Source organism: Halichoerus grypus, chromosome 7 (genome assembly GCF_964656455.1).
Source record: "Halichoerus grypus chromosome 7, mHalGry1.hap1.1, whole genome shotgun sequence".
NCBI classification, from domain to species: Eukaryota; Metazoa; Chordata; class Mammalia; order Carnivora; family Phocidae; genus Halichoerus; species Halichoerus grypus.
The window spans coordinates 62,328,489-62,905,204 of NC_135718.1; the positions used below are offsets into that span (position 1 = coordinate 62,328,489).

Genomic DNA, 576,716 nt, shown 5'->3' on the forward strand with positions numbered 1-576,716 from the left:
TCCGAGCATGCAAAAAGTCCATTTTTCATCCACTGACATTGATATCCCCGATCTAAGCTGGTTACTTAAGAAGATGTTAAACCTGGTGAAGACCACTGACCCTTGGTTCCCTTCTAAACTAAAATAACTTCCCAAATTAATGGAAGCTGGACTTACTTCCTGAATATGACTTGGTTTAAACACATGGGTGGCCATCCTTCAGGAATCGGACGTTATGTAAAAAGTGAGGGAGCATGCCCAGAACTTCAAGAATTAAAGGAGTCAGTAGGATGTTTTTCTACTATACAGCAAAACATCTTCCCTCTTGGGGCCTCTATGAAATAGAAGAGCTGATGGTCTAAGATGTGCTCTTAGAGCAGAAGGTCTGGGCTTGAATTACAGCCTTGTCATAATAGCTCTAGATGACCTTTGACAAGTTGTGTAACATTCTGAGTTTTAGTTTCCATGTCTGTAAAGAAGGTGTAATCACATACCCCTGGAGGGTTGTTATGAGAAGATTATATATGTGGGAGCACTTAAGCATAGTACCTGGGTTACACACACACACACGGAGGAGGAATTGTAAATGAATCCTCCTGGCTCATGGAAACTAGCCCATTACTCAGCAGCCTCAGTTTCTCAGGAGAGAGTTGGGATGCCCACACCTGCCCTATTCTGATCCTCCTACTCTGGGCAGGCCCGTTTGCTATTCCACACACAGCATTATCCCATCCACTCAGGCATTAGAAGTCTAAGCTGGAAATCGTGCCCATTATGCTCTTGCAATCTGCAAAGTTTTGCTCTAAAAGAAAAGCAGAAGGGTGCTCTTGTTCGGTCCGTGGGCACTAGTCTAATAACCGGAGGCCAGCCCCACCTGGGCCTGAGGCGAGGGGCCTAGCTGTTGAGGCCTGGGGCTGAGGCGCACTGAAGGGCCGAGCTATCTATGGCGGATCTGAGCCCTAGTGAGGAGATGCCAGGCCCTCCTCCTTCTCTCTATTAGGCAACCAGGAAAAAGATCCCACCTTGCCCTGAAGGTAGGTGGGGTGGGTAGGAAGAGAAGAAGTAGGTAGGAGTCTTGATCACGCAGGTACGTGTTGGGAGGTATCTCTGGGTGAATGCAGACAGGCCTGGGCTGAGAAGTAGCCACCCAGGGATCACAAGCTGAGGCGCTGGAATGAGATGGGCCTGGATCAAACCTTGTGTCTTCCACTCTGCTCTCTAGGAGCCTTGGGTCATGCGCTTAGCCTTTCTATGCCCGCATCTACTTGTCTCTCCAGGTTGTTATGAGGGCACGTGGGCTAAAAGCATCTGAGGCTCTCAGCAAGGGGCTGACGCCCGGGAGGGACTTGGTGCCCTCCACGTGAACGGTGCCCCTTGGAGTGGGCAGGCCGTGGTAATGATGGCAGCCGCTTGGGACTTCAGGGCTCATGGAGGGGTCTTGTATGGTGACAGCAACCCTGACGGGAGGCCAGGCACTGGGTTAATTATCCCCCGTTTACAGATGCATTAACAGAGGCTCTGAGGCCGCAAATCCACATGCAACGTTATGTGTCAATTAATTTATTTTGTGAAGTAGGAATAATTCCAAATATACAAAATATGTCATAATACATCACTACTTTGTTTCCACTCGAATTCAATAAATATTAACCTTTGCCATTTCACTCCAGATTTCAAAAAGAAGTGAATTTTATAGGCCGCCAAAGGCCTCCTCCTCCCCTAACAGATTCTCCTTCCTCCCTCCTATAAATAATGTGATGTTGATGTGCTGCTGTTTATGTCTTTATATATTCGTTAAATATATTCATAAGCAGTATTACCCTATTGGTTTATGTTTTTAATTCTTACCATACCGTGTGAACTTTTTTGCAATTTTTTTCACTCAACATCAAGTTTTTGATTACTTCTTTACATTGCTACATAGATATTCAAAATATTCATTGTAACTACTGTACATTAATCCATATACTTCCTTATCCATTCTTCATTAATGGATTTTTATGTGGTTTTGTGTCTCTGGGGTCCTGTGTGTGTGGTGGGAACCTATGTTGCAACCAGCATCCCCCTACTTACTCCTTTTAGTACAAGAGTGAGGGTTCTCCAGATCCATCCAGCACTGTTTTCGCTGAGTTTATAATAAACACATCTACAACTTGACTACATTTTGCCAAATTGCTTTCCAAGTTATTTTGTTAGATTTATTCTTAGGTAACTTTTGGTTTTATTGCTACTCTGAAAGGAAATTTTTTTTAAGTATCATTTCCATTGGGGCGCCTGGGTGGCTCAGTCGTTAAGCATCTGCCTTCGGCTCAGGTCATGATCCCAGGGTCCTGGGATCGAGCCCCACATCGGGCTCCCTGCTCCATGGGAAGCCTGCTTCTCCCTCTCCCACTCCCCCTGCTTGTGTTCCCTCTCTCGCTGTGTCTCTCTGTCTGTCAAATAAATAAATAAAATCTTAAAAAAAAAAAAGTATCATTTCCGTTGTTGCTGGTAGATCAAAATATTATGAACTTGGGTGTTTTAATCTTATAGCTGGCAAATGTGCTGAGCTCCCTCGTTCATTATAATAATTTATCTGTAAATATTCTTGGATTTTCTGGATAAGCAATCATATTGTTATGAAATTTTCCAATTTTATTTCTTCCTTTCTAAAGTTTATACCGGTTATTTCCTTTCCCTGTCATACCATGGTGCAAAGGACCTACAGTACTACGTTAAATAAAAGCCGTGACGTGATGGTAAATATCTTTGTTTTCTCAATTTTTAAGAGGGCTGAAAACAAGTAAAACAAATCTGATGATAGAAATCAGGATAGTGATTGCCTACAGGGTCAGAGTAGGTCAATTGACTGGAAAGTGTCATGAAAAAACGTTCTGCCAAAATACAGGCGTACTATAGTTTGTTCTTGGTCATGCTCACGTGGCTGCACACATTTATCAAAGGTCACTGAACTGTACACTTAAGACCTGTACATTTTACTGTCATTTGCCCATTTTCTTCCTGATTTTTATGAATTGCAATATTTATTACCAATGTAAAATTTGCATTTTGAACTTGCTTATTTTTTGCATATAGAAATTTAATTTTTACATAGACAGAGAATCATCTTTTATAGTTTCTGAATTTTGAATCATAGAATGGCTTTCCCCACTCCTGGATTATAAAATGGTTCTCTCATGTTTTCTTCTTTGAAATTCATCTGTGTATTATTGTGTATTGTTTGAGGTATGTGCCCACCTTAACTTTCTTCCAGTTAGCTTTTGCATGTTATTACATTAATAGAGTTATTAATATTTCACCAACTTTATATCTCTAGGATAAACTCTTCTTGGTAATGGTAAAATACTGTTTTTAATACATTTCAAATATTCATGACATTATAGTGTATTATGCATGTACATATATGTAGAATACATATTTGCATATGAATATACATATCTAAACAAACCTATAATTTTCTGAAATTTTACTTAGGATTGTTGCATCTGGTTTATAAGTAAGACTGATCTTTTTTTTTTTCTCCTTTCACTGTCCTTTTTGAGTTTGGGTAATGAGGTCAAAATAAACCCATAAAAAGTATTGAGTAGTTTTTCTTCTTTTCAAGTCTCTGACGAAGTTCTTAAAACCATCTGGGCTTGGTGCTTTTTTGTGGAGAACTATTTGACTCCTGATGAAATTTTTCGTTGTCACTGGAGGTTTTTTTTTTCTCTCTTGGGAAATTTTTGTTAATGTCTATTTTTGTAGAAAATAGCTCCTTTCATCTAACTTTTCCAATGTGGAGGCTTAAAGTTAATGCTATTCTCTAATAATTTAAAGTCTACTTCTTTCTCTTTCCTAATACTATTTCTTGGTGCCTTCTCTCTTTTTTGCCTCATTAATTGACAAACAACTTTAGGGTGTTATGTGACATGTTTGGCTGACCACTTGAATTTCTGAGTCAGGGTGGTGGGAAAAAAAGAGAAGAGATGGACACAATAAGAAAAACTCGGAAAGGGTCTTCTGGGAAATCAGGGTAGGCACTGCACGTTTTGACTGGTCATCAAACGCTCAGTTACGGCCTTGTTTTCCTCAACTAGAAAGTAGGAATAAATATAGTATCTACATCATGGGATGCTTGAGGATCAAATGAATCAATACCAAAAGACAGACGAACAGAACAAACATGTAAAGCAGTGTCTGTCACATAACGGAGTTGTCACTCTGTGTGGTTAGTTGTCACTGTGTGGAAAGGAGAAATAAAGTGACACACCCAGGTTTGAAGTACAAGGCCTGGGACACTGAACATATTTTGTCGTGGAGTCCTCCACACTTGGTCCCTGGTGCTGCCTCTCCCCACTTGATCTCCTCCCTCATGCTGCTGAATCCTCTCCTCGACTCCAGAGTTAAAGATCCAGTTCCCACGGAGGGAAGCAGTGTGGCCGCACCAACATGGCAGAGACTTTCTGGAAGTCGCGTTCCAGCCTTACACAATCCGATTGAAGAGAAAAAGCAGGACTTGATGACAAAATGGCATAATTGGAGACTTCTTTCTTGATGTGTTCTTAATGATTTATTTGCTCATTTAGTTGAGTATTTAAAAGCCTATGATGTGTTAATCCTGAGTGAAAAATAGTGTTAAATCTATAGCCACCCCCAACCGATGAATGGAATTTTGCCAAGAAGAAACTTAATGTTGTCTGCTTTAGTGATTTTTTTTAGATTATTTATTTGAGAGAGAGAGACAGAGATAATGACAGAGATAGTGAGAGAGAGCCCAAGTGGGGAGGAGAGGAAGAAGCAGGCTCCCCGCTGAGCAGGGAGCCCAATGAGGCGCTCGATCCCAGGACCCTGAGACCATGACCTGAGCCGAAGGCAGACACTTAACTGACTGAGCCACCCAGGCGCCTCTGCTTTCGTGTTTGTGTTCAAGTCTGCCTGCAGATACTGACCTGACTGTAACAGGGTCTGTATCTGTACTTGCACGCTGACCAGCTGGACCTTCTGGCGCTGTACTGTTCAATGTAGGAACCACTAGCCACAGGTGGCTATTTAAATTTAAATAAATAAAAATGAAATAGAATTGAAGAGTCAGTACCTCCATCCTATGAGGCACATTTCAAGGGCTCAGTAGCCACACTGCCCAGTAGCTACCCCATTGGAAAACATTTCCACCATCTAGGAAGTTCCACTGGACAGCTCGATTCTGGAGAGAGTTTCAACAATAATTAAAATAGTAGTAGTTGTTGTATAGATGCCTCAGGGAACAGATCACCTTGTCCTTACTCGGTTGGCTGAATGCCTAGGGTTATGGCTAGCATGATTAAAAATAGTTTGTTCTTTTAAGCAGGTTAAACAAATACTTTGGAATGTTTTTTTATCCTAGGACTTAGCCTGGAGATTCCAAAATTCAGAAATTCTGAATTAGCAAAGCCCAAATTAATGTGATTTAGGCCAACCTTGAAGGCTAAGATTTCTTTCACATTAGTCCTGGCCAGAGGTCACCTCTCACCCTACTCCCCACCTCCTGCCACTTATATACTTGTTGATGTAAATGATCACCCACTTCCTGGTCACTATCAGCCCTTAAACATTTGTCAACTTTGGCCACTTTCCTAGAATAAATCACTGGGCATTTTCATTGCTTTTGCACTATGAGTGACATCTTTAGCAAAAGCACCCTCCTTCCCAACGGTATTTGCCAGCCCAGCCTGGTAAAAATAGATAACTTATCATGATGTTTCCTGTTGTGTATGATTCAAGTATCAGATCTATAAATGCTGAATGTGTCATAGATGGAAGAACATTTTTTTGATGTTCTCATAGCAATTCACGTGATCCGTGAAATCCATGTGAATCAGAGTGAAGGCTAGGAGACCAGGGGGCAAGGGGTCCTACCCGGGGCTGGAGTGTTTGGATTTACAAAGGGATGATAGCCAGCAAGAAGAGGGTGAAGCCCAGGATATGTTGCTGCAATTCCTGATGTCCTTTTCCTGATAAGAAAAAGCACCTAGTGTCTTTTATCAGAATATCCATCTGTTTTCCCTGAGAGTTGTGGTGACATGCTTGCTAGCAGCTTACTCTCTCCTGTCTATTCCAAGTCCAGCCTGACCAGATGGTGTGGGTTGTAAAACAAGACCCCCACCAAGTCTGTCCAACCTCTACCTTGTGCCAATCTCTGGGACCCAGTAAGAAGGGAGCACCCAGGGTACTACTTCATGATTACTTCAACTAATAGTAAGCTGAGCAAAACCAGGGGGAAGCCTAGAGGCAGAGGATTAAGGGGATGGATGGTCAGAACTCTGTCCATCCTCATCAGGTGTCAGAACATGCTGCTCTCCCAGATTCTCAGCCCTTCCTGAATAGCCATCAATTGTCCCATTGAATCCACTGCTAAGTCTCTTCACTCTTCTAAGTACCTCTGAACTGTGTCCACTCTACCACTCCACCACCCCAGATGAAATGACTACCATCTTGGTATTAGACTGCTCTCAGTCTGCCTTTCCACAGCAGCCGGAAAGTGACACTGAAGGAAATCTGAACAAGTTACCTCCCTGCTTCAACCTTTTCTAAGGAAAAAGACCAAAATGCTCAGCTTGGTCTGTTAGCCCTACTCAGCTGGCCCCTGTTTATACTCTCTCACCTCACTTCAACCTCATTCCCAGTACCTTGTAAATCATGCTTCTGTCACACAGGTCGGTCTTTCTCTCTCTCTTTTTTGGATTCCTATGATAAGCCAAACTTGTTTCTGCCACAGGGCCTTTGCACATGTGGTGCCCTGTGTTTGGACTCCTCTTTTCCTGATTCCCTCTCACGTGATCAACTCCTATTCATCCTTCACATGTCAGTTTAGTCACCACTTCCTCTTCATGTATCACTTTAGTTACCACCCTCTCTCCCCCGGAACTAGCTCAGGGTGAGGTTTTGTATTTATATGGGTGACTACTTGATTAGCTCTTTCTCATAAGATATATATGCTCCAGAGACAATATTTATCTTTTCCTCACCATTATATTCCCAGTTCCTAACATTATGCCTGGCAACTGAGGCATGAGTAAATGTTTGTGGACCAAGTAAACAGAGAGTGACTTCTGTTACCTGCCAGGAGAGGACTGTGGCATACAAAGGAAGTCATAGACTTAAGAGCTCTGGGTTCAATTCCCGACTCTGCGGTTTGTTAGTCAGGTGATCTGGCGTGAGCTGATTTACCTCTCTAAGCTGTAGTTTTCTCATCAGTAAAATGGGCATACCTGTATTCACGCAGGATTGTGAAGACTAAAGATACTGGATGCCAGCCGGGCACCCAGAGGGCTCTCAACAAACTAAAGACACCATCCTCACCATCACTGCCACCAGCATCTTCATCATTGCTGCTGTGATCCAATTTGGAGACAATGGGGTGGAAAGAACCCTTGTGAGGCTCTGGGACTCCTCAGGAAGGGGTAACAGATTGTTCACACCCAAAAGGAAACAGATAGTAACATTTTTTATTAAATATTACAGTGGATCAAAAAGTACAAAATATCTCTTGCCTGCTATGTGATTGGGAAACTATTGGCACGTAATACAGTATCAAAAGCAGTAATAAGTACAATTTGGAAAACATACAAAATTGAGTGTTTATAGTTTGGCTCAGCATTCTTCTGGTAGTGTTTAAACGAATGCAAAGGTTACTCAATAACCTCTCCATTGGGAAACTATGTAATATCACTGGGCCATGTTGCTATATACAAATAATCACCTTACAGAGCATAGAGGTTACATAGCTGGAATCACCAAAAGTATACAATATTTACAACACAGGAAAGTTTAAAAAAGTATAAACAGCCAAGAGATTATGCTGCTATTTTTCAGACATATTTCAACCATGGGGAGACAAGCAGAATATCAAATACATCAACAGCCAACACTGGAATTTAAGTGCTCAAGATAATCATTGCAATGGTGTGGGTCTCACCAGGGCAAACTTGTTCCCATTTCTCTTTAAAACTGGGACAAGAGTAAAACTGGACCAGATGGGACTTGGCTGACCACCACCAAATGTGACTTTGTGGGACAACAAGTGAAGAGAAAGAAATGGTTCTCTTTGAAGGCACACTACATAAAATATTTTTGTGGGATCACCTCGAAATTTCCATCAGACACACCAACACACTGAAATACAGTACTTGAGAATTCATGCACCAGGTCAGAAAGTTGTAAAGTCAACATTGAGTTTTAACAAACCCTTCTGTATATGCCCTGATAAACAAGTGAACTTAAGAGCTTCTAGCTAGTAAATAAATAAGTCAGTCCTGTGGCAAATATTACAAGTTCCAATCACTTACTAGAAGAATACTTAATTCTGAAACTCAGTTGGGCTGGGGTGGTTTTTTTGTTTTGTTTCTTTTTTTTTTTTGTTTTTTTGGTTTTTTGGTTTTTTTGAGTTGCCAAAAGTTAAACCAGAAGTTGCATGGAAAGGTTTTTTTTTTTTTTTTTTTCAATATTATTTAGAATCTCCAAATCTCCAGTAAATCACGGACTTAGTGCTATTTTGAATTGCAACATTTCTTGGAAGCCACGCTCAGTAAATAGATTTATGACTCCATTGCCAATTAGATTCCACAGTTTCCTTTACTAAACTACCAATAACAATGGTTTGATTGCACAAAGAAAGGCTTGTGCAATTCCATTCAATAATAAGGCCCCTTGAACTCAAACAATGCAAACAAAGCCCTATTTAAGACTTTTAAAAATGTAGTTCTCAGCCAATGAAGAATTCAATGGTCTTTTTGAAAGATTTCCAAGATCTCTGTTCGGAGTTTTAAAACAAATAACACACTGCTTCTGTTGGGAATGTATACCCCCATTTCTCTTTATTTGTCCTGATGTTTTGCCGAGGGTATGAGCTTCCTCAGACAGAAACAGTGAGTCTCCTCTCGGAAGAGATGAGAAAAACAAAAGCTGGACTATGTTAACATTGTTTGAAAAATGGTGTGATCGAATTCCAACATGATGAAACCAGACTGAAATCACTGTAGCGGGGAAAACAAATGCCCATATTCCAAATGGATAGGTGAGCTCCACCAGGGACAAGCGGGCCCCCATTTCTTGGAGAAACAAACTCCTAGAAACCATGCATGATCTAGCCCATGTCTGCTGCAGAAACACTGGAGATTCCGTGTTCGTCCATGTCGTCTGATTCTGCGACCATTCATCTAGTGCAACTTTCTTCTAGGTGTCCTGGCTAGCCATTCGGCCAGCTAGAATTGAGATCTCTTTCCCCCTCTATCTTGTGCAATAGCAGGATAATCTGCACTTACACATTTATAATCTATATTCTACTAGTCTATCTATGGTTCTATTAAATATATATATATATATGTAAATATATATATATATGTGAAATTCCACAGGAAGGTAAATAATTAATTGAAGCAAATGAACTCTTAACACTAGATCTCTACATTCTTTTGTTTCCACCTTTGGATATTAAGTATGTTACATTGAATATTTGGCTTCATATCATGGAGACATTTCAATACAAATGCACGGCATGCATGGCTTTGTGTAAGAGCCGCAGTGTCATTGTTTATCAGTTGTGATTATTTTGCAGTCGAGTTACCTACTTAGAAGTTGAAAACTGTCATCAATTTTCATAGAATTAAATATCTCAGAGGTAAAAGACTGGCTAACTATGGTTCTAATGTCTACTGGGAGTGTTGGGGGAGGGGAGGGTTGGCTGGGGAGTTCATCAAAGCAGTCGTATCAGCAGGGATGGGACTTGGAAAGAAAATCCACTCTGTATCGATGGACTTTCAACACGCTTAGAAAATGCATCCACCTTGATGTTACAGCTCAGCAGCGAATGGAATAATGTGGCAAGAATGACAATACACACTCTGCACATCTTTTGACTGCGTGAACAACTTGACCGTTTCTTCCAATGACAAAAGAAATCATAAAGTGGACCAACGTATTGCCAGGTGGTTAAAGACATGATGCACGCCACCAAGTGGGTGCGCATCCACCCAAATCTAATGCCTCATAAACCCAAAGAAGATGACTTTCATTTGAAACGGGTAATCCAGCATGCCAATTCTCCCCAAAGATGTGGCCTGGGAGGTTCTTCTTGGGAACAACAAGAGACCAACTCGATGAAGGCACCGTGACTACCTATTACTCAAAAGACCACGGCCCAGGGAAGGTATCTGGTGCCCGGGCCTCCAGCCGCTCGTTCTCTTCCGGATAGTCGAGCTCCATCTTCTTCCCAACCCCCTTTCCCACACTGTTTAAAGGGATCAGTGCCAACACCAATGTAAATCATTTTGGCTTCTGTTCTAATTTCTGAAATTCCTAAAATATCTGTGCAGCCCACAAATATGTCCTCTAGACTCTTGTTATTCAGCAGCTTGCTGCCAGTGAGGTTTTTGTTTTTATGATTCCTCTGGTATGTAGGACAGTTTCACAGCCTAGATAAGGTAAGTACAATGCTCGATATTTTCACATAACCCAATACTTCAAAGCAAAGCATTTGGCCGGGTAAGCAGTGTATAAGCTCTTTCAACTATGCCATTTATGAGGAACAAAATCCTTAAGTTGCGGATCTGCAAAGGAACATTCTTTGCACTATTGTGTGCTCAACTGTTTCTTTTTCATTTGTTCCACTAGAATCAGTTGCTTCAATTTGTAAACAATAACTTTACCACCCAAAGCTGCTCAAAATGATAAGATGTGGAAAAATTACAAACACACATCAACAACTAGGACAGTCAGTCAGCCTTGAAAACAAAACAAAACAAAATAAAACAAAACAAAACAAAAAAAGACCTGCAAACAAAAGCGATACTGTTTAATTAAAAAAAAAAAAAAAAAAAGGACAAGAAGGAACTGGGAGAAAATGGAACTACCTGTATATAAATTAGGTGAGCAAACAGTGATACGGGTAGTTTTAAGAAGCAAATATATACAGTCATTTTAACAGTGTTTACTTCTCTGGATTGTTTAATAGTGTCAAAATGAAAGATCTATTGAAGTTCCACTATACATTGCATTGATTGAACCTTGGAGAGTTTTAGGAAAAGAGGGGCATCCCTTGGCAAACGCTTGCCAGTCTTCCTTGCCCCTTCCTGTGAAATGCCTGCCCCCCCCCCTTTTTTTGCCCAGATTGTTCCTGACCATCGCAACTCAAGACGGGGTCTTCTAAATTCTTCCCGGACACGCATACATCCCTTCACGAGACCCTCGTGCCAAGTGACCCATCTCGGTGCAAGGGCATCTGTGTTGGAAGGAGCTCAAGACTGACCAGCCAAGGCTGGAGTCGTCCCAGAAAAATCAGGTATGTTCACCTCCCCTTCGCGGCCCCTTTGGCTGGGGCTGATCTCACCTCCCCCGGATTAGAAGAGATACTGCCTTCTAATTCTCCAAGCCGTCACCCCCAGGGCTGGGAGGGAAGCTCCGTTAGGCACGCCGCGCCGGACGCCGGGCAGAGCTGGGCTTACAGTTTTGTACTGGGGTGTACGGACGACAGCTGAGAAGATGGGAAGGCAGCTTGAGGATTTATAGCAGCTAAAGGGTAAATGCTGTTGTGCAAAAGGTCCCCATACGAACTTCCTACGGGGGTGGCCGCGGCCAAGTGTCTGTAAAGCTGCTGAGAATTTGTCGGCGATGTAAAAATCCCCCTCTGCATCACCAGCGAGTGGAAAGCCAGGGGCTGCATGAGTGGAGAAAGCACGGTCTGGTTTTTCAAGTACTGCAGCGAGTGCGAATAGCCGGCCGGGAGCCTGGAGTTGAGGCCCGAGCCGCACAGGCTCCCCGAATACAGACCTGGGAAGATGGGGGAGGAGAGCGGAAGCTTGTGGCCTTCGGGCGCGCCCCCCCCCGAATGGCCGCCGGGCGCCGCCTTGCTGCCGTCGCTCTCCGGCTCGGAGGCCGCCTTCTCCTTCCCACAGGCCTCCTTGGACGCGTCCAGGGGAGACACGGCCCGGGCCTTCTTCCCGGCGATCACCAGGTCCAGGTCCTCCAGGCTGCGCTTGATGGGCCGCGCGGCCCCAATGTTCTGAGGGCTGGCTTTCCGCTGCAGGACCGGGTGGACCATGCCCTCGATCTTCCTGAAGTTCTCCAGCCTCGCGTGCTGAGGCTTCCCCGACCGCGACAGCGACTCGGCGTACTTTTTCGGGGCCGACATGGTCATGGGCGAAACCCGGCAGGCCTTGGGGTGGCAGTCCCGAGTCTGGCTGTTCATGACCTGGAACTGGGAGACGCCTTTGCTCTCCTGGGGCCCCGGGGCCGCGTGCGCCAGGCCCAGGACCTTGCCCGTGGGTTTGTGCAGGTTCTTGGGAAGGCTCAGATCCGTGGGCTGGTCGTCCGTGGGGGCTTCCGCCGCCGCCGCCGCCTTCTTGTCTTGCAGATGCAGCGACGCGAGATAATTCACGTGGAGCTTCTCCTGGTGTTTGTGGGAAGGAAAAGAAGTGTTTTCCGCTTCCCTGTACATGTCCCTGCAGGCGTACTTGGATGTCTGCTCGTTGTGAAGGTGGTGCTCCGTGTGTCGGTAGAGGCTGTGCAGGTGAGGAGACGAGTAGAAGTCGGCCAGGAAGCTGGGCATGTGGGAGTGGGGCAGCGCCCTTTTCTCTAGGAGCTTCTCCTTGCCCTCCTGGATGTCTTGCTTCAGGACATAGGAGTCAGCAAGGGGGCTAAGGTGGTGCTTGGAGAAACTGCAGCGGTGGGGGTCCGATCGACCCAGCTTGTCGTGCTTAAAAATGTCACTGATGCTCTTCCTCTCCTCCGCCGGCTTGCTTCTGAAACTCTGGACGTGCTGAATGACCGAGGGCCGGCTGACTGCCATGTGGTCAGTACCCTGGCCGTGGTGGGCCTGGGACAGACCCGAACACAGGTCATCCCTGGCCATCAGTTTCTTTTTGCTGATCAAAGGGGGTGGGGAGCCATAGGGGTAGCTGCTGGAGAGGCTGGCCCCGCTTACTTGGGACAGAAGTTTCTTCTTGGCCAGTGGGGACATGATGCCGGGGTTGCCCCTCGAGTAGAGCAGAGGGGTGTAATTAAGTCCATGGTTCTCATTCATGGGCCCAGTCAAGTCTTTGTCTTTGAACATGTCAAATGACTGAACCACGAGGACCTTCGGGGTCTGCTTGAGCGCATTGTGGATGTCTTCGCTGCCCAGCTGGTCCACCTTCACGGTGCAGTTGGCGATGTAGTCCGCCATGGCGGGCAGCTTGTCATCCTCCAGCTCGCTCTGGTTAGCCAGGGGGGGCTGCGTGGTGGTGAAGCCAGGGAAGGGTGCTTCTTGGAGTTCACTTTCGGGGCTCTCGGTAAAACAGCAGGGCTGGGGGTCTTGTTTTGAGTCCACAAGAGCACTGGGAGAGGTGAGGCACTGTTTGCCAGCCCCCGGCACCAGGGCCGGACCCCTTTCAGGGGCCGCAGGGGCACTCGGGAGTGGAGGAGCAGGCTCCTTCTCTGCCACCTTCTCTGCCACCTTCTCACTGTTGGCACCTTGATCTGTGTCGTTGTCCTTTTCTGGGTCTGCTCTAGACCCCAGGGGCCTCGCTGCAAAATCCTGGTACCCTTCCATTTTTTTCTTCATGTCTGCTGCTGGGAGAGGCTCAGTGATGCTCTTCTGATTTAAAGTCTCTTGTTCCTTCTCTGGCTCTGATGAAACCTGATAAAATATTTCAAAAGGCAGTCAGAAGGAAGCCAAATGCATTGACACATTTAGCTATGAAACAAAATATTACACGCAGCAGTTTTTCTTTGAAAACAGGCTTGTCAATCAGCTCAGGGAGTTTCTGTAAAGCTTTATTACCCCCCAATCACAGCTCTAAACAAAGAAATCTAAATTATGGAAACATTAGGGTAGAAATGCATATTCGCTCAAAGTCCCTTGTGAGACACCTATCAAAATAGCAAAGTGTTCTGTACTGAGGGTATACAATCTTATCACTCCTTGATTCTAATATATAGTTTAATTCTGAGGTTGTTTTCTTGTCAAATCAGTCAATTATGCAAATGGATTTTAAATTACATGTTGTGCTTTATGACTCTCTGGAGAAAGATTTTTTTTTTTTAAGCATCTCTCTTTCAAAAACCAACCAACCCCATGTCAACAACAAGCAACAAACTTACTAGAACCCCTTGCCTTTCTCTGAGAGAGCAAATCCCATCCTAATGTGTTCAGTACGATGCATAAAATTAGCAATGCATAAGTGTTAATTTCTACTCAGCACCATATGACATGCAGAAAATGCTAAAATACTGGAAAATTATGCAGATGCAACACCAGCCTGTCTACCTGAGGGACAGAGGGACTCGAAGTCCTTCTAGGCTGCACCAAACTACATTTCTATTAAAGCTAAAAATGAAGTCATCAAAATGCAGGCATTGAGCACCGCCCCAAATACAGCTTTTCTGCTCACTGGAATATGTTGTAGTCAATGAGATGGATGCTCTTTATGTGTCCCTATTGACTGAAGTTGTGGGCACAATTTGACCCATTCATTGCATTATGTAGCTGTGCAAAGTTTGACCTCAGAAGGTCATTTTAACTTTCCATCTGTGACCCAGCTGGCTGACAGGCCCTTTCAAAACTGTCACGCTGTCCTGACATGTCCTAGAGAACAGTCACTAAACAGTCGTATTGAGCTGGTCTTCTCCCCCAAGCCCCCCCCGCCCCCAGTCTCATCCCTTGAACGTTGTTCTTTGTTAAGAAAAGAAGTGTTGAACACATTAACATCTTTGGGTAAGATTGAGGATGCTGGTGTAGGGATGCATAGAAACAGACATTTTAAGGAATCACACCCTTTCAGAGATGTTTCTCCTTAAATCTACTTGAAGATATCCCTGTCTTTTAGGGATGTGTTAGACCTAAGAGCTTTTGCTTATCGTCTTTCTTTTCTTCCCTCCCTCCCTTCCTCTCTCTCTCTCGATTTCTCTCTTTCATACTAATAGCTGCCTTTTCCAGTACAAATATCATTACTTGTTCTACATTAACCATCATCATTGGTCTCTTGAGCTTATGCATTACATGAAAATACAGAAAAATGAGTACAGCAAGGGAAAAAGGCAAATTGCATTTAAATGTTAGCTTCTGATGGGGCTGTGGTTTGAAGTGAAGCTACAGGGGATCCCCAGTCTCATGGAAGTTTCTGTGACCTAGGCCGTTGGTTACACGGAGTTCTGTGGTTGTCACTGGAAAACAGGTTTAGGGGGTTTCTGAAAGCTAAGCAGAAAAAAGTAAAGGACCCTTTTTCTAGGATGGTATTTAACAGTCTGCCTTGACATGTTACATGGTACCTTCCCACCAGGAAACTTGCAATCTAGTGACCTGAAGACAGTGGGTTTGCCTGGCACAGCTTTATAAGCCCTCCTATCTCCACTGAGTTCACTGCTTTGTATTGAAAACATCAAAAATTAAAGACAATAAAAACACCAATGACAACAATAAAATTCAAACCCCCAACACACAGTCAACGAGAAGAAATACACCTGGTCAAACACAGGGGTCTATGTTGGAAGTGGGGAGCAATTCTTACCATACGGTTGACTTAGAGAGGTTGTGAGATTCCAGGTCGTTCAGATGACCTGACCATGATACCCTTTGACACTCCAGACACTTACAATGCCCTGAGGCATTGGGACCTATAAGAAACAGGGAGCCTGAAGGCTTTAAGGGTTTCTGTGAGCCGGAGGGAGCTGGGCCCTACTCTTGGCAATAGGCATCTCCCACGCTGATGGGCCTCAGGGCAATGGGCTGAGGGCTCCTCCCCCACCTCACGAAACAACCATTTCAAACTTCGTCCCCAAAGTGGAGCCACTCAAAGGTCAGCTGGCTTCTGGCCTCAGTTTGTCCTCTGGTGCTTTGGCAATGCTGTACATATGGTATCTAATAGAACTCACTGATCCAAAACCCTGTAATAAATCACCAGGCCAACAGGATAAAGGAAGAATGGAATGTGAGCCTTAACTTGGAATTTCCTTGCTTTTGGCCATTTATGTTGCAAGCTTGCAGATGTTTAGAAATCTCTCTGCATCATCTTTTTTCCCCCCATTTTTTTAATTACTAAAGCTTAGAGTAATTATGAAACAAAAATAAAAACAACAAAAAAGTCTTTTCTTGGTATTCATAATATCTTCTTACACAGGAGTCAGTTGGGTAGGTTAATTTCTAGTTAGGAGGTTAGTGTGCATTATGTATGTGTGTGTGTGTGTGTGTGTGTGTGTGTGTGTTTCAAGCCAGTGTTTAATTAGGGAGTCTCTTATGTGTTCATTATAAACCTGATTTTTAGGGGGTGTTTAATATCAGCACCAAAATTCCCCCTGGGGTTGGATCCTAGAACATGCTGTCTCCAAATGTGGCTGCTAAGTTATTTCTTTTTTTCTTTTCTTTTTTTTTTTTTTTTTTTATGGGCAGCAGGGTTTTTTATTATTCATGTTGAAACAGAGCCCAGATCAGCCTCCATGACTGGCTGAACACTGACGGGTAATGGCTTCTACCAAAGAGCTGTTGGGGGCTGTGGGCAGCTGGGGCTGGTTTTAAAAGGTTCAGAAACTACCCGTTAACATGAGAGATAATAGTGGTTTCAGAGGAACAATTTCAAAATTCTCCTATAAATATGTACTTAAGATATTTCTAAATTGGTCTCAACCCAAGGCTGTTGCATAGAGGTCAATTATGGGAGGCAAAAGAGTCTCTGAAGTTTCGAGGATAGTCCTGCAGAGACATGGCCCATCATTTCAACATCCCTCCTTGCTAGAACCCACAAAGCGTGTTTCAAAGTCACACCAGCTCCTCAGATAGACTGGCTGTGAAATGACAAAGAAGCCACATCTTTCACACTGGAGCCCCTTGGCTTCACAGAGCTGAAGCTCTGGCTCCTTCTATCTCAAAGCTGGCATTTGCTCTCAGTTTTCCACAGGATGTTCCCATCTTTCTAGATCCTATTCCTGGCCTACCCCATTCAATAGCACGCACTGCCTTCCAGCTCCCAAGCAAACTGACAGATCCCCCCTCTGGGGAACTGTGAAGCTGAGATGGGGGCCGTTGTCAGTCTGGGGCTGCAGGGGTGCAGGGACCCGGCTGTGGACGCAGGGCTCTGGGAGACCCGGGACAGGGCGGGTATTTCTGTGGAGGGCGACTCACCTCTGATGATTCCTGGGGCTTCGGGGCATTCTCTTTTTCTTTCTTGCTCTTAGGGATTTCATGTTTGATGCGTGTGGTTCCTGATACTTTTGTTTTATTCTCATTTTCCTGTGAACTGTTCTCCTGTTTCCGAGGTTTGATTGGAGGCAGGGGCTTATCTTCCTCTCCTTTAATAAACCTTTCATACGGCAGGATTAATCTGGAAGGATATCAGAAGAGATGATCCATCATGGGAGGCAATTCCAGGAACATCGAAGCTATTGGGGTTTAGTTTCTCTTCTCCATACAAACGGTTTATTGAATGACTCCATCCCCAGTGACGCCAGCGCATTTCTAGAAACTCACTCCACAGTTCAGGGCTCTACTTCCTCAGTCCAAAACCAGAACCTGGTAACTTACACACCCCTTTGCAAGACACCTTTCTGGTTTTGTGATCTATACACCAAAGATACCAACGGAAGCAACCAGAGTTAACGTCATTATCACAGCTCACGGAACCTGGCTAAGAGCTAACAACAGCACCACGGCATAATAGCAACACCCGTGATGGCTACCATCCATTTTATCATTCTTCCGACAGCTATTTATGGAGCACCTACTGTGTGCTCTGGGTTCCTGGCACTGAGATACAGCAGTGAACAAAACATTCAAAGGCCCTGACCTCATGAGGATGATATTCTAGGAGGTATGCCCCAGGTTAATGTCCTAGATACACTACGTAGATTATTCCGTGTCATCTCCACATCTTTGCCTCAGCATCACATCGTTTGTTAGAGATGGCATTTGAACCTCGTTCTGCCTGCCTCCAGAGTTTGTGTTTTCATTCACGTCAAAATATAAACCAGACACTTAAGATAAAGAGGCTAATGGGATGCAAGCACAGTGGGGCTGAGAGACAGCTGTCTTCAACTGAGCTCCGAGGCGGACAGGGGATTCCAGAATGAGCTCCGTTTTGGGGTGCCAAACAAAAGAGGTCCCCGGGGAGAAGGAAGGAGGACAGACCACTCAAGCCACAAAAATCAGAGGGCTGAAAAATTCAAGCACTTTAATTATATAACTTTTAAAACAAAGTACATAAAATTGTTCTAAAAAGAGAAACATCAAACAGCTCTAGTTTTAATCTGTTTTCCCTTTGCGACATAGCTCTTGATCTGAAAGGGAGAAATAGCTGATGTAATTAAAAGGGATGGATTGCATTACAATCTCAGTTTCAACTTCAGTGATTAAAGTTTTTATAATGCATTTGGTATGATTAATGACTCACTGTGGGATTAATACAAGACTCAGCCTTAAAAATATGAACTTTAATACAGCAAACATAATTTGTTTTAAATAAGACAAGTTGACTCAGTGAAGAAAATGTACTTGGCTTATAAACAACATAAATCTGTTCAAATATTGGGAACCCTAATTATTTTTAAACTAAGACTTCCAGGCAAAAACTTCTTTGGTTTGGATATCTGTTAGCTATCCTGAAATTGGTTTCTAACCATGCAATCTGGATCTCAGCTCCTTAAACACACACAACTGTTCAGGTTTGCGAGTACAGACGTGGGGGCATTTGTGATAATATTTCAATGTTTAATGAAATACCAAGTAAATTATGGGAAAATGAAATCCCAATTTACAACGTATTAGAAACAAAATTCATTTACTGAGCATGCTCGGACAAGGTATGTGCAAGGAGGCGTGAATAATAGTTTCGAGCCCTCCATCTGGCAGTGGGCCAGCCATGAAGATCAACACAGCCCATGGGGAATAGTTATCTTCAGATCCCATTACAAACTGAGTTTAAACATGTTACAGCTGCTAAAACTGGAAACTGTTCTCTCTATGTAGACTTACTAAAATAATATATGGCTGCCAAATACCTGCTTCCCACTGTAATATTACAGTTAATGTTTATATAATAAAAAGCATAACTAAGCAGAAGAAGAGAGAAAAAAGCAATCTTGTTCATACTTGAACTTATCCTGTCTCGTCTGTAAAGTCCCCAACCTTACCCCAATCCCTTTTATCTGCAGGGTTCTGCCGGGGACTTGATCCCCTTTAACATCGGCAGGTTGGGGATTTTTGTCTGGGAGCGAAAGGCATCGAATATTTTACACTGGAAAAAAAATGTTTTAAATAGACTTTAATGAAAACATTTTTTATTGTTGGGACAGATAGGTTTGTTTTACTGGTGTTTGGTTGCCATGGGAACCCGAGCAGCATTGAAGTCTGGGTATTCCGACGGTGGCTGTTTGCTGGGACCACCCTTGCCCTTGACTTCATTCCTCATTGAGCCGGCGACACCTTGAGGAGCCCGCCTTGCAGAGAGTGAGGGGAGAGGGGGAGAGGAGGCGGAGAACTGGGTGGGGCACACACCCAGCCCGGGCCCCAGAGGACCCCTCACCTCCCCACCAGGCCCTCCAGAGGGGTGGGCGCTAAGGAGACTTGAATTTCCTCACACAACTTTGCCAATTCAAGAAGCAGGGCAACATTTCCATTTCATTCCTTTTTTTTTTTTTTCTTCCCCTTTTCTTTCTTTCTTTTTTTTTTTTTTTCTTCTTCACTCAACTCAGCAGCTGGCTGGTCGACAGCAGTAAAAAATACATTTCACTTTGCTGGTCAAAGGCCTAAAGCCAGAAGCAGGAAATGTGGAATTAAATGTTTCTTGTATCTGGAAAGAGGCATGACTAAGGTAAAACTGAATCCAAACACAAGCCTTGCTTGTTCAAGACTTCCAGAGGGAGAGTCTATGTGAGCAAGTGAGTGTGTGTGTGTGCGTGTAAAGGTCGATTGAGTGGTCTCCCCCCTTCTAAATCACTAAAAGGTAATTATAGTGGCTCAGGGAAAAAAGGTTCCCAAAATAAAACAAGAAAGGCAGCAGCTAAAAGGAAACAAGTAGAAATATGACCAGCTAAGCCCTGAAGAACAGGGCACGGTCTCGCCCAGCACACAAACAATCGCTGTTCATATAGTGATTTCCGTTTGGTGCGATTTTCATTGAGTGTTTTTTCAGTTATCCTGTCACGGTACAACACAATTACCCCACAGGATATGATCTTATCATTTGATTATTAGAAGTTTTTACAGTGCAAGAGGATGAAAGCTATTATAGGTTTCTGAACATTTAAACGTTTAGCGTACATGTGATACCATGACAAACAGGTTAGCCAATATTGAGGTCAACATTGCCCAATGCAGGAAGCTGAGGAGGTTCACACGGTATCAGGAATCTAGTATAATGCAACATGCCTGCGCCTTGCCGATGATTATTCCTCAAATATTTGTAGTACAACAAAGATTTAATCAGTTTCTAAACTATACAGATAAAAGCAAAAATGCACCCCAGCCCCCAAGAACTCATTACACAGGAGAAATATTTTCAATGGGCTGCAACTCTAAGAATGTGGGCTGGGTTTTAGGTGGGCGGAAGTAATGGGGAAGAGAAGCAATATATTCATTAGAAAATCCAGAGAGATTTTTACCCCTGATCTACATCTACTCTGGGAATTGAAAGCTAGGCAGATAAATGGGCCTTTATTATTATCCAGATTTCACATTTCAGATTAGCAAAATGCTTATTTACGAAGCCATTAATGGTTCTGAAATAGGTAAGCCATCATGTATTAAAAAATAACATCTTTCCATAGGCATAAGATTTGTAGCAGCATGAGATTTTATTTTTCCCTAGGAATAATACAAGAATAACATTTTCCACCCCAAAGCAGAAACAGTAGGGGGGCCTTTTGCTATCACCAAGATTCTTATTAAATTCAGTCACTGTGAAAGCAAGATTTTTTTTCTCCTTCTCCTTTCTCTTTTTTCCCTTTTTAAAAATAAAGATGACTCAAAATCAACCCAAGTTAAAATTAACAAATCAATAGCATTATAACCTTGATTTATTAGCATCTGAGCCACTAAATTATCATCATACAAGAAATTGCTGGTTTGAAAAGATTTCGGCTTTGTTAAATCTAAAGTTAAATAATGGTGCGCCGTCTACTAGGTTTTCAGATCTGCCTCATCTGATATTATGAAAAATTCAATACATTTCTCTACAGCAGAATCAGGGGTCAGCAAATCTATTACTGTAATGTAAGTAATCTGGCAACCTGCCAACTCTTTCTCCCTTTTATTATTCTCTTTAAACACCAAGGCAGATAATTTTATATTTACAAATTCTAAAATCCTCCGGGGTCTTGCCTCTCTTTCTCAACAAAAACCGCAGCCTCACACTCCAGAACTGTATATGGCACATGTCCTTATCATTTGCATTTCATACAAAAGAAGAAAAGACTCTTCATCTTTATTAGGCAGCCTTCCCCCTTCCCTCCCCATAGGCAGAGGGAAAATAATGTCAAATCTCATCTGAACGAGTAACCACTAATAATCTTCTGTATTGATTAATGCCTGCATGGAATGACTGAACTTTGGGGCCAAAACATTGAGCAAACAGTGCTTAGGAGGAGAAATGAGAATCCATCTATTTATAGAGCTCTGCAAAACGATATTATAATACTGTCTAGAACTGATTCAAATTTGGAGAGTTGGGGAAAGAAGCAGGAAATTTTTAGGGTTGTAGTTGATCCTCGAACTCACCCTCGCTACCCTGTAGACACTTTTAGGGCATCAGACGTGTGAAAAAGTCTAGGCCCAAAGATCTGCTGGTGCCCTTGGAACAGAATATCTTAGGGGCAGAGGGAAAAAAAGTTGGTGTGCATGTCAGGGCAAAAATGCTACGGCTATTCTTATTAGGTTTTTTTCACAGTCATAGAAAAGAAATGACATATTGGTTCCACTGGGGCTTCGGACCTGATCTGATCCCAAATGAAGTCATTATACCTCCAAGTTGATTCCAGGGTTGATAAATTCTAAGGCTTGGCCAGACATTTCCCTTCTCAGCCAGAAATTGAAAATATAACTTCACTGTGAAGTGTGGGAAGCAATCTTTCACCAAATATGGAGCCAATAGAAGGTATATTTTTCTTGTTTGAAGGTGATGTATGCACACTGGTTAAGGTTCCAAGAAGAATAGAAAGTTTCTAATCTCACATACGGTTCACCTCTCAGGGTTCCAGACCACAACCAAGATGGCCGAAGAGCCTTTGGGTGATAGGCACCAAGACCAAAGTCAAGTACACAAATGTGCTACGCCAGTGTGCACAAAAGTGGGATGTTTCCTCAGTGGGCACAACACTCACTGAGTACAGAAGAAACTTTGTTCCTGTCCTTTTAAAAGCCAAGCTCCATCTGAGACAGATGTGGGCCCTGGGTAAAGATCTCCTTGGTTTTATGGTGTGAGTTCCTGTAAAGCAGAAAAAATAGTGTGCAGAGTGTGAGAAGCAAAATATCAGTAACCAAGAGAGCTGAGAAAAAGGTCTCTAGTATCCCCCTCCAACAGATGAAGAGGTGAACTGAAGGCTTTGAGCATCAAACCATGGAGGGAGAGTCCGTGCTGACATGTAGGCCACGGAGAATTGAGCCCAAGGCAGGACTCATGTGAGCCAAGAAAGCAACGGGAGAATGCCGCATGGATTCTGTATAAAAGACTTAGCTTAGATGAGCTCACCAAGGGTAAACTGTACCGAGCTCTTCAATGAGGAAGTGGGTATAAATCACATCATTTGTATTCTGTGTAAGATACCCAAAAGGTATGTGGCCCATTATTATCAACAACAATACATGGCCACTTGTCTTCAGAAAAGCTCTTTCTTGGGAAAATTACCTGCCTACCACTACCTACTCAAGAGGCAGTAGAAGGTGAATGAGAAACTTTTTTGAAGGCACTAATTCTGTCTCTTTGCCCCTGGAAGTGGTGGGAGAGTTGTTTCTTAGACCCATTAATGACTCTGACACCTTCCTCTATGGTCCTGGAGTGGCTGTAACCCTAAGCAAAGAAAGAAAAAAAGGAGCCTGCCAGCAAGATGGCAGCTTGACTCCTATAAAGGATTGTCAACATGAGAGAGGTAGCTTGAGGATGGCAGGACCCCTGAACTGGAGTTGCATTGGTCTACGAGGATCTTGGTGAAAAGGTGAGGTGGGAGGGTGGGGAGGACAACTTCTGGTTGTTCTTATATATTGATTAGGCATTATGATATTAATAGTGTCCACCATGTATTAAGTGCCTATTAATACCAGGCATTTTGTATACCTTACGTCCAACCATTACAAAAAGAAGTATATACAGATACATTATTTTATCCTCATCTCATGGATGAGGAAATTGAGGTTCAGAGTGAAATAACTAAATGACTAGTCAAAGGCATGCAGCTATTAAGTGCCAAAATTTGAGTTCAAACACAGATCGGCCTGCCTCTCTGAGCTGCCTTCATATCAGCAGGGTAGCAGTGCATTTTCATATCTTGTCTAAAAAGCACCACCAATGAGGGGGTATTGAACTGATCATCCCTGGCTTAAGAGAACCCTAAGCCCTTAAGGCACTAAAAAAATCAGGGTGAGCATTCTCCTTTTCTCAGAGGCCATTCCACAAAGAGTCAACCCATTACAACAGAAGCAGCCCTGTGGCTCGGGCACTGGGCGCAGTGCTCCTCTTACAAAATGCCAGGATAACTAGGCCAAGATTCTCTAAAAGGTGGAGACTCTGGTTGGATCAGGAGAAACTCAAGAACCATATCCTCGATGAATTCCAGCCTGTAGCACTTAATTTTACACACACACTTGAGGTTCTCATGGCCTCCCCAGCTAGAACGAAAGCTCCTCAGGGTCTTCGCTTCTATGATGCCTCCTTGCCACTTCTAAAAGGGTCTAGACCAATGTTAGCCCCAGGCCTTTCAACTGAAGACCTTGGGATGGATTTCAGAAAGGCCGACTTTATGCCACAGGGATTAAAATACATGCTCACAACAGAGGACACAGACCATACACAGCACCCAGCCCTCCAGAGTGCCAGCAGCAAAACAATGACTAACTCAGAATCAAGTTGCATGGATCCATTTCAAGGGCAGATGAACATTATTTCAAGATTAATAGACAAATGTAACTACAGTGTTTTCAACATAGTGAGCACCCCACCAACGAAGGCAGGCAGTGTCCATTATGTAAAAACAAGCAAACAACTATGGCATTTGGGTCCCACGTATGTGAGATGCCAGAGGTTACAGAGCTTCTGAAATGTTCAACAATTCCCCCGACATTTATTATTTTGATCGAACTTTGTAATAACTTGTATAAAACCAAAATGTTCCAAAAGGTTTTCAGTGGAAGAGTTAAGGATATATTTTAATGGTAAACAATTACATTCTTCTATCATCTGATACTTTTTTTCTCTCTTTTTTGGAAACAGGCTCTCTGAATTTTCAATAGTTCCTTTGTGAAGGCATCTGTTACTCACGTAATTGAAAAGATGTTTGTGCAGTGGCATGCTTGAGAGTACAGTTATTTAATCTTAATGATAAAGCCCTGAGGACAGAAAATCATAAGTAGAAACCTCTTGTTATTTATCAAAAAGAAAAGGGGCTGAGACACCTAATCTATTCTCACATTTAAATTCATGCTTGATGAAAACTATCAATAAAACATCGGACCTGCAAAGTTTCTTAAATATTATAGCCAGGTTCAAAGGGGTGAGTAGGGGGGTGGTAGGGAGAAAACAAAAATGAGACAATAAAGGAGCCTGACAAAAACTGCTGTTTGGCAAGCTTTTTTTTTTTTTTTTTGGGTCAAACAAAGAGCTTGCTGTAGTTTACAGCATGACACACACACTTGATTAGTTTGTGCCCGAGGGTGTTTTTACACTCTAGAGTGTAAACTCTGACTTCTATTAATTACAACTTGCATTTAGAGGCAAATTTAAGAATTTTTAAATAGAGACTTTTTCAAAGGCTGTTGTTTATTTTTTTTAAAACAGAAACCAGTTTTTCTACTCCAGGGCCTGGCGAGGGCTTTGTTTTCCTTTTTAAAAGTTTCTTGAAATATCCAGGCATTGGAAAGGTATCAGAGCATTTTAAGCATGCTGAGTGATACAGAGGGAGGCTTTTGCTTATGAAGTTATTGGACTGTCCTTTCGGGAGAAATTCTGGAGGTCTCCAAGAACAAGCTTGGTGGGGTGTAGACAGAAGAGCAGTGGCCGTGCCGCAGCCTGCCTGAATCTCGGCACCTTGTTCGATTTTCCCAGGGCTGCTGGCTGTGGATAAGAGCCAGGAAGCCTTCTGCGGGTTTGGGGAAAGGTTGATGAGAGGGCGTGTGTGGCAATGCTGCAGACGGCTACTCGCTGTGCCCATTGGCCAGAGCCCCCATCACCAAGCCAGTGTTTAGAAAGGAGCTGCAAGTCCATAGACCGGTCAACCCCACCATGGGTGCCCATGGGTGAGGATGGGGCATGGTCTACCCATTGGACTTCGGGGCAAGACAGTCAATAGACACTGAGAAGATAAACTGTAATACCTGCCTTGGGTGTATCCAGTTTGGAAATTCAGCCTTAGTATTCACCTGACAGCTTCTTCTACCACCTTATTCCCTACCTCCTGACACACATTTCCTAGAGGAAACTATCCTTTTTGTTTGGATTTAATTTAATACATTCAACCCCTAATCCCTGAGTCCCTGATATGTTCATGATGCTGTCCTGGGTGCACTGGGGAGACTCCAGGAAAGCAAGAGCCCATGATCCATGTCCTCAAAATTAGTATCTTCACCGGTCTCGAATTCAACAGCTGAATATTTTAGGCAATATATGATGATCCTCAAGTTATAACCTAACTCTTTAAGATCGAGTTCAAAGTCTAGATCCTCCTGGAAGACTTTGCTCATTCCAGCCAAAAATTCGCTCTTCTTTTTTGATCCCTGTTGAACTTGCTATTTGTATCAATTACTTACTTACCTGAGGTTTTTTATAGCCTTAAGTATCTAACTCTCTTTCAGGTACGTATGAACTATGAGTCGGATCGTATGATAAGTTAGGTAAGCCAAGGATCACAGCACCTTCTGGTTCTAATGAGTCGGTAGTAATGGCCTAGGGGTGCCATACTGAGAGGGGTTCTGAAGCTGAGCTTGAGCTCATGGAAAGCAGTTTCATGTTCCCTTCGCAATTTCTGCCATGAATGTGGTAGCATGGGCACCTCCTCATTGTCTGCCAGCCCTATTCCAGACTCTCTGGCTCATACGTTTTCATTATCCCAGAGGGTGTGCTGTGCATGTGGTAGACGTTCAAAAAACACCCATTGGCTCTTGAGGGCAGCAGCAAAGGAAAAAGGCAGTCACTCAAATGGCAAATCTATCCTACCCCAGAAAAAGAAACCAGCTACTAGGAGAGGGCTTCTTATCAATTTCAAATGTAATCTTAGGCTATGTCGATAGACTGATCCCTCTACATCCCAAGAAGTACGATATGCCGTATCTGGAATCGCTTTGGGTAGCGTGAGTAACACAGATTGGAGGCATCTACATGACAGCAGGCCAAGCTGGTGAAAATCCGTAAGTCGTGCTCTGAGGCATGGCTGAATGGACTAGGAGGACTTGAGTGAGAGAGGAGCCAAGCTTATGGAGGCCCATCACCAAGGAAATGGCATGCACTGAGAGAGTCAGCCTCAGAAGGCAAGGTCGGGTCAATGGGCAGCCACAGAAGGTGTCTTGCTCAGCACATGGCAGAGTGTTTAGATGAAAAGCACCTTCAATGGTGGCTCTTCTTTCTTGCCCCCCAACCACAGGGCATTTGTGGAGAGACCGGATTAGCCCAGTGCCAAAGATGGTTCAGTCCTCACAGAACTTGGCAGCCTGTAGGCTACCTTTGCCGTGGGGTGTGTTTAGTTTAACTTGTGTAAAATATTTTCAGAAATCCTGGATCTAGTATTTGTAAGCCAGGTGACTTCACATAAAAGTTATCAAGAAAACATGGAAGGTCTGACAGTACTGAGCCTCCATCTGCCCAAGACAATGGTGTTGGCTGATCCCACCGGGCCTCTCTGGCCTGGGTTATGTGTGCCAGCTTCCTACTCTCCTACCTGGCCACCTGCACCACCTCCCCCGTATACATCTGAGGTTGTGACCAGTGGTGTGGAGCCAGGCTCCCTCAGCGACCTGACGGGAAGGACTAGATTTTTAAATTTCCTGTCTGTTGCCGACAGACACTTTCGTAAAATTCAGAATTCATGAAAATGAATTAGTAGAAAAATGAAATTTAAAGCAAGGCACATAAAATATAAGCCCCAATGTTTTATTAGTTTCAATGGACATAAAATTATCCTGGCAGACTGCTATGTAAGTATAACATAACACTCATTTGTTAACTGTTCTGTTCACACGAGCACACACGGGCCAGAAAGCCTCACTTGAGGAACATTGGTCTAGAGGATGACTAAGGGACCTCTCAGATCTCAGATACTGAGATCTTGCCCGTGTCTTTCTGAATTGGGTCTTGATTAACTTCAGGGGTATCAAAATGAGCAAGACTACATCACATCGTGTCTTGGACATAAAGAGAGCTGTAACTCACCTTACTTTCCCCCTTGACTTTTTCCTCACAAAGTGATTAGCTGAGTTCCTTAGAACTTGATATCTTTTTGGCATTTACCTTAAAGCACGTATTTATCTTACTCAAAAGGTGACCCTCCCACGCTCTGCCTTCTACCTTCAGAGAAGAAAGGCAAGAGGTTTAGCTGACTGTCACTCGGGTTCTGCCCAGATGCATCTGGCTTGGGTCTGGCTCACCCCAAGTCACGGCGAAGGAAGGCACCCCAGCCCTGTGGCAGGACAGTCTTGCCTGGGGAATGCTCATGGGAAAAGCAAAAGATGAGAATTCTAAATTGGGCATTACGTATGTAAGAAGATGAAGCGTCGTTACTCATTTCCCCCATAAACAAATACGTTTGTCTCTGATCTTGATTTTCTAAATACTCAGAAAAGCACATCATGAAGTCCTTTTGCCTTAATGCTCCTTTTTCCATCCTTAATAACAACTTCATGTACTCCTCAGACACACACCATACAATTTGTTCAGGAAAATTCACACCAGTAATCTGGTATTCTGTGTGAAGATTTTTTTGCCTCTTGCATGTGCTTAAAAAACATTTTTCTAAAAAGGAAAACACATCTGCACGTGAAAACAAAGTCTTTAAAGTGAATTGCTATTCCAGAAAATCAAGCTAAGAGAATTCCATAAAAATAACCATTTTCCTTTTTTTTATTCCTTTCCTCAGAAAGGTGATTTGGGACACCTTAAGTGGAGAGTCAGACAAGAAAGAAAATGTTCTACGTAGAAGGGTCCCGCCCAGCCAGAGGTGGGCATTTTTCTCTGAGTTACAACCTATAGTAACTTTACTATAAATGCCAAATAAGAAGTGTCCAGAATAACCACACTTCATGAGCTTTGCTGAGTTTGAGACATCCACATAGCAACAGTCTCGCGATGGGGAAACATTAATGCTTTTTATATTGGTGATCAGTTGTAACATGAGCAATTAAGTACAGTACTAATGGACTATGGCCAGGAGCCTGGTACTAATATTAAAAACTGACAGAGATGAATAGGTTTGGAAGCAAAACCAGGCTGACAAAGACATTTTTATGAAGTGCTTGGACCTATTTGATTTAAACCAATCAGAGGCAAGTTTGGACGAGTCAGGCCTTCAGCGACAATGATGCATTCACAGGCATTGTACCATTTCTGCTGTGCCTTAAATAAAAACACCCATTGATTCTTTTCAACAACCCACACTTTCATTATTACACTCATTAATAAACCAAAAGTGCCCAACTAATATACAAGTAATATTTACTGAGGAACCAGCTACTTTTTTCTTGTTGGAAAATGAAAACATTTACTGGAAACATGAACCGCACCACATGAAAAATAAATCAGTGGATAATGCATAGGAGAGCACTCATTTCTTCTTCATCTTCGAGGGAAGCAAAGCTGGTGGTAGGGAAATAGGAAAAGGACCACGTCTGCATTTTGGGGTGAAAAGAAGAACACGAGATGACTGGTTGCACAGGATGAACTCGGTCACCCTGATCTGATGGGAAAGGTTTGAAACATGTCCACGGGCATCTCCAGACTAGATGTTTGCCCACAACATCCTGATCTTTTTCAGCTTCTTGAACCTTCTTGAAAACGGTGGCCCTTCACCAATCTAGTCCTGTCTGTTTTGTGTTAGCGTAGCCTGTAACTAGCAAGAAGGAATGAAATCTACCAAGTCCCTAAGCACAGTTTTAGCCAAGAGCTTCAGCCTCTTCTTTGACCAAAGCAGAACACTTTCTCATCCCTGGGACAGATCTGAGTGTCCTCCGCCCTTCTCTGGTAGAACCAGTAAAGAGAAGTAAGACGTAAGACAGCCAGAGAAGTTGCCCCCAGACTTTTCTCCTGATCACAACACACAGGAACATAGGTGATTCCTTTCAGATTATGATTGGCTCAAAATGAGTGAGACTGGTATAATTCTAAGTGGAGTCTCATTTTTTTTTTAAGATTTTATTTATTTACTTGAGAGAGAGAGAGAGCATGAGCGGGGGGAGGGAGAGGGGGAGGGAGAAGCAGACGCTCCACTGAGCAGGGACCCTGATGTGGGCCTCCATCCCAGGACACCGGGATCATGACCTGAGCTGAAGGCAGCCGCTTAACCAACTGAGCCATGCAGGCGCCCCCTGGAGTCTCATTTTTTTTTGAGTCAATTATCTGCAAATTTTAGTACTTCACTATTATTGACTACTAACCACTCAAGACACCCCTTGTATCTGATTGCAGCAATGTGAAAGGGGCCTAGATGGTGAAAGGATATACAAGGAAGGATGAAGGACCTTGCTAATTGACCCGGGACAGCTGTGTTCTAACCTGGGTTTCTGTCTCTGTGTAGGGATTTCCATATTGGGGGTCCCACTTGGCGGTTGACTATTGTCTCAGCCCCAAATCTACTCTTCTGTGCTCTGCTTGGTGATGCTGGGACTGGGATTCTGCAGATTACATGTCTCTTTTATCAGTTGTCTTCCTTTTGGGGTCCTGCAAATGGGGCCCGAGGAGCCCAGGGGAGGGGAGGAAGGACTCCTTCTTTCTATTTTGCTTGCTGTTCATTTCAGGGCCAACCCAACAGTAATTTAGCAGCTGCAGTTGGTTCCAGCCTTTAGCTTCTGTCAACAATCCCAGAACAGTTTTATGGCATTTGCTCTGAGGTCCAGCACCAGCCAGGGAGCACTGCCTCTTCAGGTCTGAGCCTAGCTCCGCGGTGTTCCACCTCTGAGCTCAATAACGACCAGCACTGGTTGGGAGCCTCTCCCAGGGAGGGATCTGAATCCCAGCTCTGTGAGGCATACTCTCTAAACTTCTGGGTGGCAACACCCTAACCCACTTTCTCCTATTCTCTTGACCCCAGGGAACCTGTGGTTATTTCCTCCATATTAACGTTGTGCTTTACGTTTGTTTCAATAATTCCCTATAGTAGATTCTCTTTGTTGAATACCTGGTGTAGTTTTTTTTTTTTTTAAAGATTTTATTTATTTGTTTGACAGAGAGATACACAATGAGAGAGGGAACACAAGCAGGGGGAGTGGGAGAGGGAGAAGCAGGCTTTCCGCTGAGCAGGGAGCCTGATGCGGGGCTCAATCCCAGGACCCTGGGATCATGACCTGAGCCAAAGGCAGACACTCAACACCTGAGCCACCGAGGCGCCCCTCCTGGTGTGGTTTTTATTTTCCTTACTGCATCCCGACTGATACACACTGACCCAACAAATTCTAGATTTAGCAGAGTGGGTGACATAGCCTTTCAAAAAATTTAATCCAGTGGGAGACCAAACCTATATGAAATACTCCTTTACTCCCAAGAATGAGGAGAGAAGAGACATTTTTAAAGAATCTTAAATAATGTTTCCTAGTAGCTAAAGTTTGAGGTATCTCGACTAGAGTTTTCCAATTTGACTGATTGAAGGCATTTGGGATTCTACTACTTCAGATGAGGTAAATCATGAAACAAAGTACACAGTCTTCAAAAGAATATATCCTGGTATTTCATTTAAGATTGAGGCTATTTTTATCCACATAACTGCTTGAGTTCATTATACACACACACACTCACTCTACTATCAGATCCAATCCTTTTTCCATCCCAAACCTAATCTGTTTTTTGACCATGGGATGCTCTGTAATATGTTTGATTAATTTTCATTCTTTAACTGGGTGAACTAGCTAACAGTTGAGATACGCTCTTTTTTGCAAATTTTAACTATCTGATCTTTGAAGTTTGATGATTCAGGTGTCGGGAACATTTGCAGATGGAGGTACGGGAGGTTCACTATCAGCGAACATATAGACAGAGTTGAAAATACAGACAGAGTTTCTAATGAAAATGCTCTGATTAAAGCCTTGACTCAGAAGTCAACACCAAGCTGAATGTGTTCCCTTCCGTGCTCTTTACACAACACTCACCTGAGATACCGATGCTATTTTGTACTAGGATTTCAGTGGTGCCCCTGTTATGTCCAGTGAGAATGTAGGTTTTATATTAAATACTGAGAGAAATAACACTCACATTTGAAAAACTGATGTAGTATACTGAAAACAATGCTAGGAAGAGTAATAATTCGAATTCCTGTTACCATTTTAAAAAAAAATCCTTGTGGATCATTACCCCGACAAGTAAGGCAATGTCTTGCTACTACTTTGTGGGGATTTTTCATGGGTTACTAAACCCAATCTAGTTTACTATGATTATATCTACAAAAACTTTCTAAGTTTCATTGAATGGCTATCCTAACACAGGCTCTACGCTAAATGCAACACAGATAAAAATATAACTAAAACTTAACAAAATATCACTGAGAGGTGATCCTCTAGATAACAGTATCTGGAGACGCATTTGTAGGATCCATCTGGGTTGAAGCTGGAATGGTAATGGACTTGTAAAGAGCAGCCGTCACACTTAGCAGTTCTGTTTTACCTTTCAAACTAGCAAGCTAACTGGCCTGTTTGTTCAGCTGTGTCTTGACTTCATTCCACCCATGACGGTTATTAAAACATACAGACACACACACACACACACACACACACACACACCCTCTGCTTGGATCTTACAAGCTCTGAATTTGAAACCAGGCTGCTGAGTCAGTCAACATGTCAGCAAGGAAATGAAATGCCAGGGATAAAGAAGCTGGCGTGACCCTAACAAATTAAAGATGGACTGGAAGCACAGAGCAAGGGTAACGCATGAATCTGCTAACAGACCTGCACTGCTGTGGGCACCGATAGTCCTAATGCAAAGGGGAAACACTCCTGTGGAGACAAGCTTCACAACAGCTAAGGCAGCATTACCTCTTGTTTGCATGATCATCACCTTCTGAGAGAGGCTGAAGGTGTTAGAAAACTGAACCACGCAAAGCTTGGCAAGAAAGGATTTTCTTGGTCAACAGCATAGCCGTAGAAGAAAAAAAATACCAAGATGGGGAAAAAACCCAATGGATATTATCTGGGGCCAATTTTCTTATTAAAGAAGTGCGTACTTTTCAATATTAATACATTCAACATTAAAACATTTTAATGTCCATACGGTTACATGGCAACCCCATAGTAACACTGCAGACTTAGGATTTCCAGAAGCTGAAGGTTCTCCCAGTACATGAACCTACGAAGAAGGTACTGAGTAATCTAGGCTTGTGGGGGAAAAATAAAAAGGTATTGTCAAATAGGTGGTCACAGGATAAAACCAAACTAAAAGAACATCTAATTTTAGCCCCTGTAACCAGAGAAAGCCATGTCCCCTAAAAAATCACAAGGCGGTATGCAAGGTAAAATGCCAGAGGATATTTTCTATTTCCAGAAAGGTCCTTCAGACTTCCCCTTATCTTATCCTTCCCCAAAAGTGTCTTCCAATGAACACACTTTTAATTAAGCAAGGACTTTCCAAGAAAGGGCTTCTTACCTTTCATAATGCCTGCGGGTGCAAGTGGCGGCGCTGGTGCTCCCAGGATTACCGCCTAATTCATCATAAATGTGCTTCCATTGTCGGCGGGCTGTTATCTGAAAAAATGGCAACGGGAAATTCAATCTTGCATCATAGGAGATTCACAGTGCCAGGATTCAGTACAAATGCAACAGGCAGAAGAGGACAGTCTGTTCTGGAAACCCAGAGACAGAGAAGTCCAGATGAGTATACGGAGAGACTCGGGGTTTCACAGGGGGATCTCTCTCGTGGTACTTTTCTTGACAATAAACATGGAATTCTGCTTTGGGTTCTATATTGTGTCACTCTTAGAGCATTTCCTCTAAGGCATCTCCCTGGATATTTTATGTAGATATTCCCCCCACCCCACCCCACCCCCGAGGACCCAAACTCATACTCTGATCCTTTAGGTCATATTGATAAAGCATCCAAATAAAATAAGATTTCAGCTAAAGTATCAGTTTAAATGAATCAGAATGGACACTGGTTCCTTAAGGGGCGGGGAAATGGGTGACCAAGGATAGAGGAAAAGAGAGAGGCTTTGCACCAAACTTGCTTTTGTATCTTCCGATTTTTGACCTGTGTGCTGTGTTGGCCACTTCAAACACTAAATAAAATTACTACATAAATTAATTCAATTGATCAAATTGCTTATGGAATTTGCAGTCATCTCCGGCTATATTTTTAATCCAGCTCCTCTAACCATCAAAACAAAACCCAAATCTGAAACTGTATATGTTGCAACCTGTTTATTTTTATTCCCTTAGGTCAGGAAAACGGGCTATCAGTCCAATGCTAGGAAAACGAACAACTTCCGAAGTGAAAATGCGAGCTTATGTCTACTGGGGAGCTGGGTGAACAGAACCCGGCAGCTTGCAATCTACCCAACAGCATACCCTGGTCCTGTTTAATTCCCCTCTTTAATTTTTTTTTGTACGTAAATTAAGATTTTACAAAATAACAGATGCATCATCTGGCAAATGATTAATCTGGGGAAACCACGTCATTTACTACATCCGAGCAAGTCTAGTACTTCCTTGAAACGAGGAGACAGAGCCTCTGAGGTCCTTGTGAACGTCTCTGAACAGAGTTCCAGGAAAACTCTGTTATTGGAATGTGCAGGGGGCAGGGTGTGGCCGAGGTGTGCGTGGCAGTGGCCACAATCCGACCCGGGGCTTCTTTTGAAATATACCCGCAGAGCTGCCAGCTGAGTTCACTTAGGGGCTAAAGGCAGCAAGCCGGGGTGGGGGGGTGGGGGGGAGTCTCAACTTGCAAACAGGGGCTCTGTCACTGTAATCTAAGGAGGAGGGGAGGGGTGGTTAAATATTACAGGGTAAATGGCACCTTTTCCATTTCAAATAAAAGCGCTTTTATTTCTATAAACCGTTCTTGACCCCGAGACAATGGGAGGTTTGCATTGTTCAATTTCCCATGAAGCATTCTTGAACCAATGTGTTTCAATAGTTCTCTCTAGACAGAACCACCTCTTGCATCTCCTGGCAGGTATGACTAAAAATAAAATCTTCCTTTATTTATAGCTTGGTTTAGATGATAATAAATGGTTTCAAGTCCCTTTCAAAACACTCAAAATACATATTTTAGTAATTACTTTATATTTAATTATGATCTCCCTCCAATCTTTTAAATAATACACTTTCAGGCTGGTCTATTCAAGATCTGCGTAAAGGAAGAAGCGAAACTGGATCCTCTCCCACGTGTCTCTGTTATTCCTCAAAGCCCTTAGCACGCTGAGGCCCCCTGAAACACACCTCCATATTTCCCTCCCTCAGATGAAGTGTGTGGGCCCTGGGGAGCCCACAGGGCCAGAAAACAGCCTATGTATGTCCCTGCACGCACTTCAGAGGAAACCATCACTCTTGGCATCCTTGTATCTCTCCTGTGCACTCTATTTCATATTTTGTGAAGTACTTTCACAAGCGTGGTATCATTTCATCCTCCCATTAGCCTGTGAGGTAGATTATAGGAATCTCGTCACAGATGAAGGAAGTAAGACACAGAGAGGTTGCACAGCTTGCCCAAGGACACACAACAGAATGGCCGTGCCAGGGCTCACACCAATATCTTATGATGCCAGAGCAGACTTCCTTTTCACTACATCAAAACAGCCTGCCCATCAGAATGTGCTGGTGAACAGTCCACGTGTACAGCATGGTGACAGTACAGAAGCTAGGGACCTTCTGCTTCACGTGAGGCAGAGAGCTGTGGAAATCACAGCTTCTGCTACAAGGTCTGACTTTGAGCTGTGGGTCTCTTACTAGTGGAGAAATAGCACAGCAATGAGGTCAGCAAGAATCTAAGGGGATGGGTTAGGTTAATAGTGCTTTGAGATTTTACTCTCACCTAGTAAAACTATGGCTCCTTCTACCCTGACAACGTGTGTATCTAGTTAGAACAGAGGTTCTCTGTTATGTTCACCAGTGAATCATAGATAACTCTCAATTATATTGGGATCCATCCATTCACTCGACTCTTCATTCACCAAACATTTCTTGAACATCTCCCATTGGTTGGGTGCTATGCTAGCATCTGGGATGCAACAATGGAAACCAGACCCAACACCCAACATGACCACATCCGTGTGTGTGTGTGTGTGTGTGTGTTGGGGGATACCAAACGTAAACAAGGGACCACACAGATAAAATAATACAGGTTGTGAAAAATGTCATGAACGAGAGACCACTGATGAGGGGATATTTAATGTGTGGAAACTGACCATACACCCCTCCTATACCTATCATCTAGACTAGGGGGTAGTACCCTGTTCAACACTTGCCTATCACAGAAATGACAAACTTCTTTAAGAATAAATAATGAGGGGCGCCTGGGTGGCCCAGATGGTTAAGCGTCTGCCTTCGGCTCAGGTCATGATCCCGGGGTCCTGGGATCAAGCCCCACATCAGGCTCCTGGCTCAGCAGGGAGCCTGCTTCTCCCTCTCCCTCTGCCTCTCCCCCTCCTCATGCTCTCTCTTTCTCTCTGTATCTCTGTGTCTCAAATGAATAAATAAAATCTTTAAAAAAATGCTTAAAAAAAAAGAATAAATAATGAATTGTCAAAAGGAGGAAAACAATCTTCCTCACACTAGGACTGAAACTGTGGCAAGCAGGGGGCCAGCCTCAAGTGTCCCTTGGCATTAGTAAGCCACGTGCAGTTGGCTAGCAGTCTGCGTTAGCCCCTGCTAGCAAGTTCTGGTGTTTAAATACAGTTTTCACCAGTAAGAGTTCATCTGGAGCAAAGACAAGGGCTGGGCCTTCCGGGAAGTGGTCCCTGTTTACTGAGCTTCCACCTGCCGGCCTAGATGAATCAGGCCATTTTGAGATATTTTCTTTCCACAGGAAAGTCATAAAATGTGCTCTTTCCAACTGCTAACTGCTTTTATGCTTTTAAGTACACAGTTCTCCTGGGTACACATCTCCATTTTTTTGTGTCCAGATGTGCTCTTCATTCAAATGCCGTCCACGGGCTTTAAAGGGAGAAATGTCTAAATCCTCCCATTGTCCAACCCACTGTGGGTCCCAGCGCCCTCTAAGGAGAAAGGAAAGGATGCAAGAACTCCTCCTGGCCCAGCTACCGGGCATCGTGCTCCCACCTGTACACACGTGCCTCCTGCACTAGTGCGCTTTCCTCATGCCGAAGTATGTATCCACTTCGGGTTTTTATTCTGTAGCCCGGAATGTGTGTTATCTCTAAAACCCCACTGGGGCAAAACCAATGTCTGCCTCGTAGTATCTAGCCCCCCGTTCCACGCAGCTGGAAAGTCTGATCTAGCCATGGGGTGAGTTTGACTAGCTCTTTGGTTTAACTGGAGCCTCCCGGTCATGGTCACGTTTCTACCTGACCTTCTATCATTTTAGGTTTTTAAGGATACAAAGAACTTCTGGCTCTTTGTTTCCTAAAGAGAATGGCCAAATTCATTCAAGCAATGTTTTCTCTTGGATTGTGCTTCCCCTGTCATCTCCTACAAAAGCCTCGCTTAAATGATAGGGATTCCTGACATCAGCCCAGCGTCTACTGGCTGCCATTGGAGGGCCCTGGGCCAGTCACAGAGGTGTGGAGGGGGAAGGTGGAAGATGGAGGGCTGAGGGTGGGGAGATATCATGAAAAGAAAGAGAAGTTACTACTTTCAAGGGTTCATAATTTAGCAGGAAGCATAACCCCATACCATTAACCATAAAGCAAGATGAAAAACCGAGCAGACCGCACCCACGTACAGCAAACCAATCTAGGTGTGTGGAGACTTCACCTCACTCTGAAGACACTTGACAGTTACTTCTTTCCCTGGTGTGGGTAAGACCCAAGAGACTGAAAAGCACTGTACACCTATTATGTTTATGTATGTTCATTGTTTCTAAACATAGTGGTTTTCAAACCGCTCTTTGGAACCCAAGGTGGCCTGAAACTAACCCTTCACACCTCTGCCAAGAAAATGGGTCCAGGGGGTAGGAAAGGAATCTGTCCCATCTATAGCTTACTTGATGAAAATATCCTGTTATTTAAAAAAACAACAACAACTGGGAAATGATTTTAACCCAAGACATGGCCTTGGAGCTGGGTTTCTTTACCTTCGTGGTTGCAGGGATGAAATAATGTTGGAATTTTTGTGGCCTGGTTAGGAAACAGCAATCAGAAATCTTGCAGGACTCGAGTGTGTCCATGGCTTAAGAATGTAGCAGATGTGAAGTCAAAAGGAACATTTGCCTGCATGCCCAGGCTGCTCTGAGAAACAGCCTCTTTCTCGGGACACCTTGAGGGCGGACTGAATTCAAGGAAGATGACTTTTTTTTCCTGGTAGTACTCCAGGAACTGGAGCCTTTCAAAACTACATGACATCATCTTTGGCCTCGAGAATTCTGAATTAAGCAAGAGGCTTTGTCCGTCCAGAGTACTAGGGTTAGATTCAGAGGATGTCTTGAAATGATGTCAAAGCCAGAATCTGGTGTCAGAGCCTAATCCTTCCAGCAAGAAGACATGTGACTTCTTCCTCCAGATGAGAAATAATGGTCCCGTCTCACCCGTGGGGAGAGAAGGACCTGCTAACTGGCATTCTTAGAAGGCACCGCTTGCATGGTCCTTTGCCTCTAGAATAAGATTTTTCTCAAGACCCATTTCCCTACTCTACCTTCTCTCCAAATATTGCCTCTGGCTCACCATCACATGGTTAGCCAAATGGAAATCACTTTAGCAAACCACCCTCCACACGCTTCATCCTGGTAATACCCCAAGCTACTCTTCAAGCTTTAATTGCTTCACCAGACACTGAAGTGAAGACCTCTTTTGCTCATCAGCACAGTTTTATCCAGCTCTGCCTCCTCAACCGTGGGTGAGCCTGCTCTAAAACATTTGGGAGGAGAAGTTGGATATATGATTGTAAAGGAAGGATCCTCACTGCCAACCAATCAAAATGCCAGGATATTGTTTTTTAGGGAATCAAATCCATTCGGTACATTTGCGATCTCTAAACCTAAGGATGCAGAGACACAAAATTCATTTCCAGCAAAGGCAGAGGAGGCCAACAGAACTGAATACAGCCATTAGTCAAATGCTTATAAAGGCTTAAAATAAAACTTCTGCTCTTTTTTTTTTTTTTAATTCAATTTGAGGGTTGTGAAGGACTGCAATGAAATAATCCATAATCCGCAATTCAAACCAGAAGGTTTGGAATAGTTTATAACCACAAACAAAAACAAGCCAATTAAGATGGCCTCTTTTTATAACCAGAAGGAATTCCAGAGAGATGTCTTTATCCAATCACAAGTTAACAGCAGAAGAGATACATCTACAAATTTGAAACTTGCAATTTTTTACTATTACTGAATGTTTACATCACGCAGACTTCTTGACCCATCTCCTAAGTTCACACATTTTTCTCAAGAATCAGATAAAATCTCAGCTAGTAGTTAGTGTGTCGGGTAAGGCTCAGGGTAGGTACAAAGAATCTACTGAAAGACGCTACTAACGAAGGTAGGCTATTGGAGGCTTTTCCCAAAATATCACCCAAAATAGGGAGAAAGCGCTGTAGATAGAGAAGACACCGCTGGGGGTGGAAGGCACAAAGAATGGTCATTTATGCATCTCTTTCCTTCCAGTGTTGCTATGGAGGTGGTGACAGCTGTGTGCAAAAATCTCAGCAAGTCAGAATCTGAAGAAGTCCACGACGACCCCTCGCAACTCATTTCACCTCACTGTGCCTCAGTTTCCTCACTTGTAAAATGAGGGTATGGACTGGAGCAGGGCAAGTATCTTTCTCTGCACCAAGGCCAATTTGCAAAACATAAAAAGGTTCGGACGGTACTCTTTCCCTCATTCAAAATGAAAATGGCTTATCAGGTCCCGACTTAGCTGGATTACCACTTTATCAAATGGAAAAACCTTCGTTGGAAACTTGGTGCTGCTTTGGAGCCAAAGAAATGGTAATATTCTGGTGGGCTTCTTTAGTAATAGCGTGAAGACAACTTTCTAATCTTTGATGCTTGACTGAGATGGGGCCACATCGTGAAGCGAGGAGCCCACAAGGGCCAGTAGGTGAAGTGGGAATAGTCACTGTTACCATTAGCTTTGAATTAACATCACCCAGAGTGCTTGTCAAAAAGGATTCTCGGGTTCTTAGGCCCAGGCCCACTGCAGTTAACGGCTCAGTGTGGAGGTCTAGACAGCTCCCTATACTTTCAAGTTCCCCTTTGCAAATCTGAGCCCTAGTTCTCGAGTGGCCTTTGGGAGCCACGGATCTAGAAGATTCTAAGATCTCCTCTGAGCTCTAATGACAAGTCTACACTTGCTTCTGCTACCAGATAATCTCACAGATAAATGTCTTTCAATAACACAGCGATGACAACTTAAGTCCTCAGACGGGATCTTATTCTGGACTGACTTCAAAACTGAATCCTCAGTGAATATTTCATTCCGTTTATTGGTCAATATATACCAATGGAAAAATGTATTCTGTACTTTGGGGATTCAAAAGCTTCAACATAGCATGCGAGTAGCCAATTGCAGTGCCTACAGGGACAGCAAGGTAGCATGAAGCATTAAAAAAATAAAAAGGAAAGGAAGGAGAGAAGAGAGGGAGGAAGGGAGGAGGGAAGGAAAAATCCTACCAACCGGCTTCATCTAGTTTTTGACCCCGGATGTAGATTTTATAGTTCACAGGGCTAAGTAGATTTGCTGTCTCAGAGGAGATGAAAAACTTGGGGGTGAAGAATGGCAGGGGCCCAACGAACAATGAGGGAGTTGATGGGTAAATAGAGAGAGAAGGAGGGAAGGAGCGATTCCAGAGGTTGCCAGTTCTCTTTGTGGCTTGGCTGAAGACTTGCAGCTCATACACAACCAGATGGGAAGCAGATGCTGATCGGGTCTCCCAGATGACCCGCCCCCCATCCCAGCCTCTCTCTACTTGACTCCACCTACACACACAGAGTGAATGCAGAATGAGGGGCAGAACAGAACACTTAGCTTGTTATCAATCTTCTCTGCGTCGCTCCCCCTCCCCTGCCCCCAGCCAGCCTACAGGATAAGTCCAGGGGCTACCATCCAAAAGCCTTTCTCACAGGGCTCCATCCTCTCTGGACTCGCCTTCGAGGTCACTCATCCCAGCCACCTGGTCACCCAACTTTACATTACTCAAACTCTCCATGTCCAACATCATTCTACCTCCACATTTTATTTCTTCATCTGGCTTTCTCTTCCTGGAAGGCTGTGATAATTCATGTCTAAATTCCATTGATTCTCCAAAATTCTGCTCAGATGGCACGAGAGCCACAAGTCTTCCTTCCCTCATTTCTAAAATGAAACAGTACTATACCTGAACAGGGAACGGATCTTTTTCCACCTTGTCTCTTACTCATAACCACTGCCTCTCCTGGATGGCAAGCAACTAGAACCAATGGCCTATGTTTTCCGCTGATTGGCTGATTGAGCAGTCATTTGTTATTTCACTCATTCAACAAAAGAAGAATGCCCTGAAACTTATCAGAAGTTTCTTTTGTGTATTCTACACCCACTTGCTGTTGCATGGGGAAAACAGATCCTTGTGAAGATGGAGAAGATACAAAAGCAGGAAAAACGGATTCTGTGAAATTTGTTGGCACTGTATCAGTAAACAACAATACATTTCTGGGTTTAAAAAGACATTTCATAATATTGTGCAGTATCACGTAACTTATCCGCTGTTCATACAAATGTGTATTCCTGTTCTTAACATCGAGCGTTAGACTTAAAAATCTAGGCTATGGGGCTGACTCCTAAATCCACGAGGCTAGCTCTGAATAAGTTATTTTTTTCACATGGACAAAAGCTATAATTAGCTTAAGATTTTGCAAAACTATGAGCCACCATGGCAAGGAGTCAATCTCTTTGTCCTATCAACAGATCCAACCAAGTGAAAAATTATATCATTTATATTTACAGGGGGTGCTTGGTAAAACAAATATTTAAGTAAATTCATGTCTATGAAACACACAGTTTATAATACTTCATATGAGCATTATATTGCTTTATAAACGGGTACATATATCCCAGGTCTTAAACATCTTACACACACATTTACTCCCATCTTAGAATTCTGAGTCAGAATTCATGGCAGGTATCTCTACAGTAAATACCAGATTATCCGAATCACATCATGCTTGCCATCTTTTCCCATTCCAAAACCCTGACATCAAACCATTATATTAGTTCGTGGAACAATATGCTATATCTGGCAAGAAACCCTGGTTATTATGGTGGGACTAAAAATGAATTTCATTTTCTTGACACTGTGTCTCTTACTGTCATTTTACTATATTACAGAGATATCCCAGGTTACTTCATAAGGAAAGAAAAAAAAATAATATCTTATTCAATTGCGAAGAAACTGCACAACTTAATCTGATCATTGTGTGGAGGAGAAAATATTTCCAATGACGACATCTTCCTATGTCAATTGATTTTATTACAGATTTCATCTCTGTGTGCTATATTAATACAGCTCTTTCTTCTTCTTTCAAGATTTTAATCTTAGTTTGTTGCTCTAACGTTTTATTGGTTCAAAATACATGCTGTAAAATCCGTGGCCATCAAATTTTCCTGTGGGCTAAAAATAACTCGTTCCTGTCAGTTAGAATTAGCTGATAAAGAGTGTCAGAGCCTGTTCTGAATAAGTTTGATAACTTCCTGTTTATGCGGCACTGACCCTTGTCTAATAAAGCTTCTTTGCCCTAGAATAAGAGAAGATTCTGCTGCATTCTATTCCTTAATGGCCAATACTGATTACTTTTGAAAGCCTTTAATATATTTCCCATATTAGACATGAACAGATGTCAGGTATGCTGCCAAGGGAAATTTCTTTTATGCAATCTTGGCTTGTTGTACAATAATAGCCCTTTCTCAACATGGGAAAAAATTACAGACCCAACTAATTTCCCTGACAGGGGAGAGTTACATATGTTTTCCACTTGTAGTTTTTATGACAAGTTTACAATTTTGCCAAACCTGGAACTAATTGGGATCATTTCCAAAAGCGGCCCAATAAACCCCCAAAAGTGTGGAGCCATTTGAGAAGGCAGTCAGGGACGGTTAGCTTTTGTATTTTCTCCATTTTGGTCAGAGAAGGGGTGGGGGAGTTAGATTGCAAAATTATTTCATTTAAGTTGCTTAAACACTTACTGTTTCATATCCTCCCAGTTTTTGAGCAGCTTGAAACATAGTCCAAAGGTTAACTGTTAGAGGGACAATAAGTATTTAGATAAGCATTGCATTAACATACTTCCAAGAAATGTCAATTAAAACATTTTGTTTTGTTTTCAATGAGAAAGAGAAAAAAAAAAAAAAACCACCAAAAACCAAAACACTAGTACCCCAGAGAGCTAAGTTCTTAGGAAACAATTTGCCAAAGGGCATTCAACAACAGGATATATTATTACCACTTAAAATATTTCTTAAGAAACAGTCACAAATACGGAAATGGTTCTACTTTGGGGATAAAGGACAACACAGTTTTAATCCTGTTGCCATCAGCAGACCCAGGGAAGCTAAGTTACAGCGTCCTTGGGGAAAAGAGTGAGATTTCAAAATTAGGGTTGGTCTTGTTCAACCCTTAGAAAGAAGCCATTGATTAAAGAGTACTACATCATGCTTCCTTCAGATAAGAACTTATCATAATCAATAAATACCAGCCACTGTAATACATGATTACCTCTTTAACAGAATGTCTGATGGCAGCACTATATTAAGAACTCATACTGTATTTCACTAACACGTGGTGCCTTGCAATGAGTAGGAAGACACATATTTTACCCTTGAAGTCTCGGTGACATAACAGATCAAAGCGAAGGAAGAACTCATTCACAGAATTGAGTCCTGAGTCCACTTAGTCCCCTAAGTTGCCTGTGTGATGTTTCGAGTATATACTCTTCTAGAACAGATTTCTCTTTGCAGGGCTTGCATACGTCTATTCCGTTAAACAACTATGCCAAACTGCTAGCAAACCTGTTCATTTGTCCCAAACACCATGGAATGGGACTGCTATGGATTTGACTCTTTTACAAGAGGGGGAAAATTGAATTTTAAGTAATTCCTTGGTAAGGGAAATGAAGAATAAAATTAAAATTAAAAAAAAAAGGGCTCTTTGACACAACACATTGGAAAAGCCTCATTGAACCTTGCACTATTTCAAAGCTATCAAGAGCCCTGCCTCGGTCCTGATTTAATCTGAACCAATGCATAATGCAACAAAGCTGTTCATAGTACATTAATTTTACTTCTATTTCAAGCAACCAGTTTTCAGACAAACATTGTAATCATTCGTAGTTACATAAGTTTATAATGGCTGCGAGTGTTCTCTTGCAATCAGTGCCAATTGCTATTAGGTATGTAAATTGTTATGTAAAACATACAGGTTTGACATTCTTCATCAAAATGACACATGGTTTTAATCTAGGAAGATACGTTTGGAGAAAATACTATTTCAAGCCAGGGGCTCATTGCTTTGTGTGCTACAAAATCCAGACAGAGGCAAAATACATATATTCGGTTGTGAAATCAGGACCGGATCTGGGTTTCTTCTCTTTTTTCTATGGAATTCTGCTCAGCTGCGAGTTTCCTTTTCTACTTAAAAATGTATTATGATGCTTAAATGTAATCCAAAATTGGGCTTTTGGTTCAAATCTGGGTATTTCGTGTTTCCTCTGAAGTCAGGTTTTTGTTATCTCTTAACAAATTTGGGGCTTAGGAAATACGTTTTCTCTTTCTGGTTGTTTTGTCCACCTTTCAATGTCCTCCTCTTTAAAGCTGCTTTTTTGCAGGCAACATCTGGGCCTGATAAAGCGACGTCATATTATTATCTCAGAAGAAAGGCGTTACAGACACTCAAGATTGACAAAACAGAAAATGAGAAACTTTCAACATGTCTATTTCCAGTCATAATCAGTGGATTCAAGCCTATAAATATCTCACGGCAACTGCCCCAGAAGGGAACAGCGTAGCGGAAAGGGGCAGGGAGAAAAATTCCTGGGCTGGATGATTTGTAGATTTAGTATAAACAGAGAGAGCATCATCCCCAGATTAGGATTGCAACATAACCCTGAGTCAAAATTTTTTCCCAATTTAAAGAATAGGAGCAGTTCTGATCTTTCAGAAATGAAAACAAGCATACTTACTCTGTTTAAAACCTAAATAGGGTATTCGTTCTATCGGCGTCTTCCTCTCTTTCATGTATTTATAAAGTGCCACCAAGAAAGCCTGCTCATCTGCCCTGCACTCTTCACCGATGGCAACCTTTGGTTTCTCTTCATTGGAGACTTTTTTACAGTTATTATGGTTATTCTTCGGCTTGGACAAGGCTGACCTGGCCTCACATTTCACCTGGAAAAGGGGGGAAAATATGCCACATCAAAACAAGTACTGCCTCGGAACGCTCAACAGACACAGCCATGACACTTCTCACAGTGCGGGAGGGGTGAGCCAGTAAATTAACCTTGCCCTCAAGGAGCTTTTTGGAGGCAACACTGAATATGAATTGTCTCAGACCAGCAGGTGGTAACTTTCCGTAAAGGGCCGGGTAGTAAATATTGCAGGCTTTGGGGCCAGATCGGCTCGGTTGCAACTACTCAACTAGCACAGAAGCAGTCACAGACATATGAGCGAACGGGTACGGCTGTGTTCCAATAAAACTTTATTTATAGAAACAGGTGGTGAGGGGGCCATGGTTTGCCGAACTATGCCAGCCTTAGAGTCCTTACAAGTACGTTGATAGGAAACCAGAAACAGTGTCCACATCTGGTGGGAGTGGGACTATTCTTTTGCCTCTTTACACACTTTTATTTTCCCAAGGGGCACCATCTGTTAATGTCATTGAACAAAGCCCTGTCTTCTTAGTAAATAGTCCCATATTTCGCACTTTGAATCAACATGAAAGAAAGTTTACTTCTTCATAGTAAACTTCTCTTGTTGCTACTATTTCCAGCCACCTGAAAAAAACATGTCAATGCCGGCAGATGCTGGCATCAGGAACACCAGCAAGGTGTGTTCTGTCTGCCACTTGAGGGGGATGCCCAGATACGCCCCCAGTAGGAAACAAAAGATCCCACTCTTTAATGGCTTTTCGGTCAGCTCTGAGCATGTAATAGGAGATACTAACTTGCCACAAAGGAAAGAGTAGAGGTCAGTTAAAAACCGAAGAAGAGTAAATGGAAAGCGCCATATTTAAAAATTAATGGCGGCCAACATGCCAGATGTTGTTCCTTCCACAGTCTAGGCGAATATGGAACTCAGCAAACTGAGTGGCTAACCTAATGTTCCCTGCTCACTGCCATGTTCTACAAGAGGCCTTTGATGGTTGTTAAATATAACGCTAAGTTGCTGAGCTATTTTAATTGTAAAAGGGGGAAGTACAAAGGGTCAGACTTTGAGTTCAAGTGCGCCCATGGGGAACGTGTACATTCCGATATTCTTTACATCTCTATATCTAACATCGAAGAGAAGAGGGCAAGTGCTGGGGAAATGTTATGAATAAAAATGTCCCACATATTCGACATTGTTTTCCATTTCAGATTTTTGACCCCTCTTTCTCTTTCCCTTCAGCGTCTCCTTCTCAGGCCTTAGAATATAAAAGGCTATGCTTATTTATAAAAGGGAACTGTATCCTCCTGCCAGGGCTTTCTTTAACTTATTCTCTCAAGTGAACATGCGAGCTTAATATCTTTAGACTGGTTCTGGAAAAAATAAAACTTCCTGTACAACTCATTCAACTGGGCCTCTAGATAAGATTTTAATTTTTAAGGGGCTGTGGAAATGGGACTAAAACATTCTTCCATGTAGAATTTTTACTTACAATATTTTCGAACTTTAGTACTTTGTCACATTACATTAAGGAGAACATCCTGTGAAACTTTATGTCGTCATCATTTCTCACTGTCAAATTTTAGACTGAGTCTCAATTTCTGATGAAATCTCTAATTTAATGCCTTTTTGAAATCAGAAAATCATTCCAGTTTTAATCTGTATTGCCCCTGGCCTTTAGTGAGTGCTTACGATGTAGCCAAGCTCTGTTCTAAGCACTTTTTAAAGCATTATCTCATTTTATGTCCACAACCCTAGTGAGGCTCGTGATTATTCTTGAGTTAGAGACCAGGAAACTGAGGCACAGAGGGGATGAGTGACGGCCACAGGATCATGTCCAAGTTAGTAAGTGGTGAGCTTGGATCTGAACCCAGGTAGTCTCATTCTAGGGCTTGCGCAGTATTAAACACTATAATTTACTGACACTCATAAAAAATGGAATCGATAGTCAAAACATACTTCCAATTAAAAGCATATCTTATTACTAGGCATTACAAAACCTACAGCTTAGAAACGTGATCTATCAAATGAGGAATACAAGATAAAACTAGGTGGTTTCCAAAGTATAAAAGGGCTCCATTCCTTCTATTGTGTATTGAGCAAAGGGAAGGAAACCAGTATCAATTGAGCCCCCACACTGAGCTGGATACAGTGCCGCGGGCTTCCCATAGTCCACCAAATGTTCATAACAACCGTCAAAGGAGGCCTCTAGCTCCATTTTAAAGTTGAGGAAAATGAAGCTCGGCGAGGTTATGTATTTTGTTAGTCGGCTCTTGGGGGCAGAACTCTGGGTTTAGACTCAGGTCTGCCTCACTCCAAACCCTGGTTTTGCACGAACAGGAGTAGATATACGATTTGCATATAAAACAGCCTGAGTCTTAAATTTGCAGCGATCATGGGCCATTATTTATATTATGAGGTCAGAAGTACCACTGTTAAGGGAGTATGAGCATTCCCTCAGTGTCTAGATGGCTGCCTAACCTTCGGCCGCAAACTGTGCAGAAATACCCAGAAACAGAAGGAAAGCACGGACCAGGTGCACAGACCAGGTCCAAAATCATTCAGACTCCCTGCTTTGTAGAGAAGGCTCCTGGGAAAGCCAGGCTGCTGCCTACTGAACTCCATCCCGAACCCCAGTGGGTGAGCCAGCAGGTTTCTCCTCTCTGGGGCGGGGGGTGTGGACGCGCAAAGGCTTTGTAAGAAGTGAGCAGCGGTCTCCTTTCTCGGGCTAGCTCCATACATTTCTTCAGTTAACATAAAGAAGCCCTTTAGGCTATTACTCTGTTTCTGGGTAGGACCTAGCCAAGCTCCTTTCTACATATTCTCACATTTACCCCAAATATTCTCATTTTAATCTCCTGTAATTTGAAACAGGAGCTGGTCTTCATGTTGACCTTGAGAAAGACCAACCTTTTGATGGTGACAGTTAATTACGAGATCTGTTTTTCCCAGCCTGAACGCCTTCTACTTGTTGAGTTCACTAAGAGCTTTGGGGTTTCTAAAGTGATTGAGGAAGTGCTAATTAAAGAATCCACATTTAATGTTTTCAATGAGCCACCACCTATTTGATATTAACCACATCCTTTCACTGGACTGGCAGTTAAGATGTGATGAACCAGCAAGAAAGAAGCAGCTATAATCTAATTTTGATGTGGTCACCAACTTGCTGGAAGACCCTCATCTTCTTCCCAGTGAAGCAGGAAGGATAATTCCTGGGGGTGGTTCTGAGAACCAAACTGGATGAAACATAGTGAAAATAACGAAAGTATCACATTTGTGAAATATCAAAGGGATGTTTGTGATTTAAGTGAAAGAACATATGGCACACCACACCATGGTTTCCCTCTTTTTGTTCCTTTTAGAATATAAACCACCTGTAATATACTTCTGGCCTTTCGAAAGTGCTTACAGAATCTGAAAAGTCATTTGCCTTCTATCTGTGGGCCTTCCATTAGAGGCCTGGACGGAGAAGATTTTTCTTGTACAGATCCCCATATGAACGGCTTGGACCCACATCTACTGCATAAGATGATCCCAGGGAAATAGCAGGATGTGGTTGGACACTTTCAAGACATCTTCAGAGAACTGATAGCCTCTTCCCCAGGTGACTTTTGCTGTCACGGGATCCTCCGTCCCTAACAAACAGAGTCTTACAAAGCTGGCTTTTACGTTCTCATTGAGAGAGTGCAACCTTTTGATGGCAACAGGCAAATTACTCGAACTGCTCTTCCAGCCATGCAGACCACAAATCCAGGAGGTTCTCATGCTAGAGAGCTTTGCTGTGTGGAGCTGGTATATATCCATGGTTAGAAATAGTCTGTTTGAGACACTTTTGCAAAACAGTCACACAGGTCTTGGTCATAAAGCCAAACTGTTACTTGAAATATTGCTTCCAGTTCAGCAAGTGATCAGATGGTCACAAGCTTGTAATCTCTATGACAGTGTTTCATGAGAAAAGACCCCTTTAAGACATAAATGCCTTTCTAGTGGTCATCCTCGTCCCAGGGGTGGCCTGTTTATTCTGTAGAGACTTTCCATCAGTCTGCTGGTGTCAACACACAAGCCCGCCATACTTTATACCTACTAGTTCTTTCTTTTAGTTGAAGTGGTCTTGCCAGACCCGTTGGAAGCAGCCAAGGCAGAACTGTAATCCAAGACTCTGAGAAGAGCGAGGTGTTTAGACCAGTGCCTGGGGGCTGACTGCGGCAGGTGCCTCATCCACTCACCACTGAAACCAACGATGGAAGGGTGATCCGCCTCCTTGTAAAGATTCTGAACAGCAGCGTTGGTGGGAGGGGTGTGGAAAGGGTCCCTTAGAAAACCCAGGTTTGACTACGATCCCTCCTAAGAAGTCAGTGAACATCAAATATAGAACAGGCTCCTGTTCTCTGCAGTTTTGTGGGTCCTACTGTGAGTCTTGAGCGGCCTTCCCCGGTGAGAAATATTGGAGGTGCTGGTCTTTCAGATCAATTCGTATGAGTTTTGTAAAATTCCCAGAGGCATACTTCATTAGTAACTCCAAATGACATGGGAAGGAGCTTCATCCTGCTGGGCTCAGGTACAGAACATACTGGGGTAAACACATGATGTCACCTTGGAGGTATGGGGCAGGGTGCCAACATAAGGCACCAGCCGTGCAAGCTCGGCTGAAGGCTAGGATCCTACAACCTTCTCGGTCCGTTCTACAGTATTGCAAACCACATCACAGGGAATGAACTGTTCCTGCTGACATTCTTCAAGACCATGGAAGCTGATAGGTAGTTCTAGGGCTGAGATGTCCAAATTACTAGAAAATGTCATTCTTGGTACCCATGTGCACTCATTTGCAGAAGGTCAAAAGAGCAGGACAAAAATAACTTTAGGAAAGCAGATCGGTGTATAGCCAGAAAATACACATTTCTACTGGTTGATCTCTGTGTTTTAACCCTTTGCATTCTTGGAAGCACGAAGAAATCCTAACCAAAAAGTCCTCAAAACTTCCTGATTAAACAATCATCCGCTGAAAGTAAGACTTGTAAACTGTGACTGTCTAGGGTTGGCTTCATTAAACTGGGAAGAGGAGTGGTATACAGAGCAGAGTAACAGTAGACTGTCAACACAGGACCAAATTCATATTTTCCTACATCAGAATCTTCCAAATTCACCACTAGTGAAAATGCTCCCATTTTCATAAGCTTAGTTCCTGGATCTGGAAACATAGTATCAGTTGAAATCTGGTCTTCAATCCGGGTCCTAAAGGGCTTATTGCTGTCTTTGGCACAGAATCAACACCTAAGCGCAAAGACCCAGTAAACAGAACCGTGCAAATCTGACCAACCTCACAAAAGTCAAAAAGATAAGTCTAAAAATATAAAGTGACACTTCACCCTTCATGGCGCTAAATACCTCAGGCATGCACTTTCAAGACTCCAAGGAATGCTTGGGCAAAATGGGCCTGGGCCCGAAAAATAGTTTAGAATTTGGATTTTCATTCTGTGTTAATAGAGATCTTCAAGAAGATACAAATGTCTATATGGGTACCTGTATCCATGTAACTATTTTTCCATACAGGTAAATATCTTCAGTTTTACTCCAAGGTAAATTAGAGGTGACTTTGAAAAAATATAACTAAAAAACATAATTCTAGCTATTTCTAATTTCATCCTCTGTTAATCTCTGCAACATATTTAGATGAACACGTTCAGAAACAGGATGGTTCAGCTTGGTCTATTTTTGATACAAGCAGAGTAAACTATGTCATTGTGTCACCTTCTATGAAATCCTCAGCTTCAATGACGTGGGCGCTTAATCATCTGTCCTTTACCCAACAGGCCAGACTGGGAGGTGGGAAGTCTTTCTGTTGACTAATCAAAATGCCTACGCTCCCCCCTCCCCCAACCACCCAGGGGAGGGAACAGATACAGAGAGCTGTGAATACCAAAGCCAGATTCTGAATTGAAAACTGCCACCAAGACACAAGAGCAGAGAGATAAAGAGAAAAGGGAAAAATAACAAGAGGCAGCCAAATGGAGAGCAGGGAGCGAACGACCGTACCTTGGCCACAGCCTTGCCATCGGAGTTGTTGTTGGAATCTTTAACACCACTGAACGAATCTCTTCTCTGTGGGCATGGTTTCTTTTTGCGTGGTCTGCCTTTAAGATTTGGCGCTGAAAACAAACGAAGAACAAACTGATGTACATTTTCATTTGCATGGGTTTCCTTATTAAAGACCAAGAATGTTAATAGAGTGGTGCCCTCTAACCTGTTCGGAGGAGCGCACCCACGTGTGGAAGCCAACTTTCACGTTATGCCCCCTTCTCTGAAGGGCTGTGTCTTGGTAGACTCTACAGTTCTTCCCAAAGCTAATATGTCTAATTAGTATAAATAAAATGAAGCTCTCGGCTCTCAAGGACAATAATCAGGAAAATGCACTTCCCTATTGTTAGAAAAGAAACATGTTGAGCTGAAGGACAACCCTAAGCCAGGCTCCGAGATGATTCCTTTTGTTTTGTATCTCGTTTTCAGAAACCTAGGTGATATGCCAGCCCATTACGGTATCATAGTAATGTAGCGTTTGAAAGCCTCTCTCCTCAAAAGTGGAGACATGAGTGTTTTCTGAAATTATGATCCAAATAAGCTGATAGGATACAAATAAGTAGAGAGAGAGCACAGAAAGGACATTCATGATAACAATCAGAAAGATATTCTTACAGGTATTTACTAGTAATATTGCAACCAGCGTGTTTTAAATCTCAGCAAATCTGGCAGCTACATTTAAATCAGCATGCTCTCTTTTCCTTTTCAAGAGAGTTTTTATGAAGATCTCAAGGGTTATTTAAAATAACTTGCAAAGATCACACTGAGGTTGGCCTGATTCCGTGAAGATTATACTTTTTTAAAGCCACAGACAAGATGCAAATCAAAGCTCTATTTCATCCTTGATGTTGAGCTCGATCCCTTTAAGATCCACAGAGAAAGCAGCAAAAAGAAGGCTGCTATTTATCTAGTGCTCTGACTGTCCGGCATCAGCTTTCACAGTGAGCTCCATCAGTCACCCAAGCTGAGCAAAATTAAAACAAACCACTAACCGAGCAGCCCTTGAACAATTCCAAACGAATGAATTATCCTTCAAGCAGTTTTCTTCCAGCCCTTTCGAGGCACCCACACTTTTTTTTATTGCTTTAAGGTAGGATGATGACAGCGCCAATTCTGAACAACTCCAACGCTTTTAATTGTTGTTCAACTTCCTGACATCACACAGTTAACCAGGGGTTTTAGGACATTTGATGTACTCATCTCATCCACATAACGAGTCCCACTCATTTGATTTTTCTACTGTGGATAACAGCTCTGCTGTTGGGAAAGCTCAGGAAAGCAGAGCTAGCTCCTTTACAGTCCGGCAAAAGTTTAAAAAGTGGCTTGTGGGGCTCAGCCCCCCCTCCCAAACCCGCTCTCCGCTCCTTCCCCCCCTCCCCAGACGAGCGTCCAGAAGTCCATCCCCCAAAGCCAGCCTGGAATTATCACAGGTAAACAAACTCACAGACAAACATCAAGCAAAGAGAAAGTAGCGATTACCCATTCCAGTCGACAAACATCTGCCTGAGGATGTCTGTGCTCACGAAAGCTACAGCATGTGACTGCTTCCCGGCCCCGTCCCTGGAAGTCTTGACTTGGTGTGGATGTCAGCTTCCCTCCCAACGCGAACGCGAACGCGAATGCGAATGTGAATGCGAGCTGCCAGGCTCCGCGCTCTGCTTACAACTCCCCTCCCCCGGCAGCTCCATTACTCATGTAAACACACAGCAGTGACTAGCACGGACTGTGTGGGATGAGCTCTGAGGACTTTGCCGGAGTTGCCAGACTGGCAGGGAGGGCTCTGCTCCCCCCCCCCCCCCCGCCCGCCCTCCCTGCGCGGGGTTGGTGATTTCATCGGGCCTGTTTTGTGGATCCTGACCTCCTTCTCCCCTGTCACAGCCTCATGCCACCACCTTCCTTGAACTGACCCGGGCCTTAGCCCGGAGCCAGGGCGTGGACTATTTTGGTTTGAAGACTCAGGGTAGCACAGAGGTGTTTCCACCACGGACCCAAGTGCTAAGACTTTAATGAGCGTGAGGGAAGGATGTACTTTCATGTCCCTTATCAAAATAATAGCTGAGCAGAAAGCTGACAGAAAGGGAGCATGATGTGGGGTAGGTCTGAGACATTTCACGAAAAAGAAACACAACAGTATCGCCTCTGTTCTCAGACTTGTTAACTATGATCTCTCCTTCCTCACATTTTGGCAAAAAAACACTTAAACCTAAAAGCATTTCTTTCCAGAAAGCTTTCAAATCCCAAAGGCCTTTTAGATAGAAGTTGTACTGAACAGGCTGTTTTAAATACAGGCAAAGGTTCCGGGAACCGACAATAGGTCATCCTCAAATCGGGTCTATTTTCTCCATTCTTTGAGCTGTTTTCAGAACCCAGAGAAGCACATGCCCTTCCCCAGCAGATTCTGAGAATTTTAAATTTAGAACAGGCTAGCACCTAATATTCTGGTCACGCAAACTTAAACTCTAAATGGGACCTGATCAAGAGAAAAAGCCTTTTGTTCCTAATGAGGCAAGTCGCTGACATTTCAGGTAGGCTAGGCAAATCCCACCAACGGCTCAAGCCTCAGACTCACGTACCTCTCTTCTCATTTCTCCTCTGCCCTCCTTTCCTGGCTTTCTCTTCTGGAAGGTACCACGGTCTTCGTGGTACTTTAGCTGTAGTTTATGGGTTATTATCATCCTCAGTTGGAGGGTCCTTCAGGGCAGGACCATGTGGGATTCATCTGTCACCTGCCCAGCACACACCCAGGAGATGGCATTACATGATATCAGCCTGGTGAATGAGTAAGTGACGGATGAAACTAAAGATGCCCACGTGTACCTCCTTCAAGTCTTCAGGAGCCAAGCCCGCCAACCTGCCCATGTGCGTACCTGTCACACCGGGCACCTGTAAAACTGCCTTCACCTTCTCTATTTACACTTGAGTTCTGGGAACGTAACCCAGCGACTTCCAAGTTTGCTCTGAGAATTGAGACAGAAAACCTAAGGCCCTTGGTTCCTGATGACCGTTAAGCCTTTGTGTCTGGCGCTCCGAAGGACTGTGATCTTGTCCCCAATGCCCCAGTGCCCGGAAGAGCTGATGTTCAAAGTCCCAGGGAGAATGGAGCCTGCAGGACTGGGGGGTGGGGGGGTAGACCCCATAATGCAATCTGAAACCTCTGGGATCTGTAAGACCCCAGGCGAAGCTTTGGGATTGAGGGGCTGGCTTTTTGGGGGGGGGAAGTAAAAATTCTGGTTCCCAGGCTACTTTTTGTTCTTACAGAGTCAAGAGAACAAATCATTTGCCAGGCGGGTGAGTGAAAACAAATGCTTTATGGTGTGGTGGTGGTCAGGGGTGTGGGAAGCTGGGAGCATGCTTGTTGAGAGCACAACTGGCTCTAGTCAGTTCCACTACCAAAAAAAAAAAAAAAAAAAAAAAATGTGTGAAGCAATAAATGCACGGTGACTTTTACATGTGTATATAATCCACAGCCCAGCTCTGGCCTGGCTCATTCACGGAGTTCAGTCAATGCTCTTTACATGAATGTTTTCAATATTACACACGAATAATAATAATAGCTGCTATTTACTGAGCACTTTCTCTGTGCCAGTCAGCACTTTGCATACAATAACTCATTTAAAACCCACAGCAAACCAACAGGAAGGTGAGATTATTATCCCCATCTTCCAGACCAGGAAACTGAGACAGAGATGAAATTACTTGTCTTAGGTCATGCAACTGGTTACGGGTAGCAGAAGGATTCCAACCCAGAGTCCCTGTTTTAAGTAACTTCTGACAGACAGACACAGGCCCTCATTCTGTCTCATAATGAGATATTTATATGATTAACTTGGGATGGCGGGCACCAGGGAGCTTCCCCCAAACACCACATAGCACAAGGGTGCTAGAGTCCATCTCAGGCAGCCAACAGCATCCTACAGACCTGACATGGAGCAGGGTCCCCATCGACCTGACTCAGTAGCAGGTAAAGGCTTCCACTAAAGCCACACAGGTCTAATAAAACTTAGAGCGCCGTGCACATTCCCCCTTTGCAGTGGGCCACTGATTCTTCTGCCTAAACAGTGAAAGATCTCTGCGGTTTTTAAAAAATCTTTCCTCTCTGACTGCCCATCTGTTCCTCTTACTCAGCGTCATGAAATTAACAAGTACGCACCTCTCTGAAGTCACTACTATTTCCATGCCGGTAATCCCAGGAGCATCAGTGACCGCCAGTGCTCCTGGCTACTTTGACATCTGACCTGTGTGTTTTGTTTTTTCCTCTTCTTAACTCCGTCAAACATTAATAAAATAGAGCCTTTTTTTTTTTTTTTTTTTTTAGGCAACATAAGCAAAAGGTTTTTGGGTTTGTTTCTTTTCTTAAAGCGTCTAGAAGCTCAGGGTTTTCAGGCATTCATTTATATATTCCCTTCCCTATGGGTTCTGACAAGTTATGTGTCAGGGCAGTGCAGGTGTGGGAAACTTTAGGCTCAACCCCAGCTCTTGAAACAATAATAATAAAACAAAGGAAATGTAACCAGTTACTGGCAAAGTAAATTGCTTTTGGCTTAAACGTTCCTGTTTTTTTCTACTGTGTTCTTCCTGTCATGACCGTCTCTCTTTTTTTATAACATTTATGCTCTTGGAAATACCATGAAGATAAACTGCTATAAAAGCAGGATTGACTCATCAGTTAACAACTCTTTCTTCTCATTTTGCAGAGAGGATTTTGTTGCCAAAGCAGCTCCATATTCTCTCGAGAAATTCTTTGTGAGCTTCCACTTAGAGATAGGACTTGCTTGTTGGTGGGGACTGCAGTTAGGGGGATGGAAAACCAGGCTTCATTTTCTTAAGAGTTTGACCCCCAGGGTCAATATCTAGAGGAAGTTGGCAGAGCGTTAACTCACTTGATTTGCAAGTTTTGCGTGCGTGCGTGCATGTGTGTGTGTGTGTGTGTGTTTTAAACACTAAACACAAGCCAGAAAACTAAACTCCCCTGACTGATGTATTAGGGACTGACAAACATCATTCCTTGTATAGTACGCATTTCTGATAATACTTTGCATTTCTGTAAGGCCTTTCCTCTGAGGATTTCAATTCTCTGATATATTTTCTTTATAGACAATAATCTTAAAATACTCTGGCAAGTTTCAGCATGGAGCATTGCTCTTGCTGGAAAAAAAATACCCTAATTTAGTTATCATTTACTGTGTTCTATTTTCAATGTTTCCCTTTTGACTATTTAGAAACTTCCTCTTTCACTACAACAAAAATAGGATGAGTGTTTTTAAAGTTATTAATGTATGAGTAAAAGATCTAGAAACCAAGCATGGCAGAAGGCTTGATCAAAGCCACTCCTGAAATTTATGGGTGTAATAAAAGAAAGGCATTTCACAGATAATCTCTTACAGAATTTCAGTTTTCAAATACTTGGGAAAATAGAAAAGAAAAACAGAAGCTCTCAGCCCTCATTTTGGCTTTAACTTAAAGTCAACATTTTTATTTTAAAAATTCATAAAATGATTCCCTGAAACGTGTATTTCAAATCCACAGCTATCTTCCCTACACTCACTACTCCACACCTAAGAGAGCGGTGCCAGGAAGCGGCAGCGGCCGCCCGCGGTGCTCAAAGTCTGTTAACTGGTTGAATCTTTCTGTGAATGCGCAAAGCATTCGGGACACACAGACTTAACACTTTTCAAGTTTACTTTTATTCTGTTTTCCCATAAACAACCTTCTACACCCAACAGGAATGTTTGGGTGGCAACTGTGTTGTCTGAGACACGAGCCCCCGGGGCCATCAACAAGCCCGACTCCATCTCGTGGGCCGTTCCCACGTAAATGCTGACTTGACAGTCAGAGGCGGGAGGTAAGGCAAACAACAAACAAAAGCCACTGCAAGAGTGTTATCATTCTCCACAATTGTTCTGACAGTTCCCTTTTCCAGGGTAATTTTTTTTTTTCTCAAATCAAGGCATGAAAGAGAATAGTTCAGAGGCGTGAACCGAGGCCGGAGCCGGCCGCAAAATGCCCTCACTCTCGGCTGCCCTGAGCGTTGACCGTCGTGTGTGCCCCAGAGCGCCCATCACACTGCCCGCAACCCTGGATGTCGTGGCCACCGTGAGTGTCCACGTTGGCCTTGGCCCCCAGCTCTCCCCTGGCGCCGTGTGGACCACAGAGCCCATAACCACAATTTAGCATTTCCAATGAACTACACTCTCCCAGAACCCAGGTCCCCTCCCACCTCCTGTGCAGGGTGAGCAGTTGTGTGGTTAGAAAGAGGGCAGGTGGGGAAAAAAAATGAAGCGGACTTCACACGAGGTCCAGCCAGTTTGGCTGTTTGTCAGCATCGCTGAGATCCCCACGAGTCACTAATGAGAGTGGAATGTCTTAGTGCGTCTGTCATACCTGGACTGCCCGGGCAGCTTAAGTCCAAAACAGCTGTGGACTTCATTGACTGCTCAACAAACCATGTAAGTAAACACTCTTGTAATCCCTTCCAAAACAGGCCCAGTCTTACTCACTCTTTGTTTCATACTTGTGAATGCTGGAGCGATTGTTAATGCCCCTGATCAAAGTTTTAGTAATTTCATAGGCATGTGATTTGCATAGCTATTTCCTGACCCGCCTTCTCTCTGCCCTGGAGGTCTTCATTTCTCAGAAACACTTAAAAACACAGATAATTTGACTTCTCCCCTTCCCCCACCCTATAAATGGAACTCGATTTGCTAGCTCATCTGTATTGCTAATTGGTTTGAAAGCATGTGACTCCATGCGTTCTTGCCATTAAAACACAAGCAAACCTCTTTTTTAGTCAGGTTTTACCAGCAGTGACAGGCAGATTTCTATCTTTATTTCCCCTCTGTGTCTTGAGGAGGGAGAGAAATTTAAATGACCAAATGTTATCTATATATTATTCCGAAACAATGTAGTGAATTCCAAAGGAATGCAGAAATGTTCTAGACGAGTATAACAGGCTTGTCTACAAGGGCGCTGGCAAAGAAGAAGGGGATTAGAGACACTTTTCACTACCATTTAGAGAATGAGGGGAAAATCTGGGCGCTAAATCTAGGTGCAGAGTGAGGAGAGAGTCTGGGTTTTCAGGAGACTGACTCTCTAAGGAGAGAATTCTGGAAACAGGGAAGGAGATTGAAATCCGTGCCAGAACTTTCAAACCCTCAGCTTCCCTTTGGCTTGTTCTGGCTACTCACATATCCGTCAGGGGACCCATTCTCAGGGAAAGCTCCCCCTCAGGATCCCTGAAAGGGACCGAAGTGGTGGCCCGCAGCTCTTTCACAAATGCTTACTTGTCTTTGAGGTGATGAGGTGTCCGTACCATGGCATCAGGAGCCGGTGGAAGACCCTTTCACCTTAAAAGTCCAAATTTTACAATTCTGTAAAGAAACATCAGGGCAGAGTGGATACCCGAAGACTTAGCTTGGTGCACAGACTACAGACAGGTGGCCATTTGGTCCAGGTGGTACCCTGCAAATAAAGGGTCAGATTTCCTTCCCCAGCCGCAAGGTCTTTTATGAAGTCGCAAACCCAGCAAAACCAAAAATGGTCTTTTTAAAAATGCCGTAGGGGCTCAACCTTCTACCCGGCAACTCATTTCTCCTGCTATTCTTCTCACTGGATGCCAGGTACCCAGGGTCCATTTCCAGGCCCTGGGGCTCAGGCTCCACTCTTAGTGGAGAAGATCATGCTGGACGTTGAGGAAAAAAACTGCGTGAAAGCTATTAACAATTAGATTAAGTGCATTGTTTCGATGTTTACTGTGTAGTTCTTCTTAAGATTTTGAAATAACTTGTGTTTCCATTTTTTGAAAACTATTCAATAAACACAGATTTAGTCTCTCTTGGTATGATTGTCTGGAATAAGAATAGAATATTAATTTAAGATACTTGTTTTTTTAAAAAAAATTTAGGCTATTTTAAGGATCCAGTCTGAAAATGCTTTTTAAGGACATTTTGATGTCTCTCATTTATGAAGTTTATAAAGATAGGACCTCTTAAACATAGAGGATTTTTGTCTCTCTCTTTTTCTTTTTGTTACAGTCAAAAATCCTGCTCATCTAGTCCATGATTGATGTGTTCTGTGGTGTTACTATTGAACAGGCCAGCACAGAAGTGAAAGTTACATTTTTTGTGCTGAATAGCCTTGCAAGGAGCAGCAAATATCAGAACAGTTTTTAAACTCATATAAACAGAACATTCTTGTTCAGCCATTTCTCCAGGTTTGGAAATGAGATATTCCATTTTCAACATTGAGGATAATTGATTTGCTACATCTCTAAAGAAAACATTCCCTACTTGGAAATAAGTAAAAGAGACATTTGTGTGTGTGTGTGTGTATTAACATAGAGATATTTAACTTCTTACAGACTTGGACTAATATGTTATGAGAGAAATTTCAGTTTTTCAAACACATACATATAAGAAAAAGTAAAAGGTCATCAAGTAATAAGCTTCCAATCTCTTTTTTAAGAGATCCCCAAAGGAAGTTATACTTAAAAGGGATTTTTCACACTCTTTATGCTTTTCTACCTTTCAGAAAGAATAATTGAAGAAGTTGGACAAGTCTCTTACTTAAAAGTAAGAAGATGGCTATTCTTGTTTGTCTGAAGCTGTCTCAGACATTTTTCTTTGCTCAGGTAAAGGCCGCCCAGCCCTGTCCTCTTCCGTGAGCTCCCAGCACCGTGTCTGAGCTTCATTTGCTCGTGGCTACCTAGGAGCCACTATACTGGAAAATGTGTTGAAGCGGAGTGGGGCGAGGGTCCAGAATGGGTTGTGTGTGAGGAGGCAGGGCAAGCTAGAGCGCTCGGGTAGTGGGACTGTGTGTGTGTCACATTGTGGAGAAACGTGGACAGATAGCCATCAGATGAACAAAGAGAATACACAGAAGAGGTTAGAACTCCCTCCCATTTTTTTCAGTGTAAGATAAAATGTTTCTATGACTGTTGAGAGCTGCTCTGTCTCACATGGTCACCACTATCCACGTGGGGCTACTGAGCACTTGAAATTTGTCCGGTACCATACTAAGATGTGCCATAAGCATAAAGTACACACTGGATTTCCAGGACAAGATACAAAATGTAAAATAGCTCATTAATAACATTTTATATTGATTCCATATTGAAATGATATTTTGAATATACTGGATTAAGTAAAACACTTTATTAAAATTAATTCTACCTGTTTCTTTTTACCTTTTAAAATGCGGTTGCTAGAAAATGGTACGTTGTATGTGGCTTGCATTATCTTTCTCTTGGGGGATGCTGGTTTAGTCAACAATTCAATGTTATGATTACAGATAGGTCCTCGAAAATGTGTTAAAGAGTAGACAGAACAAGATTAACATCTGAAGCCAGAATCATCAGCAAAAGTGGTGATTCAAAGTTTCACTGAAATTTAGGATTTTATTTACTGTTACACGCAAGGATAGTCATGCATTGATGTTAGTATCTGAGAATTTTGCCAAAGCTGAGGTATTTCCTTTGCAAAATTCAGATCTGGTAATCATTGACTCCAGGTTACTCAATGGCCCCAGTGAAGATATTATTTCATTAACTTCCTTAACTAAGATCTCAAAGCAAATGTTAAGCCTTGACAGGGCACTTGGGGGGAAAGTGGAGAAGAGACAGAGAAAAAGAGGCTGTCTAATTATTAATGTTACTAAGTGTTCTCTCCAGTTACCAACATGGGTTGGGTATAATGTAAGCCATTTGCAAACTGAGTAAGAGAAAACAGACCTTGAATGATTTTTGGCTGGTTGGAAGGTAGAAGCTGCTTAACCACAAACTGTTGAATAAATTCATGGTCTGGGTGTGTTTTCCTTTTTGGAGATTTCATTTGCAAGTAAGTAGAGAGATCAGATAGAGTCAGTCCTAAAGCCACCCAAGGGCATGGCCTTCTTGGCTTCGCCAAGGTGCTTCAAGTCCCACGGTTCTATACAACGAAAAGTGAGATTATTCACTGAAGACAAAGCACTCCGATAAGCCCCGAAAAGTCGATAGAACAAAAAGGGTTGAACTCTAGGGGGCAGAGGAGGAAACAAGTTCTTTCCCCATTCATTCTTAGCACGAATAGCCATTGGGGTGTCACTCTATAAGAAGACAGTAGCTGCTCCGTGGCCACCTGGCCCAGGGTCCCAGCCTCCCAAATAACTGGTCGCGGTGGCTGAAATCAAAGCCTAGTCCCTCCACCCCCTCACCTTTTGAATCCCGTGGCAGCAACAGCACGGAAACAGAACTAGACGTTAACAGCTCTCCAAATGAAACGGGCCAATCAAAGGGCCACGCATCCACCTGGATTCTTTTATGGAAACCCTCCCTGACCCCTCCTGTTAGGGTCCGCATTGTAAAAATAAAAGAACAGCAATGGTCACAATGGAAATAAGCTTAGGAAATATTTTCTTTTCTTAGAAGGCAGGAGTTGCTATAGCACTGCACTGAAGAGGTAGTAACACGCAGGGAGATTAAGAGCAAATCCCTACAACACCAGCAAATTGTGCAGTGAATATTACACATTCTACTGTGTAGTACTTACAACATTTTTTAAATGAAATTACTTGGCAGGTTCCACCTACAGCCGGGGAAGCAGTCTGCACACCTCTGGTATGTTTCTGATACCTAACTTTACCAGTATTTGTCTTTGTCCTCCAAACTTTTTTATAGCAACATGGTATGCATATTTCAGCATCCAACGTTATTAACTCATGACCAACTGTCAGTTGATGGTTATCTAACACATGGGGTCTCCAAAAAGGGATCCTTATTTGGGCAAAAGCTCTTGTCTGCACCAGTCTGTCTATATTTCCCTTCAGAAGAACTTTATTTGGATTATTATTCGCTGTTACTTGAAACTTGGAGGCTGCATGTGGCAATCGGAAGGCGGGGAAATAAATCCTTAGCAAGTGAAAACACTTAGCTGATATTAAAACCCTTTCTAGCTTTGTTAGCTTGAAAGTCAACTCTTGGTTGCCCTCTCGTGGTGAATCTATGTGATGTGGTGGGCAGACCATACAAACCCAGAAACCAACAGAGTTTAATCAAATACAGGTAAGCACATTCATCCTTGAGAGACACAGTCACAAATCACAACCTTATGTTGTTGTATGTGTTTCAGAATTTACATTTAGCAGCCCTCCCATGCGGAGTGGGATTGGAGGGGGAGGACCTGGAGCGGGGGAGGCTGTAATATGGAAATTAGAACTTTGTCCGGCATATGATAACTTCACTATGTTTACTCCCATAACTGTTATATATGCAGCAAACTGATTTTTATGAGATTTAGAAACTTCAAAAAAAATCATGTCCACATTTTAAAAGTTCCTTCATAACCAAAAATAGACTGATGTTCCAACTGGTTTGGAATTATAGGAACCAAGGAAAGAAGTCTGAATAATTCCCTAATATGGAAGAAAATCACTTAAAAAAAATAAGGAACAGCTTATTTGTTTTTGACAATAGGCAACATACGGAAACTTGGAATGTATAGAGTGAAGTGTAGGTACACCACTCATTCATAGCCTCTAGAAATAAAATTTTATAAAAATCTGAACTCCAAATTTAATAATTGGTTACTCCATTTGGTATTTAATTTTAATTTTTAAAAACACCATTTAAAATTTCTGCTGTACGTCTTTCGACAATTTCCTGCCTGACAGGCCCATCCCCAAAAAGCAAACAAACCTGGTATTAAAACAGACTGAGCGGCTTAAGAGAAAGCTGGGGGCAAAGTACATGAGAACATAAATTATTTTTCATCATATTACCAGCAAATGTACCATTTCCTTCTTCATGTGCCTTCTCTTTAGATAAAAGCCGCTCCTCTAACCTGCATTCACAAAAATGCTCTCTATTTTTAATTTGAGTTTAATATGAGTTTAGGGGCAGATTCACCTTAACTTGGCTTTTCCATTCACACGTGGAAGTTCAGTTTTGCAACAATAGTTGTTTGGTTTTGTCTCTGAATTAGCAAAGTTCTTAAAGTAATTTTACTATAAAATTAAACAGCTGTGAGTTCTTTAGCAAACATGATGATTCTTGTTCTTCTTTGTACTATTGTGCAAGCTGAAATACCCTTTCTTTCATGTCTTTTTATTCCAAAATGAATTCCCTAGTTAGCCTTGTTTAGCTTAAAAAAAAAAAAATAATAATAAAGAAGGGGGTGGGGATTTGCTGACCTCTGAGATTGATCAGAATTTAAGCACGGGGCGTTTACACAAGGTGCACACTCAAAAGGGCTTTTGTTTTGTTCCTATTATGGAATGGAAAATTATATTCTGCCCCGATATAAAGCAAATCCTGGGGTACAACGAAGCTGTTTGCAAACACTTCTGTGGAGCAAGGCATCTTACGCCTATTTTGCAGATGAGGAAACTGAATCGTCGATCAATGGTAAGGAGGCGAGAACCGAAGACATTCACAGAGGCTGGAATTAAATTTAGAATTTGACTCCTAGCCCAGGACTCTAGCCACGTGAGGGCTCTGACTCTTTGGAATCAACAGAAGAGCAATTTTAAAACATTCTTTTGACATTATTAACCACAGCCTCAGGGCTTGGGGAAGTGGGGGTGGGGGGCGGGGCCTGGAAACAATACGGAGCTTCTAGGTGACAGTGTCTTGCAACAGGACTCATAAAATGGGTTACTTGATCCATACTGCCATATAGTCTAGGAACGTTCAGAGGCTTAATGATTCCCTTTGCATCTTAAAAAATGAAAATCGAGATTCGAGGGCTCGTGCAGACGACCCCCTCCTCAAATACAGAGCCAGGGAATCATTACAAGGCATGGAGTACAAAAAGCGGTTCTTGGCTCTTCAAAGGAATTTGGAACCAAAGATCACTGCTAGGTGCTGGTGAATCCACAGATGTTAGGACAGCAGGATTCTCCATTTGAGTAACTTGGAAAATGTTGGAATTCCAGAGTTTAAGAAGAACCTTAGATACCACTAGTCCAAACTCTTATTTGACGCACCAGAGAAGGGAGGCCCAGAGAGTCTGCAGTTCTGCCTGAAGTCACACAGCTAGTGTTGGGGCTGCCAGAGACACTGCTGTCTGTTGGTTGCATGGGATCAGCAGCAGATGGCTTTTCAATGGGCCCTGAATACCTCCTCTCGGGTCTCCGCGGGGCGGGCTCTGTCATCCCAAGACCGCATTACTAAAACACACTTTCCAAGGAACTGCAATTAATAAAGTCAAATGGGAGCTGACAAGGACATTCCCGCTGTGTTCAAATGCCAAAACATACAACCGAGAAAGCTCCCTTGGAGCGCACGGCCTGTGGGTCCTCCTGGCGAAACCTCTGTGTACCACAGAGAAGAGTGCTGGGGCCCGAACAGGAGGGACCAGGAGGCGAGCACGTGGGACGCCATGGGGCGACCCCCCAGCACTGGCATCAGTGCGTGCCACCTGCTTGCTCTCGGTGGCTGTGCTGAAAAACGAAGGGGCCTTCCTTGGATGAGGGGAACTCAGGACCTCTGGGGGCCAGGACGACGGACCACCGCAGACCCTGCTCTGGAGTGGCCTTGCTATCTTCCAACAGGAACGATACCTTAGAGGCCGCAAGACCACTCATGGCTTTACTCCTGCGTGCCCACGCTCCCAGACTTCCCTCGGACAATACCCTTCCCTTTCCACCTTCGTCCCTCCTGCCCCTACTCTTACTTTTTCTCCTAGACTGACGCTGGGCATCACACCCCCTTCAAAAGCTTCCTTATTCCCCTCACCTCCAGCTGGAGGAGGAACCCTTTGTCCTCAGCTTCTCCATCATGCAGGCTTCTATCCTAGCTCCTATCATCCCATATTGACATTGTAGGTCTCTCTCCCTCACCAGACTCTGGTCTTGGTTACAGTAGGTGTTCAATAAACATTTACTGAACAAGTGAGTCTCTCCGTACCATATTTTGAAAGCACTGCCTGGTACTTAGTAAGAGTCTAATAAATATTTATTAAGCTGCTGATCCCACCGGAGAACATAAACACCTCTGCAGAGGGCAAGGGGGCTGGGTTGCCCTTGGTGGCTCACCTTCCTGTCTCTAGCACCTCCCACCGGTCACAATTACAGTTAATAAAGAGAAAGAGTGTATCCCCCACATTTTAATTCCCACTCTGTAACTCTGAGGCCCAGCTCCTGTCAATCACTTAAATGCTTAACAGAAATCTGCCCTGTCTGTGAATCTATGGATCTGACCTGGTTTGCCAAGACCCTCCAACCCACAGAGATGCTGTCTCTCCTGGAGAACCCTCAACAGGGAGAAAGTCAGTGACACCGAAGAGAGAAGAGAAATTAAGTTCCCAGGGGAAGATAAGATGGCAGACTGCCTGGTGAGAATTATTTTTTAAGGAACCCCATCCCTGCAAAGCTGCCTAAAAAAAATGTGCCTGCAGACAAAAGTCTGGGCAAATCTATAATGTAGAGATTAAATTTAAACTCCAGTAAAGATTTTTAACAAAGGGATCAATAAAATAGGAGATTGATCTTCAGTTAAAAGTTCCCAGTAATGGGATAGTCTAGAAATTTCATAAATAATGCTTTTATCTTGATTGCAAAATAATCCCCTGCCACAAAAACAAGGCGAATCAAGGTAGGAAATTGTTCAGCGGGAATTAAAATGTCACACTTTACACAGAATAAAGCACTGCAATCACCAGGAAAACACACATTGCAAATGTGTTAACACAAAATTACATACATCACTTAATTATATAAGCGCACAGCTCCGAGTAACCCATTAGCTAAACATGTCGGGCTGCGGTTGAATATATACATGCAATATTTTTAGCACAGAGGGGATGTAACTATGTCAGGCCTGGCACCATAAAGCCTGAGATGGCAAGTGCTATTAAACTGAGATGCAATCATGTTGAAAAGGAAACATGAACAAACAGCAGACAATTGAGAAGAAAATACAGTGAGCTTGTGTTCTACTACATGTGCTTCCAAAACCTTATATAACTATTCATTGTCTATTTCATCTGGCTTGCATCCCGGGTTTGTTCTATGCTATACTAATTTTATAATAATAAACTGCTACACCAGTTTTATGAAATCACGCACGCAGAGAGGTTGCAGATGACATTACATCTGATTATCTTCGCCAGCAAAGGACACTGTTCTGAAATTAAACACAGTCTCATGCAAAATCATCCACTTTGTTTAAAATGTCCCCTAGAGTTTGCTTCTGAAAAAGCGATCCAGCATCTTTCCTTTTGTCTCCAAAACACTGGTGAAGGTGGTAAAATTGCTCTGGATCCCCACGTTTCATAAGGAAGTAAAGAGGGCACAGACTTTGAAAAACAGGTAGCTGTTCATTGACTTCACGGACCAGGCAACCAGTATGACCCCAAACAAGTCATCATCTCTCGCTGGGGTTGAGTTTGCTCATTTATCAAAACGGGATTGTATCTCTCTCTTGAAAGATTATGAATGGCGAAGACTATGAATGAGATAAAATGACACAATATGCCTGGCACATTATTTGGTACCCAGAAGACACTAATAAATGGTGGATGCCATTATTATTACTATTATCGGCACAGACACAAGGGAAGAGTACATTACTTTAAGCATTTCAAGAGGCCAGTGGTTCTCTGGTGGGAGAGTTATTGTCACTCTGGAAACATCTGAACCTTCAGCACAGAGACAGGCACCTTGTAGAACCCAGCAAGAAAGAATAAGTACAATGAAAGCTAGAGGATCATTTGACACAAACCCCTGGTATACCTCCTTGGAGGCTGACTGTCGTCTACTCTGGCAGAGCCTTTCATCAGAGAGGCAATAAGTAGGTTGTTAAAAGGGGAGAACATGTCTTGGTAATAATTGATTCTATGTTTTAGACCAGTTTAAATCTTAACACAAAAAGTGAAGAAAGAAAATTGCCACACAGTAAAGTGTTGCCAAAATAGGATCAGAAAACATTAAAATGAAAATAAAAAAGAGACTATGCTAAGTATCTTCATTCTCTAAATGAATTGTTCAACATTTCTGAGGCCCTCAGGCTCATCGGAATCCCCTGTACCTTAGAATCACCATACAGAGGACTCTGCACATGGTGGGGGCTCAATAAATAGACAATCAATGGAATGGAATTGCATATGGTGGGCCAAGAAGAAAAGCAACCTCACGTTCATAGCTGTCCCAGTACAGACAAATCTATGGGAAGGTTGAAACCCAGACAGGGTACACAAGGCTTTTCCTCTGGGTTTTTATAAGAACATTTGTATGAATCAAATCTTGCTTTAAACAAGGCCATGATGTGGCAAAAGAGAAGATCAAATTCTATCCATATGAAAGTAAGGGAAGGTCTCTTAGGAGGAAAAAAGAGTCATTTAAGAAGAAGCATTTAAGATCCTGGTTTCTTACTGGCCAAATCAAGTCCTGGTTTTGTTTCTCACATCTACTATTTGTTGACTCAATAAATATTTGTTGCATTCGCCATCACATGCCTGACCCTGTGCTAGTCCAGCTGGGGATAAAACAGAGAAGGTAACACAGTTCCTGACTTTAACGAGTTCACATTTTCAAGGAATTGAAGAACAGCAGGCCTGTTTCCTCATCTACAACATTAGGGGTTTATTAGACAAGACTAGTACATGGACAAAATCCGCCTGGTGCCAGAGTTTGTTTGGCTCGGGCAGTTTTTGTCAATCATTGTCATCAATCTAAAATCATGAGATTTTCACCTAAAAATCAGCATGTCTGTCTGTTCTTAAAGAGTTGAGAGATCTGACAACACTGGGCTCATACTCCTACAACACAGCAAAAGACTGGCGCTGAAAGTAGCAGCTCCTTTCGACAGAGCATGGGCACCCAGTGCTTCCTGATTTCTTATAGGGCTTCACCTGCCCTCTACCCCTGAGCTCCCTGTTGACACCTCAGAGTACCCGCGTTTGTGACTTCTGATCTGGAAGCTCATTTAGATTTTCATTTCAAATGAGGTATGATCATGAGAGCCAGCCAAGGGTATAAATCAGTAACCTGCAGAGAAGAGGTAGTTCCTTGATTAACCCATGTTCTTTACCTAGTGGTCTCAGTCCAAAGGTTACAAGATCCTAAGTGGGTTACCAGAGGAGGAGCTATCATCCTTCTTAAGGGCTTTCCACAACTTCATTATCTCCACATGCATTTAGGATTGGGTAGAAAGCAGTCCTGCCTGAAGGCAGAAAAGCGTATGAAGCTTCACTTAGAAGTCTCTTTTATTTTTTTACATATTCCCCCTTTGCATGTGTCCAAGATGAATAGGACATTTCAGTGGGCCTCCAAGGATGCCAGACCAGATCTCATTCCTCTTAAAGATGCATGGCCTGATTCCTGGGGGATCTACTTTGAAATCCAGTCATCTCAGCCACAACTCGAACTGTATTTGCTCTTCATTCATTTTTAGACCCTTTGCGCTCCAAAAATGCTTCTTGATGGTTGCTAGGCAACTATTGTTGAATACATGCAAGAGGCATTAATTGTGTGAACACTTTCAAAAACAGAGGGAAAATTGTTTAAAACCGAGGACACTGCCATACCTAAAATAAAAAGCTGTCCTGGCTTCTGTGTGTCAGGGGGTAAGATGATTCGCCATAAATTACTCCCCTACTCTCTGTCTCTCCCATCATCCCTCTTCAGCCCCCCACTCAAAGATGTAAATCGCCTCCTCTTCAAGTCTCACTCCCAGGATAACCGGGACTTGTCTTGTTAAATATTCTCTGCTTTTCTGTTGTGTGGTTCCTCACTGACCACATTTTTCCTGACATGTGTATTTCATCCTTGCATATCCTCGGGGGCAGGACAACTTGTGGCTTGTCACTTATTACATCTAGCTTTAGAACCCACTAAACTTATCATATAGCGATCATCTCTTTCTCTGACCCAAATGGAAACAGCAAGAACTCTTCTATTTTCCACATCAAAGACTATGCTTTCCGCTGATGCCAAATGCTCTGTGCTTCTTACCAGTAAACGCAGACTTCATTTTATAGTGTGTTTTCCCTGCACTTTTTTTTGACATTCCAATGTTATGATCAAGCTACAAAGACAGACTTCCATAAATTGAGTCAAACGTCTAAACTAAACAAAGGTAGAACTTGTGGCAATGTGATCTCCTTCTCTTGTTCGATATTAAGTGAATAAAAATAATTTTCCATCAGAGTCCTAAGGGCAAACTAAGCTAATTACATACTCTTTCCACTATATGGTTCACATGGGTAACTTAGTTTCATCATCTGTAAAATGGAGAAAATGATTCAGGGTTTAGAATAATGCCTGGCACCTAGTAAATGGCATATAAGCAGCATCAACGGCAGTACTATTACTACTACTACCACTATTATTATTATTTCTGGGTCTTAGATTCATCTTCCCACCATTTCTTGGCCATATATTCTCATCTTGGTAATTCCAATCAAGGATTATGTCTTTCCTATGAAATCAATTTTTTAAAAGATTTATTTATTTATTTGGGGGGGAGAGAGAGAGAGAGCATGCACGCGCACATGCACTAGAGCAAGTGGGGGGAGGGGCAGAGGGGGAGGGAGAGGGACAAGCAGACTCTGAGCTGAGCACAGAGCCCGAGGAGCGGCTTAATCCCAGGGCCCTGAGATCATGACCTGAGCTGAAAGCAAGAGTTGGACACTTAACCGACTGAGCCACCCAGGCACCCCCTGCTATGAAATCAATTTTGAAAAATATTGAGGATAATAGACTTAAACACGGAGAAATAAAGAGATTCTGATCAGACATAAAATTACATTAAATAAAAAATATGATATTAAACTTTTGAGTTAACTTTTGGAATCCACAGAAAGAAGAGAGGGCATGGTGCACCTGGAACGGAGAGTGTCTGTACGGTGTGTGCAAGGGTTAGGGGGCTGGGAGGGGAGGAAGAGAATGAAAACAGATGCAAGAACATCATGGCTCTGGAATATTCTGGACAGATCAATCCTAGGCCTCTCTGTGTCCCTACTGCCACCTCAGACTGTCCCATAACCACTTCCAGAGAGCAGATAGAGGCTCGCAGATCTCCCTCGACTTAGGTGAGTCATGGTACACGCTGTCGATCTCTAACAAGCGTTCCATGCTCTGCACTGCGCTGAGAGCTTTATGTGCACTTAATCCTCATATGATCTCCCCTTGAGGTGGGTAATATCACTAACGCCAATTTATTTTAAAGATTTTATTTGAGTGAGAGAGAGAGAGGGAGCACGAGGGGGGGGAGGGGGAGAGGGAGAAGGAGAAGCAGGCTTCCCGCTGAGCAGGGAGCCCAATGCCTGGCTCGATCCCAGGACCCTGAGATCATGACCTGAGCGGAAGGCAGACGCTTAACTGACTGAGCCACCCAGGCGCCCCTCACTAATGCCCATTTAAGGATGGGAAGACTGAAGCTTAGAGACAGAAAGGAACTGCCGGGGAGCACAAGGCTGGATGTAGTAGTGAGTGGGGACTGAGACCCAGACCCGTGTGTCGTCCGAGTTCACCTTGCTGGCGCCCCGCCACCTGCCTCTGCACAGCAGCCCGCCCCAGGACCGACCGGGAGCGGCCTCCGTTCCCTCAGACGGGAGGTCCAGGGGCAGAAGCTGCTAAGCAATTGCAGGGACCACCGGCATGCACTTAACACACGCTTGCTCACTCCATACTGTGAACTGGCCCTTTGGTGCTTACGTAACTCCTTCGAACTAAGACAGAAACAAGCCCGCGCTCGTTCATTTCTCTCCCTGTCCCACACATTATTAAAGGAAACTCCTCTCGTTCCTCGCTAAGGTAAATATAATACCACAACGAAGAATCGTCTGCAACAAATATTTCTTGAGCACCAATTCGTCTCATGAGGGTCACCAAAGAAACACAAGACCCACTTCTTGCTTTCTAGGGAAACAGAACCGAGCTTGTTTGTTGGGAGTTCTGGCATATTCCTTCAACAGTCAATGGTCACCTAGGATATGTAGGCTACGTACTGGGGACACAAGGGTTTCCAAGACTTCCCTTGGCCTTACTCTCACGAAGCTGAAGTTCCGGGAAAGTAGATGGGTAGGTGCTGTCAACAAGTAAGAGGAGAAGCTCCGGGAACATCGCAGGAGGACTCACCTCCTGGAAGCATGTGGAAGACCTCTTTGAGGAAGTGATGTGTAAGCTGAGGTCGGCAGGACCGAAGAGGTTCGCCAGTTTGAGGGGGGAGATGACAAGGAGAAGATTGCTCTTCCAGGAAAGACACATACCAAGACAGAGACATAGTCCAAGGAGAGGAAAGCAAGTTCGAGGAACTAAGAAAGTCCCAGATGGCCTGCTGTACGGAGCACTGGGGCTGGGGGAGCTGCTGTCCTCTGAGCAGACACCATGGGACTGATGCATCACCGTGGTGGAGACTCTATGCTGCAGGCTTTCGGGAGACACACGGAGGGATTTAAGGGGGTGGGTGCAGGACTCGTGGCAGGACGGCCCGATGGCTAGGCAGGATTAGGAGAGATGGAGGGAGGAAGAGAGGAAGCACACATTCCGTTCTGTGTCCCACTCTTTGCTTCTGTATCAGGAACACAAGGGAAGGCTCACCTGGCTGCCTGCCCTGCCCAGAGCCTTCTTACCCAGCACCCCGATCTCTGTGACAGGGTGCTACATTTATACATGTCATGCTCAGTGATAAAGGACTCACAATTACTCCTTTCATCCCCCACCAGCCCGAGTTCAGCTCCTTCTGCGGGCTGAGGAGGGCTGTGTTAATGTGTGATTCTTAATTTATTCATTTTCAGCTAGCAAACAATTTTTAATTAGCCTGCTCTTTATTAAGGACATGGAGCAGGTTATTAACTAGGTGTATCTTTGGGTCTTTAAAAAAGTGAAAAAGGAGTAATCAATCTGTGTGTGATGTTTAGGGGTTTAATTGGTATTAGTCAACATCTTTAGAGCAAATCTCATCAAGTTCCATTTTTAAGCCCTGACTCAACTGACAATCCCACAAGGCAGCAGGGAAGAGTGGGATTAATATATTAGTCACTTGTAAAACTTGCCAGTCCCCCAATTACATTAGTTCCAGTAAAATATTCAAGGGAATAATCAAAATTTAAAAAAAGAGTAAGTATCTTCCTCTTTGCCTACTGAATCAGAGAAGGATTCACTTAGCTCTGTCACAGCACTTAAATGCTATTTAAATACTTCAAGACAGTGCTTAGATACTAAGTGTCTGTTTAATTCAAGGATGCCCCCACTAGCAAGCGAGCGCCTCAGAGGTTAGCTCTGTGTTGAGTTCTTGATTGTACTAGCCCCGTGTCCTCCCGTAGGGCAACGCACAATTACATAGTCGGTTATCAGAGCATGTTGGTTGGACCCACGAATAAATGAACCAACTGTTCACACCCTAAGTATCTGCTAGCAAGTGATGCGGGAAAGTGGGGATCAAAACAACCATGTGAGCTCCCAGACAGGTGGAGGAGAAGGCCTTTAGGTCACCCCATTTGGCAGTCCTGCCCTGGCCAGTGGTTCTGTATGGTTCTGTTTCCTGCAGCAAGGATTGGGTGTAATTACTCAGCATGAGAGACTGACGTCGCTTATGGAAAAGCCATTCGGGGTCTGAAAGGAGGGAGGAGAAGGGAAAGGGGTGGCATCACCACCTTATTAGAAAGCCAGACCATTAGCAGTTACTCAGTTATTTCTTTGTTATCCGTTCTGAGGTACATGTCAGAATTTGCGCGACCAGGGTCTTTGGTGTGTCCTCACCAGATACAAACACCTCTTGAGCATCCACTTGATGAGAGCCATTACAGACTATATCAAAAATGCTTAGAAGTCTTTCCAATTTGCCAAAGTTAAAGATGCAAATATACTTTTCCTCTGCTGCAGTCCCACTGGCCCTGCGTCAGCCTGCTTGCAATGATCTGCCTGATTATACATGGAAGATACAGAAGGACTTCTGCTAATACAGGCACCACGATTTGGTCACAAGTCACACCTTACTTCTCAAAGCGCAGTGACTTGATCAGGAGGATTTGTATTTAGCATGTTTTTCTAATTACACCTCTGTTGTCATATCTAGCAACTATTGTAGAGGTATGCAAACAAACATAGGTCATCTAGCTAATTTCAAGGCAACAGATGCAGACTGTGGATTCGGTGGCAAGACCAGAAATGCAAATGCCCGCACTTGCTATAGGGAAATGTGTAACAAGTAAAGGCACACGGACAAATCCAGGTCACCCTTCCCAAAAGCCATTAGAGACGATCCAAAATCTTCCCCCCCTCCAAACTCTCTTTAAAGATACCTATGTATGTCTGCTCAAAATAATGTCACTAAATTCTACAGCCAAGATAAAGAGGTTCCTTCACTGTGAGCTTCGTGGCAGCAAGAAAGAAGGCACAGATGAATCACAAAGATGTATGATAAGAACTATGTGGAAAACACTGTGATAGATGACACATCTCATTAAATATAATTTTATGAGATCGGTTACTGTATTGCCCTGTTTAATTGATTTATATACACTTTAGGAAGCTTTTTACTGTTCAGAATGTAATTATATACTTTATAATTGAGTACATAGTTGATTAATTACAATGTTTATGGTCAGTTCAATTAAAAGCTGGATATCAGGCCCACGGTCAGAGATCTACCCTCCCCGCCTTTAAAACATTGCTTCTACAAGTAATGTTCTATGAAAATGAATTATATTTAACCTATAAGACTTTTGCTTACAGCTCTGTTTCTAGTAGGGCTGTTTCTATACAGCCATCAAGGGGTTATCTTTTCTTGGGATAATTGTCTACTCCTAAGTATCTGTGGTATATGGTCATTCTCAGTATGTTGAAAGTTCTTTCCAAACAATTTCAAAACAAGAAACGAACATCGGTACAGATGATCATTTGTATTCAGTGGGAACTCAGTCAATATCTACCCATGAAAACTTTTCTAGATTTTCTTCAATTCAGTGGTTTGGTAGCTTTTGTACTTTTTAAGAAGAACAATGAGAAGTTAATCTCTCTTCTTAAAGAAAAAAAAATCAGAAAACATAATTTTGTCAAATCTCCTTCAAAGGAATTTCTTTTCTAGCTTCTTATCTGTTCAAAGCTGCTTAAGATATGGTAGTCAATATCAATCAGGAAACATTTGACCCAAAGAGATAAAGTCCGAGGTATGATCGTTTGATGAATGGTCTACCCTTATCAGCCCATAATTGCTATTATAAACTCAACAGAAAGGTTCCCTTCTATTCTCCTTTCTGAAATAAGCCTCAAAGAAAAAGCAGTGGTGGTGGTGTCACCATTAAGCCTCATGCACTGAGCATGTGCAGTAGCCATTGACTGCTACAAAGACAGCAGGTGTTATGTGAGTCAAAATTAAGAGTCTCTGAAGGTCTACATTTTATAGCCTTTGATGCATTTTCACATACAGTATTTCATTTAACCCAGACAGCAATCTTTTTGGGTTTGTTGCTCTTATCATGGCCTGTAATTCTCTTTGTGTGATTATATATAAAATATACATATATTTCCTTGCTTGCTATTCACATCCCTAGATTCTAGACTTCATTAGGACCAGGGACTTACATCTGTTTAATTCACTAAGGTTGACTCAGGGTCTAATGCAATGTCTGATACATAATAAGTTCTCCCTAAATTTATTTATTGAATTGATGAATGGTGACCTCAACAGAAAGAAAAATAGATAGAAGGATGAATCAGGGACCCTGTGTTGAGGGGACTGTCTTGCTCATTTTATTTTTAAATTTTATTTATTTATTTATTTAAGAGAGAGAGAGAGACAGCATGAGCCAGGGGGTGGGGCAAAGGGAGAGAGAGAAGCAGGCTCTCCACTGAGCAGGGAGCCTGATGCGGGGCTCAGTCCCAGGACCCCGGGATCATGACCTGAGCTGAAGGCAGACGCTTAACTGACTGAGCCACCTATGTACCCCTGTCTTGCTCATTTTAAAGCTAAGAAAACTGAGGCTTGAATGGGACACTGCTTATGCAGAGGAGGCAGGCATGTAAATCAACATCTGCCATATCTCTGTGTGGATATTGCTGAGGATGTTGTCTCTTATCTTTATCCAGGACAGAAAAGGGCACACCATCAGCTCAGTCTCTATGTGACCTTGATCATGACTACTATTGCTATTATTTTAAGACTACTATAGCAGGAGCACAGTGCAAAACATTTCCCATATATTGTCTTGGCCAATCCTCATGAGAACCATCGGAAACAGGTATTGCCATTCTTGTATTCGAGATGAGAAAGTTCAGTCAAGTTAACTAAACAGACAGCAACAACAGAACAAACAAGAAAGGAGACCAAGCATTATGCAAATAGGGGGTAAATTTCCTCAATACCTATTACCCAGAGATGAGCAGATGGCAGTGATGGTGAAGTGGTGGCTTCATTGCTCAGGCCACAGGAAGCCTCTAGCTCAACATCTCATCACTGGGACAGACAGTAGCGACAGTAACTGAGCCAAGTTTATTCCAGACTCTTCCACTAACATGTTTATGCACGAGTCCCAATCACAGTTTCCACATCTGTGATAATGGGCTCGTGTTATTTCCCTGCATCCACTCAAAGGACTCTTGGAGGAACATGAAGAATTGCATTTACCAGCAGAATGCTCCTGTGACGGTTTGGGAGGGAGGTGTGGCACCGCTGTGAAAGATTACCCACAAAACCTTCAGAATCTCCAGCCAAAGGCTGCATCTCTAGGGATTAGTGGCTTTATGTTTTGTAGGCTATTTCACCTGCAAACCCATCAAATCCAGTAGGCTGTAAAATGAGCTGCTCTGAATGTTAGCCCTTAGTGGTGGGACATAAAGTCTCATCAAGTTCAAACAACACCAGTGTGCCAAACAGTGTGGACATATCTAAGCCTTCTCTATCCTCCTCCAAGTTAAAGACCATCCAGGAAGCTGTCCTGAGCACCTGGGCATAATTATTAACTTTTTTTCAATTGCATATACTCTTCATAACACAGCCAGCTCCATATTCTTCTATTCACAATTTGTTTTATGAATTGGTTCAAGTGTATTTACTAACTCTCCCAAAGAGGCTAGGTTCCTCAGTGTGCCTAAGGCATAGTTCAAGGCAGAACAGCTATCACTCAATAAATATTTGTGGCTTGACTGGCAGATCAGAAATATCCCTCTTGACTTTGTCCAAGAGTACCATTCTTATTAATTTCTTAAGTAAGTCTTCCCTTCACTTGGTTACTGTGACATCTCACTATCTGTCTCTATTTTTAGAGTCACAGCTATCTTATCCTTCTTTGTTTCTTTTCCCCCCTTTCCTGAACAAGAGTCCATTGTTTCTGATGTGATGCTCTAGCCTCTTCCCCCCTCTAAAGCAACCTTAAACTGAATCCCCTCAGCACTTCGGTATTTCATTCTTCTGGTATAAGAATATGCCTCGAAATGTGGCAATGACCTGCCCACATGTGTATAAATATGCCATTTGGTCAAGTTGGGTGTGAGTAGACTGAAGAGGACTCTATGTTATGTGTACATGGAACTCTGAAGGCAGCAATACTTAATTCGAGGCTGTCAGTTGTATACTGTGATGGCCGAAGGAGGCACTGTGGGAAGAGGTCCCTCACTGAAATTTAAGGAGCAGACTCTTGGACAGTCTGAACTGATGAATATTCATAAGTATCTTGTTACTTGCAAACATTCGACTATCTACTAGCAAAGCATGTCCAAAGGGCAGTGTTACTTTAATGAACAGATAAGCGTTATCCATTAGCAATGGGCTGAAATCCTCAAAACAAGTCTCCAACTCATCCACAACCACGTTTCCACCATAGTTACTAGGTGCTGGGGAAGGGGTGGGAGACTTGCCCCAGTCTATTGGAAGTCCAGGCAGAAGAAAGAGATAAACACGGAGGCCTGTCTCTTTGGCTTATTCCCAGTATTTCCTTGATCTAGAGACCTCATCTAAACTCTTAAGAGAATAGATGGTTCTTGACACTGGCTCAATGGGTTTTGCTGCTCTGGTCAATGAACAAATTTAACCTTGTACTCCAGTGACAGGAGATCTCTGTGGATTGTTCACATTGAGGAGTTTTGCTTGTTTGTTTTTAGTTTAAATTTTAAGTCAACTTCCTTGCCAGAAAGTATGCTCCCTGTTCCTTTCCGTCATTTTAGTTCTTTATAAGACCCAGGGAACTGTTGTCCTGGGAAAACACATTGATTTTAATATTCCTTTGGTGATGGCCCTCAAATCATAGCCAGCCCACAGCCAAAGCCACAAATGAGGGACCGTGGTGGCTGAGAGGCACAGTGAAAGCAGGAAGGTTTTCAAAGGACCCCAGGGGCTAGCGGGTTAAAATAAAAGCTGGAGTGCCCTTTAGCTGGAGAGCCATATGCTGTCTGGAGTATCTCATCCACAGAATGGGTTGGAGAAACCCCAGAAAGTGGTGTTTGGAGGAGGTTGGAGCTCATCTAGTCCAGTCCACTGGACTACACCAGCAAACTTAATTATAAAGCTCTGCTCCTATCACAAAGAACAAATTCCATTTCAGGAAACAAAAAAAAAAGAGGATTAAAGAGCCTGGGGCAGAGGGAATTTGCCCTGGGGCTTCAGAGCTACCAGAATGGTTAGAGAATGTGAAATTTACAAGAATTGAAAAGAGCTCTGTGATATTGGGTCTTATTTCTACTTTCCCAAAAGGAGAAAATTACAAATCATTAATAACTTCCCTTCCTGACTCCAATCTCTATGTTGTGTCATCTTCCACTTACTGTGATGGTGCTGATGGCTCCAGTTCCTTAAAGGCCCAGCTATAAAATATATGGACTAATTGTCGAACAAAACCAGGGAGCTATTAACACCCCAGCGGTGCAGCCCTTCTGGTCGGACTCTATTATATCTACACCACTGGGTTTGTACAGCTCCATCGCAGGCCTTGAAATGCTGAAATAAATTAACTCCTTTATTTAGACATAAACATCACATCACACCCCAGAAGGAGCCAGAATGGACATTTCTGGTTCACACATATTCAGTCCAGGGCAAAGAGAGACACTTCCCTGTAAATATCGCTAACCATAATCTGAATTTTCTAATTTCAGAAACCCATTCCTCCAACAGAGTAATATTTATAGAAAATGAAATTTGGGTTTTCAGTTATGCCAACTTTCTCTTTCATATTCAAATGCTACATATATTCCAGAACATGTTTACAGAATTTTCCCATATTTCTAAATAAATACACAAAAGAAGTTCTGAAATATACACATTTTAAAGATGACTTTGCACACAGCAGCTTACTCCCAGATGTTTTACATTCTGAATTTCTCAATAAATGAATAACATGCTAGGAAAGCAAACACGGGCTGACAGTATTTAGTCTAAGTTTTTTAAACGGTGTAACATATGTAGCTAAAAACAATTTTCAATAATGATATTTCACTCTGAGCAGTTATTAAAGAATTCAGAATGAGCATTTGTCGGGTTCAGCATGGAGTTCTTATAAATGCAGTTTTTAGGCTGATTTTCATTGTTTTGAGTTTCTCACAGCCACACGGCAGCAACAGTTCTTGTCTTCTATCTTCTGAGTTATATATACGTGTGTATCTATATTCATGTGACAAGCCCATGATCCCAGTTCACTGCCACAAGTGCTCATTAACAAGCCTCACAGCCTACAGTCAGTGCTGGGAGCTTTGAACCAGTTCCAGAACGAGGGCTACGGCAAATGGCAGCCTGGCCTTTTCACTTCTTCCCGTTTTTATATATATATAAATATATATATACACACACACACACACACACGTATATATAAAAATGCTGAAAACTCCCAATAACTGCTCCTTTCACACCTTTTATCTCCTTTATAAATTCGTAATATTCACTCATTAAATCTCCAACTTTGCTACATTCTTATGTAATGCTTAATTCTCTTCTTCTCTGGGGTTGGCTTGTGAAATGTCTTTAATTAAAAAAGCTAAAAGCACTCTAAATCTGGATGGCAGACTCATTTCCAGGGCATTCAGGCATGTTGTCTAATTTTAAAACTCTGACAGGATACATGTAAATTTATGCAAGTTTCATAAAAGTCACAATTTCCTCCTTGAATTCAAGCTAAAGAAAATGCCCCCGAGCTCTTTGCAAAGCTGTTTGTTTTACTGGAAAGCTCATTTTGCCCATTGTGTTGGAGGTGATTATTCTAAAGACTATCCAATGTCAGAATCCCATCAATCCACCCAGAATTAAGGAGTTAAGTTTCCTTACTATTGATCAAACAGCTTCTTTGATCACTATTTTATGGCTCTTTAAACATGGATGGGGGTGGGGAGGGGGAAAATATTATCATGCAAATTATTTTGGTTGACAGTAATTAAGAAATTATATGTTAAGAAAATCAGTAATTGTTCACATGAGTCACTAATGTGTTTTCATTCTTTGTAAAACTTTCTGGCACGCCCTTCCTTTCTTGCTTTAAATAAGCAAGGACTGGAAAATATGCACAGTATTTGGAACCCAGGGGAGTGACATATTAATTCAAAGTTTGCTTGGAAGTGGAGCTTTGTGGAAACTCAAACGAGTTCCCATCCTTTTTTGTTTCTACCACCCTTCACCCAGGACTTAGCTCCAGAATGTTGGGGTAGCCCCTGTGACTGTGTGAGGTTGGGTCTTCTATGGGCCGGGACTCTCCTCCTTTCTTCAGAAGGCCATAACTGGAAGCCCCAGGACTTATGAAATCGATAAGAAGAACCACAAAATGGGGGGCTCATCACAAGCTCAGCCATGGGCAATTAACTAGTCCTTGCTAATTCTGTGGCTCCCCAGAAGCAACTCTTCACTCTGAATTAAACCTCTGCCAAAGTTTGTTTTGGAAAAGGCCTTAAATCCACAGGAAAGGGACTAACGGGGTATGATGGAAGGCCGAGACAGGCTCCCTCCCGAACAAGGTTGGGGCACCTTCAGATGAACTCAGGTTAGCTTACAAATCACCGATCCCTAAAAGAGCACACACTAAAATTACATTTGTTTTTATTGAAAGACAGCCTCAAGTGCTGACATGCAGCCTATGACATGTGATACATAATAATACTCTTAAACCAGTTCTGACATAATATCTCCGGCGGCCTAATAACCACAAATGATTGCTTTAGTTAAGAACTAGCCAGAAGCAAAATAGATGCATGTAAAAGTAGCTTGAACCATAAATACCTCAACAATATTTTATGTCACTTTGTAAAAGTTAAAGGAGTCCTATAATAATTAACAACAAAAACGCCATGTTCTTTACTATTGTGTGTTGGTTGTGAAAGGTTATTTCATAGTCCCGAGGCTGCCAGTGCCGTAAATTATGCAGGCACCAAGAAGCATTAAGGAGAAATAATAGCAATTTAAACGAAGGCTGACGTAATTCATGATAAACAGTCATTGGAAAATATTACAATGTTGTCTTTTTTGAGTGGGTTTAATCAGAAGAATGTGACCATATTCTAACATAAACCACTTCTCTTTTCCATTGTGCTAGCACTTGGAATGTTGGCACTCACCCTGGCTACAGGGTTCTTATTCACAATAATTGCTGAATCCAGGGCTCTAACACCTCCAGGGAACCTAACAATGTAAATTTGGTATTCTGATTGATGGAAGGAGCTTCCAAGACAAAGCTCAAAAGCTCTGGGCTGCATGGTGGTCCAAAAGGGGGACTGAAACTGGAGATGCATGTAGCCAGGATAACTTAAAGAATATATATCAAAAAGATGGCTAAGTAATGCACACATTGAAGAATCGCTTTATTGTCATGTCTAATAGAACCTTGAGAGATGGTATAAAGCCGGCAGCTGTTAGGATAAAAGCAAACCTTTGTCACAAATTGTTCTGAGCGAACTGTAAATACAGCAATACATTAAGAAGCAAATATGATGAGAAAGACCAAACCTGCCAACTTTCATTAATGCAAAGTATCACCAGGTCAGTATCGCAGACATGATCACAGGGTATGGCGGCCAAGCAGATGTTTAGATCTGAACGCACACAAATAATTGTTAAATTTAATATGGGGTCAGGGGGAGGGGAATTCTGTGCAACAAAAAACTGACTGGGAGAGGGCTATTATTATTTTTTTTTAACAACAACAACAACAACAAAAAGGCAGCAAGCTCAGAAACATGCCAATGTGGAGACTGGGCAATATTTACCTCTCTGGAATTCACCCAGTCTTTGGGAGCATAAAGGGAATAATATTGCTATTATAACTGCAAAGCCTTCCAATGTACAGTTCATTTAAAAGTCTTTAAGCCAACTATTGATTATTCGTGTCAACGGAGGAAAGTAAGGATAAAAGAAAACACTGAAAATCCAATAGCTTATTTTTCCCACTAGTTTCTATTTCATTCATGATCCATTCTTTCCAAAGGCCATTAAGAGCAGCAGAAGTGATTTCATTTTTTCTTCCTCTCCTTTTCTCTGCCAACCTTCGGGTGGAGGTGCTAATGAGCTGGAATAAACTCAAATGAAGGCAGAGGAGGTCTGCCTGGGAAGTCAGGGACTTGGATAATCCACATAGTGGGGCCCCCTGTCCCTGATAATCAAAAATTAATTGCCACCTTCCAAAGATCATTTATAATATCCATTATATAGCAAACAAACTATTTTTGACTCTGGATCGCTTTTTCCAACTGAATCTATTTAAATAGTCCCAGAGGTCAAATATCTGGCCACTCCTTTAAAAATATTCTTTCAAAATATGATAAATGGCTTTCTTTGGCATTTATACTAATAAAAACGTATTTTATCTCCTCTTACCACACAAACCTTACTTTCTCTAAATAGCCCATTGCGAACATTATCAGTGAATTTTGCTCAGTGTACAAATATTTTATGTATTACAATGAGTAGCAGGACGCAAAACTTGCAAATATTTATTTTTAGACATATGGGAAAAAAAGCAATTAGAGCTAAAAATGTGAAGAATGAAGAACTCACTTAGAAGCAATTACATTGGACATGCAAACTGTTCTGCCATCAAACTTTTATTCGGATGCCGTAGAGCATATTAAGAAATATCACTTGCACACATACAAAAAAAGAAAATATTCCTTCACAACTGAAAATATCCAATCACTATAAACAACATCTGGGGGTCATTAATAACTTACTCTGCAGCTGAATTAGACAAATAATAAGTGGCCTGACTCAGAATTCCTGAATTCCTATTTTTGAAGGAAAAACAAAACATCATACCATGACTTATATTTGCAAATGCGGATGCTCTCTGGGTATACGAACGTGTGTCCACACAGCGATCAATTTGCTGACCCACGCAATGCACACGTCGTTGATGCCATTTAATTGCTATCTCGCCCGAAGTGGTGCCCTGTTTTTGTTTTGAGGAAGTTTAAAATCGTAATACTGAGTTCACTCTTTGCTCAGAGCCTTGCGTGTAATTAGCATATTTTTCAGACTGGTAAGAATCTGACCATAAGCAGTATTGGAGAAGCTTCCCATTCCAAACTACTACAAAGCCTTTCGTACGCAGCCTCATAACACATTTTAAGAGCAGGTGTACTGTTCAAATATTCCAGTCCTGAGATAAAAGAACTAACAATTTTACTGCCACTGTGCTGAGACACCCTAAATATTTATACTAACGGGAGTTGAAAATAGTATCCGAGAACAAAGCCAAGATATTTCTTCCACTCATTAATAGCAACAGTCTTTGGCAAGACAGATGCCAAAAAGCCAGCACTTTTCTGATTCCCCATCACATGGTCTGTTATTATAGGTTTCATGCGGAGTCAACAGCCTGGTTGATTTATGGGCAAGGGAAAATAGTCTTCATGACGATCCCTGTTTACATTTTTAAAAAATGTCTCTAAAATATCTCTCTGGAAAGTACCAAATTTCCATTGTAAAGTACACAGTCCTTATCACGTTTCGATGTCTCCAGGATCGGTGGTCTCCCCATTGACGGCATCTGACAATGATGTTTTTTATTTCTTAGTGGGTACATATGAAAATGATGTGTGTTACGAATGATATTGTCTTAGATTTGATAAAATCTAGTACCTAGTCGTTTGATCTGCCTCAGGGGTCAGCAGACGTTTCTGTAAAGGGTCAGAGTGGAAATATTTTCAGCCTTGCGGGGCATACTCAACTTTGCACAACAGCAGTTGTGAATGAGACAGAAGCACGTGAGCGTGGCCTGGCTGTGTTCCAATAAAAAACTCTAGAAGACGGTGATGGGCCAGATGTGACCCATGGGCCATACTTTGCCTTATTTAGCACTCGGTGAGAGTGGACCCAGTGCACACTGAGGGGACACTGGGCTTGACGAGGTGCCTCCGAAGGGCACACAACCTGTCTCACTCTCGGTCTTTCCCAGTGTCACACCTCACCTACAGCAGGTGCTCAGTCTATGTCAGGGAAGGCTAGGTGACTGACCATGCTTAAACTCACAGGAATCGGGGCGCCTGGGTGGCTCAGTCTGTTAAACGTCTGCCTTCGGCTCAGGTCATGATCCCAGGGTCCTGAGATCAAGTCCCGCATCAGTCTCCCTGCTCAGCGAAGAGCCTGCTTCTCCCTCTGCCCCCACCCTGCTTGTGCTCTCTCTCGCTCAAATAAAATAAAATCTTAAAAAAAAAAAAAACCTCACAGGAATCATCACATGGCGACTGTCCAGGGTTGGGGAAACATAGACTGTGCAGGTGAACGTGAAGAACGTCCTCAGCTACTTCCATGAGGACCTTTTTTTTTCTTTTGTCCCTTTTGTCAAAAATTTTGAGCACAGGTTGGATTCTTGGTGAGAGGGTCAGATTCTGAACCCAGTTCTCCAGACTCGCAGTCAAGTACCCTTTCTAGTACATTGTGCTTTTTCTTAATTTCTGCACTAGAATGTATGCCTCCAAAATCACAGCTCTGCACCTTCTTTTTTCTTAAGTAGGCTCCACACTCAGCATGGAACCCAATATGGGGCTTGAACTCACAATCCTGACATCAAGACCTGAGCTGAGATCAAGAGTCAGACTATTAACTGACAGAGCCACCCAGGTGCCCTATGGCTCTGCACTTTTACTTAAGGCAAGGCCTTTTACCTGAGCCTGTGACGGGCCAGGGAACATTCCCTACCTTCTGCTGCGACTTGTCAGCACACTGTAGCCCAATCGCCCCTCAGCCCCCCGCCGTCACACCGGATGGAAGCAATTAAGGAAGGAGGAGGTGGCTGGCCATAATGATTACATCGTCGAATTCCATTCCCCATCACCCCTGCCACCAACTACAACCGCAGGCGTTCCTATAGCACTGAGTCTCAATCTTCAGTGTGTACCAAGTACGATTAAAATATTGGTGACAGGACGTTGCCCATTCAAATTCAGGAGGTTGGAGACTAAAAATGAAAACTTTAGTGAGTTCTTCAGGAGACCAGGAATCTGCATGAGCTCACTTTCTTGCCCGAGCCCCCCAGTATTCATTGAAGAAATTTTTTCCTGTTGTGCTTTAGAAGAGAAACTCTGGATCTTCATTCTGAACACTGGGTTCTCAGCATCCTCAACCTGAGCTGTAGAAGGTCCAGGAGGAAGGCTGATTGTGGGTAAGCACAGAGCTGGCTCTGATTAGCCCACAGCTCTGCTATTGCTTAGAAGGAAAATAATGTTGGCACTAAGAGATTCTTGGAATTTATCCGAAAGAAACCATCAAAATGCTGATGTTTTTATAAATAAAGATGTTCATCACACACAAAAAAAAGATGTTCATTACAGTGTTAATTATACATGAAAGCAACAAAACTAAAAACCCTGGAAGAAACGAAAACAAACTTCGAATAGAAAGGGATTATGTAAACTCTGATAAAGTCATTTGATGCAGTATTAGGTGACTATTAAGATGGTGCTTGTAAGACTGTTTATAATAATACGGGGAAATGTTTATTTTGTAACGACTAGAATCTTATGATGTAACAGTTGCATATATAAAATGTCCTCAAGTAAATAAAAATGCTTTGGAAAAAGTCTGGAAGGAATTTATAAACCCTGATGAGATTACCAGTGATATTTAGGCAGGCAATATCAAAGAGTGGATAAGCATACCAGCTTTGAAGCTCTACAGACCTGATCTGGAATCCAGCCTGACCACTTACTAGCTGTGTCACTTTGGGCTGATGTGACCTTTCTTAGCTTCTGCTTCCTCCCCTGCGAAGTGACGGTTAATAGATTCCTTACGGGGGCGCTCTAAAGAGTAAGTGAGATCATGTATGGACAGGACTTAGCATAAGGCCTGACATATGGTACATGCTCACAGAAGAGTGGCAATTATTATTATTATTATACTTGTCCTTTCCACAATGGAAATAATTGCATGATGAGAAAAATATTTTGAAAAACATATGAACTGTTTTTTTACTATTTTTTTTCCCCTCCCTGAAACATGGTACAAAGGGGATGAGGGATGGGGAGCATCTGGTTGGCTGAAGATCCCGGTTGCCTAGGGTTTGTTGCAAAAGATCTCGTGGCTGTGAGGCCATGCCCTTCAGGACGAGGCCGCATTTGGGGGGACGGCCTCAGGAACACAGATCCAGAAGCTGATGTCCACGTTCCATCATGGTCTTACCACTACTGCACTCACGTTTAGCTGCTGACTTTCCCAATCAGTTCTTCAACTGCCCACTGGGGTCATGGACACCGGTCCTCGAGGTTCTACAAGGTTGTTCAGGGGCAAGACAATGAAGACGGGGTGTCGGCCATTTGAAAAGTAGGAGGAACACTCGTCCATGTGAAGGACATTCCTCTCACGAGTTGTGAATGGCCCGGGCTGAGGGTAGGTGGAGTGGTTGCTGGGTTGGGAGTGGCTAGGCCACACTTTCTGCTCTCTGAGGCTACCTCCTCATCTCAGCTCCAGCAGATGACACTGGTACCAATGGTCCACAAGACAATTTAATGGGGGCTCCCAATAGCCCTTTTGTTCTAGTCCTGACACATTTCAACTTCCTTTCTCCCCACAACTATGGGATAGAATGCATTCTCAATAGCACGGGACCTGTGAACTGACTACGATAAAGACAGACCTCAAAAGAACCCACGTTTACCAACATCCTTTCTCTTTCGGAAGGTGTCTGTTCTCGGGGATGGGGCAGTATAATTTCTGGCACTATGTGTGACATCTTTATTAAAATATCTCCTATTTTAAAGACCTAATGTTCATGTCTGGAACTGTGAGGAAGAAAGTGTGATGTGTTCAACCCTGCATGTTGTGAACTTGCTTCATCCAAAGACGGGGCTCTCCTCCGTGGAGCTCTCCTGAGAGACAGAAGACTTCATCCTCATCTACAAATACCATGGAGCAGGTCAATGATCCACAAAGTATCCTCCAGGTGTAAGTGCCACCGACCAAGTAATCTTCCTAATAATAAACATTAAACTGGTGAAGACTTTTCTTTCCCAACATTTTCTGATATGATTCCAGCCTGAATCGTGATCTATATTATGTTCCAAATCCATATAGCCCACATTTCCCTGGAACTTGTCGATGTCCTCTATGTTAATTACTCTGCCACTGTTCCTTGGTTTTCAAACTGAATTCTGAGCTCTGTAGGTTAGAGACTGGAAAGGTCAGTGTAGTGACTTCTGGACACCACCTGCCTTAACTTACGGTACTGCTCGACTTCCTCAGAGAACACCTTTCTAGGTTGTGCAGACCTCCGGATCTATTAAACATCATAACAAATGAACAGTCTTCAACCAAAGACCTTGACCAGCTTATGAAGAATGTTCCTCTGGTTTGAAGAGGTGAATAAATGTTGAGAAAAACCATTTCCTTTGAGCTAGATACTTTCCTTTGAGAATTAAATCAACTGGCAATGAGCTAAACATTAAAGATTGAGGTCAAGAAATACTTGACTCTAAGAAAGGAGATAAAATGAAGCCTTCTGGAATTTAGCAGGATTTTAATATCATTTCCACAAACATATGTTGAGACAGAGGCAAGTAAGGCATGATTCTTACCCCCTCTAGGAGCTTAGAGTCTAGGGAAGAGAAATGCAGTAGAATCTATTAACTTTAATACCAAGCAGAAGAAAAAAGCAACTTTGGAAAAGTACTGAGACACACAGGAGGACACAGAGTGAAGTGTTCTAGATGATTCTTTGGAAGCTACAATTTCAACCTAGAAGCAGCCCCTTAAATACCCAGGAAACCAAACAGGCACCTCACCTCACTTCTTTCCCCCCTGCTGCAAAGTTGATGCATCCCTCCTGTTCCTTCTTATAGGCCCAAGGGGAAATTTCCAATTTAATAAGAGACAAGTTGATTTTTCCTCCAAGAGGTTTCCCCTGGGTCCTAACCATAATGGGGCCTCTGGGAGAAGGACTTAGGAACACCTGGTCCCTCAGGGGAAGGAGACCTCTTCTAGGAAGAAAAAAGTTTTGCTTGCGGAGGCTGTTTTGTTTTGTTTTTGTGTGTGTGTTTTAAATGTCTATGCTGATAGCTAAAAATGGCAGAGGAAACAACCTCTTTCTTTGAGCTTCAAAGTCTGGAGTATTTTCCACCTCCTCACCTGAAATAACTTCCTTCTTTTTGAATCTCTTAAGGTCCGGTTGAAGATCCACGTCCTCTCAGAGGCCTCCCCTGACATCCCGGCCCTCTTTTCCATCTTTCAACTCCAGGGGCACCTACAGTTGGACCTCCTCTAGTTAGCCCTCAGTGGACTGCCTTGCAGTCTCCAGCATGTGGCAAAGCTTTCCCATTTATAAAGCTTGGCAGATACCGTCTCCTCTGAACATCAAAATATCAAAATAAGTCTGGAATCTTAGCCCGTGCTCCTCTCACTTCGGGGTGGAAAAGTATGTCCCCTGGGGTCAGGGGACTGGGGTGGGGATGCTAACTCCCACTTTGGCAACATGCTGGACCTGTGACCCTACGGAAACTATGTTATCAGGTTGCTCATGGGAAGATCCAGAATTGTTAAGAAGATCACAATAATATTTGTACAGGCCCATTACTCTACGTCTTATCTCGGCCAACTTGATTTTTAAGTGTCTTGACAGCAGAGACCAATATCCCAACAATGCCTGGAGTTCTGCCTTCAACAGAGTCGGTGCTCAATGAATGAATGTAAGCACCCAGCAGCATTAGAACATACCAGTCTTTTTCTGCCTAAATCCCATCTGTTCTTCAGTCCTCCATGATGGCAACTGGAGAGCCAAAAAGGCCGTTCAGAAAGGAGATTCTAAGGGAGAGAATTTCTAGGCAACTTCCAAAGGGAGCATAAAGCCCAGATGATGGAATCAAGGCCCACGCCAGCCAGCAGTGAGATTTCCTGAGCAGGCAGCACGGCCGCTCCCGTGCCAAGAGCCTGGCTGCTCTGCCTCCTTCGAAAACCCATTACCAAGTCATGGCAAGCAAAATGTAATTTTAAAAAGGGAAATGATTTATGTGCTACAGGAATAAAGAAGTGACAGAAGCAGGAAAGCTTGCATACATTTCATTTTTTGGAATTAGACCTATAATTTTTTCATTAAGGGAGGATGCCAAGTTGGGAAAGCCAATGCGTTCTAAGCAGACAATCAGAGAGAGGTGTACAATCGAAGTTCTGTGAGCATCACGACCCCATGCCTTAGAAAGCGCCCATGAGAACACCGGGCAGTTTACTGTCTGCCCCTTTCAACCTGCAGTTCTTACGGGGCTCTAGATTGATTATCTGCTTCTGTGATGAGATGGGCAGCATCACTCTGGGCGTGTGTGGAAGAGACCACAGGGCAGCAGAGGCTCCATCAGGGAGGCTGGTATAATACAGATGAGCGAGGACGGTGGCTGGCATCAAAGTCTCCGGATCCCATCCAGTGGTTTTCAGATTTTGAATTTTCACGATCATTCCTTCCCTAACCACTCCTACACACACTGATCTAAGTCCTTCAGAACCCCTTGTACATTCATTATCTAGAGATCTGGTGATCAGTTATCTGTTTCTAGGCAGCTGGATCTCAGGAACCTGGAAAGATCTCTCTGAGTCAGGTCCAAGCTGAAAGGCAATCTAGTGTAACTGTTAAGAGCATGGATACTGAACCAGACTGTCTAGGTTCAAACCCTGGTTTTGCCACTTGATAGCGAGGTAACTTTGCTGTGCTGAAGTGTCCTTATCTGCAAAATGGGGGAGAGCAAGGATATTGACAAATGGTATGCATGTATCCATTCACTCATGTAACCAGTATTTATTACACACCTTCCATATGCCCAGTCTTGTTCTGGTCCCTGGGTACACGACTGTGAACATGCTCTGAAAGAGCTTACATTATAGCACAGGTGGGGATGGGGGAGACAGACTATAAACGTATAAAGAAACAAATATGAGAGTTAATTTCAGATAGTGAAAAGTTACGGGAAGATAATTATATGTTGGGTGATGGGGTGGAGCCAGACTTGTGAAAAGGGGAAAATCAGAGAAGACTTCTCTGGGGAGCAGACATTTGAGCTGAGGCTGGAATGATGAGAGGGAGCCAGACCCAAGATATCTGGGGAAACACATTCCATGCAGAAGGACAAACAAACAAGTATTTCTGGAATGAGCGGATGTTGAATGATTTTTAGTAGCAAAGGATACCTCATGTCCCCAGGAGTCTGTATAGGTATGAAATAATTCTGTAGATGTTTTTTGAGGAAACACTATGGTGTATGATGTGTGGTTAAGGTTGTGTTGTGTGATGCAAGAGTTACAAGAAGATTTAGTCAACGAGGAGTACTTAAGTAGTACTCGCCATGTACCGTCTAAGGGCTTGAATCCTCACAACTCTATGAGTTACGGTCTATACCCACGACATATGGTCCATGGCCATCCCATATTTTCCCAACCCTCTCCCCACATATGACATTGTAAGGTCATTAGGAGTGTAAATTTTTCTGTCTTGTTCATAACTGGGTGCACAGGGACCAGAACAACACTTGGCGCGTAGTAGGTGTGTAATAGATATTGGTGGAATGCGTAAATGGACAAGAACGTCCTGTGTGTTAGGCATTGTGGGGGGCTCTCGGCATCCCCAGACAGCCTGTCCTACAGTCCAAGGAACTTTAATCAATCCAATTCCCTTGACAGGATAGAATGAAGGGCTTTAAGAGGGTTTCTTTGGCATCAAGAGGATTTTAAAAATCAAGCGAATACAGACTTATTCTGAACTTCATTCTACCATCTTTACCCCTAACTAGCACTTTTGCCTGTGATTTTTCAATGACCTGGTTCTTTCTTTTAGTGTGTGTGTGTGTGAATTGATAAAAATATTTGTTTCACCCTAGAGAGGAATATGTTGATCTTGTTAATGTAATGGGATATAACTTTCTTGCTTTTCTAAATGAAACGCTAGGTGAAATATTAGCCTATATAGACACAAATCCTTTCTTCTGGAGTGAACAAGAGTTTATTGTACCCAGGAGTCCAAATAGTTTTTAATAACCCATTGAGTCCCCTCAGCTACAAAAAGAGTCCAGAGTTATTTTAAAATATCCTTCCAGGTTCTAAAAATAGAAACTCACGAATCCTACCCATTCCATATATCATGACTCTGAAAAATTAGTTTATAGTAACAACAAAAAAATTCTGGTCATTAACCTTCAAGAGAGATGGTACCCTAGCTTCCAACACCCCTGCCCAAGGAGGTCTGCTCCCCAGCCCTCTTTGTGTCTCAGTGTCCTGGAAGCCAAGGCCATATGCTAATCATTACAGGTCCTATCAAGCACATCCAATACACCACTACCAGCAGATTTATTTGGGTTCAGTGGACTCCACTGTGTGATAAACTTAAACATTCCTCTGTCCCTCCTTGGGCAGCACATGCAACAAAGAGAAGGTACCAACCATGGTCTTGGTTAGACCATTCTCTAGCGATAAACAGAAGCTCTAGAAAATGTCCAGGACAAAGCAGTCCTCCAAGAGAGACCTCTGGAGGTTAAGGACATCTGCATAAATAGCAATATACAAGAAGCCTGACTCCTTTCCTACTCGGCTTCAATTAAAGAGAAACATCTGCCTTGTTATCATCTGGGAGATCGGTGGGCACTGCAGACAGGCAGCGAAAGCCTGAATGTGGACAGGGGCCAGGAACAAGGCCATTTGATCATCGAAATCCACTGTGACCATGAAACCTACTTTGGCAAGGAAAAAAAAAAATGTTTACTCACTTACAAATTCCCATGATTCTTAACAAAACAACTGCCTTTCCTTTCATTTCCAGCAAAACATGCGATGTTTAGAGGGGAAGAGGCAGAGTCCAGCTCATCCTCTGTGCTTCAAAATAATTTTACACATCCTGAATTTTCCTCCATAAAACGTCAAGGTTTCATCCCCTCTTCTGTTTCCTTCCCTCCCCTTGGCTTTTTCTTCTTTTGTCTATAATGTCATTATTTCACCCAACAGGAAAACAGAAAGGGAAAGTTCAGTGCAGAGACAGAAAAGCTTCTTAGAAACATAACGTATAAAGTAGAAAACTTTTCTTTTCCATTAAGGTTCTAGGAAGAGTCCCAGAGCCTTAGAGAAATGGTTCCTTTATTATTTACAGAGCGAGATTGGTTTGGATGGTTCTAAGTTGTCCAAAGCCTAAGATTCTAATAGAAAGAGGAGAGAATCTTCATTGATCACGAGGACTGTTTTTTTAATCAAGCGGATACAGACTTAGTCTAAGCCCGGTGATGAGCTATTTCTACCCAGTTTGAAAGATGGGGTAAGTGAGGGAACTTATGTCACTTGCCTGGAGGAACAGCAAATCAGACACGTGAGCCTTGATTCCTACCTAGCCGATCTGTAAGCCCAGCACTTTCCCCCCTAGACTGTGCTATCCTCCCTGGGCTTCAGCAAAGGACATGTGTCAATACTGATGTAGCCACCATCTCCCCAAGGGGCAGAGACCATGGTTTCCTGCACGTGGACCAAATGCCAAGACGGCAGCCCATCTCATCTCTGCCCGTCTCGGGCGAATTACCACATCCTTCCTTTAAGCCCATCCCATTCCTTGGTCAAGGAACTACCCCTGCCCCCCGCCACATACACACCCTGACTCCAAAGAACTCAGAAGCATGACTTATGTCTCTTCGCAATTCAAAACTCAAACTAAAATTAGTCGTATCTTTTATTATTTTTTTAATCAACCATATCTTAATCCACTTAGTCGGACCCACCTTTAAGGACTGATTTCTTTTCTTTTTTTTTTTTTTTAAGATTTTATTTATTTATTTGACAGAGAGAGAGATAGCGAGAGCAGGAGCACAAGCAGGAGAAGTGGGAGAGGGAGAAGCCGACTTCCCGCCGAGCAGGGAGCCCGATGTGGAACTCGATCCCAGGACCCTGGGATCATGACCTGAGCCAAAGGCAGACGCTTAACGACTGAGCCACCCAGGCGCCCTTTTTTTTTTTTTAAGATTTTATTTAAGGGACTGATTTCATCTCATTTATACATATTGGGTCCACCTTACATCTCTCTGATGAAAGCTAGTTCCTTAAAGTTATCCATTCATCTACGGTACTGTGCACGCCTGTTTGGATTCAGCTGTCAATGCTTCGTACATGTGAAATCAACCCGTGTGATCTTAAGGTAAACATTGCGCATTACAAACTGGTGGACATTTTATTGTTCTAACAGGGAAAATAGACAAAATGTTTGCACGTGCGTCTGTTTTCTCTACAGCACAGACAATAATATAATATACATGATGGTATCTGTTTTACAAAAGAGGAATCAAATTATAAAAAGAGGTAAAAGCAAGGTGGGGGGCGGTTGAAGAATGCCTCACATTCAGAGATCCTACCAGGACAGCGGGGGCAGGAATTATGCGTAGCGTAAAGATTTTCACGAGAAGAATAGTCAATCCTGATGTCACTTTGCCCTCATTATTATAATCTCATTTCCTTATTGCATGTGCAACACAGCCAGTCTTCACAATGCTTTAGTTTCAAAAATAGTCAATTCTCTTGTGCTGAGAAAAGAGCACACCACCTTTAAGAGCATTGTAACTGACAAGATGGAAGGATTCAGGCAGGATGTCGAGGCTGAAGCTTTTCAATCACCTGCCATTAATATGATTCAATTTATGCTTATGTCATAGGCTTAAACACTGCACAGTGCTGTAAAGCAGGGAAGGGACTTGAATAAAATACAGGGAAGAAAGCAGATGGTACGCTATCAAAACCCTTCAAGCCTAAAATAACCTTTCCCAAGTAAGGAGGATAGTTAATTAAAGCCAGGATATATTTACTCTATTCTGAATATCTCAATGTAAATAAAAATCAAAATGACACCACTGTAATGTGGGACTAAATGATGAAATTTCATCTATTCTATTTTTCTTTAATAGTTTCTAATCAAACTTTTCATTAAACAGCTTCATAAAATTCCACGGAGAATTTATTTATAGGGATTCACTGTAGATTTAAAAGCCTTACTTTTATTATTCAATTAAACTTGTTATTCAGTGGACAACATTGAAACAATGGGGGGGAGGGGGAAGGTGTCTGAGCAGTTGGGAAAGGTCGTCATACAAGAGAAAATGTGGATCATCCCTGCCCAGGAAAGCCCAGTTCCAGAGCCACTGCCTGGGTTTGTCCCAGCCTTGGTCCACAGACTCATATTCACGTCCCCCTGGTAGAGAGGGCACCAGAGCATTTATTAAGCGTAAACAAACCTAGGCGAGGCCAACAGTTGACCCACGGTGAAGGCAGCCATTCCCAACGTGGAGAGTCAGGACATGAATTACAAGTGATCTAGGTATTTCCAAAACTTTTCTATTAGCCTTTCTCCCCTAGCATTTAATACCAGACCCAGTCCTGCCTTATTCATGAAGCGTTCCCTGACCCCTCCCATGATCACCGCCCCCCGCCCCGCCAGCAGCCCCGCTGCTAAATTCCTCCTGCCCTTGCTTTCTCCAACACTCACCAAATACTTAATCATTGACTTGCTTGTAACATTAGTTAACCTTTCAGGTGCGTTAATCCTGTCTTCCCCAATTAGATTTTTAAATCCTCCAAACAAGCAAGAACTGTGTTTTATTTATCTTTTGAACACCTTCTCCTGCCCCCACTCCATAATCCCATTTAATAGAAGAAAGCAAAAAATATATTAGTTAATAAAATAAACATTATTTAATCATAGGAAAGCAGACACTGTCCTTTTGAGAAGGGCCTTGCAGGTACTTTATGGCAATTTATGAATTTCATGTGTCAAAGGTGTAGCTGCTAAATGCTATAAACTCTTTGCCATCAGCTCCGCCATTCATCCACCTGGTGATATGGCTAATAAAATTTGATTTTTACAGCCTAGGCATACTGTTACCTAAATTACATTTGACCAATTACTGAAGTCACCAAACGTGTGGTGCAGAATATATACTGTGTAGAAAATTCATCTGTGGGCCCCCTGGCACCCACGGTAATCTGACAGAAGTGTTTCGGTCATCTGGCAGTGTTTAATATTAGGAACATTTGTTTAATGCTAGTCACTAATTAAATTTATGTTCTTCTACCAACTGTTAGTTGGTTGGAGAAACCCAACCCCACGTTTTAACAAACCCTTTAGCCTGTGTTGATTTCAAATACAACCAGTTGGAGGTTTAAAAGGGTGATCTCTGGAAATTTAGGTGGAGGACCAAGAGTGGATGGTGGGGGAGGGATGTGGGAGAAGGTGTTCAAATCAGGTCAAAAATAAGTTTTTTTTTGGGGGGGGGGTTCACTTACTAAAATGAAATACTACACAAAATACAAACTATTTGAAGTACAAACTCAAATAAAAGAAAAACCTAATATTCTAATTATTAAACTAGCCATCTAGAAGCTCTTTAAAGGTACCTTTATTCCAAAAGAAAGTTTCCACTTTAAGAGGCTGGAGAAGAAAAACAGCATTAAAATTAGCTTTACCAGAAGAAAAGTTCAGGAAAACATTCAAAAGTCAGATGCTTGTGTTTGTGAGAACATTTAAAACTAATTTAGTAACTCTTAACAACCATTGTGATCACTGTTAAATTGGAACCTCTTTCTATTACCAATTCCAGACGCAACAGCTTTGAAGCTCAATGACTAATAACTCTTAAATTAGCCAAAAAGGTTAAAACATTTTTCATTATGTTACATTGTGATACTCTAACTCTGACTAGTCTTAAATGAGGGAAAGCATTCTTTCAGTTTTATTTTGTGTCAGGAATTTACAGACGTCTTGAGCGGCAAGCAGGACAGAGGGTTTGGGAGTAGGGGAGAAGGGGAGAAAAACCCTCAAAACAGAAGTATTAAAAAGGGTCGATTTGTAAATGCTGATCTGAAAAGAGAGGGTATTTTTTGAAAAGATGTATTGGATACATTCATCTACTTGAATACAACGGTTACTTGAGTATTAAAAATATGACACTAAATTCTTCTTGGAAGAAGGGATAAATAACTTGTATAAACACTACTATTCTCTTCTAGACCAACGGTCATTTGGTAAGGCAGAGTTGTGAAAGGCATCCGAAAAAAAAGTTTATAAGGAAAAAAATGCCACATCCGATGAACCGAGGTCCCCTTCCTCTTTCCTCCCTTCCTTCTTGGATCATCCCCTCATGCTCACCACTACTTACAAGCCCCCTATAGCAGGTAGAGGGCTACTGGGGTCAGGAATAATCAGATTAGAGAGGCCACAGTGGATTTCCCAAACCATGCTGAGGCCTGTAATAGTTAAGCAGAATAATCTGATCTGAATAATCCACAAACTGGGGAGCCTTGGGAAAACCTTAGCCAACAAAATCAAGTAATGTTCCGACTCAAAATGACCCCATCGGTGCTCTCTCTGGGCCACGGGTCTCACCTCTTCTCCGCCCAGGTCCCCATTTAGCATGGGTCAGCCATCACATTGGTTGTGCCATGGTGGCAAATCCCAAAGAAGGGGTAGGGCGAGGTGGTGGTGGGGAGAAGGTCTCATGCCTCTGTAAGTACAGGAATTTCCAAGGAACATGTCTAGCCTGATAAAGCACCCCCAGGGTATTCTGATATCCCTGCCCAGCCTGTTGAGAACCACTGATACGATCCAATCTCTTCAACAAACAGATGAGAAACTGAAGATGTGAGAGATGTGATCCTGGCTTGCCTCCAGCCATTCACTGCATCATGCAAAGGCTCCCAAACCTATGATATATCTTCTCCTTTGCTTCTATCTATAGAGACACATGACTGATCAGCTAGGAGAGATGCAGATAAAATTATGTGTGCATATATCCATCTTTGGGGGGCATAGTGTATAAAGATATATATATATATAATATATCTGAATATAGGTAGATATATAAATATCTATACATATTTTTATACACTGTGCCCCCCAAAGATGCATATATATATGTGTATCCATACATGCACATGAAAAAATTAAGGGGCGTAGGGATCTATCTATCATCAATCTATCTGTTCACCTTATAGTACTGAAGTGGTTACAACTGGTGCATTTTTGTAGTTCCTTATCACACTGAAAAGGGAGTGATCAGTTAAAAAAAAAAAGTCAGTATCTGAATAGCCAAAGCCTTTTAAGAAAGAACGAACATGAAAGCTTCCTGTCCTAAAGTCCAATTTCAAGGTCGACCAAGCAACTTCAGACCCTATATTGAACAACAAATTCTAAATAATTACCCTTTACCCTGGCCAACAGAGGCTGCCCAGGAGGCGATGATGCTTTATGCCACGATAATTTGGCGGGGGGGGTGGCACATAGAGCTGGTGAAAATAAGCCTTGCTCCCATCACCACTCTTCACAAGAACCCAAAGCAAGGAAACACACAAGCACAAGTTTCATGTAGGAAAACAAGCAAACAAAAAAAAAGACTCACCAAACTCATCGCATATACTCTCATTTTCAATGAGCGTCGGGTGGTCAAAGGTGTCCCGACAGTACAGGATCTGGGGGTTCTTGCTGACCACGGCGATGCCCCCCAGGGCTAGCGCAAACTGGTCCGTTAAAATGGAAGATGGCTTATCCTGGATGCGCTTCAGCATTGATCGGTACCGGCAGTACTGAGGGTAGCTGAGAACGATCACGTTCATTTCTTCCTCGTCCTCCCCTAGACAAACAAGAAAACATTTCTGTTACCCTCTTGCCTCCCACAAAGAACTGTCATGGCCATGGCATAATTGCAATTGTCACTCTGCTTTGGTATGAAAACGTCTTCAGTGAGACCCTGATACCCGTTCATCTTTCTCCCAGTCTGGGTTATGGCGGCATTCTCCCAGCCTCACCTCGCCACCCCAGTTCCACTAAAAAAGCCTCGGGTCACCAGCAGAGAAGAGAAAAGGTGGAGAGAAGAGAGAGTCGGGGTGACCTCATTGACAGATTATGCGAGGTTTGGGTCATCAGCAAGCCGCAGAACCAAAACACTGTTTTTCAAAGAGTCTGATACATATTTCAAGCGTTAAAGTCATCATCACCGGAAAAACCAGAATTTTGTTGAGCTTCTGTCTACATAAATTTCCAGAGCCTGCTTTCTTTAGATTATATAATCTTTCAGTGCTAGAAGGCCCTGTAAAGGTCATGTGGTCCCAGAGAGACGTCCATAAGTTCAAATAGCATCATCATCTAATCTGGTGGTGGTTAGGGCTGTTCAACAAATATTTCTGGTTCTCTTTACGGTCTTGTGGAAAGACCACGCATCCTGGCCCATTGGAGTCAAGTGGCCCTGTGACTTGTTGTGGCCAATAAAATATGACAGGAGTGAGTGGCGACCTTAGGGGCCAGTGTTTGACTGACAACACCCTCTCTTTTCCTTCGTCCTGGGCACCTGTCATGAGTCAGATAGCAGTTGGGCTGCCAGTCAGGGTCTTGGAACAAGAGCCACGCGGAGCAGAGACCCTCGTCAGTCCGCAATGGACATAGACACAAGCACAAAGGAAACCTTTGTTGTTTTAAATGAGGCTGTGATCTGGGGGTTATTTGTTTTTGCAGCATGATCCATCCCGACTTGATTGATACATCCACCTTCCTTGCCCTCCCCCCTTCCCATGCTCCCTACTTTCTAATGTGCCTCAAACCCATCTGGTAACTTGGCACAACTCAGAGAACCATGCTGAGAGGACTCCCCAAGCGTCCTGTGACAGCTCCATCAGAACCAACTTAGCTCAGAACGTTTCAGCAACTTTCACGAAGCTCCCTTTTACCGCTTATCTGCACCTCACGATATTAAGCGCTTATTTATAAAAACCAGATTCGGCCTGGAGGACCCCTTCCTTCATCTTAAGCTTGAGAAATGGCAAAAGCTCCCCTTTGGTAGCCTGCCACCTGCATCATGTCACGCTGAATTTCGGCTCCATGACCTAGTCTGCCATCACTCCCTATAACCACACCATCAGGGCGTTTGTAAGCAATTCCCAGATATGTCACTGGCTTATCCAAAGGGAAAACACTCAATATTTTGAGCTCTTACCATGCTGCAGGGAATTGCACAAGACAGTTGTTAAGGATACCAACATTATCGTGGCCATCTGGTAACCAGTGGGAGACAAATGAGGAAGGACAGAACAAATGATGGAATCTAACCAGTACCAGTGGAAGGTGTGCATGTGACCTTCTCAGATAGGAGGCCAATACCCAGATGTATTTCTAATTATGTTCACTTAGTTCCTCAGGCTGGAGGCTTCTTCGAGAATGGAGATGTTTAGCTGCTTTCAAGATGACATCTTTTAACAGTTTACATTTCTTAGACTCCTGCCTGGTCTGTGGGTAGCCACTTTGTCAGCTGGCATATTTAATTACAAGGAAATATGTTTACATTGAACGCAAGTCCCCAAATGAAGTTCAGTTTTGAAATGCTGATATACGTCCCAAGACATTTCAGTTTGAGATTTTTACCGCAGATCAAGACACAAGTTCACACTTTGGGTTCAAATCTGTGCTTTCTAGAAGAGCTAAAGCACAAAACATTTGACTGGAAATTTTCACCAAACATCATCAGAACTCCAGAGTACCTAAGTCCTATTCGAAGAAGCAGCCCCCAAATGTGTCAATGGTATTATTATCCTCTATTTGTCCAAGACACCGTGGATGAGGGAGGGGGCGTAACCACGAACCCCCAGGGCTTGTATCGGAATGCTCAGCATCTAAGACCATCTCCTGCATACTGTGCAAATCAGCACACAGCTCCCACCATTCTATCTTGGTTGTGCTACTGGCTTTCTGTACTGGAGGGACGGCTGTGCTGGTTTCTCCAAGTTCTTGGGATGGAGGAAGTTCTGCTTTTCAGGCTGAATGATGGCAAAAGAATGGATCATTCAGAGTTCATTTTCTAGCAGAAGATGTCACCTGGATTCTTGGGAGCATTTCACTTCCTTCTTGTCCCCTCATTCTCCTCCTGTTTTTCTCCAACCATTTTTCATGATAATGCCATCTCCCTCCTGTTCTTCTCCAACCATTTTTTTTTTTTTTTTTAAGATTTTATTTATTTATTTGACAGAGAGAGACAGAGCGAGAGAAGGAACACAAGCAGGGGGAGTGGGAGAGGGAGAAGTAGGCTTTCCGCTGAGCAGGGAGCCCGATGTGGGGCTCAATCCCAGGACCCTGGGATCATGACCTGAGCCGAAGGCAGACGCTTAATGACTGAGCCACCCAGGCGCCCCCAACCATTTTTCATGATAATGCCATCTCTAACCTCTTCTTAATTCTCTGTTGTGGATGCAATCAGCTCCCTGTCTATCTTTGGTGCTTAGAAATGACCTGGGTTTTTTTGATTGTTTGTTTTTGTTTTCTCTTCACTTCATCCTAGCTTGAAACATTTATCCTTCTTTCTTCATGCAGTTCCCAAAATACAAGCCAAGCCATGAATCTGCTTTCTGTTGGAAGAAAAACCAGCAAGTTCCCTCTGGTCCACGTCCTGGAGATGTGTCCTATGATGTCCATTCATTCTGGAGACAGCATCTCTCAGAGCGCTCCCAGGCCTGCCCACATCAGAATCACATACGGTAACTGGAAAATGGCAGACTCCAGGGGCTCATCCAGAACCACTAACTCAGAATCTCTAATTTACATTTTTAACAAGCTTCCAGGTAGCTCATGCACATTAAACTTTGAAACCACTACCTCTGAGTCTGAGTTTAGCTTTTTGCACAGACTTATAGTAATTTATTTAGTTTGGGTTTTGATCTCTCTCTTTCTCTATGTATGTGTGTATATACACACACACACACATATACACACAGAGCTTCCTCCACTTTCGATGGGCTTATGTCCCAACAACCCCTTGTCAGTTGAAAATATCCTAAGTTGCAAATGCATTGAATACATCTCACCTACCAAACACCATAGCTTAGCCTAGCCTACCTTAAATGTACTCAGAACACTTCCACTGGGCAAAATCATCTAACACAAAGCCTATTTTATAATAAAGTATTGAATATCTCATGTCATTTATTAAATCCTGTCCTGAAAGTGAAAAGCAGGACAGTTGCACGGGTATAGGCTGGTTGTGTGTTGGACGTTCACCCTCATGAGCGCATGGCCATCTGGGAGCTGCGGCTGGGGGTGGATGCCCAGCACCACAACAGTATCGAGCCACGTACTGCCAGCCTGGGAAAAGATTCAAATTCAAAATTCAACGTACGCTTTCTACTGAGTGCGTTATCGCTTTTACGCCATTGTAAAGTCAAAAAATTGCTAAGTCGAAATGTCACAAGTTGGGGTTTCTAAGTATATATATACTTATAACCTGTTTTCAGGTATATGCTTCTAGCCAAACCCCCACTGTACCCAGAACAGAATCTAGGACAAAATTCCCTTCTCCTTGCCACTCTCCCAGGATTGTTGTAGGTCGCATAGAAGACAGCAAATGAAAAAAGACCTCGTAACCAAAAATAAGAGGGACAGAGGGACTGTTGGTTTAGAAATACTACCATGATTTCTGGTACTGATAGGAAAACACAAAAATTTACACAGATCTTTCACAAAACACATCTCTTTTGCTCCTCACGACAACCCTATTCGTAGGATTACGGCTCGTGAATCTCCCCCAATTCAGAGGTGAGATAACAGGCTCAGACACCCAAGTGACTAGCCCAAGGCTCTCAAGGACGCAGAAAGTGACGGACGTGAGACTGTCACCCAGTCTTTTCATTCCAAGTTTGATGGGCTTTTCATTATGACAAAAATGTCACAAATACTAATAATAGTAACATCATTATGATCATTAAGGTAATACTTTGATTTCTCTTCCTACGTGGGTGTGGTTGAAAGAAAATCTTTGTTTATTTGCAGCTCATTATTACTAGAGATTTAATTAAGGTACAGTATTGGGGATGAGGATGACGGCCTTTGGTCACGGAAAATCTGAAACTTCTGTGTCATCAAGAACTGCACAATTCGGCCAGTTATAGGTCAGAATTTCACTCCGGTTAAGTTAGCTTGTTGTGATTTTGGAACACTGCAACTCACTCCGCCATGATTTAACAGTACGGACACATCTTTCACGCACAGTGGTTCCCTCCCCCCTCCCCGGCTCCCATCCCCCCCCTTATCAGAGGTTTCGCTTTCTGCAGTTTGTGGTCAACAACGGTCTGGAAGCAGATGTTCCGGTCTGAACACATCATGAGAAGGTCAGTAGTAGCCTAACGCTATGTCACAGTGCCTACGTCATTCATCCCAGTTCTCGTCACTCAAGCATTTTACTATCTGACGTCACAGGAAGAAGGGTGAGCACAGGACAATAAGGTCTTTTGAGAGAGCGAGACTACTTTACTGTCCAATTTTACTATCAGTTATTGTTATTAATCTCTTACTGTGTCTAACTGATAAAGTAAACTTTTTCATAGGTTGTATGATTAGGAAAAAACAGTACAGATAGGGTTTGATGTTATCTGCAGTGTCAGGCATCCGCTGGGAGTCTTGGCATGTATCCCCCATGGATGGGGGGGGTACTATGTATATCACCTTTCTACTTTCTACCCACGTAATAGGAAATAAGGCCTACTTTAAGTTGTGCAAGTCCAGAACCCCTGCACTTCCTGAACCGCTCCCATACTAAGAGGCTAGAGGCCCAGTTGGGACCTGGTTTAATGGGGCAGTGCTTAATAATACCAAAACAAAAATTATGATAATTTTGTTCCTTATGAAAAGAACCCTCCATTTGGACCAGAATTTTGGCATTGTTTAGACAGAGGCAAATTTCCAACCTTACAATTAGACATGCCCAGAGGAATCACCTTTAATATTTACAGAAAAAAAAAGAAAAAGAACACCTTCCCCCCCCCCCCCAAAAAAAAAACCCGACAAAGCCCATGAGACCCTCGGGACTGCTAAGAAAATTAACAAAACATTCTAGATGAGAGTAAAGAGAACATCCAGCATAAATGTGAGACCTGGAAGAATCAACAATTCATCTAGGGTAAAGTTCACTTCAGAGAAACTTCACCCTAGATGAATTTAGGTATATGTGCTTAGTTAACTGGAGAAATATTTTTTTCTCAAGAGAAAGCATGGTCACCTTCACATGAAAGGTATGTATTAACAGAGAATAAAATTATGAGTTTGGAAGAGCTTTCCAGATCTAAAATTCTATGATCCTATAACTTTCCCCTAAGCCTTTGCATTAAATTAACTTCTTCCTCATACAGCTACAAAACTATTAAACTGTTCAACAGCTGTCATATTTTATTTTGCCCTAGTACACTATGAAACAAATAAAGCCAAACAACCCTTTCAAAAATTCTTATTTAAATTCCTCAGCTACTTCTTTCCTCCTTATGCATTTCATGTACATATAAACAAACACTCGGTATGCAGTTACCCATGAAACAGAGGCTGCTGATAAATGCTTCATAGGACATTCTCCCCTTTCCAATTCATAATAGGTCTAGCAGATAAATCTAAGAATGAATAAAGAATGGATAAATTGCACATCTGTTTAGCAAAAGATAAACAAAGTGTTCCTGGAACAAAGATTTTCTTTCAACCACACCCACATAGGAAAAGAAATCAAAGTATTACCCCAAGGAATCTTACTCTAACACACTCTAGTCAGCGGTAGTTGGTTGGCTTATGTAGGCAGTACTTGATTTCTGTCAACAGAAAATGATCAGCAATAAATTCTTGGTACCAAAGACTGAAATTTTAAGCCATATTATGATATTCTATTAAAATGTCATCCCATTCCTCAATTCTCCCTTCCACCAAAAAAAAAAAAAAAAAAAAAAAAGTGAAAATGCCTATTTTTAAATGAAATATTCAAAGGGAATAAGAGACCCAAAATTACTAAACCTCATTTCAACTTCAATGAGAAGAACTTTGCCTATTAAAAGTTAATACCTAAAGTACACTGCTTGTAATGCTCAACCAAAATTACTCTAATCCTGTGCTTATATCATAATTACACGTTTTGTTAACCTCTCTCAATGTCAATTTTTCACTTATTTATATATTTTCAAAGTCCAAAACAGAATTCCACAGAGAAACTGTAATTATGGCGTGAGACTCGACCCAAGCTTTTCAGACAGTAACTGTATACCATTGCTTTAATCCTCAGAGTTGGGCTGGGAATGGGGAAGGGGTAGGGGAGAGGGTAAGAGCAGGCATTCATTCTGAATAGCACGTTGCTCAAGTTGTCTTTATACAAAGAGAGATGCATGAAATAGCAAACACAATGAATTAATGGAGCATTGACATTAGCATTCAAATATCCATAATGCTATTTTTTTTAAATAGATAATGGTGGCCAATGCACAGGAGACTGAAAACATAAATTCCGGAGGAGAAATCTGCTTTTATCTTTTACACAACATTTAGAAATGTAACTTTCTTTTTCATTCTTGGCGGCGGGGGGGGGGGGGGGGGGGGTGCGGAGAAGGGAAGGCTTGTTGCGGAAACATCACACTATTATGCTTACTGAAAACCACTATAATCTACTTCTAAAATCAGTAAGCTTAAAAAAAAAAAATCTTAAAAAAAAAATCTTTGCACCAGGATTTTATAGAGCCTGGTGGAAAAAGTATGCATGTTCCTTCCTGCACCTAATTACCTCAACTGAAAAATCTGCCAAGTATTTTGCCCTTTAGTTCTCTTAATCGTATTAGGGCAAATGCATTTGGATGCCAATAGAAACAAACATTTAAAGATTTTCACTTAAAAGATTCCAAATATGTATGAAGGCTATGCTTGAGACACAAAGTCCCCAGTCCTTCAAAGACAACATAGACTGTTCTTTTTTTTCCCCAAGCAAATATGAATTTGCTCATGTTATAAAACTTGATGTCTAGTTTTGAGACAATTTAAGTAAAATAATGTCAATACGAGAGGCTCTTGCAATGATTTATGCTTCTTTCTGTTACTTTATTACATTAGGCATTCCTTTCTCAAAGCTTTATACTTTTCACCGTGCTCCTAGCAACCAACCAAAGGCAAAGCATCAACTTTATGTACCTGGCACTAGTCCAATTCTTACTGCTATTGACAATTATACTGAAGTTTCCATTTAATTGCTGCTCTGTTGTGACACTGAATATTTGTCATAATTAGGCATTTCCTATTTTCTGTCCATTCATTTTTGATTATTACAGAAAAGGAACATTTTTTTTTTTATTTCAGAAAACCTAAGCCTGAAAATTCTACAGATAAGAGCAGCTACAGCTGTTACTATCATTACCAACATTGTAACATGCAGAAAAAAAAAAGAGAGAGAGAGAGAGAATATAATTTCTCGGAAGGTAATTTTCCTTTCAGTCTAAGTGCTCTTATTCATCTTACAGTTACTCAATGATTTCCTGTTCTAATTACAGGACACTATACAGAAAGACATTTGTAAAAGCAAAATGCAGCAGTGCATATGACTACATAGCTTGGATTGGTTGAAAGTGTTTAAAATTCCGAAGTTGTACATCAACTTCATCAATTCCTGAATGTAAGTCCGTGTAAGTGTGTAACGCGTCCCGCCATATTTCTACATTTCTCCTAAGGCAGTAAGCTTTGTACCCGTACCCGAAGTAAGTACACATCAAAGGGGAAAATACATTTGCAGTTAAACTGATGTTGAAGAGTTGGGGTGGGGAAGATGGGTTGTTGGTTGTTGTTTTTTTTTCCCCCCTTCATCAAAGCTGTTAAATTGGAGGCATGCCAAGACAAGGAGTGGAAAGTATTAATAATAAAAATAAATTAAATGCCTGATTAAAAGGGAGAGAGCACAAGATTCCATCCGGAATAGAAATGAAAATGCCACAAACTATTTCATAAAAACATACTGTGACGTAAATTACACATCAGTATTGCACTGTTGTGGTTATTTTGAGAAATGGTTTGTACTGTAAGTCAGCTGGTGCCGCCCCACCCTTGATGATTTTGTAATTCTCTACACAGTAAGCAAGTGGGGCAGCCCTGAGATTGCTAAGACAGAAAACAGACCTAGCCATAGAGAGCTGGCAATAAAAAGATAATGTACTTTTAACATAACAGAACAAGAAGATTGGCTTTATTAACTAAAAAAACGACTTTAAATGGTCCCCAGCTTGCCATTTGTTTTGATAAATGGAAAGACAGATCTTCCCAGGATAGGCCACGAAAACATCACTGGAGAACTTATATAAAAGAAAATGTGGGAAAATATCTCTGTGCATGGTTGTAAACAGAACAAAGAATATTTCAAATGCAAAACCCTGGGCTTTTAACTCGCTGTTTCCCAACGCCGACCACTTCAAATACATGGACGCACACTCACAAAAATATGTATTAGAACATTCATATTGGCTTTTGCCCTGACTGTTGCTTCCTCACTCCGAAAAGAAAACAATACCAGGCTGAACTAAAACCAAACACTGCCATCACTCTGAGTAACAAGCGAACCCACTGGGAAGCCAGCCAGCTCCACCTCCAAGGTTCTCCCAAGTGGCCACTGAATTCTAAGCCACACTCAGGAGCCACTCTAGATTTCATTCGGAGGACTCTGCATCTTATTTCCATACGGCTCCTGTCAGCTGAATGTGAATGTCGCAGAGGACTATGGTTACTCCTGAGACCACGTGGCCAGATTGACAAGTAGGGAAAGTGGTGACCACATTTGGAGCGGGATCCTAAGGGGACTGACCTAGCGAACTTGCCTCCCCTTCACCCACTGTGAGGCTACAGTTAGCCATTCTCTTTCAGTACAAATGAATTTCAGTATCTGAAGAAGAAAACATAAAGGACCCATGAGAACACCAGGGAGCCAGGGCTTAGACAAAATTTCCCCTACTCTAAAAATTGTGCCAAAAATTTTCTCAGAGATTAATTTACACATTTATTTATTTACTAGTGGTCCAGGTAAGGCTGTTATATTGGATTTGAACTTCATTAAACTTAACTTTTTCTTGGCTTATGAGGAACTACAACCGAGATCCAGTCAGCCCTGTGGTGACCATGACAAAGTTGTTGGAAGAGAAGGAACCTGACCTCGTTAGTCCAGCTGGCTTTAAAAACCATAATAACTTCTGCCATCTTTCCCCTTATAAATCTATATGGATTTTTATTTTCAAGTTGTATCTTAAGCTTGCCATCATTGCGAGAACCACAATCCCACTATGCAGCGGTTGTATAAACCCTTTACATTTGAGAGACCCTCCTGAGCCCCCACACTCATGAATAAACCTCATTAAGGTGTGATACGGGACAGATCAATAGCAAAATAATTAACTTCCACACATCAGTCTCTCAGCATGTAAGATCCAAATGTGTGCCTTAGCAAAATGACCAGTCACTATTTGCCATGACTTTCATGGACAAGTAGTCAACACTGATCAGGCTAAACCTCATAAATTCCAACATCGTTTATATTAGGGGGAAAAAAAAAACCACACGTGTATGGAGAGCTAAACAACAAATAGTGTAGGACTGACTAATATTGATTACTTAATGCCTAGCATTTTGAAGACATTTTATACATGTATACACACACACACACACACACACACACACATATATCTGTGTGTGTGTGTATGTAATGGATGGTACGTCTACTTTCATTAAAACTGTGTGGCCCTTGAAAATAGCAAAATTAAATAACTTTCAGGGCATGCAAAGATTCTGTTACATTGAGTGAAAAAAAAGTAAGGCATGAAACAATATATTCAAACCCATGTCTTTTGTTTAATAGCATTACTGAGATGTAAGTATATTCACAGAGTTGTGCATCCATCACTACAATCAAATTCAGAACATTTCTTTATTCTCCTAAAAGAAACTCTGAACCCTCTTGCTCCCACATCTCGCTACCCCTCACTAGTCCTAGGCAACCGCTTCATCTACTTTCTGTCTCTACCAATTTGCTTATTCTGAACATTTAATATGAACTGTATCATACAGTATGTGGTTCTTTGTCACTGGCATCTTTCACTTGGCATGATGTTATCAAGGTTCATACATTTTATAAAGTGTATCAGTATTTCATTTATTTTTTTTGCTGAATAACATTCCATTTTATCGATACACCACATTTTATTTACCTGTTCCATCAGGTGATGAGACATTATTGTTGTTTATACTTTTTGGCTACTATGAATAATACTGCTATCAACATTTAAAGGTTTTCATGTGGACATATGTTTTTATTTCTCTTGTGTATATACCCAGAAATGGAATTGCTGGGTCATGTAGTAATTCTATGTTTACCCGGTTGAGGAACTGTCAGCCTATTTTTCCAAGAGGCTGTGCCATTTTACGTTCACTCCAACAGTGTATGAGAGTTCTGGCATCTCCATATCTTCTCTGTCATTTGCTGTTGTCTTTTGATAGCCATCCTAGAGGATATGAAGTGGTATCCCATGTTGTTTTGTTTAATGCTTCAAAATCATTCATAGTAGATGAATGCCTCTAGGTTGTGAGATTATCTGTGATTATTTTCTCCTTTGTTTGCCTGCATTTTAACCATGTAATTTTTTAAAAGATGGGAACATCTGGCAAAGGTATATGAAATTTCAAGGGATCTCATATAGTCAAAACAATATTGAAAGAACAAAGCTGTAGGACTCACACTTCCCTATTCAAAACCTTATTACAAAGCTATAGTAACCAAAAGAGTGTGGTACCGGCATAAGGACAAAATGTGATTGAACAGAATAAAGAATCCAGAAGTAAACTTTCAAATGTATGGGCAACTGGTTTTTGACAAGGGAGCCAAGACCATTCAATGGGGAGGGGACAGTCTTTCCAACAAATGATGTGGGGGAAAACTAGATATTCACAGGAAAAGAATGAGCTGGACCTTTACGACATAACATGTACAAACATTAACTCAAAATGGATCAAAGACTCAAATTTAAGAGCCAAATGCTACAAAATATAGCAGAAAACCATTATGACTTTGGATTTCACAAAAACACAGGCAATAAGAATTAAAAAATAGATAAACTGGATATCATCAAAATTAAAAATTTTTGTGCATCAAAGCACACTGTCAAAAAAGTAAAAAGACAACCCACAGAATGGGAGAAATTATTTCTCAATTACACATCTGATAAGGGATTAATATCCAGAATATATAAAGAGCCCCTACAACAACAAAAAGACAAACAATCCAATTTAAAAATGGGCAAAGGTCTTGAAGAGATATTTTTCTCCAAGGAAGTTATACAAATGCCACATGAAAAAATGCTCGACCTTATTAATCATTAGGGAAATGCAAATCAAAACTACAATGCGATAACCACGTCACACACACCAGGGTAGTTATTATCTAAAAAAACAAATATAAAAGCAAAAAACTCCAAGTGTTGGTGAGGATGTGGAGAAATTAAAACCCTGATTCGTTGCTGATGAGAATGTAAAATGGTGCAGCTGTGGTGGAAAACAGTCTGGAAGTTCCTTAAAAGTTACATAGAGAATTACTATATGACCCAATAATTCCACTTTTAGGTATATACCCTAAAGGATTGAAAATAAGGACTCAAACTGATACTTGCACATCAATGTTGATAGCAGTATTATTCATAAGAGTCAAAAAGGGGAAACAACCCAACTGTCCACCAATAGATGAACAGTTTAACAAAAGATGGAATATGCAAATGAAGGACACTTATTCAGCCATAAAAAGGAACGAAGTTCTGATACATGCTACATAATGAAAACATTATGCGAGGTGAAATAAGCCAGACACCCAAGGACAAATATTGTATGATTCTATTCATATGCGGCTTCTAGAAGAGGCAAATTCTTACAGACAGAGTAGACTAGAGGTTGCCAGGGGCTGCTTGTGGGGGGACGGGACAGGGAATGGGGAGTTGTCGCTTAATGGGTACAGAGCTTCTGTTTGGGGGTGATGAGAAAGTTTGGGAAATAGCGGTGATGGTTACGCAATATCACAGGAATACTTAATGCCACTATCCACTAAAAAATAATTAAATGGTCAATGTGATGTGTATCTGACACAATAAGAAAGTGCAATGTCTGGCAGGGGTTATGTTTTCTGTGTGAAGGCGCTCTTAGTCGTTCTTGGGAGGAGGACAGGCGTCTGTCCCGCTGGCAACTAGGATATGAACTCCTGGAGGGCACAGGAGCGGTGTCCTCATTTCTTGTGACCCGCCCAGACCCGCGCAGGTGCGCTGGCAAGGAGCTGCCTGCAGACAGCGCTGCAGTGAAGCATGTGACCCTTCCACCCAGGAGTGCCAGCAGCAGTGTCCTGGGTTCACCCTAGCCTCTGGACCAGCAGCTCTTCCTAAAGGCTGAAGGAATCTGGAGAAAGTTGTCTGGCAAACAGCGCTGACCTCAGGGGCTGCTAGGCCTTTTCAGATGAAGGGTCATGAGTTTAGGCAGACATCTCATTTTGGGGACTTTTTTTGAATAATCTCACCACTTGAGGAGTGTGTGGACCACCCTCAAAGTGCTGGACCACCCTCCAAATGACTGCACTGACCTCCGGGAGCTCACCTCCTGCAGTGACAAGAGGTGTAGAGATCGCGTTGCTTCCTCTCTTATTATCACAGGGCTCCCGGAGCAGCTTAACAAGAAAAAGAGGGCAAAGGCCTCTTTGGTATCAGTGGCTCATCTTAAATCAGTGGTCTTCAAAGTGGTAAACTCCCACCCAACGGGGTACAAGAGGACTTTCCTAGGGGAGCCTACATAGGAATGGGACAGATCCTCAACGTCTATTATCACTCCCTCTTCTGTCCATGTGCCCAGGGATGAGACCACATTCAATACCGAGGCTAATCTCCTTCTTTAACCATCACCCATTCCTGGTCTTAGGACCACTAGAGAGACCAAGCAAAATACTGGTTCTGAAGAAACCTCCTTTACTGCTGTATCTAGACACTTTAAACCAGAGGCTTCTGCTCTTTCCCTTCTTCCACATATTTCTGTTAAAGAAGTTGGCAGTGGAAATGGATGGAGTACTCTGGCCTGTGTTAGGATGCTCTGAATTCAGAAAAGCCAGAGCAATAAAGGTTAATGATGCTGATCCCTTTAAATCTAGGTGGAATGCTCTGTAAGTCTACCAGATTTTTTGAAGTAAATTAGATAAAACCTAAGGATAAACATTTCATATGATTTATTCGGAACTGTTATACTTTAATAAATACAGATTTTAAAACTTAAGGTTTTTATCAAATCATGTATGTTCATTTTAATTATAGTCAATTACCATCTATGTCATGTTTAACATTTTCTACCTCCTATTAACAAAAAACTCATTCAAACTGATGATGAGAAAATTTAGATGTCCATTGAAAATTGGGTAAAGGCTCATATACAGTGTTTGGGAAATCTAAAGCCAAATATGTAGACAAAATCTAAAAAGTAAAAAGAAAACATGAAATAACCTTAATAATCTATTTATCTTTTTTTGACTCTAATTTTTTACTATGAAAAGCAAAATTCAATGAATATTTTGCACCCCCCCCAGTTTTATTGAAATATTACTGACATATACCATTGTATTAACTTAAGGCACAGTACACAATGATATGATATATGTATAAACTAAGAAAACATTTTGTCTTATTTCATAGGACAAGTGCAAGTGTTTCTCTACGGTATATTCTTTTTTTAAAAAATCTATTTTATCCAACCCAGTATACTCACAATATTATTTCAACACATGGGCAATGTAAAGCATTAGTAGAGAGATAGTTCACATAATTTTTTTCCATATTAAGTTTCTGAAATCTGGTATGTGTTTAACACGTACGGTATTTCTTTATTTGAACAGGCCACGTTTCAAGGGCTTCATAGCCACATGTGCTGGTGGCTATCATACTGGATGGCACAGCGGTAGAGAATCCACCAGGAAAGAAACCGGAAGAGCTGTGTGATGGACAGCCTGGGCCTGAAGAGGCAGCCAGGACAGATGGGGCTGTTCCGAATATTTGCCACAGTCCTCATGATGCCTTTAGGTCCTGGACTCTAGGACCCCATGATCCTAAGAGGTTCAGAAACACAGCTGGAAGAAGAGAAGAAAACTGGAGGGAAGGCTGTTACTTCATTGTTCTGATAACCAAAAACCCCAAACAAGGCCAAAAGGTAGCAAGCAACCCTGCGTCACTATCTCAACAGAGATCCTTGCTTGCCACCTTTGGTTTTCTGGTGAATGATGGGAAAAAAAAAAAAAAAATCGAAGTAAAATTAAAGAAAAAAAAGCTTCAACTATAAAACCTGGTAAGAGCCCTCTCTCGGAGTTATATCTATTTTCCTGCTCTAACTACCTACAAGTTCACCTGGTGCCATTTCCACAAACCATCTGCTCTATTTTTTATCACAATGCCAGGAGAACATCAGTTGTTCAGAATGGGTATTTTTTTTCTTTTTCCTAGTGTGTGCAATATGAAAATTAGTTTAACATCTGAAGGAAAGAGATACTTATAAAACGTACTGGAAACTGAAACCACTATTCAATCTCACGGCAATGCAGTCATATGAAAACTCCGGCACCTTCTAATGTGCTCTCACAGTGCACGGTGGAAGACTATCATTGAAAGCTGATGATATGGATATGCCCTGTCTTACTTCCTTCTGTACAGTGTTAGTAGTGAGTAAGCTGATGTAAGACAGGAGGAGGAGGAATCTGGTTTATTCACATTTCCCATAATATCTATCATTTGCTGAAACTCATTTCCACTGTAAAATTCCTCCTTTCCCCAATCTCTAACATCCACACCTACTTCCCTTTTCTCATAAAAGACACAATAAACAAATCACGGGTGACTAATATATTAATTCCAGTTATAATTCTGTGGTTTCATATCATGAGTTACCAGTGCTACAGATCCCCATTCTAGATATTTCTTTTTTAAAAAGAGATTTTACTTATTTGAGAGCGAGAGCAAGAGAAAGAGAGCAAGTGCACACAAGCAAGGGGGAGCGAGAGGGACACGCAGACTCAATGCTGACCCTGGGGCCTGACGGAGGGAGGGCTTGCTCTCATGACCCTGAGATCATGACGTAAGCTGAAATCAAGAGTCCGACATTTAACCAACTGAGCTACCCAGGCGCCCCTATTCTAGATATTTCTGTGAGATGGTTTATGTTAAGCAAGGGTTGGCAAACTACGGGCCCGTTCTTATAAAGTTTTATTGCCACACAACCACGCCTGCTCATGGACATTGTGTGTGGCTGCTTTCCTGCGGCAGCAGCAGAGGTGTGTAGTTATGGAGTTGTGTCGGGACAGAGACTTTATGGACAGTAAATCTGATCTACTTAGTCCCCGTCTCTCCTGATCCCTGTTCTGGAGAACAGATTATTGCTTCCAGAAATCTGTTATTTTGGATCATCAAAATCAGTTTAACTCCAAGGTGCAGTTGTTCTGTGATACTTTACTGAGCGTATTTGTTCATGTTAGGTCCCCCTTTCTAGACTGTGGGTTCTCTGAAGGGCAGGAGCAGGGTCTCTAGCATGTCTGAGTCCCTAACATTGTCAATACAAGTGAAGCATATGGTAGGCTTTCAACTGATGTTAATTTCAATTAACGGTCAATTAATATTTCAAATTAATGTTTTCTGATTATTCACTATTTGGTGTCCTCTACTCATTGTCTATCCTGTCTACATTGCTGTGTGACCCCTCACAGTTGTATTCCTGGGCTTCCTCACACTCTGGCTTTTTCTTAATTTGGCAAATGGAAGACACCAACAGGAGAGCAGATGGTGGAAAGAGAGAAGCTGGGGTATTTCTTCGTTGCTCCCTCCCAGCTCTGACACCACAGTGCTACCTGGGGTTGCACCCCTACACCACAGTAGCTCCTCGAGGGCTCCAGCCTTCACCAGGTAGCAATATTTCCTCCCTTGCTTCTTGCTGTTACTAGACCCTGGGTGCCTCAACCACCCTTCTTGGTTCCCTTTATCTTAACCACACCTCTGCAAGTCTTCCCTTTGTTAATATCTCTCCAGTTGAATGCTCAGAGTGGAAATCTGGTTCTGCCTCAACCTTGACTGATACTCCTCCAGGCTTCTCATTTGGCAAGTGGTAACTCGGTAGGATGTCCCCACACTCCGAGTTCAAATGAAAAGCAACAGAGGACATACGTTCTGTGGGCCAGTCACATCAGAACCGCTGAGGGGCTTGTTTAAATGAAGATTCCTGGACCACCCTGCCAACATGCAAAATGAAAATATCTGGGCTGGGTCTCTGGATTGCGGCTTTGTAACAAGTATCCCAGGTGTTAAAGTACCTACCTATTGAAACAGATGGTGAGATGCAGGTTTGGGGGCAGGATGAAAATAAGAACTAGAAACCCAGTTTGAAGAACTACGGAGTGTTTGAAAAATCCTGAAGTCAGAGGTACAAATCCCGGGGGGGTGCGGGGCGGGGGGGGGGGGGTAGGGCGATTAAGCCCAAAGGGGGTCAGAGCTTTCTACCAGAAGACCACAGGGGGCGCTGTAGCTAAAACGGGAATTACTCTTTTCACTTGGTAACACAGTCTAGCTCTTTAAAGTAGGCTACACGTTTAAAAATCACATATTCCATAACATTGGCGTCCGTAGTCTGTCTATGGTCAGTACCAGTATCGTGGTGAGCATTAAGATCAATTGCATTGAGAGTTTGGGAAGCGGGAGCCCTATAGTTCAATCATCTGTAGGATTCAACAAGGTAGCGAGTATGAAAGACAGAGCAGCAGGGCGTGAAGTTTGCCGACTACTAACAGTGGGATCCGGGGAGTGACAACTTCACAGCTTCGGGATCCTAATCTCTAAAATGGACATAAAAAACAGTGCCTTTCTGGGCGCATACATGAGTTAAAAGATAAAAAGTACTGAGGCTTGTGTAGGGCATAGTAAACACTCGATAGATGTTCACTATTAGGACGGCCTTGCAAGTGGTTTCCCAAAGTATTTCACACAACACTAGTTCCTGGGGAAAGATTGGGACATACAACCAAGTGTTATGTGGGAAAGGGTACCCTAGTATTAGTATGGAAAACTCTGAGTTTAACAGAGTTATGCAGACAGGCTTCTTGGAGCCTTCAACACGCTAAGGGGCATTTCAATCTACAGGAGGGAATATGCTGTCTTTCCTGAATTTATTTTACCATAGAACCCTCTCTCACCCCTCACCCCTCTTTCTTCCCCCTGCCATTTTTTTTTTTTTTGGTCATTCATGGCTCCCCTCAAGAGGTTAGTGTTTTCTGATCACATTTCGGGGACTACTCCCCCAAATGTTGATTACAGCACTCCGCAGCTCCCTGCAACTCCCCTTCTTGCATACATACCCTGCTTAACACTGTAAAATCACAAATAGGTTACTATGCATAGTATAATCACTCATCTGTGTAACACTTCAGAATTTATAAAGCCCCTTCACATACTTAGATTCACTCAGTCTTCCCAGAACCCCCTTTGAAGTCTATTATGAATATCCCCATTTTATACAAGAGGATGTAGAAAGCTCAACAAGGTGAATGGCTTACTCAGGGTTACCCAGCTAATGACAGGGACAGGCCCTCCGGCACGAAATATCGTGCTGTCCCCATTACACCCCAGCTGCCTTCGGTGTGGCCCCAAACCTCTGAGAGGGGCTCTGGCAGATTGATGAGAATCTGAGAGACTCTCTGGGCCTCTCCAGTGGGCCAGTGGCCTTGAAAATCCTCGTGATTTTATGAACTAAAGAGAAGCAAACTTCTCGTTTCAGGTTGTGCTATTAAAGTATCCCTTCCAGTCTCATGTTCAAAACAATCCCTAAAGTGAAACTGGATTTTGCCTTATTTGGAAGATAATCTCAGAAAGAGACTGCCATTGTATAAAACATCCTTCATCAGCATACTTCTCACTGTTAACCCCTCAGGAAGCAAACTGGAGGCTCAGTGATGCCAGTAGTGTGATTTCTCTCTATTTCCTCCCTCCTTTGGGTCTCAGGACAAAGACCCACAAACCATCCAATCTTTATCACACACACAGCTCACACAACTATGCCCTCTGCATTGTGAGAAAGGTAGCATTTTTAAAAAAATTTTATTATGTTATGTTAGTCACCATACAATACATCATTAGTTTTTGATGTGGTGATCCACGATCCATTGTTTTCGTATAACACCCAGTGCTCCATGCAGTACGTGCCCTCCTTAATACCCATCACTGGGCTAACCAATCCCCCCTCCCCGCTCCCTTCTAAAACCCTGTTTGTTTCTCAGAGTCCATAGTCTCTCACAGTTGATCTCTCCCTCCAAACCCCCCCCCCCATTTTTCCCTTCCTTCTCCTAATGTCCTCCATGCTATTCCTTATGTTCCACAAATAAGTGAAACCATATGATAATTGACTTTCTCTGCTTGACTTATTTGACGTAGCATAATCTCCTCCAGTCCCATCCATGTTGATGTAAAAGTTGGGTATTCATCCTTTCTGATGGCTGAGTAATATTCCATTGTATATATGAACTACATCTTCTTTATGCATTCATCTGTTGAAGGGCATCTTGGCTCTTTCCACAGTTTGGCTATTGCGGACATTGCTGCTATGAACATTGGGGTGCATATGGCCCTTCTTTTCACTACATCTGTGTCTTTGGGGTAAATACCCAGGAGTGCAATTGCTGGGTCATAGGGTAGCTCTATTTTTAACTTTTTGAGGAACCTCCACACTGTTTTCCAAAGTGGCTGTACCAACTTGCATTCCCACCAACAGTGTAAGAGGGTTCCCCTTTCTCCACAACCTCTCCAACATTTGTTGTTTCTTTCCTTGTCTATTTTTGCCAATCTAACTGGTGTAAGGTGGTATCTCAATGTGGTTTTGATTTGGACTTCCCTGATGGATGATGATGAACATTTTTTCATGTGTCTGTTAGCCATTTGTATGTCTTCTTCAGAGAAGTGTCTTTTCATATCTTCTGCCCACTTTTTGACTTGATTATTTGTTTTTTGGGTGTTGAGTTTGAGAAGTTCTTTATATATCTTGGATACCAGCCCTTTTTCTGTAGTGTCATTTGCAAATATCTTCTCCCATTCTGTGGGTTGCCTCTTTGTTTTGTTGACTGTTCCTGAAAGGTAGCATTTGAGGTCAAAATTCCCACCCATCCATTGACTGGTCAAACACCATGTCCTGTGGATTAGGAGGTGGCAGGGGGTAGGAGAACCAAGATCAAAGAGCCAGTGCCCCTCCTCTCAGGATGCGCAGCCTGGGAGAGGTGGTGGACATGGAAACAAATAAATAAGCGTTCGCAAAAGAATCACAGCAGAGGCAGGTCCCAGCACCCAAACAGTGTTGAGAAAATCTTCAGGAAGGCAGAGCTGGAGCCGAGTTTTGAAGGATACACAGATACCCCCCAAGGCAGATAAAAGCACCACTCACTCAGCCCCTTCTGTGTGTCGATCATGAACACATCTCTCTCCTTCTTTATAGGAAGTTATTATTATTCCCATTTTCCAGACGAGGAGACTGACACATAAGAAAGATGAACTGACTTGCCACAGTCACACTGCTAAGGAGGCTTGTGGAACAGATCTGAGCCCAGACTCAGGGCTGTCTGCTGCTGGCGTCTCAAAGGAAAGAGGCACATCTTCAGTCCCTGGGGCTCTAACAGCAATGGGCCGATGGAAAGGATGGGATTAAAGGGCCGTGGCTCGAGTGCAGGCCAGGCACTATGACAGGTGGCAGAGAACCTCGGGAGCCACGTTACAGGGTTCAGGTTAAATCCCGAAGGCACCGGGAGTACCATTCGAGCATCATACTCCATTCATCTGAGCAAGAGTGGAAGACATGTTCGAGGAGAGCCAGATCTGAACCCTGGCTTTCCTTTTCCTCCTTTCATCGCAGGTGACTGAGTGAAGCCCTCCATCTGCCCCCACAGCTTCAGCAAGCTCCACCGTTCCTGGCTCAGGGGAGACAACGTTCCATGTCCCTGTCAAGTCTCTTTAAGGGAGAAAGAGCCCATGGTGGCCAGCGTTCAAAGCCAAGATCCCAGGAAGGGTATCATAGGTTTGACCAAGCAGATATTCAAGAATAATGTCTTGTGCTTTAGTCGTTCATTCAACAAGTCTTTATTTAGTTCCTGCTCGGGGCCAGACACTGCTCATCAGTGGGTTTTCACTGGTGATCATGACAGGGCTCACCCTCCAGGGGGTCCTGGTCTTGTGCTCCAGGGCCGAATCCAGGAGGTGAGACCCCAGGTGAAGGAGGCATGGTGATTCCAAACAGAACTATGGAGCCCAAGGGACAAAGAATTGAAATGCAAAGCACCCCACGGAACACCACACTTTGGAGGTGTTTATGCCCCATCTGTGGAAGTGATGTTTTTTATTTCATCATGTTCAAGTCTGAAATTTCTAAAGCGATGGTTGGTAAAATAATTTGAACAAAAAGGGGTTTAAAAAATGCAATTTGGATTATGAGCGGGTTCATGCAGAAGAAAAACGAATACATCCCTACGTCGCCTACAATTTAAATGCTTCCTTTTTCATTTTTATTTCTGGCACCCAGCTTACAAATAACCCACCCCTTCAAGGGGGAAAGGACTTCATGCTCCGTGCAGGGAAGCGGTCGAGATTTCTTTTAAAGATGAAGGATATTATTAATATATTTTGCCTCAACTGAAATCCAAACCCAATTCGATTTTTTTCCTCAGGTGGGATGTGGACAGAGACCATCTAGGTAATAGGTATTATCATTTACAAGGCCAAGACAGAACCAATACTTTGTAGCTAATGTAATTCAAGAAGCACAATTTAACAGCTCCTTTTAGTGACTCTTTACAATCAAGATGATTTCAAGTCTCTGAACACCAGCCAAGATGCCACCAAAGTATACTTAAATACCAGCAAATATTACGTGTTATAAAAATTCCATGTTTGTCTTGAGAAAATCACCTCTCTCTGTCATCCTACCTTAAGACAAAGCCATTGCGGCTCCTCAATTCTTAATGGAAGGAGGGAGGGAAGGGCTTGCATGAGGGAACAGTCTGCTCTTGCCTAAAATTAGCACTCATCTTCCACCAATGCTCTTTTTATTGGCTGTTAAGCTTTCAGGTCCTTCAAGTCGAGTGGGACATCCCAAACACCCTTTCCTTGCTCCAGTAACAAATCTCGAAGCTTAGAGGACTTCCAACACCAGTTATTCTAAGGATTTAGCCAGAGGCACACATGTACAGCATCTGAAGGAGACTCCATACATGGTCTTAGGCAGCCAAGAAAGACGCCCTAAGATCCATCAGATCCCTCTACCTTCCCCTAGCCTTCAAATCAAACAGATGATTGAAAGTCATCTCTGTTCTTTCTGTTTAAGGTGCCTATTTCTAGATTAAAAAGCCACATAATTTATCACCTTGGGGAATACTTCTTATTATAAGTTTGCTCATGCAAAACTTCTTTTACTGGAAGAATCTCTTATTAGATTAAATTTCCCGCCACATGATATCTTGGGTTAAAATGCTCTTTGTGTCAGTGAGTTGCTCCTTCACAGGTGACCATGAGGAGACAGATATCTTTAGCCAGAAGAAATGAGATAATTCTTTTATCTTTGCTCATGCATACTTAAAAATATTTTTTTAAATTTCAGAACTAATATATAAATATATTCTTGTTGTAAAAGACAAAGCGAAGACTCCCTTGACCTCACAAACCCTGGAACTTTAACAAAACCTTACACCTCCACTTCAATAGAGCCTTCTTGAAAACCAGAGAACTGCTCTTCTCAGGACATGAAGGGGGCCTGGAAGAAAAAGGGAGAGCTCTGGCCCAGCAATTCTGCTTGGGTCTGAGGGTTCTCACTCTTTCAAAAATCATAGTGAAATGATAGCCCTCTTAATTCTTCCAGAGTATAATTCACTTAATACGGACACTCAAAAAATCCTACTTGTAGGATACGCTGTGATGAGTCAGAGCACACGGCAAGAACCCTAGCCTGTGTGAACACAACCAGCTCAGCCCAACTCTGTAGCTCTGATACCGCTTCTTCCAACCCTGCAGAAGTGAGAATGATTACATTTTGTTCAAAGTGTCTCATTACATTGACTTAAATAAGATTTCTAGACCTGCAAAAAGTAAAAAAAAAAAAAAAAATTAAAATTAAAAATGCCACACCGTTTGTGTCAAAGAAGACTCTATAAAGACAGTGAGACCCTTCCGATGCTCAGGTTGGGGGAGGGGAGGACTGAAGTTGTCTCTTCTGCCCTGCGCGTCTGACAGAAGGTAATAGAGTTCAGTTACACCCAAGGTGTTTCTTTCCTGTGGAAGGCATCCTCCCATGGCCAACATAAGGCAATGGACTGGTGTTGAGAGATCTGCATTGAGGAGTGTACATCACGGGCTTCAAAAAGGTCTTAAACCCGACGAACCGGCTGCATCTCCAACAAAACTCAAGTACAACTGACTTGGAAGCATTTTCTGAGAACATCTCACACACCTGGATACAGGTAAGATACAGCCCAGTTTGCAAAATGCCAGGCACACTTTCTGATGCTTATTCATACCACAGTCATCACAGAGCTTGATGCCAAACGAAAGAAAAAGACCAAGAAAGATCTTTGGGCTACCTGTCAGAATGTTCAGTTATCCCACACTGTCCCAATCGAGTCCAGCTGCCTTTTATTGAACACCCACTATTGACAGGCAAGCGCTAAACCCTTAATGTGTATTTAATCCCTGCAGCAATCCCGAGGGATATGTTTACTGCTTCCATTTTATAGATGAGGAAATTGAGGCTTAGAGAGATTAAGCAGCTTGGTCAAGGTCACTGTGGCACCCAGGTCTGCCTGATTCTACAACTCCGGGTCAGAACCGCTGCTTGGGGCTTCTGAGAGACACCTCTGCCCGGATAAACCTATGACACGAGGAGAGCGGCCCCCCGGGCAGCCCCGAGAACAGAGCCATGAGCTGTGCGCCGGGCCAGAGAGATGGCCAGAGGAGCGAACTATCAGCCGAGGGATGACGTTTGAGATCCAGGCCAGAGGAGCGAACTATCAGCCGAGGGATGACGTTTGAGATCCAGGCATCATGTAATACGGAGGACAGGAGACAGTCCTGGGAGGAAGCCATCACCCTCCCCTTTCCTGTGCAGGGTCGGCACAGAACCCGCCACCTCGGAGGAGGCAGGAGGGGCCCATTCTGGTTTTGGAATTATAATCCCCTCGCTGCCCGCTACCTGGAGGCAGGTTTTACGGAGTGTGCGACACTTACTATTATTTTAAGAGGGGCCTTTGGAACCAGGAAGTTCGATGAATTTATGAGATCAGCAGCTATTTTTCTAAGAAGGTTGTAATACAATCCATTTCATTTGCCGCTGCTTTAACGTGAAACATTGTTTAAGAGAGACAAATAAACAACAATTCACATTTGCTGGGCTTCTCTCCTCCCCCACCCTCCCAGTTGTTCCACAGGACATTTTTTATTGATTAAAGTACAATTACATTACGGTTTAGAAAAGCCAGCCCCAGAATAAATCGTTTTAAGACAAAATCTCCTTGATGTCCTATAAAGAAGGAGCTTCAGAAGGGAGAGACGTACCAGGCACCGGCTTTGTAATCTTGGGCAAACCAGCGCCCTTCTCTGGGCTTCAGGTGCCTTCTCTGTATAAAGGACGGGGTCTTCCAAGGAAGGTGGGACCCGTGAAAGCAGCACTGCATTAGGACTTCCAAAAGCCCCAGGTAACATTTTCCTCCCCGGCCCCTGCCTCCCGAGGAAAATAAGAAACATCACATGGTAGGACTGCATTGGTATAAAGACGAATATATAGATATTATATATGAAAACATTTCCTTCGACCAAAAAGTTGTATTCTCCTCTGGAAACATTTTTGGGGGCAACGAGAAAGGTCCTGTGGGCCCCGGGCGCTGTGCCTGCCAGGACTCGGGGACAAAGGGCAAGCCCGTGGCGGCTGAGGCCCTGCGGCGCGGAAAGCAAGTTTGGAGCAGCCGGGCCTGCACAGCGGCGCGCAGCAGAACAGGCCTGTGTGCGGGAGAAGAATGGGGAGGAGACCCGCTCCTGGCTGCCCGCCGGCTGGGGCGGGGCGAGAGCCGCGGTGCCAGGTGGGAAATGACGTCAGAGCTGTGTCGGGGGGCGGGGCGGAAAGCAAGCCCTGTGCCACTGGGCCATCCACTCTACGAGGTCCTTGCTGAGACCTCCGCTGCTCAGCCGGGAACGCTGGAGTCCAAAAGTACAAACAAAGTAAGGAGATTGGATTTCATGATGTCTAAAGTCTCTCTGTTCCCATTCTAATATTAGACTTTTCACCACAAGTATTTAAATACGGCTCCACAATGCCAAAAGCTGCTTCCTCTCCCAGAGGAAACTCACTCACGTAGGAACCAAGCATGGACTTTGAGGAACCCAGATCACTTGGAAAGATGCATCGCCGCCCCACGCTGCAGAGCTTCGGATGCAGCACCCCCCACCCCTCTACCGAGCAGCCGCTGCGCGCTCTGGCCGCTCGGGGTGCTCCCCCAATAATTTGTGTGGTCCCGTCTTGGACGGCTGCATTTCACACCCAGTACCTTTGGACGTTTCTTATGTTCCATGGATATGAAGGAATTTTGATAACTCAAAATGAAAATGTGAAGTTGCCACATTTTCCCTGTGGGGCAGGGCGTTCTTTACTCTGTAGTTCAGTGTTCATAAATCCTACACTTAGAGGACTGCTGGGCACCGATGCCCCCAAATCGCCGTCACTCACCAGGGCAGCCAGTCAAACACCCCTAGCTGGCTTGGCTGGGGTGTCCACCCGGCCAGCATCCTGTATCAGCACCACCACCGTTTGCCTGCTCAGGGTTTAGGCCCTCATGGGAGTATTTTGTGCATTTTCCCTACCTATACGCACCAATTCCCTGTTTCGACAACACACTAAAAAGCAATTCATCCATTTTGTCCAATGGCACTATCTAAATGCCAATGTTTTGAGCTTTGGCATTGTGTCTCATTAAGGAGAATAGAAACATGGATAACCATGTGCTTCCAAAATATTTAGGTGTACTTCCCAACCTGGCAATTAAACTAGCAAATCTTTATTCTGGATCGGGGCTGTCCAATAGAATAGCTGCCAGCCACGGGTAGCTAAAGTTGACTGAATTAAAATCAAATAAAATTTAAAATGCTTCATGTCAGTTTCTCGGTCACACTAATCATATTTCAGGCGGTCACCAGCCACATGTGACTGGGGGGTCCCTTACTGGAAGGCACAGACACAGAACAGGTCCATCACCACAGAAAGTTCTATTGGAAAGTGCTGCCGAGGCTCGACCACTTGCAAAGGCAAAGAGAACCCTCCTTTCTCCTCTGTGTCCCTGATGCCTACCGCAGGCTCTTCCTGACATGGAGTAAAAGCTCTAACAATCGCTTAAGGAACTGAGATTCTTCGTCTCTAAACATGGGAACAAAATGTGGTCCCCAAGAAATGTTGAGTTTGACGAAGAAGTAAAAAAATACAAGGAAAGGGCTATATTGGGAAAACTGTTTCCATAAACAAAAACTAGAATTCTAGTGTTAGCACAAAACAACTATTCCTAGACCTCTCCCTCATGGAAGCAAAGAGTGAATGAGACTGTTGCTCACAACTTGTATCCGTGGGCCATTCACGGTATTAACAGGCCAAGTTCCCAAAGCCAGTGTAATAGTAACACAATCGCGGTAAAAATAATGATGACGTTGGTGATGACGATACGAAATACATGGCATTCTACGTTTATAAAATCCTTCCCCAGCTTGTCTCATTTGAATCTTAAAACGATTTTGCGAGGTTGAAGTTCTTATACCCATTTTATTGGTGGGGGAGAAAGAGGAGTGGAGCCTCGCTGTCCTGCCTAATGACTCAGTTGGCAAATCAGGGTAAGAGATACCTGGGCTCAGGCGTTCTGACTCCAGGGCTTTCTGCCTATCACAGCTGCTATATTTTGCCCAGAAATGACCCACTGGGCTATTCCTGCTTTCTATCTATGCCGTTAAATGAATAGAGATCCCTTCACAAAAGCAGACCTATGCTTCCAGTGCCCCAGAAGGCCAACAAATCGATTGTTCTCCTTAATAGTAATTTTTGGCTTCTGCAGTATCGAAGGACTAATCTTCAGTAACCATAGGCTCCAGAAAACATTATTAATTTATCACCCAAGAAACCATTTGTTCTGTGGATTATCAATCTCAAACAGTGGTTCTAAAGCACAGGCATGATATACTGTGCTCTGGGTTGCACAGCTGCTTTGCATTTTGAATTCTTTATTTATAGAACAAGTCAAATTAATAACTCAAAAATGTTGTTTCAGGCAAAGTAATGGACACACAATAAAACTATTCATTTCCTAAAAGGTCACTCCAGGAGATGCATACATTGTTTAAAAGCCGACCAACAATGCTATTATTCCTTCGAAAACTGAAAATGTATAATAAGCAGTTAGAGCACATATCTGCCCCCAAGACCCCAGGCTAATTTAAAGTACAATCACAAGGCAATCAATCATACTCCAAAATTACTTCATTTTCCAAACTGTTTACACTTTTTAAGTTACAAATCCACTTTCTGCTATTTCAACTCACGATTTACAACTACAGATTTAGACCGCTTGGCAAGCAGCCAAGCGCTAGTCATGAGGGAACTAATGATATGAACAGATCAGTGTTTTATAAAGGAGAAAAGCGCATGTAAATTTCCAGTGTGTCTGCAAGTAATCAAGGCACTGCTGACTATAAATGAGACCGTCTCAAATTTATTTTAGGAGAAATATCTTAAAGCTGCACTTTTTATCCAGGCCAAAAAAAGCCTTTAGGAGGAACTCTGAGATTACTCAAATTATTGTAAATAAATGGTTATATGAACAATATGGAAAGAATAGTGCAATAAGCAACTTATTTCAATAAGCAACTCATTTCAACGTTCCTGTTCCGTATGCCCTTATCATGATTTCTGGAATACTAGAGTTAAAGGAGAGAGAGGAAAAGATGTGCTTCTCTCCCTTCTCTCTCCCTCTCTCCCTCTCCCAGTCTCTCTCTCCCTCCCTCTGCTCTCCTTTAGAATTGCTGTTGCTAACCATAGCAGCAAATCATGTTTGTTTTAGTAGCCAAAAATGCTCTGAATAAAAAAGAAGACCCTGGGGGATACTGTTTTAAATTAAATATGATCTTTATTGTTTCACTACAATGGCACAGCCAAATAATCACTTTGTGTTATTTGTACAAATAACGTAGGATGCTCATTTTCTTGTGGAAATAATTACTCTAGTCTATCATATTCCGCTCGTCGTCAAAACCTCCCCCTTTGCTGTCACCAAGCATGTGCATTAGACTCGGGAGGCTAAATGTAGCCAAAGTTTCATGTGTTCTTACATGTTAAAGAGTAAAGCCAAGTAAGCATATTCAGATGTGAGGGCGCCTTGAAGAGAGAAGCTTAAAATAGCCTCGCAGTATATACATTGGAAAAGTCCATGCACTGTGATTGATATTTTAGTTAGAGAATCATTACATGACTAAACTCAATTTTATAATTGGATAAAGCCAGATACAATAAACTGGCACTGCATTGTTAAAGCGTCCTACATCTTAAAACTATCTGTAATCATAAATCAACCTAATTATTTGAAATACTGTCATGAAGTGGAAAAGAAAAGAAATTAAAATAAACTAGCTGCCTGAATATCTCATTTTATTTTCTAAGGACCAAAGCTTTTTATTGGCCTGAAAGCCCAACCCCACAATAGCTGGTAAACCATACTCTTTAGATAAAACTGTACACACAGAAAATCAATAACAAAGATTAAAAGCTTCCCCCTCCCCTTTTTCACACTGGCATCTGGTGTGTGTGTGTGTGTTGTGTGTGTGTGTGTGCCCGTGTGTTAATTTAACTGTACTCAAAATAATGATCTTCATGAACTTGGAGCAACATATACAGCCCTATTTTATTAAAACTTCAATTTATCCTGGTTTTTGTCACACTCAAAAAAGCTACTAAGAGTGGAATGAATGTTTCCAGTTCTGAGTAATTTCATAATCAATTCCCTGGAGCCTCTGATATCACCATTGTGACATCATGAGGATAAACGCTCATTGGCTGTAACAGTCTTTCAGCTTAACCCTTTCACAGATGTCCCAGCCTATCACTGGCTAGTTCCCTAACGCAAGTCCCCTATATTCACCTGTGACTAGGAGAGCGCAGAGAGAATGGGGATGAAGCCTTCCTCCCCATACACACACACAGACCACACACCCTCACACACACCACATACATACCACACACACACACACACACACAAACAAACGACATGGAGCTAGAATGTTCTAAAAGGCGGGGGAGGGGGGGCGGGGAGGTGTGTCTCTTCCATAGAAAGCTTAGTGCAAACATAAGCCCCCAAAGGGACATTGTAGGAAGTTCTGGCAGGTGGAGAAGGGAATGGTTAGGAACACTCTTAGAGTTGGGATATCTTTCCAAATCACAACGCAAGAACTAGAGATAGAATTCTGGGTAAAGAAACATGTACTACACACAAAGTACAAATCTGCCCAAGATTGGCTATATCTAAATTTGCCCAACTTCTCTTGAAATTTGATAACATGTTTTTCATTTTACATTGGCTTCAACAATGCCAAGCATTGAGGGATTTTCAGTGTACAAGATATCCTGATTCTACTGAAGATGTTCTTTACAATTGAACCAACACCTAGCAAAAGCCTCTGAATTCTGCTTCGACATTTGACCTCACAAGCTCCATTTCTAGGAATTTGTCATGAGGAAATAATCAAGGATACAAAGAATGATATAACTTCAAGGATGTTCACAAGAGCACTGCTTATAATAGTCAAAAGCTAGAAAAAAAAAACCCCGAAGTCCAACAATAGGAGAATAGACAGACAAATTATGGTACTTCCGTATAATGGAATACAGTGGAATCCATTAGTAAAAATGATACTGCCGATGAATATCTTCTGTGTATAAAAGACCACATTAAATAAGAAAAGAGATATGAAACTGAAGATACAGTATAAATTTAAAAAAACCAAAGCTCATATATAGGCAGAGGAAAAAAGACTAGAATGAGCGACAATAAATATTACCAGTAGTTATTTCAGCATGGTGGTATTATGGGTGATTAATTTTTTTTCTATTTCTTTATATCATCTTAACATGATAAATATCCATTACTTTTTTTTTTTTTTAAAAGGTCCCACGCTCAGCGTGGAGTGCAACACGGGGCTTGAACTCACGACCCTGAGATGAAGACCTGAGCAGAGAACAAGAGTCAGACGCTTAACTGACTGAGCAACCCAGGCGCCCCAAGCATGGAATACTTTTATTATAAGAAAATAAGCACAATTAAAAGAGATGAAGAAAATAAATGTGGACACGGAGAGAGAAAATGACCCCATATAAATTCTCCAATGTTGGATGGTTCAAATATTTGATCAAACCTTTTTGAAATAATATACCCAACTTATGTTTTTTGTAACTCTGATAATTTCCCCTCATCATATTTATTAAGGGAATGACAATCCAATAAAGACATTTAGTTAATAATAGTGATAAAATAGCAATACCAAACTAAGGGGGAAAAACTGGATTTTGGTTTGCATACTACTTATATACCCTTTTCTTCTTTTTTGCTGCTAGTATCTTCCTGCAAAATATATTTTTAAAACATCTTGCATTAGTGTGGTACCTTTGTTAAAACTGATGAACCAATATATTGATACATTATTATTAATCACATCCATAGTTTACATTAGGGTTCATTCTGTGTATTGTATGAGAGCTTTGCTAAATGCATAATGTCATGAATCCACCATGACAGTATGATATAGAATATGTTCACTGATTACCTTTTTTTGACTGAGATTGAAAATTTCCTTCTACTAACACATACTGACTTCATATTATTAGAATAGACACAAACATGTCAACAACCCCCAGCACAGTCCAAGCTACAAAGACAGCTACACAGTCTCAGTGAAATTAATCAGTTTTGGTGCCAGTCCTAAGGGTGCCTGTGAAAGGAGATAAAACTTTGGGATCAGCTAGTTCTTTTCTCTGAAATGTAAGGAGAAAGAGGGAGAGAATGAGGGAAGGAGAAAGGAAGGGGGAGAGGAGGGGGGAGGAGGGAGAGGAGGGGGTAGGGGGGAGGGGAGGAGGACCCACTTAAATTTTCTTCTTCTCCAGCTCTAAATTCAGAATTACTATTCAATTACAAGACAGAATGTCAAGATATAATAAACTGAACTGAAAAAGGGAAAAGAAAACATGCTCTTTTTTTCTACAAATGAGGTTCAGAGCTTTTGCCCATTAAAGTAAACCAAATATGTTTCTCTCAAAAATTCCAGCCAAAAGGCAGGATGCCAAACACACTTAACAGATAAATCACTGTTTCAGGGTCTCTCTTTTACTCTTTTCCCCCTTTCTTCTTTTGTGTTGTTTTTCTTCTCTTTCTTTTGCTACACACACACAAACACACACACACGGACACACACATGGACACACACACACGGACACACACTTTAAAAGCAAACTGAACACCCTTCCCCCTTCTCAACTCAATCTATTTACAGAAAAATAAACCAAAGGAAACAATTACTTTTGTTGAAGAATGCATTGTTTAGGGGAAAGTCACATTTAAATAAGTTCTACCTTCTTCATCAGAGATTAGCATTTCGTATCTTGGGATCAAGCCATTGTCCTGCACACTATGTATAACTTATTGTAGTTAATTTATCACTTAGGTCATTGTAAACTAGGAGGGAGTTTGTAAACAAAAATGAATCACAGGTTTCATTCTTGTATCCTTTTCAAACTGGAAGACCTAACAGTTTCCTGTTCCAACATACAAAATAGTATTGCTTCTATCAACCTCCTGAGCGCTCTTGCCAGAGGTTTCCATTTAATTAAACTGACAGCAAAACAGGGCCTTTCGCTAATGGGATCCAGACCATTTTTCCTTCAATGTAAATTCTCAGGCATGAAATTACATCTGAAACAGACACAATAATCCTTCTATATCTTCGATATATATTTAATCTATAATAACAATTCTTTTGTCCATATTACAGTGTGTTTTAGATTCCAGTCAACTTGTTTAAACTGGAATTCTCAAGCGTTATCCAATTTGAATTCACCTTCGCATGCCTCCAGTTCCCTGGATATATCTAGCCATAGATTATGGTTAAAGACCAGATGCCAAAGGCTAATGTCCACAGCAGAAAGAAACAATTATAAAATGAATGAATTATGTTTCTGTTTGTATCCTTGTTCTCAAAGCCAATTTATTTAAGTAAGAGCTTTTTCATCAACTGTTGACTCTAAGTAAATAAAAGCTATCACCATTTATAAGTATGACTGAATTTCATATTACAAGTCAGGGTTTCAAGTATTTCAATATGGCTAATCAAGGCAGAAGATATTGATTAAGTGCAGCTTGGAGACCTGATTATATATATTAAGGTAATTAGTGGGCTGGCTAACTATTTTTCTCTGCTTGGATGTTAGTCACTTTTCTGGTAATGGCATTACAGTATATGCTTTAAACTTGACTTTTTCCACTTCTTTAAGTGTAATTATGAAAAACTCTCCTTATTAAATATATCAGTCAGGTAATTTAGCATGGAAACCTAGAAACTTAGGGCAAAAAAAAAAAATCTAAAAGAATAACCTTATGGGCTATTTCTAAACAAAACTAAAGCACTTAGTAAATTGAAAACGTCAATTTATTCTGATTGTGGGATAATAGAACACGATGATTCTGGAGTGAAAACTGGTTGGGTCAAGTGCCATTAAAAACTGAACCTCAAAACAAACAAACAAACAAACAAAACTGAGCCTCTTTCACACTCAGGGCAGGTCTAGAGATCAGCAGGGTATATGAGAATATAAATAATTTGAAAATCCTAAGCCCTAAGGTCAGGAAGCTGGTTGATAAGCTCAACTCAGTCCTCTTCAGCACCCTGATAAAATGGCAGTCCCTTGATATGGTTTGTCTAGCTATCAAGAAAAGGCCTGCCTATTTCAACAAAGGAAGGGAGTTTTGTTGTGGATACTTATTGCCCTGACCACCACCCTCCATACTTAAAAAAAGAGATAGTTGTTTGCATACATACAATATTTTAGCAATTCTTGCTCCGTATACAAAGGGCTACTGTCCCGTTTGACCACCCCACAAAACTGGCAACTCTTGGTAATTAGTGAATCAAAAAAGAGAATCTTAGGAGCAATGTCATGAAACAACAATAACAAAACCTGGTAGAAAATAAGCATCTTAGGACCCGCTAAAAACCATATCTTCCAATACATGATATAATGCCATTGTTCTCTTAAAAAATCCAAAGCAAAGCACTTTATTTGGTGGTGGGGGGGGGTTGCTGTGCAGAGTAGGGAAGGAACTGTCTTCAGAGTATCCTGACAGTCTCTTTGAAAACGAAACATTTCATTTATACAGCAGAAGACAGTTGTGGCAAGATTAGAAATCATTTCAAATCTCCCAGGCAATCAAAATACAGTTTTTTCATGAGGATGGAAGGTCTCTTGTTTTACAGAAAATGCTAAATAAACAATTCTATGGGCAGAAATGTGAAAGCAATTTATTATTGTTCTATTCACTTTGGTTAAAACTTTAGAAACCACATGAAGCCTATAAATAGAAGCTTTTCTTTGTCTTTGGGATGTTGAAAGCAGTTTCTCTTAGGTCCAAGGCGAAGAAGCAGGAAATTATTGCTTTTTCTCCACCAAGGAGTCACATACCAATTCAGACAATGCCTAAAAGATGGATTCTCTAAACATATTTTATATGAAGAACAGCAAACTTACCTACATGTTTTGAAAAATCAAGGGCAGTGTGTCATAAAAGACAATGATGTACGGTTTTCTTTTTACTTCAGATATGGGCAGTTAAATTATTTATGACAATACTGTATATTAGATTATCAATATACTATAGCAATATAATTAGATTATCAAAGAACTATATGAGTAATGGTGCCTTAGAAGTAGGATACCTTGGAAGGGTTCCTTTCTAGACTTTGGAAAAGAAGCACAAGTTCCGTAGGGATTGTTATGGGGATGGGAGGACCTAGATAACAGTTGACCAAATTCAGATCCATAAGCAGTTCAGTTTGGAAATAGTGTCTTAACCAGAAAGAAGACATTGTGCAAAACAATCACTTCTGGGTCAGTGTTATTTAAACGGAGGATTTCAGCCTATTAGTAGGATTATAAAACCTAGTTAGGTGGGTTGCAATCATCATTTTAAAGAAATGAAATAGAACATAACAGAAAAGAAAATGCTAGAGCACATCATTCATAGTAGTGTTAAGCAAGGTATGGTGAAACTATAGGTTCAAATACAGATATAAGTATATATATATACACACATATACATTAATGGAATATAAATATGTGTGTGTGTGTACTGGCTTACAGTGTTAAATTTATGATGATGATGAATATTATTGAACATTATTAGATTATGTATATTTGTGTACCCGCAAATGCTAACCTAAGTAATTTTTATGAAATGATCCATCCCCAATACTGCCATACAATAAAAAAATTAATATTTTCAAGAATCTTCCCGGAAAGCTAAAGTCTAACAGAGCCTGAGCACAAAAGACTCTTAAGTGTTTAATGACTTAAGCAATGAATAAGTCAGTATAAGAATGTACAAACAGATGGTTATCTGCATGAATACAACAAGCATATCCCAACCAGAAGGTTACACGAGCTGCTCCATGGGCTTGGGCTGCTCCTTTTATTACATCGAGCCATGCCTCCAACACTGTCAGAATAAAATGCCAGCATCATTCTTCTGTTGTAAATGGCACATATATTAACAAAGATATTAACAGTCACAGGCCAGAAAGGTATCTGTGGAAGCTGTGTCTACATTCTAGCAGAACATCTGCTTAGAAAAGGAAAAACTGAGTTAAATGTTTGGGCAGTTTGTCTATACAATAAATCATCTAGCTGAAAGATGAGCCTTTATCCATCAACCACCTCGGTTTATCATTCTATAAGAAAACATATGGATGAAAAAAAGGACTCTTCTGTGTTAGGATACATGACCCTGGGTGAACTATCTCCACCGAGGTCCACTGTGTTGTTTCACACCACTTAATTTCCCTTTTGTTCATGTACCAAGAATTGTGGTGTTGGCGGAAGGTAAGGGGAGGTAGACATAAAATTCACTAATGGCCAACAGATCCAACAAAAATTGACTCTGAACTAGGAGCTCTGGAAGATCCAAATATTGACTAGTAAGACAAGCTTCTTCCTGTAAGACACTTGGAGTCAAGTTAGGAAGATATACCTCAGAAAGAAATTCAAGTAGGAATGTGGTCACAGCTAAACAATAAGAATGGCTTGTGTTTATTTGCTGGATACTTGTTTTAGTCAACTACTTGAGTAAAAAAAAAAAGAAAACTTGCAGATGATACAGTGGGAAGATATGATCCAAATATATGAGAACGAAAGATATGATCCAAACATATATTCAGCTCTTAAAGGGCTAAAAATTGGCTGAAATCAAATAATGCCAAATGTAATAAGGGAGAATGCAGTCTTACATTTAGTTTCAAAAAAGAAAAAATATATTGTATAAGAACAGGATGGTGGTGGCCCTTCTTAACATTTCATATGAAAAAGACCCAATTTTCTTAGCTAAACATCATTTCTGTAGGAGTCAAAAGAAAACAGTGCTAGGAAGAAACAATAAAACATTGGGCAGAATTCATGGAATTATAGGTCCAGAATAAAGAATGTAATGGTCTTATTTTACACCACATTGGTTAGACAACGTATATAGTCCGCGGACACTGTTTTTAAACAAGCACTGATTAACTGAAGCACATCAACAGGAGCATAAGGAATTATTCTAGGTTGAAAGCACCAGGGATGTTTAACCAAGAAATCAGAGGATGTCAGAAGAACCAGTAAAACTTCAGGAGCTCTTGAAAGCAATATGGCAATTGCCTTTAAAATATCTAAAGGACTTCTGGTGGGAAAAGATGTATACCCTCTCTTGTGGGGTTTCTTAAGGAAATCAGTCCCAATGGAAAAATGTGGTGGGACATACTATTTGGTCCAATATAAAAACAAAGCACTTTCTAAAATTCAAAGCACATAAAAAAAAAAATCCATGGTTGTATAAAGTAAGTAAAGTCAGCATCACTGGAGGATCAATGGAAGGATTACTGTCAGATTAGGTGGAACTGTTGAGGTTCCTTACAATTCTAAGGGTTTCAGACTAGGGCAGGATTCCTGGGGGTAATATAGCTTCTTGGGAAAAGGAGGGTCACAGCTGGGCCTTTTAAAACCAATTCTCAAATGCACTCCTTGTTTCCCTTCACAACTTACTAATTTTCTGAAATCAGTACATATCTAAAAACTGGAATGAAATTGTTTCTTGTTCCTCAAAAGCTGTTGTGAAATCAGGGGTGCATCTTTACAACCGGTGGCATTTTGGGATTAAGAAATATAGTAAATTGGAATTAAACTGTTACCAGTGGTAGAACCCTCTGGGTCTTGGGACTATGAATGATTTTTATTTTTTCTTTTCACGTATCTTTACTTTTTGCCATAAAAAAACATATTACATTTGTAGTGGGGAAAAAAAAAAAAAACATTTTAAAAGGATGATTTAGAATTAGATTGGATTTTTATCTAGAAAAGTTTCACTGGTGAAAAATGAAAGTGGTGCTTAAATTATGACATTTCAGTGTTTCTTGGAGAAAAGAATATACCTAGTTTTCATTCAGCCGGAGCATTTACTTTCCTAGACCGTGAAGAACAACCCATGGCCTCAAATCTAATTTCAACAGCAATGACTGAAAAGTTGCTTTTATGTTCCTACTTTCCAAATACCCACATGTTAACATTTTAGTGGGCAATATTCTACCGACATTCTTTTATTTACTAAAGTAGTTAATCTAAGTTGTAAAACTAGAGCCCCCAGGGACTCAAAAACAGCCATTTTTGTTTTAAATAAGGAAAAAAAAAACACAACCTGTTAACATTTTTATTTCTCTGAACAGGCCTAAGTACACAAAAGCTCTTCACTGGGGACAGGGCTCTATCTTGAAGACACTGTAGCGATCATGTACGAACTCATCTACCTAGCAGAACAATCCTACTGCCCTGACTTAATTTTCATAATGGGAGGAAGAGTTATTATTATAACCCACTCTGTGGGTTCATGAACTGAATTTTTAAAAATAACTGTTCCTCTTCCTTAATATAATGTTAAAACCAGTATTCATTTAAAATCCTCCTCTCCCTACAACAACATACAAATGAAGGCAGAGAATATGTGCTATGATCTTTAAGGAGATGTTCAAAGGAGGTAGAAGTTTGAAATATGTAACTCTGAATATACAATGTTCTTTCAATAAGGGCTGGGCAAGGGTCATAAAACTATAAAAAAAATACCCTGCCCCTTTGGACTATAACAGCTAATCATTAGCCATCCATTCGTAATGTTTACTTTTAGTGTGTTATTTTCACATTTTTCTTCATGGGGACTAACCATTAGTATCCCCCTAAGACTAACAAAAGTACATTCATTGCCTGCTGGCAAATGATTTCCGGCCCCAGAGCATTTGCTGGTAGAAAAAGTTAAAGTGTATCTAGGCTTATATTTCTATTATTGTTGGGCATTAGCAGCAGTGTAAGTTTTTCTTCCCAAGACCTTCATTCTAGCTGGTTTCACATATGACAGTGAAGCAGGCACCCCAAATTCACACATACTATTTACATGTTTGCAAATCTAATTTAGGGAAATACAAAAATTTTAACACAGTAGAGGTCTCAGAAATTTTTTACTAAATGGACATATTTTTAAATTCATTTTCTAGTCAGCCCCTCTTTCTCCCCCCCCCAAAAAAGACTACCCCAAAGCACCATCACTCCCAAATTAATATTCTTCTGCATTTTAAAAAGGGAGCTTGTTTGCATTTAAACATGGCTATGTAAACAAGGTGTTTGACTGGGATAGATTTTCTTCTCAGAGTATTCAAGAGCTGGAGTGGAGCTATTTAAAGAATGGAGTCTTCAATTCCTTAGGCCAGATGCTAGTATAAATACGAAACTATGTTCACACTGCAGATGAAACTATTTTTAGTCGGTGCATTTTGAAGAGCACTATTCAGTTAAGCATTGTAGGGTGGGCTTTCAGTAAGCTACAAACAGAATCTAGGCGCGTTCTTGCCCCCCGGCTAACACGCTGACACCAGCGCCCTAGGCAGGGGCTGCCCGGTTGGCTGGTAGGCCCCACGATGGCCTCACCAGTTTACAAGGCCAGAGGACTTCCTTGCTGGTTAGTAAAGAGCCAGTGCCCCCAGCCCCCTCTCTTTGATGCTCCCTGTCCCCTCCCCCGCATCCCTGGATCCTCCCTTGTGATACCCCCCTCCGTCCAGGCACTATGGGTTAACCCCGGCCACACTGGGGGGCCCCTGGTTGCTGACTGGGGCCTGCCATGTGCCCAGTAGCTGTTCATGTGCTGATTCTCACCCGTGACTCTGACCCTCCAGTGAGCTGGACTCTGGATTTGATTCCAGGTTTCAAATTCAAGAAAGGCGCAAATCTACAAGGGATTGGAGGACCACAGACATACGTAAAAATAAAATTACTCTGGGCCGGATCCTGGCACTGTGTTTCACACCAAGAACATCTGTCCCTGCATGTGAGCTCCGTTAAAAAACTATCGCTAATGACATCAGGGTAGGTGTGTTGGCTGTCCAGGACATTTCTTCCCCAGTGCCTTGCACATGCTAGATATGGTTGTGATGTGTGCACACAGAAATGCCTAGTCCAGGATGCCTGAAATCTCCTGAAATGGGCTACAGAAACCAAGAGTGTAGCTATCATGCAGCAAGCAACTCTCCACAGCCCCAAACACCACTTGGCCCGCATTTCCATGGAACTTTCTGTGGGACTAACGGACTTTACAAAGAACTGTCTTGCTCCTTGCTCACATATACGATGCTCTGCGGGGCTGGTCCTGCAGGGCACTGATACTGGCCCGTAAGAGATCAGCTGTTGGTCTGGATCTTTCACTAAGACGCCGCACGGATATCACCCAACTTCGTTTCCGGACGTGGCCTAGCTGTTACCCTCCCACCCTCACACCCTCACTGTGAGTGAGGGAAGCCAGGACGCAGGTGTGGGTCAGCACCCCTGTCATGTCTCCAGAGTCAGCCGACCGGCAGGGAAAAAGAGAGGGAAACAAAGTCCAGAGCTGGAATGATGAATGCTTTACTTCTTACAATCTGAAATAGCGGATAAACCAGCCAAACTGGGGACGAGGAGCTGAGAGGCCCAGGAACTTTCCATTGTTGTCTTTTTTCATTTATACAAAACTCATTCAAAGGAAAGGGATCTGAAGTGAGGGAACTGAGACAGGAATAGGGGGAATAATTTTATTTTTCTCTAAGTATATATTGTTTGTTAAAAGATTCAGGCGTTATACAAACCAAGGACCTAACTTCCTCTCGACAGTCTATACTCCCACTGCCTCTGATGGAAAAGAGTTGCACATTTTTTGATAAAACCCCACCTCCCAATAAAAAAAAAAAACTAACTGTGGCGCTGAGAACATGGATCTAAATATTTCTCAAGGTTCTACTAACATTAGAAACCACTCTAGCTTCTCTCGTGGTTTATTATGATATCACCAAATCCCTGCTCTGTATTTATAGCTTGTAAGTCCTAATTACCAGTCATTTACTCTAAGACTATAAATGTTTTTTGGCGACTTCAACGGACAACTAATATTTTGGTTGACGAATTAAGGTCCTGCTCATGGATGGTAAAATGTATTCTATTCCAAACTTCAGGAATTCATTTGTTAGATATTTTATGCTACTCTTCCTTTAATGATTCGTTTACCGTCAGTAATATTTGTATTCAGAACTGCGGTGTTTCTAGCCAACGGCGCAACGCTCGGCTGAATTATCTTTTTCTTTCTCAGCGTAACGGGGTAGAGCACGGTCAGATTGAGGATGGTCTTCGGTACACGGTTGGAATCAAATTGTCTGGCAAACACATTCGGACCCGTTTCTCAAACCACATGCAATGTTCTGAGTACCGATGTGCCTCCTCAAACGCGCTGCCCGTATCTGAACGATTGGGAGAGTAGTATGGACGAGGAGCCTGTCTCCAGTGCTGCTTCCTCAGCTTTTATCAATTATGCAACACAACACAGATGTGAGCCTTCACTTTTGTTTTTCGTGTGCCACTAAAGTACACTCCCTTGCAGAACAGGGTCTATTTTCTTCTGCTTGGCTTGAACACGACCCTGGGGCAAGGAGGTTGTTCTAATCTAGACAACCTTAAGGATGCAGCCTCAGCAAATCACCTTTGACTAGGTGCATTTCTAAAGAGACAAATTTTACCCAGGACTCAGTTTTGCAAGGTTACACAATCACTGTTTGGGGCCGGTTGAGGGTAATAACAATTACCCTTTTCCTCACCCCCTGGGACCCATGTTCCGCAACTGCCCAGAGTTGCGATTCTTAAGTTTGCAACCCCAATCCCGGGCTGAGTATTAAACCATTCACAAGAGTCTGGGCATCTCAGAGGTAAGATTCATGTCTTTATTCTTACTCTTCCTACCGCATCTCATCTACTGGTGCTCAATTAACGCTGTAACGGACACCCAGCAAGGGCAGGTGTGTGGTGGGTTATTTTCAGACCTCACATCTGTGTGGCAGTTACACTTCTGAGCCTATAGATTAGTTCACTGTAACTGCTTCCAACCCTTCCCAGCCTGCTGTTGACATGAGGCTTGCCACAGCCCGAGCAGGTCTCTTTGCTATCAGTAAGCTAGGCTGGGCTGTTGCCCAAGAGAAAAGCCTCGAAGGAAATGACTTAAGTGTGGTGTACACTAGTGGTACCCAAGCCAATCTTAGGTGGTACATGGATAAACAGGTTTTTTTAATTTTAAGAATTATGTATTTATCTCCACTGTTACTTACAGCAAGTGATACAGGTTTTCCATTTATAGTAGTGAAATACAATTTTCTATTAGATCAAGTTAGGTAAAAAAAAAAAAAAAAGGCAGTTAATTTAAAGAAAAATATTAAGTAAATTAAAAAATAGGGAGTTATTGATATGACAAAAATTGTGATGTTGGTTTATAAATTACTAAAGTCTAGGATATCTTAACGTAAGGGCTGAGACTTTAATAATGCTATCATTTATCAAATACTTTATTGTGCCAGACACTGTCTTAAGAACCTGAAATTCAGTATATTATTAAATCCTATAATATCCTTGAGAAGTAGGGATTTTATAATTTTTCTTTAAATTGGGGATCCAGGGTTCAAGTACAGGTCAGCAAGACTCCTACCATTACGTTCTGCTGCCTCCAGATATAAGATTTAAAGCATAGTCATCTATCCATTTATCCAATGTACATTTTGAGCACCTACTGCATGCCAGACGGTATCTTAGATTAAAAATTGGGCTGGGGGAGGGAACTTCTCTCTTCCCTGTAAGTACTTCAGTCTAGTAAATGGCAGATAGGGTCTCGATCAGAATAAAAAAGAAAAGGTTTCTCATTTTGGGCTTCAACTCATACTCCCAGGAAATAGACCAAATTTAGAGCCACAAGTAAATATGCAGAGTTCCCTAAGTAAAAGAAAAAGTCATTATTTTATAAATATTAAGAATATTGAGCATGAGATTGATTCACATAATAAACAAATTGCTGTTAGAAATGGCCACTGGGTCGATTTGACAAAAAGGCTTTCAAAGGAATCCTTAGGCCTAATTTCATGAAAATCTGATATCTAAAAATTAAGCCATAGGAAATAAATTTACATTACAAAAGGGCACTCTACTTCATCAAAAGGAGTCTGCAGAGGGTTTCCCACCATTGCAAGCCTTTTTACAGCACCCTATAGAGGAAGTAACTAATAAAGATACAATGTCTACACAGCAGATCCAAATTATCCAGACAGTAGAAAATAAGAATTGCCTCTGGTCTACCCTGCTGTCAAAATTTATAATTTGAAAATATAGAAGAAAAATATACGAGATGAGAGAGCCACACATGCTTGAGAACCAGAAATCCCCATATCGGAGAGTGGAATCCCACCAACGTTGTGGGTGGACACAACATCACCCTCCTTGGTCTTCTAAGCATGATGATTTTGTGCTCTTTAAAGGGACTCAACCAGCAGTCTTGACCCAAGAGTTCAAAAAGCAAGTTCAGGACAGCGTCCATGAATGTCCTCCAATGTCACTCCAATTCGGTGGATGTAAATGTTTTCTGGGCAGGGAATCCACAGTGTTCTTTAGATTCTCAAAGTTATCCATGGCACCCCACAAAGGTTAAGCACCATCAGGACAGGAGAACCCAACCACCTTTCCTCTCGATCCCATGTGTATGGACTAGCAGGAAAGGGCAATACATCAAATTTGGCAGAAGTGCCTGAGGGGTGTTTTTTGGGGAGAGGGGGTAACTGATAATCAGGCATTAAAAAAGTACTTCATAACCTTCATAGGCTCCTTTCAGAATCAGATTAATGCTCTGAATGGTCTCCCAAGAAAATGTGTATTTACATACAGAATTCTGCATGAAGATTTGGTGTTGGTTGTGGGGGGGGGGGTAGGCATCCTCACACAAATTTATCCATTGGTCCTGAATGAAGAACCCATGACTCATGATTCCTCAGCAGAACATTCAGGCACTTGACTTACAGTGTAAGTTATAGGATTTGGGGGGGTGGGAGAAAGCGGATGATCATCAGTGCACTGTCTGCCAAACCTTGAACCCGCTATCTGTAGTATGGATGTATACTATCCGTATCTTCACTCCCAGAACAGATTCGACAGAAGTTTTATTCAGCCAGAAAACTCTGCCCAGGGTAATTCTCTGATTTTGTGAGATCCACCACTAACATTGCCTTCAGAAGAAATTGTTTTATATGACTTGATTTGATTAACCACACTAGCCCCATTTGCAACTATGAATAATGTAGCCAGGCAGAAAGTTGACATTTTCACAGAAAAGTTCTATCATTTGCAATCGAAAATTGCCAACTTTTTTTCGTAGCTTGTGGGTAATACAAGCAAGGAATATCACATGAAAATATTGCTTTGATGAATCAAGGACACCCAATGAGAGGATAAAGACTTAACATTTTGAGTTTCAACTGATAGCCTTTTATCATCCGAGAATGCATTGGTAGGCATAAAAAGTCTTCCTAGTTATGAAACAAATGGAACTCTATAAACCCAAATAAATCAAGAAAGAGCCTTCAGCTTAATTATCTTCCCTTCAACATCTCAGAACACTTTCTGGGTAGAAGTGCTAAAGCTTTGACAAAATATTAGGAATTTCAACGAGGAATACATAATACATGTATTCTTTCTGCTAACAAGACAAGCTTGATATGAACCCCAATGTTTTTATCAGAGACAATGAAAGCTTAGCATTTAACATCAAACACAGGAATTCTATCTGGGAAGCCAAATTTGAACAAAGTCCAAGTTCCTAGTGAGATGAGTAGGCCATTCAGAAAGAAGATCTAAGCCAGAGATGACCACGAGATTCTTTATTTCTAGTAATAACCTGATAGAACAGAGAAATCACACGGGATGGGAATCGCCTCACTTATTCAACGATCATAATCCCTGCCCTTTAAGCATTTGCAAGTTTGCTCACATTGCAAGACACGTACCCATGGAAACTTCTTCTGTGCTTCCAGTGCATGTCGCTTACACCTTCATCCATGCACTGGCTAACCCCCATGTCACAACCTAGCTGTGTCTGTCCACCCCACTGCACTATGAGTTCCTGAGCCTGGGTCTCTTCCATCTTCATCTTCTTTCCACAGCAAACTCAGTGCCCTAGCCTTCTGAAGCACTCAGTGCATACAGAAGCGATCCTACTTCAAAATAAAAAGTTTGGCTAACCATCACCGCTATTCGAATCTCTCTAGATCAGCACTGTCCAATATAAATAGAATGTGAGCCACATAATTTAAAATTTTGAGTAGCCATAAAAAATGTAAAGGAAAAGGTAAAATCAATTGCAATAATATATTTTATTTAACCCAACATATCAAAAACACTATTTCAACATGTAACCAGTATAAAAATTATTAGTGAGATATATATTCTTTTACGGTAAGTTTTTGAAATTTGGTGTGTATTTTGCACTTAAAGTACATGTAATTTGTATGCTAAACATTCAGCAAAGTGATATGTAGCCCTACCAAAGCAATAAAGCTGTTTCACGCACAAAAATATTTTAATTGCTTCAGTTCTTAATTTTAAGCTGGAATTAATTAAAATCAAAAACTCAGTTTCTCTGTCGCAGTAGCCATATTTCAAGGGCTCCGTAGCTGTTCCTGGTTAGTGGTTACCACATCGGACAACACAGTTCTAGCTACTTACGTAGCTGATAAAAGCAAGTTGCACAATAGGGTACATGGTAAGATTTTATTTTTATTTATTTATTTATTTATTTATTTTTTAAAGATTTTATTTATTTATTTGACAGAGAGAGATAGCGAGAGCGGAGAGCGGGAACACAAGCAGGGGGAGTGGGAGAGGGAGAAGCAGGCTTCCCGCTGAGCAGGGAGCCCGATGCGATGCAGGGCTCGATCCCAGGACCCTGGGACCATGACCTGAGCTGAAGGCAGACGCTTAATGACTGAGCCACCCAGGCGCCCCAAGATCTTATTTTTAAAGCAAAACAATTTACACACACACACAGATAACTGGAGGAGTAACCTCTGATTGTTAGTAAAGTAAATTCTAAGAGAAGGAGTGTAATTGGAAAGAGGCGAAGAAGGACTTGTACTTGAATGGTTTGAATATTTATGTGTATTGTAAAAAAGTACAATTAAGCAGGAAATGGTTTAAATTTTTACATGTATTGTATAAAAAAATTAAAGGGTTGCAGTCCCATCTTTTCCTTAAGTAGAGACAAATATAGTTATACTCTGAGAGTGGCAGGGACAGCTGAGATTCCTTTAGATGAGGACTACCAGCAAGGGGGAGGAATTAGAAGCCATGCTACATATGGAATGTGGGATTGAGGCTGTTGGTGTTTGAGCTGGGGAATGAAAAAGTGGGGGTGGGGACAACTCTTTTCAAATATTTGAAACACTATCAAGGAAAAGGAAAATTTGATTTGCTCTCTGTTGTTATAAGAATAGAATTAGTAACAATAGTATACCATGAATATAGTAGTTTGTACTATAAATCGTATGCATTTCAAACTTAAGTCATCAAAAATAATCATTTCTAACACAGAGATGGATCAAATATGGACCAGAACTGCCTCGTAAGGTAAAGAGTTCTCAATCATTGAAAATAGTAAAAGGTCAACTAATCAAGGTGTCAGCAGAAGACATTTAAGAAGTAGCAAGTGTAGGAAAGATGTCACAACTAGAATCTTATAACTAAATTATCAACCCTGAGATTTTATTATTCTATGAAATTGATCAATATCCCAAGGGCATGTGTGAGCTATTACAAATGTGTACCCAACATCCAATTTCCCTTTCCTTCCGAGAATGCTGTAGGATTATATATCCTAAACTCCTTGTATATCCTAACCTCCTTGAAGTAAGCCATGACCACGGAATTAATCTGAATGAGTAGTGAAATGTGAGTAGAAGCGATGTGTGTTCCTTCATGTTACTATCGAGTGTAAACATTTAAACTGTAGCGCTCAGCTCTCCACCTCTCGGTTCCCCTTCCTATAAGCACGAAGCACCAATGCGGAGCCAGCACATAGGGAAAATTTGTTTTGTAGAGTCCTGTACGCCACAGTGAACTGTGCAGAGGCAAAAAAAATAAGCCTTTGTTGTGTTAAGCCACTGAGATTTTGGAGATGTTTGTTACTGTAGCATAATTCAGGCTGTCCTGATGTCCATTTAAAATTCTTGTTCATGACCTCCAAGAGAAAACACACAAACCCATGGCCCTCACAGTGTAGTTGGGTTTCTTCTGGAATAATTAGGCACCTCAAGGACAAAGAGATCTCTAGGTTGGACCATTGTACAAACACACAAACACCAGACACCTACCTATATACACCTAATACACCACAAGATCAGCCAGGTGACAGCCACTGAAGCATCAGATGAGGGCAGTAATTCACACGTCTCACTTGTGATATCCCAACGTACATTTGAATTCCTGGCATCAAATATTTTCTAACCAATTAAGGATCGGCTGTGAATTATGATCTAAGGAAGTAAAAGCAGATGGTTTGCAGGACAATACACAGGTAAATTCTGACAAAAAGAATTAAATTTAAAGACATCACATTAAAAGCATTTCAAAATAACTCTTGAGGTTTTCTGGACCCCTAGAAAACTGGGATCATGACTTATTTAACCTTGAATCAACTTCGGTGCCTTATAATAGATAATCAAATGTTTATGAGTGAATCTCAATGAAGTCAGGTATTACTATGTCTATATCTTGGTATTCTTTTATGTTGCAATTGTCTATTTTACTTTCTGGGGGAGGAAACAGCATTTTGTAGGGTTTACTTTTCTAAAGGAAGGAGGAAAGGAAAAAAAAAACTGTTCTTGACTAAATGCTCCCACTGTGTGCTTGGTGATTCCTCATACGTGAGCGAATCTAATCTTCCCCAGTCCCGTGAGACAGGTATCGTTAACTCTGTTTCACAGATAAGCCATCAAAGCAGAATTACAATTTTTAAGGTCATACAGCTGATGGAGCAAAAATTTGAATCCAGGACTGTCTTATTTTAAAGTCCATGCTACAAAGGTTTAGCACAATGGTCAAAAAGAAGGCACCCTAAAATGGTAGCTTCTGTTTGCTCATTCTAAATCTTTGACTGAAAACATTAATACAAAACAATGTCAACTAAATAAGTGTTCTCAATTAAAAAAAAAAAAAAAGAAAAGAGAAAAGAAAAAAGAAACCTGTACAGGGGCTGCAAATGTGAGAAGCCTGTATTTACACACAAGCATCACGTGATGGGTAATTAGCCAGGTAACTATAGGTTTTTCTCTGCTAGAAAAGTATACGTTTCATCATGCTTTGAAATCTGCCTTATTATCAGCACTGCTATGAAAACAATGTTTTATTTCTTATTGAGTGAATAGGCCAGGCATGAAGCATTGTTTTTGTACGGCCTAATAGAATACTTTCTTTGTGAACCAAAGAAGCAGAATGGGTAGTTGGAAGGTGGAGAATATCCTCCATCATGATTAGCAAGTAACCATTTTAAGGGAGGCGAGGATTAAAACAGTGCAATTGCCTAGAATACGAAATATTAGATGTCATGCTAAAACCATCTCCTTAATAACCTGTCACCTAAAAAAAAAGACAGATTACGAACAAGCCGATAATAAGAAAGATAAGGCAGAGCAAGTCCAGTCTGGATTTGTTTATTTCCCTGCACATTTCTGTAACTGTTATAATCCTGAAACATGTAAAAGATTCCCTTGAGGAAGAGATGAATTAATAAGTGCCAGTATTAATACGCAAAATGTCTACACACCACAAACCCCTACGACAACACCCAAAACCCTCAGGCTAGCAGGCTAGCTTCGAGCACGTTCAAAATCTCTCCTAATGAGTTTCCCAGCATAAGTCTATAGATGGCTGGCTACAGATTAAGCCAAAATAGTTAAAAACGACATACTCCACCCCCCAGCCGCCCCCGCCCCCCAGGCATGTTGCTTCTCCTAGCAGGTACTGATGAGACCGCCCCTCCACTAGAGGGTGTCATGGTAGGAAGCGCGGAAAAGAAGTCAAGTCAACCACTGATCCCGGTTCGACTCAGAGCAGAGAACTCCAGAGATTTAGACGTTTAGAGGTTGATCATAAAAGTGGCATGTTTACTCAAACTAGTAGGTATGGCTTTGAAGTTAGAATGCCTACATGATAGACCGAAGACCGTTACGGGGAAGATAAGACAAACACGTAAGAAAAAAATACTGCCTTATATTGCTGGTTACAGAGTTAGGTGCTCGGTAGGTGGTAGGGACACTAAGTGTGTTAAGAGCTCCATAAGCAGGGAAAATCCTATGAGCGGAATGGCTGACGAGGGCTTCAGGGGCGTAACCTGCTAGTCTTAAAGAAAAGAGAGCATTTCTGCAGGTAGAGAGTCCTGGAAGGGGCATCTCAAGAATGAGTGAAGGCATGAGCCACTCAAAATGCACTGCAGAGATCGAGGGGCAGGAGGGTAGGTCCGTGTTGCTCAAGAGAAAGGAGACCAAGTAGTCAGACTAGTTAGACTAAAGCAGAAGGTTTACATAAAGGATAGGAGATAAGGTAGGGAGATAGGCGGTCTTAACATTCCGTGTGCACTTTGAGCCTGCAATTCCTCCTCTACAGATGTATAAGGAAATAGTCATGGATACGTGCAGAGCACCAAGAATTTTACCGAGTTTTAGGAAAACAGAAGCGACCGAAACATTCAACAATGTTCAACAACAGAAACACCTCTAGAGTGAAACATGACGCAGGCAGAAAGGAACAGTGTAGAGAGCATCTGAGGATACTGTCACGGAACATCTGTACAGAGCTACAACGGGGAGGCAAACATGAGATTTCATTTTTATGGGGGAAAAGTACATGCATATGAATTCTGGTCTCTGCACATATTATATACATTGGCACGTAGATCTGTCGAAGCGTTAACAACAGTTACTTCTGGATGGGAGGAAAAGAAGCAACGTACATTTTTCTGCTTTTTGTTTGCAAGGCCCACATTTTGTAATATGAACATGGATAGCATTGGTAATGAAAACAACACCAATTAAAGTTATTTCATAAAAAAGAAAAGCAATGGAGGCTGGCGTAATCACTGGATGCTGGCCTACTTTTGTACTTTATCCGCTAGGCATGAGGCTACGGAAGGTGCGGGGAGGGGACGGGGGCTACAGGCTGAAAGCCAATATTTTAAAAAAGGGTCAGAAGTATAAAAATGTTAGACATTATCAAAAATTTTAGAACGCAAGTGGAGAGGTCCAAAGGGAGAAAGGTGGAGGCAAGGCATGGCTCTGGGATTTTGGGGGAGAACGAAGAGATGTCACTTCACCCCAGCACACTAACCACTAACAGAAAACACACACGGGCAGGCCAGTCAGGAAACCCCAAAATGGCAGGACTATTTGCTCAGCCCCTACTGCGCACGAAGCACTTCAGAAAGGCTTCGCAAACCCACCAATATTCCTCCCTGTCCTAAATAAATATATTTATTAAAATGGGGTAAAAGTCCAAACCTCGGCTTTTTCTCTGCAGTGACCTGTGCAAACTATAGACCTAAACACATAATGCTGGAGGACAGAAGAGGGGTGAATCTTTGACATTTAGGAAAATTAATGTTTTGCAATAAAACCTCACATCTGAAGTACTCTAAAAGATAAATGAGCTGTTTGGGAGAATCAGCGTCAAGACTAAAGAGAATTAAGCCTAAACGCCCAAATCAAATATCTGCTCACAAAACCCTCTGGAAAAGTCACAGCAATTCACATGTAGGATGTATGTGCTTTGTGTTGCAAGGTGATGCCATCAGATAACAGCTATAATAATGGCCTACAGTCAGTAACCATGCAGTGGCTCAAGAGATGAGAGGTGGAGAGCAAACAAAAACATTTTAGAGTTACAATGATAGGAGAAAAGCATTATGCATCTCCAACCGGGAGGGGAGCTCTTGAATCAAACCATGTTTTTCAAGCACCTCTGAGGCACGGAGTCAGTGTTGCACTTCTCCCACCAAATGCATATAGAATTATTGCTCCATGGGGCGCCTGGGTGGCTCAGTTGGTTAAGCGACTGCCTTCAGCTCAGGTCATGATCCTGGAGTCCCGGGATCGAGTCCTGCATCGGGCTCCCTGCTCGGCAGGGAGTCTGCTTCTCCCTCTGACCCTCCCCCCTCTCATGCTCTCTCTCTCTCATTCTCTCTCTCAAATAAATAAATAAAATCTTTAAAAAAAAAAAAAAAGAATTATTGCTCCAAGTTCGTCAATCTATGATACCAGAAATTTATGAGCTTGCAAGAAGCTAAGGCTGTCAAAAGACTTTTTCCTATGGACCCCAGGTATGTAACCAGGAACTAAAGGTGATATCTATCTATCTATCTATCTATCTATCTATCTATCTATCTATATCTGAGCAAAGGACTCAGACCACACCTGGATTTCTTCCATCTTTGGTTATCTTCCCATCAGCTGGTAACCACCACAGGTAGTTCATTATGAAATTAACATTTCTCATTGATGAAGCTAAAACAAAATTACGGGTTGATTGCTTTCTCCATCATGGTCTTTTTATCATAGAAATGACCATAGAGTACCTGACTAAAGACAAAATACCAGAAAAACAGAAAATGAAAACAAACAAAAAAGCCAGAACAGCTAGAGTCCAGGAGGAGGATGATGTATTCAACTAACACATATGATAACTTAGGGAATACTTGTTGGTCTTTATCTTATTTGATCGGAGCAGGTTAAACAAGCTGGACACCATGCTGGTATTCAACTGTGGACCTTTAATGAGGCAAAAACCAGCTGGGGCAAGTAGTCCCTTAAATGCTATAATACAACTACAGGAACCACAGAAGCTAGAAAAGCATAGCATTGGTATTGAGCCACAGAGACTGCCGCCATATTAGTTGACAACGATTTTCATTTGATAATAGTCTACATTTAATGCTAGTTTAAAAACAAAAAACCCAGGTAACTGAAATTCAGGAGTAGTGGCTGAATAACAATGAATAACTCTTTGTGCTCTGAGAATTAGAAATCCAGGCCATACAGCTGGAGAGAAGAAGAGAGCCATACTTTAGTCAGTGTCATGATCTACCTGGAGGCTGTCCAGATGGAGGGACGGGTATCACAGTCCCTCTTCCACAGGAAGCTGTTCCTCATTTGGGTCTAGGTTTCTCAGCACAGACGAGCTCATAAAATATGAATGGGTAAGCAGGTGTAAAAAGAACACCCAAAATGGATCCTAAGATGAGTAACCAGGATGGTGAGGGATTTTTTAAAACCACGTCCTGGGGAAGAATTGAAAGAACTGGGATTGTTTAGGCAAATAAAAAGAGGATTGAGGACTATTTCAAGGAAAGGGGATTAGAAACATCAACTGTACCAATGTCCAGCCTGACAACTCTCTGAAGAGCTTGAAAAAAGCATGAGTTTCTTGCCTTGTTCATGCATTGTAGTCAAGAGGTGAATACTGGTAACCTGAATACTAAAAATAACACCGAAACTTCCAATTTCACATTTCCCCCCCACTTCTGCCCTGACATCTCCAATTCTAAAAGAATAAACTCTTAAATTCTACTAACTTCTCTTCTGTTGACTATCCATCTTCAGTCCACTATCAAAAGAAAATAGAATATGGAATCCTAAAATGCATTCATTACTCTAGAAAACACCAGAAGATCCACAAGTCAACAGAAATTCCAAACGAGAGGGTCTTAACTTGGAATGCGCCATCATGAGTGATGGCAAGACAAGTATCCAGACAGCAATATCCATGACCAGCTGCCGACTGGCTCACACATGCGTGGATTTTGCCGACTTGCTTTCCAGCAGGAACAGCCGAGATGGCTGAGTGCAGACAAAATACACGATTGTCATTTTTTCAAGACACTTCTTACACACGCATTCTACCATTATTTCAGGACAATGTTCAACTGTTTGATTACATGGGCAAATAAATAACCTCCCTGATCTGTTCCCAGATCCTTAGAAAAGTTGTTCTAAAGCTTTGAATGTCTGGGATACAGACTCTGGGAAAGGTGAACATACTCCTGTCAAAGGTCCTTTGGACTCTCAATTTACAATCACATGAAGCAACCTCACGAAGAAACAGCCATGTTGGCCCTTGGACAGCATACTTCAGTGTTAACTATGCCACGGTGAGCTTCTTTAAAGAATGTGTGGCTCACACAACAATACCATCAGAGGGCCTTGTGAGAAAATCCTTTGGAAAGTACCTTTAAAAATTTTTTATAAGCTCCATGGGTAATTGATTTCTATTTTGAACTCAAAGATTCTATAAAGGCCAGATTTGTTTCAGTGAAGAGGCCCTTCTGTAGGGATTCCTCACGATATTCATGAATAGAATAATTCAACAATATATCATCTAAGAAATTTCACAAATTTCTACCTTAAGGAAAATAGTACAGCTAACCCAGCAATGAAGTTAAAATATAAACACCAAATAAACTCACAAGACTGTTTAATATACATACAAAGTTTACATCTAGGAAGGAAGGAAGGAAGGAAGGAAGGGAAGAAGGAAGGAGGAAGGAAAGGACTGTCCTAATAAAGCATGTCTTCAATCCTAGTAAGTTCATTAGATGTATCAGGTGAAAAATCCTCATTATGATAAACTGTCAGCACCTTAGCATGCTTCTTACTGGAGACATTTAAACTGTTTTCTTCAATGCAGAGTGAGAATCCTACCCACATCCACACCCCAGGAAGCAGTTTGACATATCAAACTCAAAAATGACCTGAAATAACCATTTGAAATACAGGGCCTCCAGAATTTCCAAGCAAAGACTATAGTCAATTTCTTTTTTTTTTTTTTTTAAAGATTTTATTTATTTATTTGACAGAGAGATAGAGAGCACAAGTAGGCAGAGAGGCAGGCAGAGGGAGAGGGAGAAGCAGACTCTCCACTGAGCAGGGAGCCCGACGTGGGGCTCGATCCCAGCACCCTGGGATCATGACCTGAGCCGAAAGCAGCCACTTAACCGACTGAGCCACCCAGGTGCCCCAAGTCAATTTCTAACTAAAAGTACTTGAGAAGTCACTGACACGACTGGCCACTCCTGGCCCAGCTTGTTTTGACAAAATTTTCAAGAGGAAAAAAGTTCTACAACATATAAATATACCTATCTATATGTAAGGAACCATATAAAACATATGTATGATATATTTTATATTTAATATGTAATATACATATAAAATATCATTTTATAGTATATATATATATATATATATATTCAGGAGGATTTTAATAATAGTCTTCTATTGAGGCAGATAATAATGAAAGTAAACCCTGCCCTCAACACTAGACCGTGTGATTAGGAAAGTTCAAAAGGGACAAATAAACTAAAATACTGCATAGCTCCCTATCATACAAAACCTCCTTCTGATAGTAACATGCTGATCATACTAGGACTTCAGTATCACAAATGCTTCCATTGACACTAACTAATTATTCCTCAGTTGATCTTCTCAAACACCGAGTGAGATAAAGCAGGGTATACACTATTACACCTATTTTACACCCAAGGAACCTAAAGATGTAAACATACAGTGACTGTTCCAGGAAGTGACAGATCTCCAGGACAGGTGGAGCCAAGAGTCTCCTGACCTCCTGCCCACTGCGCTTTCAACACCATCATGCTGTCTTATTCCCCAGAGTACAACAAAATCCGAGCAGCAGAAGGGACAGGGGAAGCCACACTTTTCCAGTCTGATGGGCCTTCAGAAACAGAAATTGAACCAAGGGAACCCCCATCATTAAATTCAGCTGTACCCACACCCACATCCTTTGGTCTCTTTTCTCAATTTCAGCTCAGACGCTTCTGTCTTTTCTTTCTTTTTCTAGAGACACATTTGGAGATGAAACCATTCATAACTGCCCATCCACAGACACTTTGTGGCAGCATAATTGACAATGAGTCTGCTGCAAAAAAATGAAAATGCTGTTTTAATAACCTTGGCCTAAAATACATTCTGTTGTATGCCTCAAAGGGTTTCAATAAAAAGTCAACCTGTAGAGACATATTTTCTTGGCTTAAACAACAATCCAAAGCATATAAATGTAGTCCAACTATAATGACATATTTATAGGCCAATAAAGCTTACACTGCAGCTTTCATACTTCACTTAAAGGAACTCTGTAAGAAGCAGTGTTATATAAAATAATTTGATTTTTTCCCCCAAACTATAGCCCAAGGAATAAAAAAATGCAAGTTTGCTATGTTTAACTGATAGTGTTTATATTCCTTAGTTGCTAAAAATTTTGTAAAATGAAATAATTCTTCATTTGACGACTTCCAACTGCCATACCAAATATGGGTCTCAAGTCCACTTTATTACAAAAGCTAAGTACTGTAATTCTAAAGACAAAAATAAATAACTAGAAGCTTGTATAGTGAATGATTTAATCAACCCGATTCTTCTGGAAAAACAGGTTCCTGTGTTCGTTATGCTTATGAATAATACATTCCTCAACCCTCCTATTTTAACATAGCTCGTTTCTCTCTTTTTTTTCTTTTCCTATAAACTTCAGTATGAAACAGTCTGAGAGAAGGTAAAATACCTCACCGAGTAAAGTCACAATTTGAATTGGTTTCATAGTTAACTTTCTTTCTTTGAAAAGGACAAAGAGGAGGAAAGGGGACGAAGTCATTCTAACACATCTCAGGAGTGTTTTTGAAGATTATTGGTTTTCCCACTATCTAGATGTGTCATTTTCGTCACCAGTCATTTTGAATCTTAAACGAAAACTGCACAGATTTGTAAAAAGCAAACATGATACCCACAAATATTGTCCTTGAAGGGGCAGGGGATAAAAAACATAAGAGCTGTGTTTCGAATCAGAGCAGTTATTGGAAGCTGCCATTTGGGGCAGAGTTTCTCTTTGCGGAGTATTAATTTGTTGGCAGACACACATTTGTGAGAACATTCTTGTTTTTTTACTCTTCAGAGAGAGACAGGAAGTGACACAAACTGGGATTAAAGGGAACTCATTCTACCTAAACATTGAGCAAGAAGAGTTCTTTAATTAGCTTTTAGATGGCAAAATCCCTTCTTTAAGAGTCAACCTAATTATTTTGTCGTTATTGATGTTTTAACGTGATGAAATACTTTGGTTAAAAACATAACGTATTGGAGTTTTATTTTAGCCACAAGAAAGGTGAGATCTTTCCCTTCTTTGCTGACTTCCACCAGAAAAAAAAAAAAAAAGAAAAAGAGGGGGGTCTTAAATAATCTCAGAGTTCATCTTCTTTCTTTGGTAAGAACAATGAGGAGTTGGAAGTGTTCTACAGAAGGAAAAACCTAATAAGTGTGTGAACTTCCATTAACAATGTGGTATTGGAAGTGGTTTCAGTGTGGCCAAGAGAAAGAGAGATAAGAAAACCACTGTGTAGAAAGAAAAGTACAGACAACAAATATTTTGATGTTGCAGACAGAGAAAGGAAGAGGTTGAAGAGAAAGTTGCTGGGACAGGAATGCGTACAGCAAATGACACCCCCTATCTCCCCAATATAAATCCTAACAATGTAGACTTGTAAACCTTAGATCAGGCAGATAATGGAAACTCATTACATTAAGGAAAGTTTTTGTTTCTCTTTCCACATTATTACAACACAGTGTGCATTCCAATTACAAAAGCTATTTGTCTCAAATTCCCCACAGTTCATACCAACTGAGTAGAATTTCAAGGCCCCAAATACTATCCTTAAAGGGGTATTTTACATTTAAAAAAAAAAAAAGAAAGAAAAAGCACATGGTATTTCTTGTTCACCAGAAGAGAGCCTCCCCATCCAATCTCCTGTTGATTATTTTCCCTTCCTCAGCACTAACTGTAGTTCTGTTTCCCAAATGAGACCAAAAAAAAAAACACCAAAAACCAAAATCAGAATCACCTGGAAAGTCCTTTATCAGTCCACATTCCTTGGCCTTGCCTCAATCCCACTGAATGAAGAATCTGGGGAAGCTGGACTTAGCAATCAGCATTATATTTAAAATTTCCCTACTGAGTTCAATGAACAACTAGATTTAAAAACCACTAAGTACTTTGAATATTCACTATAAATCAATTTCTTCTGAAATCAATTATTAAAAAGTAGATCATGGACATTTTTTAGAATTCAGTGAGATCAAACCCTCTAAATCTTTTGATAGAATTAAGAGATTGAGTTTCTCTTCAGATTCATTAATAAACTATCAATTTTAAACAGAAAACAACTCTGCTATAAATACTTTTGTTTATATGTGTGACATCAAGCTTAACCATCTACACATCCTTTTGTCCCCCATGGGTTTCCTGTTTAGTTTTTTTACTAGTAACAGTATATTCCATAACTAAAAAAAAAAAAAAATCAAACAAACAAAAAAACGCTTTAATGTTAGGGAAAATACAAGACAACAGCAATACAACTTAGAGCATACATTAGGAAAGTAATACAAGAGATGTATTATTCACCATTATGATATGTCAGAAGACTAGTCACTGTGTTTTCATGAAATTAGGGAGTGTAACAGCATATATAGGAAATATAGTAAAAAAACAATTTCGGGGCTTTAAAATAAAACCACCAGATTAATAATTTTCCCTACGTGTACACATGACAGTCAGGCTGCCATGTCCAAAATATTACCGCCTGACATCTACCAAAAGATGACAGGAAACTGTTAGTCGTTGACTCAAATTGCAAGAAAATATTAATATGATTCCCAAAGTACAGTACAGCTCATCACAAATCAGAATCACACCGAAGACAGTTACGGCTGTTATGCAGTCTCTTTATGCCAATTAAGTAAATAGTCTAGGTTGGTTGTAATAGTTAAATCCTAGGCTGAAAAAAACAGGAAGTTGTCACATTAAGGCATAAAATAGGGCTATGAACATCAGCATTGCGCGAGAATGAAAGAAAAAGATGCCTTAATATGTTAAAAGTGAAGTTCCTCTTTGCCTAAAGAGGAAACAACTAGTCTAACTCAGAGGTCAACAACTTTGGTCTTGAGCAATGCTAGGAGAATAAGTCAGTGAATGCCACAGGGAGATACAAACAGAAGGGGGAGAAAAAAAAAGAAAAGGTCACAAAAAGTCTCTGGAGACGAAAGTGTTAAGTTAAAGCAACAGAATTACTTAGGAAGCCCCTCGCGTACACCAATCCTCCCTGTGCTAAACCGTTTATATCTTAAATCTCAGTGACGTGTTAAAGTGCCCATCTTTTTCAGGTGGGGAAACTGAGGCTAGGAGGTTAAACAATTTGACATTGCTCTCCTGCTCCACATTAAGTAACTCCTCTCTCTTCTTCGCTCTGTTTTCCACCCAATGTAAACAAACACATGAAATTCTGACATGGTGTTAATAGAGGTCATACTATCTCCTTAGAACAAATATTTAAACTCTTCATTAATTCAGTCTCAGGCACCCTAATGAAGTCTTATGCCTTCACACCAACGGGAAGCTGCCTAAGGCCATGTGTTATATCACCCAGTTCCTGGCACGGGGCTTCACACGGAGAAGGCCCTGCGATCTGGCAGCCAGCATCCATCCCTTACACACCCAGACAATCTGTCCATACATATTCCCAGGATACTTTGAGGTCAAAGAAATTTTATATCTATATAAAATTATCTATATGACAGGGTTTCCAGAAAGGTCTGTGAACAACAACAACAACAAAGTAGGTTACTGTATACGCCCACACATGCGATTTGAAGTACAAATTATATTTACCAAGGTCAGCCTTTTCCTTGAGGACATCTTTGAAGTTGAGTCCACTGTTGAGGGTTGACTGCCGGTACTTCAGCAGAGCTTCCTTCTGTCCGTTCCTCCCCAAGGCCGAGGTTTTCACGGAGCCAGCTTGGAGGCCACATCTCCACTTGGAGAAATCAGAGTGTACCCACTTGACCAGGTCTTCAAGCTTCACAATTACCTTTTCGGAAACAGCAATGACTTCATCCTACAAGAGGTGGTCAGGGAAGAACAAAACATTATTGGTGCCTGGGAGGCAAATGATAAATTTTCAACAAAGCCCTTCTGAAATACCATTTGAGTGGTTTAACTTTATGCAAGCAGACAATGGGCTTGTTGGTGACAGAGAATCTTCAATAATTCACTTCAAGGGTTTTTCACTGCTAGCTGTCTAGTTGAAAAATAATGTAGAAGATCTATTTGTTATACGGTAAGAAAGTGCCCCAAAATTGGGCAGTAATTCTGATAGCCATTTTTAATGCTAGGTGCCAAAGCCCACTCTGCCCATCTAACCACTCGCTCGGGTGAAAGCTAATTTTTAGGTGCAGTTAATTGCAAAAGTAAAAAGTGAGAACTAGGTGACTAATGGTTAGCCTGTCTCTATATAAATGGTCTAAGTAAATCTGGGATTCTTGGAACTCTGACTCACCCCCAAATTCCTATGTTTATGGTACATTTTCCCTTGGCTTATACACAAATATTGAATTTAACTTTTGTCCTAAAAATTAAATAAAACTGTGATGTAATCCCAAAAGAAATACTTCATAAATGTTATGTGCTTCCCACTGAAAGAAACTTACACATTCTCATGTTTCTTAAAAACTTTGTAAGTTGAGAAATGAACTGATTTTTTCTTTTAATACATATGGGGTAAGGGGAGAGAGGGTGAGCGAGGAGAAAGCCTTTGAATCTAAGAAAAGTAGTTGAAACTTAAGTTTCTCGTATGGATCATAAATTTGAATTTTAAGCATCTCTAATTGCTTCCAGGAAACAACCAACTTTTCTGACTCAGAATTAATCCGGCAAGATATTTAATAGATATCCATCCATGGAGCAAAGGAGGGCCTCTCTTACCCGAAGATTCTTTGGAAAAGGCTTAAGAAGATCATCTCACTGGGTTTTAAGTTAAATTATTTGAAGCATTTGACATTTCAACTTGAACTGACTTTTTTCATTTCTTTTACTTCACATTTCTGAAGAAAGCTTAGCTGTGAAAACCCCTAAGCTTACAAAATCTTAGAAATATTTTTGACAAACAACAACAGGAAGATGTCTCTAAGCTACTAAACAAAAGGAATTCACAAGTGATTTTGGCTAATTTTGCTGTTAAACATGACTCCTTCCTCCTCCTCCCCCACCTACACACACACACACACACACACACACACACTTACACAGAGTACTGCACATGCTACTCCAAAGCAAACAAAAAAGGGTTTATTAAGATCAGCTTCACACAATAAGAAACCCTGGATTTAGTTTTTAAAATTATTTTAAGGTAGGATCTAAAATTTCACTTTTCCTCATCCAGTTCCAAGCTGCTTCTGAGAACAAAGTTTGTTAGGCAGCAACAAAATAAATACTCTATCAAAAATGAAAAGTAAAACTTTCGTAATGGAGTCCATTCTCTTATCATGATTAAATATGAACTTCCACTGAATGGGACCCAAAGTGGAAACTGTTTTTATCCTCTGCTCAAGAAAAAAAAAATTCAGTACTTTATAAACAATGGAGCATATTACAAAGTACCATTTCAACGGATGATTTCACTCAGATTCACTACACCATCCTCTTGAAATAAAAGATCTGTCGTTGTCACGCATTTTATAGCTATTACATGGTGATTATTAAATGTCAGAATGAAAATTCAGGCTGGGTATTGTTTCAAAGCATATGGGAACAGCTTCTGGACAGGGCACAACAGAAATCAAGTTTAGAATATGCTGGAAAATAATTAAGTATCATGGTATATAAGTCTCAACATTAGCAAAGATGGAATTTGGCAACAATGTTACCAAATATGGTTCCTTAGACGAGACCAGTTTGGAGATGAGTGTTATTTTCGAATAGCTCTAACTATGATCAAATGATTATCATTTCAATTACCAGTTGCTTCAGATCTTTTCCAAGAAATGGCATGACTAGCCCTGGCTGGCTTACAGCGCCCGCCAAACAAATAGTTTATTAACCAAGAGAAAATACAATCCTTATGATGTCATTGATGAACAAACCCATCCTTCAAGATTCAGTCTATAGATTTTGTCCTCCCTCCTTTTCTCTCTCTCAGAAGCAGACTTCATGAATATACACCCATACATGAAAACAAATGCAGGGTTTCACATAAACTCGCATAAGCCATAAACCCAAGTTTGGATGAATTGTGCAACCACCAGTATGTTTTACTGTGGATTCACAGAGAAACTGGCCTTGCAACATTGTCAAATGCCAGGATTTAGAAGGAAATCTGATAAGCGGAGGAGGGGAAGCAACAAACCAACCCAAAAAACAAAACAGCCAACATATATATAGAAAATGTCTCAGGAAACATTGCTTTGTACACACAATGGCACAAATCACATGTTCATATTTACTATTCTGAGCAAGCGTTGACTAAAGTTCCTAATACTCGCCGTTCCTGGGCAAGCTTCTATGTCTAAGAAAAGAATTACAATAAGCTCATCTCATGATTACATTAGCTCTCTGCAAACCAAGAATTAGCACTGGATAAATATTGCTGATTTACTCTACTACAACACAAAAGGAACACAAAGAAATACACTTTGTTATTCTCGTAATGTACCTTGGCTTTTCAATTAACCCAGCTCCCTAGCACTATTTATGGAGGCTGTGTTGAGAGGCTATCGAAGTCCAGATCCCTTTTGCCACTGTTTTAAGTGGCTTGTTTCTGTAGTTTGGATTTTGTGTCTACCACTGTATAAAAACAGCTCATGCCATCCCGGAACCCTCTCTGTCAGAGGAAAGTATCTAGCTATGAAGTCACAAATTAGCCTGTGTATTGCTGGCCTCCCCACGTGTTCTAAAAATTGGGAAACTTCACACAAGGTCTCTAGACTTCTGTCTTTTCATAAAATAAAATAAAAACAAAATAGTAAAATAAAATAAGATAAAATAAAATAAAAAAGAGGTATCTGCCAATAAACAAAACAGAAACAAAAACAGTTGAAAGTGGTTGCTTTCTTTAGATAAGAAGGGAGATCTCTAGTTTACGGGTGACCCATCACTCCCTACTACTGCCTTATAGTCAGTCGATGTTTCCCTCACCTGCCTGGCCCCCTGGGGCTGCTGGCCAGCAGGTAAACATGCACACCCTGATTTGGTCCACCTCCTTCACATTATTGACGAGGACAGTGAGGTTCAATGACATAGCCTCGTACCACCTTCTGATAGAACCGGGACACGCCTCCAGGTTTCCTATCTGCCAACATAGCATTCATCCTGGACTCTGAAGCCTTTGCCTGGGTTCGAATCCCAGGCCTGCAATTTACACTGTGAAGCACAGGGAAACTTCTTTAACCTCCCTGTGCTTCCATTTTATTTAATGTATTTTTTTTTAAAAAAGGACAATAAGACTACCTCTTATGGTAATTGCGAGGATTAAATGGGCTAACATAAATGAAGTGGGATGTCAGAGTTAGCGACACGTTCATTGTCATGAGTCCTCCGCTCTGATGTTTTCCAAAGTGTACCATGCAGAGATGAGTGTAGATGGTTCACGGGTAAACTTTTTTTTTTTTTTTAAAGTTACTCATTGCTTATTTATTTTTGTGGTTACTTTCCATTTATGGGAAAGTGGTACTGGTTTTCCATTTATAGGAGATTTAGAAAGTTTCCTCTTTAAATAAATTTAAGTTAAAAAAATAGGCCAATTTGAACAAAACCATTAAGTAAACACAGGACATGTGGGTATGGCAAAAAAAAAAAAAAGATAAAAGACAAGATACTATGAAAAGGACTGAAATTTGGGACAGTGTATTATGTCAGTGGTTCTCGAAGTGTAGTCCAGGAACCCTGGGGAATCCCCAAGATTAGTTCAGGTGGTCCATAGAAGCAAAACAAAGATCATAATAATACTAAGACATTATTTGCTTTTTTCAGTCTTATTTTCTTTCAAGTGTATAGTGGGGTTTTCCAGACACTATATGACATATGGTAAGGCAGGAGAGTAAATGCAGAAGCAGATATGAGAACCCAGCTGTCTCTATTAAGCTAGACAGTCAAGAGCTTATAAAAATGGAAAACAATGCTACTGTTTTTACTGATTTTTTTTGTTTTTCAAAATATGGTTAATTTTGATAAAAATGTAGCACTTATATAATGGGTTTATATTGCTATTTTCATTTTTTAAATTAACTTACAGTAAAATTTCCTGTTTTGATGTACAGTTCTATGAGTTTTAACACATGGCAACCACTGATACGTTCTTGCTATCGAGTTCTCTTTTCCAAATGTCATATAAATTGAATCATACCATCTGAAATCTTTTGAGACTGTTTCTTTCACTCAGCGTAACGCCTCTGAGATACATCCATGTTGCTGCATGTATCAAAAGCTTGTTCCTTTTCGCCGCTGAGTACTACCTCCCATGACGTGGATGTGTCACAAGATTGTTTCTCCATTCACCCACTGAGGGACACTGGCTTGTTTTCAACTTTGGGGGACTACAAATAGAGCTGCTGTAAACATTCACATCAAACTTTTTCTGTGAACAGACATTTTCAATTCTCTAGAACAAAAACTCAGAAGAGGGACTGCTGGGTAAGTGTCTATCTAATTTTGCAGAGACCGTTTCCCAGAGGGGCTGTACCATTTTGCACTCCCACCAGCAAGGGAGGAGAGTTCCAGTTGTTTCTCTTCCTTGCCAGTACTTGATACGGTTTTTGTTTATTAACTTATTATTGCCACTCTAATATGTATGGAGTGGCTTCTCATCATGTTTTAAATTTTCATTTCCCTAACGACTAATGATGTTGAACATCTTTTCAGGTGTTACTTTTTCATCCGTATATCCTTTTTGGTGAAGCACATGTTGAAGTCTATGGCTCATTTCTCAAATTGGGCTGTTTGTTTTCTTACCATTGAGTTTTGAGAGTTCTTGTGTCTACTGAATACAGGTCTTCTGTCAGATACGGGATTTGGAAATATTTTCTCCCATTCTGTGGCTGTCTTTTCATTTTCTTAACAGTGTCTTCAATAAAACAAAAGTTTTAAATTTTTGATCAAGTCCAATTTGATCAGTTTTTTTCTCCTTTCAATTGTGGCTTTACTCTTGCACCTATGAGTTCTTTGCCTAATGCCAGGTCATAAGCACTTTCTCCTATGTTTCCTTCCCAAAGCTGTGTAGCTTTACATTTAGAAGTATGATCCATTTTGACTTAATCTTGTATAAGGTTTGTGAGATTCAGCTCGACATTCATTTTTTTCTACATATGGATGTCATATTGTTTTTATTTTTAAATGAGTTACCAAGTACTTTAGATTATTTTTCAGTTTTAATTTATAATGCAGTAAATATCAATAGATATAACCCATATAAACAAAAGCTCTTTGGCATCCTCAATAATTTGAGTGTAAAGGGTCCTGAGTCCAAAAACTTCGAGAACCATTGTATTATATCATGAAACCAAGACCTTTTCTTATTCTTCATTTTCTTTGACCTCTTAGTGGCATTTGATAACGAACAACCCGATCTTTGACAAAACTCTCGCCCTTATTAAGAATTATGAAGCGTCTGAGATTTTGCTCTCTTCCCAAACTTACAAGTTGGCCTGCCACAATTCTACGGATGCTGGCAGAGGACACAAGACTCCTGGTCAGAGACAAAGAATGGTTTATTGTTCACAGCAACAGCTGCAGTCAAAGTATCATGTTCGTGTTGTTTCTTCAATACCTAATTCCCAAAATGAGATGCAAAGAGGGCGAGCTGACATGTGCACGTGAAGTGGGGTGCATTATAGGAGTAGGACCCTGAGTGCAGGGAACCCAAATCTTTAATACTGATCAGTAATCACGCCTGCCCTTTGTTCTGGAGAAAGAAACTTGCTCTGTCTTCCAAAGCTGTTCACTAGCTAAGCATCCTTATCCCCACCATTTCCCCGCCTTCCCTTACAGCCAGGTGCAGCCACGTGACCAAGTTCTTACCAAAAAAAATATGAGTATTAGTGACATGTGCCACTACCAGGTCATGGCCTTAAAGGGAATGGAAACGCCTTTGGACAATACACATGAGGACAAATGTCTCAGGAGAAAAAGACAGAAGGAGCTGGGTCTCTAGGCAACCTCATGTGCAGAGCCACCTTACTAGGCCTGAACCATCCACCCGTAGGCTGTGACACAAGAGAGATTTTGAACTCCCGACTACAAGCAATTTTAATTCTGGGTCTCTCTGACACACAGATAATCCTCTATCTTTATAAATACATCATTCCTCAGGAGAGAGAACATGAACACAGCCTTCCTTATAACATACCATGTGGTAACCAGTAACTGATCATTGCTTAGGATAACTATATTCAAGGGCGCCTGCGCGGCTCAGTCAGTTAAGCATCCCACTCCTGATTTCGGCTCAGGTCATGATCTCAGGGTCGTGGAATCGAACCCCGCACTGGGCTCCGTGCTCAGCACGGAGTCTGCTTGTCTCTCTTCCTCTGCTCCTCCCCCTGCTTGCTCTCTCTCTCTCTCCCTCTCTCTCTCTCAAATAAATAAAATCTTAAAAAAAAGGATAACTATATTCAGCTATGTTAATAAAGCCTAAAGTATTATGAACACATAAGCGTAATGTAAAAGGGGTTGGCAGAGAGAGGATGGAATGAGAACAGGAAAACACGGCATACTCACCTCAATGTTCCCCAAACATCCTAGATTTTTAAAATATTCTTTGTAGCAATTGCAATGTGATAAATGTTAGGAACACAAACATACCAACAGGTGATGTTAGCTAAATAAATAGTGAAACCAAAATAATAGTCCAATTGGTTCCACGAGAGTGGGATATTTTCATCTAGATAGAAACTAAAAATGAAAAAAAACAAACAAAACCCTGTTAAATGCTAACATTCAGAAAGACCAGTGCAAGCACATTGGCTTGTGCCCTCACCACTGTGGGGTAGGCAGGTGTGCCCACAGCGTGCAAGGGGAAGACTGCCACCACTGGGCCTGGCTGGGTTGGCCACTCTCACGCTCATGTGGCCAATCACTCTCCCAGTTAAGACGTTGGTGTGTTCCACTAACAGGACACCTATAGAGCGAGTAAAAGGTTTCACTCTACAGGCACGTGGTTGCCAGTCAGAAGTCCAACAAAGTCAGGGCAGAACGGTAACGTGGGTCAACAAGATGAAGTTTTCACTGGCCAGCCGTGAAATGCGAAAAAGGAAGACAATGCAGCTCCATTTGCTAGATTTCAAGGACGATCTTTGTACCAGTGTAGGATCCCAGCAAGAAAGAGAATACTTGTGTAATGATAATCCAAGGAAGATTTCAGGAAGGCACTGATGACAAAGGTGTTGGTGGGATGTAAAGAAGCCACAAGAGATAGATAGTACAGGAACTTGGGCTAAGGGCAGGTCAGTTATCATCACTTGTAGGTCTAAGGGTCAAAGCAGGGAGCGAGTGGTTACTAGGATGGAGTAGACCCTTCTCTACCAGTGGTGGTGACTCTTCCTTGGAGGGACACCAAGAGCCTGGAGGAACTGCACAGGAAAGAACAGGGAATCATCACCTGTCTTCACCCTCCTTCCTATCCCCATCCTGGCAGGGCACCTCTCTGGCTGAACCCCAGTAGAAACCACAGGGCCAGCAGCTCTGTTCATGGAGTCAAACCAGTGAAAGAGAGGGCAGAGAGCAAAGAGAAGGGAACAGTTTTTAAAATATTATTTGTACTGGAGAATGAACTGACCTAGCAGGGCCCCTGCCCACTCTTCCCATTTAAGACTTTGTCCCTCCTCCTTTCATCTGGTGTAATAATATCCATTTTTCCTCAGAAATAAGGATGGCAATAGATGGTAGTAGTTGTTTTTTAATGTACTGGGTAGACAAAATAAAATGATATCAACACTAAGTTGGTCCCTGGACTGGGAATTCCTGTTCTTATTACCTGTGACATAATGGTAAATCTTTATGAGGCACCACTATTTCATGCTGAATTGTGTAATTCCATGTTCTACAGTAAACACCTGCATTGCGGAAACTTTTTAGCAGCAGGTATCCTTGCTTAATCTCTACTTCTTTCGTACTTCCCGAGGAGCCAAGGACTATGCTGTGCCTAAAGCATACAAAAACTACTTATCTTAATGGTACACCATCTCTGGATGGTTCCATGTTCGGAGAAACGAAGGGATACTTAGAAAGCACTGGCTCTGGAGTCTGCCTGCCCCAGGTTCAAATGCAGCTCTACTAGGTTTAATGTCCACATTCATCTTGGGACATGGCATCATCTTGCCAAGGTCTCATCTAAAAAAAATGGGTTGGGGGGTGGGGTGCCTGGCTGGCTCAGTCAGTGGAGCATCTGACTTTTGATCTTAGGGTTGTGAGTTCGAGTCCCACGTTGGGTGTAGAGATTACTTTAAAAAAAAAAACTAACTAAAAAATGGGGGAAAATAAGATTAAAAAAAGATTAAGATTAAAAAAAAACTTGCCTCCTAGGGCAGTAAAGGATGTTGAAGCTATCAGAGTACAATGGTCAGCACAGAGTAGGCACTCAAGAAATAACGGCGATTACTATTACTATATCACATAGCTTTAACTGAAAATGAGGGAGTGAGGGCGAGGGGTATTCATGTGCCACTTGGGAGTAGCTGTGTGTATTCCTAACTCTTCTTAATTCTTTGTCAGGGAACAGTGGATAACCCTGTAGCTGCTGGGTACCTCCAAGGGGAAGCTGGGCCAGAAAGCAATTACTAATGTCTGGGCTTCTAAGTCATTCTCCTCAGTCTTTGAGGATAGGGCAGTCGAAAACTCTGAGATGTTTTACTTTACCCAGACACTAATCCATGAATTTGACAGACCTTCTCTTACTTGATCTCTACAAGGACTCTCTGAGGTAGGTGTTCTCAGGCCCATTTTAGAGATAAGAAAACAGGTGGAACCAGAAACCAGATTTGGCAGCACCCCCGTCTTGCTGGCAAATTGATCTCTACGGTCCTTTCTCTAGTAAAGCTCCATGCTACTCCCACCCTGGGATAAGGGAACTCTCCCCTAACAGTGTCCTGGGGGTTGCAGGAGGAGGGAAGGGTTGGTATTTAAGGTCATTTTGCAACAAAAGGGATTTTAATTTTTGATTGGTATTGTGTTTTTGTCCTCAAAGTAAGATTATAGGAATTGCCATTCATGTGCTATTTAAAAATGTGAAGAATTTTCTGTCGTCCGAGTGATGAAGATATCCTCTCAAGTAAGGTTTAATTTGACTCCCTGAACATGATGAAATGGATTTGCCATGGAGGCTCATTAGTGTATTGGGTTCCAATTTCCCAAGCCAGCCCCTTCTCTTCCAACCTCCTCCCTCCCTCCCCGCAGATATTTGGGTGAAGCTTGTGGCTCAATGAACTTTGGAAATCCATCCTGGCACAATTAGAGGGAGTAAGCAAACAGAAGACTGCTCTGAGGTGTGATTTGTCAGATGTAATGCAACCATCCTTCACGGTACAGCCAAAGGCATTTGCGTATCAAACAAGTAATTCAAAATCCTAAATATTTTATGTTGCTAAATACATTTTTAATACAAGTTAATTTAAAACCTGTTAGGCTGCAGCCTGCTCCCCTGACCAGAAGCCCATCTCTAAAGAAAGCCCCAGAAACATCCTCTCATTAATGCCCAGTTTCATATCTTTCCTTTTGGATTGACCATGTATGAGCCTTTTTTCCCTCCCTAAGATTAAAAACAATTTACACAGAGAGCAAGAAGATGCATCCCAGTGTCCTAGATACTTCCTCTCTAAACAGGCAAGTATCTGATATATACCGAAAGACGTGTGGTGAGCCTGCCCACCTTCCCTTTGGCCAAATTAATGGGGTCTTCACTCCACAGTCTATTTTTTTTTTAACTACTTTGAGGTTGCTATGATAAAAACTAGCTTGGCACCTATATTCTTAGCTCTGGCCATTAAAACAAGCAAAAGAAGATAAATGAGCCCAATTCCAGTGTTAAAGTTCAGTTGAAAACATTCTCAACTCCACTTTTTCTCAACAAACAATAACAATAAAACCCAAACTCAACCGCCACCCAACACAGATGGTCTAATATGCTGAACGACTCCAAACCATTCCTTTGACATCTCCTGATCTCTTTTCACCCACTTTTACAGGCACGTTACCTTCTGCCCAGGTACACAGTTCAGTGGGGCCTATATTCCATAAAGACCCTAAAAGGAAGAAGAAAACTCTGCCCCTGTTGGTAGATGAAAACCATGGTGGACACTGTCTGAATGATGCAGGGTTGTTGGTGATCTGACATGGAGTCTTGACATACTACTGTCATTAATGAGAAGAGCAGTCTTCACAGCGTATCACCAAAAGCCTCATGCCTATTAGGAACGCTTTAATGTAGAAACCAAGTAAATCTTCCTGTTTTGTGTAGTCTCTATTTAAACATAAACATATGATTTAGACATGCTCCCTCTTGTTAAACATTTTTTTTTGCTCTGTTCACTTTGCACAGTTCACATTATTATCCTTACATGTACAATGGCGGCGGAATAATTTGAAACCCACAGCTTTATTTAATAATGTAATTATCCTATATTGGATTACTTAAAGGGGCTTTGTATTTTTAAGTTCTGGTTTTCCCTATACTGGTGATATGCTCTGCCGTGGTAAATGATTCAGGCTTCCATCAAAAGCTCTAAACTCAGTTTGGAAAAATATTGAGTGTTTTTGAATAAGCCAGGATTAATGCAAGAGCCAATTTGCAACCACAGTTGGTGACCTTTCTACTCCTGTTCGAAGATTGTGGTGTGCAGGCCGGTGCAGAGGACAGACCCAAGCAACTCCAACGGCCTAGTTCCAACTCTGCTGCTGTCCCAGGGACGTTGTACAAACCCCAGAGAATGAAGCCCAAGTTTCCTTCAAGGTAAGCTTTCTGAAAGCAGGCCTGAAAACTTGCATAGCCTTCCGTGCCTTCCAATAGCCGGTACACTCCCAAGTGGAGCTTAAAGAATGAGTGAATGAACCAATGGATGGACGGATGAATGGACACATGCATGCTTCTGGGCGTTCTAACAAAACGACTGCAGAAGGGAATACAGAAGGAATCACCAGTGTTATCGTCACGAGAGACTTTGAGCTTTTCCCTAGCTCAACTCAATCTGATCCAATTAACCTGTATGGACTGTGCTCTGGGCCGAGCCCTGGGCTGAGTACCAGCCACGGAGAGATAAGGATGAATAAGACTCTGTGCTGCTCCCTTCCAAAATGCATGGTGCCCACGGCCTCTTGTTCTCACTTAGGAAATGAAGGCTACTCTCTTTTCAGTCCTTTGCCAGAGAATCCATTCACTCTTCCCTTCTTCGATGTTCTGAGCATCTACTCTGAGCTGTGCTAGGTACTAGAACAGCTGGGGAAGAAGCCCCTGACTCATGGAGGCCAGTCTAGGGGGGTGGGTAGATGGTAAACGGTAGCCCTCAGCTAAATATGATTTATATAATGAGAAATTGTCATAAGTGATTTCATTCATTCAACAAATATTTAATGAGCACCAACTATATGTCAGTCTGAAATAAAACAGACGAAATTCCCTACCTTCCTGGGGCCTACTGTCATTAAGTGTCATGTGTAGTGTATGGTGTGAGGTGTGTGTATTAGGAGAGAGAGGAGTGGGGCAGTCTAAGAGCCAGATAGTAAAAAAATTGGAAGCAAAAGAACTAGAAGAGGCAATAATGGAAGACCAGGGGTGGAACTGGGATGATTTCAAATCGAGTGGTTGGGGAGGTCTCTCTGCTAAGACCCTAAGGAACAGAAGGAGCTAGCAAGGTCAGGAGGGGAGGAAAGGATGGGGGGAGAACATAGGACATTGCATGCAGAGAAAACAGGATACACAGGCACTGGGAGGAGCATGGTGCAATGTCAAACTCAAGGTTAAACACACACACAGACTCACACAGACACACACACACACACACACACACACACACACACACCATGGTGCATGCCTTATAGCTGATGCATGCTTCTAAATTTGAATCCACACTCCTTTGTTCTAAATTTCCAGTAGGTTTAGCATGGAGGCTACCCAATAAATCAACTTCCACTGTTAAAAATTGACTAAAATTTGGGGCACCTGGGTGGCTCAGTTGGTTAAGCGACTGCCTTTGGCTCAGGTCATGATCCTGGAGTCCCGGAATCGAGTGCCGCATCAGGCTCCCTGCTCGGCAGGGAGTCTGACCCTCCCCCCTCTCATTGCTCTCTCTCTCTCTCTCAAATAAATAAATGAAATCTTTAAAAAAAAAATTGACTAAAATTTGCTTATTGTCATTTTTTCCTCAAACCTTTAATGCCTACATATGTATGTTTTGAACACTTGGTAGAAAACGAAGTTGCATCTTCCCAGAAATAGAAATAGATACGTTTTCCCATGAAATAGCCGATTTTCACAGAATTTACAAGGTGGAAGCCCAGCTGCCCTATGACATATGCAGAAGGTTGGTGGGTAGCGAGGACATGCTCATCTCCTATAGACCCACTTCTCAGAAACACAAACTGGGACAACAATCCCTTTCATTTGGATGTTTACGTCTTTATATGGACATATACCAACCTGACTTAATGCCCCTCCTCAACCACTGTGCATGAAACCTACCTATTTTCTTATACAATAAGGAGCCTGTTTAACTACACCAGGTACAGGGGCCTCCTTCACCTTCTCTCGGCAGACTCATCACACCAGACACAATGCCCTTTCCAGCAAAACTCTCCAAATTCACTGATCAAGATGTTAGGTTTAAGAAAGACCCAATATGGCTTGTTGACATGCTCTAAGACTTACAAATCTTGAAAAGATTAAGGCAATCTGCTGTCTACCATGTATGTCTTCTATAATTAAATGCCCAGAAGAGCGAGGAGGTGTTTGGAAGGAACCACCCAGACAGAATATGCAACAACAAAAGGAGAGAGAGAGAGGAAAAAAAGAGCTAGATAGGGTAAGAAGAATATCATTCAACCCTCATCAGACTAGCCTTAGGCTACGGTGACTGGTTCCATTGCTTACTGCTAATCTGGCTCCTAACAATGCCCACCTCCCCATATTCATGCCCTTGGGTAAACCTCTTGAGTGTGGGTCGCACAGTAGCCAACAAACAGAATTAGGCAAATGGATGTCATTTCTGAGATTAGGTTACAAAAGGACTATGGCTTCTGTCTCACTCACACACTGTGAGGGAAGTCAGCCGCCATGTTGGGAACTGGCCCATGGAGAAGCCCATGGGGCATGGCAAGGGACTGAGGGAGGCCCTGGTCACCTGCCAGCAAGGAATGAGACCCTCAGTCCAACAGCCCTCGAGGACTTGTGTCCTGCCAACAGGCAAGTGAGCCACTTAGAAGTAGATTCTACCCCAGTGAGCTTTGAGATGACCGTAGCTCAGGCAGGCACTGTGATTGCAACTTTGAGAAACCCTGAGTCAGAGGCACCCCAGTAAGCCTTACCTGGACTCTTGACCCACAGAAACACTGAATAATAAATGTTGTCCAAAGACACAAAAATTGGAGGTAACTTGTTATACAAAAATAGATAACAATACACTCATCTTTAATATGGGATATATGTACATATTTTTGTGTGATAATGAAACAAAGCCCATGAAAGAAGGTGCTAACTACCAGTTTTGACTCTGCTGGAAAATTAGACTAATTTCTGCTGAGAAGTGGAAAAATGCTTCCTGCCTGCCTAAATCCTGAAACAACTACCTATACAAGAGGCCTTTTCTTTTTTGGGGGACACACAGAAATTTCCAAGAACACGATTTAATAATATGAGCATATCTTCCTGGATGCAAGAGGCAGAGTAAAAGATCATCTTGCCAAGTAAGGCTAACTTTATGTTTTCTCTCCTCCAAGCAACTGAAGGGAAAGGGGCCGATATCACTCATCTCTTTGCCACCCCCACAGTACCCTGGATATACTAATAAATATTGGTGGAACTGAACTGAATAAAAATTTGCAGCAAAAGACCTATGTTTAAAAACAGAAATGTTTTTCAAGAGCAGTATTGTATTACATCCTTAGCTACCAGAGAAGAAGCCCAAGGCTTGTCTCTCTTTCCTCCTCCCACCTTTTCCAGATTCATCTTTGGAAGGCCCTTGGTACAGCGGACCAGTCAGAACTGTGATGCCTATAATCGCGATTTGCAGGCCCTGTAGACACACAGTCCTCCAATCCTCACGGCCGGGATCAAGACGTGGCTTCTCTTTGCTTAAAAAGAGAAACAAACAAACAAACAAAAAGGGCAGAAAATAGCCTTTTAAAAATTAAGGCCAAAAAAAAAAAATTAAGGCAACTGAGATAGCTCAATATTCTGACATGCTGAGAATGTTTTTCACTCCACTGCTTCGAGGGGTCACTTAAGGAATTTGGGGGGTCAGGAGTGATTTGAACACCTGCTTGGCTGTCTATTGAATTACTGATCTATAACATCAAAAATGTGGAGTGAGAAACAGGACCTATACGTGAAAGAAAAAAGAAAAACAGAGCCTGTTGATAATTTTAAAAGATACCACCATTTATGTGATTCATACAATTTGCATTAGGAGAAACATCTTCAGCCTTTTTACTAGATCCTTCTTTTTGCCTGCCCAGATAGTTGAGGATGCATATTTTACAACCCAATGCATTGTTGCTGAACACACATTCAGCTCCCAGGAGCACAAAACACAATTAGACTATTATGGAGAATATTCACAAGAAACAGAATGGAACAGATTATTTCACTTAAGACACAGAATTCAATTATTTTCTGTATTTATAACCCATGTACACTTGATTTTGGAATAATTTGGGGAGGAGACAGAGTACTAGAGCAGTGTTTTCATCTGAATTCAGTAATCTGATATACACTGTGGGATTAACCCAAAGCAAAAGGATTTAATGGCCCAGCAGGCAGTCTCTATTTTGAAGATCCTATGTCTGAGATCCCCCAGCCATTTTGGCTGGGACCCCTTCCCTTCCTTTTGCATCCCTTTGCTGGTGCTTTTTTGCTTTTTAAAAGAACCTGCCCTTGCACATCTTAAAGATGTGTGTGAAATACACTCCCTACCACCACCCCCAGCACCACCACAAGAAGAGGAGGGAGAGGAGGTGTCTAGGGGGGAAACATGTTTTTAAATTGCGGGTGTGGGGGGTAAGAATAGGAAATAGGAGAGGCTTTTTTTTAAGCGGAGGGAAGGTGAGAGTATTTGAAATAAATTCAATGTTGTGCACATTCGGCAGGTCAACACCAGTTTCGCACAGGTTGCCTCAAGAAGGGGGCGGAACCTGAGAAGCAGCAGGTTTGAACGTTCTTTGGCATACCAAGATGGAACATCTGGAATGCAGATTTTGTCTCTTGACACCATCATTCCCCCATCTCATCTCATTTTGTTGTGGCTGATGGGAGAGACGCCCCCTCAATGTCCTTTAAGATCTAAATGGTACAGAACAGAACGGAGACCTGACCAGAAACCTCAAACATGGATCAAAATCTCTGCGCCTAAACAGAAAAGTCTCAGGACAGATGGGAAGCCAGGAAGTTTCGCTCTATTCAAATTGATAGTTTTTTTAGTTAGCATTTTTCAAATAATAGTTAGTAGTCCAACGGCTCAACCAATACATTACTTATTAACGAGCTATTAACAGTCTAGCATCATGACAGACCTCATTGAGACAATACGTTATGATTTGGCCCCTGACCAGGAAGGGCAGGATCGATAACGAGCATCTGCTAAAGGCCTAGGAGAAGCCAGACCATGGTTTGGTGCTCTGTGCCCATATGAATTTCATTTGATATTCACAGCCCTGTAAGAGGAACCCATTTTACAGGTAAGGAAACTGAGATCCCAAAGAGACTCAGTAAGTAGACCAAGATGACAACCAGCTACTAACTGGCAGAGTAAGTATGCACATTTGGTTTTCTCAAGCTTCTAGACTAAGAGTTTCTATTCCAACCAGAAAGACAAAATGCACATGTGAAATTATTAATCAGCACTGGCCTTCAGATTCAAGTGAAGACTGACCTGCTAGACCCCCTAAACTCTGGCCTCGGTCTACCTTATTTTCCACTAAATCCCTGCCCTCTTGCCCAGTGTAGACCATATCCAATATTGCTATGTCCTTCCTTCCTATCTATGTCTTTCCTATGGCTTCTTCTGTCAAGGGTTTCCCCCTCTGTCCAACTCATTCCTCAAAAAGCTCCATCCAAGAGAGTCCTAGTTATTTTCAAGGGCCTGCTCCCAAGCTTCCTGTCTCCAGGATACCTTCAGCGTGACTCCAGGCCACGTTCCTACTCGCACACGCTTCTTTCCACAGCTCAAGTCCTGTACCCGCAGGCCTCTGGAACTCTGGCTAGAGAGAAGGGTGAGGGCTTTGTCTACCTGGCTTTCCCCTTCTCACTTCTTTGCTTTATTCACAGAAAATGGGCCAAATATAAGAACGGTTTAAAAATTGAATCATCCAAAGCTTTGCTCTAGAGAGTGCAAGGTGGCAGCCAGGGTTGGGGGAGAGGTTGGGGGGAAACATCGAGACTGAAGATATGTTTTGTTTGGCCCAGTGTTTTTTGAAAGTTGGACCAAAGTGCCAACTACACTCACACAAAAGTCTAGATTTCTGACATGTCTCTTGAAAAATGGAAAGACCTGGCAATATGAAATGACATTCCTGCCCAGTAATGATCAGCAGGATGTGAGTAACAACATTCGAGTGAGTTGCACATCCCCAGTTCCCTCAAGCATCATATTTTCTTCCAGACCTGGCTCACTCCACTTGATGTCACCTGCCGGGCCCAGTGGGCACTTATGCACGTGCATAGGCTCTGGGTCCCTTTCTCCCCTACATGGTGGAAGACATCATGGAGGAGGTGGCATTTGAGCAGGGCCTTGAAAGAGGGATCCAGCTGTTGAGAGGTTTTACTTCACAGAGGAATACCTCGGTGAATTCTAGACCCCTTTGCTCATACTGCCTGTGTTTCCTCCACTTGTCAGCAGGACGGCGCGATGTTTTTGCCATCTGTGTTTTGGAATCACGAAAGCTCACGTTCCCATTCAGTCTCTGTCATTCACCTGGTGAAGGAATTTAGAAACCTCGACAAGTCGCCTAACTTCTCAGATGGCCCTCCCGCAAAATGGGGATGACACTAGAACCTACCTCACGGTATTACTGTTGTAAGGAGTAAATAAAAGTTCACGCGAACGAAGCTGTAAGCATCTAGTTTTACTACTACCTTTATTAATATCAATTTAGTCCCAGGCCAGATAGTAAATATTTTTGGCTCTGTGTATCACACAGTCTCTGTCACACGACTCAACTCTGCCACTACAGTGTGAAAGCTGCCAGAAACCATTTGTCAACAACTGGGTGCGGCTGTGTGCCAATAAAACTTTATTTACAAAACAGGCAGCTGGCCAGAGTTGACCAGTGGGCCTTCGTTTACCGACCCCCTGTTTTCAACATCCCCACAGCCGGCCAATGTAAATCACCTCTGAAGATGCTATCTAGGTGTCTCGATGACATCGAGAACAGTAGGTGCCTCCAGTGGGCAGCATGGGCATCTCTAACCTGTTTACCGAGATTAGGCTCCGCCCAGAAATCATCCTGTAGGGACACTGCTCCCACCTCCACATCTTGGAAAGAAACCTCTTCCCAACCTTCATCAGAATCTCACTGGACCTGAGTTCAAATGTTGTTTCTTTCAAAATGCCTTCACCGAGCTTCCCAACAAGATCAGGCACTCCTGTCAGAGGTCCCTGTATTTTTACTCCATCACATTGACTGTGCCACATGATGACCCATTACTTGTGACAGTTTGATTAATTATGCACTCCCCACCTGACCGGCAGCTTCCTGAAGGCAGGATCTGCCTGGTTCCCCACCTCTGTCTCTCCAGGGCCCCATGCTGGCCTGCACACATAAGGCGTTCGAGGGGGGCTGAGGCTGAGTCTCCTCTCCTGTGCAATGTGTGAGAGGCACCACATGCCTGCCTTGGGGGGTGTGGGATTTAAGGAGTCCTTTTAAACTTTTTATTCCTTAAGTGCACAGTATGATGACTGAGTCACCTGTGTATCAGTCAACCGCCAATTGGACTGCACATTCCTAGAGAGCAGGACAGAAGCTTTCAAGCGCCATATGCTCAACAAATAAATGAAGGACTGAAGAAACAATATTCATGAAGGCTCAATTAGGGAATAGGTCAGTATATAATCAAAATCCCATAGTCCCTCAGTGTATTTTAAAGTGATAGGGAGACATGAAGATCACCAATCCTGGCAGAATCAAGGAAAACCTGGATTTCAATCCTAGCTCTGAGTCTTAACTATACGTGACTTTGGGCAAGTTACTTAACCTCCTTTGGCCTCAGCTGCCTCATCTATGAAGTATGAAAATGTCACAATACAACAACCTAAGAGAATTTCTTTGAGAATTAAATGAGCATTTAATTTATATATTAATATATATGCAATGCCTGACACATAATAGCTACTCAATAAACAGAAAATGTTGTAACTTCATTGAAAACACTGTGGGTAAAACTTTGGCAGATGGTTTGGAAGAAGAGAAAGTTGGGGCATTTTCTCTGGGTTGTGCATACATAGAGAAGAGAAAAGTTTAGAAGAAGGAAGTATGAGTGTGGTTCTAAGACCAAAATGTATGGGGATGGTTTTCCGCCACTTCAGATAGATGAATCAAGTTGCTTTTTCCTTCTTATTATGAGAGAATGAGTAAGCTCTATGGGAACAGAAATTTTTATCTGTGCATTAGTCATTGTGTTCACTCTTAATGTCCCCACTGGAAAGAAACGACACATAGTAGGCATGCAATAAACATTTCAGAATGAAAGAAACCATCCATGAGTATCAGAGTGGCAGAAATGCCAATTCAGTTTGCCGCCAAGAGTGCTGTCTCAGCAAAGCTTTTCTTAAGCCAACATAAATAATACCATCAGAGGGCCCTCCTAACTTCAGGAAAGAATATGGAAATGAAGGTAAGGTCCAGAGGGGACTGTGAACACCAAGCCTGGTTTCTTTGTCATCACTGACCCTTGGGTAAGTATCTTGGCACTAAAGCCCACACTCTCATTAGTGATTTTATACGAGCCCTGTCCCACAGAGGCACCATCTACTGGTCTAAGAGCGCTGGGATGATCCACCCTGAACACACCCACGGGAAACGCCTGCCTATCTTCCTCAGAGTAGAACCTTAAGAGAGCAGCCCTTCTTCCTCAGAGCAGCAGACCGTTGGGCCCGAGGGTGCTGGCTGTTAGGCCCAAGATTTTTCTGGCCTTTCTGTGTCCATTAAATAAAGGGGGCTGGACTTGCTCTCTTGAATGTCCTCTAAGTCTATTCAAATGTCCATGGCAAATTAGACATGAGCCTTTTTCTTAGATAACCAGGGCAAGCCTTCCTGATGCTCTTTATCAACAGAGCCAAGGGATGTCCAGCCAGTCACACCGGAAACCAAACGTGTCGGTGCAGATGGCAGAGCCAGAGGGACCAGCTGCGCCTACGGCTCCACCAACATCCAGCCGGGGAAGGTCTCTGAGAGTAGGAGAATGTTCTCGGCGACCTTCTCTGCATCTGAACCCTTAGCCCCATGTCAAGAGGCCCTCATCCCACAACGCAGATTTCCAACCAGAATGTCACCGAAGTTGGGTAGTCACAGAAGAAAAACAACTAAACCTGAGCCTATCGTGGAGGAAAGTCAGAGAACAAGGCAGTGAGTAAGAACATTTTTATTCTCTGGTATAATATCTGGATAGTTTGTTTTTTTCCACTGGTACCCTGAGCCGAGCTCAACCCAGAGGGTGGCAAGCAAAGCTTGGACTAAAGGGAAAACAAGTATTCTCTCACAATGATTTCCATCCCCATGGCCCACAGGGGGCTAGGGGCAAGCCCAGTGACAGGTAACTGGTGATAACTTGGCCTGTTACCGCTGTAGCATGCAAGGCTTCCCATGTAGGGGTCAGAACCAAACAAAAACCCACACATGCATATCCGAATATCCACACACACACACACACACACATATGCACACTTTAATATGTATGTATTTATACATATTTTTAAAACATATTCCTCCTTTCAGAAAAATACACAGAATTAGCAAGTTTAAATTATTTGCACTTAGTTCTTTGTCTCCAGTTATACTGTGTTCTTTTGTGCTGGTAAAACAACATGTGCTTTAATTAGCAAATATCTGTAAATAATTTACTTGCTTTTCAAATACAACAGAACAATGGGGTCAGTTTTCACATACATTTACCCAGCATGCATCCTGGGTCTTAAGCCAGACTCTCCCATTGTTCAATAACTATATCAAGCTGTCCAACTCTTGCTGCCTCCTCGGTGGAGGGTCGGGGTAGGGGGCCAGAAACCCGAGTTCTGGTAGCAACATCCCATTTTGCAAGACCCCAGAAGGCAAGCTCATAGCGTTGTCCAGCCCCAGTTAAAACAAAGTCTTAACGATCTCTAACCCTGGAAATTTCTGCGAGGAACGTGGAAGTGTGCCAAGGACAAAGGGCATTTCATGCTCTGCTGCCCCACTACCCCCGACCCCCAACGGCGTGAGCCCAGAAACATAAGGCGCGATGTCTGAGGCCTAAGAACCACGGAGCCCCGTCTAGGCTCTGCAGGGTTAAGGCTGGGCCCTGCACACACAGTGCAAAGAAAGATGTTAAATCAAATGAGAATGACTGCTCCAGGACTGGAGGCACTATTATTTTGAATAAGATTGAAAAGGCCAGAAAAAGCAATTCAAAAACATTTCAATTATGTATTTCCCAGAACTACATCTTTGAGCAACTAATGCAAATGTTACCACCACAATAAAACTTCTTCCCACATAAAAGCATATAAAACAGGTTGAACAGCATATACTTTATATATCATATGCATATTTTTGACTATTAATAAAAAATTCAAAATCTATGTATGCTTTACTCTCCTAAGCAATACAGTAATTATGATTAAGGGACAGGCAGCACAAAAAGAGCCAATTTATCTTACTCGTGCTCAGGAATACTATTGTGTAACTAAGCAACTAAAGACAAAATATGGTCTAATTAATTCACTCCTATGCTTATTTAAAAGACACAATTAGAACATTTTTATTTTCCAGCCTGCACAGTAGCTCAACATGCTTGAGGGTGTAGAAAGCAAAGCCTATTATTCTCAAAGACAAGAGTTTAATGTTTAGTGTCACTGATCAGGCTTGGAACTCAGCTCTGGGGAGGAGGGGGTGTGTTTCACAGCCTGGGTGTGCTCGGAGTCACGAGAAAGGAAAGGTATGGTAAGGCGGGGAAGAGGCTCCTGGGGCCACTGGATTGACTAGTAACACATGGCCCCTCCCCGCTCTTTTCCTCATCGTGGCAAAGGGATGGAGACAGGGCTGTGAACTCGATGGTCACGCGTGCAAGGACATGCGCCACTGTGCGTCTATTTATACAGCCACAGAGATTCTACAGAAAATTCATGTAATTAAACCACACGTCCTCGTCTGTGTGATAAATGTCAAATATCCATCTTTGACGCTGCTAACAGTGCATCTGATTTTAAAAGCGGAATTAATTTACGCAAGTGTGTGCTGGAGATTGATGCCATTAGCATGATTCGAAAGCACCCTTTCTGTAATAATCATCATCTGCATGTTTGAAATGAGTTGTCGATCTGGACGTTCACAGTCCAGGATGGGAGCCGTGTTTTCCGAAGGCTAAGGCCCGGGTTCTAATCTCTGGCAAGCCGGCAAAGACCACAGCGTGGCTGGAAAAAGCCATCCATGCCTGTGCGAGGCCACGGGAGCAGAGTTTTCAAGAAATGCAGGAAATCTGCGACCGCATTTCTGAGAGGCGAATGAATCTTTAAGCCAACAACCGATAAATTTGTTTTAAATTTCTTTAAAAGCCAAACCAACGGGTAATCACTAGCTACAATATTATTCTGAGTGGGAGATGGCAAATGTCCAACCACCCCTGGCTATAAAAAATGACAAGCAAATGCATTTTGATTCGAGCAATTATATTCTGGATATTGGTTAAAACTAGACTTTGATAAATGAGCTCGAGTCATGTATCACTAGATGCCACCGCGAACAATGGTATGCTTTATTAATAATTAATAACAAAGTATTTACATGTATGGACTCGTGTACTCCATAAAAATAACATTTCCTTAGTATGTGCCTGACACTCTAAACATCAAGGGAGGTTTTAATTGCTTACAATTTTGACTCCCTATCAAACGTTGGCCTAGTTAAGACCATCAGTCTGGGAAGCATGCTGGCCCACAGGAGCTGCCAACCACACTCAGGTGAGGAGTGACCAGCAGTCTCTGGTCAGACTGCCACCGCACTGCCCTGGCTTTTTATGGGCTGAAGGCTGAAGATGGGAAAAGTACCCAAACACGGAGATGCTGGGTCTAGCCTCATCATCAGTCCCAAATAGGCACCCATCTCTTTGTGGAGTACTCTGAAAGAATATCCTTTACGCTTTTTCACATCTTGGGGCAAAACGACGATGGATTTTAGATGAGAAAGAACACGCGTGAGTCGGGGGTGTGCGGCAGCTGGCCCACATGGGAATGACCCATCGTAGGTCCTCTGCCAGGAAGAAACCAGGCTGGCCTTAAAGAAAGCAGGCTGTGGGAAAGAACATTTTAGATGACTGATGTCATATAGTCATTCAATAAATACTTAGTGACTGGCACTGAATACTGGGGGGGGGGGTACCCAGAGGTGAATAAGGCATAACCTGCAGTTCCTGAGAACAGCGCTAGGGTGGGGGAAGAGGGGAGGTGGAAAGGGGGAGTGACAGGCAAAGGAAAAGGACACAGATAACCATCACCAAAGGCGCATGTGCAAAGCACAGGGGAGAGCGAAACCAACCACAGCCCAGGAAGAGCCCTGAAGGCAGGGATTCTTGTCTATCTTGTTCATGGCTGTATCCCCAGGGCCTAGAACAGGCTCTGGCACAAAGTAGGTGCTCTATAAATATGCACTGAGTGATCGAGACTTCAAAGATAAAGACAATACTTTCCAGTTTCCAGAAAGATCAGGAAAGGCTATAAATAGTGACTTTAATTAATCTCCACTTTAACTAAGGAGCACAGAGAGAGTCTGACAGCTTTTCTGTGACCAATGTCTGTCCATGGGAGTAAACGATGAGCTCTTTGAGGGCTGAGGCCATTCTCCTTCTTCTCTGTATCCTGTTGTCCAGCACATAGTAGGCCTTCAATCAACATCTGCAAGCTGAATAAATTCTTTTTTCCAAAATCATGCAGATCATGAGCCTTCCTTTAAACACACATTGCATTTATTGTCAGCACAATTCACCAACGTGTTACATAACGAATTATGTTGTTTTTACATTTTCAAAACGTGTTGATCTCATCTCTCAATGAAGATTGATAAGCTTCTTGAGAAACAGGGTCACACCATGAACTGTTTTGCATCCACCTCTGTACCTAGCAGAGCTCCGAGTACATGGTTAGCACTCAACAAGCAGTTTTTGATTAACTCAAGATAGATGACACCAACGTTTGCCAGAGTTAGGATCTGAACCTACAAAATCTAACTCAGTACACATTCTACTGATTCTCAAATTTTAACATCATCAGAATCAGTGATGAAACAGAGATTTGTTTATGCAAATATTTTTGACATGACTGTTAAATTATTTCTTAGTATTACTGGGTCTTGCTCCAACCCAAGTAAGAAAGAGAAAAAAAGTACACAATCCCGCTCCCTATTTCAAATCAACTCCATAGGCCAGGGGTCAGCAAACATTTTTGTAAAGGACTAAACAGTAAATAATTTCCCAATTTCCACTGTGCAGGGTCAAATGTTCACCATCACAAGTACTCAACTTGAGTCTGACTTTGTTTCAATAAAACTTTACAAAAACAGACAGTGGTCCAGATTCAGCCCTCAGGCCGTAGTTCACTAATGCTTATCACAGTCCTCCAGAGAGTTCATTAGTTCTCGCCCTAGTTCTGAAGGGCCAGCCAGTTGGAGCAAAGTTACTCCTTCACCTAGTTGAAGGTCATTACTAAAACTACTAAAAACTGCCCGAACTGCATGCCTCATTTGCTGAGCTCTCCCATAGTAAGTGCTTATGCTAGTTGTCAGGCGCTTTCCATTACTGTTTCTAATTCTCTTGACAAAGTAGAGATCATTAGATCCATTTTACAGATGGAGAAACTGAGGCTCAGAAAACCTAAAGAAATTGTCCAAGGCCAGTGAGGTCACTTGAAGAGGTCTTGGAAATTTAAAAAAAAGTCAGCTCATGTATATAGACCGGAGACTGAGCAGCCATCTACAGCTAGAACAGGGTCAGTCCAGCACCTCCTAGATTTCAGAACGTGTCTGACTAACACGAGATGTGATACAAGCAGGCAATCTTTTAAACACATCCTGCCGATCCAGATGACAGCATAGCTCCATACTGAAATGTAAATCTTTAAGGAACTTTTTATTTTGGTGACATAGCTAAACTCATCATATGGATGAAAGCCAACCTGATTTGGGGAGACCTGTATCAGGTATTTGTCCTAGCAAACTAACCTAGATGCTGTCCTCTCACAGAGAAAACCTTTCTTTAGGAAAGGTAGTGGTGGGGGTGCCTGGGTGGCTCAGTCGGTTACGCCTCTGCCTTTGGCTCAGGTCATGATCCCCGGGGTCCTGGGATCGAGCCCCACATCTGGCTCCCTGCTCAGCGGAGAGTCTGCTTCTCCCTCTCCCTCTGCCCCTCCTCCTGGCTGTGCTCTCTGTCTCAAATAAATAAAATCTTAAAAAAAAAAAAAAAAAAGGAAAGTAGTGGTAGTGGTCTCAAATTTCAATGAGAACAGCAATACAAATATTAACGATAAAAACAGTGAGTCCACCACTACTGAAGAATCTCCTATGGGCCAATCTCAGTTGTGAGCACTTCACATGTATTGACTCATTTAATCCTTAAGGCAATCCTAGGGAGTAGGTACTGTATTTCCATTTCATAGATGAGGAAAGCGAGGCAATGTTTAAAATGCAGGATCCTGGACCCTAGTTCCAGAGATTCCAATCGAGTTAATTTCAACAGGGGCTCTGGAATATGAATGTTTGACAATTTTTAACCAGATAGTAACCACTTGTAGAAATCCTGACTACGTGTCATTACTATCTGTAATGCCCAGGTGTGCTTGATCTTGACTTCCTGACATCATTAGCTTACTCATCCACACTCAAAGTTGCAGGTGCCCAGTAAAGCTTCTTGTAGAATCCAGCCCACAGTCAGGCTGAAATCCAAGCTTGCACATCCACCTCTTTTAAGAGGGTATATTGCCAATAGATTAAGCGCTTGGCAATTTGAAAATGAATATAATCAGAAGTTACCCAGTAACAGAACCAATGACCCGCCTACTTTGCCATTTTCCTCCTCTGAAGAGGTTGTGACTGAATGTGGCGATTGGGGGTAATTACTAAAGACACTTAACTCCTTGTATATGGCTCTGCTATTCACTTTCATGGTAATTTAAGACAGTATCATGATTAGGCCTGGGAACCCCCACACAGGCATAAAAGTTATCCTGCTTATTGTTTATAAATTAATATCTAGAATAAAGATCACCGCAATCATCCCTCTTTTCTATTTTTAAGGACTGTACTGTTTTTGAAGTACTTTTGCCCATACAATGCCTCTTGATATTCACAATCCACAGTCGGCCTCATTATTGTCCCCATTTTGCTGCTGAAGAAACTGAGGCTCAGAGTGTTTATGCTGGTTCAAGGTCGAACAAATACTAAGTTGCAGAATCAAGATGTAACTCTTTCTGGACTGCTTTTCCTCTATACCAGTTGCCAGCACTGGAAGTATGTGAAGGCAGCAGTTAAGTCATTATCATAGTTATTATAACCAATAATAAATTGTTAATGATTATTAATAATGGTATTAAAACGCAACTGTTCTTGTTAGATACCACTAGCTCGAATCAGCTGAACTTTATAGAATAAGAATGGTTCTGCTACCTAAAATCCAGTGACCTCTGGCAAAATGGATTGACTAGTCATAATTCTAAAATGAACAAGGACCAGCCCACATTAGTGCATACTTCTAGAATATAATATGATGTATTAAAACTCTGGTGTCAAGGGTAGGGTTTAGTGAGAAAAAAAAAAAAACAACCCTAAAGCTTAGGAAAGCCTGCGTTCTGGCCTGGTGACCTTTGACAAACCACATAATTTCTCTAAGCCTCTGTCTCCATCTGTAAAATGGCATACAAAGTCCTGCCTTATCCAGCCTCATACAATTATTGCAAGGATCAATAAAATATTCCCCAAAAAGGCCCTCTGCAGATGATAGCAAACCACACAGGGACGCTATTTCTAATCTCGCACAATGATAATTTTCCTGCTTTTAGAACTGACGTCTTTACATTTCAAGAAATCATAAATAGACAGAATGGTTCTCTTAAACCAAAAAAGCATACTGAGTCCTGGCTGTCCTTTTGAAATGGATGCTGATGTCAGCTCAATCAAGAAATTATTAACCTCCATTTGGTTACTTAAAATAAACTGTCCTGGCTGATTAAATGTGCTGAACATTTTCTCCAAGTAACAGTGCACATCACCAAGAAACCTTTCTCTTTCAGTTACACTTTGCAAATGGCAAATGCATCATTCCAAACTATTTAAAATCAATAACAAAAATCATTTCACTGTATATAAACAAGTTAATGGAGTAAGTGAAAACAAAGCAAATTTCTTAATGAGAGGACCCTGTTGCCCCCTCTAGGTGCCTGCAGTAAATGCTGGTTTCTGTAGGCTCTCCTCCAGAGGAGACTGGGGCTGCTATTCAGCTAATGAATGACTAACTTAGGCCAGGGGGGGAAATGACATCACCAGGGTGGAAAAGCGATCTGCATTGGGAAACTTTCTACCTGCTTTACATTTGTCATAATTATTTTGCACAATGCAGCCTGCATTTGCATAATTTTGAGGCGTGTCATTATCTCAATTGAAAATTGTTTTAATATGGCTGAATAATTCACAATGACATCAGCCAAAGTCCTAATGAAATATACAAGTATAATCATACAGCTAATTACCAGCCGTGTTAGCATTAAAAAACAAATCATGCATAATATTAGACGATGTATATGCAGCTGAGGATTATAAATAGAGCCATCTCCCTCCCCAAACCCCCTAGAGTTTACTTTTAAATGGCAAGATTAATTTTCTTAGGTATGGCTCATATAGCAGTGACGAAATGTGCAGATCATTACAACGGTTCGCTTTCATTTCCCCTTAATGAACAATTTTTTAAAATCGTTTATTTAAAAATACTGTGTATCTATTCATTATCAGCAGTTCTAACAGATGCAACCTTCGGCTAATACTGTTTTTATTCTTAAATCAGAATTCACTATTTAATTACACCAACAGAAATTAAAACTGGACCAAGTGGGGTCAACTCGGGGTCTTTAAAAATATTTCAGTTTCAATTAAAAAAAAAAGAGAGAGAGGAGAGTGACCACAAAATATCTCATAAAACACTGAATAATTTCCTTCTGGGTTTAGTCAGAAGTCTATTAGGCACCAGCTCTTTTCTGGATATTTAATCCTTCCCTTTTCCAGATCACAGGCCATGTTGAAGTAATAAATTTGAAAAGCAAATAATAAGAAATCAGGAGGGGGAGGGGAGGAAGACAGCTGCGCAGGAAAGTTGGGTCGGGGGAGGGGGCCGAGCTAGACCTTGGGAGGGGGAAAGAGCTCAACCTGTTGGTAGGTTGCAGTATTTTTTCCCAGTATTTCCAAACAACACCTTTGTAAAATTGCAGGCAGACGTCGGGAAGTATGAACGTTTAAAACCCAAAGCTGGCCGGGGAGGGCGGTGTGGGGGGGAACGTTCGGGGAGGAGGGCGGGGCTTATTTCCGAAGAGGCAGATCTGAGGGCGAAGGTTTTGACGAACTCCAGTAATTAACCGGCATAGACCACTGATGGGTAATTCGATCCTGGGAGAGGGAGTGAACTGGCGATGCCAAAACTACAATCAACTCCATCAAACCAAGGAATTGTGGAAGGACTGGCAGGCAGCTCCACGCTCCGGGATGAGTTAAACGGGGAACCATTCATTTAACAAAAAGATCCTTACATCTACCTCGAAAGCTCGAGGGCCTGGCACAGAGCTAGCTGCCCTCAAAAGTCTCAGTTTGATCACCCTGCTCTCGCTCGGGCAACACAAAGCCTTGCCAGGCGGCCGCGCGCCCTCCCTCCCACCGCACCGAGGGCACAGCCTCCCCAGAATAGTTCCCCTGGTGGGTATCACGGCGCTGAGGTCGGTCAGCTGACGAGGGGAGCCCGCAGAACTGCGGTCACACATGAAATGACAGAGCCGAAGGGAGGCGGCCGCCCCGGCGCCCGGTGACAGCAGCTCACCTCGGGCGTCCTCCCGGGAGCGCGGCTAGCGCCCCTGCGGCCGCCCAGAAACGTGCCGGCGAAGCTCGGTCCCTCCCCACCCTCCCCCGGAGCGCCGTCTGGGCACGGAGGCCGCCGGACTCGCAGGGCCAGTGGGCGAGCACACACCCCTCTGCCTTCCCTCCCCCGTCCCGGTCCCACACATCCCCAAAGATCGCGCTGGAAGACGTCCACTTTGCGTGGAGTAATTGAAAACTAGAACATCAAATGGCTTGTCCGGGGTGGGGGGGTGGGGGCGAGAGATAGTTGTTAATGCTTAACGTGTTTGTGCCGGTTACACGACCGCTTTGAAATCCGCCCGGGCAGATCTGCAAGTTATTTGAATGTATTATTCCAGTACCTGTCATTTATCACTTTATTCAACACGTCTTTGCCAACTCAATAGCTTTTGATCTCACTCTGCCTCCATTTCGTAATTTCCGCCCTCTTAAACATATCAAATACTTACTTAAAAAAAAAGTGAACAATATCGAAACCCACCGAAAGAAATCCACCCAGCCCCGACCGAGCCAGACGCGAAGGTAAAATTTTCAAAAGGCAAAAAAATATAAAAAGCATGTGATGTTCAAGCGCAGTAGCAAGAGAGCGAACGATCTCTCTCTCTCTCTCCCTCTCTCTCTCTCTCTCTCTCTCTCACACACACACACACACACACATATCCTTGAACAAAACCCTTCTCGAACAAGTTATTTGATCTTGACTAAAATCAGCAGTTGGATCCTCTTTGTAAAGCTGACAGCCAAACTCTGACAATGGCAAAATACTCGAGCCCCAGCTAGTGGCGCTACCCCTTTAAAAAAGGAGTCGATCCTGCTCGCCTGCAGAAGTGAATACAGTATTTTCAAGCTTGCCCTGTAATAAGCATTACTTGGGGGGGGGGGGATAATAAAGAAAGAAGAGAGGGAGATATAAGTTTACCACCTCGCCATGGTCGCTATTTCTGCCCTGGGGAGTGTCTTCTGGGAGGAAATAAAGTTTAGAGCTGGATAAAAGTTGCCGGCTGGTCCTCTCTTCCCACAACAGCTGGAGCTCCGCTATGCAAATCGGATCCTTTGGCGTACATCTTACAAAGAAAAAGTCGCCAAGGGACAAAATTCTTGGTTTGCCTTCAAGGTGGAATTGAAAAGCCTTGTAGAAAATGTAAGGTCCGTGCAAGCCACACGGTGAGCCGACCCACTGCAGGGGAAAAAAAGCACCAAATAAATAACGTAGCCATCAGAGCACAAACATCTATTCCCAGACACATTTACACACAGACATCCACACTCTTAATACAGAAGAGCCAACAGATATAAAGCTGGGTGGAAAAATAATAGAGCCCACAAATTTTCTGCTTCCCTTAAAAAAAAAAAAAAAAAAAACTCCGGGCACCCCCACCGCCACCTCTCCCTACTTCTCCATCTGAGGCGGTAAAATTACATTATGTATGTATGATCAGTGCAGGGATTTTTTTAAACAATAAAAATGATTTGGGGGGATGCAGAGGGTAAAAGTTTGGTGAAAAGTTTGTGGGGGGTGTGGGTGGGTGCAGAGGTGTGGGTGAGCTGGGGGGCTGGGGGGTGCCGGGGGGTGCCGGGATCGGAGGAGCGGAGGAGAGCGAAATACCTGGAGTGAGTTGGGCTCCATCTCGACGTTCTGAATTGATTGAACTCAACATTCTCTCCAAACTTGTTGGCTTGAATGGATTGCATCAGGTCCTGGCAGGGAAAAACATTCTCTGCCTTCAGCTGGCGTAATGTCTCAATATAAAACTGAGCTCTTGCCTCCCCTTCGGCACCAAAATGATTGAAAATATGTCCTAATATTTCTCTGACGACTCAATTTTCAGCTCCTGTCAAAACTGTGTAGGTTTCCTTCCAAATGTGGAATGATCAAATTCATAATCGGAAGGAAGGTTCCGTCCGATCTCGGCGGGAAGCGGATGGATCAAGGCAAAAAACATATAGGACGGTTTGTAAAAATAAAATCCACCCTAAAACTGTGTGAAGATGAGATCTCCCTCTTCCCAATCTCCCTTGTCTAGGGGTGTCGTCTAATGAGATTTTTGGAAGAGACGAGAGCTAGCGAGCTCCGCTGTGCATCTGACAGGACCTGCTTGTATATGTCTAATATAAAGAACATTTCCTGCAGAGATTCCGGGGCGCTGCTCCTCTTTCTAATGCTCCTTAGCAGATTTGCTGTTATTAGACATGTAGATTTGTTTGATAGTTAAATTACGCTTCCTCACTGCCATGTTTTCGAGAACTAATCTGTTAAATTATATTTTGATGCCTATTTACATGGAAGGGAAAAGTGGGTTATCGATTATATAAACATATAAATATTAATGCATTTGTTCGCTTCGCAAAAAATACTCGGCAAAAAAAAAAAAAAAAAAAAAAAACCCAGAAAGACAAGTGAGCAGTGCACACACATCTCAGGATTTTGCAAACAATATTGAACGGACAGCGACTGCATTTAGGGACTGGAACAATAAACGATGCATGATAAATCAATAAATGCGAGCAGCGAGTCTGCTCGGAATATGAATTCAGGCTCCCCGTTCTGCGTGTGCATTCTTTAATTTTGAAGTATATACACTAGTACGTGTTTACAATGCTGATGGACGCCAAGGGCGCTCTCAAATGATAATGTGTTTATATAACCCAGCGCTACAGGAATAATATACCGACTCCTACCCCACCCCCACCCCCTCCCCCGCCAAAAAAGGGAGGGGAGCTTCCTCAATAATAGTTTGAAACTGAAAAAATCCATTTGCAAACTAGTTAAATACAACCAGAAATTAAGCTGTTGAAAACCGGGGGCATGAACCGTAAGACAATAAAGGTTTTAAATGTGTATATTTATTGTTCTGGAGCCCTGGAGCATTGCGAGGTTTGCATGCACGGCTATTATGCAAACACAGAGAAACTTAAGAGCGACAGAACAAGGAACAGGCAGAGACTGCAAAGCCCTCGCTCGCTCCGACCCAGCTGCCCGTCCTCCGCCAGGCTAGATTGCATTTTCGCAGTGTTGATGTAAAATGGTGTACTCGCTTCCCCCACGCTCCCCACCCCCTTCCCCGTTCTCCTCCCACTCCTTCCAGCACCTCCCGCCCCCCCCCCGAATTTATTATATTGGCACCAGTCTTTCTAAAGTGGGTCTGGCATGCTAAAAAAGTAAACATGTACTATATGGGGAATAAGGTCTGTATAGTATGACAGTTGAAACTTGATCTGTGATAAAATTACAGGATGTTGAAATTACTAGTAAGCTATTTTTAACGCTTTCGCAACGTTTCACCTCTAGTCACAGCATCTAGTTGAAACAGGATTACTTTAATGAAAATTATATTCACATGGCTGAAGTTAATACACCCGGCAGAGCACAAATGCCTCATATTCAGTGACTTGAGGTGGAAAGACCCTCTGTGTGTATTTTTATGCCTTCTCATAACGTCTGCGTCCGCTGCAGTAAGAATTAGGGCACTTAACATTATCTAAACCACATTTTTGATTCAGAACATGGGGAAGTAATAAAAGGCAAGATCTATCTCGTTTCTATACACACAGAGATAAACGAAAGAAAATGGCAGATCCTCCAATTACAATAAGTAATAAAAGCCCATGCCAAAGAGCCGGTATTCTTAAAGATGAAAACTATTTTAATAATTTAAAGTAATATCACAACTCTGCACAATGAAGGAGGACAATGTAACAATTCAGAGTCTCCCATCTTTGCATTAGCCAAATTATGACTTGCACATCACTCTTTAATTATCTTCCTTGAAATTTCATCTGATCTTTCTATTTTATAAACATGGGTTACAAAGAGAAATTACAGCTCTCTCATGCTTTCTCTCTCTCTTTTTAACTTTATGATGCATACTGCAGACGTTTGATTAGAATAACCCATTTTGTTCATTTTTTTACATATGAATGGACTTGACTGAAGGGCATTTTACGTATTTTTTTTTAATACAGGAGAGATGCCTAAGGCTTCAGTTAGTCTCTGTCCTGTTAGCGTAAATATATACATCCAGTTCAACACATCCTATATTTAAAAACTTGAGTTGCAGTATTTTGACAAGATCATATTTGAGATCGACTCTGAGTCAGTTTCCTGTATGACCAATGCATTTCCAGCATTTATGCAGGAAACCTCAACAGAATGCCTGAGGGTATCCCTGGATTGTATATTAAATCTCTCTCTTAAAAAATACACAGCTTTTTAGAGCATCTAAGCAACTTCTGCTGGTTTTGGTGCTGTAAGTCTTTAAGTGTCTGTGAGGGACTTCATCTAATTAGAAACCCTGTTTCTATGTCTCTTCAAGGTAGGCGCTGAACTAGGCTGCATGCTGTGTAATCTCTCTTTTTGTAAACTCCCGATAAGGTTTTTCAGATGTTAACAATTGCAGGGATCTAGGTCTGAATATTTTTGAATATCTGCAGTCTTGTAATCAGATGAATGCTAAATTTCAAAACTGGATCACAGGGGTATCTTCCCTCTCTTTTTACAGCACCACCACAACCACCCCCCATGAACATAATAAAATCTAATAAATCAAACCTCTGGTCCAATCCTGTAAATGGCTTTTAAAATCACAGATCACAATGGTGTGTGTTTACAAAAAAAAAAAAAAAAATCAAAACAAAAACAAAAAACCAAAAAATATCATCTATTTTACCTCTTTAATATGATGCTTGATAGGCACCTGTAAATTATCTGTGTAGCAAATATCCATACAAAGAAAGTTTCAATTAAGATAAGGAGATTGTATTGAAACAGTTCTTTGAAGTAATGTAGTTAATAGCCTGTTTGATTTCTGCTTGTGAGAGAGTAATAACGTGGATTCAAGGCTCCATCAATCACAGAGCAGATGTAAGACTTGAGACACCGACACCCAGGGGAATAGAGACAAACTCCCGCAGTGCAGGGTCCTTGGGCTAATGTAAAGTAAATACTCATAAACAGATCGAATGTTGTAAGAAGACAATCCATTCAGGACAGTTATAATCATGAAAGCAACTGCTTTATTTATCTATAAAAAAGCTTGTAGCTGGGACTCACTGTGCATAAAAGAGGAGTGGGAAATAAAGCAGTATATGTTTATATGACCCACTATTTTCTGGGCTCTCTTACACTGAAACACAGGACCCTATACCCACACATCTATATTCCTGCTGCTTTGCTAGCCCCAAATCCAACTCTCAGTTTTATTTGGTTTATTTAAAAGGTAAAAAAATACAAAATAAATCATTCTCACCCCCTCAAGGGGGTGGGGAAGCAGTAGACACATTTTTTCAGTGCCTGTGAATCGTTTCATAAAGGATCAGGAGGATTAAGTTAGTTGCAAAAACCAGCAGTGACATAATTAGGCAGCTTGGGCTATAATAAACAGGATCATAAAAAAAAAAAAAAAGTACAGTTTGAAGAAAGAAGGCAACCATTTCGAAAATTCAAACCTCTCTGCGCACCTCTGGGCCTCCCCCTCCCCCAAATTGCAAAAGACAACTGAAGCATTTTTGACCTTGGCTACAATAATACTTCATGTTTTAGCACTTTAGTCAGCATTTTATCTACTAATTGCTACACACTACCGCATGTGGCTCGAATCTGCCACTGCAGCTTTCTTTCACTGGTGAGCGAACTGCTTGATAAAGACTGGGAATTCAACCTGGCTGTTTCCTTTCTTGCTCCCCCTCGTCTCCCCCCTCCTTTTTCCTTTCCTCTTCCAGCTAGAAGCCGCTAATTTTTGCAGAAAATACCGCATGGGTCAGAACAGGGAAGGTGAAAGGTTCCCTAATCTCCTTCCACCGGCTAAACTCGGGCCACTTTGGCGATCGGGAGGCAAAGGGAGGAGATGAAGGGGGGGAGGGGGGAGGAATGAGTGGGGGCGAAGCCCGGGGAGGGGGTGGATCCTGGCCTGTTGGTGGACCTGATGCTAGGTGATTCTGCACGTTGGTCCGTTGGCTAGTCCATCGCTGGTTGGAAGTCCGTGGGACTCCGCGCTGCCCACCTGGGGACCTTGAGTTAGGGGCTCTCCCGTCTTGCTTGGTTAGGAAGTGGGGTTCGAGGGGGTAGCCCCGGAGTCTGCAGACTGATTCGTGGATCGAAAAACCAGCACTGAGGGTCAGCCACCGCCTAGTCCCCTCCCCCTTCCTAGCCTGGCGCCGTCCTCAGCGGTGGGGGTGGGTGGCGTTATTAATAAGGCGGCCTCCAGCAGAGCGGGCTCGCCAAGTCTTAGTGCAACAAGTCTATTGGTTTGAAGGAAGATAAACCGGGTTATACGGGTCATTGCTTTCCAGGAGACCTCTAGTGGTCAAAGGTTGAGCTACATCTTAAATATGGGGCTCGTATTTGTCGCTTGTCTCCTGGGCTGTGGTGGGCGTGGGTCTCCAACTCAGGTCAGGCAGTAAGATCGGTAGCCGGGTACACATTTCTCATAGAGTGGAGGCCAAAGCCAAGAGAGAAGCGAGGCACTCCGAGAAGATCCCCCAGGGAGGGGTCATGTGATGCCCTTTGTGGACATGGAGGCCCCAAGTTCCTCTGCCCTTAGTACAGATGGAGACTTCCTATCTTAATCTTGATTTTCCTCCCGGGCCTGAGATTAATTAGGTATTCTCAGGGAAGTTGGATTAAATTTGTCCAAGCCATTTCCAGTTATAGTAGCAATGCTGAATCTATTTTTCTAAATTTGTTTGTCAATGAAAGCCAAGTCTCATTCCCTCACCCTGATCACAGATACACCCAAACCCCCTTAATTTTAACAATTCACTGCCTTCAAATGCCTTGATATTTATGGGTTATTTAGTTTAGAAATAAATAAGCTTCATTTCTTCTTTTTTAAATTATATGCGCTGCAGTGGGTTACATATGACATTTGACTAAACTGTGACCTTGTTCCTTTCCTGGGATGACACACCATTTCATCTCAGGTGGTGAGTGGGTGGTGTAACTTCCAGGCTCCTTATTCTTCAGCTTCATTTGTGATCCTCATATTAATAAAGAATTTAATCAAATTGCCCCTCAGCCTGGTACTGCTGGGGACAGCTATCTTAGATCATTCTAAAACCAGAGATCCCAGCCATCTGAGGTTTGTTAAAACATCTTGCCATACCTGATTTTTCAAAAAGAAGACAAGAAAATGTACAGACATGGAGTCTTGGTTCCACTGGGGGACTCATATACTGCCTACTAAAAATTACTCTGTGCAGTTTCAAATGGACGTTAATGATGCCTTGTATTTGGTGATTTATAACTTAAAATTACTTGACAGGCATTAAGCAACTCATTATTTAGAAGCAGAGTGGGTATGGTAGGTAAATCACTAGACTGAAAGTCAAGGGGACCATTCTTCACTGATTTCCTATGTCTCCCTGTCCATGGCTATAATTATCTGCAGGACTCAAACCCTAATTCTGGCTTTGTCAGGATTTCTCAGATGATTGTGGCAGAATTATCCAGACTGGTCATCTGTGGATTAGCAGCCCCCTGTGCTAGGCCATCCACCAAACCCACGGAAGCGCCAGCAAGTCCCTTGGTTGCCTCCACCTACATTTTGCCATGCCACAGACTGATAATTTTATGACTTGTTATTACAGGTTGAAATATGTAAATGTAGTAATTCACTCAGGGTGTAAAGAGATCTGAGGACTTCAGAGGAAAAAATAATACCAAGAAGAATAGTGAGATTGTTTCTGTTCTTGTCTTCAGTAAGCTTTGGCCAAAATGAAATTGGTCAGCCTTTTCAGGAAGAAGGCAGGGGACCAGTATGAACCTTACTCAGGGCTTGCACAATTCCATTCTCAAGGTTGCTGGAACCAACTATTACTTACTCACCAGAGCTGATTGTTATATTTTCAGGAATTTTGCAAGCTGGCTAATAAACATCTCTATTATTAAACATTAAATGACATGAACTCACAAGTAAGTATTGTATTAAAAACAAAGGAAATACCTACTCAAAACTCACCACTTTTAAATTATTTTACTACATTTTACTCTTATCTATATACTCTTGAGGTTATTTTTAGCTTTTATATTTTTATGGTTGCAATACTATAAGATGGTGTGTTACTGAGAGTTCTCTTCCCAATCCGTGTCCATTGGCATGTTGGTGGCTTGAAATTGTCTGTGGTGGGAGTATTTAGACCATGGAACTCAGCGAATATTACAAATCAGAGCTTGATTTATTGTTTTGTTGATTGTTTAGACTTAAGAAAATGATGGAGAAAAATGTTCATATTGCAGATTGTGATGGTTATATTTATATATCAATCTGGGTCATGGGGTGCCCAGATATTTGGTCAAATGTTATTCTAGATGTGTCTGTGAGGATTTTTCGGATGATATTAATATTTGAATCAGTGAACTGGGTAAAGCAGATTGCCCACCTTCCCCCCCAACCGCCATGTGGGTGGGCCTCATCCAGTCAGTTGAAGGCCTGAATAAAACAAAAAGTCTGAGTAAGAGGGAACTCTTGCCTGACTTCTTGAGATGGGACATAGGTCTTTTCCAGCCTTTGAACTCAGACTAAAACACTGACTCTTCATGAATCTGAGCCTGCTGATTTTTGGACTGAAATTTACACCATTGGCTCTCCTGGTTCTTTGTCTTTGGACTCTGACTGGACTGCCCATCAGCTCTCCTGGGGCTCCAGCTTACCAGCTGCAGATTTTGAAACTTCTAAGCCATGGGAGCCAATATATATAGATACACATCCTATTGGTTTTCTTTAGAGAACCCTGACTAATACACAAATTAACTTGAAAGTCTGTCAAGTCTGTACCAATTAAATTGCGAATAGTACAAAAAAGTGAAGGAAATACTTGAAAGTTATAACCTGATTCAGCAAAGAAGTTGCTCATGTCATTTATGAAAGATTGAAGTTCTGAGATACATCACTGTTTTTTCACTTTCGTCTTTCTCCTTAATATAAATGAAAAGATCAACCGACATTCACACTGAAACTATATTCGCTTGGTTTTTTTTGTTGGTTTTTTTGTTTGTTTGTTTGTTTTGTTTTGTTTGGAACTATACTCATTTGTTAATGCAATCATAGGTTAGCTATGGACACAAGAGTTCAGCGAATAGTTAACAAAAAGCATTCCATGAGAATAGATTGGCTATATGGAATTTACGGTGAAAAGTGTTGTCTATTTTATTATTGTTTGTACATTTATGCTATCCTTCCTGTATATCAGCAAAATGTATAATGAACTTACACACCCACATATTTGTATATATCCAAATCTAGATATATACATATGTACGTATCTAGATCTAGATATAAACAGACACACACACATACTTTTTTTTCTTTTTTAAGGATGGGAAGCTAGTTAAATATTTAGAAGCATGTCTCTGTCTAAAGGTAGCCTTGAGCCTGACATGCAACCCAAACTTCTAGAGCAAGGACTGGCAAATTATAGCCTACCACCTGTTTTGTACATGAGCAAAGAATGTGTTTTACATATTTAAATGGTTGAAAAAAATCACTAGGAGAATAATATTTTGTGACATATAAAAATTATATGAAATTCAAATTTCAGTTTCCATAAACACGTTTTACTGGAACTCAACCATGCTCATTCATTTCTGTATTGTCTACGGCTTCTATCACGCCAAACAGCAGAGGTGGGGAGTTGTGACAAGGACCATATGGCCCTCAAAAGCTAAAATATTTACTACTGTGCCCTTTGTAGCAGAATTTTGTAGAAGTGGTCTGTTCTATAATATGTAGGTATGTTCCTTGGCTGGGGGCAGTAGACCCCACCAAATGACCTTCTGAAGTCTTGTCTTGCCATTGGACCTAGAAATACTTCCTCTGGTAAACAGAGCAAATGGAACACCCAGAATTGTGAGGGATTCAAATCATTGACTCAAGGGCAGAGCCAATGCCATCACAAAAGGAAGACAGAAGCATTCAGATTTCGCACTCCTTGGCTTATGTTCCGACCACTGGATGACAATACCTTTCTTTCCTACCGCCTATCCTAAAGCACTGTATAATTTTGCTGGGCGCTGTTAAATATTTATTGAGTTTTCTCGTCCAATGTGGTTCGGTTACAGTATGTCTATGTGTGTGATGGGACCCTTCAGGATTAAAGGTGCTATATAAATAGAGGATTATTTTATGACTTGTGATTGCAGGTTGAAATATGTAAATGTGGTAATTCACTAATGCTATATCAGTGCATATATCTGGGAAACAAGAATGCATTATCCTTCCATTTGAGTCTAACATCATCTACATCCTTTTTTAAAAAAAATACCCAATCAGTTTTTTTTTTAAATGAGGGAACGCAGTGGAGGAAAAAAAAATTCCTTTAATGCAATACTTCAGCTGAAAGTTTAATGACACAAAAGGCAGGCAATTCAAAGTTACAGTTCCCACAGCAACTGTAACTCTGCTATATAGCACATTTAGGCATAGATTTCACAGCATGTACTGCAATACAAAATACTCCACACTGGGCATGCAAGGGGGCAGAGTTATGGTTGCTATGGGTACCATGACTTTGAATTTCCAGATTTTTTGAGAGTTTAAATTCTCAACCAGAACATCACATTAATAGTTCATTTTTTTTTTTTGCATTGAAAATAATAAAGGTTGTATCACCGTTTCCACTGTCAAACCTATCTCCAGCTCAGTCCACCACTTAGTATAAATACCTACCCAAACATATTCACCCTGCTTGCTAAAATTAAATAGGGAATATTTTAGTTTGCAAATTTATATGCGATGACTTTCACTGGATTAACTAAATCTGCTCCCCCCTCCTTTCCAAAAATCACCAATAAATTCAGGTTAACTCTTTCAGCATTCTGGTGTATTTTATCTGTTATTCAGGGGCTGAGAGGATATGATAATCAGATTCATTGTGTATGAATGCGTGATGTATATATTTATAATTTATACTCTGTCTACTTCCGAAAAGAACTGGAGGCAGCTAGCTAACTGCATGTATTCATTTATTCATTTATTCCTTGGACAGACCATGCAATTTTATGCCTTTATGCTAGTGGTCTCAGGACCCTCTTCACTTTTAAAAATTGTTGAGGACCTCAAAAAGCTTTTGTTTATGGTGGTTATGTATATATATATATACATATACACATATATACATGTATACATATATATACACACACACACGCATATATCTTGATATTTAACATACTAGAGATTATAACTGAAATATTAGAAAAATATTTTAAAATATTCATTAACTCATTTTAAAATAACAATAAACTCATTACATGTCAGCATAACATGTTTTTTTTATATAAATAATAACTATATTTTCCAAAACAAAGAAACTTAGTGAAAAGAGAAGCATTGTTTTACATTTTACAAATCTCTTTAATGGAAGACAGCTGGATTCTCATAGCTGCTTCTACATTCAATCTGTTGAATATCCCAAGTCATGTAGCTTCTGGAAAATGTCACTATACTTTTGAGAGAGAATGCGAGTGAAAAAAAGCAAATAATTATTATGATCATTATTTTAACCCTGTGGACCACCTAAAATGGTGTCAGGAATTCCCACAGTTCCCCAGACTACGCTTAGGAGAACCAGTGCTCTTTGCATTTGCTTACGCTGGTCTTCCAAGCCTATGCCTCTTCCTTATCTGTAGGAAAACTCTTATTCATGCTTCAAGGCCCTAGGAAAAATTGTTCCCTTAGCTATATTCTCATAGCACTTTATACATGTGCCAATCTGAGCATCTATTGTGTGTCCTTACGTTTGTTTAAATGTCTGGGGTATTGTTGTTGTTGTTAGACTCCGAGTTCCTTAAAAGGGAACCATGTCTTATGCATTTTTTCCTCATTTTCTAGCATGGTACCTGATATCCCATGTATATGGGATAAGAGTTTAACTCAACAAACAAGTAAGAAAATCATTCCCATTCACTGAGCCCACGATATGTATTAGGAACTGTGTCTCAAATTTAACCCTCATAAAAATGCTATGAAGTTGGTACTATTAGTATCAATATTTTTTTGAGTGAGGGAACTAAGGCATGCCCAGAGTCGAGCAGCCGTGGGTCACCACGCCAAGAAATATGGGGAACAGTAAGAAGCAAGAAACAGAGTCTCTGCCTTAAAGGCATTTACAATCTACTTTGGGAGATAGGACATAATGCAGAAATGAAAGGCAGATAACACTATACATGTTAGCTAAAAACAGACCTCAAAGACTATAATTAAAGAAAGGCCCACTTACTAGAAATGGCTACTTACCCAATGAATTAGTGAGATTCAAACTTTCCAGGGACATACTTCTATCAGAAAACCCTTGTTTTGGAATGCACGCCAGATAAATGTGTATTTGTTTATAAATTATATATTTGCCATTACACTAATCTGTTACAAATGTAATAATAGATACTAATATAGTCAAAGATATCAGTTATAAAGAAGTTGAAATATATACAAAAGACATCCTAAACTTTTGTTCAGCATGCTAATGAAGTAGGCACGTCCCTTTGCGGCCAGTTCATCTAGACAAGCCGCAGTCAACTTTGGCTGCACGCCAGTATCATCTGGAGAGTTTTTAAGATATGGTGATGGTGTTGCGCCCCCAGGTCAATTAAATCAGAATCTCTGAGGGTAGGTACACAAGTCATAGGAATTTTTTACACACACCCCCCCCCCCCAAGCAGGGAATTCTAATGTGCAACTGGAGGTGAGAATCCCAGACTGTGATACCAGGGAGAAAAATCAGGGACTGCATCTTGGGGAAACATCACGGAGAAGATGGTATTAAAAGCAGCTTTGAGGGGCGCCTGGGTGGCTCAGTTGGTTGAGCGTCTGCCTTCAGCTCAGGTCATGATCCCAGGGTCCTAGGATTGAGCCCCATGTCGGGCTCCCTGCTCAGTGGAGAGCCTGCTTCTGCTTCTCCCTCGGCCTGCTGCTCCCCCTGCTTGTGCTCTCTCTCTCACTCTTGCTCTATCTCAAATAAATAAAATCTTTTTTTTTTTAAAGCAGTTTTAAAATTTTTACTTGGAAGTATTAAAAAGTCCTGTTTGTGAAGTCGAGTAAGATGATCTTGAAAATGTCTTCTTGCCTAAATTAGTACCCATCTTTTTATTTTTGGAAGCAATGCCCATTTGGAGTGTACCTGGCTTCTCATGGTGTGGAATTGAGGAGCCCTGAATTGTATCCTGTGCCTGGCTGATAATTTCTGCTGACCTCTTGGGCTATTTTTCAATAATAGTAATTTTGGGGGTGATGATTTTCTGTTGTCATAAAGTACCCTGTCTTAGGAAAGTCTGTTCTTTGAGTCAATATATAGGCCTAAATGGAATAAATGGAATCATGATTCCATAAGTGAAATCCTGAAATGTTTGTTCAAGAAGGCATTTTAGAACTGTACTCTTGTTTTACCTGTGAGGGAAACTGAGACCCAGAGATGCTAAGTGGTGTTGGATGACTTCTGTAAGACAAAGCTCTGGAAAGAGAGTCTTGGCACATTAGACAAATGGTTCTCAAATATATGCTGTGGAATTCCACCTTCATAAAGCGCCTCAAGCCATTATTCTGGGACAGGATGGATGGGCAGAACGGGGTAAAGGAATTAAGGCTCCTCATGTGTAGCTGATCCTGTCAACATTGGGGTTGGGTTTAAACATTTTTAAACAAATTACATACAACACTCCTCAACCTTAAAAGTTAGAAAGCTCCCTGAGGTCTCTGCTCCCCCATTCTTGGGTCTGTTGTGACTAGAGTGGTCTAGAACCTTCACTGTGAATGAAAAGGTTGAACCAGATGAAGTCTGAGGTTTCATTCGACTCTCCATGAAGTTTCCGGGACTGCATTTCTAGGTAGTGTCACCCACACATGAGGACAATGTTAGAGCACCAAATTGGGTTCTAAACATCCCCCTTTGTGCTGCATCACAAGGAAAAGAGAGGTATCCTGGTATAATTTACATTTTGAGATCCAGAGGCTGGGGCCCGTAGAATTCTGAAACAAGTGTAGCTCTACTTCGCCACACCTGCTCAACAAGGGTCATTACAGGTAAAAGACAACACAACCTGGGAGCTGCTAGACCCAGGGGGACAGTTGTCCATGGACCAAGAAAATTTCACATTGATGACTTGCCAAGGCTTTTTTTTTAAATTGGGTTTCATGAAGTGAAAAACAATGCATGAAACTGTGTTTGTTTTTCATTCTTTAAATCATATGAATCTACTGGAAAGATTCAACTGTCGGAGTGGCACGACACTTCATGTTCCTTTGTGCCCTTGTTTATGCCGTTACTTGTCTTGGCTATCCTTCACCTTGCCTTCTTCATCATATCCGCCTAAAGAAGTCCAACACACCCATTGAAAAATGGGCAAACAATGTCCTAAATGCCTGCAGGTACTTGGTAAGTGCTAATATTATCCACATTTAAATGAAGGCACTGGGTCTGTTGTGCACCACCACAGAGAGGAGAAGTAACTTGCCTAAGATCACACAGCTGGCATGAGATAAAGCCTGGATTCAAACTCAGGTAATCAGTCCAGGGTTTGTGCTCTTCACACACATTTTACCATCTCCTTGATGACACTGTCAGGGATGTCACAGAAGAAAAAATTCAAATATTTGATGAATGTGTTAAGCTGTTTTCTTCATTACTTTTGATAAAAAAAAAACCCTTAAATTAAAAAATGAAATTAGATTTACAACCTATCAACCTGGCAGAGATTTTAAAGAGTAGCCAGTGTTGGATTGGAAGTAAGAGAATGGCATTTGCCCCAAGGAGGGGAATGTCAATTTGTATGGTCCTTCTGAAAGATAATTTGGCAGTACATAATGTATCCTTTAGATACAGCGCACCCTCAAACTCAGAAATTCCCCGTCTCTGAATTTATGCTAAAGAAAATTTTGGACAAGGTCACAAAAAGGAATATATAATTTACACCAGAACATTATTTAAAATAACACAAATTTGAAAGAAACACGAGTAATGGAAATAGAGGATTGGCTACAAAAATCATGGTACAACCCCAGTAAGGAAAAATATGCACACATTAAGAATGTAACAGAAACATGTTTATTGACATGGGAAGATATTAAAAATACTGTTGTTTTAAAAAGGAAATGCTTTTAACTTAAAACATACAAGTTTATGTCAATAGTAGAATTGAGGCAATTATGTTTCTTTGTACTTTTTGGTAGTTTGAAAATTTCTACAATGTAATATATATGTATTTATATATATCCCATATATGTGTGAGAAAGGGCTCAGCCTTCCTCGCCTTAGCCACTGGCAAACTTGAGCAAATGTGCAAAACAGGCAGTGACTATAACCAGAGAAGGTTCAAAGTGAAATTAACAGCTAACATTTATTGAGCACTCATTATGTGCTAGGAGCTCCACTAAATACTTTGAATGAATTATTTCTTTTAATCTTTACAACTCTTATGATAGAAGCACTCTCAGCAGTCCTTTTAAGCAGTTGAAGCATGGGGAGGTTAAATACTTGCTCAAAGTCACTAAGGAGGAAGCTTCTAAGGGGATGTGAATAATTTGTAGTATTCAGAAATAAAAAAATAAAGTTGACCCTTTGGTGTGAAGGCACCATCTCCCTCAAAAAGAGGATAAGTTTATCTGGTTAAAAATTAAACCATCCATTATTAGAAATTGAGACCTGAGGGGATCTAGTATGGGTAAATAACTATATTGTGTGACTTTTGATGGGCCAGTTAACTTTTCTGCCAAATAGAAAGTGCTTTCCTGGTAGATTTTTTCTTTTAATTGGAAGTCATACAAAAGGTATCTGATCTGAAGAGGAACCTAGAGTAGGTCAATTCATTTTGGTAATTTGGGGATTTTGCTTGGCTTGGCACCCATCTCTCCCCTTCCCAGTTCCTCTCTATGAACATTTGATATTCTTTTCTACATCCTGAAGAGTCTCCTCTTTTGAGACCTTGCTGTTTCTCCCAACTACTAGTTGGAAAATACAGAAATACTAAATGCTGTAGTAACTTTAGAACTTCTAAACAGTAGGGCCCTAAGGGTGGGAGTACCGTCAGAAGGAGGAGAACTCTCTCAAGTTGTGCTTGCATAGCACTTAGCATGAGAATGAGAAAACATTAATTGTGTCCATCAAAGAATGCGCCACTGATAAGTGACTTAGTCCTAAGGACAAGTAATGAATCAGGGACCAGTTGCAAAGAAAATGTGCCTAGTGCCTTTGGGTCTCTGTCTAACCTCAGGGCGCCTTCAGACACAGAGGAATTACTTTCACTATTGCCACTGATGCTCCTTAATATTCTATCTTAAATAGTGGGAACCAGAATCTTGAAAGGACAGAAAAACCTTCATGACTGTCGTGAAGTTTTGTTCATGATGGTTATGTTCCTTGGAATGCCTCTACTCATCCTCCCCTTCCTCATCATTCATTGAAACCCAACTCAAGAGCCCCTCTTCTATGAAGAATTCTCTGATGCTATCAACTGAGAATTATTTCAATGTTCCTGGAACTCCATAGGTAGTGTGTATTGCTTGGCTGTGACTTTTTGAGTAAGTTATATATTTACATTGCTCTTCCCTTGAGGAAGAGGAACGCTACTAAATAACAACAATGGGAAAACAACAGCAATGACTAGGGTGGTGCAAACCTATTTATTTCAGTAGAGAGAAGCCTAGTGATTTAAAGTTAGACATAATCTACCAGACTAAGCCTTCAAGGCATGAAACTTCAAATGTTTGAAAAGTCCAGTGTGAAAAGTCTAGAACCTATTCTGTGCAAGGATTTAATTGGCTTCTAGGGCAAGCCTGAGAGGTAGGAGGTATGGGTTATAGACTTGGTTTGGTCATCACCAAGACATATTCTCAGTTACTTCCTGGAGCCTCAGTTCCATCATCTGCCAATGGGACAAATGACACAAAATGGCTCATACCTAACTGAAATGGTGAGAGCAAAGTAAGATAAGAGATGTGAAAAAGCCTTTATCCAAGACATTATTGGCATTATTTTAAACCATTAGCCAAATCCTGTCATAGAGGAGATTGCTGTTATAAGGATGGGTGGCCAATACCTAGAATTCATGTATGATCAATGAGGCCAACGACCTGGAAATGACACCCACTAAGGAAAAGCCTGAGTGGCTGAAGTGGACATAAAGAGATGAGGATAGCCTGTATCCAATCAAGGGGGAATATTAATATGCTGAAAAATAGTACTCTGGCAAGTTTTCCTAAAGTGACTGCCTGAGGTTTGATCTGTGAAGCAGGTTTTTCAGGAAGAAAAATGGGTCAAATAAGTTTGAGTTAGGATTTTTCCTCACAGCCTTTAGAATGTGGACATGACTCATTAAGTGGGACATAGGCAGGCAGCTTCAATTTTCTCAAGGGCAGTAACCTGGCCAAAGCTGAAACTCAACCCATTGCATTAAGATCTGACAGAAGAAAAATGTGTTCATGAACTGCTTGGCGTTTCTGAAATAAGAACCAAAAGAGGAAGATTTGAATAATGTTTATCCAACATTATAAAAGGGGAGGCTTTGATTTTGGCAGTCATGGGAATATCAGTCCTTGGAAAGCTGGATTCTATTATGAGGGAAAGGGTTAATCAGGATACCCTTTCTGGTCCTCCTTCCCCAACCCCATTCTAACAGGAAATAGTTCCATGATTGATTCATAATGTCTGCCATGGTGTGGGTGGGGGGAGTTATGGCATATTTGTCATATATTTTCAATCCTGCAATAATTATGCAATGAGTAATACGTGGTTAGTATAAAAGTTAGATGCAATTGTGTGTACTAAATTATAAAAGGGTTTCACTACAGATCAACTACCCCTAGAGAATTTGTGTCTCTATTCTCTGTGTGTTCTGAATCTCTGTTGTATAGTAGGGTGGAGGGATAGTCTGCTCCCAGTAATTTGTAACAGTCTTGGTCCTGATGTTTCTTAGTGCTATTCCCAGCACAGAGATGATATTTTTATTGCAATGTTTCATAATTCAGGATTCACATATCTAAATCTCCAAATTCTGCACTGGGGTAACAGAGGCAGAAAAGAAAAAAAAAAAAAAAAGCCAGTGCTTGCCAAGTGGCCAAGGATAAAATTGGTAGTGGAAAAATTGGATTTGCAAGCTATTAAGAATTTTTTACAAACAATGGAACATTTAAATAAAATGAAGCTGAAGGCTTTCTAAACACTTGGCATTTTCTACTTTGTGTTCTTATTAATGTTCTTTCTTACAGAAGGAATTTTTATTTATCAATTTTATTATTTTTATGCAGATAATTTCCATTTGCTCTACTGAGGAGAAAAGAAAATTTTTACTTGAGCTGAGTGACTTCGATGTTCAAGAGAGGAGTCAGATTTGTCAGTGACCAATTAAGTGGGATTTAAAGATGCATGCACTTCCTAATAGAAAAATAATAGGCCCTGGGTGGGGTGGAGTTAAGAGACAGGACAGAGGTGTATGGAGGAGGAAATGAGAAATACTACAAAGACAAAAAGAGATCTCTTCTTTGATTAATATCTCTCCTTGTTGACCCTTCATTATTTCTGGTCTTTTTCCACATCCAGCCAATAAGATGGCTGCTCCCTAGGGAGGGATTTTCATTAACTTGTAACTAGAGTAAGTCCTTCCCAAGAGCCCTGATCACACACTTCCTCCTTCAGACTAGTCTTTCTCCAACTTCAGACATTGGCATGTTTTCTTTCTGATCTTTGGTTTCTCCATTTGCCACCTGTATTTCCCCTCCTGGTTACTATTAATTTATAGTGACTCACTTTTAAAACTTTTTATGACCAAAAGAAAAATCAGTGTCATTTGCAGTGAATAGAAGGTAGCCAAAAAATAAATACAGAGGAAACAAAACTGTTGTAAAAACGTTTAAAAAAATAAAACTCCACAATGAAAAGTAATTATTGATAAAATTATGGAGAGATTTACAATTGTCTACTAATTTCTAATTTTCTTTTTTTTTTTTTTTTTTTTTTAAAGATTTTATTTATTTATTTGAGAGAGAGAGAGAGAGAGCACATGAGAGGGGGGAGGGTCAGAGGGAGAAGCAGACTCCCTGCTGAGCAGGGAGCCTGATGTGGGACTCGATCCTGGGACTCCAGGATCATGACCTGAGCCGAAGGCAGTTGCTTAACCAACTGAGCCACCCAGGCACCCACTAATTTCTAATTTTCTAAAGTAAATTCCTCATTGAGAAGAATGTATCTATTTACTAATAGTCAGTAATGGAGGGATAGTCAACTCATTGGTGCTTCTTTCCATCGAAAATCATGTAATTGAAAAAAATAAAAATAAAGTAAGATCATGTAATTGTCTACAGTTAGGGTGACAGACCTTTCTAGGGGGCCATGATAAATGGTGGGAAAAGCTTGGGATTTCTAATCAGACCACACTGAGTTCCAGCTCTTACTGGCCTCTCAGTAAAAGTAGGATGATGATATTTACTTTACAGGGCTCCTGTAAGGCCAGAAGGTAATTGTATTGAAACACATGTAGGGCATATTTAGGCCATTTCAATTTTATTCCTTTCTACCAATATGATATTTGTAGAATATCTCCAGTTTTGGAGCTTATTTTGTTCTGGGTGAAGAAAGGGCATTAAAAAAAAAAAACCCAAAACACAGAATCACAGAATTTGAGAACTGGAAGGGATTATTCAGAAAAAAAAAAAACAAACAAACAAACCCTGGAACACTGCTCCCTCCTCCCTGCCTCCCTCTGTTTTTATTTTCCATTCAAAATAAAAATAGTTTATTGAGTTCCACAGGAAAAATGTACTGGCTTACAACATATACTATATACTATGACTGGAAGAAAGTCAATGAGCAAATTATTACAGTTTATAGTCATTCAAAGTTAATATCTGGGCATATTTGAGAAGCAGCAATGAAGTAGCATTCTAATCCTTTAGCTTTACATTCAAAGTGAGGTCAGCAGGCTGGATATCTGGGCCTCATATTTTCTTGTTTAGCAGCCATTCCCTTCATTAATGATGAGGAAACAGACTCAGAGCATCAAGTGTCCCCAGGATCTTAAAAAGTAAGTAAGTCATATATAGTGACAACACAGAGTTTTACCCATTGTAGACTCTCATCAAATGCTTATTAGAGACCCAATCCAATTGACAGTATTGCATACAATTCCATAATAATAGAATGTTCAGTATGGAAGGAATTTCAGAGATCACCTAATTCAGGGGGTCAGCATTAAGGAGTGATGTGGGTCGGAGGGCACTGGGAGAACCAGAGAGATCAAACTCGAAAGGGAACAGCTCCTAACTGTTCCTATGTGAGACTTTAGACACAGTGTTGCCAGATCTGAATTCCAAAGAGAAGACGGGAATTTGGATTTTTTGGGTTGTTATGTGAAGATGTCTTTATCTCTTGGCAACTAAGCAACTAAACTCCCCTACCTCTTGTCCCACCCCTCCAGCCTCACCTCTGACACACACACATACACACACACAGAGAGAGAGAGAGAGAGAGAGAAACAAAAACTTCCATGTAGGTCAAATAGAAAGTGTCCATGGTTTCCATCCACTCTGAGTATTGCCATCTTGGAACCTCTGATTTGGTCCAAGTGTTTCTCTCCATATGAGGAGATGGAAGTGACTTAGCCAAGGGCAGATCAGAAATCTCTCTTCTAAAATCTCCCATAATAAACTGATAGATCATTCATTTTAAGAAAGTATGATGGAATAAAACTGTAATCTGATAATCCAGAGAGCAATAATTCTGAACACAACTCTTTGTTTAATTGTCTGTAACCTATATTACCCAAACTGCTGAATATGTGAAGTTAAGAAAGTAGGCTGCTATTAAAGAGTTGGTAGGGGTGGGTATCAAAATTAAGTGGAAGTATTCGTTGGTGCAAGACAGTCCCAGAGGGGAGCTCCTATTCCAAAATTGTGGAACAGCAGTTAAAGTAATATGGAAATATGTTAACTCGTGTCTCAAGGAGAAAGTTGAGTGAGATAATGAGTATCATTTGCAATTCCATGGAAAGAAAACCCATACGTATTTTGCATTAGTCTTCAAGGATGGATAAATGGATAGATGATTCATTTATTAATGTGACAAATAATGATTGACCTCTTGCTATGAACTAATCATGGTTCAGGCACTGGGGATATGGCATGAACAAGGAAAAAAAAAAGAATCTCTGCCTTAATGTGACTTATATCCTAATGGGTTGAATAAGCTGCTTAGGCAATTCTCGACTGGCTAAATAATGGATCAGCTCTTCCATCCTTTTTAGTCATGTCGACAAGAACAAGAAAGTTGATGATGGCATTGGGAACAAAAAGTTGGCTCTCTTGCTCTTAGGCCAGTATTCTATTGCCAAGGCAATGATATGCTTGCTGATCTGGATTATGGCATAGACTTTAATATTTTGAATCAAAGCTCTAAAAATACCAGGAGGCAAAAGATGCTATTAACGGGACAAGGCAGGGGGACCGATATCAATTTACTTCTTTGTTGCCCATGCCTCACTTAAAAAAATATCTGAAACCCAGTACAAACAGGGCGTGCACCTAAATTAAGCCCGTGGTCAGCTTTGCTGGGGAGAGACGACACATTTCTGTAAGTGATTCGTCTTCAGTCCTGTTGGCTCTGGCAGATTTATAGGGGTTATATTTTCACACACAAATTGTCCTTGAACAATTTCTCCACTACCTGGAACACTGCTCCCTCCTCCCTGCCTCTTGTCAGATGTGCCCATCTGCTATCTCCCTCCCAGATTTTTTCTTTAATAACAAAGTAATTGTTGACATTGTAAGAAAAATCCAATTCTTGGTTGAAGTTTACGTTCCACAGGGTCTCTCTTTGGGGAGAAAATCAGCAGCGGATAGAGTTGCACATTCCTTATGTTGGGGCCAGCTCCCTCTACAGCCTGCATTACCGTGAACCAACTGCACTGCTCTTTCCAGCTGGGTCTCTTTTCTTTCTTGGGAGGGATCGAGAAAAACTAATGTTTCTTGTCCTTTACCTTCCCTTTAAATGCCAGGGCTGCTGCAGGGAGCAGTGTGGGCAGAAGGTCAAGGAGAAGATGGTAGATGAGCCTGATAGGCCCTGAGTTAACTTGCTATGCCCATTTCCCAGTTGCTAGGTGATTTTGTGACCTTACATAGGTCATTTCTCACACTTATCAGTATCCTGACCATGAGGGGAACTTGGAAGTCATGATCATGAGTATCAAACCTCCTGTGGCATCCACGGATGATGACACCCTGCTGGGCCAAATGGACTTAATAAGGATCTGATCAAGTGCGGCTACTGCTTTCTAGAAACATGCCAACTGATGATGTGAAGGCTGACCCTTTTAGCATATTTCATTGCAGCAAAGTCCCTACTAAGTTGGCCTAACTGGATGAGAGGTCATCTGAATTAAGAGACAAAATAGAAAAATGACTAGGAGAAAGGGCTTTAGAATCACATAATCCTTGGCTTGTATCCCTGCTTTATCATTTTCTAGCTTTAGGACACTGGATGAGTTACTTAAACTCCCCAAACCAGACTTTCCTGCTGGTACAAAGAAAAGAATAGCTTCTACAATATATCTGGGAGTTGTCATGTTGTCCTAAGGGTTAAATGAGATGATGTGTGCCACAATGGGCCCTCAATAAAAGGTAAATTTTATTCTTGCTATAAAGTATAAATTATAGAATATTTTCAGCAAATACATTTTTAATTAAGAAATCTCAGTGAACAGAATCTTCATGAGTAGGCCCTTGTGGGACTTGCCATAACAAAGCAGTAAAAATATTTCCGAATTGCTGTATTACTTATTTATAGGAAGACGTTGCTTTGAAAACATTTCTTAAAGTTCTGAGCAAAATGCTTTGAAGATTAACTCAAGAGGAGGGTCAGTACTCCCCTTGAATCCTTGTTTACACACTCAGGCCTTATTTTGTAATTGGTGCAAAGGCACTCCCTCTGTGATTTATTCTGAATTTGCAATGTCTCGATTCCTGAGACTTTACTATTATTGAAGTCCTTAATTCCAGAGAGATCCTGCATCTTTCAAACATGAAATAATGTAGTCTTACATACAGGATGGTTGACCCAGAAGATGTCCTGTTGATGACATGATTTCAAGCCATAGGTCTTGGTGCTGGTCTTCGGTAAGATAGTGATAAAGATACTAACGATGATACCTCCACCATCTGTGAAATGATTTCATTGGTGCTTGAAAACAATCCTGTGTGGCAGAAAAAAACACATACTATATCCCACACTTTATAGTTGAGGACATTGAAGATTGGAGAGTAAGTCACTTGCCTCGTGAAACTTGCTTCAGTGTCTTACAAACCTTTCTGTAGTTATTTAGCTGCAGAACTCTTTCAGAATCTGAAATGTTTTCTGGAAGAAAGAAAAAGATGAATCAGAGAATAGCCTACCAACCTCTCTCTCCTGTCCTGTCCTGACATTCAGTGATCCCAAATCTGAGGCAGCCTTCTTGGACAATGAGTATGGTGGCACGGATGGGCAGGTGGTCATGAGAGAGTAAAGTTCCTTGTTTCCAGATTTCTACATGGCCTTAAAATCTAGCAAGAATTGGAAATGAGATGTGCCTGCCCGATGTCGAAGGAGCTGCCATGCCGAGTGAAACCCTGACCCCAAAGGTGAATTGGCATGGAGCCTCGGACTGACAGGCTCTGCTCCCCGCTCACCACTGGCTGCAATTCTGTCTCTTGCCTATCAGATGTACCTGGGGATGGGTAGAGTCATAAAAGAGCAAGAGGCTGAGTGCTGGTGATGCTGGCTCATACAGAGGAAGCAGGGAATGAAACCTGTGTTTCTAATTTGAGGAAAGAGCAGAATGTGTGGGGGGACCCGGGGGCCAGTTCTGTAAAACCCTTTCCTGCAGTCTCCAAGGTGGATTATAATCCCCTGGATATGATGACATTGCACATTCTCATCTTGTCTTCCTGGTTTTGCGCACAGACACACACTGGCAGGAACCTGGTTAGATACGGGAACTTAGTCATCAGCAACTGTTGAGTGCTTTCTGCTTAGAGAGCACCTCCCCATATCCATACGTGCTCCTTTCATGTGGCAGGGCAACCTCTCCACTGCCTTATCAATGTTGGTTGAATAAACAAAATTGTCTGCAAAGTAGGTATTTTTATCCCTATTTTACAAATGAAGGAACAAAGAAATTAAGGGACATGCCTGAGGTCATGCAACTGGAATAAGGTGATCTGACTCTGAATCTGGTGACCCTTCCATTACACCAGTGTGTGTTCTCACTGACACCTTATCTATTCCACGCTCTTCTTTTCTGGGCCAAGCCTGGAACACAGCATTACTTCCCACATACAATTGTTGGAACCCAGTCGCATGACCATATCTGCTGCAAAGCATGCTGGGAAATGTAGTTGTGTTTGCAAGAAGAAGAGGAAGCCCTGGTGACCAGCCAGTCATCTTTGCCACAAGATCCAAAGGTGGGATGGTCATTACAGGGAAGTGACAACCTACTCGGGTTGAAAAAATTCCCACGTGGCTGCCCTTTAGATGGAGTTCTTAGAAGATCACAATTCTGAATTACAGCTTTGACAAGGAAGGGTGAGGGGAGACAAGGAAGGAAGGAAAGAATGTCCAAATGATGTTCATTCTTTAGTACCCATACCATGAGGTTTCTCTTGGTCAGCTCAGCCAAAAGGAATTGTTTCCTTCCTACTCCATTTCCTCACCTTCCATGCACTCAACAGCTTTTGACAATCAAGTTCACACCCTTTTTCTTCCTTCCATAACCTTTGAAGTGGAGAGTGATTTCTGGAGCTATACACTTTGGTTCCACAGCACTCCTTCACTTATGTGTGACCATGGGTAGATCATCCAGCTTCTCTTTATCTCAGTTTCTTTATCTACAAAATAGAGCCTACTTCCTATAGTGTGGTGGATATTAATTGAGATAATATGTGTGCAGAACTTAAAACGGTGACTGGTGCCTAGTTTACAAGTTCCTGAAATCTCTCTTCCCTTGATTTCCATGGGCCTCTCTTGGATCTTTTCCTTCTTCTTCTCAGTCTCTTTTGTAAGCTCTCACTCCACGGCTGACAACTGAATTGCGAGTTCCAAGAATGTACTTTCCTCAGTCTTCACCTCTTTCTTCCTTCACACTCCCTGGGAGACCTCATTCACTCATGTGCCTCCATCCACAATCTGTATGCGGATGACTCTAGAACTTTATCTTGGCACAGTTATTATCTTTCAAATCCAAGTTAGTGTAGTATAGCTACACTAACCAGCATTTCTATTCATGAACAGCACAGCCAGCAATATTGCAACCTGTTCAGAATGTAACCCATAGTCTTTGTCTTCACCACTTGCTCCTCCATCTGTACTTCTGAACAGGAGGAATGGTACCATCCTCCCCTGCTCTGCTCCCCAGACTAGAACATGGGAGTCTCACTAGACTCCGGTCTTTCTCTCATTCTCAATATTCAAACTGTCACTGTGGAGGACAGTATTATTACTTTTTCTTTCCTCAAATAGTTATTACCCCCTTAACTGCTCTCATCTTTACGGGATTTCTTCCTCTACAGGACCTCCTTCTCCATGGCAAGAATGCATTCCAACTATCGGCATTGGGCTTTGCCATGTGAATCGCTTTGGCCAATGAAATGTGAGCACAAGTGTCGCATTCTATGTCTGAGCAGAAGCTTTAGGGACCATTGCTTTCTTGCCCTCTGCCATGAGAATGCAATGTCCCTAAAAGGGGCAGATCCCTGAACCTGGGTCTGAGAATAAAGAAGACTCATGGGATGGAGCTGTAGCTGTCCTACAGTGGGCATGCAGCATGAGTGGGAAATAAAACTTTATCATCATAAGCTGCTGATTGGATGTCATCTGCAATTACTTGGAAGTATGGGAGTTTGGGAAACAGAATATTACTAGTGTGTCTTGGTTCTGTTGGCTGCATTTGACAAGGAAGAGGTGAGCTTGAAAATGAACTGCCAGGTTGACAGGTAAAATTAAAAGGGCATATATAAGCTCCAAATTGCAGGACTTATGGAAAATGGAAGCATTTGTCATCTACACCAATAAAACCCAAGACTGAGAAAGCCTTTGAGTGCCACAGTTGGGTTAAAACTTGGTCTCTTATAACAACACAAGTGTTTCTAGAGCCATTAAATGATTATGTTTGTAATGATTCTTACTGGGCAATTGCTTTTGACTAGGCATATCCCTTCCCTTTCAGTCCTTTATCAAGTGTTATTTGAAAATATAACTCTGCTCTTAAGAGATTTTTGATAAGCAGCTTTAGTCACAAATGATAGGGACCATAACATGACTTACTAATTTATTCAAAAGATATTTATTAAGCGCCTACTGTGAGTAGGTAATCAGGATGCGTCAATGAACAAAACATGCAAAAATTTCTGTCATAATAAAGTTAGCAATCTAATGGAGGTGACAGACAATAAAGTTTAGCAAAGGGAAAGTAGACTGGGAATTGGTTGGGGGGGGAGGAGGGGTGGTCACATTGGAGCTGACTGAAGAGGAGATGGCACTCGAGGATATTCTTCAAGAGACTTAAAAAGTGGGGGTAGGAAGGCAGGTAATAATATGATGAAGATGTTGGGGTGTTGGGTCATTGAGGCTTTTTGTTTCTTTATTTTATTGGTTTTAAAAATGGGAGATAATAAAACATATTAGAGCTCTAGGAACAATCTACCGAGAAGTAGAAATGGGAGGAGCAAGAAGAGGGGGCACCTAAGGAGTTTGCCACCTGCTTTACGCTGCATCCCTGGGCCAGGCGTTTCAATTCCGGGTCTTGGTCTCCCTGCTTCTAGAATATGGATGTTGAACTAGATCAGTGGTTTTCAAACCATAGTCAAGAGTTTTGTAGCCATTTAATTTGAATTTTATTTTAAAGTAGATTTCTATTCAATTTTAAGAATTATAATAACAAAAATCATAATCCCCCAAATTCTACATACTACAGCCTATCAATCTTTCTATTTATGTGGCCAGGTTACCTTGTTTTTGTGAAGGCCTTGGAATACAGTGTCTTCTGACATTTGAGATTTATTTATATTTTAAAGTTTATTTTTATTTTTATTTTTTTTTTATGTAGGTTCCATACCCAGCATGGAGCCCAACATTGGGCTTGAACTCATGACCTTGAAATTGAGACCTGAGCCACCCAGGCACCCCAACATTTGACATTTTTTAAATCAAGTTTTCTGTTTATCTGTTTAAAATATAAAACTGTTACTTTTTTACACTGCTTATTTGTGTGAGAAATGATGGTTTCAAAAGCAACAAACTAGATGCTGAGGCAGTTGTAAGACTGTTGTCATTCATAAGTCCAAATATCAATATTTTATATTTATCAAATCAGTCTTATCATTCTGATTTGTCGATTGTATAAAAGGTTAAATGTTAAAATCAGGACTTTTTCTTGCCTGCTTTTAAAATAAATTTATGGTGGAATACCATTAACATCTAATTTATCTGTTGGGGTTCTACATATGATTTCATTGACAAAATATTTGAAGTCTGAAAACTGCAGGATGGGATAATCTCTAAAATTCCTTTAAGCTCCATCAAATCTACAATTCTGTTGACCAAACAACATAACCTGGATTTATAGGATAATTGCCAGCTTCCATCTTCACTTTGTAGTTGGAGCAAGGTTTTGAGCAAGAAGAAGGAAAAAATGGCTGAGTGTGGAGGAGGGAAAATTCAACTGAACTTACTGAAACCAGCTCAGGTCTTCCGGCGAATACACTAAAGAATCAAGAGGCCGGCTTTCTATCACTGTTTCCCATGGGGTAGTAGGAAGTGGATTCCCCTTGGTGGGCCATATCTATCCCTTGTAAACGACTCTAATTCTGTGGGTCACATGGAAATAAAAAGCCATCCAGGAGCTGTTTTGAACTGTACCAAACTGAATTCTGTTATCTAACCCAACCCCTAATTTTCAGTCTGTCAGTGTGTAAGTATATGCTTTTTGCTTTCTTTGAATTTGCATAAACTCCAGTAATCTTTTTTTTTCTTGGTTGATAATAGTGTTTGTGTTAAAATCACACCTTCTTTTGATTTCTTGCATGCATATAGGCTTTTCTCCTGTTTGTGGACATAAGTGCTTTTATCTCACTCTGCAATCAGTCACAACCCAGGGTGGAGGCAGGGAATGTTTGGTACAATATTTCCTATATAAACAGTTTCACTGTAAAAGGAACAATATGGCTCTAATTTTGATGTATGATCAGTTTAGAAATATGCAAACACATTTGAATATACATCCTGTACATGACAACAGCAATGTGAAATTGGATACACAAAAGGGTCTTTTTTTTTTTTTTTTGATATAGTGATTTCCCCAGCCTTCCCCCAACCAGATAATATCAGCTTTATTTCCAAGCATTTAAGTGAAAATGCCTGCTTTGATAGCTTTCCCAAATTGATAAAAAATATATGTAGTCAAATGGAATTTTTTTTAATGGTCAAGTTATCCCCTGGCACCCACACTCTATCTTAGTCTGAATACAAATAAAAGCAGCTTAAATTGAAGAGGGTTTAAATTTTTCCATTGTAGCTGTGAAGTCAAATTGGAAGTGGCAGGGGTAGACATACAGCCCAGGGATATTTCAGATGCATTTGTTCCGTGTGACAAAAAAGCACTTGGATCATTATGTCCTATTCGACTGTGCCAGGTGGGAAGGGAACCTTTGTCCCTCTGGTGTGGTCACAAGCTGCCCAGGTGTGGCTTAGCATTGATCGGACAGCCTAGTGGTGGCGGTGCCTTTGCTCTTCTAGCTCTTTCCCACACTACAGCTTTGGGGTTGAACAATAGAAACACAGTGAATGTAGTTGTAATTTGGCTACTTACATTTTCGATAGTGAAAACAAAGATCCTTTCTTAAAAGGTAGAAGTATCACCCATCATCCTAAGACCTTAATATCAGTACTGTTTCTTGCAAATTTACTCAATACCAGAATTTACTAAGACCAGCTAAGCCGACTTGTGAGGTGGATACTATGATTAATATCCCTGTTTTTCTGAAGCGGAACCCAAGGTTTAGAGAGACTACGTAATTTAGCTAAGATAACATTCGGGAGGGGACCTACCTGGGATTAAAGCCCAGTGTAGTGGACTCAGGATTTCACTTCTAGGCCAGACTGTCTGTCTCTCAGCTCTAAGGCACAAAAGGTTTTACTTTACTATGGTTTTGTCTTTGTCCATAAATAGGCACTGTTTTTCTCACGTGAAATTGGAGTGAATACACATAAACGCACACACAGGAATATATTAAGATTGGAATATTGGAATATTTGGAATATCTTTCGATCATCTTAAGGGTTTCTGATAATTGCTTTTACAGTCTTCTTTACTATGATTTTATCGTTTCTAGTGGCTGCATAATTCATATTAAAAATATATTTACTGTGTGATTTCAAATTATGTGTTAAGTATTATGTTTTTATATACACTAGGCTTTTTGTCCAGCCTCCCCCCCAAAAAAAAAATTGTTATAAATATGGATCATTACCTGCATTTTGAAGACGTGGAAGTTGGGAGTCACAGGATTTACAGGATTTACGTAACTGACCCAAGACTGCACATCTGGTCAATGTCTGGGAAGAAATGCAGGAGAGACTTGACTCCATAACTTCACTCTTTCTACTATCCTGAACCTGCCTTCAGAAAATTAGCAAACCCAAATGTTCAATACTTGGGGCATGGGTAGGCATCATAGCCTTTGTGGGCCATAAACGTACCGTGTTAATGGCCAGGGAGCGTAACAATGAGCACTGTCTCTCCACGGTGAGAGCTTATCCCGTGGACTACAGTGATAGGAGGTGGGCTCCGATGGGTGTTCAGGTGATTGGGATAGATTTGGGCAGATTTCTCCAGGCCCAGCCACCTGTCAAACAGTATGAGTTTGCAGGGTCTGGGCCTTGCATCTCCTGGGGCCCTGGGGACAGAAGGACAGAAAGCATCTTGAGCATTCGACTTCACGGCTTCATCTGGGGAGTGTGTACACAGGTGAGGAGTCCCCCCACCACGTGACACAGTTTGGAAACTCTTTTTCTACAAATGCTGAGTCCTAGCTATTTTTTTCTCCTTCCTGCCTTTTCCTGGTATCTTCTTCTGTGTCTTAAGGCAGGTGACTTCTTCATCTGTGCAGGCATCTTCAGGCGGTTACAACAAAAATACCATAGACTGGGTGGTTTAAGCAACAAACCTATTTTTCTTATAGTTGTAGAGGCTGGGAAGTCCAAGATCAAGGTACCAGAAGATTCCATACCTAGTGAAGGCCTGATTCCCGGTCCACAGACAGCAGCCTTCTCACTGTGCCCTCACGTAGTGGAGGGCAGAGACTCAGCCAGCTCTTGTGTCTCTTTATAAGGGCACTAATCCCATTCATAAGGGCTCCACCCACAATTCCTAACTATCTCCCAAAGCCCTCACCTCCTAATACCATCACATTAGAGTGTAGGATTTCAACATATGGATTTGGGGTGGGGGGTGGGAGGACACACACATTCAGTCCATAGCAGTAGGGTTTCCCAAAGTGTGTTGTGGGGCTGCCTGGTGGTTTACCTGAGAACATTGTTACGGGCACGTGGATAAACATTTCATTTCAATGGTTATTTCCTTATTTTCTTTTTAAAGATTTTATTTATTTGACAGAGAGAGAGACAGCGAGAGAGGGAACACAAGCAGGGGGAGTGGGAGAGGGAGAAGTAGGCTTCCCCCGGAGCAGGGAGCCGGATGTGGGGCTCGATCCTAGGACCCTGGGATCATGACCTGAGCCAAAGGCAGATGCTTAAAGACTGAGCCACCCAGGCGCCCCTATGTCCTTCTTTTAATGTATATTAGAAACACACATAACAGCAGCTCATAAAACAGTGACATTCACCAAAGGCGATTGCTTAGGATGAGGCTGAACTAAAGGAAAAAAGTGAATCGTCTGAAGAAAATATTAAATAAATAATAATACAGGCGGTATTAGGATGTGCAGAAACCCTGAAGATGGTTTGTGAGTGAGGGCGGTTTGGGCAACACTGCTTCGAAGATGCTATTCTTTTTTTTTTTAGATTTTATCCATTTAATTGACAGAGAGAGACACAGCCAGAGAGGGAACACAAGCAGGGGGAGTGGGTGAGGGAGAAGCAGGCTTCCTGCCGAGCAGGGAGCCCGATGCGGGGCTCCATCCCAGGACCCTGGGATCATGACCTGAGCCGAAGGCAGCCGCCTAACTACTGAGCTACCCAGGCGCCCCCAAAGATGCTATTTCTTGCCCTTCCGTCTCTTTCTGCACCGGTGCCACAGGGCCAGGCCTTCGCGATCTTTCCAGCTGCAAGGCTGCAACTCTCACCTTTTGAATCCACCCCTCCGCGGCCCCAGCACAGCGTAGGAAGTTCGGTGGGGACCTGGGGTTCTGAGCTTGTGAGATGGAGGCCGGCTGACCTGTGGCCTACCACCCCGCCGCCTCCCGGCCGCCCTGCCCCGCGCTCTGCCTCCCAGCACTGAGTTCTGGGATCCAGGGCCCCCGAAATCTGATCTTTTCCTAAGAGAAGGAAACAAGGGACAGAAATAGAACAAGAAATCTTGAACACAGATAAAAGGCTTTTTGATATTTGCATGAAATATGCTTTTTAAAGAGGAACTATTTTTAAAGCATTATCTATAAGAGATTATAGGCAAAAATTAATTTTCTAAGTCTTCTAGTTAAAACAGTCTGTGCACAGAAGGAATTTAAATTCCTCTTTTAATAAAAAAGCATGCATTGTCCTGCAGGCAAAGGGCTAGGTTGTTGTGTGTGAGTGTATGTGTGTGTGTTTAATGTGATTATTTTGTGATTTCTGAGGCCATGAGAAATTTGTGAAATGCTATAAAGACTGTTGTGCTTACCTTACTGCATTCCGGGCTGTGTCTATGCTTCCTCATAAAGGATTATTTGGGGTGGGGGTGGAGGGCAGAAATATTACAATAGAGCAATTGAATAAAGTATTGTAAACCCATAAAATCTAGCAAGGATAGGAACTAAAGCTTTCTAGGTGAAGGAATTAAGAGACAGGTGAGGCAGGTCTAAGTGCCTGAGCTAAATGAATAGAAGGCCAATAATTGAGTTTAGGACTAACTGAGAGTTGAACCAAAGGCATTTGAAGTGTTAATTTATTAAATAACCCTTTGCTTTCATGGCTTACAATAAAAAATATTTGTGGTCAGGGAAGTTAGGAGACAGGAAACTGAAGTCTTCTAAACCCATTTCTACACTTGGAATGAAACCAAATGGTTATCCAGTCATAAACCTTATGTGTTTATTTGCAAGGGAGTGGAGAGGGAGAAAGGGTAGCAGTATTTGATTTCTATTTAAAGTGCCTCTTTTCGCCCTGGACTGCGGTCCTAACAGGGTGTCTTCATGCAGCTTACGGGAGACAGCTGTGCCCCTACCTCCCGCCTTGATCCATAGCACCCACCCTCTGAGCCAATGTGCATGCATTGGCTCAGTTTCCCGCTTTGGTGAAAATACACAGGGAAGTAGGGAATGGTTTAATGATCAAAGCTGAACTTGATCTGTATCAAAAGGATCCTTTCCATCCTGGACATCTGAGCCACTTGAAAATAGTTTAGATCCAAGAGAGAGACTACCCAACTGTCCACACAGGCCCGCTTGAAAGGAGACTGGGGCAGATCACCAAACAGGACTTGTCTTTAACATGAGAGAACAGTGTGTTTGAGGGCGAGCCACTGGCCTTAAGCTCCTGTTCAGCAGGGGCTGCATCCTGGTCTAGTCTCAGTGAAGAATCTGATGGGGAAGACTCTCCAAAAGCCAGGACAAAAATATGAATTTCCTATATGGTTGGATATTGCTGAGATCTTTATTTGACAGATGAAGTAAAATGACTTGTCTTGGTGTGTACCCACTGAGAAATGAGACACTGAGTCCTCCTTGATAGCAGAGTGGTCTTGAATGAGTGACCTAGCCTCTCTAAACCTGTTTCCCTGCCCTGAAAATGGGGTTAATGACAGTTTGCATTTCCATGTTTGTTTATAAACAAACATCTAAGTTCTCCATTCCCAGTCCAGGGCTGAATGCGGTATAATTTTGCCTTCTTTACAAGCTTTTTTCAGAGCTTGGAGAGAGAGCGTGTGTAGGTTATGTGTAATCTGCTCACTCTTTACCCGGTGACATTCTGGGATAAGGTTGGACAGAAGGGAAAGAGGAACTTAAATTTGCAAAGTGCCTACTATGTATCGGGCATTTTTCATACATCATCTCATCTAATTCCCGCAAAAACCAGAAGAAAATTTAGGAGATAACGACTATTGTTCTCATTCTCAATTGGGAATATTGAGTCTCCAGTAGCCTATGTGATGTAACCGAGAGGGAGCCAGGGGCACAGTAGGATCCAGACCAGGTTGTCTTGTCTTCCGAGGGTGTAGGCTTTTTTTCTGTAGCAGTAGGGTGGTGGGGGCAGAGAAGACAATAGAGGGAGACGAGAAGTCATTATCCTGGGACGTCAGGCACTGCTCAACTGGCCTGAGATTTCCTCTTGATTAGCTACTGAGAAAGGTGCACTGTGAATCAGATCTCCTGACATATAAGGAACATTCTGGTTCCGTGTTCGGGTCCCTGGGGGAGATGCCCTGGAGATCACAGGGACTGTGTATACATATGGTGGCTGTTTACTGAGCATGATTACACACCTGGTTTAGTTGTTTCATGAGCTCAGCTCTCATTTAACCCTCACACTAGCCCAACGAGGTGGGCATTGAGGCGAATTGAGGCCTATGGACATTATGTGGCTCACAGTGCCAAGATTCAAGGTGGTGTTTCTAGTTATTTCATTCTGTTAACCTTCACACAATGTAAGGACAGAGCCTGTGGTAGAAACGAGATAGCGTAGCGCTCAGGAGGCCTAGGTCACAAGTTTGATCTTTTGGGCCAGCTGGATTTGCAAACTCCTTTTAATGGTTATTGGTGTTCGCTCCCTTTTGCTAGCACATGGCACATCAGCCACAGCCCAGGGGACATTTGAGAAACAGAGATTTGGGCAGGACTTGGTGATGATCGCCACTGCTGTGTAGTGATCGGGCTTTGGAATTAGGCAGTCCCTGCTCGCGTCCTGGCACTGTCTTTACCTAAGCATGCAAGGGGAGGGAGCTCCTGAGCGGCTCTAGGCCAGTTTCCTTGCTGATCAATGGTAATCAAAGAAATACTCACCTCCTGGGGTTGTTTTGAAGATTAAATGAGAACATGTTTGTAAAGAAGTAGCAAGATAGAGGCAGGATCCCGCCCGTGGGTGGCTTGCAAGATGTTTTGAAATGTTTTAAGTAGTTGCCAACTTTTAAAAATTAAGAGATATCATTGAACTATCTGTCTTCCTGTCTGTCTGTCTATCTATCTATCTATCTATCATCTATCATCTATCTTTATCTTTTTCTTCCTCAAATATGAAATCAATGATGCAGATTTTCTCTGCAAGGACTTTTGTTCCCATGATGTAACAATCAAATCAAGATAGACGGCAGCTACTACCCAGAGAGCACACGAATGTTCCAGTTTGCCTCAGTTCCCGCCCCCCCCCTCCCCCCCGCCCACTCCCCACTGCCTGCTTTGTTTCTCTGGTTTCTGTAGACTTTACAGCATGGCGTCTGAGGAATAGTAGCGGCACTGTGCTTGGCCTATGGGTAAAATACACAAAGTAGCAGAGTCAGGATTTGAGCCCTGCCAGTCTGACTCCAGAGGCAGCAGGATTAATCACTCTATTCTCTGGCCTCGCTACTCAAAGTGGGGTCCACAGACCAGCAGTCCCAGGGTCACCTAGAGCTTTTCAGACAGGTAGCATCTCGGGTCCCAACCTGGACCTACCGAATCAGAATCTGCATTTTAACAGGCTCCCTGGGTGATTCATATGCCCGTTTATGTTTGAGAAAGACTGTTCTATTGCTCTAAGTATTATTATTTTTTGAAGATTTTATTTATTTATTTATTTACTTATTTATTTATTTAGAGAGTGTGAGCAGGGGGAGGGGCAGAAGGAGAGAGGGAGAGAGAATTTTAAGCAGACTTTGTGCTGAGTGCGGAGCCTGACTCAGGGCTCAATCTCACGACCCTGAGATTATGACCTGAGCTGCAATCAGGAGTCCGACGCTTAACTGACTGAGCCCCCCAGGCGCCCCTGCTCTTATTATTAACTGAATACTAGCTGGACCCTCAGCTGTATGGAGTAGACCAGTATAGTAAATGGGAGACTGGCCTGGGACTTGTGAATGGAATTCAAGTATGTGGGCTTTGTGACTTGATCAAGTCTACTCTGGGCCTCCTCATCTTTCTCTGTCAAATGAGAGGCCTGAGCAATATTTATACTTTGCCTTCTACAAAAACATTTACTTACTAACAGTGTGGCCTCTAGACAAGCACTTCTAGAACAACGCTGGGTGTGGAGGCTCCGAAATTCCGATGAGGCAGAGGCGACCCAGGCCTGTCGTCTGGGGCCTCTCAGTTCAGGATACCAGAGAGACAAACAAATTAACAATTATTGCACTTATGACAAACGCATGCCCAGGTCGTACCCCATGTTAATACTCTGTGATCCCCAAACAGCATCTAAGATGCACTAAATGGTCCCCGGCGTCCTGACCCAGGTAACGGAGCCCCCACGTGCGTCTGAGCAACTCTCCGGCACAAAACATGCTCAGTGAAGAAAGGGATCTGCCACGTTTATAGCGTGGCCGCTGGGTGCAGCCCCAGGGGAAGACATGTGTTGGACCGACACGATGAAGAATGTTGATCTCACTGACCTTTATTTATTAACATTTATCCTGGGGCGGGGGGAGGGGAAAGAGTGCTTTTTAATTTCATTAAAAAATAAAATAAAATAAGGCCTCTAAGCTACAACTGAATTATAGATAGTGCTAATTTGGTTCAATTATTTTGCTCATTATGGGCAGGAGCACAAGTTGCCATTATAGGCTCGGGACTGAGAAATCAAGTCCCAGATTACTCGTGTGAAAATACAAGTGGGATTTAAAAATGTATCAAATAACTAGCTGTCACACCTGATTAATACCACCCGATCTAAGAGAAGTGGCCGCTCTATCTTCTAAAATGTCATTAAAATATCAAAAATAAAGAGTTCACGTAATTAAAGAAACATTATTTTGTTCACACAGCCTGAAAAAATGTGATTAGGCAGCACTTCTGAAATGGTGATATTCAATCAGGTAGGCGTCCGTGTACCGGCTCGGAGCAGATATTGCTGGTTATGTAAAATGTTGCCCCGTTATGTGCTGTGTGAGGACAGGCATCAGGGAAAGAGAGGGATGGCGGTGAGGGCACATGGTTCATTCGTTCTGAAGTCAAAAGAGGGGAGTTTTTTGTTTCAAAGCCAAAATAGCCCTGTTTTATCAAATAAGCTATCTGGGTTACATTTCCTGTCAGCAAAGTGACAGGATCCACGTTGACGCTTGGGTTCCAAATAAGACTGATTTAGTTATTCTGTCACTAAACACAAGCTAGATTTCCATTCAACAAAAACAAGAATAATTGGTTTGGTTTTAGAAAGACAAGCAATCATTTTTCATTAGCGTATGCGGGAATGAAGCATGCTGTTGGTTGCTGATGTATGTTCACAATGATGCCAGGGGGTGGGCATGAAAACTCTACTTAGCATTCATTTTTCTGTGAAATAATTTCCTTAAAGTGGGAGCTCTGCCTATAACCAAGTCTCTTCACCCACATATCTATGTTGGCTCAAGTCATTTGGCTAAAATAAGTTTTTATTTGTTGTGTCTTGTTCAAGGTAGGCCCTCGATAAATGTTGATTGAATTAATTTGCAGCAACAGGAATAGAAATTGGTGTAAGGAAACACTGTTTTCTTGTAGCTTATGGGCTTACACGTTGGTCTTGGATGTAGAGGGTGCCGAGAATACTGGTGCCGTGTAACGGGAGGCCTGGTTGGACTCTGCAGTCAGCTGTGTCCAAGTCATGTAGTTCTGGAGAGAATGCACTGGACACTTAGTCTGTGAGTTTTCCAGCACTGGCCAAATAAACCAGCTCTGCTTGGTGTGTAGGTGAGATATTTTGTGAGGAATATTCACTCAAGCAGAGTGTCTACTCAGTGCCAAAGCCAAGGGTTGAAAAATAAAAATTCAACTGATTTGACCCTGGTTGCCCTGTTTTCAAGAGTGGTTTTAGGTCTCTGTGAAACCCAGACAGGATCACGGACAGTGGCCAGGCACTGATCAGTGGTTTTCTGGACCAAAGTAAGAAATACTCAGCCTAGCCCCAGCCCCAGAGTGCAGGTCAGTCATTGTGCCTACGGGGAGCTGTAATTCCGTCAGGGCAATGCTTGGCCATTGGAGGCCCAGTCTACTAGACCAGTGTTCTCCAATGAAGGGTGTGGGAAGGAAATATTAGGACCCTTTATATTAAGTTTTGGTCTCATCCTTCCTGCTTTCTGTTTGTTGGTTGGTTTTGATGTGTATATGTTATACAGCACATATTTGAAACTAGAGCAAAGCTACACTTTATAAACAAGTAAATATACATTTGTGAGGGATGCTTGCTCAAGAGTCTTTGTAATAATGGGGTGAAACAATCAAAATAGTTTAGAGATATTGTGCTTGATGAAGCTCTGTGAGGGCAGGGATGGTGTCTCTTTTATTTATCTCTGTATACCCAGTTTGTAGTAGAGCATACAGAACGCATTTTTATAGTATAAACTCCAAGAGAACAGGCTCTCTTATCTTTTCTTAATGTCATATCCCAGGTACCTAGCACAGTCCTTGGAATTTAGGAGGTGCTCAAAAAAATATATTTTTTTAAATTAATGCCTACTAGATAAACTAATTGTTCCAACAGAAGGTATTTTGTTTGTTTGTTTGTTTTTGTGGTTTTTTGTTTTTGTTTTTATCAAATTTTCCTTACACAGTTGAGGATCTCTACCCTGGAAGATCTTTGGAAGTATTTTGGACATTTTGAATGATCTATTTGTCCAAACTTTTGAAACAGAGTGTAGGATATACTCTGTCTTTTACACATAACCTGCATGCTGTCAGGATTCCCTTTCTCTTTAAATTGTAAATCAGACTTATTTTTAAACAATCCTGATTGATCAACAGCCAGATTTAAATTATGGCGCTCGTTTTCTTCTCAACATTAAGATTCTTCACTTTGCAGAAGGATTACCATCAAATCCCTTTAAATAAAGAATATTTCTATACAATAAAGTTTGACTAATTAAAAGTAATGAGTACACACATTTTTAGGAATACCCTTCTGTATTGTGAGGCAGACCTTCAGAGTTGTTTAACGTACTAATATGTTTTAACTGCAGAGAAGGGCAGAATGACTCACAGATGTCATTTAAAATCTCATGATAGGGTATAGAGATCGTGTGTGTGCGTGTGTGCGTGTGTGTTCGTGTGCGTGCTTTCCCTTATCTACATTGTGTCAGGCTTTTATTTTTTTATTTTATTTATTTATTTATTTGACAGAGACAGTGAGAGCAGGAACACAAGCAGGCGGAGTGGGAGAGGGAGAAGCAGGCTTCTCGCTGAGCAGGGAGCCTGATGTGGGACTCGATCCCAGGACCCTGGGATCATGACCTGAGCCGAAGCCAGACGCTTAACGACTGAGCCACCCAGGCGCCCGATTGTGTCAGGTTTTTAATCACATGAGTGAGAACAGCAAAGTATAGAGTTATAAAATCCCAAATTTGAATCTTAGCTGTGCTGTTTATTAGGTATAATTTGCCTATAGTAATGTTCTGGAGTCTTAATTTACAATGATTATTTCCAATAATACTTCCTGTATAGGTATATGCATTAAGACTTTTTTGGTTTGTGGATTATAGAAAACCTAATTCCATTTGACTTACGTAGATAAAAGGAGTTGATTTGCTCATGCAAGTGACAAGTCCAGATCACAGGAGTGGCTTTCAGCCCACGTTCATCTAGGGCTAATCCAACATCATCACAACGATGTCCCCCCTTTCTTGGCTCTGCCTTTCTTTTCATTGGTGTCATTTGGAGGCTCAGGTGGGGCAAGATGGCTATAGCAGTTCTGGCATCATTTCTGGGAAAGAGAATGTACATTTATCTAAACAGCCCAACTGCATTTCTTGCCTCTCATTGGCTTGTTTGGTCACGTGCTCATCCCTGAAACAATTGCTGTGGTAAAGACCATGTGCTGTGCTATTTGGTTTTGGTCTTGGTCATCTGCCCATTCACTGCTGTGTGCTGTTAGCACCTCTCACTCCACCAAAATCACTTGGTTCTGGAGTAGGAGATGGATTGTTCTGCAGAGAAAAGTTGGAGTAAGTTTATAAGATGGAAGAAAAGTGAATTCTAGAAGGAGGCAGAAATACCAGCTGTCTACCTCTGCCAGTTTGTGGTGAGATTAAATTTAGGTCATGTGTGTGAAAATGCACAGCATGTAGACAATCAGCAAATGATCAAAAGAAGACAATCAGATTAAGTCAATCTCAAGAAATGAGACTCAGAAGCAATGTAGGTGGGACAAGTTTGAGATTAAGTACACAATGAGACTCACTTCCTTGGAATAAATTGGTTGAATTCACTAACCATTTCTTCAGCATCTGTGCTGTGCCAAGTGTTATATATAGGCCTATGGGTGTTGAAATGTAAAAAAGAGTTTTGGATTATTTTATGGTCTAGCAAGGGATACATACAGGTGTGCATGTCCTTGCAAACAATGTGTGGTAGTATTTGATGGATATGTGCCCAGGGGCCAGTGGGAGCCCTATGGGGAGGGGCTCCTAGCACAGGCTTGGGGGTAGGTGAAGTGATGAAGGGAGGCATTAAGGGAGGAGGGACTTTTTTCCTGAGGAAAAGTTCTTGATCAGAGTTTTGAACAACTAAAAAGAGCTGTCCAGGTGAAGAGATGAGGTGTGGAGGAAGCTTTTTAGGAGCAGTAGAACAGCATGGGTAGAGATGGTAGATCTAGAAAATGCACAGTATGACTCTTGAGAGGGCAGGAGTGGTTGCTGGGGGCCATTTGCTACATCTGGTTTGGGGAGTTGGAGGCTGAGAGTGGCAGGACATTATACTGAAAACAGGCTTCTAAGGGCCTGCCCGTCAAGGGCCCCATATTCCATGTAATGGACACTGGGCATTAGCTTTAGCTTATAGGAGGCCACTGAATGGTTTATAAGCAGGGGAGCAATATGGTCCAACTAGAGTTTTAGACTATTCAGGCTGGAGTTGGTGAATGGATAAGGCTGGGCCCAGATGGATTTTAGGGAGCCCAGTCTAGGAGAGAGATGTGGGAGGTCCTGGACTGGAGTACTGGTGGTAGAGGTGGAGGAGGAAAGACAGAGGGCAAGAAGGAAGGAGTTAAGGCAGCAGGAGTCTGATGATTGGTCAGATGTATGACATTAGGGATAGAGGGGACTCAAGTGTATGACAAATATCGGGGTACATATGAACCTGCTCCTTTATGATAAAAGGTAAAAGGAAAAGAAAACTGAAACTGAACAAACAAGTCCATCCAAAAAAAAGGAAATGGTTGAGTACATAACAGTACTTCCATATGGTAGGCTAAAATTACTCTGCAGAAGTAAAAAATAATATTTTAGGGCGCCTGGGTGGCTCAGTCGTTAAGCGTCTGCCTTCGGCTCAGGTCATGATCCCAGGGTCTTGGGATCGAGTCCCACATCAGGCTCCCTGCTCGGCAGGAAGCCTGTTTCTCCCTCTCCCACTCCCCCTGCTTGTGTTTCTGCTCTCGCTATCTCTGTCTCTGTCAAATAAATAAATAAAATCTTAAAAAAAAATATTTTAGTAAAATATTTAATGGTTGGTGTATATGCTCATGATGTAGAAAGGGAAAAATGCAGGTTACAAAATAGAATAGCATTATAACTTCAGTGCATATAATTATAGAAACATCTGCATTACATGATTCCAGTTGACTTACAACATAATGTTAATTACTTTCCTTCGAAATGAGGGAGCATTTCTATATTTTCACTTTTAAGAACAATGAACTTGTAATACTTCTTAAAATTAGAAGAAAATAAATGGTACATTGTACAAAAAAGCCAAAACAGCCGTTTTTGGTAGACATCGACCCTCCAGGATAAAGTTTCCCAGTGAAGATGGGTAACTGGGTTTCAGGCTTAAGTCCAGAGCGTGGGGAAGGAGTGTCCACTTGGGCCTCATGCATTGGTGGGTGAGAATAGTCATTCACATCGCAGGTTTTGAAGAGGGGCTCTAGGAAAGACTAACACTTGAAGTATCTACCCCACTGAAGCCTGAAGTCCACTACTTGCTATTGGGTAAGCCAAAGGCCCTAAATTCAGAATATGAATGTGAAGCTTTGCTCTGTTTTTAATAAGCAGTGGGATCATGCAAATCACTTATCTTCCCCAAACCTAATTTTTCCTCATTTCAAGAATGGGGTGAATACTACATGCCCTGCCTAACTCACCAGGCGAGGTTGATGCAGGATTTAAGAGATGATGTGAATGGTCTTCCTTGTGGGTAAAGTGTTCCCACCTCTGAGTAATTATTTACCTTTGTCTTGTAATAGTTTACAGCTCAGTGCCACTGCGTCTCCCTAAGATGACCTCCCACCCCATGGTGGGAAACTTGTAGGCTCGTTCAGTGTCAATAAATTTACAAATAAATCTATGCATGTACCCATCCACATCCCTCCCTCCCTCGCTCCCTATACCAACAACGATAGTGTGTCACGTATTCCTACTGACAAACATGGAAAAGTGTGTTTGCTTTTTCTTCTTTCCCCCAGTGATAATCAGCTGGCTTACACTTCACATTTGGTTTAAAGCGCCAGAGATTGTAAAATTCAAAATGTCACGTGATGTTGAACAAAAGGCAGGAGGGGAGTGACACCTGTAGATGAGCTCTGGGTGAATGGCCTTTTTTAAGTGTATCAATATATGAGTGATGATATTTCATCTGAAAAAGCATGCCCACAAAATATGACTGAAGGCAGGTGATGCAGGGAGAGCAATCTGGAGGAAGAGCAGTTGCCCAGGGCTTCTCTGGCTGCCTGGAGAACAGCCACCATCTTTACTGAGGTGAGTTGCCTTTCACCTTCTCTTCAGGATTTTTCTGAGGAAGTGAGAGATTTCATCGGGAGGGAAGAACACAGATTGCAGTGTGAAGCGCGTTCCCTAGAGTTGTACCTGCACAACCATCCACAGCGGCTCTGGAAAGGAAGTCTACGTCAGCAGGGAGAAGAGTGGCTGCTCTTGGCCTTCATGAAATATTAGTTTAGCCTCTAGACTAAGTTGATTTCCTGTTACAGCTTTGGCTGCTTAACAGAGATGTGTGACTGTGATGCTTGTACCTCAAGGCTCACCCTCGGGGCTTACATGGGCATCATAGCTCTGATAAATGGCATTGGTGGTATAGCCCTAGTGGTAGGCCAGAAATAGAGCAACTTCTAAATATTTACAAGAGTCAAATTATTTGATGCAGAAACCACAAATTAAAAAAGAAGACTCATATTTTTAGTGGACTAGGTGTCTCTTGAATGTGATATTATTAAGATCCTCTGGAATGGTTTCAAATCTCTTGATGCAATTCAGGCATCGAGATTTTGTTTCACTGTACCGTCTTCTATCTCTCCTAAGCTCAAATCTGTTTCTCCCCAAGTTCTCTCCATCTTAGTAACTGTCCCATTGTCCACTCAGTTACTCAGAACCTTAGAGTCGTTCTTGTCTCCTCTATCTTCCTTCATACTCTGCTTCCAACCCTTCAGCACTGACTCTCCATCCCAAGTCTGACCATGTTTTCTCACCTCCACTGGTTCTATCATCTCTTTCTTAGAACATCAGGTTAGCTTCCAAAGAGTTTTCTTGATTCTATGCTCTTTCTCTTTTTGAAGATATTTACTTATTTATTTATTTATTTAGAGATCGAGTGGGGGAAGGGGCAGAGGGAAAGGAAGAGAGAGGATCTCAAGCAGACTCCGTGCTGAGCACAGAGCCCAACACCAGGGCTCGATCCTATGACCCTGAGATCACGACCTGAGCCAAAATCAAGAGTTGGACGCTTAACCAACTGCATCACTCAGGCGCCCCATTCTTGATTCTATTCTTAAACTCCCACAATCTGTTGTTCACACAGCAGCAGAATGATGTTTAGAAAAACATCCAGAGATGTTTATCATTCCCCTCTCAGAATCCCTCAGTGACTGTATCTCACGGTAACCAGGAATGGATGAGAAAAATTTTCTCTTTATAAAACTATTTCCGCTAATAAATAAAGAAACAATGATAGAATTAGAAAACCACCATTTAAAAACTCTCTGGTGAAAAAACATACCTAGCTAACGGTAGTGGCTGCTAAGATTAGACCACAAAAGAGAGATAACCTGGTATCATGTGTGGATCTATGTACTACCACCTACAAAGTTTTCTTGTCAAAATATTAAACCCAAATCTAGCCTAGCTTCTACGTCTAATTGTCAACGTATAGGAAATACAAGGGACAGAGATAAATAATAAATGACACAGTGGGAATGCACTTAGCAAAATCCAGAATATGAGACATGCTACAGGACAAATAACTTGGCCATTTCATCAAATAAATAGCAAGGGGGGTAAAGCAAAGAGGGGACCAACTTTTACCTGTTTTCCCAGGACTTTCTTGGAAAGTCCAGCATTCTGGAAACCCACTCAGTCCCACGCAAACCTGAAGGGCTAGTCATCCTTAGCAGTGGTGGAGAGGGTGGGGGTGGGAGGAGAATCCCACAGATTAAAAGAGGCCTAAGACACAGACATTTGGACTTCATTTAGATGTTACTTAAATAAAAATTGTGTGTGTGTTGGGGGGGGGAAACATGAGTAAGTGTTTGATGATATTAAGGTATTATTTTTATTTAGTTATTTTTTAGGTCTGATTATGATATAATGGTCATGCTTTTAAACAAAGAGTTACTTTTTAGAGATATATGCTGAAATATAAAATGACATGATGCCTAGGATCTCTTTTGAAATAATACTGTGGGCTTAGATGGGATTAGGCCATCTGAATTGACGATTGTAGCAGGGTGATAAGAATATGGGGATGTGTTATACTATTTTTCTCTAGTTTGGTAAATGTTTGAAATTTTCTATAATAAGTCAACTCGCAAACAAACAAACCCCAGATTCCCTCTAGTATCTTCCCTTTACACTAAGCTCAAACTTTAGAATGGCCTCCAGAGCTCTGGGAGGTCTGGCTCCTACAGTCCTGTCCCTTGTGCGTTCCACATGCCCCACACTGGCTGTCTTGCTGCTCTTCAGGTACAGACCCTGTTCTCTCTGAGGCTTTGGGGTTTCCTCTGCTCTTTGTCTGAGGCTCCTCCCCAGACCTCGCCTCCTGTAGGCTTCTGCTCAAATCCTTCTTTGTCCCTGATGAGTCTACAGAGTATTGTCTTTCCCTAAACCTCATTGTACTAATCATGTTTTGTTTGTTTGTTTTTGTTTCTGGACTTTGAGAGGTTTTGGTATCTCAGAGCCTTCAGGACCCTGGGGGAGACTGCCCCTCCCAGGGTTGGCTAATTCCTAGAGAGAACAAACCACTTGCCTTGGGGTAGGAGCCTAACTTTGCTAGGTAAACCAACCAATCCTGAGCCTTACTCCCCGCCCCCCCCCATCTCCTTTTACCGAGCTCCTGTAGTCGCAGACAGCTGTCCCTTTGCACTAAATCACCCAGGGCTGGGTAGTAGAGACCACCCTGTAGCCCAGAGCCCACAGCTCAACTGCTTGCCCTGCCTCTCGCATTCCTTTCCTTTAAAACCACAATGGAGGCTTTTGCTCCCTCTTCCCCCCTCGTGCCTTCTGACTGATCCTGGTGCTTCCCTGTGTGGCCTTGCCTGACCTGGTGGGCCTCCTCCGAGTGGGAACTGTGAGTTGTCTCCTGATCTGTTGTCCTCACCATATCTGAATAAAACCAAAATCCTGAGTACATTTTGAAACACCAACACTTGTCCTCTATTTCCTTACTTTGCTTTCCTTTTCTCTAGAGTACTTATTACTACCCAAAAGCATTACTATATGTTTATCATTTATATATGTATGTATGTATGTATGTCCTTGAGAGTAGGAATCTAGTCTGTCCCATTAATCCTCTGATGGCCCAGAACCTAGAATGGTACCTGCTACATAGTATTCGCTCGGTAAATATTTGGGAAATAAATTAGTGAGAGAATAAGCCCCATTTGCTACTTGGGTAAATGGAGGTTTGGGAAGGGCAACTGTGCATTGCAGGGAGTTTAAAGTACATCCACCTTAGCACTTCTTCACGGAAGTTTTCCACCTTCCAGATGTCAGGACAGAGAAGGTGTGATGTCTGATTGATGCACCTGATGCAGACCATAAGGTCGTGACCTTGGGAGATCGCAAACTCTGGTTTTCGGTTCTGAATCCCAGTTGCAGTGCTTACTAGCAATGTCACTTTGAAGAAGTTACAGCCCCTCACAATCTCTGTTTCTTCATGTTTAAAGTGGAAAAATAATTGAGAATGAATGAGTTAATGCAAGGAAAATTCTTAACATAGTGCCTGGCACATTGTAGGTACTCAATAGACAATAGTTTTTATCACTAGGATGTTACCTGCTATCTTGACTGTTTTCTTCTTGGGTCCATAAGAAAAGTAGGAAAACTAATGAGGGAGAAGGCAAGCCTAGCATCCTTTTTATTCGTCAAAGTACAATTGGAATATGATAGTCATAATTCCATTTGTTAACATGGATCCAGCACAGGGCCTTCTGGATGGCAGGCCAGAAACCACATCGTATGAGAGATGGTTGATACATTGGGAGTGCTTAGCCCCCCAAAATAAGACCTGAAGGAGACATTACAGATGACTTCTAGTAGATGACGCGTGACCGTGCAGATGAGACAGCAGATACATTCTGGGGGCTCCTCAAAAGGGAGGCCTGGACTCATAGCTTACCTGAGCTGTCCTGATGCGAAGGCAGGGTCCTGTCTATCTGAACCTCTACTGCACCCCCTGAGCCCAGTCATAATAGGCACTTAGTAAGTATTTGTCTCATAAAGGCGAGAAACAGATGCTGGTCAACCACTCAAAGATTCTAAGGTCTTCTGCAACCCAACTTGACATTTCTGTGATTTTACTCCAACCCAGCCAGCTTTAAAGAATGTTCGACTCTAGCTCCTGGTTAAATACGTGCTTTAACTCATCATATTCCACTGGTAAAAGAATTCAATAAATGTGAGCTTCTCTTAGATAAACGTCATTAACAATGTCCTCCTAAGTATTATCTTAAAACCGCAAACACAGAAACCTTTGAAATTATCTACTGATACTTGGGATTTATGAGACTTTGTCTCATGTAAGTAGTTCTATTATCAAGGAGCAAATGGAAATATAAGGCTGTCAGAATTGTGAGGGATTTAAATGGTCATTTGGTTTAACTTCATATGATACTTAAATCCCTTCAACAATATCCCTGCCAAGTGGGCACTCAGTATGTGTTTGAATATCTTCAGTGATAAGAAATGCACCTCCCTGGAAAAGAGATACAGTCTAGGGTTTGAGACCATGGACTCTGGAGTAAGGAAGACCCAGGGCTCAAAGCCCAGTGCCACTACTTGCAAGCTCTGCCTTTTTTGGAAGTTGTATAACTTCTATGGGCCTCAGTTTCCTTGTCTGTGAAATGGGGAAATAATGTTGCTTGTATCATAGAGTGATCGTGGACTTTAAATGAGATATAAAATGGTTGTGACTTTGCTTGGCACATGGCCCACACCCAATACATGGTAGTCCTTTGATTTTTTGAGGAGAACTACTTACTAGATTGACTATTGGAAAGTATTCTCTTCTCTAGTTGAAGACTTACCAACTGTGCCTTTCTGGAGACCAATGCTCAGAAAGATTGTAAGGCCTTCTCCAAGAGGAAAGAAAGATAAGAGGACTTGGTGATGTCTGCCATGGTGTAAGAGTTGGGACATGAGGGGTGGGGGGCCCCGGAATTCAGTGAATGAAAACATTGGTGCAGTTCATTTGCTAGTTCTGCCTATTTTTCCCTTGGAATCCTGTAGAATGTTGCTGCTATCTCACACGTCTCCGATTCTTCTTGTCTCATGAGCCCCGCACTCAATCCTTACATCATATTTTTCCCGTTCTGTGGCTGCCTGGCTGTCCTCCCATCAATAATGCCCCTCTTACTTGAAGAGCAGGAACAAGCACTGAATAGCTGTCAAAAAGTCCTTGCTTTTTAACCAATTCATCAAATTCAACAATGACTTATTGAAAACACAATATGAATGAGGAGAGGTAAGTCTCACTTTTTGTTGCTAACAGATTGACAATTACACTTTGAATAAGGACACAGAAAGCTCCAAAACGAGACTCAAGCAGTAATAACACTGAACCTTAGGGTCTTTAGGTGTGGGGGGACCAACAAATCTACTTTCCTTAATAGCCTCCAAGGGCATCATTACGTGATATCAGAGTACAATAATTGATGTGCCTAAAGTTGCTTAGCTCATCAGGAAAACAATACATTATAATCACTGTACTCTGTTTAAGAACGCCGGGAAGTTTGTAATACTTTTTACAAAGGGTATCAACAATTAATTAAAAGAAGGAACTATTAATCCTGAAAAGAGGACTGAACATTTTATTATGTGAAATGCCCCACTATTTGATGATATTGCGTAATGAGAAATGTTTACAACCCCAACCACCCTTAGGTGGCATGTAGTATTTCAGAGCAGAAACTATGTCGTGCTACAGAGAGATTAGAAATTAAATAGATAAAAAGAAAAAGAAATACTGGGAGGGAATGAGGGGTTCATTAAGAGAGATGGTAGATACCCATTTTATTTTGTTTCAACAGGCATTCACCAAACACTTTTCGTGGGCCAGACACCATACTGGGCCCCAGGGGTAGTAAAGGAATGTCGTCACTCACTCAGGGAGCTCATAGTCTAGCAGGAGAGACCAGCATGTTGTTAAGCACGCCAGCACAAATGGAGGAAAATAACTCTGCCCAGCCAAGGGTAAAGCGTGTGGCAGGGAAGGCTAGGAGGAGGCATAATACTTGGATAAGGTATTGAAGGGTAACTAGGAATTTGCTATTTTCCAGATATGCAAAAGGAAAGACATCCGGAGAAGTCACTTTTCCTGTTATTTAGAATCGCCCTCAGTCATATCATCATAGAAGAAATGATGAGCCCAAAAAGAGTTTTGCTGGGAAAAAATTGGATTTCCAGAATGCTTGTAGGAAGGAAGGAAATATCGCAGCTAAGTCTGAATCAAGAGGATGGAGAAAACCTGAAAACATTTAAATAAAAGGAAAGGCTAGGGAAGGCATTGAATTTATGTGCTGAAGGAAAATATGTGCTTAGACCAAGCCAGGAGAGCCACATGTTAGTGGGTCCCTAGCCCTGGCTGCTATGAAATGATCTTTACGATACATTGTAAGTCATGGCCACCTAACTACTTGTTCAGGTGTTTAATAGTGGGCTGAACGAGCTTGTAATCAGGTTTCCTTCTAGATCCCAAATGCACAGTGTCCTACAAGACAAGGGAACTTGGACAGAGACAGCACGTGGAACACAGTGGGAATTCAAAGGAATGAACTTATGGCCTTTCCTGTAAGAGCTGGAGGACAGTCGTGGGGTCCCGTGAAAGGCACTGCAATGGCATGGTGGCAGGTGTCTGAATTTGCAAGCGGTTGGTATTTTCCAAATGGCATTTTATAAATGGAAATCTCTTTGAGTTGGAACTCAAAGAGACATGACTGGTAATGAGATGATAACCCTAAAGATAAGGCCAAAGAGTGTCTGAGGACTTACTGACCTGGGGATGTCAAGAAGAGATCAAATATTGGTAGGAGTGTCCACATTAGGGAATGTTGTAGGACTCAGGGAAGTGGCTTAACCTGCAGCATAGTGTTTAGGTTTCTACACTGAGATTGTGACCGTGATCTATGTCCTTGGGATGTTGGGTTGATTAACCTCATATATGATGACCAAGCGCTCTGTAAACATTCAAGCAAGATGAGCCACACATTCACCTTCTCTTGCAGAAAATTTGTGGGACTTAGAGAGGAAGCCAGGACAGGCTACCATGCACCCAAAGGAGAGCATTAAACTTAATGCCACCCATGAGCCCTTCTAATGCTTTCGATTACATTTTATATTCTTCTTAGTTTCTGCAACACCTTGGTAAAAACCTCATTTGACTAGTCCATGGGGATCAGTGCCACTGTGTCATGCGGAGAGTCCCAGGAAACCAGTAACGATTTATAGATTTATAGTTCAGCAGCAGCCCTCAGCATCCCACCCTCTATTGTCAGAGGCAACAGTTTCATTGGGAACAGTATCCCAGACACCCGAACAGAAAGAAACAATAGCACAAAAAGCTACCTCAGTGCAAGAAAAGGAGTGCCTTGAAGAACATCTCATCCTACTACGATCACAGAAGCTTGGAGGGCACAGAAATTAAATCATGGTTCAAATACCAAGGTTGAAGTGTATAGCAATTACCCTTAAGCACCACAGCCTTCCTTAAGTATCTGTCATGGATTTATGAAGATGGAATTTGGTGACCCATGTCAAACTCTTTGATAAATGATATTGTCTTAACTGGTGCTACTGTGGTGACTTTTGTTTTATTTTGGTTTTGGTTTGGTTAGGGGTGTTATATCGAAAACCAAAAAAAGAGTTAAATCTACTCACGTTGCCATCACTTTTTAACAATAATATGAAATTAAGCATCGAAAATTAAAAATGGCATTCTCATCTCATTCTGCCTACCAAAGGTAACTACTCAACATTTTGCTGTGCATCCTTTCTGAGTCATTTTGATGTCTTTCTATCTATCACCTATCTATTATATGTACATACATATATATCCATTCATAAATACATAGACAGGATTATTCTACATCTATTAATCGGGAACTATGGATATATTGTGGATATGTTTACATAGTGGTAAATATAAATGTATAACATTTAAAAAAATAGCTGCATAACTTTCTATAGCATGTGTCATAATTTCAACCAGTGCCCTCCTAGTGGACTTTTACGTATTTTTTCCCTTCAACTTTGTTGTAAACAATGCTGCGACAAAATCCAAATACATGCTATGTGTGCTTTCATTTTTGTAGCCTTGATTCCTAGATATGAGATTACAGGGTCAGAGGCTATATATATTAAAAATTTTACTTTCCAGAAAAAGTTGGGTCAATTAATATTCCCAACATTGGTGTATGAGAGTGTCTGTATCTGTTACCTCTGGTACCACTTAAAGTATAACTCTCAAATTTTTCCAAATTGAAGGCTGAAAACCAGTACCTCATTAGTGATTTAGTTTGTAATTCCTTGACAGCTCGAAGCTTGGACATTTTTCTGTGTTTCCTGTACATTTGTTTTTTTTTTCTTTTTTCTTAATTGCCTGTTGAAATTTTTTGCTTATATTTTCATTGAGTTATTTGTAATTTAAGTTAATTTTTAGGAACTCATGATATATCCCACATTAACCCTTTATTAACTTTTTCTTCCCAAGACAAGTGACTGTCAAAGAAATGCTTAAGTAGCAAAAACCTGTTATTCTATGGGATCTCATGCCAAAGCCCAGTAAATACAATTGATAAAAGTGGGGCTGCAGAATATGGTCTTTAAATACCATTGCTCATTAAAAATAAAGCAGGGCTCTTTGGGAAAGTGGCTAATTCCAGACCTGAGGCAGGAAAGGTGCAAGAAGCACCTAGAACATCTAGGCATAGAAGAGAAAAAGTTATCAAAGACTACACTGAGTCACATGGCAAGGACCCAGAAGCCAATCTAAGTTAGCTCCACCAGACAAAGATGTGCAAATGTGAGACTCAGAAGGACATTAACTGCAATGAAGTAAAACACATCAAATTGTTTGAATCCATGGATTTATACTGATACTTATCAAAACCTTTGATGGATGATAAGGAACAACTAATTTTGAAAACTGATCATAAAGAAATCGAACATTTATCCTGTCTTTCCTGTACCTCAGAGTAACCAGAAAGCTGATGAGAAGTTTTCATCATAAAAGTATTCAGCTGATAAAGTTATCAAAATTAGAATATCAGCAACTGAATAAGGGATCTAAAGCAATGATTCTGATGAATTCTCTTAGTGAGTCACAAATTATTTCATGAACCCCTAATGAAATAAGGGATCTAGGCAATGACTGTACATGGCTGCTCACTTCACAAAGAGCTCAACATCCACCAGATATGAAAAGCCTCCTGAGAGCCCTCTGAAATACTCTTGCCAGAAAGTCAGAAGCAACTCTCAGCAAATGTCTGGCTGTAACTAGCTAGCACATTACAGGAAGTACACAGGACAGAGGACATGGTTACTCCAGCAAATTTCAACAGAGAGGGAGAGAGAGAGAGAGAGGAAGGAAATGTTTTAGAGCCAAAGAGACTTAAGAGACGTATCAACTAATTTCCATGTATGGACCTTATTTTGATCCTGATTTGCATACATACACTTAAAAAATATGGGACAGTTGGGGGACCAGTAACATTGACTGTAAATTTAATGATATTACAAAATTAATGTTAACTTTTATGTAATAAAATAAGTATTATTTTTTTTAAAAGGTTATCTGTGTCCTAGAGATGCATGCTGACAATGCTTACAGATGAGATGATATGCTGTCTGGGACTGCTTCAGAAAAACCTGGGTGATGGGGGTGGCAGCGAGTGTGGAAGAAGATTGCCCATGAGTTGATAGTTGTGGAAACAGGTAGGAGGTCTATGGAGGTTCACTATACCACCCACCTACTTTTCTATGTGCTTTCATGGTTCTACAGTGAAAACATGGCTGTCTTGCTAAACTGGAGTTTGGGTGGGCGATGTCCACTGGCTCAGTCCCCACCCTCTCACGCACTGAGACACGGGGACATCCTCTGGGGCACCACTAGAATGAAGCTCCCTGAGAGCAGGGATCTTTGCTACTTTTTATTTCTGAAGAATCCCCAGCGTTTAGAACAGTGCCTGGCATGTAGACAGTCCTCAGTATTTTGTGGAATCGACGTATGTTTCTCAACATGAGTGGTATTGGGCTAGTTTCATCAGACTCACGGGGAACATCTTACATCACAGAGGCTTGGGCATGAACCCCTGAGATTTTGTGCTGCATGGGCCCCACACTATGGGTGCAAACAAATAAGCTTGTGGCTCATTCACAAAACTAGAATGTCAGAAATCGGTTTTGCTTGGCAAGCTAAGGACTTTGACGGCCTCATGGCTCCCGTGGCAAGCCTGACCCAGCCCATGAGGTCCGTGGAGGTCTCTAAACCTGAGGGTCTCCCCATCGGCCGTGCAGGAAGACCACCTGGAAGTGTGTTAAAAATATAGTTTCCCGGGCCCCACTTGGAGGTTCAGACTCCCATTTGCAGGCACCGGGCCCGGGCAAGCTGTTGTAACCAAAACTCCACAGCTGATTCTGAGGGCTATACGCAGTTCGCCAAATGATTTCCTCAGCCCTGTCCTGGCCTTGGCCCTCAGAGCAGTGGTCTGATCATGTGCCCATCGTGCCTCCCTGTTGGCGGGAGGCTGATCACCTTCCCGTACGCACCCGGGCAAGTTCACAGTGAGCACGTAGATGGAGATGTGGGCCTGTCCTGATCCTCCTCCTTGCTCCTCGGCTCAGCTGCCAGGATTTGTTTTCTGAAGTTGAAGTATTTTGCTTTTATGGGGCCCTCCCTCCATATTCTCAGTAGGCAGCTCTCCTGCCTTAGAGCTGAATGGTCCCGCTTTTTTGTTTTTAACTAGCATTTTTAACTAGTTTCTGGAGGTGGAGCTTCCTGTGGCTGCACTTAGTCCCTGGGCTAGTGCTTCCAATTGATATTCTGCCTGCAAGTTACCTCAGAGATAAGACTCCTTCATGGCTGTGGAGTCTGGCTGATTCCTCCCCGGGCCTTGACTGACTTTTGCTTTCCTATTATATAACTTTATTGATTAATCAAAACTATTGCTCACAGCTGCTGGTTAATGGATGATGGCTCTGGAGTTTTCCTGAATACAATTATTTATTGCTTTATTGATGTGCTACTTATGACTCTGTTAAGTACCATAGGGTGTTTAATTATGTGAAAGGGAAGTGCCAAGGCAGCTGCTGAAAGCTGGAGTTAAAGAGGCCCAGCACCTGAATTCCTGACAATGTGCCATAAAACAGCCTCAAAACACATGCACGCACCACGGACAAGCCCCACTCCCAAGTGTAACGAGTCTGCCAAAGGAATGGACTCGGGGAACTGCTGTGCCACTTTGTGGCCTGCTATTAGCCATGGCACGAGCAATGAAATCTCCATGTTTTAAATGAAAAGGAGACTCCTGGGGGAGTTTTCATGCATTTTCTATTTATTGCTAATGATCGACGTGGAGCCCACGCTGGAGGCCGCAGCTAGAGGAGGAGCTGATGGGACTGAAACTTGGCTTCTGTAAGGATGGGGGAGGGCGTGGCCCACATGGCCCACAGGCTACCGGGAATCGGGCTCCTTTCTGCTAGGTGGTCAGCTCTTGCCGTTCCAAAGGGCAGCCATGTTGCCGCAGGAGAAGCTTTCTAAAGAAACATGAGCAGTGGACTGTATTCACCACAGTTTACTTCTCGTTCTGTCCCTGCCAAGGAGGATGAATTCCCCGGTATGGTGCCAATGAGTTCAACACCTCGGAGGCCTTGGTGAAATGGGATTTGTGCCTATGTTTTAGTAAATTCCTTGCTACTAAGTCTGAGCCCTGACCTGACAGAGAAGGAGAAAGTTCCATTCATTGAATTTTTCAGGTTGGAGGTTTTCAAGTTATGCTCTGAGCAATCCTAGAATTTCTTGTTTCAAAGATGGAGCCTTATTTACCATGGGCTAAGCTGGAGCAGCAGGATCTTCGGGCAAAATGCCTGGATTGCGGACCTCGTGGGGAGCATCCCTGGGAAGCCAGCACTCCATCCATACCTTCAGCAAACCCAGACCCCATCCATCCCTTTCCACTTGTAGGTCACTTCTGCCCTAGGAATCTTTCCTGTCTTGAGAAGATATTTCTCCACAGTTTTGATTTAGGGTGGGGAAAATGCCTTTTTCCTTTCAGTCTCCTATAAAATCAGGAACATAGCATAAATTAATATCTCAGGAAATCATCTCGTCATGGAGACGTGTACAGATGCCAACATAAATAATTTGTACGATGGGTCATATTTTAGTGCAAAGAACTCTCAGCCTGGAATAAGAAAGAGTTGGAATCCTGCTTCTGCCCCTTTTCAGTCATATGACCCTGGGACAGTCACTTAATATCTCTGAATCTTGCTTCCTTATTAATAAAATGGACAAAACAATAGCTACATCACAAGCTTGTTGTGGATATTAGTTGAGATAATAGATGAAAAAAGCCCAGCTCTATCCCTAATAATGGGAATGAGAAAATACTAATGTTCATTTGTCCCTGATAATAATATAACAGTTGTTCTTTTAGATAAGAAGAAATAGAGATCATGTTTTGACTTTTACTGTATTTCTTTCTAGAGTTTTTTTCCATGCTGAATTTTATGGAGGTTGTATACTCATAAAATAAGGCTAAGTGTCAGTATTATAAACTTGCATATGAAATATGGTGTTTTCTGAAAGTATATTTTTACAAATATTATTTATTAAAGTTTTTTATTAAAGTTTTAAAAATGTGTATGAAATTGGGATCATATATTGTATGCAATTGTATGTTCGACTTTTTTATACAATTATGTCATGAACAGGCTCATTTTAGGAAGCTTTGTTTTGTTTTGGAACGTAAACTCTGTTCTCAAGAATTCCTAGGAACTGAGTTTGCTCAAGTACATTGAAAAAAAAGTTGTTTATAATACTTAAAAGCCCATATTTGTCCCATGTAATAGGGAATGCCTAAATAAAAATGGGTACTTTTCCATCACTAGGATTCAAGGCTCCAGGGATAGCCAAGCACTGTGGATGATGAGTGCGTTGGTCTTGCAACCAAGGAGTCAGGATTCGGATCTCAGTTCTTCCATTCGTTAGGTTTAATGGGACCTTGGACAAGTTCTTCCACCTCTCTGAGCTTCAGTTTCACATCTATAAAAGGGGAAACTCAGAGCACCTACCCCAGAAGGATGTGGTGAGGAATACAGGCGACAAGCTCGGTAGGGCATTGAGCCATGCCTGACGCAGAGTAAGTGCTCAGCAAATGAATAGTAAGTTAGCAATTATTATTTGATTCTTAGATTCCCTTAAATTAAAGTGAGCTCATTGAGATGCAATGAAGGAAACTGATCACAAATAGGACTAATTATTTAAATTTATTCACGTTAACCTGGCTGAATTCTTGCACAAAGCTTAGCAGTGCCTTAGAAGAAGGGCATTTGGAGAGCTGTGGCCATGACTTTGTTTTCTCCTGTGGAGTGTATTCATGATTCAAATGCTCAGTCTGGTGCCTGTCAATGCTTTGTTGTAAAATGCTTTTCCCTCAGGATGTTGAAAGTTAAAAAATATATATTATCAAGTAGGTTTTCTTTATTTGGTGTTTATCTATTACAGTTTTATTTTGAATGATATCAAAATGCTACGATGTTGTGGAAAGCCAATGTCATGCAGTGGTTTAAAATCCTCTCTTTGAGGGGCACCTGGGTGGCTCCTTTGGTTAAGTGTCCGATTCTTGATTTCTGCTCAGGTCATGAGATCGAGGCCTGTGTCGGGCTCTTCACTGGGAGTGGAGCCTGCTTAAGATTCTCTCTCGCCCTCTCCCTCTGCCCCTCTCCCCGCACCCCCACCCCCATGCTTGCTCTCTTTCTCTCTAAAAAAACAACCTCTCTTTGGCATTAGGCTGAGCTGGGCCACGGTTTTGCATAACCAAGGCAAATAACTTTTCTAAGCCTCCGTCTTATCAACTGGGAAGTAGGGATAATAAAAGGAGATTCATCTGTATGTCCTTTATCGTACCTGACACATAATGACTGCTCAGACATTCTGTTGGGATCATCCTTAGGCTAAGTTTTAAGCTTCTGTCTCCTGGTTTGGTGTGCATGAGGCCTACCTTATCCGCCCATCTCAGACAAGCCCACTCAGATCCCCAGCTACATGACTTCATTGGTTCAGCGGCTGCTGGTATAAATTCTCCTCTTGGCTCATTTGGCTTTATTAACACTCCATCCTGACATAAACTTACAAGATCCATTTGGGCATGGCCCCCCTGGACGCCGACTCTCATGCTTACCCTGACTGGCTCACCAAGCACTGAGGAGTCAAACCCCATTTCCTCAGGGTTCCTGTGTGCATTTCCTATAGGTCTCTGGATCATTTCATGGTCTATGACAGAATCCAAGCACAAACCAGACTAGGGGGCATTTGGAGAAATGGAGCAGCACTTCCCTACAATGGAAGAATGATATGTAAGTCCAGAATCCTTGCCTGTTCAGAAACGAGATGACACACCTGTAAGGATTTTATAACCTATGAAGTGCTTCCTCAGTGTGACTTATCCTTGTCATGATATGTGCTTAGAGCCTCCCTCTCCGGGGAATGAGCAGCAGGCAACTTCCGTCTCCACTTTCAAGATGGGGAAGTTTGCACCAAAAGGCTAGATGACTTGCTTGAAGAAAGATGGGTAGTTGGTGGCCCAAGTGGGATTTGAAGTCAGAGAACTGACTTTTGAGTCCTCATAGTAGCACTGAGTACTTCCTATGTGTCAGTTACTATACCAATCCCTGTATCACTTACTTGTCTAGCCTTTTATCATTTGATACTGTGAAATAGCCATCTTACAAATGGAGTAACTGAAACGAGGAGAAGAGAAGTAGTTTGCTCAAGCTCTCACAGCTAGAAAGTGACTGAAGTGGGGTATAAACTCTGGTCTGTCTGATACTAAGCCTGAGCTCATATTATATAGCTTCCTGAGAAAAAAAACTATTCAATATTGAACAGAACATAAGGCGTTTATGTGAAGCATTAAAAAAAATCATTAACTGATGGATGTTTTATTCTGTCCTTCCTTTATTTGACAAATATTTTTTAAAGATTTTATTTATTTATTTGACAGAGAGAGAGACAGCGAGGGAGGGAACACAAGCAGGCGGAGTGGGAGAGGGAGAAGCAGGCTTCCCGCCGAGCAGGGAGCCCAATGCGGGGCTCGATCCCAGGACCCTGGGATCATGACCTGAGCAGAAGGCAGACGCTTAATGACTGAGCCACCCAGGCGCCCCCTTTACTTGACAAATATTGATTAAGCCTCTAGGATGTGCTAGCCACTATACTAAACCCAAGAAAGAACTACAGCTGAACTTCTTAGAAATTACTGCTGATATTTAGATTCCAACCAAAGGGGCCTATTAGGGCCCTGCCCATAGTCTCTCCCCTGGTGACTTGAGAGCATTCTGCCTTGCATGATAACTGCCATTCCTGCCTTTCTTTGCTTGGAGAGCTTCCTTTGGTCACCAAAACCTGCTTTGTCTGCCTGTGTGACCAGCTGTCTGTGCCCCGGGGTGAGTGCGTCTCAGGCCACACCTCATCTGAAGACTGATGGCAGCTGGTATATAAATATCCCAGCTCCCCCTCTCTCTGGTGGGATAACACTGAGGTGTGTATTCTACACTGGCTCTAAGAGTTTTTCCACTGAGATCGAGCTCCCGTTGCCCACAGTGGTAGTTGGCTTATCAGTACGTCTCAATCTGGCTGCCTTGCCTATCTGGTCTCATTCATTTGCCTTCTCCTGGACTGGTTTTTCTTTTGCCTCCCAAATCAATTTCTTCACTCAAATTCTTGTCTCAGGGACTACTTTTCAGGCAACCCAAGTTAAGACAGGGCTCCTAAGGCTTCTTTTGTTCTATCATGAGTAGGTATTTTGAATCTTATGAAGATAAGCAGCCATATTTAAATTGTCTTAGGAGTTAATTCTTGGTCTAGTAGTGATTTAACTTATTTTTACTTCAGCCTCGCCATGTCTTATGTGGGGCTATTGAGAGCTGTCACCTACTTTATCCTAGACTCTTAGTAGATGGCAAAGAAATAATGTACCACATTTCTCCTGAGAGAGAACTATTCTTACCTTGTAGGGATTTACTTTGTGAGGCCTGCTGGGCCAAAGGATACTTAGAGAACAAGGTACTTGAATATGGTATTACTCTCCTTTTTCTGAATCCTACTATTTCAAAGGAAGCGCTTATTGCCCTTGTGGAGAAGGTAGTACATCCTGGACTCAAGCAGGTTTTTGTTTTGAGGTTTATCCAACAAATCTGAATGGGTGAACCTGGGAGCCATCCTTACTGCCTTAAAGGGCATTTTTATTTTGCTGCTCAACAAAAGTTTATTGAACCTTTATGGGATTTGAACCCTAGATGAAGCAACATGGAATACACACAAACACACAAAATGGATAAAATGCACAGTTCCAGGTAAGGTAATGGGTCTGGGAAGAGCAATTGAAATATCCCTCTTTAGGGTTCATTTGAGTGGTAATACATTGCATCTTAAAGAATAATCAGAAAATCAAATAGACTTTGGTAAGTTTGCCTGATTTTAAAAATATAATCTCAGAGGGGGAAATGGCCTGTCTACAGAGACAAATGGTTACCAATCTCAAAATAGTTTTTTTTATTTTTATTCAGCCAACAAACATTCTTTTTTGGAGTTTTAACCTAATTTCCCAGAGTTGCCTGGTCTATCTTTCTCCTCTAATTTTAATGTTCTACTCAAGTCTTTAAGGTCTCAGTTGGTTAATGTTTAATGCTCTCCATGACCACTGTTTGATATTTACACTTATAGGGCTAACCAAATTTGTAGAGCAAATTAAAAGTGTGCAGGTCTTTGGCAAGCCACGTTTAGATATGTGTTGCTCAGAAACCATCTCCTTGTTCAATACTGCATGCCCCAAATAGTTTCAATTAACTCTTCTCCTTTCTGGCAAGATCTGTAACTCTCTGCACTGCTTTTGGGGAGCTATTACTTCCTAGATTTACAAATGTCACAGCCTCCTACCCTTCTGCTTCCAGAAAGCATGTCACAGCAGGGAGCTTCCTTTCTCTGTGAAGTGAGAGTGTCAGCAACAGGTAACCTATTAAACCAGATTGACCAAAGACCACAAAAAAGTACACTGGAGAGGGAGCAGGGGAAGCTAGGAGTGGAGGATTTGTGTAAGGGAAGGAGGGGGTAAGAACTGAAGAGTTGGTATTTTTATTTAAAAAAAAAAAACTATACATATTCTTAAAAAACATATAGGTGTGGGACACCTGGGTGGCTCAGTCGGTTAAGCATCTGACTCTTGATTTTGGCTCAGGTCATGATCTCAGGGTTGTGAGATGGAGCCCTGCATCGGGCTCTGAGCTCGGCAGGGAGTCTGCTTGAGATTCTCTCTCTCCATCTGCCCCTCCTGCAGCTTGCTCTCTCTTTTTGTAGAATAAATAAACAAAGCTTAAAAAAAAACATTTAAAAATTAAAAAAAAACCCATACAGGTGCAATAACACACAGATTAGGTAAAGAGCTATTACTGTAATTACCTGAAGAAATACATTATTTTTCTTACCTATGGGTTTAATTTCAGCTTTTTGTTTTGTTTTGTTTTTGTTGTTGAACAAACTGAAAGGGCAGTGTGGTATCACACATCAGACAGGGTTGGGGGAACCAAAGCTTGGGTTTCATGTCTAATAAGGGCCAGCTTCACTGTAGGACGTTGGCCACGCCCTGTCCTTAATCTCACTGGGCATCACCCACAGAAGAGGAGAGTGCTATGATCTCTGGAATGTCTTCCAGTTCAGGCATACAGGGATTCAATCCTATCTTTAGCCCCAGTCATAAAATTCCAGGGGAGTGGAAGGTGGGGCTTACACCAATCTTCTTAAAGGACACAAGTCTCACAAATAATTGCCCAATTTGCCTCAAAGAGTGTCTTGCTTGTGGCTGGCTATTAGCCATTTTTTCCCTCCATCTTTCCAAGCCAATATTCTCTTTCAGCTTTGTTGAGAGACCCCAGTTTTTACACAGTGTGAGAAGATATGAAGAAGCTTCTGGGATTTAATCAGCAGATGAAAATGAGGAATCCTCAAACTGTAGGGTCATTAATGGACTTGGGGACTCAGATTTCCTGGGGGTCAGATTTCCTGTCTCCTCAAGACTCCAGAGAGAGTCGGGCCAAGTCCGGAGTGATAGCTGCTTTCCTGGCACATGGGCAGTGACTGAACACTAATGTGTTTAACAGTCGGATTTATTTTTAATCTACTGTATTAGGAGCACAAATTAAATCAAGAACAAAATGTTACCAATGTTGTTTTTTTTGTTCCTGCATATGCATATATCCTTAACACTGTTTTGCATTCCCTTGTGCTAGGAAGCTCCCCATCTGACATCTGACTTATTTCATAACATTAGTTTTTTTGTTTTTTTTGTTTTGTTTTGTTTTGTTTTTTTAAGTGCGAATATATGTGGAGGAAAAAGAGAAACAAGGAGCTGAATTTCCACTCCATTCAGCCCCCCAGCTTCAAGAAATCACTGCAGTACAGATTTTAACAATTAACATTCCTGCAGTGCAAGTCGTTCTGGATGGAGCTAATAAATGATTTCAAACACTCCCCAGCTCAAATACACGTTCAGCTTATTTTCTGTCATTTGATGGCATGGGTGGGTTGAGACATTCCTCTAAGCTTTTTTTTTTCCTTCTAGTCAAAGAAAGAGATCTTATCTCCCTACCCACCCTAACTCACCCCCTTCCTCTGCCCTCCCCGCTCCGTGCCTACTTTACTGAAACCTGACTTACAGGTCAGCAGGCTGGTAACAGATTAATTTTACTCTGTGAGGAACACCAAGCATTTTGGCCAGGAAACATGAGAACCCTGTTATAATATTACCGTTTTTCTAAATTAAATATTAGGAAAAATTAAACCAAATTGTGGCCCATAGTGCAATGGAAAATATTTCTCTTCCAAACACTTCTCTGTGATAAATGCCTGTGTAAGGGAAGCACAATAAATATGCACTACATTAAAAAACCTAGATTATTCTGGTTTTAAGACTTATAGCTAAAAGTGGTTTAATGTTTCATGCCTAATAATAGATTACTCCTATCACATTTCTAACCTTTATTTCTCCTAGCTTTGAAGTCCAGCCATATAAAGGTTGTTTGTAGAACCACACGAAAGTTAAAGCAAATATTACTTAGCATGATTCATACCAGCAAGAATTTGCAATGAAGGCAGAGGCCTGTGTGTGTGTATGTGTGTGTGTCTGAATCAAAGGAAATGAAATGTTTGTAATATTTTTTGGTTGATAAATTTATTAAAACATCTTAGAGGCTTGTAGTGGAGGCACAGCTGACATAAACAGACTGACTGGAAACAGATTATATTCTGCTCTGTGGGGGAGGCAGAATTTAGAGGGGGAAAAATTCCCTGGATTTCAAAAATTGCCACCAGGTCACAGCAATACTTAATTAACTGAATACATTAATGGAAGGCTATAACATAGATGCTAAAAAGGGGGGGGAGAGCATGAAGTTCATTTAATCCTCTGTTCTTTGCTTACAGATTAGCCTTTCAGAATGAGCAACCTGGGTTTTTTTTTTTTTTTTTTAAAGGATCCATTTACCTTCCAGAGCTTTTCATAGCAAAACATTTTGCATGGTTGCAAAAGAAATTAATTTGTTGCCAGTTGCTCCATACTGGGCAGGAATTCTGAATAAAGAATGTAAGCAATCTATCTTTGTTTGCAAGATATAATTAATCTGGCAGTTAAAATTCTTTGGAAACATTCTGATGACTTATGTGGAAAAGTAGCGCAGCATTTTCAAAGAAAACTCAGAACTGTATGCAGGGGAAGATAAAAGATATATGAAGTGTTTGTTCTAAGCGATACTATTCATTTAAAGATCATAATGTAACCCCACCCTAGCAATTATTGTGAAAAACAAGACAAATCTCCGTCTATAGCTTTCTGACACCGTCTTGATTTGAGAAACAAAATAAGCACATTACTGTTATAGTCTAATAGACTGCAAGCTGTTTTATTAGAGTCAGCTGAATCCTGTTTTGCATAAAAAGAACTCTGTTTGCTATCAAGAACACATTTACATTAATATGACTTTGACAAAGTAAAATAAAATCGCATTAAGATGATGTAAGTAGATAAGACAATGAAATCTCTGTGAGAGAGCTTTGGCATACACTAATTACAGTCAAGTCCCTGCAGGAAAAGAACATATTTTTACACCAACTATCCATGTGTTTGAAAATGTAGAGAGCCCAAAATGCAATCCTCGGTTTAGGTATTTCCTGAATACATTGTGTTTCTGAGGTAGTTTTTTTTTTTCTTTTCTTTCTTTCTTTTTTTTTTTAAAGGAGACTGCCTGATAAATAACACTTTCATTTACTATAATACAAGAGAGTTTCTTTCTGAATACTAGCCTGTAATCATCCTGATTATTTTAAGGGACTTTCCAATATAGGGCAGCTGAAAACAAGGTTTTAGATTACATGGTAATTTAGGAATGCATGAAAAGCTAAGCAGTTACCATAATAGGGTTCTGGATAAACTTCATGGTTTTTAGCGCAAAACATAACAACATATGTTTTGTGATTTGTTTCAATGATTTTTCTGTATTTTTTTTGCTCAGGTTCTATCAAAATATTTGGAGGCCTCATCTGTGTACAGCGTTTTTATAACCTTATTTTGAAAACTTTGATGTCTCTCTTTTTATTCAGTCATTAAAAGAAAGGCAGTGATGGATGATGATAATGCTGTGGATTTTATGACTAATCAGTTCTTGGCAGTGGCCATATTTCTTCCACAGTGAAACTAAACTTTAATATTCTTTTGGCCTTGTATAGACTTAAAAAATTTGGGGTGGGGGGGGGACTAGGTACACCAGCTACTTATTAAGTATTGCCGAACAGTTATTGCTCAGAAGTTAGCACTCTGATATAACACCTGACAAAATGAAGCAATCAGGAATGAGGCTTTCTCCTCCTTCCTGGCTACTCACAAATTTTGGGTGCCGTGTAATTGTGTCTTTCCCCATGTTTTAAAGGCAAAAGTATAGAGAAAAACTAGAGACAGTAGAAAATCTGAGAGGGAAGAAAGTCTCCTAGGAGTGAGATGGCCTACCATTTGCATTTCCTCTTCTCCAACTGTCTTTGTGATGATGCAATTTTTATGAGGAGCCTGACTTTCTGCCTGGAGTCTTTGATGTATTGTTCTTGAAGTTGCAACAACAAACACCAGGTGTCTCCACTTAGCTGAGCTAAAGTTTCTGAAAAGGAAGGCCCCTTTGCCAGGAAAAGTTGAAGCAGCCTTCCCTTTTCCTAGTGCTCTTGGCTACTGCCTAGATAAGCCCAGAAGGACTGGCAGGGGCTGGTGGAAGGGAGTTCATTCATTGATGAGTGTTCGGTTAGAGCCCGTTGACTCATATCAGATCTGTAAGGGAACCTGATTTTTGTGTGGAAGTCACAAAGACTGGTGCCCCTGGAAACATTGGTATGCTGGGGAAGGAGTCTAGTGAACCAGGCAGCAGTGACTGGAGTTACATCCTTGGGTTACTCTGACAAGGACTCGCCATCTTGGAAAGCAAGAAGTCAGTACTGGGTGGATGGGAGCCTTCTTCTTATGGGAAAGCCAACTCAGTGGGGGATCTTCTGCTTGGGGACAATTAGACTGAAGACCCAGCAGCTGATGTGTTGGCTTCTTCTCTACCAGTGGCCAATACCTCAAATTCCCTTAGGGATTTTTATTAAAATTTATTCATTCCTTCAACAAATAATCATTTGTTGCCGGTACTGTTCTAGCAGTGAAAAAACTAAACAAAACCCTTTCATTTGATGTCAAGGGTAACAACCGAGGCCAGTGTTTGCCAAAACACTATGTTTCCTGGCATTCCAAGTAGGGTGATAGAGATTCTCTGCTGAGAAAAGATTTCATATTTCCTTATGCTCTGGAACTGCTGGGTGAGCAGGGATCTATATGTAGAACTTCTTAGTAGACTTAATGTGCTAGTTTGCATTGTCCCTTTCCAAGAGATGTCCTATTTTCCTGAGGTAGGCAAAAACTTAGATTTGGAATGTGGAAGGAGGCAAAAACAAAAACAAGCAAACAAAAACAAAAACCAACAACAACAAACAACCCCTCCAAAACAAAACAAAACAAAACAAAACAAAACAAAACAAAACACCTAACAGGGCTTGGAGGCCACCTGTTCAAGGAAGGTGATGTTTGCCACAGAAAATATGACTGTGGAAGCAGTACGGATCTCATTATAGGGGAAAGCTCTGTTCCCCATGTGTTCTGAGTAGTCTTCAAACAACCACATGGAAGATGGGAAAGCTAAGAGATATGGGTTCTAGTCCCAGCTCTGCCTCTAACTAGCTGTGCAATGTTGGGTAATTTGCTTACCTTTTTTGATCTTAATTCCTCCTTCTTAATAATCAACATTGAATACGTATTAAGTCACTTAATCATCAAAATAGCTTTATGAGGTAGATCAAGTTATTACATCTATTTTATAGATAAGGAATCTGAATAACAGATTAAGAAACTTATGCAAGGTCACACAGCTAGAAAGTGATGGTGCCAAGAATATTCAATGACAATTTTGGACCAGATGGTTTCTTCTTCAAGATCTAATATTCTATGATTTTAGGGGAGTGGCTTTTGCTATGTCTCATATCTACTGTGATAGGGCAGTCAGTCCTCTAAGCAGAAATCATGCATCAGTCAGCAGATTTACTGAGCCATGTACTCTGCGCCAGAACTAGCCAAGGCCCTAGGGAGTCCACAGGGAACAAGAGAAAGTCCCTGCCCTCAGGACCTTATAGTCTAGTGGGGATGCGGTAGGGGACTGGTAAACAGGCAGTCCATTTGTGTAACAAAAATATTCATTATCACTAACATTTCTATAGTGAATCATAATATTAGAATATTATGGCAGACTCTTCATAAAAGCCAAAAGTAGAAACAACCCAAGTGCCCATCAATTGATGAATGAAATAAACAAAATGTGGTCTATCCACATAATGGAATATTACTCAGCTATAAAAAGGAATGAAGTTGGGGCGCCTGGGTGGCTCAGTCGTTAAGCGTCTGCCTTCAGCTCGGGTCATGATCCCGGGGTCCTGGGATCGAGCCCCACATTGGGCTCCATGCTCCGCGGGAAGCCTGCTTCTCCCTCTCTCACTCCCACTGCTTGTGTTCCCTCTCTCACTGTGTCTGTCTCTGTCAAATAAATAAATAAAATCTTTAAAAAAAAAAAAACAAAAAACAAAAAAGGAATGAAGTATTGGTAATGATACAACATGGATGGACCCCCAAAACATCATGTGAAGTGAAAGAAGCCAGACACATATTATATGATTCCATTTACATGAACTGTCCAGAAGAGGCAAACCCATAGAGACCGAAAGCAGATTAGTACTTGTCAGGCCCTAAGGGGAAGGGGACATTGGGGAATGACTATTTAATGGGTACAGGGTTGTTGTATTTTTTTTTTTTTGGAGTGTTGAATATTCTGTGATGGTTGGACATCATTGTAAGTACTAAATGTTCCTAATGATAAATTTTATGCTGTGTATGTTTTCCTACAACTTAAAAAATGATGATAGGTAAGGCCAGGCTTATTATTCCCATTTCAAGTTAATAAATCCCTATTCACCACCTATATTATGGAAAAGGGCTCACTAGTGTTGTGGCTATAAAGGTGAATAAGATATAATCCCTCTCCTAACAGATTTTATAATCTACTTAGTGGAATAATAGAAGATCAACAATGAATTGCAGTAAAGCATAATTAAATCATCTTTATAATAGCAGAATAGGCAAAAATGAGGAATATTGAGGAGAAAGGAACAATTCATCACAAAGGCACTGAAGATACCAAAAACATAAGTGACAGCCACAAAACCCAAATGGGTCTTCTGCGTCATGACGGTGACATAAAGCAGGGATTGGCACATAGCCACTCGGCAGTCCGAGGCCATGAGCGCCGGGAGGTGGCAGTCAATGGAACCACAGAAGGTGAGGAGGAAGACGGAGTAGTGTAGTATGTGTAGATAAAGCTGCCCCATGCTCCAACAACATGGCTATCATCTGAGGCACGGTGACAGAGGAGGGGCAGATGTCATGGAAAAGTAGTGACTTGGGGCCACAAAAAAAGAAACAATTCATTTTCTACTGAGGTTTTTAGAAAATCCTCATGGAGGAAATGGTGCTTCTTGTGTCTTAAAGGTTGAATAGAAATTCAGTTAATAGAGAAGAGGAAACCAACAGAGAGGATAAATAACTTGCTGAGTGTCATACAGCAGTGATGGAACAGAAACTGTACGATAAGCTCCTCAATCCTCCTGATTTGTGGATTCCATAGTTGTGAATTATTTGTAACTCCAAACCAATACTTGGGGCATTTTTGCAGTTTTTTGTGGACCTGTGCAGAGTGGTGAATTGAGTCACTGGGCAGGCATCTTCCCAGCGGAGGTCAAACAAGGCAACATCTGCCTTCTTGTTTCCTCTCTCATGTTGTGTCCTTTTCACAGTGTGTTTATTGTTGTGTTTTCACAATTTTGTGCTTTTTGCTGGTGATTTCACTATTTAAAGTGGCCCCCGAGCACCGTGCTGAAGTGCTGTCTGGTGTTCTGAAGTGCAAAATGGCTGTGATGTGCTTTGTAGAGAAAATGTGTTAGATAAGTTTCCTTCCCACTGGAGGTATAGAGCTGTTGGCTGCGAGTTTTATGTTAACAAATCAATAATATATGTTTAATAAGGTGTCTTTAAACAGAAACACATACAAAAGTAGGTTGTATGTTGATAAGTTGATGAAAATGTTGGGACCAGAGGCTCACAGGAACCTAACCTTGTATTTCCCCTAGGATCAATGGTTCAGTGTTCACGAATTCAGTGTTTGCGGCAACTTTACTGAACCCAAGTACTACAAACACCGAGAATAGACTGGACTTCTCATTATTCTTTACTCCCAGGTTGAATTTGAGCCATTCTTTCTCTACTCATCACTCATCATCAACCCCCACCTTCTAGCTAAACACACACACACACACACACACATACACACAGGTGTGCACATACACACACACTTCTCCCCAGAACTGCTTACATAATTTTTAGGGTTCAGAGCAAAATAAAAATGCACAGCGCCTGTGCACACTGCACACCTATGAAGCTGGCCCTGCTTCTCCCTCCACCTAATCAGCCATGTCCTCACTTGAGTGCGTGTCCTTCTTTCTTCTCTGGGGTCAAGAAAATCTGGTCGCTGCTCACTCTACATCCTTTGACATAGGAAGTTTACCAAGCCATTTGGACTCACCAGATGTCTCTGGGGAAGAGGGAAATACATTTACAGACACACAGTCTGTGATGACTTGGTGGCTGAATGGTTGGTTTGGCCTTTGGCCTCCTGGAGTCCAGTGACTTGGAGGGGGTTTTGTTTTCTCACCGCCAACAAGCCAGAGTCACACGGGCTTGCATATAAGAGCAAAACAGGGCCATAGAGCTCCACTCTGCCTCTCTTCACTCCCCGGGGTCACATTCCCTGCAAGAAGTCTCCTTAATGATTTGATAGGTTCCAATTTAGCTCCTTGAAGTTCCTGGATAAAGCTGGAGTCTTGGCAGCCTCTCGCGGCAGCCTTTGTTCAAGGACTGTGGCCTCTCCAGATAGATGTCCAGACTTCCAGGACAGAAGCAGGGGGAGGGCGGGCACTGGACTCCTGAAGTGGATTTGCTTGGCTCAGAACTTGCTTTTTATAAAAGTTGTGGCTTAAGTCTTCGGTGAGGAAAGGAAGGGAGGGGAAGAGTAGACATTTAGAAGCAAGGCAAGGAAGGCGGATCCCTGGAGTGCATTTCCGGATCTGGGCTTTCTTCAGTCCTGCTTGCCCTCTGACCCAGTAGGAATGGGGTCAAGTCTGGGAAAGCGTGCAGGCTTGTGAGGAAGCTGGTTGGGTTTCCTTTGGGAAGGGAGGGCCCAGTCTGCTGGGTTCCCTAGTTGCTCCCTTGTCATTCACAGACCTCTCTATCTGTCACCTCTGTATGGCCACCTATCACAGGGCCTTCAGAGACATCTTCCAGAAAGCTTCTGAGCCTGGGGCAGGTAGGAGGCTGTATTACCTTGCCAGGCCTGCTCTAGCAAAGATGGGACTTCAAGAGTAGAAATTTATTGTCCCACGGTTCTGGGGGCCAGAAGTCCAGGAGCAAGGTGTTGGCAGATTTGGATCCTTTTGAGAGCCATGAGGGAGAATCTGTTCCAGGCCCCTGTACTAGCTTCTGGTGGCTTGCTGGCCACCTCTGGCATTTCTTGGCTTACAGATACATCCCCCTGATCTATGTCTTGATGTTCGCATGGTGTTTTCCCTGTGTCTCTGGTTCCAAATTTCTCCTTTTTTTTTTTTTTTTTTTAAATAAAAACCCTTATAGGCCCACCTTACTCCAGTATTAACTAATTACATCCACACTAACCCTATTTCCAAGTAGGGTCATATTCTGAGGCTTTAGGGGTCCAGACTTCAACATATGAATTTTGGAGGACTCCATGCAATCCGGAACAGAGGCTGTGGTGCGAATGAAGAACAGTGGTGAGATTTAGCAAGGTGGGTGCTGACGGAGATGGGCCAGATCACAGTGCTGAGTGTGGACCGGGAAGGAATGGGACTTAGACTTTTACATGTACTGTGGAGCCAGGCTGTAAACTGTTTTAAAAGCCAAGAGAGTAAAGTCAAACTTGGTGTAAAAGGCAGGTGGGAGCCACTGTAGACTCTTGAGCTGGATTGGAATAGTGTAAAAATGGCATTTTAGGCCATTGGCTCAGGCAGATGTATGGAGGACGAATTGCAGAGTCTGTCAGCAGAGGCGCGGGGTTGGGGGGGCACGGAGGGGAGGAGAAGAAAGGGCGGGCGGGGGGGGGGGCGGCTAAATGCCCTCCGGGCTACCTTGGGAGTAGAATGGAAAGGCTGTAGGCTGTGAGAATTTTTATAGGGAAAAGAAGATGGTAGGATTTGATTCATTAACTGGGTTCAGAAGATGGGAGCATTAATGATAGGAACCAGGATCTAAGGTTGAGAAGGGTAAGTCCACATGAATGCTCATCAATGCGCATGCTCAGGTGAAAATCATAGTTGGGAATGTTCCGTGTTTGAAAGGATGTGCAGCATCTAAGAGGACATGTGTTCTGTTCAGAGGTCAGCAAACTCTTTTTGTAAAGGGCCAGGTAGGAAATATTTTAGGCTTTAAGGGCCAGATGGTCTCTGTTGTAACTATTCAGCAGCTGGTCCATCAGGAAAGCAACCATAGCCAATATGTAAATGAATGGGCGTGGCTGTACGTCAATGAGACTTTATTTACAGGAACAAGCAGCTGACTGGATTTGGTTCAAGGGCAGTAGTTTGGTGACTTCTGCTCTAGATAACTGCAGCTATGATACAACCACACGTTAAAAGGAGAGAGAACACAGAGGTCCTTTAAAGCCGATTTTGAGATCTCTTTTGGAGGGATGCATGTTCCATATTCAATGAAAGTCTGTAATATCAACTGAAACTTACTTATTCATGCATGTAGCATTTTACTGGGAATCCACTAGGTGCCAAGTATGTTTGCATGTTATCACTGTCACTCTCCACTGGCAACTTTGTGAGTTGGCAACCGCTTATTCCCATTTTACGGTTGAGGAAACTGAGGCAGCCCTGAGTATGGCGACATGGAGTTGTTTACTTTTTCCTGACTGGGAAGTTTAACCAGTCTCTGGGTGGAGGTCTTCCACTCAGGCAGGAAGTTTGCTTAGGCTTGACAGTTTGCCTGAGGCAATATTAAATTTAACACCTGCTTACTCTTTTCAGAATTTTAACTTTGCCCGCAATTAGCAGTCTTCTGGATAACTGCACTCTGTGTTCTTACTAGAGAGTAAGGCCTGGAAGCTGTGTAACATCTACAGCTGGTTCAGAGCCTGGAAGAGAGAAAAGTTGAGGAAGAATAATTTAAGGCTCACGTAATTTGCCCTTTTCTCTAGATTACCTACATTTTTTCCTTTGATCGAGTTGACTGCTGGGTAACTCACAGAATCTTTCTTATGTAATTTAAGACATCATCTTGGTCTTTTTGCTGGAATTGCTACAGAAAAGTTGTGTGGATTTTTCTCCTGATTTAGCTCAGAGTTGTCATTGAAAATACCATTTATTATATTCCCCCATATATTGCTCCCTGTGAGAAAATTATCTCAGAATTTAACATAAGGAAATTTCTTCTCTTCTGAGAAAATATGATTCTGTTTCTCAGCTAAAGAAAACCACACAACTAATTGTGTTTTCTTTTTAGATTGGGCTTCCAGGAAGCTCAGGGCCATGTTTAAAGCACAAAGATAACAACTATTGTCACTTACTACCAAATGTTTTCAAGACTGCATCTCCCTTTTTGCTCCTGTTTTATTAATTTTCTTTTTCCTACTATAAGCTGCTTCGAATACTTCTTAAAGAGAAATGAGTGTTTCGAAAACATAAATTTAAATTGAATTGATTCAGAATTAGAGAGTTTTTCAGCCAATCAAATAGTAACCTAAGTTCCATTAGACTAAAGAAATATATTGAAAAGACTTTATGACTAAGGACAGACATTTGCTTGTATAACTCTTAGAGGATACATAGTGTTTGCCCTATGATGACAAATTATTTCACATCTGCTGAGTGACCTGTCCAAATGGATTACTACATATATTTGCCTTAACACTAAGCACTGGGTAAGGTACTGAGGACCTGAACAAGCACGAGGTTTGGTGTTAGAAGGTCTGAGAACTTGTTTTAACTCTGCCACGAAATAGTCATGTGACTTCAGGCCAGGGCCCGAACCTCAGCGGGATGATTTTGAATGTCCCTTCAAATTAACCTTCTGCATACTAGCCTATACTTGCTGCTGTCTGCCATTCACTCTCTTGCGTTGTTCCTCAAGTGAGTGTGTGTGTGTGTACACATTTTTTAAAAAAAAGAAAGAAGGGCATGAATTTTTCATTGAAAAGAACAACCTTACTATCATTCATTGAGTTGTATAAACCACATTATTTCAAATAGATTTGAGTAGCTAACAAAGATGAATGCAATAAAATGAGATGAAACGAACTGAAGCGAAATAAAACGGGTTTTCTGCAGAGAGAAAAAACAAGACTTAGAAAGATGAGAAGATGGGTAGGTAGTAGGTAGACACCTGTTGAATAAAACACCAGCATCCACCTGCCTGTAGAAAAGCACGTTTTGTTTCTGCACAAACACAAATAGCCTTGGAAGTGGAAGCAAAATGGAGTAAGAGTGTGAAGAAATCTTTGTCTTAAATTAAACTTAACCAACACATGATGGAAACATAGCATGAATTGACTGAGTGTTAGAAGTCAGTTGCTCAGGGCGCCTGGATGGCTCAGTTGATTGGGCGACTGTCTTCGGCTCAGGTCATGATCCTGGAGTCCCAGGATCAAGTCCCGCATCGGGCTCCCTGCTTGGCCCCATCTCATTCTCTCTCTCTCTCTCTCTCATTCTCTCTCTTTCAAATAAATAACTAAAATCTTAAAAAAAAGAAAAAAGGTCAGTTGCTGAGTGAGTCATCGATCTATAAAGGTGCTTACTGGATTCGGTAAATGGAAACTCCTCCAGCCCAAAGGTGCAGCAGGGAAGCTCAGGACATTTGCTGCAGTGGGACTAGAAGGCGTTTGGCTCCTGATGGCTGCCTGTGTCTCTAACAGAATGAGAAGCCCCTCTGAGAAGCAAGCAGAGAGTGGCAGGGAAAGTAAAAAACAAAAAGGAAGTAGCTTGGGGGAATTCAACAAGCGGCACTTCTGATGAAATTAGTGAGTAATAAGGTGATATAGAGGCCCATTCCTCTTTATGGGGAACATTCTCTGGTGAGCTCTTCAAATGGGAAATTCTCAAATACTGTAATGCGCTGATATGAAAGATTTATGTAGCGAGAGGTCTAAGAGATAGCAGAAGGAATTTGAAGCTATGGAGGTTGGCAGTCCTGCCATGAATACTTCATTCATTTAACAAATATTTATAGAGCCCTTACCATGTACTGGATGCAATGTCAGTCACTTGAGGGAATGGGGGCAAGGGAGCAAATCATGAGTCATATACCATATCTGTCTTTCAGAAGCACATATCGGAATGAAGAAGCTGGCATAAAATAAATCTTATTAATTCATTAAAAGTATTTATTGAGCACCTATTATGTACCAAAGCTAGTGCCAGGTGAGATCCACAGCGCAGAACTAAAATGAACACCATCTGTCTTGAAATGTTTAGAAGTCTGTAAGTCAGGAAGGTTGTTGCCGTTGTTGTTTTCTGTCTCAAAAGAGAATTAACAGACTTTGCTGAGCACTGCAGAGATTAAATGGAATTAGAAGGTCCAAGTAGATAGATAATAAAGCAATAGGAAGAACAATGGAGATTCCTATTGTTTGGGTTATTTCTTGGCATATTTATTGTGAAGAACTCTTTAATTTTACGTAAATGGTAGGTTTTCTTAGTTCTGAAGATTGAGGTTTTACCTAAAATAGTGACCTCATATATTTATCTAGTGGCAGAGCCTGGAAAAATGATCTGAATCCCCAGGAGAAGAGAAGGCAGAGCTAGCAGGGGGGGACTATATGTTGCAAGATGCTCTGTCCCATGCTTACGGCAGACATTAGTCATAGATCACGGAACTTTTTCCTGCTATGCCTGGATACGGCCTCAAGATCCTTCTTATCACAGTGTGGTAAGTGGCCAGGGCTTGTCTTGGCACATAAGGATGAAGTCTTTTTGCCCTCTGAAGTCCCTTTAGCCATTGGGACATGCCCCAGTTCTTCATACTTTGAGATACAGCTGAATGCTTTGAGTTTCGTTTGGGCTTTTTCCGGTTCTTTCCTTCCCTCCCTCTCCATCTCCCTCCCCCCACTCCCCTCTGCCCCTGCACTATACTGTGTGTTTTACATACATATTTTATTGAATCCTCACAAGAATCCTGGGAGGTAGGTGTGATTATTACATCTCCTGAAACTAACTCGCCCAGGGTCCCACCAGCAGTCAGTAGTGGAACTGACTTCAAATCTACACCACGTGTCTCCTCCCAGAGCTGAAGCTTGTCCCCGCCTGCAGAGTCAGAAATGTGAGACTGGCACCCCCAGGAAGTAAGGTTGTTCTTTTCAATGAAAAATTCATGCCCTTCTTTCTTTTTTTTAAAAAAAAATTTTATTTGAATTCAATTAATTAACATATAGTGTATTATTTGTTTTAGAGGTCGAGTTCAGTGATTCATCAGTTGCATACAACACCCAGTGCTCATCACATCAAGTGCCCTCCTTAATGCCCATCACCCAGTTACCCCATCCCCCACCCACCTCCCCTCCAGCACCCCTCAGTTTGTTTCCTAGAGTTAAGAGTCGCATGGTTTGCCCCAATGTTTATGGCAGCAATGTTCACAATAGCAAACTGTGGAAAGAGAAGGACACGCCCTTATTTCTAAACTTGAAGACACCGTCTATATCTCCAGGAGAAAGGATAGAGTTGGACAACCCCTCAATCTCCTGTTCCATCTTCTTAATCGGACCGAGGAAGGAACAAGATGCAGAAGCCCACGCTTGTGTACCTGCATCCCACCCCTGTTCCCTGACATCTGTGACCATAACGGGGAGGGAATGGCTGATCTAGCACAGCTGACCTGGGGGAAAGGGGTTAAATACTTGGAACACTAGGTATCATTTTCTTTTTTCTTTTTTCCAGGGATATTAACTAGCTGATTTGAATTCCATTTCTCATCCTGCCCCATACTCATTTTTGGGTCAAACAGTCCGGAGGACAAGCTAGGCATCAGAACAGAGAAGCAAGAGACACAGACTGAGACAGCTGTAGTCCCCAAATTATCAAAGGTTGACGCTGAAGGGGAAAACCTTATTTTCTAAAACTGTATCGACAGGATTAAGATGGGAACTGGATGAGAAATATAGGAAATAAAAACAATACTGCTATTTATGGAACACCTACTAGATGCTAACTAGATGCTTATTTCAGTGCTTTACATGAATTTTAAAAACTTGCATGACCATACAAAGTTGATATTATTTTTTTCTCTTTTATAGTTGGGGAAAATGAAGATCAGAGAAGTTAAGACACTTGCTTACAAAGATGACAGACACAGCTAGCAATACATGGTCCCCCCAGGAGTCAAACCACAGTTCCCCAAATTCTAAGGCTCTTAATCAATTTACTAAATCTGACCTATGTGAAAATGGTATAAACTTTAAAGCACCAAAACCCAAATTTACTAATGAAGCTTAAGCTTCAGGGCCCCTCACTTGCCAGGGCCCTTTGTAAGACTCTGGGAGAGGTCCCAGTAGTTTTTATTTATAACTTTGTATTATTTTACTCAAAGAAGCTCTCCTCAATTATATGAGCTTTGGACCCCACAAAACTTGAATCTGCCACTGAAAGCACCATATTATTCTAGGCTGGATCATCACATAGTCCAGTCCTTCCATTCTTATTTCCCACCATCCCACGGAGAGTCCAGTAGACAGTTCTCTTCTCTTGGCTGGCTATTAATCATCATCCAAATTCCCAGTGTTTCCCTTCTCTGGAATCTCTCTCTCTTTTTATTTTTTAGATTTTATTTATTTGTTTGAGAGAGAGTGAGAGCATGCACAAGCGGTGGGGAGGGGCAGAGGGAGAGGGAGAAGCAGGCTCCCCACTGAGCAGGGATACCGATGTGGGGTTTGATCCCAGGACCCTGAGATCACGACCTAAGCCAAAGACAGACAACTGACTGAGCCACCCAGGCGCCTCTCTTTCTCTTTTTTTAGATAGCAAGTCATGTTGGGGGCCGACAGCTTCAGCATAAAAGTATTAATCTTTTTTTTTTTTAAGATTTTATTTATTTATTTATTTGACAGAGACAGACACAGTGAGAGAGGGAACACAAGCAGTGGGAGTGAGAGAGGGAGAAGCAGGCTTCCTGTGGAGCAGGGAGCCCGATGTGGGGCTCGATCCCAGGACCCCGGGATCATGACCTGAGCTGAAGGCAGACGCTTAACGACTGAGCCACCCAGGCGCCCCCATAAAGTATTAATCTTTTTTCTGGCATCACACATATAACATTGCCCATGGTGTGTTTGTAACCCCTTGTGAGAACGGCCAATCTTCTAATTATAGTAAATGCAGTCAAGGAAAAGGGCCCAGATTTTAAACAAACAGCCATGAATTCTGCATTTGCATGTCATGCTCTGAAATCATCTTTTTCTGAGTCACGGATTATCCATTTAGATCAAGCCATGAAGAGCATCGTGTTTTGTTAAGTTGGGGCCTTTGGAAAGGGTAAAAGAATTGTAGCCAAATATACTGAGATTCTGTACTCTTCAAAGTAAAACATCTTGGTAAATCATAGTTCTCAAGTGGCTACACATTCAGGACAAGAATATATTCATGCTGAGTGAACTCTATTTCCAGAACTGTGACAATGTAGAATGTACAATTACTGGAGGATTCAGTGAGCACTGGAGAACGCTGAATTACTATAAAAGTTGATTTGGAAACTAATTTGGACCATATGATTATTGGGACAAGACTTATAACATCTTTATTTCTTACTATCTATAGAAACAAACTCAGGTATGTGTAAGGAGGTATTAGTTCAGGCAAAAACAATGTTACTAATAAGCCGTGTGACCTTAGATGATGATGATGATGATAATGATGATAATGACTAAAGTTCGCATTATTGATTATTGACTATGTCAGGTACCATGCTGAGCACTTTACATCCATTACCACATTTAATCCTCACAACTCTATCATTGTCCCCATTTTTCAGATGAGGCCACTGAGGCCCAGAAGGGTCAAGTGACTTTCCAGGTCATCTGGTAAATCATGAGCCTGGGATTTGAGCAAGATCTCATAGCAGAACCCAAGGTCTTAAACACTCTTCATGCTATTTCACCTTGTGGGGCTCAGTTTTCCAATCTGTAAAATGAGGGGCTTGGCTCCCCCCCAGTCTCTGTTTCTTCTAGCTATAAAGCTCTAAGATGTTATGATTTCAAGTTGTAATCCTCTGGCAGCAAAAGAGTGCTTGATTTTTTTTTTACGAATATGTTTGTTTTTCAAATTGATCTCTACCAGCTCAGGGTAATTAAAACCCCACAGCTCTTATATTTCCCAAGTAAACAGAGGCGTGCACATTCACCAGCCCTCACAGCAGTGCCTCTGGCTCTGTTTATGCATAGCACCTAAGATAAAAATCAAATATATGGTGAAAAGTAGTAAGCACTGTATGAGCAGAGGAATAACGTATGTACACCCTAGCCTAATGTTCTGTAAGTTTTTGCTTATTTATTGATGGCAGTAAGGGTTGACTTGATCCAGGGCTCCCATAAACAACTTCAGATGATCTGTTGGTACATAGTACTTTACATTCATGGTGGCCATGCTGTGGGACGGTGATGGTGGGCTTAGAAATGCAGAGTATCTATTTAGCAGCTTGCAATCCAGGTAACCATTTATTATGGCCAGAATAACAGAATTCACAATTTGAAAAATGCTCAGCCTTTCTGGATTAAGATGCTATCATGGCAGAGTTCTTTACGCACAACCTCAGTTACCATGGAAATCATGATGCAGAATGTTCTAAGTTCTTGGCATCTCTGGATTGCAAGTGTTTATTTACCTTTTGTGAAGAATATATTCCTGAATCGGAGGCAGAAACGGAACAGGTTTCCTACGAAGAACATGGATGTGGGTTCCTTAGGTACAATGTGGCAGGACAAGGGAGAGGACCCTTTGCTCATTTCATAAAGAGCTACTGAGTGCTTCTTTCCTGGCTTTCTGTTGGGAGCTCCTGGTGCCCAGATGAAGTATGTGAAGCCTTGTCCTCAGGAGCTTGTAGCATGGGTGAGAAGCTGCATGTGAAAAGCTCTCTGTACATTTACATGGTGCACATGTCTTTATGTTCATGAAGAAGATGGCATTGAACTAGGCCTTAAAGGATAAGAATTTGGACCTACAGACACTGGGATGAGAGTGGAGAGGAAGAAAAGCGAGGAGGAGAGGCTAGGTGAAGCAAGACAAGAGACAGACTGGGCCTAGAACAAGTCTGTCTGTATTTTTCCATTGTAGCATCATTATCATTGCCATTGTTTGTGTTGTTGTTTGATTACTGACTGTCTCCCCACACTGGAGTGTAAGTTCCTTGGGAGCATGGACAAGGAACAAGGTCTGTGTTATTCACTGACATATCCCAAGTACCTATGACCCTGTCTGGTGTGTGGAAGGAGCTCAGTAGCTATGTATCATGTGGAGAGAAGAAGACAGGTTTGGAACAAGACTGACCAAGAGTGGAGGGACATGCAGAACCTTGGGGTCAAAGATACGTTGTAGTTTAGTTATCCCAACTGCTGGTCAAGACTTTCAAAAATCAGAGTTTTGCCTTGGCATGGTCATAATGCTAGCTGGACACAGAGAAAGAATTGAAAAAACAAACAAACAAAGAACAAGCAGACATTAAGACTATGAACAGGAGTCAGAATGGGGTGGCAATTTAATTTATCACAGCAAACATGTACCAACCACAAACCAACCATTACAGAGGTCAAGATGAACTTCAAAGGAGTTTCAAAGGAAGGAAAATTGTGTCTTCTTGGTAAGTAATAGCTTCATAGAAGAGGCAGTATTTCAAGTACAATTTGAATAATAGGTAGATTTTTTTCTAGATTGGAAATGGGAGAGGAGAAGGACATTCCAATAAAGAAAAACAAAACAAAACAAAACAAAACAAAATTAGAGTTGGGAAGAGAAAGAGCAGTTATGAAGAACCTGTGTGTCAAATATCTTAGTTTATGTTTTACTTAAATCACCTTACTTATTCTTTGCAGAACCAAATAGGGCAAGATTACAGATGAGGAAGCTGACCTTCCTAGTAGAGCTGTGACTTGAATCCATGTCTGTCTGACTCAAATCTGGTAAGAATGGTCATAATAATAGGTAACATTAATTGAGCTACCTGTTTCCTTATCCTCTTGGGAAACCCCATCCTTCATGAACCAACACAAGCATCTCTCCCTGGCGATTTTTCCTGTAACCTCTGCATTGAGTGTTCTGCATCTGCCCTAATTAGAAATAGTTATTTCACTATATTGCAATTATCCAATGACATCTATTTGGAACACACTAGATCATGAACTTGATGAGGAGAGGGATGGATGTATCTGCCACCTTCTGTAGATGGGCTCTTGGTGGGACTTCTTTGTGTAACTAAATTTTGAATTCATGTTCTCATGTGGGATCATCATATGAGCTGAATCTGAACTAACTGGTTGCACCCTCCCTTCAGGAAGCCTGGTAAAGTGAATTTGATATCAACTTTGTGGTGAGATGGTCTAATAAGGTGGGGAATCCCCCAATGTACATGTTGGTGTTCAGCTGAGCCAAACATTCAAAAAGAAATTCAGGAGTCCACCAGAGAAGGCAAAGTTGTCAAATCATTCCCTGAAGCACCTCTGAGTAAAAAAAAAAAAAAAAATAAAGGTCTTGGCTTGGGTCTGTGTTATGGATAAAGGAAGAACAGGAGAAAAAATAAAGGAATGGCCAGCCTCACAGAGACTCAGGTGAGCGGGATTGTGCGCGGGCAGCAGGTTGCAGAGTTCAACCTCTGAGCTCAGTGTGTCCATCACCCGTGGGGCCCAAGTGATTTTAGGGGTTTATGAACACATTTAAAAAATAATTTAAAGGTTATTTATTTTAAAGTATATCAGACAAAATAATTAGCACATCAAAGCTGTGAATTCGCAGCTACTACTGCTTAGGAAAAGGTTAAATTTAAGTTCTGTTTAAAAAGAGTCATTCAATATTAAAAGGATTAAGTTACTAATAGGGCAGGTGGCACATAGCTGTGGCATGGTTTCTGCAGGTAGCAGAGGAATGGCTGGAGTTTGGGAAAGCTCCTGCATAGAGACAGGAGGCCAGAGCTTCACTCATTCCTTACCGGGTCTTTATCTCAATGGGCCTCAACCTCATACTTTAAAGGGGTACAAAAATACCATCTCGGCTTCCTGAAGCCAGGGTCTAGACTAGATCTCTTGTACTGTCCAGGTGATACTTTAGACGGTTTGCCACACATGCCAAGACGGCTTGTGAATTTGGTGGGAATTTAATCTATTCATCCTCATCATTCAGCCGAGTCCGAGAAGTGTCAGACCCTCAAGGATCAGTCTTTAAATATGGGTCTGCATCTGAGTGGCTTTTGGGGGAAGATTCATCATGGTTGGGTGTGTTTTTGAATTTGCTACACGATATAAGCTCAAATTTTGATTTGCTCTCAGTATGGGTCTGCTCCCTGGCTCAGTTTCACATCCCTTGGCTTTCCCATCCCTAACTCCTTCCTTTGAGTTACTGGCCACTCACTCTGAGACAGTGAGCTGACTGAGATGTGAGCATGCCCAGAGTCTAGCTCCCAGTCTAGCTCGTGGTAGGCGCATAATGGATGTAGAAACAAATCCCTTGAGAGCGGACATTATTCTCCTTCTCTAAGTTCAGCTCTCAGGAAATTGTATTACCTTTTTATATGTCTCCCTGCTCTTCCCCACAAATAATTTAGTTACTTATTCCTTGGGAACGTTTATAGTTCAGCAAGACCTGCCACTTCAGGAAGCAGGGGAGGAGAGAAACTGAGAGGGGAAGAGCACTTTGCATTTGTTAAGGTGTTGGAGTAGCTTTGGCATGAGGAGACTCTGGCTGAAAATGAAGCCGTAGCATTGAGGACAGCCTGAACTGACTGCTCTGAGCATTCGTGAAATGGCAGCGGAAGGTGTCTCATACTTGGATCTGGATATAAGAGAGAAATTTGGAGAGGGGCCCTAATTGTGGGGTCTGTTTTCAGATGATTGTTCAATATAGCTTGCATTACATTGGCAGGGACTTTGGACCCTAGTAGTTAAGCTGGGTCAACTCTCTGACCGAGGAAGTGGGGCCAAGGTTCGTGCTCTCAGTAAGCAAGACTTGATGCCATTCATTTCCACTCATGGTTCCATGAATAAACCTCAGACGAATCATTTCGTCAATTAACTGCCTCCCCTTGTCTTTGAGTTAGTAATAGTATGGTTGATGGTATCTCTGCTCACCAAATGTTCCATTTTCCTTGTTGGACCTTTTCTTCAGGGCAGTTACACATTTCCACCCTGTTAAACGTACAAGTGGCCGTATGATTTGCATCCACCAATAAAATATGGGCCAAAGTGATGCATGGCTCCTGGGCAAAAGCTTTAAGAGCCAGCAATGTTTTCCCCTGCCACGATAACTAGCAATGTTCCAGCTTGGGTCTCTGAGCACAGGTGAGTTGGAGCAAAGCTGCCGCGAACCTGCAATAGATATGTAGTGAATTCAAGAGATAAATTTTTGTTGCTGGAAACCACTGAGTTTTTCTCTGTGTGCTGTTTTTTAGAGTCATATAATCTAGCCCATCCTGGCTGACAAATTAGTGATAGTAGTAACCCCAGCAATAAGAATATTGCCATTTTGGGGAGCTAAATCCTGTGCTAAGGATTTTGCATGCTCCATCTCATTTAATTTGGTGACAAACTTGTGAGGTAGATCTGTTTCCTCAGTTTGCAGATGAGGAAGTTGGAAGTCAGACTGAAAAAGTTTCTTGGGTCATGTCACTAGAATGTAGACTGTGGTCATGTCACTTGAACTGGCTGGCCCTTGCTCTAAACTGCTTCACCTTATTGTACATCCCCAACCCAATAACTCTGTCAAGCTGTCATCCCACGCAAGTGCCAAGGCTTCTGACTCTCAGATGCCTCCAACATGGATCCTTGCAGGGAACACACCTACAAAAGCAAGGCATGATCTCCCATAGCCTGGAGAACAAAATAAGAAAGTGTCGCTAATCTGTTGCTTACAACTTAAAAACCTACTATTTATCATATAAGAGAAGACAAGATCCATAAACACATGATTTCTTATTATAAAATAATGCCCTACACTTACAAAAATAACCCAATAATTGTATTAAACTACTAACTTGATAGTATGTTAGAAATTATGTAAATAAAAAGTACAAATATTTATCACCAAAAAATGCCACTGTACAAGCAAATTTGGGGGGAATAGTTAATATATAAATATAATACATATGTATGCTTATATGTACACATTTATGTATATGTATTCATACATGCATATATATAAAATACACACACATATATAAAACATATATATATATACAAAATCTGCTTTAGAAATAATGGTCTGGATGATTCATATTTGAACCACAATACATACATATGCCTTAAAGTTTAGTTATTGGATAATAATAGACCAAAATACTCTTTGTGCAAATGTGCACCATTACACACAATAGGGTTTACCAAACAACTGACAACAAACACAATTAATAATGATATAATGAAACCACAGTAATCTGTAATTAAAAAACAAGAATAGCAACAATTTGAAAACCACAACCAACCAACCCAAAGCAACATTGCTAGTACACTGACAACAAAGGATCCTTCCTGAAACCTGTGGGAATTCCAGCTGTGTGCATGTGCGCTTACGTCGGAGTTGGCGATGTTGCCAAGCATTGTGTGGGAGCCAACCTTGTTAGCAGAGCAGTGAATTAGCATCCTCGACCCACTTGCAATGTGCTAACTTTAATTTATGAAGACTAAAATTTAGTGACCTCTAATTGTCCACATAGTAATAAATAATCCTTATGTCTATGAATTAAATCAGGACTGGTTTTCTTCCATTGAAATGGCAGCCGATCAATGGGTCTCATTAGTCTTAGTTTGATAATCACAGTGTTAGAAGTCTGGTGAACGAGATTGCCTGACTTTTTCTAATTAGACCCCAATTTAGATAGATTTTCTGGCAAGTACCTCCACAAGTGAGGGCCCAGGCACTGGGCATCTGCTTCCTATATATTTTCAAAAAGGTCTTTGGGGATCTATTGATCACTTCTGAGAATGCATTTGTTTTGCCAGGTGCTTTAGTCCTGAGAGAGAAGTGCCTTGTGTCGAGGGCTTACGTGGTTTGCCATGACCCAGTGGTTAGCATCACATTTCCTAAGGCTGGGAGAATACCAGTCCATCCTTGGGCCAATAGCACAGAATGGCCAACCTGTTTCATACATACAGTGCTGAGGAAGGAAAAGGAGCTTCAGACTCTGTGGAGAAATGTTTTTCAGATCCCTAGCTGGGGCCACTTGACTAAAAGCTTCTGTGTGATTTTTCTCCAGGGCCTCTGTTTGGACCATTATCCAGGTAATATTTTTGGCTTCCCTATTCCCTCACTCCCCACTTTTGTACCCCTACCTTCCTATTGCCACCAGTAGAGGTAAAGGGTAATGGATGACTTGGTACCTGTTCAAATGAACATCCAACAACTGAACACAGCTTTTTTTTTTTTTTTTAAGGTTCAAATTTGATCACTCTCAGTTTAAAATATCCTGCTGGTACACCTGCCTGCATATGTCCTCAACATGTATATTACTTCCTTTTCTTTATGTATATTACCTCTTAGGATACTTGTGTTATGGGTTGAATTATGTCCCCCCCAAACAAACATACTGAAGTCCTAACTCCCCCATATCTCAGAATGTGATCTTACTTGGAATCAGGGTCTTTGCAGAAGCAATCAGGTTAAAATGAGGTCACCAGGATGGGCTCTAATCCAATAAGACTGATGTACTTATACAAAGGGGACATTTGGACAGAGACAAACATGCAAAGGGAAGACTACTGAAGACACAGGGAGTACAACATCTACAAGTCAGGGAATACCTGTGGCTGCCAGAAGCCAGAAGAAAGGCATGCAACAGATTCTCCCTCACAACCCTAAGAAGGAATCAACTCTGACAACACCTTGATTTAGAATTTCTAGCCTCCAGATCTGCGAGACAATAAATTTCTGTTGTTTATGCCACCCAGTTACAGCGGCCCCAGGAAGCTAATGCACCATGCAACTTTGCCGATGGTATTAATGCATTAAAGTTTAATTTAATTTAACAAGTGCCTATAAATGAATTCAGGCAGACATGGTGATATCTGATAATGGCTTAATGTGCTGCTCCCTCCTCAAGCTTCTAAATCTCTTCTTCCCCACTGGGACCTACACTCCATTTTTCCACCAACCTTTCACTGTCCCTCAAACCCCTCCATGTCCTCAGTTCACTCTACTAGCTTAGATTCCCTGGGCCATCATTATAGTCATTTTTTGCATCCCATCAACTACTTCACCCTCTCTCTCTTCATTATTCTCTTCTGGAAAACCTCAGCCTTGATTAAATTCCACTCTCTGCCTCTACCCATACAATTAAATGTGGCTGGAGAAAACACACAAGATGAACAATAACACTTTAATTAATGGCCACTGAACTATCTGGCCTAGTCATTCTCTCCCTTTCCAGAGGATGATTTTACCTCTTCTCCTTCCTCAGAATTCTGGTATCCCTGCCTCTCCCCTTCCCGCTTCCCTCTCAGCTAATGACTGCTTCCTATTTCACAGAGAAGCAATCAACAGAAGATGTCTGCAAGCTCCGGTTTCCACATCTCCCTGAATCTGGCTGTTGCCCTCTCTGGCCTCCTTTTACTGTGGATGGGCAGTCCATGCTCCTGTCTCAGTCCGGCCCCCCCTCCGGGGGGCCAGACCTCCGCTCTTCTCCCTTCTTTAGGGAGAAGTTGACTCTTGCCATTGTCCCCTCCTCTCCCCTCTCCTATATTGCCAACATTTCCTGTTTCCTCATCTGCTGGATACTTTCCATCAGCATACAAACAGGCTGTAAGTTTTCACATTTTAAATAAAGACCCTCTCCTGACACACACTCCTTCCAGCTGCCACTTCATTTCTTAGAACTTCTCTACAAAAAAACAAGTTGAACAAATTGTCTTTATGCTTTTTCTCTTCTTTCCATTCTCTCTTGAAGTTACTCCAATCAGCCTTTTGCCTCCAGATTAATGCCACTGAAACGAATCTGTGAAGGTCACAGCCATGCTCTCTAACTGCTATGTCCATTGGTCAGTTCTCGGTCCTCAACTTCCTGGACTTATCAGAAGTACTTGACATGATGATCAATTCCTCCTCCTTGAGATATTTTCTTTCATGGGCCCCAAGATTCCTTATTTACCTGTTTTTCCTCCTGTCTCAATAGTCAGTCCTTCTGCATATCCTCTGATTGCTTTCTCCTCATTTCCCAAACTGTTGAATGCTGGCACAGTGCCAGGACTCGGTCCTTAGAATTCTTATCTTCTGTATCGATCTCATGCTCTAGGTGATATTTCATCTCGTGGTTCAGAATATCTAAGTGCTTATCATCCCCATTTTATTCTTCAGTTTTGACCTCTTCCCAGGATGCCAGATTCAGGTGCCCACTCAACACTCAACTCTCAAGGTTTACAGAGCCCAGAGTAAACTCCAGGTCTTATGGTCCCCCCTGCAGGCTTTCCTCCAGCAGTGGCCCCTTCACAGTCTGTGCTAACTCTCCCTATCGGCTGCTTAGACCCCAAAATGACATTTACCTCTAACTCATATTTCATGCTTAATCCATCAGAATGAAGGATATGGACTCATCTTTCAGAAGGTATATAATACTTACTGATTTCTCCCACCTTTGCTTCTCACCCTGGTCCCAATCACCATCATCTCATACCTGTTTTGGAGATCGCTTCCAAATTGTTTTCTGTGCTTCTGCCCTTGACACTCTATGTGTTACCCAAGCTGCCCTGATCCTGATGATAGACTGATTTTCATTTTTATAACAGCCTAATTGAGATATTGTTCACCTACTCTGTATAATTCACCCATTTGAAATGTACAATTTTATGACTTTTAGTTTATTTACAGAGTTGTGAAGCTGTCAGCACAATAAAGTTTAGAACAGTTTCATTGGCCCCCAAAGAAACCCCAGACCATTTAATGGCCACTTCTTATTTCATTGTCACATTCCCTGCCCACCCCTAATCCCTAGGCAGCTACTAATCTAGTTTCTGTCTTTATAAATTTGCCTATTTTGGATTTTTCATATAAACAGAATCATGTAATATGTGATCCCCTGTGACTGGCTCTCTTCACTCAGCCTACTGTGTTTGAGGATCATCCATGTTATAGCATGGATCAGTGTTTCATTCTTTTTATTACCGAGTAATACTGTATTCTATATAGATTACACTCTATTCATCTGTTCATCAGTTAATGGACATTCGTGGTGTTTCCACTTTGGGCTATTACGAATAATGTTGCTGTGACCATTTATGTACAAGTTTTGGCATGGGCATATGTTTTCATGTCTCTTGGGTATATAAGTAGGAGTGGAATTGCTGAGTCATACGGTAACTCTCTGTTTAACCTTTTGAGAAACTGCCAGATTGTTTTCCAGAGCGACTGCATCATTTTACATTTCTACCAGCAATGTATGAGGGCTACAATTTTTCCACATCCTTGCCAACATTTGTTTTTATCTGACTTTTTGCTTATAGCTACCCTAGTGAGTGTGAAGTGCTCTCATTATTTAGATGTTCTTTACACATGTAAGTCAAATCGTGTCAACCCTCCCCACCTTTTCTAAGTACCCGGATGGGGCATCACTCAGTAAAATCCAAAGTCCTTCCAGTGTGATTTGCTCCCCACCCTTCTCAATCCCACTCTCTTACCTGCTATATTCCCTTTGGCTTGTTTTGCTCGGTTTGGCCACGTACCCTTTGCAGATACCATGCCTTCTGCCTAGAACAAACATTTCCTCCAGATATCCACCCTAATTCCTCCCTCATCTCCTTTGCGTCTCTGTTCAACTGTTGCTTTTTTAGGGAGGTCCTCCCTTAACACCCATTAGTTCCTGAAGCACCTTTCCCTTAGACACCACAACCAGCAAATGGAAGTATATTGAGCCAAAGAGACTTTTCAGTAGGTGCCCCAAGCCACATGAATTCAGCAGCCTATACCTTCTTCTTGTAAGTTCTATGCTGCCCATGACCTTGACAAAACTTGATACTTAAATTAAAAAAAAATTTTTCTCCTCTGGATTTTCTTGTTCTTTCAGGATAAGGGAAAATAAGGTGGAGTGGAAATGGCTATTGGGTAGGATGTTAACATATAACCTATAACATTGCCAGAGGAGAGTTGGTATTGGAAATTTGGCCCCATTTGTTCTGTAGGCCCCCTAAAGAGGATGTGCTATGAATATGTGGAATAACAAAAGGTGATGGGCAGGTGCAAGCATGTGTGTAGGGTGCCCACCAGGCAAGGGTTCCAATTCCTACCTTGTCTCTAAGTTGCTGGGTGGCCCTGAGTAAATCACTTAACCTTCCTTGCATATTTTCTCTTGTAAAACAAGGGAGTTGGACGACATGATCTTTGAGGTCCCCTCTAGCCCTGACGTCATATATTCTGCCATACTTTTCACCTAAGGCTTGATTTTAGGCTTTAGGGTTCTGGAAACTGGCAGCTATCAGCCAAAGATCTCCAAATGCAATTTGAACCCAGTGGAGCTTAATATATTTTTGGATCTGGGCTTCAGGAGATCAAGCTTTGTGTTGGCAATATGGGGAATTCAGTTGCTATTTTTGACAAGCAGTTGGATTATTGAATGATACATTGTGTCTGGCAGCATTACTGACAAATCAGGGAACAAGGACAATGTTAAGAATTTCAAAATAGTTAAAGGGCCTTAAAAGATGGACCCTAATGAGGATAGTAGATTATTTTAAGAACCATGGGGTTTGTCTTGTAAAACCCTCATTATGTAGAATGAGCTACTGAAAGACAGAGGGAGATGGTATGAGGGGGGACATGTGAGGAAGGGAGAGCTTTGGGATGGACAGGACTCAAATGGACTGGGAAAGAGGACTATTACTCTTGCTTTTAGTAGGTCAGGTAATTTCTTATTAGTGTGTGTTTGCTGGGAAGAGGGGAAAGTGATCATGAAATTGTGAGGGTAAGAGAGGTTGGGGGTGGTTTGTCTTTATGTTGCTTGTGGAAATAAAAGATTTAATTCCTGTAAAACGAAAGGCCTATTAAGGACAAGTAAAGATCAGAGCTAATTTGCACTGAAGGGATGACTCGTGCTAAAATTGGTTTTCAATGTGATAGTGTCACCCGGTGTGATTGCTTGGCATGCCCTAGGGCCACCCCTACTGAAAAGTTCCTTACTGGGCCAGGTTAGGGATAAATGGGGCTGGAGCCTAAGCTTATGGTTGGGAACCTGGCCCTAGTCTACCAAGAGGCAGAGAGGATGAAGGGCGTTGGAAAAAGTGGGACACAGTCTGTGACTTCCGCCTGAGCAGTTGTCCTCATGGTCCTGCTGATGCCACGTTCTCCTAGGACATCTATACATAAGAGTCACTGGGGCAATGTGGGTTTGTGAGTCTCCATACATGGCTTGAGCAATCATGGCTTGTGGCTACAAGAAGGGAACTTTTAGTCTGGAGGGGTCTGTAGGTTTTATGTTCAGTATCAACATTAATTAATTACTAGTGATTTCCCAGAGCACTTTGTGGAGAAGGATTCTAAGTTTCTTATCTAGGCTCAGAAGAAAAGAGTAACTTAATGGATTAGCATGAGTTTAGGGGGCAAGTAATAAATGGAATCTTATCTCGGTCTGACCCATAGTGGGTCCGCTAGTTTCGCCCAGTGGTCATTCCCCTGTACCTCGAATATATAACTGGAACGGATGTGTTTGGTGGTAGGCAGAACCATCATGTCGGTTTCTTTGGTCTGGAGGCCAAAGTTATCTTAGAGCAGAAGTTCAGGTGGAATCCCCTGGAACTGCCTCCCTACTCCCCTTCAAAATTGTGAATCAAAACCAATATTGTACTCTGGAGGCATGGCAGGAATTAGGGCTATCCTTAAATATCTAAAGGATAGAGGCTTGGTGGTATCCCTCGTAATTCACCAGTCTGACCCCAACAAAAACTACGTGGATTCCGGTGGTCAACAAGAGTCCCAGTTGCAGTTTGATGCTGGATATGATGTCATTGTTAGGGCAGGTGAACGTGGCCTCAGATGTGTAGACCAGTGTGTGGTCATTGGTGTGATGAATGTATTTGTTCCTCCCCCATCAAAAGGAAAGATTAGAAATACTTCTCATTTATGGAGAATGGACATTCTTGCCCCAGGGTTTTGTTATTTCTCCTTCTCACTGTCACCAAATAATCTGAAGGGCTCTGGACTTTCTCCACCTGCTATACAACATCACATCGGTCCTTTACCTTGACAACATCATGTTTATTGGATCAGATAAGCCAAATCAGCAGCTAAGTGGAGGTTTGAGTAAGACCTATGTGCTCCAGAGGGTGAGATATAAACTTTATGAAGGTAAGACAGTAAACTGGGGAAGTTTTTCAAGGTCAGAAAGTCTAGATCATGCCAAGGCCTCACCTCTAAAGAAAAGAACAAATTATCTCATCTTTCCCCTCCCACCACTAAGAAAGCAGAACCATGTTTGGTAGGCATTTCTGGGTTCTGCTGCAGCGTATTCCACACTTGGGAATACTGCTTTAGTCTCTGTACTATGTGATAGAGACAGCAGCCTGCTCCGAGTGGGCCAGCAGCAGGAAGGGCTCTGCTCTGTAGCAGATCCATGCTACAATGCTAGCAGCCCTGCCACTTGCACCGTAAGACTTGGCAGACCCTATGATAATAGAAGTCTGGGTGAGGCTAAAAGCCTCCATGTGGAGTTTATGGCTCGCTCCCAGAGGACAACCAGAGTATAGACCCTTGGGGTTCTAGAACAAGGCCATTACATTCAAGGCAGAGGATTATGTAGCATTCAGAAAGTGACTCCTTGCATGCTACTTGTCCTTGGGAGAACAGAACATCTGACCCTGTACCATCAAGAGACCCTGTGGCCAGAGTTGTCCATCATAAACTGGGTTCTCTCAGATCCACCAAGATTAGGTGGACCTATCAGCAATCCATCCTCTTCCTTGTCATCATCATCAGCTGGCTTCGGGCATGGCAGGGTCAGAAGGCACTAGCAAGCTTCACAGGTGAGTGGCCAGACTCTTGCACCATCCTTACTTTTGCCCTGGTCCTTCTCCCTCAGCACACATGTGGCCATGTGGAGGGTTCCTTATGACTAACTGTCAGAGGAGGAAAGAGCAGAGCTTGGTTCACAGGTGGGTCTGATCAATATGTGGGTAGAAGCCAAAAATGGGCTGTTGCAACACTACAGTCCTGCTCAGGGAAAGACAGCAGTTGGAGGAGATGCTGTCAACGGGTAGAGCACTGGGGGGAGGAGGGAGGGGGGCATACCAGGCTGCCACTTTGTGTGAAAGTGTAAGTGGTCCAAGGTAAGAATATGCAGGGAATGCATATATACAGACTCAGAGTTATGGCAAATGGTTGGCCTGGAATGAGCAAGATTACAAGACAGAGGGCAAGATTTGGGCATGAAGCATGTGGAGAGACTTAGGAAAGTGGGCAGGAAGTGTGAAGGTCTTTGTGTGATATGTTAACCCCCATCTGAGAGCACCTACCCCCAAACCAACACTAACAACCAAGAACTGTCTCACTGTGGAATCTTGGGCTTTGGCCAATAGGTCGGCTGCTTTTTGTTTGGATTTCAGCTTATTTGCTTCAGAGAGAACTTCCTCAACTACCTTAACTACGGCCTTGCCCCCTATACTCTATCATATCACCTTGTTTTATTTTTTTCCATTGGTCTTATGTTAAATAATCCTATTTATTGTGTGTTGCCTGTGTCTTTGATAATTCTTCACCTGATAGAGAAGAGACATCTTTGTCTTTTTTTAAAAAGATTTTATTTATTTATTTAAGAGAGAGAGTGAGAGAGAGAAAGAGAGAGAGCACAGGCACGGGGAACAGCAGGCAGAGGGAGAGGGAGAAGCAGGCTCCCTGCTGAGCAGGGAGCCCAATGCGGGGCTCGATCCCAGGACCCTGGGATCATGACCTGAGCCGGAGGCAGATGCTTAACTGACAGCCACCCAAGCGCCCGAGACATCTTTGTCTTATTCAGCACTTTATCCCTTGTGCTAGGAACAATTCCTGACACATAGTATGCATTCAATACGTATTTGTTGAATGAAGGAATAGGGCTCAGCAAGGTTAAGTAACTTGCCCAAGGTCACATAGTTAATTAGTATTACAGCTGGGGTTTGAACCCAGGCTCCAGTGTGCTAGTTTTGTGACTTTGGCCAGATACTTAACATCTGTCTTTGTAACTTAGTTTCTTCATCTAATAGTAATATCTACCTCTGGGTTATTGTGAGGATAAATGGAGTTAGTATGTACAAATATTTAGAATAGCACCTCTTACAGGTTTGGCATGGTAGAAGTGTTTACTACTATTAAGTACTGAATGGGATTTAAACTTGGATCTGACTGGGTTCTTAGGCTTTGGCAGAGACCCTAAGTGGCATTTTTTAAGGGCACGGGGGCACTTGTCGGGGGGAGCGATAATGGCTGAGGAGAGGGTAGGTGTTTGATGGACAGTGAGCTTCATAATCTCACCAAAGCACAGTGATGGGCACTATGGGAAACTCAAAACTACAATATGGTCTCTGTCCTCAAGCAGGTCTTTCCTTTGGACACAATGTTTTAAATGTTTACAACCATCTCATCGAGCCAGGTCATTGCTGACCGTGCTGAGGCCAGAAGTGCCCTTCTCCAGGACCAAGGATAGCCACAGCTTTGTTCCACATGTTGCCACACTATTTATGTCTTCCCCAATCCAGATGCGTGGAAACATCTATGGAAACCTTGGGACACCTTCCTCAGGTGTCGACTGCAACTTCATTTTGACTTGTGTCGCTGAATTTGCCCTCCTCTTCTCAGAAATAACTGAGGGCAGCCTCTCTGTGGCCCTTGACCTGACTCACTTTGGTTTTGACTTCTGAACTTCTGACTGCCAAGGACCCTGACCATTGGCTTGGGTGGAAATTTATGGTCCAGGACTGTTGGCATTTATACCACCGGCCGATGGAAGCACATGGCCACATTTTTATTCCGGACACTGAAAACTTTGCCCAAACCACTCTTGGGTGAATTGCATTGAACTTTGCCTGGTATTTTGTGCCGGTATTGTTTGCTGCATACCCTAGTGAGTGTTGAGCTTATATTTACTGCATGATTTAACTGTAAGTTTTACTATTTGAGTTGACCTCCAAGAAGCATGGTAAATGACAAGGCCCATTATACCTTATTTTGTAGGTTTGTTCATTGCCACAGCCATGATGCAGTCTGCATTTCTGACAGAAATGGGATGATTTCACATAGGATTCTTGGATCCGCATTGCTTTGCTAATATTAAGAATTTGGTGAAAAAATTTTTTTGTTTTTTTCTAATGTGAACATGTGTGAAATATGCTTATCCAACAGTTTATTTTGTTCTTCCTTTTTTTTTTTCTTTTCCCTTAGCAATGTAGTATCAGCTTTTCCTTTGCTTTTGGTCTCAGGAAAGGTTACATGGTGTTTTAATCGTATGTGTATATAATGCCCATTAGTACTAATGGGATATATACTTTAGCTGGGACATAGTCACTAATAGTATGCAAATCAACACTTGTTCTTCTCCAACGTTTGCTGAAGACTCCGTTCTTGGGCAACATATGGTCTCTAGTCACCTCCTCACTCTGCTCTGAAAATTTTCCATTACACATCTTAATCATCAATTTTTTTTTTTTTTTTTTTTTTTGCCCTCTGCTTAAGAAATGAATTAAGGCAGGAAGAATTGAGAGGACAACCATTTTTAGATTGAAAAGAACCTCTTCTCCTTGCTGCCAAAACCCACTGTTGCATTTTTACATTTTTATTTTTCATTTTTGACGTCACCAATTAGCACCTCAAAGTGATTTTTGCGTCTGGCATGCATGGGGTGTGAACTATAAAAATTCTGGTTTCAAAGCTTCTTTTGCTCTGTTCTGTGGGAAAAATTCCCTTTATCAGATAGCAATTGTTCAGGCACAAGGGATAATAGTTTAAGATGTGTCCGAAGAGCATTTGTCCGGACAGTCAAAGTAATTTTAGAAAATGTGTGGGTCTGATCAAAGTTAACCTTGTGAATAGCCAGAAAGAAGAAATTAATATTGAAAGAGCACTTAGTGTATATCGGGCGCCACATTTGCCTTCTGTTACTGAGTTTTTGTAAAGGTGAAGGCAACTAAAGTAACTTACCCAAGTTCATGTGTTCACTTGCCCCCTTCTTTTACCACAAAATTATTTAATGAGCGCTATCCTGTTCTAGGCATTGCTCTAGGCCCTGGGGATAGCATACTGAATGTGATACACTTGATCCCTGCCTTTATGGGGCTTGCAACCTAATTGGGAGGACAGATAAAATGTAACTAAACAAAGAATATATACCTCTGCCCCTGGCTTGTGCTCTCTCTCTCACTCGCTCACTCTCTTTCTCTCTCAAATAAATAAAATCTTTTTAAAAAAGATTTTATTTATTAATTTGAGAGAGAAAGAGCACAAGCAGGGGGAGCAGCAGGCAGAGGGAGAAGCAGGCTCCCAACTGAGCAGGGAGCGCGATGCGGGACTCGATCCCAGGACCCTGGGATCATGACCTGAGCCGAAGGCTGATGTTTAACTGACTGAGCCACCCAGGCATCCCTCAAACAAATAAAATCTTAAAAAATATATATATCAGTGGGAAATAAATGGTGGTAAGTGCTCCAAAGGCTTCAAATAGTGTGTTAAGATAGAGAATAATTGGAGGTGCAGAGTGAGAGGAACCTTGACTTTGACCTTGACCTTGAATGCACAGTGCAAGGGGACTAAAGCCTTGATTCACACCCAAGTTAGTCTGTCGCCAAAGACGTTCCTTCCATTATATTTGTGTCAACCGGGCAACTCTGTTCTGAGTTTTGATCATCACTAAGATGGCTAACGTTTCCTGAGTCCCTAGTATGTGTCAGGCCCCATTCAAGCTTATGTGTTTCTCCAGCTACCTTACGAAGCAGAAATTATTTTTCCCCATTTTGCAGAAAAGAAATCTGGGATTTAAGTCTAAGACTTAAGTTTGCAACTTGCCCAGGTGATGCAGTACCATTTTCTCTTTGGTCCCCAGTGCTTTTGTTCCCAGCAGCTAGATTCTATAGCCAACCTTTCTTCCCGGAGTCCGAGGGGTTGTGTTCTTCTTGAGAATAGAGGTTTGGGCAATGTAGATTGGTTGATGGCACATTCTATCTCTATCTCTTAAGGAAGGAAGGAAGGAAGGAGAGAAGGAAAAGATCCATGCCTGAACCCTAGGAGTCAAGAATAACATAGATTTTGAATGGAGTTTTATTCTTTAAAAACATCATGTATTTTTCAGATTAAAAAATGACTGGGATGCCTGGGTGGCTCAGTCGGCTAAGTGTCTGACTCTTGATTTCGGCTCAGGGTCCTGGGACCAAGCCCCACATTGGGCTCCACACTCAGTGGGGAGTCTGCTGGAGATTCTCTCCCCTTTCCTCTCTCCCTCCCCCTGCTTGTACTCTCTCTCTCTAAAATAAATAAATCTTAGGGCACCTGGGTGGCCCAGTTGGTTAAATGTCTGCCTTGGGCTCAGGTCATGATCCCAGCATCCTGGGATGGAGCCCTGGGTCGGGTTCCCTGCTCAGTGGCAAGTCTGCTTCTCCCTTTGTCCCTCCCCCTGCTCCTGTGCTCTGTGCTCTCTCTCTCTCTCTCCCTCTCAAATGAATAAATAAAATCTTAAAAATAAATAAATCAATCTTTAAAAAAATGACTATAAAGTCATAGGTGATTTGGGGGGAAAAAAAGAATAGAGAAATGTAAAGGCAAAAATAAAAATCACTAATGGTTCCAGCATCCAGAAAGGGCAGATTTTTTCAGTGGATAAGAACAAAGATGACTGATATGTATATAGCACCTGTGAAGTGCCAGGAGTAATTTCACACATTTCACATACATTAACTAATTTAATCAGCATAGTAACCCTACCTGAGGGTGCTATTATTATCCCAAAGTTGTGGAAAAGGAAAGAGTGGCTAAGTAATATTCCCAAGACCAAAGGATGAAACTTCCCCAGGCAGCCCAGTTCTGGATCCATGCTACTCCTCATCCTGATATTCCACCTCTATATTAAAAGAGATGTACATAATCTTTTATAAACCTGGGGTCACATTTTATTTATTTTATTTTTTAATTTTTTTAAAAGATTTTTACTTATTTATTTGACAGAGAGAGACACAGCAAGAGAGAGAACACAAGCAGGGGGAGTGGGAGAAGGAGAAGCAGGCTTCCCGCAGAGCAAGGAGCCCGATGTGGGACTGGATCCCATGACCCTGGGACCATGACCTGAGCTGAAGGCAGACGCTTAATGACTGAGCCACCCAGGCGTCCATGGGATCACATTTTACATGCAACTTTAGATTCTACTTCTTAAGTTAACATTATTTCATGGGCATTTTTCCATGTCCTTATATATTCTTCAAAATATTTTTAATGGCCGTATGGTTATATTTTATATAACCACCTCCCACTGTTACACACTTAGGTTGTTCTCCCCCCACCCTTTTTTTGGTAATTATAAAAAGTGATGCAATGAATCTGTGTTCATAAATCTTTAATCAACTTTTTGATTATTTCCTCAGGACAGATTCCTGGAAGAGAATGACTTGGTCAGAACTTTTGGCATGACTTCAAATCGTGGTAGAAGAAAAGTGTTCAGATGTGTGTCATAGATTTAAATAACATAAAAACTCAGGAAAGTTGGAGATCTGTGTGGGCTGAGTTAAAAAAAAAAATCAGGGAAGACTTCCTTAAGGAGGTAGGTGGAGGATGAACCTGCCTTGGACACAGGGCTAGGGCCCCAATGGGGGGACATTTCTCTAAGGATCTGGGCATCTCTCTTCTGCGGGTCAGTGGACTTGGGCAGGGGGTTGGTGAAAGAAGGCTTCACAGAGCAGAGTCTTACAGGATGAAAGGAGTTTCCAAGGTGGACAAGGGGTGTGAGGAGAGGAGGTAAGTGGGCCTTGTCCGAACAACCCAGGCAGGCGCAGAGGTGTGAGAAAACAGGAAGGGCTCTGAGTTGGTGCAGGAATGATTTGGGAGAAGAGCTCAGAAGAGGTAGGGCTAGATCCTGAAAGGCCTTGCACATGGCACTGAGGACCACAAAGTTTTCTTCCACCGGCGGGAGAGCATACAGAAGGCTTTTCGCCTAAAAGAAATTGTGGTCATATCTGTGTTTTTGATGGCACCCTGGTGCCAGGAAGAAGGGATGGAAGCGGGTGCAGGCAGAGGAAGCCCCTCTTGGGAGGACGTTCTGGGGACTCAGAGGAGCGCCTCGGCACCGGACTGTTTCCAGGAGCTTCACCCGCAGCAGGCCCGCGGCCCTCTTCCTTTTGCCTCCCGCTCTGCCAAGAGGAATACAGACTGAATATTTATAAACACTGACACAGAGATGAAAAAGCTGCAGAAACAAAGAGCACAAACACTTCCTCTACGTTGTTGAGCATTAACATCCATGAGAAATATGCATGCATGTCGGAGCAGAAAATAATGAGGCGCTATGCCTCCTTAAGCAGATTCAGTGCATCCTGGTTAGGGCCCCGATGGGCAGAAGGGGAGGACGGCTGGAGGGGGGCCGGCCGCTGTCGGCGCGGATGCTCCTTCCCAAGCAGACAGGTCACTCGGTGCTTTCTTCCAGGCAATTATTTTCGGGATGACTAGAGATTTCGATCAACCAATCAAGCTTTTACAGAAGCCACTTTCCTTGATTATGTCCCCGATCTTTAACTCAGAGAGATTTTCCTCAGTGTGGCTTGACAACCTCAAGTTTTCAATTAATTTCTCTCTTCCCACCTCCTGCATCTTGCTTTTGCTTTCATTTGGGGAGCTGGAGGGTTCATGGGCTCTTCTGAATTTCCCACGCAGGGTGTGTGTGTGTGTGTGTGTGTGTGTGTGTGTGTGTGTGTATTTTATTTATTTATTTATTTATTTTAAAAAATATTTTATTTATTTATTTGACAGAGAGAGACACAGCGAGAGAGGGAACATAAGCAGGGGGAGTGGGAGAGGGAGAAGCAGACTTCCCGCGGAGCAGGGAGCCCGATGCGGGGCTCGATCCCAGGACCCTGGGATCATGACCTGAGCCGAAAGCAGACGCCTAATGGCTGAGCCACCCAGGTGTATACACCAGTGGGTGTATATTTTAAAGGCTTCTTTCTGGCTTTCTCTCAATGAGGAATGTCCCATGAAAGAGAAGAATGATTGGTGAGCAGGAGGCTGAGTGAACGAGAACTGAGCATACAAATTGTGGGGTGTAGAGGAGGCTGAGCCGCGGGCGGTGGGGGTCAAGACCAGCCCCAGGAGTATGCAGAAAGAGGCAGGCTCTGTGTTTTCAAATGCAGCAGGCCTATCCCCGCTTCAAAATACACTGATGAATATTTTGAATTTTAATGGATACACATCTATTTCAGAGTGATTTATTCCATGGGAATGATTGCTTTTCTTTTAAAATAAAATTATTTGCATAAGATATAAGTGACTTAAATAAAAATGCGAGGTAAATATTAGTTCAGATGTTATGTGGAAGGTGGCAAATCTCTTGAAGGTGGCACCTGAGTGCCTTAAGATCAGGAGACACTGGAATGAATTTTGGAATCAGAGAGATGTGGGTAAAATGTCAGCGTTGCCTCTTACTAAATGTGTGCCTCTGGGAAAATTACTTAATATCTCTGCATCTTTGTTTAGTTTTTTTGTTTTTAATCTGTAAAATGGCGTGTACCTTTCAACATTGTTGTGGGGTTCGGAGATTCACTTGTTCATCCGTGCATTCATTCAGTCATTACTAAACATGTGCTCTGTGCCACTCGCTGTCTGGGCACTGGGAACACGGCAGGGAAGCAGACGAAGCTGATGGCCTCGTGGAGCTGCCATTCTAATGGTGAGGGCAGATAATACATGCATAGAGAGACTTGTAAGGAACTGTCAAGTTCCAAGAAAAATGTAGCTGAGTAAGGGAGAGGTTATAGCGGAGCCTCTGAGACAGGAATATGTTAGGCGTGTTTGAGGAAGGGCGAGGTGGTCACAGGGTGGTTGGAGTGATGGAGGGAGTGGGAGAAAGGAGGAAATGAGGTGGGGCGAGTAGTCCGATGCCAGAGGGGAGAGCGCCTGGTGGGGTGGGGTGGAGAACTTGGGTTTCATTTTAAGGGTGCCGAGAAGAGGATAGATGGATACATTGTATCCATTCATAATGACAAATTCCGTGAATATTTGAATAGCTATTTACCTAGTGCCCAGCTTATGCAGAGCACTCCATTCGGCTCGGAGGTTTGAGGAATACCAAGATAAGATGGACGGAGGAGCTCCAATTCTTGTTGGAGAAACAGGAGCTAATCAATTACTATCTGCCATTCATCCAGTACCTGCTGTGCGCCAGGCATAGTTCCAAGGGTTTCCTCGTAATGCAGTAGCTCATGTGGTCCTTAGAAAACAATACCATATAGTCAGTTATTATCTCCATTTCTGGGGCCCAGAGAGGCTTGGCCCTCTGCACAGTGCATCGCCCCTTTCAAAAAGCGGAGAGCAAAGTAGACGTGCTCCCTTTGAGGGTCAAAGTAGAGTGGGTATGCAGAGCAAACGTTACCCCCAAAGAGGGAGAACACAGCCGAGGGACTGCAGGTGCTCTGGACAGCCACCTTGCCTCTCGTCTCCATGCTTCTGTTTTCTCATCCATGAGATGGGATCACTGGGCGTAACCATCCTACAGGATAGTCGTGAGGATGAAATGAGACAGTGCATGGAAAATGCTTTTGCACTGAGCCTGGTGTATGCAAGCGTCTCTCAGGTCTTAGCAATACACCTGCAAGGGATTAGGGAGACACTTCATGGTCTGGGCCTGAGCCTTGAGGGGTGAGTGATAAGAAGCCAAGGTAGATAAGTTAATTCTAGGCTGACAGAGAACATCTCAGGTATAATAGAGTGTTGGTGACTCATCGTGCGCTGGGTGGGGGGGGAGGGTGTAGCGGACAATTCTTTTAATTCTATTAATCTGTGACATCGAGGAGACCTTGACTGCCATCCTTAGCACAGTGAACTTTTTTTTTTCAGGCTCCAGGGAAGCTTTGATCCTTTGAGCATAGGGAAGCCCATGATCTGACCTGTGCATTCATAGGCATGCCCAGGAGCAATGCGAGAAGATTGCATCGGTCCAGGCTGTCAACACTGAACGTCCGACGGGCAAAGGGAAAGGTGGGGAGAAGGGATGAAAGGTAGAGATGTCTCAGAGGTGGAATCTACAGAGCTTGGGGCCTGATTCCACCAACTCCTTGCTGCTACACACACACATGCACGCACACACAAAGCAAGAGAACGCCAGATTCACCACACCCCAGCCTCGTTCTGTGTCCCGTTGGGGATGAGACTACTTATAGTTCCTTAGTTTTCCCATCTGTAAGGTGAGAAAAATAAAACCAGAATCTCATGGCTCCCAACGGGCTATAGTTATGTATTATGTTAGCATTGAGAACCCTGTGGAAATGCAGACTGTCTTCATTTCTCCTGCTAATAAAGGACTGTCTTCCTCCCAGAATACAGTACCCACAACTTGCATTTTCTGAGTATCAGAAAGCGATGGTTTGGGTTTGAGCTATTCACTCACTTATGATCTGAGATTATTCTAAAAAGACTTCGCAGCTTAGTCTAATTGGGTAATTGGGATGTTTCCAGATGAAATTTGACTTGTATTTTTAAAAAACGCTTTGAAGATCTGGTTGCCATGGTGCTGTTCTGCTGACAAGATCCTTCACTGGCTCCCACTAAGCAGCAATAATGGGCTTCTGTTTATTCTAAGTTTCAGGTTACCCCACCTGAACATCCTCTGGAAGGAAGGAAGGTATGAACCTGGAAGAATGAGGAAAGTCCTTCCCTTGCTCTCCTTGATGGGGATGAGCTGAGGAGAAGGTTGGTCAGGGTAGGGTTGGGGGCCTGGGCCTCGGCGAGGAGGGTCTTCCCAGACCACCTGACCCTGGGGCAGCTGGGAGTTGAGAAAGAAGCCACCGCACATCTGCCACCCATAAATTGGGTGGCTCTTTCAGGATTTGAATACTAATCCTCTCATATTTGGGGCAAATAGGTGTTTGGCAGAAAGAATTATCTTTATTTTAAGAAATAACATGGCTATAAAAATGAATGCTTATGCTTTTATAGTATTACTGTTTTAAATTGGAAAAAGCCTTTGTTCTAAGTCAATTTTTCAACCTCCTGGACAATCATTCTTTCCCGTCGTCCTTAAACTTCTTGTATCTGAGTGTTTATTATAAGAATGTGAAACATCTTCCCCAGATGCAGTATTTTTGGCTTCATTAAAAGTTTTTCTAGTTCCTCTTCAGTCATGTCAATATTTACCTTGGGCAATGCTTTGTATCCTTTTGTTTATAATTCCAGAATTCTCCAAGACAAACTGATTATTCATGACTCTCTGGCCTAGGTTACAATTTAAACATACCTTATGTTGACGTTTTAAGAGTACAAGTCCCCACACCATTTCCTGTACTTCGTCTCATAGTTTGTGACCTGCTGAAATCACTTCATGCCTTGTAGTTTTGTTTTGTTTGGTTTTTTCCCCTTTCAGGTATCTTCCAAGTACATCTTTTTCATCGATTTTACTCTTAGAACATTAGCAAACGAACTTTCTCTTCCTTTCCTTTTAAAATCCCAGGATCCCTTTATCCTGTCAGTGATGCTTTCACGATATTGCATCAAACCCACATTTTTTGAGCACTTCCATTGTTTCTCTTAGGGAGCACACTCTTCCGTGTTGCCCACTCCCTCTTGTGATATTTCTGGCTGCTGATGAAGAGAACATGTGATCCCAGGCTTCATAGTTTACAGACACTGGGATATACATCTACTAACGATAGTATAGACTAAACCCCCAGGGAGTAAGAGGAGGCCTTAGTGGCCAGACAGACATCGTAAAGCTGTAGCATGTTTTTCTTGAGAAGCCCACTTCCGTAGAGCCAATCGTCTTTCGTAATCACTCAGGATTTTATGATTCTGTGTGTTTCTTTTAGTTCTCTACATGTACCTTACGGTTGTAGAAGAGTTAAAACCCACAAAGTCGCTCACATACATTATTACTTTTGATCCTTATTACAACTTTGTGAAGGAGACCCAGAGGATTCAAATGACCTGCTGGAGATCCCAAAGTGAGTTGAGTAAGACACAGTTTTGGCCCTTGAGGATATTTATATTAATAAATGATTTGATTTTATGTAAGTCTTTCTGTTCCTTTAAAACACTGTACTTTTTCTTGTTTGGGGGACTTTGCATGTGCTACTTCCTTTGCTTGAACTACTTGACTTCTCCCTTTAACTAGCTAAACTCCTACCCGTTTTTCAAATGTCAGCTTTGATTTCACTTCCTCTAGAAGCCTTCTGTGGTCCCCCAAGTCTAAGCGAGGATTTCTTCCTTTGGGCTCCCATAACACCCTTAAAAGTACATAAGTTGATCACAGTGTCTGTCGCCTGATGAACACTGGTTAAGCAAGCACTGTTAACACTCCCCACCCACCTCTTACCGCATGCGGATTTCTTGCTTGCCATTGTATCCCCGGTACCTAGCTCTGGGATGGCACTAAATAAACAGTTGTCAAATGAATAACTGATGCACATTGTGTCTTCTGATTGTAGTTCTTGGATCCTTGAGTTCAAAAACAAATGCCACAGAGGGCCCCAAGAGGTGCCAGAGAATTTTGGATATTTCCAAGTTCATTCTTCATAATACCATCTGAGTCTTGGTAACTAATGTGGTTGTTTGTTGTTTGTCAAAACAAAATAAAATGAAACCAGAAATCCTTTTTCCCTTACTTTGCCTTTACCTCTCTGCTTCTCCCTTGGGGAACTGTTCCCTTTCCCACTTTTGATTAGTGTCCTGCAGGTTGGGCTGCCCCCATCTTGGGAACAGGAGTAGGCCTCATAAGCATATTCCATCCCCCAGGTGCTGGGACAAGCTTAGGGATGGGCACTCAGCTCAAGCTGGTAACCCTGGGACTCCTGGTAAAACTCTTAGGTAAGAGAGGGTCTCTTTTTCCTTTGACAGTTACAAGCAATAGAAACAAGGATGGAACAACTGGTTTTTTGGGGACTTGTGGAGAGATCATTGAAGCCATGACAGAATAACCACACCTAAGAGATGGTGATAGAGTGAAGGCATGATAAAGACATCATTGAATACATGGATTCAGCACCTGATTCCTTGAATTTCTAAATGCATGAACTGATAGATTAACTCCCTTTTTGGTTGCAACTGGTTTGAGTTACATTTCGGTCAGTCACCAACGACTGATAGAGTTCTGACTAATTCAGTGGAAAACAAAATACCATGGTATTTTTATTATTGACATTAGTGCTTTTTGTTCCTTTGTGGCTTTGTCTTATGCTTTCACTTCTTCATATGTGTTTTACATCCAAGTAATTTGTCTTAGGTGTTCAATTGGGAACCAAGAAAACCAGCATGTTTTTGACTTATTTTCCCCAAGTCCAATGTCACCCTCTAGGATGTGCCCTGGTTCGTATTGGAGCTGAGCACATGCCTGGCATTCTCCTTCTAGGAGTGGTGACAGTTTTGCACAGATTCGACCACATGTCCAAACCTTACCTATTGGTCTTCTGGGCTGAACTGTGGGAGACTGAATACACTGGGGGCTGGGAGGGTGCTTTCTGATCTCAAAGTAGCACAAAGCTTCTGAGCCTATAGAAGCAGGGCCTCAGAACTGAACCTGAATGAGCTTCATGCCCAGCAATGGGCAGACAAAGGCCTTCATATTCTCCTTGGAGACCACTTTCTGCCCCCTTCCGGGGCTGGAGAATCAAAAGCAGTTGCAGGCCATTTGGACTTCATGGTTGGTGGATGCTGGTCTCTGAGTGCTGCGGTGGCTCCACCCATGGAATGGGTTCTGTGGATGGAAAGATAGAAACATCTCTCTTTCCTAGAAGCCTTTGATGAAGGGCCAGTGAAGCTCCCTATGGTAATTGTTTACCATAGGCAATGTACTCAATATATATCAACTGCTCTCTGTCCCTGATTCATGGATGCATATAAATAATTAAAGCAGGGAGGCACAGATTCAGTCCTAGCTCTTTGGCAAAACATATTCCTGGAAACTGGATGATTGGGTGCATCACTGTATAATGGACAATATTTTCCATTCGAAGTGTTATATTTGGGAGTTGTTTTCCTGAACGAGGCTGCAGCTTCAACTATATTAGAGATGAGCATTCATTGTCACCAAATTCAAGATACAAACTGCAAAATCTTAAAATAATGAGAGTAAGATTTAATTCCTATTAAATTTAAAAAACCTAAAACCACAAGTGTTAAATGAAATGTATATTCCTTACCCATTGTTTGTATAAGTGCCTCAATTATATGTGAAATATTCATATGTCACATAAAAATCTATTTGACTATTATGATGTAAACAAAAATGTGTTTTTTTCTTAGCAATGTGTTAATTTTTGAGAGTATTCTTATTTTAGAATTAAATTAATTTTGCTTATCTTCTTAGAAACTTGAAGGGTTTTAGGAGGATGTTTTGGATGATTTAGATCTATAGACCACTGCCCACTCACCACCGAACTGGCCTTTTCTTTTACATCTCCCTATAGTAAGCATGGATGTACCGGTCTTTTGGATAACCAAATGTGTTAGAAAAGTCTTATTTATGATGATAGCAATCACAGAGATGAAGGTGGTGTTACACTCCCTGAACCTGGTAAAGATATGGAGAAGCGACCTGCAAATTGTCACCTGCATATAACAAAATTGCAATTAGCAAAAGACATAAAACTGCCCATTAAGTGAAATTTAGTTTTTCTATGAACTATATTTATAAGTAAGAAGCAAGGTCTGTTTCCTCCCTTCATGAGGCTGAAGTAACAAAGTTTAGGGCTCACTTCCACATGGGACTTAGTAAGGTCCTTTTGTCCTGTGATGTCCTAATGATAAGATTAGGGTTTAGGCAGATGGGCAGGGAGAGGACCCAGAAGTCCTGAGCTAGGGCATGGGTTCCAGTTGACCCTATCCGAGAGGCCTGCCTAAGAGCTCAGGACACAAGGACAATTCACAATGAAGCATTAGGTATTTTCTTTTGTGGGAGTTTCTTGCATATGACTTCCCAAGAAATTGTCCACCGGTCTAGGCTTTTGGATCTCTAAGAAAACCATCTTCATTCCATCAGTATCTTATACTGATTCCTAATAGAACCAAAAGAGGAAAAAAAGGTTTCTGCCTCACCCCCAGTTAACCTGAAAATTCAATTAAAGAGCCTCCTCCAAACACTCCAAATCACTGAAGTTTAACTATAAACACCCTTGGAAAGGCCAAGTTAGATGAAACTGACATTTTGAGAGCTGTATTTTGCATTGAAATAGAAATTGAAATAGGAATGTATTTTTCCTTGCTTGTTTTGATAGCATTTTACTGATAGCAAGTTTGGGGAGAAGGGTTTCAGGGAACAAATATCTAGCTTTTGGTTTATTATCAGTGAACATTTCCCCCAAACTGTACCCTGTTGCTTAGTTCACAAATGATGCTTAGCAAAATTATGTTTTTGCTTTGCAAATTTGTTGCTGCTTTCTCTCTTGCTTTCCTAGAAGATCTTTGGATATGTAAGGGTGGCAGCCACTGAGATCAGTGTTGATTTCTGCATTGGAAGGGTTTTCTTTCACTTTATCCTAGAATTAATGAGTACAACAAATAGCTGTGCCAATGAACCCATTCTGCTTGGTGACACACTCTCGCCGATGAGCAATTAGCAGATGGTCCGTCTTACTGAGGATGGCAGAGGCATGGGAAAAATGCTGTTAGGAGAGTGGGTCCTACTTATTTGAAGCCAGGTTCCTCCATTTTTCTTGTGGTATTTAGAATCTTGCCTTGCAAATTATTCTCCTCCCCCCCGCCACTCTAATTAGGTGGGCAGCCTCTCTGCCATTTACAGATTTCCATTTGGTTCTACTTCTCTTTCAATTCCAACATTTTTTATTTCTGGCACTGGCAACTTTGCCCAAACTACTCTTAGGTGAGTGTCTGGGGGTGTTATTCCATAAGAAGTCTACAGCTTGATTCAATCACCTGATAAAATTACAACCGGAAAGCAGCAAAGTGAATAAAAGGAGACAAGAGGCGCTAACGGAGTGACAAAGGCAATCCTGTCACACTAGTGTTACTCAGACCAGTGTTCGCCTGGATGCAGAACACGTGCCTGTTCTGAGACGTGGGTGGTGCCGTTTTGTCTTTGATTTTTATTACCATGCCCTGAATGAAATTACCTGTTTTATATCTTATGTTTCTCTTGGAACATGTTAACTTATGTCTAGCCCTTGGATTGTAAGAACCCTATCTGTGAGTGACGAGAAATCCAGGTATTGTTTTGTTTCTCTTGTTAATTTGTCTTAAAATGTTCTCTAAGGAAATGAAAGGAAGCCCCCATTTGTTTCTAAGAAAAAAAAATAGTTCCTTTCCCCAAATTGGAGAACTAACAGCCCTAGGAAGAGGTGTGGGCTTGTTTATGCATATTCAGTTAGCTCGGCTCCGAATTTTGTCCTTGAGCTGCTTGGTATCCTCTATTTCAAGTTCTTCCATAGACATTAACTATCAACCATTGTTTTTCAAGCTGTGGATAGTTTACCCACCCCTAAGAGAAACTTTATTTCTTTCTAGCTTTATGGAGGTATAACTGACAAATAAAATCGTTTATGTTTAAAGTGTACAATGTGATAGTTTGATATGCGTATGCATTGTGAAATGATAATGCAAATGAGGTAATTAACATGCCCATCACCTCACATAGATACTTCTTTTTTAAATATTTTTGGTTATGAGAACACTTAAGATCCACTCTCCTAGCAAATTTCAAGTCTCCACTACCACATCATTAACTCTAATCACCATGCTATACATTAGCTCCCCAGAACTTAACCATCTTATAACTGCAAGTTGTACATCTCTCCCTTTCCCCCACCCCCAGCCCCTGCACCATTCTAATCCTGAGTTCTAGGAGTTCAACTGTTCTGTTGCACACTTAAGTGAGATTATATTTGTCATTCTGTGTCAGACCTATTTCACTTAGCATAATGTCCTCCAGGTTCATTCATGTTATCACAAATGGAAGGCTTTCCTTTCCTTTTTTATGGTTGAATAATATTTCATTATTTGTATACCTATGTATCTATTGATACCTAATCCATCTATATCATGGTTTCTTTATCCATTCATCCGTCAACAGAACCTAGATTGTTTTCCTTATCTTGGTTACTGTGAACAATGCTGCAATGAACATGGGAGTGCAGCTACTTCTTCAAGATACTGATTTTATTTCCTTTGGATATATACCCGGAATGGGATTGCTGAATCAAGAGAAGCTTTCTTCTGTAGGAATTGTTTTTGATTGTCTCAAGACAATGACTCAAATCAAAAGACTGAGATACTGAAGCCACTTTTGTAATCGGCTCCCAAAGATCTTTCTTGAAGTCCTGACACCATAAGGAAAGTGTCTACTTGCAGGTAGGGCAGCAAGCCCTAAGGGAGATTTTCAGGATTTTCTTATACCCCATGGACAGTTGGGTATACTGACACGTGGACAACTGAGGGTCCCTTACAGTTTCGATATTATCCAGGAATGTGTGAGTTCCTTCTTCAACAACTTCCCTTCCAGGTGAAGGAGATCTTCAAAGGATAGGAAGGATGATAGGAAACCTACTACTTTAGCAAGGCATTACTTGGGATTTCTGTAATTGTGAAGATTATCTTCCCACCCCAGTAGCTCCCACGGACAATCCCTCCTAGAAAAGGGCCCATCAAATCCCTCCTCACATGACAGATCTTCTGTATTATCTTCCCTAAGTCATCCTTTCTTGTGCTAAACATCTCTAGGGTGTTAACTGCTGTCTAGACGTGTTACCTTCTTGTAATTTCCATACTGAAGGTGGTGTGGTATCCTGGATGTGGTCTGACCAAGTGCAGAGCAGGTGAAGGTTCAGGAATATCCTTCTGGAAAGTTCTCATGTTCTTGTTTATAGGAGAAACTTCCGCCTCTGAATACCAAAGTAATCCAGGCTCATAGGCAGTGCCTGAGATTCCACAGTTCTGGCTGGATATCCAAAGAACCACGTAAAATCAAATTTATTCAAAATCGATCTCTAAACAAACACCACATTCGGATCCTCCTCTTGACTTTGCTATTTCTGAGAGTGAAAGCCAGATTCTTCCATGCATCTTTGAGTTGTCCTTTTTCTCCCTCACCTCCTTCCCGATGGTTATCATTCCCATTTCATGGGCCATCCTGTTTCTCCTGGGCCTGGTTCCTCTCCCGATTCAGATCCGTCTTTCGGCTGATACTGGGAGTCTGCAAAATGTAGGGCATTCCTGTAATACTTTACACAATCGGACCTAAGAAGGTCACACTGAGGAGGGCCTTTTGCACAACGGACTCTCCAGCAGTGCTAATGTGCATTTTCCTGAAACATACACGCAAGAGGGAAAAAGCGCACGTGACAAAAAGAAAGTGGAGAATGAAGTTATCCGTCTTCTTGACGAGCCTAATGTCGAAAGGGCCATGGGACGGACACATCCTCAGGCTGAGTCATCATCTACAAATAGTTAAAACAAAAGTTCCTCCTGCCACGGCTGCATCCAGAGGAGTGGGGCAGAGGTTCTGATTGAGAACTTTGATTTCCCACAGATTGTTTGAGTCTTAAATGAAATTTGGAAAGGTTCCCTGACATCAAAGGCTGTTCCTTTTGGCTAATCGATTGAGTATGTTGTGCCTGTCCTCCCCCGAGTACCCCATGACTGGGAACATATGTCAGACTCTCCCTTTGCCAGTACTTTGGAGGCTCATGATAATAAAACATCCTTTGCCTACGTAAAAGAAAGGGTGGTCCTGGGGTATGTTAAAGCAGCAGAAAATAGCAATGATTTACTCTTCCCTGAAAAAATATACAAAGTGTGATCAATTCCTATTCGAATATCATCTACATAATTTGAAAATGAGACATTGAAGGGAATAGGCCCAACCTCACGATCCTGTTCACATTTACATCTGGGACAGCTGCCAGGGCCTCTCGGAGTTGATTTTGTTCAGTTCTGCAGGGCCGACTTGAAATCCAGGCAGAAAATGAAAGTGAGCAAATTTACCTCTGGCATTCAAAGAAATGCTTTTGGTCAAAGTGAGTATTTCTGACCATGACTCATTTTCAAAAGAAGCATTGAATTCGCTTTGTCATCTTTGCCTGGATCGCGCTCAATCGGCCCTTTTATGATTTTTAAAATATCCTATATGGCCAGGATGGCATTTATTAGGCTTCAGCTATTCAATATTGCATTTCAATATATAAAAGTCACTGTTCAATTGAATATTGAGTTTTCTAAGGAAGTAAACCTACAGAAAAGAAATTTGCAAGAATCTAAAATAAATGAGTTTGAGGAAGATCAAACTACCCTTTTGGCTGTTTCAAAGATCAAAAGATCTTTCTTTTATAGAAATCAGGAGCAGTGTGAATAGCCTCTTTCCTCTACCGCAAAGCCCCGTTTTTTTACTATCATTGATAGCTTGGGACTGCACCATAATGGTATGAAAGGCCCCGGGGAGGAGGGAAGATGGTTTCATTCCTGAAAAGCACCCAGGACTTTTGCGTCTGAAATAGCAGGTTTTTCATTTAATTTAGTCTCGAGCCCAGTCGAGTGAGAAAATGAAAATCTGTCCTCAGCTCCTTCAAGAGGAGGGGTGGCCTTGAAGGGCTTGAGAGGGTCTCCTGATAATTGTTTTTAAAGCCTGCCTGGTATTTTTGTCTCTGCCTCTCACGGAAGCTGGATTATATGTAAGGAGGCTATCTTTGGGTTCCTACCGCCCCACGTTCTGCATAAGCTTAGGGAGTTACCTAATCTCTCTCCGTCTCTGTTGCTTCCTGTGTAAAGTGGGGATAATAATGTGTACCTCCTTGGTTTATGCTCCCTCCAACCTCAGGGCCTTTGCTTGCGCTGTTCCCTCAACCTAAGTTGTGCTCAGCCCCTCAGATTCAGCTGGAATGGCTTTTCTTCTGGAAAGTGTCCCATGAACTTAGTTATGCCAACTCCCGTTCCAGCATCAGGCAGTGTACTGTGGTTTTTCTTTGTAGTACTGGCCTCAACTATAATTGAGAAAAGTCCGTGTGAGTGTCATATCTGGTTGGTGTCACATCTGGCTCCCCCTATAAAGGATTAGGAAATCAAATTTATTCACCAGTATCTACAATAACAACAAAAACACAAGCAAAGTGTTTGTTGAGTGAATGAAATTAATGGAGGAAAGTCTGAGGCACAGAAAATGATCAAAAGTGGCAGTTCCTATTTTCCCTGGTACCATGGGCTCCATAAGTGTAGGGAGAGCGTCTCTACAGACTGGTTGTTCCAGAAAGTTCTGTGGCTGTGCAGACAAACATCATCAATCATCTCTCCACCCTAATGCCCGTTCTTCACCTGCCTGAGTCTTTGTCTTCTCTCTGAGAGTATGTTCTTGACTTTCGGGGAGATTCTTGTTCATCCCCTTCTGATGCATGTGTTCTCTCTCTTGGGATGGTCATGCCTTCACAGAGCACTCCCTCTGAGAGGTCTGCGGCGAGGGGTGAGAAGCTGGTGGTGACCATGGTGTTTCCTGCCCTGGTTAGAGGATTGAGTGGGTGTAGGGGAGGTTGGGGATATCAGCCGAGTGAGCCTCACAAGTTAGATTTGCGCTCTCACGCTTTTAGACATCACCACTATCATTATCATCTCTGTCATCATTAACAACTAGCAACAGCTACTTTACAGTTTAAAAAAACCTTTGCCTCCCCATCTAGGAACAAAAAATTCCCATCAGCACTGTAAACGACTCATGTTTGGAAATTCACCATTAGAATCTTTTGGCTTGGGTTGAGGCAAGTAGGTAAAAGAAATTACTTTAGTAGTTACTCACTACATTATTGTGAATTAATTTATCAACTCACTTCATCTGAGAAGTTGGGGGGCCAGCATTAAGGCACTTGGTTGTTTACGTAGGAAAGAAGCGTCTTTGTCAGAGTTTAGTTACAGGTAACAGAATTCAGTCTAGCTATTTGTAGCAGAAATGGATTTCAAACCAGGAATAAGGAGTTTACAAAAACCCCGAGAAAAGCTGGGGGAAAAGGCTTTCAGCAGACTTTCCAGGAATCACACTCTAGAACAACACCTCCGAACTGACGCCCAGAGGTAGCTGCTGCCACGATCCAGTGGGTAAGGAAGAAAGTTACCTCTTCAACAGCTGGCTCTTGTACCTCATGGTGTCTGTCCCAGCCCACAGCAACAAAACAGATGCCCTTCTTGGCTTGCCTCTCAGTAACCGCAGGGCTAGGGTCTGGACCCCGGGGCCTCTGTTAGATTTCCCATATGTCTCCACGCTTACTGGCTAGAAGAAGTAGAAGAGTATGGCCTCCACTTCGAAGTCTACTTCCATATTTCCTGGGGGAGTGTCTGCTTGGTTGAAGCTAGGTCTCCTGTGGAATCTAAGCTGTAGGCCACTCTGGGAAATGACACCATTTAGCTTGTCAGCCTCTGCAGGGCCATCCAATGACCATGAAGGCATTGAGATGGACTAGAGTGAATCAGCCTGCAGATTCTAGCACAGGGGCTACATGGTGAGGGTGTAAGGGAGCATTTTTAAGAAGGAAATGGAGAAGGGGCTGAAAACAACAATGACTGACCTCACAACTATGCGTAGAGCTGGTCTTGGTTATCAAGGTGAGGGATTTAGAAATGTCACATCAGGGAGACATTATGGTTTTCTTTGGGTAGGTGGTTTTAAGATCTGCTTGTAAATAGACTTGAGTAAATAGCCTCGAGTAAATAGCCTCCTTCTCCTATGCCCCTGACATTTATGGTGGGGTGGTGGTTTGAAAACTGGCTCCCATACAAGAAAGGCAAGGAGAGAATCAAGAAGGTGGTAGACCACTCCAGCTTGGTAGGTGGAAGGTTTAATAAACAAGGGAATTTACATATGACGCTTGTCTTGGGAAGTTGCAAAATAAGTAGATCTCTGTACCCCCCTGCCAGAATCTTCAACGTTTATACAGAGGTCTTAGCTGGGTTCACTCACAGACACTGTCCAGATGGTCTCAACAACACACTGCTCTCTCAAGGCTACTTCCTTGAAACTGGCTCCCAGTGTGGGGACGGTGGGTAGAATGTTCCTTCCAAGGATAGGGGAGGGATTGAGGAAACTTTGATTGTCTGGGTCCCATTCACAGGTCAATGAGTGGTCATGTCCCCCTTGATGACCTCCTCCAACATGTTTTAGTTCCCTCCTTACCAGAGGAGGAAAGGTGTTCAGACTCACTTGCAACTGAGTGGCCTTCCTTCAGGCCAGTGTCTATTCGGCTTAGAAAACCATCTCATCACAGTGGCCAAAAAGAGAAGCTTTAGATGCTACCCATAGGTGTGTGGCACTTTTACCTACCAGCTACATCTCTATTCCCCTGATGAGGAGACCCCAAATGAAGGCTCAAATTTGCTCATTTTGGATGGATCATGGAAACCCCTCTGGGTTTTGGAAGCAGGCAGTCAGCATTGCTATCCTGCCATCTTCTTTTTAACATTCAATCCAGCAAACACCTTAAGCTTTAATAAACATCTTCTCCTTTAATAGTGTTGACTCCAAGCTAATAAGGCAACTAACGAATCAAGTGAAGGTAAATTTCTCATTAACAATTTATTTAACTTTGTTGAAGAGAGCAATTCCAACTTCTGCTAATTGAGTTTGTAACAAAAAGATGGATCCATTTTACTACCACCCTCAGGACCTTAATCAAACTCTGAGAAAGGTAAAGTAACTCTCATTAGCAGACTAAGCGGTAAAATCCAGGATGGAATGGAAGGTACCAGAACACTGTTAAATTCCAAAAACTTCAACAGGATTATAAAGCACAGACTGGCATTTCACAGTATTTTGAATTTTATTTGCCAGAGGAAGAGCCCTTTGACTTGAAGCTAAAGCCGTGTGTAAGACTTTGAAGATGCTGGCTTTAGGATGTGGGTGATGTGTTCAATTTCTCCCCCTTGATTGAAGATCCCTCTGTGGAATGTGGAAAAGCGTGCTGGGTAGACCTCTAAGAGGACTTACGCTTTGCAGCTGATCCAAAGCCTTTCCCTCTGGCTCCAGGAGGTGGCTGTAATTTGGGAGTTTTATAACGAAGGGCTGAGCAGGACTGCCGAATGTGACAGCCCTGCGGGCAGAGGGACATGCGGTGTGTCTGTGATCGGTCAGTGATTGAATTGGAAGGGATTTAATAATTCTTGATATTCTCAGCTTTTTCCTGAGACTTTCCTCTGGAAGCCTGATTAAATGGGTATTATTTCTTCTTAAGTGATTTTACAGGTCGTTTATTTTGGATTTATGAGTATCAACACATTTTAAAAGGTATTAGCGAGCTGTACTGCTGGATACTTGTTCTCTAAATCATTAACTTTACTCTCTATCAGCATCAGATAATAAGAAATCTTTCAAATATTACTTTGTTTTTTCTTCTTATGTATTCGTTCAGGCAACAAATATTTTTTAAACACCTTCTGCGTGCTGGGTCCTAAAAATATTCCAATGAACAAGACAGGCATTGTCTTGCTCTTACTACATTGTAGAAATTAAAAAAAAAATGTTTAGTAAAGTCCATATTATTGTGAAGTCATGGGGAATGAATTTGAATTTAAATTAGTCTTCCCTTCCCATTCGACACTGCATCCAACAAATCAAGTTCTATATGGAGAAGCACAAACAGGATATGATTGCTCTGTGTTTTCTCATACGCTAGTGTGTGTTAACATTTAAAGTAGGAAGAGGAGGTGAATTGGGGAAAAAACTATCCTTTTTCCTCTGTCGTCTTCCCCCACAGAATTTGAAATTGTCCAGTTGTTCTGAGTCTGTAGGTCCAAAAGAGAAAATGTTTGTAGTGCTGGCAGAAACCTTTACGTGGCCTATTTTAGGGGGCGCATCTCAATGTTTACACCTGCCAATAAAACCTGCTCTTTTTCTGTGTCCCATTCTTGGCCTGGGGTGTCAGGTGCTGGGCACAAGGTAAAGGGAGTGTGAGTAAGTGAATCATTTGAATCACGATGGAGAAGAGATTCAAAAGGCCCAAACCAGATAACTGGAATGGTCTGGAAGCAGGAGAGGCAAGGTAAATAATAGCAGAAAGGCTAGTCATGAGGTCAGGAACAAGGTGGGTCCAGGCGAGGATTCAGAATGGGGACGGCAGGAAATGTCGGGTTTGGGGGGGTGTTGGTTCTCTGTATTGATCTGAAGCCACGTTTTTAAGAGTCATGGGTGGAGCCTTATGCGAGCATAAAAACTCCTATTGGGACCCAGGATGCGGAGCCCCCGGAGCGGCCAGCTGTTCAGCAGCTGCAAGTCTGAGAACCACCTGTTCTTTTCACACTTGGATTTGGAGAAGCTGGTGAAGAAGGATATGGCAGAAGAGCCAAGGATGCCACCATTTTCTCAGAAGACAGTAGTTAACCCAAAACAGAGGAGAATTCAGCCATGTCCACAAGGCTGGAGACTTGACAAAGTACTTTCCCACCCATCTCATTTGCTCTCCCAATGGCCCAGATGCAGGTGGGCAGCTAGAGGGAGGGTGGTTCTCCTTATTTGACAGATGATGAAATGGAACCCAGAAAGAGCAAGTGGTTTTAAGGTCACACAACTACATTGGGTCAAACCCACGGCTTCAGCCCAAATCTCATTCTAGCCACAATTCTCTTTTCAGTACAATTTACATAATATTCAAACGATATGTAAAAATAAGCAAATGATGAAACAGAGCATTACAAACGTATTGACTCATTGAAGCGTGTGAGATTCCTAGTATCTGTGATTCCTTTCAAAGCTTCGGCAATTACCCCTGGCTGTCTCCTTTTCCACCATTTGGGCCCTGACTGGCACTGGTGGACATGTGTCTCTGAGCATTTACCACACCTTCTTCCAACAACATACAGACCCAGCATTCCATCTATGGCCACAGTCCTCAGGGTAGTTAAGATCCAGGAATACCTGGAGACATTTTATTCAGTAAGATTCCACTCATTTGCTTACTCGGTTGCTAAATTATCTTCCAGAAGTAAATCAGAAGGTTTGACCAGTCTATTTGCTTGCTTGAGTCGGGAAATCTGAGGGAAATGAGTCTAATTCACTCTTTACATTTCTAATTAAAACTTCTTACATTTCAAACTTTTTGACAGGAAAAAAAAAAAAAAACAACAACAACCAAGAGACATTGTGTGGAAGGCAGCTTTGAGAAGACACAATCTATGTGTGATTGCTCGAGCAGGAAGGGTTAAACAAGGCAACAATAAAAAACCGCTTGTTTTTGCTTGCTTAAAAAAAAAAACAACACTCAAACCATCTCCAAATGTAGCTTAATCCATTTTCAGACTCTATACATTATGCATCAAGATTTTGTACAAAAGGAATTTGAGAGGAGTGTTTGCATGAAACCACTTCAGTGGATTAAATTTGCAGTTCAGCATATTAGACTCAAAAAGTTTACAAGACATTTTGAGAGCGCTGCCTCCTTCCCTTATGGACAAGGTTCCTACTTCAGGTAAATAACTTCTTAAGATGAGGTAGATTCGATCAGCTGTCCTCAGAAAAAATTAAGAAAGGATTTGGTCTCCCTTCTACTTATCTTAGCAATGACAACTAAAGCTTAAAGAAGAGAAAGCACAATTGAGAAGGTTGATCTCAGTGGTTCTGCAGATCCTGAAGTTCTTTCAGGCAAAGCCACCCTACCCAAGGTAGAAAAGCTAATGTGAGAAGACATTCCCAATATAAAGAGCTCACACAGATAGTTCTGTAATAACTGCAAACCTTATTCAGCTTCAGTTCAAAGTTGAGTTGCCACTATGGTTAAGCATCTGGTTGGAAAGCTCAGAATCGATCACTCAGATGTCTTCACCTAGCAGATGCTAAACATCATTGAGACCACATCTGGATGTTTGGAGGACCAGCCATATTTTTATTTCCTGTTGTTTTAAGTAATGTATTGTTGGACTCTTGGAAACATAGTATCCCTTTCTTCTTACCCAGAGAACACACACCACTGGAGGAACACACTTTATGGTGGCAATCAGGCAAGAGTCTGGAGAACCCCAGAAGCAACCCATTTCTGGGCTGTTAATGAGGGGAGGTCCTAAACTGACAGGTGAAGTCTGACCCTGGCATCATTACTGTTATAAATCACGGGCTGTCCAAACAATCTAAAGAGCATCTGAAAATTTCTATGGTAACTTTTATTTTTTTCAAGTGTTGAAAAGTTCCCAGTGGCATGGCTGGTTGCCTGGACTACAGTGTTGTGTTGACAGCTCCAGTCCTTTTCCTGGCAACTGAAGACCCAGGACAGTGACCAATGAGAGGGCGGCATTCTCCTCTGAACTTTTCATTAAGCTGGTGATTCATTTTGAGACCCACATTTTATGAAGGCTGTGAATTCAATACAATGTAGCTGTTGAGGTGTCTACATTCAAATTGGATTCCATTAAGTTTATGGTGTGATTAAATGTCTGAATCATAAGGAGTCAGGGTTGATTTTATGTGCCTTCTGAAAGCACTTCTGAAGACTGGCAGCTTCGATGAGTGTAATTTGATGCATGGGGCTGGGAGAACAAACCTAAAGAGACATCAACTCAAATATAACAAGGATCTGAGAATTGAGGTGGGTGTCAAGCTCTTGGATGTACAGAGTGGGGCTGTTATTCAGCATGCATTTTTTTTTCCCTTCAGAATATCCAATTTGGGGCATTAGAGGGGACTGGGTGGTCTGCCATTACAGTGATTTTCAAACTTGAAAGTCCCTAAGTATTTTTAAAAAGATTTTATTTATTTATTTGACAGAGAGAGACACAGCGAGAGAGAGAACACAAGCAGGGGCAGTGGGAGAGGGAGAAGCAGGCTTCCCGCCGAGGAGGGAGCCTGATGTGGGGCTCGATCCCAGGACCCTGGGACCATGACCTGAGCCAAAGGCAGATGCTTAAGGACTGAGCCACCCAGGCTCCTAGAAAGTCCCTAAGTATTAATTGAGGTGCTTGTTAAAAATGCCAATTTCCAGGTCCTGCCTTCTGATTCTGAAGGGATGAAGTGAGGCGCAGGAATTTTAGACATCACTAGGAGAAACACTGATTTAATAATCATCTTAACATTTGGACAAGTGATGTGCCTCTTCCATGGTCTGGCTCACAGTTCGTGGTAAGAAAGCAAGACCCAGAACTAGATCTCTCTACTGTTTCCTCAGGGATCTTTCATCATCCAATTAGTTCTTGCTCATCCACATTGATGTTTATGATGTGGACATGGTCAGGTCTGAAAGCTACATGCGCCGTGTTAGAAAAGTAGAGAACAACATGAGGTGGCAGAGAGAATGAGCAAACGGCGTACTGCAAGTTATCAAAACTGAGTTCCAATATCTCATTAAAATTTTTGAAGTACTCCTTAACACACCAGGGTTAAATGGGAGTTTCACAATGCTTCATATATTTGAGTCAATTTTAGGCAATTTCTGGCATAAATGGTACACAAAATGCTTTCATTTCTGCATTTCTCTTTATGGATTTCTTTGACTGTAAATACATCAAATATATAGCATTTTGAAATTCTAGAACTGATGAAATTAAACACTTTTTCATTATTCTGACAATTTGCATTTATTCTTTAATTCTCTAATTTGTGAATTAGTTGATCAGATCCTTTGCAATTTTTCTACTGAGTTGTTAGCATTCTTTGTATTGATTTTAAAGAGCTGTTTATATATTAAAGTTGTTAACTCCCTATCTGTCATATGTCTTGCTGAAAGTACTTTTCTCTTTTCTTTTTTCTTTTTTTTTTTTTTTTTTAAGATTTTATTTATTTATTTGACAGAGAGACCAGCGAGAGAGGGAACACAAGCAGGGAGAGTGGGAGAGGGAGAAGCAGGCTTCCCATTGAGCAGGGAGCCCGATGCGGGGCTCGATCCCAGGACCCCGGGATCATGACCTGAGCCGAAGGCAGACGCTTAACGACTGAGCCACCCAGGCGCCCCTTTTATTTTTTCTTTTTATTTCTTTTCTTTTCTTTTTCTTTTTACTTACAGTGAATTTTCTTTTACACGGAGCATTTCAAAATTTTTCTGTAGTTAAAATGATCCTTTTTGCCTGTTCTTTGTGACATTGTTTCATTGCTTTTATTTGTTAAAGCCTTCCCCATCACAAGATTAGGAAAAGAATGACTTATACTTTCTTTTAGCTATTCTGTAGTTTTAACATTTGCACTTTCATTTAATGCTTTACCCTGTTGATATACTCTGTAAGATGTAATATACAGAATATGAATATGTAACAAATAAACATTGTCCCTCAATTTATTGTCTCATCATCATTTCTTATAGATTTCTTTATTTTCCCATTAGCCTGTGAAAATAGAGTTCTTTTTATCCCCATTTTAGAGATGAGTGAGCTGAGGCTGAGGCAGCTGGCACTGCTTTTATCTGCAGGGGGCAGATTTAAGAATGGATCTCAGGACTGAGTGACTCTAAATTCATAGACTCGGCCACCCAGGGAAATTTCACTGGAAAAAAAATTATTAATTTGATGGCTATTTTTTCCACTAATATCATACTTAAAAATATTTTAGCTTTGTCACGTTTTTAAATTGGAAAGCCTTCGCCCTTTTTTATTCTTTCAGCATTCATGTTGATCGCAGACTAGCATTCGCAATTACAGACCCTGAGATTTTCAGTGAAATTACACTTAAAAAGACATCTCTACTATATTTAAACATTGCATCTAGCAAAACACCCTGTAGGAGAGTCTTATATTTTTCTTCAGCCAGGTCCTTTACATTTCCTATTTTTACCTGAAGTACTTGGTATGTGTGTTACTGCTATGAGATTTTTTCCATTGTATTTTGGAATTCTTACTAATTTATAGAAAATCTATTTTTAATATTCATTTTAAGCCAATTTCTTATTTTTTAGAATAGTTTTTCTCATGGGTTTTCAGTAGATAAGCATATGATCTAAAAACAATAATAATTTTAGCTTTGTGTTAATTATACTTTTAATTTCCGTATGTTGTCTTATTGTAGTGGTAGGAAAAGCTCAATACCGGTGGTGAAAACAGCCAGCCAGCCAGCGTGTCTGCTTGCTTTCTGCTCTCCCTCCTCAAAATATTCATGAAATACCTACTCTGCCAGGCACGGTGCTAGATGTTGGAGACAGAGCACGGTCCCCGCCCTCCTAGAGCTATAGCCTGGACTGGGAGACAGATATTAGACAGGTCTTCATATAATTACTTCATTGCTTACTACCCTTGTCTCGTTCTTGGCTTAAATGGGAATACATCTGGTCTTTCAATTTTAAGCCAAAATGAGACATTCTTTAACATGCTGTGTTCCTAGTTTTTTAAAATCAGGGAGTTTTAGGAAAAGGCTTTTCAATGTCACCTCCTTTTACCTATTGTCAGGCATTTTATAAACAATAAACCAGAGGCACAGTGGGGTTATGCAACATGCCCGCCTTTAGGCGGTTCCTTCCGACAGAATGCTCCATGGAATCCAGCTCTACAAGTTATCTCACTACTACATAGTCAATGTGTCCACTTACCCACTGTCATAGGCCTGCTAATGTTAAGCCTGGGAGCATTTTTAGAACAGTAGCAATTTGGGGCAGCTCTCTATGTTTGCCCTGGTCCAAACGGTACCTGCTGCCTTCTAATGGTTGCTATAGAGAAACTCCATGCCTGCCCCAACTCTGCCCCTCTTCCAGGGGGTTGGCCCAGAAGCTGGCAAAAGGGCAATAACAGTGCAGGCTAGGGGATAGCTTAAACCTATTAGAAGCAGTGCTTATTTCTTACTAGTTAAAAAATAGTTAATATAAAATGAATGGAAACTACAGCAAAAAATTTAAGAATCACCTGTAATCTTACCGCCACAAGATAACCCCCATTTTTTTTAATGCTTTTTCTTTGCTTATCAGATTTTCTCCACAACATGCATTTCATATTAAATGATAGATTTTTCCTTTTTTTATTCAATATTATATCATAAACAATTTCCCAAGTCTGTAATTGCCTCATCTTTTTGTTTGTTCTGTTTCCTCAGTTTAGTTCTGACACATGAGTTTTGCTTTGCAATGCTCTGGTGATTCATCTGGCTATTCATTTTGAAATAGTTCTAACAAATAAAGGAGCCTATGAGGACACCTTGAATAAAGACACTTAGCTGAATCTGAAATGGCCACACTTGGTTGAATGAATGATGACCATGTCATCAAAATTTCAGCAGAAAGGAAATGGTAATAGTAATTCAATATGAATCCAGCACCTTAAGAGCTGAAAAGGTTTGGTTTCAACAATTTCTACCTATTTTTAATAGACACGTTGGAATGCATTTAGCTTCTTCTATGGCAAACATTTTAAAAACCACACCCACCCATAGAGATAATAATCAGCACCAGTAGCATAATCCTGGGAAAGGAGGAAAAAATCTCTCTCTCTCTCTGTCTCTCTAAATTTGGAATTGGAAAATGCCGAGCATGGTAGGACATCCTGAAGTATGAGGTGTTGTGGAGATGGAGTAGACATGGAGTTGCCCGCCCAATAGCCATTCTTTTTTTTCTGACAGAATCTCAAATTTTCTATTCTAAACTCTGTCTATGATCTGAGCGTGTCTTTTATTTTAACTTGTAGACTATCCAAACCAGAATAATACTTCAGAAACACAGATTGGTTTTTAGGAATAAATATAGTTAATATCGATAGCATCCAACATATCAATATTTGCTCTAATGTGGGCCTTAGTGAGGTTTCTGTAGAAGTATTTAGTAAATAACTTTTATTTATTTATTTATTTATTTATTTATTTATTTATTTGAGCGAGAGAATGAGAGAGAGAGCATGAGATGGGGGAAGGGCAGAGGGAGAAGCAGACTCCCTGCTGAGCAGAGACCACGATGTGGGACTCGATCCTGGGACTCCAGGATCATGACCTGAGCCGAAGGCAGTCGCTTAACCAACTGAGCCACCCAGGCACCCTACTAAATAACTTTTAGCGAATTAAAGAGTATTTCAGCTCAGGAATTAACCTTGGCTGAAAGGAAAAACTATTAGCAAATTAATAATTTAGAGTCTTATTTATACTTTTCTTATTATAGTAGAATAATCCCTAACTAACCATAGATATTTAAAAATTTACTGGCCTTGCTTAAACTAGAAACTATTTAAGGTGTGTCCTCTCATGGGAAATTCCTGAGTGTGCAATTCATCACACTTGTAAGGCTCAGTCAATTATTTCATAGAATGTCAGTCTAGGAGGGGCCGTGGGCTTATATAAACTAAGAAGTAATTACCTTATGTAATAAAACTAAAGCAGGTCCCTAGCTAATGAATTTGCTAGTTGTTTTCCCAGTTTATAGACATTGACCCATATGAGACACAGTACAAAGGCGCAAACACAGACAGACATATTCACTGAGTTAATTAGGGCACGCTAAATTGCTGTAGCAGATAGACCCCGGAATGAAGTCATCCTAAGAAGTGGTAGCTCATTTCTGCCTCATAAGACAGTCTGGACACATGATCTAGGTTGGGAAGTGTCTCCTGCAGTGGGGGCATTTAGGAACCTAGGCAGACAGTTGCTCTATTACCTTCAAAATGTCACTGTCCTCATGGCCATCCAGCAGAAAGGCGGAAGAGAGAACAAGGAGAGGTGTTGTTTGGTCTTGAGCAACACCCTCCAAGAAGCCCACTTCACTTCTGTTCACATTTCACTGGCTGCAGCTTAGTTACATGGTCACATCTGACTGCCACGTGACCTGGGAAATGGAGACCTACCATTCTGGGAGAGTGGATTCTGGTGGACGGCTTCTGACACGTATGCACGTATGTAGTGTAATGGAGCACCAGCCTGGCAAAGTCTCCCCGCTGGGTGACCCCATCCTCCCTGGTCTCTTCTCCATTCTCCCTACTGCAATTAGAATCATCTTGGCATAGCGCAAATGGGCTTGTCCTTCACCAACCGCCTCCAAATCTCTTGAAACCTTTCAATAACTCCTCATTGTATTTCGGACAAAGACAAAACTCTTTATCCTGACATACAAGGCTCTGCATAATCCAATTTCCACTTACCTAAGCATTTTCAGATTTGGAAAATGCTCCCACTCATTTTCGAGGCCCAGGCCACACCCGCTGCTTTTCACAGTCTCTACTTCCTGTGTTCTCTTTTCACAGAGACTTCACACTTGCTGTTCCCTTGGTCTGAGAACTCTTTTCTCCCCTCTTTGCCTCATTAGTGCCTACTGATCTTTTAAATGTGACTCTCCCAGTGGAACCTTCCTTGATTTGCTCATAATCCTCTAAATAAGCTCTCACTGCAGGAGTTTATCTTTTTTTTTTATAGCATCCATTATAGTTATGCTTTTATAATTGCTTGTGTGACTGATTAAAATCTACCTCTCCTGATAGACTATAAACTCCATGACGTCAGCAGTTATGTCTGTTTTAGCTTATATGTGCTCAGTGTCACTTCTTACCCCCAGAAGATACTTACTAAACATGTGTTGAACATAAGGAGGTTTGAATGAATGAACGAATGATCTGTATTCTAGTTTGGGTCCTGCCACAAATTAACTATGATCACCAAGTTTTCACTTGTCAGGGCTCAGTTTCTTCATTGTGACAGGGTTGAATTAGATGATGTTCAAGACCTTCAGCACCATGGTCCTGTGGTCCTACTATTTGAAAATTGAATCCTGTGGGTCATCATGTTTGTCCAATCACTCAGTTACATTTCTTTAACATTTTTTTAATTTTTTAATTTTCTTAAATTTTATTTTATTATGTTATGTTAGTCACTATACAATACATCATTAGTTTTTGACTCTGAGAAACAAACTCAGTTACATTTCTTAAGCAGATGCAACAAGTTCTGGATCTGGCAAGGTAGAGTGAGAACACTTCTTATTGTTTCATTTTGAATTTCAGCACAAACGTTAACTATATCCTAACCCATGAAACCCAGTAACAACTGAAAAGGGGACTGGATAAGGTTCATGAAAAATAATAGTATCAGTTATTATGCAGAAAAAGATAAGGAAATAAAAGGCTGAAACATTTTGTTGATCACTGTAAGATTAACTTCTGTCTAGGGTCGGAAGATGAGCACCATGTTACTTTTATTCTGGTTGAATTTAAAACTTGGTTTTAGAAAGGTCATGTATTGACAATGCATTCATATAAAATTTCATTGGGATATGAACAGGGGCTTCCCCCCCCTTTTTTTTTTGATTTTGAGATTGATATTTGATAAAAAAAATTAATATCCAGGCTTTTTTAGCCTTTTTCTGTGTGTGACATAATGGCAGGAGATCATTGCCATGCCCGATTTCAAGTTGTTGGATATCACTTATGTTTCATCTATCTAATCTATCATCTATCCTCTCTCTATTTAAAAACAGCATTTTCCATATTATGCCTATGTTATATAAGTCAAGGAATGCTCATTGAGAGAAGTCTTAGTAGGATCTAGAGGAAATTGACCTCTTTGAGAACAGCTTGAGAGACTGGGACCATTCTATAAATAGTTGATGTCTTTATTGAAGGTTAGCTGATAGACCATATTATATGTTATATTGCAGAGTTGGGTATTAAAAGGAACCCATATACCCTCTGCTTTTATGAGTAATGCACGTTTTTAGAAAGTATCAAAATCTACCACAGAACTGAGAAGGTAAGTTTAGGCCCAAGACTGAGGATGTTTGCAATTTCTCTAAAAATGGGATATATCAGTTTGACCTTCTTTATGAGCATTTCTTTTTCCTGCTAGTTTGCAAGATGGCTACATCTTATTTTTCATGTGTCACTAGGAAGGGGATGTCACTACAACAGTGGTGAAATTTAACTAGGGGCATCTTTCCTTCTAATTTTGTTTTGACTGAGATTCTTTAAGTTAATACATGATTTTTTAAAAGTTTGATATACAGAAAAATTGATCAGATAGTACAGAGACTTCTAGTATACTGTTTCCCTCCCTCCCCACAGTTTCTCCTATTATTACTAATTATTACTGTTATTATTAGTCTTGCATTAGTGTGGCACATTTGGTACAATTAATGAACCAATATTGATATATTTTTATTAAGTAAAGTTCATATTTGTATTTCTTTAGATACCCTTTTTCTGTTTCAGAATCACATCCAGGATTCCACATTTTATTAGTTGTCATGTGTCCTTAAGCTCCCTCTGGCTATGACATTTTCTCACACTTTTCTTGTTTTTGATGACTTTTATGTTTTTTTTTTAAAGATTTTATTTATTTATTTGAGAGAGAAAGTGAGAGTCAGAGCAGGAATGGAGGGGGAGGGGCAGAGGGAGAAGGAAAACAGACTCCCCGCTGAGCAGGGAGCCTGATGCAATCTGGGGCTTGATCCCAGGACCCTGGGATCATGACCTGAGCCGAAGGCAGACGCTTAACTGACTGAGCAGGCACCCCTGACCTTGACAGTTTTGAGTACTACTGATCCGGTATGTTGTAGGCTCTTCTACTGGAATTTGCCTGATGTTTTTCTCATGATTAGTCTAGGGTTATGGGTTTTGGGGAAGAAAGTACTATTTTCATCAACTCATATCAAGTGTATATGCCATCGACATGATTTTTGACTATTGATGTTGATATTGATTATATGGAGGAAGTAGCATTTGTCAGGTCTCTTAACTGTAAGGTACTCTCTACATACTGTATTCTTAGAAAGAAGTCACTATGCACAGCCCACACTTAATGATGGCAGTTATGCTCCTCGTCTTTTGGAGTAGAGTATCTACATAATTTGTTTGAAATTCTTTTGCAAGAGAGATTTGGACCAAGATTTCTTTTAAGGAGATGGGCTTATTTGAGTTTTGGGCTATCCCAATAAGTATTTTGTGGTTATAATTACGTATATATTTTTTAGATAAGGCAATACGACCATGGCAATGTGACAGAGTGGGAAAGGTACTAGATTCGGAATACGAGGGTCTGAGGTCGCAGAGCAGCCAGGTACTTCCCAGAAGTGAGACGTGGGTACACCTGTCTTCCCTGAGAGCTGCTTTGTGTGATCAGAGGTTCTACCTGGCAAGTCACCTCACTTGCTAGCCTCGCTGCCTAGAACAGATGTTCCCTGGTGTGGTCCATGGCTGGTTCCTCCTACCCTGGTCTCAGCTCGAAAGCCACCCCTTCCAAGCAGAGTTCTCAGAGCGCCGCAGGTAAAAGTAGCTCTCCCACACCCCGGAACCTTCTATCCCATGGCTTTGTATTAATTATTAGCATGATTTATTGTTATCTAAGATCCTCTTATTTCTTCCCTTGTTTATTATCTGCTTCTAGATTATAAACTTCATCAATTCCATGAACTCCAGCAAGTCAAGCACCTTATCTGTCTTATTTCCTTTGTCGTAGCTAGACAGTGCCCTGAATATATTCAAAAGAACAAACAAACATCAAATGACCCTTGGAGACATCTGCACTGAACATTCTTTGAAGCTAAAAATTAAGTAAAATAACACAAAACTCTTTGGTGACTCAAACCAAGAGGAAAGATAAGCCAATCTCCACTGCTGGTACTTCCATGAAAAAAAGAGGGATCCTAAAAACAAAAGAGATTTTTAGTATTCTTTCTTTGTTTTGGAATTTGAATTCCAACAAGATGGTATTATTTTGACTTAGATTACTTTTTGCTTGGGAAACTTAAATTAATAGGTATTTTGGCTGCCACGAAGGAGTACTGACTTCTCTTATTTAACAAATCAATGTCCAGGAAAAAAAAAAAAGACTTTGATGTCCAGAAGAGGGACGTCTTCCTGAGGCTCTCTGAAATTTGAGATGTCAGAAGTATTTCTCCTCTACAATTGTTGGGAAAAGGAGCACGTTTATTCTCTAGGGGAACTGAAGCATAATGAAATGCAATCTAAGAACATGCAAACTTATTATCTACCAGGATGGTTGAATGGTTCCAATCAAATGGAGGATAGAAATAGGGGCTTTATATTCGGATTTTGGAAAAATGACTCCACAGCTATATTTAGGCTCAACAGTGCCTGCAAATACCTGAAATTGTGGCAGTCTGTGGCTTGTTCATAACATAATGAATATATTTTCCCTTTGAGACTTATCATGGAGGTGAGGAAAAAAGTGCCCCAAATTATTCCTGCAGACGGAAGAATGATATCTTACTGTGGATGCTAAGAGAAAGATTGCTGCTTGTCTAAGTAATAGGTTGGTGTTGGTTTTTAATTGGCTCTTCAGAAGCCTGCCTCTGTGTCAAAGACTGCTTCGAGTAGGTGAACCTTGTGACTTCAGAAAGTCAAAATTTTTCTTTATTTCTCTCACTTGTAGGAATTGCTAAGAAGTAGAGCTTAGCATCATTAGCGGTAGGAATCCTTTTATGAAAATACTATTTTCCTTGTCTCCATGGATAGAAGTCCTAGCACCAGGGAGATGGCATTTTAAAAAATATGAATCTGATGTTAATTGCTATTTAAAATTTATCAACAAGTTTCCATTGCTATTAGCTTAAAAATGAAATTCTGTAGTGTGGTCTATGGGACCCTGCGAAAGCTTTGACTGTGTCTAAATTGTTCAGCTTCTCCTTGTGTCCCAGGGACTTTGCACTGTCTGAATTTCCTCTTCCTTCACCTTCTTCTGTCTAGTTAATTCTAGGTACCCCTCAGGTCCTAGCCCAAATGTCAAAACCAGTGGGACATGTCGTGACCTCCCAGACTCCTTTGTTCAATACTCTCATAATTCCCCAAAGCTTGTCCTTATCACAGTTAGTATTAACTATTTCCCCTACTAGATCATTAGGGCAGAGACCATGTCTGTTTGGCTCCCTACTCAATGCCCTGGTACATAGTAGGTACTCAATGCTATATACTGGATAATGAATAAATGAGTGAATGAAAGGAGCTGAGTTATACTTTCCTTTCTTGCATAACTTTTCTAAATACTTAATATGCTAACAATAGTGTGTTCCTTTATTATAACTAATAACAAAAAAGAAAGGCCAGTTTTCACTTTGTTTCATATTGACAATGAGATAGCTCAAGGAAGATAAAGGTGAAGAATGTGGGTTTTATGATCATAGATACCTCAGTTCAAAACCTGTTTCTACCACTTACTGGCTGTGCGATCATGGGAAAAGTACCTAAAATTTTTCTGTGTTCCAGTTTCCTCATCTATAAAATAGGTCAGACCTGGGCTTAAAGCCCTGATCCATCAATTACTAATTGTGCAACTTGGTTCAAGTTAATAATTTCTCTAAGCTTCAGGCTCCATAACAGGTACAATCATACATGAGGCTAATAATACCTATCCTTCTCTGCCTTAGGGTTATTAGGAGGATTAACCACACACACACACACACACACACACACACACACATGCATTTGTTTGTAAACATATAAACGTTGCTCAATCTGTATGGAGTAAGAAGATAAAAGCAAATGAACACAACAGTATGACATTATGTTCTACTTATCAGAATACCAAAGATAAAAACTTGGCCAATGCTTTTTGGTAACAATGTAAAGAGAGATAGGTATTCTCATTTCACTGTTGGTGAAATATCTTTGAAAGGCACTAAATTTGACCTAGAAATTTCCCTTCCTAGGAATTCATCCTACAGGTATAATCATACATGTTCATAAAAATGGCAATGTAGCGTTGTGATAGTAAATTATTGGAAGCAATAAAAAGTTCATCAATAGGACTAGTTAAAAAAGTTATGGAATTGATAAAATGAAATACTGTATGGTCGTTAAAATGCATTGATAGGGAATTATCTCCAAAATATTTGATGAAAGGAGCAATGTAAAGAACAATGCAAATTATGTTAAAAATAAAAAGATCACTCTATACAAGCATCCAATTATTTAAATGGATAAAAAATACTTCTCCAAGAATTTACTGGGGGGTGCCTGGGTGACTCACTCAGTTGAATGGCTGCCTTCAGCTCAGGTCATGATCCTAGGGTCCTGGGATCAAGCCCCGCATTGGGGTCCCTGCTCAGTGGGGAGTCTGTTTCTCCCTCTCCCTCTGCAGCTCTCCCTCTTGTGCTCTCTTTCTCTCTCTGTCAAATAAATAAATAAAATCTTAAAAAAAAAGAATTTACTGGAAGCCATGGTTGCCTCATGGGGAGAGAAATGGGGGTACCCAGCTTCGGTGAAATTTATTTTTCATTGCCTACACTTTGTTGTTGTTGTCTTTAACTGAGTGTGTATATTCCTTTATCAACTCAAATTAAAAAGAAAAAGATTTTATTTATTTATTTATCAGAGAGATAAAGAGAGAGAGAGAGAGAGTATAAGCAGGGGGAATGGCAGGCAGAAGGTGAGGGAGAAGCAGTCTAAGAAGGGAGCCTGATGCGGGACTCCATCTCAGGACTCTGAGATCATGACCTGAGCCGAAGGCAGACGCTTAACCGACTGAGCCACTCAGGCACTCCTAAACTGGAAACTTCTGGAAGGAACTCTCCCCTTCCTAGTAATGCTCTCCATTCTCAAATACTCTGAAGTTAAGAAATTTGGAAAGGACCTAGCTAGTAATTAATTTAATTTATCCAACCTGAAACAATCAGTTGGCAAATAGATATTTTTCTTCTAAAATCATATTTTAATAAAGGTATTTAAAGGCTTGAGATGTTTTCAATCATTCTACTGCAATATAATGGTTAATTTGAAGAGCTCTGTGAGTTTGATTTGTATTTAAGATTTTTACAATCTATATATAGGTTGGTCTTTAATAACCATTTATACATTGCTTCTTTTTATATAGGTCATGTATTCTCCTGGGAGAGTAACAAGATTAGAAATAACAAATGCAGTACAGAATAAATTAAAGTGATTCAAACTGCATTATATAATTTCAGAAAATTAGTTTCACACTGAAACATTTAAATAAGAAAACCAAGTGATTTAAGGTGGGGGGGGGACCATAGTGTATGCATTTTAATTGCTATTGTTAGCAAGTTTTATCCTTGGCAGTGTGGTATCTGTTCACAGGGCTCCAGTAATATGGCAGCTCACTGGGTCAATATGGATAAAATTATTATTATTTTTCCTTATTTAAAAATGTTGGCTTCACTCTCCCTGAAGATGAATAGCATTTATTAGTCAAAATGTCAAAGGGGTATCGTAAAAGTAATTGTATTTTTATATATAATTCTCCAAACTCTTGTATACAAAATGTTCTTATTACACTTAGTGCCATAAATTTGGAGGCTGTTACGGGACAGGAGATAGCAAAATGGGGGCCAATACTTTTCTAATTAGTTAGGATAATAAAATGTAAGGCTTGGTTTTCCTCTCCCAACGAAATGAAGGAGATATATGCTGCTCTGGAGAGTCTACTATTCTGGCTGGTTGTGTTTGTTTCTGTGAAGTTTAGCATCACTCTCCTTGTACTGAGTCCTCAGGCCTTTTTCAATTTTTCTATTCGTGCATTAAAGGCCTCTTCCTGTATTTGCAGCTTTTCGTTTATCTCGGTCTGTGAAGACAATCATAAAAAAGTGGTTATGATGGAGCTATCTTTCGCTGCACATTGTCTTTGTGGTTTTGACATACTATAGTGCCTAAAGACAGACATTATCCCTCACACACCTTCCTGTTTTGCAGACAGAGCCGTGTTTCAGCCTGTAGTGATGTGATAACACTTTATCATATTTCTCTGCACATTCCCGATGTATAGCATGGCTGCTATGAACAGGAAGTGGTATTTGGACAGCCATTTTTCACATAGCCTTGTGCTGGAAGATAGGATAATTTATCTGTATTTTCAGACGGACTTTACCAATAAGCACCGAATCAGAATAACTGCTCTGGGCTCAGTTAGTGCGGTGTTGTGTGTCCCCCCACCCCTTTGCAATGATGTTTTTGTCTCCTGTATAAATACATTCTAAACGGGATCTCAAAAAACTTCTGTTATGAAATCACAACACAAATGATCTCACAATTAGAACAATTCTCATAATTAAGAATATTCATCAGACATTATAACTCTTGGAATTATGCCACTTTGTGGTATAGTTTGGGTAGAAAAAAAGTACGTGATTGCTGACAGGTTTTAGTGTTTGCCGCAGCTGTGATAGCATTTAGCCTCTGGCAGAGATATTCTCTGGGCTGACGTTGCTACCCGCAAAATTCCAGAAATCCTTCCACGTTATCTGAACATTAGTAGTGCCGGAAATGTCTTCCTTTTTTTTCATGATGGGTAATAAAATTATGTATAGAGAAGCCAGTGGTGAGCGATGTGGCAAAACTGGTGTTTTGTTTAGGTGATTTAAAAAACGTTTACGAGTGTATGAGGAGTAGTTTATACACATAACTATTAATAAGCAATTTGAAGTTTAGAATGTTAACGTCTATAACATAATTTGATGTCTTCGGGGTAACCGTATTTTGAGAAACTTCTGTTATTTCAATTTATACAGAATAAATTTAAAAAATCAAATACTGTTTTGGGCTACATATAAATTTTCATTCTTATTTATTTATTTATGAGTGTAACTGTAATAGATAGTTTTGAAGTGTACACTCTGGTTACCTTATCTGATGAGATTTTGTTTCACTTTCATGGTAAGAATCAATATTTCTGAAAAGATCACACTGGTGTCAACAATTCTGGATCCTTACGTGAGTACCCATCTTTTTGATTCACGTTTTTTTCATTGTTGTTTTTTAAAGATTTATTTATTTTAGAGAGAGAGAGCATGCATGCGTGAGGTGGGGCAGAGGGAGAGGGAGAGAATCTCAAGTAGACTCCCTGCTGAGCGCGGACCTGACGTGGGGCTCCATCTCACCACCCCAAGATCCTAACCTGAGCTGAAATCAAGGATACGGCGCTTAACCAACTGAGTCACCCAGGCGCCCCTGGCTCAAGTTTTATCAAGCCCTAGATGAAGCTCTGGCCTCTGGCTTCTCATTTTTTTCATTTTTCCTTTCTTGGTGGTTGGGTGGAGGAGGCAAGGAAGAATGAACATCGTCCTCCAGGTTACAAAGGAACTCTGTCATTTTTCAGGAATCACTAATCCCCTTGGTCATGGTTTTAGTAGAGGTGGAAAGAACATTGGTCTAGGAGACGGAGACATAGGGATTAATTTAGTTATGTAGCCTTGGACAAGTCACTGAGCCACTTTGGGGATTAGTTCTTATCTGAAAAATTAAGTAGTTAAAAATTAAGTATGTTAACATTATATGTTAACTTTTAAATTCATAATTCCAACTCTTAATTTTCTGATATATTCACCAATGTTATATTTCAGTAATACAGCCTTGTGAAAGATTTTTAAAATACGTTGCTCTTGCTTCTTTCTGGCGTGCAACCTATTAGACCATATAGGAATTGAAATGGGTTTGAAGAAATAATCTTGTCACAATTCCAAAGGATTGAGAAGCACCACTCTAACTAAACAGTTAACTCTTCCCACTTTCAATTAATGTGTTCAATGTCCACTAATAATTTCCTTTCTTTCAACTAAGGACACAGGTACTATCATCTCCCAGCTTCTGTTTCATGGTGTCACCAGTGTTTGCACATTAACTTGGAGGCCTTTCTGGTATTTCACTGAAACAAAATTCATCGACACAGGTGTGGGCTTGCGGGAGAAGGTTCGTGAGGGTAAGGTGCATGCCGAATAGTGCTGTGTGCTGACAGAGGAGAGCTACGTTTCAGATCTCTAGCCTATGGTGATCGGTACTTTGGTTCAGACCCAACCAGCAGAGCCTGGACGAAAAGCCTCCTGCTCTGGTCAAGAACAAGGTTGTCATTAGTCTACCATGTCTCCTTGTTTTTCCTCGGAACACTGCTGAGCAGATTAGCTATCCCACCAACCACTAGCATAGGAAAAGTTTCTATTGCCTTTAAGGGAAGAATGGAAAACCCATGACCTGGGCTCAATAGCCTCTCACTGACCACTACCTTGAGGTATTCTCCCACTCAGCTTTTCTAACCTGGAAATTCAAGTTGACCTAAAAATACCTATAGTCCTAAGATGGCAAACTTCCCTCAAGGTTTTTACATTATTTTACCCTGTTGCTTAGGGCCAACAGCCAGCATTTAATGTAAGAATTTAGTGTTAGTATTCATATTTTTCTGAAACGTAATTCTTTAAATATATTAAAGTTTGCTCCATTGGGTATAATTTTATTATACAACTCAGGGCCAAAATAATTTCATTTTGAATGTATCTTTAAAATTAAAATACCTAAACTATATAAGCTTAAAATGTTTGCTCTATTCAGTATAATTTTAATTAATATCTCAGGGCCAAGATAACTTCATTCTTAATAAATCTCTAGAACTATAAAGTTCGTCAATGGGAAAGTAAGTGGATTAACATAAAAAATTTAAAGATTCACACTACATTCTCTGAAATTTCTGAATTATAGAAAGGGAAAAATGCCTGAAACCACACTGGAGAAGGAGCTCTAAAAACTGTATTCAAAACATGAATTCTCAACTGCCTTTTCCTCCAAAAATTATAATAACAGCATGGCTCTTAAATAAAGGAGAAAAAAAAAAAAACTATTGGAAAATTGAAAACATCTTGCAAAAACTAATTCATTAAATGGTCCTACAGCAAGTCAGCGTGTTCCTACACTGACCAATGACATGTGGCTACCTTTGAACAGGGATGCTGTAGTTTTAAGAGCCAGCAACATTGGAAGGCAGGGTTTAGAAGGGGAAAATAACTTACCTATCTAAACAGGGGAAAAAATTTAGGTAGGCAGAGAGTAATTAAACTTGGGACTTGACCAAGACACAAGGGTAAACACTGAAATCGTGCCATACCACCGGAGTATTAAAGTCCAAAGTAGTCTGGTTGTGATATTAGAGGTTGTGTGGTTTTTGCGGATAACACTGGGATAGGAACGAGAATCCAGGTCACAGCTCCCATTCAGGGTCTTTCAACAGTTTCTGACCCTGGAAACACTGGATAAATGATTTAGTCTTTCCGTGTCTATCATTTTTCAATTTATTTATCAGGGAAGTGCCTGGCTCATTCTCATGTAGTTTACCAGGATTATTGAGAGAAAAGACATAAAGGGGTTTGCTAGAACTTGAGACATTGTATAAATCCACATCATCAAGCCATTTTATTGAAAAATTGGCAGTAATTTGGCCCAGACTAATGTCCATGAATCCACTTAAAATGGAAATGATTGTGGCACCTAAAGGATCTGCATCCCCCACCTCTGGTCCAAGTCCTTTCTATGCCTAATTGCATTTAGACGAACAAGCTAATGAACTTCCAGGCGCAGCAAGGTTGGCTTTAGGCCAAAGGGACAATAACACACATATACAGCAATCATATTCTTTCTGTTATAGAGTAGTGGTATAAATGTTGCAAACTCTAACAGTAAAAAAAAAAAAAAAAATTCAATGAACAGTTAAAAATATACTGCTCACTACATGGAACATGGCCTTGGTAAAGATGTTTTCAATTTTGGGGGCCTGCAAACAATTCTATTACTGTCTAGTAGTTCCTCAGCAATAATTTCAGAGCTGCCGGTTGGCAAAGGAGCCCAGGGCCATGATTATACATAAACTATATTTAGATGAAATGTTATCAAATCTAAAAAGGAGATATGTTCTGAACTCAGTTTAATTCAACTGCACTCTGCCCTTCCACACAGTAACCAGTTATTACATTCATGGGATTGTTAACAATAAAGCTTTGTGTAAAACGTGTTCTACCACTATTTCTGGTAAACACTAAGCACCCCTTATTAAGCTGAGGACTTTGGCTGATTCTGTTGGTATCAAATCATTAAATGTTATATAAATAGTGCATTGAAGTTTGATGATTAGACAAGTAACACGGTATGCTTATGCCAAGCTAATCTTTTGCTCTTTCTAAATTAGTTGTTAATATAGTGTGCTTTTTATATATCATCTTATGTTCAGATAACAATTAAATCTTTCCCTGAGATGCATTAATATTTTAAACATGTAGTATGTTGTTCTATTGATTCATGGTCATTTCTACAAGAAATTGTAAATCTTCTTAAAGTATGCAATTCACTTATTTAACCATTTTGCCTGAAAAATGATGCAAGTCTTTGTGTTGAGGTAGAGATGGGTTTTTGTTTTGTTTTGTTTTGACAGGAAAAAAAGGTTAGACATAAAGTTAAGCTGACTGATCCATGAGTGGCAGTTGCTACCGGGATGGCTGTCCCATCACCATTTCCAGGCAGCCTTTGGTGTGTATTGCTTAGCTATTAGTGGTATGTAAAAAGGAACAAACTCTCTGAGAGGGAGTTCAAGGATTTGAAGGCCTCTCTTTAGAAATTTGGTGGGAAGACTTACCTAAGAATTATGGTTGATCTTCTGTGTTTGCTGTTAGAAAGGTACTCCATTTACTCTTGCATGAGCCATGTTTACAGTATGACGGGCATGAAGTTTTTACCATTTTACTTTTTGGGTTTTCATGACGGATGATTGTGGAAACTGGCAACACACCCCACTCTAGGTGCTGTTGGGGAACCTGTTTCGTGTGATCTTATTGAGTCTCAGATGACTCAACTGTGAATTATGGGAAGATGTGAAATTGAAGTCCTCCATCATAAGCATCACTCTTGCTGGCAGAGTGTGGGTAGTGTTTACAGACATTAAGGCTCAGGTTGGCTAATTAACCAGTAATAATAAAGTAAGTGAGCACACTATCAAGGCTGAGTACCTGAATGCCGATTAAAATATCATCTGTGACTTGATCCAGAACTGCTTTTATATCTTTGATGGTGAAACCCACTAAAGGATCCACGTCGGAAGTGTTGGCTTCTGACTGGGATTCCTCAGGGCCTTGTTCTTGATCCAATCCCTGGAATATTAAAAATAAAGAATACTCAGGTGACTTCTGGAACATTCAGTGATTTATATGTAACCTAAAACTTCCCCTGGGTACTTTTCTACAAGGAATGATGTTGATCTGGAAGAAGATTTTGATTGGATGTTATCCTGCATTTCTGTTATTCATGAGCATCAGGACAGATCAAGTCATGGTGCTGCTAATCAGTGCTTACTTTGAGGAAAGTGGAAGTGGAGAGATTGAAATTGCTGAGCCATCCTCAGCTGGCCCACCAGCAAGTCAACCCTAAAAGAAATATTTATACTGAGCTGGGAAAAATCAGAGGGAAAGAAAATGGAAGAGCATTTGGTTTTTTCCCTCCTGCCCATAGAGAATAAAATGCTGAGACAAGGTGAATTAAGAGACAGAAGGAAACCTACCTTCATTTCTGTATTCAATGTTGGAGGTGGCTCTATGAATGTTGAATAAATATCAAATGAGATTCCTTCTTCTAGAGGATCTGGAAAGAGACCACGTGAAGCCTTGACAACCTCTAACACTTGCTGGAGGGGAAGAAAAGAGCTGTATCATGGTGACTAACCACAATTTCGGCCAATTCATTCATTTCCCTTTCTATATTGTAATGAATATATAGTATATAATACACAGCACATATTATATAACATATATCATACAACCTATTATCAATTAAATTAATTAAAATTATATGATAATATATAATTATGTATAATTAATGTGCATATAATTTTATATAAGTGCATATGCATATATATAGTGCCAAGTCTATTATATTTTAAGTGCTATTTCCTCTGAATGCTTGACACCACTGCCCTCTTAGTTCTCTTTTGCTTTTTGCTCTCTGTATCTCTGTATCTGATAATTAGCATTTTATTCTTCCCACTGTCTTATTCTCTTTCTATACTATGTGGCTTAGGACTTCATTTTTTAAAAAATTTTTTATTGTTATGTTAATCACCATCCATTACATCATTAGTTTTTGATGTAGTGTTCCATGATTCATTGTTTGTGTATAAAGGACTTCATTTTATACTGTCTTGATCTTTAAATGTTTTGTGTGTCAGTGTTCCCTTCCTGTTGCCTACAAGCTCTCTGTAGGTAGAGACCGTGCTTTAGATCCTCTGTATACCTTCTCCAGTTCTGGCAGAGTTTGGGTGCTTGAAACATTCACCAACAGCCTAATCGTGATCAATGTTACTCAGCAGAGTGTGGCCATTCTTGGGGGCAATGGCAAAGTGGCCACCGAGAACTTGGTGATAAGGACAATAAAGACTCTGAAGGTTAATGCATAAAGCCAGGACACTATGAATCAGAGAGGAGATCTGCAAAATCAACCAAAAACACAGAGGGTGAGGCAAGACCTCACCGTGAGCACTTCGGAATTTTGTAGCAAGTGTGTAAATCTGAGGGAGGGCGATGGTTGGTCAACACTGGAAATGAAGAAACGGGAGTCAAAGAAGTCAACTTAAGCAGTGTCCATCCCACTGTGACTTGAAGGTGAGAAAGAGAGGAGGGTACTGATTACAGCAAACATCTGAATCATTTAATTAGTTCCTCTTGTTCTGATTCTGTGTTTAACAAGCAACATCTTGATCATAATTTGACTTCCCATCTCCATTGATCTATAAAGACATACCCTGCTCAGTGCTTTGATCTTCACGCCTATTACATTCCTCACTGTACATTGGTATGTTGATGTTCTCATTTATACAGTGAGCTTGCTTTTGAGGCCCAGAGGTGAAGCCACCCACCATGTGCTGACAAAGACAGACCCTGAACATACATGTTTAAAGACAAAACTCTGGAAATGCATAAAATCACCAGCTAATTACCATCCTACGGGACTTGGAAAAACCTGAAATCATCATCCATTCCTTTCTAACTTCTCCACAATATTTCAAGTTAACTTACCTGTTAAACATGTGATCATGTATAACTTATAGGTTGTAATGTTTCATCGTTTGAATATTAATAATGTTTTTTTATTTAGATAGGTTTGGGAATGTCCTGAAAGCTCAAGCTATTGCTTGGTCATCCCAGTGTATTTTGCATTGAATTCATATTATTAACTTTAATTCAATTTTATAGGAAGCTGCTGTTTAGTATAAATATAGAGAAGAACTGAAGTGTTAGGACTCTGTAGTCAATGCAATTTGGAAACCAAGTGATTAAATGGTTGGCTTAAGGTCAAATCATCACTTAGTGCCCGGGCTGGGAGTTAAACCCTGCTGTGCCAACTTCTTGTCCTGGCCAGTTTTCAGTATCCATGTCATCATGTTGCCATACTTGGAAATTATTATTATTAATCACTTAATCTCTATTCTGTTAGGTGACATCATTCCAGATTGTTCTTCTTAAGTTGACTAAATGTTAATCAAAATAGAATCTAAAAAAAATATATATAAGAACAATTCTTTTCTGTCATCATATTCATGTCATTTTTTCCCCTAAATGGGACATACATTTTCTTCTTCCCACAAAACTATTTGTACCTTTTTTCATCATGCTTGTTTTTCATCCTCCCACACCTTATATTGCTCTTTATTTTACCAAGCTAGGAAAATGAAACAGCTAAATATAATTTAGTGTCCTTTGCAACATTATCAGTAAAATAAATAAGCTGCACATGGGAATCTAGAGACGAGGGCAGATGATGTGTGGTACAGACTTTCACAGAGGGTGAGGAATAGGAATTTGGGGGAAGTGGTGCTGAGTTAGCCATTGGAAAGCAGAGAGAAAGGAACCCAATAGGGCTTACTGCATTTACTGTAGACCCAGAGAAAGAAAGCATGAGCAAATCTTCAAGGTAAAATATTTCTTTTAATGAAGCAGAATTTTATTTTGTTGCTCTTGCCAAATTTGTCTTGCAACTCTGCTTTTCTACACTCAGGCTCTTTCTGCAAATTGTCTCTGTGCCCTTGGTGGAAGTTCTCAGCAGATGGCCTCCGCGTCCTGGTGGTAGCCGATTCCCCCCGCCTCCCTTTGTGCCCTTTTTTCCATCGGATCATACACGTGAGTGCAAGCAGATATTTGTGTGCAAGTTTCGTCCCTCACACCTCTGTGGTCCACGTTTCTTTACAAGGCTCATCTGAACTACTTGCCAACTATCCACTTTTCCTGGTCTTTGGCATTGGTTGTGTGTGTGTGTGTGTGTGTGTGTGTGTGTGTGTGTGTGTACTGGGCACATACTCGGGAACTTGGACCACTCCCAGCCCCACATTATTATTATTTTTTTTGGTGGAGTGAAACTCCTGTTTATCCCAAGAATCTCTTTTGCTTGATTTTTATGAATATAGCTCATAGCTCATACAGGTATTCATTTGATTTAATTCCTGCACAAAAACTGGGGGTGAGAATTTCTTCAGAGTGTTTTGCATACTATCAGTGAACCAGATCATAGCTACATTTTTCTCTTTCACAGAGAGTTACATTTGGCTTTGTTACTAAGATACTACAAAGGAAAGAAATGTCCCAGTTTCAGATGGGGGTAAATATAAAGTCATCTCATTAATAATAAGAAGGCATACTGTCAAATATACAGTTTGAAATAAACCTAGTGCCAGAAGCATCATAGTGATTTTTCCCCCCATTAAGTAATCTTTTTAAAAAACAAGTTTAAGGAAAATTAGAATCAATAATTGTGGTGAGAGCACAGAGCCAGCAAATATGTTTAAATGAAACCGTCTGATGCAATACTTTCTTAAAAAAATACAATTAGGCCTTTGTATTTTTTTTAACAAAACCTCATGTTTTACAACATCACTGGTTCTGTAATAAAATCTATTTAAAACAGAAAGACATGGTCAGCTTTATTAAGTTAGATTTTCTGAAAGAACGTTATAATTTCCTCAAGTCTATGAATAGTTGGGGCAAATTAAATAAAGCTAGTTTTATAACTATTTTATACATTCCTGTAGCATTGTAATTGTCTCATATTTTTTTCCTCAAAAGTCTAATATGTTACCTCTTAAACCTAGGAAAATAAAAACAGAAAAAGGATCAAGTATGTTTATTAAAAAAATGCTCCTATTTCGTACCCTGATTTAGCAAGCACCCTTTCTTCTTCTCTAAGAGAATAGCACCCATAATCTTCAGATCAGGAAACAAAGGAAAAGACTTTAAGTGACTTGCCTGAGGCCTAATGCTGAGATTAAAAATCAGGAGTTTCTGATTATACACATACATCCATTTGGCCAAATGATTGGTTTTGCTTGACTTTCAAATACCCCCTAAATATTACTTTGAATGTAAAGCAATAAATGTGTTTCTCTTGCCATTTTTGAATGCTTGCACACAAATGGATATAATAAAAACAATCATGTTGTTCCATGTGAATGCCATTTATATTTTTTCTGATAATGAGCAGACCATTTGAACCAAGGTGAGTACATTAAAAGCTCTAATAAAGAAGAGAATAGATTTCTAAACAGAATAATGGACTGTTAAGTGAACATACAATAAATAACTTCTACAGATGTGGTCGCTAGAAAATTAGTTTTGCATAACTTACCAATATACATTTCCCCCAGATGTTATCTGTTACATGAAAATTAACTTAAGTTAGCTATATTGTTCATTACGTGCACACTGCATTAGTGTTATTTAAGATGGTTTACAATCTGAGCTTTAGTTGAATTGTGCTATGGTATTTAAAGAATATCAAGTAAATGGCTTTTTGGTATAATTTAATACTCGTAAGTACAAAATTTCATCACTGAAATATTATGTAGGTTTTAAAAAATCCAAGATCTTTACAAGCCAAATGAAATCACTAGAATACTTTTAAGATGTTACATATTCAATATAAAATGGACATTTATCATGGGAATAAGTGATAGGAATTTTGAGTCCTCCTGGAACTAAGTACAGGGTCAGTGTAGGTTTGAAGAATGCTTATAGGAATTAGAGTCTGCTTCGGATCTTACTGTGTCTGAGAAGAAGTATGAAAATTATATCTGAAAATTGTGTTACTTCATGCTTTCTTTTTCTATTTTATGTGTTAGTATTATTGATAGTACAAACTCTGGCTTACTATTTTTGTTATTGTGTTGTTTTTTAAATGTTTTTTTTGTTACTTATTTTTTTACTGTTTTTCTTTGGAAAAAATTGTGGATGGATTTGTGGGTAGTGGTTGTACTGATGACATCTATGATCAAGGTGGCAATTACTAAATGATTAAATCCAATTATTAAAATATTCAAGATATCAAAACATGCCATTGAAATGACAACTCACCACTGTTTTGAATAGCAGAAAGCAAGATAAATCTGTTAAAACTTTTTTGGAGCGATAGAAATACATACAAAAAACTGGTATGCTTTAAAAAGACATTTGTTTCAAATTGTCAGATGATGACTTCATATGTAAATGAAAACTTACTACAAAATGTGAAAGTTTCAAAAAGCAAACTTTATTGCAAACATTTCCCAATACTAACTAAGGAAAAAAGGCACAAAAATTCCTGTAATGTTTTAACTATTTTCTCCCCTTGAAAAAAGGCATTACTCATTTGCAAGTCTAATGAAGAGGTACATGTGTGGTTCTGGAAATTTTTAACAAAAATTGTAACCCCTTGCCCACAATATACTACACAAAAAGTAACAACACATGAGTGCCACCTGCAAAATGTAATAAACTCTGGTAATGTCATACTGAGGCCATAAATTTAAAATCAAAAGAGAGGAAATTCAAAAGCTCAGATTATCAGAGAAACTTCAATTAATCCATTTCTAAAGTGTTTTCTTTTGTGTTCAGGCCATTACAACCTTCTTAATATACCCCATAAATGTAGAATATCAATTCTGCTACAACAGTCCTCCTCCCCCTTTGCATTTTTGACTTGGAAATAAATTTGCAAATGCAGCATATTAATTTTCTTTCCTGTGCTTAATATGCAGTATTTACATTTTGAAAAGGTTCAAAATGTTGCCAGGCTTCTGCAGGGTATGAATAGACATCTAATAACAACTTCTATTTTTATCCACAACATACTGGCAGTTTGAACATCTATAACTTAACAGAGCTTTGAGACCACCAGATCCACATGCTGATCACCTCAACAGTGACCTGTGACACAGGACAAGTTAGGAAAGGAAATGAAGACTACCCATTCCAGCTGAAGTGGCAAGGAGGAATTTAAGTTGGCAGGCCCACAGTAAACCAAATTGCAGTCTGGCTAGGACACTTGAGTTAACACCTTGTGCCCATTTTTATTTATATCTCTTGATTTGATCTTGTTTAACTTGGGCTTGAAATTTTTTTAAAAAGTGAAATAACGAAAGAAGCCGATTCCAGAGTATTTTAGACATCTTTAGTATTTCCAAGTGTGGTTCTGCTTAAGGCCAACATTACAATTTGAAAAGAAATCTGAATACTCCTATCTTAATGACCTCAGACAACAAAATCCTCTCTAATGAATGTGAAAAAAAAAAAAAAAAAGTACCTTCTTGTAGTATAAATGCAATTTAAAAGGAAAAGATGTTTTGATCTGGCTCTGGTGTAAACATTTCCTGAGGGATAGAACAGTTCTTCAGATACCCAGATATTTTCTAAAGATGGCAATAATCTGGAAGATAGACCACTGAATTATAGGCTTTAGACTTGGCTCTATTCCTAATTGTGTGATGCTAAGAAAATCCCTAGGCCTCAGTTTGTTTATCTGTAAGAGTAGGATAATGATAATTGCTACCTGGCTACTTCATTGGATTGTTTCAAGCACAAATTAGATAATGTGGATGAAAATTCTGGGAGTTCTTCAAAGGGAAAGTATTATTAAACCCAAAGGTGTATTATTATTATTATTTATAATTACTGTTATTATTGAAAGGATCATCTTTCTAATGCCAGCGCTGGAAGACAGAGTAGAGTAGCCATATTAAGAATACTGGTCCATGCTATTTCTATATGAAATTGTTAACATTGCCCCAAGAGTCCAGCTAATGCAGAAGAGTTTGTTAATAAGGACACACCATCACCCTGTTTCCATATAGTCACAGCCTTTAAATTACCAAATATAAATCCAATGTCATCTTATTTGAAGAATTCCTTGGACCCAAATAACTTCTCTCTGGAGACCTAGAGAACATGACATAGTTAGTTGTTCTGTGGCACGATCGGGACTGAGACAAACCACGTATTTAGAAAAGGAGAATGTTTACATCTAACTTTCAAAATTAGAAAAGCTGCCCCTCCCCCCTCCCCCACCCAATTTATCACTTTTTTCACCTTTCGTTTTTCAGCACCGAGTGTGGTCTGTGGTTGTCCAGACTGAGTTCACTTCCAAAAGATTCCCTTTAACAGATGTCGTCAAAGGTAAGGAGTTAGGGCCTATAGGACACATTTTTTGCGTGTCGTTCTTGTGAAAACTGAAACACCAGAGCTCTTGAAACTGCTAAGTTCAACATTGTACTTTTGGTTCTTAGATTGACCTTATCTTGCAACTTCCTCAGGGTGAGAGAGGGAAAGTATGGTTGGTTCTATTATAAATAATTGGAAAACAATTAATGCTTTTCAAAGATTTTTTTTAAAGATTTTATTTATTTATTTGACAGAGAAAGACACAGTGAGAGAGGGAACACAAGCAGGAGGAGTGGGAGAGGGATCCAAGATATTTTTAAAAAGCCACTCAAGAGTATATTTGTTTAGCTTACTAAGTTACACTCTAAAAGGCATATCCTTGAACTCAGTGTAAAGTATTTCAAACAGTTCTGATCATGGATAAATGCGTTTTGGCTTCATCTTGGCATTCTATTTAAAGCTTGATGGTTTTTAATATTTAAAATTGAGGAAATACTCTAAATTATCTCCTGTTTCAAGAATTAAGTATCAGTATCTGTAAATTAGTCAGCATGATAAAGATGAGTTATGCAATTATCTTCGCCGAAAGCCAGTGTTGAATTTTCAAATATAAATTTAAAAAATTGATTTTACATATGTTGCATTCTAATTATATCTTATGATAGCTTCTATGAAGATGAAATTATTTCATGGCCTTTATATTTGCGAATACTCTTTTTGAGCAAGTACCTGGAATTTGCAGAAATCATCTGAGACAATAAGTCATAATGAATAGAAGAGAAACTATGGTAAATGAAGGAACCCTAAGTCTTTGGTTCTAGTCTTTCTCTTTTCACGGACTTCCTGTTATTTTCACAGCTTAAATTACCTGAGTAAGAGGAGACTGAAACTATTTGGATAAAGCTATCCATGTAATTTACTTAACTTCAAAGCATACCAATTGACTTGCACTTCAGTCCTGAAGTCATCATCCGTTGGAAGCAAAAAAAAAAACCTCCAAAACAAAAAAATTTCTTAGAACTATATTGAAATTAATTTCATTTAGAAATATAAAGTTTTATTTTTTTAGGCCAAACTAGAATGTTTGTAGAGTGCTATGAAGTCTTTAGAGCAGTCAACATAATATTATTATTCCTGACCTCTTAGACCCAAGATGTCTATTTTAAGTAATCTGACATTAAAAATGTGCTGACAAATATAGATTAAAAAACAACACAGGAAGTTGTAAATCAGTTGGTAACCCTTAGCATCAAGGAAATAAGAGACCACGAAAATGTAGTCATTTACTTTAGTCAACCTCAACTTTAATTTTTAACTAAAGAAAATTCGCAGAAGGCATGATGTTTACATTTTGGATATTTTATTCATAGTTTGTGTGTTTCCTTTTTCTCCAGTGGGCTCATAAATTATTACAAGGAAACATGTTGTCACAGTTATAAATATTTCCCCCTCAGCCTAGCTCCCTCCACCATCCCTCCCCCAGCCCTCCTTTTAAAATCTCCACTAACTGGTTCTTTAAGTGCAGTAGTCATTCTTCTTTGATCAGCAGGGCAGGATTTTCATGCTTCTGAGAAAACTGCTGTTGATTACTCTTGTGTCCCTGGCGTTCTGGAAACAGGGCTCTTTCACGGAGCACCCAGGCCCTTCCTTCCATGCCGGGCAGCCCATTATTATATACATGGGGGTGTCATTATTTCAATAACCTAAAAAGAGTCTTGTCTTTCCTTCCCAGGAACAGCTCTAGGTCCTCTAAGTTTCCGAGGCTTTTCATGGAATCGGAATTCTTGGAAATTAATTACAAAACTGGTTTTGTGAACAATGGCATACATAGCAATAGATTTTTGCAAAAAAGACCTTTCGCTTATAATCTGTTAAAAAGAAACTGAAATCATGGCAACTCTGAAAAATTTAGGTGGTATCTGTATTCCAGATTTGAATGTTTTAGAAATCTGGATTTTTTTTCCCCCCATTAAATGTGTAGTCAGAGTCCTGGATTGGCTCTGCCACTCAGTAGAGAGTATCTCTGGAGCATGTTTTCTTTATTTGTTTTTTTTTTAAGATTTTATTTATTTGCGAGAGAGAGAGAATGAGAGACAGAGAGCATGAGAGGGAGGAGGGTCAGAGGGAGAAGCAGACTCCCTGCTGAGCAGGGAGCCCGATGTGGGACTCGATCCCGGGACTCCAGGATCATGACCTGAGCCGAGGGCAGTCACTTAACCAACTGAGCCACCCAGGCGCCCCATGTTTTCTTTATTTGTAAAATCAGGGGGTGAGGCTAGGTCATCTCTAGTTCAGTTACAGATGCTATATCCTACGTTACTAAATTTCAAGTGGCCTTTTCTCTAATTATACAAGCCTCAGAGTTGCCAGGCTCTGCAGATCCTCAGATTCCGTATTTTTCTGTCATGATGTAGAAGAATATTTGGATGACAGTCTCAGTACTTAATGGAATCTTAGACAGGCTGCAGCTTGTCCATTTATTTCTACTTAATTATCTTCCACAAACCTGTTCCTCCTTCATTTTCTTCATCACTTAATGACATCACCAGCTTCTTGGTTTCTGGACTCAAAATGTTGAGGTTGTCTTCAGTTGGTCCCTCTCCCTTGGTCCTAACATTAAATCAGGTGTTGGGGGCACCTCTGTGATGTGTCACACCTGCCCCCTTCTTTTTCTTAACCGCGCCCACCGGGTAGCCTCCAGAGCCAAGATCTTGCCTTCAGAGATCATGAACTCCAGCCACACCGCATTACTACTTTCCCACGATGCACACTGCCTACAACATAGTGGGGGCTCGATAAACATTTGCTATGGGAAAAGAGAAAGCCAGCCAGCCAGCCAGCAAGGGTGAATGGAGGTGCTTTCCCAGCCATGAGTGTTGCCTGTGCTGCCCTCTTTGCTTGGAGGGCACTTCTTCCGAATCCTGGCCAGTCAATATTCCATCTGCCCTGCCAGGCTAACTCATTCACTCCGGGGAAATTTTCCTTGGTCTCCCTTGTGCTTCAGAGGATTTTGCTTGTTCCCCTTGCAGAGTATTTGTTCCATTGTACTTGGGAGTTATAGCCATGCAGGAGGGATTTCCCACCACTTTGTGGAAATGACTTGAGGGCAGAGACGGTGTCATTCATCTTGGGACCCTAGCTCAGGTCTTTCTACAAAGGTGGCATTCATTAGGTGTTAAATACTCCATTAGGGTAACCATTCATTTAAAAATTTTCAGGGCTGCCAATTTGTTTGATCTGCTATGATTCAGTTTTAAAAGTTTAACACGACAAAATGTACCACCTGGAGAAGCAAATCTAATGGTTTATTGTTGCATCAGGGCAATACATGTATTTCTCAGTTACGAATGAGTCCTAGAGTATTTGCTCGATTACTATAATGCCAAACAACAAAACCATCTCTCACTGACGTGACTGCATTGCTTAAACTAAGAGTTGTTTTACACAGTATAGTCTAAAATTCTAGAGAATTCCTCAGAGATACCATTTGCCCCTCCACAGCTCCTGATGGAAGTAACATTAACATCAGAAAATCTCTAGATTTTCTGAGTTGCTCAATTCCAGGGTCCATGATTCACATTGCTCTCCATGGGCCACCTACCTGCATCTCCAATCCTCAAAACAAATGTGAATGGTACCCATTGGTGATGTGGCAGCACTGGCCACCATCCAGGAAAATGAACATTGCTGATAAAGAAAAGAAACTCTCGTTTATTGAGAATCTACTCTGAACCTGGCATTGAGCTAGTTAGAAAGCACATTATAAATATTAGGGCCTTCAATTCATACTGCGTTGTGAAGAGAGGTTTTATTGACCTCATTTTTTGAATGAAGAACCTAAAGCTCACAGAGGTTGGGTAACTCGGTCAAGGTCACACAACTAACTAGAGAATGGCAAATTCCGGCAGAACTTGAACCCAGATCTATTTGACTCCATAGCCCATGCACCTAATCCTTGGCGGCAAGTGCAACCCCACTGTTTTTTCGTTTGTTTTTTGTTTTTTGTTTTTTTTGTGGAGTCCCAAAAATGTTTCTCTCTGCTTTACAGGTGAAAAAATACAGGATCAGGAAAGTAAAATGATATATGCACACTAGGGATCTGAAAGCATAAGTTCTCAGGGAATTTCAGAAACAATTTGTTCACTGGTTCCTCGCAGCCCTACTGTGCATAATTCCAAATTAACTCAACAAAAGTAAGACATGGAGATTGTAATTTTTTTTAAGATGGCGAGATGTAAAAGGCATTTGTTTTATAAACAAATTTGAGAACATGCTTAATTCATTTGTGTAAGCAGGAAAGTATAGGAGCATCAGTTTGCTGTTGGTGACTAAAACTGCATGTTCCCGCTCAAACAGCATTTTGTCTCATTTGTTGTAATTGTAATTACTGTTTTCTTTGGAATCACAGTTTTTTCTAGGAACAGGCACATGCAGAAAAGCAACCAATAACCTAGACAGTTAAAAAACACGTTGAGAAATGAGTATGGTTGTGTGAACAAATCTCTTGTGATTATTCTTCCACTGTGTGCTGTAATGTGCTTTAAATCCATTTCCATATTTTTAATTAACACTTAGTTCCAAAAAACTTTCTGGAGGCCATTTAAATCACAAATGGAGGGAAAAACAAATTTGCTTTATCAGAAAATTGACTATAGACTATTTTGATGGCTTTTATTATTTTTACATTTTAATGATTAAAATTAAATATAGCCCGATTACTCAGGACAGAAGACAGTGAAATAATTTTCATGGCTGATATAATTTTAAAGTCAAACCTGGGTGAATGAGATATTCGTTCTGTTGTGGACGAGTTTCATTGTCCATCCTGTGGCTCTAATATCTGACCAGTCCCATCCATTTCATGAAAGGAATTAGACAGCTGTACCAAGTTACTCTTCTAGCAGAGACCCAGTGGTGCTTTGGCTTGATCTCAACAGCTGTCCTATAGGGACTATAGTGTTTGTTCTGTCTCACAGATTTTAGACACCTGTTTTCATAGTTTGAATCATTCATTTCTTTTGAGTGAAAAACAGAAGGCACAAATTTTATTTTAAAATTCTTTGCACCAAAATATCACCTGCTATATTGAAACACAGTCATTGTCATAAGGCATAACTGTAGCTCTCTGAGGATGCTTATTCATACGTGATCCTACAACAAAGGCCACTGTCCTCGTCTAGAAAATGGGGATAATAGTAGTTACCCACCACATGGGTTTTGTAAAGATTAAATCAATATGTGTAAAGCACTTACACAATGCCAGGCATGTAGAGACAGCTTAACATGTGAAGCTTGTTTTTCTTTTAAATATATATTTCCATGTCATTTATGTCTACAGTAACGATAAACAAAGATCTCTTGAGGGTAGGGACTTGGTCTGTTTCGTTCACCACTTCACCTCCTGGCAGGCGGTGGATAAATAATGGGGAAGTAATAAATATTTATTGAATAATTAAATGTAGAAAATCGCTGTGGTCAATAGATCATTCTACCACCATTTCCCCCTGCCATAGAAGTCTACTGACATACAAGGTCCCAAATTTTACGATTTTTTTCTGTAACTCCTCCCTGCCACCAGCCCATGCCCCCAACTTTGGCCATCTACTATGACCTATAACTCAGACTGCTCCTCATCTGGGTGTCCAGACTGGCTTCTTGACTGGACATATTCTCCCCCCTATTAATGGTTCGATTCTTCCAAAAGGCATCCACGTGAGATGGAGTTATGCCAAATGAATAGACTGTGGTGGTAAGACTGGAATATTAGGATGAGTGTAGCCTTTTCCCTGATGAAGAAATTATTCAGGCCAGGAAAAGCCTTGAAGGATCGTTCTGGTTTTCACACTTGTATGAACACAGCCCTGGCATGAAGGGTTGCTAATGAAGCCAGAGAATGTGGCCCAGCATGTTAATTTACTTGATGCAGGGTACTTCCTGGTATTTATAAATGAACTCCATACATTAGGCAACTGATATTTAGATAAGAAAATCAGAAAACAGCACATGCTGTAATATAGTGCTTCAACAGATTGTAGTATCAATCTATTCCTGCAAAGCTAACATCATTTAAGTAATCAAAAACAAGCAAGGACAATGAGCTACTGTTTTGAGATCCTGTTAGAAATAAGAAACCAGGACTAAAACCATTCAAATAATAAAGGTAAATTGCAAAACTAAGCCATAGTATTAATTGGGTTAATCTAATTATACAATCTACAACTGAGCCTTAACCGATTTTGGATTGGGGTATCATTGTAAACATCAGCCACCTGATTATCATCATTGTCCTCAGAGAAGATGAAGCTTTTACCTTTGAGGGATCTGGTGTTCAAGGCATGTTTTGAAGAACAGATAGAATATCAAAATGTTATGAAAAGGCATGTTCTATTTCTTAAGCTTCTAGTTGTATTTGAAACATTTTATTCTGTTCATTTCAGCAATGATGGTAAATACTAAGAAACATCTGGGAAGATAATATTTTAGTCATTCTTTATTCTAAAAAATAGCATTTTCCTTACAGTTTATTTTGTTATAATTCGTTTGCTTACTTGCTCATTGGCAAATAATTTTATTTTTGGTTGTAGACACAGAAGTACAGCCTTATAATTGATTTATCCTTTTATTAGATCGATTTTCCTGCTGGTAGATCATAAGGCATTTTATTATTTTAGCAAGAATTTTTTAAAGCATTTGCTGCTACATCTCTGAACTTCACCATCTCACTAGCATCTGTCAGATTTAATCACCTACAGAACTACCTTATAAAGATTACCTTATCAGAAAAAGCGTCAACTTGTGAGCTTCGGTGTGAGAATTGCAAAATAGAGCCGAGCTACACTAACAACTGCGGTGCTAATTTATTGTAAATTATGGTTTTTTTTGTTTGCAGAGATAAGATACGAGAAGTGTTTCTATTTAAATTCATTTCCTATTATTTCAACATAAATACAAAACAGCTCGACAAACATGTGAAGAGGTAGAATATTCCTTAAATAGGTTCTAGTGATAGTAGAATTTATTTTCTAAGCTTCAGTACCAGTCACGCCACATTGTTCTAGGTGCAGAATCAGACAGCACAATTAACACAAAACATGGATGTTTAGAATATTAGATGGGAATTGTTGATTGTCATGTGAAGAGTGATGATTTATAGGATATGAACTGGAAATAATTGCATAGCAAGCTGGGCTACAACAAAGCTTTAATTTACTGGGCTGACACTGTAAACTCATAATGTGTCGACCTGGCACCCGCCATGATGGATTATGGCTGTTCCGAACACATAAGCATATCCCTTTCATGAGCATTCTGGGAACCGTAGTTCAGATGACCCCAGTAAAAACAACTGCCATGGTTTGGCCAAGCTGGTTCTCTAAGAAATGTAAAAATCATGATGAGTCATTATGTTATTAAAATTCAGAACCAGGTGGCAATGAATCACATGAAGTTATCACCTTCAAATCATCAAAGGGAATATAAATTGGGTCATATAAAGTACCATGAATCTCACTGCATTTTTAACTAGATGAACCTCTTATATAAACAAGGTTTTATTATTATATTTATTGTTATTATTATTAAAACTAGAGTGAAATTTAGTGCACATAAAAGTGAAGGGCTCATGTTGCTGGCTTGAGCCAGAAAGAGGATAGGTCTGTATTTGTAGACTGCTTTACGTAGCACTGGCCTTACATTTTGACCTATTCTTGTCTTTATGAGTCAATGCCAAATGTGGGAATTTGTATAATTCTTAAAAATGCATGAGTGGATGGGGCACATGGTGAGAGGTCCTCAAATCAATTTTGTTTTTTAAGCTAAACTAGACTTTGAACTAGAGAACTTGAGAACCAACTGTAGGTCAACCCAACTGTTCCATTATCCTCTGTCCCCTTTTTTAATACATTGGATCTTTTGAAGAAAACAGAGTAGAAATACCACTTAGCAGAAAAGTAAAAAAACATTTTGCTGCCTTTGCTATGACTTCTTGCTAGTAAGCTGTATGCTGTACCAGATCCCATATTTAAAAGAAGAGTTTTGCCTCTTGAGTAAGATTTAGATTTCAGTTCAGTTCAGTTGAGCTGGGTACATTCCATCTGGGTAGGATTTCTGCGCTCACAGGGGTTACAATCCGGAGATGAAGTTAGAAGGAAGGGGATACAAAATCAATTATAACAATGTGGAAATGGCTACAACTGGGCTAGAATAGGGGACTGCTGGGTCAGTCATACTTTATTTAGCTGATGACTGAATGATGTACCAGTTAGGGAATCAGCCAAACGAAGACACTAGCAAGGAAGGGAAGGGCATGGTGGAGTGTGTGGGTGTTTCCACTGTCAGCTAGCTCCTCTTCATAATAATTATCCAAAGCCAGAGGAATAAGTGGCATTAAACCACTTGACTATAAAAACATTTTAAAATAAACTTGGCTCTTGAAGAAGTTGAGCATAATTGTTAATTGCTGATAAATATTACTTTGCTTATAAGGATGAACAGAAGAAATACTATTGTTGGCTAATGGTTATTTTTACTTAAAATGTTTATAATTGGAGGGATACAAATAGGCCTCTGGTCATAGATTATGGAAAATGCATTGATAGTTAAATATATTTTAAAAATCCAAATATTAATAACTACTGACATTTGTGTAGTCCCGTTCTCCCAAAGCTCTTGACAAACATTACTGACTATACACATACAGGAATAGCACTGAAATGCTGCCACTCTTTCAAAGGACAAGATGTTGATTCAAGAGAAAAGTAGCAAATGGCTGATCTACTTAAATATAGGTTTACAGAATATAGGTGTGCATTTGGAAATGAAAACTCACACCACAGCACTTCCCTCCCAAAGCATTTGTCGTATTTTATTTCAACCTTATTGAATTAGTGGTTTTATTTAACTCCATTTTTTACTAAGACACAGATCGTGTTTATATATATATATATATTTATTTTCTTAGATGGAGATTGAGCTGCTTTATGATTGCTGCATGGCAGTGAGTAAGGACCAGGGCCAATGCCATCTCCTTTCTGAGGCCATCAGCTCTGGCTCTGTAGTGCCTCCTAGGGCTGAAACGCCAGTACGACACAAGAGTGCCACTGAAGGACGAGTCTTGTTTGATTATGAACTAAGATTACCCTCAGTTATCTGAAAGAAACCACCTGGCTCAACCAAATTTCATTTATAAAATATTAGATCAAATGAATTGTTGCTGGGCTGCTTGGTGACACCGATTAAAAATATGCCATGTTTGTCATACTTACTTGAACAAAGTATAAATTACATGACAATAATCATTTTTAAAGATGAGACAACATAGAATGTTTAATGTATACTTTTAGGGCTCTTACTGCTAATTATTAATTATTTTATTGCATTCTCAAAGTATGACTGGCAAAGACAGAAATATAGTTCCTTTACATTTCCTGTAAAGATGTTAATATAAATCCTACATGTCTTCAAAAGTTCAGCTAAACTCCCAGCTCCTCCTTAAAGGTTTCATAATTTTTTTTTTCCAGAAGACAAGGCACTCTATGTTTCTAAAACTCTCACATATACAATCATTTTTAGCATACATTTACTGAGTCTGTACTAACAAGCCAAGCACTGTCTAGGCCCTGGGAATTCAGACATGACCAACATACTTAGGGGGTCACAACCTAGTGCGTGGGTGGGGGCCGTGGTAGAGATAACATACATAGTAATTGGAGTGTGAAATACTTATTATAAGTATATGTAGGGTGTCCTAGAAACTTACAGGAAAGAGCCACTTCATTGTGGTGGAAGGGAAGAGGGGAAGAGAGTCAGGGAAAATGTAAAAGGGAGATGGTGCCTGAATTAAATCTTGAAGAAATAGGGCTAGCAAGCAGACAGGGTCAGACAGAGAGGGACAATCCCAGACAGAAAGACGGGGAAACTGGAATTTACACAAAAAGAGAGAGTAAGAAAAGCATTCCAACAAGAGATGCACTCAGTGTTGGTGAAGAGCTGGGGTCACAAGGGGAGGGGGTTTGTTAACTACAAAGCTTTTGGGCAAGTCATTTAATTTCCCATATGCCTTAGATTTGCCACCTATCACATGGGGCAAGTAACCTGCTGACTGACATTTAATCAGTAGAACCCATTTTCTTGGGGACTTTGTGGGAACATATATCAAAAATTCAAAGCGCAGAGCAATGGGAATAAAAATTATGATGTAAAAGTCTAACAACAAAATGAAATTTTATTTGAGGAGTGCTAATGTTTTAAGTATTTAAATGTTTTAACTTTAAAATGTGATTTATAGTCTTTTAGAGTAAGTCATGTCTAAGAAGTAAGTGTGTGTCTTTTGCTAGAGCTGCATTGAAACGATGGGAAAAAAATTAAAAAGAAATCAAGGGATTTATTTTCCATATGTCCAAATAATATCTAGCAAATTTTAAAACAAGTTTAGTAAAAGTTAGAACAATGCAGTTCCCTCATTCTTTGCTGAGAGGAAGCCTGCTTGATTAATGTAATTAAAGGGTTGCTTGTAACTCAAGACTCAATTAAAAAAATAAATTTGGCCTTATTACTTTACTTCCAACTGGTGGTTTTCCTAGTGTGATTTTTGAGCTAAAATCTGCGGCTGCTTTGTTCATGACACATGAATTGTTTTAGCACATCCTTTCCCCTGCTGTGCATATGATTAAGAAAGCAGAGGTTAAATACTGCAGTAAAGAATTGGGTAAATTCATTCTATTCATTTTTGCTCACAGGGCCTTTTAGTTCTCCTCCCCCTTTTCGGGACTGAAAGAGTGCAGAAGCCGATTATCTTTTCCTGAAATAATTTAAGATATGTTCTTGTGCTGAAAGTGTAACTTTTCTCTCTCAGCATTTTCTAGTGCACTGATTTTGTGATGTCTATGCTATCGATATTATCCATATTAGCAAGAAAACCAAATGCAAGTGCATCCTACCATTTATTCAGTGCTCATGGATGCTGGGCACTGTGATAAGCATTTTGCATACATTGTTTTATTTTTACTTGTGATGATCCTACCAGGCACGGATAATTCTTCTCATTTCTACTTGCTCACTTGAGAAACAAGAGACTCTGAGAGGTTATGGTATTTTTCCAAGATGCCACAATTGGCAGGAGACTGAAGTGAGGTGCTAAATCTGGTCTACTTCATTCTAAACCTGGGGTCTCATCCATTTGCATTCTTTTTGGTAGGACGAGTTTCATTCAAAGGATTTAAAACTAGTTCTGGTAGAGCATCTTGTATGTGTGAGGTGTGATACCTGTTAAACTCAATTGAATGGAAATTTTAAGCTCATGAGGGCAAAGAGCAGTGAGTTCTCTACTCGAGTTTATAGTCTGATGTGGGTGTGACTATAGTATGAAGTATGATAAGCAGCATGAAAGGCAGTGTGGTATAGTGGGGGAAATCATGATAAACTCCCCATGTCCAAAGGAACTCTTTGTTTCATCCCTTAACCAGTTCCTTCCCCAGTCTTCCAGGTAATGGTGCTAATATACATCGGCTGTTCAAATCAGAATCCTGGGGCCACCCCTGATTCCTCCCTCTCTGTCAGCCTTTGTATCCAGCTCTTCAGCAAGTCCTGTCAGATCTGCTCTGAAATCTATCTGACATCTACTTCCATCTACCTTCCCTGCCACCACCCTCTCCAAGCTCCCGGGACCACAGCCATCGCCTTCTAGCTGCGGAAAATAAGCGTCCCTACTCCCCTACCCGGTAAGAACCATGTACAAGGGGCAGCCAGAATAGGTTTGGGGGACCATGAAGCTAAGTTATGATGCAAAATTATATACAAAAGTGAATATATAGAATGATAACAGTAGTAGTGAGAAATTACATATATTAAAAAGCTGACAGGGGCACCTGGGTGGCTCAGTAGGTCAAGAGTCTGCCTTCTGCTCAGGTCATGATCCAGAAGTCCCAGGATAGAGGCCGGAGGTGGGCTCCCTGCTCAAGGGGGAGTCTGCTTCTCCCTCTTCCTCTCCCCCCTCCCCCGGCTCGTGCTCTCTCTCACTTACTCTCTCTTTCTCAAATAATAAAATCTTAAAAAAAAAAGCTGACAAATTCTACAAATATAACAAAACAGAAAAATAAGTTAAAGATTATTAACTGCTTGACCTCACATCTGTAATATATTTTACTTTTTGGGTTTCATACTCTAATCAGCTGTTCACATGACAACGATTTTGTAATATTATCTTCCATAGAAAGAATGTAAAGATTAATGGGTCTTTCCTCTAGCTTGTTATTGGAATTTCAGCCTTGCAACTCATTATCGGTAGTATCATGTACATTTGAGGATTGATGTCAAATTTCAGAAAGCCTGTATCCAAGTTTCCTTTCGTATATGACTTGCAGAATTTAAGATGCTTTTCAGGTTCTCTTCTGTAGTGAACAATTTAAAATAATCTTTACTTGTTGAATGGATGGCACTCATTAATCAATTTGTGTCAATGTCTTCGTTGTAGAGGCATATTATATGTTTGATGTTATCTTCATTGATGTTAGTATTTTTTGTAAAAATGAAAGAAACTGAAATCTTTTTACAATGTGTTCCTATGATTCACTCCTCTTCACTAATTGAACTATCAAGCAATCTAGAAGCCTATTCATTGCTTCGATTTAAAATGTATTTCTTCTTCTTATTGGATTACTACTTTTGTTCTGATCTGAATTTTGGGGGCTTACAATTAGTCATTGATGTCAGAATAATTTCTACTGATTTAATTGCTCATCTGTATTGCCCTTGTTTCACATTCCACTATACTTTAAATTTTTCTCAGTTCTTTAATAAATCAATTTAAAGATGACAAAAGAAGGTACTCTGAATATAAGTCCAAATCACAAGCTGTAATTTCTCACTTGTTGAAATAAAACATTCCAAAAGTCTGCCTAAATTGCAGTTAAAATGGTATATTCAAAATTTATTGAATAAAATGTTTGCATTTCATTTGCACTTGGGTTTTTCTTCCAAGTCTTCAAAAATATATTTTAGAGTTCTTAAAATGTCATTTCACTCTTATTGCAAGACTTGAATAACTTTTTACACTGCTGATAATTATTAGAATTTTCCATAGAGGATAAAATATAACATTTTGACTCTGGGGCTATCATTAAAAAACATTTTTAATTTAATTTTTAAAATTAAAAGTGGGTAACATTTGTTTGTTAATAATATAAAGTAGTGATATTGGTGTACTTGGATAGCATTTAGCATTAAAGTGACAGAAAATCCAAAATTCAACAGCTTTAACAAGATACAATTTTACCTTGCCTTCACATAAAAATCCAGAGTTTAGCAATAGAAGGCTATTATTTAAGAAGAAGAGATGCCAAGCCCTAATCTAGACCTAGTTATGGTGGGAGAGGTCAAGAGTTAATTTTTGAAAGTACTACAGATGATTCAGATACATGGTCAGGTTTAGATAGCAGCACAGATCCCTTGGTGGGATATTATTTAAGAACTAAGACATTGGGGAGGGTATGTGCTATGGTGAGTGTTGTGAATTGTGTAAGACTGTTGAATCACAGGCCTGTACCTCTGAAACAAATAATACATTATATGTTAAAAAAATAAAAGAAGATAGTAAGAAGGGAAAAATGAAGGGAGGGGGAATCGAAGGGGGAGACGAACCATGAGAGACTATGGACCCTGAGAAACAAACTGAGGGTTCTAGAGGGGAGGAGGGTGAGGGGATGGGTTAGCCTGGTGTTGGGTATTAAAGAGGGCACATATTGAATGGAGCACTGGGTGTTATATGCAAACAATGAATCATGGAAATCTACATCAAAAACTAATGATGTAATGTATGGTGATTAACATAACATAATAAAATAAAATAAAAAAAAATTTGAAGAAGTGCCAAAAAAAAAAAAAAAGAGCTAATAAGGGAAGAGAGTATAGGAAACATCAGATTAGAATTGTTAGCATCTCTTTATTTATTTTATTATTATTATTGTTTTTAGAGAGAGAGGGAGTGTGAGCCCGTTCAGAGGGGCAGAGGGAGAGAGAATCTTAAGCAGGTTCCACGCCCAGTGTGGAGCCCCATGTGGGGCTTGATCTTATGACTCTAAGATCACGACCTGAGCTGAAATCAAGAGTCAGTTGATCAACCGACTGAGCCACCCAGGTGCCCCTGTGACCATCTCTTTAAATATTTCTTTCTTCCCCATTTATCTGACCTGGTTACCCATTCTTCTGTTCTCCACCTGTCATCAAGCCCTCAGAGCAATTTTGCTACAGCTCACATGACAGAGGAAGTAGAAAAAAAAGGAATTTAGGATTAAAAAAAAGTTTCCTCTAAAGAACATAGGTGACAGATAATGACATTTACAACTATAAAGTGAACAACTTGAAGGTAAGGCCTTCATCTTTTCCAAGAGGACCTCCAGGGCCTATGGCATGGTAGAGGCTCAAAAAATGTCGGTGTGAGGGAATATTAAACTGTACTGGTACCAGACAGGTTTAGCTTAGTGTAGCTGCTCCAGGGGCTTTTGGTGGGAAACTAAGACTCAGTACTGAAGGATTACCATCACCTAGTCTTAGATGTTTCCGTTGGCTGACTTTATCTGATTTTATTGTGACAGAAACCTGGCTGGAGTCTAGAAAGAGAGATGCAGTTCCTCCTGCACTGAATTAGCTTTCTGAGGTTGTCTTTGGAGCCCCACATGTTCCTTTTTGACTGAGGACCATGTGATGCTCATACTGTAAACAGTTTTGGGGGTTTATCCTGGATCCCTTTGAGGGAAATTTTCTGCCTGGGCCCCAATTTTATTCCACTGATTTTACTGTTCTACGGAGATACTTCAGATTACATCATTCCTTGTCAGTGGAACTTCCTATATTCCTGGCCTTGGGAAATCCCATTTTTCTCCTAGATTCTCTTTAGAACATAGAAGAACAAGGATATGTTGTACTAAGCATGCTTCATCTAAAATTTTAAGGTTACTTTTAAGTTAGGTTGAGTTTCTCAACTATGGTTCTAATCTCATTTTACTAAAGAAAATGAATGCCATCCTCCACTCTGTTCCACATTATCTCATCCTATTTTTATTTTAAGATTTTATCCAACACTTCTAGTTTGGATGAGCTTACTTATAATCTCTTTGATCATGGCTATTGCTTCAGAAAGAGCTCCACTTACTTCTCTAGTCATGAATGTTGCCAGTTACCTAATAGTCTGTAATTACAGACATTTAAACTTTGAAAAACCAGTGTTTTTCCCATCCCATTTGCAGGAGACAGATTTAAAGAGATTTATGTGAAGAGACAAAAATCCATTGTATTTGTTGTTGACATAAAGTGCTGCAGATAGCTTTCTGGTTTTTGTCTCAACTCTTTTTAATGCTCCCCCCCCCCCCACTTCTTCAAGAAAGTCTTAATTAGGTTCTAGTGGTTCTTAACACCTGTCTAATTTCCCACTTAAGAAGGAAGGTGGGCTTTAGGCTCTGAGTAGTTAGCAGGTATCTTAACATTAGCAAATGGAAAAGGTTGGGTAGTAAAGCAGTAGGCTACTGGAGGAAAAGACTAAATACAGTAGGAATAATGAGACACCTAAGTCCACGGATCTGAGGATTTTGTACACATTGAACTTGATTATTAATGTGTGCCGAGAGTAAAAGGGGCTTAGGATATGAATACATATGAGTGCATGTGTGTGCGTGTGTGTGGGCACCACACATGGTAATTAACAACAGTTCCAAACCCCGGGAACTAAGAGTAAAAGAAGGTTTAGGGCTGAGAGGAAAAACAAACAGACCAAATTATTTTGAAATAAATACCTAATATGTAACATTAACTTATCCTCAGAAAAAAGTTTAAATCTTGAATTGGAAAAAAAAAAAAAAAGCTGGAGTTTGAAAAAAGTTGCCTTTTCCATATTTTTGGGCAAATATAAATAAGTATATATCCTAGACTAAACTTTTATTGTCATTTTTTTTCTTTTGTAGTTTAAAAATATTATAGTCTTTATGTTTCCAACAATAAAACTCTTTTTATTACATAAATCTGAAAATGTCTTAGACGAAGAATTTATCTTTCTAGTTAAAGATTTGAGTATGCTCTTTCTTCTTCATTATTTAATTATTTAAGGAAAAATCAAGGAAAGAAATCTATTTCAATAAAATAAGAAATATAGATAAAAAGCTGACATGCTTCAATTTGTATTTTCAACTGCAAATCTTCTGAACTGTGAATGCTTTTATATTTTAAAAGTAATTTAACATCTAGTTACAAGTGAAAAAAATGACCAAATTATATCAAACTTCAGTAATTTGAATGTAATGATTTTGTCACTTAGTTTGAAAATCATTCTCATGGGCATAAAAGTGAAGTTTTAACCAAACCTCCACAGGAGGGCACTGTAGTGTGACTCTGGTATAAATTGCAACTACAGCAACCCATTCTGTCATTAGCTGGTCCTTGATTAAACATCTAAAATAGTGAGTCCTTGTCCTTAATTGGAAAATTCTAGTTTTCAAAACTCAAGATAGGTAGATTTCACATGTGGCAAATACTTTTTCTTTGGTAAAAAAGGAATATAGGTAATTTAATCTTTCTTTTGGCATATACTCAACATAAAATCTTATCACAAAATACAGCAAACTTGGTAAGATGTGTGGTCTGGATGAAGCAAAATCTAAATAGGTTAAAATTATATCATATTTTAACAAATAACAGGAATATTTTAGAACTATCAGGGCTAAGCAATCAAAATCAAAAGACATTCAATGGATAAATGCATTATTACTTATAAGTGGTACATTTTTATAAGTAGCATATGTAAATGTTATATGTAAATGTTATTACAAATAATATATATTACTTATAATGGTATGCCTAGCTAACTAGACAGTAGGTAGATAAATCAATCTCAGTGAATATAGAAATAGAATCAAAATATAAATAGCAAAGCATTTCCAAACTGGTTCACCTCCTCCCAATAAGGCTTTAAAAACATTCACTATAATGATAGAAGTGGGATTTGGTCCAAATTAAGATGTTTTAAATGCCCCTCGTCCTAACTTTCAATTTCACTAGTGTATTTTCAAGTCGTTCTCCAGGAGATAAAATATTTTGATATTTTACCAGAGTTAAATTGATATGAAAATCATTGTGCTTTTGGCAGTTACCATGTGCCTTTTGTGGGCCTTGCATTGTTATTTTGAGGCCTAACAGAATGCCACACAAGTCCAAAACAGCTATACTGAATAGACATTTTCATAAAATATGAAGAGTAACAAGATCAATAGTTATAAAATCACATAGTTCTATAACTGTACATAACAAATCTATTTCCATTAAGAAAATTAGTCATTTCATTACAGTTTTGCCAAAAAAATGGCAGGCAATTGGGTAAATCCTAATAATGGAGGGAAAGACTGGTACGAAGTTAAAGTGGTAAAAAATCCCTATATCAACCTGCTTAACTTTCGGATTGCACATATCCCTCTTTACGGTCAAATACAAATAGCTTTAATGTTCTGGGAATTTATAGTTGAAGCAAAATAATATAACCGCAATACAAATCTCATAACTTTCTGAATCTACATTCTATAATAGAAATTGATGGCATCATATTTTCATACAAATGCAAAGCACTTACTTAAAACAGAGAAGTTCTCTAAAACTTTTGATGGTTCACACCTGGGTTGAATAATTAAATTTGTTGGTAATTAAAATGCTCTTTCATCACTCCCCTGGGGATTCAAGACAGCTTGTTTTAATTTAAATATCTTTTCTTTTAGCTCATAGTTACAGATTCTTTAGCCAATAAAGAACTCAAAAAGTAGATTTAAAAGTAATAAAAAATAAAGACTTGGATAAACTGTTCTCATTCAATAAAAAAATGACTTTTAAATATTATTCTTATGTAAAATTGGCAAATTACATAATCAAATACTTATCATAAATAATAGAATCATATACCATTAAAGTTTTCTTTGCTTTTTCATCTAGAATCTAGCTAACCAGAACATTCCACTTATTAGACTTTTTGTTTTTTAGAACATCTATTTTCAAAAATATTTTCCTGCTTTACTGAAGTACACTGTTATATATTTAAAAATTTTATATATTTATCGTATACATTTTGATGAGTTTGGACATATGCATATACTCATGATACTATCACTACAATAAGGGTAATAAACATATTCATGACCTCCAAAAGATTTCTTGTATCTCCTTGCTTCTTTTATTTATTTATTTTTTGTGGTAATATCACTTAGCATGAGATCTATCCTCTTAAGGAGTTTTAAATGTGCAATACTATATTGTTAACCTTAGGCACTATGTTGTACAGCAGAGCTCTACAACTTATCTGAAACCTTATACCCATTGAATAGCTCCGCATCTAGCTCCCCCTTCATCCCCTGGCAACAACTATTCTATTCTTTGCTTCTACGAGTTTGACTATTTTATATACCCCATGTAAGTGGAATCATGCAGTATTTGGCCTTCTGTGACTGGCTTATTTCACTTAGCAGAACGTCTTCCAGATCCATCCGTATGTTGTTGCAAATGGTAGGATTTCCTTCTTTTTTTAATGCTGAATAATATTCCATTATATATGTGTATATATACATATATATATATATATGTATATATACACATACCACATTTTCTTTATCCATTCATCCATTGATAGACATTTATGTTGCTTCCACATCTTGGCTATTGTGAGTAGTGTTGCAATGAACATGAGAGTGCTAGTATCTTTTCAAAGTGCTGATTTCAATTCTTTTGGCTACCTACCCAGAAGTGGGATTGCTGGATCATACGATAGTTCTATTTTAATTTTTTTTTTTTTGAGGAACATCCTTACTATTTTCCATAGTGGCTGCACCATTTAACATTCCTACCAACAGTGCATAAGAGTTGCAATTTCTCCATATCCTCGTATTATCTTTTTCCTTTTAAATAATAATCATCCTAAGAGGAGTGATGTGCTATCTCATTGTGTTTTTGATTTGCAGTTCTCTAATGATTAGTGATATTAAGTACCTTTACTATACCTGTTGGTGATTTGTATGACTTCTTTGGAGAAATGTCTCTTCAAGTCTTTTGCCCATTTTAAAATCAGTTTTGTTTTATTTTGTTTTGTTTTGCTATTGAATTGTAGGAGTTTCTTGTGTATTTCAGAAATTAACCCTTTATCAGGTATATAATTTGCAAATATTTTCTCCCATTCTGTAGGTTGCCTTTTCACTCTGTTTTGTCTCCTTTATTGTGCAGAAGTCTGTAGTTTGATGTACTATCACTTGTCTATTTTTGTTTTTGTCGCCTATGGTTTTGGTGTCCTAACCATGATGTCATTGTCAAGACCAATGTCATGAAGCTTTTCCCCTCGCTTTCTTCTAGGAGTTTTACAGTTTCAGGTATTACGTTTAAGTCTTTAATCCATTTTGAGTTGATTTTTGTGTGTGGTGTAAGATAGAGGTCCAATTTCATCCTTTTGCATGTGGGTGTCTAGTTTTCCCAACACCATTTGTTGAAGAGACTATCCTTTCCCCATTGTGTATTCTTGGCACCCTTGTCGAAGATTATTTCAGCTGTAGTCAAATGACTTGATGTCAGTAACTCAAAAAAATGCAACTTCTGGGATATATATTAGGGATGGGCCAAGTTTCCACTGAATTTTATATCACTCTTGGATACTAAAGTGTCTTCCTTAAAAAGAGTTTTATTAAGGAAACTATTTTTCTTCTTTCCTTCCTTCTTTCTCTTTTTCCTCCTTTCTTTCTTCCTCTCTCTCCCTTTCCCTCCTTCCTTCCTTTTTCATTTATTATTTTTACCCAAGTCAGTAAGAGATATTGACAGATTTTTCACAAAATCTAACATGTCAAAATAAAAGCAAGGTTTGGTTAACCAAAATGCTCCATTTCTTAAGCACTAAGCAAAATTTTGCTGCAAAATTTATTTAATTTCTAAATTTGACTCCACTAAACAGATCAGTATCTTGAGGAGTGATCGTCATTTCGATTTTAAAAAAAGAACAATCAGAAGGTGAAATATGACATTAGGTGAGTTCTAGAAACCTTCACACTATGATAGTTAAAAAGAGGAAGATAATGGGAGTTACAGCCCTGGATTTTATATGGGCTTCATCTTTAGGTAAATAAAATGATACACTGTGCTTCCTCGGGCAGGATTATGTAACAAAATCCAACAGGAGCCATAACGTGAGGAAGCAGCTTCTTTGAAGGGCCCATATAAATTCCCAGTGCTCCCATAATTCAGACCTTAAGATTTTAAAAATATTACGTAGAACTTGGGTCAAAATAGTTTTTTGTTTGTTTTACATTTTTCTTTTAAAATAACTTGGAATTTACACATAAATTATGGAAATAATACATACAGTTCCTGTATAACCGTTGAGATTAAATTGCAGACTAACGCTGCATTTCTTATCAGACTTCAGTGTACATTTAAGTACAATGGCATTTACCTATATAATCACAGAAGAGCTATTAAAATTAAATTTAACCTAGGGGCTCCTGGGTGGCTCAGTTGGTTAAGCGTCTGCCTTCAGCTTGGGTCATGATCCCAGAGTCCTGGGATCGGGCCCTGCATCGGGCTCCCTGCTCAGCGGGGAGTCGGCTTCTCCCTCTCCCTCTGCCCCTCTCCCTTGCTCATGCTCTATATTGCACGCTCTCTAATAAATAAACAAAATCTTTAAAAAAAAATTAAGTTTAATCTAATACTGCTATGTAATCCCCAGACTCCAATAGAATTTTGCCAAGTATCCTAATAATGTCGTTTATAGGTCCAGGATCCAATCCCAAAGAAGCATGTTTGGTATTTAACTGTTTCTCCATGCTGTTTCAATTTATAAGAGTTCCTCAGTCTTTCCTTATTTTTCTTGACCTTGACATTTTTGAAAGCCCTAAAACAGTTAGTTTTTAGGATATTGTTCTTTTGGTGTTTATTTGATGTTCCTCATGATCTACGCATTTTTGACAGGAGTAGCCCATGATGTTATATTCTTCTCAGTGCAGCTTATCAGTAAACAACAATGCTAATTTGCATAACTTCTTATAATATTGATGTGTATTACTTGGATAAGATGGCATTGGCTTAGTTTCTCTGCTGTGAAGTTAATTATTCAGCATAGTATACTTATTATTTAATAACTAGTAACAATTTTTATGGGCAGATACACTGAGACTATGTAAATATTCATTTCCTTATCAAACTTACACCCTTTGTTTTAGCATTCTTTGATCATTCATGCTGAAATCAATTATTATTGTGATGATTACCAAATAGTAATACTCTAATTTCATTATTCTTTTTGGATTTATTAGTTGTCATTCTACTGATGCATCCTATTTCCCCTGTATATCTTTTTTTTAAAATTCCTGCATTTATAACAGTCATGCTTCATGGATACGTATTTTACTCAAATGGTTACAGTTTCTTACTATCATAATTTATTTTGATGTTCAGATTGGCTAATAAGAGACCCTTCAAGCTGAATCCTGTGTCCTCTGGACAAGATCCCTTTGTATACTTCTTTGCTTTCTAGTATGTCAACATATTCTAGACCCATCTTTTTTTTCCCCCAAACCCAAAGTCAGCCACTTCTTTTACTGGACAGTGGTTTTTAGAAACCAAGAGCTCTGGCCCTTAGTGTGCTCATTGTTACCAAGGTATCATTGTGCTGGGTCCTCTCATCAGAAAATATTAGAAAAAAATTATCATTAGATTATACTCTATCATCTATCATCTATCTATCTATCATCATCTATCTATATTAAAACCCATTAGTTCACACTGATAACTCCACCACCATGTGGTTTGTTGTAGCCTTCCCTCTTACCACATATATAATTTCCTTCTCTTAGAGTGACAAAACCCATTTTTCTTGACATACTTATTTGCTCAATACCCGCCCCCCCCATGCAACCAATTTCCAAAGTTGTGCCAATCAAAAGTTCAACCCTAGACATGTGCTATCCTCTCTCTTTCCCCATTGGCCCCAGTCAGGCTCCAAGAGGAGAAAGGGAAATGGATGAAGAGAGGAAGAAGGAGGAAAGGCTTGAGAATCTTGGCTCTGGCCACATCAATCTCCCATCCTGCCGCTAGTTGTAGTGATGAAACTCTGGACTCTGGATGGATAAACTGTATTTCCCCAGCCTCCTGCTGGGTGTGCTGGCAGAAGCCTAGCTTGGTCAAAATTTTTGAAACTCCAAATCCTGAAGTAATCTTTTGGAGTCTATTCAATATTAATTGAAACAATCAGGTTAGTTATCTAACTTTATAAAAGGAACTAACATTGTTATATTCTCTTTCCCTTATAATCTCAAGGGTTCAATATATTTTTCATCTTTGAAGGAAGATATAAAATGCATAGAAATATTATGGATTATTCTTTCTTTTGAATTGATAAGGGGAGATCTAATGAATTTACTTATGAGGCTAGTTCCCCATGATGTGTTTTTGCCCAGAGAGCCACAATCACCTGGTGACATTTGGTGCTATTTTGCAAATACTGGTAGGCTAACTGCAGTACTGGCAGATCTGTCTCATACTTCCATATTTCAGGAAAGATACTTTTATTGCCAACATCTGAAAACTGATATGCCAAGTGTTAAAGGCCCTAATGTAAACATGAGTAAGAACTAACTTTGTATATTTAAAAGAAAAACAAACAACAAAAATAGAAAACTTAACAACACATAAGAAGACTTACAGAGATAAAAGGATTTAAAGAAATTAGATAGAAAGATATAATACCCATATCCTCAGGTGCCTTCAAAAGCATGTTAAAACAAAGGAAGGTTGAAAAAATGGTTTTAGTCCTATGACATTATAGTTTAAAAACACTGAATGTGTGTGACCCACAGATTTTTAAGGCTCTAGAAATAAATTTAAAACCAATTCTGTAACAGATGTTAATGTAAATGATGCTTACAGGCATTGATAAAACACTGTGCCTTCCCTCTACTAACATATTCCATAATTATACTGTGATTTAAATAGTTTATATATAGAGAGATGAATGTGGAACAGGAGAAAAGTATTCATACATTAGCATTCAGAGTAAGTAATTCAAACATCTAATTGTTCCAGCTCAAGGAATATTTAAAAATATTACCAGTTAGGTGTTCAAAATTATTTCAGTTTATTTTTTTATTGAGTCATGCTGATCATTTACAAAATTAGAAAATGTTCTTGATCATTATAGATGCACATTACAGAAAATACAGAAAAGGAACAGAATGATAGACAATTATCAGAAAAACATTTCTGCTTTTCTTTTATACTAGATACATTCAAAAATCATTTTTTAAAACTGAGCTTGTGCTATTTGCAGAGTTATAGATGAAAACAGACATTTCTAGTTATTTTTTTACTGGAGAGAAATGCTGTGTGTAAGGGACTTGGTTGTACATTCTTTGAACTCTAGAGCTCTTTTAGATGCATTTTAATTAACTTGAAACAGTTTAAATCTTTCTTCAATATTCTGAGAACACCAGTAAAAATCTTACTATTGTAAAAATTATTCTTGAGATTTATGCAATGGCCCATTCTTAAGTCTTTCTGTTTGTAACTATTGTAGAAACAAACTAAAATGAAGTCACTTATGTCAAGGACAAAATGGAGACAGTCAATGCAGGTACATAGGTACATAAAGGAAACTTAACCTAACCTTCCAGGAATTTACAGCTTTCTGAACCAGCAGAGGACACTAGCCAATACCCAAATGCCAGATCTGTTCATTCATGCCATCCCTGCACTTCCTTGTTCCTTTGACTCAGCTACCCTGATCCAAATCAGAAAGAAGACAACCAGGCAACCCATCAGCTGAAAAAGCCCAGTGACTTTCGCACTTATCCCACAAAAATTTCTTAGTCTTTGAGCAGCTTGTAACTCTTTGTTCCTGTAACCCTGAATTTCTCGGCTTGCAGGTCAAAAGCTTTGTGATAAATTCATGTTTCTGCTTTGTTTTATTCAGTATGCAGAGTTTGGTTTTTGACACTAGAATGATTTGAAAATTCCAGTTTTATTAGTATAATAGGTATAAAGATCATGATTTTTTTTTAATGGTTGCCTAAGTTTAATTGGTTCAACTCAATAAATGTTTACTGAGTACATCCTATGTTAAAATCTGTAGGAGACTCAATTAAATAAGAAATAGTCCTAACTTCAAGAATTTATAATCTGATGGAAGATGATAGTTAAAAAAATCACATTTTGTCTTTCATTATTATAATTTATACAAGTGTCATAAATGAAGTGATGTAGGAGTTCAAAGGAGGTTATCCAATTCTGGGCGATCATATCTAATTCCACTAATAGTATTTTCTAACTATCAGAATGAGTAACATATCCCCTATCATAGTATTTTCCCCACCAATGAAAATGATTTTATTGCTTTTTAATCATAAAAATGAACAGAATCATTTTGAAATAAGTCAAGCAATACAAAATAGTAAAATAGAAAAATAACTAAAAATCATTCAAATTCCATAAATCTTTAACATGCAAACATTTCCCATATATTATTCTATGTAATCAAATATGACATAAAAATAAATCCATATCTTTTATATTGCTACATTTAATATTGCACATGTATATATTTATTTTAAGAATTTGGGTGATATGATATTGGTATTTTGTAATCTTTCCTTGTCAATCTTATGTGAAAATTCATGAGCTCATTATTTTTAATGGGTATTATGCAGTCTTACATTGGATAGATGTATCCATATGTGCTTAATCAATTTCTTGTTGAGGAACATTATTTTCCAAATTTTCATGATTGTAAAAAGCAACACTAGGATAAAAGTCCTCATAGATGTATCTCTGCACATGTTGAATTATCTTCTTGGACTAAAGCCCTGAAATTGGAATTGCCAGGTCAAAGGATATGACTTTTTAAAATTTTGATACATTTTAACAAATTGTACTCTAGCAGAGTACCAATTTAAATTTCCACAAACAGTGCAGGAGACTTTTTCACACACGGGCTAGCACTCAGGATTGCCAGTCTAATAAAGGAAGTGGTATCACATTATCTTGTTTGTATTTCTGTGATTGTTAGTGAGCCTGAATATCTTTTTCATATATCTAGTTGACCCATTTGTTTCTTCTTTTATGAAATGTTGTTCACATTGTTTGTTTATATTACTGTTGGGGTCTTTTCTTTCTCTTGTTTATTTATAAGATGCTAGGGATATTAATTCTTTGTTTAACATGTGTTACAAATAATATTTCTCTTTTAAAAAAATTTTCAAACTTGTTTTTGTTGTCTCTTTCTATTAAAAATGTAATTATGTTTTTTTTTACAATTACCAATCTTTTTCCTCCATGCTCACAAAGGCCCTCCCCATCCAGAATTATAAAGAAATCAGAAATGAATTCACTCATATTTTCATCCAGTTCTACTATGATTTAATTTCTTAACTATATAATTTATTTATCTGGTATTTTCTTTGATGTTAGGAGCGAGCTGGTAATGGACATTTTCCTATTTTTTCATATTTCAGTCTTTGATTTGAATGCCATCTCTATCGTATATTAAGATCCCATATATGTTCACAGCTCTTTCTAAATTCTTTGTTGTGCTACAATGATCTGTTGATCTTTTTCAGAAGGAAGGTGGCCATCTCCAAGCCAGGAAGAGAGCTCTCATCAAAACTGACCATGGTGGCATGGACTTCAGACGTCTAGCTTCCAGAACCAGGAGAAAATAAATTTCTATTGTTTAAGCCATCCAGTCAGTGGTATATTGTTATGGCAGGCCAAGGAGATGAATGTACTTTTTAAATTCTCTTATTACACAGGCTATAAGTCATTAAAAATGTTAAATAATAGCAGGAACTCTTGGCACTATTTTTAATGGGAATGCTTGTAGTATTTGTACTTTAGCTTTAAGTTTGGGAAATGCATACTTTAAAAATATTAAGTTGTTAACCTCTCTTCTGATTTCTTTGCTATTACTGATGTTTATTCCCTAAATTCTTGAATAGAATGCTTTATTAATTCTTTTTTGTTTCATAGGAAAACAATTTTAAGGTCTTCTGTAGAGCTTTGGTTGTATCCTGTGGATTTGGCAATTGGTGTTTAAATTTTTATTTTTTTAGCAATTTTAGTTTGGATTTAGTCTTTGGCTGTAGTCATTTCAGAGAATTTTAACACTTGCAAGCACCTATTGCTGTGTTGTTTCTTTATACATTTGTTTTTCATTCCTAATTTTAATGAATTATTGCCAGTGTATTACGTACTATTTCTAATACAGGAATTTGTGGAGGCTTTCTTTGGGGACTAAAATATTGCATTTAAAATTTTTTGATGACTGATTAAAGTAATGTCTTCTCTGTAGACAATAGATGAAATATATAGTTTGTGTGTGTATATGTATCACATGTTAATATCTACCCTAGGCCATCCACCATGGAAGACCTAAATGACTAAATAGACAAAATGACTCAGCCGGGTGATAGCAACTAGCTTTTGCTACCAGGCTTCCCATTGCTGGCATGATGGGCACAGATGGCTGGCTATTTTGGCCCTACGTGGGATGCTCTGACAAAATAATTCTCACTCCAGAGCTCTCCGACGGGATGGCTGAGGTTTTGTAGCTCATTGTCTGCATTGTTGTTTAATGTCTTTCTCCATCCAATCCTGCTTCATTCATCCCCCTTCTCTTCACATGTGTTGATGCCCAGTAAAGATTTTGCACCCAAACTCCATCTTAGCATCTGATTACAGGAAACCCAACTTGTGACACTGAATTCTATAGAATGCATCATTCCTTAGTCCTCTGCTTCTGGTTGGATTTGGCCAAATGGAGCCACAAGGAGAATGTAAGAGGGCAGAGAGAAAGAGAAAGAGAAGTCGATGTATTTATTGCCTCATTTCCTATTTCTTTGGTATGGTTTTGGCCTACACTGTCCCTCTTTTTGACTTCTGTTCCAGCTTTATGGCTCCTTTTCCATGATTCCAACATTTCTTAGACTCTAGTGACAACTTGCCCTTTCCTCTCCCCTCAGGCTTAGGGATAGTATACTAGTGAGACAAAGCTAGATTTACTGCTGTGAAAAATTACCCCCAAATCTCAGTGACTTACAACTATAAATGCTATTTATTGTTCATTGTCGTGCTGCTATCTGATGTCCAATTTGGGAGCCAGGGGCTGGAGAAGCACAAACTAGCTTTAAAATTTCTGTCCATGGGGCACCAGGGTGGCTCAGTTGGTTAAGCATCCGACTCCTGGTTTTGGCTCAGGTCATGATCTCATGGATCATGGATCAAGCCCTGCATTGGGCTCCCGCTCATTGGGGAGTCTGCTTGAAAGATTCTCTCCCTCTGCCCCTCCCCACCTCAAATAAATAAATAAATCTTAAAAAAAAAAGCTTCTGCCCATCTGTTTCATGACATTCCGGCTCACATTTTATTAGCCAGATAATGGGTAGCACTAACTTCCATGGAGCACAGAAGTATAAGCCTCCCCAGGAAGAAGCAGAAATGGATGAACAGTAATACACTCTACCAGAAGTATTAATGCCTTTCCTGCTGTTGCTTATACATAGGTGCTTACCAGCTCATGGGGGTTCTCATCTCTATGTAAGTGAAGTTTTTTTTAAAGTTTTTTTGAGGATGCTGTCTGTTTCATGCCCAGAATCCTGATAGATACTGTGGTGTTCACGGAGTCTTTTATCACCATTTCCCTTCAACATTATGTAGTTTTTCTTTTAGAAATTATAATGACTACATTGTTTTATGCTTCGTTAGATAAGAATTTGGCCTTAATTTTATGCTCAGCCAACTTCAGTACTCACCAACCATCTCTCATCCTGTGACTTTGCCATTTCTGTAATTTTTATTTGGATGAATCTCTCTATATTGACTGGATTGTGTTGACTAATGGATTTTTCAAAAATGTTACCTGGATACCTAGGAGATATGCTTTCTCGAACTTTGTATATCCAAGATTATTTCATATTGTCTGGACATTTGAGTACTAAGTTGACTGACTGCAATTTTAGAGTCAAATCTCTTTTTCCCCCAAACTCCACTGACATTGTTTCACAATATTCTTGCATCTAGGGGCGCCTGGGTGGCTCAGTCAGTTAAGCATCTGCCTTCAGCTCAGGTCATGATTCTGGGGTCCTGGGATCAAGTCCCGCATTGGGCTCCTTGCTCAAAGGGTTTCTCTCTCTGCCTGCTGCTCCCCTTGCTTGTACTCTCTCTCTCTCTGAGAAATAAATAAATAAGTCTTTAAAAAAATATTCTTGCATCTAAAACTGCTAAGGATAATTCTTAAATCTGTGTTTTTGTTTTTTTGTTTATTTTTACTTCTTCCTTTGTTGGTGACTTATTTTTTTTTAAAGATTTATTTATTTTGAGTGAGAGAGCAAGTGAGCAAGAGCAAGCATGAGTGAGAGGAGAGAGGGAGAAGGAGAGAGAATCCCAAGCAGACTCCCTGCGGAGTGGGGAGCCCAATGCGGGGCTCAATCCCACAATCCTGATATCAAGACCAAACGGAAACCAAGCATGGGACACTCAACTGACTGAGCCTCCCAGGCACCCCAGGTGACTTATTTTTTTGCTTGAATGCTTTAGCCATGAAGTTCAATAACTTCACCTGTCATATATGTCTCAGAGTTTGTCATTCTTTACCTTTTTCTTCTAGAACAGTGACTCTTTTTTTCTTCATATCCTGTCTTCTTTCACTTCAGAAATGTTACCTCAATTATGTTTTTGATTTTTTTATTCTGTTAATTTTGCTGCTTTCTTCAGAGGCAGGCCTCCATATATTGGGTTTCCACTGGATCTCTTGCAACCCTTGTCTCTGTCCTTTCCCACATATTTCTTGTGTGATTTTCTGAAGCTGGTTCTCTACGTCATAGGTCAGTGTTTCCATTGTCATTTTTACTCTTCATTATTTTAAAATATTTTAAGTTCTTTGATGTCATCATTTTCTCTCTTTTTAAAGTATCAGTTCTTTTTTCATTTTACTCTGTTTTATATCTTTATATTGTCATACAAACATGTTTCCTTAATTTCTTTGGGGGTATGAAACATTTATAGTTTAAAATCTTTTCTCTAAAGTTAGTCTTCTTCATCTTTTTTTTTTTTTAAGATTTTTATTTTATTTATTTGACAGAGAGAGACACAGCAAGAGAGGGAACACAAACAGGGGGAGTGGGAGAGGGAGACGCTGGCTTCCCGCTGAGCAGGGAGCGCGATGCAGGGATCGATCCCAGAACTCTGGGATCATTACCTGAGCCGAAGGCAGATGCTTAACGACTGAGCCACCCAGGTGCACCTTTCTTCATCTATTTTTAATAGGCTTATGTATATTTTTCATTCGTTTTCTCCTCTCTCTCTTCCTCTTCCTCTTCTCCTCTTTCTTTTTTTTCTTTCTTCCCTCTTCTTCCTCCTTCTTTTCCTTCTTTCTGATTTTTGTTGTTGTTAATTATAGACACATTTTTTAAAAACTGCTTACTTATTTTTGATCGAAGGACTCTCTATCTGGTGCCCATTAACATCACCCCAAATCAGTAATTGAAAGCTAAGGGAACAAACCACAAAATAGAACAAACTCCTAATAGAGAGAAGCATCTTCCAGTTTAGAAGTGTCAAAAAATCTAGAGAAAAACATAGAAAGAAGGCTTTCATACCCTACCACTTAATGTTTGCCCCAAGATGGCACCACTTTTGATTAAAAGAACAGGTCAGAGATAACAGCGTGTTGCTTGGAGAAACCACCTCCCATCTGTTTGGCAATCTTGCTCATCTGCAGTAGAAGAGTACACCCTATGCTGAGTATTTTTTGGCTTTCTGAAGCTAACAATAACAAAAAAGTAGGAATCTTTAGATTTTCTATCACATGTCACCTGCAACTCTGTAATATGTCATAAACTGGAGAGCTTAAGCTTGGCTCTCTGTATCCTCTCTCAGGTGGTCTAAATAGTATCGTACCTAATAGCTGTTCTGTAGCATTTATAGTAGTGGCCCAACGTCTCTTAGTTTCAGCTGGAAATCAAAGAGTTTTGTAAACATGCTCATGTCATTACCTTTCCAAGAAGCCCATTATAATTTTCATAATTTGTTTTAGTAAGACCCAGGAAAGCAATGATCAGACTTAATGTTTGGTTTAAGACACAGGAAGTCAGGGCTTTATTAATACTTTCTGAAACTTTGAGGCATTTAGAAGTAAATTATATATTGGAATTATTTTACTCCATTAGTAAGTGTATCCAAGTGGTAATTTATTTAACCTAATGACTTTCTGTAAAATTAACAGTGTTTTCAAAGCATATTTATGAAATGAAAAGTAATTGATGAAAATTTTTCATTTGGTAGTTTTGCTGGAGTTTTTATAATGAATTGGACATCAATTTCTAAGCACCTAGAAGATACAGGCATTGGGTAGAAATTAACCATTTTTTTGTGAGAAATGTATCCCATCTGATTCATCAAATTTATTTCTGTTGACAGAATGGGAAGCTGTTAGATCTCAACAAATAATACCTTTATTAATACTTTCATTAGATAAACTTACAGTGGTTTTTTATGATGAATTAGTAAATATATTGTTTTAAAGTTAGTTTTTTGAAATTTTTCCAGTAAATTGTCTACTTTGTAGACTGAGATGACCAACTTGACTGTAGTACTAATCTGTCTTCTGACCCACACTTTGGAAATTAAAACATACACACACACACACACACACGCCCAAATTCTGACCTTTGCTTCATGTTTAAATAATAATCTTTTTATGGAAAAAATGCTTATTTTTATACCTTTCTTTAAACAAGTTGGGATTGCTTTTCACAAATAATTTGTAACTATTTTAATTTAAACTTAGTTGATCATTTTCCAGTAAATTGACTACTCTCTGGACTGAGAGCTCTAACCTGCCTCCTGACCCTGACTTTGTAAATTAAAAGACCTACACACATCATCATGTTCATGAACACAAATGCACACCCAAACTCTGACCTTTGCTTCATGTCAAAAATAATAATCTCTTTATGGAAAATAAATGGAGCTGAATTTATAGCAAACAAGTAGAAAGCTTTCATTCCAACTGTACTTCAGGAAGAATTTTCCTATGTTAAAATTCAGTCAAGTTCCCTTTAGTTCATTAAATGCTCTCACAGCAAAGTATGAAAATGCCTTCGAGCTGTTTATTGTACCAAGTCGGAACCACACACACTGACTAGCATCCATTTATAATAATCTAGCCTGCCTTACCCATTAAATTATATTTTCCAATACTCTCCAATACATAGCCCTGCTCAAGATGAGTGGTCTCTTCCCTGTTATCTGGTTAAAATGTAACATACTTGCCTCCATGGCTTTGCTCATATTGTTACTAATTTCTACCTTCTCAAATCTGGAATGTTCTTTGCTAACCTTTTCAAATTCTGCACTTTGTAGGCCCACCTAAATTCCCAACTCCAACAGAATTTTATTTTTGTGTTATATTCCACAGTGATTACTCCTTTTCCTGCCCCTTTATCTAATTTTTTTAAACTAAAGCTTTTCTGTTAAGTCCCTAATTATTCAATTTTATATTGTCAAATAGACTGCATATTCTCTGATGTCGGGTACCATATTACACTCTTTTAAAATTTTTCAACAGTCATAAAGCATGGCACTGAGCACATAATACTTTCTGATTGTTAAACAAAAGTATCAGAAATATGTTTAATTTTCTCTAATTATAATAGTGGACTATTACCTCTAGATAGAGCACAATTTTTTAAAACTAAGTCATTCTTAGGCTGTGCTTTTCCTGTATGGATGATTAAAGGATTTAATATTACATTAAAAACTACACTAAGGTAATTTGAAGTCTTTGAAATTCTAGGAAGGCAGAAATTTGATAGTTTTGTTTTCAAAAATAAGAATTCATGAGATAGACTGTATTCCATATAAATATGGGAAATGTAGAATCTAATTCAGAGGAAAGATGCCTTTTTTTCCCCAAAGTCATTTCCTGAGTATGTTTTTAGAGTGGTTTCCCTCATCAAGTAAGCCAACTTATGTCAGAATTTCAGAACTCTTGGAACTATTCAGGGTTCTATAGGATACATTTTCTCCTGACTCTTTTGTTTCCTTTGTTCTTCATTCTTTGGTTATTTCTTCCTTTTCTTTAAAAGCTTTGTAAGGCTGGTAGGGTGAAGTTCTCAGAGCTGTGCCTGGCACATAGCTAAGAGCTCAGTGTTAGCCATTGTGTTATTTTCTTTTGTTTCTTTATTATGACCCCCCCCCATATTAGCCTGGTAAACTATACACAAACATTATTTAGTATTATTTTGCCTATTTGTATCTAAAAAATATGATTAAGGATAAAGAAGAAAGTAGGAAGTCAAATACTCTCAGAAGCCCCTAGTATTGGCCTATTAGAAAGTTTGGATTTTATTCCAATGTTCCTTAATAAATATTTACTAATCATCTCAAATTTGTAAAGCAGTGTGGGGGAGGCACATATAATTCTGACATATATCCTGATAATTTTCTCCAATATGAATTTTGTATTTCAGCAACTAGAAATAATGTTATTTGAAATGTAGAGGAGATAAGACTTATATAAATAATTCAAGGTTGAGAGTTAAAAGTGCCCCGAGAAAGGTACAGATGAAATGAGAGTTCACAGGGGGAAATGGAAGAGCTATTTTCAGTTTAGGGGGTTAATAATTCATAAAAGAGAGAGGATTTGAAATGAACTTTGATGATAGAGCTAGTTTTGGAAAAGCATAAATTTGAGGGAGGTGGGAAGATGTGATGGATTATGGATTGCTGCAAATTCTGTCACTTCCTGAATTGAGAGGTTGAATTTATTTCCCCTCCTCTGGAATCCTAGCTGGTTCTGTGACTACTTTCACCAATGCAACGTGGTCAAAGTGACACTGTACCAGTTCTAGCCTAACTCAAAGAGGACTGGCAGCTTCCCTTCCTCCCTCTTGTAAATTTCATTGTAGGATCCATGTAATGAGCACCATGTAATGAGCCCAGCTAGCCACATGGAGAGACTATGTTGAGAGAGCCTATAGAGAGAGGTCAGCTTCCAACAGTTTGCATTTTCTTGATGACTAACAAATTTGGACACATCTTTTCATTTGGATATCTTTTGTGAAATATATGTTAAGTATGCCCATTTTTTCCTATTGGTTTATCTGTCTCATATCTTACTGCTTTGTAGCTGTTTATCTATTGAAGATTAAGTCTTTTGCTCCCATACATTTTATGGCAAATACTTTCTCCCAATCTACTTGAAGTTTTGTCCTTTTTATTGTGTTTTCTGTTGGAAAGAAGTCTGTAATGTTAATATAATACAGTTTGTCAAGTTTTTTCTTTTATGGTTAGTATTTTTTAAGGCCATAATGATATTTTTCTAGGTTTTCTTCTATAAGCCTAAATGCTTAACCTTCTTATTCATTTATTTATTTATTTAAGAGAGGGGAGGGGCAGAGTGAGAGGGAGGGAGAGAATCTTAAGCAGGCTCCATTCCCAGCAGGGAGCCCAATGCGGGGTTCGATCTACCAGCCCTGAGATCATGATCTTGGATGAAATCAAGAGTTGAATGCTCAACCAACTGAGCCGCCCAGGTGTCCCTAACCTTCATATTAAGATCTACACCTCATTTGAAATAGATCTTTGTTTATATTGTGAGCTAAAGGTCCACATTCATTATTTTCTTTATGGAATTATACACTTGCTCAAGCTTCACTTACTGAAGAGACCATGTTTTCCTCTCTGCATTACTTTGCCACCTTTGTCATTAAACTAAATGATCATGTAATTGTGGGTCTCTTTCTGGACTCTTTTATTCTCTTCCAGTGGTCTATTGTCCAAAATTAAGCACGTTGTCTTCATTACTGAAGATTTACAAATCTTAAAATATGATAGTATAAACTCTTCAATTTTTTTCTTCAAGATTGTTTTAGTCCGTTTTTGTCTTTCACTATTCTTTATACATTATAGAATCAAGCTGTCGATTCATGAACAAAACCTGCTGGGATTTTTAATAAGATTATGTTTAATATGTAGATCAATTTGGAGAGAACTGTTAATCTTTATTATAATGAGTCCTCCAACACATGGCCACCGTGTATTCTTTCATTTGTTTAGATGTTATTTAATTTCATTCAGTAAGATTTTATAGTCTTCTATGTATATATGCTTTATGCACGTCCAGTTAGATCTCATGCTTGTTCGATGTTATTATAAATGTTGTCATTTTATTAAATTTTATTTCCTAATTGTTTCTTGCTAGTATATAGAAAAAATATTTTTGTATATTGGTTATTTGCTCATTGATTTACAAAATTCTTTATAGACATCCTATAATTTTTCTGTAGATTCTTTTGCATTCTACATATGCAATCAGGTCAAATGTGAAAAATAGTAGTTTTCAATCTTTCCCATTTCTATACCTCCAATTTTTTCCTGCCTTATTGCACTGGCTAATTTTTATTTCTCTTTGCCAGTGTATATTGAATAGAAGTAGTGAGAGCAGGCATTCTTATTCCCATCTTCAGGGATAAATTTTTCAATATTTGACCATTAATTATGATACTTATTCCACATTTTCTAGCAGATATTATAATGACTAGGTGTCATATCTATGAAATGATTGTTCTGCTCCTAATGAGAAGATTATATGATTGCCCTCCTTTATTCTAAGGTGATAAATTGCTTTGGTATATTCTCAAATATTAAATAAACCTTGCATTTCTGAAATAAACTTAACTTGTTCGTGGTGGACTATCTTTTCATATGCCATTGCATTTGATTTATTAACATCTTGTTTAGAATTTTTGCATGTATGTTCATAAGAGATATGTCAAGAATTTGCCTTTTTTGAAATGTCCTTGTCAGGTTTTGAAATTAAGGTTATGCTAATCTTTTTCTAAACTTGGACAGTTTATATAAGATTAGTTTTATTTATTTCTTAAATATGAAGATATCTGGCCTTGGAAATTTCCTTATGGAAAATATTTTAAGCTAATTTTAAGAATATTTTAATTAAATTCAATTTCTTTGATATAGTTATTTGAATTTTACAAATTTTATAATTTTTACATAGTATGAAAATTTAAATACAATGCTGTTTATATTATGTTACTCTCTTTTTAATGTATGATTTTTAAAGATCTCCAACTTATTACTAACATTGTATTTTGTGCCATCTCTCTCTTTTTTCTTAAATAGTCTTGCTAAGACATTATTGAGTTTATTAGTCTTTCTAAAGAATAACCTCAGAGGTTAGTTAATTTTCTCTATTGGTTGATATTTTTCGTTTTGTTGATATCTGCTCTTAGCTTTTTAATTTCCTTCCTTATTCTTTCTTTCAGTGTAATTTGGTATTTTTACATTTATTTCTCTAACTTGTCTCTGGCTCAGGAGTCTGGGGTCTTCTGCCAGGATCCATGAAACTGATAGCTAAACTGTAAAGTATGTAAAATCTCAGACCCTTCACAGTTTCTTGACAATAATATTCCCTTATTGTCTTTTCAACATTTGTAGAAATTTTAGTAACATCGTTTCTCTTGTTGATGATATTGGTAATTTTTTCTTCTCTCTTTTTTTCTCTGCTCAGGCTTCACAGAGACATCAATTTTATTGATCTTCTAAGAAATAGCTCTTCTTTTGTGTTTTATTGGTTTCTCTTCCTAATTACTGCTTTTCTTCTATTTATTTTGTGTTTAATCTTCTCTTCTTTGCTAATTTCTTAAGGTGGAAGTTGAGGTCAGAGATAAAGACATTTTCTTTAATGGTATAAATTTCCCAGTAAATACTGCTTTAGCTTTATCCCATAAATTTTGATATTTTTTGTTTTAATTTTCACCCCATTCAAAATAGTTTTAAAATTCCTTTTTGATTTCTTCTTTGATCTATGGATTATTGAGAACTGTGTTATTTAGCTTATACAGATATAGTTTTCTGTTACTGATTTCTAATTTAATTTAATTGTAATCAGAAAACATATCTTGCATGATTTTAATTCTTTAAAATTAATTCAGACTTGTGTTATGGTCCAAAATATGGACAAGTTTGTAAATATTCTTTGTTCACTTTAAAGAAATGTTTTCTGTTTTTGTTCTATAAATGTCAATTATGTCAAGTTATTTAGTAGTATTGTTCAAGTCTTCTATATCTTTATTAATTTAGTTTTCTGAGTCTATCAATTATTGAAAGGGGTTGAAATCTCCCACTGTAATTATGGATTTATCTATTTCTCTTTGTAGTTCTATCAGTTTTTGTTTCACATATTTTGAATCTCTGTTATTAGGCACATAAATGTTTAGAATTGTTTGTCCTCTTGAATTGACCCGTTTATCATTATGAAATGACTTTTTCACTAGCCAGGTCTTTGCTCTGATAACTATTTTCTCTGATATTTATAAAGTTATTCCTCCCTTCTTTTTATGACTATTAGCATGATATATATATATATATACACACACTGTCCATCTTTCTACTTTTAGCTGATTTGTGTCCTTATATTCAAAGTGTGTTTATCATAGGCATCATATAGTTGGGTCATACAGTTGGCAATTTGATGATCTTCTCCTTTTATTTGGGTTGTTACATTTAATGTGATAATTGATATGGTTAGGTTTACATTTCCATTGAATGTGATAATTGATATAGTTGAGTTTAAATCTACCATCTTGCCATTTGTTTCTATTTTTCCCATATGTCCTTTGTTCTCTTTTTCTGTCTTCTTTTGGATTAACTGAGCATATTTTTATTTCATTTCAGTTCTGCTTATTAACTATATTTCTTGGTGTATTTTTAGTGATTGATTTAGAGTTTATAGTATGTACCTTTAATCCAGTCTACCCTAAGTAATATTCTGTATCACTTCATGTACAGAAACTTATGCCAATATACTCCTATTTCTCTCCTCTTGGGTTTTTACTACTGTTGTCACACATTTTAGTTTCTTTATATGTTATAAATCCAATAATGTAGTCTTTATTTTTGCTTTAAATAGTCAAATGTTTAAATTTTTTTCATTATTTTATATTGGCTCACATGTTAACCATTTCCAGTGCTTTCATGCCTTTGTATAGATCCAGATTTCCCTCTAGTATCATTTTCTTCTACCTGAAGGACTCACCTGCACATTTCTTGTAATGCAGGTCTGCTGATGATATATTTTTAAGCTTTTCAATTTCTGGAAAAGTATTTATTTCACCTACAGTTTTGAAAGATATCTTCACTGGATATAGAATTCTAGGTTGACAGTTTATTTTCTTTTAGTGCTTCACCATCTTCTGGCTTGCATGTTGCCAAGGAGAACTTTGCTCTCATCCAATGAGAACTGTGTTCTCATTCTTATCTTTGTTCCTCCATGTGAAAAAAAAAAAGATGGTGTATTTTTATTCTCTGCTTGCTTTTAAGATTTCTCTTTACCACTGTTTTATAGCAATTTGGTTATGATATTTCATAGTTTAGTTTTATGTGTCTCATGTTTGGGGTTTCTTGAGCTTCTTGCTTGGATCTGTGAGTTTATAGTTTTCATGAAATTCAGATAAAAATTTGTCACTGTTTCTTCAAATATTTTTTCTCCTTCTCCCTTTCTCTTTCTAGGAGTCCATTACACATATATTTGGCCAGTTGAAGTTGTCCTTCAGCTCACTAACTTGTTTTATCTTCCTCCAGACAGGCACAAAGTAGGAGCAGAGTAATTTCAATCCAATTATGGACTAGAAAATAATGGAGCTGGTTTCCAAACACTCTAATGCTAGGTATGCCTCAATTCACCCCATTCTTAGGATATATCACTCCAGGATCCCAACTGACCAGTGGATTTTTGAACTTTATTTTTTTTATGCCCCTCATACCATAAGACTGCTAAAAGATCTGCTTTACTATACAGATGCTATCTGCATAACATTTGAGCCATTTGCCTGTCAAAGTTTAAGAATCAGCACATGCCTGGAATGGAGAACTGTCATAGAGTATCAGGTTCACTCTCTACACCTACCTTCAACTTATGATCTCTATCTCTTAATCCTGACAACGTTGGCATACTCATATTCTCATCTTTGTTTTCCTAGTCTTATAAAATTGCCAAAAGTTCTGTTGGCTTTTTTGCTTCTTAAAGGCTGCCCTCTACCTGTTTCTCAACTTCTTGCCTTGTACTTCCTAAAACAAATGCCCCTAGGGGAAAAGCAGCACAAAAATATTGGGTTCACGTCTTCCTGGGATTGTGGCCTCTTAAGTCCTAACTGCCTTGTGAGATCTCCAAAGCCTTCTAAAAATGTATCCACTTTTCTTTTGTTCTTAATTAGTGCATGATCCATTACAAGATAATCACTCAGAGCTGGAAGCATATGTGCCAGAATAATTATTTTTTGAATGAAGTACTTTTCACATTGGAGAGATCTGTAATTATCTGTAAAATTTATGCTTTATTGTTTAATGTCCCAAAAGAACATATTTCTACTATTTTGAAAAGTGAGAATATATTTCTTTTTTTTACCTTTTCATACTCTTTACCCATTTCTCCTACTGTTCATTGCACCTTGCTGGCAATCACCAATTAGTTCTATCTATGAGCTCGGTTTTGTTTTTGTTTTCTGTCTTTTTTTTTTTTTTTTTAGATTCCACATAAAAGAGACATCATACAGTATTGGTCTTTGCCTTATTTCACTTAGCATAATGCCATTCAGGTCCATCCATGTTGTTGCAAAATCTTGGTTTTGTTCTTTTTTTTTTTTTTAAAGATTTTTATTTATTTATTTGACAGAGAGAGACACAGCGAGAGAGGGAACACAAGCAGGGGGAGTGGGAGAGGGAGAAGCAGGCCTCCCGCAGAGCAGGGAGCCCGATGCAGGGCTCGATCCCAGGACTCTGGGATCATGACCTGAGCTGAAGGCAGACGCTTAACGACTGAGCCACCCAGGCGCCCCTGGTTTTGTTCTTTTTTACAGTTGAATAATATTCTCTCTCACATACACACACACACACACACACACACACACACACACACCCCACATCTTCTTTATCCATTCATTGATAGACACTTAGGTTGTTTCCATATATTGGCTATTGTATATAATGCTGCAATAAATATCTATTTAAGTTAATATTTTCTTTGTTTGGACAGATAGCCAGAAGTTGAATCACAGGATCATTTGCTAGTTCTATTTTTAAGTTTTTGAGGAGCTTCCATACTATTTTCCATAGTGGCTGCACCAATTTACATTCCCACCAACAGTGCACAAGTGTTCCCTTTTCTCCACTTCTTATCTCTTGTCTTTTTGATAATAACCATTCTAACAGGTATGATGTAATATCTTATTGTCATTTTGTTTTGTATTTCTCGGATGATTAATGGTGTTGAGCATATTTTCATGTACCTGTTGGCCATCTGTAGGTCTTTGGAAAAATATCTATTCAGATCTTCTACCGATTTTCTCTATCAGAATGTTTGTGTTTTTTATTTGCTATTGAGTTGTATGAGTTCTTTATATATTTTGAATATGAGCTCCTTGTCTGAACCATGATTTGCAAATATTTTCTCCCATTCAGAAGCTTGTCTTATCATTTTATGGTTTTCTTTCCTGTTCAGAAGCTTTTTAGATTGATTTGGTCCCACTTGTTTATTTTTGTTTGTGTTACTTTTGCTTTTGGTGTCAGATTCAAAAAATCATCACCAAGACCTATCTCAAGGCACTTACTGTTTATGCTTTTTCTAGGAGTTTTATGGTTTCAGGTCTTATATTCAAATCTTTAATCCATTTTGAGTTTATCTTTGTGTATGCTGTAAGATAGTGGTTGAGTTTCATTCTTTTGTATGTGGCTGCTCTGTTTTCCCAGCACCATTTATTGAAGAGAATGTTCCCCATTGTATATTCTTGGCATTGTCATAAATTAATTGATCATATATGTGTGAGTTTATTTCTGAGCTCTCTATTCTGTTCCATTGATCAGAATTATATGTCTGTTTTTATGTCAATAGCATAATTTTTTTTTTTAAAGATTTTATTTATTTATTTGACAGAGAGAGACACAGCATGAGAGGGAACACAAGCAGGGGGAGTAGAAGAGGGAGAAGCAGCCTTCCTGCAGAGCAGGGAGCCTGATGCGGGGCTCGATCCCAGGACCCTGGGATCATGACCCAAGCCGGAGGCAGATGCTTAACTGAGCCACCCAGGCACCCCAATAGCATAATGTTTTAATTACTATAGTTTGTAATAGATTTTGAAACCAGGGAGTGTGATGCTTCCAGTTTTGTTCTTTCTCAATATTGCTTTGGCTGTTTGGGGTCTTTTGTGGTTCCATACAAATTTTAGGAATATTTGTTCTATATTTATATTAAAAATGCCATTGCAATTTTGATAGGGATTGCATTGAATCTGTAAGATTTCTTTGGGTAGTATGGACATTTTAACAACATTGATAATTTCAAGCCATGGGCATGGACTATCTTTCCATTTATCTGTGTCTCCTTTAATTTTTTTCATTAATATTCTGTGGTTTTCAATATACAGGTCTTTCACCTTCTTGGTTAAATTTATTCCTAGTCATTTTATTCTTTTTCATGCAATTATAAATTGGAGTGTTTCATTAATGTCTCTCTCTGATAGTTTGTTATTAGTGTATAGAAAAAACAGATTTTTGTATATGTGACATTCTGTTCTGCAACTTTGTTGAATTTTTTAGTTCTTACCGGTTTTTGGTGGACTATTTAGGATTTTTTATATATAATATCAAGTCTACCTTTACTATATATTTACCTTCCCAGTGAGATGTATTCTTTTCTATGTTTTCTTATTACTAATTAGTATCCTTTCTTTTCAGCTCATAGAAGTCCCTTTAACATTTCTTTTAAGGCCAGTTTAGTGATGAGGAACTCCTTAGCTTTTGCTTGTATGGAATAGTCTTTATTTCTCTTTCAATTTTGAATGATAAGTTTGCCACAAGAAATATTCTTGATTGGAAGTTTTTTCTTTCAGCAGGTTGAATATATCATGCTACTCCCTTCTGGCCTACAAAGTTTCTGGTCAAAAATCTGCTGATTATCTTAGGGGGTTGCCTTGTAGGTCACAAGTTGTTTTATTCTCTTCTTGTTTTAACATTTTAATTATAGCATGTCTTGGTGTTGGTCTCTTTGGGTTCATCTTATTTGGAACTTTCTGGGCTTCCTGGATTGGATATCTGCTTCCTTCTCTAGGTTAGAGAGGTTTTCAACCATTATTTCTTCAAATGAGATTTCTGCTCCTTTTTCTCTCTCTTCTCCTTCTGGGAACTCTGTGAAATGAATGTTAGTCTTCTGATGTTCTGTAAGTCCCGTAAGTGATCTTTATTTTTTTCATTCTTTTACTGCTCTGACTGGGTGAGTTCCACCACCTTCTCTTCCATTTGACTGATCCTTTCTTCTGCTTCATCTAGTCTGCAGTTGAACCCCTCTAGTGTATTTTTTTTCAGTTTGGTCATCATGCTTTTCAGCTCTGTGACTTCTATTTGGTACTTTCTTATATTTTCCATCTCTCTGTTGACGTTCTCATTGTACTCATTCATTCTTTTCCCCACTTCATGAGCATCTTTATGGCCATTATTTTTAACTTTTTATCAGGTAAATTTCTTATCTCTATTTCATTAAGGTTTTTTTCTAAGGTTTTATGTTGTTCTTTCATTTGAAACATACTCCTCTGTTTCTTCCTTTGCTTGACTGTGTGTGGGCTTCTGGATGAAATAACCATGTTTCCCAGTTTTGAAGGAGTGGCCTTATGTAGGAGATGATCCTTGTCACTCAACTCTGCCTCAGTTCCTTGTTGTGTCTCAAACATTTGTGCTTGTCCAAGCAACCTATTATATTTTTAATGTTTCCCAGTAGTTGAGGATGTATGTGCCAAGACCTGTCACTGTCCCTAAGGGGAGAATCTCAGTTTACTGTATATGCAGGGAGTATCAGCAGCATCACAACTGCTTTTAGAATCTAAACTGTTCAACAGAAACTTAGGATTTCTCTAGTTAACTCTAAGAGCTCCTTAAAAAGGCTATTATCATGAAATCTGTATCACTATCTCTCTCTATATCTATGTCTGTACACACACACACATACACACAGATTCAGTATCTAAAGCCTCCAGTCATAATGCTATATTAGGAACTGGAAATCTATGGCATAGAACAAAAGTTTTCCATTGACTACATACCAAAATCTCACTGGAAATTTCTTTCAAAATAGTAAGTAGGTAAGTTTCTTCTTTTTTCTTTGGTGAATTAATGCATTACATTTTTAAATCATTCTGTCTTCAAGTTAACAAAAATTAAAATTTACAAGTTATGTAAAATGCTTATTTTATGAAGTCACTCATGCTTTAACATGTCCTTCATCCTTTAATTCATTTTATAATTTTGAAATGGCAAGTGCAGCTTATGTTACCACAAACATTCCCTTTAATCCGAAAAATGTGATTTCTGAAAAGCCACTCAACACAAATAAAGCTCTAAGTAAAGCTTCCTTTTCTAAATCAGTTTAAATTACTTATATTTTAGATATGATGCAGTGCTAGGGCCCTACAAAAAATGAGTGAAATAGCACTGAGTTTTGTCAATTATGTTTTTTTTTCCTATTTGAAGGGCAGAAAGAAAATCAGGCCAGCAGTGATTTAAAGGATCTTTTAAAAAAGTCTTTTCTCTTTTTGTCTTTTGTTTTTAGTGGTTTAGTAATTCTTGGAGTCCCTTGTAGTATGTAAAATGAATTTGTGTAAAGGCACTGCTTTTTTGTGTTTGTGAATTTGTGTAAAGCACTATGAATTTACTGTTAAAATTTAACTGAGTTTTTATGGTTATGGCATAAAATTAATAAAATAATCCAAACATTGTAGCCATGTTTTAATCAAAGGTGACTATCTTAAACTGACTTAATTCCAAATGTCTGGACTTATTTTAACTTAATGGTTCTATGTCTAAGCAGTAATTTAATTTTAAGCTTTTTGTTTATTCCAAGTAAAGTCAAACAATATGTGCATTTGTTAGGAATAATCTTTGGGCAACACTTGAGTTGATGTATCCCATTAGAAATGATTTGGGGAGCTTCTTTTGAGTAACCTATCTAAACCGTCTCTTCTTATGATTTCTGTAAATAAAAGAGAAAAATTAACTATATATCCTTTCTATTCAAAATTAACTGTTGAATGTTAAATGTTTTCCACATCTATCCATTTTGGATTTATTGAAAGAAGTTTCAGAAGTGGGGCCTCTTCCAAATTCTTAGAGCATTTGAACCATAAAAGGCTTAAAAATATTTTGCAATCCCATGAGCAGTAATCTGATATTTAGGAATTTTTTTAAAGGAATGAATGGTGTATAAGCTTTGAAATTAGAACTTCATGTGTGATCCATCATAAACAACATTATTTCAGTGCTTATAAGATACACTTGAGATACAAAGGATGAGAGAAAGGGAAATAAAATTTATGAAGTATTCCCTATTTTCCAGATACTTTAACTGTTATATATTTTATTTTATTTTATTTTATTTTACTTTTAGATTTATTTATTTATTTGAGAGAGAGAGAGAGTGAGCATGGGGTGGGGACAGGCAGAAGGAATGGGAGAGAATCTCAAGCAGACCCTCTGCTGAGTGTGGAGCCGGATGCAGGGCTCTATCTCATGAGCCTGAGATCATGATCTGAGCTGAAATCGAGAGTCAGATGCTCAACCAACTGAGCCACCCATGTGCCCCTATAATTTATTCTTTAAAGCACTTCCATAAAGATACAAAGCTTTCCTAGTTTCAAAGATGAGGAAACTACAGCTCAGTAAGGTTAAGTAATTTGTTCATGATTATAAAGAGAGCAGATGGAAATGGAATTTAAACACAGAGAGGAACAGAAAGGAAGGTAAATCATAAGCTGACCACTTCCATTTCATTATCAAAATAAGACATTTATTCATTCATTCAACTGCTCACACAGTTGGCCTCTGATTTTGTGTCTAGGTGTTGACCCTGGGGATATAAAATGATATAAGGAGACGTGGATACCAACCTTAAGGGGTTTGCAGTACAACATGTGGTACTAGGTTGCAAGTGCTATGAGAGAGAAATGCCCAAGGTGCTGGAGCCCAGAAGATGGTAAACTTAATTAATTGAGTTGCTGCCCTCTATTTTGCTTATCCTCACAACTATGAGAGGCAGATATTATTCCCCTCATTTTGTATGAAGAAATTGAGCTTCATAGAGATTAAGAGTATTGTCAATGGTAACCCAACTAGTAAGTGACTTACTTTGGACCAAGCTCATATATCAGCTTCTGTTTTCACCTTGTGCCAAACCTGAAATAGGACTCAGTGTTTTTTTGTATCAGTTATGCAGAGTACATTCATTAAAGTGTTAGTGATCAGTGTAGATTTTATGGGAGATTTTTTTTTAAGTGCTTTTTTTTTTTTTTAAGATTTTATTTATTTGAGAGAGAGAATGAGAGAGAATGAACACATGAGAAGGGATAGGGTCAGAAGGCGAAGCAGACTCCCTGCCGAGCAGGGAGCCCGATGCGGGACTTGATCCAGGGACTCCAAGATCACGACCTGAGCCGAAGGCAGTTGCTTAACCAACTGAGCCACCCAGGCGCCCCTATGGGAGATTTTTTAAAAGGGGATTTCATTGTAGCATTCTTTTCTCACTAATGTTACTAAAATTTCATTTAGTGGTTAAGAAAGTATAAATGTGTCATAGGAATAGCAAATGTGATCTAATTTCCAAACATGGTTCCCAGCATCTCACTCTCCTGCTCAAAGTCAACCTACAGAGAACAGCCACCACAGGGTGACCAGTGATGGTACTGACTCCCTCACCAATGCATTTCTTAATACCTTGATGAAAGGAGTGTGTCCTCTGGACCCACCCAGGGATAATGGTTAGCAAGTGGCTAAATAGGTTATACATTATTTCCTTTTCCTGAGGTATCTGAATTCTCCCTTTATATTATAGCAGGGAAATTCTGGCACAACATCCTAATTGACTGTAGGCCACCATTGAGTTCAATCTTTAGTTAGCCAGCTTAGCAGACTAATAAAGACACTTCTGGGTACTTGAGCCACACTGTCAAGTCCTGAAACCTGAGTAAGTGCACCCACATCAATACATTCATTCCCCTCAACCTCTATTTTCTCACCTTTTGTTTTACCCTCTTTGTCTAATACCATGTTCCTCGGTGTTACCTTCCTAACTCCCCTACTTCTGTCCAGTAAGTTATCTGGATACCACATACATATGTGATCAACCCAGTTCAGAACTCCATGAAAGCAAATTTCTAAGGCCAATTCTATTGTCAATTACTATACGGTCAGTCATCTACAAGAAAACAGTTCCCTGGCCCTAGGTAATTGAGGAAGGCTTAATAAAGGGACTATTTACAAAGATGCAGGCTGGTTTGGGAGAAAGTAACAAGGATGGTTCAGCAATCTATCTGTTCTTGTCCTTGGGCCTAATGGTGAAGGGGATGGAATAGTTTCCAGAATACAGACAAAAGGGCTATATAGACATGACAGGAACCTTATCTTTCTGTAGAGGGCATACCCAATATGCAGTGACCCAGTAGAGAGGGAGCTGAGAGGAAAACCAGTTCAGCCTCTTTCCTCCCACTTACGACCCCCTGCCACTGGTCCAGTTAGAAGTCAAAGGCTAAAGGAGCCTACTGATAATTTCCAGAAATGCTGGCCTTCTGAGGCGCAGAGTAGGGTAGAAAAAGGGAGAATGGATCTTGGAGGGGCAAACAAAATCCATCCAAACAATAGGCCAAATATTTAATGTAGGCTTATCTATGATATTTAAAATGTATTTAGGAAACAGCTATATTTGTTTTTACCTAGATAACTAATTATGTTGAATAGATGGCTGCATTCATTTTGTAAAAATTGAACAATTAAATATTCAGAATTTCAGTCAAAGAGTTTATCTTAAGGAACATTTCAAGTTTTAAAAAATTTACATTTATATCAGAGTTATTTTATGCTCATTTGCATTTAATGATCACATTACTCCAAAACATTGATTACTTAACAAAGAATAATAAAGTACTTTCCCTTCTCTTTTCTCAATGTTGGCTGAAACTTAATATACAGTAACAGTGTCCATTTTCATAAACTATATATAAGCTGAGTATATATATATTTGGTTAGCAGTATTTATTATATAGAAAAGAATATCATGGGGTTATATAGGAAGCATAAAGAAATCAAGAAAATTATAAAAGTGATTAATAATTTAAAACAATTTTTTTGGTAATATTATTTATATTTTATTTTTTTAGAGTACATATTTGGAAAGTAATAAAGTTAAACTATGTCCTATTTGTCAGTGTTTTAATTGTTGAAACTTCTATAGGTAATCAATATTATGACATGCTACTTAGCTTGAAAGAGGTCTGAATAATCTCTTTCATTCACGGTTTTCTTTGGTGCCCCTAGGGATTAAATCAAAGCCTTTGCAGAGAAAGTGTGCAACAGCAGTAAGCATGTGGACATTAGTCCTCAGGTTTCATAGCTTTAAAATGTGGTTAAGTTGGGGCCCACCTCCTATGGTGAAGATTACCTATGTTGATACCTGAAGTGCTTAGACAGTTCCTGGCATATTGTAAATGTTCAGCTAACTTAGCTTCCCATCCCCCCTACACTTTTGCCTACTTACCTCCTATTATCCTAGATCTCCACCCAAAGATAATTAGCTCAGGGAAGCTTTCTGTGATTCGCTACGCCCCAGATTAGAGAAAGTTTCTAATTCAGGTCTTTACGGTAATCTGTATTTTTCCTTCACAGTACTTGGCTTATAATTACATGCCTGTGGGTTCATTAAATCACTGTCCATTACTCTTGCCTGACTACTTAGCATTATGAGTAACTGTTTTGCTAACCCACGTCACAAACTGATAGTGAAAAAAGTATTTGTAAACAAACTGACTCAGAGAACTTAGTATGGCAGGCATATCACAATTGTTTAAGAATTATCTTGATTATTAAAGGTGGCAATAGACACAAATCTGAAAATTACTGGCAATACCTAGAACTGGAAATGCATTTATAAGCCAGTGATCTTGAATCCACAATTGTTCCCCAGGGCAAAGTACTTGTTGAGCTTTGCCCATGCGGAACTTAAATGCACATTATCCCTGGTTCCAAAGAGTGCACCGAGTCCAATATCTGCTTGACTCATGTACCAGGTGAGGTTGTATAGTTACCAGTAGTAAGCCTTGCTTATGAAAGGCTTAGTTTCAAACACTAACACTTTTCTCTATAACTCTAGTCTGAACTAATAAGAAAATACTATTTTTCAAATGAATGATTTTTGTTTGCACGAAACAGAAGAAATTGAAATTTGGTTATACTATGAAGAGATATTTATTAAACACCTATTATGCACAATCCAGTTTGGGATATGAGCCATTCATGGTGGAGAATTTGATTTTTTACAATTCCAGGAGGCCTCCTTAGAGTGAAGAGCCATCAGAGTAGGCAGAGTGGGTTGTGCAAAAGCAGCCTGACACAGGGGAGGAGAAAATGAAAGAAGATGAAGTGAGCACTGGAGGGTGACTGAAATAGGGGGTAAAAGAGAGAGATTTCAGCTATTGCTATAAATGGGAAATATGTTACTTATCTGTTGCTATGTAAATTACCCCAAATGTGGCAGCTCAAAATAACAAACATTTAAAGTCAACCATTCTGTGGGTCAGGATCTGGAGCTGGCTCAGCTGGGTGGTTCCGGCGCAGGGGCTCTCACCAGTCAGGCTATTGGTCAAGGCTGTGATCATCTCACCTTGGGGAGGATCCTCTTCCTACGTCCGTCATGTGGCTGTTGGCATGCTTCAGGTCCTTGCCAAGGGGGCCTCTCCAGAAGCTTCCTGAGTGTCCTTATGACACAGCAGTTGGCTTATGCCAACTCAAATGATTCAAAAGACAGATAGCAAGAGAGTGCAAGCAAGCCTTATGGTTATCACAAGATGGAAGCCACAGTTTTTTTATAGCCTAATTTTAGAAGTGACATTCCATCAGTTCTGCCATTTTCTATTCTCTAAAGAGAGTCACTAAATCTAGCCTCTATTAAAGAAAGAGAAATTCAGCTCCACCTCTTGAATGGAGAAATGTTAAGGAACTTGTACACATATATTTAAGAAAGATAGAGGAAACACGAAGGGACAGGGAGATTTCCAGATGTGGTACCTTATGCAAAATGTCTGGGTTGACCTTTTAATGAAAGCTTACAATATAAAGTAAGATTAACTATTTCCCTCCAGCTCCTAGGAATCAACTGTGTTTGTGTGTCTGTACATGTGTATATGTGTATGTATATGTGTGTGTGTGTGTGTGTGTGTGTGTTTCAAAAGGCAGGGGAGGCCTGAGAGGAGCTCCCCTGTAGTCAGGTGACATACAAACTAACACAGTAAGGCGCAAATCCCAACAGTAGTCAGTAGGAAGGGAGGAGTCAGTGTGGCTTATGGAACTCAGGAATGGCTTCATAGAAGACACACGAGTTGCTTCCAATTGTAAATATTAATATGTGACAGATGTTTATATATTTTTTTATTGAAGAAAAGATAATTCAAGTTAGATTTCTCGCTGTTTAAATGGAGCAAAAATATCTGTTCATTTGTTAACTGTATGTGTCTTTTCCCGTCTAAATTTCTAAATCTCTTTAGTTAAAAGGCCTTAATTCTTTAAGTTACTGAGTATTGAATAAGGACTGAAAAACATTCTCTGAATAATGGATAGCTGCACCCATTTGGTTCTTCTTTTGAGAGACAGAAAGACAGACAGACAGACACACACACACACACACACACACACAGACTCCACCCACAAATATTAGCATGATTCTGTGTGTACCAGCAGGCATGCCAATCTTGAAAGTAGGTTGCTGTTCCCATCTAAATTCTTATTAGTCCAAAAGCTATGCTCTGGGAGCTTTGAAACTATATTCATCAGTTAAACTTGCCACGTTTGCTATGGTCATTAGTGCTTCAAGTAAACAAAAGAAATAAGCAATTAAAAAAAAAAAAACAACCAACCAACAAAAACCACTCTACCTCACCTACCCTTATATTATTTCCTTGATTAAGCACAGAGCTAGTTTGCCACAGAAAACTTTGGGGTTTTTATCCTCTTTACTCCTACAGTGTCAATGGTGCTGATGCAGCTGCGTAATTTGCATAGAAAGTTGCTTGATTCTGTAGTCAGCATACCAATAAGGTGGCCTCTTTCTAAGCATGTTTATTCTCTCTTGATTGACTCTTCACTTGCATGCTCTTCTGCACAATGCACACTTACTTGCATATTTCCAGCCATCTGTCAAACACTTACCAAGACTTAAGTCTGGCCTCGTAATCAAACTTGAACACTGTGGAAACACTGGTATATGTATGGCCCAATAGTATAGAACTGTGACCAAAATCTTCTTCTTAAAGAAAATAATCAATAAAAATATGTTACTCTACATAAATCTTGGTTGACTTCATTTGATTACAGAAATTTATCAGTTAAGTCTGCATTCACCAAGATAGAGCTAGCTATACAATTATAGCAAATGACTTCCTAGTCATAAACAACTGTAGTTCTCTATCCACACCAAGTATAGCAGTCCAACATGATTTCCAGCCTGTAGAAAGAAATCTACTTTGTCATTCTATTAGTTATACTACCTAGAGTAAGACTGGCTCATCATAAATTTTGGACTTTACTAACGAGAACAACATTTGGAAGTATACTCCAGGGAAGAACAGGACAAAATAGTTTAAATTGGAATTATACTAGAAAATCCTAGAAAAATCTGGGATGGATGGCCACACACTTATAGATGATCTGACTCCATCTCCCATCTAATGCTTTAAACTATTTTACAAAATATCTTTCCACAAAAATCATGTAGCTGAATCAGAATATACTCAATAAAGATACAATTTATTGCCTCTCAATTCACTCAATAAAATTTAGTAGGTGCCTTTTGTTTGCCAGGACCTGTGCTAAGAGTTGCTGGTATCAAAGTGTGGAAGGCATAAGCCCCTGCCTTCCCACATCTTATCCTGGATATGTCTATTATTTAGAAAGTGATTGCATATGGTAGTCAAAATCTTCCTTCAGAATAGCTAGTCACTGGCCTTTGGTCTGCCATCTGGGAGTTATACAGACAAGACAAATCTCTTTTTTATCTTGCCAGAACTTTAGATCTGAAGACAGTTATTATATCTTCTCTGAACTTTTTCTTCTTCAGAGTCAGTCCTCTGGTCTTGGAAAATCCAGGTTATTTTTCTCTGAACACATTGTGATTTGAATATGCTCCTTTTCACATGTGGGCTCTGAGCATTATATAATCTATTTTAGACATGTCTGGACATCTTAGAGAAGAATGAAAAGATCACTTTTTCTTTAAACCAGAAGCTTGGATTATTAATGGATTCTGCTGAGTATGTAATCACAGAATAGAGACATATTGATTTTTCTTAGACTCCGTTCATCCTGCCACTTCTTGCCATCTATTGGCCAGATAGTATCTTAAGTAATAGAGTAAATCCCTGTAGCTAGCATCCTTGTTTTCCAAGTCTTGTTGTGATCACTGTGGACACTTTGGTGATTTATATAACTCATGAATAATAAGATGCTCATCCTCGAGTAACAATTAAATCTTCATTTGCAATAGAACTTTTGCTTTAGGGAAAAAGAACACTGACTAATCACATAAACATGAAATGCATCTCTTCAAAATAAAGCAGACATTTTCATAATGTTATGCAATCTTTTAAAGTTAAATAAGCAAGAAAAAAAGAAATATTGCTGAATAAGGAAAATAAAAGGAAATGAGATAAAACATATAGTGTAAGTCTTTACTCTGGGAAAACAGCTATATGCTACAGCATTTACATGCCGACTGCAAAAAATTTCAGGACATACAGACAAGTGTAAAGGGAAAGCAGAGATTATGTGCTATACTATCACATCAAATGACTATAGCTAACGATTTGATGTCTGTCCTTCAGGGCCTATTCTCTGTATATACATATATGTGGATATAAACTTATAAACTGCAATCACAATAAACACATTTAGTAGTCTGTTTTTTTTTTTTTTTTACTTAACATAGTGTGAATAATTTTCCATCATAAACACAATGCTATATGAGTACTCTTAATAATGACAGCATTTTATTATATGGAGGTACCACACTTTTTTTTTTTTTAAAGAATTTATTTATTTGACAGAGAGAGACACAGTGAGAGAGGGAACACAAGCAGGTTGAGTGCGAGAGGGAGAAGCAGGCTTCCCGCTGAGCAGGGAGCCTGATGCGGGGCTCGATACCAGGACTCTGGGATCATGACCTGAACCGAAGGCAGATGCTTAATGACTGAGCCACCCAGGCGCCCCTGGGGGTACCACACATTTTTAAAACTGCTTTCTAATGATAGACGTTTAGGTACTTCACAGTTTGGGTTTTATATTTTTTTTTTACTCTATACAAATATATGGATCCATAGTTCTGCCCATTGTCTGATTACCTCTTTGGGATAAACTCAAACTCAAATTGTTGGCTCAAAAGGTAAACACATTTTAAAGCTTGATATATCTTGCCAAACTGCTCTCTGGAGAGTTTACCATTTTACATTCCTCCCATCAGTATATGAGAATGTCAGTTCACCACACTTTCACAAGACAGTGTGTTACCATTGTAATTTTTGAGAATCTGATCATTTAATTCAATTTGCATTTCATTGAGTACTAGTGTGAAAATCTTTACATATGTTTATTGGCTTTTTATATATCTTCTCTTCTAAATATGATTTGTTAATTTTTCCATTAGTATGGTCACCTTTTCCTCATTGATTTATAAGAAATTACATATAATATTAAGACTATTATGCTTTCTGTCATCTGCAATGTAAATTTTAGTTTTTAGAGTTTGTTCGATTTCTCTTTGTGGTGTTCCCTCCCCTAAAATAGAAACTATACATTTTGATGTGGTCAATATATTAGTGGCCTCTGGTGTCTTAGAGTATCAATTTATAATGGGCATTCCCATTATACAACAAACATTCCCAAGGTGGTCCATATAAAGCAGAATCTTCATAATTAAAAATGAGTAATGTAAGCATATTTCTTCTATATCAACATTTAATTTTCTGGTCATGGGTTTAATGACTGATATTTAAAAGGGTTGATTCAGATTTTTAAAATTACACAGCAAAATAATATTCTCCAAATATAATGTTTTGGGTTTAGTCAATGAAATAAAATGTTCCTTCTTTTACATTAATTGATTCAGTAAACAATTATCAAACACTAGGTGAATGTATATAGTTCCTATACTGAGAAAAACAAGAGAAAAAAATGTCAGTTGTCCTGATCTCACAGAACTATGTAATTAGTTCCCAAGATGTAGCGCTATCTTTGGAAGACATTTAATAATGAGGAAATAAAAAAGTAATGTTAGAGAAAGTACTCTTCCCTCCTTCCCTTCCCATTCTACTCTCCCTCCCTGCCTTTCTCTTTTCTTTTCTTTTTCTATCTTTGATTCCTTAAGAGAAGTGTCCCTCAAACTGAGTTGTAAGGGAATAATAGCTTTGGGTTGGCAGAAGAGAGGTTAGGGAGCATTTCAGGCAGTAGGAAGAGTTTCCTTCATGGCAGCAGTAAGTAGGAAACCTGTAGTTATGAAAAGACCAATCAGAAAACTGGTCACAGAGGAGCTGAGATTAATGCTAGTGGGCCAACTGATGAAAAGACTTGAGTGACAGGTTCAAGAGTTTAGGCGCCATGTGATCTGTGATGGAAACCATCTTTAAATTATGCTCTGCCATTTATCAATTATTTTACTGAAGACAGATCCCTGAATTTCTCTTAAAAAATTTATATTTAGGGAAGGATGATTATTTTTCTGTGCTTTGGCGAAAAAGGACTAGAGTGAAGTTTGATAAATTGTATACCCAAACGTCAACCATTTTCTTTAAATGATAGATTCTAAAGTCAGTCACACATGCCAGGTAGAGCAGATAGAGTTATTTTAACACAACAATTTCTGATTGATTTTCTTTAGCAACACCCAATGTGAGTAGGTCAAACTACAAATTATGTCCTGTATGATTTTCCCTTCCAGCAGTTTGCTAATAAGATCATCCAACAAGAAAAAAAAAAAGCCTTTTTCAAGATTAAAAATATCATCTGGATAAGTTTAGAGTATTTTGATAGGTACATTCTCAAGGGTAAACTGAATAGAAAAAAGATATCTTTATAGCTACGCTTCAGTTGCCTTTCCCCTTTTCAAAATATGATCAGACATGCAATGTTGTTTTTGCTGCTTTTTTTTTCTTTAAAAGGGTGTTTACATAAGTCTCATATTTTATTTATTCAGGACACCGTAACGTTATAGTTTAAAGAAAGAAAATAAAATTTATGTTCCTATCTAGTTATTTTTTCCCCCAAAAGCTAACAATTTTTAAGTACAGTGTCATTAACACCCATAATCTGTGTGGGTTTTGAAATAAGGAAGAAAAAAGTGTTTTCTTTATTTTGTTTTTGCTTTAGGAATAAGTGCTCATGACATGAAATTATATACAATTGACATTCACTGATTTTAGAGAGGTCTGAATTTTCTACATTTGCTGACGTTAAGTGGTATTATTTTGGGTTATGAAAGGCTGCCAAAACATGACTCTAGGCAAGGTAACCACTTAGGTATATTTATCATTCTCTTTAAATATCTTTCTAAGTATACCATATTTATAACAATCAGATTCTGCTACAGTACCACTTGTGAAAACAGGGCCTCCACCAACAGCTGCAGTTTGTACAATGCACAACTCCATTAATCACATATACTACAATGTGAACAGTGCTTCCTGGAGTTGTGCAGAGGGGGTCTATGTGAAGGTGTCTATGTTATAAAGTAAAATTCTGAAACATATCAAGTATGCTGGCTTAAACAGTCAAAAATAAAACTGTATCTATTACATTTTGTAAATTAGAGAAACTATCAAAGCAATCTTGTGAGGTTTTTATATTTAAACACAAATATGTACGTGTGTGTTTCTATATATATATATATATATATATATATATATATATATATAAAACCTTTGAAAGTACAAATGATCCAAGATTTGACGTGTTGTCATTTTGGTAAAATTAAAATGAATAAATATTTTTAAAATGTACTATGTATACATAATTCATGATATCAATTTTATTTTCTTAGGAAAAATTTGGGATGTTATAGCACAACACCAGATTTTTACTCTATAAATGACTTTTCAGCTAAACCTAATTTATACTTAAAATGTGGCAGCAACACACTTGCAAAGTATTTAATTTTATGGATTGGGAGTTCACCTATTTCTTCTTTTCAGTCTTTTATTTTGTAAACACCCAGATGATCTCTCTCTGTCAATATATTAGTATGGAAACATGTTTATATGCCTCCATTTAATTTACAAAATGTGCCTCAATACTTCTTGGGAATACACTAGGGAGTTCTACAACCTTATTAGCATTTGCTGTTGTCAGTGTTCCAGTTGGCCGCTCTAATAGGTGTGTAGTGGTATCCCATTGTTGTTTTAATTTGCATTTCCCTGATGAAATATGATGGAGCATCTTTTCATATGCTTATTTGCCATCTGTATATCTTCTTTGGTGTGGTGTCTGTTAAGATCTTTGGGCCATTTTATAATCAGATTGTTTTCTTATTGTTGATTTTTAAGAGTTCTTTGTATATTCTGGATCAAATGTATTTTTTTGCAAATAAGTACTCCCAGTCTATGGCTTATCTTCACATTCTCATGATATTGACTTTCCCAGAGCAGAACTTTTTATTTTAATGAAGTCCAGCTAAATCAATTATTTCTTTCATGAATTGTACCTTAATGTTGTATTTTAAAGTCATCGCCATACCCAAGATCATCTAGGTTTTCTCCTATGTCAACTTCTAGGAGTTTTATAGTTTCTGTTTTACATTTAGATCTGTGATCCATTTGAGTTAATTTTTGTAGAGGGTATAAGTTCTATGTCTAGGTTCATTTCTTTGCGTGTGGATATCCAGTTTTTCCAGCACCATTTGTTCAAAAAGTTATTTTTGTTTCATTGTATTGTTTTTCTCCTTTGTCAAAGATCAATTGAGTATATTTATAAAGGTCTATTTCTGGGTTCTCTGTTCTGTTCTATTAATCTATTTGTCCATTCTTTACCAGTACCACACTGTCTTGATTACTTTAGCTTTATAGTAAGTCTTGAAGTCAGGTAGTCAATTCTCCAGCTGTGTTCTTCTTCAACATTGTATTGGCTATTCTGGGCCTTTTGCCTCTCTATATAAACATTAAAATGAGTTTTTTGATCTTCATAAGATAAATTTTTGGGACTTTGTGATTGCATTTAATCTCTACATCACGTTGGGAAGAACTGACATCATAACAATATTGAGTCTTCTTATCCATGATAATGGACTATATCTCTCCATTTATTTAGTTTTGATTTCATTCATCAGAGTTTTGTAGTTCTCCTCATATAGATCTTGTACTTATTTATTTAAATTTATACCTAAGTATTTCATTTTTTGGAGCTAATGTAAATGGTAAAGTGGTATGTAGGCCTTAAGTAATGTGGTGGTAAAGCATGAGGGTAGAGAACATGTTCTATGGTTCTATGATAACATATCAGTCTTTTAGGGAGCCTGTGCCTCTGGACTGCAAACTTCACAAGAGTTATTTTTGTGAATAACTCTTTTCCGGTTTTTCTTCCTCTTTCAATGGGACAGGATGGCTAGAGTGAGCTGGAGTTGGGTGTTTCCATTTGTGCAGGTTGGTCAGACTATGATAATGCCTCAGCAGGTTAGGCTCTGGTTAACTCATTTCCCTTGAGTGCAGGTCTTGTCAAGAGTAACTAGGTGGTCTGGCATGTTTCAAAGTGGTTCTTTTTCCTCTCCCCCTGCCAGAAGTACAATGGCATTTTTTCTCAATATTTACTGTGGACTTCTGATCAAGCTCTGGGAGATAAATTCACAATGTAGTGGGGCCCCTCATGACTGGGTCCATTTGGAGTTTTTAACTCTCAAAAGTTGTTGGCACTGAGCCTCCAGCAATTCATCAATTACATTTCAGGTTTTCTTACCCTGGCACTGGATCCCGTGGCAGTTTCTACTCATAAATCTGTTACAATAAGCCACAGTGACCTGAGTTTGCCTGTCTGTCTCTCCAATTTTGGGGGCAGCCATTTGCCCTGTGTCCTTCCTCTCATATGTACCCAAGAAAAGTTGTTGATTTTCAGTCTGTTCAGCTTTTTACTCTTTGTTAAGATAGAGTGGAGAATTCGAACCCCTTATGTACAGATCTGGAAACCAGTACTCCCACCTATGGTTTTTAGAAATTTTACTATGTTATGTTTAGATGTGAATTTTACTATGGTATGTTTAGAGGTGAATCAAATTTAAAGTGGTGTAAAGTTTATTATTTCTAGAAAATTAACTCTTCAAATATTACGTCTATCTTCTCATTGTGGAATTAACTTCAGTTACTCTGTGGCATACCCTTTTCACTCTATCAGTATTCTCCTATATCTCTTACTGTGTTTTTATCCTTTTGCATACCCATGCTTCATCTTAGGTATTTTCTTCTGATTTATCTTCCAATTTACCAATTTTCTCTGTAGTCATGACTAGCCTGTTGTTAAACACATCCATTTGGTTATTAATTTCAATTATTACATTTTCTAATTCCAGAATATCCATTAGTATTTTTAATAGCTTCTAATTTTCTGCTGAAATTCACTATCTTATATTTTATTTTCCAGAATATTTCTTACTTCTTAAGCATAATTATTTTACAGTACATGACTAATAATTCCATCATCTGAAACGCTTATGGGTCTGTTTCTATTTTTTGTGTGTCTCATAATTTTACTAAGTGGCAGACATTGTTATTAAAAAAAACTGTTGATATAATCTGAAGTGTAGCATGAGTTTGTTTTACTCTACAGAGGAGGTTAATGGAACTACACACGGATACTCTTAAATCTACAAAAACCTGAGATAATTTGAAGCTGAAGTTCAGTTTATGACAGGGCTGATTTCCTCAAGTATGGTCCTTTGGAGTCCCAACATGCAACTTGTCAGATTTACTATGTTTTCCTTCAGTTTATGTTCTCCTAGCACCATGTGTCTACCAAACCATTTCCAAATGCCAGGCTCACTTCTTTGACCCCCATTTTTTTTTTAACTTGTCTAGGTCCAATACTTTCAAACATTTAAGTCTTTAAAAAAAACTTGTCCAGTTTTTCTAGTTGTTCTCAGGGGAAGCGTAGGGCCAAATTATAATTTGTCATTGTGGGATATGTCTGCTGTTATAGGAAATAGATCTCTTAATAGGTTAGACTCATTTTCAAGTTTGGGGTGAGGTAGAAATCTAATTTTTTAAATCAAACACATGGCCCATTAGCCTGAATGGTTTTATTTTTTAAATTTTTTTATATTTATATTTATATTTATATCTATATTTATATATATTTTTTATTTTATTATGTTATGTTAATCACCATACATTACATCATTAGTTTTTGATGTAGTGTTCCATGATTAATTGTTTGCATATAACACCCAGTGCTCCATTCAGTACGTGCCCTCTTTAATACCCATCACCAGGCTAACCCATCCCCCCACCCCCCTCCTGACTGGTTTTAAATGCCACTTTTCTAAATACTTTTATATGTTACATACTAGAAACACACACATGAATTTCTTTTAAAGATTTTATTTATTGGGCGCCTGGGTGGCTCAGTTGATTAAGCGACTGCCTTTGGCTCAGATCATGACCCTGGAGTCCCAGCATCGACCCACATCGGGCTCCCTGCTCAGCAGGGAGTCTGCTTCTCCCTCTGACCCTCCCCCCTCTCATGTGCTCTCTCTCTCTCAATCTCTCATTCTCTCTTTCAAATAAATAAATAAATAAATAAATCTTAAAAAAAAAGATTTTATTTATTTATTTGACAGAGAGACACAGCAAAAGAGGGAACACAAGCAGAGGGAGTGGAGGAGGGAGAAGCAGGCTACCCGCTGAGCAGGGAGCCTGATGCGGGGCTCCATCCCAGAACACTGGGACCACGACCTGAGCGAATGCGGACGCTTAATGACTGAGCCACTCAGGCGCCCCCACACACATGAATTTAACTCTAAATTTCATATTGGAGGAAAAATAAACTATCATATATGAACTATATAATCAACCAAATACTGATGATGATGATGATGATGATGATGAAGGAGGAGGAGGAAGAGAGAGGGGAGGAAGAGTAAGGGAGGAGGAGGAAGAGAAAAAGCCATTGCCATATCAGATACCAAAACAGTCTATAAAGCTATGGTAGTTAAAACAATATGGTATTCAGACAGGGATTGGCAAAAAGACCAATGAGATCATTGGTCAAAGATGAGACAACTTGAGTGTTAATAAGAATAGTAATTAAAATAGATCAAAATTCAACAAATGTGTGCTATTAAATCAAAGTCTATATTAGTTTCCTATTCCTGCTATAGCAAATTACCACAAACTGAGTGGCTTAAAACAACACAGATTTATCTTACAGTTACGGATGTCAGAAGTTCTCAAATTAACATGTTGACAGGGCTGCATTCATCCTAGAGGCTCAAGAGGAAAATCTGTTTCCTTGCCTTATCCATCCCCTTAGAGGCCACCTTAATTCCTTTGCTCCTGGCTTCTTCCTCCATTTTTAAGGCTAGCAATAGCATCTTTTAAATTTCTCTCCCTGTCCCTGACTTTGACTCTCCTTTCTCCATTTTTCTTTTATAAGAAACCTTATAATTACATTGAGCCCACGTAGATAATTCAGGATAATCTCCCCATCTCAAATCCTTTAATTTAGTCATATCTGCAAAGCGCCTTTTGCCATGTAAGACTACATATTCAGAGGCTCCAGGAATTAGTATCCAAGCATCTTGAGGTGGTTGGGGGAATCATTCAGTCCACCACAGTCACTTTTGGAGGATACTAAAAATCCAACTTATTGTTTTGAAAACTATTAAAGAGAGGAGAACAATCTAGCACTTATCCTGTCTTTTCTATATGAACTGTACCTCAGTTTAATCAAATAATTAAAGAGTGGAAGTTTCTATTCATAGAAGTATCCAGCTCACAAATGAAAAAAGAATGATGAAGTAGAATATCACCATTTTTTAACCCTTAATGAAATAATAGATCTAAGTAATGATGATCAGTGGTTGCTAACATCACAAAAAAGAAAACCGGACATTAGTTGCCTTCTAATATAATTGTATAAAACCACCTAGGGGCGCCTGGGTGGCTCAGTCGTTAAGCGTCTGCCTTCGGCTCAGGTCATGATCCCAGTGTCCTGGGATTGAGCCCCGCATCGGGCTCCCTGCTCAGCGGGAAGCCTGTTTCTCCTTCTCCCACTCCCCCTGCTTGTGTTCCCTCTCTCGCTATGTCTCTCTCTGTTGAAAAAATGAATAAAATCTTAAAAAAAAAAACCCACCTATAAATTCTTCTTTCTAAGCATTTGAACTGAAATCTAGAAATATGGGAAGATAGAGAAATGTTAAGAATAGCACAGGAACACAATTGGCAAACTAGGCTGTGGAATATTCTATAGGATAGAATATGTGGATTTTTCACCAAACAAATTATAAGGAAATAAAAAAAAATACAAATAGTGAACCTATAAATTTAAAATGACATAAGAATCTAATTGCAACATGGATATTTTATTTGGGTGCTACTTCAAACAAACATACAAACACATGGATACATAAATAAAACACAAATACAGACAAGTTCTAAGATAATCAGAGGCTTTTGAACATTAGCTGCATATATGATGATATTAAAGAGTTACTTTAAATTCATTATATTTTAGAATCACATATTAAAATACTTAACCATTATGGCCATAAGATCGTAACTGTTGAAGCTAGGTAATGGATATATGAAGGTTAATATCCTATTCTTTCTATTTCATATTTGATTGAAATGTTCCACAATATATATAGTTTTTAATTATTTGGTAAAGTGCCACAATAATCATGGCACTTTGTGATTATGCTGAGTTTACAGGCCAATTTGGAATGACATGATATCTTCATAAATTGAGTCTTCTCAACTGGGAACATGTTTTACTTTCCATTTACTCAGAATTAAAAACAATTATCTTTACTAAAACTACTTAATTTTTTTGTATTATCCTTGCATGTTTTTGTTAGGGTAATTTCTAAAAATTATATGGTTTTCATTATTATCAGTGTGATCCTTTTCTATTGGATTGTTACTAATATATAAAAAATATTATTTTCTTAATGATGGTTTCATATCATACCATCTGCAAACAATGAAAACTTTGTGTCTTGTTTTAATATTTTTCTTTTTCTTCTACTTTTGACTTCTTTTTTGTTTTATTACATTGGCTAGGAACTAAAAAGCAATGTTGGGGGGGGAGGAGCAAGATGGCGGAGGAGTAGGAGAGCTGGATTTCGTCTGGTCCCAGGAATTCAGCTGGATAGGGATCAAACCATTCTGAACACCTACGAACTCAACAGGAGATCGAAGAAAAGAATAGCAACAACTCTCAACAACTCTCAACCACTTTCTGGAAGGTAGGATGTGCGGAGAAGTGAATCCAGGGTGATATTCGGGAGGATAGACGGTGGGGGAGGGGGCCTCCGTCAGCCGCTTCTGGCAAGTGATAGAGCCCTGGAGCACAAAATCGGAACTTTTACAAGTCGGTTCTGCTGAGGGACGTCGCTCCAGTGGCTAAGCGGGGGGTGGAACCCTCGTGGGACAGTGTGGTCTCAGGACCCTTGGGGTCACAGAAAGACGGGGGGGGAGGGGGGCCTGAGTGCGGCAGAGCTCCCAGGTATCGGAGCGGGGAAGCCAGCTGCAGAGATGGAGCCGAGGCGTGGGCTCTCAGCTCGGGGTTGCCATAAACCGTGATCTGTGGCACAGTCGGGCCACTGCTTCTTCAGCAGGGACCCAACAAGCGGCAGATCCGGGGAGACTCCCCTTCCTCCTCGGGAGGATCGACGCGGGAGTGCACTGCAGGGATCTGCTGGGTTTGGAGACTCCACACCAGGTCGGGTGCCAGAGATAGAAATGCTCAGTCACAGGCCCGGTGAGCATGGGGTGTGGCCAGAGACCGGGGAGACAGGAGTGATTGACTGCTTTTCTCTGGGGGCTCACTGAGGAGCGGGGCCCTGAGTTCTCGGCTCCTGTGGGGTGCAGATTGGGAGGCCGCCAATTTCACTCTCGTCCTCCAAAGCTGTATGGAAAGCTTGCAGGGAACAAAAGCTCCCGAGAGCAAACCCAAGCAGATTACTTAGCCTGAACCTGGCAAGGGCGGGACAATTCCGCCTCCGGCAAGGACATCTGAGAACCATGGCAACAGGCCCCTCCCCCAGAAGATCAGCAAGAACAGCCAGTCAAGACCAAGTTTACCCATCAATGAGAACGGCTGAACTCCAGCGCTAGGGGAATACTGCACATAGAATTCATGGCTTTTTCCCCCCTGATTCTTCAGTCTTTCAAAGTTAATGTTTTTAATTTTCTTTTTCTATTTTTTTTTGAATTTTTCTTTTTCCCTTTTTCAACCAACATCCTATCAATCCCTTTTTAAAATTTTTTTTTTATTTTTCATTTTTAAAGTCATATTCTAACCCTTCATAGTAGTTAACCTTATTTTTGGTATATATATATATAAGTTGTTCTCTCTTTAAAATTTTGGGATACAGTTTCTTCTAACAGATCAAAATATACCCTAAATCTCTAGTGTATGGCTTTGTTCTAGTCTCCTGCCTGATCACATTCTCTCCCTTTTTTTTTTTTAAATGCTCTTCTTTCTTTTTTCAACCAACTTCTTATCAATTCCTTTTATAAAATCTTTTATAATTTTCATCTTTACAGTCATATTCCATCCCTTCATTGTATTAACCCTTATTTTTGTACATATATAAGTTTTTCTTTCTTTAAAATTTTGGGAGGCAGTTTCTTCTAACAGACGAAAATACACCCAAAATCTAGTGTGTGGCACTGATCTATGCACCAGCCTGATCATATTTGATCATATTCTGTTTTGTTTTGTTTTGTTTTTGTTTGTTTTTATCTTTTTCTTTTTTTTTTCTTTTTCTTTTTTCTTTCTTTCCCTTTCTTTCCCCCCAGTTTCAAGTCTTTTCTGATTTGTTTAGAGTGTATTTTCTGGGGATGTTGTTACCCTGTTAGCATTTTGTTCTCTCATTCATCTATTCTCCTCTGGACAAAATGACAAGATGGAAAAAATCACCTCAACAAAAAGAACAAGAGGCAGTACCGACTGCCAGGGACCTACTCAATACAGACATTAGTATGATGTCAGAACTAGAGTTCAGATTGATGATTTTAAAGATACTAGCTGGGCTTGAAAAAAGCATGGAAGTTATTAGAGAATCCCTTTCTGGAGAAATAAAAGAACTAAAATCTAACCAAGTCGAAATCAAAAAGGCTATTAATGAGGTGCAATAAAAAATGGGGACTCTAACTGCTACGATAAATGAGGCAGAAGAGAGAATTAGTGATATAAAAGACCAAATGATGGAAAATAAAGAAGCTGAGAAAAAGAGAGATAAACAACTACTGGATCACGAGGGCAGAATTCGAGAGATAAGCGATATCATAGGATGAAACAACATGAGAATAATTGGGATCCCAGAAGAAGCAGAAAGAGAGAGAGGGGCAGAAGGTATATTGGAGCAAATTATAGCACAGAACTTCCCTAATTTGGGGAAGGAAACAGGCATCAAAATCCAGGAGGCACAGAGAACCCCTCTCAAAATCAATAAAAATAGGTCAACACCCCAACATCTAATAGTAAAACTTACTAGTCTCAGAGACAAAGAGAAAATCCTGAAAGCAGCTTGGGAGAAGAGATCTGCAACCTACAGTGGTAGAAACATTAGATTGGCAACAGACCTATCCACAGAGACCTGGCAGGCCAAAAAGGACTGGCATGATCTATTCAGAGCACTAAATGAGAAGAATATGAAGCCAAGAATACTATATCCAGCTAGGCTGTCACTGAAAATAGGAGGAGAGATAAAAAGCTTCCAGGACAAACAAAAACTAAAGGAATTTGCAAACACAAAACCAGCCCTACAAGCAATATTGAAAGGGGTCCTCTAAGCAAAGAGAGAGCCTAAAATCAACATAGATGAGAAAGAAACACAGACAATATACAGTAACACTCACCTTACAGGCAATAAAATGGCACTAAATGCATATCTTTCAATAGTTACCCTGAATGTAAATGGGCTAAATGCCCCAATCAAAAGACACAGGCTATCAGATTGGATTAAAAAACAAGACCCATCGATATGCTGTCTGTAAGAGACTCATTTTAGACCCAAAGACACCCCCAGATTGAAAGTGAGGGGGTGGAAAATGATTTACCATGCTAGTGGACACCAAAAGAAAGCTGGGTTGGCAATCCTTATATCAGACAAATTAGATTTTAAACCAAAGACTGTAATAAGAGATGAGGAAGGACACTATATCCTACTTAAAGGGTCTATCCAACAAGAAGATCTAACCATTGTAAATATCTATGTCCCTAACATGGGAGCAGCCAGTTATATAAGCCAATTAATAACAAAAGCAAAGAAACACATTGACAACAATACAATAATACTGGGGGACTTTAAGACCCCCCCTCACTGAAATGGACAGATCATCTAAGCAAAAGATCAACAAGGAAATAAAGACTTTAAATGACACACTGGACAAAATGGACTTCACAGATATATTCAGAACATTCCATCCCAAAGCAACAGAATACACATTCTTCTCTAGTGCCCATGGAACATTCTCCAGAAGAGATCACATCCTAGATCACAAATCAGGTCTCAACTTGTACCAAAAGATTGGGATCATTCCCTGCCTATTTTCAGACCACAATGCTTTGAAACTAGAACTCAATCACAAGAGGAAAGTCGCAAAGAACTCAAATACATGGAGGCTAAAGAGCATCCTACTAAAGAATGAATGGGTCAACCAGGAAATTAAAGAAGAATTAAAAAAATTCATGGAAACAAATGAAAATGAAAACACAACTGTTCAAAATCTTTGGGATACAGCAAAGGCAGTCCCAAGAGGAAAGTATATAGCAATACAAGCCTTTCTCAAGAAACAAGAAAGGTCTCAAATATACAACCGAACCCTACACCTAAAGGAGCTGGAGAAAGAACAGCAAATAAAGCCTAAACCAAGCAGGAGAAGAGAAATAATAAAGATCAGAGCAGAAATCAATGAAATAGAAACCAAAAGAACAGTAGAACAGATCAGTGAAACTAGGAGCTGGTTCTTTGAAAGAATTAACAAGATTGATAAACCTCTGGCCAGACTTATCAAAAAGAAAAGGGAAATGGCCCAAATCAACAAAATCATGAATGAAAGAGGAGAGATCACAACCAACACCGAAGAAATATAAACAATTATAAGAACATATTATGAGCAACTATATGCCAGCAAATCAGATAACCTGGAAGAAATGGATGCATTCCTAGAGATGTATCAATTACCAAAACTGAACCAGGAAGAAATAGAAAACCTGAACAGACCTATAACCACTAAGGAAATTGAAGCAGTCATCAAAAATCTCCCAACAAACAAAAGCCCAGGGCCAGATGGCTTCCCAGGGGAATTCTTCCAAACATTTAAAGAAGAATTAAAACCTATTCTTCTGAAACTGTTCCAAAAAATAGAAATGGAAGGGCAACTTCCAAACTCGTTTTATGAGTCCACCATTACCTTGATCCCCAAACCAGACAAAGACCCCATCAAAAAGGGAAACCCTTTCTGGAGACCAATATCCCTGATGAACATGGATGCAAAAATTCTCACCAAAATACTAGCCAATAGGACCCAACAGTACATTAAAAGGATTATTCACCACGACCAAGTGGGATTTATTCCTGGGCCACAAGGTTGGTTCAACATCCACAAATAAATCAATGTGATACAATACATTAACAAAAGAAAGAACAAGAATCATATGATCCTCTCAATAGATGCAAAAAAGCATTTGACAAAGTACAGCATCCTTTCCTGATCAAAACTCTTCAGAGTATAGGGATAGAGGGTACATACCTCAAGATCATAAAAGCCATCTATGAAAAACCCACAGTGAATATCATTCTCAATGGGGAAAAACTGAGAGCTTTCCCCCTAAGGTCAGGAACGCAGCAGGGATGTCCACTATCACCACTGCTATTCAACATAGTATTAGAAGTCTTAGCCACAGCAACCAGACAACAAAAAGAAATAAAAGGCATCTGAATCGGCAAAGAAGTCAAACTCTCACTCTTGGCAGATGATATGATACTTTATGTGGAAAACCCAAAAGACTCCACCCCAAAACTGCTAGAACTCATACAGGAACTCAGTAAAGTGGCAGGATATAAAATCAATGCACAGAAATCAGTGGCATTCCTATACACCAACAACAAGACAGAAGAAAGAGAAATTAAGGAGTCGATCCCATTTACAATTGCACCCAAAACCATAAGATACCTAGGAATAAATCTAACCAAAGAGGCAAAGGATCTATACTCAGAAAACTATAAAATACTCATGAAACAAATTGAGGAAGACACAAAGAAATGGAAAAACGTTCCATGCTCATGGATTGGAAGAACAAATATTGTGAAGATGTCAATGCTACCTAGAGCAATCTACACATTCAATGCAATCCCTATCAAAATACCATCCACTTTTTTCAAAGAAATGGAACAAATAATCCTAAAATTTGTTTGGAACCAGAAAAGACCCTGAATAGCCAGAGGAATGTTGAAAAAGAAAAGCAAAGCTGGCGGCATCACAATTCCGGACTTCCAGCTCTATTACAAAGCTGTCATCATCAAGACAGTATGGGACTGGCACAAAAACAGACACATAGATCAATGGAACAGAATAGAGAGCCCAGAAATGGACCCTCTACTCTATGGTCAACTCATCTTTGACAAAGCAGGAAAGAATGTCCAATGGAAAAAAGACAGTCTCTTCAACAAATGGTGTTGGGAAAATTGGACAGCCACATGCAGAAGAATGAAACTGGACCTTTTCCTTACACCGCACACAAAAATAGACTCAAATGGATGAAAGACCTCAATGTGAGACAGGAGTCCATCAAAATCCTAAAGGAGAACACAGGCAGCAAGCTCTTTGACCTCAGCCACAGCAACTTCTTCCTAGAAACATCGCTAAAGGTAAGGGAAGCAAGGGCAAAAATGAACTATTGGGACTTCATCAAGATAAAAAGCTTTTGCACAGCAAAAGAAACAGTCCACAAAACCAAAAGACAACCGACAGAATGGGAGAAGGTATTTGCAAATGACTTATCAGATAAAGGGCTAGTATCTAAAATCTATAAAGAACTTCTTAAACTCAACACCCACAGAACAAATGATCCAATCAGAAATGGGCAGAAGACATGAACAGACATTTTACAAAGAAGACATCCAAATGGCCAAAAGACACATGAAAAAGTGCTCAACATCGCTCGGCATCAGGGAAATCCAAATCAAAACCTCAATGAGATATCACCTCACACCAGTCAGAATGGCTAAAATTAACAAGTCAGGAAACGACAGATGTTGGCAGGGATGTGGAGAGTGCAGCCACTCTGGAAAAGAGTATGCAGGTTCCTCAAAAAGTTGAAAATAGAGCTACCCTATGATCCAGCAATTGCACTACTGGGTATTTATCCTAAAGATACAAATGTAGGGTTCCAAAGCGTTACATGCACCCGATGTTTATAGCAGCAATGTCCACAATAGCCAAACTGTGGAAAGAGCCAAGACGTCCATCAACAGATGAATGGATAAAGAAGAGGTGGTATATATATATACAATGGAATATTATGCAGCCATCAAAAGGAATGAAATCTTGTCATTTGCAACGATGTGGATGGAACTGGAGGGTGTTATGCTGAGTGAAATAAGTCAATCAGAGAAATGTATCATACGACCTCACTGATATGAGGAATTCTTAATCTCAGGAAACAAACTGAGGGTTGCTGGAGTGGTGGGGAGTGGGAGGGATGGGGTGGCTGGGTGATAGACATTGGGGAGGGTATGTGCTATGGTGAGCACTGTGAATTATGTAAGCCTGTTGAATCACAGATCTGTACCTCTGAAACAAATAGTATATTATATGTTAAAAAAAGAAGAAGAAGATAGTAGGAGGGGAAGAATGAAGGGGGGGGAATCGGAGGGGAGACGAACCATGAGATACTTTGGACTCTGAGAAACAAAGTGAGGGTTCTAGAGGGGAGGTGGTTGGGGGAATGGGCTAGCCTGGTGATGGGTATTAAAGAGGGCATGTATTGAATGGAGCACTGGATGTTATACACAAACAATGAATCATGGAACACTACATCAAAAACTAATGATGTAATGTATGGTGATTAACATAACATAATAATAATAAAAAAATAAAAATAAAAAGCAATGTTGGTAATAATAATCAGCTTTGTCTTATTCTTTATGGGTATTTTAATATCTTCATTAGATATTTTTAGAGAGTTTCTTTTCTCAGTTAAGAATATAATTATGTATTACTGGGGCGCCTGGGTGGCTCAGTCTTTAGGCATCTGCCTTTGGCTCGGGTCATGATCCCAGGGTCCTGGGATCGAGCCCGCATCGGGCTGCCTGCTCAGTGGGAAGCCTGCTTCTCCCTTTCCCATTCCCCCCCTGCTTGTGTTCCCTCTCGCTGTGTCTCTCTATCAAATAAATAAAAAATCTTTAAAAAAAGAATATAATTATATTTACTGATTAACTGAAGGTTTTTTTTAAGTGAAAAATGGGTGTCTAATTTTATCAAATACTTTACCATATCTATTGAGATGGTCACTTGGGTTTTTTCCCCTGAAGCTGATAATGTACTGAATTGCATTAATAGATATCTCACTGTTAAACCACCCTTCCACATATGGAATAAATCCTATTTGAACATCTAATCTCCTGCTATAGTTCACTTCCTAATATTTTATTTAAGATTGTTGTATCTATTTTCATACCTGATATTGCCCAGAGCTTTGCATTACTCTTTTTCACTTTTGGTTATAAATCATTACCAATTCATAGAATAAGTTGAAAGCATTCTCAGAATTATACTAACATCAAAGAATGAGTTGAAAGCTCATCAACTCCTTCTATCCTCTATCATAATTTTTATATAAAAGGGAATTATCTACTTTAGAAATGTTGGTAAAACTAGCCTGTAAAATCTTTGAGGTCTGAAGCCATTTTTTACATTTGGATTTTTCAATGTCTTATATAATTATCTCTCTATTAAGATTTTCTACATCCCCTCAAGTAAATATTGGTAATTTACAGTTCCAAGTATGTTTTTTTCTAGATTTTCAACATAATATACCTGATACTTTATTAAAAGTTTTCAAATCCTAGTTTAAATTTCCATGATCTCTATTAGTTCCTTTTTCAAGAATACAATAAACTTTCAAACTTTCTTGAGGATATTAATCAGACTTAAAGTCTTCTACCATTTGCTCTATCAACTCTGTTCCTTAGCTATTCATTGATTTGTTAATAGAGTTTCATATCTATCTGTGATTTTATTTTCCTCAACTGCTTGGTGATTTTGGGCTGCCTGGAGATGTTTGTTTGCCAAAGCTTGCCACCAGAGACTATAGGAAATAATAGTGGTAGCTAGATGTGCCACTACCTTATACTCAGAGTATATTTGTCATTTCTTCTGGAAACGTCAGTACTCTCTCCTCTTTGGTGTCAATGTCCATACTAGTTTCTTTAGTTTGGGAGCAAATACTATGGAATCCCTGTGCTCTGCACAAGCAGCAGAGGATGATGGGGCTGAGTAGTGCATTTGCTCTGGAAGCAGTCCCCTACATGCTTTTTTCCTTCTAAAGCTTTCTCCCACTTCTGTATCAGTCAGGGATGCCTACGGAAACTTCATTAACTCTGTAGCATCTTCTTTGTATGTATGAGGCTGTGGTTTCATCTAAACAGCAATCTATAATTTTACATGTCATAAAATCTTTTATCCATAGATTTATGGATTTTTGAAATTTTTGGCCTCTCGTGGAATTTTGGATGGAAGAGTCATACATGTCCGCTTAGTTCACTCTTTTGATAAAGTCACTCTTCCCTTTTGCAAAGGCTCTCTCTATTTCTTTTGGGGATCTATTCATCCTCTGTCACCCATTCAATATGGCCTCCTTGGATCTTCTAGTAGCATTACTCCACTCCTCAGGCCACAGTGATTAATCGAGAGTGGACACATGGCAGAAGCATAGCCAATAATGTCAACAATGTGAGGAGGAATGTCCCTTTCTCTTGGAGTTGCTAAACTGGAGCTGCCTCTGCCATGTCTCCCACCAGTTGGGGGAAGGACTGTGTGCAGTAGAGGGCAATGAGACCAAAACAAAAGAATCAGAGAAAAGAGATGAAAAAGGTCTAAAAGAGATGAGAATTGTGATATATGCATGCATACATACACACATTCACATGTTCACATTGTTTGACTACTTAGAGCCAGTTAATCTTAGTCAGGCTCACTTTCTATTTACCAGTTGGTGATCAAGTAATATACTCTTCCATTTTTTTTAATTGTTTGAACTATTTTGAGTGGGATTTCTTTCATGGCACCAAAAGAAATTACAGTACACTGCCTAACTCATTCACAACCTTTAGATTTGTTCTTAGAAACCTCTATAAGCCTTAAATCTACAGGTTAGATGTTTCTCTTTGTCTTCTATTTGTTCCCATAGGATCATAACACTTTGGGTCCTATACTATAATTAATTAATTAATTATATATTTATTTTAATTTTATTATGTTATGTTAGTCACCATACAATACATCATTGGTTTTTGATGTGGTGATCCACGATCCATTGTTTTCATATAACACCCAGTGCTCCATGCAGTACGTGCCCTCCTTAATACCCGTCACCGGGCTAACCAATTCCCCCCTCCCCCCTCCCCTCTAAAACCCTGTTTGTTTCTCAGAGTCCATAGTCTCTCATGGTTCATCTCTCCCTCCAATTTCCCCTCCATTTTTCCTTTCCTTCTCCTAATGTCCTCCATGCTATTCCTTATGTTCCACAAATAAGTGAAACCATATGATAATTGACTTTCTCTGCTTGACTTATTTCACTTAGCATAATCTCTTCCAGTCCCATCCATGTTGATGTAAAAGTTGGGTATTCATCCTTTCTGATGGCTGAGTAATATTCCATTGTATATATGGACCGCATCTTCTTTATCCCTTCATCTGTTGAAGGGCATCTCGGCTCTTTCCACAGTTTGGCTATTGCGGACATTGCTGCTATGAACATTGGGGTGCATATGGCCCTTCTTTTCACTACATCTGTGTCTTTGGGGTAAATACCCAGGAGTGCAATTGCTGGGTCATAGGGTAGCTCTATTTTTAAATTTTTGAGAAACCTCCACACTGATTTCCAAAGTGGCTGTACCAACTTGCATTCCCACCAACAGTGTAAGAGGGTTCCCCTTTCTCCACAACCTCTCCAACATTTGTTGTTTCTTTCCCTGTCCATTTTTGCCAATCTAACTGGTGTAAGGTGGTATCTCAATGTGGTTTTGGTTTGGATTTCCCTGATGGCTAATGATGATGAACATTTTTTCATGTGTCTGTTAGCCATTTGTATGTCTTCTTCAGAGAAGTGTCTTTTCATATCTTCTGCCCACTTTTTGACTTGATTATTTGTTTTTTGGGTGTTGAGTTTGAGAAGTTCTCTATAGATCTTGGATACCAGCCCTTTTTCTGTAGTGTCATTTGCAAATATCTTCTCCCATCCTGTGGGTTGCCTCTTTGTTTTGTTGACTGTTTCCTTTGCTGTGCAGAAGCTTTTTATCTTGATGAAGTCCCAAAAGTTCATTTTTGCTTTTGTTTCACTAGCTTTTGGAGATGTATCTGGAAAGAAGTTGCTGTGGGCGATGTCAAAGAGGTTACTGCCTATGTTCTCCTCTAGGGTTTGGATGGATTCCTGTCTCACATTGAGGTCTTTCATCCACTTTGAGTTTATCTTTGTGAATGGTGTTAGAGAATGGTCAAGTTTCATTCTTCTGCATGTGGCTGTCCAATTTTCCCAGCACCATTTATTGAAGAGACTGTCTTTTTTCCATTGCATGTTTTTTCCTGCTTTGCCGAAGATTATTTGACCATAGAGTTGAGGGTCCATATCTGGGCTCTCTATTCTGTTCCATTGTTCTATATGTCTGTTTTTGTGCCAGTACCATGCTGTCTTGGTGATCACAGCTTTGTAATATAGCTTGAAATCAGGCAACATGATGCCCCCAGCTTTGTTTTTCTTTTTCAACACTTCCTTGGTGATTCAGGGTCTTTTCTGATTCCATACAAATTTTAGGATTGTTTGTTCCAGCACTTTGAAAAATGTCATTGGAATTTTGATTGGGATGGCACTAAAGGTATAGATTGCTCTGGGTAGCATAGACATTTTAACAATGTTTATTCTTCCGATCCATGAGCATGGAAGATTTTTCCATCTTTTTGTGTCTTCTTCAATTTCTCTCATGAGTGTTCTGTAGTTCCTAGAGTATAGATCCTTTACCTCTTTGGTTAGGTTTATTCCGAGGTATCTTATGGTTTTTGGTGCTATTGTAAATGGAATCATTTCTCTAATTTCTCTTTCTACAGTTGCATTGTTAGTGTATAAGAAAGCAACTGATTTCTGTGCATTGATTTTTGTATCCTGCCACATTACTGAATTGCTGTATGAGTTCTAGTAATTTGGGGGTGGAGTCTTTTGGGTTTTCCACATAAAGTATCATGTCGTCTGCGAAAAGAGAGAGTTTGACTTCTTCTTTGCCAATTTGAATATGTTTTATTTCTTTTTGTTGTCTGATTCCTGTTGCTAGGACTTCTAGTACTATGTTGAACAATAGTGGCGAGAGTGGGCATCCTTGACGTGTTCCTGATCTTAAGGGAAAGGCTCTCAGCTTTTCCCCATTGAGGATGATATTCACTGTGTGTTTTTCATAGATGGATTATATGAACTTGAGGAATGTTCCCTCTATCCCTATACTCTGGAGAGTTTTAATCAGGAAACGATGTTGTATTTTGTCAAATGCTTTTTCTGCATCAATTGAGAGGACCATAAGGCTCTTCTCCCTCCTCTTATTAATGTGTTCTATCACATTGATTGATTTGTGAATGTTGAACCACCCTTGCATCCCGGGGATAAATCCCACTTGGTCGTGGTGGATGATCCTTTTAATGTATTGTTGGATCCTATTAGCTAGGATTTTGTTGAGGATTTTGGAATCCATATTCATCAGGGATATCGGTCTGAAATTCTCCTTTTTGATGGGGTCTTTGCCTGGTTTGGGGATTAAGGTAATGCTGGCCTCATAGAATGAGTTTGGAAGTTTTCCTTCTGTTTCTATTTTTTGAAACAGCTTCAGTAGAATAGGTATTGTTTCTTCTTTGAATGTTTGATAGAATTCCCCAGGGAATCCATCAGGCCCTAGACTTGTTTTTTGGGAGGTTTTTGACCACTGCTTCAATCTCATTACTGGTTATTGGCCTATTCAGGTTGTCAATTTCTTCCTGTTTCAGTCTTGGCAGCTTATAGGTTTCCAGGAAGGCCTCCATTTCATCCAGCTTGCTCAGTTTATTGGCATATAGTTGTTGATAATAATTTCTAATAATTGTTTCTATTTCCTTGGTGTTAGTCATGATCTCTCCCCTTTCATTCATAATTTTATTAATTTGGGTCCTTTCTCTTTTCTTTTGGATAAGTCTGGCCAGTGGTTTATTGATCTTATTAATTCTTTCAAAGAACCAACTTCTAGTTTCATTGATCTGATCTACTGTGTTTCTGGTTTCTAATTCATTGATTTCTGCTCTAATTTTAATTATTTCTCTTCTAATGCATGGCTTAGGCATCGTTTGTTGCTTTTTCTCTAGTTCTTTAAGGTGTAGAGTTAGTTGGTGAATTCAGGATTTTTCTGTTTTTTTGAGTGAGGCTTGGATGGCTATGTATTTCCCCCTTAGGACCGCCTTTGCAGTATCCCATAGGTTTTGGACCAATGTGTTTTCGTTCTCATTGATTTCCATGAATTGTCTAAGTTCTTCTTTGATTTCCTGGTTGACCCAAACATTCTTAAGCAGAGTGGTCTTTAGCTTCCAAGTGTTTGAATTTCTGCCAAATTTTTTCTTGTGATTGAGTTCCAGTTTTAAAGCACTGTGGCCTGAGAATATGCAGGGAATAATTTCAACCTTTTGGTATCGGTTGAGACCTGATTTGTGACCCAGTATGTGGTCTATTCTGGAGAAAGTTCCATGTGTGCTCGGGAAGAATGAGTATTCTGTTGTTTTAGGGTTGAATGTTCTGTAAATATCTCTGAGGTCCATCTGGTCCAATGTATCATTCAAAGCTCTTGTTTCCTTGTTGATTTTCTGCTTAGAGGATCTGTCCATTGCTAAGAGTGGAGTATTGAGGTCTCCTACAATTAACGTATTGTTATCAATATAACTCTTTATTTTGGTTAACAGTTGGCTTATGTAGATGGCTGCTCCCATGTTGGGGGCATAGATATTTACAATTGTTAGATCTTCTTGTTGGATAGACCCTTTAAGAATGATATAGTGTCCTTCTGTGTCTCTTATTACAGACTTTAGTTTAAAATCTAATTTGTCTGATATAAGAATTGCTACCCCAGCTTTCTTTTGAGGTCCGCTGTCATGGAAGATGGATCTCCATCCCTTCACTTTCAGTCTGGATGTATTTTTAGGTTCAAAATGAGTTTCTTGTAGACAGCATATGGATGGGTCCTGTCTTTTTATCCAATCTGCAACGCTGTGCCGTTTTATGGGAGCGTTTAGGCCATTCACGTTGAGAGTGATTATTGAAAGATATGAATTAATTGTCATCATGTTGCCTGTGAAGACGTTGTTTTTATAGATTGTCCCTGTAAATTTCTGTTGTATATCACTCTTGGGGTCTTTCTCCTTTTATAGAACCCCCTTAATATTTCTTGCAGGGCCGGCTTAGTGGTCACATATTCTTTGTTTCTGCCAGTTGTGGAAGCTCTGCATCTCTCCATCCATTCTAAATGACAGCCTTGCCAGATAAAGTATTCTTGGCTGCATGTTCTTCTCATTTAGTACCCTGAATATGTCTTGCCAGGCCTTTCTGGCTTGCCAGGTCTCTGTGGATAGGTCTGACGTTATTCTGATGTTCCTCCCTCTGTATGTAAGGAATCTCTTCCCCCTGAGTGCCCTTAAGATGGTTCCTTGGTTCTAAGATTGCAAGTTTTACTATTACATGCCGGGGTGTTGGCCTGTTTTCCTTGATCTTAGGAGGGGTCCTCTCTGCCTCTGGGACTCAAATGTTTGTTTCATTCCCCAGATTAGGGAAGTTCTCAGCTACGATTTGCTCAAATACATCTTCTAGTCCTCTTTCTCTCTCCACTCCCTCCGGGATTCCAATTATTCTGACATTGGAATGCTTCATGATGTCACTTATTTCTCTGATTCTATTTTCATGGATTCTGAGTTGTTTTTCCTGGCCTCCTCTTTTCCCTTTTTATCTATTATATTGTCTTCCAGGTCGCTTATTCGCTCTTCTGCCTCAGTTACCCTAGCTGTTAGATTATCTAGATTGGATTGGATCTCATTGATAGCATTTTTAAGTTCTGCCAATTCACCTTTTATTTCTGCCCTTAGAGACTCTATGTTGCCATTAATTGATTTCTCCATTCTAGCCATTGTCTTCACAATTGCTAGCCTGAATTCCATCTCCGACATCTTGGTTATATCTGCATCCATTTGTAAATCTGCAGCATAAGTCATAATCTCTGAGTCTTTTCTATTTTGGTGGCTCTTCCTCCTAGTCATTCTGTTGATGGGTGTTTGAGGGAATGTATAGAGTCCAAATTATTGACCAGAACCCAAGCAAGATGCACCTGTTTTCTTGGGACCTTAGGGTTGCTGGCCTCTTGTTTTCCCAGCCTGTCTTCTGTGGGAGGGGCCTGCCACGCTGTTACTCAGGCAACCCTGTTTGGGCGGAGTTGTCCTGCCCCCCCCGTGGCAGGGGATGGGTTCAGCGGGAATCAGTCTTTGGGGTTTTTGTTCTCTGGTGGCTTTCCCTGGCAGCTTTCCGTGTCTATTCCGCGAGTCAGAGCAGAAGAGACCGCTTCCAACCCTCTGCCTCAGAGCAGAGAGACCGCAGTCTGTTCTTAAGTGAGCTCTCCAGGCCACACTGTCTCCGTTTCTGTCCGTGTTGCTATAAACTGCAGCGTCCTGGGTTGTGTGCCCCTCCGCAGTGGCCCCACTCCTGCCTCTAGGTCAGGGCATGTCTCTGCCCTTCGTGCTTCTAAAACCGCCAGCCACTCACAGTTTGCGTGCATTCGACCCTGCCGCTCCGGGTTTCCAACCTGGGGGCTGCAGTTTGGATGCGCGACCCCGCCGCTCCGGGTTTCCGCCCTGGGGGCTGCCCTAGAGTCCTTTCCCCACCACTACCAGTCTGCGAGTCTGCGCCCCGTCCGCAGTACACTAGGCTATTGCTAACCGGCGGTGTAGGATCCCCACGGTGAGGCACTCTCCCGCTGCCGTTTATCCTCCGATATCTGCCCGCAGAATCACGGCTCCCCACCTTGTACCTCAAAACCAACCGCCTGCAATATTCTGTTTGTAGAGATCCAGATCTTCTTACATCTCAGGCTGGTTTCGTGGATGCTCAGAGTGGTCTGGTAGATATCCAGCTCAATTCTGGGGACCAGTTGAAATAGGGTCCCCTACTCCTCCACCATCTTTCCCCCCTCCTATAATTAATTATTTAATCACCTTTCTCCTCTCATTAGACAGTCAACTCCTTGAGGACAAGAATTGTTGCTTATCATTGTGTGTCCTTGGAAGTTAACAAAACCTACAATGTAATAGGGACCTGGTAACATATGTTGAACGAATAAACAAATAATTTTATAGTTGTATCATCTCATTTTAACAGATGCCTGGTGGTAGATACCTGACTAGAACCATGACTTTGGGTATCTGCTATGAGTTTTTGGTCATCACCATTGCTAATATCTGATAGTGTTCTTTGTGTGCAATTATTAAATGTTTTGTGTAGTTTTTAGGTAACAAAAGCAAAGAACATAGCAGTTTCCAGGTTTCTTTCCGGGTGCGGCCTTAGGTCAAGGAAGATACATATCCCCAAAGGAGAATCTGATTACCTTACAATTCTTGTGTCAGAGGATCTGTGGGCTAATTGCATTGTCAAAACAAGACTTGGAGAACTCCTGGCTTAAGTGACTAAAAGGGAGTTCCCACCTCCTTAGTTAGTTAGTTTGTTTCCATCTTATTTATTTATATTTAAATTTTAGTTAACACCGTGCAATATTGGTTTCAGAAGTAGAATTCAGTGGCTCATCTCTTTAAATAGTGAGTGAAACTCATATACTTCATCCTCTCAGGAGGCTACAACCAAGGGAATTTGCTGCTTCCATTCTGTCATTATCCTAGTTCATTGTGGTTGTTTACTGCCTTTCAACATATATGATCTGTGAACCACTGAATGAACTACAAAACATGTCATTTACAGAACTGTATCTATAGAAATATTTCTAGATTATGAAGCATCTCAAGTCAAGAATAATGATTTACTGAAAATGTGCCTCTATGATCTAAGCATAACATGAAATTTCTTGGAAAAGGTGAGTAGAGATAGCCAGAAATGATCGCTAAATTAAAAAACAAACAAATAAACAAACAATTCTTTTAACTAAAACCCAAGAAAAGTATGAGCATGGTTTATTTATATTCTTTTCATAATAGAAATTAATATTTAGTAATTATCCTTAGAGGGGATTTATGTGTTTTGTTATAATCGCCTATCCACAATTAAGGAAGAAACTAAATTTTGCAGTGTTCTTTAATTTGGACACTAGCCTGAGACTTAAACTTGGAACATTTATGCAATTGTTGTGTGGACCTTATTTGGTCCCAGAGCACTGAGGTCAGCATGAATAATCATATTAGGGGGGCAGACCTCTGCCTCGTCTATGAAAGGTTGTTAATTAAAAAACATATTTGCACCAAGGGTTATCAGACACTTCTACAATGCCATTAAATATTGTAGTATAATATCTGCTTTGGTTAATCCTTTAAAATATCGTCAGTGGTCTAATTCTTGAAGACCCAATATCCCTTCATTAAAGATTTTTTTTTTTTTTTTTATAGCTCTGGTCAGCTTGGAGAAAATACAAAAGACAAAGGAAAATAAAGACGCCAATCCCAGTCTACTTTCTCCATTTTATCTTTCCATAAGCATAAATGTCACCTAAATATATCCTTACAACAAAGAAGAAAGGCACAATTGTGCAACTAACAAAGGGAAAAGGGAGTTCTTTATGAAATTTTTTCTTGATGATTCTAAATATCTGCTTATGCTGCTATTGAAGTCATTATCATTTTCCCAAAGTTTTGCTGAATAGATGAGATAGGGTTGTATCCATACTGATCTTTATTGCAACACTGTTGCACTACATGATGTAATTCTCCAATGGAAATGTTTTCAGTAAAACTGTCAAGTGGCATCTAATTTAAAATATAGTATGAGGAGACCACAAAGAAGAAATTTTAAGGAAAGTCAAAAGCAAAAAGGGCTCCTTGTTTTCCTTCAATTCACTTAAAAGGCCAGCATTAGAACAAGTACCCACATGGAGGATGAGTAACAGTGACTGAGATGTTTATGAAGTAAGCATTTTATAAACTCCAGAATAACAACACTCTGGCAGACAGAAAGTTGGCACACTCTACCTGGTACTTAATATCAGAAAATTATAAAGCTCACATAAATATACCCTTATTCACTGTTTGTGACCACGGCAAGTCCTGTCTGATACTTCTGGGCAACATAGCCTCCTCCAGTAGTTGAGAACCTGAGGAGCACTTTTTATGGCATCTTTAGCCTCCTTAAGATGTTTTCTTTTTTTTTTTTTTAAGATTTTATTTATTTATTTGAGAGAGAGAGAATGAGAGAGAACACATGAGAGCGGGGAGGGTCAGAGGGAGAAGCAGACTCCCTGCCGAGCAGGGAGCCCGATGCAGGACTCGATCCAGGGACTCCAGGATCATGACCTGAGCCGAAGGCAGTCGCTTAACCAACTGAGCCACCCAGGCGCCCCGATGTTTTCTTACCCAGGATTAATTTATAGCAATTATGAATATGTAATTAATATGTAAAGCTCTTCCAAGGTATCTTCAGGTAGATCATTTTTTGCAGAAATGTTATTGTATTCAACATCACTGAATCACATAGTATTAATTGAGGGGCCACTATGGTGCAGTATACTCTATGCTTTGGTAGAAAAACAGCACCTCATCCTTGCCTTCAAGGAAATTACAGTTGAATTGTGTTGACTATATTAATCCACAAAAAATAATTAGAAAACCATATAGGATAGTGCATAGTTATGTGCTTATTGGTGTAGTAAGAGTAGCCAGTATTCACCAGAAAGAGATCAACTAGAATAAAATAACAGAATGTGATTAAAGACTTTGTCTAAACCCTTCCTTTGAGATGCTGTGAATTAAGGAAAGTTTGCTTCACTGAGGAAGTGGGATTTGAATTAGACCTTAAAAAATGAGTAGATTGGAAAAAAAATGTGAAATTAGAGAGATTTAACTGAATTAATTTATCTCACTTTTCCCAATTTTCTTTGTATGAAGACATACATAACCCATTCAATTTTGCTTTGTCAAATAATCCATAAATACATAAAGTATATGTGATTAACAATGCTTTTAATGCCAAAAGACAGCTTATTTTCTTAATCCAAAGCTCACTTTATGTAATTATTCTTTTTGCAAACTAGTAGTTGGTTATATTAACACTTGAGTAATCTTGACAAGAAGTTGCTTTAAGCAGTTAAAGATCCAGATGCTGATCAGCATGCATTAAGTGATTCAGCTTAATTGGTTCCATCTAGATAAATTACTTACCTCAGTTCCTATCACAATTTCTTCCCTGGTAGAGTAGAATAGAAACTCATATAGCTTGTAGTGTTGAAATAAGCTGAAATACAAAATAAATGTGCAACTCTGATAAGTTTATTTTAGGAAAGAAAACAAATAAATAAGAGTATTTATTAAAGGAAAGTTGTTCATAGTGACCAAGCGAAAGACATTAAACACTAATATAGAGTTAGCTACCTCTTTTATTCCAAATGAATTGTCCAGAAATGGTGAGAAACTAATGATTTACTTTTTTGAGACATTGACAGTATAACACAGTACCTAATATAAGATCGGTAAATTAATCTGTGATGAGTGGATAGGTTTGGGATAAGGGAGCAATTAGATTGCATCATGACTTGTTTTGGTTGACAATAAAGTAATGCACTGCCCCTAAATAACACCAAATTTCACATTTCATGTTTTGCTTCAAACTGGAGTCAATTTCCCCTGGAATGAATGGCACCGAATTCTATAATCTACTTCCATATCAATTACTTCTCATGTTCTCAAACTGTTTCAAGATTAAATTAATCTCTGATAACACCTGAAAATGATGCAACATGAACTGAAATCCATTTAGAAGTTGTCTGGTTTTCTTGTAGAATATTTGATCCATGTCAAAGAGAGGAATTAATTTAAGAAAGATAATTTCTTCAGTTTCTACCCAAAGACTAGGTGGTCAGTGTATAAAAACTGTGACGAGCTAAAGGATAGGAGTCTTAAAACAAGTTTTTCTAGTAAGTTTAAAGATCTCAGCAATGTATTATTAGAGTTAAAAATTTATTGAAGGGTTGATTTCTAATATCCTGTTTGTGATAATATTTGAATTTTTCTAATTCTCTTCCTGCTGGTTGGGAAAATTAATAGACTCATAATACAGCAAAATGCCCAAGAACAAAAAAATTGTCTTAGTGGTTTCTCTTTCACTCTGGTGCCTTTTGCTATTTAAGAAAATTGATTTTAATGTAACTGAGAAATTAACATTTGCAAAATGTAGCTACAGAGCATGTATAATAATGGCTTCTCCTGAATGCTGTAATGGATCAAAGTTTCAATTCATTTGAAATCAATGAAGAAATCCTCAGGCAGATGGGTCTCTCTGAGTTATATCAGCAGTTGATTTCACTACTAACACAATCCATTAGAAAGTGATGGGTATGCAGACTCAGTCATGTTTTTTTTTTTTTTTTTTAAAAACCTCGTATATTCAAATTACTCATCAACACTCAGAAAACTAACTTAGCTTTTGACATTACTTTGATTTATTGGCTAGAAAATACATCAAGATTAGTGAAGTTTGATGGTTCAATGAAGCAAAATAAATTCAAGTTCTCCTTCCCTTACATCGCTTACCTAGAGAAAGCTTTAAGGTTAAAAATATTACACTGGCAATAACTGATTTTGAGTAGAAAAATTAAAGACTGTAGAGTATTTGGAAATAACTTGGCTTCCTCTCAGTGAATTAGTGTAAAATTTTCCTTCCATCTCATGCTACACAAAGAAGTTAATTCATAAATCTTCCTTCCTGCAATTTTATAATCTTTCAGCCTCATTCTCCTCATTACATATAGGAATTAGATTGTCTCAGCCAAAAGGGAAATTCCCTTCTTACAATGAAAATAAAATTCATGACTTGGATGCAGTGGTCAAAGATGCAAGTTGGGGCAAGGCCAGGACTAGGGTAAAACAGATGAGGGGAGGGGGACACCTAAGGAGGAAGCACTTTTCAGGGCCAGGTCAAGTTGCCTCCATTGCCTCACTCTGGTCCCCATATTGGTTGAGGTTCTCTAACTTTAGCAAGGAACTATTAGATGACTTCCTATGGGAACAAAGTGACACCTCTGCTATGGGAATACATTTCCTCCTTCTTCCTTTGCTAGGAAGACTTCCAGCTGACTCAAGCCCCTAAACTATTTTGTCAAACAACTTGTCTTAGTTCTAAATCAAAGGGAGAAATAAAATGGGTCAAGACATCTGGGCTCCATGCCAGGAAGTAGGATACCCTGTTGTGCACAGAGGGACAGTTTTGATTTTCTTATATTGAGTAAATGCCTGTGCACATTACCTTCACCTAATTCCCAAGGAAGAGGTAGAATACACAATGACAGAAGCGTATGTGGACCAGATATATCTAAATGATGTCTTATATTGAAAAGCTGCAGTAGCATTTATATTAGCATATATTACATAAAATATATCAATGTATATATTGCATGAGTAGATTGGTCAGTACTTACAGCAATGTTAGAGAGGAATTTTGATATTAGTTTTTTTCAAATCACAGACACATGATGGAATATACAATTTAGATTCTATTAACAGTATCAAATAAAATTTTAATTATATTGCCAGTTAAGTTTCATGTGCTATAGGTCATATTCTAAAAACTACTCTCCCTAAATTGATGAGGGCTTTCACTGGTTGAGTAAATTTAATATCAGATTGAATTGAAATATGCTTATACTTTCAATAATTGAATTAGGTTCATATTTATAAAACTTCTTTGTAGTCATTAAAATGAAAAATATTATACGATTTAATTGCCATTAAATTTATATTTGTGGACCTATGAGTCATTCTAAATAGGAATTGTAGAAAAGGACATTTTTCTTTACACAATTTCAGTATCAATTCTAGATATCATACTAACTGATATTTTATTTTCTGTAACAGATGCATTTAAAATGTACAATATCTTTGAAATCACAATATGAAGATTTAATGCATCAAAAATAGTTCTGATTTACTTTACATGGGAGATTAGTAATCTTTCAAATATTACTTTTTTGTTGTTGTTTTTAGAAATGAGACTAGAAATTTTTGGTAAGTAAAGTTACCCAGGTAAACGTTCAATGGTGACTAACACTGACATCCCTTCCTAACTTAATCATTTTCTGAAATGAAATGTCAAGAAATTCACTGATGAGTGTTTGTCCAGAGAGACAAGACAAAAGAGAAAAGAAGTGCCATCTTTCACCACCTAGAAGGTGTGATTAGGGTGCCTGCATGGGTTTAGCTGTTATGGTTAACTATCAGTCCTGGTGCCTATTATAAACCTCCGGGGCTTAGAGCTCAGATGTAATGTGTTCTTCAAAGAGAGACCTGGTGGTCTCAAATAGATAAAGGAGGGAAAGAAGGATGCTATACAAATGTGCAGAGAATTCCCCTCACCCAGTGATTCTGATGGGCAGAAAGACCTTGGGGAACGGGTTCTCCAATTCTGGATTTCCACTCCCTTCCTTCCTCCCACGCAAGGACCTTGCTTTATTCTAATTGATATGAAGAGTACTGTAGCTTTTAGTGAGAGACACACATTTGGAGGTATATGTTTTATATTAAGAAATCAAATTATATCAAGTGCTATCATATAAAAACATATTATATCATATACTATTATTAATTCATGCCAGAAACCAGTATATAAGCATTATCAAATTAAACAGGTTAATATTTAAAAAGCTTCCAGACTACAGCCAGGATCCTTGTCAAGCAAATTATGAGCATGTCTAGGACATCATGCAGCACCCTTTATTTTGGAATTTTAAAATTTAAAATTGGAAAACACTGCAGTATATAATAATGGAGGAAAAAAGATATTCTGCAGAAGCTTTTAGTTAGGCAAAAAAATATTTTTACCAACTCTTGTTTAAATATTTGCAAACTCTAAAAATGTCCCTTGGGAGAGATGCATGCCCTAATGCAGACCTTGTGACAGATTATATAAAAAGACAGATTTCTTAGTTCACCAATGAAGAATCACTGTAATAAAAATACTTCCCCTCCATTCACCATCATTTTCTAAGCATAAAGAGACACTTAATGAGTTTAATTGATCAATACTACAAAATATTTCAGGGCAAATAATAAACTTGAGGAAGCCTGCACATAAATCTCTTTAATTTCTAATACAAAACATTTAAAATAAATCTTTAAATGGAAATGACTGTTATTCTAAAATGTAAAATTTTGATTTCAAGGCCAACTACTAAAATATATAGTCTATTGTAACCAAGTCTGATTAATCTGAAAGAATAATTTTGTTAATAAAATGATATTAATTAGAGATTCAGAGAAAAAAGAAATTTTTGGATAATTTATTATAATTCTAGATGAAATTGTACTTGTTAAACACAAACCTTTTTTTAAGAATGGAAGGTTAGCCAAAAACTCAATGTCCTGAATTTTATTTATTGGATGAAAAATTTTAATATCATCTCATTATTGGCTGGGTTAATTACAGCATAAATTCTGTAAATGTCTAAAATTTGAATTCATTTCTATTTAATAGACATTTTGTAAAAGATAATGAAATGAAAACAAATGCTACTGAAAAAAAATCCATACCTGATTTTTAAGTAATCGATGACAGCATTGGCTTGTTTTATATTAAAGACATTCCATTCCTCATTTTTCTGTGAATGGGATGGTCCTATTTCAGCCATAACTTCTCCAAGCCATTTTATGCTGTCTTCCAAGGACATATGCAGTGCTAAAATAAGACCCAGAGCTTAAGCATTATTTTGATAGATGTTTTGGGAACAAAATAATCCAAGATGTCCTTAATGTGCAAATATTTACTTTTTCAATATTTGTGAGGACAATGGTAATAGTAATGTTTTTTAATGATAAGTTAATAATTACATTTTGTGTAAAAGAATAGCAGCTGACACACCCAACAATTGTAAATTACTGTAACGCTACACAATTATCTAAAGATTTTGTTTCCATTTTAAGATGCAAAGATAATTTAAAATCTACCTAAAAATTACTTTAAAATGGAAAATATACTTTTTAATGATCTTAGAACAAGAGCATATACAGAAATGACACAGAAGTTGTTTAGATTAGTTGGTGAGGAAGACCTACATGGTAGATTCAGTTACTGTAGACAGGAGAGTTGAACTCAGAACTGAAAATGTAAAAGAACAGAGTCAACCAACACTTGGCTTTGGCTGATTGTTAACATGTGGGAATTTGGGACTGAAGATTTTCAATAGATGCCAGAAATATGTATTTTTATGTAAAACATCAAGATATTTTTTTTCTTTTCCAAGCTACAGACTTATAACTTATGTAAGCTGTTTCTCAAATGTATGCGTGGTGGTGGTGGTGAGAGCCAGATGACAGCGCCGAGTGACGCTGACACCACTTTGCCACCATTACCAAAAATAAACAAGTCAATGATTGTGGTATCTTTTCTTGCAACTAAAAACAAACAAAAAAGCAAAAGTATCTTGTATGGCATATGTCCAGTTGAAAAAAAAAATAGATAAATGTCAAGAGCCTTAGACTTAACATTTATAGCATCTATAATACAAACAGGAACTTCCATCTTCTTTTTCTATTTAATTATGCTCATTTTTACTTGTGTCAGGCAAAATATTACCTCACACACACCACGCACACTGACAGGTGACGAGTGTAGAGGTAAAACTGAAGAGTCTGGAGGTGGAGAGCTGAAAGTCTCTAGCAAAGACGAGGTTGCACCAGCTTCTTGGAGGAGGTGTCAGCTTGGGGCCTGGAGGAAGGCTCTGGGGAGCACTGTGCTGTTCCACGTGAGCCCCACCTGCCCAATCAGTCCCAATCAAACCTCTGTCTCTCTCAGGAAACCATCAGTCAACTTTCCACTTCTTGCTAATGGAGTGAATTTTTCAGGGCAGCAAGAGGGGGTAATGCACAGGATTTATGAGAACATAAGCTGATTGTTGGACAGAGCTTCCAGTTACACAGCAACTCTTTCACTCTGGGATGTGTTATGACCCCAGATTACTGATAAAATGACAGTAAAGCAATTAAAAATTTTAGGAAGACACTATAAACACTAATTTGCAATTTGTTTCTTCTAGATTCTTTTCTATCTGTAGGAATTAGAATGAAGCAAACTACATAACAATTAAAAACTGGTTTAATGGATGGCAATTGGTCCCTTTTTCATAGCTTCCCTCCAGATCGTCTTTTATATATGTCAGATACACGAATTATTGCTGGATAAATGGGTTTTCCTATATCATTCTAAGGGGAGCTCAATTATTATTGTATATTTCTTTTCCTATGATAAACTTCTTTTGAAACTTTCTTGGGATAACTTCAGAAATGAAATATCTGTTGGATAAAAGCAATTCAAAAACGAATGGGGTGGGAGGGATGGGGTGGCTGGGTGATAGACATTGGGGAGGGTATGTGCTATGGTGAGCGCTGTGAATTGTGTAAGACTGTTGAATCACAGATCTGTACCTCTGAAACAAATAATACATTATATGTTAAAAAAAAGAGGAAGATAGTAGGAAGGGAAAAATGAAGGGGGGAAATCGGAGGGGGAGTCGAACCATGAGAGATGATGGACTCTGAGAAACAAACTGAGGGTTCTAGAGGGGAGGGGGATGGGGGATGGGTTAGCCTGGTGATGGGTATTAAAGAGGGCACGTATTGAATGGAGCACTGGGTGTTATACGCAAACAATGAATCATGGAACACTACATCAAAAACTAATGATGTAATGTATGGTGATTAACATAACATAACAAAATAAAAAAATGAATGGATTAAAAATCTGAATCATTTTATTACTAAAATGGTATTAATTAGAGATGCAGAGAAAAAAGAAATTCTTAGATAATTGATTATAATTCTAGATGTAATTACACTTATCAAGCACAAAAATACATTTATATGACTATTTCCTTATGTTGAAATATAATTGACACTTTAAAACTTTTTCTATGTCTAATGTCTTTCTATAGATAACGGCTTTAAAAATAAGAAAGTTATCATTTCACTTATCTAACTGAAATATTTGCTCTTTTAAAAATCACATTTAGTGATGTGATTAAAATATGAAAGATTAAACCATTTAAATAGTAAGGGCTGTTAGAAATAAAATTTATCTTCGAAAATTTAGGGTAATGAAAGAACACGCTAGACATAATTAGTTGGAAGACTTAAGATAGTACCTTATAACTGCTACTGACTAGCTAGGTGATCTGAGTTTCATTTTCTATATCTATAAATGAGAATAAGATCAATTTTCAAAATTATAGTGCTGTTGTGAGGATTAAATAAGACATGCATGCCAAATACTTGGGAAACTGAAATGATATGTACGCTAGTATATTATGTATGTGTAGTGCTTTTTAGAATCAGCCTAAATCTGGCAACATTTGATATAGTAGTAGGGAGGGTGAGTTCTCACTCACTGGGGCTGATGCTTGTGACTTTAAGAAATTATTTAATCTTTCTAAATCTCATTTATTTTTCTCATTTTTAAAATGGGGAGAATAATAGAACTATTTCAAGGTTGTGTGTGAATTAAACGAGACAGAATTTGGAAAGCAAATGCACTGTGACTGGCACAAGTTAATCCTACCCAAGTGTTACCTATTATTATCATTCCTATTTAGGGGAAAACAGTCAATTTCATAGAACTAAAAAGTATTCTATGGTTATTTGCTAATAGTCATGTTATATACAGGGGAATAAATCTAGGCCCATGGACCTGGACAGAGGTCAAATACCCAGTCCTCCAGCTTGCCCTCGGTCAGGCTCTGGAAAAACTAGACCCCAAAATCGATACTGTTTTTTTTGTTTGTTTGTTTAAAGATTTATTTATTTATTTGAAAGAGAGAGAGAACAGGAGCGGGAGGAGCAGAGGGAGACAGAGAGAGAATCTTCAAGCTGACTCCATGCTGAGCGCGGAGCCCGACCTGGGGCTTGATCTCAGGATACTGAGATCAGGACCTAAGTGGAAACCAAGAGTCAGTTGCTCAACCGACCGTGCCATGCAGGCTCCCCAAAATGTGTATTTTCTATGTTGCATACTCTTTTAGTTTGATCCACTCTGATTCCAGGTGGGCTGTCTGCAGTATGCCTCGTAGCACAAGTTTGAGAGAAGGAACAGATCAGAAACTGCATCAGAAAATGCAGTTCCCTCACTAGAATCTTATTAATGGGCAACCACGCTACAGCTAACAGCCCCAGCTATGTTCTTCAGTGCTTGTTCTATTAAAATGTTGCTGGATGGGAATGTTCACTGTGGGCTCAGGCCACTACCACCTCTTAGTTTAAGTATAAAGACTTTACCTCCTTCTCTGGCATGCTTGGCTAAAATTATATTCTTTCCCGATGATAGTTATAACCTTGTTAGGTTTAAAGGTTTAGGGGGATTTTTTTTTTTTTCCTGCCAAAAGAAAAAACTAGATCCCTGGCTTTTTTTTTTCTTGTTAGGTTTTACATATGTACTTTCACTCTCTCCTAGTTTATGAGTAGCTGGATGGATCCTGCTCAAGTTTTTAAAATTCATTTTTTAACTGATATCAACAATATAAAATTTAATGCAAAAGAAATATTTTCAAGTCAGTTGTAAGTTATGGAAAAAATTTAAAATGGAAATATCTTGTCAAATTTGGAATGTGAGATTCATGAAAATGTTTTACTTCTCTTTATTCTGTTTCTAGTTTGTGAACACTCAGCTAAAAGGTTGCAAAGCATAGGACTCTTCATGTCATATTTTCTTTTTTACAATTTAATTTTTGCATAGGTGATATATTCACATGGTTCAAAAACCATATGTGAAGATATATTGTGAAAAGACTTCCTCAACCTTTGTTGCACACATGCCCAGTTCCCACACCCTTCCCTACAGAAAATTTTTCCCTACTGTTATTGAGAAATAATTGACATATGTCACTGTGTAAGTTTAAGGCACACAGCATGATTTATTGTGAAATGATTTCTGCAATGGGTTTAGCTAACGTCCATCTCATATAGATACAATAAAAAGAAAAGAAAGGAAAGAAGATAAAGGAAAAAATTTTTTCCCTGTGATGAGAACTCAGGATTTACTCTCTTAACAACCTTCCTATATATCACACAGTGGTGTTAACTGTAGTCATCATGTTCATTACATCCCTAGTATTTATCTTGTAACTGGAAGTCTGTAACTTGACCACCTTCCACCTCTGGTAACCACAAGTCTGATCTCCTTTTCTATAGGTTCGGTGTTTTGTTTCTTTTGTTTGTTTGTTTAGTCATTAACCACTGTGTTCAAATATTTGAGATTTTATAACACTACTACTAGTGCTAATAACAAGATATGCTATAGCTTATTACACTTTTTAAAGACAATTTGTATTTGCTTATTTTCCATATTTTTGTTAGAATCACCTTGCCAGTAAGTCACCTCTAGGCAAAAATATCACAGCAACAACAACAAAAAACTGTTGGTATTTTTACTGCAATACTAATATTATACATTAACTTAGAGAGATTTAGCATCTTTATGATGTGGAGTGTTTCCAAGAATGTTGGTTTTTCTCCAAATTTAGAAAACTTCCCTGTGACCTTTAAAAGTGCTCTGAAGTTTTTTTCATATAGGACTTGTACATTCCTTTTTAAAGTTTATTCTTAGTTTTTTTTGTTGTTGTTGTTAGAGCATATATATTTTTTCTTTCATTAAATCCCTTTGTTTGGGGGCACCGGGGTGGCTCAGTCATTGGGCATCTGCCTTCAGCTCAGGTCATGATCCCAGGGTCCTGGGATCGAGCCCCGCATCGGGCTCCCTGCTCCGCGGGAAGTCTGCTTCTCCCTCTCCCACTCCCCCTGCTTGTGTTCCCTCTCTCGCTGTCTCTGTCAAATAAATAAATAAAACCTTAAAAAAAAAATCCCTTTGTTTTTCTACATAAATATATATTTTTAAAATTATTATTAGATTTCCTCAATTTTTACTTAATATTTTTTTTCTGTTCAAGGATCCCATCTAGGATACCACATTATATTTACCAATCCTGTCTCCTAAGTTCCCCTAGAGTGATCATTTCTCAATCTTTTCTTGTTTTTGATAACTTTGTCAGTTTGGGAGGCACCAGTCAGATAGTTTGTACAATGTTCCTCGATTTGGGTTTGTCTAATATTTTCCTCATGGTTGACACGAGTATGGGTTTTGATAGCTTTGCTTATTTTCAATAGGATTATTTTCTTATTGTTATAGAGACAAGTCTTTTGTCAAATATGTGATTTACAGATGTTTTTTTCCCTGTCTGTAGCTTGTCTCTTCATTCTTTTAACAGTGATTTTTCATAAAACAAAAGTTTTACGATTTTATGAAGTCTAATTTATCATTTTTCCCCTATATGCAGCATGTTTTGGGGGTCATGTCTAAGAACTTCTTGTAAAACTCCAGGTCATGAAGATTTTCTCCCAGTTTTCTTCTAAAAAATTTATAGTTTTACATTCTAACTTTATATCTATGATCCAATTAGAGCTAATTGTATCAAATAATAATTGAAATATTGAATATAAATAATAATAAATATAAATATTATAATATAAATAAAATAGTAATATTTTCCTCATGGTTGACACGAGTTATGGGTTTTGATAGCTTTGCTTATTTTCAATAGGATTGTTTTCTTATTGTTTTGAGACAATAAGAACCCAAATAAAAGGTTTAGCCTGAGCTATATATTTTTTCAATATAGATAGAAGTTGTTCCAACATTTGTTGAAGACTACACTGTTCTGTTGAATTGCTTTTGCATATTTATCAAAAAAATCAGATGACCATTTTTGCATCAGTATATTTCTGAATTCTGTCTTCTGTTCCATTGATCTATATTTTATTTTATTTTTTTAAAGATTTTATTTATTTATTCATAAGAGACAGAGAGAGAGAGGCAGAGGGAGAAGCAGGTTCCCCGCTGAGCAGGGAGCCCAATGCGGAACTCGATCCCAGGACCCTGGGACCATGACCTGAGCCGAAGGCAGATGCTTAACCATCTGAGCCACCCAGGCACCCCCATTGATCTATATTTTATCCCTTCACTAATTCAACATTGACTTTATAACTTTATAGTAAGTCTTAAAATTGGGTGTATGATTTTTGTAGCTTTATTCTTATTTTTTGAAGTGGTTTTAGTTATTCTATTTCCTTAGCCACTCCATATAAATTTAAAAATCAGCTTGGGTAGGTCTAGAAAAAAAATCCTGCTAGGATTTAGATTGATATTGCATTAAATCTACAGGTCAATTTGGGAAGAACTGACATCTTTACCATGTGGAAACTTCTAATCCAACAACACAGTATGTTTTTCATTTATTTAGGTTTTCTTTCATTTCTTTTGTCATCATTTTGTAGTTTTTAGCATACAGATCTTGTACATTTTTGTTAGATTTATACTTAAGTATTTCTTTTATTTTTTGAGCTATTGTAAAGAATGCTATTTATTAAAATTTTGGAATACAATGTATATTGCACATTGAAATACAATTGTCTTTTGTGTTTTGACCTTATTCTTGCAATCTTGCTTAACTTACTAGTTCTAGGATTTTTTAAAATTCTGTTTAACTTTTTATATAGACAATCCTTTCATCTGAGAACAGAGACTGTTTTACTTCCTCCTTCCCCTTCGACTGCACTTATTCCTAAGACTTTTTTTCAGTCCTGTGTTGAATAGGAGTAGAAGTGGTGAGAGTAGACATTCTCGCCTTGACCCTGATCTTACGCGGAAATCATCTGGTCTTTCACCACTCAGTATAACAATAGGTTTAGGTTTTTTCGTAGATGTCTTTTATGATATTGAGGAATATCACTTCTTTTCTTAGTTTTCTGACTCTTTTCTAAAATAATGAGTGGATGTCATATTTAGTCAAATGCTTTCTCTGCATCTATTTATATGATCATGTGGCTTTTCTTTAGATTATTTTCATTGATGAGATTTTCAAATATTGAATCAGCATTGAATTTCTGGGATAAGCCCTAACTGGTCATGTGTACTATTTTTTTATATGTTGCTTGATTCATTTTGATAGTGTTTTGTTGAAAAATTTTTTGTTTATGTTCATGAGGGATATTGGTCTGTAGTTTCTCTCCCTCCTCCTCCTCCTTTTGCTGTTGTTGTTCTTCTCCAGACCTGGAGATTTTTTCCTAGAAGTTAAATAATTGAATCACTTATAAGTTATAAGACTATCATGTTACCTATTTCATCTTGCACAAGTTTTGCTGGTTCGTGATTTTGGGGGATTTGGTTCATTTCCTTTTTGTTTTCTAATTTATGTATATAAGTAGTTTTTTCCTAATATTCTGTTAATGTCTGCAGAGTCTCTAGTGATATCCCCCCCTTTTTTTATACCTGATAATGATAATCTGTGCCTTGTATCTTTTTTTTCCCTTAGTCAAGTTTTGCTTCATGTTTATCAATTGTATTGATGTTTTCAAATATCCAGATTTTGGTTTCATTGATTTTGTCTATTGTTTTTTTTTTTCCAGTTTCATTGATTTCTGTTCTTTATTATGTCTTTCTTTTCTGCTTGATTTCTGCTTATTTTTTAAAACTGGCTTCCTAAGATTTAAGTTTAGATTATTAATTTTAGATTTTTTCTATGTATTTAATGATAGAAACCTTCCTGTTATCATTGACTCAGCTGTACCATATAAATTTTCACATGTTTATTTTCACTTAAAAATCTTTTCTACCGGCGCCTGGGTGGCTCAGTCGGTTAAGCATCTGCCTTTGGCTCAGGTCGTGGTCCCAGGGTCCTGGGATCAAGCCCCACATCAGGCTCCCTGCTCTGTGGGAAGCCTGCTTCTCCCTCTCCCTCTGCCCCTGCTTGTGTTCCCTCTCTCGCTCTCTCTCTCTCTGTCAAATAAATAAAATCTTTAAAAAAAACCTTTTCTAATATCTGTTGAGATATATGACCCACATACTATTTAGAATTGTGTTATTTCATATGTGTTTGAAGATTTTCCTGACATATTTCTGTTATTAATTTCTTGTTCAATACCTTTATGATCAGAGAATGTATTTGTATGATTTCAATTATTTTAAATTTAAGGTTGTTGTATGACCCAGAATACAGTCCACCTTGATGAATATTCCATGTGCACTTGAAAACAATGCCTATTCTGTTTTGGGGTGGACTGTTCTATAAATGTCAATTAGACCCAGTTGGTTGATGGTGTTTTTCTTTTGGTTGTCTCTTTGTAGTCCAGTCAGCCTCCTGAATTTATATATTTATGCCTTTTGCCAAATTTGTGAAGTTTTCAGCCATTATTTCTTCAAATGTTTGTTTAGCACTACACTCTTTCTCCTGTCTTTCTGAGACTCTAACAATATGTATATTAGAACTTTGGTTGTCCCACAAGTCCCTGAGGTTTTTGTTTTTTTTTTTTTAAAGATTTTATTTATTTATTTGACAGGGAGAGACACAGCGAGAGAGGGAACACAAGCAGGGGGAGTGGGAGAGGGAGAAGCAGGCTTCCCGCGGAGCAGGGAGCCCGATGCGGGGCTCGATACCAGGACCCTGGGATCATGACCTGAGCCGAAGGCAGACGCTTAACGACTGAGCCACCCAGTCGCCCTGTCCCTGAGGTTTTGTTAATTTGTTTGCCAATCTTGGGGTGCCTGGGTGGCTCAGTCGTTAAGCGTCTGCCTTCGGCTCAGGTCATGATCCCAGGGTCCTGGTATCGAGCCCCGCATCGGGCTCCCTGCTCCGCGGGAAGCCTGCTTCTCCCTCTCCCACTCCCCCTGCTTGTGTTCCCTCTCTCGCTGTGTCTCTCCCTGTCAAATAAATAAATAAAATCTTTAATAAAAAAAAAAATTTTGTTTGCCAATCTTTTTTTCTCTGTATTGTTCAAGATTGGATAACTGCTATCACTCTATGTTCAAGTTCACTGATTTTTTCCTTTGTCTCCTCTCCATTTTGCTATTATTTCTATCTAATGAGATTTTAATTTTGGTTATTGTATAATTTTATTCTAAAATTTCTATTTGTTTCTTCTTTATACCTTCCATTTTTTTCATGATTCTTTTTATTTTAACATTTATTTCAAGGATGTTCACAATTGTTCATTTAAGCACTTTTGTAATACCTGTTTCAAAGTCTTTAACATATAATCTCAATATCCATTTCATCTCATTATTGGCATCTATTTATTATTATTTTCCACTCAAGTTGAGATTTACATGGTTCCTTGCTTGCCAAGTAACTTTGGCAATGTTGTTGAAATATATTTGTTCATTTGTTCATTAGGGGAAAAAAACAACCAAAGTCTGTCTGATCAGTTAATATCATAACAAATTTGTTTCATTATCAAGTTTAATTATTTTTTCTTCTATCAGTTATTTATCTTTTTGTTTTTTAAAGATTTTATTTATTTGAGAGAGAGAGTGAGAGAGAGACAGCATGAGCAGAGGGGAGGGAGAGAGACAAGCAGACTCCCCACTGAGCAGGGAGCCCGACGCAGGGCTCAATCCCAGGAGACTGGGATCATGACCTGAGCTGAGGGCAGATGTTTAACCTACTGAGCCACCCAGGCACCCCCAGTTATTTATCTTTAACATGGCACTACATACTTACATATAAGCAAAGATAAGATTCTCCCACTTGCAGAGAAGGAAAATAATGCTTTTTTCTCCTCACATACAAGAACTACCAATTCTTCCCTTGTAAGGATGACTAGGAGTAGGAAGGGCATGAGTGGCTTCTCTATTAGTTTTACTAGTTCACTTATAATTTCTCCTGCTAGAAACTGATACACAGAACAGAATAGGCTTTTTGTGGCCACAAATAGGCACCCACATATTTTGACAATTCTGTTGTCAATTCTTTAGGGAGAGCAAGGTCTTCTACCTGCTCATTAAAAAAAAGAAGAAGAAGAAAAGAAAGTAAAAACAAGCAAACAACCAAAAAGCAAAGAAAAGTTAAAAAAAAGTAAGGAAAGGAAAAAAAGGAAAGAAGGAAGGAAGGGAGGGAGGGAGAGAGAGAGAGGTAGGAAGGAAGGAGCAAGCTCTCAAGTGACATAAGCATGTCTTTTTTTTTAATTTTTAAAAATAATTTTATTTTTATTAACATATAATGTATTATTTGTTTCAGGAGTACAGGTCTATGATTCATCAGTCTTACACAATTCACAGCGCTCACAATAGCACATACCATCCCCAATGTCCATCACACAGCCACGCCATCCCTCCCACCCCCCACCACTCCAGCAACCCTCAGTTTGTTTCCTGAGATTAAGAGTCTCTTATGGTTTGTCTCCCTCTCTGGTTTTGTCTTGTTTCATTTTTTTCCTCTCTTCCCCTATGATCCTTTGCCTTGTTTCTTAAATTCCACATATCAGTGAGATCATATGATAATTGTCTTTCTCTGATTGACTTATTTCGCTCAGCATAATACCCTCTAGTTCCATCCACGTCGTTGCAAATGCAAGATTTCATTTCTTTTGATGGCTGCATAATATCCCATTGTGTGTGTGTGTGTGTGTGTATATATATATATATATATATATATACACCACATCTTCTTTATCCACGTCTTTCAATTGAGACACAAATACCCTTGTGTTTATAGTGCTCATGGCATTTTTTTTTTATGGAGCTTTATTTTTTATTATTATTTTTAAAAAAAATATTTTGGGGGTTGGAATTTTATTTTTTTTATTATGTTCAGTTAGCCAGCATATAGTACATCATAAGTTTTTGATGTAGTATTCAATGATTCATTAGTTGTGTATAACACCCAGTGTTCACCACAGCACGTGCCTTCCTTAATACCCATCACCCGGTTACCCAATCCCCTCAACCCCTTCCCTTCTGGCCTTTTGATTATATACTTTGAAATTCAAGTTCTAGTTCTGTATGTTCCCAGCTTGCAACCTTGTTCTCTGGACTCCTTTCTCAGCTCTGAGACCGTGGTTATAATACTTCCCATGCAGGAGTTGCTCTGAGGTTCAATAATGCATGTTAAAGATTAGAACAAAACTGGGGCGCCTGGGTGGCTCAGTCGTTAAGCGTCTGCCTTCGGCTCAGGTCATGATCCCAGGGTCCTGGGATCGAGCCCCGCATCAGGCTCCTTTTCCTCAGCGGGGAGCCTGCTTCTCCCTCTCCCACTCTCCCTGCTTGTGCTCCTGCTCTATCTCTCTCTGTCAAATAAATAAATAAAATCTTTAAAAAAAAAAGATTAGAACAAAACAGTGCCTAGCACACAGAGCTGGCAATATATCAGTGATAGACTTCTTTCTTCCAAGAAGCAATTGTATTTACTCTGAAACAAAATTTATCACAATGAAAAGTGCTCTAAGGAAGAATTTCCAAATTTCCTATAGTAACTCATTCCAATGTTATATATAAGAAAAAAAGTCACAAAATCTAAGTGTATGTGAGCAATGTCTATTTAATGGGGCTTAGATATCGACTAAAGTACCTCCTCTCATTAGTCATTTCTGAGTTATCCCAGTAATACTTGTAGGTAAGATGAAATGAAAACAGTTCAAACAATGAAAAAATACCTAAGTAAATGTGAACTACGTGACATTTTGGGGATGGATGGCATTGATAAGATTTTTTAAATGAAGCTAACATATCTTTGGCAAGTTAATTAAGAGAACTTTAGCCTGTTAAATACTGTTTGAAATTTTACAACTTAATGAAGGTGTGGACTATATATCTTTGCTCTATCCAGAAAAAAATCCCATAATTTTCACTGAAGGAATTACAATAAAATTAGGAACTTTTGCTTAAGAACATTAATTTAAACAGTGGACTAAATTTTCTTTTCTTAAAAAAAAGAAAAATAATGTACTTACTTCTAAGATTATGAAGTAACATATCTAGTAAAGTCATAAATTTTGAATATTGAATAACAGAAAATTCCATTCCTCTAGCCCACAAAAATCCAGATACATAATAATCCAGTAGAATGGCTTCCTTTAAACAGGTGTGAAGGTTTTTGAAATTCAAAAACTTTTTCAGTTTTCTGTAATAAAAAGAAAAATCCAAACATTAAAATCAGATTAGTGAACAGTTCCTTTTCTAAGTTTTGAAAATGCAGATATTTTTCTTGAATGAAAATTCTATAATTCCCTAAATCTAAAAATATCAAAATCCTAAGTCCAAAATGACATTTCAAAAGGAAAGAGAAAGGGAGAAGTCATATCAAAATCCTAAGTCCAAAATGACATTCAAAAGGAAACAGAAAGAGGGAAGAGGAGGAAGAGATGAAGAGAGCAATCATGAGCATTCTTGTTGGTCTTCTTCCTCCGCTTCCTCTATTCTTGTAATTCTCTTCCTCACCTTCCTCCTCTTCTTCCTTCTTCTGTCTTCGAAGTACAGTTACTCTACTAGCATTTTTTTTCTCTGAAATTTAGTATCTTTTTTCCATTTATAATCAAGTTTGTTTCTGATGACGTTCTGGAACTATAAATATTTGTTGTTTTCTTTTTTGAAGAATTCAAATTATGTCTGTTTTACTCATTTTGTCTATAGCTATAATTTTCTATTAACCTTCAAAATTTTTTTCAAATCGTTTCCTTTTCATTTTATATACTTTTCTCAATACGGTCTTCTAGGTCCCTTAGTGTTTTTAGCAGTGTTAATTCTCCCTTGGGTTGCTTACAGAGCTCACCTCTGTAAGATCTTTTCTACTCTTTGCTTTTTTACATGCTTTATCACCTTTATTTCTTGTTATCTCTTCCTTGAGTTTTTATATCTCTGTTTTATGCTCTTGTTGTGGTTGCTTCATAAGTTTTTGTTTTAATTCATGATAAATGTTTGACAGTATATTTTTCTGCTCATGGCTATATTCATTTGGTTGTATTTTCTTTCCTGTATTTTTCCCCCATTCTTCAATTACTTTTTTTTTCTTAAAATGGCTTTGTATGCATATTCCTTGTTTTGTACTCAGACTTGGCCATGTGACAAACTATTTTCTGTACAGAATAAGTTTGTGTCATTTATTCTAGTTTTTTACTCTTTTTTTCATTAGTGGGGGGAAGAAAAATAAAAGTAGGATAGGTTCTCATTACCATCACATAAACAATCTATTTCTTGTAAATATGGGAATTATCTGTTCCAAGCCTATACATCCTGGCCCTGCTGTTGCAAACAAGAGTTCTTGAAATGGCACTTCAGGGTTTTCTTCTCACCCAGGAGAATAATTTATATTTTTTAACTCACTCTAAGATCTTCAACTATGTGTATCTTTCTTGTTCTTTCCCCACTTCTGCTTGATCTATAATGCTTCTGGCAGTCATCCTCTATTTTGTGGTTTGGGCATACAGGATTCTCCTTGTTTGGACAAAGAAGTTATTGGTATTTCCTTGTTGCTTATATGTGGTTTCTGAGGAACTGTGTGTGGATGTGTGACACCTTCATACTGCCATTTTCAAAAAAGGAAATCCTTATTATTCATAATATTGAAATAGACTCTATAATCAGAATAATAAATACAGCAGGATTAAACAAGTTTGGGAAAAAATAAAGCTGATGTTGTATTTAACTCTCTAACATCCATCTCATCTACAGTGGTGTCAAGGTAGACCTCAACCCCAAAAGTGAGTTCTGATTCCTCTAAACCAATTATGATAATCTCTCCCTCTTCCCATAATGCCATATAATGGCATTCAGTATATAGTATTCTCTGTAGTAACTACTGGTCTATGGTGGGCACTCTCCTAAATTGTTCTAATTCCTAGCTAAGGGTGAGGCTTATTTTCTTCTGTGGAACCAAAATACAAAAGAGTAAATATGTAGGTTTGATTGTTACTGGCAGCCATCTTATAAGAAAAATCAATTCTAAAATTATAATCATTTCTTGATGATACTATTGAGGCCTTGAGTCAATCAACTCTGGAGTCAATCTATCTCTGAACATTCTGTTCCCAACAGTTAGTCTTCCTTCTAACTGTACTTTTCATCTGCCATCTCTGTGCTGTTCTTTTAAAAAATTAAATATTTGACTTAAATAGTTGCATGTGCTCTTTGCTTTTTTATTTTCATTTTTTTCAGTGTCTGATTATATGTAAATGAAGCCAACTATTTGTCTAAAAGTATTTTAGTGAAACTTCTTTGACATCCTCTATCTTTGGGGGCGCCTGGGTGGCTCAGTTGTTAAGCGTCTGCCTTCGGCTCAGGTCATGATCCCAGGGTCCTGGGATCAAGCTCCGCATCGAGCTCCCTGCTCTGCGGGAAGCCTGCTTCCCCCTCTCCCACTCCCCCTGCTGTGTTCCTGCTCTCGCTATCTCTCTCTCTGTCAAATAAATAAATAAAATCTTTAAAAAAAAAAAAAGAGTCTCTATCTTTGCTCTCCCCCATCCCCCCTCCACCACTTCCCTCACTACCATTTGAATCTTAACCTTCAACTTGAATTGCAGGGCTGGATATTCACCATTTCTATTCTTTGTTCAGATATTTCACCCCAAAGGAGGTTATGCAGGGAGGCACTTGGAACAAGATGCTGTTGCAATTTGAATGCAAAGTTTCCATGCATTTTACTGGCAAATCTTTAAGTTTTTCCTCTGGGATAAGGGAAGATGGGACATGGGAGAGGAGAGATGGCATTAGAGACTACAGGGAACGAGAAAGATGCTTAACAGGGATTTAGGAAGTTGTGCTATAGTGATAGGTGATGTAACTATCTACTTTGTCTCACCAAGAATTCCAGTAAAGGTATTACATTATTCTTACATGCTCTTGAAATTGGAGTGCATCTTATTTTTTAAATATGATGACACTCAGGAATAAGCCTTAAGGCAAGAGCTGAACAGCTCATGGAGGCCTAGTTATGGAAGGTTATTAAAAGATCTCTCAGGGTTATTTCTGTGTTTAAATAGTTATTTTCAATGTAGTCCTTAACCTTTTTTCAAAAAGGATTTGGGTGTATCTGTAAAAAATCAGGGTTACATTAAAAGCATGAATGATTGATAATAGGAGATATGAGAAATGTACTCAGACATTTAACTTTACTTGAAGTGTACTCTAGAAATATGTTTTAATGATACTATATTGTTTCATTTGGTTGGCTGCTTTCATGAAACACAATTTTTAATTTTAAAACGTAGGGAAATGTGATTTCCTATAATGTATTTAAATAGGTTTATAGCTTTGTAGACTATAAATATATATATAACTTTGCATGATTTGCATGATTTTGGCATACTTCTGTCACTTGGTGACAGGATACCTAAATTATATTTCTGTCATTTTGAAAAGTATATAATCCCCATTTATAATAATGCTATTTTAAATGGGAAGTGAATGATTGATTGCAAATATTTCAGGATTACTGTTACAAAAATCATATAAAGAACTTCAAGAAAATTACTTTGCAAAGAAATGGCTCCTGACATAACACTGTCATTTATCCAAAATTGATATCTTAAAATCTGAGATTACTTCAGGTGAATTCTATTAATGAGACAATCTAAAAGGTCAACCTACGTTGAACCTGGTTGTTTCTATACAGTTAACTTCTGTATCACCCTCTGTATTATTTCCTTTATCCTAGACATCACCTCTTAAAGATTAAAAATACTTTTAGAATTTGAATATTTGACAACAAAGAGAGCCAATAAGTGGTAAAAAAAGATTGTCACACAAGGTATGGTACACAGTAGAATTAAGATGTTGTAAGAAATAAACAAGTATAAAAAATTTGTTTGCAATACCTTTTATTTAATATTAATTGCATTTAATATAACATCTTTGATATTTAATACAAATAAATTGTAAACTATATTAAATATCTTTCATTTGCATCATATTATTTTGCCTAGTATGAAATACCTATTTTTTGCACTTTAATGATCAACAACATTTGGGATTATCTAGAAATGGAAAATATTTTACTTAAAGCATAAATAATCAGTGATACTAATACAATGAATGCATTTTACTAATCAATTCTGATACTAAAAATCGGAATTTCCAATGGGTATTCATTTCTATAAAAATGCTAAAATTACTATGATATACTTGTTTAAAAATCTGTGAAATTTTTAATTGACTAATACTTATAAAGATATAGATGGTAAGCAGTATGGCCAAATCACAGATCACCAGGATTTCTAGCAAGATTTGCAGGCCCTGAAGGTGAAGAGCATCCTGGGAAAAGGCCTGTCAGTGTCATTTGCCTGCTCTTAATATGTCTTCCCTTCTCAGATTTCTCTTCCAGCCAGTACATCTGTCATATTTCCTTCTCAGTAGTAAATCACCTCTATTCCACAATATTTGAAAGATTTGCAAATGATAGCCACTGACAGAGTCATTTTCTATTTGTCCATTATGGTTCACAATACCCTCCTAACATCCGGATGACTGGCCTGCAGAAGAGACATTACAGTCCAGAACATCACATCATGTGTAGAGTGGGCTCTCTACACATTATAGTCAATCAGCCTTCATATTATTAGAGCAAGATAACTTTTAAGATGACTGATTACTCAAAACATATGTTAGGAACTTGTGTTTTAGATATATCTGACTACTAAGTAAATGATCTGCTGTAGAAATCAATGGCTTTCATATATTAGAATTGTTCCCATAAATTCAGTTACATTCACATTTTTAGGCAAAATACATGAAATCAGAGTATTTAGTATAGCTTCATATCCAATAAAAATCACAGGTGGATGGCTAATACTCAGGGTTTCCAAAATATTAAAATGTATTAATTCTTAATATTACAGAAAATACAACCTATTCTTGTCATGATGAGACAGAAGACCTAAAGGTTATTGTGCATAATTGAGCTTTATGAATGAAAGAGAAAAGAAGTAGAAGACAGCATATGTTAAAGACTGCTTTTAACAATAAATCCTTATTCTCTGTTAACATTTACATGCTGGTCTGAAATGCATTTCTCCCATAAAGAAGACAGCTAAGCAGTGTAAAAAGTCAGTTGTTTGAGAATTTTGGTGTTCCAGACTCTGGATATTATATATATTTGGATATATATATATATATTTGCATAATATAATAACAATTCTTTTGAAAAAAAGTTTAAATTATGTAATAGCATATCATGATCATTTATAGATGCAGAACTAGAACTGTTCTATATTTGGTTGTAATACTGAAGTGCTTACTGTTGAACTCCATCTATGTCCTCTGCTAGTATTTCCGTGATTTGAGCAACCGAAAGAAAATCTGGAGACAGAATCTTTTCATGCTCCTGGAATTCAGCATCTCTCTACCAAAACAGAAACAAAAACAAAAACAAAACAATAACTGGAATGAGTTATTTCAATCATGCTTTACACATTAATCCAATGATATCAAAATTTGTTTACTGTGTTCTAGTTGCTATCAGAAATAAAATTTAAACACAACAGTCTTCTAGATAATCATTTTTCTCTTCAGTTTTCAAGTAATGGTACCTCTCAAAAGTTGAATGTCTAGTTAAACTGTCTTTTATGCATATTTAAAACAGGGTGATGGCTTTCAATTAACAAACTCATTTTTGGTATTTTATTTTTTTCATCATGATAGTGTACTCTTTAATCTCCATCCCCCCCAACTCCCCTCCAGTAATCATCAGTTTATTCTCTGTAGTTAAGAGTCTGTTCCTTAGTTTGTCTCTTTTTTAGCCTTTGTTCATTTCCTTTGTTTCTTAAATTACACATACAAGTGAAATCATATGGTATTCGTCTTTCTCTACTGATTTATTTCACTTAGCATTACATTCTCTTGCTCTATCCATGTTGTTGTGAATGGCAAGATTTTATTCTTTTTATGGATGAATAATATTTATATATAGTTTATTATATGTATTATTATATATTATATATCCCACATATTCTTATTATATGTAATATATATAACTTATTTTATATATATTTATATATATATAAAATCCTACATCTTCTTTATCCATTCATCTCTCAATGGACATTTGGGCTGCTTCCATAGTTGGGCTGTTGTAAATAATGCTGCAATAAACATAGGGGTGAATGTATCCCTTTGAATTCGTGTTTTTGTATTTTTTAAGTAAATACCCAGTAGTGCCATTACTGGATCATAGGGTAATTCTGTTTTTAATTTTTGAGGAACCTCCATACTGTTTTCCACAGTGGCTGCACCAGTTTGCATTCCCACAGACAGTGCATGAGGTTTCCTTTTTCTCTACATCCTCACCAACACTTATTGTTTCTTGTGTTTTGATTTTACCCATTCTGACAGGCGTGAGCTGATAGCTCATTGTAGGTTTGATTTGCATTTCCCTAATGATGAGTGATGTTGAGCATCCTTTCATGTATCTGTTGGCCATCTGGATGTCTTCTTTGGAGAAATGTCTGTTCATGTCATCTGCCGGTTTTTTAATTGGATTATTTGTTTTTCAGGTATTGAGTTGTATCAGTTTTTTATATAGTTTGGAAACTAACTCTTTATCGGATATGTCATTTGCAAACATCTCATTCAGTAGGTTGCCTTTTAGTATTGTTGATTGTTTCCTTCACTGTGCAGAAACTTTTTATTTTGATGTAGTCCCAATAGTTTATTTTTGCTTTTATTTCCCTGCCTCAGGAGACATATCTAGAAAAATGTTGCTATGGCTGATGTCAGAGAGATGACTGCCTGTGTTCTCTTCAAGGATTTTTATAGTCTCATATTTAGATATTTAATTCATTTTGCATTTATTTCTGTGTGTTGTGAAAGAAAGTGGTCCAGTTTTATTCTTTTGTATGTGGCTGTCCAGTTTTTCCAACACCATCTGTTGAAGAGACTGTCTTTTTCCCACTGTACATTCATTCCTCCTTTGTTGAAGATTAATTGACCATATAATTGTGGGTTTATTTCTGTGTTTTCTGTTCTATTCCATTGATCTATGTGTCTATGGTACACCAGTACTATACTGTTTTATTACTACTGCTTTGTAATACAATTTGAAATATGGAATTGTGATACCTCCAGTTTTGTTTTTCTTTTTCCAGATTGCTTTCGCTATGCAAGATCTTTTGTGGTTCCATACAAATCTCAGGATTGTTTGTTCTAATTCTGTGAAAAATACTGTTGGTACTTTGATAGGGATTGCATTAAATGTACAGATTGCTTTGGGTAGTAGTATAGACATTTTAACAATACTTGCTCTTCCAATCCATGAGCATGGAATATCTTTCCATTTCTCTGTGTCATCTTTCATCAGTGTTTTATAGTTTTCAGATTACAGGTCTTTTGCCTCTTTTGTAAAGTTTATTCCTAGGTATTTTATTGTTTTTGGTACAATTGTATATGGGATTGTTTTCTTTATTTCACTTTGCACTACCTCATTATTAGTGTATAGGAATGCAACAGATTTCTGTACACTGATTTTCTATCTTGCAACTTTACCAAATTCATTTATCAGTTCTTGTAGATTTTTTGGTGGTCTTTCAGATTTTCTATATATAGTATCATGTCATCTGCAAACAGTGAGTTTTACTTCTTCCTTACTAATTTAGATGCCTTTTATTTCTTTATGTTGTCTAATTGCTGTGACTAGGACTTCCAGTACCATGTTGAATAAAAGTGGTAAGTGGACATCCTTGTCTTGTTCCTGCCCTTAGGGGAAAAGCTCTCAGTTTTTCACCATTGAGTATGATGTTGGCTGTGGGTTTTTCATATAAGGCCCTTATTATGTTAAGGAATCCTCCCTCTAGACCTACTTTGTTGAAGGTTTTTATCATGAACAGATGCTGTACTTTGTCAAATGCTTTTTCTACGTCTATTTAAGTGATCATATGGTTTTTAATCCTTTCTCTTGTTGATGTCATGGATCACACTGATTGTTTTCTGAATACTGAACTATCCTTGTATCATGGGAAGAAATCCCACTTGATTGTGGTGTGGGATTTTTTTAATGTATGGTTGGATTCAGTTTGCTAATATTTTGTTAAGGATTTTTGCATCTTTATTCATGAGAGATACTGGTCTGTAGTTCTCTTTTTTTGTGGTGTCTTTACCTGGTTTTGGTATCAAGGTGATACTGTCCTCACAGAATGAATTTGGAAGTTTTCCTTCCTCTTGTATTTTTTTGGTATAGTTTGAGAAGAGTAAGTATTAACTTTTCTTTAAATGTTTGGTAGAATTTGCCTGTGAAGCCATCTGGTCCTGGACTTTTGTTTTTGGGGAGTTTTTTGGTTACTGAGTAAATTTCATTGCTAGTAACTGGTTTGTTCAAATTTTCTTTTTTTTCCTGCTTTAGTTTTGGTAGGTTACATGTCTCTAGGAAATCCAACAAGGAGACATCCACCCAGCAGTAAAGAGTCTGCCACATGTCTTACTGAGATCCACCTGGCTGTGTCCAGTCTGCCATGTATCTAAGTGAGACATCCATTCAGCAGTGACCAGCCTGCTGCCTGTCTCACTGAGACATCCACTATGTCTCATTCAAGGAAGCAACGTCTACCCAGCAGTGACCAGCCTGCCACGTTTCACCCCTAGAAGCAGAAAACCCAGTGCAACTGGGTGTATAGCAGGACCACTTATTTATTCTAAGAGTTTTACTTCTCAACAGGATTGGCCACCAATCCTCAATGTAATACCAGCATCCCATAATTACCATGAGGAGACATCCACCCAGCAATGAAAAAGAAAGACTTAGAAGTCTGCACTCTGTTCTAGGGAAAACATGTGGTGGATCAAATGAGCTGCTTACGGGGAGAACTTCCCAGAGAGTCACCAATGGGCTGATCTTCCCCCAAAGTATCTTGGTTTCTCCTGGTGACAGTCTAAAACCACTGTGGGGGCTTGGGGCACTGTATGATCAGTCTTAGGTGTGTGTTCCCAGCAAGCCACAAATAAATTATCATGGAGAAGATTTCCTCTATGGGGACTACTACATGAGGAATAACCTCTGACACTTCCCTGGGTTCTTAGTCACCTAAAAACACTTTCTGATGGGAAGGAACAAGTGTCCCTTTTCTTTGGAGCTGAGTGATTCAGTCTCTTACACCAGCTAACAGCCTTAAGAAAAACTGTCCAAGAACTGAACCAGAGAGTCTTACAATTAAAGTGAGAGTAAAGTTTCAGAGCCAGCTAAAGCAATTCAGAGCATAGGGAATGAATAGGGAGCGAGAATAGTGAATGAGAACAGGTCCCATATCAGTTTTCCCAGTTTTCCTTTTCCCCAGAGAATAGACCAGTTACACAGAGGAGCACATAGACAGAAATTACATAAGCATCAAACCAACTATGTTTCACAGAGGAGGAACTTACCAATCCCCAAAGGTCAAATTGTGCTGTGCAGACTTAATTTTGGGGTACAATTGTTCCTCTGAGGGTCATTTCATAATCACCAAGATGATGCAGCAACCCAGGTCCAAGGACCCAGAGTGGGTCCCACAGGACCAACCAAGTGGGTCCTTGCTTCATGCAGTATGGAAATCAAATGCAAGCTAAGAGGAAGTAAGAGCAGAGTTTACTGGAAGACATAGAGCAGATACAGCTGTAGCATCTGAAGACTCGGAAAGGAAAAGGAGCATGAGTCTCATCTTTGCTTGGGTATCTGGAGTTTTTATGGAGGACAGTGGTCTGGTTGTATGTGTCCTCTTAGGCATCCAGGAACTGATCGAACAAGAATGAGTCAATTTAAAAACTTTTAAAAATACCTACATATTCCTCATTGAGCTTGGGGCTCAAGAGGAGGCAAAGACAAGTAAAAAAACTTGCTAGCCTCAATAACTTAACATCTAGTGGAAGGAACAAACCAAGGGTGACTTTAAAACAAGAAAATAAAATAAGTGAGTCATAATAAAGGGACAAAAATAGAGACAGAACAAAGAAAACCTATAGAGAGGAGGGCCAGAAATGGACTTGGGTGAGTCTGGACAAGAATGATGGAATGAATCAGCAACAGGACACTTGGGGACTGGTTCTGTAAATATCAAGTAATTCACACAATAGTGCTTTGGGTGCAAGTCAGGGACTAGTTGGACCTAAGTGGGAAGTGGGCATTGGGAACATGTTGTGGGAGATCTCAAATATAATAACTGAATAAATATTTACTGAGTGATTACAAAATGCAAGATACTGCACAAGAGATCACAAATATTTTAGACCCTTGGCTGGTCAAAGAATGACAGGCTGAAGAGTTTGTTCTTAATAATACAGGCAGTAAGGAACCTATGAAGTTTTTTAGCAGTGAAATGACAAGATAAAACTGTCCTTTAAGGAAGCACAATTTGTAGGAGGGTGAAAGAAAGAAAGGACAACAGAGGAAAGTTCAATGAAAATGTCTTTGAAACTGGTCAGGAATGAGGCATGGGGCTGCACTGGGTTCCTAGCAGCGTGCATGAAAAGAAAGGGGTGAATGCAACATATTGTATCTGGGGGACTAAAAGTGGGAAGAATAAATAGTATGATATCTGAAATAGATGACTGAAAAAAAAGAAAGGTGGTGATTCTCAGAGCCTCCCATAGCTGAGTCCTTTTGTTCAGAGTACAGTCTGTAAAAACCATATGTGGCACTCTTGTTACACCAATAAAAATAGAAGCATTGGAAGATGATGCTCATTTTAAGAAGGCAACATGACAAGTTTGATTTCAGTGGTTGAGTTTAAGGTGGAATATGCCTATCGAGGAAGAAATGTTTAGAAGGTAATTAGAAATGCTAGACTCAGAAAGGTCCAGTTTAAAAATGTTGGCTTAGGAGTCACTCCAAGTGTGAGAATGGATGAAACTGCCCGGAGCCAGAGCATGGGGAGAACAGCTGTGAATGGGGGATGGAAGAGGAGACTGAAAAGCAGAGGTAAAAAGCAGCAGCTCCATAAAAATCAAGAACTGTGAGATTTTGGGGGAGAGAGCGGGCAAATGTTTTCAATTCAACAAATAGTTATTTATCCTTCCATGTGAATGCGTTCCAGTGAACAAGAAGAGCAACAAAATGCTTTGCTATAGCTAATAAGATCACATCCCACATTTTCCATATTTCTTTCCAGGAGTAGAAAAATCCCAAAGCTAACACTTATTGGTAATGGTAAACAACTTAATGTTTGTATTTAATATTAGGTTATTATATTTTTATTTTTAAAAATCTAATTTAGACATAAAATGTGCTACTTTATTAGCTATCTTTTTGTAACCTAGGGTTAGCAAAGTAACCTAAACTAGGTCATTCAATTAGTTTATAAACTCAGTAAGAAAAAAATATTTTAGTACCTAATAGAATACCTTGCACCTAGTAGGCACTCAGATACTTGTAAATTGAGTTGTATGAACTCAGTTTTTAGATAGGACGGTATTTTAGTCCATAACACAGGACTATATATTTGTTAAATGTTTGTTGGTTATGTTTTTTATTATTAGCAGTAAAGTAAAATTATTCCTGTACTGTCAGCTCCATTAGACTGTAAATTCCTTAGGGACAGTCATTCAATCTTTTACTTCTTTTTAGAATTCTGCAGATCCTAGTTATGTCAACATAGGTTGTTAATCGGCTGTCTGAATTCATCTGTATCATCTGATGACATTATTAGATGATGGAGATGATAAATAGTAAGACTTGGATTTGGAGGACTCGAGGGTTTGACTACTGATTAATTTTGTGACTTATAGCAAGTCATTTGAACCTAAGTTGAATTCATGTTAAAAAATCATTTTTAAATGTTTTAATACACAAAATTGCTGTCATTATTAACAAAATATGCATGAAAAGTACATTGTACAGACATTCAGATCAATTTTATTTGATGTGAAAATTTTCTGGATAGAAGAACTGTATGAAAGGGAATACAATAATCTTAAACTTTTGTACAATAATAATTCTAGCTAAGATGCCTAATATTAGTGCATTTTTTACTAAAACTTGATAGTTTAAGATAATCATCTTGTAGGAAGGTTTGCCTCTGGTTTTTGTTTTGTTTTCTTTTGTCTTAAATTGGAATTCCTGAACCTATTTTAAACTAGTGCTCTTTCTTGTTTGTTTATATACCGCCTTGCACTTGAAAGGATATAAGGTGGTAAAAAGTCTTTAATCTTTCAACACATATATTCTGACGTATAAAAATTAAAGATACAATACAAATTTCATGAATAGGCTAATAAAGATGTGATATGTAATTTGGTTTTCTCTGTAAAATTCCATCTCTGACTAGAAAAATATGTAAGCTAAACTTCACTGTAACTCATTTTACTCCACCACCTGGTGGATTTTAGCAATTATTCCAGAAGCAATAAAATTGTAAGCCTAATATTATTTGCCAGATAATCTTTTCTCTGAATTTTTTCTCTTATTCACCTAAACTTTCCACATTGTATATGTCTTCCTTCTAGAATTTCAGCTTTTGGGGTATCTTTCTATCCATCACTGGTAGTATCTCAAAAGATTCTTAATAAATGTTCATTAAAAGAAAGATAACACAGTTCATCAAAGATGACTAAAAGGGTTTTCACAGTCATAGAGAACATAGACTAATCTACAATTTCCACACTTAGAAAGGCTCTTTTCAAGCATGAAAATAAATGAACTAAGGAGCAGCACTGTGTTGAGCCATGTCAGAGCCTGAGGCAAAAGGAAAAATCAGGACTACTGATTCTGTCTTTATTTAAAATTTTGATCCATTATGAGCTTTTTGTATTAACTTTTTTTAAATTTTATTTTATTATGTTAATCACCATACATTACATCATTAGTTTCTGATGTAGTGTTCCATGATTAATTGTTTGCATATAACACCCAGTGCTCCATTCAGTACGTGCCCTCTTTAATACCCATCACTAGGCTAACCCATCCCCCCACCACCCTCCTGACTGGTTTTAAATGCCACTTTTCTAAATACTTTTATATGTTACATACTAGAAACACACACATGAATTTCTTAATAGGTTAGACTCATTTTCAAGTTTGGGGTGAGGTAGAAATCTAATTTTTTAAATCAAACACATGGCCCATTAGCCTGACTGGTTTTATTTTTTTAATTTTTTTATATTTATATTTATATTTATATCTATATTTATATATATTTTTTTATTTTATTATGTTATGTTAATCACCATACATTACATCATTAGTTTTTGATGTAGTGTTCCATGATTCATTGTTTGCATATAACACCCAGTGCTCCATTCAATACGTGCCCTCTTTAATACCCATCACCCGTGTATTAACTTTCAATTTAAAAAAAATGCTTTCAACTGAAGTTTATCTTGACTACTGAATTTCTGGCATCCTTAAATTTTATGCCCAAAGAGACCGCCTTACTTGCCTCACTACAGTCCAGGACATGCTAAAGAGTCAATTTAAGAAAAAGAAAAATATTTTTAAAAAATTACAGATTAAAGAAGGATAAGTGAAAACAAGAACTAGTTCTTTAAAGTAATGAATAAAATAGGCAAAAATATTTGGCAAACGTTATTAAAAGAAAAAATAAATATATGCCACATTCTATAGAGACACATTTGAAAATTACAAGACAATGTATGAGTCATCAAATTTGAACAGGGGTAAGAAAGAGAATGGAACTGACCAAACATAAACTAAACTGGAAGTCTACTTTTTAAAAAGTCACCATGCCCAGATATTGTACACTTGAAGTTCTACCTAACAATGGAGAACACATAAATTCTGTTAGTCTAATAATTACAGACTGTAGACAATTCATTTTTAAGAAGCTGGCAGAGTCAACACACAAAAATCTAAACTAGCACAAAATGGAAATTATAAACCAAAATCATTCATGAATTCAGATGTAAAAATTTTAGTTAAAATATTATCTTAGAAAGTTGAATCCAACAGCATACTAAAAGAAAAATAAACTATCATTATGACCAAATAAGGTTAATTTCAGAAATGCAAGGATGGATCATCACTAAACAACATACTTTTATGTCAAATTAAATGATAAAAAATGATATAATAATGAAATAATAAGCAGGCATTCACTAGAATTCAGCAGCAAAACTCTTAATAAAACATGAATAGAAAAAAAATAAACACAAAAAAGATTATTTGCCAAAACATCAGATTGAATGGTGAGAAACTGAAGTCATTCTCATGAAACCAGAAACTAAAAAGGGATTCTGGCTAGTAACATTATTGTAATTCAACACTCTATAGAGATTCTAACTAATATAATAAGAAAACTAAATATGTGGCTTAAATATTAAAAATGAAGAAATAAAGGAATCTTTATTTGAAGGTTACATGGTTGCATACCTAAGACACCTGACATTGTACTAACATGGTTTCAGTTAATAAGAACTTTGATAAGATGGTTACATAACACAAATATATAAAGGCCGATTGTTTTTCTCTATATTAGAAACTAATTAGAAATGGGAATGGCAGAAACTTGATTAACCTACACTTGGTTATAAATATAATAAGAAAGGTATAGGACCTACAGAAATTATAAGCTTTATCAAAAGTTTAATAAAAAAACTTAATAAAGGAGATTTATTGGAAACCTTCAAATTGAAAAAAATTAAATCCATCCCACATTATAAATCTCCATTTTAAATCTCAACTGTATCATTCTGGAACTTTATAAAATAATTTTTAAAAATTCTTATGGAAGAATACGTATATTTTCAAAAAGAAAAATAGTGAGAAGAACCTTTCCAAATTAGATATTAAAGCTAAACATAAAATAGTATGGCATTGACACAAAAATGGGCAAACTGGTCAGTGGAAAAGAAAAGGATATTTGAAAATATATCTGTAATAATATATATAAACTTTTGGAAATTTAAAAATACATATACATGTACACATACTATAAATTTATACATATACATGTATACATATATATATATATATATATATATATATATAAATGTTTGGAGTCTCTATTCTGTTCCACTATTCTGCCTATCCTTGTGCTCATTCACATATATATACACATAATGTGACAGTGGCAGTCAGTCCATTCTCAATGGGAAGAGAGAGGATGGTTTATTTAGTAAATGAAGCTGGCAGACTGATGGTTCATGTCTAGAAGAAAATAAAATTAGATCCTCATTTCCAATATATCAAACATATCTATCAGAAATTAATTTTAGCCATGTTAAGACCTAACTTTAGTAAAATAACACTTTATTTATTTTTGCAAGTCTTTTTTTTTAACTTTTTTTATTATGTTATGTTAATTACCATACATTACATCATTAGTTTTTGATGTAGTGTTCCATGATTCATTATTTGCGTATAACACCCAGTGCTCCATGCAGAAAAAATAACACTTTAAATATTAGAAAAAGAGTAGAGATTACTTGCATAATCTGAAAGGGAGGCTGAAGAGAAGCAGGACTTTTAAAATAAAATAGAAACCCAAAAACCACTAGTAAAAAGAAAGACAAGCTCAAATATCTGTCAAATTTTCCACACCCACAGCCACTACTCCAGAGGTTCTAAATGTTTTATAAATAATACTACTGTATATTAACATTTTGAGCAATGTTAGTACTGTCTTAACAATATTTTATGTAATACTTTTGGCATCCTCCCCATGGTCCTGCTCAGGTTTTCCTACAGTATGTGCTGAAAATGGGTTCAATAAACATCTCTTGAGTGATATAGAAACAGAAGGACCCTGATCATCTTGCTGCTCAAGTTGAGCCCTAAGTGTTTCTCTCCAACCTGTTGATGATGGGGTGGGAGCTGTTTTCAAGGTTTGTTAGGGAGACCACCTAATGTAGAGAGAATCATCTGTGGCCATGTTGAAGATCTCCAAGACAAGACACCATCTTTCCACTCAAGATTATGTAAGTGTCCTCTTATCCTGATAAAGTCTCGAAGGCACTGAGTAAATGTCATCTATTAGGGAATGTGGTAACACTTCGAGACATTATTCAGAAGAAGCAACTGGGCAATAATCATTTATGTTTTCTTTTAGGTCTCTGATGTAAGTTGAAGTATAGTCCTTTCATATATGCTACTTAAATGATATTTCCCAAATAATATTTTTGAAGACACTAAGAAAGTCAGTTTATGAACCAACTACTGATAAAAGACTGATGATTAAATTCTAAGTATTCATTTATAAATTCATTTATAATTTAATTTGTAAACATTTATAAATTCCTTTCATTTGCAGATCTATACATAGTAAGTATTTTCAGATCTTTGTCATTTTTGTTTAGTCTTATGCATTTATACAGATACCTCCCAAACATTTGGTCTTACTTTTTAGAGGGAGGCATTAACTCCCATGTTACTAAAGAACCCGGAATGTTAAGTTCAGAAAGCTGGCAAAAAGAGTTTATGAAATGCTACAGAAAAAAATATCTTCCTGGACCTGCATCTCATGTGTGTTTGTTCACAGTTTCTCAATAACTTTTGGTCTATGATAACTATCTTTCCTGGCATACATCAGACCACCTGTGATTTTAATTAGTTATCATATTTTACTGAGTGCCTACTATGTGATTGGGATAATTGGTTTTTTTCGTTCTAGGTACTGGCAACAAATAAGTTGGGAAACCTCAGACTACTGGAAGCTTATGCTTTATTTCTGATTCACTTGGCAAGAAAAAAAAATATTTCACTACTGCTTGGCCAGGATGACTAGATGGTCTACTGGCTAAGTCAATTTGGATACAGAATTTATTAGAAATGACACCATAAGGGACTAGGCTTTGGGGGATCAACTCTGGAAATACTCTGATCTGAGAAGAACCTTCCAGTATCTAACTGAAAATCAGGAGCCTTGGGAGCATAGATTTTGAGAGAGGGGTCTTTGCCATTTTTTCCATCTAACCCCTAAAACACATCGTGGGCACAAATGGGCGGCCAGGAGGCCTTATCACTCCAATGAATGAAGGCCCTATGGATCCACTGGCTTCTCTGTGACCCACAGGAACTCTGCTTTCATTAGAATGGAAAATGGTGTTTCTAACATGCAGTGTATCAACCTGTTCATCTCAGTACAGGCTAAGTGAGTACAGCTCAGTGAGTCCAAATTCCATCTTGATTTCTTCAGTTTGTTACTAACCAGAAGATTGAGCATTTTCTGAATTGCTCGTCACAGGGAATACCTGCTCCTCCAAAAAGTTAACAAATGTACCCACTGACAGTGCTAAGATGGCAGATAATCACCAAAGGTCTATAACTCAATTCATCTGACCCATCCAAAAAACAAATGATTTTCTTTTCCCCTGGGGCATGGCACTTCTTCGCATCTTCAAAAGAAAATTATGGGTATTTCTTTTTCTTTTCTTCCCTTTTTTATTTTTAAGTGCAGATTCGTTAAACCCAAATTATCAGAGTCTTCTTAGAAAGGACGTATCTATATCTACATGGATAAGTAAGTATATGCAAGTGTACACTGACAATTGAGCATTTTCTTAAGTAAGTTTTTGTATATATTTAAATAACATGACTTAATTGGGAAATTATCTCTGCCACTTTTGAAATTGTATTACTTACATTAGAGATCACAAGGGATTAACTAGCTTAGTAACCAGTTTATCACATTAAATGTATTTTTAATGTATGCTAATTTCAAAAGGCTCATAGGACAGTCAGCCTGCTTTAGCCGTCTGCAGTATTGGGAAGAATCTGGATTGGGAACGACTTGTACATATCTCCGGCAAGGCACTAGATTATTGGCTGTGTGTTTCTACATTTAGAAAATAGCAGTTAATATTTAGCTTCTGCACAAAAAAATGTTATTTAGACTAATAAGGGAGTTGAGCATTGCAATGTTAATTATACCATTATTATTCACCTTCAGTCTTAAAAAAAACTCAAGACAAAACTTCCTAGAACAACATGATGGACTCTGTGTGAAGATTTAAACATTTTCTTCTAGCTATATCTGGAATAGCAGATATGTTCTTAATTAAAATCTCAGGATACTAAGCTTATGAATAATTAAAGTTACCTAAAACCCGTTTATTACTGAGAGCTGGTGTTGGGAGGGGCCTAAAGATAAATCCTTTTTTCTTTCTTTCTTTTTCTTTTCCACATACAGGAAACCACTGGGGCCCAAGGAAGTTAAAAATAACTTTCCTAAAGAGACAAGTTGACCATGAGCAACTAAGCCATAACCAGAAGGTGGATTTTCCAGGGCCCCTCCTTTGTCCTATCGTGTATCTCTGTATTTAGAGAAGTGGTAAAATAATCAGGGAGACACCAAGCCCTGGCCTTCAAATATTAATCAATCTACTAACAATGAAGAGTTATTATTTCATGACACCTTTGAGCAATAGGAACTATGATCACTGCAAAAGAATTAGTAGCACTTTCCAAGACCCCCTTTCAAGTGCAGAGAATCCGGGAGAAGCACAGTGTTGTGAGGTCGCCGGGACCTGGAACCGACCAAGGGAGGAATTTCTACAGTTTCTACTCCAGGGAACCTCGAGAGGCGCGCCTGGGCAGGGGCGCGGCCGGCGGCAGGGCTCGGGAACGCGGGGAGCTGCCCCAGCGACCCCCGCCCGCCTCCCGGACCCTGGCGCCGCTCCGGTCGGTTTCCTGCCGGGCCGCCAGTGCGCGCCGCGCTCCCAACCCGGGAGCGGGACGCCTCCCCGGGGACGGGCCTCAGCCGCGGGCCCCGTGGGCCGGGGCGTGCGCTCGAGGGTCGCGGGTGCCGGGAAGGGGCGGCGTACCTCCGACTCGGGTGTGGTTCCCGCCGGGGTCGTCGCCGCGGGTGTCGTTCCCCCGGGAGTGGTCCCCACGGACATCCTCAGGATCTCGCCCCGGGGCCGCGGCCTTTCGTCGCCTAGGCAACAAGGGCGGGGCCGGGGGCGCGAGTCTGGGGAACGGATCCCTCCGCGAAGAGGCTTCCGGGTCGGAACTTGGGCCCCTCCGGGAGAGGGCAGGGGCGGGGCCGGGGCCGGGGCCGGGGCCGCGGCGGGGTCGGAGCTGGGGCAGCCGCAGGGCTACTCTGCGGAGATCCCTCGCAGCAGGGCTTTGAATCACCGGGTAGGGAAAGACTCATTCCTTTCAGTAAGAGTGAAAGCAAGAAGGAAAAAAAAGGCAATTTTAATAACAGCAATTTAAATGAATTAGTATGTGGGCAAGTGTCTAATGCTAACATCGCAAGTCCTCAATAAATATTAAAATGAGATCTATTATTGGAACTTGATCATTGATTGATTTTTGATATTAAGGAGTTATTGTAATTTTAAGGCGATATGATGTTATTGTCCTGTTTAGAAGAAAAAAGAAGTGTCCTCTTAGAGATAAATACTGAAAGATTTAGTGATGATGAAGTGATACAATGTTTGCATTTACTCCAAAATAGTGAGGGGAGGGGTTTGGATTATTGAGTGGAGTTATGGTAGGTGAATCAAGATTGGGTACATGGAGGGGGCGGGGTCATTACATTACTCTCTATTTTAGGTACGTTTGAAATTTTCCATAATAAAAGCATTTGAAAATAATATATCTAGTGGCCCTATTAGTATGACAACACCTGCTTTGAAAATTCACCTTGTATTTACCTGCGTGGGGTTGCTATGCAGAAAGTTGACTGTAAAAATCAGACGTTATGAAAGTGCTTCGGTTTCCCCATCTATAAAATGAGATGGTAACAGCATCTCATAGCATCAAGGACTTAACATGTTAATATACAGGATTTCATGTGTGAGGATTTAATATGTTAATATATGAGAATGTTTAGAACCGTGTCTGGCACCTATAAGCGTTAGATGTTATTAGGGTTAGTATTAGTTTGTATTATGCTTCTCCTGACCTTAATCCACCTTGTACACAGCTGCCAGGATAATATTTCATCGTGGACCTCTTATATTTGCCCAGTGCCTTTCAGGTCAAATTGAACATTTTAGCTTTACATAGCCTCATGATAATTGTGCCCAATTGCCTCACAGCTCAATTATGCGCACAGTTTGTACTGTCAACTTGTGTTCGTGAATTCTCCCGTTTTGTGTATGTTTGGTCAATCTTTCAAGTGAATGGTAGTGTCCTTTCCTTGATATCTTCATTCTTGAAGAAACTGGTTTAGTTCCTAATACAGAGTAGTCATTTAACAATGTGTCTCTGACTTCCAACCCTATTTAAAAAGAACTACATTAGAACTTCCTCAATTAGTGAAAATATAGTCGATTTATAGTGATTGCCAGAGTTTATACAAGAGCTACCACCTCACAAACTCATTACAATGCTTAACTATTTGTTTCCTTCTGATAGCTACTTCAAAGAAATTGAAAATAACAAGTCACCTTCTGCTAGGTGACAACTCTCCACATTCTTTAAATTTAGCATTTGGTAAAGTGCTAAAGCATTGATCTCTCTAAGCCGCAGTTCTTGTTTCCTCAAAAGTCTGATTTATTTTTCTGGCCTTTAATTGTCCTGCTATTTCTTTGGCAGTTTTTTTAGGGGTTTTGTGCCCCTTTTTTGGACCTGATGGATACTTCATTAAAGATGGAATCAATTTTCACAGTGATGGGAGAGTTGCCTCAGAGAGGGGCAATTGTTTTGTAGGAATTCCAGTTTTACTGTATTTAATGGCGTAATTTATTGGAGAAGTCATTTTTGAGGAGGTAATTTAATTTTATGGGACACAAAATTGTTTGCCCAGTAAGGAGTGGTGTTGAAAGCCCATTAGCCTGAAGGTTACTTTTAATTTGCACAAGTTGAAGCTGATTTTAGCCTCCCACTTCTTTTGTAGGGAGGTGCCAACAAGGAAGACAAATCTCAGTAGGTGATGTGCTTTCTTACATGGAAAGGTCAGTTAAGTCTTCCTTCTCAGGTCTCTTTTGAAGATAAAGGCTTCTAACCAAAGGCTGTAAAATTCCATTTTTTATCTTATTGTTGTAGGATGGAAGAGAAAAGGAAACATATGGGTCTTGTAGTTTACAATTATTGTTTGAAAAGACCTTTGACTTTTACCACATCACAGTGAAATATGGGATAGCTCAATACTGCTATTTTGATCCATTGGATTGGCCCTGTTCTCATGAAAATATTCCCATCCCTATACCTGTAAACCTGTGCTTTTTACAAATAGAATCAGATTTTCTAGAAGAGAAGCATTTTCACAATTTTGCCAATTCAAGTATTGGATGTTTAAAATAGACCATACTTTTACATACCTGAGAAACATTTAGGAAAGGACTAGACAATACTATGATGGATGTTGATGGTCTAGTGTGGCAATATATGGCAATAAGCTCCGACAGCGAGATGTCAGTTGACTTCTTAAGTAGGGAAACATTTCATGGTGCCTGTGTTACTGGCTTCTTTTAAGTATGAATGAAGTTCTTTAACAACAAATGAAATAATGTCACTAATGTGATTAATGACATACTAGTAGTTCAAACAACATGATTCCTGAGGTCTTCAATCTTTTAACACTCGTGATGATCTTAAGTGGATCAAGCTGGAAAAATTCCAATTTGGCCTTTAAGTGGTTCTGAGACACCACAACGTTCTGTAGATGGAATTCAGATAACACGTCATATCTTAGCCTTGAAATACGTAAAAATTGTTAGATGTAGAAAGAAAAAATATAAAAAGCATTTAATTTGTGAGTAATTGCCTTCATTCTCTGTTACATATTTAATTTTAGCCAAGAAAGTATTCCAAGAGCTAATCAATTTTGAAATCCATTCAGTTTTCTTAGCCTTTACCTAATCTTCAAATCTGGCCTTCTTATTTCAATCAAGTGCCTTAATCTGTTCAAGTCATATGTGAGAACATTTTAAAGCCTAATAAAACATGTTTAGGAGATGGCATAGTAAACCTGTTGTACTAGTTTTAAGTAGTTCTAAGACTGACTAACTATGGGGGCTGATAATGATTTTCAGTAAACAGTTGATACAATTTTGACATTGTTCATTATCTGCAACTTGTCTTCAAAACTCTATACTCTCCATTGTGGGTTTATCTGTTATTCTCTCTTTCTCCAGTTACTCCCTTTACAGTAGATCCTTATGCTCTTCAAATGAAAACTCCAAGTCTCTTTCCCTAATCAGAAAATACTCTTTTCCTAATCCAGAGACCACTTCAGTTTTGTAACTTGTTCTTTTTCTTCCTGATCAATTTATTGAAAAAGTGGGATCTTACTCCTCACCTCTCTTTAAACCACTCCATGCCCTTACTTCCTTTGCTCTCCTCAAGCTGTACCCCCTCAAGAGCTGCCACTAGGCTCTATCTTCCTTGGTATGTGGACATTCTCTGTTTGCCCTTCATATCCATTCTTTTCCTTCTCCACTCAGCCTTGTGACCTGGAAGGTTGACCATTATGGACTCCAACAGCTGGATTTACTACATTGCTTGCCCTCTGACCTATGGTTCATTTTGGCCAATGGAAACACCAGCAGGGGGTTGGAGGGAGGAAGAGTGAGGTGAGGGTCATTTATTCTCCCTTCTTTCCTCCCTGCAGGATAGTAGGCCGGAAGTACTAGGTTCCTACACCAAAGGCTTTCAAGGCCACAGCCCATCCCTTAGCTTCTCCAGAGCTATAGCTGTCTCTGGGTTTTGGTAACCCTCTCCCCTTTCCCCTTCAGGCCTCGAAGCAATAATGTCTCCCTCTTGTTCCTAGCCCCAGGATGGTTCCCCATCCCTTGCTGGTTTCCCTTACGTCTGCCCATATGTTTATAAATAGCTCCTTTACTAAATTTTCCTCAGTTCCCACCTTTTGCCATCTGTTTCCTGCTGGTATCTGGACTGATATCAGCAAAAATTAACTCCAGAACATTTAACACAAAAGACTAAGCCTGGCTTGCTCAACACCATTGTTGTCCACCATTTAGTTGTTTTGCAATGAGCAGTATCATCTACAAGACATCTTAAACAATTATTTAGGTAGGACTGCATCCCACCTTCGCCCATTCTCTACCCGGAGCAGCTGCACCCAAGTTCCACTACCCTCAAGATGGATGGCAAGCAGGGGAGTGTTGTAACTACCCATGGGACCTGTGTCATCCATGTCCTAAGCAGTTGTCTGTCTCAGACAGCCCGTATAAACTCCCGGCTCCCCAAATTCTAACCTCTGGACGCCAAGCAGACTATATAGTTCCCCTGTTGACAAAACTTCTTTAAAATTTGTCCTATAAAAACACAAAATAACAGATCACCTGGGCCTTGGTCCAGGTCCTGCTTTCTCCATGAATGGTGGGAAGTGTGGGGGAGGAGCAGTGCCTTCTTCTCTTCATGCTGATCCTGGCCCTGAATGTTTGACCTTTCCCAATAAAACCTCCCATGCCATGTGGTATGGAATTCATCTGGAAACCAGGAGGGCCACAACAGGCAGGGGAGTGGCTTGTGAGAATGCATGCGGTTCACAGCTTCACTCCTCCCAGCACATTTAGATTTATAATCTGTATTTGTACACAAGTCCTACTAATTATTTTCATTTACAAATTGTTCTTTATTGCAGCATTTATGCTAATAGTTTCATCATTCCTTTTATGCTTCAGTGAACTACTTTTGAATCATCGATCCGTATTTGCGGACTGGTAATTTAATGCCAAAACACAAGTTAAATCCAGGCAATGGCATACATATTAAGTGAAATGCTTCAGCTGACAAAAACTGCACCCTGTTTCCAGAATGTTAGCCAAGGCAGGCTGACCCAAATTCCTAAAGTGCAAGCAGAATCTTGAAACACATGATTTGAGTTAGCCATAAAGAATTTTTGTAAAAATCAAAATTCATCCCATATTTTACATTTGTGAAATATGTATGATCAGAATAGTTGTATTGATGTTTTTCCCTTCTAGAACTGCCTAAAAGTGACTGGGTGCCACTACATTAATGTATTTAAATGTATTTTTGAGAAAGCCTCTGCTGGGGGATTCTGGGAAGTGCCTTGACTGGGCGGGCAAGCATTGCCTCCTTCTCTGCACTACCTCCCACCCCATTCTACTTTTAAATATAGTAAGTCTAATTTTACCTGTTTTACGTAATAGCTTTCTTATAAATTTTGTTAGAAGGAAAGATTGCGAGCTTGAAAAAGTTTGAAAGCCACTAGATAATCTCTAAGGAATCTTCATCTCTGAAAATGCTATTACAACATAATTTCCCAAAGCATTCATTGTCTAAAATGTTCACTTTGGCAAATCGGCAATATTACTGTTATTAAACACTTCTGGTGTATATGCATGCTTATGATTCTAAGAAAGTAAAATAACATACATTATGTCATTTAATCATCTGAATCCACGTTTACAGCATTCCACATGGCATTGCTTTTGATCAAGGAAATTATTTTACAGCAAAAGAAGCACGGCAATGGGCCCACGCTCATTGGTCTTCACAATATTCCCCCTCATCCTGAAGTGGAGCATGTGATGGAACAGTGGAATGGCCTCTTGAAGGCTCAGTCACTCAGTTTGAAGACATCAGAGAGGTGTCAATACCCGACAGGGCTGAGGCAAGTTTCTCCAAAAACCTCTGGATGAGCATCCAGTATATGGTGTTACTTCTTCCATAGCTAGGATTCCTGGGTCCAGGAATTGAGGAGTGGAAATGGTGACAACGTTCACTATTACTACCCTAGTAAGCCACTAGCAAAATTCATGCTTCCTGTTCCCATGACCTGCTCTGCTGGCCTAGAGGTATTAGTTCCAAAGGGAGGAAGGCTTCTACCAGGACACATAACAATGATGCCATTGAACTGGAAGTTAAAATTGCCACCTGACCACTTTGGGCTTCTCATGTCCCTGAATCAACAGGCAAAGAAGGGAGTTATGCTGTTGGCTGGGGTGACTGATCCTTAACACCAAGAGGACAATGGGCTTCTATTCCATAATGGAGGTAAAGAAGAGTATGTCAGGTATACAGGAGACCCCTAAGTCCTCGCTTAGTATTGCCAGGCCCTGTGATTGAGGTCAATGGAAAACTACAACAACCCTATCCAGGGAGGACTACTAATGACCCAGGCTCTTCAGGAATGAAGGTTCAGGTCATCCCACCAGGTAAAGAACCATGATCCAGCTAAGTTACTTGCTGAAGGCAAAGGGAATACATAATGAGTTAGTGGAAGAAGGTGGTTATAAATGCTAGCTATGACCAAGATCAGTTAGAGAAACAAAGACTGTAATTGTCATGAGTATTTTCTCCTTATTTTGTTATGAATATATTTGTGTATGTATGTTTTCTTTCCTCTCTTTCTCTCTTATGTAACATAAGATGTGTTGACTTTACATTATAGTATTTATGTATTATTAATTTTACATCATGGTATTTAAGTTACAGGAAATCGAGGAGAAGACGAAACGTCACTCCAGGATTTTACCTTCTTTTCTGGGGAAGGGGTTGGTGCATTTTCAGTTGTACACAGGATAGTTGTATCATGTTAAGCAGAATTATGACAATGTTATTTTCTTTATTTGGAGATTAGGTATGGTTTAAGGAGATGCACACAGGTGCCAAGCTGACAAGGTGTGGACTTTTGACGGCTAATTTTTATATTTATTTATATTTATTTATTTATTTGAGAGAGAGAGTGAACACTAGTGGGGGGGAGCAGTGGGAGAGGGAGAGAGCGATTCTTCTCACAACCCTGAGATCGTGACATGAGCCGAAAACAAGAGTCGGACACTTAACCACCTGAGCCACCCAGGCACCCTAAGCTAATTTTATGTGACAGCTTAATGAGGCCACAGGGTACCCAAATATTTGGCTGAACATTATTTCTGGGTGTGTCTGTGAGGGTGTTTCTGAATGAGATTAGCATTTCAATCAGTAGACTGAAACAAAAGTGGATTGTCGTCCCTAATGTGGGTGTGGCATCATCCAATCCCATGAGGGTCTGAATAGAACAACAAGGTGGAAGAAAAAAGAATTTGCTTTCTCTGCCTGGCTGTTGAACTGAAACAGTCTTCTTTTGCCCTTGGACTCAGAATAGGAGTTATGTCATTGGCTTCCCTGGTTGTCAGGTCTTTGGACTTGGACTTGACCATGGCTTTCGTAGGCCTTCATTTGCAGATGTCAGATGGTGGACTTCTTGGTCTCCATAGTCATGTGAGCCAATTCCTTATAATAACTGTCTCTCTCTCTCTCTCTCTCTGTACTTATACATATCCCATCAGTCCTGTTTCTCTGGAGAACCCTAATACAATGGTATTATTTTGTTTTACAGATGACGACACGGAAGCTCAGAGAGCCAACTGACCTAATGTCTGTGGCTAAGTATATAGCAGGCAGGCCCAAGTATGAACTAGTTCCTGTGATTGCACGGCCCACTCACTCTGCTCCACTGCGTCACACTACCTTAGCTGTGCTATGCACTCAAGAGCCTGGGTGGCTTGATGAGTTTCATCACTGGAAACTTTCCACCTACCCCTCCATGTTCTCCTCTCATCCCTGCCCTGCTTCCCCAGTACCTTCACAATAATTGCTAATTCATTAGTGTTTTACTCTGGGCAGGTCATTAACCAAGGCATATAGTCATAACTAAAGTGTGAGGTGATATGACTTAGCGCCTACTAAGGTATATTTGTATTTTACTAAGAGACGCCTTAAAGATGGAAAATTCTTTTGTAACTCAAATGCATGAGTTTTTGATAAAGGATTGCCAAGTTGTGGAGTTTATATTTTGGAAACAGAAGATCTCTTCTGGTATCTTCTTAGACCTCACCTAGAGACAGCTTAATTACATTTACTAGAGTCATAAGATATTGTGATTTCTTCTATACTCCATAGCATCTATTGCAGTGCTCTGGTAAGCATCCAATTAATAGGTAGAGCAGGATGGTGAAAATGTAAACAAATCAATAGAAAATATTCTTGTAGCTATGTTTATGCTTGATTCTAATGCAATAAATGGTAAAATATTAAACATTATTTTTCTATTTCACCAAAAGGCTCAAGTGTGTCCTTTCAGATGAGATGCATTTTTGTGTGCCTCTAAGCTGGGTTAAGCATTTACACTACAGGAATTCATGATATCATCATGCAGCTTTCAGAGGAGTACACTAAGCTATCACAGAATTTTCTATGCCATTTTCTATTTTATTTTATAATAGAAGTCATTAACTTTTTTTTGAAAGAGCTGATTATCTCTATGTGCTGGGAAGCTAGTTCTGTAAAGAGTATGAGAAGATTATATGTGGTAGTTCCCAAACTCAGTGTCAGCTATTTGTAACTATTGGTTAACTTCCATCTTGTTAACTGTGATAATAGTTCCACATGCCCATTATGGTGTCACCTCATGGCCACGAGTATGTCCTGGTAGACAGCTTGATTACAGGGTAGTACAGTAAATCTTGTCAAATGAGGCTTTTGACCAGCTAGGTAACCTTAGGAAAAATGACTTTATTTTCATGTAACATCAATGGTTCTTCTTAGAAAATCATTAAATATTTCCTCATGCTAAGTCATCTAAACTTAGAATGTTTGCTTAGAAAAAGGAGAGTATAAGATTGGAAAATAATAGAAGAGAAGGTGGATGGGAGAACAAAAGTAATCTTCAGACTTTGGAGAGAGAAAGTGAAGTCAAATTAAAAAACAATGAAAGACTATGGACTCTGAGAAACAAACTGAGGGTTCTAGAGGGGAGGGGGATGGGGTGATGGGTTAGCCTGGTGATGGGTAGTAAAGAGGGCACTGGGTGTTATAGGCAAACAATGAATCATGGAACACGACATCAAAAACTAATAATGTAATGTATGGTGATTAACATAACATAATAAAATAAAAAAAATTAAAAAACAAAACAAACAAACAAAAAAAACCACAAAGTTATTTGAAACCACCACAATGCGGAACCACACTCCTGTCTTTAGGAGTGAACTCATAGGAGATTTGGCCAGAGTCTTTTGATAGGTTTGCTTTCTCTGGCATTACCGTCCCCTGGTAGAAGTGTTGCTAGGACAATCTCCTCTTTGGGACCTAGATCCTCTAAGCAAATGAGACAATTTTTTCTTTCTACCATTAAACTCTCTCTTAAAATAGTTGCCACCATGGGCATAAATACTAAGTTGACTGATGCAAGTTGGTTAAAGTTAAGCAGCTCAAGTAAGTATTAGAAATATGTTTGAAATGTAGATTTTGAAAGGGCCAGTGGGCTACTCTTGCCTAAGCCAACCACTCCTGAATGCCTAACCATCCTCTATATGACAGCCTTCTCACTTGGCCATACTCAAGAAGAGTTGAGAAGCTGGACTTCTCCCTGGATTTCATAAGTGGTAGAGTCCATTGGTCATAGGTCCAGGGTCCAAGAACACCTTAAGACAACAGGGCAGAACATGCTTCTAGTTTCTTATTGTCGTCGTGTCCTCTGGAACCCATTGGCAGAATTACTGTTCTCTCTTGACAGAAAAGGTCCTGTTTTTCCATAGGCTACTGGAAAAATTCTATCTACTCCTCTCCAGCATCAGGTGCTAGGCTTTTCCTGGTGAGCCACTATAAACTTTAACTTTCTTCTTTGCCTAGGGAGGCTTCCCTTTCTTCCCTACTGAAACCTAGATGAGGGTGTCCATGAAACCAGCTTGGGTTGTATCCATTCATGGAAAGACAAACACAATGCTAGAGTCCTGCTTCTAACTCCACCTCCAGTAATAGTGCTTAATTATATGATTATTCTGAGTTGTAAGAACTGAAAATGGAGTAAAAGGAATTTTCTCCACAATTTAGGACAGTTTAAAACTGCTGATAATGTGAAATATGGCATTTTCATACCATTCATTCATCCATTTGTTCAACAAATGTTTATTGACTACAGACTAGGGACAGGCAGTATTGTGAGCATTTGGTGAACAAAAGCCCTCTTTCCTCTCAAATTCCACTCTAGGGAGTTAATAAACCTAGATTCTATTTCAAATATAAGAACCCACTAATTAGTATTTTGGAAAGCTTTTTGTCTATGTGAGTCTGAGAAATTAAGAACTTCAAAGAGCCTGATATAGGTGTTGTTTCTTGAACTGGAAATCATATCCTACTGGTTGATGGTTAATAGTTTGCTGGAAAGTGGTTAAGTGCCATGGGAAAATAATAGAACAGAGTGAAGGGGCATCCAAAGGGTGGGGTTGGAAGAATCTGGGCATGTTGCAGTTTTAAGGAGGATGGTCAGGATAGGCCTTACAGAAAAGATGACACCTGAACAGAGCTTTTCATCACCGTTATCATAACTAGTGTTCTGCCTAACTGCTTTTTGCACAATATCTTATTCAAATCTCACTACAGATGTGGTCACTGAAGCTTAAAAAAGTTAATTATTTACTCTGGATTACACAGCTATTTAGTAAAGGTGATAGAATTTAAACTCAGGACTATCTGATTAAGAGCCTAAGTTACACGACACTGTGTTGTGTCTCAAGGCAGTGGTTCACAAACTGTTTGGAGGTTGCACTGAAATTTGATGGAACATTAGTTCTTCAAAACATCTATTATTAGCCATATCTTTAAAACTGTGTTTTAAAATGTGTATTCACAATACTGTAATCCACATGTTAACATATTGGAGGATCCTTGACCTCTGAAAACTTGGTTATGAAATTTTTGCATGGCTGCATGCAAACTTTTTTCGAACTCTGTGCATACATTTGAACACAGTATAAACGTTTCATTGGTTAGGTATGTTTAAATTTTGCATGATTTTTTAAAAAGTCACGTCTTGGCATGTCTGTTCAATATAAAACTGTAAAATAGCTCGTGTGTAACACAGGGTAGTATCAGAAATGTCTGCTGGGTACGTGTTCTCACCATTATGGAATTGTTGACAATTCATTAACAAGGGAACCCATAACATGTTTATATAATGTGATATGAAAGGTAATTTAGTACTGTTTGTTAGGTTTAGATGCTTTTTGCCTGACTTGTATTTGAGAAAAGCTGAGATATAATTAATGACTAAACCTTGATTTTATCTGAAGTTCTGAATTACTTAATTGAAGAATATCCTGAGACTATAGGGAAGCTTGGTTTTTGTTTGTTTGTTTGCCTTTTAAACTTACTATTTAAAATTACTTAGGTAGATAAAGGTTTTGTTTTTGTTTTAACACTATGAAACCAAGTTAGAATATTGGAATACATTTAATATTGAGACTGACATGGCTGGAACAGTCTCATTATGCTAATTTTTATAGTTATAAACAAATATATGTTATAATCAGCAAATAAATGTTTATAGTTATAATAATCATATGTCAAAATAGACTATAGGCAGTATATTTATATAAACAATATAACACTTTCACCTATTTATGTTTTGAAGTGTAATTTTAACAATATCAGGGGGAGGGGCATTCATAGGTCAAAATCCATTGATGTAAACATGGAAATGATTCTAAAATGGCAGCTACCTAAGGAATTAGGAAATAGCATAGATTGTGCCCATAGTTGCCCAAATGAAACTAGGAAATATTGCTCCTTTTGTGAATATAAATAGTTCAATGATCAAAACAGTTTTTTTCTCTCACCTATTTTAATCTATATAATTATACCATTAAGGAAGTAGAATAGTGTAAAAACCTTCACAATTTCATTACTCAGTCAATTTCATTACTCAGTTATTAGGTGACGAAACTTGGAGGGACATTACTGTTGGGATGTTGGGGGCAAGATAATTCACTTGAATTTAAGATTGCCACTGCTACATCAATAGACCCCTATAATGTCACCTCATCACCCCTCAACTCACTTGCAGACTTAAACCTAAAGTTCACCTTCTTATTTAGGTGAAATGTAAGCTGTTTATCACCAATTCTAACATGAGACGTAGGCATTTATAATGTCATTTCCATAATTATTACTTTGGTCACTAGAGTGAACTGTCTTTAGTGGTTGATTAAGAAGTTGAAAATGGTTTCATTTATCTGGAAACCATGTTTTAATGTGGAAAAATCAAGACATACAATATGAACCCAAAACTTATTTTGTTTTGAACTAGTGGAATTATTGAAATGGATGTGAAATAGTATGAAAAAGAAAAATGCACCCCCTACCCCCAGAAGAAAACTAGACAAGGGTGTATACGGGCACATCTCAAATGAAGAAATATTAATGAAAAGAAACACATGAAAGATGTTCAACCTCACTAATGATGAAAGAAATACCAGTTAAAGCAATTGTAACATGTCTTGCTTATCGAGATTCACAAATGTTTGGGACAATGCACACTCTCAGGTACAGTGGTCTTCCCTCACACATGGTTTCATTTTCTGTGGTTTCATTTATCCTCCATCAACTGTGGTCTGGAAGCAGATGATCCTCCTCTGACATATCATCAGAAGGTCATTAGTAGCTTGGTGTTAATGTCACTCACAGCACCTACATTCTTCACTTTACTTCATCTCATCACACAGGCATTTTATCATCTCATATCATCACAAGAAGGGCGAGTACAGTATAGCGTTATTTTGAGAGAGAGAGAGAGAAACCACATAACTTTTATTACAGTATATTGTTATAATTGTTCTATTTTGTTATTAGTTATTGTTAACCTCTTACTGATCCTAATTTATAAATTAAACTTTATCATAGGTATGTATGTATAGGGAAAACATAGTATATATAAGGTTTGGTACTATCCCTGGTCTCAGGCAACCACTGGAGGTCTTGGAAAGTATGCTCCATGGATAAGGGGGGAAATATCATACTTCTTATGGACATGTGAATTAATACAATTTCTGGAAGATCATATGACAATATACATAAAAATATAAAGGTTTGCACACTCCTTGACTTGTAAATTACATTTCTATAAATATAATCTAAGGACATAAACGTAAATGTCTGCAAACCCCATCTGTACTTTTTGATGTAACATTGTTTATAATCTGAGGGTGGAGGGGAGAAATAATGTAATGTCTAATAATGAGGGAAAGATAAATCTAGTTAAATCCATAACATGAAATTTTATATGGTTATGAAGTATCATGTTTCAGAAATTATTCATGATAAATTAAGAGAGAGTATACTACAAAGAAATACAGCATAATAATCATGTATAATCTATACATACATATTTAATACAAGAACTGGAGAAATGCTCATTAAAATATTTAGTGCCTTTTGGTGATTTCTTTTTTTTGCTTATATATACTTTGTAAATTTTCTATAGTAAATGAGCAACATCATTTTTCATTATTTTAATGGAAAATTTCAAACTTACACAAGAGTAGAGAGAATAGTATAATGAATCTACATGTATCTAGTTACTCCATTTCAACAGCTATCAACCAAAGTCCTTTTAAAATAACTTTTTTAAAAGTTTAATTACCCACAAACCATTGTGCTCAAACCTCCTGGAGCTATTTATTAATTATGATTCTTCATAAAGAATTTCTCATATCTTCCCTTGAAAAATAACTTGTTTCCACAGCCCAAATCCTGTTTCCAAAACATTGGCTTAGTCACCAAATTTTTTTGTAAAGGAAAGCTAAAAGCATTTCAGTGTTGTTAACAAAAATAGTAAATCAATAATATGATTTCTTATTTTTTTTATCAAAGTAAAAAACACATCTCTGTTTTCTGGCAGTTAATCATTGCTGCTTTGAATATATGAACAAGGAGCCTGTGAACAATGAGATCCAAAAGGGGATGTGGCCAATTGTGTGTGGTCCTTGCCATGTCTTTCTTCTTCTAGGTTAGGGATGAGGCAAAATTTGGTAAAGCACATTTAAGTTAAAGGGTCTCTATACTCTGCAATCAGTTTTGGGCGTACTTTCATTCTTGGATTCAGAAGCTGAAACACAGAACGTGCTGTGCAAGCAGATGTTTACCAGGGTTTTCTAGGAGAAGCGAAGAGCCATGTTTGCTCCAAAGGATTATGTGCTTACATGCGAAAAACAGACTCCCATGAGTTGAAATATTTTCCCCACCAAAGAGTAAAAGATACAAAGAGGTGCATCAACCACCATCCAGTATGTTTACAACTAAAAACCCTTCTCTAGACTCTTGATTTTGTACCAAGATTTAAAGACACCTTTTCACACTGTGTGTCAGCAGGAGTGTGTGCATTTTGATGGACTAACCCCTTTGGCGAACTTTAATGTGCACTATTTTTTAAAAATCCTGGATAACTTGCTTTTGGAGAGTGGAAAATTATTTCTTTTATTTCCATAAGGCCCAATACTGTGGTTTCAATGCACTCAGTATAACTGGACCATAAAAATAATAAATGTGTGACAACATGAGTATAAACATAATAAATGTCATGTTTTCACATGGCAAATTGTCAATATCTATTGACATTTGTTCCTATGGCATCTATTAAGGCCACACCATATTTATTAACTCTGGTTTGATTACAACGCTCCATTAACTTGGTAATTTCATTATAGTTGAAGAGGGATTTTAGCTGCTGGATTTAGTTTAAATTTTATGTGCAAGCCCAGAAGTCCTTGGGCAGTGAACACATTTCATATATATAAAATAAATAATTAATGAATAGAAGCTATTTTGGAGAAGCAGAAAACAACAGAATAAGGATCAGATAATTTTTAACGACACAAACTGAGAAATTGCTCACGGAGATTATAGTCATAAACTGTGTCAGGTGTATTCGTTCATATGCTTGTTAGTAAGATACTTTGGAGTAGAAATACCCATGTCAGAGGGAAACATTACTCCAGAAAATAGATACTAAGCCCACATGGACAGTGTGAACGATAAAGCCAGATGCTTGTATGGGGCAAGAGGCTGAGTAAGTTTGTTTGCATATGAGCTAATTTTAAATATGATCTTATAGAAACTGATGAAAAAAAATCTTCCCCTTCTGATAAATCCCACAAAAATTGCCAAAACTGGCTAAAAGCTTCTTTAGCCTGTAGTCAGTATCACCAGTAAAATATAGACTATCAGTCTGTTATTTTAGCTATCATCTATTGACAAGTTACGGACTATACCTGGGCTTGACCCTTCAGTCCTCAGCCTGCTAATTTGTTTAATTTATTATCCTTTCTGAAGGCACTTAGAACATCAAAAAAAAAAAAATGTTTTTAAAGGCTTGAAAACAAATGAGTAAACACATGCTCTACTTATCATTTTGTCAGACTGAACAAAGCTCTTTGGATGTGCTCAACAGCTCTTGGATGAATACAAACACGATCAGTTAAAAAATGAACTTCATTGGGATCAGGAAGTTTCGGCAGAATCTATTAATTTTTATGAGCATTAACTGACAAAAAACTATGTAGTTGACGTAACCTATATATCTGTAAAACACTCCCTCCATGTTAACATCGGGAATGGAGAATCATGCAATTCAGATAAAAATTGCAGCATATGGTAGAGTCTTTACAATGGTGGGAAGATAGGCCAAAAATTATGTTTGTAAATTTCTGAAATGATTTCCAGAAACGCATTACAGGCTAAGTGCTTTATACAGTATGTATTGTTAGCAGGTGTTGTGAGCACTTTATTTCTTACACACAATGCTGACATTTTACTCCTTTATACTCTTTAAGGGAACAAGCAGCATAATTGGAATTCCTTTGAGAATGATTTGTTAGTTATTTTGGACCTTTATAGGGAGTAAATGGTAAATAAGAGCTGAGTTTTTGGACATTAGTATCTATTGGTTGAGCAGATTATACTGTAAATTTTAAAAAGGAAGGCCAATTTAGGCAATGATGCTAACAGCTGCATGGTTATTGTGTAATAGTGGCCCACCTGGGCTGAATTGTGAATTGCAAAACAAAGCTGAATGCTTTCAATTCCGTGATGTATTATGCTACAAGGGAAGCTCTCAGCTAAGCAAAATGCAGAGCTACTGTCAGACCATCCCTCTGCCAAATGACTACTGCACTGAAGAATGACTGCAGTGATATCACTTGGTGAGATCATCACAGTCTACTTCTCTTAATGTTTCCATCATTTCTGATGTACGTCTCAGTAATTTATTTTTGGTAATGAAGTGTTTGATCCCCCTTCACTTTGGTAGACCTTATATTAATTTTTTTTAAACTTACTCAGCCCTTTGAAAATGAGAACACAGGAAGTTTTCTCCCTTTCTTCGTTGTGAAGAATGTAATTGGTGAAAAAACATCTAGTCAAGGAGTTACATGCTATAATTTATATATGTCAAGTGCAATTATTTTAAACATGGAGGAATGTTCTTATAAGTGAATTAAACATAAGCCTACTTGCACTTAAGAATTTACTACCAAAAGATGTGATTGATTTGCTTTCCACAACTTAAGGAAAAAGAAAAAAAAGTATTTTCTACATCTCCATCAGGACTCCAACTCTGCATTCCTCCAATATTCCTTTCTACTTCCTAGTGTTGAGGATAATGGAGGCTTCTAGAAACATGAGTTCTTAGAAAAAGGAGTTGAGACATAGGGAAACCATGTGGTCTTGCTGTGAATCATCACAAATGAGGGCCAAAGGAAAGTTGGGCCTTGTATCAGCATTTTCTTTCCAGGTTTTGCTAAATCTGGCTAAGTTTTACAAACACTTCAGGGAAAGGTTAGAGTTCTACATCTTATTCCTTGATCTTTCATATGACCCTGAGAAGTCACTTAAGTGTACAGATGTGTTTGAGATGGATTTTAAACCACCTTTCAAAATATATCAGTAGCAAAGAGTGTTCATTTGGATGCTTTCTCTTCACAGGCACTCAGACAGAAGCATGGAAACTGCTATTATATTTTGATGCAGAGAATAATTCAAAATTTTAATAAAGCCAAATGGCTGCTTGGATAAATCTGTTAATCAGTTTTTCTCTTTGCTTGTTTTCTTTCAGTAATGTGGTTTCCATTAGACATTTCAATTCTGTTTCATTGCTGGTAAGCATCTGTTTTAAAATACAGTTAAAAATTGGTACTCTTGGTCCAATTCCAAGGGGCAAAATCAGCAGGAATAAGTAATCCCACAGCCTTAAGAAGAACCTTCTAAACCATGAAAAAAAAGTACTAAGTACTAAACTTTGAATAAAAGAGCCATAAATGAGTCTGGAAGCCTCATTTACATTGTAATGTGCATACCAGCATGATGTCATTATCAATTAGTGTGAGTATTTTCTAACAGCCATCTATTCTGAGTATGTAGTCATTTAGTTTATGGTTATGATTGCGGTGTATGTGTGTGCTGTATCAGAGAGCAAACACTAAAGCAGCAATGTCCGCGGAAAGTAGTAATACCGAAAAAATTTATGCCAGCCATGAATCAGTCCTACTTCATTTAATGTTATTTATTGATATGAGGTAGATATAGTACCTCAAAAATCTATGCATGTTGAATAGAATAATGAAATCTGGCTGTAATATAATCTTTCTACTGTATGAGTTAAAGCAACAAATAAATATATATATTCTTTTTTGTCAGTCCCATCACAATGTAATCTTTTTTTCTTTCGGATTTTGGAATGCCATAGGTATTGTCGAGACTCATATTTCATTCCTTGTGTTTTAATGTCTCAGCCTCTCTGCTTTGATTATGTTTCAAGAATCCCCATGCACTGATTAGAGAAGTGGTATCTTGGCGGTGAGGTGAGACTGTCCTCTTGAGTTTAAGTTTAGTTCTTTATAACTCTAGGCTTTCTGGGAGAATCTAGAGGAATATAGGGCAGTTTGCATGGACATTGATGTCATGAGTGAAGCAGTCTTGATGAGACGCTGTGCTTCTTAAGCCTGCTTTCTTGGCTTTAGGCTATCTTTTAAAATTTAATTTAATTTGTTTCTACTTCTTTCTGTATGGTCTGAAATATTCCGTAGCTTCCCTAGCCTTATTAGTAGTAGTAGTAACATATTCCGCTTTGCTATATTTCCACATATTAACTCATCCTGATGATTAGGGAAAAAAAATTAACTCATGATTTCAGAACATAAATACTTGTGATGATTGAGACTCATAAGTGAATGATATCCAGGTAGTTCATATTTTTGTGGTATTTCTCAGCGATATTCTTCCATAATATTATTGAAAAATATAAAAGTGTTGTCTGAAAAATGTGCACCTTGTTTTTTTTTAAAATTGCCTTAAAATGATGCCTGGTTTACCTGTGTAATTAAAAAAAAAAAAGGTAAATAAACAAAACAAAACAATAAGAAAACCCCGTTTCTGGACTTAGCTCTAAGCATTTTTACAGATTAGGCTGGTTTTCCTCTGGACAATGGTTTCCATCCAGTATATATCCAGTCCTCAAGGCTCTCAGACTAAGGCTGTTTCACTCTGAGCACACTGCAGTTTGGTGATATGTGTAATGTTCTGTGTCTTTGTTAATCACACAATGGAAGGATTCAACTTACTGAATCATTTGCTTTATTACAACTCCAGAACAGCACTGTAACTGCCTCGTGGGAACTTTCGTGGAGGGAGTTATTCTGGAGGCAGTCACTATGTCAATAAATACATTCCTTCGATTCCTGTAAATGGCACCAAGACGTTCTGCTACCACTCAGTTAAAAACAAAATGACCCTTTTGATAAACTTTCCTGGTGGAAGTTTTTGATGCATTTATTAATTTCATGGTGTTAGCATGCTGAATTGCCATGGTGGTAACTGACTGGGATAATGTATGTGAGAGCTTTGGTACAGTGCTTGGTAGGTGGTGAACACTCAGCACGTGCTAATACCCAGCACTGAGGCTGCCTATTGACCATGTCCACATCGTATACTGAGATTCAAATGGACATCCACCTAAACTGTCATGTTTGAAAACTTGGATATGCCTTCCAATGTGTATTGTAAAATTTTATTTTATTTTATGTATTTATTTATTTTTTTAGAGACAGAGTGCACATGCACAAGAGCCAGCCGGGGCGGGGGTGAGAGGATCAGAGAGAGAGTGAGAGAGAGATTCTCAAGCAGGCTCCATGCTCAGCATGGAGCCCAATGTGGGGCTTGATCCCAAAACCCTGACATCATGACCTGAACTGAAATCAAGAGTCAGATGCTTAACCAACTGAGCCACCCAGGCACCCCTATTTTTTTTTAAGTATGTGAAACTCTCCCACCTAATCCCATCCTCTCTCACCATTTCTGAGACGTTGCACCATCAGCCATCACTTCAAACTCTCTTGTTCCGCCATCCTCTTGCCTGCAACCTATGGACAGTCTCAGTCTCCCTCCAAGCCCCATCCATAAAACAATACCTTTCCTGATCCCACCTTCTCTTTATGCAATTGACTTAAGTTTATTCTTTCCTTCATAATCAGACTTCTTAAAAGAGCCATCTCCTTGATGTCACATAATTTGAAAAACAACGAATGGCATAGCGGAATGAATACAAAGTTTTAGTGGTGCGTTCAGCATCCCCAGGATCAATTGCAAATTGAGTGTCAATCAGAAAAAGGAGGTGCTGCCTCTTTCTAAGTCAGCTTCCCAGTATCTACATTGTGAGCCTAGACTGTAAGAAAGAAATTATCTTATATATAGTGGGGGATACCCAGAGAGGTAAGGCATGGTTTCTATCTCCTAGCTGCCTACGAACTCATTGTGGAGAGGACCACATACATAGAAAGATCACAGAATGAAAGAGAGGATGTTGGCTGGGTGTGTGTATGTGTGTGGGGGGTATTGGTAGCAACATTGGAGCAGGGTCAAAAGGCTTGGCAGAATGTAGAAAGGTTGAGGAGAGATAGTTCCAGGTGCAGAATACAAAGCAATATGGTTAGTGATGGAAAAAGGTAAAATGTATTTGGCAGACAACGAGGAACAATCTCTCTAGGAAAGAACATTTTTATGGGAGAATAGTGCAAGCCAACGCAAAAATATTACTCAATGTGCACTTTATTTGACAAATATGTTCCTGGAAAGTGGGAAGATGTAAGGACTACTGTATCTGGTTCTTCTAGAAATAATGACAACTGGCCCTCTCATCAATGAATGAATGCTAAAGAATCAGATTCTCATAGTTTTCAGTCTTACCTTAGTGTGACTGAGGCAACTGCATTAACTCTTTCAGGCCTTTAGGTGATCTATCATTTGCTATGTGCACCTGCCATTTAATGTGTTAATGCTGAGTGTTGTGGGCCACTTGGATGTTATTTTAATGGAGATTTGAATGCTATTCATGTCAACCTAATTTTTACTATTAACCACCTTAATAAGTCTCTGTGTTATGTGGCACACTGTGGTGCAAATTTAGGGAGGAATTATACCAAATTTATAAATTACTAGCAATCTCACAGGCCCTGGGTCATTTTCAAATTCCACAAAGTTCATTGATACGAATAGGACCCCCATTTATAAAGGGGTTCAATTAGCCTTACTTTCTCAGGATGTAATTTACTCTTCAAAGTCATATAAGATTTTACATGGCTGAAAAAAAAGATTTTACATGGCTGGAGGTCTATTTAATAAATTACTTCTTCTGTGCACTAGATAGGACCCAGGAGACCTGAAATTGTTCATGTGGCTTCCAGTCATCCACAGACTTCTTGTGCTTATTTATTGCTTAGTGGCAATATTATATTGATACATTATATGCCAGTTTGTCAGATTGGGTCATTCTGTGTAATGTTGCAAAATATTTCTGATTTTTTTTCTCTTCTGAAAGACTGTGTTCTTCTAAATAGTGTCTGTGCAATACACATGCATTAGTAATTTTAAGAAGTGATGGGGTGAGGGCTAGACCTCTGGGGCTAGAAGGTGCAAACAGGTTTGCTGGTTTGTATGCAAACTGTAGATGTCTGACAAAGGTGGAGTGTTATTATTGAAAATGTAAAATCAGGCCTTAATTCAGTGACTTAATACTAGTTTTTCATCTAAAACGTCATTGTCAAAGGAACACTATGACACATTTATCCAACCCTGATCCTTGGAAAGCAATCAAAGTAGAGTTTTCCTTTAACATCTGAATCTGACCTCAAGCTCTTGAGCCAATTTGGAAAACAGTGTGTTAAGATGAGAATCACAAGACTCAACAACAAATATTCATCTTCTTCCTGATTTTCCTACTGGAAATTGAAAATCATAAAGTTATTGGCAGGAAAACTCCCAGTGTTATAAGTAACATATTTTAAAGATCTACGTAATGTCATATAACAGAATCAGCCAACAATTGATCAGAAAAATCCGAGCTAGACCAAACAGTGTTATATGCATGGAAGAACATCAGCCATATTTCTTTGAACAGAATCTTATTTTTCCTGGTTGTGTTATTCCACGGACTAACTTATCTGGGGATTGAAACTGTCTAGCCATGATTCAGAATCCTTTTAATGAGGTTATAAAAGGAATATCTAATATCACCCAAAAGATGAACTTAGCTCCAAATTCATCCGAAAGATGAATTTAAAGACTAAAACTGAAACTTCACATGAGGTCGCTCTGAAATCTTCCTCTGACAAGGCTTATAAGATTGTATGAGATAGAAGGGAATTTAAAAATTACTCCGTTCACCGGGTCATTTGCAAGATGAGGAGCCTTAAACACAGAGGGTGGATTTCCTCATTACATTCCTGCATTACTCAACTTCCTGCAAGTAGGTCACAGCTCTTCCTGGTGCCCCTCTGCCACGTGCTTGAGGGCATGGGGTTCTGAAAACTCTCTAAGATCCTACAGGTCCATCATTTTGTTGTGCTTTGTATCATTTGACTTTTTGAGTATTGTTCTTGTGAGTAAAGCAAGTATCTCCTTGAGGATGCCAACTACTTTTAAGCAATAATTACATTTAGTCTACTGAGGTTTGGATACATGGTGGGTGTTCAGAGCGTAAGCTTTGCTGTCTGACAGACATGAATTCAGGTCCTGGATCTGCCATGTACTTGGTGACTTTTGACAAGTTACTTAAACTAAGCTTCAGTTTCCTCATAGAGAAAATAGCTTTTGTTTATTATTGTGAACATAGTGTGTAGTCAATAAATATTGCTCTCATTATTATCATTCAGTAAATGCTTATTCATCACTGGAATCTAGGAAACATTTCTGAGGCTTCATTACTATATATAAAAATATTTCTCATTCCATATTATGAAAAAAGTGATAGTGATAGTATTTAGAGACAAAATTTGCAGATGTATTCAACTGTCCCTTGTTGGTATTTCTAGATTTGTAGACTTTACAACTTCATCTGTATGATGCAGAAAAACAACCCAAAAGGTAACTTATTGACTATCTGGGGAGTCAAAAGTAGCTCAGAGTTCAAGCAAGGTTTGATTCAGAAATTAATGAAGGATAGAGTATGGAGGTTCCTCAAAAAATTAAAAATAGAATTACCATATGATCCAGCAGTTCCACTTCTGCATATTTATCCAAAGAAAATGGGAACACTAACCCAAAGAATATATACACTCCCATATTCATCACAGCATTATTTACAATAGGCAAGATACGGAAACAACCTGAATGTCCATCATGAATGAACAGATAAAGAAAATGTGGAATATACACAATGGAATATTACTCAACCATATAAAAGGAAATCTTGCCATTTGCAAAAACATGGATGGACCTTTAGAGTACTATGTTAAATGAAATAAGTCAGACAGAGAAAGGCAAAATAAATTAGTCACAAAGATGTAATGTGTAGCATGGTGACTACAGTTAATAATACTGCATAGTATATTTGATAGTAGATCTTAAAAGTTGTCATCACAAGAAAAACAATTTTGCAACTACGTATGGTGATGAATGTTAATTAGATTTATTGTAGTGATCATTTTGCAATATATACAAATACAGAATCATTATGTTGTACACCTAAAGCTGATATAATGTTATACGTCAATTATACCTCAATAAAAAATTTTTAAAAAGAAATTAAACCATGTTGTCAAAGATCCCATTTCTGACTGTCCTCTCTGCCTGCAAAGTATCTGCTTCATCCAAGAAAGGCTCAGCTTTGGGGAACTAAATGCTTCTTAATTCACATTAAGCAGTAAAAGAGAGAAGATCTCCTCTGGTAACTCTCAGAGAAAAGGGTATAAACTTATTTTTTCAGAAACTCTCAGCAAAGATCTTTCATTGACCTTCAGTGGGCTCTGGTCATTATGTCAGAGAGTGGATTTACTGACTCATTTCAGCCAGTCTGGATCCATCTCTGGTGTTGCGGATAAGTCAGCTTTCCATTATTAAACACGTTGTTTTGGGAGGAAAATATACTCAAAAGGAAATTAGCGTATGCTTACTAAGAGAAAAAGACAATGGATAACAAGAAAACCCAAATGTCTGCTATCCGCCCCCAAAGCCAGTGGTGTATCCCAAGTTTGAGATCAAATGTTAGATATAACCATAGTTCTTTATTTTATATATCATCAAATTCTTTGCTTTTTCACAAATTAGTAATCATTACAGACATAAGTATGTCATCATGAAGATATTTAAAGAATTACTTACTTCTATTCAAATTTTCTCAATCTCCTCCCCAAACAGTGGCATACGGAAAGATTACTCTCACTGGACAGGAGGTCTAGATCGATTAAATTAAATATAGCAGATTGCAGAATCTCTGGAGGGTGGTATTTAAAGCTTTGAACTCAAAGACAGAGTAGTTGTCTTATTTTGTGTTACCATGTAACCAAATTTTCTTCCTTAGAAAAAAATATTATTAAACAAGATAGAAATGAGATCAGAGTGAATTCATTTGAATCATTTTGACCACAATCATAATTTCCACTTTTAGCAATTCACAGTGTTATCAACATGTAATCCTTCTTATTTTCACACATACTGCTTAACAAAATACTAATCAAGTTGGAAATTCTTTTCTGTTTCTAGCAAAGAAATTTATGCTCTCAATTCTGACATTCTCAGAACACTATGGATCACACTGCATGAATATCTGAGGATACGATATATATCTAAGCTGCAGTAGCCAAAAATAATTATGGCTCAAAATTAGTTTGTATCCCCATGGAGAATATGCACCTCACTTACAGGAAAAATAATCACAGAACCAAATTATGCCAAGTACAACAAAATGATGCAACTATAGAATCCCAGAGAATTTTCAGAATAAAGAATATGGTTTATTTTGGACTTCATGGTTTTTCAGTGCACCAGGGTCTCATGATAGTAACTGAGCAGCTTAGCAGAAGGTGGTACTTTGGGCTGTCTGGTAGTGCTTGGAGTCATGGATTCTGTAAGAATCAGGTGACAGCTACAAATGCTTGTACCAGGACAATGTGCCTCCACCCAGAATTTCACATACAATTTTGAGGGTTCATGGACTCCCTGAAACTCATTTTTAGACCCAAGCACACATAAACCGTTTTTATCAGAATACAAAAGCTAAACTCCCTTTCCTTGAATTTTAAAATACAATATTTGACTTTTTACAGGCATAGCTGTAGGGATTTGGAAGAACTGAGTTCACTGTTTCTCAAAATATATTTCTAATTGTTCAGCCTGGTAGTAGGACTAAGAACATGTGAATAGAGTAACAAATGTGGAACAGCAATGGATTCTTCCAATGCCTTGCACATAGTAGGTACAATGAATCTTGTATAAAATAACAAAAAATCCGTCTTAGAATTATGCCGAGGTAGCAGCTCAATTCCAAGACCACAAAAGTGACGTTAGGTAAATACTTATTAAAATAATTCTCTTTATTTTGTCATAAAACAAACTGCTTCACTACTGTCTAATTTTTATAAATAGGATTTTCTTCATATGTGAATTTATTAAAATATACAAAATAGTTAAAATGCTTATCTACCCTACTTCCATTTCCTGCCTTTGTAATATCAGTGTAATGTTTTCCAAAATAAACAATAGATGATGTTATGGGTGTATTCAAATATTTCTGTGAATATTGTTCCTTATGGTTTGCGTTTTAAGAGATATTTTAATTTTGTCTTTTGATTTTTACAATCTCTAGGAAGCTCTTTTCTAAAATCAGTGTTCTCACTGGAGATGATCCAACACATCGACTCAAATGACTGAAAAAACACGATTGGTCCTAACATTGAGCGAAACTATGTGGAAAATTTGTAATGATTTGTAAACATTTTCACACTTATTATGATTCAGATGTGGACTGTGGCCCAGAAAAGATTTGGATTTATTTTGATAGTCCCTGTAATTAGCTCAGCAATGTTTTCCTAAGTTATGATTTCATGCTGACTATTAGAAATTGCACATTGTTGAGATGCCACATGCAAAGAAGGTATGGTGTTATATGGCAACAATTAAAAACACTACAAAGTAAAGTAAACAGGATTTCAAACCAAGAAAACATAAAGTCAATGTGGCATAAATAGAATCGAGAAGGAAAATATCTAGACTTCAGCATTAGATACCATTCTCAGCACATGGCCCAATTTAGTTTTGAACAAGCAGAGCAAAACTAGAGTACGGATGAGGCACAGGACATGTGGACTTCGCTCTTGCATCCCTGGCATCAGTCTGAAGATCAAGGACACATGTCTTGACCTAAATGCTACAGAACCCATGTCTTTTCTTCTAGGAGGTGTGAGAAACAGGATCGGCTATATTATTTTGGGGGGGGGCCCAGCGCCAAATGAAAATGCAGGATTTCTTGATCAACATTCATCTGAACAAAAATTCAAGATGACAACAGCAGTGCATTCAACCAAGCACAGGTCCTGTACCACTGCCAGTCCTGTGACAGAGGAGGGGAGTAGGAGAGACACGCCTGAATCCCGTCTGTCCCAGTGTGGGCTCCTCCTCGGCTCCAAGGAGATGCTCAGACCAAGCCCTGGGGAACGGTCAGTGCTCTGTTTGGTGCAAGTTTCAAGGCGATTGAGATGACAGGGCCTGCTCCTGCCCGAAATCTATCCTCTAGATAGGTTGTGAGGATTAATGAGTTAATATCAGAAATTGCTAGAGGGCAAATCTTCACTTGCCTAAAAGAGCATAAAATTTTTATTTTGTCTTTTATGCTTTCTGACAATCCCTTCAGTCTGCCACTAGGCTTTTAGTGGAGCGTGTGGAGAATTTAGGACAAGATGATGAATCTTACTCAAGGGCATCTCGATAGCTTTGCAAACTTAATGCAATAATGTAGGTCTTGGGCCCTGTATCATGGAGTAAACGAAGACAGCAGAAATTCAGATAAAAGAGGCTATAGCTCATCCTATTGTTATTATTTAGGAGACAAATTACGGCAATGAATTTTTTTAAATCTTAAAATCCTCTTTATCATTGCACAGCTACCTAATTTTATTTTCAGTAACTACAAAGCTATAAAGATACTCGATGGAGTATTGAAGGCCGTATTTTCTTTTAAACAGTGCATAAAGAATACACTTTGGCCCCTTAAAAGGAAAAGAAGCCACAGCCAGGTTGTACATCAGGAACCTGGGTAAAGCCCCAAATGAAAGCAGGTGCAACAGCTGGGATGGAAACAAAGTTGTGACATCCTTTGCTTTGGCATCCACTTGAGAGGCCAGGAGGCAGGCCCCTGCCCCATTGCCACAGCCCAGGCTGGGTCTGTAGTCTTAAGAACCACTCCAGGGCATCTCCTCTCCTGAGTCCCTAGCAATAAGGTACCAAGGAGGCATTTAACACTTGTACTCCAACACCTGAGCCAAAAAAGATAGGCGGACTGTAAGTAGAGAAAATAGCCAGAGACACCACGGGGAGAAGGGACAGAGGGAAAGGAGGCCAGAGGGAGCACACCCTCGATGAAGCCAGTAACCACCTGCGGCACCTGCACTGGGGAGCTGCTTTCTTTCCCCATGTTCCCTTGTGCTGTGTGTCTCCCAGTGTGTGAGTAGAAGTTACAAGAAGTCTTCCGTCCAAGAAGCCTTAGGGGATGGAGGGATTCGGTTCCTGCCCTCCAGGAGCTTTCAGACTGGCAGTGGAGAGCAGGGTATCAAAGATGCCGAAAAAGACCAAGAACACTGTAAGGGATTTGAGGAGGAGACAGAAAGAGGGAGGTTAAGTGCATGTGTGCGTAACTCATGGAGACCCGCGGGTCACTGGGAGCAGCCATGTGGGTGGGGACAGAACCTCTATGAAGAGACAAAGACTTCCTAGGACACTCCGTGAGAATTTGCCACAGGTTTTTAAGTCACACAAACCTCCCCTGTATCTATGGTATATTGTTAGATGACAAAAGCAGGTTGCAGAGAAATGTGCACAGCACGATCCCATTTTTTTCCTTACCAAACGCTCCTAGATCTACGTTTATAGATGTTGTTACATGTTTGTAGAGTTACGTTGGGTACTGGAAAGAGATTTTTTAAAAAGGAGGGCAAAAAGGTAAGTAGGTTCCTAGTGTGATGTAAAGGGACCATATAGAATAACGCAGTTCAATCTACAACATTACCTCAAACGGGTAATCACTGAATGTACCTACAAAAAAGGTCTCCAGGTAACACATTCAAAGACCACACTGATTTGTTTGGATGATGAGGCTGTGGGTAGTTTTAGTCTTTGATTCCTTCTTTGTGTTATTTTAATTTAGTTTTTGCTCTGAGGTAAAATAGCAAAGCAGGCATAAAGGATTTCCCCAAATCTGTGTGGATTTAGTGGTGCCTATGGGTGAACAGCCCATAATGACAGACCTGCTGGCCACAGAGTCCCCTCCCCCAGCCTCTCAGCTCCCCTCTGTGCTTCTGGAGGGAGAACTCCTCCCCACCCCGCTCCCACAGGGCAGAGGCTAGCAGTGGTGGGAAGTCCCTAACCACACACCCTACCCCACGGTAAACAGTAGAAACGGTGCAGGGCCCCCTCTGGGAGCTTGAGGAACTGCAACGTGCCTACCCTGTTTGAGAGGCGGGGCACCGGCCCCTCGGCGCCTGGGGATTGTTGCATTGCAGGATGGTGAGCCCAGTATCTTTAGATCTTCCTATTCTTCTGGAGAAGTACAAAATTCAGACTTGTATGTGAACACTGTTCGCTTTTCACGATTGGCACTAAATCACATCTGAAAAGATGCTATGTAAGCCATGACAGACACACGTGCAGTCACATGTCATTGTGCCTGGAAGGGGAAAGGGTCCAATTCAATATTTTGACAAGAGCTCAGGAAAGTTCTGGCAATACCGCTTTTGGGTAATGGTAGGGTGCGGTGGTTAAGGATGGGAAAACTGAACATAAAGGGAATCACAAAGTCACACAGTGGGGGAGAAAGGTAACTGTGGTCCTATAAAAAGACACTGGTGATAACTTCTACTGATTCCCCAGTTTTGCTGAATGTCTATCGTTTCCTAGCTATATCTTGTCTCTTAGATCGACAGTTAAAATTGAAGTATGGGGCTCAAACACCTAGAGGGGCACTTCAATAAGGAGTACAGACATTCTCTCTCCAAACCTAACCACATATGCACATGCATCCCACACATCCTCAGCATGTAGAAACATGGAGTGTTGTTTTGCTCTTTTTATTACTTAAGAGCCAGGGATAGGAATGAACTGATAGAAAATACTATAGTGTGTCATTGTGTGTTCTGAATTCCAGCATAATTCAAACACCTCCCACTAAGATTTGTCATTCTGCCTCTAGGCAGGACTGTTCCTAAAGTGTTCTTGACATCTGAGCACCTGTGGTATTCATTAAGCCCTCCTGGGAATAAGATCTCCTTACAAATACTCAGAAAGTATCTTTCTCTTAAAGAATGAAGTTCTATATCTCCATCAAAAAGATGAAAGTAGAACCTTCACTCACTATATCTTAAAGGGTAAGAAAAGTAGGTTGGCAATGTAAGGAGTAGAATTAGGTCTGTGCCAGCAAGTATTCAGGAGGTAAGCCTTATGTAGCTCATGACTTCATAGCAGCAAAACCCTCCTCCCCACTCTGTGTCTTCAGAAAAGGGGCACGAGAATTCTGGAACATCATACTCTATTAATTTTAAACACTGCTGCAAACTACTGCTTTTAAACATTGAAATATTAAGAATTGTTCTGTACCCAAAACAGATATTCTTATTTTAGAAAGTGCTTCTTCACCAACTATCACAACATTTTTTTGCAGGGAGCTAGCTAAGAGGGAGTACAGTTTTTTCTGCACTGCAAGGCTGTCTTCTCTGTTCTGGTTCAAGCCAATAACTCATTTTATGCAGCCACAGACCAAGAATTTTGAAATTTCTGAGTCATCATTCGAACAGCATATTCTCCGTGATCCTGAAGACACAGTTCTTGATAACATATTGATTACTATATCCCTAAATGGATATTTCTGGTACATCGCCTGTCTAGCGGGCATATATTCCCACCTATTTGTCTGGGTAATTTCTGGCTTCAGAAGAACATATGGGCCATATTCACAACTTCTACCATTTTCAGTGTTTATCTTTATTCTGTCAAATTTCTTAAGAGTTCTTTCCATTTCCCTCTGTCTCTTTATTCTCTTCATTTTCTCTGATTAGTAATTCATTTACGTAAAGCTCCAGTTTTAAAGTTTGTGGAATAGGCACACTCAGGGATAAGAAAAGGGTAAATCCACAGGCTAAAGTTTTAACCCTTGCTCTGTCATTATTTAACACTAACAATTCGAAGAGGCATTTAACACACTCTTGCCTCAGATCTCCCACTTACCAAATGCCATGAGGGCAGTTTTCTTCTGCCAGCTTAACAAAAATATAGTGGCAATAAATAATGTACAGGAATTACTTTGAGAGTCTTTGGGAAAATCTGTGTTCTTGACCTCACTCTGCCAACAGCGCTGTTTGCAGCCCCTGCCCATCACTCTGGCTGCGGCTTCTCCATCTGAATGATCTGAGTAATAATTCCTTTCTCTACCCGTTTCACAGAGATGCCCGAGTCTCAACAGGCAAACGTCACACTTTGAAAAGCCAAACACCACTAAGAATTTAAGGCAGTGTGGCCCAGCTTCTGGAATAGAACTAGTAATGAGTGGTATGGTTACCCATGCTCTGTTCAGTACAGGTACCTGCGCTTTGTGTGAATTACAAGATCTCTCACCCCCTTTGTACTGTCTCTGCAATGTGGGTATAATTATGTGCATTTTTACACGTAGATCAGGAAACTAAAACTCGGTATGAGAAAAACTAATTCAAGGTCACAAACCTTGTAATAAGAGGCAAAACCAGAATTTGAACCTAGTTTTTGAGTATTTTTTTTACCTTAATAAACGATGGCTATTTAGTTATCTATATTTATGGATACATATCTATATCTATGTTTGCACAATTGACTATTATTATAAAAATTTTGGAATATATAGCAATCTGATCTAAATTTCTGAATGTCACCTGTTCATGCATCAAAGAAGGTGATAATGCTCAAAATGGCTTTAGGGCCAAATAAAGTAGCTAAGCGTGGTTTCTTTTTTTTTTTATTATTATGTTATGTTAATCACCATACATTACATCATTAGTTTTTGATGTAGTGTTTCATGATTCATTGTTTGTCTATAACACCCAGTGCTCCATTCAGTATGTGCCCTCTTTAATACCCATCACCAGGCTAACCCATCCCCCCACTCCCCTCCCCTCTAGAACCCTCAGTTTGTTTCTCAGAGTCCATAGTCTCTCATGGCTCGTCTCCCCCTCCAATTTCTGCCCCCTTCATTTTTCCCTTCCTACTATCTTCTTCTTTTTTTTAACATATAATATATTATTTGTTTCAGAGGTACAGGTCTGTGATTCAACAGTCTTACACAATTCACAGCGATCACCACAGCACATACCCTCCCCAGTGTCTATCACCCAGCCACCCCATCCCTCCCATCCCCACCACTCCAACAACCCTCAGTTTGTTTCCTGAGATTAAGAATTCCTCATATCAGTGAGATCATATGATACATGTCTTTCTCTGATTGACTTATTTCGCTCAGCATAATACCCTCCAGTTCCATCCACATTGTTGCAAATGGCCAGACTTCATTCCTTTTGATGGCTGCATAATATTCCATTGTATATACATATACCACATCTTCTTTATCCATTCATCTGTCGATGGACATCTTGGCTCTTTCCATAGTTTGGCTATTGTGGACATTGCTCTGAGCGTGGTTTCTAAACTGGCTTTAAATATAGATGCCACAAGGGAGTCTATGCTATATCTAATCCATAGCAATTAGAAAGCAAATCACCAGGGGCCAGGGGCCAGAGTTCATGAGGGGTAGCTTAGAAAAGACATAAGGGAACCCTTTGGGGTGATGGCAATATTCTATATCTTAATTATACTGCTGATTGCACAGATGTATACATGTATCAGAACTCATTAATCTCTATACCTAAAATGGGAATATTTTACTCTTGATAAATTATGTCTCAATACACTTGATTTTTGAAAGACAGTTGCCATCATTCACTTGCAAGTTATTAACCTATATGTCTCATACTCCTCTGTGAAAATGGGGACACTAATTGTGACCACCTTCAAAATGTTGGGGAGCATCAAATAAAATACACCATATAAAGAGCTTACTATCATACTTGTTTATAGGAAGCACTCAACACATGCTTATTCAACAAAAGTCTGCGTCAGACAGGGTTCTAGGAATAGGAGAATCAGTGGTACATAAGAGAAAGCACCTGCCCTCACAGAGCTTATCCTTCAGACTGGGCGAGGCAGACACTAAGCAAGTCGACAAAGAAATGACCAAGACACAGTCAAATAGCAGTAAGAACTCTGAAGCCAGGATGTGAGTGTGTGGCCACGAGGATGGTGGCCATTTCCCTGAGTGGTCAGAGAAGAATCCTGTGGAGAAGTGTCACTTCAAACCAAGCGTGGATAATATTAAGGAGATAGCCAGGGGAAATGATGGAGACCAATGTTCCTGGCAGAGGGGACAGAATGTGCAAAGGAGCCAAAGGAGGAGCAAGGTTCTAGTGTAGGGACCAAAGGCTGGGGAGACAAGTGGGGTGTGCATCTGGAAAGCTCGGCAGCAGGGCCACTCATCTGCTGTGGGGAGGACACTGGAGGAAGGTGAGCAGGGGACAATGTGCTCTGATTGACATTCAGAACAATTTCTTTGACTTCTGTGTAAAGTGTAGATTCCCAAGGGGTGAGAGGAGCAACAGGTGAGAAGTGATGGTGCTTGGACAAGGGGTGGGAATGAGAGATGGTGAAACTTGGCCAGACTTGGGATCTATTTGGAGACGAGAAAACAGTGCTGCCAATAGTTTGGATGTGGCAAGGGAAAGATAAATTGTCTTTTGGCTTAAACAACTAGGTGCTATTTACTGCCTTGACATTTACTGATATTTTGTTATAATAATTTTTTTCTGAGAAGCCATTTGGTGAGCTGTCAGGTATTATATCAGAAAGCATTTCTGGGCTAACTACTGATATTAAAGTGACTGTGGGCTAAGTGCTAGTTTGGGGTCCAACTCTTAGGTTTAAGTCTTAAATTATCTATTAGGTAATTAAATACTTATGCTGGAAGCATTTCTGAAATCAGAAGGGCACTTGGGCTTGTGTGTGTGTGTGCATGCAAGTGTGAATGTGTGTTCACACAGAGTGGGTTCTTGAGGCTACCGAGCTCTGCTTGCAGAACTGACATTCAAGGGCAGAGCCTAGAATTTTCAAGAGGGACCTCAAAGTTGCCCCTTACTTCACCCGTACCATCCTGCACTCTGCATAATCTTCATGGAGCTTAGACTTTGTCCATCTCTGGTTCCCTCATTGCAGCTTTATGTTCTGAAACCACGTAGACTCCCACCAGTCTTCCTCAGTATCTCTGGAGCGGCAAGTGGGAAGGTGTCCAAGACACTCCTATAGTTTTAGCTCACAGTTTAGAGTTCAAAGGCTGATGCTTAATTTTCTCCCTTCAGTGGGGAGGTTCAGAGTCAACAGCACATTAATTGATAAGCAGAACTTTCTCTCCTGCCTCCACCTCCTTCTTCCTTCACTGTTCTCCCCACTTCCCTCTGCTGTGTTCTCTCCTCTGGGATCCACTGGAAGTTTCACTCAGTGTGAAGAACTCTGTTCTGGGATGAATCAATGAGCCAATGCCCCTGGGGCTAACTGACAACTGATAGAACCTTTAATTCAATAATAATAAAATAAAGTCATTGCCCTCCATTGAGCACATACTGCCTGCCAGGGCTTTATAGGAATTCTCTCTCTTAATCCTTCCAGCAAATTTAGAAGCTCTCTTGTACAAACTTGTAAGGCTCTTTTATTTCCCACTTCTAAAGGTTGAGTACACAGGCTCAGAGAGTAAAGTAATTTGCCCAAGGCCACACAGCCTGTAAATGACAGAATTGGGACTTCAACTCAGGTTTGTCTGGCTCCACGTTCCAAATTTATCACTGCTAAGCTATAGGGCCTCACTCCACCTAAAACTTTGAGTAAGGGGCTGTTACAGCAAGACTCCCCAGAATCTTGGCTGATTACTAAATCTCCACTGTGACGCTGACCATGAAGCTTGGAGAACATTACCACAAACATGGGGGCTGCTGTCTTAATTAAAGGCCAGGTTTTCCTTGTTACTTACATAGAAGGATCTGTTTGTTATGTTTTTGGCCTTTTATTAAGGCATGGAAAAGAGCATCACCTTCATTTTCAGACTCAAAGTTCCCTGATTTTCTCTGGATAGGCTTTTTTTTTTTTTTTTTTTTTTTTGGTAAAAATGCACCTTTAACCCATTGGTATTCATTCACTAAAAAACAGTGCATAGATTATTAACTCTGAAATTTTACATGGCCCCACATCTCAGTCATACTGAATACTTGTAATACTTCCTGTCCTTATATGACAGAGTTCAGACACGTGATATTCAGTAAGTAAGTTCAAACAGAGGCATTGTTGATGGACAAAAGCACAAAAAACTATTTTTCAGTTTCATGTTGCTTTAAGATCTGGCCAGAATTTGTGAAGGAAAACCACACACACACACACACACACACACACACACACACACACACACACGAGAGAGAGAGAGAGAGAGAGAGAGAGAGAGAGAGAGGGAGGGAGAGAGAGAGAGAGAGAAAGAGAGAGAGAGAGAGAGAGAAAAGACAAAGAGCAGAGACAGAGAGGGGGGTGGGGAGAAAGAACACATTTGAAAGCAGGAAGTACTAGAAATAGTTTAAAGGCATGATCTCAGGAGATTTCTACTCCCGCTTTAGCAGGATGAAATATTGGGTTTATGCAGATAATCAAACATTGGAAGCTGACACTAGAACCAGTCCAAACACAACCTGCGATTCTTCCATTGCTCCTTGCAAACTTTATTTGCTGGAATGAGGGGCCAAAAAAGATTCCCTCTCCTATGACAATTTGTTATTCAGAGACCATGTCTTTATGTGACTCAGACGTGCTTCATTCGAGTGATGGAGAAATGGAAGTCTGAACCACAGACTGCTAACAAAGCGATGCAGATGAATCTATTAAAGTGTATCTCCTCACTGTTTTGTTTTTGACTTCCAATTGGCACTTTTTCTTGCCTCTCAGCTTTGAAACTCGAGAATAAAACGCCTCTGGAAACAAAGCAAAGCGAGCTGAAGTGTGTGTGTTACACAGAATACTGAGAGCGATGTTTGTGCCGCACACAGCTACAGCTGTCACCGATTTTTCATCTACAGAGAGGTCAGCCAGACAAAAAGACCCAAGACAACACATTCAGTAGCATCTTTGTTCTCTCCGTCTAGAAGAAGGAACTTGTAGTGACTCCCAATTATGGTCATCGCGATTTTTCAGCACATCATTCGTTTGGATATTAATTGTTGGTCAGATGGGGGAGTTCTTTTAAGCTCCTCAAATAAAATAAATGTAGTTTTCATAAAAGGTGTTAACCCAGAAGCTCCAGAGACTTAACTCTCCATGCTGGAGACTGATTGGTTTACCTCCAGATTGCTTTGTGGGGATATGAATTCAAAATGATTTTCAATCAGAAAGAGCTGCTCTATTGTTCAGAGTTTGATCACATAGGTTATTACTGAGATCCTTTGCTCTACCTCGCTTGTCTTCCTTAAAGCTTGCCCTATTGCTTTCCACATCAAATGGCTAGATGGGGTCAATCTCCTACTTATTAGACGCCTAAGAAACAGTTACTACTCTGAGATTTAGGGATTGTTCAACCATCAGTGCTATCCATCTCCTTCTAATTATTTGTGGCTATTCAAATGTAAACTTTTGCATTTTTTTCTATTAATATTAACCATAACACAAGCTAAATAAAAAATTATGGAGCTTTTAATCTTGGTCCTCAAATTTTGTGCTTTCAGTGACATGATTTGGAAAGCATTTCCTTTTTTCTTGAAGCACTCTACATGATAAGAATGTTTATTTTGGGTGATTAAACAAAATGGAGAGTGCCAACCTCATTTTTTCCAGGAGACGATTATGTTTTTTTAATGTTGAACTTCAGCTTGAATGAAACTCAGTGTCTCCTCCCCTTTCTTCCTGAAAGGTTGTTTTATGTGCTGTCTACTTCCAGAGTATTCAATTTTATGAAAAGTACTAAGGGAAGAAATTGCACACCGTTGTACCGGGACCAATGCAAAACAGTATTTTCCTTGAGTTACTATTTACCTTTCTCTCTCTATTACTCGTGTGGTTATGTCCTGAATGGAAGGAGGTAACGCAAGCCTTCACAGATCTCAAAATCTGTAATTAAGAACTGCATCTAACAAGGGTTTTTTTCCTACTGACAAAAAAAAATGTCATTTTTAAAAGGAGTATTACTGGAAGAGTGATAAAAATAGGCAAAAGGGCAAAAACTGTTCCCTCTCTTCTTCATGGCTGAATACAAAGTGGGTTTTTTTTTGGGGGGGTGGGTTTTTTTTGGATAAGTACTTACAATGACTACACTGTTGACTTGGCATGCAGATCAAAAGACTGACAGATTTAATTCATGTTTCTGTGCTATCCAAACAATGACATGTATGAGCCAATCTGTGCTGCTTTCAGCAAGTAATTGAAGGTAGCACAAACACAGACTTTAAAAGATCAGTGGTGCCCAACTGAACTGTTCGACAAAAAGAGATCCGACAGCGCATATTCTCTTTTTCTGTTTTGTTGGGATTCCGCTTTGCCTGCCCTCTGCCCTGCCCTTACTCTCCTGGAATTAATAGCGACTGATAGCCTGTGCATTGTGTCAACAGAAATGGACACACACGCACCATATATTAACTCACTTGTCTGCTGCTGGGTGAAGAGATAAGCTCCAAGAGTGCACAAGAATAATCTGAAGACGTTTGGAAGTTAACCACAAGAAATCAATGTTTGCATAAGCTTCCATTACACAGGCAGCTTTTGCTCTATAATGCTGGGATGTGTCCGGGTAGTAAGGTAATAAATTCATCCTCAAATGTATAAAGGATGACCCTGCAGGATTTTGACATGACATTTTCTGTGGATCTAACTTGGTTGGAAGCTACAGGCAGCATTTTTCTCCAGTAATTTGTGTACTTGATGTATTTTTTTTTCAAATTGCGTAGTGCCAGCAATTTGGTTTTTAAATACAATAGTCTTTTGAAAAGTACTGAAGAAAATGAATAGAAAATCACCAGCATCATAGCAAATTATCCTAGGTCAACATAATGCCTCCATTTTCCAGATGTCTCAATTCAGGCAGCTACTTTGGGCATTTTTGTCTAAGGATGCTTATAAGTATTCCAAGTTTAATAATACACTTTCTGTTGTGTGTTACCCTGGGCTAACATCATTGTATGTGTATCTTCCACAATAAGGTTCCAAAAGAAATGGATTTAAAACAATGTGCCTGGAGGCAGTGCTTTTGCTTGAATGTTTCCAATGAATTCTTTGTTCAGAATCCTTGCCTCTACTTTAGGGTCATGGATAATTTCTCATGATTCTGTCTCAATTATAAAACTATAATTGTTTTATACTGAAAGATGTTAAAATATAATTTCCACGTTTTTTTTAATGCCCAGAGTTTAAACATTTGGAAGTCATCTATGCCATGATAATTAATTGACAAATTGTTTTAGAATATTGAGTCTAAAAAGAGTTACATAAACAACGCTGGCTGGCTGTCTTAAAAAGAGTTACAGAAACAATGCTGGCTCCTTGTAGAAAAAAATCAGAAGTATCAAATAAGCAAAAGCAACAAAATGTATCTGTAATACTTTTACTCCAAAAGAATTAGTATTATTATCATTTGGATTATATCCTTTCAAACTTTAAAAATTAATATTATGTCCATTCTTTCAGGAAGTAAATGGGAAACTTGATCCATTAATCATTGTGGAGATATATATATATAAGATTTAATTTAATTTTTTTCTCTCCCATAGAGTTGTGCAGAATGCTTTGTTTGATAAGTCTTTTTCTCTGCATTGGGTTTCTTCTGTGAGTTTTTTAGAATTTCAAGTTTTTGAGTAGAAAGGTATGGCCTATGCATCTCTATTGTAGTACCAGTGGTTAAGTGATGGGCACATGGGCTGGTCACGGAGAGAAATTGGCAAAGAGAAGTATTTTCTACAAACTTGAACAGAAAGGTGAAATATTTGAAAACCAGGGAGGTGAGGGATAGCAAAAGAAATTTGGTATGTTTAGTTGGTGAAGGGGCTTAAGACAAATTGGATAACTGTCTTTTTATCTGCATGGTAGCCCTATGGAATATACTTCATGAGTGCTGGTTTGGTCCATTTGGGCTCCTATCATAAAAATAGCATCAACTGGGTGGTTTAAACAAGAAGCAGTTCTTTCTCACAGCTCTGGAAGCTGGAATTCAGAGACCACAGTGCCAACATGGTGGGTTCCTGGTGAAGCCTCTCTTCCTGGTTTATAGAAGTCCATCTTGTATCCTTATTTGGTAGAGAGAGAGAAAGGAAGCAAGCTCTCTCCTGTGTCTTCTCATAAGGGCCAGCCCAAGGGTCCCATCATAAGGGTTCCCTCCTCATGACCTAATCACCTCGCAAAGGCCCCATCTCCAAATACCATCACACTGGGGATAAGAGTTTCAACATATGAATCTGGGGGGGACACAAACAACCAGTCCAGAGAAAGTGCTATAGAAAAGAGAGAAAAACAAAACAAGGCTCCAAGGTGATTACTTCAGAGAAGGTTTGGGAGCCTACTGAAAAGGAAGGAGGAACCAGCAGCTAGAAATACACAGCAGTGCTACTAGCTGGGTTTAAAATCCGGAAGCCCCGACCATTGAAGGTGACCAAAGGGATGCTGAATGGTTATTGGCCAGGGATGCTGAATAAAGGCTAGCTGCATGGGGAGAAATGTCAGACTATGTGAGAGACTCCTTCTTCTCCAGAACCATCATTCCTTCATGCCAGGCAATACAAAAGGGCCCAACTCCATAAGGATAAGGTTGTTTGTATACATCATGTTGAAACTAAATGACATCTGAAAGAAAACTAAGAGCAAAAGCAGAATCAGCTCCGGTTTATACATCTATTTGGATAAAACTTCCAATTATCAAAATACCAGCAGCTCTTTTGCTATACCAGATGGAAGTGGTACTTGCAATTCTAGAAACCTAAGATCTATAGGCTTCGAAGACATTAATGGAAATTGTCAGGGTCTTGGTTTTGGTGGCATGGCTTCCGTATCCCACCTCAGAAAAGGAAACCATGAGGAAGCCTAAGGAAGCAGTGAGTTGTGTGTAACACACTTGATTAAGTGAACTGTATTCCTTTCTTTCTGTGCAGAGTCTAATCAGTTAGTCTGTATATGAAAGCATTGCAATAATATAGTCCAGAAGCAAGCAAGCATAAATCACTACTTTGGCAACAAACCAAACCGATAGGGAATGAAGCACAGAGATAATTCGTAGGTAGTAGAATAATAGCATAACCCGGGATGACTTTATGTTATTCCAGAGACAGAACAGGGTTGAGCATTATTCCTAAATACTGCAATATCTGCAAAGGTGAGATGATCATTATAAATCAGGATGTTACAAAGAGAAGAAAAGAGCTGTAGCTAGAGACAGATGCTCCAATTAGCAAGACACCCATTTCCAAATTATTATGTTTTCAAATAAATTCTGACATGCAATTTCAGAACATTGGAAAATAATACTAAACCAGCCCAAGTAGAAACAGGAAGTAAATCTTGGCAGAGCTGTACACCCTCAACATATTACTAATAATTCATCCCATTGCTGGGGGTGGGGCGGGTAGGGGTGAACAGAATGATTTTAAAAATTAACATTTAACTTGAGATGGTTTTCCCAAACTTGGAGTTACAAATCGAAACTGGCAAAGTCAGAAAAAAATCATGTAATTACTAAAGCAGATAGTTCAACCAGATAGTTTAAATTGATCTATAAGGATCTTCATGTTCCAAAGTATCAAATATAGCTGAAAAGTCTTATGAGCTTAATTTTACCCTCTGGTACATGGTATGCATCATTACGCATCTCAAAAAATCTATACTGTTCTCACATGCAGCCATAAAATTCTGTTTTCTTTTCAGTAAGTCCATTCACGCTATCCTGTTGGGACCAATGTAGGCCCATAAAAATATTAACTCCACTCCCACCCTTGCCAGCCCCCAATATATACAAGCCAGTTTTTTCAGAGAGAAAGGGGACATGGTGATGCATGTACTGACTTCAAAAAGCCAATCTCTTGATAAAGTAGAAGAAAGAAAGAGGAGGAGTAGGTTAATGCTTTTCAAAGTATTATCCAATGTAAGAATCATTTGTGTCATGTCCTACTAAAGCAGTTTTCTAGAACCATCCCAGCCCTATAAAATAAGATTCTGTGGGGGCTGGACCTGCATTTTAAATATTCTCTAGGGATTTTGGTACACTATCTTGTGAGTCTCATTGGCTTAAGTGGAAGTGTGGGGGTTCTCCTCCCATCATCCTCCATAACCTCTAGAATTTGTGGGTGTTGTAAAATCAGTATTAAGGAATGAATGCTAGGCATAAAAAAAAAAAAAAGCCAAGGGAGTTGAGATGAAGACAAAATACATGAAGAATGACAAGTTTGAAGATCAAATAATTTGAAGTCTGAATGTCTGACTACAGACTAATGCATGACATATGTAGACATAAGCTATTGAAATCAAAAGCAATGGTTTGGGGATAGAGTGAGGGAAGGATATAAAATGGCTATGTTCCTAAGCTGTCATTTATGTCAGCCTGTTGCTTGTCACTGGAAATAAGCTGAGAATCCCCTTTGTATAACACAGTGATGAATCTTGGAAATTCTTACAAGCATGTTTAAGTGCCATTTACAACTCAGCTGAAGCTTTTCTGTTGGAGTCCAGTTTACACAGCTGTTGCCAATGTGATACTAATAGAGATGTTTCATGCCAGGCAATATTTGAAACCTTTAGATGCATTATCTCAATTAATCTTTTCCACACTTCTCTTAGGTAGATGCTATTAATCTTCCTGTTTTACAGATGAGGACACTGAGGCCCAGAGAAGTTGGATAGTTTACATAAGGTTTCAGTTACTCAACAGCAGAACCAGGCTTTAAACAGAATACCGACTTCGGAGCCTGAGCTTTAAACCAGGGCATTATTCTGCCTCAAACTGTGGGACCACATTATATAGTAGGGATCAGCAAACTTTTTCCATAAAAGGCCAGGTAGTAAATATTTTAGGCTTTGTGGGCCATACAGTCTCCACCATTGTAACATGAAAGTCATAGACGAACCATACATCAATGGAATGACCATGTTCTAATAAAACTTTATTTACAAAAATAGATGGCAGGCTGTGGTTTGTTGTTCTACAGCATTTTTTAAATGGCCCCCATTCATGGTGATGGAAAAGAACTACAAGTTTCTATTCTTAAGGGAAGGCTTCTGTGAATAAAGATTTTACATTCTCTTCTGGTGTATTTGAAAATTTCTGCCCCTACCTATGGCCAAGAGGCAAAACGGCATGTGTTTAGAGACATCCTGAAGTGATGTGCTTGCTTTGAAGTGGTCTCACTGTCTCACTTAGCTGCTCCTGTGATGAGAAACATGGATTTATGAAACAGCCAGCGGGGCTCAAAGGGTGGAACTTTCTAGAAGGGAGACATCTTGCACTGGGAGAATGTACCTCACCCGGAAGAGTATCACAACTGTGATCTAGGCTTCTTTATCTCCGTACTTTAATCCAATGGGGTGTCCAGACCAGACAAAACCAACAGTTCTGAGGACTACACTGGTGTATGTGCTATAAGTTTTGGTGTTTTGGTGTTTTGGTGTTTTTGTTTTTTTGTTTTTTTTGCTTTGTGAGCACATATCCCAATTGAATATTGATTGAAAACATTTGCTTCCTATTTCATCAAAATGAGGAGACCTTTCCAGGCTAAACTCTTTCAGATGGCCTGTTAATGAGTGACTCGTAAATAATAAATATTATTGATAGTGGCTTTTGGAAATCTCTAAACACTCTAGAATTTGGTTTCTCTCCATCTGTAAATTGGGACTATGATATTTGCCATTCTCCACAGAACTGGGAAGGCTGAATAAGGAAGTAGAACCAAAAAGCCTAGATAAGTTCAGAGAGCTGAAGAACTCTTATTGGTAAGGGTATTGTTCTGATCTTTTGGGAGTCATAACACTGGACAGTATTTTCGACTACTCATAAAAATTTAATTTGTTACAGTCATTGTAGATGGAACTGTCTGAGGGTGAATCTATATGCACTGTAAAAGGGGAGTGAAGGCCTTCAGGCACACTGTGAAATATGGCAGCAGTGGATGTTGGCATGGAATCCGAATGCCTCACAGTGATAATTGCCACTTTTTTAAAATGCAAATGCTTATCCATGTTTTTTAAGAAAAAAAAACGTAAAAGAAGGAGTACGTTAGTTGTCATTCTAACAAAACTGGAAGAAGCTGGAAAGGAGTTGGCAGAGAGAATCATCCCTTTACCCTGCTTTTTACAGGCTTTGCTTTGGGAAACTTTAGCATTTCTGTGAATAAGGCATGGATTGTTCTAGTGACCAGCAACTACTTGGTGATATTGGGGAGACTGACATCCACATTAAAAAAACAAAAAACAAAAAACAAAAAACAAAAAACCAGATGAGATTTACATAGCTCCTTGAGGTGTCCACAAATTAAGTTTATAGCTAAGCAAATTGAGGAATGTTTACTTATATGAATTTTGAGCTTTTTCTTTCTTCCTTCCTTTCTTTCTTTCTTTTTTTTTTTTTTTGGAGGAGGTTGGAATGATGAAGGTGAACTAGATATAATCAAGAATAATGCAGAGGGTGATGGGACCCTGGTTGTTCAATAACAAACCCACTAAAATGTTATGAATAATCCAAAATTTGGAATTCTTATTATACTCTCTATTTATTGAGCACTTAGCCTGTGTCAGGAACTGTGATAATGGCATTACATAAAGTATTTTATTTATCTCACTCCATCTCTCTGAAGGAGGCAATTTTACTTTCCACATTTTTACAGATGAAGAAAATGGCCAGAGGCATACAGCTCATAAGTGGGATTTTAACCCAGATTTGTCTGATGCCAAAAGCCATAGTACTTAATCACGAGTTAGAAAAAAATACAGGGATGACTGAGAACTAAGCTTGCTTTACACAGAAATATAACTAAGGGAATAGAGCTCATGAGTAACATTGATGATATAATTAAAATAGAGAAGACAGTATTTTTCTTTTCTTTGGAGAAGGACCACAAAGAGATCATGAGTGGAAGATATCTTCCCAGCTGAGGTCCCCAAACCAGTGTAAATGTCTTCTCTTCAGACCTTCCTTTGCCTCTCTATTGAAAAGAGCATCTGCTCATTATTTGTTCTCTCAGCATTCTGCTATCATATGACCTGTCAGAATTTGAAAATTTTCATTTATATATACAGGAATCCCTCCGCCCCAACATTTATAAAGTTCATGTTACACCACTTCACTGTTACAAAAAAATCTACATTAGTACCTGTTTTCACTAGCTAAAAGAAATCTGAAGAGGATTTTCACTTATTTATTTATTTATTTATTTATTTATTTATTTATTTGACAGCAGTGGGGCAGGGTCGGGGGGAGAGGTAGGAAGGGCCAGAGGGAGAATGAGAGAGAGTCTCAAGCAGGCTCCATGCCCAGCGCAGAGCCCCATGCAGGGCTCCATCTCACGACCCTGAGATCATGACCTGGGCCAAAATTAAGAGTCAGGTATTTAATTGACCGAGTCACCTAGACACCCCGAGGATTTTCACTTTTATGAAAAAAGGCAAAAAGTGAAAATAACAATCAGTGTTTGTTTTGCAGCAAGCTGTTCTAGAGGCCACACGCCCGGACCAGCAAGGGTGGCCCCACCAAGCTCCTTCCCTGGTAACTACACTCAGCTTCTCAGCATCAAGCCACCATAGCTTTGAACTATCTCTAAGCATCTGTGCTTTACCTTGACTTATTTTGCGTATCTTTTAGCAAAATGTGTTCTACAGTATCTGAAAAGCCCAAGAGAGGTTATTTTTGGGGTTTGGGAATGCTCAACATTTTTTTCCACATAAATTAATGGTAATTGCTTCTTTGCTTTACGCCATTTCAGCTTAAGAAATGTTTCAGAGGAATGTTCTACTTTTGGAAAGCAGGGAAAACTTGTATATTTGTTTCATGTTTATTCTGCTCATTACACTATGAGCTCTGTGAGTACTGGTTCCCCATTGTATCCCTAACACCTCATAGTGCCAAGCACATAGTAAGCACACCAAAACCAATAGTAATAAAAAAGCTTTATTGAGTGCTTACTTTGTGCTAGGTGCTGTTCCAAACACTTTACATGTATTATCTCATTTAACTCTTCCCATGAGTCTCTGATCAGATTAGACTCAGAGGGAGGTAGTGAACATGCTCTGTGTGGGTTCTTTTGTCCATCACAATTCTTTTCATTCCTTGTCTTATAGCTCCACTGTCTGCCATTTCAATGTGTTTTCTTCAGTAAGCCCACCACAAAGCTATTGTTTATATATTCTTGATTGTTTGCTTGTTTATAATGTAAATATATAATACGTACACCACAGTGAGAGTTATCCTTTCTCTCGTGAAGCTGGGCTACTCTAGTTGGACAAATCTCAGATAATACCAGCCATGAGACTGAATTGAAATCACTTTTATATACCAGCTAAGAAAGGGAGAAAATGAAGTCAGTTTCTGAGAAAGAATAACATCTAGAAGAAGAATGAATAAAGTCTATTTAATACATATCTATTGAGTTTCTAGTTTATTTCTATCCCTGTGCTTGTGAAGAATAGAAGTGAAATTCCAAACACAGTCATATCATTAAGAAGTTTACAATTTTTGAAGTTGTAGAATCATGGCCATTCTTGAGAAAAATCTTTTGGGCAATGAATCGCCTGTCTTTTGAGGCTTGCACAAAAACATATTTAATCAGCGTTCTGGTAGAAAGGATGTACCAGGAACCATAGTGTATAGCTTGGTAAACACATGTCAAAATAACTCCCCAATGTACACATGGGTGAGAAAGAAATTTTGATGACTAGCAGCAAATGCTTAATATAACCTCATATTATCTTAGAATTAAATGGGAAAATAGGAGCTGAGCAAGATTCCAAGTTACAAGATCCAGGAGTGATAAGAAGAAAGGCAAAATTTAGCTAAACGTTAGTTAAAACTGAACTAATTGAAGTACAGAAGGTGAAATTATTCATAGAGTCTTGTACATAGTAAACATTCGATAAACATTTGTTTTGACTGATTTGATTTCAAGAATGCTTACAGAAGGAATGGCCTCCTCCACCCACATGTCAGTACAAGTCTTTCACTCAAGCAGAAGGAAAGATTAGCCATTTATTTTTAATCATCCTTGGGAACAAGGCTCATGCAAGAGATTGCTTTATTCTCTTATCTTCCTGCACCATCCCACACTTTGACCATCATAAATCACTTTTCTCCCTTCCTCTCTTCTCTGCCCATGGGACCTGTGACTTCCATTCTTAGACATATCTATGCCATATGGGTAAAAGAACAAAGTAAGGAGTCATTTCCTTTATCTGTTTTTGTAAACAGCCCAGGAACAGGTGACAGGAACTAGGGAAGTTTATACAGGAAAATGAATGATGCATTTGAGTGGGAGGGCTATAGAAGGGGGCATGATTAAAGGAGATTAGAGGTACCACCTTAAGTGAGAGCTTAAAGACAAAGTGTGGTTATTAAGAAGTAATAATGGGGATTTTTTTCAAATTTAAATTAGTCTGCTTTGATTTTCACTTATTTAAAGAGGACCAATTAAACCAATTAAGGGCATGCTCAAGAGTCTGTAAAAGCCATGAATCTAAGAGTCACATTTTCCCAGTGGAAATGTTTAGTGGTCATGGGTAGATGCTGTGCCAAACAGATATCCCACGTCATGTTTCTGCCATGTTGACAAGGGGGAAACCCTGATTATGGGCTTGCCACTTAAGAGCTGATCTCTCTGTCTTCTTAAGATGGAAACCTGGAATGGCAGCTTTTGGAAGAGTTTGATGTTTTGGAATGTGCAGTGGACGAGAGGCAGTGTCTTTGATCATTGGTTTTCAGATGACCTAAGCAGGGCTGTCGAGATTTAATTGCTCAAATTGGCTATAGAACAAATAGAAAAGTATGCAGATGGTCAAAGCCTTCATAGGACCACAAACCTGAACGTTTTCCCCAAGGCAGATGTCACCTCTCTGCACCATAGGATAGATGGAGGAAGGGAGGCAGAGCAACTCCAAGCAGAAGATGCTTCAGCGGGAATCTTTTGCCTGCAGCGAGAGAGGGAACACAAGCAGGGGGAGTGGGAGAGGGAGAAGCGAAGTAGGCTTCCAGCTGAGCAGGTAGCCCCATGCAGAGCTCAATCTCAGGACCCTGGGATCATGACCTGAGCCAAAGACAGACGCTCAATGACTGAGCCACCCAGGTGCTCCTAGACCTGGGTTTAAATCCTAGCCCTGCTACTTGACAGGTCCCTGACTTTATGTAAGTTACTTAACATCTTTGAGCTTCAATTTAGTTTCCTCAGCTCAAATACAGAGATAACATCCATCCTGGTACATCTTGGTATGTGGCTTATGGTGGGCTTATATTTTGGGTTCTCAATAAATGATAGGAGTGCTAGCCATCACTATTTTTATTATTACTATGCTTTCACATAACCTTGAGGTTTTGCCTTGGTATATGCTTCACAAGATTCTGCTGTGGTGGAACTTTGAGTGATGTGTGGATAAAAATAGCCCCAGAGAGATTTTCGATGTTGTCAAATGAGAGCAAAGAAAATTTTAGCAAAAATTTAAGCCCCACCAGTGAGAATGTTCCCAGCTAATTTGGGAACATTTAGTAGCCACAGCCACTAAAAATGTTTTTACTGGAAAGGGTAGATAAAAATGTTCAACTGACTAAGAAATACAGCTGTAAATCTAATTTAACATTTTTTAAAGTAGAACTCTTGTCTGGGAAATGCCTATCATGTAGACTTTCATAAAGATATAAATTTGTATTATAGTTAAGATACAACATTATAAAGTCAGTTAGGCCAGCATTGATGTAAAGGGTTATATTGATAGAGTTTTGTCAGTTTCCTCGACTTGAGTATCTTCATTTCCCCTATTTTGAATATACTCTGGTTTATAGTAACTGCTCTATTCTTATGGGTCATTTCTGTCTTGTTTTTTCTTTAAATTGTTTCTTTTCCCAAGGTTCTGATGTTAGCCAGTGTAACATTAACATAATTTGGGTTTCCCCTTTTGCACTTGGTTCCTAACAATAACGTCCAGATGTTGTTTGCATTATAGTCTGATTCTGTTTCAATAAAGTTTGGGTATTTCACAATATTTTACTATCAAAAACTTTCTTTACATTTCTTTCAGTTCACAGTGATTTAGATTTTCCCGTAATCTATTTGGTTCCAACATAGGGTCATAGCCCTGAAAGGAACTATAGAAGTCATAAATGTCCAGTCCCCCTGTGTTAGAAATAAGGAAACTGAACCCTTGCGAGACCCTGTGACCAATGCTACTAATATAACTAATATGTGGCAAATCTAGGGAGAAACCGCGGATCTCATTTTCTCCAGGCCCCTCCAAGCTTGAATACACGGTTGACCAAAATATTTTGAGCTTTTTAAAAAAACAATTCTTTCACTTATGTACTATATTCTAAATTCAACCCAGAAAAATGTTTAGAAATCTCTGAGAATGACTGCAAATTAAAGATGTTATATTGTGACTTCTCTTGAAAAATGTAACTTAAAAACAAATCATTATGTTGGTGCCTCTGAATTTGAAACAAACTTGTACTTCTTCAATTTGTGTATTTTTTGAACATTTTAAACAAAGAGGTCAGTTTTTAAGCAATAAGTCTCCATTTAAGTAGTTTCTTGAATGTAAAGTCTGCAAATGAAGAGAAATGAAGTCATTGCTAGATCATATGTCATCAAGGGTCATATGTAGAGCTTTCATACTTTTCTCACTAGGAAAAGAAAGGCTTAAAATTTAATTCATGTGGAAAGGAAAACCTTAAAGAACCAAACCTTTTCTTAAACAAGACCAAAAAGAATATAATTTAGAAAATGCATACAGTAAATGCTAGTGCATAAAAATGCCTTCATTTTAATCACAATCCACCTTTGATTTAACTGGTATTGAAATGAGGAATGCAAAGGCAAGTTTAAAGTGTTTTTTTTTTTAAGTGGGATATCTGCCAACTACTAGAATTGAGTAATTATTTTCCCCACAGGACACCTTGGGCTCATTGGAATGTGGCTTAAGATAATAATCAGATTCAAAGAAATTCTGATGCCAAGGTAGCATGGAATTTGGTCGTGATACTCTTTTCAGTAACATACCAAACTTTATTTAGAGAAACATATTCCAATTCTGTTTAGCAGGATACACTACGGATCATCAGTGAAAAGAGGCGAGGTTTCTTTCCTGCCACCAGCTCAAAAAGTCTACCAAACTTTCCTCTATAGGCTTAGAAGACCCTGATTTAATCATTCATCCATCATCTTCAGTAATAAACTTTTGAGTACCCACATGTAAGGGTACTGTGCTTGATACGGAGAACAGAAGTTGATTCTATTTAAATCAATGTTATCCCCAAATGTGTTTAGTAGAATACCATTTTTTAAGATTTTATTTATTTATTTGAGAGAGAGAGAAAGTAAGAGACAGAGCACAAGTGGAGGGGGAGGTGCAAACGGAGAGGGAGAAGCGGACTCCCCACTGAGCAAGGAGCTTGACTTCGGCCTCCATCCCAGGACCCTGGGATCATGACCTGAGCCAAAGGCAGATGCTTAACTGACTGAGCCACCCAGGCGCCCCTGGAATACTAATTTTTTGAGAAAAATAAATGTGGGAATCTAAAAAAACCAATAATGACAGCTAACATTTAGATATACCATGTGCAAATACTACATTAAACATTTTATATTTCCCATATCATTTCATTTAGTCCTCATGAAAGTCATAAAAGTAGGTACTATTATATTCTTTGTCAGAGTATCATTGAAGATTAAAAAGTTTAGCTAAGGCATTCTAGATAACTAAACTACAGGGAAGCTGAACTTCAAATGCAGTTTGATTTTAGACCTGATACTTTCAACTCTGTAACTCAACAGTGTGTCTAGAGGGCCTCAACAATTATTTTCTATGATTAGCCAGTTTAGTTGATGCTAAATTTTAATGTGAAAAGTGAATTGTTGATATCCATTCTTGGAATCGCCTTGAAGCAAATGTTAATGTACCTAAGATTTAGTGTCTTTTAGATGTATTTTATTACATCTGCGCTAACTGCAGCATTAATTTGCAATTCAAATTCTGTGATTCTTCTTCCAAAAGGCTTGAATATTAAGGGGGTTACCAAAAGATGGAAGAAGCTGAAAGCAAAACTGTAGTTCATAGAATAGCACCTCAAGGTTCTCATCCCTTTATTGACAGGAGAGTTTCTGCCATGAGTTGATGATGAAATTTCTAGGGGGTTATAAACATTGGGTTTGTTCCATGAATCAGTGCCATGGGTTATACTATATTCTGAAGGACTGGAATTACTTGGAACACTGGAGTTGTGAGGCATGGATTGCTGATTTGGTCAGCCAAAACCAGGTACTCCTCCAACATCATAAAGCATCAGCTCACTGAACACATGTAACGAGACAAAATTTTAGGAATTCAGTGAGGGTAAAGCTTGGCAATATCCAATGTATGATTCCGACCTTGTACCACTGGTCTGGACTACGGCTGGTTCTAGGCCGTAGACACATCTTCAAACAAATGGGAATTTGAGATATTTGAAAAAACTGAACTAGTTTATTATTAGTCCCTAAATGGAAGGATAGGTACCAGTAGGAGATTGGGTTGCCTGCAGGAAGACACACCACTGTATAAAATATGATGGGCTGTGTTTTACAGAATGATCTTGCCTTGCTGTTTTTATTATCTAATAAACAGCATGTACGTGGAAAATAACTTTTAGGATAACATAGTATATCTTCAATCTTTGGAGACTCACCTTGTTTCTTCACAAGGTAAAGATGCTAAAAAGTCTTACAGTCTTGTAAAACAGTGTTTCTCAAGCTTATTTGGCCACATGTTCCCATTTTAAGTAACCATTATTAACATTTAAGTAATCATTATTAACAGAACTAGTATTCTGTGGAAGACGACAATCTTCACATGAGAATAACCACTGTGGTACAAAAAGTCTCCTTTCCCACATCTCATTAATTTCTTTTTGTTTTCTAATTTTTTATCCTGCAATCTTTTAAACATACATAAGAAGAAAAAAAGAAGAAATGTATAATGGAGTCTACATACCTATCACTTTGATATAACAACTATTTAGATTTGACCACATTGCTTCACCTATTTTTTGAGGTTATTTTTAAAGCAAATCCCAGACATCATAATGTGACATCCTTAAATACCTTGGTATGCTATTACAAACAAACAAACAAATAAATAAATAAATAAGAAATGTCCATACATATCTACCATGCCATTACCCCTTCTAATAAAATTAATACCACTTCTTCAATGTTATCAAACACACAGTTGATATTAAATTTTTTCTAAATTGTTCCCCATATGTCTTCATTATGAAGTGTACAATTCAATGGCTTTTATTAAATCAATAGAGTTGTGCATCCACTACCACAATAAATTTAAGAATATTTTCATTAATCGCCCCAAAACTCCCTACTTTCCTTAGCCATCACACCCAAGTAAGTCCCCACATCTTCCTCGGTCTTAGGCAATTACTAATCTAATTTTTGTTTCAGAGATTTTTACCTATTCTGGACATTTCATACATAGGGAATCATATAATATGTGGTTCTTTGTGCCTGGATTCTTTCATGTAGCATGTGTTGGGACTTTATTCTTTTTTATGACTGAATAGTATTCTATTGTGTGGATAGACCACATATTATTCATCCATGCACCAGGTGAGGGAAATTTGGGTTGTTTCTACTTCTTTGTGATTTCTTTTTTATTTAAAAAACTCTTTTTTATTATGAACAATTTCAAACATGTAAAAAGAGAGAGAATAATGTGATGAACTGCCAAGTAGCATCTCATAGTTTTCATATTATCAACTTCTGACCCATCTGGTTTCATCTATATCTATACTTCAGCACTCCCTTGCTCTCTAGGTTATTTAAAGCAAGTCCTAGACATCACATCATTTCATTCATAAATGTTTTAGTATGTGTTTGTCAATGTTAAGAACACCTTTTTAAAAAATCACCATTATCATTCTTAAAAAAATAATAATTCCTAAAGACTATCAGATATATGGTTCACTAATACCTTAATGTTCATCAAGATGCTTGTCTTCATACATTAGATTTGATTTACTTAGTGGATATTGAAATTGTCAAAGCCAATTGATTTATATTTAGGATCATTTACTGTGCTAGAGGAAAATGCTGCTTCTTTCTTTGGAATTGCAAGACATGGATACTTTCCATGGTTAGAGTTATCACATGCAGAATCTGCTTCTGCTTATCACTCCCAGGTCCCCCAAAGGCCCTTCCCCAGGTTTAGAGGTACCCAAACCAAGATCTCAGAGATGAGAAATGCTGAGGTCTGACAGAGACAAACTGGGCCAAGTCTCCATGAACTGGAGCAATGGGATATTGATCTGCTGTAGAAACAATCATCTGTCAGCCAGGACTCCTATTTGTATATCCAGGTAATGAAACATAGTCTGGGCCTGAGCCACAGCCATGGAAGTGGAAGAGCAGTATACTAGATTAGATGGGGGATATTAATGAAATCAAATGCTCCAGGTAAGATATAATCTACTTTTTCAGGCAGAAAATGGGGACTGATTGATTTTTCTCAATATACACTTATGTTGATGTTTCTTTCTTAACTTTAGGGAGAAAAACTGTACTATTTGTCACTGAAATCATAACTTAGCCTTTAAAATAGTTTGTAAAGGCCTCTATAATTCAATACACAAAAATTTGTGTTTATCTAACCTATACAAATAAAGGAACTACTCTTCTCTTACTTTTTGTACTGAATGGTTATAGTAATTGAGAATGTATAGTTTGTCCTGCAATAGAGCAATGTGCTTAACTAGTGGTAAATTTACTGAATGGTGTGTGCGTGTGTATGTGTGTGTGTTAAAGCGATTACAGAGGACAGGCAAGGTATGACACTGACTGGATACAGACTATCAGCAGTTTATTAATTGGGAGGATTTCAACCTAGATTTTTAGGCATGTATCTTTTGGGAAATTTTAGGGACACCTGAAAACCTTTGAAGTAAACTTTTGTGTGTTTGTCTGGACTTAGGTATTTTGTTTAGTTTTGTTTTTTGGAAGGTCCATAGCTTTCAACAATTTCTCTAAGGAATCTGTGAGACTTCTCCTCTATAATGTTACAAACCAGTGATTTAAGGGTTTGACAAGAGAAGCCAGTGATGTTCTTTGAAAATGTTTTTTTTTTTCATATGTTTTTATCTGGTCAGAAACTTTAAAAGGCCAGGCATGGATGACTATTTGTTGAATGAATGAATGAATGAAGTAAACAAATGACTACTTCCCTTAATTTACTCTCTTTCAGATTTGGGTCAAATCAAATAATGATTATTTATTAATTGCTCTACTGAAGACCCCAATAATACCTTCAGTGTTCAATAGGAGGCATAAGTATAAGGAGAAGACTATATGACCCCTATGGGACTCAACACTTCCAGAGGTCCCATGTTCTCATAGACCATTACTAATGTGGAAGTGCTTAAGATTTAATGGATAGATTTTAGAGTTACTCTTAAGGATGCAGTTGTGTGGCTCTGTATCTATAGCTGAGGAAAACGGTAGAGATAATTTAAATTCACATGAAAAGAAGGTGTGTTTGGCATGCTGGATACAACTTAGACCCACCTATCCACCCTCCATTAACCTTCTCAGAGAGATGAACTATTGCAAATGCAGAGTATTTTGTGATCTGATGAGCTGGATTATTTGGAGGAACTCAGAAAAGAGTCAAATTCTGGAGTGAGCAGTTTCTCTGAGATTGTTGTTATTTGTGTAATTCTGTGCTTAATTCTTCTCTTAACTCATTAGGAGGACAGGAATTTCTGTCCCCCCAAACAGAGTGTGATGCCATTAAAGACAGTAGAATATAGATAATATCAAGAGATTAACACTGGTCATCTCAGGGAATTGACTGGACTTTTCACATTGACACTGAGAATGTATCTCAACCTTAATCCCTTTACTGTTTATAAAAAACAGTTGTGCCCAGGATGTCTGGCATGTCGATGAGGCAGTTCACCCAGTCAGAGAGGTGCTATGATCCACAACACAATCCTGAGAGAACATGTAACTACAAATTTGGGCAGGAAGACAAGACGAATTCAAACCACACTGTAGTTTTCCTTCACTAGACTGTCAGCATTTGGTCACAATACTTATCGGAGAAGTGACCAGTGTTCTTAAAGGCCCTTATGGGTGGCAAGATAGAGCTACATCTTATTTGAAAAAAGCAGTTTAAAAACAAAGGAATAATCTTTCCTGAGTGCCCGCCTCAATTTGCATTTTGGAACCAAGAAAAAGAAAATTCATTTAAAATAGATTATCTGATGACAAGGAGTCAGACTTATGAAAAGAATATTTAAGCTTTATACCAATGGAAGGAAGAATAAAATACATTTCTTACTAGAGCATAATCTTTGTGAAATTAAACATGTATAATGATCATACTCCAAACATGTGAAGAGGTCCTGTAATAACAATGAGGTCATAAGTAGAAAAGACAGGAAACATGATCTCATCAAAGAGGATATATACATAATCATGCATATATATGCATTCATAATACTTTGGAAACTTTTTGCCCTACTAAATTAATGAATTAATTTTATTATCATGTAGATAAGTAAGATGGACATTAAGAAAATATTAGTTCCAAATTATTCCTGAACAAAATCAAGGTAAAATATTTAGTTCAACTATACTGTTAATTTCACAGATGTCCAGTAGATATTTTGCTGAAAATGATGATAAAATATTGCCTTAATACATTTTAAGGAAATTTGGATTTGGCACTTTCTTTTGCAACTAAATTCAGCTCCCTAAAATTCTGTTTTCTGCTTATATTTAGATATGTCTTCATAAATGTGGCTGCCAGAGAAAGTATAATAGACACAGAAATCAAGTCAAGTATAGTGTGTTGGAAAAATACAGTTGACTGGGATTTAGGCTTCCTAGATATTTATTTTTCTTCTACAGCTGAACTAGCGGTGTGCCCTTGGTCAGGCAGCTTAATCCCTTTGAACCTGGATTGTCTGAGCTATATAATGAATTGGTTAGACTAGATTTTTAAAGTGTCCTTTGGTTCTAATAAAAATAGAATTATAAATAGCTCTGTGAGTTAAATCAACATGGCCAATCTGGTTAATTCTGAGTCTCCAACCCCTTTAAAATGGAGAATAGTTTATGTGAATTTTACAAAAAATTGATTCATCTCTTCTCCTTTCCACTTTGCCTTTGAACACACAGTCTCAGATTTTTCGTCTGTATGGTGGCATTGTGGGCTGATTTATTTTTCTGAAGACCTTTTACTCTGATTGTTTGATAAGAAACAATACAGTTTTTTCAAAGGTATTGAGTTATTCCCTTGGTTTGTATTAGGGTAGATAAGTCCTTCAAGTTTTTAAATGAGTTTACATTTTCATTCCATCTCTTTGATTCAAGTTTGAAGGGATTCTATTTTGGCTATTTTATCTCTCTGCCCCTAGGAAAGCCAGACTTTAAGTTATCCCCAAGGTATCACTGGCCACGTTCCACACCATCTGTAATGTATAAATATATTCAGTTATTCAGTATATTCCAACTTAGCTCGCTCTAGTAATTTTATATTATTGGAGTCTTTGTGGAGAAAAGCATTCATTCTCTACTGATTTATTCCTGACTCTTAGTCCTGAACTTTTGATTCAGCTGACAAGTAATCTAATACAGAAACACAACCCTAAAATTTTTCACAATGAGTTAAGTAACAGAGAGTTCTGGAGCCCATTCATTGTCTTTATTGCAGTTGACTGGCTGAATACATTTGAGCACCCTTGGCAGATTCCAGATTTGAATTTAGGAGACTTAAAGCAGGTCAAATCATTCTCAATAAAGGGTGCTTGTCTTTGGGGCTCCTTCCTGACATGGTATCCCATTAGTTGCCTTGACTATTTCTTCTTTATTTAAAATTTCCTCTTTTCTTTTCTTATCACTATAGTGAAAGAAAACACACCTTCCTCCAACTGGTGTACGGTTCTTTCAATGTGAATTTTTTGGACTTTCATACATGCACAGCTCCACATAAATTCTTGGGTACTGTATACGACCTCTTGTAGAGTGAACTCTTAGGGAAAAAGTACAATGGTGAACAGGGCTGTGAAAAACATCAATGATGGTAAGACTGACAAGAGTTTTAGTACCAGCTCTCCCACTACTAGTTATATGACCTTTAAGGATGATCTTTAAGGATGTCATCTTTTTCCACATCAGATTTTGTCGTCTGTAAAATGGGACAATTTCTATAAAGATTCAATTTTATTACTCTAAAATTTACTGGGCAAGTAGGCTTTCGATAATTAGATGTTATTTTTAAAGCTCTTTATGTATTTACACTGTGCTTGCCTTTGGAAAAGACACAGAAAACTCGTAAGGTATGACTATCTTTGGGAATTTATGATTTAGTTGAAGTGCAAAGTTTGCTGAGATAGATTGCAGGAGGCTTCATACACCATCCATTCATTCTTTCATTCATTTACTAACTCATTGATTCAACAGATGCTTCTTATATGCCAAATACTATCAATGAGCAGAAGTACTTGGCTAGAGTCTATGAAAATATAAAATTATAATGGATTTTTTACCGCTAGATGTAGCACAGTTGGCACATTAGAATGGTTCTGACGACACCATGGCTTCAGATTGCCTGGGTTAGAATCTCAACTCTATCAGGAACTATCTGGGTAATTCTGGGAAGGTTATTTGTGACTGCTTTGAGGCTCAATATCCTCAACTGCAAAATGAGATAATAATCATATGTACCTTGGTGTGAAAATTAAATGAGTTAGTATACATGAAGCGCATAGAATAATTCCTAGTATATAGTAAGACACAAAGAACCAATAAAATATTAGCTTTATTATTGTTATTGTTATCCACTCTTTTCCAGGTATCAGATTACTCATTTTCTTTTAGATAACAACCTCCTGACTATTCTCAGTCTGTGTTTTGACTTTCATGTGCACCTGCAACTTACACTTAAGTGAATTAGCATAGTGCATTTCCCTCAGTCATGGTGATTGGTTGAGTTAAAACAAAAGCAAGTCAATGAAGTTCAATCCTAGTCCTATCTAGGGCTTTTGAGATGCATGCTCTCTTTTCTGGTAGATCTGAACCTGAGTAGATGTAGCCCTAGGGTTCCTGACAATCTTCGTGTCACTATTTGAACCCAGAAAATAAAACCTTATGGAAGAGGACAGAATAAGAAGTTGGAGAGAAACTGGACACTACTGATAACATATGAGCCTCTAGATCAAACGATGCCAAAGATATTACTCCTGAACTTTTCAGTTTTATGTGGTGACAAATTACAATTTCCCTATCTTATTTTCTTTTTAGTGTTTGGCTAAGTTAGCCAGAATTATTTTCTGTTGCTTGCAGGTAAAGAAACCTAATAAACTACTCAGTTACTTAGAGGTTGATGCAAGTTTCTGATTATGAAATATCTTTCCTTCCTTTCTTTCTCCATGTAATATAGTCATCTCATGCCACTTCATCAGCATTAGCGGAAGTTTCCCTTTTGGAGAGAAGACTGTGATTGTCTTTTCTAGGACTAGAGCATTTTTGGAATCCACTCGAGGTGACTAGAGTATAGTCAGGAGACATGACAAAGTAAAGAAAACTGTAGATTGATTCAATGGTGGGTAAATGAGTGTTTTTGTGCTGGGCAAACAGGAGAATTAAATAGTACAAATTTGTTTTTTTTTTAAATATTTTATTTATTTACTTGAGAGAGAGAGAGACAGAGCACAGGCGGAGGGAGGGGCAGAAGGAGAGGGAGAAGCAGACTCTCCGCCAAGCAGGGAGCCCAACTCTGGGCTCAATCCCAGGACCCTGAGTCATGACCTGAGCTGAAGGCAGATTCTTAACTGACTGAGCCACCCAGGCGCCCCTGAATAGTACACATTTGTTACTGTATATTGCAACATAAGGGATCTGGTATATTTATCCTAAAAAATCCCCCACAACCAGATTAAAGAAGGATAATCAATAAGGTATAAAAATTAATATATGGCTACAAATTCTGGTAAGTGCTATAAGGGGGAAAGAGGGTGCATATATTAGAGCAAATAACCAGAAAATTGTCTCTTATTCTTTTGCGGTCAAGATGTGAAAAGGTCAGCAACTTGTAAAAGTGGCATGTGACATACTTAGTCCATGACTCACTTCATTGTTATTATCATTTTTGCAAACCACCCTGAATCAAAACAAGGAAAAGCATCACTAATAGTATTGTTGATATTGAGTGCTTAAGCATTCTAAGTACTTAAAATTCTAAGTACATAAAATTCACCTGACTTCTCATCCCATATGTCTGGGTGAAACCCAAGAATCCTTCTTTTTTTTTTTTTTTTTTTTAAAGATTTTATTTATTTATTCATGAGAGACAGAGAGAGATGCAGAGGGAGAAGCAGGCTCCCAAGGAGCAGAGAGCCCGATGCGGGACTCGATCCCAGGACCCTGGGATCATGACCTGAGCCGAGGGCAGACGCTTAACCATCTGAGCCACCCAGGCGCCCCCAAGAATCCTTCTTAATTTCTCCAAAGATTCTTAGGGTTGGGGAGTTAGGTTTCTCTGACTCTAATTATTTTATATATCTATATTTATCTGTCTTTGAACTTGTCACTGATTTTTCATCCCGATACTAGATTGCACTTTGGTCTCTTTTCCATCAAAGGACCAATGACACAAAATGCAGTGTGTTAGAGAAACCTGGGCACCTTCCTCTTCTAAGCTATCTGCTAAAAATTTTATTATTTTAATTCGTACTTACAAGGACTCTATGAACTATCTCTATATTATTAATGTCAAGTGAATAAATTGGCCCTACTCGAATAATTTGGGGTTAGGAATTACCAGCACAGGTTGAGCCTGGGAGAATTCCCTGTATAACATGTCAACATCTGTCCTGTCATGACTTCCAAGTGAGCTGGTAGAAACCCGATGTGTCTGTATGAGGAAGAGCTGCTGGTGGAATAGGGAGAAGTGGAGATTATAGAAAATATATATTTAAAAAAAGCATTTTAAAAAACCTTTGCAGTTTTAATAAAGTCTGATTTGTGTGTTCATAAGTAGAAGGGACTAATCAGATGGGAAAAGAATTCAAAACCTAGGGACAAATACCAAGAAATAGAAAAAAAATTCTTCTTCTTCCTTCTCCTTCATCTTTTTTTTTTCATAGCAAGCCATAGCTTGCAAATTCCTTTTCTATGACTATACCATCAAGGTTCATCACTTTCTTATAAAATAATGAGTTCTTTTATCTCTTTGGTTAGGTTTATTCCTATGTATCTTACGGGTTTTGGTGTAATTGTAAATGGCATTGATTTCTTGATTTCTCTTTCTGCTGCTTCATAAAATAATGAGTTCTTATTTGAGTGACTGTTTTATTATTTATAAGGAAAGAGCTGAAAGATTTCTACCAAATTTCTCCTATCTAATTTTAAATAGTAATGTTCATGTTGAAGTGGAATGTTCTGTTTTTTCAAATTTATTCCCAAAATGGTAATCACAGCTGAAAGCTTATCTGTTATAATTATAGTAATATGGTAACAATGGGAAATATTTATGGAGCTTTTACCCGATGGTAGGTACTTAGATTTATGTGCACATTATCTCATTTAAGTCTCCCAGTGATTCTGTCGCTATCTCCATTTGATACGTGCAGAAAAGGAAGTGGATGCAGAACAGTGAAATGACATGCCCAAGGTCACATCAAGCAATATGCTGTCCAACTGTTCCTTGTGTAGTGAAGGCTAGCATCTTGATGATTGTTTTCCTTGGATGCTTCATGTTTACTTGGATACTTGGAAGCATCATTCTGGATGCTTCCATGATTAAAACTGTTGCAATTTGGTATTTATATCATCAACTCGTGAGATGATCAATACCAAACCTTTCTTTTTCTATTTTATAATTAAAATTCCATTTTGAAGAAATGAGATGAATCAAGAACAAGAGGCAAAAAAAGCTGTCACCACAAAGATATAATCATAGAAATTTTTAGAAAAATTTAAAGAAAATTTCCTAATGGATGAATAATAAAACATGAAGAAACCCGAGGCACAGAAATGTCAACTGAGTTGCTCAAGGTCAAACAAATAGTTACATAAGCATATCATTTTCCTTTGTCAAAGAAGTGTTTGAAGTAACTATTTTAATGTTGGAAGATCTCTATAAATCTTCCTGCATTACTTAGATAAATAATTTGCCACTAAAATTGTTTTTCAGTAATTTTGTTTGGCTATTTTAGTGTGTGTTTTTCATAATCTCTAACGCTGAATTTCTCATCAGTTCAGCCCTCCAGATTTTATTAGGTTCTGCGTGCTCAGGAAATAACACCATCAAAGCAGAGTTATCTTCACATACGCAGGACAATTATATTGATGTATCATGTGCTGTATTTTAATTTCAGAATTATTGCCTCATTGTTTTCTCCTGGAGCCCAGTTTTTATTTCTTTCATCTTATCGTTAAAGGTACAGCGACAAGTAATTCACCCTTTAAAAAAGAGAAAAGAAAAGGTTTGCTTAAAAAAAATGTAGCTAGAAAAATCTCCCACAGAGTGAATTCCCACAGTGTTATGGAGGATGTAAATTTAGCCCAGTGTGATTCAAACAATCAAGTTAGGAATTTTAATTTAATGGTTTGTTCCTTTGAATTGTTAGACGCTCACCTCATTGTGCAAGTTGTATTTGAATTGGAGAAAATGAAACTAAAATGTGTTGAATTTGCCCCAATCAGGTTATTCTGGGAGATCTGATTCACAGGCTGAATGATGGACTAGCATGGAAGAGTCAACAAGCAAAAGAGGAGGCCTCAATTAATACTAATTAATAATAATGGTCTTATTTTCTCTCAGTACGTTAGAACTTAAATATTTGCTTTGGGGGATGGCTATATAATTTTAGCAGTTTAAATAAGTTTGGGGAATCATCTTATTTTCTTCATTTCAAAATAATCCAGAATCCCATGTTTTGGTATGTTGGTCAGAAATTTCAGTGCCTCCAAGATTGGAAGGTTTGTGAATCTCTTTCTGCCCTGGAACTGGCTTGGTTGTGGCAAATAAAATGCTGTGGGAGGAAAAGAAAAAAAGTTGGATGAAACAACAAAGGGAGAATAAGAACCAAGTATTTTTTATGATATCTCAGGGAACAGTTCAATAGGCCAAAAGGGTCTAGACAACCACGGCTCCTATCTGGAATTATGATTGAAAGATTTGATAAAATACAGTACTTTTCCTAGAAAGTGAGAAGACATTATTAAAAAAAGCCCATCAAGACAAAAGTGACTTGGTTACAAGCTTTTTTACATGTTTAACTATAAAGAAAGCAATGTTAATAAAGTGAGACTTTTGACAGTAAAATGGAGTTCTTACCACTTAGAGGCTTTAAAGTTTCGAGCTGATAGGGACCTTAGAGCCAGATGTGTTGTTGAACCTCATTCCAAAGACATGGAGACTAAAGCTCAGAGGTAGAGTGTGTCATGGCAAGGGTCACACTGGTCCTGGAGGAGTTAGAAAAGGCATTTTCTTCCTTGTCATGCCATCTTGTCTCCTGGCTTTCCTTTGGGAGCACTTCTGTCTGGAATAGTTATCATTGCCCCCGAGTCCCTTTCCTTGAATGTAATGTTGGTCTTAGTTGACAGCATACGGGGCTGCCCTTATGAATGACCATGGCCGTGTCACACAGAAGGTGGCATAATTAGTCCCACCATAGTACTGATAATATCGTGGCTCAGGATCTTTTCCTTGCCATGGTGGTTCTGAAGCCTCAAGCCCGTCTGCCAGCATATCTAGCTCCCGCATTGTGGTATTGAGCCCAAAAGTGTGACTCCTCAAAGCTGGGGGATGCCCCTGACAAAGGCTAGTGAAGACAGATGGTTCTACCTGCCTCATTTCAGCATTTATAAAAAGCATTTCTCAAGTCTTGATGAAACATGTTAATGCAAAACAATCAGGCCTTGCGAAACAAAACGACACTTTGAGAAAGCGAACGTTTGAATGGAGACGGAATATTCAGTCCACTGTGCTGATTTTCCCAAAAGCCCCAGAAGCCAGGAAACTTGTTCTACTAAAGATCTAAATGGCTTCAAACCCCTTGACTTCTCCAAGTCTCAGTTTCTTCATCTGTGAACAAAAGGTTTGAATTAGGTCATTACTAAATTCCCTTTGTGTTCCAGCAAGCTCTTTTAAAACATAGCCATCCCTGTTACCATCTTTGAAGTGTAGGAAGAATTAACAAAAAGGATAAAGACTGATAATTTTTTTTGATCCTGATTGCAAAATTGCTCTCAGCTAAGCTTAACCTCATTTGTATGGTTTCCTATTGGGTCTTAGTCCCTGACAGAAATCTGGATGCTTTTCAGTTTAATGTGTGTTAACAACATATTTGTTCAGTGTTTAGAACAGTAGTTTTAGGAAATTCTTTCCTCTCCAGAATCTTCAATGAGCAATTCTTATGCACTGACTGAGTGCAGGGCTCTCAGCATCGAGAGTCAAAGAATCATAGAGTTTGGCTGGGGGTCCTTGGGGAGCTTGTAGTGCTGTTGAAAAGAACAGAATTATGATTGAGGGCACATTTAATTAAGTGACAAATGAGTGATCTAGAGAATAATTGCAGATTTAGCCTGTTGTTATTTAACCACTTAATTTTCCTATATTGAGATTTTCTGATTTTTAAAATCTTTTTATCACAGCTTAAATACATCTATTAAGAGGTGCCTCATCTAGGAGTGAATAACTGTCTTCTTGTTTTCCTTGAGATAATTCTCAGATTAAAAAAAATTTCCCGGCATTTGAGGCTAAGGACTGAATGCTGTGGGAAAGAAGTAATTCCAATGATTATGTCAAAATAAATATGTTATATGTAGCTTTTTTTGCTATGCTAACACTGTCCTCAAACCATATACTAAGATGAACAGAGTGTGTAGAAATGATTGGCCAGGAATCTTATGTAACAGCTGGATAACATTCCGGATGCTACATACTTCTAGTCAACCTGTGTCATCTATTCGTCCCCTTTCCATTAACTAAATGAACTCCAATTTTACATGGTGTGGTATTGTACATGTTCTAAATATTACATTTACCAACTTCTCTTGTAGCAAGGATAGTCATGTGACATGGTTTTATTCAGTGAGATACAAAGATAAGTCACAAGATGGGGCTCCCATAAAGGCTAATTAAGGTTCAGGGAGAGGCCCATCCAAGTGGCAAATGCTCTTCATCTTCCATCCTTCTTCTCTGTGATGTGGATGCAAGCGGGGATGTAGAACAGCCATGCTGAGTTCACAAGGTAGTTCTGTAAATGATACATCCTAAGTAAGGGAGTGCAAGAGCTGGATAAAGCCTGGGTTCCAAATGACATTGTGAGATGTCATACCAGCCATGGACTCCTTACCTCTCTTAAGAGTCTTCTCAACCAGTGAAGAAAATATAACTCCTTATTTGTTTAAGCCATTCTGGGGGGATTGTTTCTGTTATTTGTGGCTGAACATGTCTTAATGGATATGAGTAAATAAATGCTACCTCTAAAGTGCTAAACCTTGCTGGGAATATAGAAAGTCTTCTAGAAATTTCAGAGTCTCATGGGAGAGATATTATTATACCTATACATATATGTTATATGTATATGTATCATATGCATTTGTATATGTATATATAATACATATATACTTATATTTATCACTAGTATTAAAATAATGTATATGTACATTATTTTACTTATATAAATATTATTTAATAAATGTATTCATAATATGCATAGATATTTGTATATTATGAACAAATATATAGCATATACATATGTATTTATCACTAGCATTAAAATAATGTATATCTATATATATATACATATACTATAGCATATAGTGTATATAGTGATGGGTGTGATTCTTTTTTAAGATTTATTTATTTATTTGAGAGAGAGAGAGAGAGAGCATGAGTCGAGGAGGGGGAGAGGGAGAGAGGGAATCCCAAGCAGACTCCCTGCTGAGCATGGAGCCCGATAAGGAGCTCGATCTCACCACCCTGAGATCATGACCTGAGCCAAAATTACCAGTCAGAGGCTTAACCAACTGAGCTACCCGGGCGCCCCATGATGGGTGTGATTCTAAAGAACTCCATGAATATGGAAGAAGGGATTAATCTGACCGATGATATCAGAGAAGGCTTCCTGGCAGAAAATTTATTAGATCTTTTGTTTTTCTTCATAAGGATGGGTACCACACTGCAGTCAAATGGGGACCAGAAAGACGAGGCCTGGGGCCGAGGAGCAACCTGAGTGGTGCTGCAGATCTGGTTTGATCTCACCAGCTAATCAGAGAGCTCTAAAGCAATATAGAATGTTTCTAAACTGTTTTAGTTTGTTATGGTGCAGATCACAAAGTTGGCCTGAACTGGAAGTTACAATTGAAGTTGTAGTTATCCCGGGATTCCCATATCAGCTTGTTTCTTGGTCTACCTTGTAACTGGGCGTAGGATCAACCATGCTTTGTTCTTGTTTAGCTCATATACTACAGTCTGCAGGCAGAGAGAGACACAGTGCAGAAATATCAGGAGAAGAGAACCAGACACCCATTTCTGTTCTTGGTCATTTAGCCACCTTATCTTTTAATCCTATAGGAAGTCATATGTGAACTTGACAGTTAAACTTGAGAAAAAATTACAATAAATGGTGTCCCATTTTGGGGGCTTCCCAGCCCTTCATCTCTTGTGTGCCCAAAATGGCGATCATCAGGAATTTCTAAGATGTTGGAGGATGAAAGTTGATATTAAGTTAATTGACATGGCTTGTGGATTTGCATATTTATGGATGCTGTTCAACTATGTATAGTCACTTAGATAACAGCCATGTTCATTTAGGTGTTATACACACAAACATATATTCAGATGTTACCTCTAGAACATATGTAAATGAGTGGTTAAATTCCATATATGATCTTCTATTGCCAGAATCTTTATTTTTATCTGAAATCTTTTTTTGGGGGAATTTCTGCTTTTCATGGCCAATTTTCTGGTTTCTTTCTTGTATTTATCTGACTTTACAAGATTCATGCTTGTACATGCCAATTATTGCATGGGTCTGGAACAAGAATGCTAAATACACAGCAGGTATCAGACCCCTTCACTCCCTTTCCGTGCTTGTGCTCCTGTTGTGCATCCCTAAAGACTCTGAGCACTTTTCCAGTGAAGTTAGGCTACATCAAAATCTTCAACATAGTGCTCCAAGAGGTAGCAACAAAAATATTTGAATTGAGACTCAAAATAAAAGTCATTTGCCAATCATTGAATAGGTGAGAAGCCTGGTACACTGTTTCTTGGATACAAAGCTGGGCTAATGGAGATTCAGAAAGATTAAATTAGGAGTCCATGCACATAAAAAGGGGGAGCTAGGATTCAAACCCTGTGTGTCTGACCCTAAGTATGGTGTTTAAAGCAGTGTACTATAAAATCCTCAGCTTTCATTCACAGTAAGGCAGTGATTTTACCCTTAGTTAAATGAAATCTTACACATGTAACTGGTATGTCCCGCTTCACCATGTAGGGGTTCAACACAAGGTCATCTCCCTTTTAATACTCAAATTAAATGACTCCAAGTCCCATCTTGCTGTCATAGAAATGTCTTTCTTTCCTCCTTGGACCCTCCTTTCCATAAGAAGCCCAAAAACATTAGAAGTATGTATTCAGTCCATGACCTCACTTGGAAGAAAATCCAAAATTGTCTACTGCATTTCCCAGGAGCCAGGATTTCCTTGCTGTTGCTGTTGCTGCTGTGTGGTGTGGTTGCTGGAGGCGGGAGCAGTGTGTGGGTCCGCTGCATGAAGCATGACAGAGACCTACTACACACTGACATCTTTGGCTGGTGGTGGACTGGATGTGGGCAGCAAAAGGAAATTGTCTCGAGCAGTGCCAAGCACAGCTACGGCTCCCCACACTCCTGTTCTTACAGGTCTACCAAGAAATGGTTCTTTCACAATAAAATCTATGGCCATTTTCCTGAGGCAGACCCTCCCTCAGTGCCTGGGGAGCTGGGCCATGAGGGTTTTCCTGTCTTGGAAACAACTCGCATCCAGAACCAGCTTCCCTTACAACATCAGAATCCTAGCCCATGACATTGGAAATAGTCCTCTTGTAGTCCCAAGGTCTATCTCACCGGTGTTCAAATTAGGTTAGGCTGCAAGGAACACAAAAATAAAAGCACCAAATTGTAGTGGCATGAACAATACACAAGCTTATTTCTTTCTCATGTTCTATCTCGTTCTTACTTTTCCAAAGTCAAATTGTTGACCAAGGCGTTCATTAAATCTGGAAGCTTCCATCATCACATCCATATTCCAGCCAAGAGGAAGGGGGAGGAGGGAAAAAAAAAATGATCCTCCCTTTAAGGATGCTTTCTTTACATCCTATTGTCTAGAACTTAGATGCCAGATTGTCATGCCTATCTGCAAGGAGGCATGGGAAATGTCACTTGTACTAGGGGTGGCCACATGTCCTGCTAAAATTCAAGGATGCTGCTCCCAAGAAAAAAAGTAGCAACCAGCGGTCCCCAGTCTAAAGAAACACTCTAACTTATTACAAAGTCTCCCCATTTTATAAAACAGAGAGGAGCCAATTGCTCTGGCTGAAGCAGAGGTAGTTGCCTAGATCCCTGCTCACTCAGCTTTTGACACCTTTGCTGTGGTTCTTGAGGAAGTGCTAAGAAATATAGGGCTGCAAAGCTCGATTTGAAAACTGTTGCACAGAGATGACAGCTCACAACTCCAAGGGTTACCTGCTTTCTGCTTCGACAAACATATTTACTTATTTTTCCTGATAAATTTAAAACCTACAGAAAAATAAAAAAAATAATATAGCAATAATAATACACCTCCCATCCGGATTTTCCCCCATCACATTCGGTCCAGTATTACTTTAAAGAAAGAAAGCATTTCTGATTCAGCTAGAATTCTTTTAAAGTTCCACACAGCCTCATCCCCCCTTTCACCATTTCTATGTTCAACGCTGCCCTCCCCCAGGTGTATATATCCAGGTTTATTGAAAAAATTAAGGTCTATACTTAATTTTTATTTCTTTTGTTTTTACCTAATGTCCTTTTTCTGGTTCAGGACCCCATTAAGATATCACATTATGTTTAGTAGTGATGTTTCCCTAGGATCTGCTTGGCTGTGGCATTTTCATAACTTCCTTGTTTTTGAAGACCTTGATAGTTCTCAGGAGCATTGGTGAGGTATTTTGTAGGATACCCCTGTATTAGAATCTGTCTGATATTTTTCTCAAGACTAGATTAGGGTTATAGATTTGGGGGAGGAAGACCACAGAGGTAAAGTGCCATTTTCCTTATATCTTATCAAGGATACTATCCACATGATTTATTACTATTGATATTGACCTCATTCATCTGGCTGAAGTAATGTTTTTCAGGTTTTTCTACTGGAAAGTTACTATTTTCTTCCTCTTCTTTTCATAAGGTACTCTTTAGAAGAAAGTCACTACTACAGAGCTCACACTTAAGGAGTGGGCAGTTCTGTTCCCCTCTTGAGGGTGGAGAATCTATACATCAATTATTTGGAATTCTTCATAAGAGATTTGTCTCTTTCCCCCCATTTATTTATTTATTCAATCACTTATTTATGTCACTATGGATTCATGGATATTTCTTTTATACTTTGGGTTATAATCCAATGCTATTTTATTTATTTTTTTGCTCAAATCATTCCAGCTTTGGACATTAGGAGCTCTTTCAGTTGGCTGCTATGTCCCTTTGACATACTCCCAATCTCTTGTTATCTGTCTGTCTGTTTGTTTATTTCCTTACATATTTAAGCACTGCCTTATTTTCAGGTACTACAAAATGCTCCTGACTCATCATGTCCTCGTCCTAGAATCAGCTATTTCTCCAAAGAGCTCTGGTTCCTTTTATTGGAGAACGATATTAAGAATCAAGGCATGCTTGAGGTCCTATACACACACATATATATATATATATATATATATATATATATATGCACACACACACACAAACATGAACACATGTATATGTATATACACATGTATATTATATATGTATATTTATATACCCACATATATATATGTATATGTATTATATATATGCGTGTGTGTATAGGTATGGAGGAGACTTCTATTCTAATGGGATTTAATAGTAAGCTAACAGATGGCAGCATTTGTAGAGTGTGGTTCTTGGGGTTACCTGCCCTCCCCCACACATTGTGAAAGCAGTCATTTATTCATACTACAACTTAATCTTAACCTTTCTTCAAGTCCCAAACATCTTTTGAGATGCTGCTGAAAAGTTAACAGATCTTTTGGCCAGGAAGGAAAAAAGAGGGTAAGTAAACATATACAGAATTTAGTCCAGGATTCCTAAGGCTCATGGGCTCCCTGCAATTCTGACCTCTGGTGTCAGTGACCTCTGATCAGGGAACCATGGTGCTAAAGGAAGGGCCAGGAAGTCCACACGCCCTGTTGCTGGTTTTCTCAAGCCCCACTTCTGCTGTGACCTCTTCTCTGGCCAAGGAAATGGTATCATTTAACAAATAAATCAGAAAACTCTGATGTAATAATACAGTTTCTGTATCAGTTAATTACAAACATTTTATTTTAAGTGGCTCCCTTTTGTGTAAAATCATGATGGAATTGTTTGGGGTTCTTTTTTGATTTCTACAACTTAAAGAAAAAAATCAGAGTTAATTTGCATGGGTACTTTAATTCATGTCTTTCTCAATTGTGTTTGAGTCACTTCCCCTTTGTATTAATGGTTTCCTGTTTAAAACTGGTAGAGTGGGATGGAGGGTATATTTCCTACAGTGTTGTGTCTGTGAAAACTGACTTAGGTGTAGGACTGAAGGAGTTAATAGAGTCAAATCCCAGTACATTTTTCTGAAGCTGTGTTTAACACTGATTATTTCAAGGTGGTTTTTATAATCACTTCCAAATGTTTTAATGAGGCTGTTTTTCATTTTTCTCAAGACTTCTTTAAATTTTTTTTTTGCTTTCCATATTGATTTTCCAGCCACTTTCCTTAATGCCACCGTTGGCAGACCCAGTTATGCACTTTTATGGTTTGTTCCGGAAGCTTCCCTCCGCCTCCCAGCCCCATCTCTCTTCCTGCCTCCTGGGTGCTCTTCATCTGAGGAGAAAGCTCTTCTGGTCTGATTCCTCATGGTTTCTCTTGCAGCCCGAGTCCCAGGCAGTGCAGTTGTTATTTCAATCTGTCAGTCTTAGTCGTAGCTACCTCCTGTTGTCATCTTATTTCTTTAAGATCTTTCTGGAATAGAATCTACAAGATTTGTGATTTTACCAAATTTATTGATTATAAGTGTTGGAAATCTGTTTAATCTGTGTTTGCATTCCTTTGGTTTCAGAATTAGCCTTAGAAGTGCTTCCCCTTGCCCTTCTGGGATTCTCCAGTCTGGTAGGGGCCCCTTCCCTACTGTATCAGGTAGTGATAGGCAATTAGACTGCCCAAGGAAGGCAGGGCCGTGACACTCATCACACGTCTCGGCTTTTGGACAGCTCTGTATAAACACACGTTACCAGCCATCCCAGGTTGATGTCAGAGATTAGAGTCAGAATGCGTTTGCCGTTCCTTCAGACAGAGGTTTTGTTAGGTCATGATAAACAGCTGCAAGATTTATGACTTCCCAAAGAGGAAAATCAATTCCCTAGACTGTTGCTGGGAGTGCTGTCGGTATGCCGGACCTTCTCTGTGAACATCGTGACACTGAAACAAGATCACCCATCGAATGTGTTCTTAAATCTTGGTGCAAAGCATGTTGGGTATTTTCTAAAATGTAGTGATAATAAATGGGCTTGTTTTCCCTATTTCCTTTGCCTTACTTATTGATTTGAGTCCAAAAGCCTATTCTCAATTTAGTCCAGAGTTTTTATAAATACAGTTTTCCCCGGAACTATACTACTCACACAAGCTTATTGAGTGATTCTGCATTTTTGTTTTGAAGTTGAAGTGGTCAGGGTACATTTGTTTTTAATGGAGAGAGAGGGTGTAGCTCAGGTTGCTATCAAGATCTCTGCCGAGGTCAGCGAAGTTGAAAGCATTAATATAGTATCCCTTATGTACATGCTTGGGAATTCAAGCTCTCTCATCGGCTACTCCCTCAGGATGCAGAGCTATTTCTGTATGAATGATATTAAAGTAGCTCCACTACTCAGTGGGGAGAAAGCAAATTAGGTGACTTGTTTAAGAAAAAATTTTTAAAATCTGAACTATGGTACAATTTTAACATTAAATTTCAAGACTAAACCACCATTTTCCACTGTAGTGGTAATACTGAAATAATAATAAATTGTAGGCAAATAATAAGAATCTACATTTTTCTAGGATCATTCAAATGGAACAGTGAAGATTATCAAATCATTTGGATAAGCACTGTCCCCAAAGTCCAGATGTTTTCTAAACACCTAAGTATTTAGGAATGTCCATTTGGGGCTGATATTTTCTCCTCCTGACCAGGGGCATCTGGCTGTGAGAGCAAAAATTCTGCATGAAGCAAATTCAGCAGCAGCAGAGGATGAAGGACAAAGGCCCATGTGAAAAAACCTTTGGAAAATTGAGATATCAGGGTCTTTTAACATGAACTGGGTTCCCAGGCAATACTCTTTCATGATTCCTTCATTAATGCCCCTGGGAGCAATTGATTTGACTCTACTCTTAGTCTGCTTAAGCAATTCCAAACCCAAGAAAAAAAATGTTACTTGAATCTGGGGTCTTTTATTAATAAGATTAATTGGCGTAAAATTTAATAATTGAGAAAGGATACCAAAAAGGAAGATAAAGTAAGGGTTCTAATGAGAAACAGATACCCATCCCCAAGGAAATAAATGTGAGCATTGATGTAATGTTAATATAAAGAGAAGGGGAAAATGTGTAGCTGCCGCATATAGGGGCGAGCTCCCTCCCAGGGCTACGTACTGGCTTCCAGTTCTGTTCCCCCTATTATCTCTAACTCGGAAACAATCTGCTTTTGGAGTTGAAATTCTCCATGCTTTGTTTTACCCTAAGGGAATGCATTCAGTTTTTCTGGGAGTTTTTATTTTGTGAAAGCTAAATCTCTTTTTCTTTTATCTTGGCACAGGGCTGGCAGTCCCAGCAACGATTAGTCCAGTCTCTGCATTACCCCACGAGGGGATGGGAAACACCAGCTCACTGCCACTGGCATCTGTATCCTTATTCATGCTTTATCTTCTCTGGCATGCCTCTCCTTCTTTTTGTTTCTTTGACTGTGACCAATCACAGGGTCAGCCTGAGTTTCATTTGTTCCATGAAGTTTTTCTGAAAGATTCTAGTCCCCTTGATCTCCCTTTCCTTCAGTGCTGATTGACACTGGCTCATTATTTAGCCCTTGGCTATAAATTATTTTCTATTTATTTCTCTCTTTCTCATTAGCTAGACTGTAAGCTGCTTGAGAGACCAGAGATCTCATCTCCCGTGAAGGTCTCTCATAAGAACAAGCATGATGCTGGACGTGTGATTTTGTACCATGTGCTACATCTCCACTTGCGGGAATGGCTTAAGCAGAGTAAAACTAGAATCAAATCAATCGCTCCCATGGCATTAATGAAGGAATTATGAAAGGGTGTTGACTGGGAACCCAGTTCATATTAAGAGACCTGATATCATGATTTCCCAGATGTTTTTTTCACATGGGCCTTTGTCCTTCAACCTCCTTTGCTTGAGAGGAAGGAACCCCCTAAAGAATTTATTTGAAAATATTTTCTAATTATACTGGAATGTCTCTTATAAAAATTATGAGAAAGTTATCACAAGTTAATGATTGTCCACTTACTGTGAAGAAATTTCAAAAATGCATATTATTATTTCAGACAAAATTTTTCTAACATCATTGTTTCAACAAAGTATTTTATAATCTCTTGGGACACCCATGTTGAGTCACATTAGCATTTTACAGATTGTTTTTCCATGTGTTAAAATCAGTTATACCTGAATTTTAAAAATATGACTTACAACTATTCATAATGCCATTTTACCAATTGGAACAGATCCCATGTTGCACTAAACCAATGTTTTTCTAAGAATGGTTCTCACATTTCTGGGATAAATTGGATGAGATATTTTAGGGACGTGTACCAATAAACATTTTAGATTTTAATTACACATTTTAATGCGTAGTAGAAAGTACATAGCAAGCATATAAAAGATTGATTCACTGGTATTATTGCTTGGGATAAACTATGTAAATATTGTAAGCCAGGGTAAAGAAAATTATCAAGTATTTAAGTACTTACTAAGTCTTTGTATGTTGATGCATAGATAATGGCAAAAATTATAAATTTGGTAGAAGAGATCCATTTAGAGGAAACACAGCTTTAAATCCAGACTAGACCTTCTATGAAGAGGAAAAGAAGAGTTTATTAGCACTCATTCAGTGAGAGAGAAATATGTTCCTAACATTGTGCCTCCATTGCCCTCCATGCATTTCTAATGAGGGTCTTCTGCATGAATGTTAACTATAAGTTGAACACAGCCTGAGTTCACTGTGACCAAGTCCACCCAGCAATGTGACTATAAGATAGTGAATACATTTCCAAGTTCTAAACTTTAATGTTACCATACTCTGATGTGTCCTGTAAAATATAACACAAACAATCGGCTAATGAGAAGCATTTATTGTATCAAAATGGACAGGATTTTCTATAAGTTATAAACTAAAGGAGATTCTGTGGCATCTCTATAAATATCACTTCCACTTGCATCCAGTACTTTTTCTAGAGTAGGACAGAAAAGATGGGGGATACAGGATAGGCTGGAATTGCTTCTTTCTCTGGCTACAACCTTGGGTTAGTGTCATACTTAAGGCCACTGTCCATCCTATATGGCCATCTTTCTAAAGCATCATACCACAAACCCTACCTCTTTCTCAGCTAGGTCTGGAAATATGACATATTTCTATACTCCAAGACAAAATATATTTTTAAAACTTGACTGTAGCTAAACCCCATCTTTGGCTTTTTTTCCAACAGTCATAAAATTTGTGAAATTAAAGGAATATCCCTTGTTTCTTCTTTTTTTTTTTTTTAAGATTTTATTTATTTACTTGACAGAGAGAGACACGAGAGAGGGAACACAAGCAGGGGGAGTGGGAGAGGGAGAAGCAGGCTTCCCGTGGAGCAGGGAGCCCGATGTGGGGCTCGATCCCAGGACGCTGGGATCATGACCTGAGCCGAAGGCAGCCGCTTAACGACTGAGCCACCCAACCGCCCTCCCTTCTTTCTTCTAAATATCACTTTGAAAGGCTAAGAATACAAGATGTTGATAAAGATTAAGTCACGCCTGGCAAGTGACTTGGCCAGGATTACACAGGGCAGTCATCCTTTCCAAAATGTAGAATATAGGGTCATTTTGCTGGAGACTAGAGAATCATTATAGTTTAGTTGTTTGCTAGACCTGGGAAATATGCTTTCAGAATAGCTGTATGAAGAATTAAGAGCTGCCATTCTTTTGTTCTAATGAGGCCACTAGTGGAAATAGAAATTAGTCCTTAGTGGGGATTCTAAACTCTTAGCTCCTCTAGGGAGCTGCCATGTCTTACTCATGGAGGATTCCTTGGTACTTAATGCAGAGCCTGGCCTACGGAAGTACATTGTTATTGTTGCTCATCATTTTTATATTTGTTCATTCATACATTTATGGACTTACTGTAGGATGTTACCAGAGACTAATTATATATTGATAGGTGGTCATGCCACTAGTTGAAAAAAGAGGAGAAGAGGAGAGAGGAGAGATTTGAGGGGGAGAGGGAATCATGACAATCTAATTTATTAATTATTTATTTCTTACATTCAAACATACTTTTTACTACTAAAAAATAATCTAATCATTAAACCAAAGTTAAAAACATTAAGTTATATAATTGTTTAAAGTTGGTTTCTTTTCACTTTAGTAGATCATAATTATATCCTATAACTCCAATACTAAAGGGAAATATTTACTCAATATTTTAGTAACTTTTTAAGCAAAGCAAAACATTGATTTAGGCTGAAACAAGAATTCTTATCACTTCCATTCACTATAAACTCTCCATTAAGCACAATTGGATAATAATGTAGTGTGACAACTGCTGATCTCTATCTCCCTTTGCCTCCACAACAAGATAGTAGTTCTCATGATTACAAATGTGTTCATTTGAAATCAGGAATGCTACAGAATCGCTAAAACTAACAGTTTTAAAGTTTACAGATCATTAATGTGACTTAAATTGATTTAGCGACTCAAATATTGCAATTATCCTCTACTAAACCCCTTGGTGAGGATTTGAAAATATTGTAAACTAAAGCGCTGATTTAGAACTGGAATCCAATGTGGGTAATCTCTTTATTTTCCCTCTCTCCTTCCCTCTCAACTTCCCTCCCTCCCTTTTATAGTTTTTTCTTTCTATCTTTCAGCTAAACTAGTTTCAGCATTATTTTCACCCATAGACTGCTCTGGCTTTACCATTTGAAGAAATGAAAACAGTATTTCTGTTTACTGTGCTTTCTTAATATAAGGGCCTAGCATATAATGACAAACATTTCTTCTAATGACAAACATTCTGCATTAAATGTTTATTAAATTGCGTATAGGCTTTAAATCTTAATTTATAGGTACAAAGTTGAAACAATACAAAGGAAAACCAAAGGAATTTGATTATGAAGATACATTTCAATTTATGAAAACTCCTAGAAACTGGCCAATATTTTTGTTAAAAGTTATTTTATTTACTACTGTATTACCTGAGTGAATTTAATGCATCAGTAATTTAGATACCTGGATTGTTTTAAGACTGTGGATTTGGGGAGTTCTCATTACATATAAAAGCATCCTGCAGTGTTCTTTGCTTAGGGAGTCCAATCTGTATCTATAAACCTTTGCAAGGTTTTCTTCATTCACAGCAGGGGCCCGAAACAAGTAAGCAGACAGGAATATTTTAAAATGAAAAGGAAGAAAAGCCCATTCTGTCATATGACAATTCTATAATACTTCTGAGGATCAACACTACCTGTAGAGATGACAATAGAAGGTGTGTGTGTGTATATATAATTTACAATTGCAAGGGCATTTAAAAACTGTGCAGTAACAGTTTTCTGAAAAAGAAATAAAGAAATCAATCCCATTTACAATAGCATCAAAAACAATAAAATATTTAGAAATAATTTAACCAAAGAGGTAAAAGACAACTTTGAAAACTACTCTGAAAGCAAAAAGACACTGATGAAAGAAATTGAAGAAAACACAAATAAATGGAAAGTTATCCTGTGTTCATGGTTTGGAAGAATTAATGTGTTAAAATGTCAACACTACCTAAAGTCATCTATAGATTCAATGTAATTCCTCTCAAGATTCCAATGGCATTTATTACAGAAATGGGAAAAACACTCTTAAAATTTACATGGAACCACAAAAGACCCTAACTAGCCAAAGAAATTCTGAGAAAGAAGAAAGCAGGAGGTGTCACACTTCCTGATTTCAAGTTATAATATAAAAGCTATAGTAATTAAAACAGTATGGTATAGGTAGAAAAACAGACAAATGGACCAATGTAACAGAGTTGAGAGATCAGAAATAAACCCAAGCATATATGGTCAACTAATATTTGACAAGGGAACCAGGACTACTCAATGGAGAAGAGATAGTGTCTTCAATAAATGATGCTGGGAAAATTACATATTTCACATGTGAAAGAATGAAACTTGACCCCTATCTTACACCACTCACAAAAATTAACTAGAAATGAACTAAAGACTTAAACAAATGACCTGAAACCATAAGACTCTTAGAAGAAAACAGGAGAAAAGCTACTTGACATGGGTCTTGGTAATGAATTTTTGGAAATCCCACATAAAGCACAAGCAACAAAAATAAAAATAAGCAATTGGGACTGCATCAAACTAAAAAGCTTCTGCACAGCAAAAGAAAACATCAACAAAGTGAAAGACAACCTACAGAATGAGAAAAAATGTTTGCAAACCATATATCTGATAAGGGGTTAATATCCAAAATATAAAAAGAACTCATACAACTCAATAGCAAAAGAAAAAAACAAAAACAAACAACCTCCCCCCAAATAATCCAATTTTAAAATGGCCAAAGGGGTAAAGAATCTAAATAGACATATTTTCCAAAGAAAATACATGAAAGGCCAACAGGTACATGGAAAGATGGTCAACATCAATAGTCATTGAGGAAATGCAATTTAAAACCACAATGAGATTTCACCTCACACCTGTTAGAAGGGCTATCATCAAAAAGACAAGAAATAAAAAGTGTTGACAAGGATGTGGAGAAAAGGGAACCCGTGTACACAGTCGGTGGAATTGTAAATTGGTGCAGCCACTAAACAGCGTGGAAGTTCCTCCAAAATTTAAAAATAAAACTACTATATGATCCCACAATTCTACTTTTAGTAATATATCCAAAGGAAATGAAAACACTAACTTGAAAAGATATTTGTACCCCCTCAGGTCCATAGCAGCATTAGTTACAATAGCCAAGTGTCCATCAATGGATGAGTGGATAAAGAAGTTGTGAGGTATATATATCTCTCACACATGCACACACAAATACACACAACAGTGGAATATTATTCAGCCATTAAAAAAAACAAACAAACAAGAAAGCCCTATCATTTGCGACATGGATTGATCTTGAGGGTATTAGGCTAAGTGAAATAAATCTGACAGAGAAAGACAAATACTGTATAATCTCACGTATATGTGGAATTAAAACAAACAAAACAGCAAATTCATAGACAAAGAGATCAGATTTGTGGTTACCAGGGGTGGGGGGATGTGGTGGAGAGGGAGGGGTAATGGGAGGAAAGTGGTCAAAAGGTATAAACTTCCAGTTATAAGATATATAAATACTAGGGATATAATGTCCAACATGATGACTACAACTAGCACTGCTGTATGATGGAAAAGTTGTTGAGAGAGTAGATCCTAAGAGTTCTCATCACAAGGAGAAATATTTTTTGTTTTCTTTTTATTATAATGATATGAAATAAAGGATGTTAACTAAACCTATTGTGATAATCATTTCACAGTATATGTAAATCAAACCATCATGCCGTACACCCTAAACTTACACAATGTTATCAATTACTTCTCAGTAAAACTGGAAAAAAGTGCACAATAATGACTTGCAAACAGAAATACTGAGACCAATGTATAAAGTAATGCTCCTCCCCCTCTCACAGGTTCTGGAGCAGCCTGGGAATGCATACTTTATTCTGATGTAGAATGAGGCTCTGGCAACACACATTTACAATGATTCTCTAGGGATGGTTAAGAAGCTCTTACCCACAGTGTTCTATTTCACTGATTTTTCTTTGTGTTTGCTCTTTTTTTTTTTTTAATTTTTTTATTGTTATGTTAATCCCCATACATTACATCATTAGTTTTAGATATAGTGTTCCATGGTTCATTGTTTGTTCATAACACCCAGTGCTCCATGCAGAACGTGCCCTCCTCAATACCCATCACCAGGCTAACCCATCCTCCCAACCCCCTCCCCTCTAGAACCCTCAGTTTGTTTTTCAGAGTCCATTGTCTCTCATGGTTCTTATCCCCCTCCGATTTCCCCCCCTTCATTCTTCCCCTCCTGCTACATTCTTCTTCTTCTTTTTTTCTTTCTTAACATATATTGCATTATTTGTTTCAGAGGTACAGATTTGAGATTCAACAGTCTTGCACAATTCACAGCACTTACCAGAACACATACCCTCCCCAGTGTCCATCACCCAGTCACCCCATCCCTCCCACCCCACCCCCCACTCCAGCAACCCTCAGTTTGTTTCCTGAGATTAAGAATTACTCATATCAGTGAGGTCATATGATACATGTCTTTCTCTGTTTGACTTATTTCGCTCAGCATAATACCCTCCAGTTCCATCCACGTCGTTGCAAATGGCAAGATCTTATTCCTTTTGATGGCTGCATAATATTCCATTGTATATATATACCACATCTTCTTTATCCATTCATCTGTTGATGGACATCTTGGCTCTTTCCACAGTTTGGCTATTGTGGACATTGCTGCTATAAACATCGGGGTGCACGTAGCCTTTCGGGTCCCTACTTTTGTATCTTTGGGGTAAATACCCAGTAGTGCAATTGCTGGATCATATGGTAGCTCTATTTTCAACTTTTTGAGGAACCTCCATACTGTTTTCCAGAGTGGCTGCACCAGCTTGCATTCCCACCAACAGTGTAGGAGGGTTCCCCTTTCTCCGCATCCCCGCCAACATCTGTCATTTCCTGACTTGTTAATTTTAGCCATTCTGACCGGTGTGAGGTGGTATCTCATTGAGGTTTTGATTTGGATTTCCCTGATGCCGAGCGATATTGAACACTTTTTCATGTGTCTGTTGGCCATTTGGATGTCTTCTTTGGAAAAATGTCTGTTCATGTCTTCTGCCCATTTCTTGATTGGATTCTTTGTTCTTTGGGTGTTGAGTTTGATGAGTTCTTTATAGATTTTGGATACTAGCCCTTTATCTGATATGTCATTTGCAAATATCTTCTCCCATTCTGTCAGTTGTCTTTTGGTTTTGTTGACTGTTTCCTTTGCTTTGCAAAAGCTTTTTATCTTGATGAAGTCCCAATAGTTCATTTTTGCCCTTGCTTCCCTTGCCTTTGGCGATGTTTCTAGGAAGAAGTTGCTGCGGCTGAGGTCGAAGAGGTTGCTGCCTGTGTTCTCCTTTAGGATTTTGATGGACTCCTGTCTCACATTGAGGTCTTTCAACCATTTGGAGTCTATTTTTGTGTGTGGTGTAAGGAAATGGTCCAGTTTCATTCTTCTGCATGTGGCTGTCCAATTTTCCCAACACCATTTGTTGAAGAGACTGTCTTTTTTCCATTGGACATTCTTTCCTGCTTTGTCAAAGATTAGTTGACCATATAGTTGAGGGTCCATTTCTGGGCTCTCTATTCTGTTCCATTGATCTATGTGTCTGTTTTTGTGCCAGTACCATACTGTCTTGATGATGACAGCTTTGTAGTAGAGCTGGAAGTCTGGAATTGTGATGCCACCAGCTTTGCTTTTCTTTTTCAACATTCCTCTGGCTATGCGGGGTCTTTTCTGGTTCCATACAAATTTTAGGATTATTTGTTCCATTTCTTTGAAGAAAGTGGATGGTATTTTGATGGGGATTATGTGTTTGCTCTTTTTTTTAATTTAAAATAGTGGTATGCTCTTTCCTGTGTTAAATCTTATTCAGAACCCCAACAAGAAAACAGGAAAAAGGAGATCAGCTGCTTTTGAAATGGGGGGGTAAGGGCATTGGAGCCTGGCCACTGAAGCTCTCTTCTGTCCAAGTCTCCCTCTGAAATCAGTTCATCTATGGACTCTTCTGGAGTTGGGGAATGTTCTAGTTATTCATTCATTTGGGTTAAGACTCTGAAGGCCTTAGCTACAATGTAAACATCTCGAAAGGCTTTCATATTCTGCCATTGCTTATCAGTAATTCCCACCTTCATTCTCTTTTGTTAGCTAGTAACGGAAAGAACCCAAGTGGCTGGGGCAGAGGAGAGGTGAGCTCTAATTTGGCGAGAGATTGAGGAGAAAAGTAAACTATTTTGGACTGTGTCAGAACATGAAAAGGCTAACACAAAAATAAGAACTGAGCATTGAGGAAACAGCCTTAGAACACTGGTTGTCTGGTAGAAGGAAATAAGTAGGCCAGAAGGAGGAAATTATTATGGAAAGAGAGAAAGTAGGTTATGGAAATAACGCTGGTCCTTGCCTTTATGTTTAGGCCTTTGCTTTTAAGCTTGCCAGTCTGGTTCAGTGTTTGTTCCATTTGTTGAGAGGCCTCATTAAAATTTCAGACTCTTTAAGAGCTTATTTTGCCCAAGCGATGGCCTGGGAGACCAGTAGAGTACTTCAGAAAGGAAGAAAAAGTGGCCCAATCTTCCCAATGTCCAGGATCTTCCCAGACCTACAGAGCCAGAAGTAGATCTTGACTTTCTGGAAACCTCCGGTTTAGAGGTCTACTTGGCTATATTTTGGAGCTCAATTTGATGATAACTGGTAACTGAATTCCTTCTTAGATTAGCCATTTATCCCTGAGGATGCCTCAGAAACCAGGAGGAGCAGGATTGCCTTTTGTCATAAATTTGCCCTAGTCTCTAGTGGATCCTCAGATTTGTTCTTCAGCTCATCATGTGAGTTGAATGAATGTTTTGAAAAGTATTCCCATTTCTCAAAGGTCATAGTGGAGAAGAATAGTGTATGTATGAAGGAATTCAGGTAAGCAACTCTGTAATGAGTCAGTGGTTGATTTTGCTTAGAATTTATGTATAAATAAGAAGAACAGCAAATAGATTGAGAATCATAGTGAGCCAGTTTCCCCCACATCATTTATTAAATTATCCATATTTTCCATTTACTTGTCCTGCTTATTCAACACATTTGTAAGGAGTGACCCAGTAATCTCTAGGTGCATCCATTTCCCTGAATATATTCACCTTCAGTGCTTCTTTATGTGCCCTCAATACAATGTTTGTGTACAATTTTCACATATCATTTGTATTTTGGGGATTTAGTTCAAGACACAAAGATGTTTTTCAACATTATATATCAACTTTTTCTTTAAATGCCTCTTCTCTTCCATTCTCTCTCTCTTCTCTTTCTAGAATTCCAAATCACATATAATAGAATATTTAATATTGTCTTACTGGTCCTTAAAAACTGTTTTTTCCCCCTAATTTTTTTCTCTCATCTTCAGATTGAATAATTTATATTTACCAATCTCATCTTTCTCTGTCATTTCCATTCTGATGTTAGGCCAGCCAGTGAAGTTTTTATTTGATTATATATTTTCCAGTTCTAGAATTTCCGGTAATTTTTTTCTATAGTTCTATATCTGTGCTGAAAATTTCTATCTTTTCATTCAATATAAACATATTTTTCTTTACATCATTGAACATAATTATAATAGATATTTTTAAATCCTTCTCTAATAATTCCAACGTGTGAGTCATCTTAGGTTTGGTTGTTTGGTCTCCATTGATTATCTTTTCTTTTAAGAATGGATAGCATTCTTCTGTTTCTTTTAAAAGTAATTTTGAACTGTATCCTGGACATTGGGAATGATATGTTGTGGAGACTCTGGGTTCTGTTATATTCCTTAAAAAAAATGTTGATTCTTTTTTCTTCTAGTAGGCAATTAAATGAGCTTAACTCAAACTGAGATTCTCTATCTCCCCTCTAGTGAATGACAGTCCAAATTTCAGTTCAGTTCTCTTATAATGAGTTAGGCTACTAAATCTATTCTGTGAATATGTTCAGATACCAGCCAGAGGCTTGGACAAAGTTCATAAAAAGAATTTGAGGCTTTCTCTCTCTGGATTTCTACTTTCTGGAATTTCCCCCTCACTTCCCATTATGATAGTTACTCTGAATCCTGTCCTCTGGTTCTTCAAGAGAGCTAGTCTGCATGTTTTTCATTAAAGTTTTAGCCAGCTCATACAATCTTGGCTGTGGTTTGCCTTCAGGTTACAACAACAACAAAGGTGGGGAAACTCACTTCATACTATTTTCTTCTAGCAAGTGTTAACTCCCCTCTGTCTTTTTCCTGCTTATTCACTCTCTAGTGCCTTCGTGGAGTTTTCTACTCCTAGGGTTTATAATTGTTTTAACTTTGTAGTTTTACCTTTCACATTTATGTTCATCCAACCCATAATTGACCTTTTGTTTCAGTGTTAAATGGAAAACCATTTTTTTTTCACCTAATGAGCCAGTTTTCCCCCACAACATTTACTATTCTGTCTCTTCCCCCATTATAGAACAACTTTCATCATATAAAAACTGTCTGTTTCTGAGTTCAATCTGTTATAATTTTTCTGCTTTTGTGAGAGTAGAAATTTTTTGTTAGAATACATTTGTAATATGTCAATATCTGGTGGTGTAAGTCTTCTTTGCTTTTTTAAAAAAATTATTAAGACTTTGTTTCTTTAGAGAAGTATCAGGTTCACAGTAAAATTGAGGGGGAAGTACAGAGGTTATCCATATAACACCTGAACCCACACATGCTTTATCATCATCCCCACCAGAATGGTACATTTGTTATAATTGATGAACCTACACCGACATATCATATTCACCCAAAGTCTATAGTTTACAGTATGATTCACTGCTAGTGTTGGACATTCTATGGGTTTAAACAAATGTATAGTGACATGCATCCATCATTATGGTATCAAACAGAGTATTTTAACTCCCCTAAGAATCCTCTGTGTTCCACCTATTTATTCTATTCATCCCTCTCCGACCCCCACTGGCAACCACTGAACTTTTTACTACCTCCATAGTTTTGCCTTTTCCAGAATATCAGAGTTGGAATCATGTAAGATATAGCCTTTTCACATTAACTTCTTTCTTTCAATATACCTTCAAGATTCTTCCATGTCTTTTCATAACTTGATAACTCATTTTTTTGGAGCTGAATAATTTTCCATTGTCTAGATGTGCCACAGTTTATTTATCCATTTACCTACTGAAGGACGTCTTGGTTGCTTCTAAATTTTGATAATTATGAACAACCTGCTACAAACATTCATATGCAAGCTTTTGTGTGGACACAAGCTTTCCCTTTTTTGGGTAAATAACAAGGAGCATGACTGCTGGATCACATTGTAAGAGTATGTTTAGTTTTATAAGAAACAGCCAAATTGTCTTCCAAAGTAGCTGTACCATTTTGCATTCCCATCAGCAAAAAATGAAAGGTGATATGACTCCATATCCTCCTTAGCATTTGGTGATTTCAATATTCTGGATTTTGGCCATTCTAATAAATGTGTAGTCCTATCTCTTGTTTTAATTTTCATTTCCCTAATGACATATGATGTAGAACATCTTTTTATATGCCTATTTGCCATCTGTACATCTTCTCTGGTGAAGTGTCTGTTAAGGTCTATGCCCCATTTTTTAAATTGGGTTGTTTTTCTTATTATTGAGTTTTAAGAGTTCTTTGCATATTTTGGATAATAGTACATTATCAAATGTGCCTTTTGCAAATATTTTATGCCAGTGTGTGGCTTTCCTGTTCATTTTCTTAACAGTGTTTTTCACAGGGCAAAAGTTTTTAATTTTAGTGAAGTCCAGCTTATCAATGCTTTCTTTCATGGATGTGCCTATGGTGTTGTATCTAAAAAGTCATTACTATATATAAGGTCACCTTGGTTTTCTCCTTTTATCTTCTAGGAGTTTTATGGTTTTGCATTTTATGTTTAGGACTGTGATCCATTTTGAGTTAATTTTTGTGAAAAGTGTAAGGTCTGTGTCTAGATTATATATATATTTTTTCTTGTAGATGTCCAGTTGCTTGAACACCATTTGTTGAAAAGATGATCTTTGCTCCATTGTGTTGCCTTTGTTTCTTTGCCAAAGATCAGTTGACTATATTTATGTGGGTCTATTTCTGGGCCCTCTATTTTCACCTATTGATCTATATTTGTCTCTTCTTTCAACAATACCACATTGTCTTGATTAATGTAGCTTTATAGTGGGTCTTGAAGTCAGATAGTGTCAGTCATCCAATCTGTTCTTCAACACTGTGTTGGTTGTTCTGGGTTTTTTGCTCCTCCATATAGGCTTTAGAATGCATTTTTCAATATCCATAAAATAGCTTGCTGGGGCTTTTTTTGTGGTTGCTTTGAATGTCTTCATCAAGTTGTGAAGAACTGACATTTGACAATATTGAATCTTCCTGTCCATGACACAGAATATTTCTCCATTTATTTTGTTATTCTTGGATTTTGTTTGTCAGAGCTTTTTGTTTTTTCTCACACAGACTTGTGCATATTTTGTTAGATTTATTCCTAAATATTTCATGTTTGGTGGTGCTAACATAAATGATATTGCATTTTAAATTTCAAATTCCACTTGTTCATTGCTGATATATAAAAAAGTAATTGACTTTTGCATCCTTTTGTATTAAATTTGTATCCTGAAATCTTGTTATAATCACTTTTTAGTTCCATTTTTTGTTTTTGTTTTTGTTTTTTGTCAATTCTTTCAGGCTTTGTACATAAGCATGTAGAAAATGTCATGTGCAAACAAAGATGATTTTATTTCTTCCTTCCCTATCTGTACACCCTTTATTTTCTTTTCTTATTGCATTAACTAGAATTTCCACTACAATGTTGAAAAGAAGTGGTGAAAGGGTACTCCTTGCCTTAACCTGATCTTAGTGGGGAAACTTCAGGTTTCTCACCATTAATGATGAGCTAATGATGTTAGCTGTAGGTTTTTTTTGTAGATGTTCTTTATCAAGTTGAGGAAATTGCTTAGTCCTAGTTTATTGAAACCTTTTTTTTTTTAATTTTTATGAACAGGTATTGAATTTTGTCAGCTCTTTTTTTGCATCTATTGATATAGACATATGATTTTTCTTCTTTAGCCTGTTGATGTGATGGATTACTTTAATTGATTTTTGAATGTTGAATAAGGCTGCACACCTAGGACAAATCCCACTTGGACATGGTGTGTGATTCTTTTCACACATTGTTGAATTCAATTTGCTATTTTCTTGGGGATTTTCACATCCACATTCATGAGAAATATAGTGTATAGTTTTCTTTTCTTGTAATTTCTAATTTTTCTTGTCTAATTTTGTTATTAGGGTAATGCTAGACTCATAAAATGAATTAGAAAGTATTCCCTCTGCTTTTGCAGTGAACTAATAATTTATTTCTTAAATGTTTGGTAGAATTTACCAGTGAACCCTTCTGGACCTGATGCTTTCTGTTTCAGATGGTTATTAATTATTGATTCAATTTTAAAAATAGATCTAGGTCAATTCAGATTGTCTAGTTCTCCTTGCATAAGTTTCATCCATTTATTAGTGTTATATTAGCATTTCTTCCTATTTTATTATTTAATAGTTTTGATTTGTTTTACTTTTATTTTTCTCCTTCCCTATTTTCCATTGGACAGATTAGGTTTTCTTTTATCTGGTTTAAAATTTAAGCTATGCATTCTTTTGTTTATGAATGTGTTTATTTGTTTCTATGTGGTTACCTTAATCTAAGAATCATACTTACATTTATTTATCCCTAAAGATTTTTGTAAAACACTTTTTATTATGTAAAATTTATATCAAGTTAAAAACAGAGAAAATAATATAATAAAACCAATAGACCAGCATCCTACTTCAACTGTTCGAAACACATTGCCAATATTGTTTCATCTCTAACTTCCTCATGCCCACCACCCCACAACTACCAAAATTATTTTGAAGCAAATCCAAGATTTCATGTCATTTTACCCATGAATATTTTAGACTGTATCTCTAAAAGGTAAGGACTCAAAAAACATAACCATAATACAATTATAAAAAGCTACATTCTATGCAGGCAGCCTATAAAAGTGGGGAAAAGCAGGGAAATGGCTCCTTTCCTAGAGCCTCCAGAAGGAACCAGCTCTGCTGACAATTTGAATTTAGCTCAAACGGATTTTGAGTTTCTGACCTCCAGAACTGTAACAGAATATTTGTGCTATTTTAAGCCACTAAGTGATAATTTGTTATAGCGTCAATAAGAATCTAATACATTGTAGATACTGGTCATTGTTTTCTAGGACTTTTCATGGCTAGAGCAAGAAACGATATATATTTTAAGAAGATAAAATACATTATGTGTTTGTACTATTACTTCCAAGTCAAATTCAGAACTGAGTATTTACTTATCCTCATTAAATTTACATCATATCTATTTTCTCCCATGCCCCAAAGCTCAGTTCTCAGTGACAAAAAAAAAAAAAATAATAATACTCATTTACTCTATCACAGATTACAAAAACACCAGTTTTAGAATAGTAACATTGCTACCACCAAAAACATGATTACCAAAAATGGTTTATTCTTAGATTATTTCCCACTGAGAGTGTAAAATAAAATTACTGCATCTTAAAGTCATTTGGAATAGATCTTCTCTGCATGATTATGCCACCAACTGGAGACTAAGTTAGCTTCATTTGTTTCATTTTTAGATTTTTAATGATTTTTTTTTGATTGAATTTTATTTTATAATCATATAAAATATTTTTATGGCTCCAACATTAAATCCACAAATCAAAGTTTGGCTTCTATCCCCGTTTTTTTTTCCCCCCACTATTCTCTTTCTCTTTTATGAGTACATTTTTAAAAAAATCACTGGACAAATATTACTGATTTGTTTTTAAAAATAGCTCAGATAACACTTATTCTTAACTATGCATTAGTAATATAAATAAAAATGTGTAATCATGGAAGTTTTAAAATATACTAAAAGTACACAGAAAGAATTATTAAGTGACCTGAACTCACACAAACCTTAGAATTATCAGGTTTCCCTGATAATTTTCCTCTCCCACTGACTTATCCTTTTCTTGCATTGTTTTGAAGCAAAATCCCAAATACTAAATCATTTCATCAATAAATATCTTAGAAAGCATCTCTGAAAGATAAGGAATCTCAAACAATAAACATAACTATTAAATCAGCAAATATAAAGAGCTTATTTACAGGTAATTGTTTATTTTATTATTTTTTTTATTTCAGTATAACTGACATACAATAGCCTATTGGTTTCAGGTGTGCAACAGTAAGATATCACCTCATACCTGTCAGACTGGCTACTATAAAAAAGTCAAAAAATAACAAGTGTTGGTGAGGATGTAGAGAAAAGGGAACCATCATGCACTGTTGGTGGGAATGTAAATTGGTGCAGCCACTGTGGAAAACAGTATGGAGGTTCCTCAAAAAAATAAAAATAAAACTACCATATGATCCAACAATTCCATTTCTGGGTATTTATTCAAAGAAAACAAAAACACCAATCTGAAGAGATATATGAACCTCTCTGCTCATCATTTATTTTTATAATTTTCTTTTTTGAATGAGAATCCAAATAAGTCCACTCATTGCAATTTTTTCTTTAAAAATGTTTTTAATCTCTAGTTTCTCTCTTCATAGTTTTTTTTCTCGCAACATTTTCTTTCCTACTGTTGATAAAGATATGTTGGTTGTCCTATAGATTTTCTCATAGTTGGCATTTTACAGATTGCATCCTTGTGATGCCATTTAACATGTTTCTCCGGTCAATGTATTCCCTACAAGTTAATATTTGGATCTAGCATCTTGATAAGAGTTCTTCAAAGGTGGTATTTTGTTCTTGAATCAAGGGGCACATATTACATAGTTGTCTCTCTCTGTCTCTGGTGATCAATTCTTAGATCCATTAAGTCATTAGCGGTTGCAAAATGATGATATTTAATTGTCGTTACTTTCTTAATTTTTAGCTGGAATTCTTCCATAAAATTAAACAAACTTCTCATCTGGTAAGACAGTGATACCTGATACCATTAATATACAAAGGCAGGATAACAGTTTGATACTTTTTATTTACAAGTTTTCAAAATAATGAGGTGGTTCCCTGGTATCAGGGATCTCCAAAGAAATAGGGCCAATAGAATGTGGTGTATAAGAGATTTATTTTAAGGAGTTGGTTCACATATATAGAGGCTAAGTCCCAAGATCTACGAACAGTTGACCCAGGGAGCCAGTGGTATAGTTCCAGTCTGAGCCTGAAGCCCTGAGAACCAGGAGAGTGGGTGGTGTGAGTTCCAGTCCAAGGGCAAGAGAAAACTGATCTCCCAGGTCAGCAGTCAGGCAGGTGAAGTTCATTCCTTAGGGAGAATCAGACTTTTTGTTTTAATCAGGCCTTCCACTGATTGGATAAGTGCCACCACATTATAAAGGACAATCAGCTTTACTCAGTTTAACAATTCAAAGGTTAATCTCATACAAAAATGCCCTCAGAGAGATACCCAAAATAATGTTTGAGCAAATATCAGGTTACTCCATGGCCCATTCAAGTTAATGCATAAAATTAACCATAGTATCTGGCTTTCTCAAATAAGAATCATTTGCTTTTTCTTTTCTATTTCTTCTTTTTTTTTAAAGATTTTATTTATTTATTTGAGAGAGAGAGACTGAGAGAGAGAGAGCACATGAGAGAGGGGAGGGTCAGGAGGGTCAGAGGGAGAAGCAGACTCCCTGCCAAGCAGGGAGCCCGATGCGGGACTCGATCCAGGGACTCCAGGATCATGACCTGAGCCGAAGGCAGTCGCTTAACCAACTGAGCCACCCAGGCGCCCCTCTTTTCTATTTCTTCTTGGCTTTTTTTTTTTTAAAGTCATCATGAACTCATGGATTTAAATATATTTGATATGTTTCTAGTCATTGAAATTATTTTCATTATTGATGCTCTAATTTTTCCATCCTTGACCCTTCAGTTTGGCCCCTAAATCATTTTGACACAGTTACAGTAGGTTTTGATAGCTTCCTTCTTGTCATTGTGATATTCACACTTATCATGTACATTTCTGGCCCTAAACTTGAATCAGTCATTTCCCTGAGGAGCCCTGCTTCTTTTTTAGAGTAAAATGCCATAATCTGAATGTTAGGGGCGCATATTACTTACACTGAGTTGATCATTATTTTTAAATTTTTCCATACATAAAGCTAGGAATATGTAATTAATTCTTATTATTCTAATTCCGAATCACAGAATTTTGTGTTTGCTCTTTATTAAGCTTTTAAAAATATTACATCTGTATGTTCTCTCTCTCATAATGAGAATCCTAGTTACCATAACACTATGCCTGATGGAACTGGTCTATCAAGGGGACACCTGGGTGGCTCAGCAGTTAAGTGGCCAACTCCTGATTTCAGCTCAGGTCGTGATCTCAGAGTCTGGGGATCAAGCCTCATGTTGGGCTCCATGCTCAGTGGGGAGTCTGCTTGAGATTCTCTCTCTCCTTCTCCCCCTCCCCCACATTTTCTCTCTCTCTCTCTCTAAAATAAATAAATAAATTTTTAAGAAAAAAGAATTAGTCTATCAAATAATAACTACTTGCTGGATCCTACATTACATACACAACAGTATCAGAACAATACCTATACTACCACCAACAATATGATTGTTAAAATAGGGGTGCCTGGGTGGCTCAGTTGGTTAAACAACTGCCTTCGGCTCAGGTCATGATCCTGGAGTCCTGGGACCAAGTCCCGTATCGGGCTCCCTGCTCAGCAGGGAGTCTTCTTCTCCCTCTGACCCTCTTCCCTCTCATACTCTCTGTCTCTTATTCTCTCTCTCTCATATAAATAAATAAAATCTTAAAAAAGATTTAAAAAATGATTGTTAAAATAGCTTAAGATTTTTTTTGCAGTTTTTTTATCCTTATGATTTATTCACTAGGCCTATGTAGTAAAATTATTATGTTTTAAAGTCACTTGGAGCCATGTCTCTGTATGTACCACACATAGAGATAGTGGATACACATATACATTCATTTCACTTTATTTTTAAAAATAATTAACAGATGAACTGCCATATGATGCAGTAATTCCACTTCTAGATATTTATCCAAAGGAAAAGAAATCACTATCCTGTAGAGATATATGTACCCCTATGTTCATTGCAGCATTATTTACAATAGCCAAGACGTGGAAACAACCTAACTGTCCATCAATGGATGAAGGCATGAAGAATATTATTAAGCCATAAAAAAGGAATCCTGCCATTTGTGACATGAGGCATTATGTTAAATGATATAAGTCAGACAGAAAAACTAATACTATATGATCTCACTTATATGTGGGATCTAAAAAAACAAATTCATAGAAACAGAGGATGGATTGGTGGTTGCCAGAGGCAGGAGGTAGAGGATTTTGGGGGGGATTCATGAGGTGGTCAAAAGGTACAAATTTCCAGCTATAAGATAAACAAGTTCTGGGGATTTAATGTACAGCACAATAACTATAGTTAATAATACTGTACTGTATATTTGAAGGATGCTAAGAAAGTAGATCTTAAAAGTTCTCATCACAAGAAAACAATTTTTAAGTGTATGAGGAGATGTATGAGGTGATGGGTGTTAACTAAACTTTTGTGGTATTCAGTTCATATATATATATATACATATACCAAATCATTATATATTATATACCTTAGAACTTACACTATATTATATACTAACTACATCTCAATAGAACTGGTAAAAATTACCATTTTTTTAGCACATTCTTAGATTTTTAGGATAATTTAGCAGATAGCACAGAGCTCCATATACCCAACCCATAGGCCCTCTTTCAAAGTCCCCTATTGTTAAGCTCTTGCATTAGTATGATACATGAGTGTGGTACATTACAATTAATGAACAAATATTGATACATTATTAATAACTAATTAGTAACCATTACTTACATTATGATTCACTCTTTGTGTTGTACAGTTCTATGGGTTTTGACAAATGCATAATAATATGTATTTGCCATTAAATTTCTTACAGAATGGTTTTACACCCTAAAAATCCCCTGTTCTCTGCCTTTCATCTTTTTTCTTTTCTCCTAAACTTGGCAACCATTGATCTTTTACTGTCTATAGTTTTGCTTTTTCCAAAATGTCATATCATTAGAATTATACAGTATGCAACCTTTTCAGACTGACTGCTTTGAGTTAACAATACACATTTTAGGTTCTTCTATTTCTTTTCATGACTTGATAACTAATTTCTTCTTATCGCTGAATAATATTCCATTGTATGCATTACCACAGTTTATTCACCTATTGAAGGACATTTTGGTCACTTTCAGCTTTTGACAATTATGAATAAAGCCACTATAAATATTTGTGTGCCAATTTTTGTATGGACATAACTTATTTGGGTAAGTATGTAGAGTGCAATTGTTGGATTGCATAGTAAAATTATATTTAATTCAATTACGTGGAAGGATTGTGTTCTGATTCATCTTTTTGCATATGGATGCCCAATTATTCTGGCACCATTTTTTGAAAAAAGTATCCTTCCTCCATTGAGTTGTATTTGCTCCTTTATCAGATCAGTTGGCTATTTTCATGTGGGTCTAGCTTTTATCTCTATCTCTTTGTCCTGTTCCTTCCATTCCCTTGCAGTTAATGGCAAGTAAAAAAGCAAGTAAACCTGCTTTAAAAATTATGTATCCACCCACTTTCTTTTTAAGATTTTTTATTTATTTATCAGAGAGAGAAAGAGAGAGCACAAGCGGGGAGAACCACAGGCAGAGCAGGCAGAGGGAGAAGGAGGCTTCCCACCGATCAAGAAGCCCAATGTGTGACTCGATCCCAGGACCCCGGGATCATAACCTGAACTGAAGGCAGAAGCTTAACCAACTGAGACACCCAGGCATCCCATCCACCCACTTTCTTAAATAAATGGTAGCATACTCTACATACTGTCTTAGTCTGGTCAGGCTGTTGAAACAAGATACCATAATCTGGATCACTTAAACAACAGAAACCTATTTCTCACAGTTCTGGAGGCTGGGTAGTCCAAGATCAAGGTGTCAGATAATTTGGTTCCTGATGACAGCCCTCTTCCTAATTATATCCCCACATTCTGGAGAGAGAGGGGGGAAGCAAGCCCTCACCTGTCTCTTCTTAAAAGGGCAGTAATCCCATCATGACAGCTTCACCCTCATGATTTAATTACCTCCCACATGTCCCATCTTCAAATATTATCACATTGGGGATTAGAGTTTCAAAATAAGAATTCTAGGAGGACACAAATATTCATCTATAGTATATACTTTTGTCTAATTAGATTGGTCAGTGACTCCAACACAATATTTGATAGCAGGGGGACTAGTGGCTAGACTTTTCTTTTCCTGATCTTTGTAGGACAGCCTCTAGTGCTTCCTTATTCAGAAAAATACCAGCATTTGAATAGATAGATATATAGGTAGGTAGGTAGGTAGGTAGGTAAAATGTTAAGAACATCTCCATTCATTCCTATTTTAGTGAGTGTTTTTAAAATGAATAAAATTGAATATTGAATTTTGTCAAGTGCCTTTCCTGTGTCTATGGAGATGATAATTTTTTTCCCTCTACTTGACTATAATGATGAATTATATTAAGGGTTTTCTAATGTTGAAACACATATGTATGCCCTTAGTTAACCCTATTTAGTCATAATAATCATGCTTTAATGCGTTGTTCAATTCTGTTTGCTAATATACAAGTCATATAAAAATTCTGCAGCACTATTTTTAAGTGAGATCAATCTGTATTTTTTATGAAGAAATCTTTGTCACGTTTTGGGATTATGTTCTAATTGCTTCATAAAAGTAGAATGGTAGAATTCTCCTGTGAAATCTTCTGGACCTAGTCCTTTGTGTGTGTGTGTGTGTGTGTGTGTGTGTGTGTGTGTGTGTGTGGCTGGGGGTTCTCTTAACTACTACTTTTATTTTTATTTTTATTTCTTTTTCTTTTTTTTTATTATTGTGTTATGTAAATCACCATACATTACATCATTAGTTTTTGATGTAGTGTTCCATAATTCATTGTTTGCATATAACACCCAGTGCTCCATGCAGAACGTGCCCTCTTTAATACCCATCACCAGGCTAACACATCCCCCCACCCCCCCTCCCCTCTAGAACTCTCAGTTTGTTTTTCAGAGTCCATAGTCTCTCATGGTTCGTCTCCCCATCCGATTTCCCCCCCTTCATTCTTCTCCTCCTGCTATCTTCTTTTTCTTCTTTTTTTTAACATATAATGTATTATTTGTTTCAGAGGTACATGGAAAATGATCTGTTTAGATTCTCTATCTCCCCTGGGGTTATTTTTGGTAAGTTGTGGTTTTCTAAAAAAATTTCATTTTATATTTAATTCTTGAATATCTGTGTCTTCTTCCAAAAGATAAATATTCTCTCATGCATTGTTTCTTCTCTTGATTTTTCTAGAATTTTAGTTCTAGTTTGTTTCAGATGTATTCTTATTTATGTTGTCCTTATTTTTCAGATGACAATATGTTTTAAAAAGTGATTTGAGTACATTAATTTCTGAATATCTTAAATTATCCTCCAGGGATTAGCTCTATTTTGTTTGAGTACTTTCCTTAAAGAGGGCACCAGAGGTTGGACTTTGTCTGGCAAATCTTGTGAGGATGTTTTTTCCATCGGATTTAAATGACATATTGGTAAATATAAAATGTTATGGTCAGACTTTTTCCTTCTACATCTTAGAAATAATACTTTATTATCTTCTTGCTTCTTTCTTTTCAGTGTAATTCTTGTTTCTTTGTGATATATCTGCTCTTTCATTCTGGAAGCTTTTAGGATGTTTTTTTGGATGTTATTTTATTATACTGTGTGCCGATGTAGGGTTTTATCTATTATTGTGTGCCCCATAAAGTCTTCTTTTCAATCTTTCTTTAAATTGAGAAAATTTATTTTCCTTATCAAATTTTTTTTCATTTGTATTTTTTAAAAGATCCATCCAGTACTTCTATTACCCATTTGTTTTCACTTACATTTGTAATCTTTACAAGTCTTATTTTCTTTGTATGTCCCACTCATTTTCTTTTCCGCTGTCTTTTGGGAAAGGTCCTCAATCTGCTATTTCAGCACACTAATTTGTTTAACAAATTACAAACTGGTGTTCTTTATTCACCTATCATACTTTCACACCTCGTATTTCACCTTGTTCTTTTTTCTTTCTTCTTGGAACTACGTAACACTCCTAATATCTTCATTCTCTGTTTGAGTATATTCTTTATGCTTATTTGGATTATCTATTCCAAAAGTTTTTCATCATACAGTTATTTTTGTTCAGTTTATTATCTTTATGTTATAATTTGCATCTCAGCTGTGTGTGAAGTCATGTTTCCCTGGGAATAACAGCCCTGCAGCAGCTTTTAAACTTTTTTGATCTTATTCTTCAGTAAGAAATACATTTTACCTCTCATGACCCATTTGATATAGATTTACAAAATGATATTATAAATTTATTTTATATATATTACAAAATAATATTTATTTTATGATGAGCAATGCACTCTGGTATTTCATGGTCTATTTGATTTAATTGAAAAATACTAGTAACTAGTAACCATATTGATTTAATAATCCACTAATGAGTCCACACCCACAGATTGAAAACTCTATGATATATAAGGGAAGGACTGAAGATCAGGCAATGGTTAAGGAGGGTTAGAGGAATAAACTACAGAGCTCTAGGCACCACAGAATCCCTTAGACTAATCTAGTTTGCTCCATTCCATTAGGCAATAGCTCTGTTTGGGCATTCTCTTCTAAACTCTTAGACAGAAGCAGCACTAGGAGGTGACAATCCTTTCGGGTTATAAATTTCCAGTCCTGGGGGTTTGGTGGAGAGGAGGTTGGATTAATGACTAGGCAAGGGTGACTGAACAGTTTATACCTACACCAGCTCCTCACCCTCAAAAGGCTGCTCTAAGAATATCCACACCCAAGGGCCTTTGTAGTTATGTGTGATTTCTGATGTAAAAGAGCAAGCAATGATTATCCCAAGGCAATGAGGGGTGAGACAGAGCAGAGCTTAAAAAATCTGCCCCAATCTATACTTCATTGCTGCTGTCAAGCTGCCTTGGTCCTAAGGGGATTCCCGATTCCTCCCAGACCAAGTCACAACAGCCTGTAGTCTCCCTGGGATTTCTCACAGTCTTTATGTTATTTCTTCAGATCAATAATTCTTTTGCTTCCACAGGGTCTCCAGAGCAGATTATGTTTGAGGAAACTCAGCAGCCCTGTGTTAGGTCTTTTCAGGAGTCTTCAAAAGATACAGGCTCAAAAATCGTACTTTTTCATAGCAAAGGCCTTACTGATCAACCTGAGTTGAGTCTACCTCAGAATAAGAATCGGGTGGGTGAAGGAGGATACATCATTATTTCACTTTTTTTTTTTTTAAGACTGTCTTTGCATTTATTTTCTTCTGTGTTCCCTGGGTAGCCTTCATTCTTACAAGTTCCAGGTTAGGCTTCAGTGATGCATTTCAGCAGTGTCTGTACAACCAAAGCCAAATAGGGGACTTCAGTCACTAATGCACTGGGAATGCAGTCAATCAGAATAGCTCTGGGAAAGCAGTCTGCATTTCCCTGGATCATGTGACTCATTAAAGATAACTCAGGTCACTGCTTTTTCCAGGGGTACATTATGGCCCATATGTGAGGATAAGTATACACTGGGGTTATCCAATAAGCAGATGAGATGGGCCTCTAAGTCTAGAGTATGATATGAAAATCACCTCTCTCTCCAAAAACACCTCCATACCTGCTCTGACCTTTTCTTCAGGTTGGTCTCCATCTTTGTTTGAAATGTCTGTTATTTCTAATTCCTTTGAGTTAGAAAACAAAGACCACAGAATTGTTTCTAAACCTCACCTATAACCATTCTCTTGGACATTAGCACCCATGACAGTATCAACATTGATTAGAGATCACCCTTCCATTCCAATTAAACAGGTAACCTCTTCTACATCTGACTTTCTCCACAAAGATGCTTCCCCCTCCCATTATTCCCCAGATCTGTATCTGCTACTACCCTCCACACAGTTTTCTCATTGTGATACTCAGTTCTTTCCTTGCACTCACCAAACCACAACTTATTCCTGTTAGTTTTAAATTCTAAGCTTTTCTAGAATACAAACACTTCTCTTCATTCCTGTGGCCAGCATCTTAGGCATCTCTACCTCTAGATATCTCCCACTGCTTTCTCCATATTTTTAATCTTGTTTTCCTCTAATCTGTTCTCAAAATGGCAGCCATAATATTTTGACCATGTTAGTACATTGCTGAACTGTTCAATGTCACCCATTGCCCTTGGAGTGTTCTGCAAATGTTTCTCCCCACTAAAACATATCCACAAAATACACTGCACTTCCATTAGTATCAGCAGTGAATGCCGTTGATCTCATGATTTTGTTGTATTCCAAAGTGGATGGGGGAAGATACAGAGGGACATACCTGAATCTCCTGAATGATAAACACATTCCCATAACACTGTAGGTATTCAATAAATGTTTGAATGAGTGGATGATGAATGAAACATGATGTGGGAAACAAAGGCAGAAGAAAAACTATTAAATTTCCTTACTACCTAGAGCTCACTGACAAGTCCTTGAAACCGGCAGAGTGACATTCCTCTAGGGACTCAACTGCTTCAATGCTGATACTTTGCTAAGGGCAAAAGGTGATCCTAGCCCAACACCCCCCCCACTCCAATCCTGTAAGTCTATTTTAGCATATAAAAATTCCTTTGGAAATTTTCTTTATCACTATCCCCCAAGATACATGTTGGCAATCATGCCCCAACCATACAATCCACTGATATACATCTGAAGGGTCTCATGACTCAGGTTTTATTAGACTGTAATAAATGACCTTTTCCCAACAATAGCTAACCCCCTCAAGGTCCAAAATTTTGCTTCCAAAATTCCTTGGAGATTTACTCTATCCCTAACCCCCTCCCAACTTGAAAATATATAATGGGCCACTCCTCATGACCCTGGTACAGCTCTTTCTGCCCACAGGTCCTGTCCCTGTGCTTTAACAATTTGCACCAAAGATGTCTCTGTGATTAAATGGGACTACTTGGATAATCCACTATAATCTCCCTATTTTAAAGTCAGCTAATCAGCACCTTTACATCTACAACCTCAATTCCCCTTTGCCACTTAATATAACATATTCACAGATTTTGGGGATTAAGACATGAACATCTTGCAGGGGAGGAGTTATTATGCCTACCACCCACGGTCATACTTCTTAGAGAGTATTAGAAATTACAATGCACAGCAGCATAATGAACCATAAAACATCACCGCCAAATGTGATTGTTCTAACTGTGCTCTATAGAAGGGTACTGGGCTGGGGAAGTTCAAGTAAAGAGAGGAAGTCCTGACTAATCTCCATTTGATGACCTCGACATGCATTTTTAAGAATTTAACATAGTTTTCAGTTTTCATGTGACACATTTTTTCTGTACTTTGTACACTAATATCCCTAAGGTACTCTACACCAGCCAAATATGGGCTTTTATGTATATGCAAATCACCAACTCCTTTGTCCTAGAGCATACCTTTAGTTCATAATATAGATTTGAACTAACACTGTCATCATGTTTGCTTGTGAAATTTTTGGTGTTTGGAATGTTTAAAAAATTGTCTTTAGGCTATTATAATGAAGTAAAAATAGAAAAAATGGAAATGCTGATATTAGTGATAATATATTTAAAATGTTACTGGAAATTTTCAGATAGGCCAAAAGTGTTGCATCTTTCTTTTCTATGGCATGTTTATTGCGCTTAAGCTCATCAATTGTCTGGTTAGTTGTTGCTAATATAATAAAATTAAAGATAATATACTGAATCATGGAATTATATTATAGAACATTTTTCTTCTCCCTACAAGAATAGGTATAGTAGAGAAATGGAGAAAATACATAGTTCATTAAAATTATAGATTGGGTATCAAAAAATGTTTTTACACCCATCTTTTTTCATGTTATTTATTATCCCAGTAATTTTCTTGTACACCACATTATATTTCCAAATGGATCAGATATACAAATGGATAAATGAAGGGGGATAAAAAAGAACTACACAACATTACAAGTACTAGAAGAAAACATGAGTGAATTTTCCATAACCTGGAATTTGGGGAAAAATTTCTAAATTATGACTCAAAAATCTAGAAGCAATAAAAGAAAAGAGCAATAAATTTAATCCCAGAAAACTGAAAAAGTGTGTATAACTAATTAAACACAGTAAAAAGACAAATTAAAACCTTGGGGAAAATATTTGCAATTAATCATAGACATGGACTAATAATCTCTAAAATATAAAGACTTCTGAAAATAGAGCAACATTTTCCATGAAAATATTCTAGTGAAATGAACAGAAAGTTCACAGAAATAGAAAATCAAATGGCTCTTAACTATATGGAAAAATGCTTAACCTCATTTATAATAAAAGAAATGCAAATTAAAAGTACCATTAGACCTTTTTTCACCTATCAGATGGGCAAAAACCAAAGTTTGAGAGCATACATACTTGAAAAGGCTATGGAGACTCTGAGCAAGATGGCGGAGGAGTAGGAGACCTAAATTTCGTCTGGTCCCAGGAATTCAGCTAGATAGGGATCAAACCATTCTGAACATCTAGGAACTCAACAGGAGATCAAAGAAAGAATAGCCTCAACTATTTGAACAGAAAAGCGACCACTTTCTGGAAGGTACAACATGTGAAGAAGTGAATCTGAGGCGATATTCGGGAAGAGAGATGGCGGGGAAGGGGGCCTCCATCGGCCACTTCTGAGAGAGAAGCGGAGCACAAAATCGGAACTTTTAGAAGTCAGCTCCGCCGAGGGATGTTGCTCCAGTGGCTAAGCGGGGAGTGGAACCCTCACTGGGACAGTGTCGTCTCAGGACCCTCGGGGTCACAGAAAGACTGGGGGTGCCTGAGTGCGGCAGAGCTCCCAGGTATCAAAGCGAGGAAGCCAGCTGCAGAGACGGAGCCGAGGAGCAGGCTCTCAGCTCGGGGTTGCCATAAATCGTGATCCCCGGCACAGTTGGGCCACTGCCTTTCCAGCAGGGACCCAACAAGCAGCAGATCCAGGGAGACTCCCCTTCCTCCCCCGGGAGGAGCAGCGCCGGAGCCCACCGCAGGGATCTGTTGCTTTGGGATGGAATGTTCTGAATATATCTGTGAAGTTCATTTGGTCCAGTGTGTCATTTAAAGTCTTCATTTCCTTTTTGATCTTTTGCTTAGATGATCTGTCCATTTCAGTGAGGGGGGTGTTAAAGTCCCCTACTATTATTGTATTGTGTTGATGTGTTTCTTTGCTTTTGTTATTAATTGGCTGATATAATTGGCTGCTCCCATGTTAGGGGCATAGATATTTACAATTGTTAGATCTTCTTGTTGGATAGACCCTTTAAGTAGGATATAGTGTCCTTCCTCATCTCTTATTACAGTCTTTGGTTTAAAACCTAATTTGTCTGATGTAAGGATTGCCACCCTAGCTTTCTTTTGGTGTCCAGTAGCATGGTAAATGGTTTTCCACCCTTTCACTTTCAATCTGGAGGTGTCTTTGGGTCTAAAATGAGTCTCTTGCAGACAGCATATCTATGGGTCTTGTTTTTTTATGCAATCTGATAGCCTTTGTCTTTTGATTGGGGTATTTAGCCCATTTACATTCAGGGTAACTATTAAAAGATATGAATTTAGTGCCATTGTATTGTCTGTAAGGTGACTGTTACTGTATATTGTCTGTGTTCCTTTCTGATCTATGTTACTTTTAGGCTCTCTCTTTGCTTAGAGGACCCCTTTTAGTATTTCTTGTTGGGCTGGTTTCATGTTTGCAAATTTGTTTAGTTTTTGTTTGTCCTGGAAGCTTTTTATCTCTCCTTCTATTTTCAGTGACAGCCTAGCTGGATATAGTATTCTTGGCTGCATATTTTTCTCATTTAGTGCTCTGAATAGATCATGCCAGTCCTTTTTGGCCTGCCAGGTCTCTGTGGATAGGTCTGTTGCCAATCTAATGTTTCTACCATTGTAGGTTGCAGATCTCTTCTCCCGAGCTGCTTTCAGGATTTTCTCTTTGTCTCTGAGACTCGTAAGTTTTACTATTAGATGTCGGGGTGTTGACCTATTTTTATTGATTTTGAGAGGGGTTCTCTGTGCTTCCTGGATTTTGATGCCTGTTTCCTTCCCCAAATTAGGGAAGTTCTGTGCTATAATTTGCTCCAATATACCTTCTGCCCCTCTCTCTCTTTCTGCTTCTTCTGGGATCCCAATTATTCTCATGTTGTTTCATCCTATGGTACCACTTATCTCTCGAATTCTGCCCTCATGATCCAGTAGTTGTTTATCTCTCTTTTTCTCAGCTTCTTTATTTTCCATCATTTGGCCTTCTATATCACTAATTCTCTCTTCTGCCTCATTTGTCTTAGCAGTTATAGCCTCCTTTTTTGATTGCACCTCATTAATAGCCATTTTGATTTCGACTTGGTTAGATTTTAGTTCTTTATTTCCCCAGAAAGTATTTCTCTAATATCTCCCATGCTTTTTTCAAGCCCAGCTAGTATGTTTAAAATCGTCATTCTGAACTCTAGTTCCAACATCTTACTAATGTCCGTATTGATTAGGTCCCTGGCAGTCAGTACTGTCTCTTGTTCTTTTTTTGAGGTGATTTTTTCCGTCTTGTCATTTTGTTCAGAGCACAATAGATGAATGAGAGAACAAAATGCAAACAGGGGAATGACCCCAGAAAAATACACACTAAACAAATCAGAAGAGATCTGAAACCAGGGGAAAAGAAAGGGAAAGAAAGAAAAAAAAAAAGAAAAGAAAAGATAAAGATAAAAAAAAAGAATATGATCAAATATGATCAGGCTGGTGCATAGATCAATGCCACACACTAGATTTTGGGGTATATTTTGGTCTGTTAGAAGAAAGTGCCTCCCAAAATTTTAAAGAAAGAAAAGCTTATATATGTACAAAAATAAGATGAAGGGATGGAATATGACTGTAAAGATGAAAACTGTAAAAGATTTTATAAAATGAATTGATAAGATAAGAAGTCGGTTGAAAAAAGAAAGAAGAGAAATTAAAAAAAAAAATAAAGGGAGAGATTTTGATCAGGCAGGAGACTAGAACAAAGCCATACGCTAGAGATTTAGGGTACATTTTGGTCTGTTAGAAGAAACTGTATCCCAAAATTTTGAAGAGAGAACAACTTATATATATATATATACCAAAAATAAGGTTAACTTCTATGAAGGGATAAAATATGACTTTAAAATTGAAAAATAAAAAGATTTTTTAAAAAGGGATTGATAAGATGTTGGTTGAAAAAGGGAAAAAGAAAAATTCAAAAAAAAAAAAGAAAAAGAAAATTAAAAAAATTAACTTTGAAAGACTAAAGAATTAGGGGGAAAAAAGCCATGAATTCTATGTGCTGTATTCCCCTAGTGCTGGCGTTCTGCTGTTCTCATTGATCAGTAAACTTGGTCTTGGCTGGCTGATCTTGCTGATCTTCTGGGGGAGGGGCCTGTTGCCATGGTTCCCAAATGTCTTTGCCTGAGGCAGAATTGCCCCACACTTGCCAGGTCCCGGCTAAGTAATCTGCTTGAGTTTGCTCTCGGGAGCTTTTGTTCCCTGCAAGCTTTCCATACAGCTTTGGAGGATGAGAGACTGAGGGTTGCTGGAGTGGTGGGGGGTGGGAGGGATGGGGTGGCTGGGTGATAGACATTGGGGAGGGTATGTGCTATGGTGAGCACTGTGAATTGTGTAAGACTGTTGAATCACAGACCTGTACCTCTGAAACAAATAATGCATTATATGTTAAAAAAAAGAAGATAGTAGGAAGGGAAAAAGGAAGGGGGGAAAATCGGAGGGGGAGATGAACCATGAGAGACTATGGACTCTGAGAAACAAACAGGGTTCTAGAGGGGAGGAGGGTAGGGGGATGGGTTAGCCTGGTGATGGGTATTAAAGAGGGCACATATTGAATGGAGCACTGGGTGTTATATGCAAACAATGAATCATGGAACACTACATCAAAAACTAATGATGTAATGTATGGTGATTAACATAACATAATAAAAAAACTAATGATGTAATGTACGGTGATTAACATAACATAATAAAAAAACTAATGATGTAATGTATGGTGATTAACATAACATAATAAAAAGAATAAATAAATAAAAAAGGCTATGGATAAGTAGACACTTTTATATACTGCTTGTGAGAATTGTAGATGGTCTATGGAGGAGGATTTTCTAATATCTAGCAAAATTATCTATTATTATCTACCCTTTGATCCAGCAATTACACTTGTAGAAATCTTTTATGACCCAAACATGGGCAAAGATTTGAAAAGATGCACAAGACTATTACAGCCCTAGGGTAATAGAAAAGATTAGAAACAATCCCAATATCTAACAGTAGGGGACTAGTTGTTCAAACTATTGCGTATCTGTATATAGAGTACTTTAAATGGAATGAGAAATATCTCTCTATACCATTATGGAATAATCTCCAGGATATACTGATGAGGGCAAAAACAAGGTGTTAAAAGTATGCTAATGTTTTAAAAAGAGGATATATGTATTTTTTTTAACAAAACAGTGAAAAGATAACCATAAAACCAAAAGTAAAAACAAATTAAAAAGTTTACATATAGTGGGAGGGAAGAAATAGGGTGGAAGAGACAGACCTCTTTAAATATAACTTGTTTGGAAGATTCGACTTTGGAAAAATTAAAAATTTTACATTATTATAAAGGAAATTTTAACTTAAAAGCAATCTCTTAAAATCTAAACAAGATGGCACAGATGAACTTAATTCTGTCTTCAGTTGCCCTAATCTCGTAGAGATCACTATTCCAAATGACTTTAAAACTCAAGTAATTTGACTGTATATTACAAGTAGGATGTACTCTTAAGGGGAGAAAGAATTGCAAAAAGTGTTTAAAAGCTATTTTCAATACTATATTATTGGTGGCAGTGGTGCTATAGTTATTCTGAGATTGTTTTATGTGTTGTGTGAGATAGAGCAAATAAGTAATTATATTGACATCATTAAAAACCAAGCTTTTCATCATGAAGGAAAGGAGATACTGATGTAAACATATAGTCCTGAATATATCATTTAATAAAATAGATACTTTGTAGATTGGTCCTCTGAAAAAGCCAAGAAACAATTATCAACCCAGTTGAGCCTCATCAGCACCCAGATTGGGTTTGAAATATCATTTTTTCCAACTAAAGAAACTAGGATTCTGAAAGAAATGACTGAATTCTGGATCCTGATTGAAGAAATGTACAAAGGAATTGTGGTAACTGCTGTACCTGATAGAACAGAAGTTACCAAACAGGCTCTCAATACCAAAAGGAACCGATAGTTAACCAGAATTAGTTCCCACTGAACAAAGATGGGATAATCAGTTGGAATGGAAACATTTGATATACCAAATATGCAGAAATCAGAATTAATTGTGATTTCTGAATACTAGAGAAGAACTCATTTTATTTTATTTATTTTATTTTTTTAAAGATTTTATTTATTTATTTGACAGAGAGAGACACAGTGAGAGAGGGAACATAAGCAGGGGGAATGGGAGAGGGAGAAGCAGGCTTCCTGCTGAGCAGGGCGCCTGGTGCGGGGCTCGATCCCAGGACCCTGGGGCCATGACCTGAGCCGAAGGCAGATGCTTAACGACTGAGCCACCAAGGTGCCCCAAGAACTCATTATTTTAAAAACTAATAAATGGAGAGATCCAAATACTTACCCATACTTTCCAATATTATCTGCACCTTACAGTATTCAAATAATTGATGAAACCAAGCTTCTTTTTATGTATTCCAGCTAACAGATAAAGAAGAAATGGTAGAATTAGAATATTACCAGTGCTGGGGCGCCTGGGTGGCTCAGTCGTTAAGCGTCTGCCTTCGGCTCAGGTCATGATCCTAGGGTCCTGGGATCGAGCCCCGCATCGGGCTCCCTGCTCCGCGGGAAGCCTGCTTCTCCCTCTCCCATCCCCCTGCTTGTGTTCCCTCTCTCGCTCTGTCTCTCTCTGTCAAATAAATAAAATAAAATCTTTAATAAATAAATAAATAAATAAATAAATAAATAAATAAATAAATAAAAAATAAAAAAAAAATAGAATATTACCAGTGCTAGATTGGTAATGATCACCAATGTTTACTGATATTAAAAAATAGAGACAATAAATATCATGCATCTCCTGATGGGAAAACATAAAACCACCTATAAAATAGCCATGGCATACACACAAAAAACTGAATCTGAATCTTAACATTCTTCTATCTCACTATGGAGATGCAATCAACAAAATTCAGATTGTAGGGAAATTCTATATGACAGAAGAGCCAGTTTCTTTAACAACAATAAAATATATACAAAGGTAAAAACCCAGAATATTGAAGGTGAGTCTATAAAGAGACAAGACATACATCAATAAACTGCAATGTATGAACCTTATTCGAATCACAAATCAAGTACACAAATTTAAAAAAAAAAGAAAAAAGTAATTGGGGACTTGTGAAGAATAATGATTATTGAAGATTTAGGAAAATGTTTTACATTATTTTAAGGAGATGGTGGCTTTGTATTTAATATAAGCACAAGAGCCCTAAGTAACAGTTTAAAAATTATTGAAGCTTCGTGGTGGGTATATCAGGTTTATCATATTATTCTCTCTACTTCTGTTTGTGTTTTTAAATTTCCATAATAAAAAGTTGAAAATGTTTCCATTAATTCAAATTTGTGTCATTACTAAGAGCAGCAAGAACTCCTTTATCAAGAAAAGAATTTTGATGTTTGACTTTTCTTGATTAATATTTCAAGGCATTTAATAAGATACCATTAAAGTTAGAAACTCAATTACCCGCTCAAGCTTAACACTGGCAAATTTTCTTCCCAATCAATTTCCTCTGCTTCATAAAAGTTGTTTCAAGTAAACTGAGAGAACTAGAAATTATAACTGAGAGATAGAAATAACTTTGGAAATTTATTTTGTACTTTAATTTCACATTTAATCGAGGCTTTGGAAATTGCATACACATTGCCTAACACTCAAAATTTTAGAAAAACTGGACATATGTTTCATATTTAGAGATCTTACTACTATTTAGCTGTCAAAATATCCTCCCTTTGTACTCAATCCTATATTACTTCATTGAGTAGAACATTTTTATACAATAAAGTTGGAAAATCTAGTCAGTGAACAAGGAATTGATTATACCTTGGTATATTGTTCTAATAGGCTAATTACTTGGAAAAATAATTAAATTGTATCCTTATTTTATATCAAATTAAGTATATATAGATTAAATATTTAAATACCAAACATGACACCATAAAAGTAATATAACAGAAAATATTAATGAATGTTTATGTAACCTATGTTGAAGAATGACTTGCTCATGTGATATCAAGTCAGAAGCTACATAAAAAGATTGATAGGCTTGAAGACATAAATTTTAAATGAAAATATCACCCAAGACCCCTTCTCCCCTAGTTAATGGCCAACAGGTAAATATTTAAAACATATGTTATTGAGATTAATTTTCTTAATATATTAAGAGCATTTATGAATGGATGAGAAAAATATAATTTTTCTGAGAGAAAAATGGACTAAGGACATGCATAAATGATGCACAAATGAAATACAAATCACCATTATACACATGAAAAAAAATTCATAGAGACTTGCTGGTAATAAAATAAATGCAAATTAATACAAACTTGAGATGACACTTCCTCATCTATCAAATTGGCACAAAGCGTTTGATTGGACAGGTGTGTGTTTTGGCACTCCACCACTGCATGCTGCTTGAGAAGGAGAACCCAGCTCTCTTTGGAAGCAGTTTGCCTGTATTAAGACCCTTAACATTTGCATAACCTTTTACATGGAAATATTTTACTCCAAAAATTTATTCTTAAAAAATAACAAAACAAATGTGGAAACACTAACATAAATGTTTATGCAGTATTGTTTATAATAGCAAAAAAAGCAGTAAGCAATTTGAAATCCAGGGATGAGGGATTTATTCTACCCCTTGGTAGATTCAGATGCTGAAGAGTGCTCTAATGACATAGAAAGATGGTGACAGCTATGGTTAAGGGGGAAAAGAAGGGTTCAGAGAAATTTATATTGTGTCATCCCATTTTATTTCTATATGTATATATATATTAATTTGTCTGCAGTTAACATATGAAATATATAAATTCTGTAATAAACAAATTTTAAGATTTTTTGTTTCCTATTTGTATTTGAAGAGTTTCTGGTAAGAAGAACATATGCTGTAAAATGTAACAATAGGAAAGATCATTCAAGACGTTGTAATGCTTGTTATTTTGGAGGCCGAGTGACTGATGGGTGAACTGCAGGTCCAGAGGCAGAACCCAGAGTGGTCAGGAAATCTGCACGATGTAAGCTCACATCTGATTTTAACATATCACAAAGCAAAGACACAATAACTTCTGTATTTGGTGGGTGGAACATGGGTAGATTTTTACACACACACACACACACACACACACACACACACACACACACACGCAAACACTTTAAAAGAGCCAAAAACTGCCTGCCAAGGAAGTTTGGGGCAGGTAATGAGGAAAGACTAATGCCTTCATACTGATCAATACCAGCACCCATTAACTAAAGGACTTATAACTCATTGATACAAACATCAAGTGATACATAATGATTGCAGGTTGAAATGATCTATTGGGTTAACTAAAACATAGTATTAAAAATTAATTTTATCCATTTCTTTTTACCTTATTAAAGAGATGAGGATACTGGAAAATTTAATAATAGATACGTGGCATGCATTATATTTCTGTTGGACAGTGCTGCTCTGTACTATAATAAAGATCTAATTATGTCATACCCTTGCTCACAATCCTTCAGTGTCTTCCTGTTACTCTTAGGATAGAGACCAAAATCCTTAACATGGCCTACAAGTCCCTGAGGAGTCTTACCCTGGCCTGCCTCACCATTATTACCACTTCCTGGGTCTTCTCTTGCTTTCTGAGTTCCAACCAATTGCTGCCTTTCAGCTCTCCAACATAGGATTTTTCTAGCTGCATATTGAGACTTAATAGTATGTCATGAAATAAACTTAGTGAATTGAGACCAGCATCAAAAAACAGAATCAAATAGAAAATAGAGTATATCACAAGCAAAAAGGGTAAGCATTATTTTATGCAAATGTTTTTAATTTTGTATGTTTGTTTACTGGATTATGTTGTGAAATCTATTTCTTACTAAAGTAAAAAAAAAAAATGTTTGAGAAATAATACTGTAACCCAGGGTTTCTCAACTTTAGCACTGTTGACATTTTGACTGGATAATTATTGTGGAGAGCTGTGCTGTTCTTTATAGGATGGTCAGCAGCATCTCTGGGCTCTACCCGTTAGATGCCAGTAGCACATCCCACTCTGTTATGACAACTCAAAATACCTCCAGACCTTGACAAATGTCCCCAGTTGAGAACTATTGCTCTAACCCATCATGTTTGATCTACAACAAGGCTTTTTCACAAGTTGTCCTCTCTTACTGAAAGGCTCTTCTCACCTCTCCTCTTCCCTCCTCTCCTGGTATCTTTCAGATCTCAGCTCAATTGCACCCTCCTTGCGAAAGTCTTTCCTGAGTCCTCTAGGTAGGTCTCATCCTTCTATTACATGTTCTCATAAAATCATATGCTATATTTCAAGCACTTATCAATTTATAATTTTCTACTTACTTCTGTGATTATTTGATTAATATTTGCCTCACTTGTAAGGCTGTTAGTTCCATGAAGTCAAGTATCATGTCTGATTTTGCCACAATACAACATCAAACAAATATTTATTCAGTGTCTACTATGTATTGGTTCTGTACTAGATGCTAGGTGTACATTGGGCAGCCAAAAAAGCAAAATCCTTGCCCTCAAGTGTTTGACAGTCTTGTTGGGGAGAACTAAAATACGGAAACATACCAACCTTTAAGTACAAATTTAAAATGGAAATGTGCTAAAATGAAGATGTGTTTTGAATTGGGAAGAGTTGTCAGGAGAAGGAAGTGCCACAGATGTGAATGTGAATTTGAAGTGCCAGAAGGACACAAACACATGAGAGCAGGGAAAAGAACATTCCAAGAACAGGTATCATTTGCTTAAAAGCCTTATAACATATTCCTAGAAGGTTTTTAAAAATCATTCTACTGTGAAGAGAATGCATCAGAGGAAATTAAAAGAAAAAAAGAGGACATCACTTAGGAAGTCATTCAGTCCAGGTAGGAGACAGCTGGTGCCTTGGACTAGGGGTTGTTTTAGTGGAAATGGAAGGAAGTGTATAAAATATAAGTACTTACTAAATACCTAGTATGTCAATTATCCAATTTGACATACTAAGCGCTTGGTAACTATTTGCTGATTTAATATCTATTGAGTGAATTCCTTCAACATTTACCAACAAATACATCAAAGTTTTAAGAAATTAACACAATTTTTATTTTTGTCATCATATCTGCCTATTAAAGTTCAGTTCAAATTCTGTATTGTCTATAAAGAATTTCCCTATACTCTCAGACAAATTAATCTCTGTTTTCACAGCTATATTCTTACAGAAAATTCATTCTAGCTTCTGTAGCAACTATCACTGTCTACCTTAAAAAACCTATGTGTTCATCTGCCCAACTATGTTTTGGGTGCAGTGAAGGCAGATAATATTTTTATCATTTTAATTCCGATATAATAGATTATGCACAGGAGATACTAAACAATGTTGGTTGAATGGAATGAACCCCATGAAAAATCATTTGGGAAAAATTTAGTGTTTTAAACTTTTGCTTTGATGACTCTTTCAGTCAGAAATAATCTCCCAATGGACAGGAAATTATTTACACTTTTATTTGAAGTTAAAGTTTATTTTGAAAAAGCAGTGTTTTAAAACATGTCTCAATCCCAGGCATACCAAAAACGGATTTCACTAATACAAACAGATTTTGATGATTTACTTTGGGAGCTAAGGGAACATACATATTTTCATTTCACTGTGATGATTAGCTAGGAACGGAATTGCTGGGTCATAGGGTAAGGTATGTTTACCTCTGTAAGAGTTAAGCTAAACTACTTAATCTTTTCCCAAAGATATTTACCATTTTATGTTCTCACCAGTGTTGTACGAAAGTTTCTGTTTCTCTACTTCCTTGTCAACTTTCACTCTGCCAGTCATTTTAATTTTAGCCATTTTACTGGGTTTGAATGGCATCTCACTGAAGTTTCCTAATGACTAATGATGTTGAACACTTTGTTATATCCTTATTAGGCATTCATTGATCTTCCTTTTCGAAGTATCTGTTTGGGCCCTTTGCCAAATTAAAAAAAATTATTTTCCAGCTTTATTGAAATATAATTGACATATAATATTGTGTAAGTTTAAGATAAACAGTGTGATGATTGGATACATGTATACATTGCACAATGATTATCACAATAAAATAAGTTAACACATCCATCACCTCACATAATTATACTTTTTTTGCTATAATGGTGGTGAGAGTATTTAAGATCTACAGTACAGTATCATTAACTATTGTCACCATAACTTACTCATCTTATAACTGAAATTTGTACCCTTGGACCAACATCTCCTCATTTTTTCCACTCCCCAGTCCCTAATAACCATGAAGGATTCTGCCTTTTTGGCTGCCCAATGTACACCTAGCATCTAGTACAGAACCAATACATAGTAGACACTCTCTCTCTATGACTTCGGCTTTTTTAGATTGCACATATAAGTGAGATCATACACTATTTGTCTTCCTCTTTCTGATGTTTCATTTAACATAATGCCCTCCAAGTCCATCCATATTTTACAAATGACAGGATTTCCTACTGTTTATGGCTGAATAATATTCCATTGTATATTTATACTAGAATTTCTTTATCCATTCATCTATCAATGGACACTTATATTGTTTCCATATCTTGGCTATTGTGAATTATGCTGCCGGTATCTCTTCAAGATAGTGATTTCATTTCCTTTAGATATATATAATCAGAAGCGGGACTGCTGGATCTTAGGGTAGTTCTAATTTTTTTGAGGAACTTCCATACTGTTTTCCATAGTGGGATACTAATTCACATTCCCACCAATAGTGCACAAGGGACCTTTTTCTCGTATTCCTCACTAGCACTCATCTCTTGTCTTTTTACAACAGTCATTCTAACAAGTGAAGTGATGTAAAAACTGTGGTTTTGATTTACATTTCCCTGGTGATTAGTGATATTGATCACCTTTTCACGTACTTTTTGACAATTTGTATGTTTTCTTTGAAAAAATGTCTATTCAAGGTCTTTGCCCAAGAACTTGTACAATATAGTGATTCAGCAGTTCTGTACATCACCAGGTACTCATCACAACAAATGCGCTCACCTATTTCACCCATCCCCCCATCCACCTCCCCACTGGTAATGATCAGTTTGTTCCTCTATAGTTAAGAGTCTGTTTCTTGGTTTTTCGTTCTCTCTTCTTTTTTGTTTTTTTCCTTTGCTTATTTGTTTTGTTTCTTAAATTATACATGTGAGTGAAATCATATGGTATTTGTCTTTCTCTGACTTGACTTATTTCACTTACAATTATAGTCTCTAGCTCCATCCATGTTATTTCAAATGGCAAGATCTCATTCTTTTTTCATGGCTGAATAATATTCCATTATTCTTTACCCATTCATCAACCGATGGACACCTGGGCTGCTTCCATATCTTGACTATTATTAATAGTGCTGCTATAAACATGGGGGTGCACGTATCCCTTTGAGTTAGTGTTTTTGTGTTCTTTGAGTAAATACCCAGTAGTGCAATTGCTGGCTCATATGGAAGTACTATTTTTAACTTTTTGAGGAACCATTTGGCTGCACCAATTGGTGGCTGCACCAATTTGCATTCCCACCAACAGGGCAAGAGGGTTCCTTTTTCTCTGCATCCTCATCAACACCTGCTGTTTCTGTGTTGTTGATTTTAGCCATTCTGACAGGAAGACAAATAGCTGTTGGTATCTCATTGTAGTTTTGATTTGCATTCCCCTGATGGTAAGTGATGTCGAACATCTTTTCATGTCTGTTGGCCATCTGTATGTCTTCTTTGGAGAAATACCTGTTCATTTTTTCTGCCCATTTTTTAATCAAATTATTTGTTTTTTTGGTGTTGAGTTGTATAAGTTCTTTATATATTTTAGATACTAATCTTTTATCAGATATGTCATTTGCAAATATTTTCTCCCATTCAGTACGTTGTCTTTTAGTTTTGTTGACTGTTTCCTTTGCTGTGCAGAAGCTTTTTATTTTGATGTAGTCCTAATAGTTTATATTTGCTTTCATTTCCCTTGCCTCAGGAGACATATCTAGAAAAAATTTGCTATGGCTGATGTCAAAGAAGTTAGCACCTGTGTTCTCTCCTAGGATTTTTACGGTTTCAGGTCTTATATTTAGGTCTTTTATTCATTTTGAATCTATTTTTGTGTATGATGTAATATAATGGTCCAGTTTCTTTCTTTTGCATGTTGCTCTCCAGTTTTCCCAACACTATTTGTTGAAGAGACTGTGTTTTTTCCCATTGGTTAGTCTTTTCTGCTTTGTCAAAAATTAATTGATTATATAATTGTGGGTTCATTTCTGGATTTTCTATTCTGTCCCATTGATCTATGTGTATATTTTTGTGCCAATTCCACACTGTTTTGACTAACACAGCTTTGTAATATAACTCGAAGTCTTGAATTGTGATGCCTCCAGCTTTGTTTTCCTTATTCAAGATTACTTTTGCTAGCTGGGGTCTTTTGTGGTTCCACAAAAATTTAAATTTTTTTTTCTAGTTTTGTGAAAAATGCTGTTGGTAATTTGAAAGGGATTGCATTAAATGTATAGATCACTTTGGGCAGTATAGACATTTTACCAATATTTGTTCTTCCAATTCATAAACATGGAATGTTTTTCCACTTCTTTATGTCATCTTGGATTTCTTTCATCAGTGTTTTATAGTTTTCAGAGTTCAGGTCTTTCACCTCTTTGGTTAGGTTTATTCATAGGTATCTTATTATATTTGGTGTATGGTAAATAGGATTGTTGAGTATATGGAAAGAGGTATATAAATAACATGCTTAGCACAGGGCATGTCCTTTTCATATAGACCCAGAATATAAGCTCTGTCTGTAGAATCTATAAATCATGTTATCATTATAGAAGATGGAAAGAAATCTATAGACAACTTGCTGGAGTTCTAATTTTTGTGTATAATCTACATCTTGTTCTCTAATGGAAGCCTTCGTTATTTATTTTATTTTAGTTAGTTACTTTTCAAAAAGCCTAGTGGTGAGCCAGTATTATATTGAAAGAAGATGGAAAAGAAAGACAAGATGGGATACATGAAACAACCTTTGGACCACAATATTCAGCAAAGTGAAAGCTAGTAATCAGAGATTAAAAATTTTAAGTTCTCTCTTTGTATCTGAGAGATCACCAAATGAGGGGACCAGATAGTTTTATTCTCTTAGGAATTTCATATATTAAATTAATAAATGGTTTGCTAACATAATTAATATTTGTAAAATATTCACATTTCCATTACATCAAGGCTTAGTGTCATCATGATTTTCCTAGATTTTGATAAGTATCCATCACCATGAATATTACCAAAGAAATATCTAAGATTAGAAGGACACAGGGTAGAAGAACCATGAGAGACAATGGATTCTGAAAAACAAACTGAGGGTTCTAGAGGGGAGGGGGTTGGGAGGATGGGTTAGCCTGGTGATGGGTATTGAGGAGGGCACGTTCTGCATGGAGCACTGGGTGTTATGCACAAACAATGAATCATGGAACACTATATCTAAAACTAATGATGTAATGTATGGGGATTAACATAACAATAAAAAATTTAAAAAAAAAAAAAAGAAAGACACAGGGTGCTGGGTTGTCTCAGTCAGTTAAGACTGACTCTGATCTCAGCTCAGGTCTTGATCTTAGGTCATGAGTTCAAGCCCCGTGTTGGGCCCAGCAAGGAGCCTACTTAGGAAAAAAGAAAGAAAGGAAGGAAGGAAGGAAGGAAGGAAGGAAAGGAGGGAGGAAGGAAGGAAGGAAGGAGGGAAGGAAGGAAGGAAGGAAGGAAGGCAGGAAGGAAGGAAGGAAGGAAGGAAGGAAGGAAGGAAGGAAGGAAGGAAGGAAGGAAGGAAGAGAAAGACATGTCCTCACACTCTTCACTTCTCACACATTATTGGTCAAAAAAGTCATGTCTGTGGGTAACTTCAAGTGGGTAGAAAAGTTACAGTCCTCCTGTGAGCAGCAGTTATAGCTACCAGAAATTTAAAAATCCATCTTGAAAAGAATAAAAAAGAATAGGTATTAATTGCATGGTTCCCTCAGTCTCTTTACTTAACGGTCATAAAATAAATTCCAACTTCAGATTAAAGGCTAGTTGATATAAATTCATTCAACACTTATATTTTCCTAACTATATGCCAGCGTTTCTAAGTGTTTTATACACATTTACTCATTTGTTCCTCAATATAATCTTAGGAGGTTGATATTATTATCCCTACTTTATAGATGATGAAGTTAAGGTACAGAGAGGTTATTAAGTTGTTTGCCTAATGTCACACAACTTCAATCATACCCAGACAATCTGTCCCCAGAATCCATACACAGCTTCTCAGAGTAGGCACTTATATTTTTATGGCAATATATTTATTTGCATAGTTCAGCAAGAATCTGTTCTCTTTGTAACAAGTACAATTGGAAACACTGATTATATTACCAAGGCTTTGACTGGACTGCCATATTGGCTCAGGTTCTTGTACCTGCCAGGAAGTGACCTTCTTTTTCTTTTCTTTTCTTTCTTTCTATTTTTTTTTTTTTTTTTTATGGAAGTGACCTTCTTTACTCACCTGGTAAGGATGCTGGGAATGTTGTAAGCAAGGTATCAGGCTGATACATTTCCAGGGGGCTTTGTTGGCCCCATAAGGTCAATTTTAGTATTTTAAGCTGTCTGGTCATATCTGAATCTATGCATGTCTCTCTCAAATATAACAACTATTTTTTTTTTACTTTTTTATTGTTATGTTAATCACCATACATTACATCATTAGTATAACAACTATTTTTTAAGGAACTGTATGCCAGGCTTTGAGCTGGGCATTCCACAAGTTGTCTTCAATCCTTATGAAATGTATGTGTCCGAAAGCAACCATTAGGTAGGAAGGCCACTGTTGGAATTGAAAATATTCTTTACACTGCAGCACAATGTTTCAATGCTGCATACATTAAAAGCATCCTATTCATTTCATATTTTTTTGCCACATTTCTACATACGACCCTCACATATAAGTAACTTCTGTTGCTCAGTGTTTGACCTTTGTCCAACAAGGTTTGAGTTAAAACCCCCAAAATGTGTCATTTTGCTCTTCTGAGAAGAGGGAAATGTTAAATTTGCATGGTTGCATGGGACAAAAAGAATGAAAATATACAAATCAGTTATATGTTTTTAGTTGAGTCATATTATAGCCTATTTTTTTATCTTTTGCACATTCATACTAATAGCAAATGAGAGTTAATTCGTTAAGAAGACAAAATGGGAAATAATAAATAATTTCTTATCCTCCAAAGATAATTTATTTTAACTTTCTCAATTCTGCTTTTTCAAGAACAAAATTCTACATCAGATGCCACCTGCTAACTGAGTGATTTGATCATCTATGCTAGGAGTTGGCAAATACAGCTTCCAAGTCGATTCTGACCTGCTACCTATTTTTATAAATAAAGTTTTATTGCAGCACAGCCACACCACTACATTTATGCATTATCTATGCTATTTTTGCATTGTAATGGCAGAGTTGAGTTGCTGTGACAGAGACAGTCTGGCCTATAAACCCTAGATTATTTACTATGTGGCCCTTTTCAGGAAAAACATTTTTCCCCCAACTCTTGTCTGTGAAGATGATACCAGTTGCTTAACTGCTGATAACAAGTAATATCTTTTGAATGTTCTTTACCCTGTTGTCAATAGTTCATTTCATCTTGCAAATCACTACTCACTACATGCTCAGAGAAAGGCCAAGTGAAAACACAGTGAACAGAGTTCCTAGTCCCAGCAGGTAATCAAAGCCCAGATCCATAATATAATTGACCTCACTTTCAAATGATGACCATCGATATAAAACTTACTATTAAGCATTTCCGTTTTATGGTGCTCTGTCAGGCACTAGTTCTATTTCTACTTATTCCTGCTTCATAGTATTTCCCAGTCTAAGACACACAATGCTGAGACCGAGTTCAATCTTACAGTCTAAATAAGAGTGTTTAAACTGCTAATAACAAAAGAAGAAATCAGAATTCCTTTGCAGCTAGATATTTTGTTATCTACTTGCCTTAAACATTTTGATGGAAATTATAAATAGCAAAACTTTAAGAAAGAGAATTGTAATGAAACTTACTTACCAGGAAGTTGTGTCAAAGAGTTAGCTTTAAAAGACATCCTGTTTAATTTTGGGTGAGGGAAAAGGTAAATAATTTTAGACATTCTTTTCTTAATAGCCACAAGCCAAGCTTAATTAAAGAGACAAAATATTGGTTTGCAAAGATAAACAGAATTGATGCCTAATGTTATCTTTTTTTGCTCTGAGTTCAACATACCAGCTGGCTTGAACTGTCGGTGACATACATAATTAAAATTGAAAAAAAGACTAGAGAATCTTACTTATCTGGCTTTCTATTCCTTTTTATGTTGCCCAAATCACAACCCTGACATCATCTTTGCATATAAATCAAGCAGAAATTCCTGCTGATATGATGAATATTTTATTTTTTCAATTTTGACCATTGCTCTATCTTCTGCAAATATAAGGATAAATTAATGAAACAAGTCACTAAAAATTCTAAGTCCTATTAACTAATTAGGTGATCATGAAGAGAAGAAAATTCAATATCTAAAGTTGATATACTATCATTTTAGCTATTTTGACTGAACTGATCAATATCCAATCAAGACAATACTGTCAAACAGATTTTTTCCTAATTTTTTATTATGAAAAATTTCAAACATGCAAGAAAACTTAACAAAAATAAATGCCCTTCACCAAGATTCAGCAATTGGTAATGACCATATTTACAGTTGCTTGCTTTATTGCTGGTATTCATACATCAAGAATAGTCTCCTAGCAATTAATTTATTTAGGTATTTAATTACATTGACTTTTTAAAAAGACCAAGTAAATTTTTTCATAGATAGTCCCACATTTTGAAAGTATCTGTTTTCCTTTTGGTGTTTTTACTGTTTTTCTCTATCCCTTATTTCTGGAAAACTGGAATGTATGTCTAAAAACCAGATTCACAGTAAATGTTTTGGAAGATGGTATTTCATAGGTGATGTTGTGTAGTTTGCTTTGCATCATATCAAGAGTCACATGATGTCAGGTTATCCCAGTACTAGTGATGCTAAGTTTGATGACCAGTGACCTCTCCATTGTAAGACATATTTTCCTTTGGCAACATGTGTATATCTTGTATTCCAGCAACTATTGCCTAATGATTTTAACCTTTTTAGAAATAGTCTTTGCCTGGATTACTGATTTCATGGAGATGGCCAGGAAACTATGATTTTGTAATACTATTATATTTTATATGCTTATTAACTGATATTCTTTTGTGAAAAAAATGCTTTTCCTCCTAAAAATTGATCACCTCCTTCCTTTTAATTACCAGCTGTCAGAGTAAGGAATTGGTGTAATAGCAAGATGACTATATATTCCAGTTTATCTTCAACAGTCCTGGGTATGTCTCTTTTCCCAGCATAAATGTCATTGTGCTCCCATTCAGTCTAGAAAAATTAGACTGAGTAATAAATTTTATAAGATCATTCCATGTATTAGTCACCTTGAATTTCTCTCTCTCTCTCTCTCACTGTCTCTCTCTTTCATTATGAGAATCCTATGTTTATTTATTCAATGTTTAACAAAAACTTAGTTGTGCTTTTTGATATTCAAATCTTTTATATTCAAAGAATTATAAAATTATCCTATTTGATACTCAAATCTTTTTTTCTCTCATTCCAAATTTTATGTGTATTTCAGTACATCACACTTCCTCTAGTATCCAATTATACTGTATATATTTGTGGGTTTTTTAATTTGAATTTTAGTTAGTTAACATACAGTGCAAAATTGATTTCTGGAATAGAATTCAGTGATTCATCACTTACATTCAACATCCAGTCCTCATCACAACAAGTGCCCTCTTTAATACCCATCACCCATCTAGCCCATCCCCCACTTACCTCCTTCTGTCAACCCTCAGTTTGTTCTCTATCATTAAGAGTCTCTTATGGTTTGTTCCCTTCTCTCCTTTTTTCCACCTTCCCATAGTTTATCTTTTTTCTTTCTTAAATTCCACATATGAGTGAGATCATATGGTATTTGTCTTTCTCTGACTGACTTATTTCACTTAGCATAATACACTCTAGCTCCATTCATGTCATTGCCAATGGCAAGATTTCATTTCTTTTGATGGCTGAGTAATATTCCAGTATATATATATATATATATATATATATATATATATATATATATATATACCACATCTTCTTTATCCATTCATCAGTCGCTGGACATTGGGCTCTCTCCGTTGTTTGGCTATTATTGATAATACTGCTATAAACATTGAGGTGCATGTATCCCTTCAAATCTGTATTTCTGTATCCTTTTGGTAAATACCTAGTAGTGCAATTGCTGGATCACAGGGTAGTTCTATTTTTAACTTTTTGAGACACCTCCATACTGTTTTCCAGAGTGGCTGCCCCAATTTGCATTCCCACCAACAATGTAAAAGGGTTCCACTTTCTCCACATCCTTGCAAAGACCTGTTGTTTCTCATATTGTTAACCATTCTGACAGGTGAGGGGTGGTATTTCATCATGGTTTTGATTTATATTTCCCTGATGATGGTGAAGTTGAACATCTTTTCATGTGTCTATTAGCCATCTGGAAAAGTGTCCATTCATGTCTTCTGCCCATTTCTTAACTGGATTATTTGTTTTTGGGGTGTTGAATTTAATAAGTTCTTTATAGATTTTGGATACTAACGTTTTATTAGATATATCATTTCCAAATATCTTCTCCCATTTCACAAGCTGCCTTTTAGTTTTGTTGATTGTTTCCTTCACTGTGCAGAAGCTTTTTATCTTGATGTAGTCCCAATAGTTTATTTTTGCTTTTGTTTCCCGTGTCTAGTAAGAAGTTGCTACGGCTGAGGTCAGGCTTGCTACCTGTGTTCTGCTCTAAGATTTTGATGGTTTCCTATCCCACATTTAGGTCTTTCATTCATTTTAAATATATTTTTGTCTATGGTGTAAGAAAGTGGTCCATTTTCATTCTTCTGCATGTTGCTGTCCAGTTTTCCCAACACCATTTTTTGAAGAGACTTTTTTCCATTGGATATTCTTTCCTGCTTTGTCAAAGGTTAGTTGACCATAAAGTTGAGGGTCCATTTCTGGGTTCTCTATTCTGTTCCATTGATATATATGTCTGTTTTTTGTGCCAGTACCATACTGTCTTGATGACTACAGCTTTGTTTTTGTTGTTGTTGTTGTTGTTGTTGTTTTTTTTTCTGTCACAGCGGCTGGATGTGGTTTTTATTTTATTTTTTTTTTAATTTAAATTTTTTTATTGTTATGTTAATCCCCATACATTACATCATTAGTTTTAGATATAGTGTTCCATGATTCATTGTTTGTGCATAACACCCAGTGCTCCATGCAGAACGTGCCCTCCTCAATACCCATCACCAGGCTAACCCATCCTCCTAACCCCCTCCCCTCTAGAACCCTCAGTTTGTTTTTCAGAGTCCATTGTCTCTCATGGTTCTTCTCCCCCTCCGATTTCCCCCCCTTCATTCTTCCCCTCCTGCTACATTCTTCTTCTTCTTCTTTTCTTTCTTAACATATATTGCATTATTTGTTTCAGAGGTACAGATCTGAGATTCAACAGTCTTGCACAATTCACAGCGCTTACCAGAACACATACCCTCCCCAGTGTCCATCACCCAGTCACCCCATCCCTCCCACCCCACCCCCCACTCCAGCAACCCTCAGTTTGTTTCCTGAGATTAAGAATTCCTCATATCAGTGAGGTCATATGATACATGTCTTTCTCTGTTTGACTTATTTCGCTCAGCATAATACCCTCCAGTTCCATCCACGTCATTGCAAATGGCAAGATCTCATTCCTTTTGATGGCTGCATAATATTCCATTGTATATATGTACCACATCTTCTTTATCCATTCATCTGTTGATGGACATCTTGGCTCTTTCCACAGTTTGGCTATTGTGGACATTGCTGCTATAAACATCGGGGTGCACGTAGCCTTTCGGGTCCCTACTTTTGTATCTTTGGGGTAAATACCCAGTAGTGCAATTGCTGGATCATATGGTAGCTCTATTTTCAACTTTTTGAGGAACCTCCATACTGTTTTCCAGAGTGGCTGCACCAGCTTGCATTCCCACCAACAGTGTAGGAGGGTTCCCCTTTCTCCGCATCCCCGCCAACATCTGTCATTTCCTGACTTGTTAATTTTAGCCATTCTGACTGGTGTGAGGTGGTATCTCATTGAGGTTTTGATTTGGATTTCCCTGATGCCGAGCGATATTGAACACTTTTTCATGTGTCTGTTGGCCATTTGGATGTCTTCTTTGGAAAAATGTCTGTTCATGTCTTCTGCCCATTTCTTGATTGGATTCTTTGTTCTTTTGGTGTTGAGTTTGATAAGTTCTTTATAGATTTTGGATACTAGCCCTTTATCTGATATGTCATTTGCAAATATCTTCTCCCATTCTGTTGGTTATCTTTTGGTTTTGTGGACTGTTTCCTTTGCTTTGCAAAAGCTTTTTATCTTGATGAAGTCCCAATAGTTCATTTTTGCCCTTGCTTCCCTTGCCTTTGGCGATGTTTCTAGGAAGAAGTTGCTGCGGCTGAGGTCGAAGAGGTTGCTGCCTGTGTTCTCCTTTAGGATTTTGATGGACTCCTGTCTCACATTGAGGTCTTTCAACCATTTGGAGTCTATTTTTGTGTGTGGTGTAAGGAAATGGTCCAGTTTCATTTTTCTGCATGTGGCTGTCCAATTTTCCCAACACCATTTGTTGAAGAGACTGGATGACTACAGCTTTGTAATATAGCTTGAAATCTGGAATCACAATGTCTCCAGTTTTGTTTTTTTCGTTTTCAGGATTGCTTTGGGTATTTGGGGTCTCTTGTGGTTCCATACAAATTTTAGGATTGTTTGTTCTAGCTCTGTGAAAAATGCTGGTGGTATTTTGATAGGGATTGCATTAAATGTGTAGATTACTTTGTTTAAACATTTAAACATTGTTTGTTCTTCCACTCCATGAGGATGAAAAGCAATGTTTTTCTATTTCTTTGTGCCCTCTTCAATTTCTTTCATAAGTGTTTTATAGTTTTCAGAGCACAGATCTTTTACCTCTTTAGTTAGGTTTATTCCTAGGTATCCTACTCTTTTTGCTACAATTGCAAATAGGATTGATTCCTTGATTTCCTTTTCTTTTGCTTCATTACTGGTGTACAAAAATGCAACAGATTTCTGCACATTGGTATTATATCCTACCACTTTGCCGAATTCATGTATTAGTTCTAGTAATTTTTTGGTGGAGGTTTTCAGGCTTTCTACATAAAGTATCATGTCATCTGCAAATAATGAAAGTTTGATTTCTTTGCTGATTCGGATGCCTTTTATTTCTTTTTGTTGTCTGATTGCTAAGGTTAAGATTTTCAATACTATGTTAAATAGTAATGGTAAGAGTGCACATCCTTGTCTTGTTCCTGACTGTAGGGGAAAAGCTCTCAGTTTTTCACCATTGAGGATGATATTAGCTGTGGGTCTTTCATATATGGCCTTTATGATATTGAGGTATGTTCCATCTATCCTTACTCTGTTGAGGGTTTTTATCAAGAATGGATGCTGTACTTTGGGTGTTGAGTTTGACAACACCAAAGAACAAATGATCCAATCAAGAAATGGGCAGAAGGCATGAACAGACATTTTTCCAGAGAAGACATCCAAATGGCCAACAGACACATGAAAAAGTGCTCAACATTGCTCGGCATCAGGGAAATCCAAATCAAAACCTCGATGAGATGCCACCTCACACAAGTCAGAATGGCTAAAATTAACAAGTCAGGAAATGACAGATGTTGGCGGGGATGCAGAGAAAGGGGAACCCTCCTACACTGTTGGTGGGAATGCAAGCTGGTGCAGCCACTCTGGAAAACAGTATGGAGGTTCCTCAAAAAGTTGAAAATAGAGCTACCCACTGACCCAGCAATTGCACTACTGGGTATTTACCCCAAAGATACAAATGTAGGGATCCAAAGGGGTACATGCACCCCAGTGTTTATAGCAGCAATGTCCACAATAGCCAATTATGGAAAGAGCCAAGATGTCCATCAACAGATGAATGGATAAAGAAGATGTGATATATATATATATATATATATATATATATATATATATACACAATGGAATATTATGCAGCCATCAAAAGGAATGAAATCTTGCCATTTGCAATGACATAGATGGAACTGGATGGTATTATGCTGAGCGAAAGAAGTCAATCAGAGAAAGACATGTATCATATGATCTCACTGATATGAGGAATTCTTAATCTCAGGAAACAAACTGAGTGTTGCTGGAGAGGTGGGGGGTGGGAGGGATGGGGTGGCTGGGTGATAGACATTGGGGAGGGTATATGCTATGGTGAGTGCTGTGAATTGTGTAAGACTGATGAATCACAGACCTGTACCTCTGAAACAAATAAAACATTGTATGTTAGAAAAAAAAAAAAAAGGAGAAGAAGAAGATAGCAGGAAGGGAAAAAGGAAGGGGGGGAGATCGGAGGAGGAGACGATTGGACTATAAGACTATGGACTCTGAGGAACAAACTGAAGGTTCTAGAGGGGATGGGGGTGGGGGGATGGGTTAGCCTGGTGATGGGTATTAAAGAGGGCATGTACTGCATGGAGCACTGGGTGTTATACGCAAACAATGAATCATGGAACACTACATCAAAAACTAATGATGTAATGTACAGTGATTAACATAACATAATAAAATAAAATTTAAAAAAAAGAATGGATTCTGTATTTTGTCAAATGCTTTTTCTGCATCTATTGACAGGATCGTATGGTTCTTATCATTTCTTTTATTAATGTAGTGCATCAGGTTGATTGATTTGCAAATATTGAACCACCTCTACAGCCTAGAAATAAATCCCACTTGATCATGATGAGTCATTTTTTTAATGTACTGTTGCATTCGATTTGCTAGTAGTTTATTGAGAATTTTTGCATCCATGTTCATCAGGGTTATTGGCCTAACTGTTGAATTCGATTTGCTAGTAGTTTATTGAGATTTTTTGCATCCATGTTCATCAGGGTTATTGGCCTGTAATTCCCCTTTTTAGTAGGGTCATTGTCTGGTTTTGGAATCAAGGTAATGCTGGCTTCATAGAATGAGTTTGGAAGTTCTCCTTCCATTTCTATTTTTTGGAACAGTCTGAGAAGAATAGGTATTAATGCTTCTTTAAATGGTAGAATTCCTCTGGGAAGCCATATGGCCCAGGACTTTTGTTTCTTGGGAGGTTTTTGATTACTGATTCAATTTCTTTGCTGGTTATGGATCTGTTCAAATTTTTTATTTCTTCTTATTTCAGTTTTGGTAGTTTGTAAGTTTCTAGGAATTTGTCCATTTCTTCCAAATTGCCCAGTTTGTTGCCAAGTAATTTTTCATAGTATTCTCTTATAATTGCTTGTATTTCTGTGGTGTTGGTTGTGATCTCTCTTCCTTCATTAGTGATTTTATCTACTTTCATCCTTTCTCTTTTCTTTTTGATAAGTCTGGCTAGGGGTTTATCAATATTATTAATTCTTTTGAAGAACCACCTTTTAGTTTTCTTGATCTGTTCTACTGAGGCTTTTTGTTTGTTTATTTCTATATTGTTTATTTCTGCTCTCATCTTTGTTATTTCCCTTCTTCTGCTGGCTTTAGGCTTTATTTGCTGTTTCTTTTCTAGCTCCTTTAGGTGTAAGGTTAGGTTGTGTATTTGAGACTTTTCTTGCTTCTTGAGGTAGGCCTGTATGGCAATATACTTCCCTCTTAGGACTGCTTTTGCTGCCTCCCAAAGGTTTTGGACAGTTGTGTTTTCATCTTCATTTGCTTTCATGTGCTTTTTTATTTCTTCTTTAATTTCCTGATTAACCCATTCATTCTTTTGTAGAATATTCTTTAGCCTCCATGTTATTGTGGTCTTTTCAATTTTTTTCTTGTGGTTGACTTCAAGTTTCACAGCATTGTGTCTGAAAGATGCATGGTATGATCTCAAACTTTTTGTACTTGTTGAGGGATGATTTGTGACCCAGTATGTGACCTATTCTGGAGAATGTTCTGTGTGCACTTGAAAAGAATGTGTATTCTGCTGCTTTAGGATGAAATGTTCTGAATATATCTGTTACGTCCATCTGGTCCAGTGTTTTACTCAAAGCTATTGTTTCCTTGTTGATTTTCTGCTTAGGTGATCTGTCCATTCCTGTAAGTGGGGTGTTAAAGTCCCCTACTATTAATGTATTATCATCCATGAGTTTCTTTATGTTTATTGTTAATTGATTAAAATATTTGGGTGCTTCCAAGTTGGGAGCATAAATATTTACAATTGTTAGATCTTCTTGATGGGTAGATCCCTTAATTATGATATAATGCCCTTCATCTCTTGTTACAGTCTTTAGTTTAAAATCTAGTTTGTCTGATTTAAGTATGGCTACTTTGGCTTTCTTTTGCCATCCATTAGCATGATAAATCGTTCTCCATCCCCTCACTTTTAATCTGCCAATGTCTTTAGGTCTAAAATGAGTCTCTTGTAGGCAGCATATAGATGGATCATTTTTATTTTTAATGCATTTTGATACCCTATGTCTTTTGATTGGAGCATTTAGTTCATTTACATTCAAAGTGGTTATTACAAGATTTGAATTTTATGTCACTGTAGAGTTGGTGTTTCTGGCGATATTCTCTGTTCTTTTCTAGTCTTTTGTTGTTTTTGGTCTTTTTTTCCCCCACTCAATGAGTCCCCCTTAATATTTCTTGCAGGGCTGGTTTAGTGGTCACGAACTCCTTTAGTTTTTGTTTGGGAAACTCTATCTCTCCTTCTCTTCTGAATGACAACTTTGCTGGATAAAGTACTCTTGGCTGGGTATTTTCCCCATTCAGCACACTGAATATACCCTGCCACTGTCTTTTGGCCTGCCAAAGACTTTTTTCCCTTGCTGTTTTCAGGATTCTTTCCTTGTCTGTGTATTTTGTGAATTTGACTATGATATGCCTTGGTGATGGTCAGTTTTTGTTGAATTTAATGGGAGTTCTCTGTGCTTCTTAGATTTTGATGCCTGTATCCTTCCCCAGATTAGGAAAGTTTTCTGCTATAATTTGCTCAAATAAACCTTCTGCCCCCTTTTCTCTCTTCATCTTCCGGGACTCCTATGATACAAACGTTATTCTATTTTAATAAGTTGCTGAGTTCCCTAGGTCTACCTTCATGACCCATTGCCTTTGTATCCCTCTTCTTTTCAGCTTCATTATTTTCCTTAATTTTATCCTCTATATCACTGATTCATTCCTCTGTTTCATCCATCCTCATTTTTATGGTATCCATTTGGGCTTGCATCTTGGTTGTAGCATTTTTAATTTTGGCCTGACTAGATTTTAGTTCTTTTATCTCTGCAGTAAAGGATTCTCTAGTGTCTTCTATGCTTTATTCAAGCCCAGCTGATATCCTTATAATTGTTGTTTTAAAATCTATTTCATACATCCTACTTATACCTGTATTGACTAAAGCTCTGGCCATGTTCTTTCTTTTGGGGTGAATTCCTCCATATTGCCATTTTGGAGGAAAAAACAAAAACAAAAAAGCAAAAAGCAAAAGCAAAATCAAACAAAATAAAAATTTTTTTAAATTAAAAAATAAGATAATAAAATAAAATAAATAAAGGAAGCTAGATCCTAGGTGCGTTTTGGTCTGCTTGTTAGAGAAGCTTGATAGAAAAAAAAAGTAGAAAGAAAGAAAAGAAAAAGAAAAAAGTTAAAAATTAAAAAATATATAAAATATATAAAATAAATTTAAATATTGCTCTTTCTGTATACAAAAAAACCCCAAACACACACAAAACAAAACAAAAACAAACAAGCAAAACCCAAAGGACACTAGATCCTGTTTCCCCTAAAAATTATGAAACACTTCACAAATTTGCATGTCATCCTCTTGCAGGGTCCATGCCAATCTTGTCTGTATTGTTCCAATTTTAGTATATGTGCTGCCAAAATGAGCACTACTCAAATCTTAATATTTAAATATTACTATCTTAAGATTGACTAGAATAAGTCCCTTAAAAATGTCTGTGTCCTTTTGACATAAATTTTGTTTGATGGCATCATAAGATGTTACAGCTTCGCCTTGTATTTTCTGTGCTCCAGATCTGAATTCAAATTTCCTGAAGGACCTATGATTTCTTTTACTGAGAATTGGTAGTCAGAAACCAAGATTTGTATGTCAAGAGTGTTCATTTTTACTGAGCTGTTATTGCTTCCAGAAGCATTTCAGTGGATAAAACTAGGACATATGTAAATATAAGTATACTTAAATATTGAGTTTATATTGTTATTTATGATTCAAATTTAATGGTATAGTGCATTCCTTATTATATTCTTATTATATTATTTTGTTTGTTCTATATTGAAATTCTTGGGTCAAAAGTAATTTAAACACTGGAAAAAAACACCACAAACAAAGTAGAGATGAATGATAAACTTGGGGAAAAATGCTTGCAGTTTTCATCATAAGCAAATGGTTAATACCCCAAACAAAAACAGTTACTAGAAGGAGAAAATATAAAAAACAACAAAGAACACGAGAGATATATAAAGAGTTCACCTAGAAAAGAAATGCAAATGACTCAGTATATGAAAATAGGCTTAGCTTAATCACTGTACATCAAATATAAATTAAAACTGATTAGAGGTACAATATTTGATTTATCCACACTGGCAAAAATCCAAAAATTTGACAGTATGCTCTACTAGCAAGGCTGTAGGGATAGAGACAATAACACATATTGTAGGTGATAATGAAAAATAGCATAATTCTTTATGGAGAAGAATAGGCAATATCTAGCAAAATTCTACATATATTTATACTGTCATACAGATAATCCACAATCTCCTTATCTCAAGATCCTAATTTAATCACCTCTGTAATCACCCTTTTGATGTGTAAGTTTCTGGGAGTTCACAGGCTCTGGAGATTCTAAGATAGACATCTTGGGGGGCCACTTTCTGTCTAACACACAGGATCATAATACAAGTAGATAAATTTAATAATAAATATTAAAGGATTGAAGTCATATAGAATATCTTCTCTATAGCAGAATTAAGCAAAAAAAAATCAATGAGTAAATGATAAATGGGAAATCCTCAAAATGATCAGCACATTTCTAAATTGCCCTTGGGTCAAAGAAGAAATTCCAAGAGAAATTAGTAAATATTTGGGACTATATATAAGGAAAACAACTCCATTTCAAAATTTGTGTGATACAGTTAAAGCACTGTTTATATATTATATATTAATAGGCTTATATTAATAAAGTGCAAAGAGTACACAATCAATGATCTAAACTTCCCTTATAAAAAGCTAAAAAAAAGAACAAATAAAAAATTAAAGCAAGCAAATTCATAAAGATGAGAACAAACTTAAAGAAAAAATAGAGATCAATAAAATTTAAAAAAAATTGAATTCTGATTTTGAATTCTGAATTTTGAATTTTGAATTCTGATTCTTTGAAAATGTCAACAAAAGTGATAAACTAAGTAGATAGATCAAAAAAAAAAAAAAAACCCAGAGAGAGAGAGAGAAGACACAAATGACCATTATCAGGAATAAAATAAATAACATCACTGCTGATCTGACAGTCATTAAAAGGATAATAAGGAAATATGATGAACAACTTTATTTCAATAAACTTGGGAATGTAAATGAATTACACAAACTCCTTGATGGTGTAAACTACAAAACTAGCTCACAGAGAAACAAACACCTAAATAGTTCTATATTTACTAAAGAAATTGAATTCATTACTTAAAAGCTCTCCCGGAAGAAAACTCCAGGCCCAGGTGGCTTCCTAGGAAAATTCCATTGAATATTTAAGAAAGGAATAATACCAATCACACCTAAATTCTCTTGGAAAATAGAGAAGGAAGCAATAATTTCCAAACCACTTTATGAGTCCAGGATTATCCTGTTATCATCTTCAGACAAAGACATTACAAGAAAACAAAGCTAAAGACCAATATCCTTCAAAATACTAGATGCAAAATCCTTAACCAGATTAGAAAACTAAATCAAGCAATATAAAAAACAGATAATATGTAATAATCAAGTACGGGATTATTCCAGGATCATAAGGTTTGTTTAACATTCTAAACTCAATATAATTCTCCCATATAAAGAGAATAAAGGAGAAAAGCATATGATCATCTCAATAGATGTAGTAAAAACAAAATTTTACAAAATGCGTCATCCACTGATTCTAAAAGCTCTCAGCCAAATGTAAATATTAGGGTAAGAGAAGGAAACATTCAGTTAACACCATACTTAGTAGTGAAAGATTAAATAATCTCCTGCTCTAAGACTGGGAATAAGGCAAGAATGTCTGCCACATTTATTTTATTTTACATTACGTTGGAAATCCTAGCCTCTGCAGTAAAGCAAGGAAAACACACACACACACACACACACACACACACACACACACACACACACACACAGGAAAGAAAGACATAAAACTGCTTTTACTTTGTGACTATCATCATGATGTACATAGAAATTCCTAAGGATGCTACTGAAAAAAAAAAAACCTACTCTAACTCTAGCTTTTGAGTGAATATAACAGCATCACATGATAACCCAAGACAAGTATACCAAAACAAACTGGGTTTCTAGATACCAGCAATGAAAATACAATAGCATTAAAAATCTATATAATGCTTAGAGATAATTTTAAGAGCATGTACAATACCTGTACAATGAAAATTGAAAAGATTGCTGAATGAAGTTAAAGAGGACATATATAGTTGGGGAACCATACAAAGTTCATGAATTGGGAGACTAAATATTGTTAAGGTATTGATTCTCTCCAAATTTATTTATAAATTTAACACAACTGCAAATAAAATCCCAATAGACACTTTTAAAGAAATTGTCAAACTGATTCTACAGTTTATATGGGAATATGAAGTATATAGAACATAAAATTTTGAAAAAAAAGAATGCATTTGGAGGATTTATACACCCTGACTTCAAACAGTTAACAAGGTAGTACAATATTGGCATCAATACAGATATTTAGATCAATGTTATGGAATTGGGAGTTAAGAAATAGATGTATAATTATATGGTAAGTTAGTTTTTGACAATTTACCAAAATGAATTGATGAGGGAAAATTTGTCTTTTCAATAAATGGTATTGGGTTAGCTGGATATCGATATGGAAAAAGGGGGGCTTTAGCATTTTTCTGACACTATACACAAAATTTGATTCAAAATGGATTATGGACCTCAACACGAGGGCTTTAAAAGTGGAAAACTTCTAGAAAAAAACATATGAGAAAATCTTTGCGATCTTGGGTAAGGCCAAAGTAGCATAGACAGGACACAAAATATAGGAGTCACAAAAGAAAAATAAATTGTAATTAAATATTCCCAAAATTAAAAAATTGTGCTTGTCAGAAAATTCCTTTAGGAAAATTAAATGGCAAGTCACAGATGGTGAGAAAATATTTGCAAAATGTATATGTTACAAACTACTTGGATTCAGAATATACAGAGAAGTCTTACAACTCAATAAGAAGAAGACAACCAAGTAAAAAATGTGCAAATACTTTGCAAATGAACAAGTCCAGGAAAAGATGTTCAACATCATTGGTCACTAAGGAGATGCAAATTAAAACCACAATGAGATACTACTGCACACCCACCAGAAAAACAAAAATTAAAAACAGGTGTTGGCAAAGACATGAAGCAAATGGAAACCTTATGAACCATATGTGGGAGTGTTAAATGACAGTTGGAAGAATAGCAGTGATTCATAAGGGGGTGGCTCTATGAAAGGGGACAGGATGATGTGGAACACATTTAATGCAGAGTTGTCCAGTGAGGCAAGTTGTTGTTGCTGGCCACTGAGATTTTGAGATCATCTGTTATACAACTTAACTTTGCAAAGGTTGATGAATAGAGTTGTATTTTGGTTTCCATATGGTGTTTTATTTCTTCCTTTTCCATGCAAAATATTTTTGCTGAATTTATTGATATTTTCCATTATTGCTTCATAATTTGAATTATAATTCCTACTTTCCAACTGCCCTGTGATAATTTACTTACAAGTCCAGCTTTTCCCAGTAATTTGAAATGCCACCTTTATCATATATGGAAAATCCATATATACTTGCTCTATACTTTCCATTCACTTTCATTGTTTTGTCTGTCTGTTCTTAGATGTAATATCACACTGTTTAAATATAGTGACTTTACAAAAGTATGATTTAATATGCTCTTCTTTTTCAAAAATTTCTTGACTATTTGCTACCGTATTTCAAGACTCCAATTTTCTAGCTTCACAAAAAAAATTAGTATTTTTATTGACATCACATATGTTCATATGTCATTTTTTATATTAACTCAAACAATATTGACTCTTTAGGAATTGAATCACTCAATCCAAGAATATAGGGTGTCTTGGTGAGCGCTGTGAATTGCGTAGGACTGTTGAATCACAGACCTGTACCTCTGAAACAAATAAAACATTATATGTTTAAAAAAAAAAAAAAAGAAGATAGCAAGAGGGGAAAAATGAAGGGGGGGAAATCGGAGGGGGAGACGAACCATGAGAGACTATGGACTCTGAGAAACAAACTGAGGGTTCTAGAGCGGAGGGGGGTGGGGGGATGGGTTAGCCTTATTTTTGGTCTTGTGCTTATTTTGTTTGTTCTATACTGAAATTATATTACAAAAACACTTTGACCCAGTATACTGACTATACATCCTTATACCATATCCTAAAGAGAAAAAAGAACTGACACAAAATTTTAAACCATACTGTTTATGTGTATCATAGAATAAAGTAAATGTGCTAATTAGAAACCAAGAATGTACAGTGATTAACATAACATAATAAAAAAAAAGAATATGGGGTGTCTTTCTGTCTGTTCAAGTTTATTTTTGTTTCTTGCAATAGTGTTTTATAATTTTCCATGTACAGATTATATATATTATTTTATTTCTGTTTTCTCACACTTTTTTGTTGTGGGATCTTTTCTTCTATTGTTTTTTCTAACCAATAATTTTTATATATATGAGATATTAATTTTACATATTAATTTTATATATCATGGCATTTCATGGAATTATATTACTATTTGTAATCATATTTTCATTGATCCTTTTCTAGCACACTAACACAATTCATTTATTTTATATATTTAAATATCATTTATATTATATACATTTTATACATATTTGTATTATATGTATTTTATACATACATTTTATACATATTTATATATCAAGATACGTTTTTGTCTTTTCTTTTATAATTATCATATTCCTAATTATTTTTTATAGTCACATTGGATAATATTTCTTTTTTTTAATTTTATTTTATTATGTTAATCACCATACATTACATCATGAGTTATTGATGTAGTGTTCCATGATTCATTGTTTGTGTATAACACCCAGTGCTCCATGCAGAACGTGCCCTCTTTAATACCCATCACCAGGCTAACCCATCCCCCCACCCCCTCCCCTCTAGAACCCTCAGTTTGTTTCTCAGCGTCCATAGTCTCTCATGGTTCATCTCCCCCTTCGATTCCCCCCCCTTCATTTTTCCCTTTCTACTATCTTCTTCTTTTTTTTCTTTAACATATAATGTATTATTTGTTTCAGAGGTACAGGTCTGTGATTCATCAGTCTTACACAATTCACAGCACTCACCATAGCACATACCCTCCCCAATGTCTATCACCCAGCCACCCCATCCCTCCCACCCCCACCACTCCAGCAACCCTGTTTGTTTCCTGAGATTAAGAATTCCTCATATCAGTGAGATCATATGATACATGTCTTTCTCTGATTGACTTATTTCGCTTAGCATAATATCCTCTAGTTCCAACCACGTCGTTGCAAATGGCAAGCTTTCGGGTTTTTTTTTTTTGACTGCATAATATTCTATTGTATATATATATGCCACATCTTCTTTATCCACTCATCTGCCGATGGACATCTTGGCTCTTTCCATAGTTTGGCTATTGTGGACATTGCTGCTATAAACATCGGGGTGCATGTACTACCCTTTCGGATCACTACATTTGTATCTTTGGGGTAAATACCCAGTAGTGCAATTGCTGGGTCGTATGGTAGCTCTATTTTCAACTTTTTGAGGAACCTCCATACTGTTTTCCAGAGTGGCTGCACCAGCTTGCATTCCCACCAACAGTGTAGGAGGGTTCCCCTTTCTCTGCATCCCTGCCAACATCTGTCGTTTCCTGACTTGTTAATTTTAGCTATTTTGACTGGTGTGAGGGGGATAATATTTCTAACATAAGAGTATAAAGTAATGCAAATGATAGGCATCGTTCCCTTACTGCTGTCTCAGTGAGAATTTATCAAGTGTTTCCGTATACATAAATGTTACATTTTGAGTTGAGGAATGGAAACACTGACACACACAGACATACACATACACACAACATAATCATTTTAGAATAATTCATCTTAGGATGAATTCATTAAATCTTATTTCAGAATTTTTTTTAAGTTAGAAATTGTTGAATTCTGAAATACCTCTTAAGCATCTAGGGAGAAGCATGATAATGTTTCCTTAAATGTATTAATGTTCTGACAATTATGGCTTTTTAAAATGTTGAACAGTTTTTGCATTGTTGTAGTATATACCCCAATTGGTCAGGATACCTTTTTTTTAATGCACCATTTTGTTTGTTTGCCAATATTTTATTTTAGAGTTATGCATTGATATACATAAACAAAATTGTCTTTAATTTTCATTGTTGGAGTTTCCAGCTTTATAGTTTCAGTTATTCTCACCCCATAAAAATACTTTGAATATTTTCAGTATTCTCTGTGATGATGTTATTTGCATGCCTGCCTGATTGGTATGTTTTTTGGGAGAATATATACAGAGAAATTAGAATTTGTTAGTGGCCATTATATAACGGAAACCTGGAATATTTATCTTTATTTTTCTTTTCTTTTTCTTTTTTTAAAATTATGTTATGTTAATCACCATACATTACATCATGAGTTTTTGATGTAGTGTTCCATGATTCATTGTTTGCGTTTAACACCCAGTGCTCCATTCAGTACATGCCTTCTTTAATACCCATCACCAGGCTAACCCATCCCCCCACTCCCCTCCCCCCTAGAACCCTCAGTTTGTTTCTCAGAGTCCATAGTCTCCCATGGTTCGTCTCCCCCTCTGATTTCCCCCCCTTCATTTTTCCCTTCCTGCTATCTTCTTCTTCTTCTTCTTTTTTTTTAACATATAATGTATTATTTGTTTCAGAGGTACAGGTCTGTGATTCATCAGTCTTACACAATTCACAGCGATCACCATAGCACATGCCCTCCCCAATGTTTATCACCCAGCCACCCCATCCCTCCCACCCGCCACCACTCCAGCAACCCTCAGTTTGTTTCCTGAGATGAAGAATTCCTCATATCAGTGGGGTCATATGATACATGTCTTTCTCTGATTGACTTATTGCACTCAGCATAATAGCATCCAGTTCCATCCACGTTGTTGCAAATGCCAAGAATTCATTCCCTTTGATGGCTGCATAATATTCCATTGTGTATATATACCACTTCTTTATCCATTCATCTGTCGATGGACATCTTGGCTCTTTCCATAGTTTGGCTATGGTGGACATTGCTGCTATAAACATTGGGGTGCACGTAACCCTTCGAATCCCTACATTTGTATCTTTGGGGTAAATACCCAGTAGTGCAATTCCTGGGTCATAGGGTAGCTCTATTTTCAACTTTTTGAGGAACCTCCATACTGTTTTCCAGAGTGGCTGCACCAGCTTGCATTCCCACCAACAGTGTAGGAGGGTTCCCCTTTCTCCGCATCCTCGCCAACATCTGTCATTTCCTGACTTGCTAATTTTAGCCATTCTGACTGGTGTGAGGTGGTATCTCATTGAGGTTTTGATTTGGATTTCCCTGATGCCGAGCGATGTTGAGCACTTTTTCATGTGTCTGTTGCCCATTTGGATGTCTTTTTTGGAAAAATGTCTGTTCATGTCTTCTGCCCGTTTCTTGATTGGATCATTTGTTCTTTGGGTGTTGAGTTTAGTAAGTTCTTTATAGATTTTGGATACTAGCCCTTTATCTGATATGTCATTTGCAGATATCTTCTCCCATTCTGTCGGTTGTCTTTTGGTTTTGTGGACTGTTTCTTTTGCTGTGCAAAAGCTTTTTATCTTGATGAAGTCCCAATAGTTCATTTTTGCCCTTGCTTCCCTTACCTTTAGCGATGTTTCTAGGAAGAAGTTGCTGTGGCTCAGGTCGAAGAGCTTGCTGCCTGTGTTCTCCTTTAGGATGTTGATGGACTCCTGTCTCACATTGAGGTCTTTCAACCATTTGGAGTCTATTTTTGTGTGTGGTGTAAGGAAATGGTCCAGTTTCATTCTTCTGCATGTGGCTGTCCAATTGTTCCAACACCATTTGTTGAAGAGACTGTCTTTTTTCCATTAGACATTCTTTCCTGCTTTGTCGAAGATTAGTTGACCACAGAGTTGAGGGTCCATTTCTGGGCTCTCTATTCTGTTCCATTGATCTATGTGTCTATTTTTGTGCTGGTACCATACTGTCTTGATGATGACAGCTTTGTAATAGAGCTGGAAGTCCGGAACTGTGATGCCACCAGCTTTGCTTTTCTTTTTCAACATTCCTCTGGCTATTCGGGGTCTTTTCTGGTTCCATACAAATTTTAGGATTAATTGCTCCATTTCTTTGAAAAAAGTGGATGGTATTTTGATGGGGATTGCATTGAATGTGTAGATTGCTCTAGGTAGCATTGACATCTTCACAATATTTGTTCTTCCAGTCCGTGAACATGGAACTTTTTTCCATTTCTTTGTGTCTTCCTCAATTTCTTTCATGAGTATTTTATAGTTTTCTGAGTACAGATTCTTTGCCTATTTGCTTAGATTTATTCCTAGGTATCTTATGGTTTTGGGTGCAATTGTAAATGGGATCAACTCCTTAATTTCTCTTTCTTCTGTCTTGTTGTTGGTGTATAGGAATGCCACTGATTTCTGTGCATTGATTTTATATCCTGCCACTTGACTGAATTCCTGTATGAGTTCTAGCAGTTTTGGGGTGGAGTCTTTTCAGTTTTCCACATAAAGTATCATATCATCTGCCAAGAGTGAGAGTTTGACTTCTTCTTTGCCAATTTGGATGCCTTTGATTTCTTTTTGTTGTCTGATTGCTGTGGCTAGGACTTCTAATACTATGTTGAATAGCAGTGGTGATAGTGGACATCCCTGCTGCATTCCTGACCTTAGGGGGAAAGCTCTCAGTTTTTCCCCATTGAGAATGATATTCGCTGTGGGCTTTTCATAGATGGCTTTTATGATCTTGAGGTACGTACCCTCTATCCCTATACTCTGAAGAGTTTTGATCAAGAAAGGATGCTGTACTTTGTCAAATGCTTTTTCTGCATCTATTGAGAGGATCATATGGTTCTTGTTCTTTCTTTTATTAATGTATTGTATCACATTGATTGATTTGCAGATGTTGACCCAAACTTGCAGCCAGGGTTAAATCCCACTTGATCATGGTGAATAATCCTTTTAATGTACTGTTGGATCCTATTGGCTAGTATTTTGGTGAGAATTTTTGCATCCAGGTTCATCAAGGATATTGGTCTCCAGAAAGGGTTTCCCTTTTTGATGGGGTCTTTGTCTGGTTTGGGGATCAAGGTAATGGTGGCCTCATAAAATGAGTTTGGAAGTTTTCCTTCCATTTCTATTTTTTGGAACAGTTTCAGATGATAGGTATTAATTCTTCTTTAAGTGTTTGGTAGAATTCCCCTGGGAAGCCATCTGGCCCTGGACTTTTGTTTTTTGGGAGATTTTTGATTACTGCTTCAATTTTCTTAGTGGTTATAGGTCTGTTCAGGTTTTCTATTTCTCCCTGGTTCTGTTTTGGTAGTTGATACATCTCTAGGAATGCATCCATTTCTTCCAGATTACCTAATTTTCTGGCATATAGTTGCTCATAATATGTTCTTATAATTGTTTATATTTCTTTGGTGTTGGTTGTGATCTCTCCTCTTTCATTCATGATTTTATTTATTTGGGTCATTTCTCTCTTTTTTTTTTTTTTGATAAGTCTGGCCAGGAGTTTATCCATCTTGTTAATTCTTTCAAAGAACCAGCTCCTAGTTTCGTTGATCTATTCTACTTTTCTTTTAGTTTCTATTTCATTGATTTCTGCTCTGATCTTTATTATTTCTCTTCTCCTGCTGGGTTTAGGCTTTATATGCTGTTTTTTCTCTAGCTCCTTTAGGTGTAGGGTTTGGTTGTGTATTTGAGACCTTTCTTGTTTCTTGAGAAATGCTTGTATTGTTATATACTTTCCTCTTAGGACTGCCTTTGCTGCATCCCAAAGATTTTGAACAGTTGTGTTTTCATTTTCATTGGTTTCCATGAATTTTTTTAATTCTTCTTTAATTTCCTGGTTGACCCATTCATTCTTTAGTAGGATGCTCTTTAGCTTCCATGTATTTGAGTTCTTTCCGACTTTCCTCTTGTGATTGGGTTCTAGTTTCAAAGCATTGTGGTCTGAAAATAGGCAGGGAATGATCCCAATCTTTTGGTACTGGTTGAGACCTGATTTGTGACCTAGGATGTGCTGTATTCTGGAGATTGTTCCATGGGCACTAGAGAAGAATGTGTATTCTGTTGTTTTGGGATGGAATGTTCTGAATATATCTGTGAAGTCCATTTGGTCCAGTGTGTCATTTAAAGTCTTTATTTCCTTGTTGATCTTTTGCTTAGATGATCTGTCCATTTCGGTGAGGGGGTGTTAAAGTCCCCCACTATTATTGTATTGTTGTTGATGTGTTTCTTGGCTTTTGTTATTAATTGGCTGATATAATTGGCTGGTCCCATGTTAGGGGCATAGATGGTATTTACAATTGTTAGATCTTCTTGTTGGATAGACCCGTTAGTAGGATATAGTGTCTTTCCTCATCTCTTATTATAGTCTTTGGTTTAAAACCTAATTTGTCTGATATAAGGATTGCCACCCCAACTTTCTTTTGGTGTCCAGTAGCATGGTAAATAGTTTTCCACCCTTTCACTTTCAATCTGGGGGTGTCTTGGGGTCTAAAATGAGTCTCTTGCAGACAGCATATCTATGGGTTTTGTTTTTTTATCCAATCTGATACCCTGTGTCTTTTGATTGGGGTATTTAGCCCGTTTACATTCAGGGTAACTATTGAAAGATAGGAATTTAGTGCCATTGTATTGCCTGTAAGGTGACTGTTACTGTATATTGTCTGTGTTCCTTTCTGATCTATGTTACTTTTAGGCTCTCTCTTTGCTTAGAGGACCCCTTTCAATATTTCTTGTTGGGCTGGTTTCGTGTTTGCAAATTCCTTTAGTTTTTGTTTGTCCTGGAAGCTTTTTATCTCTCCTTCTATTTTCAATGACAGCCTAGCTGGGTATAGTATTCTTGGCTGCATATTTTTCTCATTTAGTGCTCTGAATAGATCATGCCAGTCCTTTCTGGCCTGCCAGGTCTCTGTGGAAAGGTCTGTTGCCAATCTAATGTTTCTACCATTGTAGTTTATAGATCGCTTGTCCCAAGTTGCTTTTAGGACTTTCTCCTTGTCTCTGAGATTCTAAGTTTTACTATTAGATGTTGGGGTGTTGACCTATTTTTATTGCTTTTGAGGGGGGTTCTCTGTGCCTCCTGGATTTTGATGCCTGTTGCCTTTGCCAAATTAGGGAAGTTCTCTGCTATGATTTGCTCTAATATACGTTCTGCCCCTCTCTCTCTTTCTTCTTCTGGGTTCCCAATTATTCTAATATTGTTTCATCTTATGGTATCACTTATCTCTCGAATTCTGCCCTCGTGATCCACTAGTTGTTTATCTCTCTTTTTCTCAGTTTCTTTATTTTCCATCATTTGGTCTTCTATATCACTAATTCTCTCTCCTGCCTCATTTGTCCTAGCAGTTGTAGCCTCCATTTTTGATTGCACCTCATTAATAGCCTTTTTGATTTCGACTTGGTTAGATTTTAGTTCTTTTATTTCTCCAGAAAGCGTTTCTCTAATATCTCCCATGCTTTTTTCAAGCCCAGCTAGTATGTTTAAAATCATCATTCTGAACTCTAGTTCTGACATCTTACTAATGTCCATATTTATTAGGTCCCTCGCAGCAGTACTGTCTCTTGTTCTTTTTTTGAGGTAATTTTTTCCATCTTGTCATTTTGTTCAGAGGACAATAGATGAAGGAGAGAACAAAATGCAAATAGGGGAACAATGACCCCAGAAAAATATACACTAAACAAATCAGAAGAGAGCTGAACCCAGGGGAAAAGAAAGGGAAAGAAAGAAAAAAGAAAAAAAGAAAAAGATTAAAAAAAAAGAATATGATCAAATATGATCAGGCTGATGCATAGATCAATGCCACATACTAGATTTGGGGCGTATTTTGGTCTGTTAGAAGAAACTGCCTCCCAAAATTTTAAAGAAAGAAAGACTTATATATATACAAAAATAAGGGTAAATACGATGACGGGATGGAATATGATTGTAAAGATGAAAATTATAAAAGATTTTATAAAAGGGTTTGAGAAGATAAGAAGTTGGTTGAAAAAAGAAAGAAGAGGAATTAAAAAAAAAAAGGGAGAATGTGATCAGGCAGGAGACTAGAACAAAGCCATACACTAGAGATTTAGGGTATATTTTGGTCTGTTAAAAGAAACTGTATCTCAAAATTTTAAAGAGAGAACAACTTATATATATATACCAAAAATAAGGTTAACTACTATGAAGGGATAGAATATCACTCTAAATGAAAAATAGAAAAAGATTTTTAAAAAAGGGATTGATAAGATATTGGTTGGAAAAGGGGAAAAAAAAAACTTCAAAAAAAAAGAAAAAGAAAAAGAAAATTTAAAAAATTAACTTTGAACGACTAAAGAATCAGGGAGAAAAAGCCATGAATTCTATGTGCAGTATTTCCCCTAGCGCTGGAGTTCAGCCGTTCTCATTGATCGGTAAACTTGGTCTTGGCTGGCTGTTCTTGCGGATCTTCTGGGGGAGGGGCCTGTTGCCGTGGTTCCCAAATGTCTTTGCCAGAGGTGGAATTGCCCCACCCTTGCCCTTCCGGGCTAAGTAATCTGCTCGGGTTTGCCCTAGGGAGCTTTTGTTCCCTGCAAGCTTTCCGTTCAGCTTTGGAGGCCGAGAGTGAAAATGGCGGCCTCCCAATCTCCGTCCCAGAGGAGCGGAGAACTTGGGGCCCCGCTCCTCAGTGCACCCCCAGAGAAAAGCAGTCAATCACTCCCGTCTCCACGGTTTCCGGCCACACTCCGCGCTCATCCAGCCTATGACCGAGTTTTTCTATCTCTGGCACCCGACCCCATGTGGAGTCTCCAAACCCAGCAGATTCCTGCGGTGTGCTCCCACGCCACTCCTCCTGGGGGAGGAAGGGGAGTCTCCCTGGATCTGCTGCTTGTTGGGTCCCTGCTGGAGGAGCAGTGGCCTGACTGTGCTGCGGATCACGGTTTATGGCAACCCCGAGCTGAGAGCCCGTGCCTCGGCTCCGTCTCTGCAGCCAGCTTCCCTGCTCTGATACCTAGGAGCTCTGCCACACTCAGGCACCCCCGGTCTTTCTGTGACCCCGAGGGTCCTGAGACCACACTGTCCCACAAGGGTTCCCCCCCCCCCCCCGCTTAGCCACTGGAGCGACGTCCCTCAGCAGAGCCAACTTGTAAAAGTTCCGATTTTGTGCTCCACGGCTCTATCACTTGCCAGTAGTGGCTGATGGAGGCCCCCTCCCCTGCCGTCTATCCTCCGGAATATCGCCTTGGATTCACTTCTCCGCACATCCTACCTTCCAGAAAGTGGTCGCTTTTCTGCTCAGAGAGTTGCCACTATTCGTCTCTTTGATCTCCTGTTGAGTTTGTAGGTGTTCAGAATGGTTTGATCCCTATCTAGCTGAATTCCTGGGACCAGAGGAAATTTAGGTCTCCTAGTCCTCCGCCATCTTACTCCTCTTCTGGAATATTTATCTTAATATACAACCTTGTGCATGCTACTGAAGAAATCTTACAATGTACAAATTAGCAAAAAGAAAAATACACTAAAGCAACAATGCTAATAAAAGCAACAATCTTTTATTACTTTGAATAATATCTTCACTATATGATTTAAAAAATGTAATAGTGACCAAAATCAGAAGAAAAAATTATCTTATATACCTCTTCTTTCACTAGAATGTTGGCCTGAAAACCTTAGCTTTCAATTTATTACTACATTTTTATTTCCTTTATATTAAAAATATTTTAAAGTATTTTATATACATGGCTGTTTTATTAAGCTAATGATATTATAATGTTGGAAGACTAAAAGGTAGCCCTTTTAAAAATAGGAAAGACCTCAATTTAATCTAACCAGATGATATAATAACTTAATATTAGTTATATGAATGACCAAAAGTTGACTAAAATGAAGGCTACCATTTTGAGGGCAGAATAAAAATTTTTTTGAGTACTTATTTTAAACTGTCACTTTAAAAAGTTATTTGTAAATAAATAAATAAACATATAGTTATTTATTTGTACACTCACTGAACTTAATACCCTAGGTAATAATGTTTCAGATTCTTCTTAAAGATTGGATCTGACTGCCAAATTCAGGTACTCTTATGCGGATACTTGATATATATTTTTTAAGACAGCAAAAAATATAGAAGAAAAGATTTGGTTTTTGTTTCCTCAGTTTAGTTTTCCTCTATTTCTGCTTTTTTAACCTTTTCTGGGTTATTAGAACACTTTTTAAGGATTTCCTTATTTTTATTTACAGTATTTTTAGTTATAATAGTGGTTGTCCTGTATATAACAATATGCATATGTGAGTTATTACAGTCTGATTTTATCAATATTTTACCCCTTTGAGTGTAGTTTAAAATTTTTACTTCCATTTAGATCCTTTTAACATCCCCACTTTTTTTTTTTTTACTTTTCTTAATCTACTTTTTTTTTTTAGTACAGGTGACACACAATGTTACATTAGTTTCAGGTGTCCAACTTACTGATTTGACAAGTTTATACATTATGCTGTGTTCACCACAAGTGTAGCTACCATCTGTCTCCATACATTGCTATTACAATAACATTGACACTATTCCTTATGCTCTGCTTTTTATCCCCATGCCTTACTCATTCCATAACTGGAAGCCTGTATCTCCCATCCCCCCTCACCCGTTTTGCCTATCCCCCCACACCCCTGCCCCTCTGGCAACCATCAGTTTGTTCTCTGTATTTATAGTTCTGATTCTGTCTTTTGTTTCTTTATTCATTTTTTTAGATTCCATTTATGAGTGGAATCATATGGTATTTGTCTTTCTCACTCTGACTTATTTCACTTAGCACAATGCCCTCTAGGTCCATCACATTGTCACAAATGGCATGATCTCCCTCCTCACCTTTTAAACATAGTTGTTTTTAGTATTTACTCCACATACTTTAAGTACCACATTACATGATGTTATACTTTTTGCTTTATTCATCAAAAATGATAAAAGAATCCCATGAGAAATAGGACTGTCTATTACATTTATGCATTTTTGCCCATTCTGATGTTATTGCCTTCTGAAGTTCAAAGCTTTCTATTATCATTTCCTCTCTATTTAAGGAACTTCTTTTAGCTGCTCTTTAACAATAGATTTACTAGCAATAAATTCTTAGTTTTCCTTCTGAGAATGTTTTTATTTCCCCTTCATCTTTGAAGGATATTTTCACAGATTAGAATCTGCAGTTGAGTCCTTTTCTTCCAGTACTTGAAAAATGTGTCAGTTTCTTCTGGCCTCTGGGGTTTTAGATGAGAAATGGGTTTTCATTTGATTTGGTGTTTTCCTATAAGTAATGTGTCATTTCTGTCTGACTGCTTTGAGGATTTTTTCTTTGTCTTCAGTTTTCAGAGGTTCAATTACAGTATATCTTGGCATGGATTTCTTTGGGTTTATTCTATCTGAGGTTTGCTTGGCTTCTTGAATCTGCACATTTCTGTGGGTTATATTGTCCCACAGGTCCCTGAGACTCTGTTTATTTTCAATCTATTTCCTCACTGTTCACATCAGGTAAACCTGTTGGTTTGTTCTCAAGCTCACTGATTCTATTCTCTGTCATTCCTATTCTCTTACTAAGCACATTAATCAGTTGTCCAGTTTCACTTATCATATTTTTTCAGTTCTATAATTTCCATTTGGTTCTTTTAAAAAATAATTTCTATTTCTTTGCTGAGATTTTCTTTTTTTTTTTTTTTTTACTTTTCTCAAGAGAATTTTAACTGCTCACTGAAGCATTTTTATGATGGTTGTTTTACAATCCTTGTCAAATTGTCCCAACATTTGATTTATCTTGGTGCTGGCATCTGTTGGTTGCTTTTATAATTCATGGCATAATTATCCTGGTTCTGAATATGATGCACAATTTTTTATTGCAGCCTAGACATTTTGGACATTATATTAGGAGACTCTGGCCCCTATTTAATCATCTTTTCTGTGCAGGCCATGCCCCTGTTAAAATGCACCTGAAGGTCTCAGTGATTGTGTATGTTCAGCTTCTTGAAGGGCTGTGGCAAAAGTGGGCACTCCTCTGATATCAGTGGAGTTCCAGTTATTCCTGCCATTTACTGTGACCTCTTCTGCCTCTTTGATGCCAGACTCGGGGAGGGCCTTGCTGACACCAGGGGTGGGGACATGTAAAGGAAGTGGACTGTCAGCTGCCCTGCCTCACACTACTTTACTCGACCTCCCCGATGCTAAATGGGTTTGGAGGTTCAG

General features: G+C 39.2%; 2 protein-coding genes, 3 long non-coding RNA genes and 1 other non-coding gene across 14 annotated transcripts; 3 read left to right on the top strand and 3 right to left on the bottom strand.

The window, feature by feature from the left end:
- Positions 1-7,426: 7,426 nt before the first annotated feature.
- Positions 7,427-184,390, bottom strand: ARID5B (AT-rich interaction domain 5B). Of its 3 annotated transcripts, none has more exons than XM_078077668.1 (10): positions 183,715-184,390; positions 183,031-183,285; positions 153,465-153,690; positions 96,556-96,786; positions 50,815-50,927; positions 44,601-44,805; positions 42,610-42,638; positions 32,931-33,028; positions 17,084-17,282; positions 7,427-13,606 (listed from the first exon to the last, which is right to left on the bottom strand). In XM_078077668.1, exons 1-10 carry the CDS (start codon positions 183,733-183,735, stop codon positions 11,432-11,434), a joined length of 3,552 nt encoding a protein of 1,183 aa, XP_077933794.1. In that variant the 5' UTR covers positions 183,736-184,390; the 3' UTR covers positions 7,427-11,431. The 3 variants fall into 3 exon arrangements, with proteins under 3 accessions (XP_077933794.1, XP_035922627.2, XP_035922629.2); XM_036066734.2 differs by having other exon boundaries at positions 42,610-42,662; positions 183,715-184,389; XM_036066736.2 differs by lacking the exons at positions 96,556-96,786; positions 153,465-153,690; positions 183,031-183,285; positions 183,715-184,390 and adding an exon at positions 52,336-52,617 and having other exon boundaries at positions 42,610-42,662.
- On the top strand, positions 172,908-349,480 carry LOC118519321 (uncharacterized). The gene is made up of 4 exons (XR_004909103.2): positions 172,908-173,381; positions 317,705-317,826; positions 322,053-322,125; positions 347,715-349,480. It is a non-coding gene; the product is annotated as an uncharacterized LOC118519321 (long non-coding RNA).
- On the bottom strand, positions 241,283-436,551 carry CABCOCO1 (ciliary associated calcium binding coiled-coil 1). 7 transcript variants are annotated; one of them, XM_078077669.1, is made up of 8 exons: positions 436,384-436,551; positions 422,949-423,052; positions 417,672-417,841; positions 405,441-405,585; positions 401,082-401,154; positions 315,216-315,338; positions 314,668-314,808; positions 241,283-241,435 (listed from the first exon to the last, which is right to left on the bottom strand). In XM_078077669.1, the coding sequence occupies exons 1-8, from the start codon at positions 436,456-436,458 to the stop codon at positions 241,298-241,300; spliced, it is 969 nt and encodes a 322-aa protein (XP_077933795.1). In that variant the 5' UTR covers positions 436,459-436,551; the 3' UTR covers positions 241,283-241,297. The 7 variants fall into 7 exon arrangements, with proteins under 7 accessions (XP_077933795.1, XP_077933801.1, XP_077933796.1 ...); XM_078077670.1 differs by lacking the exon at positions 241,283-241,435 and adding an exon at positions 304,246-305,580 and having other exon boundaries at positions 436,384-436,550; XM_078077671.1 differs by lacking the exon at positions 241,283-241,435 and adding an exon at positions 306,293-309,476 and having other exon boundaries at positions 436,384-436,547.
- LOC144382571 (uncharacterized) lies at positions 382,552-442,109 on the top strand. The gene is made up of 3 exons (XR_013449755.1): positions 382,552-382,681; positions 439,957-440,085; positions 441,958-442,109. It is a non-coding gene; the product is annotated as an uncharacterized LOC144382571 (long non-coding RNA).
- A 1,516-nt stretch (positions 442,110-443,625) lies between these two features.
- LOC144382471 (uncharacterized) lies at positions 443,626-444,524 on the top strand. Its single transcript, XR_013449454.1, has 2 exons — positions 443,626-443,707; positions 443,826-444,524. It is a non-coding gene; the product is annotated as an uncharacterized LOC144382471 (long non-coding RNA).
- Positions 444,525-559,780: 115,256 nt separating this feature from the next.
- Positions 559,781-559,887, bottom strand: LOC118542950 (U6 spliceosomal RNA). The gene has a single exon (XR_004920851.1). It is a non-coding gene; the product is annotated as a U6 spliceosomal RNA (small nuclear RNA).
- Positions 559,888-576,716: the final 16,829 nt, after the last annotated feature.

Excerpts from the sequence above, each read along its gene's own strand:
- ARID5B (XM_036066734.2), bottom strand. The coding sequence starts at position 183,735 with ATGGAGCCCAACTCACTCCAG. Across the intron at positions 153,691-183,030 it reads GAAATAGCGACCATGGCGAG|GATGAAGTCATTGCTGTTTC; the intron begins GTGGTAAACTTA and ends CACCTCTTGTAG. Across the intron at positions 17,283-32,930 it reads ACCCGCAGGCATTATGAAAG|ATTAATCCTGCCGTATGAAA; the intron begins GTAAGAAGCCCT and ends ATATCCTTCCAG.
- CABCOCO1 (XM_078077669.1), bottom strand. The coding sequence starts at position 436,458 with ATGTCCGTGGGGACCACTCCCGGGGGAACGACACCCGCGGCGACGACC. Across the intron at positions 401,155-405,440 it reads ATCGATTACTTAAAAATCAG|CTTATTTCAACACTACAAGC; the intron begins GTATGGATTTTT and ends TTTGTATTTCAG. Across the intron at positions 315,339-401,081 it reads AAATTGTGATAGGAACTGAG|CAAGTGTTAGAGGTTGTCAA; the intron begins GTAAGTAATTTA and ends CTTCCCCTCCAG.